This window comes from Pipistrellus hanaki (assembly GCF_964339955.1).
Source record: "Pipistrellus hanaki genome assembly, chromosome: 1".
Classification (NCBI taxonomy): Eukaryota; Metazoa; Chordata; class Mammalia; order Chiroptera; family Vespertilionidae; genus Pipistrellus; species Pipistrellus hanaki.
In genome coordinates this window covers 41,102,280-41,566,300 of record NC_140503.1, presented here as the reverse complement: position 1 = coordinate 41,566,300, position 464,021 = coordinate 41,102,280, and the positions used below count along the sequence as shown (strand labels likewise).

At 45.4% G+C, this 464,021-nt stretch overlaps 5 protein-coding genes and 1 long non-coding RNA gene across 8 annotated transcripts; 4 read left to right on the top strand and 2 right to left on the bottom strand.

The window, feature by feature from the left end:
• Positions 1–23,708: 23,708 nt before the first annotated feature.
• Positions 23,709–36,686, bottom strand: LOC311624836. Its single transcript, XR_014795389.1, has 3 exons — positions 36,255–36,686; positions 28,291–28,464; positions 23,709–26,438 (listed from the first exon to the last, which is right to left on the bottom strand). It is a non-coding gene; the product is annotated as an uncharacterized lncRNA (long non-coding RNA).
• Positions 36,687–70,943: 34,257 nt separating this feature from the next.
• SMAD3 (SMAD family member 3) lies at positions 70,944–191,721 on the top strand. Of its 2 annotated transcripts, none has more exons than XM_084887531.1 (9): positions 70,944–71,670; positions 164,876–165,069; positions 165,342–165,473; positions 166,699–166,773; positions 169,776–169,826; positions 178,869–179,081; positions 181,726–181,863; positions 184,623–184,767; positions 187,505–191,721. In XM_084887531.1, exons 1-9 carry the CDS (start codon positions 71,465–71,467, stop codon positions 187,626–187,628), a joined length of 1,278 nt encoding a protein of 425 aa, XP_084743657.1. In that variant the 5' UTR covers positions 70,944–71,464; the 3' UTR covers positions 187,629–191,721. The 2 variants fall into 2 exon arrangements, with proteins under 2 accessions (XP_084743657.1, XP_084743658.1); XM_084887532.1 differs by lacking the exon at positions 70,944–71,670 and adding an exon at positions 74,575–74,780.
• Positions 191,722–197,431: 5,710 nt separating this feature from the next.
• AAGAB (alpha and gamma adaptin binding protein) lies at positions 197,432–243,290 on the bottom strand. 2 transcript variants are annotated; one of them, XM_084888053.1, is made up of 10 exons: positions 243,152–243,290; positions 224,244–224,434; positions 224,012–224,108; positions 223,034–223,123; positions 219,916–219,999; positions 208,828–208,910; positions 207,690–207,783; positions 200,619–200,723; positions 200,107–200,156; positions 197,432–199,449 (listed from the first exon to the last, which is right to left on the bottom strand). In XM_084888053.1, the coding sequence occupies exons 1-10, from the start codon at positions 243,222–243,224 to the stop codon at positions 199,372–199,374; spliced, it is 945 nt and encodes a 314-aa protein (XP_084744179.1). In that variant the 5' UTR covers positions 243,225–243,290; the 3' UTR covers positions 197,432–199,371. The 2 variants fall into 2 exon arrangements, with proteins under 2 accessions (XP_084744179.1, XP_084744178.1); XM_084888052.1 differs by having other exon boundaries at positions 207,690–207,786; positions 243,152–243,285.
• On the top strand, positions 202,397–207,678 carry LOC311624516 (general transcription factor II-I repeat domain-containing protein 2A-like). Its single transcript, XM_084887863.1, has 2 exons — positions 202,397–203,606; positions 203,702–207,678. Exon 1 carries the CDS (start codon positions 202,445–202,447, stop codon positions 203,600–203,602), a length of 1,158 nt encoding a protein of 385 aa, XP_084743989.1. The 5' UTR covers positions 202,397–202,444; the 3' UTR covers positions 203,603–203,606; positions 203,702–207,678.
• Positions 243,291–243,462: 172 nt separating the features above from the next.
• Positions 243,463–435,577, top strand: IQCH (IQ motif containing H). The gene is made up of 21 exons (XM_084879603.1): positions 243,463–243,522; positions 253,102–253,221; positions 255,586–255,680; positions 267,083–267,200; positions 279,248–279,364; positions 303,310–303,430; positions 308,865–308,993; positions 332,766–332,875; positions 333,542–334,093; positions 334,798–334,864; positions 347,813–347,896; positions 352,014–352,189; positions 357,854–358,126; positions 362,494–362,685; positions 376,317–376,437; positions 381,829–382,115; positions 408,147–408,314; positions 417,573–417,695; positions 424,878–424,939; positions 428,520–428,628; positions 435,049–435,577. Exons 1-21 carry the CDS (start codon positions 243,472–243,474, stop codon positions 435,178–435,180), a joined length of 3,207 nt encoding a protein of 1,068 aa, XP_084735729.1. The 5' UTR covers positions 243,463–243,471; the 3' UTR covers positions 435,181–435,577.
• Positions 435,578–450,083: 14,506 nt separating this feature from the next.
• Positions 450,084–454,947, top strand: LOC311624710 (uncharacterized protein C15orf61 homolog). The gene is made up of 2 exons (XM_084888290.1): positions 450,084–450,482; positions 454,721–454,947. Exons 1-2 carry the CDS (start codon positions 450,137–450,139, stop codon positions 454,846–454,848), a joined length of 474 nt encoding a protein of 157 aa, XP_084744416.1. The 5' UTR covers positions 450,084–450,136; the 3' UTR covers positions 454,849–454,947.
• The last annotated feature ends 9,074 nt before the right edge of the window (positions 454,948–464,021 follow it).

The window sequence follows — 464,021 nt, the reverse complement described above, 5'->3', positions numbered from 1 at the left end:
GGGGTCCGGGTTCAGGCAGCATCGAAAGCCAGGCCCAGGCCCCGTGGTCTCCCATTTGCATGATGAGAGCAATCCCTGCGCAGCCACAGCAGTGGCCGTGGTGATAGGAAGACAGCGCTAACACCTTGTGCGCTTGCGTGGGTGACCACAGTGCTGTCAGTGCTTTGATGAAGGTGATCAATTTTTACTCAGCCCCCGCAGGAAGGACACATGCTCATTATCCCCGTTTTCTAGAGAAGGAAATGGAGGCTCGGAGAAGGGAAACCACAGCCACAAAGCTGTCCGGTGGAAGGCAGGGGTTCCGAGCCCACCTCTCAGCCCCATTAGCCCTATTAAGGATCTGACTGGCTCGGAGCTCCTGGTGGGGCCCCGTGAGCCGTGTGCACGGGCCCTGGCACTCTGAAAACAGGAGTTAGTGGTACAATAGCAGCCTCCCAGCCAAGATCCTCTTAGACCCAAAGACCCAACCCACCCTCTTTCTTCAAGTATATTTGCAGTAGGACATGGTCTCACTCACCTAGGGGAAATGGTGAACAACATAGACTGATGGACAAGAACAGACCCAGAGATCAGGAGCCATGGGTCAGACTGTTGGACCCCAAAGGGAGGGTGGGGATAAAAGGGAGAGATCAACCAAAGGACTTATGTGCACACATATGAGCCTAACCAGTGGTCAAGGACAATAGGGAGGTGGGGGGTTGGAATGGGGGGGGGGCTGAGGACAAATATGTGATGCCTTAATCAATTAAGAAATTAATAATAATAAAAAAAGAATAGTCAGCGGGGCTCCCCCGTCCAGAGGAGGCCCCGGGAGAGGTCAGGGTCAGGGTGACGGAGGTGCAGGAGCCACAGGCGGGGCTGGAACCAGCCTGGACGCACGGACACCCGTCAGCGTCACTTTGGCCTGGCAGCAGGGGCTCCGTCCACTTAAGATGCACGCTTTCAAAAGGTCTACCACACCGGTGCGGCCACCTCGGGTCATGTCGGAACCAGCTTTCTTCCCGGTCTGGACGGAAATGAGCTGGAACTGACTCGGACTGGTGGGAAGTGGTTTCAGCCTGTGGTGACTCGTTGGAAGCAGCCGGAACCTGCCTGGCATGGCCATAAGCCCTGGCCCTGGTTCTACAGGAGCAGCTTCGGAAGCATGCTAGAAGTTGGGGTGAGGTCTAGGGATGGGGAGCCGGCAGGTGGGACGCGGAGAGCCTGGCCGGGCCTGGCCCTGCCGGGGCAGGTGGGGAATGCCCAGCGGGAGAGCCTGTGACGTCATATCCACAATCACACCGCGCGGAGCCCTGGGAGGGCTGCTCAGACCACACGCCTGTAAATCAATTAGCCTCTTGCCCAGGGATGAATGGGAGGGGAGCTTTCATCGCTTGTTCTGGGTAAATCATTGCATATGGAAGCACAGCTTTGATGGTATGAGTTCTTGCTGGAGCGTGAAGTTTCCTGGAGGAGGGTCCCTGAGATGTGGAGCCCCTACAGGCCCTCCCCCGCTCCCCCCACCCCATACAATCCCGTTCCCTCTTCCTCCCCGCCTCCCCGCCTCCCCAAGCTCTGCCTGCCCAGGAGTCCCCACTGCACCCCGCAGGCTCAGGAGGAAGGGCTGGGTGTGTGTGGGGGGGGGTGGTGGTGGTGGTGGTGGTGGTGATTCACTGCCACCCTCCACGCTGGAAGAGCAGGGCCAGGGGTGCTTTATAGATGACAAGTGCGATGGCGAAGGGGAGATGGCGAGTGCAGGAAGTAGGTGGTCGCTGTCCTGGACCAGATGTGAACCACGGAGTCCAGGCCCACCTGCTGTGAGCAGGGAGCTGGGCGTGGAGGGGCCAGGTCACCTGGGGGGAGGTTCCCATCGAGGCAGATCTGCAAGCCACAGGGCTCCGGATGTAACTCCAAAGTGGAAACCCACACGGTTAGCAGTTCCAGGAAGAGCCTTGACAATGCGCAGAGCCAGACCCTCACTTTCCCTGCCGGTCCTGAGTGTGGGGGGGGGGGGGGTTGGCTCCAGGCCACACAAGCAGGACAAGAGGCTGCTCTACCCTCACGCCCAGCCCCCAATCCCGAGCACTCCCTGCCTCTGTAAGCGATGTCTGTCTTTAAGGCTCCTCCACTGCCCTCCCTGCACCTGGAGCACCGGCCTGACTCCTCCCCAAGCCCCTCACCTTGGACCTCTAGGGCTGAGCACCACGGAGGGTCCCTAATCGCCCACGCAGGCTGCCTCCTGTGCGGCTGGCTGAGAGGCCTGGCCGCAGGGGGGTTAGCAGCTGCTGACCTTGGCCCGGCTGGGCACTTTGGGCCCTGGGCATTTCTTGGTTTGCTGCCCACCCTCCTTTGGGTTGGACCCCTCTGTAGATTGGGCTGTGCGTGGGGGGCAGCCTCTTGTGCCCTTCTGACCCCGCGGTGCCCGTAGTATGGTTCTCAGGAGAATTCAGGAGGAGGTGCTGGTCAGGACAAGTGGCCTTAGGTGCCACCCTAGCCTCCTTCCCCGGGTTCTGCTGGAGGGACCATGGGGGCCAGGGTGAGTAAACAGTGGCTGCCCCCTGAATCTGCCGTGAGCCCCCCATCATCACTCCTGGACTAATTGCCGCCCCGTCCGCCGCCAGGTGCCGGCCCTTGAGTCCCTGGCTCAGGGGCTGCCGTTAGCGCCGTGTTGCCGCGGCTTTACGGAGCGTGGCCCGGGACAATTTCACACCTCGTTTGATTTACGTTCCAGGACCCGCTCCTCTTCCAGAGGCTCCCTCCCTGTGCACAGACAGCCTGTGCCACCGGCCCCGGCTTCCCTGCGCACCGCAGAGCCGGTCCGGGCCTGCCTCGGACACACCCGGGGTCCTGAGCAAATAGCGCTCACCACCCCGCCCTTCCTCCCGGGCCTTCTCTCTGGGAGATGTCCTGGAGCCGGGACATGTGTGAGTGAGGCCTCCGCAGACGTGGGAGAACCCCAGGGAAGGTCCCTGGGGATTGGTCACCCCGCCCCAACTGTAAGATGGGAAACTGAACTGAAGAGAGTCCTCAGGGCCCTCACTTCCCTTCTGAAGGTCCATCCTCAGTCTGTGGCAGAGAGGGCGGGGTCTGCACAGGGAGTCCCCAGGTCAGCTGTGAGCCACCGCAGGACCCGGTGAACTGGACTCTTTGTCCGGGCGGTGACCTTGACTTAGGATGAGCTACTAGGTGACTTAGTCCACCTCCCTCACTGTGGAGAGAAAGAAGAGAGGCTCAGAGGAGGGGGTGATTCCCCACAAGGGACAGCGCTGGTGGGATGCACAGTCAGGGACAGGATGCTACTAGCTTCACAACTCCAGGATTTGGTCCCCTCCCTAAGAGGCAAGGTCATTTCCATGACCGGATCTCTTCATCCACCCATCCATTCATTTTGGGTGCCTCCCAGGAGTCACGCTTGGTGCTAGGCTCGGAGTGTATGACATTGGACCCAACATGGGAGCACCTGGGCTCTCACAGGCTGAGGAGGGAAGGCGGTGGCCCGGCAGCAGATCCCTTCCCTGTGTTTGGGGAAGACCCCCCTAGAGTGAATCTTAGTTGAGGGCCAAGGTTACCTCCACTCCAGAATCAAGAAAGGCCAATCGCCCCCATCTCAGCCTCCCCATGTCCACTGTCCAGCACTGGCTGAGAGGTGGCCTCCTGACCAGGTCTGGAGCTTCACGTGGGTGACATTTCCTGCTGTGTACCTCGGTGAGGATGTCCCAGCCACCTGAAGGACCTGGGGGCCCTCAGTGTCCTTACCAAAGGAGCATATGCCACAGCAGAGAAAATAGCACCAAGAACCCCCAGGTAGCCATCACCAGGCTTCAGAACTCATCAACATTCTTCCTTTTTTGTTCCTCTTCCCTCTTATAGAACCCCATAAACATTTTTTCTCAAAAAGATTTTAAGACTTGGTGTCCGAACAGTTTTAGGTTTACAGAAAATTCAAGCAGGTAGTAACGAGAGTTCTCCTATACCCCTCCCTCACCCTGCTTCCCTGTTATTAACATCTTACATCAGTATGGTACATTTATTACTAGTAACAGACAAGTATACGTACCTTATTATTAACTAAAGACGGTGCTTTTTTATTCAGATCGCCTTTGTTTTTCTCTGATGCTCTGTTCCTGTCCCAGGGTTCCATCCAGGGGAGTACATTACGTCTAGTTGTCCTGTATGCTGAGCCTATGATAGGCTCCCAGGCTCCCCGTGTTTGTGGTGATAGTCAGGTATATTGAAGGATGATGTCCCACGATGGGCATTTGCCTACTGGTTTTCTCGTGATTAGATTGGGCTTATGGGTTTGGGAGAGGAAGATCACAGAAGTAACGTACTGTGATGGTGTGATCTATTGAGAAACACATATTTGATATTGTTCCTGGTATGAGCTCCTAAAACCCCAGTAGTTTCCTGAGTGGTGGGATGAGAGGAGCATCTTTATTATAAATTTAGTCTTAGTCCTGGTTCCTAACTCAAGAGCTTTAGACCCTTGGAATCTCTTGAGTGATAAGAGTGTCCTGAGCATGTTAATGAGATGATTGGTGGATCCCCTTCTCATCAAGATAGCTTCCAGGTGGGGGCTGGTTGCCAGAAAGACGAAGGCAGGATTGGATAGTAGGGACTTTCCGTCCTACCCCAGTCCCATCCCAGAGGGAGGGAAGAGGGGCTGTAAATGGACCAAATAATCTCCCATCCCACACGATGAAGCTGCATGAAGATCCATACCCTGGAGGTATAGATACCCTGAGAGCTTCCGGGCGGTAGGCACATCCATGTGCAAGGGATGGGGCGGGGCTACTTTGCCTGGGACCCTACTGGACCTTTTGCTATGCACCTCTCCAGTTGGCCGTTCCTCTGTACCCCTTACAACTTCCTTTATAATACCACCAGAACATGTATTTCCATGAGCTCTGTGAGCGGTTAGAGCAAATTATCAAACCTGAGGAGAGAATGGTGGGAAACTCCGATTTGTAGCCAAGTCCGATAGAAGTGTGGTAGCCTGGAGACCTACTACTTGCAATTGGCATCTGCAGTGGGGGCAGTTTTGTGGGACTGACCCCTTAACCTGGGGGTGCTGCATGAACTCTAGGTGGTTAGCAGCGGAGTGGAGATCAATTGTGGGACACCCAGTTGGTGTCCAGAGAATTTCTTGGCATGGAAAACCCACATATTTGGTTTTCAAAAGTGTTGTGAAGAGAGAAACAGTTTTTCTTTCACAGACTTTCCTTGAACTGGATGACCTTGACAATTCTGAGAAGTGCTGGTCAGGTGTATCGTAGGATGTCCCTCTGGGAACTTGGGTCCTGTTTTTCTCATGACTAGACCAGGCGTGTGGGTTGTAAGGAGGAAGACCACAGAGGTGACGTACGTTTCCATCACACTGAGTTAGGGGGTACACCATCCGCATGGTTTGTTGCTGCTGTGTTGCTGTGATACCTGGCTGAATAGTGTTTGTTAGGTACCCCACTGGGGAGTACCTTCCCCCTCCCCCTTTCCGTGCTGTTCTCTTCGGAAGGAAGTCACACGCACAGCCCACCCTTAGAGTGGGAGGCTGTGCTCTCCCTCCTTTAGGTGGAGGGTCTGCGTAGTTTATTCTAAATCAAGTTCCAGACACTCACTTATTTTACCCATCAGCACTTGGGTATGTATCTCTAACAGACACAGACTTAAAAACCACACCGAGAGCTACATTACCACGAAGCCACCAATACAACCAGCAACGATTCTCTCATGTCATTGAATATGCAGACCATGTTCAGTTTTCCCTAATTGTCTGATAAAAAGTATTTCTATGGCTGGTTTATTCAAACCTGGATCCCAGCAATACCCACCCATTGTATTTGGCTCTTAAATGTCTTTCCAACTATAAAAAGCTTCCCTCCTTTTTTGGTTTTGGGCCTCTTATTTCCTGAAGAAGCAGAGTTATTTCGCGTGGAGTCTTTTCTACCTTTTGATCTTGGCTGATGGTGTCTCATAGTTTTGTTGACCATGTCCTCTGGCCCCTTTCCCTGGAAAAGCACAGTCACATCGAGGCTTCGTTAGGTATTCCGGTTCATTATTTTGTCAAGAATAAGTCAGAGGTGGTGGCCACGTCAGGACATGCAAATGTCCAGACGTTCCTCTTTTCATGGAGCTGAGATTGGTCAGGGGTGACATGTGGTCAACATTTCTTCTGGTGGGCCTAATTGCTGCTGCTGATTGATGCCTTTCCTTTGTAGGGCAATCTGTCTCTGTTGCTTGCAATTAAGTGTTTACTCTGATAGGTAAATCATGGGTGCCTAGAATGGCGCTTTTTAAATTTAACCTGGCAAATGTCTGATTGACTACTCCTGAGATGGACAAAGCATGGAAGCTAAGAGAGGACTCTAGAGCCAGAGCTGTCTGAGTTGGGGGTTCCACCTCAATCACTGACTAGCTGTGTACTCTTAACAACACTCCTCAGTTTCCACATCTGTAAAATGGGATCCTGCTGCTGATAGCACTGCCTAGTTCATAAGATTATAATAAGAATTAAAGTAGTTAATAAATTAAACCCTTAGAACAGTGCCTTACTACCATGCAGTAAGCATTCAAAACTCGTTAAATCATATAATAATATTTAAAACTCCTAGTTCTCTTTCCCCCTCTCCCCCCGCCCCCCATCATCTCCTTAGGTAGTAACTTCACCCATTCCCATGGCTTTGGCTATCATTTTTCCTAATACCTCAAAGTCAAGAACAAATGACATAATAGCTTTGTTTTTGCTTGGTTTTATTTGGGAGAAGGAGGACCTACAGTAAATGCAAACATTGCATTGTAAGACATGGCTCAGTTGTTAAGGTGGGTGGGGGGTGGGGTTGTGCTTAGAAGTGAGACAACTTGAAATATCTGGACAATTTCCTAAGCCATACTAACCAAAACAGCCCTGTGCCCTGAGGGGAGGTTAGTGGAGTCTTGGGGTGGCTGGAGTTCCGAACAGACTCTGCCCCAGGGAAGGACAGGGAAGAGGAACCCAGGCTCTGTGCTGAGTGCTCTGGGTGTTGGATCTGGACACTAACTACCAGGACAGGGAGGTACTTTGTCTCTGCCACTCTTTCAGAGCATTCCATGATAGACAAAGGTAAAGGGGGTCAGTAAACATGGTCTCTGCCTTGGGACCACTAAGATGGAGCTGAGAAAGCAGCCCAGTGTCTGCGTCAGTGAGTGGATGTTCTCAGTGCAGATCTGAAGGATTCGGGCACGTGTACGGGAGTTCTGCCAGTGGGAGTTCATTAGGAATCCCACTGTGAGGGCCTGTGGAGAGAGACCCATGGGCAAGGTGTGTACTCGAGCACACCCAGGGACATCCTGCAGGACAGGGTGAAGGGAAAGCCTCCCAGCAGGCAGAACTCTGAAAGCCTGGGTGTTTGTTTTGCCTGGAAGGAAATATGGCTAGAGGTTTGGATCCATGTCCATGCATGGACACGGCTAGAGGTTTGGTCAGGGACTTGGAAGGAACCCAGCTGGAAATTTGATGACGAAGAGGTGTGAAAAAGAGGTGTGTCAACAAACCTCTCCACATGGGCTCAGTGGTGAGGATATTTGTGCCCCCAGTGAGCGCTCCCCAGAGAGCAGTCTTAGCACAGCATGAGCTTAATAATCGGGTTGACAAGATGATCTGTTTTGTGAGTGTCCATGTGCTCATAAACAAAGCAGCTTGATAGAGTGGGTAGAGGTTTTGCATGTGCCCAGCAACATGGACTTCCATTCACCAAGCTCAGTTTGGCCGTAGTCACTGCTGAATACTCAGCCTACCTACCCACACAGAGTTCCCAATATAACACCATCTCTGAGGAGACCAGCCAGACACCTGGTGGTAGGTGCATCTCATTGGACTACTTTCATTTCGGAAGCACATGCTTTCCCCCCTGGAGTAGGTGGGTATTCTGGATATGGGCATGTCTTCCCTGCCCACAATGCTTCTACCCACATCACCATCCATGGACTCACAGAATATCTTACTTACTGTCATGGTGTTTCACACAGCATTGCTTCTGACCAGGGTACTCATTTCACAGCTAATGAAGTGCATCCATGGGCTTAGGCTCATGGAAGTAGCCAGTCTTAGCAGGTTCCCCATCATTTGAAAGCATCAACCTACTAGGGCAGTGGTTCTCAACCTTTCTAATGCCACAACCCTTTAATACAGTTCTTCATACAGTACCATAAAATTATTTTCGTTGCTACTTCATAAATGTAATTTAAATGGGCAGTCAGACATCCCTCTCACAATCCAGAACTGTTAGCTCCCAACTGCTCGCCTGCCTGCCTTCCTGATTGCCCCTAATGGTTTCTCCCTGCCAGCCTGACCCCCTCCTAACCACTCCCCTGCCAGCCTGATTGCCCCTAACTTCTCTCCCCTACAGGCCTAGTCACACCTAACTGCCCTTCCCTGCAGGCTGGTCACCCCCAACTGCCCTCCCTTGCAGGCCTGGTCCCTCCCAACTGCCCTCCCCTACTGGCCATCTTGTGGTGACCATCTTGTGTCCACATGGGGACAGCCATCTTTGACCACATAGGGGCAGCCATCTTGTGTGTTGGAGTGATGGTCAATTTGCATATTACTCTTTTATTAGATAGGATAGAGGCCTGGTGCACGGTGGGGGCTGGTTGGTTTGCCCTGAAGGGTGTCTCGGATCAGGTGGGGGTTCCCTTGGGGCATGGGGTGGCCTGGGTGAGGGGCCTGTGGTGGTTTGCCAGCTGGCCATGCCCCCAGTGACCCAAGCAGAGGCCCTGGCATCTGGGGTTTATTTATCTGGTATAATTGAAACTTTGTAGCCTTGAGTGGAGGCCAGGGATGGCCAGAGCAGACAGGTAGCTTGGCTTCTTCCATTGCCGGGGAAACCCAAGCCTCCTGCTTGCTCCATGGCTGCAGCCATCTTGGTTGGGTTAATTTGCATACTCACGCCTGATTGGCTGGTGGGCGTGGCCGGTGGGCATAGCTGAGGTATGGTCAATTTGCATGCTTCTCTTTTATTAGATAGGATGGTGATACATCAGTTGAATAAAATACTATGTAGCTATTAAAGTTGTATTTAATGAAAGGGAGAGATATTCATGATACCTAAATAAAAAAAAGTGAGTTATAAAATAGTATATATACTATATGATATCATTTTTGTGCTTTTTAAAGGATGTATGTCATACATAAAGCTAATGTTCAACTGACATAAAATATAATGGACATAGTTATGATGCTCTCTGGAAGATAAGAAATTCATTGATTTTCATTTTGTCCTTTTGCTTGTCAACATTTCCCAAATTTGTTGTCATGACTATGTATGACATTTGTAATGTGAAAAGTGAAACCACTCCAAACCCAATGTTTTAATGTAGAGGCCGAGGAGAGACAAGGTGAGCTCTGTGTGATCTGGGCAGCGAGGCGGCTTCTCCTCCCCTGGGGAGGATCCTGGCCGGAAGGAGCGGCCAGCCACATCATCGCCGTGGCCTCCAGGTCACAGCCCTTCCGTGGCCGGCTCTGCCCCGGCCCTGGCAGCCCCCAGGGTGCCAGGCTTGTAACAGCAGGGGGCGTACTCCCTAACCCTACCCACCGATCGGACGGGAGAATTCACAGCAGCTGCCTTCGTGGCCAAGACCAGACCTGCCATTTTCAGGGCCCCGGCAGGAATGCGCTGCCGGGGAGAGGCAGGCCTGACCCGGCCCCTGGGCCTGCGTATGTTGGCGGAGGTTCACAAAGACGCTGGGCTGCAGTCTGGCAGATTGAAAATATTTTTCAGTGCGGCCCCAGGATCTGACTGGAGAAACAATAATATTCCTTCTCTGGATGTCAAACATCCGGACAAATAGAAGCCCTTTTTTCCACCTTCTCTCTTCCCTGAGGGCTACAAAGGATGCTCTGACATAGGCTTTTGGAAGGGACTCACCTCGCCAGGGCGAGCGCCAGCGGGAGCCGCAGGGAGTGCTTATTTTTAAAAGGAGGGGAAGGAGGTGGCCCCCGCAGGTTTGCTCAAGGGGCCTGGCTTCCTCAGGAGAGAGCCCGGGCCAGCGGGACCTGCCTTCTCGGCCGGCCGTGAGGGACCCCGAGTGGAGTGGTGGTGTCCCACCCAGAGCCGGGATTGTGGGTGCAGCATGGAGGTCAGGAGAAGAGAAGGAGGGTGAGGGCAGACAAAATGGAAAAACTCCCATTATTTTCCGAACGGGAGCCCAAGGACTACCACGCCACAGAGAGCCGGCCTCCCCCAGCCGCGGGGCAAGTCCAGTGTCTTTGGCCAACCCCAGAAACAAAATGAAAGTGCTCCTAACAGCCCCCCAAGTGTAACTGGCATGTTGAGGATTCCCTCGGGAGTTCCTGGGAAAGAAGTCAGAGGGGGAATACCCCTAAGCCTTTCTCAAGTTGCAAAATGAATCATGAAAGCCTTCCCAATTCCTTGGGTCTCTGAGCACCATCTTAACCCTGCTTAGCCAGTGCCACCCGGGCTGAGCGCCAGTCCCTCAACACCGATCCACCCACCGTAGGCGCAGAGTGCTTCCGGACATGGTCACTTTGCCCCTTCCCCTGGACCAGGAGAAAATGCCCCCTTCCGGTGCTTCATCCTGGACTGGCTCGTCCTGAGCCCCTGGCAGCGCTGCGGGCAGACTGTCCCTCTGACAGGACCGGGCGGCCTCGGCCCTCGCAGTGCCCTGTGTCCGCACGCTGTGACAGTCAGACCCTCGCAGGCAGGACCGCGCTCACTGAGGGCCCTCGGCACCTCTCGGTCAGCTGCCTCGACTTGATGGGATAACCCGGAGCCTCTGTTCCAGGCGTTCTTAGAAAACCCCGTTCAGTGCCTTCCTGTTCGTGTGGACCAGATCCAGCCCAACCCCGAGTGCGGGGAAGTCCTCAGGCCTCCGCCACATCCACCTGCGCCTTCCTGGTTCCATCGCCACCTGTCCCTTCCTCTCCTCCTTCACTGCCTCTCCCGGTTCAGGCCACTTGCTCTCTTTGTGTGGCTTTTTGCAGTAGCCTCCTTCCTCTTCCCACTCTGGTCTCTGTCCAATCCATTCGAGGCACAAATTCTGCTGTGGTCCACCATGGCAACCCAGAATAAAATCCAGGCTCCCCACCCAGCGGCCCTGCCACTGCCTGCTACTAACAGCCCATCTTCACCCACAGTCCTCTGTGCCAGGCCTGTCACACTGGCCTTCTCCCTGTGCCCACCACTACTTTCCTGACCCAGGGCCTACCCCAATACTGTTCCCACTGCCTGGAACACCCCCTCCCCATTAAGCTGGCTCTTGGTTATTTTATTTTTTTTATCCACCAAGTCCAAGCGTCAGAGAGGCTTTCTCTGACCAATTAAGCCAAGAAAGTCCGCCTGGCACGCTCCTTTTCCCTCTCATGGCACTCACCATGCTTTAAAGTGGGTATGCAACTGGGCATTTGCTTGTTTAACACCTGGCTTGACCCCTGGATCATGAGCTCCATTAGTACAGACCCTGTGTCTGCACTGTTCATCCCATATAATCGCTGCTCAACCAATTGTATGGTACCACCCATGTATAATAGTAGATGCTCAGAGTATTTCCTGAGTGAGTAATTAGGTAAGGGGAGAGAGAGAGAGAGAGAGAGAGAGAGAGAGAGAGAGAGAGAGAGAGAGAGAGACCGGGATGCAAAAGGCGAAGGGCACCAGGAGGCGGTGTGATTGAATAGCAAGAGGGTGCACCCTGGGGTTGGATGGAGGTCCTTGACTGACACCTCGGATCATGGCACTCTGTCTGTGTGACGTGAGGCAAATTACTTAACCTCACTGAGCCTCAGTTTTCTCATCTGTAAAGTAATAATGTGTCCAGAGAGTTTTCCCAATGCCTAGCACTAAACAGATCTCATTTATTTATCCAAGAAACACATATTGAGCAAGCCCTGGCTGGTGTGGCTCCGTGTTATCCCGTACACTGAAAGGTCACTGGTCAGGGCATCTACCCAGATGGCAGGTTCGGTCTCTGGTCAGGGTGCGTGTAGGAGGCAACCGATGGATGGTTCTCCCTCACATCGATGTTTCTCTCTCCCTTCCTCTCTCTCTTAAATAAAATCAATACATTAAAAAAAAAAAAGAAAGAAAGAAAGACATACGTATGGAAAGTCTACAGCGGGCCAGCCTGTGCTGGGGCCTACAGGACACAGCCCTGCACTCAGGGATGGCAACATTGAGAGGCCCTATAAATTGCAGCTATTCATAGTAATGGTAGTACCGCTGCTACTACTAATAATAAACAAAATGTTAGGAAATTCTCTAGCCAGAGAATGAGCCAAGCCCCATGGAAGCCCGCCTGGGAAAACCAGCAGAGGAGAGCAGGGAACAGGGTGTGAAGAAAAAATACAGGAGCCAGTGTGTCGTTCGCTATAAAGTGCCCTTTGATCTTCCTTTCATGGCCGGCTTAGATTTTCCATTTAACCAGATTCAAGAATTCTGACTGCAGCATTCATTCACCAAATAGATGGCTATCTGTGGGCTCCTTCAGGAGGGGGCGGTTCAGGGGTGACTTTGACATTGTTTCTGCCTTCGAGAGGCTCGTGGGGGACGAAGCTCCTACCACACGGCGGACGTAACGGAGACGCAGCGGAAGGACAATGGGGCTTCTGAGACAGGAGCACGAGGCTTCGTGAGGAGCTGTCATTAGGAAAGATGGAAGGACATAGAGAGAGGAGGAGGGAAAGAGCACGGTACAGGGAGAGAAGTACGGAATGTGGAGTCAGAGGACCTGTTTCCAAACCCTGGCTTACCCTTTGCACTTAGGAAAATCTGTTTAGTGCTAGCCTTAGTTTTCTCATCTGTAAAATGGGGTTAATACCACATCTGCATTGTTGTGATGATCATCTACACACACATGTATCCTGGGACATCTCAGAGCCATGGGACTGAGAAGCCCCTCCTGAGGTTCTGGTGAGCTTACCAGCAAGATCACCCTCACCACTGCCCTCCCTCCGCGGTGGAAAAGTAGATTCCTTAGGCCTGGAGGGCATGTGCTTGATGGTGGTGAGTGGTGAAGGTGGTGATGGCCAAGGTACCACATCCTGCCTGACTCAGTGCTCCGCGTTCTTCCACTTCAGCCATCTGAGATAGAAATGGCATTTCCCCAGATCCCAAGCCACTCCCTTTCCCAGTCAGAGGACTTTCAGGAACCCTAAACAGTGTCCGAGCCAGAGTGGGCCACGAGCCCAGGCTGCCGGACGCCACGGGCTGCGGTGGCCATGCTGAGAGGTGCGAGCTGTTCGGCAGCCCATTCCCGCTCTTCCTGGGCTCAGAGCTGGACTCCATGCCTGTGGCTGGGCAAGACCAGGCAATGTGGTTCTAATCAATACACAGAGACAGATGTGTGCTCCTTCCACGCCTGGCCAGTAAAACCCTTCACACGCTCTGGTCAGTGGTTTTGGAAGCCGCTTTAAAGATGGCATGACTGTAACCAGCCAAAGCCTCGGGCTGGCTACACGGAGAAGGATGCCCCTGCACTTAGCACACCTGGACCCCGATCTAGAACCTCCCGGAACTGGTGGACGAGGCATAATACAAACTCCCTTCATGATTATTGTATGTCTGGGTCTATTTTTCATGCCAAGATCTAACGAGTACACCAGAGTGGAGGTGTCCTACCTGAGGACTGAAGTGGAAGAGGCCAAAGAGAGGATCCAGACATTGTGACTGAGGTGCCTGCATCCCAGATGCGAGCTCTGTGGGGTGAGAGTGGAGTTGAGGGTGAAGAGGGAGGCAAAGTCGGGCGGGAAGTGAAGGGAGATGTCCTGGGGCCGGGGAGGGTTGCCCAGCCCGATCTCTGTGTGGAGCTGACGTGAGGGTAGGAGCCACTGGTCTCCCAGTTGGGCCTACTTCACTCCTGGTTCCCACCTCCTGCCCGCCAGCCTCTGCCTCAAGTCCAAGGCCCAGGAGCGGGGACCCCACGTCATTTTCCTGGGCCCTGACGGCTGTCTGCTCTGCAGCCTCCCGGCCCCACCTGTTTTGCAGATGAGGAAAAGCAGACCCAGAAAACTGAAGGGACTGATTCATAAGGCCCCAATTGATCTTTCCACCTGGTCTTGGCCAGGCAGCACAATTTCCAGCAAAGTGCCGCTTCTTTAATGCCCTGGCCAGAGCCTGCCCCCAAAACAGGCCGCTTCTCTCCTCCCTCCCTCTCTCCTGGCAAACTCCACTTCCAAGCCTGGCCATTGAGAATGAAAAGGAGCTGGTTTCTTCTGGTCCCAAAGAAAAACAAGCCGGTCAATTTTCTGCCGGTCCCGAGGCAGCTCCGCACGGCCCCGGAGCCAAGCAGACACTGGGCAGTCTGTGTGCAGGGCTGAGGCCGCGCTCCCACCGGCCGGTAATGACTTCTCGGAGGGAGCTGGCCCGGGCTCAGACCGCGCTGGGTGCGGGGAGAGGAAGCCGGAGACAAAACGGCACTTCTCCCTTCTCGTAAAGGTCTCATTCTAAAAATAAGGACAGAGTTAGCTAGGGAGTGCCTGCAGGGATGCTTGTCTGAGTAGAGAAGTCTATTAGTCTGGATTCTCCAGATAAACAGAAATAATAGGATCTATATATCTATATCTATATCTATATCTATATCTATATCTATATATCTATATCTATCTACATCTATATATATATTCATCTAGATACTGCTCATGAAGTTTTGGAAGCTGAAAAATCTCACATTGTGCAGTCAGCAAGGTGGAGACCCAGGATAGCCTATCAGGGGTGGGGAACCTTTTTCTGCTGAGGGCCATTTGGATATTTATAACATGTTTCGAGGTCCATACAAAATTATCAACTAAAAAATTAGCCTGCTGTATTTGGTCAAACATTTCATTAACGCACCCCTAATGCCTTGGCAGGACCGGGCCAAATGAATATGCAGGCCTTATAGGGCCCGCAGGCTGGACGTTCCCCACCCCATGCAAGTCCAAAAGCCTGAGAGCCAGGAAGCCCAATGGTGTAAGCTCCGTTCTGAGTCTAAGACAGAAGGCCTGAGATGACCGACATTCAGCTTAAAGACAGACAGCGGAACAAATCCGTCCCCACCTTGCCTTGCTGTTTTGTTCGGGCCTCCTGTGGATTGGATGAGAGCCACCCACTTTGGGAAGGGCAATCTGCTTTACTTATTCTACTGATTCAAACGCTAATCTCATCGGGAAACACCCGATCACCCAGAAGAATAATGTTGAACCATATTATCTGGGCACCACATGGCCCAGACAAGTATACACATACAACTAACCATTGCAAGAAAGGATGGAGCCATGCAGAAGTTCCAGAGTAGGGCAGCCAGACTAAGAGAAGAGTGCAGAGTGAACTTTCTCCTAACAAGATCTGTATCCCAATAAGATCAAAGCTTTCAGCTTTTGATACATCTGTCAGGGTAAGAAAGGTTCTGAGGAACTGAAAACTAGCCTCAAATGTTGTTAACAACAAAAATAATTCATTGGTCCTTGGCTGGGAAGCTCAGTTGATGCATCCTCCCCATACATCAAGGTTGTGGGTTCGATCCTTGGTCAGGGCACATGCAAGAATAAACCAATGAATGCATGAATGAGTAGAACAACAAACTGATATCTCTCTCTCTCTCTCTCTCTCTCTCTCTCTCTCTCTCTCTCTCTCTCTCTCTCTCTCTCTCTCTCATAGCTTCAATAGATGAGACAGGATGACAGTTTTTTCCCTGAACCTCAAGCAAACACTCTCCTGTATCTTCTTAGCTTAAAATGCCTATTTCCAAGACAGTTTCTGTGGCTGGGGGTAAGATGAACCAATGGGCTTGGTAAGGAGACCAGAGGCCTTTTGAAAAGGAAGAGGAAGATTGGATGTTTGGGGTGCATCCAATAGATGTCTCCTACAGTGGGCTTCCCGTTCTCAGCCACAGAATCCAAGCTCCTCAGGTTGGACGAGACCCTAAAGATTACCTAGTCCACTTGCAAAACAATCCTGAAACCTTTATTGTGTTCATATCCGCCCTGACAGGGAGCTCACTTTCTTGCACAGAGCTCATACCATTCCTGGCCAGCCTTGTTTGCTGCAAAGTCATATCTGAAGTCCTTTTTCTTCTTGTATCTTCCACTCATTGGTTCCATGGCTAACTAGAGGCATCTCCAGGCAGTTTTCTAAAGCAGCTCCAGATGGAGAAGCACCTACTACACACCAGGACCTGGGCTATGCAATGTGCACTGTTCACTTCATTTCATCCCCTCACTCCTGTGAAATAAGTTGGTCGCTTTTGATAGATACAGAAACTTGGGAGTCATGCCACTTCTAATTACACAGCTAGTTAGTGGCCGAGTTGGATTTGAGCACACGTGAGTCTTTGTCCCACCCACTGGCCCCTCCACCACCATGAAGAACCAACAGCTTTCAAATATCTGCCGACAATGTCCCAGATCCCTTGCTCCCTGGGGGCCTTGCTCTCGGAGACCTTCAGCCTTAAAGTTGGTGTCCCAGATGTGGACAAGGGTCACAGAATTGTGCAGGAGGAGAAGCAGGCGGTCCGGAGAGCTTCATATACAAATCACTCAAAGTTGATTTAATTTGCTTGTCAACTGAGGTCAAGCCCTATGCATGTGCGGACACTAGGTGAGGCAGCGAGGATGAAGAGTGAGTGAGAGCTCATGGCCCCGAAGGGGAAGCAGTTGTGAAACCAATAATTACAATAAAATGTGATATCTGTGAACATTTGAATATGCCAACGTGATTAGAATGCTGAGAGTCTGGTTATGGGGAAGTCAGGGGAGGAAGGATTCTGGGCAAAGCACCAAGTGGGAAGCTCCTGCATTGAGAGAGAGGGTTACCGAGGCACCCAGAAGTGAAGGTGCTGGTTGAAAGGCTGCCGGGCACGTGTACTGGTGGGACTCTCTCAAGACGAAGGACCTTTGCTTCCCAGGGTACCCCCGCCTGGGCCTCCTCTCCTCCAACAACCTCCTCAAATACCGTTCTGTAGAAAACACTCTCTCCGTGCGTCTCAACAGGTCCGTGATTCATTCCCACAGGGGAAATGGGTTTGGGCATTTGAAAACATCATAAATGGGCAAAGAACACAGCAGTCCACACAAAAGCAAGTATGGTGAGTACACGGATGTGAGGAAACACGGTCAACCTGGCCAGGACTCAAAGAAACGCCAAGTAAAACAACCGAGGTGCACATTTCCACCTGTTAAACCAGCAGCCATAACACGAAGGTGTAGGCGACCACAGCCAGTTTTGGAGAGGTCTGTGGGGAAGGAACCGCTCTGACATTGGTGAAGGCAGGACCGGCTCCAGGATCTGCAGGGCTCAGCGCAAACTGATAGTGTGGGGGTCTCTTGTTCAACAATTATTAAGCATTTCAAGCAACATATTAAGCGACAGCAGAGCATGAAACCCCGTTCTAAGCTCCCCTGAGTCCTCAGTGAATCCATAGAGCCCTGCTACAGGAAAGGAGGTACTCCTTCCACCAAAAGCCAGTCCTTTACTGGTGTTTCAGGCTCACCCCCGCCCACCTGCTCAGAGAGCTTGCTATCAGCTGTCACTTTCCTCTTGACTTTCACCCACATGCTCTTGACCCAAGCTTTCCCATTAGCATTTAACGTACAAGTCTTCCTTTCTGGAAAAAGAAAACGAAAACAAAAACTCCTCCCTTAAGCCCTCAGCCCATCTTCCCCAGCTGCCCTTCCACTTCCCATCTCAGCCGCGCTCTGGAAAGGGCTGTACAGACATGCCATCCTCGTGTCCTCATTTCCCATTCATTTCTTCACTCTGTTTCTCTCCCCATCATTACAGGTCTTGCCAAAGCCACCATTGCTGTAAATCCCTGTGCTGGGACCTCTTGCAGCCTTCTACACTGGTGACCACTCTCCCCTTCCTGGAACCCCGCCCTGGGCTTCTGTGACAGGGTTGTCCTTTGTATTTCTCTCAGCTCCTCGACCAGCTGTCTTTTCCACCTGCCAGTGGGAGTTCCTCACTCACCTGGTCTAGACTATGGCCACTCTTCCCCTTTCAAGCCCACCTATGCCTGTGGCTTTACTTGTCATGACTCATCAGTTCGTGGCTCATCAGTTCATGGCTCTGACCCAAACTCTGCTCTGAGTTTCAGACCCATAGTTTCACTGCCCCCATGACAGCTCCTCTTGCCTATCTCAGACACCTTGAACTTCTTACAAAAATACAGCCTCCCCCCCCCCCCCCCCCAGCCAATCCTGGTCTTCTTCCACTGTCCCCTGTATCTGTGAATGGCACCACCATTCCTCCAATTCCTTTATATGCTCTTCTCCTTTCTCTTCCCCAACACTTCTGAAATTAAATCCGTCTTGTCAATTTTACCTCCTTACTATATCCTATGTGTGTTCACATCTCTGTGTCTGCCCCTCCTCTTGTCATCCAAGCAGCTGTCCTCTTTCACTTGGAGCACTGCAGCCGCTGCCCACCATTCTTCCTCACGCCCTCAGACTCCCTGCTCCTAGTGACTGCAGTCAGAGCGAGTGTGCAAAGCACACATCCAGGTCAGGAGGGTCTCACTGCTCTCTCAGGAAAGACACGCCCTTTTCACGGCCCACGGGCCCTGCCTGGTTTTGCCCCAGGCTTCCCCAGCTCTTTGAGCTTCAGCACCGCAGTCTTCTCATCTCTGCCAAAGGCATTTGTACACGCTGCTCCCTCTGTCTAGAATGTTGTTCTTTCCTCCTCCTCAGTCTAATTAGCTCTTGGTTATCCTGTGGTCCCCAGCGCAATCACTTTTTCCTTAAGAAAGCCTTCCATTTAACCACCAGGCAAAGTTCCACCATGACACACTTTTATAGTTCCACGTCTCTCATTCCTTAGCAATGCTTAGGATGGTTGCAATTTTATCCATTTGTGTGATGACCTGATTGAGTCTGTCTCCCTGACTAGACGGTAGGGCCTATGAAAGTAGACCATTGTAACCCCAACACTTAATCAGGGTCTGGCAGGAGGAAAGGGCTCAATAAATATGTGGTGAATGAATAGATGGAAATCCATTTAACAATATATTTTGAGGGCTATCTGCATGCTCATATAATGTGACCTATAATTCCACTCCAAGGAAGTAATCCAAAAGGAAGAAAATGGTTTATACAGGAACATACTAACAAAAACATCTTTTTAACTAAAATATTTCTAAAACCTATAGATGTCTAGCAGTAGGGAAAATGTTAGAGTGGTAGATCCACAAAGTAAAGAACATGGAAATTAAAAACAATTGTGAGGTTCTGGCCAGTGTAGCACACAGTTGGTTGGAGCACTGTCCTGTCCGTTGAAAGGTTGTGGGTTGATTTCTGGTCAGGGCACATACCGGTTTTCAGGTTGGATCCTCAATCAGTGTTTCTGTCACATTGATGTTTTTCTCTCTCTCTTCCTTTCTCTCAAAAAAAAAAAAAAAAAAAAAAAAAAAGCCAAAAAAAAAAAACAACTTCTGAAAACAAAGTAGCAATATGGAAAACCGTTTACCACATTACAATTGTTTTTCAAAGCTGAATACAAAATTGGAATTTTACAACTATGCAAAAATGTTTTATGCATGCAGACAAGTACCAGATGGGAACAAGGAAAAATAAGTGAGCTGATTTGTCAAAAAAAAAAGTGGATCATGATTGAATTTTCCATTTCATTTTTATTTCTCTTAGAGCAGTTTTATTGATTTTACTAAAATAATACTTTAGTGTAATCTGTGAGTTTCATCTAACAATCTTAGATTGAATACCACAGTCATTTAAGCTAAAGCTAAGAGTCCATTAAAGCACAGCTAGTTACATTTGATTCACTGCACAGTGAGTTCACAAATACCTAATGTTATTTTAGAATGACCTTCTTAACCACTTATGAAATAATTTCTATGTCAATCATACCCTGTGTTTATAATATTTTATGGACATTCATGTACATGTCTTTGTGTGGACTTAAGCTTTTGTTTCTCTTAGGCAAATACCTGGCTAGACTATACGGTAGGTGTGTGTTCAACTTTTTTTCTACTTCACTGTGAGCAGTTTTTTTTTATTTTAAAAATACAATTGTGTATATTTTTGGTGTGCAACATAATGATTTGATGTACATAGTGAAGTGATTAATAGTCAAGCTAGCTAACACATCGTCTCACATAGTTCCCATTTTCTGGTGTGTGGTGAAAGACCAGAAATCTACTCTTGAAGTAAATTTCCAGAATTTACTACGGTATATTAGCTAGAGGCATCATGCTCTTCATTAGACCTCTAGACTGACTCATCCTACATAACTGCAACTGTGTGTCCTTAGACCAATATCTTGTCCCTGATAACCACCTTCTGCTCTCTGCTTCTATGAGTTAGGTTTTTTAGATTCCATATGTAAGTGAAATTATGCAGTACTTGTCTTTTCTGTGCCTAGCTCATTTCACTTAGCATAATGTCCTTCAGATTCATCCATGTCGTTGAAAATGACAAGATTTCCTTCTTTCCTTGAATAATTTTGCTTTGTGCTATATCATAACTCCTTTATTTAATCATCCATCAACAGACACTTGGGTTGTCTGTTGTGAATAATGCTACATTGAACATGGGAGTGCAGACATCTTTTCCACATACTGATTTTATTTTTTTAATATTTACCCAGAACTAAGACTGCTGGATCATATGGCAGCTCTATTTTTAATTTTTTGAGGAACAGCCAGACTGTTTTCCATAATGGCTGTACCAATTTACAGTTCCACTAACAGTGTACACAGATTCCCTTTTCTCTAGATCCTTGACAACATTTGTTATTATTTATTTATTTATTTATTTATTTATTTAGTTAGTTAGTTGATAATAGCCATCCTAATATGTGTGAGGTGATACCTCATTGTGGTTTTGGTTAGCATTTCCCTCATGATTAGTGATATTGAGTATCTTTTCTTCTAAGATAACAATTTTAGAGCCATTTATATGCCTTTTTCTGAGAAATATTTAGGTCCTTTGCCCATTTGTTAACCTGGTTCTTTATTTTCTTGCTATTGAGTTTTTAAGTTCCTTGTATATTTTGTATATTAACCCATTATCAGATATATGGTTTGTATCCTACATAACTGCAACTACTGTGTACACTTTGGTTAAAATTTTCTCCCATTCTATTAGTTCTCTCTCTCTCTCTCTCTCTCTCTCTCTCTCTCTTGTTTCCTTGGCTGTACCAAAATTTTTTAGTTTGATGCAATCCCATTTGTCTATTTTTGTTTTTGTTGCCTATGCTTTTGGGGTAATATTAAAAAAAAAAAAAGTCATTGCTCATACCAGTATCAAGAAGCTTTTTTCCTATGTTTTCTTCTAGTAGTTTTACAGTTCCAGGCCTTACATTTAAGTCTTTGATCAATTTTGAGTTGGTTTTTGTATATGGCACAAGATAAGGCTCCTATTTGATTCTTCTGCGCAGGGATAACTGGTTTCCCAATACTATTTATTGAAGAGTCTGTCTTTTCCCTTTTGTGTGTCTTGGCACATTTGTCAAAGACCAATTGGCCATAAAGCATGGATTTATTTCTGGATTTTCTATTCTGTTTCATCAGTCATCACATCTGTTTTTATGCCTGTACCATACTCTTTTGATTACTATAGCTTTGTATTATATTTTGAAATTAAATGGTGGTCTATTTTGAAATCAGCTTTAGTTTCTTTGCTCAACATTGCTTTGGCTATTCGTGGTCTTTTGTGGATCCATATGAATTTTAGAATTTTTAAAAAATTATTTCTGTGAAATATACCATTGGAATTTTTATAGGGATTACACTGAATCTATAGAGTGCTTAGGGTGGCATGGACATTTTAATAATATTAATTTTTCCAATCTATAAACATGGGATAGTTTCCATTTATTTTTATTTTCTTAAATTTCTTTCATCAATGTTCTATAGTCTTTAGTGTACAGATCTTTCACCTCCATGGTTAAATTTATTTCTACAGATTTTATTTTTTGATGTTATTATAAATGGGATTGTTGTCTTAATTATTTTTGAGTTGTATGTTGTTAGTGTATAGAAACACAACTGATTTTTATAAGCTGATTTTGTACCTGCAACTTTACTGAATTTGTTTTTAGTTAAAATAGTTTTTGGTGGAGTCTATAGAGTTTTCTATATATAAGATCATGTTATATGCATAGAAAAGTTTACCTCTTGCTTTCCAATTTGGATGTCTTTTATTTCTCTTTCTTGCTTAACTATTCTGGATAGGATGTTTGGTAATACTATGTTGAATAGAAGTGGTGAGAGTGGGCAACCTTATCTTGCTCCTGATCTTAGAGGAAAAGCTTCCAGAGTTTCACCACTGAGTATGCTGTTAGCTATGGGCTTGTCATATATGGCCTTTATTATTTGGAAGTACATTCCTTCTATCAGTTTTTATTATGAAAGAATGTTGAATTTCATCACATGCTTTTTCTGTAACCATAAAGGTAATAATGTAATTTTTAAAAATATATTTTTATTGATTTCAGAGAGGAAGGGAAGGGTGAGAGAGAAACATCAATGATGAGAGAGAATCATTGACTGGCTGCCTCTTGCAAGCCCCCTACTAGGGATCTAGCCCACAACCCAGGCATGTGCCCTTGACCGGAATCGAATCTGGGACCCTTCAGTCTACAGGCCAACCCTCTAGCCACTAAGCCAAACCAGCTAGGGCTAATTTTATCTTTTATTCTGTTAATGTAGTTTCACATTTATTAATTTGTATATGTTAAACCTTCCTTGCATCCCAGGGATAATCCTACTTGATTATGGTGTATGATCTTTTTATTGTGTTGTTAAATTCAGTTTGTTAATACTTTGTTAAGGATTTTTACACCTGTGTTAATCAGGATATTGGCCTGAAATTTTTTTCCTTGCAGTGCCTTTACCTGATTTTGGTATGAGGGTAATGCTGAGCTCACAAAATGAGTTTTGAAGTGTTCCCTCATTTTTTTTATTTTTTAGAAGAGTTTGAGAATTGGCATGAATTCTTTTTTAAATGTTTGGCACAATTCACCAGTAAAGCCATCCGGTCCTAGGCTTTTCTTTATTGTGTGGTACAGGTAAGAAATCCCAAGGACCACCAAGAGAGTAGAGTTTGTAGCCAAGAACATGGGCGCTGGTTTAAATCCCAGTGCGGTTGCATATTGGCTGTGGGGCCTTGGGCAGAATGCTTTTCCCTCAGTCTCTTCAATGGTAACATGAGGATCATAGGACATACTTTACAGAGTTGTGAGGGTTAAATGATTTAACATGTTAAGCACTTAGAGCAATGCCCTATAGACAGACTATGATAATAAATAGCAGTCGTTATCAATATTACTTGGGAAGGTAAAGTGAAAAATCCTATATTTCTTACGGTAAAGCTGGATGTGGTCTAAGCTATAATTTGGGCAACAAGAGGAACTATAGCTTTAGTTTGTTGTCACAAGCTATTGAAGTAAATCAGAAATAAAACGGAGAGATTGCTATGGTCTGAGAACACTTAGAACCAGGTCATCAAAGCTAGAAGAGGTTTTTACGAGTTTGTCCAAATCGTGAATTTTGTCAGAGTAAGAAGCTTGGAGGGGAAGTGTGATGCTGATAGTGGCAGATCTAGACCTAGCCTTAGGGACCCCGAAGTCTCCCGGTGCCGGTAGACAGGAGTGGACATCGGTACCCCATGCCCTTCCCACCAGTCCGGGCAGAGCCTGGTCAAAAACAGCTGTACTCACTGTCAGAAAAGGGCTGAAATAATAATAACAATAATAATAATAATAATAATAATAATAATAATAATAATAATAAAATGTTAATATAATTTCGTACATTTTTAGTTACCATCTATTAAGTACTTACTACTATGTGCTAGTCACAATTGTATTAGGACAGTGGTCAGCAAACCGCGGCTCATGAGCCACATGCGGCTCTTTGGCCCACTGAGTTGTGGCTCTTCCACAAAATACCACGTGTAGGCGAGCACGCACAGTGTGATTGAAACTTCGTGGCCCATGCGCAGAAGTTGGTTTTCGGCCCTCAAAAGAAATTTCAATGGCTGTACTGTTGATATTTAGCTCTGTTGACTAATGAGTTTGCTGGCCACTATATTAGGATAAACAATTTTTTTGCTAACAAAAGTGACAATTTTATATAGGTCAACCTAAGGCATTCCTCTAATCGTGAAAGAGACTCTATGAAGCATATACAATAATTATCCTTATTTTACAAACGAGGAGGCTCAGGTGACTCACTCAAGGACACACAGCTGGTAAGTGGTGGAGCCAGTTTACAAACCCAGGTGGTCTGAGTCCAGAGCCCACGCACATGAACTTCCGTACACATTGACATGGCTGTGCCCGCAGGCTCAGTGTTCTGGCCACCCATGCCGGGAACCAACTTCCCTCAGGAAATCAGATGGGCCCCACGCCTGCTGGGGCCTTCTGGGAAAGAGTGGGTGCTGGACCAGCCCTGTGACCTCATGCTGGCGGGGCCTCCAGACAATGGAACAACTGGTGGCAGAGACAATGCGCTTCTCCAAACACCAGCCGTCAGAATAACAAACATCGCTGACTCCCGCAGCTCCAAAGTCCAAATACTGGAGTGGAACATCCGTGCCTCGCTCCCTGGGGTGACACTTCCCTAGAAAAGAGCCGGGCCATTGCTATTGTCTCATGTTCCCAGAGGGAAGATCTGAGGCTGTGTCTCTTGTCCCGCAGGACTCCTGCCGCCTCTCTCAAGCCCCCAGTCTCCAAGAGGGTCTGTTTGATGTGAGCCAGGCTGGGGAACCCCCAAATCCCACTGTGATCTTTACTGGTCTAAAGCAAAACAAGAAAATAAGGGCCAAGTGGAGAGTTCTTCCTTAAAGATAAATGCCTTCCATTGAAAGAATCCTATTGATGATGCACAGCTTCCTTTCCGTGGCTCCTGGGCTCTGTTAGCTCCATCCTCCTCTCTGTACTTGCCAGCTTCCTCTTCTGCATGCTCTGCATTGCACAAGACCCCGGCAAGTGGCTTCTCCAGCCCCAACCCTGCGTCATGACTTTTCAAACTCAAGTTCCATCGCTAACTCCCTCATTCTCAGTATTTCTGTGCCCACATTCTCTCAGGAGAATCTGCTTGATCTAACATGCTCTTTTACACCAAACCCTGTCTCATGTTGCTGACCAATCAGCCATTTGTCTTTGGGCCAGCTTTCCTTAGTAGGGACTTAAAAGTCCAGTTTGGAGGCTTTGCACCGAAAATGGATTTGCATAGCTCTAGCTGGTTTGGCTCAATAGATAGAGCCTTGGCCCGAGAATTGAAGGGACTCAGTTCAATTCCAGTTAAGGGCACATGCCTTGGTTGTAGGCTTGATCCCGGCCCTGTCAGAGCATGTGCAGGAGGCAGCCAATTAATGTGTCATCGATGTTTCTCTTTCTCTGCCTCTTCCTCTCCCTTCCACGCTCTCTAAACATCCCTGGAAAAACATTCTTGGGTGAGGATTAACAACAACAACAACAACAAATGGATTTGCATTTTTCAGTCTAGGAAGGTGTCAAGAGTCATGGCTCAGGAAGGCCCACCTGAGATACACAATGGATGCCAGAGGAAAGCAGCCAAGGATCAGACTCAGGGAATGGGCAGGATTCAGCCCCAGGAAGTGGTTATTGAGGCAGAGAGGAAGACACAGATTCACTATGTTTCAAAAGAAAATCAGTAATCTTTGGTGAGAAATTGGAAGGAATGAACAAGAGGGAGGCTAGATGTGGGTATCATTCAGTGATAAAAAACACAGAACAAGTTTGGGAGATGAAGGAGAAATGGCCTGTTCCATTCTGACATGTTGAGACATGAGGCATCCTGTTCAATTTACCAACAGGAAGTGGGGAGTTTAGGAAAGAAACCCAACTTTCCTTAGAAAAGAATCCTGCCACCCGGTTGGCTTGGCTCAGTGGTTGACATTGACCTATGAACTAGGAGGTCACAGGTTCAATTCCCAGTCAGGGCATATTCCCAGATTGTGAGCTTGATCCCTATTGTGGGGCCTGCAGGAGGCAGATCAATGATTCTCTCTCAGCATTGATGTTTCTATCTCTCCCGCTCCCTTCCTCTCTGAAATCAATGTAAAAACAATTAAAAAAAAAAAAAAAAAGGAAAGGAAAAAAGAACCCTGCCATTTTGGCCAGAAGGATTGATGTGCGAATCTTTAACATGTTTGTGGTTGAAGCCTTGGAGTGAATGGTTTCACCCTGGGAGAAGCAGAATACATAACTGACATCTGACAAATGCTTGTTGGTCAAATAAGTGAATGAATGAGAAAATGGGTGGATGACCTGGCCAAGTCTCGGGGTTCATTCATGTCTTACTCCTTCCCAAGTGACAAAGTCACCCATTGAGATCCTGCCCTATGAAAAAACATAGTGGCGAATGGGAAGAATATGGGCTTTGAAGGCAACACAGAGTTCACTTGTAAGATCTAAAACTTGCTAGTTCTTTGGGTTTCATCTTTCATCTTTTGCAGTCGTAGTTTCCTCATCTCAAAATGGGTGCACTGATATTTATCTCCTCAGGCACTCATCCTCCTGTAGTGAAGATTAAACAGGTTAGCAAGGATAGAGCTCCAAGCACAGGGTTTGGCATGCACAGTAGGCGTTCAACAGAAGTGGCAGACTCCCGCCCGCTCCTAAAGCAGGCTTTCAGATACTGGAGAGGATTTGGGGTAGGAGCATACCAGGGATTCTAAGGATGTCATATCCTTAGCCAATGGCTTCGCCAAAGGACCCACTGACTGTGTAAATAATCTCATTTGGAGCTAATGTCAAGAGACTACATATAAGGCGTGAACCAAACAGCCCTCCTCCTCACCCACCCCCACTCTCCACGTGGACCTTCTGTGGCAGGCCATGCCCATTCTTGTGGTTTCACCCCCCACTGGGTGTTTATGTCTTGCAGGCCCCAAGGATTTACCCACCCCAAGCCTCATCCACCCCCCCCCCCCCAGGGGCCCTGCAGCTATCCAGGCACCTGACATCCTCCAAGGTGAGTGCCCAGTTTTCAAGTCACTGAGATCTCCCCATGAGCCAAGAGCTCCCATTCTAACACAGATACCCTTTCTGCATAGATAGAAAACACATAAGAAAGGTTGTTACGTTCATTTAACACCAACTATTCAAGACTTGGATATTATTTTACTTAAAGACATAAGATTTCTTCAAAGAAAGTTAGAGAACCCTTCTGGGAGAAATAAAGGAAGGTGAAAATAAATAGAGAGCCCACTCCCTTCAGGCTAGAAGATTAAAAATAGCAAAGGCAACAATTTTCTTTGAGTTTCTGTATAGATTGAATGGACTATCTATTAAGGTTCCCTAGGAATCCAATCTAATAAAGAGGAAATTGCTAATTGACCACCACACCCTCACAAAGATGGCGGCACCCACAGCCAATGAGGGGCTATGCTAATTAATAGCCACACCCTCAAAGATGGCAGCACGTACAACCACAAGATGGCGGCTCCCAGTCCCCTCAGGTCCCCAGCTGCCCAGGGCCACCAGAGGCTCAGGTAACCAGGGCCAACAGAAGCTGTGCTGCTGGCAGTGGCAACCCCAGAGATGTGATGAGGGAATTGCCTTCTCCTGATCACTGGGTCGCCTCCTACCCTGAGGGCTCCTGGACTGTAAGAGGGGGCAGGCTGGGCTGAGGGACCCCCCTCTCCGGTGCATGAATTTTTCATGCACCAGGCCTCTAGTACTTTATAAGAGCTTGAAAAATGAATTAAATGGTTAAAAAGACTAAGCTTCTTTTTAAAGGGTGTGATGGTAAATTTAACCGACCAGATTTCATAACATATTACGAAGTGACAATTATCCAAACCATATGGTAGCAATGGGGGGAAGGGGAAATCTGTAGAAGAGACTACATGATCTCAAATTAATTCAATATAAAGTAAAACTGGAAATAATCTCACAATGTGGAAAGTAATTACATCATAAATGTCTCGGAGTGAACAGTAAGTAATACAGAGAAGAGTTGCACTTATATTATTTTCTGCAATAAATTGCAGATGAGACTTTTATGCATGTCTGAAAAAAAAACAACCATAAAAAAAAGACAAAGTACAATTCCACATTTATCACATTGGGAAAGACTCCATCACCAGAGACAATAAAGATTAGATTTTCAAAGTAAAGAACCTTTTGTTGAATAAAATATAGGACAGTCACAAGAGGAAAATAACAGCCTGGAAAACATAAGCCACCGATATATCTAAAATATATTAATTTTTGCTTTTTCACAAAAAGCTAAAATCAGTGCCCAGATTCCACTCTGGAAACAGCAAGAGAGACGAACAGACAGTTTACACAGGAAGGACAGATGGTAAATCAAAACACAAAAAGGTACATAACTCCATCAGAGATGAGAGAAATGCAAACAAACCTGTTCTAGGGTATCAGCACGTACTTGTCCAAGGGTCACCATCAAGTGGCAGAACCTTGTGCCAGGACCAGAAGCTTCAAGACAGGGTCTTTCGAACAGCCTGCTGGATTGAACACTGGCCCCACTAGGGGCCATGCAGGAAGTGACAGTCTCTCTGTGCCATGGGTTCTGCATCTGCCAAAGGAAATTTAAACGAGTCAAGATATATAGAGTGTGTGGGACAGTGCTTAGCACACAGTCAGTCCTATGTAAGGGTTATTATTGGGTGAGGGATGACATTCACATCATTTTCTCTCAGTTGTAGTACAAAGGACATGGACTTTGGAGCCAGAAAGATCATTCGTTCAACTTATGTTGACCAAATGCCACATGAAGGTGCAAATCCCAGTTCCATTAATGATTAGTGATGTCTCCCTGTGAAAACTGCTTGGCGAGATGGAATCTCAGGTTCCTCCATTCTGTAAAATGGGTAAGAAAACCTGCTGCTTAGTCTAGTGTGAGGCATAAAGAGGCCCTGCCCCATCCAGTACCAAGGAGGGGCCCTGGCATTAGGAGTCCTAAGGCACCTTCGATTCCTCATTTCTCCTCCGAGAACTGCAACCCTGCCCATATCCATGGTCGTGGCATTTGCTCTTAGCTGCCTGCCAGAGCCACCAGATTAAGATCTTCCGGGGCACCAAGCCTGGAAGCTGAGGAGGCCACCTACATTTGAGGCAGTGGGGGCAAGAGCTCGGGGACTGGAAGCCTGGCCCAGAGGGGCCCTCGGTGAACATTGGCGAATGAACTGATGAATGGGCACATGAACCGGCACAGACCAGCCGCATTCCAGCTGCACCGGGAGGCTTTCTTCAATGAGGAGACAGAGTGACCAGATCAGATCACGTGAGATAGGTGTGGGACTGATATTCAAAGCATGTCACAGGCAGAGCAGCACCAGTGCTGACCATGGGCCTCCAGACTCCTGCTGGGCTCAGCACCACCTTTGTTTGTGGGTAATGGGAGGTCCAGGGTCTTCAAGAAAGGGGCTTAGAGAGAATGGGGGGTGGGGGGGTGGGGGTTGGGGCGCAACAGCTACTGCTCTCCAACAGGTTTAAAACTATAGCATCCAACGATCAGCGCTCTCTCTCTCTCTCTCTCTCTCTCTCTCTCTCTCTCTCTCTCTATCTCTCTCTTTCTCTCTCTCTCTCTCTCTCTCTCTCTCTCTCTCTCTCTCACACACACACACACACACACACACACACGATGACTAACTGGGTTAGGAGGTTGCATGGGCATCAAGATATTTCTGCCACTTCCCTCCAGGCCCCCGTTTCCCATCTATAAAAAAGAAAAAAGAAAAAAAAGAGGTCAGACTTCCTCATCCTTCACATCCACTCCAGCTCAGACTGCCTTAGATTTTAATATAACAACCACAGTGTGTAAAAGGTATAGTAGGAAAAGCACATGCTCTGGCCCTAGAAGACTCCGTTCAGATCTCAGCTGTTAGTTAGTGTGGGATGAATCCATATCAGTTAATGTCTGTGAACTTCTACTGATCATTAAAAAAAACCCACAGATATTTATAGAGGACTTTTTATAGGCCAAGTCCCAGGGACACTCTGGTGAACAAGATTTGGTCCTTGCTGTCATGAAACTGTCTACTTAAGACTCCCTGAATGAAAGTGACAGAAATGGACTCAAGCCAGCACAGGCAAAACCAGAGCACATTCTAAAGATGCAGGCAAGTCTGGGGAACCCAGCATGGAATGCAGCCAGACTGGAACACCCACAACCCCTCCACTGCCCTCAGCATACTTGTCGGATTAATCATCCTCTCTCTCCCCCTCCTCTCAGCCTTCTCTCCTGCTCTCTCTCTTTCTCCTTCTAGAACTGATTCCTGTAAGCCTCGGTTGATGTGACATCCCCATTCCAAATCCTCAAGGACCATCTGATTGACCCAGCTTGGGTCATGTGCCCACTCCTAATTCCATCACATATGCCCCAAGAGCAGGGCCACTCAGGACAAATAAGGCCTCAGACACTGGCTCACGTGCATGGGGAGGGTCCAGGTTCCAAAGAAAGGGGGGGCTGATCCTGGTGTCCGTTCCACAGCCTCTGAGGTGCTTGTGAAGATTACCCACAATTCCATGGGAAGTGGCTGGGCCTGGACCTGGGATGTAGCTGGAGCGTGTGCCGCCTGGCTGTTTTGTGGCTGGTGCTTGTCGGTGAGGGAACACTGTTGTTGAACTGGTTTCCTGTCCCAGCTGCTTGCTGTCCCTTTTCTTCCTTACTTCCCCCCGTTGCCTTGATCGTGGGGCCCACCTGGCTGAGGTGACTGAAGTAAGTTAACTGGGCACACGCGGCACCCAGGCTGGCCAGCACCCCCGCTCACACCCGACCCACAAACTTGATGGGTGTCTCATGCGCTGGCTGAGTGAGTGAGTGAATGAGTGAATGTCCTCCCCTCAGCCCTCAGAGCTCCACTGAGGGCAGGACGGCTGGCTGGCCAAAGGGAGGTGGTGTCTTTGCAATTTGGCTCCTTCCCACCAGGCCTTTGCTGGAGGACCTTTCTTCCCCCCTCTGCTTGGTATCCCAAGGACCGGGAGTTCAGTTTCTCTTAAGAATTTGAGGGAGCCGAAACCGGTTTGGCTCAGTGGATAGATCGTCGGCCTGTGGACTGAAAGGTCCCAGGTTTGATTCCAGTCAAGGGCATGTACCTTGGTTGCGGGCACATCCCCAGCAGGCGGTATGTAAGAGGCAGCTGATGGATGATTCTCTCTCGTTGATGTCTCTAACTTTCTATCCCTCTCTCTTCCTCCCTGTAAAAAAAATCAATAAAATATATTAAAAAAAAAAAAAAAAGAATTTGAGGGAGAGTTCAAGGACAGGGTTGGGATCCTCCCACCTCAAGTTTAATTTACCGAACGTCACTGAGCCCCTGACGCCCCCTCTCTGGACCTCAGCTGCACCCCTGGCTAATGGGTGTGGCCACAGTCACGATGAGCAGGCTGGCTGAGGTCAGAGGTGAGAAAGGGCTCAGACAAGGGGCAGCCTCAGCCCTTCTCCACCACGGGCTGGGCAATCTCCAAGCTGCTGGCAGGCCCCTGCCCGGAGGGAAGAGCTCACCCCCGAGGCCTTCCACCCCGCTGCTCCTGCCCGCAGAGCCCCTCCGCCACAAGCCGGGACTGATGACTTCACCGGCTGTGTGGTTGAAATCTGAGCCCGCTCGCCAGAGCCAGCGCCAGGCAGGACGGTTCTTCCTGCGGTGGGAGCTTTTGTTCTGCAGGCCTTGATCGCGAGGCGCAGGAATTTCCAGCAGGCTTACGTCAGCTGTCAGCCCGGACCGGGGCCAAGCCCGTGGGGCTTGCAGGGGGGTCTGAGGAAGGGCTGCCAGGAGGTCGGAAGGTGCAGGGTTCCGGGCACCAGAGGGCGGTCCCCTCCTTCCTCTCCTTCCCGCACTAGCCCCCGGGCCAGCTCCCAGCCCGTGCACTCAGGCGGGAAGGCCCGGGAAAACTCATTCACCCCGAAAGTGGACTGAAAGGTGGGTGGAACGTGCTCTCTAATTTTGGTCCAGCTATTTACTGTTAGCTGAGTGCCTGGGACTATGTACTTGGCCTTGCGAGGACTCAATTTCCTTTGCTATAAAATGGAATAATAGTGCCTCAGGGTTCCCGGTAGGGGTGAGTGAATGTAAAGTATTAAAAACTGCCCAGTACACGGGAAACGCCAGATGAGTGTGAGCAACGATGTGTGTTGTTATTATTTCTCCAGGGAGGAGGAATCACTGCCATGTACGAGGCAAAAGGCCCGGCACAGAAACAGACACGCCTTTGCTAAAGGATCACGCTTTTCTGCTGGAGGAATTCAATCGCTTTTCTTCCAGAACTACAAGTCTCTGCAGGGATGGCTGTATTAGTTTCCTAGCGGCTTCACCAGCAGGCACGCACTCTCTCTCTCTCTCTCTCTCTTTTTAAAATATATTTTTATTGATTTTTTTGCAGAGCGGAAGAGAGAGGGATAGAGAGTTAGAAACATCAATGAGAGAGAAACATCCATCAGCTGCCTCTTGCACACCCCCTTCTGGGGATGTGCCCGCAACCAAGGTACATGCCCTTGACTGGAATCAAACCTGGGATCTTTCAGTCCACAAGCCAATGCTCTATATACTGAACCAAACAGAAATATTGATTGGCTGCCTCCTGCACGCCCCCTACTGGGGATCGAGCCCACAATCGAGGCATGTGCCTTGACCAGAATCAAACCATGACCTGGTTCATAGGTTGACGCTCAACCATGCCAGCCGGGCTCTAAGTCTCTTAACACCAGAATAGAAGAGATAATTTGGAAGAGAAAGTCCTTCTTGAAGACTCTCAAAACTTTCCTGGAGTGTGGGTGGTTGTTAAAAGTGTCAGAATCTAGTTGTGGAGCCCAAATAACTAAGTTACTTATTTTCCACTATAAATCTGCTCCCCATTTCTAGTTTCACCTGACAAAATCGAAGGTGAAGCCCGAGACCCCCCCCCCCCCCGCCAGTGAGGCTATGCCATCCTGGATCCTCTTGGCAGTGGAGGTGGGGAGAAGGAGCACTGGATAGGGCGTCTGTGGACCTAGAATGTCAGTTCTTGCACTTGCTGTGTGATCTTGGGCGTGACCTCCTCTCTATGATGTTTTGGATTAGGTGTCGGCAAGAATATCTCAGTTCTAAGCCTCAATCTCATTTGTAAAATGTGTGTGTGTACATGTATGAACACACATGTGCATGCAGATGTGCGGTGGTGAAGTCAGATGTCAGGCTCCATCACTCACTCTACCTGGAGCACCAGGGGACAAGCCAGCACACCTTCCTTGAGTGTCAGTTTCACATGAAGGTAAGCAATTTAGAATTTAATCTCAAAATTCTAAAACGCACAAGGACATCACAGAGGAGCATGTAAATGTGCAGGAATTTTTAAGCTAAAACCCGAGGCTTTACAGAAACACTGGGCTTGTAATGGCAGCTCCATACTCCACATCGCCCTGACCCTGGGGCATAAGCTCTTTCCCATGTATCATAGGGGATTGCCATTGGAAAGATCTGAGGTCCCCTGGACTCAATGTTGGCAAATACATTTCAGTTCAGAGACCATCGCTCTTGGTTGTCCAACTCCCTGGAGGACACTGAGAACCCAGGGGTCTCTCCTTCATCGCCTGGCGTGGGCCACTTCGTCACAATGCGTGCCACGGCCTCGCAGGGTGGCAGGTCTGCGCCCCATCAGAACCCGCGTGGCTGCAGAGAGGCGCGCACACGGTGGGCGGGTAGCAGAGGAAGTGGCGTTAACCGCTGAGAGGCGGTCTCTGCAGCTCTGTGGGGAAATGGCTTGGGGCTTCCCCATCTCCCAGTTCCTCTGATGGTCAGATGGCAGGAATTGGAAAGTGAGAGTCTGCGTTTCTCTCCAGCTCCAGCCCCTCTCCTCTTCTCAGCCGTGCTTCTTGAAGGTGAGGTCTGTACTCACCTCCCTCCCCCGCCGTTCCTCTCCCCCTGCCCTGCCAGCTGTATTCTAGCTGCTGCCCCCAGCACCACCTCAGCTTGTTCTCTGTAAGGTCCTGGGCACCTCCTTGTTGCGAATGAGAGTTAGTCTTCTTCCGTCCTCACCTCCTCGGCCCTCCTGGCAGGACTCTCTGGCTTTGGGGTGGCTGCCCACCTTGGCCTTCCTCTTTGCTCTCCGGGAACCCCTTCAGTCACCCCGGCAGCTGTTCCTTCTCCGGCAGCTCCTTCTGCACACCCTCCTGTGTCACCGCACTGCTCCTGCGCTCAGCCCTCTCTGCACAACAGTGGCCTGGCTACCTGGCCTTACCCTGAACATCCCATAGGCCTTTCTTAAAAAAAAAAAAAAAAAAAAAAAAATATATATATATATATATATATATATATATATATATATATATATATATATATATATTATTGTTTCAGAGAGGAAGGGAGAGGAGAGAAAGAGAGTAACATCATTGATGAGAGAGAATCATTAATCAGCAGCTTCCTGCATGCCCCCCCACTAGGGATGGAGCCCGAAACTGGGCATGTGCCCCACCAGAGAATCAAACCATGACCTCTTGGTTCATAGGTTGATGCTCAACCACTGCACCACACCGGCCGGCCCCATAGGCCTTTCGAATCATCATGGTTCAAAGGGAGTCATCACTTCCTCCTGGATCCCATATTTCCGCCTGTGTCCCAACATGCCGAAACCAACCAGCGAGCTCCCTGTGGCACCTTCCAGCCCTTCCTCCTCTCATCTTACTTGCAGATTCATTGCTTAGCATCTGTCTCATCTCTCAGCTACACTGTCATTCCCACGAGGTTAGGGTTTGCGAATTGCCCCTCTTGGCACCCTCCCAGGCCCTGGCACAGTGGGGGCACAGTAGGACCTCGATTAATAACTGTGACTTGATCCTTAAGGGAGGTTAGGCTCGGGTCCGGCAGACCCCATTCTCCAACCTCCTGAGAAGCGTTGTCCTTGTTCTCGCGCTAATTATCTGTGTGACTGTGAGGAAGCCACAGGTGACCTGTTGGCCTGTTTGCAGACAGTAAGATGGAGGCCGGGGAGTGGGTTCCTTTGCAGGGAGGAGAGGCCTCAGGGAGCATAGGTTCCTCCCGGGGCAGCGTGTGGTGGGAAGAGCGGCCCGTCTCGGGCCCAGCTGACCCCCAGACTCACCTATTCCCCTCCCCTACCTGCCTCCCAAGGCAGGAAAAAGGCATGGCCTGCGATAGATTTCACAGAGAAAAACGAGTCAACAGCCGAAACCGGTTTGGCTCAGTGGTAGAATGTCGGTCTGCGGACTGAAAGGTCCCAGGTTCGATTCTGGTCAGGGGCATGTACGTTGGTTGCGGGCACATCCCCAGTAGGGAGTGTGCAAGAGGCAGCCGGTCGATGTTTCTCTCTCATCGACGTTTCTAGCTCTCTATCTCTCTCCCTTCCTCTCTGTAAAAAATCAATAAAATATATTTAAAAAAAACCAAAAAACTAGTCAACAGCCCAGGGCCCGGGACCAGAACCCAGCCAGGAAACCCAGCCCCTCACCCACATCCTCTCGCTGCTCTAGACTTGGGTCATCTGCCCAAGGGAACGTCCTGTGTGGCCAGCCAGCCGGACAATCCACCTCCGCCCCTGCCCTGTGATTCGTGAGCCGGAACTGGTTTGCAGGCTCTCCGGGAGGCGCTTGTGTTCCCGGGCCAGCTGATCCAGATGATCTGATAAATGGGGGTTGGAACCTGCGAGCCAAGGACTCTGGTGGGATCCCTCTGGGGGACCCGGCACGAGCAGCCGCCTCGAGTCTCCCTCCCGGATGTGTCCATGCCTGGTGCTGCCCAGGCCAGTGCTAGGCAGGGCTTCGCAGCGGCCGGTCCCGGCTGGAGCACAGTGCTTTTCAACAAGGGAGGGGATGGTTGGCAAAGTCTGAAGGCCCTTTTGGTGGTCGCATCTTGGGTGGGCTGAGGGTTTCATGGATAGGCAGTGGGTAGAGGCCAGGGGTACCGCACACCTTCCTACAGGGCACGGGGCAGCCCCACAACAAAGAGACACCTGACCCAGCATGCCCATTGTGCCAAGGTCGAGGAACCTCATGTAAAGTGAGATTTCACAGCCCAGCTCTGCCTGGAGCAGCTCAGCCATGCCACCTGCCTTCGTTTCTGCAGCTTGAAAACAAGCATTTGTATTTCTACGTAGCCATAGGGGTGTACAGAATAAATGACCTGCCAAAACAAAGCACTTGGGCCCTGGCCGGTGTGGCTCAGTTGTTGAGCAGTGTTCCCTGGCTTGATTTTCAGGGCACATCCCTGGGTTGTGGGCTCAATCCCCTTCCTCTCTATCAAATCAATAAAAACATATTTAAAAACACACATAATAATCATAATAAATAAAACACTTGGCACCATGCTTGTTCCCCGGTAAAGCACTCAAGAAAGTGTTATTATTGCTGTTGTAATTTGTGGGGTGAATGGGCCTTACCGGTGCCTCTTCACAGCAGCCCCGGTGCCACTCCATGCAGACCTGCAGTAGCATCTGCGTCTTGTCATCACGTGTGGTGGAACAAGGACATTCCCTGTCACTCTGGGGCTTGGCCTCTGACCGACGCCCGGCGCCCCCCTGTGTCCTGTTGCTGTGCCTCCGAGACCGCCAGGGGCGAGGTGCCCGGGCCTCCCACCTGGCCCTGCTTCCTTATCAGCCTCTCCAGGCGTGGCTCCCGACGCTGCCAGGGCTCCCCCGATTCTGGCGGAGTCCCAGGCCGCTCAGGCTCAGCTTTTGCCGGACACCCAGGTCTGGGCTCTCTGCCCACTCTCTGGCTGGCCTCAGCTCACCCCAGGACTGAAGCTGCCGCCCGAGGGGCCGCAGCTGGTTTCTAAGCAGCAAAGGCACCAGCGAACCCTGGGGAGAGGCACCGAGCTATGGTTTTAGTTTTCAGGTAGACCCGACCGACCTATATCCGGAATCTCCAAAACGCCCACCAGCAAAGGCAGCCGTGGCGGAAGGTTGTGAGGATGAAAAGAGAGATGAGAGGGGCATTTTAAAATGTATGAATTACAAACATGTCCAGCTTCCTGTCTATACACATACGTGTGTTTTTTATGTGTGGGTGTGTCTGTGTGTGTGTGGGTATGTATGTATGTAAAATCATTGTGGAAAAGTGTGTTGATAACCAACATATAATCATCTCCCCTCGCAGGGAGAGAAAAGAAAAATATGTAAAAATCTAGAAATCCGGTGGAAGGAAACCCTACGCTTGCGTGAGAGAATGAGCTGGCCTTTCCTTTTAAGGAAGCTCTGTCTTCAAAGGGAAGAGATTAGAATGCGCTATCGCTTAAGGGGACCGTCAGCTTTCAAAGGGACCCGGAGAAACTCCCTCCTGGGACCTGAGGTTGGAGGAGTCAGTGGGCGTTCTCCCAGTGGCAGCTCCGAGCTGTTGGCCGTCAAGTTTAAGAAGCAAGACTCAATCCTGCTCCAAGTCTGCTCCGCCCTTTGACAGGCCAGAGCTGGGCTGGACTCACCACCTCTGCTCCCCATGCAGGCCCAGGCCTGTTCCCTGCAGATGGATTGCTCCTCTCTTTAGGAAATTGGGCATTTGAAGAAGCGTCTCTCACCCCATTTGATTCTGATGACAGGCGAAGTGCCCATTTTCTCACGAGCAAGCCATTAGCATGATGTCCAAGATGCAGCCATCCGCTACAGGATGCACGGAGGAGGCTCCGTTTCATCAAAGGGGCTTCTGAGCGGCTGTGTGAGAGGAGAGGCTGCAGCCTTTCCCGTGAGATCACGGCTTCAAAGATCCTCAGACCTCGGCCCTGGGGGGGTCAGGATGCTAGAACTGGGGCTGGCTCACCTGACTCTAGGATAATGGTACTTAAGACCCCTTGGTTCATTTAATACTTTGTTCATTCAGAAAACACTTCTTAAGCATCTGCGTGCCCCCAGACATTATTCTGAGCATGGGTTGCAGCAGAGAACGATAGTCAAAAGGTCTTGTGTCCATGGAGTTAATAGTTTAGTGGATGTGGAGGCTGAGTACCTGCGGAAGCGGCGATGCCATTTTAGGGGGTTTTTGGGGAGGCCTCGCTGAGATGCTGACGTTGGAGCAAAGACCTGAGAGGTGAGGGGTTACTGCACAGACGCCTGGGGGAAGAGTGCTCCAGGCAAAGCCAAGCCAAGCCAGCGCAAAGGCCCTGAGGCGAGTGAGAAAACCAGGCCGGACCAGGCCGCGGAGGGAGGTCAGGGCAGAGGAGCAGCGGGGGACCGGGTGGTCATGCAGGGAGTCCTGGGCCTTTGGGTTTTCCTCCCAGTGAAAAGGGGAGCCACTGGAGCGTGTGGAGCAGGAGAACGGCACTGTCCTGTCTGCTCATGGCTCCACTGTATGATTGCCCCCATCTTAGAGGTGAGGAAACTGAGGTTCAGGAAGGTGAAGAGAGTTGCCCGCCTGTACACAGCCTGAGCTGCCAGCACCCTACACCCAACTTCTCTCCCTTCTAAGCCAGAGCCATTTCCAGGCTCGTGCGTGGTTTGCTGACCTCTGCACCTGCCTGCGAGAACGGGGAGCGGGGGAGGCAGGGCCGGCTCCTCTTGGATCCAGATGGCTGGGCACCCACTTGTAGCACCTTTTGAGGTCGTGCACGCACAGTGCTCTGGAAGTGTCAGGTGCTGCACACAGGGCGAGTGTGCTGAGGGCGGAAGACGCGCCCAACGGGTCCTTCTGAGCCCACACTTGAGTGTCAAGTAGAGTTTCAGCTCCTGCTCCCACCCATCACCTGAGGGGCTGCTGGCTTCACCTACAGGCCCTCCGTGCCCTGGTTCAGGGAGCCATCAGCCCGTGTAAGAAAGCACTTCCATCGCCGGACATCCATCGGGCCGTTCTTTCTATTGGGCTGTGCCTCATCGCACACAGGAGGTGCACGCCTGTGAGTTGCCTTGAGCCTGGGCTTTGCCCTCCTGCGTCGCCCACAGCTGCCGGCCCCTGCAGCCGGCTCAGCCTCGCTCAGCCTTGCTCAGCCTGGGAGGGCTGGGGACTGGCCCCACAGCCGCCCTGGCTCAAGGCCACCGGGCCCTGCTGTAAGTAAACAGCCGCGCAGCAAATCCCGGAAACAGGCCCATATAAGGAGCGAGAAGGGCACGGCCACAGTTTGGGGTGCTGATGCCCATGGTGCTTGTTTCCCAGCAGGCTTTCTGGGGAGGGAGTGGTGGCAGCAGCTGGCCCAGTGGAGAGAAACCCCCATCCTCCCCGAAGTCATCGTCCACCTCTCTTTGCGGGCCCGCTGCTCAGAAGAGCATCACCAGAAGGGTTTCTTCCTGCACGGATTTCAAGCAGGGTGGATGAGGGTGTGCGTGCGGGCACAGAATGACCGGAGCTTCGAGGTCCTTCAGGACCCATCGTCCATCCCCTCCGAGAGAGAGAAAAAGGCAGGGAGAAGCAAAATTAGAAGGAGAGAAAGAAAAACTGTAAACATTCAACAAAACCACCCACCACCAGCCTGGAAAAGAAGAGGACTGCACCGTATCACGGCAATTGCGGACAGTTTGGCCGCTGAGCCACCGATGACTCACTCTAGGCTCCGGTTGCATAATCCTCCCCAGCCCAGGCAGGGAATGAAACTAGGAAACAAATGCAGTGACATTTAGTAGCGAAAAGGAAGCCCACACAAAATTTGTGCAAGGCCATCCAAAAATAGCGGGCTTCTCCGGGCTCGGGTTGGAAACTATGCATTGCACTCGAGGCGCCGGAGCCGTGGCACATTGTTCTTGGACCACCCACACCACACGGTTCTCGGACCACTCTTCGGCAAACATGTACGGCAGGCCTACTGTGTGTCCGGCCCTTTTGCTTCCGGATGTGTGGCTCCGGCAAGGGACTTCACCACTCTGTGCCTTAGTTTCCTTTTCTCTAAAACGGGTGCAAATAGCAACTTCCTTACAGGGTTTGCTGTAAAAATTAACTGCACAGGAACCAGTTTGGCTCAGGAGATAGAGCGTCGGTCTGCAGACTCAAGGGTCCCAGGTTCGATTCCAGTCAAGGAACCCTTGGACCTTTGGTTGCGGGCACATCCCCAGTAGGGTAGGTGCAGGAGGCAGCTGATGGATGTTTCTCTCTCAACGATGTTTCTAACTCTCTATCTCTCTCCCTTCCTCTCTGTAAAAACTCAGTAAACTATATTTTTTAAAAAATTAACTGAAATAATGATTGCAAAGCACTTAGCACAGTGCCTCGAGGCCAATAACGGTCATCCACCACCGACTTCATCACCTCTCCTATCACCAGCATCACCCTCGCCCGTCACAGAGCAGAGGGAGATGCAGAGCCCTCCCGGAGCAGAGGGGAGCTTGAAGCGTCCGGGGATGCCAGAGAACGGAAGCGAGTTTTGGAAGGTGATGCCGGGAGGATTCTGGAAGGAAGACGTATTCCGGGCTGGGGGATGATATGAGAAAAAAGCGTGAGTGTGCAGAAGATAAATGTCCAGGAAGCAGGAAACGGCCTGGGCAGAGAGCCAGGCCGCGAGGATGACCTGCACAGGGGGAGAGAGGGAGGGCACGCAGGAAGGGAGTGACATCTTTCCTCTCTCAGCGTTTTCCAAGTGCTCTCCCCGAGCACGCAGGCGGGCCGGAAGCCGAGGCCGGGATGGGGGCGCTGGCCCTCTCTGAGAGCTCTCTGCTCGCTCTTGGCTTATTTCCAGGCGACAGACACAGGCTCACTGAGACTGCGGCGGCGGGGACGGTGGCGTTTCCATTGAGAACACCATCCCTGATGCTGCTCACAGCTCTTGGCGTAAGGAAACCTCAGGAGACATTGGCCTTGGAATTCAGCTGGGAGAAATTATCCATGAAAACGACTCCTAACTTTTATTGGGAGTTCGCAGTGCGTGAGGCTCTGTCCTAAGCGGTAGCTCATTGAATGCTCACACTATCCGCAGGAAGCAGGTGCCCCTGCCTGTGCTGCTTCCTAAGGAGAGAAACGGAGTCACAAACCGGTGAACTGGTTTGTCACAGCAGCGTCGCTAGCGAGTGAGTGGCAGCGCCAGGACTCAGATCCTGGGAGCGAGGCTCCAGAGCGTGTGCGCTTCATTCTCTATAACAGAGGAAGCGCTTTTTCTCTTTGTGGGTCTCTTTTTGCCTTGGCTTCCAGGAGCCTCAGCCGAGGGTTGTGATAAAGGGTGGTAGTGCCTTCCGTTAGCTCATATTTTTTGGACATAATTACAAACAACCAATCCAGGCTTTATTCCCACTGGACTCCTCTTTGTAATTTGTGCTCTGGTCATCCTAGACGCCTCACTTTTTCCAGGCTTCCTCTGGACCGTCATCTTTCCATGCCTGTGATCACGCCAGTCCTCCTACCTGAGATGACTTTCTTTTCTTTTCGTTTATGACATGGGAGTGTTATAATTTAGTGAGAGGACGAAGCCAGTACAAAACGACGTGTCTAGAAATACACTAGGTTGCCGTATTTAGTAAATAACAACCGAAACATATCTATGAAAACCTCCCCGGGGAGTGATGCATTAAAATAACATCATTTACATCTGCATCATGGGATAACAAATTGTTTTACTCACTTTTCTCTTGGTTCACACACACACACAAAATGTACACCACTATAGTAATTTGGCATCTTAAAGAAAACGGTAAGCTACATTTTCACTTTTAACTTACAAATTTTAAATTACTTGATTACCGTTTCAACCCTTTCTAAGGGCAGAGATCTGTGGCATTGAGTACATTCACATGGTGGTGCAGCCAGAGGGACGGCTTTCTCACGTCATCCTCAGCTTCGCCACGCACAGTCTCCCCAGGCCCGGAGTACCTTCACTTCCTTCCCGGCTCTCCCGTCACCCCTCAGTCCCCCGCGGAAGGACGGCTCCCGTCCCTCTGCCTCCTTGTTAAGGGGCTTTTGTGTCACTGTGTCCCTCTGCCATGGTGGCCAATGGGCAGTCGCCGAGCCTTCCTGTCCTGGGTGTGAAGCCTGCCGGCTGTGTGATCTGGGGAGAGTCATGTAACCTATCTGTGCCTTGGTTTCCTCATCTCTCAAAACAGACATTATTCATCCCATTTCACAGATCAAGAAAGCAAAACTTATGAAAGTCAGAGGAGTTTGGCCAAGATCCCAAAAATTAGAAAGGGGTGACTCATTAACATGTGCTTTAAATGAATCTCTGTCTCCGTAAGTAATAACAGGTCCATTTACTGATCACTTATCACGTGGCAGGCTATTCCTCGGCACTCGGTGTGCTAACCCACTTAGTCCTTGCAGCTAGCTCCATAAGAAAGGCTACCATTAGCCCATTTTATAGGTACAGAAACTGAGGCCCAGAAAGGGGAAGCCTAAGTCCCTCAGCAGAGCCAGGATTTAGCGGCTATAAAGAATGCCTTTTTTTTTTTTTTTTTTAACCACACTATGCAAAATGATAGATTTTAAAAGTATATAACTAAGGTCTAAAATGATGAGTGAGAGCAAATTGTATTTAGGACAGAAATGGCAAGGCTTTAAGAGTTCAAAGAAAGGCGTTTAGCCCTGGCAGGTGTAGCTCAGTTGGTTGGGCATCATCCCATAAGGCTGTTCGTTCAATTCTCTGTCAGGGCACATGCCCAGGTTTCAGGCTTGATTCCTGGTAGGGGGTGAGCAGGAGGCAGCCGATCCATGTTTCTTTCTTTTAGCCGATCCGTGTCTCTCTTTCCCTCTGCTTTCCTCTCTCTCTAAAAATCAATAAGAAATCTAAAGAGAGAGAGAGAGAGAGAGAGAGAGAGAGAGAGAGAGAGAGAGAGAGAGAGAGAGAGAGAAGGAAGGAAGGAAGGAAGGAAGGAAGGAAGGAAGGAAGGAAGGAAGGAAGGAACAAAGAAAGAGAGAAAGTGAATTGAGTGAGGACTCAAGAGTAGAAAGACTTCACAGAAGAGGTGAGGTTGTGCTGAACCCTGACACAGCGGTGGAGGGCCTGTACTATCTTGCGCCAGCGGTGAGGCTGGGGGTCCCTGTAAATAGCTCCTCCTCTTTAAGACTAAGAAGGCCTAAATGGGTCTGCTGCCCAGGAGAGGAGGCTGAAGGCCAAGGCTCAGCCAGACATGGCCAGTGTTAAAGATGAGCTCCATTCAGAAATGCCAAATTAGGAGGACCTGAGGGTCTGGAGCCAGGCTCTCTGCCAGCGTTCGGCCAGGCGGTCCCGTGTAAGATGGTAGAATCAGGGGAGTGGAGGGAGACCCCACAGGGGACCCTCACAGGGCCTTCCTCCCCCAGTCCCAAGGCAGCTCTCCTGAAAGCCACAGCTCCCACCGCGGTGGGTGCCCCTCTGCCCGCCTGTATGACTCCGGTCTCCACCAGGGTCAGATGCTCATTCCAGGGAGCCAAGGCTGGGGTGTGGGAAAGGTGTCCGGTGGAGAGACTGAGAGGTGGAAACAGAGGGGACAAACGAGGCCAATGGGAGCCTGGGTGGGAAGGCACAATGCAGGCCTCGCTGGGAGATCAGCGTCACCTCTTCCGAAGGCCGGTTTGCCAGGCCGCGCCTGTCAAAGGTTTGGTGGTTTCCTTGGGGTTCTGTGCTGGAAAGTAATGCCCTTCCAAGGAAATGCCTCGGACCCTTTTCAAACAAAGCCTGGCCTTCCCCTTGCTGGCCAGCATCCCCGGTTCGGCTCAGTGGTCAGAGCGTCGGCCTGCGGACTGAAGGGTCCCGGGTTCGATTCCGGTTAAGGGCATGTACCTTGGTTGGAGGCACACCCCCAGTAGGGGGTGTGCAAGAGGCAGCTGATTGATGATTCTCTCTCATCGATGTTTCTAACTCTCTATTCTTCTCTCTTCCTCTCTGTAAAAAATCAATAAAATATATATTTTTTAAAAATCTATTTTCGAATTGCCCCTTCCCAAGGTCTCTGCCACTGCCCCTCCCTCCCTGAGCCTCCCTGTACCATGCGTAATAGCCACATGGCAGGTGCCAGGCACCTAAAACCCATCACACTAAGCACCCAACATTCATCACCCCGTTTCTCCCACGAGGAAGGTTCTCTGGTTACCCCGCTTCGGAGCAGATGGGTTTGGTACAGCGCTCCCTGCCTCGGCCATCTCATTCAGCCCCAGGGCCTTGTGTATCATTCACTCTGAGAGCTCCCACCCTTCCCCCTCAAACCCGACCCGAAGTTCATACACCCAACGGCCCTCTGAGAATTCCCACTGGGATGTCCAATGGGGACCACACATAAAATTGATCCCAGATGGAACTCCTGACCTTCACTGCCGCAGCCTGTGCCCACCTCCTCCCCATCTCAGGTCACGGCAATGCCATCCTCCTGGCTGTTAGGTAAAAAAAAAAAAAAAGCAAGCACAGGCATCAGCCTTGATTCCTCCAAGCCCTCACAGCCCGTATGCACATCAGCCTCGCTCCGCTGGCTGCAGGGTGAGTGTCCTGAGGTCACAGAGGTGGAGGACAGCCCTCTGGGAGGACAGGCCAGGATGTTTCTCTTCCCTCAGGCCTCAGAAACCACTCACTCCCCCATGGAGAAGAAAGGCAAGGTGGGACAGGGTCTCCACACCTTCGCCCTGTCCCCTCCCCAGGGAGAGTCCACTCGGGGACCCAAGGCAGCAGAACCCTAATGGAGGGGCTCTGGAAAGAGGGAGAAGCAGAGAAATCAAAGGGGAGGACAAAATAGACGGCGAGAAGACAGCTGGAGCCCGGAGCCTTACCGCTGTGTTCCGTGGAGGAAGCACCCACTTAGGGGAGAGCCCCCGGGGGGTGGGCAGGCTGCAGGACCAGCTGCCTGACACGGGGTCCCCAGCGCCCACCTGAGCTGCCCCTCTGACAGGCCCTGTGCTCCCCGGGGTGTCGGACCCCGAGCTGGCTGGCCAAGGAGCTCTGCGGCAGATGCCATGATTCTGGGTCTCCCTGGCAGCATCCGGTGGCCTTGCTGCAGGTGACCCAAGGCCACCTACTGGATGAGACCCCTGCGTCCCAACCTCTTGGCAGGAGAGGCCTGCTTCCTTCCCTCTGCAGAGTGCGATGTGCAGGCAGAGGGGGAAAGGCTTTAGCCCGGAAGCTGGGCCTCAGATTCCAGTCCCACTGCCGTCTCCCATGGGCTGTGTGACCTCAGATAGTTAGTCACCATCGCAGAGTTCCCACCTTTAAGGCGAGCAGTGGAGATGAGGTAACCCCTGTGTTCCTCCAGGACGGGACTGCGACCTGTTTATTGTTTCCTGTGGTCCCGGAATGGAGAGGAGAGAGAGTGCACTGAGCGATTGTCTCCATTGTAACGTATTCCTGTCGTGTGTGTGTGTGTGTGTGTGTTTGTGTGTGTTTGTGTGTGTGTTATTTGAACCAGATGTTCTCATTCCATGCGCACAGTTACAAACGGCCCCCATTGTCCTGCGGCTGGGGACACGGAGCAGAGATTACACACAGATGCCAAATGTTCCGAAGGCTCCGTTAAACCTCGAGCTCGAGGGGCCGGAACACAACCCTCCAGGCCAAAGTGACGCTCGTTCCGAGTTCTGCTTCCTGAAAGCGTCCCTGCGCCTTCGAGGAGGGATGGTGTCCTGACTTGTGGGTCTGTCCCAACCCCCTCCTGAGAACAGAGAGCCTCAAGGCCAAAGCTGGGGGGCGTGAGGAGGAGCTGTGTGGGAGTCAGGCTGGCTCCGGAGAGGAGATGGCTGTATCTGCAGATAGCGCCCAGGTGGCGGGAGGTGGGAGGGGCCAGCTTTCCAGAGCTTCCCAGGAAGCTGCCTGGAACCCCTGCACTCCCCAGCCTCTGCTGCATCTGGCCTGGGCGAGTGCCTCCCCAGTACAGGGGGTACTACCGAGTTCACTGCTGCAGGTGAAGGGGTTCACTCCCCTGAAGCCTCCGGAGCAGCATGCAGAGGCCTCCGGATTGGCCTGCCAGTGAGGAACAGAGCAGTGACGTGCTTGCTCAAGGCCACACAGCCGGCGGGAGAGTGGGCCCAGCAGGAGTGAGAGCCAGGCTGTGCCCACAATACGATGGACCCGGGTCTAGTTAGGCTCTGACTTGCCAGAGAACTTGGGCCATCACCTAGTTCTCTCTGGAGGTGGCTCAGGTGCTCATTTGGGCAGGGGCAAGAGAAAGGTAGCTGCCTGCTTCCTGCCAGTCATGTCCCAAGGGCCCTGGCAGCGGAGGTGCTCACAGCACCACAGGACAGAGCAGGACCAAGGGGGTGGGGAGGGGGGCGTCCTGTTGGGTTCAGAGGCTGAGGGCGGAATGGGGAGTCTGCCTGAAGAGAGACTCTTAGAGGCCAGGCTGCTCACAGACTTCCTGTCCCCACCCGCCCAGGCCAGGGGTCTCCCTGGCCCTGTTCCCTCACCGACACCTGGTTTGCATCCAGAAGCCGGGCGAGGAGGGCAGCCCCTCCTGCAGACTCCCCTCTCCCAATTACCAGGCTTTACAGCCTCCCCAGTCTTCCAACCAGCTCTACTCCCATCTCCTCACCCCTCCTCCAGGGGAGCAGGGAAGGATTATTCTCCCAACTCTGCAGCCACAGGGAAGGGACCCTGCAGACCCCAGCCAGGCCCTCCCTTGGTGCAGGCAGACAATGAGGCCGGGACAGGAGAGAAGCCTCTTGCCCTGGGCCACGCAGGTAACGACTAGCAGAGCCAGGGCACCAAGCGAACAAGCTAACGTCCTATTTGACCCAGGGTGTCCAAACCCTTAGGACCCCCCACTCCCCCCTCCCCTCCCCACCCAGGAAGCTGCCATTTAAAACAAATCCCCTTGCTCTGACCAGTTTGGCTCCATGGCTAGAGCCTCAGCCTGTAGGCTGGAGGGAACCGGGTTCGATTCCAGTCAAGGGCATGTACCTTGGTTGCGGGCACATCCCCAGTGTGGGGGGTGCAGGAGGCAGCTGATCGATCTTTCCCTCTCATCCGATGTTTCTAACTCACTCTCCCTTCCTCTCTGTAAAAAAAAAAAAAAAAAAAAAAATCAATAAAATATATTTAAAACAAATCCCCTTAAGATTTTCATTTCCCTCAACATCTGTCTGTTCCTCCTGAAAATCAAGTGAAGATTAGTTAAAAGGGGAAAAGAAAAAAAAAAAGATTGTGCCTGGATTCTGACCTGCTTCCTCCTCCAGGGCATGTGGGGGAGGAGCCTGGGGAGGGAGGGAGGGATGTGGCCGCAGCTGGCCTTCAGTTCCTGCGGCGTCTTTCAGCCACATGGCCGGGGGTGATGACCCCTGTCCTTCTCCTTTTCCATCTCCCTCTCCAGCCCCGGCCTGTGGTTATTGATGACCGCACGCCTCCCCTGTGACCCACAAGAACCCTCTTCAGCAAGGATCCATTTAATCACAATTGGAGGGCAGAGAGAGCCGACTGACACTTTTTTAATAACTAGCAGCCACGAGGAAGACCGAAACAAATTGAGTTTTGCCAACAGATCTCTCCATTACCCAGAAAACTGTATTACCCCGCATCCCCTACTCCCTGAGCTTTCTGCTTAATAAAGTACCGACTGCAACATGCATTCCCAAAGCCTGGTCTCCGAGGAATGGAAGGGGGAAAACCCAAATAATTCAGACATGCAAGAGAGCTTGTGAAGTTTTATTTCCTCAGATAGGTTTTGGAGGACTGCTGGGGGAAAAAAACACACACAACCAAATTAAGCAAGTAACAGGCCGAGGTCCAGCCTAAAGCAACAGTTTTGCACCGGAGCCATATGAATGTTCGGTGTGGAAGGGTTTATCACGGAAAACCCAGCAGCGCCAGCAGTTCAGACAGGTGCCGCTGTCACCCCATGGGGTGCACCAGACCGGGGTAGCAGCTGGGTCTTGGTTCCCAGCAAGGAGAGAGTGTCCTTGTTGTCTGACCAACTGAGAAATTCTTCTTCCACTTTGTAACTTAAAATCTTTTTTAAAAAAAAATAATTTTATTGATTTTTTACAGAGAGGAAGGGAGAAGGATAGAGAGCTAGAAACATCGATGAGAGAGAATCATCGATCAGCTGCCTCCTGCACAACTCTCACTGGGGCTGTGCCCACAACCAAGGTACATGCCCTTGACTGGAATCAAACCTGGGATCCTTCAGTCCGCAGGCCGACGCTCTATCCCTTGAGCCAAACCGGTTTCAGCAGTAACTTAAAAATCTTTAATAGCTCACTCCTTTCCTTCTTCTCTCCCCATCCTTGCCCCCAAAATTAGCCATATGTGTGAATGGACTTCGTCACAGACTCCTCATATCAGCACCATCTCAGGGATATTAATGACTGCCTTTTGTAATAACCATCTTGAGTTCAGTCTTCCTCCCCTTAGGATCTTGAACATTCAATAGCTCCCCGCTGCCTGCAGGAGAAAGCTTAGACTTCTTTGTATAACACTTCAGTCCTCTGAATTGAGACCCAAATTATCTTTCCATCTTCCTCTCCAGCAACTCCACTTCATATACCATCTGCTCCAGCCTGGCTACCTTGGCTTTCACCGTGGCTACCTTCCCACCGATTTATTCAAACTCTCCCCAAAACCTATGTGAACCAGAGAAAAAGATTTAAGCTCAGTGAAATCTTCCCTTTCCTTCCCCCAGCCATAGTGATACTTCCTTGTCCTGCCTGCAATAAACACTCTAGGGCACTTCCTTTCTTCCTTTCCTTTTTGTTTGTTTGTTTGTTTGTTTTGTTTGTTAGTTTGTTTTTAGAGAGAGTGGAAGAGAGAAGGAAAGACAGAGAAGTACCGATATGAGAGAAACCATCAATTAGTTGCTTCCTGAACCAGGGCCCGGGCCAGGGAGGAGCCTGAACCGAGGAATGTGCCCTTGACTGGAATCGAACCCGGGACCTTTCGGTCCCCAGGCTGATGCTCTATTCACTGATCCAAACTGGCTAGGGCTGGGGCACTTTCTTGACCTTCTTTACAAGTATGACTAATTTAATCCATCCCCTGCATATATCTTCTTTTTTCAACCATATAGTAAAAATGAATTTAATGAATGAATGAATGAATTTGCAATTAGCCCTCCACAAATACTCACTGGCAAGGCAGGAACACAATGATTTGCTCAAGGGCTCTGCAGTTCCGTGTTCCATCTGCAGGAAGGCAAACTGTTATGACCGTCCATTAGAAGCCTAAAGGTTAGCTCTTCTCTCTCAGTGACCAGCTTCAGGAGGGGTTGTTAGCACATCAAAGCGGTGTTTACTGAACCTGGGAAAGTGTCAGATCGTGCCTGGGTTCCTCAGGCTCCTCCAGAGCAAGGTGATAACATCTGCTTTCTTTTCCAGAGAAAAATAGTTTCCTTTCCCTGAACACACAATATCTTTGTTCCTTCTGTTGACTAAGATGTCAAACTGCCTTGAGTTATTTAAAGAGACAGAACCCTTCTTTGTTCCTCCGGGATATTCCCCTTGGATTCCTTTCACTGACAATAAACAGATTCACCATTTTAAGATGTATTTGTTTGCTTTTCCGAGGGCACCACTCTATCCATCTGCACTCGGCTTTCCGGTGGCTATCTTTGCATGACACCACACTTCTTTAAGGCTGACCTGGGAAGACCCCACGCTTCATGTCCCTTTCCCGGAGGAAACCCCTTCCCCCCCTCCCCCCCCACACACACATCAAACACCACCTCCCTCCTCTCCCTCCTTTTTAAAGGGCTGATGACTCCATCTTGCAAATATGCCATCTAGGCCCCAAAAGTTGGAACCGAAGGATGTGGCCACTTTGCTGAAGTCAGTCAGATAAATGGGGTGGCTGCCCTGGTTACCGCGGAGACAAAAGCGTACTTCCCAGGATAATGGGGGCCACATCTGGGAGCCTCAGGCTCTCGCCTCTTCCCCCTTCCCGAGGCCTCTCGCTTTCTGTTCAAACAGGAGTGGAAGAAGAATCGTTTCCAGAGCTGACTCCTGACTTCGGGGGCCTCGCGGGGGAGCACAGGGGAGGGAACACTAATCGAAGCCACGGCTGGTCCAGTGGGTGGGACCCTGGGCTGGGGCTGCGGGCCCAGGCTCAGGCCCTGACTCAACCAGCTGTTCGGTGACCGTGAGCAAACCTCCTTCTCCTCTCTGGGCCTCAGTTTCTCTTGAGATAGAACGGGTTTCATTAATTGTCTTGGTTTGGGTTTCCCCAAAAGCTGACCTTGAGTCAAGGATTCGAATGTGAGTACAGTCATCCCTTGGTACCCTTAGGGGATTGGTGCCAGGGCCCAGGGCTACCTAATCTGGGGGTGCTCAAGTCCCTTATAGAAAAGGCATAACATTTGCATGTCAACAAAATCCCCTGGCTCCTTCCCCGTGGTGCTAGACCTCTAGACTGTCCCCAGAGGCTGATACCAGTGTCCATCTCTACTCACAAAGACAAGTTTACCCACCGGCCAGAGGAGAAGGTGGTGTTCTCACAGACTCCATCCCACCTTCCTCTCCCATTGCATCCAGGATGTTGACCCCACCCTCCCCATCCAGCTTCCAAAGCTTCTCACAGTCTGGTTCCAAGACACCTATCCTGTGCTTTCTACCACAGCCCTCACTGCTGTCAGGCTTTCTCCCTCCCTGCATAGGCCCCTCCCACAGACCCCTCTAGAGCAGGGGTGGGGAGCCTTTTCTGCCGAGGGCCATTTGGATGTACATAACATCATTTTCGGGCCATACAAAACTACCAACTTAAAAATTAGTCTGCTGTGTTTGGTCAAACAATTCATTAACTGACCCCTCATGCCTTGGCAGGGCCAGACCAAATGATTTCGAGGGCCTTATATGGCCTAAAGGGGCCGGATGTTCCCCATCCCTACCTCAGAGTATCTTTCATCTAATTGAATTCAAAGCCCAACCAAATCTGCCCTCCTCCGGGAAGTGCTTAGGGTTAGAAATAGCCTTCTTCTCTGATACCCTTGGCACTCATTTACCCTATCGCACAGGGCAGTGGCACTTCTAAGGCACAGCCTAGACTCTATCAAGGGAAGGCATCATTATTTGTTTAAATATGTTTTTATTGACTTTTGAGAGAGAGGAAGGGAGATGGAGAGAGAGAGAGAAACATCAACGTGAGAGAGGAACATTGAGCTCAAACCTGCAACCTGAGCATGTACCCTGACCGGGAATCGAACCTGTGGCGACCTTTCTGACGATGCCCAACCAACGGAGCCACACCTACCAGGACAAGGGCATCATTCTTTATACCACTCTGCTATTTATCTTCCAGTGCCTAGCAAGTGTCCTAGAGAAACGAAATGTCGACAGGAAGAGTGAATCAATTAATTTGGTTCAGCAAGTACCGATGGAGCAACTCAGCATACAGACACTATACAAGGCGCTGTGGGGTAACTCAGAGATAAATAAGACTCCCATGGTGGCGGTGTAGGGTTAAAGTTGTCCTAGGTATAAAAAGCTAAAATTTGTAAGAATGGCTCCTGGAGATCTCCACGTTCAAATCTCTTCCTTTGCAGAAATTGCCTTGCCTAAGGTCACGTAGCCAACAAGCAGTTTCACATGTATTTGTTCACAGCAGAGGGCTCTAGACTTTCTTATCATCTGTGCAAGTTCAGAGACAACCTTTTTCCTCGCTTTGTCTTTTGTTCCACTCTAGAGAAAAAGGAAATCTTAACAACTTCTCTCCCTGACAAGAGGGGCAAAGGATAAAAATACCGGTTACATAACAGTCATTTGCCTTAGTCATGCCGCCCTGCGGAGTGCCGTTGGTACAGAAGGATGATTGAGTTAAACACTGAATACTTGTTCCCCTGCGGTCACCCTCACTGCTTCTGCCGCTGTAATTGATTTGACAGGTTATTTTTACTCAGAATGAGCTGGGCTCCTCGGCTGGCTCGCAGATCCGCTATTGTTCCCGGAGTCCAGGCTGGCGACGGCCCAGATGCCCAGATGTGCGGGCGCCACGCTGAGCGGAAGGGCCCCGGCCCAACCTGGGAGAACCGAGCTCGCGCTGGGCAAGGGTGAGTGTGCTTAGGGGGTGGCCAGGGAGAAAGGGACAGAGATGTCCAGTAGAATGCTTCAAGAGATCCAATCGGGCAGGAGCTAGAAAGAATGTAACCCGGTGTGTAACTATGGTGAGGACTTTATCCGGAGGGCAGAAGGAGCCTGGCTTGGAGAGAGGAGTCGGGAGAACTTTTTGCCTCCAGGGCCTTCTGTACTGTTTTTGTCTCTTCCAAGCAGCCACGGAAGTCTTCCCACCTATGCAAACTGCTCCCCGGAGCAGACTGATAGATCCACGTTCCCTGGGAGCCTGCAGCACCGGCCACCCACACACCCTTCCCCGTCTTTGCACGTGGCTCAGTGCCTCCCCGAGCTCAGGCTGGGAGGGGAGAGTGTGTTGGCAAATGCCCGGAGACTCAAGGGAGGTCTCCAGAGGTGAGAGGTGACCCTTGAGGGGGCTGGCATCCTGCCAAGACTCAGGCTGTGGGCAGGGCCATTTCGGTGGTCATGTGAGATCTTGGATAGCATCTAACCTTTGAACCTCAGAGTCCTAATCATCTGTCAACATGAGGTCACCCTCATCTCTCCCATCCCTCACGAGGCTGCGATAAGAGTCATTCCAAGAAATGATTACTGAGGACATACAACACGCCAAGCTGGAGCTAAGTTAAGGTGACCAGATCGTCCAGGTGTTGGCGGGAAAGTCCTGATTCCTAACAATGTTTCCCGATTTTTAGAAAGAATCTTTCCAATGTTTCCAATCTTTCCAAAAATCGGGACTTTTTTAAAACGCCGCGGGGCTCGGGAAAAATTGTCAGAAATCAGGACTTTCCCGCCAACACCTGGACGATCTGGTCACCTTAGACTAAGGGCTTTCTGCCCACGATGGCCTGTCACCTTCACAATGCCACGGAGAGATGCCCTGGGTGGTATGAGTCCTTACAGACCGTGAACTGGGTCCAGAGGAGTTAGATCACTCCTCTGTGGGCACATAGCTCGTGAACGGTGGCGCTCAGGCAGGTCAGCCCTGCCCTCAGCTCTTCACACCGCCACGCTCCGTCCGGTACCACGTGCCAGGAGAAGGATTTGCAGCCCCTGCATGTACACGTGCTGAGGGGCATAGGACAGAGAAGGGCACCACGGCCAGAGGAGTGGGATGCTGAGGAAAGAACACGTGGAAAATGCAGCCCCACCACTTGCTAGTCTTATAACTTCCGGGGCATCCCTCCATCTCATCTGGAAAATGGGAATAACATTGTCTATCTCACACAGTCCCCGCCCTTTCCCTCCCCCCGCCACCCCGCCCCCTCCAGAATCTAAGACAGCCCAGGGAAAGCCCCTAGCATGGGGCCTGGTACACAGTAAGCACTCAGTAAGTGACAGCTCCTCTCCTCCTTACTTACCCAGAAAGCTGAGCTAATCGGACATCCGCTTCCCCCCAACGCCCGGCATGGGGCTGGCTGGGTGTTCCCTCTTATATTTTGAACAAGGGCCCAGGGGTGTGACTCCACAGTGGCCCAACCAAGTCCTGCTCAGCATCCCGCATCCAGGATGAGGAGGCCCACCTGGGAGCGGGCTGAGGAGGTGAGGTCGCAGCCTCTGACAGCAATTCGGAAGTTGGGGAGGCCTGCCAGCCTGCCAGCCCCTGCCAGCCCCTGCCAGCCTGCCAGCCCCTGCCAGTCAGGAGCAGTTGTTTCATGGTTAGGCTGGCGTCTCAGGCAGGAATGCTCAGCGGACGACAGCGAGGCGAGTGTACATTCCAGAGGCTGAGGCAACGCTGTGCAGGGCCATCACCCCCACCCCCCACCCCATGCCCACCCGGCAGCTCCGGCCTAAGCAAGGCCTTCCTGGGAGTGGGAGGCCCTGCTCGGGCTGGGAGCTGGGCCAGGATGACCCGGAAGCAGCGCCTCCCAGGGTCCCGGGGAAAGAGTGGGTGAGCTGGTATGTGCAGGCACTTTCACACAGATGTCACCATTTTATGGGTCCAGCTGGATCCGGCATGCAAACAGAAGTCAGCTTCACTTTTTCCCCCGTCTTCTCTGGACGGCGCTTTCTCCCCATCCCCAAATAAAACCGCAGGCCGGCCTGCAGCCCTCCTGGGTCTTTTCCATCTTCAAGACAATCTCACTTCACGAAACAGAAAGTCTAATCTAGTTTCATATCAAAACGCCAGGCTTTGATCGAATTAAGCCCTGTCCCATGGGCCTGCTCTAGGGTTCATGGCTGCTACTCGCCTTTTCTTCACTCCCCACCCTCCCCTCCCCTCCCCTCCCCTGGCTGTTTTGGCCCCTGCTGAGCAGGCGCAGGGTGGAGGAGAGGTGAGGGGCAAGATAGGTCACCCTTGCCTGTGTGTGGGGGGGGGGGTGAGAGGGGGGGTGCCCTGGAGCTCACTCTTTCGTGGACCGTGCCTCTCTCCCCTCTGCTCCTCACTCCCCCTCGGCCTGGGCTGTCCGCTGACCGCTGCTCTGTCAGAGTCCCGCCCTCTGCCAGGTGTCCTCTGTAGAGGGCGGTGGACATCCATTACATTGTCAGCTGAGCCCGAGGGCTGGGGGTATTCAGTCTGACTTACCTTTGTCCCTGTCAGCAGGGGCGGGTCTAGGTATGTAAATCCAGAAATGCTAGGGCCTAGTTAAGAATGCAAATAAGCTCCTTTGACCCTATAAAATAAACCTGCTGCGGGGCTCCGGGGCCTGCTGCCTCTCCATCAGAGATGGCGCCCACCTAGCGCCCAGTTTGATGAATCTATTTCTGCCCTCCTGGTCTCTCCCCCCCCCCCCCCAATATTTCTTAATCCCCAGCTCCTCCACTCAGGAACCTGTCGTTTTCCGTGATGGACACGGAACACAGCAACAGCCCCCACAGTCCTCTGCGTGGGAGCCTGTTGAGGAAACCTCAATCAGGCTGCTTTGGACGAAAAACTGTGGGGTGCTCCCCACTTCTGAACAGCACCCCTCTCCTTGCTCCAGCCTGTCCCCCTAGCCCCTCACCTTTCATGACCCAGGCACAGCCAGACGTCAGTCCCTGTCCTCCACGCCCGGGGGCTCCATACGGATCCAGCCCCCCAAGGGCCCTCTGGATGCGCCTCCTCCCTTCCCCAGCTTGTCAGGGAGCACGGGACACCCCGCAGCAGCTCTCCTCTGAGACCCTCTCACCACCGTCCTCTTTCAGTTCCACTCGGTCGTCCTGCAGGTGCCGGCAGAGTGTTCCGCCATCTCTCGGCTTGTCACACGCACACGGCCCAGGCCCTCTATGACGTGGAGATCCTGGGCACTCGCTGTATTGTTTCCAGTGTTTGGGGTGTCTGCTGAGATAAGTCAGCGAGCACCCTATTGTCGTGTCTTCTTAGGAGAGTGTCTAATGCAACTCCTGTTACGGGGTCCATGGCTTCAGCCACCCCACGAGGCAGCTTAGCTAAAGGTTTCATAGAAACTCTCATTGATAAATGGAGGAACTAAGACTCAGCAGGGTGAAGGGACCACCCCCAGGATTGCAGAGCTTGATGGTAGCGAAGTTAGGATTTGAACTCGCAGTCACCTGTGTCCACCACGCGGGGCTGTTTCTCTCCCCACTGTCCAACCTGAGCTGAAACCCCTGCTCTGGCCACAGCCTCTTTCTCTCTGTCCCCCGAGCAGCTTTGTGCTTCCTCCCTGGCTAGTCTGTGCTCCCGGAAGGACCCCCACCCCAGCTCTGTACGTTAAGGTCCCATGAAAAAGCTCACCTTCTCCACGAAGTGGTTCAAGGCGATCTCTCCCTCCCGGCATAAGGAGCACTTCTGCTGAATGGAGCACTTATCCCAAACTCGGTAATGTTCATTTCCATCCACATCTTTCTCTTTTGTAAGTTTTTGATCAAGCTGTCACTGGTATTCCATGCACAAATCTTAAGCCTATAGCTTAATGAATTCTACAGAAGAATATGCCTGTGCAACTACCACTTGGATCAAGATACGGGACATTCCTGGAACTCCAGAAGGTTCCTTCTCAACCCTCACAGTTAGTCACGCCCCACGGGACCATCAGTCTGGCCTCTATCACGTGGTTTTGGGTCTCCACATGAGTGATGTACAGTATATCCTCTTTTGTACCTGGTTTATTTCCTCTATACAATTAACTTATATGGTTGTTGTGTGTAGCACTTCATTTGAAGAAAAAAAAAGTGAGTGATATTACAATATGCCATGATTTATCTATTCTATTGATGATGGACATTTGGGGTTATTTCCAGTCTGTGGATATTATGAATACATAAGCATTCTTGTACATGTCTTTTGATGGACTTAATCAGGCATCTCTGTTGGGTATAGAACCAGGAATAGAATTTCTGGGGGATGTTTACATACATTCTGTAATTGATCTGTCAACCAGTTTTGTAAAAACGGTTACACCAATTTCCATTCCCATTAGCAATGTACGGGAACTCTGATTGAGCCCCGTCCTTGCTAATTCTTGGTGTTGTCAGACTTTAAAATTTTAGCCATCCTAAGGGATGTATCATGGTGTGGTGTTATATTTTAATTTGCATTTTCCTGATAATTAGTGATGTTAAACACCTTTTTTACATGCTTAGTAGACTTTGGATACCCTCTTTTATAAAGTGTCTATTTCAAGTTCAATTTTTAAAAATAAAAGCATCTTTTTCTTATTGATTTGCAGGAGCTTGTTATGTTTTGCATAAGGTCCTTAGGTATTTATATGGCAAATAACTTTTCTGACTCTCTGTTACTTTTAAAAATCTCTTCTTTGTCTTTCTCTCTTCACTAATCCTAATGAAGTCCAATTTATCAGTTTTTAAATGTTATCAAATGTTTATGGTTAGTTGGTTTGTTTTTTTTTTGTACCTTGCTTAAAAAAATCATTTCCTCCCCCAAGTCATGAAGCTATTCTGTGTTCTTCCCTAGAAGTTTTATCATTTCCCACACACATCTTTGTCCTCTAACATGCATGTGTATCATGAAGCATACACAATATTGTTTTGTATATCTTTAGATTTAATACAAAGAATAAATAAAATATTAATTACACAGAACTATAAAAACATTCTGCAACTTGCTTTTTGTGCTCAATAGTACATTTTTGAGGTTAATCTTTATCGATATGTGCAGCTCTGGTCCATTCACTTTCATGGGACTGACATTAATTGCACCACATCCATAGTTCACCACCTGCATGCCCTGTCTCCTTTCGATGGGCACTTAGGTTGTTCCCAGTGTTCATCACCACAAACTGCTTCTGTGAACACATGCATAGGGCCTCCCGGTGCAAGACTGTCTGTGCGCACCCACCTCCCTGCGGTTTTGGAGCTGGAGAGACTCAGCGCTCTGAGAAGGTGCCTCCAGACTGCTGAGGAGCAGGACTGGGGAGAGAGTTGGGTGGGTGAATGGGGTAGGGGTGCTGGGTAGTTCTGGCTCTGAGCCCTCAACCATTTTATTTCATTTTATTTTAAAACTAGAGGCACAGTCCTGCCTGTGCCTTCTTGCAGTCCAGGAGCCCTCAGGGGATGTCTGACTGCTGGCTTAGGCCTGCTCCCCATGGGCATAAGCTGGCAATTGGACATCCTTAGCACTACTGTGGAGGTGAGAGAGGCTCCTGCCACTACTGCTGTGCTCGCCAACCATGACCCCAACTTCTGGATGAGTGGTGCTCCCCCTGTGGGAGTGCATTGACCACCAGGGGGCAGCTCCTGTGTTGAGTATCTGTCCTCTGGTGGTCAGTATATGTCATAGTAACTGGTCATTCTGCCATTTGATCAATTTGCATACTAGGCTTTTATTATATAGGAAACTAGAAGCCTGGTTCACAATATTCATGTACAGGGTGTGTGTCCCTCACCCCAGCCTGCACCCTCTCCAATCTGAAACCCCTCAAAGGATGCCCGACTGCTCGTTGAGATTGGACTTAAACAGGCAGTCAGATATCCCTCTCACAATCCAGGACTGCTTGCACCCAACTGCTCGCCTGCCTGTCTTCCTGATTGCCCCTAACCACTTCTTCCTGCCAGCCTGATCACTCCCTAACCACTCCCATGCCAGCCTGATTGATGTCTAACTGCTCCCCTGCTAGCCTGTTTGCCCCCAACTTCCCTCCTCTGTCAGCCTAGTCACTCCTAACTGCCCCCCCCGCAGGCTTGATCACCCCCAACTGCCTTCCCTTGCAGGCCTGGTCCCTCCCAACTGTCCTCCCCTGCTGGCCTGATTGCCCACAACTGCCCTCCCTTACAGACCTGGTCCCTCCCAACTGCCCTCTTGTGGTGGCCATCTTGTGTCCACATGGGGGCAGCTATCTTGTGTGTTGGAGTGACAGTCAATTTGCATATTATTCTTTTATTAGATAGGATAGAGGCTGGTGCACGGGTGGGGACCAACTGGTTTACCCTGAAAGGCGTCCCAGATCAGGGTGGGGGTTCCCTTGGGGCATGGGGTGGCCTGGGCGAGGGGCCTGTGGTGGTTTGCAGGCTGGCCACACCCCCTGGTGACCCAAGTGGAGGCCCTGGTATCTGGGGTTTATTTATCTGGTATAATTGAAACTTTATAGGCTTGAGTGGAGGCCAGGGGTGGCCAGAGCAGATGGGTAGCTTGGCTTCCTCCATTGCCGGGGAAACCCAAGCCTCCTGCTCACTCTGTGGCTGTAGCCATCTTGGTTGGATTAATTTGCATACTTACTCCTGATTGGCTTATGGGTGTAGCAGAGGTATGGTCAATTGCATATTATTCTTTTATTAGATAGGAAGTTTTATTGTTTTTTAGAGAGAGAGGAAGGGATAGAGAGATAGAAACATTGATGAGGGAGAAACATCATTGATGAGCTACCTATTGCATCCTCCACAATGGGGATCCAGCCTACATCCCAGGCCTGTGCCCTGACAGGAATCCACCTGAGACCTCTTGGTTCCTGGGGCAATGCTCAACCACTGAGCCACACCGGCCATGCTGGGCCCTCACCCATTGTAGTCAGAGCAGATTTGCTTTCATGCTATTGACCTGGCATTCTGTTTAACTCTTTGTTTAAAAAATAGGCTCTGCTTTGAAAATAAAATGTTTGAAAACAAGGCATGGAGGTAAGGCATTGTTCACAAAGTGTTGCAGGTACAACAGGACTGTGTCTATGGGAGCACTGAGTGCCTCCCCTGCAGCCCCAGCCAGCTGCTGTGCGCTATTTGTTAACTTCCCGTGCAGCCCTCCTTTCACTCCAGCTCTGCTCTTGATTTCTGCTCCTCCGTCGGTTCGTGTCTGGCTCCCTAAGCATGTGTTGATGGGTTGGTTGATGAGAAACATTTTAAGTTACTTGGCACCATAGTCATCTCACATTTGTACGCATTGCAATTTGCAAACCACTCTCATAGCTTGCTTTCCTTCAAGCCAGGCAAGCCAGAGCCTTGAAGATCACACCGTGGAGGACTGACTGTTCCCACTCTGTGCGGGAGAATACCGAGGCGCAGGGAGGTGAAGAGACTCCAGGTCATGTGACTGGTAGGACCTGGACCCCGGGCTTCGAGTTCTGGCAGTGAGCCCATTCCGTGGTGGGCGGGGCCTGAGAACAGGGCCTTAATCCAGACGTTAATGAGTAACTGACCTGTGCACTGCCTTCTGCAGTTTGCACGGTGCTCTCCCCGACATGGTCTCCTTCAGTCTCCACAGCCCTTCCGTGCGGTGGATGCTATTATTTTCATGCCTAAACCCACCACTTTTCAGAGAGGAAACGGGTGCTCAGAGGGTGGAGGTGTCTCACTCAAGGCCACAGTGCCCGGGGGAAAGAGCCATACTCCGTATCCAACTCCCAGCTCCCCCCTCCCCCCCCCCCCCCACACACACACACACACTCCTCTGCCCCTTCCCTCACCTTTACTCCCAGCAGCAGACCCCAGAGAGGTCTGGGGCAGGTGGGCTTTTCAGCAGCCCCAGGGCCTGGCCCTCCCAGGCAGGCCCAGGAAATGGGGCTGGCCCTGCCCTGCTGAGCAGCCCCTCCCATGAGGCCTGGGGTTGTTTTCCTTATCTAAATAAACTCTGCACAAACATGGCCGCATTACTCATGAGTAAGTTATTTGCCATAGCATAGCCCAGAGATGGGAAATTGGTTCACACTGGAACTGTCTTAATCTGGTACAACGAATGGGAAAGTGGCGTGTTAGACCCACATCAGCAAAATCTGAAACCTGCTTTCCTAGGCCCCACCCTCCACCTCAAGCCTGGGAACACGGCTGCCCCTGGCCCCGGAGTCCTGCTGGGGGATGGGCAGAGCCCTGCCTGCTGGGGAGAGGCGGGGGCGCCCAGGGGGAGGGCTCTCGGGAGCTGTTATGTAAATGAGGATGCCCATCACTTAGCCCAGTGCCTGGCACGGGACACCGTCGCTGTTATTACTGTGAGGAGGCAGGGAGTGAGGCGGGTGGTGGGAAAGGCAGATGATGCTAAAAGCAGTTTATCTTGCCCACTGCCATGCTTTTCAAAAGCTTTCACATCTCTCTGGCTGTGTTTATTACACCATTGAACAGGTGAGGGCCCGGCTCTCAAGGAGGCTCTTCGTTGCCCTGGAGGTAGCCACAGGAGTGGATCGTAAACCACCATACGTGGGGGCTGCGTTGGCAAAGGATTCTCAGCCATCAGATCTCAGCGGGAGTCCTGGCCGAGCGGAGGGAAGGACCGTAACCCTGGACTCCCAGGTCAGCAGGTTCTGGTTACACGGAATGTCCTAGGAGGCCACCTGGAGTCCCCGGATGTGACTGTGCTTGTCCCAGGAACCCGGCACTACCTGTGGCTTCCGTCCAGGGCTCTGGCACTGTGGCGTGGGCCCGTGTGGCCACGGGGATCCCTTGCTCCTCGTTACCAGCCTCAGGCCGATGGGCTCGAGCTTGGAAAGCTGTGGTTATTTCTCTGTGTGGGCCCCGCCCTGGAGACCGTCTGATTCATCGCCTCACTCCCACGGGGACCGCTATGGGCCCCAGCTGAGCTGGCCGGAGACCCCGCCATGCCCTGAGGGGTCTGGCCCTCGGAGGAAATTCAAACACAAACAGTCCTGAACCTGAAAAAGCGCCACCCATTCATGCGTGCTAAACTCAAAATAGCTTCCTTCTAGAGATTCGAGTTGCAAAATCCTGGATGAATGGGAGGAAGCTGAACTTTTCTCTGTGGGCAGGGAGTGGGCGGGGGGCGGAGGGAGGAGGGGGCGTGGGGGGGAAGGAAAGGGGGGGGCATCTAAGTGCCTACTTGCTCTGCCTCCTGAGTCACCCAGTCTGCCAGGGGCCTTGCACACAGAGCGTGGGCTGCCCACATCTTCTGAGTTGAATGAGGTGTGCCCACTTCCCAGGGGAGGACTAAGTCCAAACTAGCTCTGTGCTGGGGTGTGGCCAGCCCAGCATGCACCCGTGCACATGCATGCACACACATCCCCACACGTGGGCGCGGGGGAAGAGTGTGTGTAAGCGCAGCAGCTTTCCTTAGCTCCAGTCTGAAGGAAAAGCTAAATGAAAACATGTTTTCCTCTCATAATTAATGTTCATGTTTGGAGTTTCCACATCTGGCCAGGTGCAGACTGACCCCTGATGCTGACTGACCCTTCTGCACAAGTTTCCCACAGAAGGATCAGCTCCTGGCCTGGGCCCAAATGAAATGCTGGGCCTGGGACCCCCAACTTCACAGGAGATACAACTCTACAAGGGGGTTTTCGTTTCCTAAGGCAGCCCCAAGCAGACGCACTGCATGGGCGCCACGTTCCTGCTAAAACCAGCCTGGGTGTGCTTAAAAAAATACCAATGATGGCAAAAATGCATTTAATGAAGGTGTCACACACCACAAAACCACTGAGAGTGGGGCTTGAATTTGAGGGGGAGTGTGTAATTGTGTGTGTTTCAAACATTAAGTTAAGGTAACATGGCCTACCTTGGAAAAATCTGAGGGGAGAAGGGAGAAAACTATGAAAGTCTGAGTCCATGCTACCCAGCTACACTTCAGCAAGAATAGATAGAGTGCTCCTTTGTTAGTGCAGATAAGTTAATTTTTCATTCGTTCATTCATTCAAATATGTATTGACTGCTCTGTGCCAGGTGCTGTCCTGGGCCCTGGTGACACAGCCGCTAAGCAGACAGGTAAGCTCCTGCTCTGCTTATTCAATCAGTGGGGACAGAACTCTCATTGCTGACTCCTGGACTGAGCTACGTGCTCCCCAAGGGCGGGAGGCCAGGCCCTTCTCTTGTGGCCTTTCCTCTACAAAGAGCCCCAGACCAGCGTGCCCACAATGGGTGCTGCGGCAGTGGGCCCTCCGGGCTCACAAAGGAAAGTGAAATCCTCTGTCCCGATGTCCCAGTGGGCGCTTGCACTTCCCTCCCTTCTACTCCCGCCTCTCCTCGCCGCTCTCCCGGCCTCCTGGGTGGCCTTGGCAGGATCAGGCCCTGAGTTGAGCTGTTGATTAAAGCTGACAAGAACTCGAGGTGTTACTCTCCCACAGTCATTGACATCCAGTTAGGGGATTCCCGAAGAAGACCGAGGACTGCGTATCTAGGATGGAATTAGGAGGTCAGAGCTAGAAGAGGCGCAAAGGCAAGCCGGCTTCAGCCTGAGGAGGGACAGCTCCATGGCAGCGTTTATAGAAGGATCCCAAGGCAGCAAGGAATCAGTCCCCCCCTGAGTGTCTGCCCCGGCTAATGCACGGGAGGATGAGTGAGTCATGTATTTACAGTCCCCAAACCAGTCTAAGCCCGTAGTTTTATAGACGAAGAAACCAGGACTGGAAGTGCAGGTTACACGCAAGTCGGGAGCAGGTCCATCGATGGAACCCAGACCCTCCTGACCCCTGGCACTCGGTTCTCCTCCACTTCACCAGGGGTCAAGTGCTTTGTGGGGAAGTCACAGTCATCCTCCTCATCTGTGAGGGAGGGCAGCCCGGATGGAGACCTGTGGATCATCCAGCGCCAGGCCCCTAAGGTTCTATTGGCTCCTGTCTTCTCCTAGTAAGTATTTGAGGACAGTCAAGATAGCGCAGCTGATGTGGAATCCATGTGACAAACAGCAGGATTGTGGTCCAGGTTGCATGGATTTTAGCAGCTGGCCCTCAGACCAATCCTCATGCAAGTCCTTCGGTGTGGAAGCTGCAGACCAGGCTTTCTCACAACTCCCTAGCCCAGCGGCTGAGCGAGCACTGGGCCGAGAGCCGTCATGTAGTCAGGACGCCATGTTTCAGTTATGAGACCTCGGGCACATCACTTGATCTATCTGGGCCTCAGTCTCCCAATGATCAATCCATGCGTTGGCACATTTAATAAGCACCTCCGATGCACTTGGGCACGTGCGTTGGGGATAGATTGGAGCTCTGGAGAGGAGGTAGGCTGGACACTTAGATGTGGGAGACACTTTAAAAATTAGTTGAGCTGAAACCGGTTTGGCTCAGTGGATAGAGCCTCGGCCTGCTGACTGAAAGGTGCCATGTTCGATTCCGGTCAAGGGCATCTACCTTGATTGTGAGCACATATCCAGTGGTGTGCAGGAGGCAGTTGATCAGTGTTTTTAACTCTCTATCCTTCTCCCTTCCTCTCGGTAAAAAATCAATAAAATATATTTTTAAAAAATTAGTTGAGTCTCAAGGGTGAATAAGATCACCCAGGGACAGGATGTGAACGAAAAGAGGCAAGTACCTGGCTCTGGGGAATCCTAACATCTTGGGGGTGGAGGCGGGCGGTGGGGGGTGGGGGGCGGTCTGAAATGCATGGAGTTACCTCTAATGCGGGTGACAGTAACGCCCTGTGATTCCTCACCTTAGGGCACTGCTCCAGGCCCAGCGCTCTGCTCCGGGCCCAGAGGCCTTTCAGCAGAAACCCTTTGCGAGAAGCACTCTGGGCCCCTTGCGTGGCGCTGTGGATGACTAAGTGAGACAACAGGAAAAGATTCTGTCCCAGGTGCCGGCTCACTTCATGCAGCTGGTGTGTTGAGGATAAGCTGCTACCATAGCTTTTCAGGGGACCATTTGGTGATGGCATCAAAAACAGCAATTCTTCTAGGGACTAATTTTAAGAAAAAAAAAACCCAAAAAAACAGAGATGCACACAAATGCTTATGTACAAAAATGTTTAAAAACAGCGTTTATGGCCTGGCTGACACGGTTCAGTGGTAGAGTGTTGATCTATGAAGCAGGAGGTCATGGTTCCATTCCTGGTCAAGGCACATGCCTGGGTTGTGGGCTCGATCCCTTGTGTGGGGTGTGCAGGAGGCGGCCAATCAATAATTCTCTCTCATCATTGGTGTGTCTCTCTCTTCCTCTATGAAATCAATAAAGATATATATACAGCACTTATGATACCAAATAAGAGTGGGGGCCACCGACATGCCCAATTATGGGCAACTGGCTGAGTAAATTCTAATAGATCCGGTGACAGAATGCTCGCAGTTGTTCAAAATAAGGCAGTAAATGTGTATTTATTGGCATAGAAAGATGTTCACAATATAGTTAATGAAAGGGCAGTTGGCTGCAGTATGATTATCTCTGGTTACTGGTTGTTGTTTGTCTTCATCATGGTTTAGAGCAAGGACTGTCCGGCAAGGGCACCTGGGCCAGGCCACCCACTAGTGTCACCTCCCCGTCTCAGGGTCCTCTTCCAGAGGAGGGAGGGTCATCACACCCACCAAAGGCAGGTGCCGAAACCGAGCTCATCTAATCCAGGTAAAGGGCTGAGAACAGGCCCTAGCACTCCCAAGACCTCAACATGTGTGAGTCATTATTTTAAAACAAAATCTTTATTGAGATGAAATCCACGTGCCATACAATGCAACCATTTAAGAATGAAAAATCCAGTGGTGTCCAGTGTAGTTGGAGTGGTGCAAACATGACCAGAGCCCATTCTAGAGCCTTTTCATCGCCCCAGATACAAACCCTCTCCACGCCTGCCTCTCCCCCAGCCCCTGCAACCAGAAATCTACTTCTGTCTCTACGATTAGCTTATTCTTGGCATTTCCTAGAAATGGGGTCATGCCACAGGTGGTCTTTCCTGACTTGCTCTTTTGCTTAGGGTTATGTTTTCAAAGGTCGTCCGGACCATTTTCATTGCAGATCGCCTTTTCTACCAAGGTTACTAGAGCACATGTGTCAAACACAAGGCCCGCGGGCCAAATCCAGCCCGCCAGGCCTTGCAATGTGGCCCGCACTGCGCTGTCATCACTGCACTCCGCTGTCAGTTTATGACATTGTCAGTTTATGACTGTTCAGTAAACCATTCAGCCCGCGATTTAGGCTGGATTTTAGATTTTGGCCCCTTCTCTGATTGAGTTCGACACCCCTATACTAGAGTCCCGATGCTTGAAATTCGTGCAAGGGGCGCGGCCCACACAGCTGTAGCAGCTTGCCTGGGCCACTGCTTCGGCCCTCGCAGCCTCAGCTTCGTCCAGAAGGTCGTCCTCAGGAAGGTCTTTTGGCTATCTGGTCTAATTAGCATATTACGCTTTTGTTATTATAGATTATCAAAAATGTGTAATGTTTCTACAATGAAAACATGTTACTTTTGTAACAAAAACTACCACCACCAAACCAATGTCTCTTTAAGCTGGTTGGGTGGAAATGCCTGGGAGAGGGACAGCTTTCCCTTGTTTCTCTAACATTGATTTCATCCCTTCGGACGCCAGAGTCCACAGCAGGCTGTTACCAGAGGCGGGGTTGTATGTAAAGTGCAGAGTGTTCTACACGTGTGCGTGTGGGTCTGAGAGGGGAGCATTCCCGCTTCTCCTTTCACACGTCCGGTGCCTGACTGCACAGCCGCCCTGGCACTGACAGGCCCCCGGGGCCTCAGCAGCTCTCTCAGAGCCCGCCGGCCAGTCCACACCCCACTGCCTGGGCCCCTCCACCCCAGAATCCACATTCCTCACCCTAGAGAGACCCCGCTTTGCTTCTACCTCACATGGTTTTCTTTCTCTCTTTAAAATACTTTTTAAAATTGAGATGTCACTTTGATATAGTATACTTTATTCATTTTAAATGTAAAAATAAGCCTGCCAACATATTAAAAATGATCTCAAGGCAGCTAGTCTCCCTGCCATAGAGCTAGGTTTTCGTTTGGCACACCACTCTTGTGTGGCTGTCCATACGCACGTGTGCTTTTAAACACAGGTGCAATTATAATGAACTAGCAGTTTCCCAACTCCAGTACAATCGTTTAGGTAGATCCTGGGCCTGAGCCAAGGCTGCATTTGTGACTCTTATTATCCCAGACAACCTCTGTTTGAGCTTTTGCTTTTGCTTCTCGTGGGGATATATCCAGAAGCAGAATTGCTGGTAATTTGATGTTTAATTTTCTGATGAGCCACCATACCATTTTCCACAGTGGCTGCATCATTTTACATTCTCACCAGCAAGCAATGCCAATGCACAAGGGTTCTAATTTCTCCACAATCTCACCAACACTTGTTATTTCTTTCTTTCTTTCTTTGTTAACCCTCACCCAAGAATACTTTTTTCCATTGTTTTTTTTTTTTTTTTTTTTTTTTTTAAGAGAGAAAGGGAGGGAGGAAGGGAGGGAGGGAGGGAGAGAAGAGATAGGTTGCCTCCTGCACACAACCCCATCCAGGGCCAGGATCAAACCTGCAACTCAGGCACACGTCCTTGACCGGGATGCAAACCTGAGACCCTTCGGTGTGCAGGCCGACACTCTAACCACTGAGCACACCAGGGCTGTTTTCTGTTATTTTGTTGTTTAATCCCCAGATTTCTCTTAGGCTCCTTACTTCCAGAGGGTAAATCGGATCTTCATACTGCAAGTCACCTGCCTTTACCAGATGTCACTTTATGTCTGTGTCATATGAAGACAGAACAATTTTAATGCCCTTTCTAGATTTACCTCCAGTTGATGAAACACCTTTAGCTAAAGGAACAATAACTGGAATTGAAATCAGGTGTTTCCTCTCTTCCAGTGTTCCACCAGGGAGTCACTCCAAACACAGGCGGACCCTTTGGCAAGTCCGCTGACATGGTTCCTTCCTGGTAGGACGAGCCCCAGGGAAACAGAGTCGCTGCCTCTGGTCCCAGCCCACCTCTCTTGAACTTTGCACTTACCGGGATGAAAAATTAACAGGGCTAATGTTTTCCTTCCAAGGATGACTTCTGCAAAAGCCGGGCCGCGGGAGACCAAGCACCGGCACAGAGGTCCTACCCCTCTGGAGCCGCCCACCCATTCACGGGCAAGTCAAGGGAGCACGCAGGCTCCTCCCGGCACCCGGAGGAATCCGCTCCTCAGCCCTCCTCACTGCTTTGTGAAACTGGGCTTATTCCCTCAAGGCTTCCAGCGGAGAAACTGAGGCCAGGGGAGAAAGAACTAGCCCAGAAATGCACTTGCTGGACTCACTCGTGGGTCCAGCACTTTTTTTCTGCACGCACAGCTGTCCGTTTCACATGGAGGCCAGCATTCGAAGGAAGTTCAGGAAAGCATGGCTAGTCACACTAACTGGCTGCTGATTAGCTACTTCCTCCTCTCAGGAAAATGAGAGGGCTACAGGAGAGGCCCTTCTGATGCCATGACTTCAGAGGGTTAGGTACATGCCAGCCCTTCCGCTACATTTAACCCCCAGGTCTCCCCTAGGCTCCTTCCCTCCACCACGCAAATCATATCCCTTGACCAGACATATTAGGTCTAGTAATAATTAATGTCGTTTTCTAATACTTTTTTAAAATCGAATTTATTTAAACAATACAACAAAATTTAATCAACAATATAATTGCCGTTGTTTTCTAATACTTGTGCCCAACGCTCAGGAAGCATTTTAATCCCTCTGTTGTAAAATTCTTGTGATTTTGATGCAAAAAATTCGGTCAATGCATTTTTGAGGCATTCTTCATTATTAAATTTTTTTCCAAGAAGAAAGTTTTGCAAAGAACGAAACAAATGGTAATCAGAAGGGGCAATATCAGGAGAATATGCAGGTTGAGGGAGAACTTCCCATTCCCACTGGCGCAGTTTTTCAGCAGTGATTCTTGCAGTATGCGGTCGTGCGTTATCGTGGTGAAGAATTATGCCCTTCCGATTAATCAGCGCGGGTTCTTTTTCTCTTAAAGCTTGGGCTAACCTTTCCAATTGGGCACTATACACTGCACTTGTAATAGTTTGGTTAGGTGGTAAAAGTTCATAATGAAGAATTCCTTTAAAATTCCACCAAACACACAACATCACTTTTTTCGCATGCAAGTCAGGTTTTGGCGTGGGCTGCGGAGCCTCATTTTTGTCCAACCATTGAGGCCGCCTTTTCAAATTAACATACAGCACCCATTTTTCATCTCCGGTAACAATTTGCTCTAAAAACGGCAAACGGTTTTGACGAGAGAGGAGCGAACTGCAAATTGTGACTCTTTGATTACGGTTGTTGTCGGTCAACTCATGAGGAACCCATTTTCCAAACTTTTGGACTTTGCCAAGTGCACGCAATTGATTGGAAATTGTTTTCTGTGAACAATTTAAAGTTGTCGCAAGCTCTTGTTGGGTAATTTGAGGATTTTGCATCAAAAGAGCTTGAAGAGCTTCTTGATCAAAATTGGACACACGGCCTCGACCACTCTTGTCATCTAACGAAAAATTTCCCTCGCGAAATTTCTCAAACCAACGCTGGCATTTTCTGGCGCTAACTGCATCTTGACCAAGAGCACTACAGATGTTTTTTGCAGCCTCACTTGCTTTTCTTCCTAATTGGAACTCGTAAAGCATGCAGTGCCGAATATGCTCTTCATCCGCCATCTTCTTAGCCCTAGTTTTGCAACAAAAACCAAACCAAACAAAAACTTTTTCAAGCAAAACTTGTTAATTGCACTTCACACGTTCTGTAGATACCACGTGTTTGAAGGTTATGTCAATACAAGTCAACGCCAAGCAAGATTTTAAACGAATGTTTTAAAACGACATTAATTATTACTAGACCCGATAGCTCCAGTCTGCAAAATGAGAGGCTTGCATTGGAGAACAATTTTTAAAAAAAATATTTTTTATTGATTTTTTTACAGAGAGGACTGGAGAAGGATAGAGAGTTAGAAACATTGATAGAGAGAAACATCAATCAGCTATCTTCTGCACACCTCCTATTGGAGATGTGTCCCAAACCAAGGTACATGCCCTTGACCTGAATTGAACCTGGGACCTTTCAGTCTGCAGGCCGACGCTCTATCCACTGAGCCAAACCGGCTAGGGCTGGAGAACAATTTTAATGCTCGTTCTAGATCCACCACGCTGCACAGTAAGAACCTTTTAGCCCTTTCTTACAGCTGAGGAACAGGTGCTTAGTAGGGTGAAGGGAGGGAGAGAGCCAGGATTGAAAGTCATGTCAGTCATTGATGGAGCCTGAGGTTCTTTCACTCTGACTACCTCTCAACAGCTGGACTTGCCGGATTCGATTCAGGTTAAAATGAATGTGTTCCTGGGAGATGGTGACTGCAAGGGCCCCTTTCTCCCAGGCACACCCCTCCCACCCCTTTGAACTTCTCTAGGCTGTGAGCTCCTGGAGGTTAGGAACCTTCATTTTTCATGTCGGTCGTCCCAGAAAGGAGTGCCTGTCTTCCTGAACTGCACTCCCTCATCCCAACCACTCTCCACTGCCTTCTGGGCTCCAAGGCATGCATGGCTCTTTTGCTTCACAACATTTCACTGTTTGCAAACCTTCTCACATTAGTTTCCCACAACCATTTCACAGGTGAGCAAACATCTCTTGGAGTGTCACAATAGCACGCCTGTGTAAAGAACTTTTGTTTTGCAAAGAGATCTATCCGTGATGTCATCTTTACCTTCCACAGCTAGGAGCTGGGTACAGTGGCAAGCATGGGAACGAGGCCCCTCACAAAGCGCTGGGTTCTGATCCCAGCTCTGCTGCTTGGAATCCTGAGGGACCTCTACCTCCAGGGTCACTGTGATGATTACATCAGAGGGCAGGCAGCACTTGGGCAGCCTGGAGTGAGGAAAACCATCCATCTGTTGATTGTTTTCCTTCCTTTGCTTTTGTGTTGAGGGCTGGGAAGAAGGGGGTGAAACCTAAGGCTGCAGATTAGCCGGAGGACCAGCCTGGAATGGGAACCAGGTCCTTTAGCCCCGGTTGGGGTTCAGGGCTTCTCCTTTAAGGTCCCTGCAGGCCCTGACTTAGAAGGAGGGAGGGGGTAAGAGCCAGAGCTCCGCCGCAGCAGCAGCTGCGGTCTGGCCTGCAGGAGGCCATTCACTCTGACAAGGCAGGGACCCCTGCCGTTTCTGGGCTGACTTTGTGGATTCAGCCAACCTCGCAGCGCTTTGTAACTCCCCGGCCTGAAGGCTTGCAGATAACTTCTTTCTCACCACGGGGGTTTCCCGCTGTTAAAAACAAACAAAGGCCCTAGACACCCGGCAACAGGCCTGGGAGGGGCGGGGCAGCAGGAGAAAGGCCCCGGGCGTGGGGCAGCTAACTCCTGAAGTCAGCTGAAGGCTTTGTGGGTAGATGACCCTGAATTCTGCTGGTGGAGAGAAAAGCCCCAGCGTTCCCCACACCCCGTGCTCCCTTGCTTCCCAAGGCTGACTTTCCAATACATAAACGACCGCAGCGCTTCCCTTTGCCCCACTGCTTGCGAGCTCACAGCTTTGGAAACAGAGCTCTCCTAGTTCGTGGGCGTCGGATTTCGGATCTTTCTGTATCAGAAGATTCCAAATACCCTACAATGTGATTTTTCCTCCCGAAGATGCATTCTAAAGCGCCCCCACTCCTTTCTTCAGGAACTCAACAGATGTCTGTGAAGCCGATTTTCCCCCTGGGCTCTCATTCCCAAGGCCCCAAGGACCCCGGGCTGCAGGTACTACCCGGGGCATCACTGAGGTCCCCAAATACCCACTTTTGAGAGTCCACTTCTCTCGGCTCCCAGCTCCCTCCTTCGCATACGGTCTCCGGGATCTCAGCGAGGAGGAGAGAGAATAAAACCGGCTCCCGGGCCGCCGGTGCCCGCCGAGGCCCCTGACCGGGATCAGCGCGCGCACGCGACCAAGTGCGGGTCCCGCCTTCCTGGGCCTCAGCCTCCCGTGCGCTCCCTCTCGGACCCGGGTCCTCGGGCCGGACAGTGAGCTGCACATCTAACCCTGCCCGGCCCCGCAACTCCAACGGAGCTTCCTCCCGCCTCTCCTTTCCCACGACTTGCCCACGGCGAGCGCTCGCGGGAGTCAGGCCGGGGCCGCCCGGGCTCCTGCGCGCCCCGCTGTCCCGGGCGCCCACGTGGGCGAGCTCCGCTCCGGGCGGGCGGGGGCGGCCCAGCGCCCTCCGGGAGGCCGGGGGCGGGCAGGGCGCCCGCGGGAGGAGGCGGCGGGGCGCGGGGGAGGAGGCGGGGAGCACCGGCGGCCAGGGGGCGGCGACAGCGCTTGGAAAGGGCGCTGCGCACGGATTTGCATGAAACACAGACTGGGAGCGGGCGGGAGCGGGAGCGGGAGCGCGGCCCAGACCGGCCCGGGGAGCGAGCTGAGCGAGCGGGGAAGGAGGAGGGCGGCGGGGAGGCGAGGCTGCCCTGCCGGGGCGGGGGAAGCTGCGCCTCAAAGCGGCCGAGGCGAGCAAAGTTTGGCTGGGGGTTGGACTTTCCTTCCTGGAGGCGGCACCCACCCGCCAGCCAGCCCGTGCGGAAACCCAAACTTTCTGCTGCCACTCCGAGGCCCGCGGCCGCCGCCTCCGCCCCGCGCTCGGGGCCTCCGGACCCGGCGCCGCCGCCGCCCGCCGCCCGCCTCCCCGCCGCCCGGGCCGCCCTCCGCTCCGCCGCGGGAGCCCCGCCGGCTGCAGCGCCGCGGCCCGGCCCGGAGCGCCGGCCAGTCCGCCCAGAGTTGAGGCGAAGTTGGGGCGGCCCCGGCCCGCTCCCCGCTGCGCCCCCGGCGCCCCGCCGCGCTCAGCCCCGCCGGGGGCGCCCTCCCCCCAGCCATGTCGTCCATCCTGCCCTTCACCCCGCCGATCGTGAAGCGCCTGTTGGGCTGGAAGAAGGGCGAGCAGAACGGGCAGGAGGAGAAGTGGTGCGAGAAGGCGGTCAAGAGTTTGGTCAAGAAGCTCAAGAAGACGGGGCAGCTGGACGAGCTGGAGAAGGCCATCACCACGCAGAACGTCAACACCAAGTGCATCACCATCCCCAGGTGCGGGCCCCGCGGCCCGGGGCGCGCCGGCCGGCCCGGCCCCCTGGCGCGGCGGGGCGGCGGGTGGGGTGGGATCGATCGGGAGCGATAGTGTGTGTGTGTGTGTGTGTGTGTGTGTCTGTGTGTGTGTGTGTGTGTGTGTGTGTGTGTGTGTGTGGAGGTGGGAGCGCGGGCAGAGAGGGGACCCCAAACAAAACCTCTCTGGGTTTGCAAAAGACTCAAGCCTGGGCCTTGCACGCGGCGGCGGCACTCTCACTTTCAGACCTCAGGCTCACTCTTCGCCTCCCGGAAAGGGGTGCTGCTGGGAGCGGGCTGCCCCGCGCCGGGAGCTGCGGGCCCCGAGTGGAGGCCGCTTTGTTCGGCTCCGCGGCCGGAGCCCCTCCCCCGCCGCCGCCCCCGCGGCCCGGCCCGTGGAGGTGGCGGTGGCGCGTCTCGCTTTCTTTTCTTCAGCGCTGCCCCCACCCCCGCCCCCCCAATCTTTCCTCCTCAACAGGAATGCAGTCCGTACAGCTGGGGCCCGGTGATTGACAGATTCCTTCTCCCTTCTCGTTTTTTTGTTTTTTTTTTTGCCTTCGGGATTAGCATTTTTATCGAGTATTTTTAGACTCGGTTATGCCAGCTCCCGCCCCCCTCCGCACACACTCACTTGGGGTGCAGGGCGGCGCTCCGACTTGCCAGTGAGAGAAGTGGCCCGGAGTAGAGTTCCCCCATGGCCACCTCCCTCTGTCCCCCCCCCCCCCCTTCCCTGTGTCTTACTCTCCTTTCAGCCTGAGATTTCAGGTTGATGCAGAACAGGGGGTGCTCAGAGCCACCAGATAACAACACACACACACACAAACACACACACACACACACACACGCACACACGCACACACGCAGCGGCCCTCGCATTCCTGCGGAGCCCTCCTTCCCCAAGCGCTCTGCCATCTGCCCGGCCCTCCCTCCTAACGCAGGCTGCGCTGCGAGGTCAGGGGAGCTCACAGATGGCTGATAGAAGGGGTCAGTGACATCTCTCCTCCACAGGACCTCGTCTTAGCTGAGCTGGGCCTCCCTGGAACTTGGGGTGGAGCGGGGAGCACCTTGTCTCTCCCTCTCAGCCTCTCTAAAGCCTGACTGTACCAAGGGAGTGTGCGAGCCTGTGCGTGTGTGTGTGTGTGCGCGCGCGCAGGTATTCTTGGGGTCCCTGGCTGCAGAGGGTCCCCAGGGCTTGAGCCCCACAGAGATGGTCATCCTTGCTCTTGGGCTAAGGAGTGGACTCCGTCCTCGGCCACCTGCTTGGAGCAGCTGTAGGAGAGCTGCCAGCCGGGTCAGGCAGGCACAAAGCAACATCTGTCCCGGCAACCCAGGGCAGGCCTCCTCTGGAAATAAATGCCACGTATGGTGGGAGCACGGACTTAAAAAATAATAATTTTTTTTTTAAAAAAACTGGGTGGATCCAGTCAATAAAGGGGGAGGGAAGGCGGTGTGCCGTCTGGGAAGTGTGCGCTGTGTGTGTGTGATCTGGAGCCAGAACTGACTTCAGAGGAGGTGGTGTGATGTGATGATGGTCAGCGAGCCCTGGGTTCTGGTCCCAGCTCTGGCTCCTCATTCTTCTTTATTCCTTTGGTGGGGGTGGGGCGGGTGGGAGGATGGATGCCGTCCCACTGCTCCCTCCAGGGGGTGGGGGGTTTCTGGAAACGCGCCCTCTTAGCTGCCCAGGTGCACTGAGGACAAGGACTTTAGGCCTTGAAACAGAAAACAAAAAATGCTATCAGTTATAAAACGAGCAGCTGTGCAAAGTGTTTTACAGTTCTCGGAGCACTTTCACATGGCTTTATGAAATGAAGAAAAGAAAGTAACTCGTGGAAACCAGATAAGGCAGTTAGTTGGGCTGAAGACTTATCTCATGTTTAACGTTGAGAAAATGTCCGGGGGGGGGGGGGGGGAGAGGTGGAAAGGCTGGTTAGAGTGGCCGTGGGACTCTGACCCACTGTGCTCTCTCTCTCTCTTTTTTTTCCCCCCTCCTGCTGCTGTTTACTTTGAAGATTCTGAATACATTTTTGTTGTTGTTGTTGAATGCTCAGATACTGCTCACGGGGGGGGGGGGGGCATGGAGGGCGGTGTGGATCTCTGTTGGGAAAGGCTAATGTTCTGTCTGTGGGCTGGTGACAGCTCGGAGGAGAGGCCTCGCTCTCCCCTGCCTTCCTAGACGTTTGTCCTCTGGGGGAACCTAGTGCTGGCCCCCTCTTTCCTCTTCCAGAGTTCTCTGCGGCCTGAGGTCTAGGAAGCTCTGAATGTTTCTGAGAGTTCAAGTTAAGTTGCTCCCGGGTCTGTCACCACTTTCCTAGGCCTGGGGCATCTTCTGCCTGGCAAGGACCTACTAATAAGGCAGACTTATTTTTATTTTTATTTTTATTGTTATTCATCTTTTCTCAGGGAAACTGAGTTGCTTGGGTGGATCCAGACAGGATGGATTTCCATCCCTGGGTCCTGTGCCCACGCCTCTGGGTCACCTTGTCTCCCTTGGCGATCGCCGCTGCTGTTTTGGCCGTGGGCGGACAGCTAAAGGCCGCGTCTTGGGGAGGTGTTAGCTGGCCTCCCACTGGTGATATCGAGGTGTCTGCTAGGCCCCGCAGATGGTTGTGCGGCTTGTCACACTGCCTGCTCTCTCCGCACTGCCTTTTCTAAGTCACCCTCCTGTGTGTGTGAGAGGTGGGGCACTGCACGCTCACAAGTGCGCTGTGAGAGCTGGACCTTAGGGTTGAAGAAGCCCTCAGCCCAAGGAGGTTTTTGAGGAGCGTGTTTTTGGCTAATATGTAACTATGAGCGGCAACAGAAACATTTGGCAATTGTAGCTGTGTGCGAGGGCCTTCCAGACCACAGGCTTGCTTCTTCCTTAACACCAGCTCTAACCTGCCTCCGTGATCAGAAGAGCTAGAGTGATACAGGCTCATTGATACCAAGAATGTAAGAGAGACCAGCGCCAAGGAAGTGGTGAGGGCTTGATTGAGGTACGCCGACGCGGGCTCTCAGGACGCGCTGAGGTCTGGCAGGACGGGCAGAACACAGACAATTGTGTAACAGCATCTCCCTCCCTCCGCACCTGCGGGAGAACCCGAGGAGAGCTTCAGGTACCCACCCACCTGGCCTGTCTGTGAGAACGGAGTCCTCTCACTGGGGTAGAGGAGGTGTGTGCACGTTCCGTCAGCAATCAGGAAGGAGCCAGGCACACTTAGAATGCCTGTTCTGATGCGTTCCAACGTGTGCCTCCCCCCATAGGCTCCATGCTTTGGTACTGGACCAAGCTTATGGTTTGGTTTGTTTGGAAGGGAATTTGGGCTTTCTTGTATCAAAGCATCAAGTCCAGAGGAACACGGGGGAGCTTTCTGATACACACCTGCTTCTTTGTGCTTCTCTCCTAGCACAGCCTCCTCCGGTCACCTACCAGGACCTGACCAGGCTCCTCTCACTCTAGGGAGAGATCCTCATCGTTAAAACTCCTCTCTCAGACTTCTGGGGACAGGCCTATGGCCATGGCTGCTCGTTCACCTCGATGAGGAGAGTTCCACACAAGGGCTGGGAAAGGAAGGGGCCCACAGGACAAGGAGTCGCTGACTCTGGGGCTGGCTCAGAGCCCTGGTGGGACCCAGGGTCAGCTGGGTGCTCCCTGGACATTTTGGGGCCCTGGACCTCGTGTTGCATCCAGGAGGTGAATGTTGGGGCCGATGCAGACAGCCCCTTGCTCACAGTTCCTAATTAAACGTGAGAGTTGGCGTTTGTTGATTCATTGTTATCTGTTGGCCCGCTCATGTCTGAGTCAGAGTTCCAGGCAGTGGGGGGGGATGCAGAGATACCTCTGAGATGGCCCTGCCTGTGAGGAGCGGGTACTTCAGTGAGGGAACAGCAAGAGGGCATTAGTGGAGCGCTAACTGCTATTTCTTTCTTAGTCCCAGCTATACAAAGAAATGGGTGTGGAGTGGGAATTCTTTTTTTTTTTTTGGGGGGGGGGAGGAATGGTGGGGAGACCTATGATGAGTCTTTTAAATCCTGTAGCAGTCACTCTGTTAGAAAACAAAATAAGGACAGCCATCTCTTTTCTCTGGAAAGAAGGCCCAGAATTCAGGCCCTGGGTCTTGCCATTTTAATACCTGGGTGAACCTAAGAGTCCACTGGATGTCTCAGAGCCTTCGTGTCCGCACCTGTAAAATCAGGATGAGATAACGCTCGCGAAGTGTTTTGTAAACCAGAGAGTTTGACAGACGTAAGTGCGATCTATGCTTAGCCTCTTGTGTGTGTGTCATTCATTCATGACTAAATTATTTAACCATTTATTAAATACCTACTATGATGAGCAAGGTCGGGCACCTGTTCTCAAGAAGCTCCTTGTCTAGAGCGGGAGGCAGACTTGTCCAAAGGTACAGGGCAAGCGCTGCAGCCAAGGGGTGCACCAGGTGCAGAAACATGGGGGGGCGGCCATTCTCTGTGAGGATGGCGGAGAGGAGGCAGGGGTCGGTGTGCGGTGAATGCCAAAGGAGTTCGGAAGTTACTCTCTGAAGGAAGTTTCTGGATTGCTACGATCATGAGCACGCTGCGTGACGATAGTTGCCCGCGAGAAGGAGGCAGCGAATGACATCTTTGCCTTCTGCCTGGTGCTAAGTGAGCTCTGCTATGAATATGTTCCCACGTGGCTTGCACCAAAGGGCTAGTGACCCCTGAGCAGTCTTTTACTCCATTGTTAAGCGTTCTCTCTTTGAAGTAAAAAGTAACTTAGTATTGCAAACCTGAAATTCAGGTTTCCGAGGTGGGAACAATGATTTTAGATATATTAGCTCAGAATATATCAGAGAGTGTCAATAAAAAGTGGACAACTTGGAGATGATTGTGGGTGCTTAGCATTTCAGGGTTTTGGTGAGACCTGGTCTTTTCATTTCTCTGCTTAACACGTGCTAAAAACAAGTTATGTAAGCCCGAGTTTCTGTACGGATGTAAGAACTTTTTTACTAACATATTTTGAAAAAGGATGTAAAGTTTTAAATGATGATTCTACTAATAGAAAAAAGTCAATGAATACAGTAGTCAGTTCTGACAAGGAATGCAAAAAGTAGGTGAAATTGAGAGAATTTGGCTCAAACTCATCACATTCAGGAATCCAATGAAAATGAGTGTTTTGAAAAATAAATATTGGTTTTAATAACATAAACTTGTAATTGCTGCATTATTATAATGGAAGGAAAATTAACATGATTTAATGGACTGAGTGACCATTAATTTTCACTTGTTAATTTTTAGGAGATCTTGATACACAATACAGCCATTACTCTGCATGGACTCCTTTATGAAATAGATAGAACCAAGCAGGGCTTGCTTTGAAAATTGCAATCAGCCCAGCCCATGTGGCTCAGTGGTTGAGCGTTGAACTATGAATCAGGAGGTCATGGTTCAATTCCCGGTCAGGGCACATGCCTGGGTTTCGGGTTTGATCCCCTGTAGGGGGCGTGCAGGAGGCAGCCGATCAATGATTCTCTCTCATCATTGATGTTTCTATCCCTCTCTGCCTCTTCCTTCCTCTCTGAAATTAATTTAAATCAGACATTATTCCAATTACCTACCTACCTATTCTCCCACCTTCTTTGTCTACCTCTTCCCCAGCTTCCTGGAGTTACGTTCCCTAAGGAGGAATGCAGCACTCTCAATGAACCAGGCTCATGAACAGTTCCGCCTAACATTTGTCCTTATCTCCTTTGAAGTGTTGACCTATTTTTAAAAATCAACCTCCTCCTTCAAATCCACACCTGGTCGTTTTGGTTGTGGCAGCCTGTGGGGCGTGCAGGGGGCTGGGAGGGCGACCAGCTGCTGCAGACACCATGGTTGGTGCACCCTTGGGTGGGACTAGCTCCGCCCCCACAAGGGCCGGGAATCATCTGTTGACCACGAGCAGATTCCCGTCCAGAAGCCTTCAATCTCCAGGCACAATGGTTCCTGTAAACCGCTGGAAGCTGCCATTTTTAACCCCACACTGCAGAAGTTTGGTTTCTAATTTTACTCTCTTCCAAGTCTCAGAACAAAGATTCCAGGAGAGCCCGGCCACTTCATTTTCAGGCTCTCCTCCAGGGCACCCAACCCAGGGCTCTGGGACGAGACACAACAGCAAGGAAGGCAGCCATGTCCCTGCCCTCCCGTAGCTTCTAGTCCACCGGCAGCCAACGCGGGTTCTGTGCAGCGGAAATAACGGGGTGTGTGTTCCCTGCAGTTAATGTGCAAGTAGTGTTTTCTGGAAGTCAGAGAGCCAGATCCCCCAAGTGCTGCAGCTTATTGACTCCTGAATGTGTGTGTGTATGTGTGCGCGCGCGTAACATTACCCTTTGTTTGGACTTAATGAACAGTTTTAGAAATAACAAATCCATAGTACAAGTCTCACTATCTGGTGTTGATTATCTGGGGCCTCTGAGTACATAGCAGCCTGCCCCAGTGCGCGCTGCAGCAGGACCTTCTGACAGAGACACTCGGTTTAGAAGGAAAACACAGGAGCGGCCTGTTCATGAAGAGAGTTGGCTAATCCTGGACCAGGGGAAAGCTTATTTAGCAGGCCTTTCCTCTCCATAGATGCTGTCAGAGAACTCCTAGTTATACACACGGCTTTTGAGGTCCTTTGGAAGGCGGGAGTCAGCACCCCTGAGCAGGTTCTAGACTTAGTTCTCTTTCTGATGAGCTGCGTGGCCCAGGCAAGTCACCTACTGTCTCTGGGCCCCAGATGTTCTCAGCTGGAAAACAGGCTGGATCCGTTCTGTCCGAGGGCCTTTCTAACCCTAACTCGGCTTCCAAGCAAGCATCTGAGAAGCTTGCGCTGGCACAAATCCATTTGATCGAATAATCACAAATCCTCCTTAACGGTTTATGTCCTAAGACCCCATCAGCCTGGTGCCAATCCATTTATATAAATGCAGAGTGATAAAGCTATAACGCAGGTGCCAATCCATTTGTATAAATAAATAAGTCAAACTGTAACTCAGCCTCTAATTTTGGTCATCCCCCCAACCCCCACCCCCACGCTCCTCCACGCCTCTCCCTTACCTCGTGAGTCAGAATCAATGAAATTTAACTACAAAGGAATATAAAAATAGCCCGACACTAGGATAAAGATGTGGAGGCTGTGTGTGTCTTTAGATGCAGTGAGCAATTTTTCTTCTTTGTTGCTATTCTTGGCTCTTCTCAGGGCAGGAAGTTTACTTAAACTAATGACCGCAAATGCCTAAAAATGGTGACATGGAAGAGGTAGGCATTATAGAGGATACCTGTGGAAAATGTGTGCTCATATGTCAGCGTGTACCCAGAAAGCTTCCTTTATTTATTTTCGGGCGTCTATATAAGGATCGGCCACACTCGGTTGCCTAAGCATGTGCCTTTTGTCAGGCCGCGTGGAGGTGACAAGTGTAAACCCCAGCTAGGAAACGAAAAGTGCGTTTCTCCGGAAATGGTCCCCTTTCTGGATCACGTGGCTACCCCCCCCCCCCCCAACCCCCAGGACAGCTGGCGAGCTTTTCTCTGGCTGCTTTGCTTTGCTTTGCTTTGCGGGGGGGTGGAGAACGGGGGTGCTGTTTAAGAAGGACGGTGACAGGGCTTGCCTTTGAGACCTACAGCGTCCCCGACCTGGTCACCTTTGCTGCTGCTGAGCGTTGCATCACAAACTGCCAGGCCCAAGCTGTGGCTCTGAGGTGTCACCAGTCTCCTCTCTTCAACGGGGCTTTTGAAAATAGTAATGCTTTTTGGGTGTGTGTTTTTTAAAGGTCTGTTTTTATGCTGTCACAGCTCAAAAATGCCAAAAGGCATTTTTTCCTTAAAAAATCACCTCTGGGCTAAGCCCAAGCGTGGGGTAACGGATCCAGAAAGGACTTTTTGAGTGGTTACAAGTGGCTGAACGCAGGCACTGAGGGTGGAAACTGGGCTTTTCTCTTTTGCTTCCTGTCTCCCCCATGGTAAACCTTCCCTTCCCCGCACTGACTCCTCTCTGTGCCGGGGAGGGCAGGGGAAGCCAGTGTGTTCTGCTACCCTTTACGTTGTGCGCGTTCCACTCCTCTGTACCCACACAGACTCTTACAGTAACACCTGGGGAGCAGAGGTGGGGGGCTGGGCGGACAGGAAGAGCTCAGTAATGAAGAAAGCGCAGAGGGCCCTGGGATCTGACAGACTTGGGGTTGAGTCTGCCCGTGGGCTGGCTCCCGGGGTTCACTTGCTTCCCTTTATTGAGCTTCTTCCTCTGTAAAATGGGGATGGGAGCTGAAACCGGTTTGGCTAAGTGGATAGAGCGTCGGCCTGCGGACTGAGGGGTCCCGGGTTCAATTCCGGTCAAGGGCATGTACCTTGGCTGCGGTCACATCCCCGGTGGGAGGCAGCTGGTCGATGTTTTTCTCTCATCGACGTTTCTAGCTCTCTATCCCTCTTCCTCCCTCTCTGTAAAAATCAATAAAATATATTAAAAAATTAAAAAAAATGGGGATGGGAACACCTCCTTCCTATAACTCAGGGGTCCTCAAACTTTTTAAAGTGGGGGCCAGATCACGGTCCCTCAGAGAGCTGGAGGGCCGGACTATATGAACTACTAATTCCTACTGTAACACCTCGGCTGCGCTCACTGCCCAAAAAACCTGGCGGGCCGGATCAGACTCCTCTGCGGGCCGCATGTGGCCCGCGGGCCGTAGTTTGAAGACCCCAACTCAACCCAAAGGAGAGAAGGTAGATCAAGCACTGTTAGTAGGTGCTCAGTAAACACTCACTTTCCCTCTGGGGGGGGGGGGAATTGGGCGGAGGGTGTCAATCAATTCCAATAGGGGGCCGGTCCTCCCCTCCTCCCCCAGCCCCTCGCTCTCAGAGCTCACCATCTGGAGAACCTTGGTTGTGTAGTAACAGACTCTGTCATCGACCCACGCACCCCAGGCGCGCACAGCCACGCCACTTGCTGGTGTGGGGCTCGGCAGACGACTCAGAGAGAAGCAATTCCTATTCCTTGGTGTCTCTGCCCTTCCCTGTCCCCTTCTCTGCCGCCAGTTTTAAAGTTTGTTTGGCTGCCTAAAAATAATAGCATTAAAAACAAACGTGGGTGAATCAGCGCTCCTGGGTGGGGGATGGGTAAGGTCCTGGAGAAGCAGCGCCGTGACTCGCGCCCCGGTCACCGATAGCCTGCCCGTAGGTGTGCGGAGCGTCGGGTGTTTATTGATGCTGGTGTTTTTTGTGGCCTTTCCCTGAAGTACCACCACCTTACCGGTTGGCATGGCTGGCAAGTGAGAATGGGCAGCACCAGAAACTCAGCTCTGATACCTCCTAGACGTGGACGATGGTCCCTTGTCTGCCCTTAGCGCCTGCCAGAGGGGCCTCGGGCGGAGAGGGCCGTCTGTGGTCCTCACTGGGATGCGCTGCTTTCCGTGGGCAGAGCTCTGAGGCCCAGGGGTGGCCCTTCCGGAGCCTGGCTTCCTCCTCTCAGACCACACGTTGGTCCTGGCCCTTGGTTCTCTGCCCCAGTGTCTCACATCTGCTTCCAGGTTCTGTGTGGCCCCTTCCCCAGGCCCATCTGCGGGGAGATGGCGCTGGCCGCGGACAGTGTGCGCTCTGTGGGCTGACTGGGGCTACGAGGCGCGGAGGAATCGGATGGAACGTGGGTTTGTGGTGTCTGCGTGGGTGTGCAGGAAGCCCTTCTAAGTGGGATGGCCCTGGGGATGGGCTGGCACTCGGGACAGTTGTCCCTGAGTGTCCACGTTCTGTTGTGCCACCAAGAGTCAGAGAATTCTAAATTCCAAACCTGGCCCCGCTATCTTTCAAGCTAGGAGGAGAATAGAACGCGTTCTGTTGAACAGTGTGGTTCCCTGCTTTCCATTATGTAAGTGTGATGTATGATGGGAGCCTTCACGTGTGCTCCGGTGGGAGGACTCACCTTGGTGGAGAAGGCAGGCCCCTTTCCACATGGCTCTCTCGGTGTGGCAGCAATGTACAGACAGGAGTGGGGGAGTTCCTTAGAGATCGCCTTCCCTCTCCTTGAACCCAGATCAGCGTGGATGCAGATGAGGGAGAGGGTGGTACAGGTTGCAGCGGCCCGTCTGAAGTGGAGCAGAGAGCTGGACCACATCATGTGTTTGCTTGTTGGATACAAGCATTGGGCACTGGCTCTGGGCTGGGCTTCAGGGGGTGTGGATGCAGAGACGAGGTCCCGAGTCTCCCCTGTGCAAAGGCAAAAGGGGACACAGTGACCACAGCGACATTGGGCTCGTGGAGAAAACTCTCCGAAGGGTTGAACGCAGTGTTGTTTGGAAACCCAGGGAAAGAGCGGCTCTCTTTCTGGGCGAGTTAGAAGGATTCCCTGGGGGGTGTGCTCAAGCAGGGCCTTGAAGGATGGCTAGGAGTGTGGGAGTGGGGTGAAGGCTGCGGGGAGCGCTGGCCAGACAGAGCACGCAGGGCCTGGTGTCTGGGGCAGGCAAGGCAGCTCAGCGCGGCCAGAACGTGGGAGAGGGAGTGGCCAGAGAGGAGCTGGAGAAGGATGTTGCCAAGGGCTTTGGTTGGCCAAGCTTGGCGTTGGGACCTGGGCTCTCTGTTAGCACCAGGAGATTTTAAAGCAGGGAGTGGCATGGCCGGAGCCGCTCTTGTGTTCGCGTTTCATTTTCTCCCCCTGCCATGGCCCGTTAACAGCGGGTTTTTCTGCCTGAGTTATCCAGGTCAGAGTCATAATCCCGTACACCACCATGTGGACAGCTCTAGGCTATGTCTGGACCAAGGGGAAAATAGTGTTTTGTTTGCTGTCAGGAGACAAGACGGGTTGTACAGCCAGGAGGACTCCGGGAGCCCCAGCGCTCAGGTAATTAGCTAGTGAGTCACGCCAGCCTCTTGACACGATTCCCCGGGAAATTAAGCCGGTGCTGCTGGGCCCCACTCGAGTGCCGGGGCCCCCCCGGGGAAAGGCTCCTCCGGCGGACCTCAGCCTCCCGGGCAGGTCTCGGCCTCTCCCCGGGTCTCCCCCGTGCCAGGCGCAGCGCCTCTCTGTGCAATGTCTCCGGCCACTGTTTTTAATTTCTTCTCCGACGAGCATCTAGGCCAGGCCTCCCACTTGCAGACCACACTGCCATCGGCAAAGAGATCTCCATTCTCTCCTGTGGGCTCGTCGAATGCTACAAGTATAACAAAAACACAGGATGCCCCTTCCTAAGAGAGAAAAAACAGTTTGCGTTGGTGGCGTTTGTTCATTTGATCACTGGGAGTACACAGAAAAGATGTTGATCATTTAGAGATTTGGGTACGATTCACCTTAGCTGGTTTGAGTCAGCGTTTTCTTGTTGTTGTTAGTTTAAGTTTATAGGTTTTCAGAAGATAAAGCTTTGTGTCCTAATTCTAGTTCACGGGCCATTTTTTAAAAATGTCGATAGAGACCTGCTGGGGAAGGGGACACCGCTCTGTGGCAGAGAACGTTGGGTTCACGTCGGGAGGCCCACGTTCAACCCCCCGCTCCCACACTGACTGCTTTGGCGGCTCTAGGCAAGTCACCCAGCAGCTCTGAGCCTCCCTTTCCTCACCCGTAAAGCGGGAAAAGGAACACCTCCCTCAGGGGGATTATTGAAGTTTTCACTCCGATAAGCTATGCATTAAAAGCACTTTGCAGACCGTGAAACATTCTGTAGTGTCACCTACTATTTCTTCACGAAGCACGACTCTCAGGTATTGCTAAGAACTGACAGAGATGGAGTTCAGGCTTCCCAGTGCGCACCCAGATTTTCACAGAGAAAAAAAATCATCCATGCTGCACACAATTCAACAGGAGGAGGAGCTCCGGGCGTGCACGCTCTGGGGCTGGTACCAGAGGCTTAGGCGAGCGGACGCTCTCTGCGTAGGCCAAGCCAGGGTTTGGGTCAGTGGTGGTGACCTGTAGCGGATCACCTGAGCCCCCTGCCCTGGTGATCCTGGTACGTGTGACATGGACCAGGTGCCGACTCTATGCCGGACACCTCGGTGGGCCAGTGACCCACCTCTTCAACCATCTCAGCGCTCTGGGAAGAGGAGCCGCCCTGCGGATGGAGGAGGAGTTCAAGGCTTTGAGGCATCAACCCTGGTTGTCTGCCCCCACGTTTCCCAAGAAAGGGCTCCCATTCTCACCCGCTCGAGGTCTCAGGATAAGCTACGGAGCTGGGTTTGCCTCTGAGGCTCTCTCTAGAATCTGGGGTGGCTGTGTAATTGATCGAACAAACCAGGACAGTTGGAGAGTGAAATGGGCACTGCTGTTATTAATTATGGCCAGAGAATTGGCATCCGCCCGGCTGCCCAGACACACGCGGGTAAACAGTCACCCGAAGTCACCTCACTCCTGTGCCAGGGATCCTGATACCTGACCAAGGTAACTGGCAGGGTTAGACCAGCCAGTTTATATGCCACTGATTAAGGATAAGGGCCTGTCAGGATTATGTACTGCTATTCTCAGTGAAATTAATTGCCTAAGGGTATTCGGCAAGTTGGCAGCGTAGTATTTTAAAGCTGGATGAGACCTTAGAGATAATCTAACATAGTCCAGTTAGCACTAGCGCTTACTTAACTGGAGTGCCCGTGAGGGAACATTGGGCTGTGCTGGTGGCTACCCGGGAGTGGACAGAGGTGGAGGGTGGAGGTGGTGTGTGTCTGGGGGTGTTGGGGCTGCCGGTGAGGGCGTGGTAGGCCCTCCGATTGCCTCTAGAATGTCTGCACCCTCATCAGGCATGTCCCTTCCAAACCCAGGAGGTGGCACTGGGCCCAGTGTAACTTAATGACATCTAATGGCCAGGAGCAGAGACTTCTGTGCGCTGACCTCTCCGGCTCCCCTGCCCCCGTTTAGCTGAGGCCTCTGAGATAGCACTGGCTGGGAGCTGGTGGGAGTTAGTGGATAATCCTCTGCGGAAGAATTTTGGAAGGCGTTGAGGAAGGAATTAAAAATAACAGCAAGCTGCCTTTTCTCTCTCTCTGTGGTAAACGCATGGACTGTGCCAGGGCCTCCGAGGAGCACGTGGCCCCAACTAACCCCCTGCCAGCAGAGCTCTGTGGGGGGTGTGGATGGACTCGCCGTGGCACTCCTGCTTGACATTCTCAGGCTCTGTCCTGCCATCCTCTCAGCCTCACCCTTCTTCTTCTCTTGCCCCAAATGATGTGTTGGAAGCTGGAGAGGGACTCGAGTCCTCTACGCTCTCCAACCAAACTCTTACGGCGGGTTAGGCCCCGTCTGATGAGCTGCAGGGAGAGCAGCTGGTGTGACAGAGTGGACCAGTTACAGGCTGAGAAAAGCAAAATGTAAATTTAAACCGAACTTGGCACTTGCTTGGAGAACTTCAGCTGATCCTGTGGCGCTCTGGTCGGCATCCTTTGGGGCTGTGCCGTGGTCTATAAATAGCACAAAATGCATTCTCCCACCACCCCATTCCACCCCCACCCCCACCCCCATCCCAAGGAGGCATGTGTGTGGGTGAGTATGGGCAGGGAGCATTACTTATGTTCCAGTTCATCAGATAGTCAGCATGGGAACTGGGCCCAGGGCTTCATGGAGATGACCAAGCCATCCTGTGGATGAGGCTGGAAGCTGCTTTTTACCCAGAGTTCCTGTTCTTCCCACCACTGTCAGGCTCTCCTCTGCACCGGAGGCCTGGGCTCATGCCTGGCTACCGCAGTAAGCCAGGGGCCCTTCCCCCTCTGATGCAGCTGATATTCTGTATCAGGGGCCAGACTCCGTCTTAGGATGCTTGGGGCTGCGAGGAACTTAAAATCCAACAAACAGCTTCAACAGTGTGGGGCTTATTATCTCCATAAGAAGTCTGGGGACAAGGGTCAGGCTTCAGTAAGGACGTGGGTGCCTCCTAACTTTCTGCTCCGCCATCTTCAGCCTTTTTTCCTTCAAACGTGACCCCTTATGGTCCAAGGATGGCAGCAGTTGCAACTGGCTGTACCCTTTTTACTGAGTTGCATGCAGGGGCAGAAAAGGCCCTGGGGATGGGGAGGGGAGAGTGGGCGGGGTAGGGTGCCTTTCACCCAGGAAGAAAACCGTTCCCAGAAACTCTTTGTGTCTCATTGGTCACTTTCATGTGATATGCAGCTGAAAGTGGAAATAATGGATTGGAATAAGCCTCTTAAAGCCAAGGATTCGGGTTATTTCTTTTACTCATTAAGTACTTAATACCGTGCTGGACACTTAGGGAATTTTAATTAATATGTATTGATTGCTTGTTGATTCCTTCTTCTACAAGTAGACTTCTAAACACTTACCTGATGGCCTGCTGATTTCTGGTGGTAAGCCAGCCAGAGACCAGTTCTTGCCCTCATGGAGCTTATCGGAAACAATTGGAGCATCTAACAGGGTGGATTGGAGCAGTCCGCCACCGCTGAGTCTGGGAGGGGGCAGTTGGGGCTCTAGGACACAATGGTTGTGCCTGAAGATGACCCGTCTGTGACCTACGCCAGGTCCTTTCAGGCAGTTCAGCCTTTACCCTCCGCCAGTCTTGTTTTCCTGTTGACAAAATGAAGCAAAGACTTGCCTCTGCTTATGGAGTGAGGGCACAGGACAGAGCCAACAGTCTCCTGCCCCCGGGGGAGGGCTTCTGAAGGTGCTTGTGGTATTCTAGCTAAAATGCCACGGGCCCTTCTTCGGCATGTCTCCTGTCTCTCTGCACCTCCCTGGCTTTGGATCTACTGGGAACTTTGAAAGCTTACGGATGAGGAAATAAAAATGCTATACGTGGTCGGTCATTAAAAATCAATGTGCTGGCTGATTTATACAGTTTGTTGTCATTTATCTGCTGGAACTTTCTGCAGACACAAAATACCTTGGGACGTTCCTGCCACAACCAGCTACTAGCTGACTTCAGGTCTGCAACTGCTTTTTCCTCCCAGCTCAGCAGGCAGAGCCTGTCCCAAGGCCTCGCGTTTGTTTTCCTATTGCTCTGGGAGCTGGGATAACACCCCGGGGAGCACCTCAAAGCTAATCACAGATGTTTGTTCGAGGTTTGCTTGTTTTCTTTGCTTGATTGAAAGAGCTGCACGTTTTGCTTTTATTGTTGAAAAAAGAGAACCTGTGGCCACCGCTGACTCCGGAGACGAGGCTGGGGGGAGGGGAGCGGGTTTGCACGGTTCAGGAAACCTGTGACCGAGGTGTCGTCCTGCCCTCTTGGTGTGGTGGCCCCAGAGAGGCGAGCACGGCCTGGGAACAAGGCAGCTCCTTTCCTTGAAAACTCTCGAGTGTCCAGGAGCGGTGGCCGGGGGAGCCTGGGCGTGAAACCGAACTAAGCTGTCCCAGTGTGAGGCCGGTTCTGTGTGACCGGCTTCAGTTCTGAAGTTAATGGCCCAAGTTCACCGCTCACGGAGGGCGAGTCAGCATGTGGGGACACGCCGGCCCCGCAGCCATTTCCACGGTGCCCCCCACCCTTTGTCTAACCACGGCTGTGGGCCAGTGGTCGCAGATGTTTATAAGAGGGAAGTGTGGTCATATTTCTATCTCTCTTGTGGGCTGCACGGTTGCTTCCTGGGGCTCATGTGGGAAGTGGTTACCGGCAGGAGGAGGTGAAATAACAGTACTCACCAAGGGACTTTGATCCAAGAGTCTTTCTGAATGTCCTCTCTGGCCACTGTGTTTTCCTATTTTTGCTTTTTGCCTATCGGCCTGAAGTTCAGGGATGAGAACACTGGACCACGTGCTGGAACTCGTTCTGCCTAGCTGGGCTGAATCAGAATTGCAGCTCAAACTACGCCCTCTCTCCCGGGGTGTCCTTGTGGGGATGCCTTCCAGGCCTATGGTCCTTCACAGCGGGAGACCCTCGGTTCCAGCTGCTCTCTGGGCATCGACACTGGCACATCCCACCAGCACCTGGAACTGAACTTGTTCCTTCCGGTCCTCCTCCTCCTCCTCCACTTTATCTTCATCTTCATCGTCCTCAGTCAAGTGTAGAATCAGCGAGTGGACAAACAGACATGCACACAGAGGAACCGAGACCCGGGCGTCCTGTGTCCCCGTGAGGCCAGGCCCTATGGCCACTCTGCCGGAGGTTGGCCTTCTGACTTCGGGGGAGTCAAGCTTGATATCTCTGGGGATCAGTCTTCGCATCTACACAAGGACAATCCCAAAGAGAGACTCAAAGGCCCCATGGGCTCAACCATTTCACGGCTCTCCCCGGCCCTCTCTTCCTGAGACTCTTGCCTTTTTTTGTCTTGATGCGCGTACTTTCCTGGAGGACTGATATAAGTCTTTATCTGATGCCCTACTTTCCGAGGTGGCCCATTTCCTAATGACCTTTTTCAGTGCTGTCATGGTTTAAACTAGGGGTGTCGAACTCAATCAGAGAAGGGGCCAAAATCTAAAATCCAGCCTAAATCGTGGGCCAAATGGTTTACTGAACAGTCATAAACTGACAATGTCATAAACTGACAGCGGAGTGCAGTGATGACAGCGCGGTGCGGGCCACATTGCAAGGCCTGGCGGGCTGGATTTGGCCCGCGGGCCTTGTGTTTGACACATGTGGTTTAAACCATCAGATACTTACTGAGCACCCCTCGCTGCTGCTGCTGGTGAGGGGCACCAGGCTCTGTGGGCCTCAGGAGCTGGACACGTGCTGATCTGGACAGTCAGACATACTCCCGCCCGCCCAGAGCTCATGTTGACACGAGGCTCACCTGATGGTCATCTGTCCCCTGTTCCCAGGCATGGGGAAACCGGGCTGCAGGCAAAGAGGAATTCTCACGTAGCCCGAGGCGCTGGCAGCCGTGCTCCCAGGCACCAGCTGCGTTCCAACCTGGTGCTGTAAAAATACAGGAAGGAAGGGAACCGTGTTCATAGGTTGGTTAGAGATTTTGAAACTGGCAATCAACTCTCTCGTATCCACAAGCAACCAAATCTACCGCTGGCTCCTGGTGGCTCAGGCCGGCGGCTCAGCAGGCAGCCCTTTCAAAAGTGGGGTGGACCCCCTCTGCCAAAGCTTCTCCCATGAGCCTCCGCCAGCCAGCAGGTATCTTCTTTGGGGATTACCGTTCGACCAGCTCAGGGGCTGTGAAAGGGAAGAACCAAGTCCGCCTTCAGCTGGTTTAAGGCCAGTGAGGAGACGGTGTCTCCAGAGATAGAGCAGCTGGAGGACGGCTGCTGCTTTTGTCGGGAGCCTCTCCCCCTGGGGGCTCCTCTCTGGTGTGCAGGGGGGAGAACGAAAGGTGGGAGCCTGGGTTCTGGGCCCGGCTCCCCACGAACCAGCTTCATGACCTTGGGTGAGTCCCTTTGTCACCCGAGGCCCCTGGCTTCCTTTTCTACAAACGAAAGGCATTGGCTTAGCAGGTTTTTAAAGTTTCTTCCCACCTCAAACACTCTGACTCTTGAGCTTGCATTCAAAGAAACGACTGACTCTGTTACTCATTCAGGTAGTTTCGGGATCACTGTGCTGCCACTCTGGGGCCGGCAATGGGGGCCCGCTGTTGAAGGCAGGATGGAAAGAGGTTTGAGGTTCAAGGTTAGCGGTGGCAGCTTGAATCCTGTTTCCTAATGATTCACATCGGATGGTTGGGCTCAGCATAGAAGGCGCTTCACCCCGGCTGCTTATAAAAATTCTGATGCCCAGACCACACCTCAGACCAGTTAATTCAGAATTTCTGTGCGTGGGGCCTGGGAAATCTGTATTTTTCAAGTTCCCCAGGTGATTCCGGTGTAGCCAGTTCTGAGAGTCCCCGCCCCAAATCCTATAGAAAGTGGTGGTTCAGTGGTCGGAGCAACCGTTCTCAGGGGAAAAGTGATAATGGTTACGTTTTTTTTTTTTTTTTTTTTTTTTTTTTTTTTTTTTTTAAAGGGAGACAAAAAGTGCATACATGCCAAAAAGGAGAAACATAAACCAATGTTCTGGTTCTAGGAGCGAGCTGACTTGGCCATTGTAGCTGCCGTTGGGGAATCGTTGCCCAAATCTGAGGTGTGGAGCCCCAGTTCTCTCTTATCTCGGGGCAGTGGTTTCGCCACATCTCTGAGGTAGCGGAACCGTCTGTAGCTGGTTATTTCTGCTCAGGAAGCTCAGCACTGAGTCGGGGGTGGAGCGAAGGCAGGGGTAGAGTAGGAATGGATTAAGCAGGCCATCACACCTGTTGTTTTGTTTTGTTTTGTTTTGTTTTGTTTTTCATGAAAATAAGTCAGAGGCCTTGGCCAACGCTGGCACCCCTCCATGCCAGATCCTTGGTAATGCCCAGTGGAATCTAGGGGCTGTGAGGGGACATACGCTGTAGCCTCTCAACACATTATTTGTGCCCCATGTTTGGTGGTTCCCTGCAAGGAGTCCATCCCACAGCCCAAGAAATCTGATGGGACACGGCTGTCCGGGTTAAACATTTGGGAGAAGGGCAGCAGAATTCGAAAATCTCTCTTGGGTGGAGGAGAAGGCGTGGTGTGATGGTGGTAGGACTGCCACGGTGGGTGTGACATGAGCTACAGGTGGGAAGAAAACTTGTCAATTCCCATCAACCCGGAAGTGTTTCCCAGGTTTGGGGTGGGGCTTGAGGAGCCTTTGAAACGAGATGCAGAGTTGAGATGGAGGGACAGACATGCCAGGTTGCTATTTTTTTTCCAGACGGGTGAGGAATCTGTCAGTTAACAAGTATGTGTGAAGCTGAGCTAGGCACTCAGAGAGACGGGAAATAGGACCCCTGCCCTCCAGGAGCTGCCCTCTCCCGGTCTCTCGGGGGTTGCACACACAAGTATGGGGCAGTCGTCATGAAGATCTCTGTGCTGTGGCCGGGGGTGAGTACCTCGGGGTTCAGAAGGAAGGGCGGTGGGGGTGGGATGGGACAAAGGCATCGAGGAATGTAGGCCTGAGCTAGTGAAAGGGGGACACACCAGTTCGCAGTGGAATGGGGTGTCTTTTCCCGCTTCTAACATGATGTGGATTGTTTTTGGGTCCCGCCTCCCTGAGCACCCCCTTGCTAGCAGGAATAACTCGATGTTCTTGCTCCCTTCTAAACTCTCTGCATCCAGGAGTGAATTTCCCTCTAACTTTTTCCTTTTTCCTGGGAGGGGGGAGTGGTCTTTGCCAGACCGCTGCTTTGATGGTTACCATCTGCCCACCTTCATTTCCTGCCCGCTTTCCATTGAAAAGCCTTTCTGTCTGGACGGGGAAATACATGTAATGGGATTGTTCTTGAGCCCAGGAGCCCCGGCACCCGCTGCGCGGTAGCTGCGTCTCAGGTGTGCGCGGGAAGGAGTGTCTGCTCTGAGCCAGTTGGGCGATCGTCGGTAAATGGTAAATGCAGACCGGCTCCCTTCGGCCCTGGCTGCGGCCAAGGCTGTTATTTCTCCGGGGGTAATTATTCCCGGCTTCATGGTCACGAGCCGAGCATAATCAGGGGCAGATAAGAAACCATTTATAGAGCAAAGTACATATTTCTGAAGGTGGGCGGCGGACGCACTGCGTGTGTGTGTGTGTGTGTGTGTGTGTGTGTGTGTGTGTGTTTAAAAAAAGACCTATATTTTCTGGGCAGCCGAACTTAAGTTTCCAGTAAACATCTCTTCCCTTTTAACTTTACCTTTTAATTTTGTGTTTATGGTCTCTGTGCTTTGAAATTGTTTTTGCTGTGATGTCAGCCCTGACCGAAACAGGCGGAGCAAGCCGGGCCCTTTGGAAGCCATGGTTTAGATTAGATCAAGAGTTCTTAGAGCTACTCCCGCCCGGCTGATTGACAGCTCAGATGGGATTGCTCAACCTCCTCCGGAAGAGTAAAAATAGAAGCCTGGGGATGAAGGGGGAGGGGACGAGCAAGCGGTGGTGTTAGTTTCTCCCCATTATCACCTTGACTGCAGGAGCATCATGTGTGCGTGATTCTGGGCTGGGGTTTGTTTTCTGTTCCCTGTTTGCCAAGGCTGAAGCCTCTGCTCTGGAAATCAAGTGCCCGAGGCCTGGCCTGGCACTCCTTCTCGGGGACCGTGGTGGGGAGGCTGGGCACACGCTGTGTTTAGCCGGTACCAAGTGGAAAGGGCCTCTCCGGAGAGACTGGATGGGTCGCACGGTTTTTCTTTCTCAGCTTTCCTCGTCAGCAGGGGCTGGGGAAGCCCCCGGAGCAACACGGTGGTGGAGAGAAACACCTGGAAGAGGCAGGCGAGCAGGAAAAGCTGGGGGAGGAGATCCCACAGAAGCAGCAAAACTGTCCGTCTGTGTGGTGGGCAGTCTTTGCCTTTTTTTCATGCCGCTCTCAGTTCAGGGGAGCTGCTGGGGAGGCTGTTCCAGACGCCCCTGAGCGGAAGGAGGGCGCAGCTGTGCTGGGCGGAGAGGGGACCAGCTGCCTGCAGCGCTTCACGCCTGGGGCCATCAGCGCGAGGAGTGCCTGGCATGGACAGGGCTGGTCAGGGCCACCTTTCTCAGACAGAGAGCCCACGGAACCCCGAGAAGGGAGGACCCTTCCCCTGGGGCCCTCAGCACCCTGACCCACAAGGTTCCTCGGAGACCCCCAAATGAAGCATTTGACATTGAACACACAGCCCTGAGTGTGAGCCCAGCAGCTTTCTCTGACAAAGTGGGGGGACGGAGTGGGGGCTGCTTTTTCAGTTCTGAAGAAGCCAGCGAGGAGACACCAGAGGAATGAGAGGCACCCCCAGGACCTGATCTCCCTCCCCAGCCCCTCGGCTCTCCCTGCCACACAACCATCACCGCCTTGCTGTTTCTTCCCCTCTTTCCTCCCTCGGAGCCCCGCGGTGACTTAGAATAGCAGGGACATGAGCCAAGTTTCCTTCTGCCTGTGGCATTCCATCTCCAGCCTCATGGTGGGCTGGTGTGTAGCACACTTGATGTTTGCAAAGCAACTTCCCATTGTTCTGCCTTCACAGCGACCCGGGCTGGAGGCAGGGCCCATGGTCTAACCCCTTTTCTGTATGTGACCGGGGACACGTTCCCGATGAGTGGAGGAGCAGGGACGGAGGCCATTCCTCCGGTTCTTCGGCAGAGGAGGCCTTTCACTAACTACAGTGCTGCCCAAAATAAACCCGCATGCCCTAACCGGTTTGGCTCAGTGGATAGAGCGTCAGCCTTTGGACTGGAGGGTCCCAGGTTCGATTCCGGTCAAGGGCATGTGCCTTGGTTTCAGGCACTTCCCCAGTAGGAGGTATGCAAGAGGCAGCTGGTCGATGTTTCTCTCTCATCGATGTTTCTGGCTCTCTGTCCCTCTCCCTTCCTCTCTGTAAAAAATCAATAAAATATATTTTGAAAAATGAATAAAATAAATCCACAGGGTGCGTGTGCCCATGAGCGTTGTCAGTATATTCCTCAGAAGATAGCGGGCTCTTTTCCAACTGCTGTCCCCTGGGAGGGAAACCCCCCCACGGTGACCTTTCCCATGTCCAGCACTTTACAGTTTCCAGAGCACTTTCTTACTTGCGATTTCATTTTATCTCCGTGACAATCCCTGGAGGAAGATGAGCAAGGGAAGCCCTGGAGGTGTGGAGTGCCTTGGCCCCTCACTGGGAGTGAGGGGGTGGGTAGGGGGGTGGTGGCACTGCAGGATGCGGGCATGTGGGAGCAGGCCCAGTGGAGCAGTCAGTGGTGTAACCAGCAGTCAGGGGCTTTGGGTTTTGCTGTTCTTGCTTCTGAAGCCACATGAGGTCCTGGTTCCTGAGCCTGACCCCCCTCCCAGAGGGCCTGCCTGTGCATGGCCTGCCTGTAAAGCCTGGGCCAGTGTGCAAGGAGGGGGCACACCCAGGTCAGGGGAAGGGCCACTCCGAGGGAGTGGTGACAGGCTGCATGGAAGTGGCCGGAGTCAGGGTTCACCCTGCTCAGGGTGGGGCCCTCCTGGTCCACGCCACTGAGAGTGGACTCTGAAGGGCGTGTCCAGGAATGTGGTGCTTCCAATCCGGAGCCTCTCCTGGTGCCGCCTGGGGTCTGACATTTGTCGGAAGTTCCGGCTCTGCTACCTACCCTGTTTCCCCGAAAATAAGACAGTGTCTTATATTAATTTTTGCTCCCAAAGATGCGCTAGGTCTTATTTTCAGGGGATGTCTTATTTTTCCATGAAGAAGAATACGGTACACATTTATTGTTAAATGAAAATAAAGGAAATTTATTACCTGTATACAGTACGGTAGTACGGTAGTTGTCAACACAAACCAGACAAACTGTGAATCCTACAGTATCAAGAATTTACTCATTTACTCAATGACAATCCTGTCACCATCTTCTGGAACACCATCATAACAATCCAATTCCTGAATTTCCTGGAGAATTTCTTGTGACTCCATTTCTTTCAGAATCAGTGGACCAAATCTCTCATGTTTAGCCTGGGGGGGGGGCCTTATTTGTGGGGGGATGCCTTATATTTCACTCAGAAGGAAACCTGTAAGTAGGTCTTATTTTTGGGGAAACACGGTAGTAGCTGTGGCATGTGCCCTTCCATACTTGGCCTTCAACTTGGGTGTAGTAAACATGTCCTTCAGAAGCTTGGGGTCCCTGTCACTGTGTGGGTCATACAAGAGTTCCTTTTCTGGTCAGAAGTGACTAGACAGATCATCTAGTCCAACTCCTTTAATAGCTGGGGAAACTGAGGCCCTGAGGGGTACGGTGACCTGCCTGAGATCATTGTGAATTAGTGGCAAAGCCAGAGTCAAGGCCAGGTCTGCCGAGCTCTGGCTGGGCTGGTTTGTTTGCTGTGTTTTCCATGCATCTGGGATAGTTTTTCTTGCTTGTTCACACTCTGGCCCCTCAGTGGAGTGGTCGGTTGTCTTAGGGGGGAAGTCAGCTAGCATCCGAGGATGAATGTGTGACGCCTCTGCTGTCAGCTTCTCGGGGAGGGGAGAAGGCTGGCAGACTGGGGCAGGGCGGTAAACTGGCTTTGTGGCTTGTGTGATGTGAACCATTGGAAGTTGAATCCCAGTTTTCCAAGTATGTGTGGTGGTAAACATGGTTCAGATGCTGAGATGTTCCAGTCAACGGTTTGGAAAGCAGACATGCATTTCTCTCCGAACCCTCAATGCTTCTCTTGACTGCCTTCTCCACCCCCGTTTCCCTGGGGCTTTAAATCATCTTTGGCTTGGGGCTGAAAGTCCTCCTCACAGCGGCGAGCCTCTTGGTCTGTTCCAGGCAGCGCTGTCAGGCTGAAACACCATAAACAGACCACCACCCTGCGCTTGGTCCCGGGCCAAGACCCTCCCTCCCCACTTGAGCATTTGATGATCTGCCAGTGTTCAGTTCAGCGCAAGAGACTGTGCGAGTTCCAGCCCAGGAATCCAGCGTCATTTCTTGTATTGTTACCATCTGGCTTCACAGAGTGTCTGCTTCTTTTTATTTTAGTTGTGCCTCTTGGGAGAGAAAAGTCCTAAAATAGGTGGAGAAATTAGCCAGCCCCTTCTCCACCAGGCACCCACATCGCTGCCATGATGCTTGGTGGGTGTGGCTGAGCAGAGTCCTCTCAGTTTTCTGACATTCTCACCTCTTATTCCTGCTCCCTTAGTGGTGTGGGGGCCACAGGCTCCTCTGAGGGGATTTCCCCGATGGGTTCCAGCCAGAGGCTGAGTTGACCCGGGGCAAGGGCTGCAGGGGTCTGGGGTGCTCCAGTGACACATTTTGTGACCTTTTTAGCGGTGAGTCACTCACCCCCAGGTAACCACCAGGACTTTCAGGGGGAACTGCTGGTATCATTGTGGCTGTGGCCGTGGTTTCTCCAACATAAGGCGTTATTAGAAATGAAAGGAGGGGTTGGTTTCCTTGGATGTGTTGTCATGGATTCACGGCTCCCCAACCTTTTCCTCAATAAAGACTCACCTTGTTTTCTTTTAAATCATACACTTGGTATCAGTCTTATATGTTAATTAATGATAAAGAACTGACATTCTTCTACCATTTTTAAAAACAACCTTCACCCCAGTTGGTGTGGCTCAGTGGTTGAGCATTGACCCATGCACCAAGAGGTCACTGGTTCGATTCCCGGGTGAGGGCAGGTGCCCAGGTTGCAGGCTTGATCCCGAGTAGGGGGCATTCAGGAGGCAGCTGGTTGATGTTGATGTTTCTCTCTCTCTACCCTTCTCCTTTCCTCTCTCTCTAAAATCGACAAACATATCTTATTTTATTTTTATTTTTATTTTTTAAATATATATTTTATTGATTTTTACAGAGAGAAGGAGAGAGGGATAGAGAGCTAGAAACGTTGATGAGAGAGAAACATCGACCAGCTGCCTCTTGCACACCCCCTACCAGGGATGTGCCCGCAACCAATGTACATGCCCCTGACCGGAATCGAACCTGGGACCCTTCAGTCCGCAGACCGACGCTCTACCACTGAGCCAAACCGGTTTCGGCGACAAACATATTTTAAAATGCCTTCATATTTTTACCTCTCTTAATTTTTCCGTACTGCCTTCTAGACCTGTCCATGTGCAGAAGCGTTTTTATGTTTTTATGTGGCTGTAATCAGAGTGCATCATCAGTCTAACCAGGAAAGCAGGAACTCCTGAGTATTCACCACGAAAGGAACTTAGTACAGGGCCTTGGTTACACAGGCATAAAGGAGCCGAGAAACCCAACATGGGGAGGGGAGGTGATCCAGACTTAGTGGCAGGAAGCCACTGCCACCTTTAGGCTGGAGGCCAGAGGGAAGAGGGGGTTCCCAGAGCCCAGGCTCAGTCACTGGTGGGCCTGTCTAGAGTAGGTGCAGCTGCTTCTAAGATGCCCACCCAAGTCAGAAAGTCGGGGGGGGGGGAGAGAAATGCCCTGGCTTCTGCCTCCTCCTGCCCCCCCCTCTCCCATGGGTTCCTGCTGTTGCCCAAACCCTGCCAGGTGTCCCCTGACATGGGGCCTGGAAAGTCAGGGGTAAGGCCTGGGAATACGGAGCAGGACCCAGAAATGGGCGGAGGACAAGCAGGACCTGGACTAATTTGATATGAGCCTGCTGTTCTAATTTGATATTACCGTAAACATGTCCCCATTTCCACAGGGTCTTCCTAACTGTACACGTTGTCGCCAGTGGGTGTGCCGCAGTTAACCTAACCATTTCCCGCCTGCTGAGCGGGTCCTTGAAGTGATGTGAACAGCAGGGTTCACAGTGTGGGTCCGGCCAGCAGCAGCAGCAGCATCGCGGGGGGCCTGTGAGGAATGCGGGGTCCAAGCCCCACTCGGACCTCCTGAATCAGAAACCCTGGGTGGAGCCTGGCAGTCTGCACTCTACAAGCCCTCTGGGGGCCGAAGCCGGTTTGGCTCAGTGGTAGAGCGTCGGTTTGCGGACTGAAAGATCCCAGGTTCGATTCCGGTCAAGGGCATGTACATTGGTTGCAGGCACATCCCCGGTGGGGGGTGTGCAAGAGGCAGCTGGTCGATGTTTCTCTCTCATCAACGTTTCTAGCTCTCTATCTCTCTCCCTTCCTCTCTGTAAAAAAAAATCAATAAAATATATTAAAACAATAATAATAAAAAAAATAAATAAAAGCCCTCTGGGGGGTGACGATGAGCATTAAGGGGTGAGGACCCCTGTTGCAGGTGGTGCTGCACCTTGTGGAAGGTGGGGACAGGATGCTGTGGGTGCTGGTGGGAGGGGTCTTTAGTCAGAGCCCTGTGGTGTAGCAGAAAAGGCCCAAGACTGCAGCGCTGAGCACCTCCTGGGTCAGGCCTCACCCTGCCTTCACCCTGGTTGGGCAGTTCTTTCCTTTGTGAAACGGCTAAAAATATTATCAAACCGCGGTAGTGGTGTGAGGATGAAAGGAAAGAAAAGGCATGGTGTTTTCTGTGTGTCGGCCTTCTCCTGGGGCGTTGGGGAAGGAAGCGTGGCAATAACAGTAGCTTCTGGGTCAGGCCGAACTGGCCTGGGTGCCGGTACCTGAGATACGTGGTCTGAACGTCCACGGAGAGTGCTGAGCGGGCTGATGACTGAGCCTTGAGGCCTGAGGAGTCTGGGACTGAGAGCTGATATCCGTAGGCGAGCTTCTTCCCCACTCTGTGTCCGTTAGTGTTCTAACCGGACCCTGTGATTGTGCCATCCTGTTACTCTTTCTTGTCCGGCCTCTTGGTAGCATGGAAAGAACCTTGGTGTCAGGACCCTGGCTTCCTGTGGGGGCTGTGTACCCCTGGGCTTACCACCGAACCTTTCTGAGCCGCTCTTTCCTTACCTGTAAACCTCTACCTTCTTCTTCTTGTTTTTAAAATATATATATATTTTATTGATTTTTTTACAGAGAGAAAGGGAGAAGGATAGAGAGTTAGAAACATCGACAAGAGAGAAACATCGATCAGCTGCCTCCTGCACACACCCTACTGGGGATGTACCCACAACCAAGGTACATGCCCTTGACCAGAATCGAACCTGGGACCCTTCAGTCCGCAGGCCAATGCTCTATCCACTGAGCCAAACGGGCTAGGGTGAACCTCTACCTTCTTGCCTCTCTTGCTGACCGTGGTGCAGATCAGGGGGATTGGTGAACGTGACATCTGTCTTGAATGTCTTAGTGAGTGAGCCCCATGAACATAGAGCCTTTAGGGTCCACACCTCCGCCAGCGATCACTGTCGGCCTAGCCACCTCTGTAAGCCTCATTCTACTCCCAACATGCATCGTCATTCCAACAGTGACCTGTAGGAGGGCGCCAGGCCAGGGGGCTTCCACGCATCTTTCTCTTTAATCCTCCCAGCAGCCCTCTCTAGCAGGGAGTCTCACAAGAAGTAACCAGGGCTCAGATAGCTTAAGAGGAAGGATGTGAGCAAACCGGTCCTGCAGCGGCAGACGGAGGCACCCTGTGCCTCAGAGCCCTCCGCAGGGGCGCTGCTGCTAAGAAGGGAAAGAGGAACCGGGTACAGGCTGCCGCTGCTGACTTTGGCAGCAGACTGGGTTCACCAGCCTCGTGGGTGGAATAGAGGAGCCATTCGGAGCTGGTGGGGAGGCTGGTTACCTGAACAACAAGGGCTCCAGTCATCCCCGTCGTCCTGCCTCTGGCAGCACCTGAGAGAAACCTCTGAGACCGACGGGAGGCCCAGCCGCCGGCCACGGCGGACTTCTCTGCCTTCCCCGTTTGATGGCTGAGGACACGGAGGCTCACAGAAGTCCGTGGTTTACCTGAGCTTACATAGGCACGGGATTGGAGCCCAGATCGTACTGTTTTTGGTCTAGGGCTGTGGTCGGCAAACGGCGGCTTGCGGGCCACATGCGGCTCTTTGGCCCCTTGAGTGTTCTAACGCCACTTCTTCAAAACAGACTCGCCCAGGCCGAAAACCGACTCCTGCGCATGGGCCACGAAGTTTCGATCGCACTGTACGTGGTATTTTGTGGAAGAGCCACACTCAAGGGGCCAAAGAGCCGCATGTGGCTCGAGAGCCACAGTTTTCCAACCGCTGGTCTAGGGCCCTTTGCATGTCACCAAGGTGCTTCCCAGACCCAGGCATGGCCAGCACTTTGCAGTTTTCCAAACCCTTTCCACCCATCCTGTAGGCCGCAGGGGTCTTCAAACTATCGCCCGCGGGCCACATGCAGCCCCCAGGGGAGTCTGATCCTGCCCGCCAGGTTTTTTGGGCAGTGAGCGCAGCCAAGGTGTTACAGTAGGAATTAGTAGTTCATATAGTCCGGCCCTCCAGCTCTCTGAGGGACCGTGATCTGGCCCCCACTTTAAAAAGTTTGAGGACCCCTGGGGGATGCTGCAGGGTGTGTGTGTGTGGAGGGGGTAGGGGTGGGAGGCAGGGGGCAATAGGTCTGCATGAGATGGTCTGCAGTGTGCCGAGTCCAGCAAAGTCAGAAGACAGCCTCCTGCAGCCAGCATCTGCTGTTTGGGTTGCAACTATAAGTGACATCAGGATAGGAGGGCACCAGTTACCCTCCCCCCGCTGCATTTGGGGGTCAGAGGGCGTCTTCATCCTACCTGGCGACTCCTACAGGGCTGGGCTGACGCCGTTTACCTGGCCACCGTCTAAGGTAGACTCAACACAAAACCTTATTGTTCAAGCTCTCCTCAAAATTGCTACCCTAAGGAGAAGGCTGCGGCAGGACAGGGCAGGGCGTGATAACACGGCACTCCGGGCCTGCCGGGGCAGCTCCCAGTGACTTTAATAACTGTGCTGGAGGCAGGGCCTGCGCCTTTTACTCAATAAACACACGTTACTTCTAATGATGCCGGGATGATGGGAGACTCTCATTACCTGAGATCTGCGTTAGAGGCGTTCGGGGATACCCAGGGCACTGCACCAGCCCAGGTGAGGTGTGGCCACGCCCACTTCACAGGTATGTTAAAGAGCCTTCGGGTTTGTTCTTTGTCTAATACACCCTGGCAGGTTGCAGCTGCATTGATGTACCCAAACCTTTTTCTCTCCTGTCCTGGACTTCAATGCACTTGAGTTTTAACCCAAATCCCCACTATCCACACCATAGCACTGCGTGAGGAGTGTGTAAAAAGACTCTATGTGTCTCTTCTATTCTTCATAGTCACAGAATACTTTACTTCTGACACTTCTGGTCACCAAGGGTGTGTGTTTGGCATTTCCCCACCCCGAGCAATTCTCAGATTCCCTGGGCACCAGCTGGTTGTCCTACAGCTCAACTCATCTGATACTATCCACTTGGATATAGTGTCAGATCTCACAGGGTAAGAGCGCAGTCCCACCACAGCGCCCTCACTCCACTTTAGATGCCATTCGCAAGTCCAGGATCTCACCTGTGCTTTAGGACCCTCCCACCACCTCTTCCTAGGATTCAATGAAGTCGCTATATCGGATCACAGAACTTGGGAAAACACTTGACTGGTTTATTATAAAAAGACTAGAGGCCCGATGCACGAAGATTCATGCAACAATGGGCCTTCCTTCCCCTGGCTGCCGGCAGCACCTTTGTTCTGGCCTGAGCCGCCTTTCTGCTTTTCCACGTTGCCCAGTGGCCCGGAGCGGCTGGGGTGGTATGGAATGCCTGCATTCTGCTCCCAGCCGCTTGGCACCTGTGTATGCAAATTAACCCACAATCTTTGTTGGTTTAATTTGCATACTCACTCCTGATTGGCTGGTGGGCGTCATGAAGTTACAGCCAATTAGCATGTTACTATTTTATTGGGTAGATGTATAGTAGGGAGTCTCCGGACAGCCAGATAGAAGAGGTGCATAGGGCAAGGTATGTGGGAAGGTGCTTAGAACATCTGTGCTCTCTGGACACAGCTCTCCCCACGGCTCCACATGTTCATTGACCGGAAGCTCTTTGAACCCTGTCCTTTTGTTTTTGTTTTTATTTTTTTATGGAGGCTTCATTACTCAGGAACAATGGGTTAAATCCTCTCCTGCTGTTGGTGATTAGTTCAATGTCCAGCTCCTCTCCCCTTTTTGAAGGCTGGAGGCTGGAAGTTCCAACCTTCTAATCAATTGGTGGTTTCCCTGGCAACCAGTGCCCCTCTCTTTAGGGATTTAACAAGACCCTCATTAACATACATGTAGGTGTTGTTGAAAGGGTCTTGTTATGAATAACAAAGATACCCGATTCACCTTTATTGCTTTGGAGATATCTCAGGAAGTGGGGACAAAACTAAATATGATAACAGAAATAAGTGTTCCTATGATTCTTATGTAGGACATTATAAGGATTTTAGGAGCTATGTACCAGGGACTGTTACATAGGTATGTTAAAGAGCCTTCGGGTTTGTTCTTTATGTATTTCTTATTATGAATCACAATATTACAAGGGACCTCGTTGGGTGGGAATGAGTTCAGAGACATCATTAAGTCACACCACGTCTCTGAGCCCCAGTTTCTCCAGCAGTAAAGCGGGGGTGGTGAGAGCTGTCTGTTAGGGTTGTTGTAAGATTGAGTTAATGCATGTGCAAAGCTTAGCTCAGTCTTTGTCACTTTGCTAAGAGCCTGTAAATACTTGATTCTTTCTTCCTTTCCCTCGGTGTTAACCAGATCAAAAGATGGCTGGTTGCTCACCTAACCTGTTTTACTGTGTTTGACAAAGGAGCTTCACACAGTATGGCAGCCTCAGAAAGGTTAAACGATGCCAGTGAGCCTTTTCATGCGGATCTTTTTCATGTTTCGGCATTGGAGCCTTTAGCCAACGTATCTCGGCAGACCCAGGGCCTCTGAGTGTGAGGACTTGAGCTAATTTTGCTTTAGAGCAGCCAGCCAGCAAAGGAGAGGACAGCAGTGGAGTGAGTCTGGAGCCTGTTCTTGACATGGGTGTGGTTGGCTCCGAGGCCAGCTTCCCGAGTTCCGTCACACAGCGCCCCATGCTCAGGAGAGCCCTGTGTTTGGTTTGATGTCTGTGGTCAGCCTCTTGAGATTTTTTTAGTTCTCTTTGAGCTAGAGTTTTGTAAGTGAAGCTTGATGGGACAATGGAGCATGCGCAGGTGTAGAAGAGATAGGTTGTTCCTTTCTGCTCTGACAGTCCTGCTGCCACTTTCCATTTGAACCAGCACTTGGTTTGGATGCGCAGAGAAGGCGGTGTCATTCTGAGAAGCTTTACTGACCAAGGAACCCTATCGTACGCTTTCTCACTAATGTGACTTCCCCATATCAGCAAACCACTGACACTGAAAATGAGGACATGCGTGGAAAGGAAAACTAACACCACCAGAGCCCTTTCCTTCCAGCCCTCTGTTTCTCGTCGGTGGGCGGAAGGTTGAGAGTGTTAATAGATTGTGCATGGATCAAGAGGTAAAGTGAAAACAGTTGAGTTAGATTTATATTGTGTTGCCATTCTGGTAAGTCACACACATGATGTATATGTGTGTCAAGCTATGAAATGCCAATGTGTGATTTGGGGGGAGATCGGGGAAGTGAGGGAGAAAGTGTGATTTCGGATTCTAGTTAAATGCTCTTACGTTTGCATTTAAAATGGCATTGCACAATATAAACATGAATGGTAAAATTTATTGCTGACCTAAATTTTTTATTTTTCTTAGAACTGAATTAAATAGTAAATAAAAACAGCATAAAAGTCAAGCAACTGTGGAAGAAAGGGGAAAAGTCTGATACTTTAGTACCGTTACTGGCACCCTTTCCCTCCCCTTTGCAAAAGGGCTCCACATTTTCGTTTTGCACCGGGCCCCCACAGTATGCAGCCAGCTCTGGCAGCCCCCTGGGGCGGGAGGTCTTAGGCTGGCCTTGCAGGATGCCTGTCCTTCTCACACTCTCTTCTGGGGTGCAGGACCAAGAAATAACAGACGGACAACTGAGCACTGATATTTGTTCTGAAGATTCCAGCAGTTCCAGGGGAGGGGAGGTCTGTTGATAGATCACAGTTGCAGAATTTCAGAGGCGACAAACATATCCTCATTGGAAGTGTTTTGGGCTGACAATGCATTCACTCTTGTAGATTAAGAAAAAAATTTTTTTTTTAAAAGTTTAAATCAGAGGTTCCCAAACTTGTTTGTGCCGTAGACCCCTTGCCATGTTTTTCGGTTTTGGGTAGACCCCCTACTTACCTAATATTGATTTTTTTGTAAATTTCTAACTGTAGTGAAGTTTAGTGTTAAAATTTAATAAAAAATAATGTACCTACTTTTCTCTGGCATTCTCAAACAAAATAACACTGATTCACTATAATTTGTATGATAAACTACCAGTTTATATTTTTTAAAATATTTTCTCAGCACTTTCCTATTCAAGATTCAGGAAACGAATGAACGTATTTTTCTCACATTCATATTTATAGAGTGACGAATTGAACAAGTTGGTGCAAGTTCGCGAAGCTTTGAGACAAAAATTGGCAAGAATGTTTACTGCGCATATGCTTGTAACAAGATGATACTGGTATATCATTATGTGCAGGTTTTTATCCTACAACTTACACAATTTTATAAACATATATAATAAATTTTTTACTTCATAGGTACTTTTATAAATAATTTATATGTTTTTATATTATAAGATAATATGATGTAAGTAAATAGGTACTATCAGTGTATGTTGAGATCCACTATCGTGGACCCCCATTTTCATTTCATGGACCCCCAAATTTTTTTTTCGCTGACATAGACCCCTTGCAGGTTGTCATAGACCCCTGGGGGTCGATATAGACCACTTTGGGAATCACTGGTTTAAATCTTCATCCCAGGAGTGAGGGTAATTTTTTTTTCATTGATTTTTAGAGAGAGTGGAAGGGAATGAGAGAGTGGAAGGGAGAGGATGGCTGGGGGAGAGTGGAGAGAGAGAGGGGTCAGTGTGAGAGAGAAATACATTGATTGGTTGCCTCCAGCTCCCACCCCAACCACCATTGGGGGATTGAACCTACAACTGATGTATGTGCCCTTAATTGGGAATCAATCCTGAGACCTTGTGGTCCTTGGGCCGATACTCTTAACCACTGAGTCAAACCAGCCAGGGCCACTCTTGTGGGCTTTTGAGCAGCCCAGTGTAGAGGTGTGAGCCAGCAGTGGACTGAGAGACTCAGATTTGAATCCCAGCTCTGACTTGGTCTCCTTGGTCAAGTCATTTCTTTCTTGGACGAGTTTCCTTAAATAGTGATTCCCAGTCTCTGGGTTGTAATATAGCTGTTAAGAGTGTGAGCTCATTGGATGCTGATCTTGAGTCAAATCTCTTCTCTCCCTCTGAATTAGTTCTTAGACTTTGGGCTTTGTTAGGGATGGGTCCTTGGTTTCGTTATCTGTAAAGTGGGGATAATGGTGACCACTGCAGAGGGGGTTACATGAGCACAGGGGAAGGCGTTAACTTTGTGTCCGGTACGTGGTATTGAATAAATGGTCGGAACAGTCATGATGGGGAAGGAGAAAGAAACCACTGTCAAGGTGCTAGGATTGTGGTAGCATTACTCTGGGATCCCGGCCTTCAAGGTTTGACTAGAGATTCTACGAATATGAATGCCAGGGGCCCTTAGCCTCAGACTTCTAAGTAGCTCTTGGGACTGTATTTTAGACGTTGCTGGGATGAGAGAAAACCTGTGGTGCTTGGCGTGTCACGATCGGGGTCCTTGTACCCTCAACCCTGTCTGTCACCCTCAGGCATGGGACCTGGGGCAGCTCCTTCCCCACCAGCCTCACTTGCTTTATCTGTAACATGGAGTGATGATGGGTCACCTGCCTGCCAGGATGAGGCCCTGCTGAGATGACATTTGTAGAAATCGTCCATGAACTTAAATTCAAGGGAGACGTCTCTGGTGAATCTTAGGATTTATTTCCAACCTTGCTTACTGTTGTCTTGAGAGACTAAGAAGCAGTAACTTTGCTTGGGCCTCAGCTCTTCATCTGTGAGGTTGGAGGATGGAACGTGAGTTTAGCACACACTGCCCCCTGAGCAGGTTAAAGAGGAAAGAGAGAAGGAGGGAGAGGGAAAGCGAGAAAGAAAACCAGCAGAGTTTGGAGTCGGCCCCCAAGGGGAACCACAATGGCAGGTTTCAGGGACTCAGGAAGGGGTGCAGCCCAGCCTTGTGGTTGCAAAATGTCAGATGTTGGGAAGAGAAAGGCCGAGCTTAGTGCGGCAGGGGTTTCTCACCAGCCCTGCCTCCTGAGCCCCAGTAGCTTGTCACTCCCTGGCTAATAGCTTGGCAGCGCAGAGGCAAACCACAGAGTACATTTGAGGCCCAGATCTGCTCATTTTGAGGGTGGGGCTGCGTTTTTCTCCTGCCACAGTGAGCTAATTAAAGAAAACAAGCTTGGGAGCTGGAGAGAACTGGCCACAGAGCACTTGGGGAGGATGGCTCTGGTTGTGGAGGCCTCCACAGCCCCTGGAAGGCAGGTGGAAGTGGGCGGCCGGGGTCCCACGCATCCCCAGGGTTGCTCTGAGTGGATAGAAGAGTCCCAGGTTCGATTCCGGTCAAGGGCATGTACCTTGGTTGTGGGCACATCCCTAGCTAGTGTGCATGCAGGAGGCAGCTGATCGATGTTTCTCTCTCATCGATGTTTCTAACTCTCTATCCCTCTGCCTTCCTCTCTGTAAAATTGATATTTTATATATATATATATATATATATATATTTGGACTTTTGCCCCAAATTGTGGACAGAGCCTATGTCCCAGCTCTGTGTGTCACGATATCTCTGCAGCAGTTTTGGTTCTCACACCAGCCTTAGGGAGAGTGGGTGCCACTCTGTATTCCCTAAGAGCAAACGACGCTCACAAGGGTGGTTGTTCGGGGCCAGAAAGTGGGCAGAGGACTTCTGTGTCCAGGTGGAGCCTGCTGATTACGGGAGAGGACAGCCCGCGTCCACTCTCACTGCCTTGTAACCATCGCTGGCCTCCAGGTTCAGACCAGCTCTGACAGCCTCACACTGTTTTATGGAGAAAGGTGGATTGCTGCGACACGGATTGTGCAAATTGAATTATGTTTTAAGTGTACCAGGAAAACCATTTAAAGGGATCCTGTTGTGAGTCATTTTGAAAAATGAAGAATTACGCTATGTCCCCAACAATTTCCTATTTTGGTGAATTCCAGGTGGCAAGATTGCTTAAGAGGGGGGGTGTTCCATGGTTTTGCTGGCTTAGGATTGTTCTTACATAAGGATGGTTCAGTTCTCGGGGCTCAGAGGGGCCTGGGCATACTGGGGAGCTAGCACACATGGACAGAGAAGGTGGGACCCCGGAGGCACCCAGGCCAGTGGTGATTGGCAAGGGAGGGGTGCTACGAGGAAATTTTGTTCCTGATGATGATGATGCTGATGCTGATTGACTCATGATGTGCTCAGGACCTTACATAGATTATCTCATATAATTACAACTCACAATTAATAGTGCTGAAGTTTGCGAATGACTTACTTACCAATTAATTCAAGGGCATATTCCTCTATATAATGCAAGATTTTTCAGCCGAGATAGGCAGTGCATGCTACCACATGGCTGAGCCTTAAAAACACTCTGAGCAAGAGGAGCCACACTCCAAGGGCCACATACTGTGGGATTCCGTGGACTGTCCGGGATAGGCAGATCCAGAAAGACGGAGAGCAGACGGGTGTTGCAAGGGGGTCGAGATGGGAGGAATGGGGAGTGTCTGCTTAATTAATGGGTACACGTTTTCCTTCAGGGGCGATAAGAAATGTTCTGGAACTAAACAAACATGAGGGTTGCACAATGTTGTGCGGGAACTAAATGCTATTTAATCGTACACATTAAAGTGGCTAAAATGACAAATTGTTATGTGTACTTTATCACTGTGTGTGTGTGTGTGTGTGTGTGTATACACACTCATATTTATTTATTTATTTATTTATTTATTTATTTATTTATTTACTTTATTTAATTTAAGTGTATTACTTTCCTGGTGTCCCTCTCTCCATGGCTTCTGCCATGCTGTGCTGAGTGGGAGAGGAAGGGAAGGGGCAGTTCTGTGTGCGCTGAAGCTGAAGTACGTCCGTGCTGTTCTCTGCAGGCTCCATCTTTCTGGGGAACCAGAGACCCAGAGAGGGCCAGTGGCTTGCCCAGGGGCCCAGAGCCTGGTACCAAAGTTTGGACTTGGATTCTAGCTTTCTCACTTTCCATTAGAAAACTCAGAGTGGGAAAGTGTTTTGTTTTTGTTTTTGTTTTGTTTGTTTTTAGTTCTTTTTGTGTCTCTGGGTCAGTTCTGGCTGCAGAGGCCCAGCTCTGTTGCACCTGGGGTTGTGTGCCCGCCGTGGGCATGTGGGGACTGTTCCATGCTGGTGGACCAGCCCTTAGATTAACTCAACTGTCAGAGGCCCCGGGGCTGCTCAGTAGAAATAGCCAAAACCCCGGGCCCTGACCCGTGCACAGTTCCAGCCGTGCAGCTCAGTGTTGGCATTTAGCAAAAGGGACCAATTCTGTGTAAACACATACATTTTGTTTGATGGGAGGCTCACCATGTGACTCTGCTTCTCCTTTTCTTTTCTCTTTGACTGTGAACATCTGACACTACAGGAAATAAGAGCCTTTCCAGTACCTAATTTGCACTCACTCTACTTTCAAACCGGCCTGCGCCCCCTCCCCCACTCCCACCCCTCACTGCACAGGGTAAGTGAAACTGTAGTGTTTAGTAATATTTATGTAGGTGAGGCAGTGCACTGTGTAAGTGCTTGGATGTCAGAAAAGGTTTCAGTTTTAGCAAGCCCCCTGGTTCTCTCCCTCGCCTCCCCCGTTCTGAGGTAATATGCCTGCCTCCTCTGAGGTAATATGTCAAGCTCTAGCCTATTGTCATGGTTGGTGATAACACAGTGATAGTGATGATGATGGCAATGGTGACATCCAGAGAGGTTGAGGTGTCATTGAATTGGAGCAGACAAATCAAGTTAGGAGCAGACAAGTCAAGTTCCAGAGTCTTGGAAGGCAATGGTAAGGCCCATGGACAAGGCATTGTTAGCCACGTGGCCCAAAATCTCTAGGCTGCACTTCCTCATCTTGGAATGTGAGTAGCATTCTGCCTCTCCTGTGCCGTGGTGTGGATGTGAGCCCCTGAGTGAGAGGGTGGGCATTCAAGTACTTTGTTAGCTGTCCGGGCTCTTCCTCGGGTGATTTATGAAACCAAAGGAGGCAGGGACTGAAAGGAATAACGAAGAACTAATGCAGACTGGTTTGTGCTTGGAGTTGTGGAGCTGATTTTGCCTTTATTTTATTTTTGTATTTGTTGTTAATCCTCACCGAGGATATTTTTCCATTGATCTTACAGAGAGAAACAAAGAAGTGAGAGAAACACATCGATTGGTTGCCTCTTGCACGTGCCCTGACTGGGCCTGGGCTGGGGAGGAGCCTGCAACCGAGGTACATGCCCTTGACTGGAATCGCACCCAGGACTGTTTGGTCCATAGGCTGATTCTCTGTGCACTGAGCCAAACCAGCTAGGGCTGACTTCCTCTTTATTTTCAGGGGTGTTGTAAATCATGGGGAACAGGATTCAGAATGCATGGATATTTATTCCTGCCATCAAGTCAGCGGGTTACGAGGCACCTGCTCTGTCTAAGGCACGGGGAGTGAAACCCAGTCCCTGCCCTCCAGGGGTTCACAGTGTAATTGTATGTTGTTGTTGTTTTTACCAGTGGCCTGGAAGTGGAGCACATTCAGAGTGAGTCAGCTGACCCCATGAGTCCTCTAGGCCTGCAGGCCCACTGTGCTCTTCAAATCAGAGTGCTGTGGGAGATGCTGCAAGAGAGAGAGAGAGAGAGAGAGAGAGAGAGAGAGAGAGAGAGAGAGAGAGAGAGAGAGAGAGAGGGAGAGAGGTGAGAGAGAGAGAGAGGTGAGAGAGAGAGAGAGGGAGGGAGGGAGGGAGGGAGGGAGGGAGGGAGAGAGAGAGAGAGAGAGAGAGAGAGAGAGAGAGAGAGAGAGAGAGAGAGAGAGAAATGAGAAAAAAGCTGGGAGAATGGGGTGAGTCTGATTTACCCACTGTTTTTTCCTTTTTTAAACTTGTTATGCTCATCCACACAGAGCAATTGTGCAGTTGCTCAGAAATGTGTGAAAACCACTGAAAATGTGTGAAATGTGGCCTTTTTGAAAATAGGCCTTACACCCACATTGTGTTGAATGGGAATTGATGTGTGAGTGTTCAGATCTTGCCTCACCTGCAGGAATGCTGTGTCTGCCCACGGGGCCAGCCCAGGGCCAGCCCGGCGGGCAGAAGTGTGCGGTGTGGCTGTGTGTGGGAGCAAGGCCCCAGGGGGTTCTGTGAACAGGTGGCATCAGGAACTTCTCCGTAGTCCTGGTGGCCTGGGGCAGACAGCGGCCTGGGCTGGGCGGGGAAGAACCTGACATTCCGCATTTCTCCGGGCAGGTACGCTGGCCCCTTTGCTTGGTATTTAAAGCCCCAAGAGCCAGCCCCTTTGTGGGCTTACCTTCGTGTGGGCTCCGCTCCCGCCAGATGAAGTTCGTCAGAGCTCCTCCCCACCTGTGTGCCCACACCCACTGCCTCCTCTGGGCTCACCCTCGCGTTTCCTGGGACACTTTTCTGCCTTTACACCCAGAGTGAGTCTCACCTCCTCGGTTGCGTTTTCCTGGCCTGTGCCCGCTCACTGCGGCCGCCTCCCCTCTCTCCAAACGGCCTCCCAAGTCACTTCCTGGGTCTGGCACAAGGTGTAATAAGCTGGCCCTTCGCCATGGTAGGTGACTTGTCTGTGTGTCGTTCATCCACCCACATGTGATCGCCAACTTCCCCTGCCAGAGTGTGTCTGCTCTGTGACTCCTCCCCACCTCTCAGCCCCTAACGGAAGCAGTAGCCAGGCTCTTCCAAGTCCGAGACACGTCTCCCTGTTCCTGGGTTTCAGACAGTCACCCAGCTCCCTCAGGACTCACGTTCTGTCACACCAGTTATGGACAGTGAGACCACTCTACCATGATAATCGGGAGAGTGAGGGACGGGAGGGAGTTTCGGAAAGCTGCTCAGCATGATGCAAGCATGAGTTGGTAACAGTCTCGTGGCGAGGCTACCCCGACTATGACCCGACATTCCTGCTGGGTCCGGCCTGGGGCCTCGGGGTGGTGGCGAGCTGGTGTATGCCGGTGTCATTCAGGACCCCTGAGTCCTCCCCGGCCTCCCTGGGCCTCAGTTTTCTCAGCTCGCTTTCCCTTTCTGGCTCTGATGGTGTGGTCATGAGGTGTGTGTGGGAGGGGGCGGTGGGCACGGTCCCCCCCGCTGCTGTGTGGCTGGAACTCAGCGGGCACAATTTGGAAGGCTTCCTCCTGCCGTCGGTGCTTCTGGGTGGGCCACAGCAGCTTCGATGCCGCCTGGAGTGGCCACCCAGGGGCTCTTTCTTTATGCCTCACTTATTGCTAGATGGTCATCAACACCCCCTTTGACCGTTGGCTCTATTGAAGGTGGCAGTTATTTTGCTCTTTCCGGAGGTGTTGACATTTAAGGTGGTTGGGGTGATGGTACAGAAGGGAAGTGGGGGAGACCTGGAGGTAAGAAAGGGGCCAGTGGCTGAGAAAGTGTACAGAACAGGCCCCTACTTTCAAAAGTGCCTGCTTCCACTGGCTTGTCGGTGGTGGTGGTGGTGGTGGTGGTGGCGTTCAAAGGCAGGAAGGCAGATAAGATCAGATTTCAGGATTTCCACCTTCCTCCCCCATGGAGGTGACGCAGATGATGGAAAGCTTTTCCAGGGCAGGGGCAGGGCCTGCGAGTGTTTTTCCCCAACATTTGAAACCCCCGTGTCCAGCACCATGTATGTCTAATGACCGAACGAATGACTTCCCAGTTCATGTCCCTGAAGCGTGCCGCTGTGCACATGCAGTCCTGTGGTAACGGATCTGGTGGGTTAAGAAATACTGACCATGTGTCTGCTTATAGAAGAAGATGGGACTTCGGGGGAGAGGATTGCCCTTGGACGAGGCCCCCTGTGTCCCCCCTTTCTGCATGTTGTGGTCACCCTTCAGTATCCCCGAATTCTGGAACATGTCTGCCTGGGACAGAGGGAAGACCCTCTTTCCCTCCATTCCCAGCAGCGACTGGATTGTGCTGGGCGCACTCCAAGTGGTGAAAATTCAGAGTCGTTGTGGGCAGTGCCCTTTGTCCAGTAGATTTCCCACTTGTCTCCTCTGTGCTGGTCGGTGATGTAGGCAGATAACCTTGCCAAATGGCAACGTTGATACCACCGATCGCTGTGTGCTGTGCTCTCCTGCTGTCTGGTTTCCCTGATGGTTATTGTCACACAAAGTACTTCCTCTGTGGGCATCGCTTCATGGGAACCCTTGGGCCTAGGTAAAGCCATAAACCACATTGCACGTATGACACGGGTTCTGCCGAGAGCTGGGTCTTCCTGGAAGCCTCCCCTGAGGAGCCCTCCATGTCCCTAGAACCATTCCTCAGCCTCCTGAGGCCCAGTTCTCCCCTCCGTCAGCACTGCTCCCTGCTTCGCACGTGAGAGCTGCTCCAGGAGGACAGACAGCGTGGGGCCCCACATACAAGCTTCTTTAAGAGTCTGATCTTGCGGGAGATCCCAGTGGCCGCTTTTCTGTTCTGCTTCCTGCTTCCTCCCAGGGGTCCGAGGGTGAAGCTACCCACAGTTCCTCCTCACTGACCTAGGCCCCACCCCCTTGGACCCCATGGCTGGGACCCCAAAGAGCAAGCTCTGATCTGGAGTTCTCATCTCAGCCATGCTGTTTGACCTTGGGCAAGCTACTTGATGTCACTAGTCTTCAGTGTGCTCCCCAAAAACAGGAAGGCTGGCTGAGGTGCTCTCTGAAGTCCCTGCCCCCTGTGTCCATCCTCTGCTGTCTACGGGGACGGAGGCCTGGCCTCGCTCCGGCCCTGGGAACCCCGGCTGGCGGGGCAGGATGGTGGAGGTCATGGTGCACCTCCATGGCCACGGCGGAGACTCGGACCCTGACCTGTAAGCAGCAGGTCCAGCCCCCCGGGAAGCTGCTGGGGCGCAGGGAAGCAGGCGCCTATGGAAAGACGCGGAGTTGTTCAGGCCTGTGGAATGCGGAGGCCGGCGGGGCCTGGGCAGGGCTGCCCGGGACGCTTGCGGCTGTAACTGTGGGCAGCGTTTCAGGCTTTGAAGAATGCTACTGTATATACCAGCGATAAATATTAGTCACCCTGGCAGCCGGAGGAGTTTCCGGTGCTGCGTTTTTGACACTTCCCGAAAAGGGAAAGCCTCCCTCCCGCCCTGACGGGGCGCAGGAGGGAGGCAGGAGGGGGCCTCTGGGGCCCAGGTGCCAGGAAACGCTCCTGCCCTGGTGCCCTGGCTGGAGGATTTTCAACCTCCAGGGGCCCACCTCTGCCTGTGAAGACCCCTGGTTGACCTCTCTGCCGGCCACCTCTCTGGGCCTCTGACAAGCAGGTCCCACATCTGAGCCTGGACCCGCCCTCCTCCCCCTCACCCTTTTCTCCACCGGCTCAGCCTCTTCCAAGGCTCACGTTCTCAGTGGAAGGACCACCCCGGGGGCCTGAGCCAGACCTCAGGGAGTCAGCCTTGTCATCTCCTCTCCCCCCTTCCCCATCACCCAGTCCCGTGGTCGGCCAACTGCGGCTCGCGAGCCACATGCGGCTCTTTGGCCCCTGGGGTGTGGCTCTTCCACAAAATACGAGTCTATTTAGAAGGAGTGGTGTTAGAAGAAGTTTAAGTTTTAAAAAATGTGGCTCCCGAAAGAAATTTCAGTCGTTATCCTGTTGCTATTTGGCTGTGTTGACTAATGAGTTTGCCGACCACTGACCCAGTTGACCACCTGCAGAGTATCTACATCCATCTGCTCCGCCATCCTCTCCACCCACCTCTCCACCGAGCCCATTCTCCACCGGCAGTGCGGGGCGATCTCTCAGAGAGCTCCTGCTATCCTCTGGCACATCTGCTGACAACCATGCGGGGGCTTCCTGCTGCCTTGAGGGTCAGGGTCCGCAGCCCTCCGAGACTGTGGGATCTGGCCCTCGCCCGCCTCTTCAACATCCTCTCCCGACAGGGCCCCCATCCCCACTCTGGCGTTCTTACATCGCCTTCCTCAGGGCCTTTGCACATGCTGCTCCTGCTGCCTGAGATGCTCTCGCCATCGTTGCTAGCTGGCTAATGCGACCTCAGCTTCACCACCATCTCCTGAGAGAGCCCTCCCTGCTTCCTCCCTCCATCCTAATTATACCCAGCACCCTCTCTCATAGCACCCCACTCTTTTCCTCCTCACCCCAGCTTGTAGTTATCAACCTGTGTGGCTGGTTGTTTGTTGTCCGTCTTCCCCTCACCATCTCCTGTTCTCCACTCTGCCCAGGGCCCAGGACTGAGGTGCTCGGGAAGCGTCTGCAGGTGTGGGTCATGTGTGTGGGACACGCGTGCTTGTGCAGCCATCGCCTGGCACCCTGGTCCCCGGGGTCTGCCCATGGCTTTCCAGGCCTCACCCAGTGGCCACTGAGCACCTGGCTTCACTCCTTTGGCTTCAGAACTTATCAGCCCCACATCGTAGCCTTTTGCAAGGTGACACTTCATCTGATTACCTAATTCACGCGAAGGTGTTAATGGTGTTAATGACAGAGTGTTTATTACCCCAGGGGATGCAAAATGATGGTATTAAAACATATCGGTCCTCCTGGGGTTTGAAACTTCAGGAACTTTCCAGCAAGTCCAAATAGAGTCCAGTCTCCTTAGCCAGGTTTACAAGGCCCCGTCTGCGCAGCCTGGCTTTCGTCTCCGTTTGCCACTTCATGCCCCCAGGCCTTCGCCATCTCCTCTCCCCCCTAGGATCCAGGCGGCCCTCAGTGAATGTTTTACTACGCGAACTGAGAAATAGATTTTAATGACTCACGCTTTAGCCAAAGCTTTTGGTGTAGCCAGTCTTTGGACCTTGGATGCCAGAGGAATGACAAAGGGGGGCCCAGTGACCATGGTGGTATCTGAAGCCAGGAGAGAGGCTGCTGTATCTGGGCAGATGGGGGGAGCCTTTCAGAGCCCCTAAATCCAGTTCTCCCCCACCTACCACACCAGGCAAATCACTTACGCACTGTCCTTCTGCCCAGGATGAGATTGACCAACTCCTTGCTTTCCAAGGCGCCCGAGGAGGGGAGAGTCTTAGCACCCCATCCCCTCTTCATCGGATGCATTTTGTGGTCCATGTGCAGGTTGAGGCCCATGAACAGCAAAAGGGCTAGAAATGTGCAGTGAGAAGAGAGACATCTCCCCGGTCCCCCTGGCCCCTGAGCCCTGGCCAAGGTCATGTCAGTTTGTGCAATCCAATCACTGCCTGTCCGGCTGTAGTTATTGTATGACAAGGCCTCCTTCCCCAACCCCTCCCCCCTTCCTTTCCCCCACCCATTACCGTCTCCCCTCCCCCCTCTTGTGGATGTGGCCAGGGAAAGCAGGAAGAAAGGAGCCATTCGGGTTTGTTCTAAGAAAACCCTCTCTTGATTTGTGTTGGTGTTGGGTGCAGAGTAGGTGGTTTGGGCTTAGTTCAGGCTTTGGGAGGGATGGTGATCCGGGGTGTGAGGCTGTGACACTGACATCTGGCTTGGAAGGTCACCCCCTCCCTCCCCTGGTTACTGAGCCTCCTGGGCACTTCCCTGTAGCCCCCCTCCTACCCCGAGTGTCCAGGGTAATCTTACTAAGGGACAGCACCTCCCGCAGCCTGGGTTAACGTGCTCTCCTCGGGTCTGTGCAGTGTCTCCCCTCTCCGCCAGCTCAGCCTCAGCCTCACCCCCGGGGCTCCCACAGGAGCTCTGCAGCCGGGGAGGTTGCGTATTCACTGCGGACAGGCAGGGGTTCCCTGGACATTGTCTGTGGAGGGAATGACTTCAAATTCAACTACCATCCTCGAGGGGCCTGTGAAGTCGGAAGACACTGTGTTCTGCATGTCTGGGTTATGCTGCCGGAGGCCATTTCTTGCCTCCTGCTTTGCCTCCTGCCCAGCCTAGAATGCCCCAGCCTAGTCAGCCAGCTTCCTCCAAAATATTATCTTGTTCTCCTCCGGGAAGCAGACGCTGGACACCGCCCCCCTCCAAGTCCTCCTCCTGTGCCCCCACAGCTGCTGAACTCGCAGGTCCTTTTCAGTCCCAGGCAGTGAGGGCAGGGGTCAGAGGTGAGCGGGCAGGGTGCTGGCCCAGGTCACTCGGCGCATGCCCCTCACCTGGACCAGAGGGCGGGCTTGCCTTGTGTGAGCTCTGTTCTCTGGTTCTCCACTGAGCTCTTGGCCTTCTGGTTTATGACTTAATACATTGAAACCGGCATTTGTGCTTCATTTTAATTTATAAAGAAGGAACATTTTGTAAAGAAGGCAATGTAGGCATTTCACTGAGCTGGAGGTTAAGATAAAATTGTGAAGATCAAGGAAGATATTACTTACTATGAATGTTACATAAATTAAGGCTTGTTTGGAATAGTTTTATTTTCCATAGGTTGGTCTTTCTCTCCCAGTTGAGTTCTCATTGAAGGTAGAAGGACCAGTTCTTAATCACGTGCATGACAAGGCCTTCTTCCTCTCATCCCCACCTCACAGCGGTCTGAGCCTAGCACAGTGCCTGCCAGAGAGAGGTTACTTCGCAGTAATAAATACTTGTTGAAGGAATGCATGGGAAGAATGTGCTTTTGGGGTTTTTCTAGTGCTGGGGTGATTAGAAAATTCCCATGGCTTGTTAATTTGTAGGACACCCTTTCCAGTGCAAAGTCTTTGCGTGTGGGGATGCTTTTTGGGCAGAATGGTTACCTAGACCGGAAAAGGCTTGGTGGTAGCCGATTTGAAAAATGGAGTCATTTTGCTGTGATTGAACCTGGGTGACTTTGTACACGTCGCTGTAACCCTCTGGGACTCGTGACCCTGGTCTGTAAAGTGGGCCGGGGGTGGGAGTGCACGACGTGGCTTCTGAGAGCCTTTTGCTCGCACGTACTGCGTGGAGGTCCCACATCCTCCTCTTTGGCGATTGGCCACGGGCCGTGTCCCGGAGGGTTCGCGCGCAGGGCTGGAGTCCTCCCTGGCCTCTCTGACTGCTTTCCAGTGGACGGAATGCCTCGTTTCTCAGTAGCAGAGAGAGATGTCCATGTGGGGTTAGGGAAGCAAGCCAAGAGCCATTGAATAATTAAAACACACACGCACACAAAGAAAGAAAAGACGAGGGGGAGAGACGCTCTTACTGGGCAGGGGATGAGTAAAACCCAATGGGCTGAGAAAGCCCCAGCCCTGAACTTCACATGACCCCGCGTGCCGCCGGCTCACACTGCCTCTCGTGATGTCAGCGGCCGCGGCCTCACAGGAAGCAGGGCTGCCATCAGCCCGGCGGAGCGTGCACAGCCTGCCCCCTCCGAGGCCCAGCTCCCACTACCCGTGTCTCTGGGTAGCAAGAAGCCATCCCTCCCAGGCTACTCAGAGTGGGAAACCCACACAAGGCTTCTCAAAAAACAAAACCCCAGTCCATGAGCGATGCCCATGAGAATTTCAGCTTCCCAGAGCTTCTCTGCCTGAAACCAGATTCCTTAAGGGGTGGTTTTACCCCGAGCTTTCTGAGCTCTTCTGAGTCATCAGTTAGTGAATGGTTGCATAGACTCACTCCTTGCTTGGGCATAGATCTCTAAGACCTGGGGTAGGAATGAATAACATGCTGTCTCTGCCCTTGGATTTCTATACTTGTCTGGGGAGATAACACTCATAAACATCTGCAGGGCTCCCATCAATGTGTATGCAAGGATCCATGGGACGTCACCAGAGTCACCACCTCTGCGGGGGCAGGGAAGGCCAGGAAGTGCCCAGCAAGGTTTCCCATGGCCCAGCCCACAGCAGGGGGCATCCGAAGGTTGGGATTTGGAGGGTGATGGGTTTGACAAAGCAGAAGTGTGTGTATAGGAACAGAAAGGGGAGTGCGATGACAGAATGCCGACAGCACCTTGGGCTGAGCTGTTCTCCCTGGGTGACAGTTTACTCAGCTGGGAGGCTTGAGGAGATAGCTAGAGGGAAAAGGACCATGGATGTCATTACTGACATCAAGTTCAGCCCTTCTGCCTAGTTCATTGAGCCTAGACTGGGTGGGCTGTCCCTGCCTTCGAACAGTTGTGGTTCAGAGGGGAGGCACACTATTACATAATAGTTCCTCTATATGGCCAACTTGTTCTTGAAATAAACCTTTTATCCTATATAATAAAAGCCTAATATGCTAAGTGTCCAATCATCTGGTCATCTGTTTAACCAATCAAAGTGTTACATGCTAATGATATGTTAAGGCTGTCCAACCACTCGCTATGATGTGCACTGGCCACCAGGGGCCAGACGCTCCAACTGGTAGGTTAGCTTGCTGCTGGGGTCTGGCCCATCGGGACTGAGAGAGACAGGCTGGACAAGCCCTGAACCCTCCTGTGGCCCCTTCCCCAACAGCCCTCCCCCTCTCCCCCCATGGGTCAGCAGGACCCCACTGTGCACAAATTCATACACCAGGCCTCTAGCTTTTTAATAATTATAGGTTTACAGAAAAATTAATGAAGATAACAGAGTTCCTGTGTACCCCTTACCGAGATTTTCCTGGTGTTACCATCTCACATTACACAGTATATTTGTCAAAATTAAGAAACCAACACCAGTCCCTGGCCAGTGTGGTTCAGTTGGTGGGAGTGTCGTCCTGTACACCAAAAGGTTGGGGGTTCAATTCCGGTCAGGGCACATATCTAGGTTGCAGGTTTGATTCCCTGGTTGGGCATGTACAGGAGGCAACCAATAGATGTTTCTCTCACATCAATTCTCACATCAATGCTTCTCTTCCCCTCTCTCTAAAATCAATAAACACATCCTTGGTGAGGATAAAAAAAAGAAAGAAAGAAAGAAAGAAAACCACAAAAAACAAAAAACTAACATCAGTACATTACTGTTAATACAACTCCAGACTTAAATTAATCAACCTTTTAAAACATTTTATTGCCTTATAATTCATATACCATAAAATTCACTCTTTTAAGGTATACAAGTCATTGGCTTTTAGAGAGTTCTCTAACCCTCACTGCTATCTAATTTTAGAACATATTCACCTCCCCAAAAAAGAAACCTCATACTCATTGGCAGCCACTCCCCATCCTCCAGCCCTGGAAACCTAATATATTTACTGTCTCTATGGATTTGCTTCTTTTGGACATTCCCATAGATGGAGTCATATAATATGTGGTCTTTTGTGATTTTTTTTTTTTTTTTAATACTCACCTGAGGCTGTTTTTTCCATTGACTTTTTTAGAGGGAGTGGAAGGGAGCAGATAGACACAGAAAGAAACATCAATGTAAGAGAGACACATTGATTGGTTACCTCCCGTATGCTCCCCAACCAGGGCTGGGGATCGAGCCTGCAACCAAGGTACATGTCCTCAACTTTCAAGGGCCAATGCTCTAACCAGCGAACCAAACTGTCTAGGATATTGTTACTGGTATTTTTCACTTAACATAATGCTTTCAAAGTTCATGGTGTAGCATGTATCAGTAGTCCATTTTTATGGCCCGATAATACTCCATTGCATGTTCATCAGTTTATGGACATTTGGGTTGTTTTTACTTTTTGGCTGTTATGAATAATGCCTCTAAGAACGTTTGTGTACATGTTTTCCTTTCTCTTGAGGAGATATCTAAGTATAGAATTACTGGGTCACTTGATAACTTATATTTAACTTTTGGAGAAACTGCCAAATCCTATTCCAAACCGAATGTTACCAATATTACAATCTCACCAGCAACACATGAGGATTCCAATTTCTCCAACACTTGTTATTATCTGTCTCTCACATTAGATATCTTACTGGGTGTGAAGAGGTATCCCATGGTGGTTTTCATTTGCATTTTCCTAATGGCTAATGATATTGAGCACCTGTTCAGATCCTTTGCTCATTTAAAATATTTTATTACATTATATTTTTACCTTAGAGAGAAATATTGATTTCTTCATACACTCATTGGTTGCCTCTTTTATGTGCCTGACCAGAGATTGAACCCACAATGTTGATGTATTGGGATGAGCTACCAGGCCAGCGTTCCTTTGCCCATTTTTTAAATGGGTTGTCTTTCTACTGTTAGTTGTAAAAATCCCTTAGGTATTCTGGGTATTTGGTCTCTTATCAGATAAGTGGTTGACAAATATTTTCTCTCATTTGGTGGATTTGTCTTCTTAGTTTTATGATGGTGTTCTTTGAAGCACAAAAGTTTTGAATTTTGAAGGTCAATTTGTTTTTTACTTCTTGACTCTGTTGTCATATCTAAGAAACCATTGTGTAACTCAGTGTTTCCCAAAGTGTGGTACTCGTACCCCCAGGGGTCCGGGAAGGGTTTGGTGGGGGTACGCGTTGCACCGGAGTTCGGTGGGGATATGCACTGCACCGTGCTTAGCTCCGCCTACTTCTACGTTCTCATGAGAACGAGGGGTACTCAGTGTTACGAAAATTATAGAGGGGGTACACGTCAAAATTTTGGGAAACACTGGTCTAACTCAGTGGTCAGCAATCCACGGCTTGTGAGCCATATGTGGCTCTTTGGCCCCTTGAGTGTTCTAACGCTACTTCTTCAAAATAGACTCGCCCAGGCCGAAAACCGACTTCTGCGCATGGGCCACAAAGTTTCAATCGCACTGTACGTGTGCGCCCACACATGGTATTTTGTGGAAGATCCACATTCAAGGGGCCAAAGAGCCACATGTGGCTCATGAGCCGCAGTTTGCCAACCACGGGTATAACTCAAGGTCACAAAGATTTACTCCCTTGATTTTCTCTAAGAGTTTTATAAGTTTAGCTCTCATATATAGGCCTTTGGTTCATTTTGATTTAATTTTTGTATACAATGTGAGGTAGGGGTCCAATGTAATACTTTTGCATATGGATATCCCGTTGCCCAAGCTCTATTTGAAAAGCCCCACTGAATGATCTTGGCACCCTTGCTGAAAAATCAGTGATCATAAAAGTAAGGTTTTATTATTGGACTTTCGGTTCTATTTCATTGATTGTGCCAATCTTGAGTATTAAAGTTTTTAGTATTAATCAATTTTTTAAATGTATTTTAAAAAATAATTTACCTTGTTTCAAAAAAGAACTTGAGGTAGCTCTTGAATGCAATGAATGAAAAAGGTTAGAGATAGACAGGGAAATTAGGGGAAGAGGAGACAATGATAGGAAAATAAGGTGGGATCAGAGGTCATGTTAGTGCAACATATTGCATCGCACAGGTCGGCAAACTCATTAGTCAACAGAGCCAAAAATATTAACAGGACAACGATTGAAATTTCTTTTGAGAGCCAAATTTTTTAAACGTAAACTTCTTCTAACACCACTTCTTCATAATAAACTCGCCCAGGCCGTGGTACTTTGTGGAAGAGCCCCACTCAAGGGGGCCAAAGAGCCGCATGTGGCTCTCGAGCCGCAGTTTGCTGACCACTGGCATAGCATAATGTTTTGTGATATTGCTAGATGTGGCCTGCAAATTTGGTTCTGAGCTGCCAAAGCTAAAATGAAAATGTGACCTCTAACAAGAGCTTAATATATGTCCATAACTAAAACAACAACAACAACAACAACAACAACAACAACAACAGCAAACTGCAGCATGAGAGGGCTCCTCCTGTGGATCCCAGAGCCAAAGTTTCCTGAGCGCATCATGTTACACTTGTGTTGGTTCTGTCCCTTCAGACTAGCGCTTCTCAACCTTCTTCATCTCAATGCACACAGAAATTAATTTACTAAAATTCTGTGCACACCAAAAAATATATTTTTTACCAATCTGACCAAAAAAAGGGTATAATTTTGATTCATCCACATCAGACAGCTATTGCTCTATTGACTGTTGCCATTTTTTTATTTGCTAATCCAAGGGAAAAGAGGTCAGTGCCCTTACTCAGCCCCCGTTGAAAGTCGCTGCTTTAGACGGATGGCCCTTTGAAGGCAGGAACGGTGTCCGTTTCCCTCACAATGTCCCCAACCCCCACTCCCCAGTGCCTACAACAGAACGTGGAGGTGCTTTAAAAAAATCTTGACTGAATTCTTTCTGAAATTCAGAATGTTTATTACCTCCTTCCAGCGACGTTTCTGTGATCAGGTTGGGATTGGGTGGGACTGATCTGGAGGTAGAGAAGTGGCATGGTGGCCCTTCTGGCTGCGTTTGAGAAGTGAGTTCTCTCGTTTGGTTCCTTGAGAGCAGGGGCAGCGTTGGGCGGAGCGTGTGTGTGTGTGTGTGTGTGTGTGTGTGTGTGTGCGCGCGCCTTTGCTCTGAGGGATGGCGGTGACTTAGAGAGAATGGAGGAGACATTGCTCCCAGGGGCCTCAAAGCCCACCCACCTGCCCCGTCCTGGGTGCGGAGGGCCTCTCTGTGCGCTCTCTGAGCGAAGCATTCCAGCTTCCCTGCCGAACGGAAAAACCCAGCATGTGTGAGGGAGGTCCTGGCCCACAGTGGACAGCCTCTCATGGAACTGGGGCCACTGCCACCTCGGGTTGTGCTTGGCACAGGGATGGCCACTCTGCAAGGAGGCCCACCCAGCCAGCTCCCTCACGGAAGGAACAAGCTGCCTTTAACTGACTGCACATGTCGTGTTGGGTGGCCCTCTCCATCTCCTCCCCAATAAAGGGCTTTTCTAGTTATCTGTGGCATCCTTAAAAAAAAAAAAAAAAAAAAAAAAAAAAAGATTTGAACACCAGCCTCTAGAGAGGTTATCATTGTTTCACAATTTACAAATGGGGAAATGGAGTCGCAGATGCATAAACTCTTAAGTCACATGGCTAGTGACAGGCACAGATGTGACTCAAATCCAGGGAATCTGATGTTGACTCCATCCTCTCCTTCCTTCCTTTTCTACGTGTGATGACCCCGCAGGCCACGCTCTGCTTTGCCCCCTCCCCCATCTTTAACTAAAGGGGGAGACCATCATTCGTTCTGCCTCAGCCACCTTTGGATAGGTGAGTACGGTTTCCTTTAAAGTCACATTTGCCTCCATGGGGAAGGCTGTCAACAAGCAGCCCTCAAAGATCGCCTTCGGCACCCTCAGCGCTGTGCCAGCAGCAGCAGCCTTGTAAGACTATATCACAGACGTCTGATCATTGCCTATCGCTTACAAAGAACATTTCACACCTGCCATCTCACTTGAGCCGGCCACGGCCCTGGGAAGAAGGTAGTGTGGGTGCTGTTAACCCCACTGTGCCCTGCGCGACGCTGCATCGCCAAGGGTCACCAGGGGGTCAGGGTCAGAGGTAGGCTTCGAAGCCAGGTCTCTGCCCCAGCCCTTGAGCAAATGTGTGTCACGTTGCCCCCCCTTAGGATTCCTGGAATCCTAGCTGCTGTGAGTGGCTCCGGGAACACCTTGCCCTCCATCCCCTGTGCGATGAGACAATAGGAAAGTCTTGTTTTCTCCCACGGAAGTGGTCTCACCCACACCCGTGGATCTCTTTGTATCTCTCCAGTTCTCAGAACAGAGTGGGTAGAATAAAATCAAATGCACACAGAATTTGGTCTCCCCCCCACCCCCACCCCACCCCGAGTCTATAATGGGAGTGTGAATCTCAGCAACCAGCACCAAACAAGTCCTTTTGGCGCCACCTCTCAGATCATTGCTGCTCTTTCCATCCACTTGGGTGTCCAAACCTGGGTGACCAGAACTGTGCTAACTGCCAGAGATCCCAACAAGAAAGACGTAATTCTCTTTGGGGCACTTTTGCCAGAGCCTTGACCATGCCTCTGATCTCAGGTAAGAGACATATGTGCTCTGAGCCACAGTTTTCTGATCAGCAAAGGGATGTGATGCTGTCTGGTTGGCTTCCCTGCTGGAGTGACGGTGCAGCTGAAGTAAGCCTTCATGGCGTGGACTCCATTCATCCAGCACATCTCATTGGCAGCTCCCACTCCGCCAGGCTCTGCATTCAATGATGACCAAAGACAGCGCCTACCTTGAAATAAGACCCTACAATCTGGGGGACCCAGCAATCACATATGTCACATGGCAGACCATGGAGGCCATGAATGGAAAGGACAGGGAGGGAGCCTGGGGGCTGTAGGCAGAGAGAGACCTGTTTTCCATGTGGGGAAGGAGTGGTGGTCAGGGAAGGCGCTCTGGAGGAAGTGACATTGGAGCAGAAGTTCACAGGGTGAGCAGGAGTCACCAGGAGAAGAGGTGGGCGACGCATAGCCTGGGCAGAAGAGGGAAAAGCAAGTGCAGAAGCCCTGAGGGGAGAGGAACATGGAACAACAGAGAGACGCCCACCTGGAAGACTGGACATTGCTCTCTAGCATGTCCCATTCGGAGTAATTCAGCAGGCTTCTTGGAGCAGGTCCAGAGTGCATCACCAGGTTCCACGGCCGCTCCCAGTCAGTCAGGGCCCGATGGCTGATGGGAGAGCCTGGAAGGCACGCCCCGCTGTGCGCACCTCCCCATCCTCAAGGCCTGGCCCACAGTGGGTGGGAACGACCACCAGACATGTGGCCCCAGGATGCAGATTTGAACTTAGGAATCTTCCCTGCAGACCACCCTGTGGCCTCAGGTGAGGGACCAGACCTTTGAATCTCAGATGGGTCCTGGCACAGTGGGGATAGCCATCGTACCATCTTCTGGGGGGTGGGCATTGCTGTCATCATGGCTGTGATGTGCCAAGCAAGTGCCTGGCTAGAGGAGCACATGGTGAAGGGGAACTGCCACAGTGATGATGCTTACTATTTTTGGCGGTCCTGCAATTCGTTTTGAAAGTAGATGCCACCGGCAATCAGAGAAGAGGTGGCTTGTGCTGGGAGCGCTCCTCGGAGCACGTGGCAGCCGGGTGGCAGCGAGGAGCAGGCTCTGGGTGGAGGCGCATGCAGAGGCAGGAGGCCTGAGCAGCAGGGATGAGGGAGACCCTGGGTGACGGGTGTCCACGGGGCGGGAGGCAGTGGCCGCGTGCTCAGTGACCTGGACTGATAGCTTCTCAGTCATGGGCAACCACCCGCCAGCTCTCTGCTTCACGGTCATAGGGAAAGGCTGTGATGGAGTCGATGGCATGTCCGATGTGGACGGCAAAGGTCAGGAGGCAAGATAGCGGATGCATGCAATGTTTATCTAGAAACAAGCCGTAAACTGCTCGGAAATCCCCACGCTCACTTCCTCCAGGAAGCTGTCCGTTCTGGGCTGCCCCACCCAGCTCTCAGGGTCCGCCATCTCCTCGGCACCCAGACACGCTGTGCGGACAAGGCTCCTTGAGTGTGTGCTGCGAGGGGGGTGGGGGTGGGGCATCCACTCTGAAGGCATCAACTTCCAGGAGGCCTCCCAAGCTGAGCTCCCTGATTAGGACACAAGCCAAGCCCTGGGCTTTCCCACTACGCTGGCTTCACTCAAGTGGTGACGCGGGCCCTGCCCACGAGGAACTGGGTGGCACGTGTTTTGTCCCGTCAGACCAGGGTGGTACGAAACTCCTGACGGAACCAGCGGGGGCCTCAGACCTCCTCAGTCCCAGCCCTTCATTTACGGGGAAGGAGCCCCGTGTCCCTGAGCAGACGTGGTGGGGCCAATCCTCAGGCTCAGGCCCCCGAGGCCCAGCCTAGGCTGCTTCTCTGCACAGAGCGGCTGTCCTGCTTGGATGGCCAGGAAGCCCCCAGGTGGTGTTGGAGCAGGTGGCGAGGGCATGAGACCGGTGGGTGCAAGGTTTCCCCACCTGCTGGGAGCCCCTCCAAGCTCAGGTGAGAGATGGGGTTTGCTGAGAACCAGTTTTCAAAACTTTTTTTGAGAGAGCTCCTGTTGGCTTGGCCATGCCTGGAAGCACCCTCACGGGGTGATGTTTTAGTGGTAGAACAGAGAGCAAACAGTGCTCAGCACAGCACACAAGCCATGTACTGTCAGGAGTCCTTAGGAAGAGCCTGAAATTCATGCTTCCAGCACGTGGGTGGGGTGCTGACCACGTGCCGGCACATAGTTGGGCAGCCTCTCACTCCCAGTGGGTGGATGAGGGTGTCACCCAGTGTGGGAACTGCAGTGGGGACCCAGGGAGGGGCTGCCATCCAGCGCAGAGGGTGGGAGAGAAGGCTAGGGTACATGAGGACATGGACCCAGCTTTCCTCTTCAAAGCATCCCTTCCCCCAGAGAACAGCAAATCTAATGTATTTTCTGCAAGTAAATGGCAGTTCTTGCTTTGCTTGGTTTCTGGTGGTCTCTGGCATTTGCCCCAAAGGTAATAAATACTCTGTCATTGAGGGAGGGTGGGACTAGGGCCAGTTTGTCACCCCTCCACCCCCACAAGAGCTCTGCTTAGAAAACGTCGTTCTCGAGAAAGTTTGCATCCAATGTGGGATGCGGAACACTAGCTTTACCAGTAAATGGCCACTCTCCCAGCGTGTGCTCTCCCAGGTGACGTGGTGCCGAGGACTCCCTTCCCCATGGGGTGGGAGTGCTGCTTTCCTGCGCCATGCTCACTTCTCAGCGGTGCCTTTCCGGGGAGCCCCAGCCAGTGAGGTCTGTCCTTTCTGCATGTCCCTAGCATTTCCTCCCGTGTCCCCCTGGAGCCCAGGGGCACTCATCCCCTGTGGTGCCCAGCACAGGCCCTGCCCAGAGCAGGCCCACGGTGTGACGTGTGAAGGTGTAACGTGTGACGTAAGCCAGGCGCTGGGTGGGTGGGTGTGGCGTTCAGAGAGAGGTCTGCGTTCAGAGGCGCATCTGTGAGTCACTGTCCTACAGATGAGGCCTGGTTGGGAGCTGGGGAAGGTGGGACCAGCAGGCCCAGGCCAGCACCTGAGGCACAGCTGTCTTTAGGGAATGGAGAGAGAGGACAAGCAGGACCTCACGGTGACACTGAGGCTGAGCGTGAGGAGACCCTGCAGCCGGGGGAAGTGCCCGGCGGTGCTGGATGTCACAGAGCATCCGGAATGAGAAGGGTTAAGAGCCCGTGTTTTCGATGTTGTAAGTTGTCCTCCTAAGGGCGGTCACAGGGGAGTGCTGGGGGCCGGAGCCCGGGTAGTGAGCCCGCAGAGGGAGGAGAGGAAGAGGAAACAGCACGGGCATTCCTGCTGGTGGCTCACCTGCGCGGGAGGGCAGCCTGGGGGCGGGGACGAGAGCGGGACCTGGGTAAGGGGGACCTTGGGCTGTGGCAGGGGGTGAAGGGTGGGGCCCTGAATATCTCTTCGGCCGGCCTCTTCTTAAGTAGATACTTGGAACACTGGCCACATTGTCTCTTGGACTTGCTAAAGACATCCGTCCAATTCAGACCAGTGCACCATCGGGGGGGACAGGGTGCATGGATTCTTTTGTAAGAAGTTTCTAGTCCAAAGACAGAATTGCCTAAGAGAGCTTCTGAAGGCGAAAAGGCAAGGCACGTTGGCGTTATTCAAGTGAGATAACGCAGGTCAGATTTTTCTAGTAACTTCAAAGGGTGAAGAGTTTGGTCTTAGTAAGCTTCTTGCGTCTCAGTGGGAATGTTTCTGTGTTGTTGTTTTAACTTTGCTGAGTACTAGCCAGGAGCCCCTGGAGGGCCTTGGGGGCTCTAGCTCACAGTGGGGGGGGGGGGTGAGTGCATCTTTGGGGGGTAAGGAAAAGACCAGAGGGCAGACAGTGAGGAGCCTCTGGCCGCCCAGCTGTGACCGACCCGGAGTGGGACAGGTGTCGGGGAAGTCTGTAGGCATTCTGTGCCATCTGTAGATTAATACCTGAGTGGTTTTGGAGACCCCTCTATGTGTCAAACTCACTTTGAAGGTGACATCGGTATCGGGGTGAAGGGGAGTGTAGCAAAATGTCCGTGTTTAGGATGATTCACATCACAGGGATGACGAGGACCTGCCACCGAGGGGCACAGGGAGGGCAGTAGGCAGGAGTGCTGGGAGGAGGCCTGAGGTGCTGTGGGCTGGGGTTCCCCGGGAAGGCCATCTGGTCAGGAGGGGAAGCTCCCCCTGGCCGGGCCCCTTTATCCCACAGACCAGGAGGGCCCGGGAAGGTTACTAGATTTCTCAGATCAGTCTGGGCCTCAGGACTGGCATTTGGGAACCCCCCGTAGAGAGAGTGCGTTCCGTTGTTGTAAAAGGACCTTGACCCCCCCCCCCTCCCCCCCCTCAGATGCTGGGGCGCTGTCTCACATGTTGACAGATTGTATCAGTAGCATCATTACTAATGCCCAAGGGCTTTTGTGTCTCCGGAGGCTGCCCCGCTTCCTGCAGCCTGCAGCCGGGCCCCTGGGTCCCGGCCGGGGCGGGAGGCCAGCCCCCCTGAGTCACCCTCTGGCGCGGGGCCCGCTGGGGATTTCCACGCGGCCCGTGCTGTCTTCGTGCTTCCTGCCGGGCTCTGACGCAGGCGGGCTGCCAGCGAGCGCCGGTGGGCACTCCCCACCCGGCCGCTGCCGGCCGCCCACCCCGGGAACCCCGGCCCCGTGGGTGGCTCTCGCCCGCGGCGGCGGGTGCTCCCCACGGGGCTGCCTGTCTCTGCGGTGCCGGTGCTGTGGGCAGCTCCCTGGAGGCCCCAGGCAGGCTGCCTCCGAGGGAAGGTTTTGTTGGGGGGGAAAAGGGGAGCAGAGCTGGCCCGTGGGCAGTGTGTACCAGGCATTTAGGGTTATGAAAACCCAGCCTGGCCAGAATCGCCTCTCTGTAGCTGCCGACAAGAGCATCTGTGAAGAAAGCAACACAGCAGACTTTCAGCCCCTCGGTGTGCGCGCCTGGAATGATTCCACAGTATTTGATCTCAGATAGCTGATCTCGTTAGGTCTCTCTGCGATGCCTGTGTATCTCCCTCTCCGGCAGTTTCTGGGGCCCCATTTCTCACAGCGAGGCTTTTCTCCACGGACGGGGCCTCCACGTCACCGTGTGTGCTCCCTCCAGAACAGGGGTCCTCAAACTTTTTAAAGTGGGGGCCAGATCACGGTCCCTCAGAGAGCTGGAGGGCCGGACTATATGAACTACTAATTCCTACTGTAACACCTCGGCTGCGCTCACTGCCCAAAAAACCTGGCGGGCCGGATCAGACTCCTCTGCGGGCCGCATGTGGCCCGCGGGCCGTAGTTTGAAGACCCCTGCTCCAGAACGTCCTGCGCCAGGCAGTCACAGGCGTCCTCTCTCTCCATTCCTTTCCCTGCACGGCAGGCCGTGCGATGGGATACTGGTCACCACTCGCCTGCCGCGAGGGTCGCTCTCGGCCCTGCCCGCCCCCATCCCGCTGTGGTGTCTGGTTGCTGGTGGTTGCCTCACCAGCTTTGGGAGTGAGCGAGCTAGGACCGCTTTCCTCACGGTAATCCTTTGGCCTGCTTGCTACTAGAGGATTATGGGTAGTGACCGCTGGCTCTCTTTGTTGTTGGGGGTGGTGGTTGGGGAGGGGAAGACTTCATTAGAGCCAAAGCAGGCCTCGGGGAAAAAAAACATATACTGGTTTCGTAGCCAAATACGCTGAAGCCCAGGGAGTGGGGTACTCGGAGGCCATGGGGCTAGCTCGGAGCTGAGCTGGCTCTGAAACGTTGGCTTTCAAGCCAGGGTGTATCTGATCACCTTAAGAAAGCAATCGCTTCATGGACAAGGGTAGATTCCCCCCCCCCCCCCCCCAGAGAGAAAAACACTGCAGCGACATTCCCTGTGGTCTGAGACACAGCACAGAGGGGCGGAGAAGAGCAGGGCTTTAGGGTTTGAATCCTGGCCCCACCCTGTGGAAGTGAGGGGACCTCAGCGAGGACTTAACCTTTCTGAGCCTCGGTGTCTTCATTTGTAAAATAGGGATGCGATGTCCCCCTGGATTGGTCTGAAAGGCTAAACTGTAACACGTGTGCGGGATTTGACAAGCCCTGGAGCAGACGGTGAATGCTCATTGGATGGTAGCTATTCATATGATGATGGCATCCTCCAGCACGTAAGGCACTCGGAGATTCAGGCTGCCCTGAAGCTGGGAGAGAGGACCCACTTGGTTTGAAACAGTCTTTTAGTCACATTACCAAATCCTGGGCTCGGTGTGTTTGTGCAGCCCGGAGGCTTCTTTGTGGGTGGAGATCCTCTCAGTGTAAAGTGATGGATCCAAAAAAAATAAAATAAAAATAAAAAATAAATAAAGTGATGGATCCAACTGCTAAAATAAAAAGGCACACTATACTAGTACCCGTCCCAGCGTGTCCCCAAAGTCTGACAACAGAGGGCCGATAGCAGGCCCTGTGTTCTAACATTTTGGATATCCTGTAGAATAAGACTGGGGGAAAACTCACCAGAAAATAAATTGTTGTCATTCTCCTTGAAGGCTTTTAGTTCCCTTGAAAGAGACATTGCTGGGGGCAGCCGTCCATCTTTGCATCTTTCCCTTGCGAGCCAGTTTGCCGCTCTGTTGACTAATGGGTTTGCCGACCACTGTCATATACTACCCTTTACCTCTTTGTACACAATATGCCACAATTGCCTACTCCTCACAGCTTCCAACTACATGGTAACATTTAGTCCAGTTGACGGCAAACTCATTAGTCAACAGAGCGGCAAACCACAGCTCGTGAGCTGCATGTGGCTCGCGAGCCTCGGTTTGCCCACCACTGTCCTAGCTTGTTGGTCAGCAGTGAGAATTCACTTCCTCACGAGGCCTGGAGGGCTAGAGAGAGACCCTCTGTCCTTAGGGGGGGAATCCATTGCCTTCAGAGAAAATGGCCGTGCTGAGGAAGGTGAGTGGACAGGTACTTTCTAGAATAGTTTCAGAGGGAATTGGCAAAAGGGTTCTGGTTATTTTTGGTTAATGAGAATATTTGTAAGTCAGAACGCCTCATTACCACATGTCACAGCTGATCAAGGCCTCGCCTGCGGCTGCGACTGCGTTTGAATAGAAATGAAACACAGTGGAGGTGAAATTGCAGCTTTTGAGTTTAGCTTTTCACAGTATTCCTCCAGGTGTGGCCTTGGGGCACCTGGCTCGCCCTCACAGCCCCTGCCCCAATGAGGGGCCGAAGGAAAGATGTGTGAGGGGGCAGCCAGGGGAAGGCTGGTGGCCGGGCAGTGGCCCTGACCTTGGTGGCTTTCCCTGGGTGCGGGGCCTGGCCTTCCCCATCCAGGAACCTCATTCTGTCAGTTCCGGAGTCGGAACTGCCGGCTCCAATGAGCTCGCAAGTAGCTAACGCACAAATCAAGCCTCTGGTTTATTTGTTGAAAAGTACAACTGCTGTGAGGTTATGGCCAGGGCGTCCTCTTCTTGTAGGAACCCCACCCAGGAAGCCAAATGGCCAGAGGGTGTGGGTGGGTCAGGAGAAGGGGTGAAGGGAGTCATGGGAAGCAAAGGCATTGAGTGGCCTGGGCCCTGATGGCCGGTCTGTCCCTGTGTGCTGGGCAGGCCCCTCCCTGCCAGACAGTGCTGGCCCGGGCGCTGTCAGCCTTGCAGCTTCTCAGCCTTGCAGCTTCTGTGCTGACGCACCTCCTTCCTTTAGGGACACAGACCTGCTCCAGGCCCTGTACAGAGAGCCTCTTTGGGGTGCGGACACCCATCTCAACCTAGACCCACCTGTCTTCTTGTGGGGTCACCCTGCCGGCATTCGCTTCACACCTTCTCTGGTCCCCAATGAGTGCATGAACCCCGCTACTGCTCACACCAGAAACCAGCCCCCGCCCTGGCCCCTTCTAGCTCACCGTCAATTAAGGCAGTCGGGACAGGATGATAGGAATTAACCACTATTTTTTTATTTTTTACTGCCTCAAACCTTTTCACTTTAATAGCTCAACAGAGACATCTGTGGTGGCTCCCATCCAGAGTGTATGGTATTTATTTTTTATTTGAAATATGAAAAGCATTTTTTTTTTAAGACAACCGACTCTCTGAGTCATGCCCAGGGGAGCGAACGGCCTGAAATGTGAGCCGGTGCCTGTGAGGAGGATAACAGGAGAGGCTGCTGCTGACTGGCCTGGCGCTGGGGTTAGGTCACTGCTGGGAGGGAGGGCGCTGACCATAAGAGCAACATGTGGGCTGGAGCTGCCGGCCGTGGGGTAATTTACTGCAGCCGCTCGCCTCACCCGGAACCCCACAGGCCGGGTTCCCACAGGATGGGAGACTGCGCGGCAACCCACACGCGGGCCCCTGTTGAGCAACCACGCTTGAGCAAGAGTTATCTTCTCTGGCAGGGCGGCTCTGTGTGGGGGGATTGCCACTGAGCAGCTGTTCGTTGGACAGGCAGCTCTAGGCTGTTGCTTGGTTTGCTTCCTTCCTTTTGCTCGGTCCACTCGTAGCAGCAGTGTGGTTGGAGAATACACACAACTCCCAATGGGTCAGCGCTTTACAGTTGACCTTCGTTAGCTTCCTTCACGCCTCACGGCCACCCTGGGAGGTAGGCCAGGCCAGGTGCCATCATGCCCGTTCTGTGGGTGAGGAGATTGAGGCGTGAGTTGAGATTCGTGTCCATTGACATCTGACAGGTGGTGGGGCAAGGCCGCCAGGGTCCAGGGCCTCCTGCCCCATCTCCGACCTAGACCAGCACCAGCTGTGGGCGTCCTGGCTTCTCCCTAGACCACAGCTGGGAGAGCCACATGAAGCTCTTTGACCCCTTGAGTGTGGCTCTTCCACAAAATACCACGGCCTAGGTGAGTCCATTTTGAAGAAGTGGCGTTAGAAGAAGCTTAAGTTTTTAAAAAAATGTGGCTCTCCAAAGAAATTTCAATCGTTGTACTGTTGACATTTGGTTCTGTTGACTAATGAGTTTGCCGACCACTGCCCTAGACTTCTAATGGAACCCTTCCGTGTGTTCTGGGAAGATGCGTTTTAAACACGCTTCCTGGTGGCCCCTGTGGACCTTTGATCACGTGGCCCTGTGTCTAACCCTGCTTAAACTGCCCACCCCAGGCATTCAACCTGTTCCGACCCCTGAGGTTATCTTCATTTTTATATTGTGTGTGTAAGGCCAGTCTCCTCCTTGAAATGCCAGCTCCTGGAGGACAGGGTCCATTCCTGTCCTGGGCCTCCAGTGCCTTGCACAGTTCCTGACCCCTAGTAGGCCCGCAGTAAATATTTGTTGTATGAGAGTATTCTTCTCAGCTCTGTGGTTAGTGTGGGAAGGGAGAGGATAGACTATGGCAGGTCAGGTTCAAGTTTCCCTTTGTGTAACCGTGTAAATCGCGTGGCCTCGCTGAGCCTCAGTTTCCTCATCCGTGGAATGGGGGCGCCAGAATACCTCCCTGGAGCCTCCTGGTGGGGATAAGGTCAGCGCTCCCACACAGGCACACACATTTCGGATGTTCCCGCAGGTGGACACCCAGGGGAGGGCAGCTCATCCTGCGGCTCCCGGTGTCCTGGCGAGAGCAGCAGGGTCATCCCGGTGGTCAGTTTTTCCACTGCCACCAAACGGGACCCATTCAGTCCCCAGACAGACAGGTGCAGGGCTGGACTCCGTGCCACGGGCTAAACACTGGCCGCCTCGGGCCTTAAATCAAAACCAGACGCCAGCGCAAACCCAGGTGGCCCGAACGGAGGGTGCTCACCAGAGCCAGGCCCTGAATGGATGAGTAAATATTTACCCTGTCTGAGGTCGAATGTGAACTGTCTACCAGGCGTTTTGTTTTTCTCGGTCTCCTCCCTCTCTGCCCGCTGTCCCTCCTCCTTTTTAAAAAAGGAAACCGAGAGGTTGAGAGGTTAAGTGACTGGCTTGACCCAACCAACCATCAGAATGTCGTCCGGTCCTGTCTGCATCCTGCTCCTCCCGTGAGCGTGCCCTCCTCCACGAAGCCCTCCCAGATTGCCTGGCCCGCCCTGCAGGCAGCCTTCTACTACCCGAGAACGCCAGAGGATTAGACAAAAGGGAGGCTCCTTCAGTCCTCCTCTGTCTCCCTCCTCCCCTTCACAGGCAGCACTTGTCTGCAAGTTTGCATGCAGCTCTCTCATTGTCCTTTCAATTTTCAGGTTCTTTGTATAATATACCATACCTGGTGAGCTCCTTAAGACGCAAGGTGATATCCTCTGTTCCTTTAAGGCAGGGGTCCTCAAAGTTTTTAAAGTGGGGGCCAGATCACGGTCCCTCAGAGAGCTGGAGGGCCGGACTATATGAACTACTAATTCCTACTGTAACACCTCGGCTGCGCTCACTGCCCAAAAAACCTGGCGGGCCGGATCAGACTCCTCTGCGGGCCGCATGTGGCCCGCGGGCCGTAGTTTAAAGACCCCTGCTTTAAGGGTTCATTCCTTTGTACAGCCACCTCCTCACCCACCCATCCAACCACACGCACTCCGACCAGTCCACGTTGTGTCTGGCGCAGGGCCCTCCCCACCGGGCCACGCTGCAGAGTCTGCGCCCGAGCTGGAGTGTGGGCTGGGGGGCAGTTTCTAATGGAGTCAGAAGCTGAGCTTCTACAACGTGGGAATACTCAGCCTAACCAATGAGTTCCTCTGAAACAAACATCTTATCAGGCCCTTTGCTATTCACTGGTTCTTTATTCCAGGTTCCTGCCTGCCCCTCGGGCAGGAAGTTCACAGGCAAGAAAATACATTCACCTTCCCTATCACTCACCCCTTTGAAGGTGTGAGTAACTCTGAGCTAACGGATTCCGGGCCGGCACGCAAAGGGCTGAGCACGGACTCCCTCTGAGGCGTGTCCTTTCTGACTTGCTGGGAAATCCTTGGGCGGCGTGGAGGTGGGGGAGGGGGTGGGAATGTGCGGGGATGGGGGGGTGGGGGGAAGGGGGGGGGAAGCAGAGCCTCGCTGGGGCTGAGCTCTCCTAGGATGTGTGATGCAGAGGCCTCGTGTGAACAAGGAGTGGGGGCTGCATGTCTCATGGACCACGGAGAAGAGTCACAACAGCCTGGGTTTGGATCCCAGCTGCGATCCCTGACCATCTAGTAGCCTTGGGCTAGTAGCTCAGCTTTCTGAGCCTCAGCTTCCTTACCTGTAAAATGCAGGGAGTGAACTTTACCCCCTGGGTTAAGGACTAAATGAGCTGGAATATGGTTTTACTCACTGACCTGGATCCCGGTGCAGAGAGACTACTTAATCACACCCAAAACCTTGATCACATCTAAAATCGTGAGATCCCTGAGGATACTCTGGCATGCACCTTTACCGCCGTGTGCTGAGTGCTACGGGGGTGGGGGCAGGGGGGTAGAGGGGAGAGGAGTGAGAGCTAACGGGCATCTTCTCTCCAGAAGGAGTTGCCTTCTCCATGGGGAGGGAACAGCACCCACAGCAATAACTCTTGATTATTTAGTGTCCTAGACAGTGCTGTCTGGGAGAGAGGAATGCAAGCTACCTGTATAATTTGAATTCCACTAGCCATGTTAAAATGCGAAATGAAAAAGGCGAAATTAACTTTTAGTAACACATTTAACACAACATATATCCAAAAACACCATTTTAGCGTGTATTCCATAGAGAAGTTGTTAATGAGATCGTTTACATTCTGGTTTTCAGTGTGAGTCTGAAATCAGCGTGTTCTCTTCCCTTGCACTTGGACTGGCCACGGCTCCGGTGCTCGGTAGCCCCCTGTGGCTGCCACATGGGACATCACAACTCTAGGACCATTCAGGTCAGCTGAGGTTGTCTGCATGTTGAAGGGGGACATTGCGCTCCGGGGGTGTGGCTTGTTCGGGTTCCACAGCTGCTGAGGAGCAGAGGGGGCTAGAGTTCCATCTTCTCGCCATGAGGAGCAGGGGCGTCTGGTCTTTGCTGAAGGTCTGCTGTGTCCAGGCGCTGTGCTAGACACTCCCCCTTCGTGGTGCCACTGAATTCCCACGGCAGCCTTGTGTGGTGGACGGGTATCCTGTGCATTTTACAGACGAGTTAGCAGAGGCTCAGAGGAGCCAAGCACCCAAACCCACACAGTCAAGAGACAGAGTTGGAATTCGGACTAGGGCCTGCTGACTCCAGAGCCTTCCACTCGCCTGTCCTGTTTTCCCTGTCCGGAGGCAGAGGATTTGAACACGGCATAGAGCTTAGGCCAAGCACTCAGGGAAAGCTCCAGGCACAGGAGGGGCACCATGGCAGGCCTACTAGGCAAGGGCTTAGGACAGCAGCTCAGAAGGCCTGGGCCTGCCTTGATTGAGGTGATGTGTGTGTAAAAGCAGGATTCCTTCTAATCCCAGCTCTTTTTCTTAAAAGTCCAGCTCTAAGCCATTGGGGGTGGGGCTGGAGATAACTACTGCTGGTATGTGGCAGGGGGGAGAGGGGGGAGCCAGGGATTGGCGGGTGGAAGTCTCCCCCCCCCCCCCCCCCCCCCCCCCCCCCCCCGAGCACCTAGAAAGGCCGCTCAGTTTGTGTAGCTCCAGGCAGTGGAGACTCTCTGCTTGGGGAAATCCCAAGAATGTGGGGAGGCCAGGATTGAGCAAGGTCTTAAATGCATGCGTGCATCCATGCCGTCACTCACTCACGAAATATTTATTGAGTACGTGCTTTGGGTAGACATGATGGGTGTTATCTTGTCCTGCATGCCATTGCCTTATACCTCTGAGGAGTCTGCTTGTCAGCACGGTTGGACCTCGCAGCAGCCCTCTGTACGCACGTTATCCCCATCTCCCCTCGTCACCCTGAGCCAGCCCATTGTACTTCCCTCTCCTTTCCAATTCCCTCCTCAGAGAGTGGAGATCTCTTGCAAGAGATTAGGTGGCTACAGAATGGAAGACCCAGGCCCTCGGAACTAATGGGTTCTGACTCATCTGTCTGTCTAGCCAGCAGCCAGTCATTGCGCTCCATCTGTTTGCCAGGCGTTGGGCTACATTCTCTGATCTTTTTGGTTTTGCTTGCGGTGTGATTGCTTTAGTTTATATTTAAGCGCAGTCACAATACTAGCGGATGTTGAATGGTGGCTGTTGTCTGTTGCATGCCAGGCACTATAGGGTACTGGTCACCGGCTACTCCGGGGATTCCTCCCGGTCCTGTTGTAAAAGGGGGAAACCGAGGCACAGAGGCATGTGACTTTCCAAGGTCACATGACTCAGGTGGAGCTGGGATTTCAACCCCAGCCTATCTCTCCGGAGTCCTGATTGAGCCGCTACCCCTCAGTGCCCTCCCTGACCAGGTCCAGTACTGGTCCTGAAATGAAGCCCAGCTTGCCCTGGTACCTGCTGGCGAGGCCGTGTTCGGTGTTCAGTTTTGCCGCCTGTGAAGTGGGGACAGGGGCTGCCCGTCCACCCTCGTTAGAAATCAGCCTGCCCGGAGCTGCGGCTCCTGTGGGAGCTGCCTGGCTGAGCACACCGCCGACCGTGAGCGGGGGATGGAGTGTGCGTGAGCCCCTCAGGCACCTCTTCCCTTCCTCCCGCCCCCCTCCCGTCCTCATGCAGGGCAAGCTCTGGGTGTGGGCCTTCCTAGTGGGGGCATCCTGGAGCTGTCATCCTGCATGGCACCGACAGCCTAGGCCCGTGGTCGGCAAACTGCGGCTCGAGAGCCACATGCGGCTCTTTGGCCCCTTGAGTGGGGTTCTTCCACAAAATACCGCGGCCTGGGTGAGTCTGTTTTGAAGAAGTGGTGTTTCAAGAAGTTTAAGTTTAAAAAATTTGGCTCTCAAAGGAAATTTCAATTGTTGTACTGTTTCTGTTTGGCTCTGTTGACTAATGAGTTTGCCGACCACTGGCCCAGGCCGACTTGCAGGGAACCCGCTGCAGCCTGATGGCCATGGAGAGGTCCTCCGCTTCAGACACACGGGGCTTCAGAACAGGAAGGAGTCTTGGAGAAGAACTAGCAAACCGTCCGCTTTAGAGAGGGGGAAGGAGCCAAGTCCCAGAGAGATCAGCCACATAGACACTGTGTCCTTCAGAGGCGTCTTCGCCCCCTGTCTGAGGAGCAAGTTCCCATGCCGGGAACCTCAGCCGGCCTCACAGGAAGTGATGCTGAGCATTAGACACCTGCTGGGTGAATGGCTGTCCTCGCCGGCCCTCACCGTGTGCCCTTTCCAGAGATGGGAAATCAAGGAACATTGGCACTGTGTGGAGGTTGGCATCCCTGGGAATCTGCGTGCCCTCCATAGGCACGATGGAGTTAGACCAGGATGGACACCCCATGCCTCTCACCAGGGATCGAGGAGGCAGACTCCCAGCCCTCTGATCCAAGAGACAGGGGCTCCAGGGCTGGGTAGGAGGAGGAAATGTGGAGGGAAGAACCCAGGGTAGGAGGCCCGGGCGCAGGTCCCTGCACCTGCCTTCATTAGCTGCCTGACTTGGGGCATAGCGCCCCCTCTCTCAGCCCCTGTGGTCGTATCAAGGACGATGAACTCACAAATAGCTTGGGTTGTTGTCCCTGCAAAACTTGCATGCGTGAAATGAGGTGTCATGCTTAACAGCACGGAATAACCAGGAAGCATGGTTTTTATCTAAGACGGGCTGTTTTTTAAAAAACCATCAATGAGCTGCAGACCCCTCCCACTTCCAACTTGCAATGGGCTGTCCCTCTCAGGCAGCCCATGGTGATTTTCTCTTCTTTCTAATTAGCTCCCCAGCCTCCCTGTAACTTCTGCTCCGCCCTGTGGAACAGCCCACCGTTCAGTCGGCTGTCCTTAGGGCCACACTGCCCTGTCCTCTCAGACGTCCCTCCTCCAGGCAAAGCACCCACAACTTCTGCACCTGTCCCTCCTCCCTTCCAGGTGTGGCACCTCCTCCCCCTCCTGGTCACTCCCCTTTACGTGCCTGTCCAAGTTGTCTATCTATGGCTGATCCCTGATCCGGTGCCACACCCAAGACAGGACGCAGGAGCCCAGCCAAAGTAGGGGAGCCGTGGCCTGATGGGGGGCGGGTCTGTGCCCCTTGCCTTCCGGGTCACCGGGAGGGTGGACTGGATGGCCTTGCTGAGCTGCTGGTGGAAGTGGGAAAAGCCCTCCCGGACCTCTTCTCTTGTCTTCTTGCCAGAGGAAAGCCATGTCCCACTCGGCCCATTTGAGCACTTCCAGGCTCATAGCTGTAATCTTCCTCACTGCAGCGCAAGCTTGCCCCAGATACCAATATTATATCGTGTATTTTTTTTCCTAAAAAACTTAATTGGAATTTTTAATGCATTTTTTGGGGCGGTGGGCTGTGTTTTCATGTGCCTTTAAAAACAATGAGAAGGAAAACAAAGTGTGATCTTATTGCCAGAAATGATGGAGCCAAATCTGAAATTAATTTACAAAGTCATTAGTATTTTCCATTCGCGAACCCCAAAATGAATGTAAGTGAAGTTCCTTGTAATTAACTACAAATTAGAAAAGGGTTGGGGACTTTTCAGGGAGGGGACTTTTCAGGGAGCAGCACACACAACTCGAGCAGAAGCAGATGGGTGGGGGGCTGGGCACCCAAGAGTCACTTTGTTTTTCACTCCAGTCTGTGGCTTTGGGAGAGTTAGACAGACTCCAATATCCCCCAGAAGAAAGCACTTCTCCAGCAATTTAAAAACTGTCAGGGACCTTCAGAATGATCTGTCCTAATGTTCTCATTTTTTTTGAATGAGGGAACTGAGAGATTCAGGGAGGACAAGCGACTTGCCCGAAGTCACACAGCCAGGAAGGCCAGAGCTGGGGCCGGAGCCCACACACCAGCATCCTGGCCGCCAGGGCCCTGCCTCCTGGGTGCCTGTCTGCACGTTTGCACCGGAGCTGTGCTGTGTGAGGAGCTGCTCCCGGTGAGAGCAGAGGAACGGGCACGTTGGGTCCGAGCCGGCCTCCTCCACGCTCTTGGGGTTCAGGTGTGCTGGTGCACCCCGCCTGTCATGCTGGCTACAGGGAGAAAGTCGTGGTTCCTCCCTCCCTCTAAGGAGCCTGGTTATTCCCAAAGCTCACCCCACGCCAAGCCCCCCGCACAGGTGGGACCTGCTGCTCTGAGGGAAAGGGGCCTGTGGCTCATCAGCAGGGAATGTGTGTCAGTGCAGAGATGTTTGCCGCAGGCGCTCTTCCTGTGGCTCCCGGAGCTCAGAGGAACGGGGGCTTTTCGATGCCGTGGAGCCATCGGAGGCCTTGGAAATGCTGTTCTCTCTGACCCGCTGGAGGTGCAGCCCCGGGATGTCGGCTCCCTCCCCCGGTGAGGGTTCCACAGAGACCCCGCGTGGGCAGAGCAGCACGAAGCAAAGCACTGCCGAGAGGCCAACCCGTGCCTGCGTGCTCTCTGCACTGACAGGATGTCTTCAAGGGCTCAGGGTGACCTTTCCTCCAACCCGAGCAGCTCTGTGCGGGGTGGACACGTAACCCACCCCAGCCCCTTTTCCTCCCCTCCCGCTCGGACACCAGGAGCTCTGGGGACTGTGACGCTGCCAAAGGCACGTCTCCTGCTCTCAAGGGATCTGAAGTCCAGGTATTGAGAAACGCTGTGTTTACTTACTTAGTTGTTAAGGACCGTTCTGCGCTGATAAATACTTTTGGCTGTGCCAGGCCCCGCTCTGAGAGCTGTAGGAGGTGTGTTATCGCACCAAACACTCCCAGTGACCGCGTGAGATGGAGCAGTGGTACCTTTATTTTGTGGATGAGGAAATGGAGGAGGGCAGGTGGTTAGAGGGGAAAAGTCAATGAGCCTGTGAGGCTTAGGAATGGGATTGGACCTCAAGCCACTTGCCCTCAGACCCTCCCAGTGCCCTGTTGGGGGAGACATGTCCCGGGGGGGGGGGGGGGGGAGGCACTGTCCTAGGAGAGGGCTGTGGAAGCTGGGGATGCTCGGGGGACAGACCTGGCCTGGTTTGGGAGCGCCCGGACACAAGCTGGCAGGGAAGGGCTGTGTTTTGGGAAGATTTTTTTGTCTGTTTCCGGGGTCAGCTTCCGGGGCTCTGGCCGTGTGAGGATGACCTGACCCAGGGTAAGAAAGACCCGCCTCTGTGAGTGCCTCTCACTCTGGGACCCTGCTCCAGGAGTCCGGGAGGCAGACCCCGGGGCCCGCCTACCTCGCTCCCGGCCCTCCTTGCTGGCTGATGACCTTGGCCGGCGGCTTGCCCCTGAGGAACTCCGTTTCCTCCTCTGCAGGAGGACAGGGTCACGGCACCCTTCTTCATGGGTAAGATCAGGCGGGCTGGTCCTCCAAACGCCTTGTAAAGCATCTGGGACCACGGAGGCCCCTCCTTTTCCCTTCCCCTCATTTTTTTTTTTTTTTTGACTTTTTCCTCCTATGATAACAAAAATGTTAGGAGACGGAGACAGATTAATATGTTGCTGTATATACTCCCAGGCCAAGAATTCCCTAAGTGTTTACATACCAAAGGGCTTTGAACTCGGGTTTTCTCAGCTGGCTCTGTGCTGGTGCAGGCGCCCTCCGAGACGCCAGAAGCAGTTCCCTTCCTCGGTCTGCTGCTGCTGCTGGTGCGTGTGTGTGTGTGTGTGTGTGTGTGTGTTTATTTATTATAACAATTTGAAACATACATGTTACAGGTAAATTATAACTTGCCCATGAATCTTCCACAAATTCAACAAATGATAATAATTTTTCCACATTCACTTTAGATATCTATAATATCTTATTTCTTTACTTAGGAAAAAAAAAACGCTGAAGGTCTCCTGTGAGCCCCGCCCCACCTCCTCTTCCCCCTTCTCACAGGTGTTGACTCTCTTGAAACTGGTGTGCGTGCCTCTCAGCCAGGACTGCGCAGCGTGTTATTTGCAAAGCCAAAAAGCCCCACTGGAATGCTCTCGAACCACCAGAGCACATCCTCAGCATCTGGGAGAGGAGGCCTGAGTCCCCAAGGCCCGGGGAGTGACTTCAGAAAGCGCACACCCACCGCGGGCAAATTGAAATCCCCAAATAATAAATCCATTGCCTTGGACATAACCCTGCCCCGCCCCTGCCCCAAGTGTGGTTGCAAATAAATTCGAGCTTGTGCCAGCCCGAGCTCCCAGGTCATCTGGACCTTCCACACGAGTAAATACATTCCAGAGTCAGCTGTTCTTACAGCAGGTGTTTTGGTTTTCTCTTTAATGCTCCCCCCCACCCCCTTGATCACAACTATGATATACACTTACTGTAGAGAATTGGAAATACGGAACAGTAAAGATTAAAGTCACTCACTGCACTTTACCCCCAGCCTCCGCCCCCATCAGGGTAGACAGTTGGAGGTCACTGGGTCCTCCATGTGGGGCCAGCACTGTGGTCTCACAGGGCTCCCTAGACTGCCTGGCCCACCTTCCACTTTATCATAGGGTGTGTGTCCCCAAAGCGAGAGGCCAGCCACCTGCCCAAGGTCAGGCCAGTGGTCAGGCTGCGATCAGGAGGCGTTCATGTGGGGGTCTCATCCTCTCAGGTGCCTGGCCAGATCTATGGTGACAAGTGCCCAGCAGAGCAGACCTGGCTGCTTCTGAGGGCTTCCTGGGCTGGACCTTTGACCACCTTTTCTGAAAAAGCCTAGGACATTTTTTGTTTCACCGTTTGAAACTGACTGCAAGTCCATGTAGACCTCGCCCGATTTCTGGGTACCACAGTTAAACTCTTCCTGAGCTCTTTTAAACGGAAATGATTTTCATCAGCATGAGTTCTTTTCCATGCACGTTCTGCAGCAAAACTTGCTTCTGTCTTTGTTTGATGCTGTTGGTACTGACTTTAACTGCTGTCACTTCGGCATTTTCTTTTGTGCATATATGAGTTACTGGATTTTTTTTCATCAATTTTTAAAAATTCTCACCCAAGGATATGTTTTTATTGATTGATTGAGAGGGAGAGAGGGAGAGGGAGAGGGAGAGGGAGAAAGAGAGAGAGAGAGGGAGAGAGAGAGAGAGAGAGAGAGAGAGAGAGAGAGAGAGAGAGAGAGAGAGAGACCAATGTGAGAGAGAAACATTGATTGGTTGCTTCCCATATGCATCCTGATGGAGGATTGAACCCACAACCTGGGTATGTGTCCTGATCAGGAATTGAACCCCCAGTTTTTTGGTGCTGGTGAAGGGGGGAAGGGAGGGCTGTGCAGAGCATAGATGATGCTCCAACCAGTTGAGCCACCCAGCCAGGGCTCATCAGTTTTTAGTTAGTAATTTTTATTGCCTGCAGTTTTATCTGCTTTCAATTTTATTTTGCATTGAACATTTTTCTCTGAGTTTTTGTTTTGTTTTTGTTTTTGTCTCCCCCCCCCCCCCCCCCGCCTCCCCCATCCAGGTCAATTTTTCAGTTTTTCCTTGTTGCTAAGAAGATAGGATTCTTCAATCTGCCTTTTTTCTTTAATAAACGTTTAAGGTGTGTGATTTTTTTTTTTTTTATCTATGATCAGTTTTGTTTGGGGTTGATAATTTCTCTCAAGTCTAGTTTTTCTTGGTAATCTGGCCAGAATGCCCATGGGGATCAAATGACAGATCAAAGTGTCTTCCTTCTTGAAGAGTTTGGGAAAAGCTTGTTTTTGGGTGTTGCCAGGACTTTCCTCTCAGTGACGGAGAACAGCGGGGCTGTTAGGGGTCAGACCTCTCCTGGGAAGGGCTATGCTGTCTCTGTCATCAGATTCCATGCTGTCTGCTCTGTGACCTCCCACATTCACGCTTAGTGCTTGCACCCTGGGCCAGCGTCAGCAGGGGCAGCTCCAGGCTGGTAGGCTAGGAGGCATACCATTGGGGGTCAGAAGCCCCACACTGGGCACAAGTCCCCCCTCCTTTATTGGCTGATGACCCATCTGTGCAGGGATGGCTGGCCAGAGAGCTGGTAAACGTTTTCCGGCACCATTCTTCTCTGGGTGAGATATGTGGATGCTTGGGTGTCAGGAAGCCATGTGGAGGAAACTCCCTGCATGGGTGAGGCAGAGGCAGGCACATTGCTCCTTGCTCAGTTGGGGTCCCCGGGACCCTGATCCCCCCCATGACATCAGAGCCGAGCCTGCTGCCGAGGGCTGCTGTTCCTTCTTACCAATCAGGGCTGAACGGAGTGGCTCCCTGGGACCAGGCTCATCAGTGTGAGTAAACATCCAGCTCCCCTTGGAGGAAAGAAGGCCTCCGCTCAGCAGCTGGAGTGCTCCTCTGTGGGTCTGGGCATTTTTTGTTCCCGTCTGTCCTTCCTTTGATTCCTTGCTGTCTCCTCCAATTAGGCCTGGGACTGTGTTCAGATGGCTATTTGTATATACGAGTCATGTCAGGCCGTCATCATGTGTGTTTGTCTCCATCAATAAAAGCAGCCCCGGCCAAAGGCTGGCTGGGAATTTGCAAACACCCTTCCGCTCCTCCCCTCCCTAGGATGTGTCCCATTAACCCTTCCAGGCAACGCTGCTGGTGGACTTGGTCCGGGAAGATGTAAGATGTGATAGATCTCTTTTGATGTGTTTTCTCTTTATCATTCTGTGGAGTATGATCAGGATGGAAGCCCCCGTAGTGATTCCCTGTCCGCTGCTTCAAAGCAAAACACCCTTCCCGGTGCCTGTTGACAAGATTACTTTTGAGAGGCTGAAGTGTTGGGAACCTATTTAAACACTGATTGTGCCTTCTATCCGGTCTCCGCTGCCCAAGAAAACGGGCTCTGGCCTGTGAGGCAGCTGCCGAAGGAAACGTAAGAACAGATGGGGCTGCAGCCACGCTGTGGGGAGCACTCACTTTGGAAGAGAGGAGGCATAGGGCTTTCCATGCACGGAGATCTTCGGGCTTTTAAAAAGCAGGTTTTCTTCTCTTCGCTCGCGTCAGGGGAAAAATACGAGCCTCCGATGCCCGGGGATGGCCAGTGACGTCAGGTCTTCTTATAAAATGTCAGGACAGCAACCCAGGGCTTCCCGCCGTCTTTCCCTTGCGCACGCTGTCTGCTCTGGCCAGGTTTTTATGAGGGGGCGGGGGCCGAGCTGCTGTCCTCCTCCCTCGGAGAAGCCATTCCCTCCAGGCCCTTCGCCCGTCAGAGATGGGGAGGGATGATCTGACTTGAGGGTTAAAGGTCAGTCTTCCGAGCTGGCCGGGGCTGGAATTCATTAGGGAGTCCTCAAGAACAGTTAGCATCCGGTGTAAAAAGCAGCTCGCATTACTCCTTCCCTTCCTGCTGCGGGGCCTTCGCCAAGCACCCCCTCTCAAGAGAGGTACTGACCAGGCTGTGCTAAATGGCCCCCAAATGGTGGGTAACTAGATTATTATTATTATTATTTTTTAACCCTGACCCAACTTCACTCAGGTAAAGATGTGGTAAGTCTGTCCACAGATTCTGGAAGAAGTAAGTACAGATGGATGACTTGTCTCACCATAAACACTGCCACCCTCTCTCCTCCCAGGTCCCCTCCGAGAGTCAGGGTGAAGAGCGGGGTAGCCTTAGTTCTGCTTTTGACTTCAGACAAGAGAAGTGGTACCCGGAGGTAGGGTTGGTAATTAGACTCCTTTCTCTCTGTGTTTTCCTTTCTTTTCTTATTTTCTCCCCTCCCCTTTCTCTTGACTGCCTTCTCCATAGGCACGGTGGGGTCCTGGCCCCCCCCCCCCCCAGGCCCTCTGGCGCCATTGCTGCAGGTCCCCTGGGGTTGGCCATTGCCACAGCCTTGGGAGGGCCCCCTCCAGGCTCTGCGGGATGTTTGAAATATTCAGGTTGAGGTTTTGGGTACAGATTCCTTGGGGTGAGCCGAGCAAGTCTAGAGCTGGCAGAGGCTCAGGGTGGCCATACGATCTGTTACCCAAACCAGGAATCTGAGCGTGAAAGGAGTGTCATTATAGTGACACCAGGACAATAGGTACGCAGTGAATGCTCCTAGACAGTCCGGTGTGTGGGCGCTCCACAAGGGCCAGCCCCCAGGCCTCCAGTTCCTCTTATTTCACAGGAGGGACACTCCCCACATTGGAAGCTCCAGTAGCGAGCTCAGGGGCTCCCGGGGGCAGTGGGGTGAGGGGAGCGGGCCCGGGTGTGAGAGAACCGTGCAGGACCCAGGCTTCATTCTCCGTCTAAAGGGGCAGCTCAGCATCAGCCAGTGGCCAAGTGTTGCTGGATCTTTCTGATTTTTTTTTTTTTTCACAGAACCCCCCCAAAAATCTAGATTTACATATGAAATCTCCCAGCTTTTAAAAGTTGGCACCTCATTTAAATATTTTAAAAACACGGTGCTGGCCAAGCACAACATCTGTGGGCTGCTGCCTGTTTTCGATCTCCGGCCCAGACCGAATTAATTGGTGGCTGTCTTCTGTGTCTCCGCATTCCGGCAGCGGGAGGCTTCTGCCGGAAGCTGCCCAGATTGACCACAGGGCTGTGGGGCGGGGGAGAGGGGCTCGGCGTGGCTTCAAGTGCACGTTCCGTTTGCACAATAAATATGTTTTGAACACCTGTTATTTTCCAAGCCCTTTCTCTATTACACAGTTTTCTGCTTAAATTGGTGGGATGAGCCCTGGCCACCGTTGCTAAGTGGTTAGTGTTGGCCTGTGCACCTGAGGACTGCAGGTTTAATTCCCAGTCAAGGGTCCGAACCTGGGTTTCGGGTTCCAGCCCCAGCCCCAGTTGGGTGCATGTGGGAGGCAATCAATATAGATGTATCTCTCTCACATTGACGTTTCTCCCTCTCTCTCTCCCATTCCCCCTCCCTCTCTCTTTCACTTCCTCCCTCCCTCCCACACACACTAAAAATCAATGAAAAAAATATCCTTGGGTGGGGATTAACAATAATAACAAAAAAAAAAAACTGTTGGGATGAGCTGTGTCTTCCGCCGAAGGACTCTTTAGGTTGGATGACATTGTGGATCCATGCCCTCTCCCCTGGGATTATAACCAGGATGAATGCCATGGGACGGATCGAGAAAGGGGTTTGGGGGACGGGGAGAGAACCTGGGGTCCAGTTCTCGGGCCCGAGAAAGCTCATTGGATGTGAGCTTAACTCAGCAGAAGGCCCCAGGAGTTGGTCCTCATCGGAGGAGAGACCTGGGGCACGGAAGCTGGAGGGAGGGAGCCCAGTCGGGACGCTTGTCTGCGAGGTCCCTGGTGGCTGGACTAGGACCAGCAGCCACGGAGGAACAGACTGCTTCCAGAACTTGCTGACAGCACTCTGCAACCCGTGTTAGGTTAAAGGACCTCTGCGCTGGTCTTCCATTATCGTGAATGTCTCATCTCGTGGGGCCCCCTCCTGCACACCCACTAGAATCCTCGTCCTCAAGCCCTTCCTGGTCCATGGCTCTTAATGCTGATGGGTTCTCAACGGGCACTGGCCTATTTGTAGCCTCTGGAAGCCGGACCTGCGGACCGGTGCCCCAGAAAGGCCAGCGCAGCTCTGACTAGAACAGACTGGGGGAGGGCCGAGGTGGTGGGGGGGATGGGAGCTCTCGGAGAGTCTGCCCTTGATGCCGTGAAACGCCACTCACATTTTCCGCTCTCCGCCATGAATTTTAAATTGAGGATCATACCTACCCACAGGATGGTTTGAGGCAACTCAGGCACAGGGAGCTTAAGTAACCTCCTCAAGGCCACAGCGCTGGGTAATGAGGAGCTGGGTCCTGGACCCCTCGTTGGCTTCTGTTGCTCTTTTCCACTACGTTAAACTGTTCGATTTGCAATTTCCTTTTGTCTCTTCATTCTTCGGTGCGCCTCCCCTGCCCTCCCCGCCACCATCAATTGGTTCAGGGCTATCAGCATTCAAATGTTGAATAGCTAGGTCTACCCCTCCACACACACACCCCCCCCCCCCCACCTCCCCATCCCAGCCCTCACCCCCGCCACTTCCCCTGCACTTGGCCACAAGTAGGAATTCATCACCATCTGTGAACTTTTACTGAACCTCCATGGTTTCTGTAGAATTGTGCTAAACCCTGGACCCTGGGGCTACGTTGGAAATAAACTAGGCCTTCTGCAGAACTTTGGAGGACGAGTCACCAATGGGCTAGAAAGAATTTCCCTGCAGGAAGGGCGACACTCTGCTTTTCTCCTTGCTCATGCTGGGCCCGCTCCCCCCCCCCCCCCCCCCCCCGGCTTTGCTTCCCACTGGTGTCAATCTTAAGTGCGTTAAGTGCTTTTCTTTTCGTGCGCAGCGTCCTAGATAAGAGGTTTCCAAATGATGTCCCCCACCCCATGCCCCCTCCCACCCCAGATCTCAGGCTTCGTGATGGACAGAGATTGACGCTTGTTTTGGAATCAGAGGCTGGAATAGGAGGGTCTGGAGGCTGAGGGACTATAGAGGCTGCTGGGTATCTGAAGACATTTGAAAATCGCTGTGCTAAATAACAAGGAAGCTGCGATGGCCTCAGAATTCAGCGGGGGTAAAGAAGAACTTGGGAAATGGTCTGTGATGCTCAGTGAAAGGGCCACGTGCTTCACCAGGTGGGCCCACCATGTTGACCTAGGGTAGGGCACTGGGACACGGGCCGTATGCAGGAGAGACCCCAGCATCTGACCCAGCCCCCCACACCCACCCCATAGCTCCTCCTGGGTGTGAACACCCTCCTCCGTGTAGCTGGCACATCGTTTGCTCAGCGGATCCTTCCTGGCCAGGCCAGGCCTCTGTGTCCCGGTCCTGGCGCCACTGCGGAAGGGGTGGGGGTCTCTGTATCCAGTCTGTTCTCTAATGCCAACACGGACTTTGGTGACTCACTTTGGGATGCTTTGCCTTTCGGGGCTTTTCGGTGACGAGCAGTTGTGATGAGGAGTGTCAGCCCAGAGCGGTACTGTCATCAAATAACGGATCTGCACACATTTCAGCGTGAATAGCTAAACAGAAGACGAGCCAGAACTACTCTCTCAATGACATCTCCGTGTGTGTTTGTAACGCTTCTTTTGGAACATAACGTGCCGATGCGTGTTTCAGTGCTGCCCGTCTTTAGCGTTTACTGTGCCCTGAGCAGAGGAGGACACCTTTGCACGGTCTGTGGGGGTCATACGTGTCTGGGCCTTCAGCTTGCTTTGCTGCACTTTAAATTCAGGGTTTCCCATCAGGGTTTAGAGAGGTATTTTTTTTAACATTTGTATCGAGGTATGATTGACATACCATAAATGGCAGATGTTGAAAGTTTATAATTTGATGACATATGTATATGCCATGAGTATGACATATGTATATACCATGAAACTAGCACCACAACCAAGATAATGCACATGTCCATCACCCTCAAAACTTTCCTCCTGGCCCTTTATCATTTCATCCTTTTGTTTGCCTGCTGTCCCCAGCCCCCAGGCAACCACTGACCTGCTTTCTGTCACTATACATTAGTTTGAACGTCCTCACATTTTCTATTAATTAAATTGTACAGAATATACTCTTTGGTGGGGGGTGGGGAAGAGGGAGGAGCATGTCTGGTTCTTCATATCACATAATTGGTTTCAGATTCTTCCATGTTTTTGCATATTGCAATCATGAATTCCTTTTTTATGGCGGGGTAATATTTCACTATATGGAAATAAACAGGAGTTTTGATCTTAATGGTGTAATAAGCAAAGAATTTTAGCGAAGAATACCAGAAGTAAGTGATGGAAAATAAGTCAACGGGGAACTTCTACACTTGTGTTTTCTTTTGTTTGTTTTAGAAGTTTCTTATAGAAGAGGTATTTTTTTTTTTTTATGTGCTTTGAAAGAGCAAGCACTCATTTAGAACTCGCTTGGCCCTGGCTTTTCATTTGCTTACACCAGTCAGGACTGAGTGCCCGCTCGGTGGTACTTGCGGAGCCCAGAAGGACTTCATGTCACAGCCAGTCGTTTTTTTGCTTCTCAGCAGTGGGTGGCACCACATCCTACATGCGATCAAGCTGTGCTGCTTTTAGACAGGGAACTCGGCCGTCTTTGCAAACACGCTGAAGTCTTGCCTGCCACGGTCTTCTCAGGGCCTGGCACTGTTTTCTGGCTCCGAAGATCTCACAGCAAACGTGCCTCCCCTGCCCTCGCTCCTCGGTGGCCGCGTGGGGACGGATCTCGGCTGCATTTCTGCAGTCCCGCCATTCCTACGCTTCCTGCTCAGAGCTTGGCGTGAGCGGGGGGAGTGCAGGCAGGAAGGAGCCTGTGGATTCCCTGGCCCTCACCGCGCCACGCACACAGGGCGGGAGTTTACCGTGGGAGCTGTGTTCCTGCCTTCGGCTGGTTGCCAACAGGAACCGGCACGGAATGGTGTTGCCGGGAAGCTGGAATTGTGCTCCCTTCCCCATTGTTCGGGGAGGCTCTCTGAAAGAAGTCTCTGTGAGAAAAGGCAGCGGCCTCTGGTTCCCGGCCACTTTATCACAGGAGGGGCCTCGGGGACATCTGGTCCAGCGGCCCCTGTGGGAAACCCATGCAAATGCTTTCGACCTTCGCTTTCAGGCTCTGTGAGGGTCGGTGTTTCAAGAAGACTTGGCAACATTTGGTAGGCTTCAGAAGGGAATTGTTACTCTCTCAGCCTAGGCTCAAAGCTGCTTATTCCTTAAAAAAAAAAAAAAAAAAAAAAAAGGCTACCTAAATTGTCCCCAGATGATGTTTCTAGAATGTCCTCGCATCTCACAGTCTCCTGACCTTATTGGCAGCATGTTTCAGGAATACATTAAAAATTCCAGGGTGGGTGATCAGCAGCCCTGTGGGGCAGTCCTTCCTGACCCGTGACTGATAGGTGATGTCTGACATTTGTGTAGCACCTCTCAGTGCATGCAGGCCTTCCCCGGGCAGCTCTCACGGGAACCTCTCGCCCGTGCCCCCAGGCTTTCCTAGGGAGGAAACTGGCCCCGAGAGGTGGGGCGCCGTGCCTAAGGGACCCAGGTGGCAGAGGGAGGAGGCCGAGCTGGAATCCAGCCCTCGGTTCCCAGGCTCCTCTTATTTCCGCCGTGTCCCCCTCCAAGGCAAGCGGGTGTGCAGAGCGTCGGCCGGCCTGGGCTTTTGTGTGGGGAGTTCCGCGTTTCACTCTGCTCTCCTGCTCACTGGGTGACTTTGTGAAAAATCTTAGCCTCTGAGTTCCGTGATCGACTCTCTGGAAAACGGGGCCCTGTCTTGTAGAATTAAAGTGTATAAAGAAAAAGTGCTTAACAAGGACATTGCGTATAGGAAGCCGCTGGTCAGCGTCGCCTCTTGACTGAAGGCGAGGCAGGCGCGGGACACACGGTGGCGTTAGGAGAGGGGCCTGTAAAGCGGAAGTGAGGACAGACCTGCACGGCCTGTGAGGTGCCCTGGTCCTGCTCTCGGCGCACGCGGGATCGGATGGTTCCTGGTTTGGCCAAGTGTGTATTAGGATCATTTTTAGGAACACGGAGGTACTCACCAAGTGCCTGGCATGTGGCAGGCCCTCCGTAAACACAGTCTGGCTGGTCGAACCCTCTCCTGACAGATGCTCAGGGCAGCAGAGCCTGTGCCTGCACACCCACACGCTGGCTGACTCACACAGGACAGAGTCCCGGCGGAGAGCGGACGGTGAAGGTGCTGCTGGGGACCGGGCATTGGCTGCTCCGCGGGGCTGAGGCCGGGAGGCCGTGCGGTGCCGGAGGGGGCTGTGTCAGGACACCCGCCGGCCAGGCTGAGCGGGAATGGGTGCAGAGCTGGAACGGCACAGGGAGGATGTAGCTGGTAGACTCTGCAGCTGCAGCTTCTAGTCGTGCACAGCCATGGTCCCTATGTGGTCCCGCCGAGCGTCACTGCAGTCACTGGTGCTGGATGGGCAGAAAGGAGAAGGAGCCCCTTCCCTGTGAGGGGGAGCCAGGGGCGCCTAGGCTCAGGGTCAGGCTTTTTGAGAGGGGAGGGACACAGCTGGGTCAGTGTTTGGGGAAGAGGTACTCCTTCTCCAGCCCTCCTCCTGCGGAATACAGGGACCAGAGGACACCCTGGAGGTCTGCAGAAATGGCCAGGTGACTCGGGAACTCGAACTCCATCTGCCTGAGGTGGAGAGGCTGCCTGGTCACAGCCAGGCAGTTGGCGGGCTCCTCGTTGCGGGGAAGAAGGAACACCCAGGAAGTTTTCCTCTCATCCCGCCAGGCTCCTGATGGCCCAGCCTCCAAGGCCCCTCCTCTGCTCTGCTCCGGCCAACGATCCTGTTTGAGAACTCAGAAACCCACTTCTCCTCTTCAGCCTTGTTTGATGTTCCTTCCATTGTCACATTCCAACACCCAGGCCCCAGTGCAGGCGTGTTCTGCGCTCTGGCCGTGGAGGAAGGAGGATGGAGGGAGGAGGGAGGGGGAGCGGCAGCGACAGCGACGCTGTTTGCAGAGGGGTCCCCTCGGCTTACTTGAAAGACGGGCCGAGATGGCCCAGAGGCCCCAGCTGGGTGTTAGAGGTTGGGGCATAGAGGAGCACTGTCCTCCTCCACAGAAATCTCTGGTCTTCCTGCCGGGGACGGAGCCCCTGCCCTTGGCTTTGTGAGCTGATAGCTGCATTCTCCATTTTGGGTCACAGAGATTTTGGGGATCACGGATTCCTGGGTCGGAAAAAGAACACCACGTTCCTCAGAAGGGTTCTTGGGTAGATGTGGTCCCCTCTGGGCCAGAGCTCCCCCCGTGTGGAGAGGAAAAGGAGGTGCAGTGAGATGGCTGAGATTGCCCCCACCCCCGGCTCTGAAGGCCTGTGGTCCCTGTACCACAGAGGTCATCTGTGCTTACTCCTGTCGGGTCGAATTCCACCAGAGCCCGCCAGCCTCCGAGGTGAGCACGCCTGCAGCCGTGGCCTCCGCTCCGTGGCTCCTCACCGGAGGTCAGCCGTCGGCAGCTCGCTCACCTTTCTGGCTTCCAGCAATCCTCTCTGTGAGGAAGCAGTTTGATACCAGGGAATTCCTTCAGATCACATCAGCGCCGGGACTGCCTCTGTTTTGCTGAGATGGCGGCTGGGTTCCAGAGGCTCTTTTTGTTTGTGCTGCTTCTCACCTGCAGAAAGAGGCCGAGTTCTGAAGTTTCCCTCTCACCGCGTAGAGCAGGGGAGAGAGGACTTGCTGTGGGGAGCCCTCCTTCTTGCTTATGCATTTGCTCTGCTGCTGCTGCTGTTGATTCAGGTTTGTTTTCTCCAAGGCCCTGCGTGCCTAGAGGCAGTAACGCAATGGAAAGTGCAGGCACAGCCATCTTTAGGCTGCTTTCCACTGCAGATTGGAGTGTTTCACAGGTCTGTGGGATCTCAATGCTGGAAGGCAAGGAGACACGAGAAATGGTTGAGCCCATCATTTTATCCTTGGGATGACCCCTACCTAGAGACCCCGCCCCCCCTACTCAGCTACCACTCATGTTCCAGTCCACTCCCCCAGGTATATGCACGCTTCCTCTCCTAGTAAATCCAACACTGGTCACCTCTCTATTCAACAAGTACTTGTTGAGTAAATTTATCACAATGCCTCCTAGCTCCTGTCTGCTCACAGCCCAAGTCTCAGATGACTTTGGCTCACTCTGGGATGGCAGGTGAAGTGGGCACACTTCCTCATTCCAAGAGCCTTTCCCCGCTGGCTGCTTCAGCGTAACAGCTGGCACGTGAGGTTGCCATCCCCCTGCTGTTTTTCATCGCACCTTCTCCAGACCAACGGATTGCTTAAGAGACATTTCTGGTCTTGGGTCTCTGGCGGTGAGGTGCGCCTGGGGTTCCCTTCGCCACCAGACTTGATGCCTCAATTGGGTTATAAGGCTGGGGTGCAGCCTGAGGTGTTCATTGGTTTGTTTACTACCTCGTCTCACTGTTGGTGCCCAGGACTAATTTCATACTCATGACCTACTTGTGAGCACATGTGATATGCAAGCCCTGCGCTCCGTCCTCAAGGAGCTCCCGTCAGCCGGAAGGAAAGCCAGAAACACGTGAGGCTACTTAATAGCAGCAGGTCCTCCGCGCTAAGTGACGACCCGTTTGGTGAGTGTAGGACGTTAGGGACTGTAAGCCTTTGAGGAGGGGAGGAGAGGAGGACAGAGAGAGAGATCATTCTGCAGAAGGAGACCCAAAATGGGATGAGTTTTGAGTGAGAGGCATAACTGGTCTGTCAGGGGGCTGAGGAGACCCACACATGGCCGCAGAGTGCTGCCGCTGGCTGGCTGGCTGTGCTGGGGAGGCCGGAGCCCGGGTTCGGTGCTGTGGCCACAACGGTTACTTCTGCTACTTGGGCGAGTTACGCACTTTGAATTTCCGAACTTGTAAGTCAGACCTTGAAACATGCTTGCTGTTTGGGAAATGGGGGGCGGGGGGTCTGATGAGGTGGTGGTGGGCAGGTACTGTGTGAATCTTGACTGGGACGAGGCGGGCTGGGTGCGGGGGGAGGAGGGTGGTTGTGAGTGTCCAGGACCAGGGGAAGCGTCTGCCTCACCTGGCAGCCTTCCTGTGTTTCTGAGGGCAGCCGCGTTGGGATGCAGCTTTTGGCCAAGAACCATTGAAGGGAAGAGGCCAGCTATGGCAGCTGGCTGTTGCCACCCTGACATTGTGGGTGCTCCCCTGGCCTGTCTGAATCCTCCCGGCATGTTTATTTGGAATTCCTATCTTCCTGCCCATAGGGGTTCTTGGCTGTCTTAGGTGAAATTGCCCCCAATGAACCAGAACCTTTTGTCCAGGCACAATAGGAAGCCTGTCCCTTTAGACCGAAAGGAATGCTAATTGGCTGCTTAACTGTCCACAGAATATGGGAGCCCGGCATATACAGACACCGTTCTTTGTTACTGGCTGGATGGGAAGGGCTTATGTAAGCTTATAAAGCTTTGGTCCAGAAAGGCAGAGTGTTTGTCGAATGTTAGAGATCGGTATCCGGCGAATGCCTGTTTTCTGGGTACAAAGGTAGCTATTTAAATTCATGGTCCTTACACTAATGTCTTCTAAAAATGGAGCACTCCCCACCCTTCCCTGCCTCCAGCTCCCCCACAGTGGCCGAGCTGAAAGGTTGCAGGAGCCTAAGGGCTCTGGGGCCCCTTTTAAGAAGAGGAACGAGTTGTAAATGTGGTGGAGACTGAAATTGGAGAATGCTCCTTTCCCAGCCCGTATTGTAAGGTATTTCGCTAGGAATTGTTGTAAAAGCTGGAGCTTGAGCAAGCACCACTTCTCCCGTTTGAATGCCACCCAGTTGTCCGGTTTCCCCTTTGCAGGCTCTGTAGTGCCTGTGACACTGTTTTATCTTTCTGGCCAGTGACTCATCCTGAAGGAAGTAAAAACTATGCAATTAACACAAAACCTCCTTATTTGCCCTCTTCACCTCCCCCCTCTCCCCCCAACTCCCGGGTCATGAATGCCTGCCTGCTATTTTTCTGTAAGTCTTCGGAAACTTTGATTTGTTTTGATAGGATAAGACGGCCAGTCATCATCCCCTGGTTCCATTCATTTCACCCCAAACGTCTGTGAGAACCTTCTCCAAAAAAGAAGGAAGAAAACCCCACGCTGAACGTGCAGCCTGCCCACAGGAAGTGATTCAGGGGCTGGATTCGTGCAAAGCCCGTGGGGCAGAGGTGGGAGGCTGGGAACCGGGGCTGGAGAGAGGCGGCCTGGAGAGGATTCTCAGGCCTTCATGGCTGCCGCTTCGTGGAAGAAAGTGAAAAACAGAGTGACTCAGAGTCTCGTAATAAGAATTGTTTGTGTAGTGATGTGAGCTAACCCAGAAGCTCCCTGGGAGATAAGACCAGAGGAACAGCGCTGTCAGGGGAGGTGACCTTTTGCTGCTCTGTTCTTTTTACTTTTCAGGAGTGCAAACATATATCTTAAGTTTCAATGAGAAAAAGAAAAAAGAAACGAAACTAAAACCCACATAAAATTCTTTTTATTGTAATATAATTTCAAACCTCAATTGTGGTGTTGGAGACGTTGCTTTTTACACTGAGAGGCCAGATTATTATGATCTCTAAATGCATAATAATCTGGCTATATATATATATATATATATATATAATATAATAAATATATATATTTATTAGAGGCCCAGTGCATCCTTAAGTTTCAAGGATCTGTATTTCCACCCCCCTCACCACCTCTAAGCCCATCTTTTCTTAGGCAGAGGAACGGGTCGAAACCAAGATACTTATCTAACCGTCTCTTAGCTTCTTAGCTTCCCCTCCCAAGTTAGATGGAGCTTCACTGTGTCCCAGAGAGAAGGACTCTTCAACCCTGGGGGTTCAGTCTGGCATTTTATTTCGTTTCCCCCCAAATTGGAAATACCAATGAATCCATTTCCCAAAAGCCATTTGGAAACAGAGCCTCTACGTGCTGGCTGGTGAGCAGCCTCGCTGCCTAGCGGGGCCACAGGAGGCCGGCGGCACCAGGGCAATGAGAGGAGGTGTCTCAACGCACCCGGATCCGTGAGTGCATCTCAGACGCACTGTGTTTTATGAGGTGAGCTTTGTGGTCGGGGGTTGTAAAAACTAGGGTAAAGTGTGCTTTCTGCCTTAATCTAAACAGAAGGTTGCCAAGAGATCTGAGGGTCCTGAATGGGCCAGGGGCGATCTCTTTAAAAAAAACAAACGAATAGATGATCTTCAGGCTTCATCCCACTCTCCGTGAATGTCAACTGGCAGAGGGAAACGGCCACTCAGAAAGTTCTGTGAAGCCTCACAATTGTTCTTTCTCCTTCTTCCATCAACCAGAGACCAGCCCAGATCTCTGTTGCATCTTCGATTTCCGACTTGAAACCTCTAGGATCCTGACACTTGAGAAAAAGTCATGCCCCTCTAATTGGTGCTGGAAGAAAAGAAAAAAGTTTGTGAAACCGAAGCTGTTAAATAGAAAGATTGCAAATGAAATCTGCCCCCGCCCTTCCCTTCCTCCTCCCCCTTCTCCTTTCCCTCCTTCTTCTTTAAGGCTTCACTACTTTTCTTTGCAGCAGGGAAAAGAGGGGACAAGGACAGCTGCCTCCCCAGAGCCCGAGGATGATTCTAACACACTGAACCCTGTGTTTTGCATTCATAGGGAACCAGGTTTGGGGTGGAACCCCCAGATTCAAGGCCAGGCACTTCTGCCTGCTGTTCTTAGCATCTTTGGGCAAGTCATCCAGTGTTACATACATATTTCACCTGTAAAATGGGGGTAGGGGTGCCCAGCCCATAGCATTCCTGTATCCCGTGAGAAGTACCGGTAAACACCTCCCTCAGAGTTATAAATGGCTTCCGTTTTCCCCGACCTACGCCCACCTCCCAGAACCTTCTCTTTACCCATGGTTCTCAAGGGACCCGGGGGAGTGAGTTTGCCCCTAGGGGACGTTTTGGCAGTGTCTGGAGACGTGCTTGGTGATGATAACTGGGGTGGGGCCAGTACTGGCATGTGGTAGACAGAGGCCAGCATGCTGCTAACCATCCCACAGCGCACAGGACAGCACGCCCTCCCAAAGAGTTATCTGGCCCCAAACGTTGGGAGCGCTCGGTTGAGAAACGGGGGGCTCACCTTTCTCACAGCCCGATGTTGGGACGCTCTCAGTGTCTGTGTGCTGTCCAGTGGTTAGAATGAAGCTGAGCTTTCTCCATAAATCAGTCTCCCTCTCTGTGCCCTTCCCCAGCCCATTGGGAGGAAGGAAGCCCAGAGGTTCAGATCTTCCTGTGTTTCCTGTGGGGTCCAGCCGCCCGCAGAGGGCAGGGCCGGTGGTCCTTGGCTTCTTCCCTTGAGGCTCCTGCAACCTGTGGGGCTCACACTCAGGCCCAGGAGCCCCGCTTGCTGTGGTCCTGAGCTGGCTGGCTGCCAGAGCCTCGGAGGGAGGAGTGGAGAATAGACTAGCCACCGCTCTAAAGCACAGCACAGGCTGAAACCGGTTTGGCTCGGTGGTAGAGCATCGGTCTGCGGACTGAAAGGTCCCAGGTTTGATTCCGGTCAAGGGCATGTACCTTTGTTGCAGGCATATCTCCGGTAGGGGGTGTGCAAGAGGCAGCTGGTTGATGTTTCTCTCTCATCGACGTTTCTAGCTCTCTATCTCTTTCTCCCTTCCTCTCTGTAAAAAATCAATAAATATATATATATATACATATATATATATATATATATATATATATATATATATGTGTGTGTGTGTATTTTATATATATATAAAGCACAGCATGGGGGCTTCAGCCTGGCATTTGCCTGGGTGTTCCCCCGATTTGGCAGCCTGAAACACCGGATATGATCCATCTGTGAGTTCAGATGGGAATTGGTTGTTCTTGGTGGAAATGGTTTAATGACTGGTATCAAGGTTGTGAAATGCCAGTGGCAGCTGCTCAGGGGCCAGTCTAAAGGGAATATTAAAAACGTGCTCAAAGTACTTCCAGAACTTGCTCAGGACATTATGACACTGGGCTGGAGCGTGTGGTCACTGTGGCAGAGCTTCCAGTGAAACCTCAATTTTCCAGAACCTACTCTACCACAAGCCTCACCTAGCCTGCTTCCTTCTCGGCGCTGCCAAGTGAACAGAAAAAGCTGACGCTGGAAACGTTGCTTTTTACACTGAGTGGCCAGATTATTATGATCTCTGAACACATAATAATCTGGCCAGTCAGTGTGTGTGTGTGTGTGTGTGTGTGTGTGTATGTGTGTGTATTAGAGGCCCGATGCATGAATTCATGCATAGGTGGGGTCTAGCCAGCCTGGCCAGGGGGAGGGGACATGGGCAGTTAGCTGGCCTACCTGCTGGTCGAACTCCTGGTTGAGGTATCAATTTTCATATTAGCCTTTATTATATAAGATATCCACTGAGTGGCCAGATTATTATGCGTTCAGAGATCATAATAATCTGGCCACTCTTTGTATTTAGACACCAACCACCAATGACAATGTTGAAAGTGTCTGAAAATAGTATATTCAGCGTATAGCTCAAAGCCCAGTTTCTTTTTACTTTAATGTAATTTCAAACCTCAGGACGTTGCAGTGATAGCACAGGAATTACAGTGTACATTGTCCACCCAGAGGCACTGATGGCTCAGCTCATGTTTGAAAACAGCTTTTGCCATCTTAAAGCGTGAGACCTTCAGGCAACTGTAAGATTCAGAACAACAAAGAAAAGAATTTGTTTTGTCGTCCTTGACTCACCAGGCGGGAAAGTGGACTTCCCAGGCTCATCAACAGGGAAGCCTGGCTGCAGGGAAATGGCAGTTGGGAGGCTGCCTTCGTGCCCTCAGTGCATTTGCTGGGTGACCTGGAGGCTCCTAATGCCTCAGTCTCGTCTCCTCAACCACGAAGGAAGGGATTCCGCAAGACGCTCTCAACTGCCCACAGGACCCGCTGTCTGTCGTCCTCCCAAGTGGGTTTTCAGGTGGACTTCCAGCCTGAGCTCACGCTGACCGGGACACGGTTCCCTGAGCGGCAGGCCTCTGCGGTGCGTCTCCTGCAGCTGGAGGCCTCGGCACACGGCCCCCAGCAGATCTGCTCAGAACATAGCAGCGCTGGTTTGGGGCTATGTTTTCCCAGAGGAAGTGATCCCAGCAGGAGAGTTTTCAGGGCTTTTCTATTTGCTGCTCTATCAGCTAGTTGTCCTGGGCTGTCCATGGCGTGGAGGAGAAGCACCTTCTGATCCTTGCGTCTTCAGGTGCAGAAGGGAGAGTGATATCTCAGGACAGACCACTGCTCAGAGGCCAAGTGGAACCAAGGCAAGGAGCCTGTTCAAATCCCCAGCAGGATTTTTTCTGCCTTTTTAGAAGGCTTGATGAGTGCACACCTAACTCACACTTGAAGTCATTCAGGCCTTGTTCTATTTTAGAATAAGAAAAAGAAAAAAGCCGAAACCGTTTTGGGTCGGTGGATAGAGCGTCGGCCTGCGGACTGAAAGGTCCCAGGTTTGATTCCGGTCAAGGGCATGTACCTTGGTTGCGGGCACATCCCCAGTAGGGGGTGTGCAAGAGGCAGCTGATGGATGATTCTCTCTCATCGATGTTTCTAACTCTCCATCCCTCTTTCTTCCTCTCTTAAAAAAAATCAATAAAAATATATTTTTTTTTAAAAAAAGGGAAAGAAAAAGAAAAAAGAAACGAAAACAAAACCCACACAAAATACAAAGCTCAGGAAGAGTGGCATGCAAAGATTTTCTTGTAGGTCTGTGAGCAGGGGCTAGCATGCTAGCTTGCTTGTTGTCCAAGGGGAAGAGGTGAGGACTCATGTCACTGGTGTGGGAGGGAAGTATAGGCGTTCAGAGCAGACGGGCCTGCCAGCTGCAGCCTGCATGCTCTGGGAAGTGGGGAAGTGTGGGCATGGGTGTGGCTTTGTAGTAGCAATTGGTAACCCGACCCAAGATGGGAACTAATCCCCTTTCCTTACACGAACATATAGCAGATACCAGGGGAAAAGTCAAGACAAAGAATAAATTGCATTGGAATGGATGCCAGAGGTTTGGTTTGATATTGATAACATACCGAGTTGTCAATATGCTACTTGGGCCACTTCAAAAAATTAACATTAGTTGAGCATTTGGGTATAAGTTCATATGTGATGCAAATTGATTCTGAAAGCCTATAGGGATGTTGTTCTCTAGAAATAAAAACGATGTCCTCCTGGAATGGTTAAGTCATGTCACCGTATTCTCGTCAAGGTCAGGAAATAGCATCAAAGCCATTATACTTAGGGAAGAGTGAGTCACAAAGCCTGAATTCATTTGAGATGAACTCTGGACCTTTGCAGAGTTGGGTGACCTTTCAGACACTCTATTTCTCCATCAGTAATGCTTGCAAGTTTATCGGAAAGACAGGTAATGTAGTGGTCAGCTAGTGTTGGGTAACACACCACCCCAAAACGATGATTGTTTATGCTTCTGTGGCTCACCTGGGCTGGGCTCTTTGCTGCAGGATTGGCTCAGTCTCTTCCACCTGTTGGTTCCTGGGCCCAGGCTGAAGGGCAGCAGCTGCCCCAGGAAAGCTCTTCCCATGGTGAGGGCAGAGGTGGTGCAAGAGGGCAAGCAGAAACACACGATGGTACTTTACCCGTCCTGCTGATGTTTCATGGACCAAAGCAATAGCCTCACCCTGTGATCGGCAAACTCATTAGTCAAATATCAACAGTGTAACGATTGAAATTTCTTTTGAGAGCCGAAAACGGACCACAAAGTTTCAATTGCAATGTACATGTGCGTGCGCCCACACGTGGTATTTTGTGGAAGAGCCACACTCAAGGGGCCAAAGAGCCGCATGTGGCTAGTGAGCCATGGTTTGCCGAGCATTGGCCTAACCCAAAGTCAAGGGACAAGGACGTACACTCCACCCATGGGAGGAGGAGCAGCAGAGCCATCCAGCAAAGGGCCAGGGTACAGAGAGGGCGACTGATTCCACCTACTGCAGACATCCAGTGGCCAGCACAGTGCCTGGCAAAGCGTGGCAGCAACTCCTGCCCACTGTTGTTACTACTGCTCCAAATAGGCAGGACAAGAGCGAGCCTGTTTCTGAAAGAAGCTAGGAAGTTTCGTATTGGATGTGCTAACTAAAATCAGCTTCAGTGTTTACAAATTTACTTTTTGTTCAATTCATTGGCTCAGGTAACCAGCACAGTGCCCGGGACATGATGGGTGTTCAGAGCTATTTGACGATTGCTAGGAGGTCCACTCCCTGACAGGGATGCAGCAGTGGGGTAGCAGCAAAAGTGCTGCTCCGCCCACTCCTCACCCTCCATTTCTCAGCACTGGTTTGGGTTTCAGTTCTGGTCCTGCCTTTCACAAGTTACTTGGCCGTGGGCAAGCCCCTTAAGTTCTCTGCGCTTGGTGAGGGCAGGATATACTGGGCTTTGCCAGTTTTGTATTTTCACACAGTAGCTGTGTGCCTGGCACACGGTTCATGCTAAATAATAGATCTTTGTATGTTTCTGGAGCTTATGTTCTCTGCTTCCACTCTTCTCCCTCACCCACGACCAGATCCACCAGCATTCACATTGGCCTCCAGATGGCTATGGGGAGAAGGTCACTGGTAAGAGAGGACCCGAGTGGCATGCGGCAGGCGGTGGGCCCAGCCCTGCCCTCTCCCCCCGCCCGGGAGCCTCTGGCAGGCTTCCCCTCACTGTTGGCTTTGGACTCCAGCATGTCCACATCCTTGGCTGTGGCTCCTACCACCATTTTGGGATACTTTATGGGTCCCACTTGGAGCCAATGGGAGGAAACCTAATTTCCTGCCACAGGAAATGGTTCAGCTGGTGAAGAGTATATTTAAGAATTAAAAACTCTGTCAAAGGAGCTGGAGGGAGTTACTGGAGAAAGACTTGGGGGGGGGGGGCAGCGGAGGGAGGGGCGGGGTCTCTCGTCAGGAAGCCAGGGGTGTGAGAAGAGATCTCTGTCACAGATGGGAAGGAGGCAAAGGCCAGATTCCTGGGACGGTCTGAGCCCAGCAGCTGGTCTTGGGCCGCAAGGAAGGCTGGGTCAGGAGAGTGGGTCACAAATGGGTCCTTTCCTGCAACTGAGCCTGTTATGGTAACATCAGCTCAGAAGGAAGACCTGTTTATTGGACTAACTTAAAATAGACCTGGTGCCCTGTGTGGCCCGAGAGGGGGTGTGACAGACACATCAGCTAAATGAAAGCCAGCAGCTGGAACTCCCCAACTGCTGGCACTGGCATTACTTCGGAAGCATCTGCCTGTGTTTTGAGCAGGACAGGGAGAAGGGGGACTGACTGACTACCCGGGTTGGCTCTGGGCAGCCCAGGCTAAACCAAGAGGAGTTGTCGCCGACGCATTGGGAATGAATGGGATGCCATCCGTGCCATGCGTTAGGATTGTATGGCCCAGAAGCAGGGGCATGGACCGGGGTGACTTCTGGAAGACGCTGCCCCGCAGCCCAGTGCTCACGTGCTCGTGAGCTGGAGAGCATGCCCGTTGCCCTGCTGTCCGTTGGCTCCAGCCCGGCAGCCAGGAGCCATGCCCCCTCCTCCGCGGGCCTGTGCGGACTGCCGTGTGATCCTGGTCAAATGGCCTTGTTGTTCTTGGCGTGTTTTTACAGTTGGGTCGGTTGTTTCCTTAATATTGAGCGTCTCAGAGTTCTTTATATATTTCAGACATAGGTCCTTGATCAGATAGGGACTTTGCCCATGTTTTCTCCCAATGTGTGTCTTGTCTTTTTAGTCTCTTCACAGTAACTTTCAAAGACCAGAAGCTTACATTTTGATAAGGTCGAATTTATCAACTTTTAAAAAAAATGGAATGTGTTTCTGGTGTGATATCTAAGCAAGGCTTGCCTATCACAAGGTCACAGGGCATTTCTCCTGTTTCCTTCTAGAAGTTGCATTGTGTTCAGCTTTATATTAGGATCCACTTCAGCTCATGTTTGAACTGGGGGCCAGTGTAGACTGAAGTTCATTTTTCTTGTATTTGGATACCCAACTCTTCTGGCGCCATTTATAGAAAAGCCTGGCCTTCCTCTTTGTCTTTGGACCTTTGTCCAAAATCTGTTGTTCAGATATATGTGACTATTTCTGGACTTTCTTAGGTTCCATCATCTCTTTCTCAGGGAGTTTGTTTGTTTGTTTGTTATGACCACACTGCCTTGATTACTATAGCTCCCTTGTTTTTTTTTTTTAAATTAATTATATTATCAAAAGAATTAATGTAAATAATAGTTTAAGAATTCAAGAAGTCCTTGACTTGATTCTTTCTTGCATTTTTAATTTATATTCTTCTTTGTTTCCAAGAGATTTTATTTTTAATAGTCTATAAAGCTTCCTATTCTAGGATTGCAATATCTTATTTCAATATATTAGTTGAATATATTGAATATTAGTATTTGTTCTGTTTTATTTACTTTGGAAGTTTCCTCTTTCTTGCCTCAGACTTGCCTTTTCCCTCCCTCCTTATTTCTTCCTCTGTGCCTCCTGTCAGTGGCTATCTTTAAAATGCTGGGTTTGGGCTGTGCATTTATATTTAAGAGTGAGGCAATAAAAACACATGAAATGCTCCAGCCTGTTGGCTGGTGGGCTATCCTGTATAGTCATTTTGTCAGATTGCAGGTCTCTTATGGGCTGAGCTGTTTAATTTCTTCACCGGAGGGGGTGGGGACATGGGCCATTCGTCACTGTTCTAGGTACCGGTGAGCACGGGAGCCTCCAGGAATCCTCATCTCAGCCCTCATCTGACCTTCATCCCAAGCTGTGCCCTAGTGGCCCCATCCAGAGCCCCCTCTCCAGTTTATTTTCTGCTGATGCCATCCATGCCATGAGTTAGGGATTGTATGAGATGCCATCCATGCCATGAGTTAGAGGTTGTATGGCCCAGAAGCAGGGAGATGGACCCAATGACTTCTGGAAAATACTGCCCATCCATGGCATGGATGGCCTCTCATAGGACTGGGGAGGCCCTGTTTGTGGGGCTTGGAAATGGGCGGTGGGATCTGACTGCCTCTTCTATAAACTTCCAACCCATCCTCCTGTTTTCAGCCTCATCCTGAGAAGTGTGGTGCCTTCAATCCCCAAGTCCCAGGTTCTGAGGCGCAAATGGAATCACTTTCGTTGGCTTCCTCTGATAGGTGCTTGGTTTCAGCTCTCTCCGCTCTGCTGTCTGTTCCCATTCGGCCATCTGCGTCCCACTTTCTTCTGCTATTTTCCTGCTCACTGTTTTGGGCAGAACAGAGATACATGCATCCATTCAGTTTGTTTTATTTGACCTGAAGGACATTTCTTGACCCGTCCCCCCCTTCTTCTGCCTCCGCTTTCTCCCCCATCCATCCTTCCTCTTTGTGTCCCTCCTCTCTTCCTCCTCTCCACCTTCTCCTGTCCTCTCCCCTTTCCCCTGTACTGCTCCCCTTTAATCTCCCTTCTCCTCTGTTCTCCTTCCCTCCTCTTTGCCTGGAGCTTTCCGTGCCTGTAGTTGTTCAGCCAAGCTCTTCAGGCCCTGAGAGGAAACGCCCACATAACATAGAAAGGATTGGATGAGGAAACAGGAAATGGAAGTTCTTTGCCTGCGGGTCTGATAAACCTTCTGTCCTCTTTCACCCACTTCTTGACCCTCTTTCCCATCAAATACAAACACCCATGATGACCACATCACAGTCCACCCCACACTCAGACCTTGGCCTCGGTCACCTTCATCATCCACTGGCTGCCCCATTCCTGCCTGCTCCTCAGGGAGCGCCCGTAAGTCCCATTTAGTCAGGCAAATGGGTGCCCTCCGTCACATGGGGACAGGGAGGGAGAGCTCGCAAATGCCTCTCGGCCAGCCCCGCCCAGCCCCGCCCAGCTGTAGAAAAGCTGTGCCCACTGCTCTGTCTCCAGTGCCACACAGAGTCGGTGTTTACAGAATCCATGTTAATATTGTGTGTGTGTGTGTGTGTGTGTGTGTGTGTGTGTGTGTGTGTAGACTCCCCTTGCCTGTCTGGGACTAGACATCATCTGGAGCAGGGGTCTTCAAATTACGGCCCGCAGGCCACATGCGGCCCGCAGAGGAGTCTGATCCGGCCCGCCAGGTTTTTTGAGCAGTGAGTGCAGCCGAGGTGTTACAGTAGGAATTAGTAGTTCATATAGTCCGGCCCTCCAGCTCTCTGAGGGACCGTGATCTGGCCCCCACTTTAAAAAGTTTGAGGACCCCTGATCTGGAGCCTCCTGCCCCTCTGGAAGCCGTCGGCCTGCCCACCTGCTCTTGGCTGACGGGGCTCCTGCCAGCCCTGAGCTGCCAGTCCCGTCTGCTGCCCAGCGTGCTTGTCATGCCGTTACCTGGGGTTTTATAAAGAAGGAGGTTCTGGTGTAGTCGGGTGGGTAGGCTCTACCTTTTACATGAGCTTCCGTGGACCCGACCTGCTCGTCCCGGGCCCACCCTGGGCCTGGCCTGAGAGGTAGGGGTCACAGCTGCTCAGAGGCCAAGTCCCCACGGAGGATGTGGTTTGACAGGGACAGGGCACTGCCATTTGCTGTGTGTCTGGCCAATTCGGATCGGGGACAGTCGCAGAACTGAGTGTGGTGTGGTGCCAGGGGCTCGGCTGCTGCTCGGCCCGGGCACAGCCCTGTGGTGACTCCTGGATTCCCCTGCAAACAACCCTCACCCTGAAAGGGACTCCCGGGAGGGCTGAGTGCAGGCTGTTGCCATTTCAACATCCCTTTAGTGTCCCTCTTCCTCTCCCAGCTCATCACAAATGTCACCTAAAAAAGACACGTTTGGAGTTGTTTTAGTGTTGCTTTTCTTGTTTTCTGGTGTGAGGGAGGCGCAGGTGAGTGTGGAGAGCGATTAGAGCCGTGCTGTGTGCTTTGTTACCCATGCACGTACCTAAAGAGCTCATTTCCTCGCTCATCCCTGGCCCCCACCCCCTCCCCTGGCTCCTGGACCTGTGCAGACCGGGGCTCAAGTGCCCTTCCTTTTTATGTGTGTGTGTGTGTGTGTGTGTGTGTGTGCGCGCGTGTGTGGAGGGGTGAGCCCTCCCCCAGGGCCTGGGGGAGCCAAGCCCACTCTGCAGCCCCTGGAGGCACAGCCTTCCTCGGTGGGCCTCTGTGTGCTCCCGGGATCCCGGCCAGCACCAGGTTAGCGTTCTCTGACCTCGGCCTCCGCGTTGAGAGAAGGGAGCGAGGGAGGGCTCCCACGTCCCTGCCAGCCGGCTCGCTCGGGCCTCGGCAGGCAGGACTTCGGAGGAGGCAGGCCACATCCACCTCACTGTCTCTCTCTGCTCCTCGGTCCCGGCAGGTCCCTGGATGGCCGGCTGCAGGTGTCCCATCGGAAAGGGCTCCCCCACGTCATCTACTGCCGCCTGTGGCGATGGCCCGACCTGCACAGCCACCACGAGCTGCGGGCCATGGAGCTGTGTGAGTTCGCCTTCAACATGAAGAAGGACGAGGTCTGCGTGAACCCCTACCACTACCAGAGGGTGGAGACCCCAGGTACGGCCCCGCTCCGGGGTCTGCAGATGCTTCCTGTCACCGCCTCCCCCGCCCCCTTTCCTCTCCTCCTTCCTCTCCCTGAGGGAGGGCCGGCGGTGTATTTGGGGGTGCAGGGCCTCGGTTCACCTCCTTCCTCTCCCTGAGGGAGGGTCGGTGGTGTATTTGGGGGTGCAGGGCCTCGGTTCACCTCCTTCCTCTCCCTGAGGGAGGGTCAGCGGTGTATTTGGGGGTGCAGGACCTCAGTTCACCTCTGCTCTGTCTCCCCCGGGCAGTTCTACCTCCGGTGCTGGTGCCACGCCACACAGAGATCCCGGCCGAGTTCCCCCCGCTGGACGACTACAGCCATTCCATCCCCGAGAACACTAACTTCCCCGCGGGCATCGAGCCGCAGAGCAATATTCCAGGTGGGTGCTGGCGGTGCGGCCCGGAGCAGCCTGGGGACACCAATCCCACTGCCCCACGTGGGCCCCCTCGGCCTCCCGCCCCCCTCGCGCACACAGTGCTGGCCCCTGACTCAGAACCACATCCCCGTTGGGAGAGGCCCCAGGCCTTGGCTCCCGATTCCTAACGATGCTTTTCTTGGCTGCGAGGAGCGGCGGTGTGACCCTTCCGCCCGGCCTCAGTGCAGTCATTTATTTTGGAGGCGGAAATAGCGATGCTGTGTTCCTCTCACCGAGAGCCGCGTGGGCGAGCGCAGAGCTGGCCTGTGAGTCAGCCCGCTGAGTGCCGGCCCGGCGGGGGGCAGAGGCCCAGGTCGTGTGTTCCCTCCGCAAGGAGACGTGGGCCCCGCTGTCAGTGAGCACAGGTGCCTCCAGGAGCCCCTCACTCACAGGCAGACAGCGTGTGAATCCCCAGGCCAGGGAGACAGCCTGCAGCCGGTCCCTGCAGGGCAGTGGCTGCTGGGCAGGGGCCATGCTGTGTTCCTTCAGAGCGTCCTTTCACCCCGAGTGAGTCTCCTGGGGACCAGCTTTCACCCCGAGTGAGGGCAGGCCTGTGTGTGAGGATCACCGCAGTTGGGAGAGACCCACATTATAGAACCAGCCTTGTCAGATCCTCCTGGGCCGCTGCTCCCCAGGGCAGGCCCCCTGCTGTGTTCATTCAGCGGCCTCAGTCAGGGTCCGGGGTCACTCAGACAAGCAGATCGTGGTCTCTGCTGCCGCTGAACTCGAAACCCACTTGGGAAGCTATGAGGTCCCCTAAAGAGACACCGAATAGCCAGGCCTCTGCCCGGGAGCAGGCAGCAGAGCCAGAGAGCGGTTTGGTTTGAGGGGTCGCCCTTTGCAGGACAGAGATGGGCGATGCTGAAGCAAGTCAGCCGCCTCCCTCGAGGGTGGTCGTCAGCCTGACCTTGAAGGAGGGGGTAACGTCAGCCTGGCAGAGGTTCTAGAAGCAGCCATCTCAGACTTTGGAGTAGGGTGGTGTGAACAGAGGTGGGCATGAAGTAGCGGTCAGGGGGGAAGCCTGAGGTGGGAGGCAGAGGACAGCGGGGCCAAGAGCTGTGTCCTTGCTTTGAGGCCCATGATCCCTCCAGCGCGGCCACCGGCACAGGGTGCGAATGTGAGAGCATTTGCAAAAAATCTCTCCGAGCTGTGGAGGCCAGTTAATCAAGCCCTTCCTTCTGCTTCTCAGAAACCCCGCCCCCTGGCTACCTGAGTGAAGATGGAGAAACCAGCGACCACCAGATGAACCACAGCATGGATGCAGGTCAGAGTCCTGCCCGCGTGTGCCCTGAATCCTGAGGGCCTGCCCCCCTCCTTCCCTCCTCCCTCCCTCCTGCCCTCTTTCTCTCTTCAGCCCTCCCCCAGGCCTCTACCCAGTTTCTGTAGAACAGCCACCCGGCCAGGGGCTGGGGATAGAGGAGGAGCCTGGGCTGCTCAGAGCTGGTGGGAGACGGACAAGACAGGGGCGGTTCCTGTGCAGCTCTGTGCTCCCTGATGGAGTCGCCACAAGGAATCGGGGCGCAGAGAGGGCCCCGAATCCAGCATAGATGGCAAGGGCTGGGGCAGAGCAGTACCTTGCAGTGCAGGCTTTTCTTGAGCTGAGTCTTGGAGCTAGCTAGGTCTCAGCCAAGTCTTCCTGTCAGGCAAAGGGTGTGCCAGACAGAGTCCTGGGGGCACAAGCAGGACAGCCGGGTGCATCTTGGGACAGTGAACACTCAGTGTGTCCAGAGCCTACTCCTCCAGATGGGGAGAGGCAGGAGGGCATGTCACTCGAGGCTGCAGGTATGGCCGGAGCAGGTGGGGAGCCACGGCAGGCTCTCAGCAGGGTCTGGGCTTCAGTGCGATGCCGCTGGCCGTGCGGGGAGGGTGGGCTCCATCACCGGGCATATAGTTCCGGAGCCTGAGCGGAGGGCCGGTCTTTGCCGCTGGCCGGTGGAGGCAGGCCTCCGGAGCATCTATTTCTGTGTGGTGACCAAATGTGATCTGTGTGTTCCTCCTGTGCGGGACCCAGCCCAGCTGTCTCCAGCCACATCTCCAGATGTTCCCATGTCATTTATTATGGGACCAAACGGGCTCCAAACCAGTGGTTTCTTGAGTTGAACCCCAGCTGCCACATGGAATGTGCGGTTGGGTGAGGAGGAGGGAGCCAAGCAGATGTTCCGTTCCGATGGTGGCGGGCATGCCTGGTGCCCACGGAGCCGCTAGACAAAACACAGCCACCTGCCTTGTGCACAGCCCGAAAGAGAGCAGGCAATTTTTGAAAAACGGACGAGAGCAACTCTCATGCTCATTGTAAATGTAGTGGCTTGATACCCAGCCTGGGCATCATGATACTTTGGGGTTTAGCAACCCCCCTGAACTCTCCCCCCGGGTGAGAGGCTGACAGTGTGAACCCCACGGGAATGCATGGAAGACCTTCCTGGACGCGGTGCCAAGTGGCCATGGCAAGCTTGCAGCCATTAAATGCTGGCGTGGGAAGCAGGCCAGCTAAACAGCATCTCTCCAGATGCCACATCTCTCCTCACTCCCCCTTCCCTCGTCCCTCCTCGCTGTTCTCATGTTTGTGGAATGATTCCTGTTCTAAAAGAAAACGGACCGAAGGAGAGGGGCTGTGTAGGAGCTGCGCAGCTGCCACTTCGCCCCCTCCTCACCTGCCTTTGACCCCCTCTTCCTTCTCCTCCCATAAACGTACTTGCAGGTCCCTGGTGTGAACATAGTGATTTATCGAAAGCGGACACAGGGCTTTGTGGGCCCCGGCCAGCCTGTGGGTGAGCGGGTGGGGTCTCCTATTCATTCTCCCTTCTTCACGCCAAGTTGTCCATTTGGAAGCCAGCCCAGTGCTGGTGGACACTGAGATGTGGTGGCTGGAGCCCAAGGACCCCCTTATCCAGTCCTGGGTCTTCCCTAACACACAAGTCTGCTCGGATCCGTGAGAAGGTTCCGCAGCCTCCCTGGGTCTTCATGAGCCCCCACAAAAGAGGAAGCTGGTCTTTATGGAGTGCCTGCTAGGTGCCAGTCCCGGGGAAGGCAGTTTGACACGCACGCTCTCCCTTCATTTCTACCAATCACACAATAGACGGGGTTATGTCCAACTGATGCCTGAGGGGGGAAGTCAGGGCTCAGAGAGGTTAAAGCTCTTTAGCAGAGTCCCACAGCTAATGCCTGGGGCATGGCCGGGCCCCTGATTTGGAAGCTCTGCTTCTCCCGGGACTCCCCACCTCCACGATGGATCGGGTGCTGGGGGAGAAAAAAGAAACCCATGTAAGAGCAAGAGCAAACCCCCAGGAGCAGCTCAAGGGGCGTATATATGAGGACTGGTGGATTTCAGGGAGGAGCCAGCCCCACAGGCTGTTAATAAATGAACAACTCTCCACTGCCCGGGGGTGCGGGGACAGAGGAGGGACGTGCCCCTGTGCCCTGTGGGAAGGTACGGCACTCACTGGGTTTTTGGAAGGTCCATGCTATACGGTTGTTTCTTTCCTGGGGCTGAGGGGTGGAGAGGTCACAGAGTAGGAAGAATTGTGTAGGTTTGGACTTTGGCCACGTACAGCATTGTGTCTTATATAAAACTAGAGGCCTGGTGCACAAATTTGTGCACTGGTGGGATCCAGTCGGCTGCTCTGGAGACAATAGCGGGCAGGGCCGGCCAGGGAGAAGGTCTGCGGTGGTTCCAGTCATTCTGGTCATTCTGCCATCCGGTCACTGGGCTTTTATTAGATAAGATGTCAGCCTGGCCGCTGAGCTGTGGGATTTCTGAGGCAGCATGGTGAGTTTTCTGAAACCAGGGGGAATGGTTGGAATGGTATCTCCAGGTGCCCGAGCCACTGAGAGCAGTGGCTGGTGATGTCTGGGTGGCCACAGGTCCCACCTGTGTGGGACAGCTGGCCTTTGCTGCCTGGAGCTTTGAGGATCTGGGGAGAGGGCATTTGCTGTCCCCTCTTATTTCCTGGGGGGCACAGTTCCCAGGACAGGAGGGTGTGGTGTAGGGTCCGTTCCCTAGTTGGGAACTCGGCACCCCTGTGCTGTGGGTCCTGCGGGAGAGCATCACCCTGTCAGTCATGGCAGAGACCTCAAGGTCATCCGCTCATCCACGTCCCACAGATGATGTCACCTGAGCCCGTGGATGGGCCAGGATGTGGCGATGGGCCTTCTCCTGGGCCTGGGAAGGTCAGCCCGGGTTGCTCTCTGCTGTGTTGAGCTGCCCCATCTGGATGTTAGGAATTGGGTTTCTTTTATGAAATCTCACGCCTGTGTCTCCCCTCGCAGGTTCTCCAAACCTATCCCCAAACCCGATGTCCCCAGCACACAGTAACTTGGGTAAGTGTCTGCTCGTTTGTGTGTCTGTCTCCCCTCTCACTGCAGCCCTGGCAGGTGGCCGATGTGAGGAGGGGGTCCTGAAGGTGAGGCTCCGCCCCAGCCCCCCATACGGGCCAGCTCAGCCCATCGGGTTTCTGGTTACAGGGATTCTGGGGTGACCCACAGAATGAGAACGGAAACCTGAGAACAGTGGTGTGAGGAAAGGCAGCTCTGTGCCGGGTTGTGTTTCCACCCCATGATGCTGAGACGTGAGTGAGTGAAAATTCCCCAAGCCTCCTGCTCAGGAGCCGAGGGTCTGTGCTCAGCCAAGCATGTGTGCGTGGTTGGATGGGAAGCCACGGGCAGCCGACTCCAGCCCCCAACATTCCTAGAGGTTTCAGATGCACTTACTTGGAGTCTATCTGAGTATTCCATGTTACAGTGATGTCATTTTTATTTAAAAAAGACACATATAAGGAACTTGGGGGGGGGGGTGGGAAGCAAAATTGCCCACCATCTCTCCACCCCAAATCATTTTTTATTTTTCTTTATCATAGTCCTTCTGATGTTTGTGGGTCAAGCACAGATATCTGTGCCTTGCCACTGTGATCATAGTGCAGTTGGTCTTAGGCTCTACAGCAGCGGTTCTCAACCTGTGGGTCGCGACCCACAGGTTGAGAACCACTAGCAGGGTCGCCTAAGACCATGGAAAACACAGATATTTACATTACGATTCATAACAGTAGCAAAATTACAGTTATGAGGTAGCAACGAAAAGAATATTGTGGTTGGGGGTCACCACAACACGAGGAACTATATTAAAGGGTCGCGGCATTAGGAAGGTTGAGAACCACTGTCATAGTGCATACCCGTTTTTTAATGTTTTTCCTCCTCTTTGTGCTTTTGGCAAACACATTCCCTTGATGATCATTTTGCATCAGCTCCTGGTGTTTGGAGCAGCGGGACCATCTTTTTCACCCTTTCCCTCAGCCAGGGGACTTCTGGGTCCATTTTTCTGAGATTTCCTTTTCTACCCCCGAGCAGACCTCTGCTCCAGTGTGGGGCCTGCTGAGGGGCTCAAAGCCAATGACACATCCGTTCCACTTTTATGGAAGGGGATGCTTTATGTGCTGGCCGGCAGCCTGAGGAAGAATGTGAGTTTGATTTTGTTTTTGGCCTCTGTTGCTGGGGCTTAATGTATGGCTCAGGAAAAGAAAGAGTTAACGCCCAAGCTTGGTGAATCGGAGGGGATTGGCCTGTCTCTTGTTTCCAGGCCTTGACTGATAGCATCAGGTGAAGAAAGCCATGGCTTGGACCAGGGAGAGAGGCTTGCAAACCCCCTGCACTGTGGGCTGACCAGTGGGCAGTGTGAAACGCGACTTTGAGAGATCTGTCTTAACATCTTGGTAAAATAGTATCACCGCGAGTGCTGGGCTTTGGACAGGGAAGGTCACGTTGAATGGGAGAGGACTGACTGGATTGTTAGGAACAGACTCTGGAGGCTAGAAGCCATGCTCACACTTGAGAAATAAAAGGTCATGTGGACTCTGGGCTTTGGCCTTTGAAGGTACTCCACCCCGGGACCCCAGTGGCACTTTCTCTCCTGAACTCTGCAGCAGGCTCACCCCTCGGAAACCCGCTGCCTGACTCAGGGGTCAGGTGGACGGTTGTCCCTTGCTGTGAGCTCCTGTCTGCCTTGTGTGGATGAGGATGTCAGGATGGTTCCCGAACGTGGACCCAAGGCCGAGTGCCCTGTGGTGGACGCGTCCCTCCCTCCCCACTCCTCGGGCCCCTGGTCTGAGGGTTGAGAATTCTTAGGTCATTTCTTCCAGAGGTAGGAACAGGCCTCGAGCTGGGAGAGCAAAGAGTGGGTGCCACTCTGCCAGGAAGGTCTGAGTGGGGGGACGAGTCAGTTGGCGAGTCAGAGTTAGGACTCATGGTGAGACACAGTGCTGACAGGCTTGGCTTTCTCTCAAGCCCTCGCACCCCGCACCTTCACCCACTTAAAACTATCAGCTTCATTCCACCCATAAGATCTCGTGGAGCCCTGACCTCCTAGCTGGAAGGGAGGAAATGAAGGAGGTGACAATGGCAAACATTTCTTGAGAACTTAACCATTTCCTGTGCCGCCCATTGTTTCAGGCCAACCTTCGTAACAACTGTCTGAGGGTGTGGTGTGGTGTGATAGCTTTTCATCTCCCAGGTTAGGAAAGCAGGAGGCAGGCTGCTTAACTAACCTGCCCCAGGTCGCACGGCTAGTAAGTGGGGAAGCTGGCTTTGAACTCGGGCCTCGGGATCCGGAGCATGTGCTCCTCTCTGCAGCAGGGCACGGCCTTTTGCTGGGGCACTGAGACCAGTTTCTCTCGTCCCACCACCTTACCCAGAAGAACAAGGCTCATGAAGGGCGTTTATTAACATATAGTCGGGGACAAATGTCACATTGAAGACTGTGTCCCATGTGGTCCCTGGATGGGAACCTGCCCACTTGTACCTGTCTCTTCCTGACCCATTCATTCCCCAGTGGCTGTGTGCCAGTCCAGGTTGGGGGCATTTGAGGAGGACTCACAGACCCTGCCATCGGTGTGCTCATGGCCTCGTTGGGATAAAGAAGGCAGGACTGTGCGTAAGTGTAAAACAGGAAATAGGTGCAGGTGAGGTACCCTGCGAGGTCGCAGGAGGCAGCGGTGGTATTCCAGCGGGGGCAGGCTTGCCAGTGTCTCCTGTGTATGAACTCATGTCATCAGCACTGGCGGGGTTCCCAGTGTGTACTGACCCTGGCGGTCCAGAGCTGCGGACGACACTTAGCATCCAAAGCCTGGCAAAGTGGCCGGAGGTGTCCGTGTCCACCTGGGATGCATTGTGCCAGATACCAAGGAAGCAAGCACAGAGTGGGGAGGAACAATATACGCCAAGGAAGAAGGTGCCGGATGGGATGGGAAGACTTTAGCGCTGTGGCGATACGTGTGAGCTGGACGCTGAAGGACACACAAGTAGGATACCACGAGGAAGGAAGGAGGGAAGGACATTGCAGATGGACGGAATGGCATGAAAGGGCCGGTTGAGCTCCGAGGACAAGCTGGTGGACAGCCTTTCCCAGAGTGGGGTCAGGAGACAGGACCTTGTCATCAGGTGAGTGTGGAAAGCCTGCACTCCCCCTCACGGGGCTCCCAAGGCCCTGGCGCAGGAAAGCCTCCGAGGAGACCTGCAGGAAACAGGCCTGCTTGGTCAGCACTGCTCCCTGGGACCTGACCACTGTTCCATCACTTCTGTCTCAGAATCCCATTTACATCCAGAGGTCGCACTGTGGAAACTCTGACGAAGATTCGGCTGAAGTTGTAGGAATGGCTGACTTCAGCGGAGAGGGAGACCCAGCTCAAGAAGGAAAGAGAAGAAAAGGAAAGAGAGGGGGTCGCCTTGTGGGAGGGACAGGGTTGAGAAAGAAGCTGAGGGACAGGCGCAGGATGGGGCCACAGCAACCAGAGGGATGGGAGATGCCAGGCAGGTCCCACAGAGATGCAAAATGAGATGTCAGAAGAGACCCCGAGTTTGACATCAGGAGTTCAAGGGCACCCTTTGGAGAACAGGTGTGGGGAGGGGTGGTGGCTACAATTGGTCAGAAATGGGCTGTACGGTAAATAAAGGGTGAGGGCGGGGAGGAAGCCCTCAGCAGCAGCCTCTGAGTTCCTTCTTGGCTCGTGTACCAGGCAGTATGATGACAGGCACAGACACAGCAAGTGCTTCCTAGGGAAAGACGGGGACATCTCAGGACATATGACGATTTCCTGCAAAGAAATCACTGCACAAACAGAAGTAAGACAGAGGCCATCTGGCTCCTCCTCCATTTCCTCCTCACTCCAGGCGAAAGGTTGGGCTTCCCACCACCGTTAAGTCACCTCAGGTGACTCATGGGAGCTCCGGTGAGTGACGGAGGGCCAGCTCAGCCTCCCGCCAGAGGCTGCGGGAGACCCCAGGGCTTCGTTTTTGGGGTGAGGGTGTGTGTGAGCAGGTGATGTTCCTGTTATTACACACCGTGCTGCCTGAGTCACCTGGAATTTCCTAAGCACCTAGGGCAGAAGGATGGGGCAGCTGGGGAGGAAGGAGGAGGGAGAAAGGAGGAGGGAAGTGGGGAGAAAGGAAAACGATAAGGATCTGGATCCTGCTGGTGAGTAAGTTGTTTTCTGCTTCTCAGTGAGACATCTCGGGCTGGGCCCTGACCTAGGGAAATGGGGTGCCAGGGAGTGCCCAGAGCAGCCGCTGAGCGGAGGTGAAGGAGGTGACGGCTCCTCCGAGGCCTCGGGCAGAGGTGCCTTCCTCTCCTGCCAGGAGAAGGGCTGGTGGCAGGCAGTGGGACGACCCCGGAGCCCTGACAGAGGGCATGGGTCCCGTTCCAGGCCCTTCCTGCTGCTGCACCCGGCCTTTCCAAAGACCTCCTTCCCTCAGGGGAGTCCGGGATCTCCGTGGCAGGAAGGCAGCTGCCGGCTGTGCCCTCAGGCGCCCGAGGGTCCCGCTCTGAGACTTTGCCCTGGTTCCTGGGCTCGGTGAATGGGCGCTAGGCTGAGTGCGTGGGGTTTCTTCTGTGTACACCCTAGTGTGTGGCCCTCACCTTCAGCGAGATGGGTTGGAATGGGTGTCCCACATGGCCCGGGCCTGCAGGAATAACGCTTAGGTGTGCAGGTGGCTCAGACAGGGGGGCCCATCCTGTAGGGAGGGATTAGGCAATGCCCCACAGCCAAGGGAGCAGGGCCCTAACAGTCAGGGATAGGTAAGGTGACCAGATGTCCCGCTTTGGGCGGGACAGTCCCAATTTTTAAAATTGAGACTATTTTAAAGCGCTGCGGGCCTCGGGACAAATTGTTAAAAATCGGGACTGTCCTGCCTAAAGGGGGTTGTCTGGTCACTTTAGGATAGGAAGCCCCGGTAGAGGGAACAGCAGGAGAGACGGACGCTTGAAGGCAGGTGGGGATGGCTTGTGGAGCCTCCCGGCCGGAGGCGAGCTGCTTCACCCGGAGGAGCGGCCAGAGGAGGCCAGCCCTGCAGGCTCGCCCCCTAGCCTGCAGCACCGAGCTCCCGGCCTTGCCTGCTCCCTGCTTTCGATTTATAGTAGAAAGTTAATTTCCCCTCGGCCCCCCCCCCGCCTTTACCGGATTTGGATTTCTTGCACATGTTTTTAATAGGGTTCCCTTCATCCAAGTGTTGCCTTCTGGGTTTTATTCTGTTTTCTTTTCCTTAAACAAAACAGAGAGTCTATGCTAGGGCTCAACACTGGAGCCAGCCCATGTGTAAGACTGGCAGGGGGCCAGTCGTGAATTAAGTGCCCCATGCCACTCGAGAAGCCTGGCCGGCATCGCGCTGGTAGGGGCAGGGGGCCGCGCACGGCCGGGGCTGGAGGTGCCCGGGTCTCTGACGCCTCCGCTTCAGGAACAGAGATGAGCACAGACTCAGCGGTTTAGCTGAGAGCAGGGGGGGCCTTGGGCACACCCATCATCTGCTATCCCAGGTGTGCCAAGCCCTTGGCCTAGAGATGCAGAGCCATGCTCCGCTGGGGCAAAGCATCTCACCAGAGCATAGAGTCATCCTCCCAGAGTAGCCTCTGGACGGCATGTCCTCGGGCTCCTTTGAAGAAGCAACCTTATGTAAAATCGTGTCTGCATTTGTCGGGAAACTCTCGAAAACCAGGGCTGGCTGGCTGGCTTGATGGAAGTAAGGGAGGGGTTACCCCCTTGATAGACTTCTTTTAAGATTTTGTGCTGAGACAAACATGTTTCCCCCGCAGAACCAGTAAGAAGTCAACCAGAGAATTGTAGCATATTCTCCCTTTTTGCCTTGTCTGCTAGGAAGCTCAGGGCCAAGGTGAGGGTTCTTTCAGTAGCTATAATTTTATGGTTATCCCATTTATAGCCTTCTCTTTTCCAGGGTCCTGACGTTGTGTTTCTTTTGTACTTGACCATGATGTGGCTAAGTCTTTAGGTGGGAAAAAAATGAGGGTGAATGCGAGGTTTAAAAAACGAGGTGCCATTCAAGGCAGAACTCGGCAGTGGTGGGGGTCTTACTTCGGGGTCTGCTGCTCCTCTTGCAGAAGAAGTGCCTTGAGGAAGCAGCGGAAGGGTGGTGGGAAGGAGAGAGGTGGACAGCAGGACTGGCTTGTAATTGTTAGCAGAGAATCATAAACGTGTGGCTGAGGGTGCTGCTCTGGTTCAGAACGCAGGTCGCTGCCCATCTCTGAGACGGCAGCTTCCAGACCGTCTTGGCCTAACCGCTCCGCTCCTTCAAACGCGCATCTCCTCAATGACGTGCCAGGCTCCCGCGTCCAGCCTCTTCCACAGCGCTGTCCAGTGTGTGTGTGACTGCAAGTTGCAGGCTGATTGGATAAGGGCTCCAACCTGCCTGGGAGGACCTCTCGGGCCAGGTCCCTAAGCCCCTCTCCGGTTCTGAGACTTCTTGAGTCCATGCTTCTCCAGAGCGAGGTTCTACTCCCTGTCCTCTGACAGGGGGCCCGGGGTCTTCGGAGAGGTGGGCTGTGTCTGTGTCCCTGGGTCCCTCACTGTCGGCCCCCTGCCTGTCTGAGCCCTGGGGTGCCAGGCAGGAATTTATAACTTGGGGAGAGGACTCTTTCTGTTCTGCACTTTGCCAGCCCGGATCAGTCACAGCTGCACCTTCAGGCCAACTCACGCCAGAAGCACAGCGGCCTAGAGAGTCTGCTCTGGCTGTCCTCTAGTACACTGCAGACACTCTTAGAACTGGGAAACTGAGGCCGGAGCAGGAAGCCACATTCCCCATCCTCTGGGCACACAGCCAGACGAGCAGAGCCTGCCTGTAGGCAGTGGCGGCCGGCGGCCCTTCCCCAATATCTCCGGTCCTGACATGCTGCCCGGCCACTTTGGATGCTTGAACTGCACTTGGGTTTGTTTATTTTTTAAGGTTTCCAAAGCAACACAGCTCCCATTTAGTGACCGCATTGTTTAGAATATAGCTTATCTCATTGGAATGTGGAAGCGTCCGGCAAAGCCCGAGCTGGATGTGGCTCGGCCCCACTCGGGGCGCACAAGCTGCAGGCCACGGCCACTCCTGCCTCCTCGCACCCTGTCCACGGAGGAGCTGAAATCTCCTGCCTCCTTCCCGCTCCTCCCTGCCCCCTGGGAAGAGAGGAAAGGGGCAGAGAGTCCTCTGGTGACGGAGGTCAGGAGGGGAACAGGATGTTCTCAAGTTCAAATAATCAGAGTCATTACAATCGTACTCACCATTTCCGGAGTGCTTGGTGCGTGCTCTGTGCTTCTTAGGAATCGTATCTGCCCCTCCGCACACAGCGCCTGGCCGGGGGAAGGGCTCTCCGCTCAGGTGGGGGGGGGCAGGGGATCTGGAAGCTGGAGCTCGGAGCCGGACTGGTTTGCTCAGCCACACGGCTAGTCCGTGCCGGAGTGGAGAGTGAGCTGGAGTCCACCTGGGCTGAAGGCTGGCGCTCCGTGACCTGGTGAACGGCAAGGGCAGTCGCTTTTGTAACCCATGGCTTCTGTCCCCTGGAAGACACCTCGCAGTGCCTGGGGCATTTCTCGTTCCCACAGCCTGCGAGGGGGAGATGGACGGGTGGATCGAGACCAGGGGTGCTGCTCACCATCCTGTAACACACAGAGCCGCCCTCTCCCCTAAACAAAGAACTCTCTGGCCCACATGCCAACAGGGCCGCGGCTGAGCACCGGATCGAGGCGTCCTGGCTCTCTGGCTGACACGTTCTGGGCGTGTGTTGTGTGCAAGCACAGACGTCCATTTCCGATCCGAACCTCCCATGCGCAGAGCGGACGCCCTGTCTGCCCCCAGGAGGGATCGTGGGCACAGACCCCAGGAGATGAGGGCCTTCTCAGAACAGCTTCTGGGTTTCCTCTCTTGGGCTTTACACGCTTTCAAAGGGCTGGTGAGCAGAGGGGCCTGTGGGTTCTCACCCCAGGAAGGTGGTGAGCAGGGTCTCAGGCCTGTGCTGAGCCTTGGCCTGGCAGGCCCTTCCTGGCCTCTCACCAGCTCCCACAGGACACACCCAGGTCGCCAGCCTCCAAATATGTGTCAGAGCCGGAGTGAGGATCAGGCTGGGGGTCTGAGATGGGGAGAACGAGCAGGGTCCCTGGTCCTCCAGCCATGCAGGCCAAGAGCAGGGTGTGGGAGCTCGGCCTCCCAGCCAGCGCAGCAGGCAGTGCAGAGGGGCAGCTGGAAGAGGCGGGACTGGGGACGTGGTGTGAGTGAGGGTGATGTGTGCCGGCCAGTGCGGGGAGGTGAGAGGTGATGCGGGGTGAGCAGGAGGAGGACGGAGCGGCTGGGGAACCCGGAATGGCTGGAGGTGACAGGAAGGCCAGGGGTCACAGGGGATCATATGAGAAGAACCTCTATGCCTGGGGTTCCCGAGTCTTCTGAGAATGAGAACCAACACCCCACAAGACGTTTTGCTCTGAGGAGCCCTTAATGGGGACTAGAGACAGACAACCAGGACAAACGCAGAGTTTCTTCCAGGCACGTTTGTGTCTGAGCCGCTCCAGCAGGTGGCACCTGGAGTGAGAGACGTGGCCGGGCCCCGTCTGCAGGCAGCACCAGGTGCCCTATCTCTCCGACACGGTGCACAGCACAGGCCCTGGGCTGCTCATTTTCGAGGCTGGGACGCCGCTGCTGGACAGGCTGGGGTTTGCCCCAGAGCTGGCAGACAAAGGTGGAAAGCCCTTTGGGGACAGAGGTCAGCACGGGTTACTTAAGGGCCCTGGAGGAAAGGCCGGAGGTGACTGTGTCAGTGCGGTGAGCGCCCTGGGCCCAGCACCTCCTTGAAGCCTGCTTCACCCCAAGGCCAGGCCAGGCAGGACAGGGCCCTGTGAACTAAAGCTAACTGGGCTGGTGGGACACCTCTCCCCACACCTGAGTACGGTGGCCCATGGGATCCTGCAGACTGTAGGCAATCAAAGGCATGAGGGCGGGGATGGTGATGCCCTCTGAGAGGCGGAGAAACAGTCTCCGGAGCATCGGGGTGGGGAGGCCCCCTGGGGAAGCAGGGGCCTGGGGGCCCCCTGACCCGCAGCCCGGCCTGTCTCCCAGACCTGCAGCCCGTCACCTACTGCGAGCCGGCCTTCTGGTGCTCCATCTCCTACTACGAGCTGAACCAGCGTGTCGGGGAGACATTCCACGCCTCGCAGCCCTCCATGACCGTGGACGGCTTCACCGACCCCTCCAACTCGGAGCGCTTCTGCCTCGGGCTGCTCTCCAACGTCAACAGGAACGCCGCCGTGGAGCTCACGCGGAGGCACATCGGTGAGAGTGAGGGCGGGGGGCTGTCCATTCCCCCTCTCCCCTCCCTGGCCCCGCGCCGGGCCTCCTGCTGGGGCATGGGGGGCGGACTCTGCCCGGCCCCTCCCTCCCATCCTGTGTTGTCTCCTTTGGGGGCCAGAGAGGTAGAGCTCAGGTTGCTCGGTCATCTCACTCCCAGGCACAGACGCAGCGTCTCTGGACATTTGAAAGCCACAGAGGAGAACACTTCACTTAAGGCTGTGGTCGGCAAACGGTGGCTCGAGAGCCACAATCGACTCTTTGGCCCCTTGAGTGTGGCTCTTCCACAAAATACCACAGCCTGGGCGAGTCTATTTTGAAGAAGAGGCGTTAGAAGAAGTTTAAGTTTTAAAAAAAAAATTGGCTCTCCAAAGAAATTTCAGCCGTTGTACTGTTGCTATTTGGCTCTGTCGACTAATGAGTTTGCCGACCACTGACTTAAGGGGACAAGACAGGGGAATCTGAACCAAAGGCACCATATGCGGTTCCTTTAATAACTACGCGCTTAAACGACTGATGGGTGGGTAAGTCGGTTGTCTGTCTTGGAGGCGTGATCTTTTATTTGCTAATTTCATACACAATTATGGTTATGATTATTTTGGCAACTTACAGTATGAACTGCCCTGCTGCTGGCATTCTGCCTCCCAACACCCAAGACATGGGAAAAGATTACTTAGGTTAGGGACGGTGAAGCCTTTGTATTTATCACTTGGTTTGCTCATAAAAATGTCACACTAAGGATAGTCATAATTCTGTGACCCAGAGTCGCTTAGAAGGGCCGTAGAAGCGAAGTCGGACATGCTTGGCACAGCAGTGGGTGCAGGGGTGTTCTCTGGCAGCATCGCAGCCCCCAGGGCTGGTAGAGGGGCTCCAGGGCAAAGCTGGAGACTGGGCAGGGCAGCGGGGCCAGGCCCACGTGGGCCAGAGCACCGCTGCTGGTGTGTTAGGCCTTAGGCATTACCGTGTGAAGAGAGGATTGTGTAGTTGAGAGAAGAAAAGTTTGGAAGCCATGGGTGCTCATTTTCAGGGAATAATCTGCTGCTCGGAAGGGGCAGAGCCGTGCAGGGGCCAGACAGCACGTGTGACACAGTCAGTGACAGGCAGCCCCCGCCCCTGAGCCTGCGTCCTTCCCACATGGCCTCCCGTAACTTTACTTAAAAAAGGATCCTGATCTTGGGAGTGGCTGATTTCTCTTTATGTTTTTCTATATTTAAAAAAACCTTTTAGAAATTACCCTAACAAAATATTTTTGTTCTCTCGGTCTGGGGCTGCTCACCTCCCCTTCTGCCTCCCACCTTTTTTTATTTTATTTTTATTTTTAATCCTCACACAAGGATACATGTATATATCCTTTCAGAGAGGAAAGGAGAGGGAAAGAGAGATCAAAACATCCATGATGAGAGAGAATCATTGATCAGCTGCCTCCTGTATGCCCCCCACTGGGGATTGAGCCTGCAGCCCAGGCATGCCCTGGCCAGGAATCAAACCGTGATTTTCTGGTTCGTAGGTCAACGTTCAACCACTGAGCTCACTGGCCTGGCCCAAGGATATTTTTTTTTTTATTTTTGAGAGAGAGAGAGAGAGAGAGAGAGAGAGAAAGAAGGAGGAGGAGGAGGAGGGGAGAGAAACATTGATGCGAGAGAGAAACATTGATCATTTGCGTCCTGTATGTGTCCCAACCAGGGATTGAACTGACAACTTTTGTGTACGAGACAGCTACTCGACCAGGACTGCCTCCCGCTCTTGATGGGCATGCACAGAGGTTCTTCCTTGAGAACCCCAAGTCTGTCCTATAACATTGAACCAAGAAGGGATGGTAGTGATGGGGGATGGGCCAGTAATGGGTGAGGAGACAGGAGGACCTCCAATGGCCCCTCAGTTCATTGTCTGGTTTCCATCCCACTTGACGTTGTGCCTGTAGTCTGGCTCCGTTTTCCAGCCCTAGGAGCTAAATGGAGCCCTTCCCTGCAGGAGAGGGGAGCACCACTACCCCCTCCCCCCCGCCCCCCCCCCCCCCCCCCCAGGCTGCATGGGGAACTCATTGTCAGTGTTTACGTAACTGCTTGGATTGCAGAGCCAATTTAAAAATAATTTCTGTCCATCTGGAGTGGATTTAGGAGATGAAGGAGCGGTAAATGATATAAACCTACGAATGCTCTTGAGAACTGCGCTGAGGGGAGAAAGGTATAGGGTGGCAGTGAGTCTCTCCTGCTGTGAAGGGCTCCTGGTGTCTGCTGCCTCGGGAGGGGGCTCTGTAGGTTTACTGAACAGAGTTCTGGATCTTGGAGGGGAGGGCACTAGTCGCAGAAATCAGATGTCGCTTACTTACAGTGGCTCACAGCACCCCTGTCCCCATCTGAGCTGAGGCTCAGAGCTGGGAGTAAGTCACTGAGGCTGTGGCTGGTCGGTGGCAGAGACCGAATGAGGCTTCCCCCAGGCCCCTCTCTCATCATCTGTCACCCCTCAGGCCCCCTCAGGTGGGTTAGGTTTGTGCCATGGGTCCCCTGTGCCCGGTGAAGCTGGGAGGAACCGGGAGCCTCGCTGGCTCTGCCCCTGTGCCAGCCCAGCCGGCCCTGGGCCACCGTGCGGGGCCGGGCACCCTGGTCTGGTCTGACCCGCGTCTCTGCAGGGCGAGGCGTGCGGCTGTACTACATCGGAGGGGAGGTCTTCGCCGAGTGCCTCAGCGACAGCGCCATCTTCGTGCAGTCCCCCAACTGTAACCAGCGCTATGGCTGGCACCCCGCCACCGTCTGCAAGATCCCACCAGGTGACCGCGCCCGCACACGCCCTCTCTCTGAGCTCCTCTCCCCCTGGCACGTGCCTGGGTTGCTGTTTTCCTGATGCTTTCTCCTCCTCGTGGTTGGCATGCCAACCTGCAGGTGCTCCATCTGGGTTTGCTCTGAGCCTCCCCTTCTGCTCTCCCTGGCCCTCCAGGGAGCAGACACAGCATCGGAGGGACCTGCTCAGGGCCCTGTGTGTGTGGATGCTCGGGCTTCCCCTTCCTTCCTCCCTTCCTTCCACAGCAGGCACAGCAGGTGGTGCTGCAGGGCACGGTGGGTGCAGGGCCCTGCTGCCGTCTCCACGGACCTTTCCCACCAGCCGAGTGTGCAAGAGCAGGACAAGCATTTAACTGTGGGTGTGGATCAGGGACGCCCTCGGGGAGGAGAGGCGTAGGCACGGGGCGATGGGGGTGGGGAGGATGGTGAGGGGTTCCAGGCTGAGGGGGGGAGGGTAGGCACACAGGGGCAGCGCCTGGCTGGAGGCGAGGCCGTGTAGAAGACAGGAGAGATGTTTAGAAAGCATGAGGGGACCCCGCCATGGAAGGACATAAAAGTTTTGCTTTTATTCTGGGGAACTGCTGAGGGAATTCTTTCTTTTTTACTGTATTTTTATTGATTTCAGAGAGGAAGATAGAAACATCGATGATGAGAGAGAATCATTGATAGGCTGCCTCCTGCATGCCCCCTACTGGGGATGGAGCCTGCAACCTGGTCTGATCTGACCCAAGGGCATGTGCCCTTGACTGGAATCAAACCCGGGACCCTTCAGTCCACAGGCCGATGCTCTAGCCATTGAGCCAAACCAGCTGGGGCCTGTTGAGGGTTTTCTGCGCAGGGCTGATGAATCCCACCTGTACCCCAAGAAGGGGTATCAAGCTGTGTCCCCCACAGGGTGGCTTGGTCAGGCCTGGGCCTGGGGAGCAAGACCAGGCAGGAGGCTGATCCCGGCCAAGGCCTCCTTAGAACAGGGAGGCAGACGGCCCCAGCCAAAGCCCACTTTTCACGGGGCACACAGCCCACAAAGCGTGAGCTGTGACCAGCCGGTCCTGGTCAGGCCGAAGACTGAGGCAGGCGTGGCTTGTCTTTTCCTGCCCACTGAGGAGCAGATGAGAGTGGAACCCTGGGTCCTGGGCAAAGCCAATGCTGGGACCCAGAGACTGTGAAATGATAAGTGCTCTGCGATCCCAGAGCGTGGTGTGGTTGTGTCGACAGAGTCCATTTCTATCTCTGCTGTCAGTCTTCCCCAGTTGTTCTGGTTCTTCTGGTGAGGAGGCATATGGAGGAGACCCGTTCAGAGAGGTTAAGCCACCTGCCTAAAATGCACAGCTAGTCAGTGGCTGAGCCAGGTGGACCCAGGACTGACTGCGTGACCTTCGAGCCTCATGCTCCTCTGTTTGGCTCAGCTCATCTGGAGCCTACTTTGGCCCTACCTCACCACACACACACACACACACACACACTCACACACACACACACACACACACCCCCCGTGGAGAGAGCTAGAGGAGGAAGCGGGGTTGCATTCTTGGCATTCCGCCAACTCTCCTCACCAGCCCCCCCTCCCCCTCCCCCGATCTGTGCAGCGAGGGCTGGGTTGGCCGTGGTGGTGTTTGCTCGCTCATAGAATGCCAGCGCTTGCTCAGGGTCCTCTGAGGCCAGCCCCTCGTTTTATAAAGGAGGCGCCCGCTTACAAAGAGAAGGTGATCAGCCCAGAGTCACATGGCAAGCTGAGGAGCCTCCTGTGGCCCCGTTCACCAGTGTCACCTCAGCCCACCTTTCTGGCACCTCCAACATGTGCTTTTGTCTTTGTGTGTTTTTTTCTGGTGAACACATTCCTGGCACTCAGGCAGCAGGACTTCAAACGAGATCTTTGCCATAAACTTTATTTGTGCCTGTCTCTAGTTTTACTGACTGCAGACTTAGACACACACCTTCACTTAGCTGTGAATGTCACCCTGACCCAGCCTGCTGCCCGAGGCCAAAATGGGGCCCAGAGCACTCCCTCCCTTCTGGCCCCACGTGAGGTGGACGCAGAGGAGCTGGCGGGAGGCGCCTTGGGACCCAGGATGAGTTCTGGGATGGGATGGCAGGCGTAGCTTTCAGCTGGCCTGTCTCCGCTGGATCCCTCTGTCGAATGACAAGGAGTCATTTTCCCCAGGTGGTCGGCCAGACCCCACAGAGCCGTGGGCATCCGGGCTCAGGTCCCTCGTCTCTGTTCCTTAGCCCAGGGCAGGGCCCCTCTCCAAGCCCTCCCCTCTGTTCCTGGTGGCCCTCTGTCCTGCCTTCCCCCATGGAAGGGGCTTGCAGGCCAGTGTTTCATGCTCCCCCTCACCTGTGCCGGAGTTTCCCCATGGAGGTGGCACGGCTTCAGGGCAGGGTGCCGAGCGTGGAGGAGGGTCGAGTTAGGACCTTCGGGTGACCCAGGGTGGTTTCAGCCAGGAGGGGAGCACTGGACATGCCCGCCCTTCATCCTCACCACCGTTTTTTTTTTTTTTTTTTTTTTTTTTAATATATTTTATTGATTTTTAACAGAGAGGAAGAGAGAGGGATAGAGAGTTAGAAACATCGATGAGAGAGAATCATCGATCAGCTGCCTCTTGCACGCCCCCTATTGGGGATGTGCCCGCAACCAAGGTACATGCCCTTGACTGGAATCGAACCTGGGACCTTTCAATCCGCAGGCTGGCGCTCTATCCACTGAGCCAAACCGGTCTCGGCCTCAGCACCGTTTTTGTTCTGTTGGCAGGGTGCAACCTGAAGATCTTCAACAACCAGGAGTTCGCTGCCCTCCTGGCTCAGTCTGTCAACCAGGGCTTCGAGGCCGTCTACCAGCTGACACGCATGTGCACCATTCGCATGAGCTTCGTCAAAGGCTGGGGAGCCGAGTACAGGTCAGCACTGGGGGGCGCGTGTCCCGGGGCCCAAGGACGACGGGGGCCTCCGCACAGGAGAGCAGGGCCCCCTCAGAGCAGAGCCAGGCCAGCCCTCGCCCCAAGGACAGAGGCGGCGATCAGAGAGGCCACGGCCTGCAGGCTGATAAGAGCGGAGCTGTGCTGGCCCAGGGCCTCAGACACACGTGCTCCTCGCCACCTCACACTCCCCCGGGCCTGGACCCTGCGTTGGCAGGCTATGTGGTGGAGGTAGCTGAGGCCTGGGGACGGAAAATGACTCGCCCAAAGCCACATGGTTCATGGAAGGGCTGACCCCAGGTGGCACCCTCCTGGCTTCCTGGTTCATTTCGGGCAGATGGTCTAGCAGGACCTCTCCAGGGAGTCACCTTTTCATCTCCTTGTTCCCTCCAGCCTCTGTGGCTCCATCTCTGACTTGGTGACCCTGAGCACCTGGGACATTAAATAACTGAGAAGCAGGACATCTGGGTAGTCATGGAGGAACAAAGCTGACTTGCTCAGAAGAGAAATGGTGTCTCTCAGAATTTCAGATACTGCTTTCACCTAACACAGGCCGGGGCTGCCCTGGTCTGCTCTGCGGAGGCTCTCAGATCCCTTGGGTTTGGGCTCAGAGAATCCAGGCCCTTCTCGTTCACACCTGGACAGGAGTCTCCTGAGAGGCAGGGCTGCGGACCGCTCCTCCTGCTCCCCCCCCCCCCGCCCCCCGTCACTCGCCCCCAGCTCCAGAGGCAGACGCAGAGGTACCCACACATCAGCAGGAGCCAGCGCCTTGCAAGTTACTCCCCGTCTCTTCATTTTTCCAGATGTTTGGAATCCATTTTGTTTTGCAGTCATTCTGCACCCAAGCCAAACCCATTTCAGTATTGGCTCCGGGCCACCGTTTATAATGAAATCCAGATGAGCATGACTTATGGAAAGTCAGATTCTCATTAGAGGATTTGGGTCCGTGAAATCTTCCTCTCCCATTTTCTAGCTGCTGTTCCCTGGGAGCCCCTCCGTGCCAGGGAACATGGCGCCTCGGTCTGCGGGGGTCTCCCTGAAACCCAGGAGCGGCCAATGGAGCAATTAAAGGGGTCAGGCCCCAGGAGCACTCTCCACACACTTGTAATGACCTGAGATTAGCCCAGGCCCAGAGGCCTCGCCCAAGGGACCTTTTAGCTCACCTTTTAGCCCTGGCTAACATCGCTTGGGGACCGAGAATTGGAAGGTTAGAAAAGTAATACATCTGTTTTACTGGGGAAGGGAAACGTGTAAAGATGGGCCCAATGGGAAAGAACCAGAGGGGGGTCCGTCTGCTCTTCCGACATCAGACGGCAGCCCCAAGGCCCACCCGCAGGCCCCCAGGTCAGGCAGGCACCCATGGTGAGTGGGCGAGCTCCTTTCTCGCCCTCCCCTGGGGTGAGGCAAGGAGGGCGGTGCCCGGAGGCCAGCGGCCCTTGACTTGGCGTGGCACCTCCGCCCTCGGCTTCAAGTGCTGGGAAGAGGCCCCTTGGTGGCGGAGCCATTCTCTGGGGGCACTGTGTCACCGCGCTGGACGCGGTGCCAGCACACCCAGTCCCGGGCGGCCCACCACGTCACTGCCACCTGGCAGCACCGCAGGGCGGCCTAACTGGTGGGTGCGGCCCCTTCCCAGAACAGCCTTGCCCTCCTGCTGCCTCCCGGGCCAAGGAGGGTAGGGTTTCATGCCTTCCCTCTGTGAGATGGCCCAGAGCAGGCCGGGCCCAGGCTCTCACCTCCAGCTGGCAGGGCGCCGGCAGCCGATAGCCTTTGCCTGGCGGAGGCTTTGGGAGCGCGCCTGCGGCGGCGTCACCGGCCAGCCTGGATGCAGACGAAGTGCTCTGGGGGGAAGAAACGTGTGGTGCGCCCTGGTTTTTTCCAGTAATTGTTTCATGGCTCGCGCTGCTGGTAAGATTTTCCAAAATAAGGCCCTAGATGGGAATTATATCAGCACACTGGGAGCCGGCGGCATGCGGACTCTGTCGGCGCTTTGTAAAAAACACCCCTCAATCAGACAGACACACATCATCGCGGCCAGCCGGGGCTGGGCCGGGGCCGGACGTGGGCAACCGAGGCGCCCATTCAGGACAGAGGGGACCCGGGGAGACCTTTGCTCAGGCTGAAGGCTGTTGGGGGGGCCCCTCACACGCTATGGGTGGGCCTCTGGGGTGCCCTGGAATTTGCCTTCCACACTTAACTCTTTTAAAAATAAATATATATATATATATATATATATATATATATATATATATATATATATATATTATTGATTTTTTTACAGAGAGGAAGATAGAGGGATAGAGAGTTAGAAACATCGATGAGAGAGAATCATCGATCAGCTACCTTTTGCACACCCCGTACTGGGGATGTGCCCGCAACCAAGGTACATGACCTTGACTGGAATGGAACCCGGGACCCTTCAGTCCGAAGGCCGATGCTCTATCCAATGAGCCAAACCGGGTTTGGCCACACTTAACTCTTTAAGGGCCATCTCCTTCCCCATCAGGAGAACCCGACTCACTCAGAGCTCTCCTTGGCCGGAAGAGTTTGGCGGGGCAGATTCCGCACCTCCTCTAGGGTGCTCTGGGTCTGGCGGGGCAGGATCTACATCTGACTCTGGGGAGAAGACTGCCACCAAAGTAGGAAAAGGTGTACTGATCTGTGTGTCCTTCTGGACGTTTTCATTATCTCCCTCCTCTCCCCCTTCCCCCATGTCTTGTAGGAGACAAACGGTGACCAGCACCCCCTGCTGGATCGAGCTGCACCTGAACGGACCTTTGCAGTGGCTTGACAAGGTCCTCACTCAGATGGGCTCCCCGAGCATCCGCTGTTCCAGTGTGTCTTAGAGACGGTGGGTGACGGGGAGGGCGGGCTTGGGGGAAATGGCCACGTAGGAGGTGGAGGAAATTGGAACTCGACTCAACTCACCGTTGTCAAGGAAGAAGACATTTTCCTCCCTCAACCAAAGTGGCGTGCCAACCTGTTCTCCAACACACAAAAGCAAACCCAGAGATGGATTTTATGAACAGCTGTTTGCTCAACATTTGCCCTCTGGCCCCATTTTGAAGGGCAAGAAATGCCTTCTGCTTTGGTGGCTGAGCCAACAGGTAGCGTCACCACCTGCCCCCGGCCCTCTTCCTTCTGAATGACAGCAGTCTGGGATGGCACTGTCACCAGGCAAAGGCCCTCTGTGCAGGACCGGAGTGTGGAGTTCACCCTGGGTGTTCTAGGTAGGGACAAGCCTGCAGGGGTGTGAGCAAACCCCATGCCCAACCCTCTGGCGCTTTTGACAAATGCCTCTTGAGCTGAGCACCAAGAGCCCCAGCTCTCCCTCCACAGACCCTGCACTGGGAACTGGGTGGACTTGGGGCTGGGCAGGGCTTGTGGTCTCCTCCCTCTCAGAGCAAACGGATTGGTGGAGCCAGCGTTCAGACCACGCAGGGGCAGTGGGAAGAGCTGGTGAGAGAGACCTCTTTCAAAACACTCTTACATGTGTCCTTTCTCACTTGGAGCGGTCAGAAGAATCTGCCGAGGCTCACTGCACATGCCATGTATAGTTTATCACATGAATCTGAGGTCTGAATTACGTGAAGTATTCACAGGAAGCAAGGCGTGGTGTGGAGTGATGGTGTTCCGGTGAAGGCGGCACTGCGCTGCGTGGGTCCCAGGCTAAGAGCTCAGTTCACATTATCGCGCGTCCAGCCATTGGTGTGTGTAGTCCATTGCATTAATTAAATGAACTTTGTCATGTGCCCTTTAAATGTTTGTTTTATACTTAAATCCTGGGCTGGTGCACTGACTGGAGCCCAGAGAGGGACCTGGCGACATCTCCCCCAAGGTGAAGCTTTGGCAGGTTTTGTTGACGAGACACCTGCCAGCAGTTTTGGAAGCTGAAACAAACAGAAGCGATTCACCAGGAGGGGAAATCTCAGGCCAACATAGGCAAATGAAAGGGCTATTGACATTTTTTTTACACCTTTGAAAATTGCAGGCTCGGTGCAAAGAGGTCTGTTCTCTTTCCCCTGGGGTAGAGGATTATCAGCGACAACTCTAGCAGTTAGATTGTGTAATAAGTACTACTCAAGTTAGTGAGAAAACTATTATGAATTATTTCAACTGTATTATGAACTATTTCAACTGGAAAGAAAAAAGAAAAGCCCTTTTGCAGAATACAGCAGACAGCATTGCTACTTGCAATTGGTACTTTATTCTTTGCTGCTGTTTTTATACGAAATGACTTATCCCGTATTTTTGCATGAATTTCTACCAGGAAAAATAAAGGGATTTCCTATGGAAGTCCCGTCTTAATTCCAGGTGAAGGGAAAGACGTACATACTTTGGCAGGTTATCGACCCCAAATGTGATGACATTTCCGATGCTGCGTGGCGACGTCGGAGGCTTGCCAGAGCCTCGTCTGCAGGATCCTCCGCCTCCGAAGCTCCAGCCTTGAGGTTTCCAAGTAGGAGCTGCTCACCACACCTCCCGCGGACACGGGAAGAGACAGACGGGGAGCAGCACCTTGCCAGCCCCTTGCTAGTCTTCTCACGGGGCTGTTGACAGAACCCAGAGACAATGCAAAGCTCCTCATTCCACCCGAGGGCCGCACACTCTGACGTCTGTGCCTGGTGTGGGAGGATCTGTGGACCGCTGCTTACCGGCGCAGGAGGCTGTCCGAACCCCCTGGATGTACAGCCATGCTCGAGGTCAGGTCTGACTTGTGTGCGTTATTCCACTGTGGCCTCTCCCAAAAGCCATGGGCCCGCACTCTCCACCTGCTGCCTGACCCTGTGAGGGCTTCCTCGGGCACCCGCTGTCCTGTAGGTACTCGGCAACTTAGCTTCAGGTACAGGCCAAGTTTTGGCGATTGAACAGTCACGTTTGGCTGTATTGGAATGGTGCCTTAGAACCCTGGATGCTGTGTGTTTTTCTGACAGCTACGTCCGTGGTCCTTTTTCTTTGTAGACTAGACTCCTGTGGGAGGCGGCATGAGGAAGATGCAGGTAAGCCACCTCTGGCACCACGGAAGGCGGTCGGGTTTTACCTAGAGCGTAGGGCCCGGCCGCTCAGGTCACAGAGGCCGCACAGGTGCTTTGGGGCATGTGTAATAACAGTGTCCTTTCTTTGTCACAGAACTAGTTATATTTTTAAAGTCCTGTTGTATGAAAGGCATTTATACATTTAAACACTTTTTTAAGGGACAGTTGAAAGGCGCAAGAGGAAACGGGCTGTTCTAGGGTGACAGTAGCTGTTAGGGAGTTCAGTGCAGTTGTCCATGCTCCCCACCAGGTTGCCTTCACCTTGCAGCCCCGAGGAGCTAGCCCTGGGGCGCGGGCCTCAGCACCTCCTCCGGGAGCCAACTTCTATTCCCTCTCCCCGCCTCCCCCTTCCAAACTTTATTTAGTAACTTCGGTCCTCCCTGCGCCCGGCGGTTCTGGTTACAGGCCTGTGCTGGAACATCATCTCAGCTGGCCAGCTTCCCGGCAGGCTGCAGACCTGACATTTTGAGACAAGCCTGGAGTCAGGAGCAGGGACTTTTGACTCTTAGAACACACATGAGGGCAAGGCTGCTGGCAGACTTTCCCATTGTCCTTATGTTGTCTGTGCTGTACTTTTTTATTGACCATGATTTTTAAAAAATCCTTGTTAATGTATTGGAATGAGCTGGAGCACGCATCTCGTGCTTAGTTTTTCTTGCTCCATCTCCCCTTGACTTCCTAGAGTGTGGATGGATTCCAAGGCTGAATGCTTTTCCTCAGACCGCAGAAACAGGTTTTTAAGCAGTGTGTGCATGTCAGCATGTATGAGCAGTCTGGGGAGAAGGCAGCCCTCTGACTTCATCCTTAGCTGCCCTTTAGGTCTCCGCAGGGGGAGAGCCCCATTAGGCCACGCTGTCTAGTCGGAAAAAGATGGAGGGAGAGGAACCCGCAAACAGCTCACGGATCTATTTACCAGGGGTTTCCAACAACAGAGGGCATGAGTTTCGTTCTGGACCCTGTGCCTTACTGTGTGACGTGAGGTGGCAGAGTGGAGGCGTTTTCCCAAAATCTGCAACGAGGACTCTAAGCTGTACCATTTTTCTGTGTGTGGCATAAACGTTCCCTTCCAGAATCCCTTCAAGTAACTGCCTTCAACATGTACATCACCCTTTTAAAGAGCATCAGCTGCTTCTCAAGTGGGTGGGAAAGTAGAAACATTTACAGAGGACACGGATCAAAAAGGAAGAGGAGGCATCTCTGGTGGAAGGGCGTCTGTCAGTGGAAAGGACCGGACGTCCAGCCAGCGCTGCAGAAACAAACTTGCCTATCGTGTAAACTGGATCGAGAAATTCTCAGTGATTCTGTAATTGATTTTATGCTCAAGTAATGTACACTCTCGCATCCTGGTGTTTTATATTTATATAGTAACTACTCAAGACGACTATTTAATTTTCTTGAAGAAAATTGGGAAGGTCTCCCTCCTCCCAGAGCCAGTGGCGGGGAAGAGCTGGAGGCACTGCCAGTTCCGATGTGGGGTGAGGGCGCAGCGGCTTTTGTTGGCTCAGCATCCAGACACACCAGCCCAGGCCCGCCAGGCGTGTGACAGCAGGCAGCTCCGAGCCTCTGCCTGCCCGGGGCGGGGAGAGAACTTCACATGGAAGGCTGGAGCCCCTTCTCCGAGACGCCTTCCTCCCCCTCCTGCAACGAGGCTGTTCAGGTCGGGACTCGGGACAGGAACAGAGCATGGACGAAGTCAATCACCTTCACTTCTCAGCCAGCCTGACCTTTTAATACCTTTGTAAAAAGCATGTACGTATTTATAGTGTTTTAGCTTTTTTCTAACTTTTGTATCGTAAGAGCAGAGCACCTGGTTAAGCATTGTATATTGTTAAAGATCTGTCCCCTCCGTCCTCCTCTTCCCCTCTAAGTGCCCTCCTAATAAACTTCTCCTGGAAAAGCTGCACCTGGAGCTGAGTCTGTCTTGCTGCCGTGTAGGGTGGGAGAGGATTTACAAGGGAATCCAGAGGGGCACCAGGGAGAAATGTCCCTGCGCCCGAGCGTCCTTTGACCCAGGATGTGCCACAGCCTTATGCCATACACATGGCCCTACCTCACCAAGGGCCACGGCCAGTCCTTCCGTGACAGCAGGAGCCCCTGGGCCAGAAGTCCCACCCCTGCTGCACCTGCCTGGGCCCGCACAGGTCTCCGGCTGCTGTCTCTCCACTGTCACCTTTCAGTCTTTTTCTCCTGGACGTAAGGGCCTCTGAAATGATCAGATGCCACCAGACTTCCCTCCCGCTGGGCATGGAGACAGTTCTACATTCGTGAGGTTTCCAGCTCAGAGGACTCTCTCAGCCCCCTGTGAAAATTCATGTTAAACTCCCAAGAAGACACACTTCAACATTTTCTCATTGGCTGAATCTTACACGGACCCCAGCTGATGGGGACTGAACGCCAGGATGATAAAAACAATTTGGAGGAAGACAGAATGGGGCTGGCACAGTCATTAGCCACCTATGTGCCCACTTACACAGCAGCCTTCCTTCTAAGGACCTTCCCCGAGTTCAGACCCCTCTGTACCGGAGAGAGACAGAGTTCACAGGAACTATATCACATTCCTCCCGCTGTGATGATGATTTGGCCAATTCTCCCCTCCTGCCCTCTAAAAGACTTCCCCAAAGTTTTATCTAATCTGTATTTCTCAGCAAATGGCTCAAATCCATACCGCTAATTCAACCTGTCCTTTGAGCTACAACTTTAAGTTCCAGCTGCCTGTCAAATGTGATTTAAAGCATAACACCCACAAACTGAGTCATCTATTTAACAAGAATACGTGGCGAGCTACCTCCTTTTCTGACTCCCCATTTTTATCAGCAGCTCCTCTCTAGCTCCCCCTTCCTCCTTCTCCAACCCGAGCAGCTTGATGCACATCCCTTCTTGCTCTCTGTCACCTCTGCTGCCTGTCAGTCAAACCTCCCTTTCGGAAAGGCCCTGTTCCCTGAATGGCCTGGCACCCCTTGGCACGACCTCCTCTCTCTCTTGTACCTGCACTTAGTCTTTCCATCCGGGTGGTGTTCCCAAGCCACTGCGTGTGTTCTTGATGTTCCTCCCCAAGTGAGCTCCATCTACTCATGTGATTTCAGGCCACGGAAGTGCTGACTTCCAAATCGGCATTTACAGCCTGGATGTCCATCCCAGGCTTCACATCTGTAGCCAACAGCCTGTGGGCTGATGGTACGTGGAGATGCCACAAGTAGCTCAAACTCATAATTTAAAAAGCAAATTCACCACTGCCCTTATCAAATCCTCCTCTGGCCTTAAGCCCCCCTTTCTGGCTCCACCATTTACCCATCCTATAGCCACAGAGGTCACAATCACCCTCCCTCACACCCCACATCCAGTCAGTTCTGTTTCCCACTCTCACTGCCCTACACACGTCCTCTAGCACCCAGACAACCACACCAGCTTCAGAACTACTCTCCTGGTCTCCAGCCTGCTTTCCTGTACATGCAGCAATCACACCACTCCAGTGACCTGCCTGACCTTAGATGCCCTCAGCCACAGCGCACACTCTAAGGGCTTTAACACGGACCGCTTGACCTTTATCACTGGGCCCCATGCAGCTCTCACAGCTGCTGCCTTACACTCTGCAGCATGCTGTTCCTTATGCTCTGCTTGGAACGTTAACCTCTCTTCCCCAGGCTGCACCCCTGCTCCGACCTTTCTGACACGCACCGCTAGCTCTGTTGCTGTCACTAATGCTTTGCCCTCAGATGTCTCCAGGAAGCCCTCCGTGCATCCATCACCACATTCTCAACTGTCTTCACCATGGCTTTCTCTCCTCCAGGCTGCGAGTTCCCTGAGAACAGAGTTTGTATCTTATTCTTATACCCCCAACTTCTTTTGGCCACTACATATTTTTGTTAAATGAATCAGAGCCCATATCTAGAAGATTCTACCTCAGCAATACTTTTGCATCCATTTCCAATGTGCTATTCTACAGTAAGTTGTTATATATAGCCGAAGGAACCCTACCAAACATTTCTGATTACCTTTTATCAAAGTTATTCCAACAGTCTCCTCATCTGTCTCCCTCTAGTCCAGGGATGGCAAATATGGGGCAAAATGACACCATTCTCTATCCATGGCGAAACCACCAGTCACAGTGCTGGGTCCATTCTCAGCCTCAGAATCCTTCTCAACGCTTCTCTCCAAATAGTGCTCATTAATTAGCGCTGGCTAATACCACTGCCCGATTTCCCTGGAGTGTCATTACAGTTAATGTGTCTTCTGCTCCAAACTTCCTGACTCCTCAATTACCTCCAGAGGAAACACAGGCCCCACGAAGGAGGATTTCATGGTTCTCTCCAACATCAATCCATCCTTACCCATCACCACTTCTCTATTTGGACTACTGGAGTTTTCCCAATAGGACCCCTTGCGTTATCTCCATGCCTTTGTTCATGCTGTAACTTCCACCTATCTGCCCAAATTCGTATCCTTTCGGCTCAATGCAAGCATCACTTCCTATTAAGTCAGAGGGTCTCAAAATATGGTCACTAACCAGTTATACCGTTTCCCCGAAAATAAGACAGTGTCTTATATTTTTTCTCCCAAAGTTGCGCTAGGTCTTATTTTCAGGGGATGTCTTATCTTTCCATGCGCTAGGTCTTATTTTCGAAGAATGTCTTATTTTCGGGGAAACACGGTATCAGTATCATGGTAGAAACACATTCCGAGACCCCACCATGGACCTACTGAATCAGAAACTGGGGTTGGGCCCGCCAAGTGATCCTGATGTGGGCTCAAGTTTGAGAGCACTGCTCCCAGCTGCATTTTATGCTCCTCCCAACACTGCTCTCCTCCCCACAAGCATTTAGGGCTGGTCAGGGTGCTCTGCACATTCTGCCCAGCATTCCGCCTTCTGTGCCCTCATCTTGCTTGTCCCTGCCTCCCACCCGAGTTGGACGATGAGCTGCTAGAGCAGAGAAAATACATCCTGAATCTGCAGCCTCTGCCGCACCTGGCCCAGTCTGGCACCAACAAAGTTCCCTGGGTCCTTGTTTCGTCAGGAATAGGTTAGTTGCTTTTTCTCATGTTTTAGGCCTTCTAACTTCACCATGTATGACTTCCTGAGAATTCCCTGGAGCAGCAAGATTGGTGCAGACCAAGTCCTGGGGCTCAGATGAAGAGAATCTTTTCTCTCTTAAATTATGCTATTTCCTTGCCGTCCCTACCCCAGGCCTCACTTAGCCCAGGTGGTTATAGCATTAAAGCCACCTGGTTGACAAGAGAAAGGGGAGAGGCCATGAGTGTTCACATCCTTCATAGGAGAGAACCAGGAAGGCTGGCCATGTACCTCTATATGGGACCTTTTTGTGCCGCCCAAATTTGTAGTTATGGGGAGAGAGTATTTGAGTCTAGCAACATATACACACAGATATTAAAGGGGTCTAGAGAGAAAAACTTCTTTTCTTGCCAAACCTGTATTCCAAAGATGCAGTAATAACTGTTAAGTCCTGGTTGTGAATCAGTACTTTTCCAATGGGAAACAAAGTAGAACTGTAAGTCGTCAAAAGCTGGAATGTGCTCGGTGGTGCTCCAGCAACAGGCCCATACATTGCTATTACCTCTATTAATTCTTCATTCTGCAAATCTGAAACACCTCGGAACAGCAAGATGCTTCCTCTACTAGAAGAACTGCAAAACACACACACACTTCACTCTGAATAAAGAAACCTACATTAAGAGTAAGACCTTAATGTGATGTTAATAACAGACATATAGGTCATGCCCAAAATATAAAACTTAAAGAACTTCTAAGACCCTTTCTATAGGAGTTTAAATGCCAAAGGTGCAAGCATGGATCACTAAACTAACCCCAAGTGGAATCTAAATCAAAATTAGAACTCTGCCCTGCATAGCCCGCATGCTACTTTATGAGACATACAAATGATGGGAAAGTTAATAGGGTGTTGTTTTCAAGCCAATCCTAGTAAGTAGGCACACTTGACCAGATATTATACATTTTCTCCACCTACAATCTTCTAATTAAATTTTATATTTAATGACAGAATGCTGTAGCTAAATTGTCTTCCCTATTTTTAAATTTGGGTGTGTATGTGTGTGTGTGGGGGGGGAGGGGTACGATGTGTGTGAGGGATAACTCTAACTCATTACAACATTCTTTGGAAGTCTGTCTCCATCAATCAGAGCATTTAATGAATCAGGAACTCTGACCACACTAGGCACATGTTTGCTAAATTTAGCTTTGCATCAGCAAACACAAGCTCAGAATAGTTCATGGAGCTCTCATCTTACCCTTAGACAGTGATTCTTCTAAGATTATCTGTCTATGGCAGGCCAAGGCAGGGTACGGGCCACTCCACGTGCTCTCCCTATGGCCATTGTTGAGAGACTGGCCCAAGGTTGAGGGGATCCAGCATCAGCCATGGCAAACACGTTTACCCCCACCGCTCCATGATGAGAACTTGAAGTTAGCCATTTATCACATCTCATGTGTTACAAGTGGTTTGCAGTAATAGCCTGACATGCTCTATGGTCCTTGAACCACATCCCATATTATTCAGCCATCTAACTTCTCTGAATCTCCAGCTCCTCTGAATTAGATGTGGCCACGTTCTATAAATAGAGAGCAAGCAAACTGCATCTGTCAATCTTCTCATATTCTGGCAGGATAACATATTTTAGAGTTATAAAAATATCTATGTCTTCATCACTCTAAAATTATTACATAACACACACTTTTCTCAGGGGAAAAAGGCTTATGTCTCTCCCTACCTTCCAACACTCATGGACCTTCAAACTTCATGATAATACTTATCAAACTATCAAATACAAATCAAAATTAAGGGCCCACTATGTGCCAGACAGCGTGTTATACAAACAGAAAAATTCCAAGAGGAGGGGGGTAGATAATTCATTTTAAATCCCGATGGACAATCCATAATAACTTGTGAATGCCAACTACGGAGGTCACTTTAGATAAAGTACAACTTTTATTACACTACTAGAGGCCCTTTGCACAGATTCGTGCAATGGTGGGGTCCTTCAGCCTGGCCTGCCCCCTCTCGCAATCCGGGGATCGGACCAAAACCGCCAGTCCGACATCCTCCGAGGAATGTAGTCGTGTGCAAAGCAGCAGGCAGCCGAGGAGGAGGAGCCCGAGCCCTGGCCAGGTGCCATGCCGCTCGGTAGTGCTACCATGGAGGCAGGAGAGGCTCATGCTGCCACAGCTGCCCCCACCAGCTGTGAGCCCAGCATCTGGTGCCAGTCGGTCAGTTAAGCGGTGCTCCCATTGTGGGAGCACACTACTACCAGTGGGCAGCTCCTGTGTTGAGTGTCTCCCCCTGGTGGTCAGTGTACATCATAGCGACCGGTCACTTAGGCTTTTATATATATATAGATTAGCTCATGATCACTCTTCTTAATGCCACTGTATTCTTTTATCCTACATTTTCTCTAGAAGGGGCTGATAGCTGAGGTCTTAAAAACGTGAGTTGTCAGTATAAATATGCATGTTGGATCCAGAATTGTGAGCTTGACAAACCCTTACATTATTCACTACTTATGCCTAATCCAATGAAGGAAGAAAGGCTTCTCCTACATACATTTTCTACTAAAAAACAAAATCATAACAATACACATTAGCAGACTTTATAAAGAAATCACATTTTAATAATCTGGCTTTGTTTAAGCCACAAAATCAAGTTCACAGCTTTTTCTTTTTTTAGTCTGTTTTCTCTAACCAATGATCCTAATTTATTTTCTAAAACCTCTCATATTTTAAGAAAAACATGTTCCACCTTTCATTTTGCAGCAAGGAGCTAACTTTCCTTATATTCTTTTTCTTTTTTCTTTTTTTTAATGTTTCTTTTTTTAATATATTTTATTGATTTTACACAGTGAGGAATTGAGAGGGATAGAGAGTTAGAAACATCGATGAGAGAGAAATATCAACTAGCTGCCTCTTGCACAGCCCCCACTGGAGATGTGCCCGCAACCAAGGTACGTGCCCTTGACCGGAATCGAACCCAGGACCTTTCGGTCCGCAGGCCGACGCTCTATCCACTGAGCCAAACCAGTTTCGGCTTTCCTTATATTCTTACGAATGGCTGATCCTGTCATCTCAAAGAAACACTGATGGAATAGTGAATAATCCTTCAGAATAGTAAATAAATAAATAAAAAGTCACCAAGCAAGACAGCCACCGAAGTTGGCTCTTCCTGAATGCTCCAATCACTGCCTCCTTCTCTCCTATGGTTGCCCTGGCCTGGCACTGTGAGCCCTCCATACTTCCTGCTTCTGCCTCAGTCCCAGCGCTCAGAAGATGGAGCACAGGGCTCTGAAAGCTGTTTCTGTTTGTGAGCATGCTCAGCCCCGGTGCCAGCACCACCCAGCTCTGGGGCCCTGTGCCATTAGCCATGCAGCGGCCACCACAGAGCTGGGTTATTTGCTATATTGCCAACTCTTCCTTTGGAAACTTTCCCTTCGATGATCAGTTCCCCTGGGGCTGACCCACTCAGCCCAGGAAGTAACACAAGGGACTCCGGGACTCACTGCCTAATGTTTTCACATCCTTTCCCACCTCACTGACTCCTTAGTAGTACTATTTGGCAGTGACCCGTCTCTCAGAGAGGAGACAACACAGCTCTGACATCTCAAGAAAACTCTAAGGAAGAAGAATTTATTCATGATAAAGGCAATGCCAAAACTTCCGTGTGTGATCACAGATTGTTTCAACGGCCCATTACAGAGAATTACTTAAGTTCCCCTCTGTCTCTTCAAACATGCAAACCGCACCCACCCTCCTACTCCTCAACTTTGTAAAGGGATCTGTTTTATTCCTACCAGAGTAGGAAACCTTTGCCTCATTTATTATAATATAAAATGTGACACGAGCTCCTCAATGCTTTCTAGCATGAGCTCAGACACTACACTTGAATTGAAATGCCCAGAGCAACTTTTTAGCTAGATATTAACCTGAGGGCCACTGCCACTGGCCTCACCTATACCGCAGCACAAATCTAATCTACAGCTGCTTCCTTTCTTCCCAGCAAAAGCATCAAAGCTCAGAGCAGCAAGCTCCTTGGAAGCAGAAAATCGAGAACACCCAGGAAAGGTGGCACAGGCTCCTGATCTGCAGAATCAAGCGTGACCATGGGGCATGCTACAGAAAAGCTAAGAGTGGCTTCTTCTTTAACACGTTAAGCGCCCAGCCTGCTTTGTCTTCCGGATGGAAAGTAAAGTGTCAGCCACCGGTGACTGACTGGGTGCTTAACGTGTTAACTTGGGCAAATCACACACAACCTCTGCGCCTCTCATTCACTCCCATTCCTAGAACAAAAAAAGCATATTTGAAAAATTATCAGTCCTTACTGTCATTATACTCCTCACTCCTTTACAATATCCCGAGGGATAAAAACTTTCTCCTTAACCTTCTACTAAAAACTAAAATTAAGAGGATCCTATGAACGAATCAGGCAGCCAACATGATGATGAAAAGTTCAGCAAAACGTAACGAGGTTGATAGAAAAGTATCTCAGGTCTTGAGAGTTAGTATCTTTGTTGGCCAAACCCTAGTAGGAAAAATTTAGTGTTCTTCATCAGATGAAAGGCCTTCAATTTCATCTCTGTCTCCCCCAATTGCCATCCAGAAGGCTTTGGCAACCTGTGTCAAAAGAAACATGCAATACATTTTAGCCAACAGTTAAATTTCAGCTCATTTCATGTCAGACTTTGAACTGATTAAGACCTAAAATTCTATACCTTGCCCTCCAACCCTCTGGCAACATATATCAAAAACCCTTGAATATCCTGACCCAGGACTTCCACTGCTAGAAATTTACACTCAGGATATAATCAGAGTTGTGCACAATGGTGATGTGTAAGGATATGCAGAGCTTCACTCTTTATAGAAGCAAAAATTGCACATGACCAGTCCAAAAGTGCACTGAATAAATTATGACACATTCATATAACGCAGTACCATAAACCATGTATGTTTCCTGTTAAGAACATGTGTCGCATTGGTAATAACAAACTAAAACAAAATAACGGAGTTTTCCAGCCTAATAGTTAGAAAGGCAAACATTCTGAGTCTCAATGAAAGTTCCATGTCACTCAACATACATTTGAAAAATCTTGGTTTGACTGCAGCAACTAAGTTACTACTGTGTAAACAGTCAATTAGTTATAAGTTAAAATCCAATGAAAAATTCACAGTAAGACTTTTTAGAGGTAGAAAAGTGTAATTAATCAATAAGTGTTATAATTCTAACAGCCTGGACCTTTTGTAGGTTAATAAATACCTGACTGATTGGCTCACCTTTTCTGCATGCAACTTTCTCTGCTCGTGAGGAAGCGTCGCAGCCTTGTCTAGGGGGAAAATATATCTTAAGAAACTCATCTAATAGCACAAGAGAATCTGGAGTGTACGGATGTTCTAACACTGGGAGATGGGAGATGGGTTTCAAAGACATGTTTATGGTGTAGTCATTATAGCTGCTAGGAAGTTTAAGTCTTCCAAATTCTCCAGATGGGAATGATGTGAGTAAATTGGTAGGGTGTCACTAATTCCACATTACTGAGACATACTGAAAGAAACAGAGGCAAGAGAAGAAGGGAAAATAAGAGGAAAGAGAATAAAGGAAGACGAAAATTTACCCCAGGGGATTTTTACCACCAGAGGATGGCACAGTCTCCCAGTAGCTATGTTTCTCAAGATAGCTGAGACCAGAGAATGGAATCAAATCAGCAGTTACCAAATAAATTCTACAATATAAAACCAGGGAGTATCAATATGGGAACATGTTAGGCACAACAGATTCATCTGCTTACCTTTCATTTCCTTTAACTTTGAAAACAGTCTTTCAAAATTTTCCAAATCTCCTCCGCCTGTAGTCAGACTGGCTAATTCTTGAATATCCAGATCTAACATAGGATCTGAAATAAGGATTCAACACATTGTCACACGTTATTTATATTCCAGAGGCCTGTGCACAAGGGGGGGGGGGGGGGGAGATTGGGGGGGGGGGGGGGGGAGTCCTTCAGCCTGGCCTGTACCTTCTCCAAATCCAGGAGCTTTCAGGGGATGTTCAACTCCTGGTTCAGGATCCGGCCTAAACTGGCAGTTGAACATCCCTCTCACAATCTGGGACTGCTGGCTCCTAACTGCTCACCTGCCTGCCTGATCACCGCTAATGCTTTTGCCTGCCTGCCTGATTGCTCCTAACCACCTCTGCCTGCCTGCCTCATTGCCCCTAACCACTAGGGGGGGGGGGGGGGCAGCCTGGATGAGGGGTCATGGTGTTCTACACTTTCCAACCAGGAATGTTTTTTTTAAAGATATGTTTTATTGATTTTTTACAGAGAGGAAGAGAGAGGAATAGAGAGTTAGAAACATCGATGAGAGAGAATCATCGATCAGCTGCCTCTTGCACACCCCCCACTGGGGATGTGCCCGCAACCAAGGTACATGCCCTTGACCGGAATCGAACCCGGGACCTTTCAGTCCACAGTCCGACGCTCTATCCACTGAGCCAAACCGGTTTCGGCCAACCAGGAATGTTTTAATAGGCAGTCTCCAATGACTTGAACTGGAACACCTAAAAGTAAAGTGCTCAGATTTCAGGCATCAGGTGCTATTCGCAAGATTTCTATCCCAATTAAATTCTAATTCTGAGCTCTCAACAGTCTGGACAAACTGCCCTTCACTATCTCCAAAGTTTCTTATTCGTCGCTATCCCATTTTCCTCTGCTTCAAACCAAGGTAACAAATGAAACCTTTAATTCTGATCTTCCTAGCTGCAAGGGAACAGCAAACCTCAATCGAAATAACTTCCTGCCAGAAGTCACATCCAAATACTGCCACACTGAGGACTACAGGCCCTATAATATAGGGCTGACGATGGACATGTGCAACAACAGGCGCACGTTCTAGCCCAGGGGTCGGCAACCTGCGGCTCCGGAACCGCATGCGGCTCTTTGAACCTTTGCTGCGGCTCCCAGCAGGGCCGACAGCAGGGGGCGGGCGGGGAGCTGTATCACTTACCTCTAATACTAATTTTTGCTGTTGGTTAAGCATGGGAGACAGGCCCTTTTGTAAGATGTACACTGTAGGAAATTTGTGGCTATTATATAAAATTTTTTTTAAATAAATAAATTAAATTATTATTTACATTTTTAAATTTAATTTACTTAATTTAATTTACGGAATATTGGGGGGCCTGATGAATTACTTTTATGGCATGCATGGCTCACTATTTACAAAATATTGGGGGCCTGATGAATTGTTTTTTTTTTTAAAAAGGTGACTTGTTGAGGCGGGCGCAGGGGCGGGGTGGGGAGGGAGCAGCCGCGCTCACCGGCGCTCTCTTTTGGTTTGCTCCGGCTCCAGACCCCCCACACGCTGAGGCGCTTCTCCTCCTCCCCCTCCTCCTCCTCCTCCTCCTCCTCCTCCTCCTCCAAGCGCCTCTGTCCCATCCCAGTCCCAGCCCCAGCCCCGCTCGGGGTTCAGGGATGCCCGCCAGCATGTTCAGCATAGACAACATCCTGGCTGCGGGGCCTTGCTGCAAGGATGCGGTGCTGCCGGTGGCTCCCGACCCCGTGCCGAAAAAATAAACACCAACCACCTGGTCTCAGTGGCTACTGATGGGGCACCGAGCATGAGAGGAGCACAGAAGGGCTTTGTGGCTCTACTACAGAGGGCTCTGGGTAGGACGCTGCTCTCATTTCATTGCATCCTGCACCAAGAGGCATTGTGTGCTCAAACATTTCCCCCGGAATGCACAAAAGTGATGGATGTGGTCATTCAGATTGTTAATAAGATAGTGGCAGAGGGTTTAAACCACTGCCAGTTCCATTTGCTATTGGATGAGGTGGAAAGCATATATTCTGACCTCCTGCTCCACAACAAGGTCCGGTGGCTGTCCAGAGGCGAGGTGCTAAAATGCTTTGTCGCATCTTTGGAAGAAGTAAAAACTTTCCTGGCCAGCAAAGAGCTCACCTTTGCTGAGCTGGAACAACCAGAGTGGCTGGAAAAATTACGTTTTATGGTAGACATGACAGCACATCTAAACACACTAAATACAACCCTTCAGGGGAAAGGAGGCACAGCCCTGCACATGCTGGAGGAGGTTTTGGCATTCGAGCACAAGTTGACAGTATTTGTCAAAGATTTACAGAGAGGTACACTGTCTCACTTTCCCTCTTTGAGAGAGTTCAAACAAAGTCATGATACGATAAATTTGGAATATTTGAAGTCTGCAATCACCACAATGCAAAGTTCGTTTGGGAAACGATTCTGTGAGTTCAGAGAGGAAAAAAACACATTATCCTTCCCTGTCACTCCCCTGGCGATCGATCCATCCCTAGTGAATATGACTGCATTTGCAGGTGTAAGTCTACCTGATCTTGAGATGGAACTGGCCGATATAGCCGACAAAGATATATGGGTGTCCAAGTTCAAATGCTTGGCCGCTACTCTTGAGGATGTTGCCCGTCAGAAGGCCATTCTGGCTCAGAATCATAAATGGAGTGATATTGAAAACCTTCCCAAACAGGACAAACTTGTGTTCGAAACATGGAATGCCATCCCCAACACTTATATAAATATGAAAAAGTATGCATTTGGAGTCCTGTCGATCTTCGGCTCCACATATGTATGTGAGCAGGTCTTTTCCAACATGAACTATATTAAAAACAAACATCGATTACGCCTCACAGATGACAACTTGCAAGCCTGTGTGAAAATGAAGGTAACGTCTTACAGCCCTGATGTGCAGACACTGTGCACTGAGGTTCAGGAGCAAAAATCCCATTAACCAGGTAAATTAAATATTTTAATTAGCTATTAATTTGCAAAAATATATTTTATTTTACAATGTAAAATATAGAAAAAAAGAAATCCTTTTTTTCTTCAGATTGACAGCTAACTGCACGATCCGGTATATAGCATTAAGGTAAGAAACAATATATGCAGTGTTATATTTGTTTTAAATGTCGCAATGGTTTTGCGGCTCCCAGGTTTTTTTTTCCTTCGAAAACAGGTCCAAGTGGCTCTTTATGTCTTAAAGGTTGCCGACCCCTGTTCTAGCCATAGGCACCCAGCCGTCCTCCACAATCCTCTAGTCGCATACTTCCAGTTTTTCTAGCTCATCCTTAAGTGGTGTTTACTTCAGTCATGTTGCAGTGTCCAGAGCCTCTAGTTGGAGAGAATTTTTCTGTTCTTTGACGTTGATGGCTGTTTACTATTTGGAGTCAGTGAAGTTTTGGGAGCACTGCCGCTGCCATGAACATGTCAGTCCCAAGCGCACACATGAAACAACCGCCCATTCAGTCCACGGCTGGGGCCGTCCCGGTTCGCAGAGAAAGGTACTGTGCTGAGCCGTTTTCCAATCGGATCTTCCCCTTCCTTCCCCAGCACACTCCAAACCAACTCGGTGCCTGACCACCCCAGCCCCACAGACCCTTGCAACCTTCCCCCTTATTTCTTCGACTTTCCCCCATCAAACTCGCACCCTATCCACTAAGGTACGCCAATTCAGCAATAAATACCTAAAATTTATACCGTCTTTTACTGTACAACATATATTTTCACATCTATTACTGACATCCATAAAGGTGGCTAGGACAGATTTCACTGTCCACAATTCACACATGAAAAAATCTGGGTTTAAAAATGAACTCATCTAAAACTACAATACTTCAGAGATAAAGCAGATTTAAATTCCTGTATTTCTGGTACCAATCCTCCACTATTTCAATCTCAGCATGTTGCCTCATTATCCAAGTTTAATGAGAATTTTAACTCTTCCTCCACTCCAGGCCGACCATACCAGCACACAGGTCTGTCTCCTTCCTTTGAATGCATCCCACCCTCAGTGTTTACGGAACTGTCTTGGCACTGGCAAATGCCACTTTGTATCCTGACACCTCGCTGCATTGCTATAATAGACTATCATAGTAAGAGAGTTTGCTTTGTATCTGTACAACCGGGTGCTTTAACTTACACCGTCCATTTCCCTTTGCCACAGCACTGTAAGGAAAGATTTGTTAACCCCTGTTTTACAGAAGGGGAAACTAATGCCCATGGAAGCTAACTACCTTACTCCAGGTCACTCCATTACTAGAGGTAGAGCCAAGATTTGAACCCAGGTGTTTAGGACTCAAGCCCACAGCCTTAACCATTACAAGGCTTGCCTATGCATTTTTAGACTGTAAGCTCCTTGAAGACAAGGATGATAACTTATAATCCTTTGCATGTACTACAATGTTATACAGATAATTTGGTGTTAAAAATGAATTTTGGTTAATAATTTTGCTTTAGTGTAGTGGGCATGTCATGCTGGCAATTGGCATACAGGGCTAAAGATAAAAATGTGTGACCTGTCTGTGCATACATGATAGTTGAACTGTGGACATGGATAGAATCACTTCATGTGAGGTACAGATTTGGAAGAGGGGTTAAAGTGGAGCATTGAGGAATGGCAATATTTAAAGGCTGGGTAAAAAAAAGAGGATAAATTTCTAAACAAAGAGAAGGAATAACCAGAAAGACAGAAAAATCACACAACTAAGATGTGTTGGGTGAGTCAAGAAAAGATACTGTTTCAAAAGGGATTGCTCCCACATATTACATGCTGCCAAGAGGCCAGGAGGAGAAGTGGAAGACAGCTATTACACTCAGCGGCATGGAGTTTGTTGGTGAGCTGATTTAGTGGGATATGGAGGCAGAAGTAGATGGGAGTGCACTGAGGAGTGAATGGGAGGTGAAGAATGGAAATAAGTTTAGTACAGAAAGAAGGAGGGAAACATGGAGTTGAAGTGTTTTACATCTGTTGGTTTAGCTTTGCCTCTAATACATACATACACACACACACACACACACACACACACACACACACACACATTATAATGAACAAAATAAACAGACTAACAAGAGAGATCCAAGACATGGAAATTAATCAAAGAACTTACATGGTTATATACATAAACCATGAACATAGACAACAGTGTGGTAGGCCTTGCAAAGGGCGAGTGTGGGGTGAAGGGGGTCAAAGGGAGGGGGAAAGAGTACATTTATAATACTTTCAACAATAAAGATAAATTTAAAAAACTTTTTTTGGAAATAATTTTAGCTTTACAAAAAAGTAACAAAACCCCAGCCAGGTTGTTCAGTTGCTTGGAGCATTGTCCCGTACACCAAAAAGGCTACGGACTTTATTCCTGATCAGGGCACATTTGTAGCTTCAATCCCTAGTCTGGACACACAGAGGAAACAATCGATCAATGCTTCTCTCTCACATCAGTATTTCTCTCTCTCTTTTTTCTCTCTCCCTTGTTCCTTCCCTTCAATTCCCCTCTCCCCCTTCCTCTCTCCAATAATTAGCAAACATATGTCCTTGGGAAAGGATTCTTTTTTCCTAATTTTTTTAAATCTTCACCTGAGGATATTTTCCCATTGAATTTTAGAGAGAGAAGAGAGAAATATCACTGTGAGAGAAACACATCAATTGGTTGCCTCCTGCACAACAGGAGCCTGCAACTGAGGTGGGTGCCCTTTATCAGAATCGAACCCAGGACCCTTCGATCCGCAGGCTGACACTCTACCCACTGAGCCAAACCGGCTAGGGCTTAGGTGAGGTTTTTTTAAGTTGTAAAAATAGTATATGCCCTTCACCCACCTACCCTCAATGTTAACGTCTTATATAACCACATTATAATTATAAATGTCAAGAAGTTAATAATGGTGTAGTGCTGTTAACTAAAACACAGACTTCATTCAAACTTCATCAGCTTTTCCACTAAAAGCCTTTTTTCTCTGTTCCAGGATCCTACACGGAATTGAGCTGTCAAATCTTCTTAGACTTCTCCAATTTCTGACAGTTCCTGCGTCTCTACTCATCCTTTATGACTTTTAAAGCGACCTGGTTGGATATTTTGCATAATGTTCCGCAATTTGGGTTTGTCTAATGTTTTCCTATTATTTGATCGAGTTTATGCAACCTTGGCATAAACAGCACAAAAGTGAGGGCCTGTTTGATACAGATCAGGAGAAGATGATGTCAGTATATCTTATTACTGGTGAGGTCATCTTCATCACTTGAAGTAGTATCTGTAAGTTTTTCTAATATAAAGTTACTATTTCCCCTCTGCAATACATAAATACCTTAGCAGAAATGCTTTTAGACTATGCAAATATCATGTTTCTTCTAAAATTTTTATCTATGAATTGTAACATCCATCAGTGGATCGGGCCTGCAAACAACTATTACTGTGGCATAAAGAGAAAGTAGAGATATAGTAGTTCCCTAACAAAAGAATATTTATAGTTATTTCAACTAAGCTCCTTGGCTTTCTGGCTTTTGGACAGCAGACTAGATTCTGGTTTCAGTTCCAAGACCTTCTTATTAGATACTGTTAGATGAATTACTGAACTGCTCTGGGCCTCAACATCATCTCCATAAAATAACTTCTCTGCCAAACTTAATTACCAGGTGGGAAAGTGGGTATAAAAAAAACTTTAAAAGGATGTGAACGGGCTTATAAAGTTATATTATTCTTGATACCGTCAACTCTAACTACTGTTAAATACTATGAAAAAAAAACTGGGTAATATGGAGATATAAAGCTGTTTCACCACCTGGTCCTGTCTGTTTTAGCTAGATGATATGAATCAAGATCCTGCTAAGAGAATCAGAGGGAAATGATATAGATTTGCAATGTGTATATTCTTCCTCCTTTTTCCGACAGCCATCTCAAGGCTCACATTCATTTGGGGTTACACTATCAACTCTCTTTCCTTATTATATAATTATAAAGTCAATATTCCCCATGATTTACTCCCTGATACATTGGCTATTCCAAATTCCACAGAGCTGTCTCTCAGGAGCCAAAGGAGGAACTTACCCACAATGCTATCGACCTGAGCATCTGCTGTATTAGCTGCACCACTCCGACGATCCAGGAGGGATCCAGTCCAATCTGCTGCTGGCAGACGGGGCTGCTGGTAAGGAAAACACACAACACACAAGCAATACTTTAACAGCAGGCTACTTGAGAACTAAATCCGAAAGGCTCACGCTTCCACCCACTGGCTGGCTTTAGAGAAGCCATATTAGGAGCGAGACACAAGGAGAGACGAAGAAGGTTCAACCTCATATAAAAAAATAAATGGCTAAAAATTCACTAGAGGAGTATTTTCCTTAAAAAAAAAAAAAAAGTAGAAAGTGTCATGACTCTGCTACTGACTATTAAAACATAGTTTGTTTTGTTTAAGACCATGCTTTATTCGGAATGTGAAAATGAACATGACACGTCATAAACAGCTCAGAGAATGATGAAAAAGAAGCCTGGAAGCGCATCGCGCCCTTGGTTCCAGCATGACTACCACGGTAAACCTGGACCGAAGTCCTTGAGGACAGACGGGTGAAATCAGCCTATTCAGCTCTCTGAGGACAAGGACTTTGCCTCAGATTTGTACAGGGCCTTATACATGGGAAGTACTGAAAAAGAAACACCAATTTTATTTTATGTTTAAAGATCTGGAGGCAACTTTATGCCTTAAGGAAATCCTAGCACTTTTTATTTTTTATTTTTAAATATATTTTATTGGTTTTTTTACAGAGAGGAAGGGAGAGAGATAGAGAGCTAGAAACGTCGATGAGAGAGAAACATCGACCAGCTGCCTCTTGCATACCCCCTACTGGGGATGTGCCCGCAACCAACGTACATGCCCCTGACCAGAATCGAACCTGGGACCTTTCAGTCCTCAGACCGACGCTCTACCACTGAGCCAAACCGGTTTCGGCCCTAGCACTTTTTAAAAAGTATGCTAATAAGAACACATGAAACCACCCAGATTGCAAACATCTTGAACCAGCCTCTCTCACAGGTACCAGGCACAAGAGGACTGCTTTAGAGTCTCCTTTTATCTATCTTTAGTATTCTCTGCCACTTCTTAAATGGAAAGGAAAAAATAATCAATTCATAATGACAAGGAGGAATTAAAGTAAAAGAGGAGAAAAGATAAAGGCAAAATCTTTACCTCTGAGTGACACGGGTCTGCTGACCCAATGCTATGGTTTGCTCCAGCCAATGAGCTGAGAAGGCCAAAGCCTTGGTTCCTTTCTGAAAAGAAGAAATACAACCTCTGAAAATTTTAACTTACATAAGTTGTTAAATGACTGTGATGACAAAACAATGGCTATTTCCTCATTATTAAAGTTCTAACTGTAAAACATAGTTATTACCAATTACCATACTCTCTAAATACTGATTTTAAAAACTCAGAGTATTGGTCCAGGCCAAATATAATGACAGAACCATCATAACAAATCTTCTGTTTGTCAAGATTAACACCACGGATGTTTTAATAGTCACTATGAATTAGTAATATGCCAGTATTTAAAGTGAAAAGGAACATGCATGCCTTTTTTGAAATACAGCTCTAATTTTGATATAAATGAGCTACTTGTAGTTAAGGCCCCCGCTACTCTCAATATTTGTATTTACAATGGAGAACAAATCTAGAGCAGAACATCTAGAACTGATAAAAGGAAAGGCCTGAGCCCTGATTTGATAGTGTTCCCCCAAACCCACCTGGCACTTATTAGAACTACCCCAGTATTCTCCCTACTTCCAATGGAGGCAGAATTTCTGAAACAGAAGACAAGGGATTTGAACTTTTACTAAGTACTCCAGGAGAGTGTGAGCATCAGGGACACTGAAAACAAAACAAAACACGGCCGCAGAGTAAAACCTGAAACCCACAGCTCAAGAGCCTAACAGCAATGAAGCCAAAGAACTCTCTCAAAAAGACAACTTCCTCCGACCTTGCCTTCCCTCTCCCTCGCTCTGCACCCACCCATTCTCCTTTCTCTTTCAACAACCTACAGACTTCCTGCGTCCTCCCCGCTGCCAGGTGAAACTGCTGTCAGGCTCGGTCACACATCAGTATGGAGGAGAGCCACGTGATCTATCTCAGCCCTCCTTCCTTCCCCTTGGGGGAGACTGGCCTTTTAAACAGGGACAAGGCCAATGTGTGGCCTCCTGGGTCTAGATTGCAGCTTGTTCCAACCTGACCTCTCACCACATGGGGGGTTGCCTCGCCTCCCTACTGCACGTGGCTATAACCCATGTAGGAGGGAGGCTAGATGATCTGAACAAGATCCTGCTGAGGGGCTTTGAAAGCTTCAATTCTGAAAGCCTGCTGCTGCCCTGCTGCTTCTCCTGCTCCACAACCTCTCCTGTGGCAGCAGGGCCTCAGGTGCAGGTGCAGCCCCTTCCACCTCCTCACCCAGCTTGCTCATTCTGTGAGGTACTCTCCAGGCCAAATGCCTGGGGGTGCCCCACCCCGGGCAGGCACTGAGGTTCCATCGAGGTAGGCTGAGGAGGCTGAGAGCGTTCCATGTGGTGTCCCACACTGACGGTTCCACTAACTAGAGAGGTTTATTCAAACAGCAACATCATTCTTTTATTTTGGCCAACGCGCTATAGACTTGACAGCAGTTGTATGCGATTATACAATACTCAGACTGGGATTTCACATGTCATGAGGATACACAGGGCTCTTATAAAGTACTTTAGGCTCTTTGTACCACAGGCATTATCTGAGTAATGGAGGACTGCTGTAAGAGAATGCTTCTGTTACTGAAAATAACTTGGATTTGGGTAATTTTCAAATCTAATTCACAGATCTCTCCATATTCCAATTCCACAGCTTATGTTTTTCCACTGTTGGGCAATATCTAACCTTGGCAGGTCAGACTGCAATCCAAGAAGAATAACATCAGCATGGGTGTTATTAGACCAAAGCAGTCTATTTTAAATGCCTCATTCTTTCAAATGGCTGCCTTGAAGGAGGGGGTCTGGGATAGGCACGAGTGAGAAGGAGCTAGACTCATCACTGGATACCGTAAACTTTTCATTTCATATTCATGTGTTTATTAGTCAAAGAGATTTGTGGTTAATTTAATGATTATGTGCTAAATGTATTTACACAATAAAAAAAATATGGACATCCCAATTTTTCAAAGTTATGAAAAAGTCAGAATAGTGGTAAGAGAAGTGGGATAGGTCAGAAAGCCTGGATTTCATTCCTGGCTCTGCCTACCAGTGCCATCTTGGACAAAGCAATCAATCGTTCTGCGTCTTAAGTGTCTGTCCTGTGAAATAAGACGGTTGCTATACATGATTGCTAAAGTCCATTCTGCTCTAGAAGTTTGTGATTTTATTAAGTAAAGAGGCATTCTTTATCTTCTCTTGACAGTAACTTTGATTTGGCTGGGCTTAGATTTTTTTTTTTTTAAATTACTTAAGAGAAAAACAAGAACCTTAAATTTCAGAATCCTTCTAAGGTTCACAGATGACTGAGTTTATAATCAGGTTCTGGGCTAATTAAAATAAGTTGGAAGGACGTTGCTCAGTACTTTCTTATAAACAATGGAGGATTTAGTTAACAAGAGAGTTCACTATGTTCTTACTGCTTATATTTTAAGAAAGTTTTAAGCATAAATCTTCACAATTAGTAAAACAATCCATGTTTGTTTATCCAAAGCCAATTGCTCAAAAATCTTGGCTTTTACTTTACCCATTTACAATTTTAAAGAAACTCTGTTTTGCTTAGTTCAACATTTAGCAAAATTCTGCCCATGTTCACCCTCTGTAAAGATTATCCTATATAATAAAGATGTAATATGCAAACAGTCGTTATGCCATGAAGCATAACAACCGACCGAGTAATGATCGATCGGATCACGGATCAGCAGGAGGGTGGGGCAGCAAGCTACAGGGGGCAGCGGAGAGCTACAAGAGGGGGCAGGGCAGCTAACTATGAGGGAAGGTGGTGGTGGTGGGGGGGGGGGGGGGCGGGGCAGCGAGCTACTGGCGCACGGATTTGTGTGCAGGGCTACTAGTTCTTACAGAAAAGGATTATACAAATATTCCCTTGTTTGCCAGATTTTCCCCCACTGGATTCAGAGCATGGAAATGCCATCCTATTAAGAAGGATTTATTATTTTAGGTATTTGTTGAAACTGGCTTTAGTATCTATAGTTTTATTGATACCACAAAATACTAGAGTAGGAAGGAATAAATTAATCCACCTACTCAACTAATTCTTCTGGAACCTCAGAGCGGCGGAAAGGGGAAGTTGTTAAGTCAATTATTCTGAAAGGCATAGTGAGTATATTAAACTCTGGTTATGAAACCATCCCATTCAGTTTCAGTAGATTAGTAAATTGGCACCATTGGAACGACAGATAAAAATGACAGTATCAAGAAGAAAAATATACAGTGCTGCTGGTCATGAGCATAGAGTTCTTCCAGGAAGTGTCAGAAACAAAACCACAGCCTCTAGAATAAAGATTTGAAATGGGAAATTCTTAAACCTTGGGAGGAGCTTTTATTTATTTTTAATGAAAGTTTCGAAAAAATCATAATATGTGAAATTACATGCACATCACTGTACAAATCTAAAGGCACATGGTTATTTTAGAAACAAAATTCATCTCACACAGAAATTTTGACCTGCATTCCATGAGACATCTAGAGAATTAAAAACCTGGGCAAAAAGGGAAATTTTAATACGGAGAATGGGCAGAGTCATTCTTTAAAAAAGTATTTTTTCCTTCTAATTTTTTTGCTCTTCTCCACCGATTTATCAAGGTAATATAAGCATATAAATTTGGAGATAAAGACATGGATTTGAATCCTAGTTCTATTTACTGCATGGTCTTGTACCTCAGTTTCTAGATTTATGCAGAGGGTATAACATTTCTTATCTTGCAGCACTATTATAAGGTTTAATAATCATAATAGCTAACATTTACTGAGTGTTAACTACAGAGTGGGCCAAAGGCAGGTTTACAATTGTTCATATGGAAAATAATAATTACTTAATAATTATACAAGAATAAACTGTGTTTCCTTACAACTATAAACCTACTTTTGCCCTACTCTGAATGTGTAAGCTAACATTCTCAGTACTAACGATGCTATACTCTTTTAATCCTCACAATTAACAAAATATACCCTCTCACACAAATAGAAATCAACTTTTATATCCTTTATTTTGTTATCTTCTTTACAGATTTATTTTATTCTTTTTTTACAGAGTAAACTGTAACTCAGAGAGATTAAGTAACTTGTCCAAAAACACACAGCTAGAACCTGAACACGAAATCCAGAACTCTCTAATTATAAATTCCTCTTTCCATTAAGCCCAGAGATAACATGTAAAGAATAAAAGTTGAGACAGTCAATGCTTAAGATACAAATATTGGATATGACACAAACCTGGGTCTTTTTATTCACATATCCTATAGTTCTTTTTGTCCATAATCCTTCATTATATCCCTGGTTTAGACCGATTTCAACTAAATTAAGCTCAGGATGGAACAATTAATCATATACCACTTTCATGCTTCTCATTAATTCCAGCCCAGTCCCATAACTCCTGGAGGCACTAGTCACATAAAACTAGTGGCAGACCCGTGATTAACCCTTTGTACACCATAAGCGTCTACAGACACAATTAAATTCAAAATATCGGGGAGTGTGGGGATGGTTTCCGTGTTGGACGCATGGCAGTTAGCTGGTTAAGACTCACTATCCTTTCATTGTCCCTCAAGTGTACGTAGAAAGGGTTTCTCAACCCAGCACTATTGACATTTGAGACTGTTGTGTGTGTGTTTGTGTGGGTGGTAGGGAGAGTCCTGTGAATCTCTGCCTATACCCACCAAATACCTACAGCACTGCCAAATGTCCTCAGAGCTGGGGGTGGGGAAAGCACAAAATTACCTCTAAGTAAGAACCACTGATACAGATCTAATGAAAACAGGAAATTTTTAGCTAAAAGTCTCAAGTTTTAAGTCATTCCTGGAAAATATTTTCAATGAAAAAAAGAGAGTAAAAACATTTAAGAGATTCCATCTTACCTCCTGTTAACATTATAACTATCTTCCCCCTACTCTGGAAAACTTCTCCAGATGATTTTGGCTCACTTATACCTCAGTGCCATTTGCCTTTCATATCCTTACTAGTCAATTAGGCCTTGAGAGAAATGCTAGCATAGGTACTTGTCTGAAGTCAATCTGCCATCCTTAACTATATTATAAATGCCTTGTACACACGGACAATATAGCTCCTAGCAGAGTGTTAAATATACAGCAGAGATGCTAAAATATCTGCTGACAGCCTCATATGACAGAGGTGCAAGCATTAGCTAAACATAAACCTTTTTACTTTAAACTTATATACACTGATCACAATATTAAGGATTTCCATAAACACAGCCCCAAAATGCCTTAGATGACCTGTTATGTATTTTTTGTATTCATAATTCAGCTTTCATTTCCTTAAAGCCACAATTATTTGGCATCATCTTAGGAAGTTCGTTTTCCCCATATTTTAAGGTTTTTCACATCCCCTTTCATTCCCCACAAAATATTTTCGTTTCCACCCATTTGATAAACATGGTCAAACTTACCATAAGCACAGCTAAGATATCTCAACTTACACAGAAAAGCTGTACCTATTTTTGAATGGTATTTTTAAACCACATCATACTATTTACATGAAACTTATTTTAAGCAGTGCTTCATCAGAAATGATTTCACTGGTATCAGGGAAATAAGCCTATACTTTTATATCACATTTCACTAGATTTATCTGCTTGGTAAATTTAAATGTTTTTAAAAATATATATATTTTATTGTTTCTTTTACAGAGAGGAAGAGAGAGGGATAGAGAGTTAGAAACATCGATGAGAGAGAATCATCGATCAGCTGCCTCCTGCACACCCCCCACTGGGGATGTGCCCGCAACCAAGGTACATGCCCTTGACCGGAATTGAACCTGGGTCCCTTCAGTCCGCAGGCCGATGCTCTATCCACTGAGCCAAACCGGTTTTGGCAAATTTAAATGTTTTTGAAATTAAAAAAAATAATTAGAACTGATTTATTCTTTTACTAAACTATTGCTTGAAAAGGATAAAACTTCAAAATATGTTATTAAAAACAGCACTTATTTAGAGAAATAGGCTGAAACACTGCATTTGGTTCTGGATTTTGGAGACGTGGATCTTGGCTCTTCCTATGACATTGGAGTCACCTACTCAACAAGTCAGCAACTGTTTCTGCCAATCCTAGAACACATAATGAACTGAACCAGAAAGTAATTACACAGTATTTTCTCTTTTTCCTGATTATAAATGATTTTGTTCATTGTAGAAAATTTGTAAAATAGAAAAAGTATAAAGAAGAAAATTTAAATCACCAAAGATGTTAATTAATATTTGGTGTGTGTGTCCTCCTAGTGTTGTTCTTTTATAATATTTTTATTTATTCCCGAGTGGAAGGAAGAGGGAAGAGATAGAAACATCAATAATGAGAGAGAATCATTGATTGGCTGCCTCCTGCACACCCCCTACTGGGAATCAAGCCCGCAACTCGAATCTAACTGGCACCCTTCAGTCTGCAGGCCGACACTCTATCCACTGAACCAAACCGGCTAAGTCCAGGCTACAGATTCTGGACTAAACATCAAAATGAGCACTGTCCTTTCAAAGGTCTCGTAAGGAAAGCTTTACACTAATTCTAATAATGCTCCCATTATGAAATCCAATCTCTGGAGTCTGAAGCAAACTCTTGAAAATTCTCAAAAGAATGTTTAGAATCAAGTCAAAATATCATTGAGAGCCAAGTGTGAGGAATTATGAGAGCAATAAAACAAGACTTTATGGTGAAGAAAAAGATGATTTATCTTATGTGTAGTTCATAGCCAGCTCTAAAAATAATTCCAAAGCAAGATTACCAAAAATGTTTTGCAAGGTGGCAGCAGAAGGAGGCCTGTAAGTGCTACCACAGTGACTAATCTGAAGAGATTTCCCATCATTCATTTGCTGTGGACAATTTGGGGCATATTTCCTAAAACAAAGTCTCACCATTTGACTCACACATTTATTCCCTTCCAGCTTCTCTAAGTTTTTACAATTCCTCTTCTTTTTCTCTTACAACCACCACCACCACCAAATTATGCCTTCTACACACGGAGAGAAATCAGTATCTGTCTTATTTATCTTAGTTTTGACGGTAATATTCAGTTAGACAGCTGTCAGAGATTACTCAAATAATTTTTTCAGTTCCCCAATATTAGGTGCTGGGATAAAAAGGAGCAATGCACTCTGACTCAAGAAACTCAGTTCCACAGCATATAGCATTGGTATAGCTCTACCCTACCCTATCCTAGGGAAACGGGGTCCAGAGACAGGATGCCATCTTCCCAAGATCACCTATCAGAGAGAGACCCCACTAGAACCCTCTTCATGAACCATCCTTCCTCTCACTAATTTGGTATTTTATTTTCTGTAACACTACATTTAAATTTTTATTCAATAATTTTCTTACTCTCTCTTTAAAAAAAAACAATTTATATTATAGGCATTAGCCATCTGCTCTCTCAGGAGAGTAGCCCAGGTATCAGGTAGCCAGACAGATCTTGTGGTTTTGGCACTCATTTCTTGCCACTGCTCTGTACACCAGCTGCAAATGATTCCTTAAACTGGAATCTGGGATTTCTGCCGGGGTATCTTGTTACCGAGTAAATTCAGGGGAGCATACATTAATAGATAAATATTTCTTTTCATTTATAATGGGAAAACAGAAAACTATCATAAGAAAGAATCGTTTCTACTATTAAAATCCCACTTACCTCTTACCCACCTGCATCATTGGAGATCAAACTATTATAAACATTCTCAGGGCTTTTGAAATACAATCTATACAATTATTGTTTACCACTGAGGGACCAAAGTCATGACTCTGTAGTATTTGTTTAGCCTAATCCCTCTTTCACCGATTAGAAACAATAAAAAGTCACAGAATTCCCCTCCTTGCCCTTCACTCTACGGTGGTGTTTGTAAAAAGATCCACTGAATACCCAAGGTCCGTAAGTACAGACTGAACCCCTCATGGCCCCCCAGGCACCTAGAATACAGAGCACAGGTGACAGCCCGGCACGGGAGGGGTTTTGGGGTGAATTAAACTGACACTGCTACCCTCCCATGTGAGACAGTGACAACTTCCTTTGAAAAACAAAACACCGTATCAGGCTTCTTTTCTTTTCCCTTAAAACCAAATCTTATTATCTACCTAGTGCTCCAAAGTCCAAGGTACAGTGCTGAGCATAATGCCTAGACCCATGGTCGGCAAACTGCAGCTCGTGAGCCACATGCGGCTCTTCAGCCCCTTGAGTGTGGCTCTTCCACAAAATACTACGGCCTGGGCAAGTCTATTTTGAAGCAGTAGCGTTAGAAGAAGTTTAAAAAATTTGGCTCTCAAAAGAAATTTCAATCGTTGTACTGTTGATATTTGGCTCTGTTGATTAATGAGTTTGCCGACCACTGGCCTAGACCATCTAATGAAAATAAAGCATTTTGCAACCAGGCTTTCTGGCATACCAGATAAATAAAAAGAGAAGTTAATCTCACTGGAGCCGAGACAGGTGGGGAGAATCAACTTTTAAAATGTCACATTTGGCATAAAGCACTGACCCACAGTTTCTCCTTTCATGGTGATAATAAGGGGACATTATCAAATTATATAGATAGACCCAAATAGTAGTTCTCCACAGCTATAAGCCTGGCTCTAACAGGGACTGAGGGTAACTCGAGTAGGCAGCTGAAGTTTTATCCACATCTCTTTTCTTGAGTCACAGCCAGACTTTCAGGTCTAGGAAATGTAAGACAAGGCAGCATAGGAGAGGTTATAAAGTGAGCCAACTGATGTGGATGGAGGCATCTAGAATGCATAGCCCAATTGTAAACACTCCTAACCACTTCATTTCCTGGACCATTTTGTTATGTCTTTAATGCATATAACGGAAACTCTGACTTCCCTAGAAGTTTGACCTTTACAATCAATACAATGATACCTGGGGATTTCCTCTAAGATAGAGCTAAGTATATACAACCAGATCCAGTGTTTCTCAACCATTTTCATCAGATCTCTAAAGAAAACATGTTTCCAGCTCTATTCATAACCAACACTTCTGACACTAGATGTGTGGGTTTTCCTCACCAAGCAATTCTCCAGTTCTCGGGGGACACCAACCGGGTGTCCTACCATTTAACTCAATCCTGTCACTAACTGCCCAGAGTTAGTGCAGGCCCCCCAGGTTAGGGCAAGGTCCCACAAAGCTGCCCTCTCTCTCACCCCACTTCAGACACCAACTGCAAGTCTCAGGTTCTCACCTGTACTTGTTACTTCTAGTCTGTCTCATTAAAATCTTACTCATGCCAGAACTCCTACGCTGATGGGGTTCTACAGGGATGAACTCACCTAGCTCTGCCAATCATTTCCCTTGCAGGCTGGGTAAATTATTTAACCACTGTGCTCATTCCTCTACCCAGCCAATAATGTAAATCAGCACACTGTAATGGAAAAACACACAGCACTCCTGGTCAGGAGACCTGCCCTTGGGTCCCACCTTAGCTACTGACTCACTGTGAGAATACAAGTCACCTCTCCTTCCTGAGGCCTCATTTCCCATCTGTAAAGGGAAGATGTTATACCAGATGTATGCATGGAGATTCTACACTCTAAAGGCCTGCACCTAGCTAGTTCACATACACTAGCATACAAACAAAACAATGCCCCTTATTAAATTCTATAAAATTCAACATGTAATTCAAAGAACAGCCGGTATAAGACTTAATAGAAAAAACATTGCATAGAAAAATATTGGGAAGGAAAACATGATTGCTCTCCAAGGTAAGTCTTTAAAGTTTGGGCCACATTATCTTCCTAACTTGAATTAAATATAAGTGTCATTCATGAGAACTACTGTAGCCCCTTTGTGAGTCATATCAATTTTCTAACTGGATCATCTTTTAGCGTAATGTACTCCATAAATTACCTCCTTCTATGTTCAATACTGCCCTCACTTTATTTTTTAAGCTTTAGGGATTGTCCCTAAGTAATAACAGTCTAGGATTTGGAAAATCAAGTCCATATTTACCCTTTTCATACCATAACGACAGATTCCAACTAAATCCCTTCTGAGCTTTGGTTTTTCTAAACTTAACCTACACAAACCATCTATTTTTCCCATCTCCTTGTCCACTTCTGCCATGTATTCCCACAGCCATTCCATAAGACCTTATTACTACCAATAGCTACAACCCCTTCATAAAAAAGAGCTGGGGAAGACACAGGCACATACACACACCCAGGTTGCTGCCTGGCTTCACCTCCAATTTATCATACCAAATTTCAGTGGGCCCTTTCATGCTGTCTCACAATCTTAACCCTTTGCACTTCGAACCATTCTGGACATTGGCTGCCAGCTACTCGACGCTACTTTGCGGCGGAAACGTGCGTTGAAATAACTCAATTCCCCGTAATCACTAATAAACTGCAATGTCCCCTGAGAGGGGATATCCGAGTGATATGCTAGAATTCCGATGTCCCCTGAGAGGGGACAGCGGAGTGCAAAAGGTTAATTTATATCCCCATGTCCAGGCCTCACCCCATACCAATTAATTCAGCATCTCTGGGAGAGAGGTTTAGGCATCAGTATTTTTTAAAAGTTCCGCAGGTGATTTCAGTGTGAAAACAAGTTGGAGAACTGATGAGTTCTATGACCTTAGGAAAATTACTTGACCTCTTTAAACCCAACTCATATGGATACTGTGATTAAGATAATGTATTTTTTTAATTGTTGAAAGTATTACAGATGTCCCCTATTTCCCCCTCCTTCGCCCCCCCTCCACCCAGTCCCTGCCCCACCTCAGGCCCTCACCACACTATTGTCTGTGTCCACACTAGAGACCCAGTGCATGAATTCGTGCACGGGTGGGGTTCCTCGACCTGGCCAGCGATTGGGGCCATCTTGCCCAGTCCTGATCAGGGCCAATGGGAGCCAGCTGGCTGGGGAGGGACCACAGGAGATTGGCCGGCTCGGGAGGGACTGTGGGAGGGCTATAGGTGCGTCCGGCACATCTCACCCAGTCCCGATTGACCAGATCCCAGTGGCAAGCTAACCTACCAGTCAGAGCTTCTGCCTCCTGGTGATCAGTGCACGTCATAGAAATAGGAGGAAAACTCCTCAGGACATTTAGTCCCAAGTTACTTACCATTCTTCATAACTACGTTGGACCAGACATTGGCATTCAAGGCTTGAACAATTCGCTTTACTCCTGTAGATTCTGGGAAGTCATCTAATCAGTGAGGAAAAGAGCATATATATTTATACATGTACTTATACATACATATATGTGTATTTAGATATACCATAAGCCACATTTTTAAACAACCGTGACTTAATTATTTTGCTTATTAGTTGTTACTTCTTCACAATGCAACCTATATGAGAAAAAGTTTAAGCAAATACCGAGCTCAGAGCTCCCGTTAAGAATATTCTAGAAACTATCGATAAAACAATGAGAAAATAGTATAGAAGCTTATGACATCATCCCCACTACCTCACCAATGGCACCTACTTATATTCTCCTGAAAATGTTAGTTTCCATTAATTACACAATCCTGGGAGAGTTCAAGAGTACTACCAATCTTGGTAATTTATAGAGAATAATTCTGCTGAAGGTAGGAATGGTCCTCTTATTATGCTAAAAAAAATCCCTTTCTTCTCCTAGGAATCAAAATAATTTCTGTTTAAAACAGATATCTAAAGAACAAATTCTTGATCAGAGAAAGATAGTTTAAGAGAAAGAAGTTACTATGACCAGAGTGTAAGAGACAGGAAAAGTGTCATTAAAAATACCCAACGACTTAATTTAGTATTGATATTAACCTGCTTCTGGAATTTAATTGATACTACTCTAAACAACAAGGCACTCAGCCCAGTTAGTGTACCAATGGTAAGTGGTATTCTCAGTTACATTGCAGATATGAATGTGTATAAAGGAAACGGAGACCCTTCAGATAGTGAGTATTATAAGACTCATATGGCTGAAAGAAGAAAGTCTCCTGTGGGTGTATCGAGCGCAGTCCGCGTAGAATCTGTCTCCAGTGGAAGATCACAGAATTAGAAGTCAGAAGAGCTGATTCTGAACCCAGGCTCTGCAACTTATTAGCTATTTGATCAAGGGCACATATCACTATTCTCAGCAAAGTGGGGATGACACACTCGGTGCACACCTTTCCTGGAGGAAAGATGCAGTGGAACTGGTGATTTGCTAGTGTAACCTCCTCCACCCTCTATACTCACTAAAGACAAGAATCATGTCTTATTGAATTCATTATTCCCACTGCCTAACACGGTGCCTGAATGACAGCAGGCACTTAGTAACTACTGGATTGATGAATCATTTAAAGAATACCACCCTAGCAATCTAACAGAAATAGGGTGAGGAGTAAACCAAAAATACTCTACAAAAATGACTTTATCACCATCGATGTTTAAATGAAGAAATAAAACACATGTTTATCTTAATTATGATGAATGATTCAATTCTTGAAAGAATAACTAATACTTCAGATGATATAACCAGGGATCAAAAATAAGGCCTGAAGTAAAGAGCCAATAAGATGAAATTTAATACAAACAAGGATAAAATCTCATATTGATATTCAAATTAATACATGCAAATAAAGGATGAGGGCATATGGCTTGAGAACTGTTTGCATTTAAAGCTTATAGGGAGGTTTTAGTTACATTATCTAAAGATGACATGTCAAAAATCTATTTTAACCCTTTGCACTCCGCTGTCCCCTCTCAGGGGACATCGGAATTCTAGCATATCACTCGGATGTCCCCTCTCAGGGGACATTGCAGTTTATTAGTGATTACGGGGAATTGAGTTAATTCAACGCACGTTTCGCAAAGTAGCGTCGAGTAGCTGGTAGCCAATGTCCAGAATGGTTCGGAGTGCAAAGGGTTAAGATTAAACAGAATTAATATAAGAACAATGTTCTGACAAGAAGCAAGAAGTGTAGTGGTATAAAGGAGCAGAGATTCCAAAATGAAAACAGATGTAAATAAATAACTCAAATATTGACTCTCAAGGACAATAAGAAGAAGAGAAAATTCTAGTACCAAAAATAAGTGACTATACACATGTTCACATACACAAAATAGGCACAAGTTTCAGGGGACCTAGAAAAACCTGGAAGGAGAAATTGCACTTGTTAATTTTCAATATTCGTAAAAATGTACAGGGAGAAAAATCCGCCTTTTTATTTCATTTTTGTGTTCTTCTTCCCTGGCAAGGTTTTATTCCTAAAGGTAACGTTTTGAAAAAAAATTCTAAATTTTTTAACTATAAACATTTAGTGAACATTTTTAACTCCTTTAAAAAATACATTTCATGTAAGGATTACTTATATCCTAACTACATAATTTAATTCGTACTGGATGCCCCTGCCTAGAATGTCTTTTGGAACAACTGGCATTTCTCAAAGCCACTTCCCCACCAGTCCTCTAAACACAATTCCAGTATATTTTCCATCTCTCCCCCATGGACCAGTTGACATGTGAGAGTTCATGGTGCCAATTCATTCTTTAAAATAATTTCTTCTGTCTCTGAAATACCACAGTACCAATATTTTAAAATCAAACTTACGATGTCCCACTTAGTAATTATTTACATATATGTCTTATTTCTTGTACTAGATTATGTGGTTTTGATGGCTCAAAAGCCATCTTATCTTGGTAGATCCCATAGTAGCTAGCACAGGTATACTTGGAAGGAGCAAAGATGAGAAGAGAAATGGGGGAGGGGAAATCACGTGGAGGAAGAAACAGAAGAAGGTCCAGACTTTAGCAGAAAGCAGTAAAACAGAAAGCTACCCTAGAGGGCATTCTGAGTCTATTTTTTATTTCAAATGTGCAAAAGACATACAAATAGGACTGGTATACCCCTTATGGTTCTTGGGGATTCAGCCTCAGATTAGTAGGAATTCAAAATAGGCAACTTTACCTATTTATGAATATAGATCAAACTCTCCTTTTTTGGATGTGGAGAAAGGATAAGAGATTAGGAAAATGACTAAGATTTAAGGAAGAAATCTTCTACCTTTATGCATAAGAAAAATAACATTTCAGAAGTTCTAAAATTGATAAATAAATGAATTATTTATTAATGATAAGACCACTTTGAAGGATTTTGCACAAATCTTTTCAAGCAGCTGGGGGGAAAAAGGTTTTTTGAATTTCACTGTGATTGTTTCAAGATTTAAATAATCTCATATCTCAACCCACGTACCATGTTTTCTCGCAACATAAACACTTACCATCCTCCTCAGGCAGCTCTTCTGGATTGAGTTCTACCAGTTCAAAGCCATGTTTTATACACCATTCTTGAGCTTTTTGTCGGTTTACACCTACAAGAATAATTTTTTAAATTATTAAAAAATATTTACAAATAAAAGTAAAATATGAGCCTGGTTGGTTGAGTGTCATCCTGATACACCAAGGTTGCAGTTTGATCCCGGATCAAGGCACATACAAGAATCAACCAATAAAATACATAAATAAATGGAACAACAAAATCAATTTTTCTCTCATTCTAAAATAAATAAATCTTAAAGATTTTAAATTAAAATAAAATATGAATATTGCTGCAATAGTATTCATAAATTTAAATGTGTTTCCATTAATGTCAATATTATTCTGTAGGAACGACAATATAAAGAAAATTACTTCTCAAATTATTTCTCAAAAGTGTCCATTATTTAGAAAAATAAGAAAAAAAGTAAATATTCCAAGATTCCAAAGAGATATAGCTAAAATATAGCTAAAAGTGAGCTAAAAAATGAGTATATTTTATTGGTCAACTACTACCAAGCTGAACTCTAAAAGGCTGAACCAAAATACATTCCCAACAATAGTGTCCTAGAGAACCCAGTTCTACACATTTCTCCTCAACACTGAATTCTTTCATTATTTCACCTCCTATCTACCTACTCCAGGGCTTCTGTGAGAATCAAATACACACACACACACACACACACACACACACGTATGTATGTATGTGTGTGTGTGTGTGTGTATATATGTATGTGTGTGTATGTGTATATATGTGTGTGTATGTATGTGTATGTGTATGTGTGTGTGTATATATATATATATATATATATATATATATATATATATATGTATAATAGTCACATGAGATACACTATTCTAAGTTAAGGAAACAAACAGACTCTGTTTACCAAGAAATGGCAAATGTATGTACAAACTACCATCCATCCCATCGAAGTGCTTACCATTCTCAGACACTCTATCACAGACCAAGATCATCACTTCAGGTAACCACGCTTCTGCCAGGGGAAGCCATGAGGAGACACTATCAAGACCAGATTTCTAGAGAGAGGAAAAAAAACAAAAGCAGAAATACAGACATGAAGAGAACTCACAAAAAAAGCAGGAGGGGATGGGAGGAAGGGGGAAGCACAAGATAAAGTCTTATTCAAAATTCCATGGAAAAGAAAATCTTACTTGTGTGCTGTCAAAGTAAACCACAAATGCTTGGACAGACTCTGCAATCTCTGCAGTGACAAGAAACTTGTTCGGCACTACACACAGATTGATGTCGGCTGAATAGTACTTATTATCAATGGTCCAAGGATAAAATCTCACGGCATCATTCGCAGTGGCTTCCACAAGATGATCTTCTGTTCCAAGGATGTCTAAATAAATGACACAACATCACCATGGAAAGTGTAAAACTAATGTACATAGGTAATGTACATTCCTCAATAGGATACCAGAATAACATGGCTGCTTCCCTTCACACAAAGATTTCAAAGGGCCTCACACTTATTAGGGTATTTTCTCCTCTGATCATCTGTACTAATAAAAGGATAATATGCTAATTAGACTGGATGTCTTCTGGACGACCTTCTGACATCCTCACTAACAAAGCCATGCCCTGGTGAAGCTGCCCCGCCCCTGGTCCCAGTCCCTGGTGCCTATGCCTCAGGCAAAGCCACTCACGGCCCCAGTTCCAGGTGCCTGCTGCTGAGGCTGCAGTCCAGGCAAAGCCGCCTGGGTCCCGGATTGCGAGAGGCATGTCCAACTGCCAGTTTAGGCCCAATCCCTGTGGGACCTAAACTGGCAGTCAGACATCCCCTGAATGTCCCGGATTGGCAAGGGTGCAGGCCAGGCTGAGGGGTCCCCTCCTTCCCCGTGCACAAATTTCATGCACCAGGCCTCTAGTCTATATAAAAGGCTAATATACTAAGTGTCCTTCCCATTGCCCAACCAGTCGTTATGATGCACACTGAACACCAGGGGGCAGACACTCAACACAGGAGCTGCCATGACACAAACTTGCCATTTACAGAGAAATAGCAGCATGGACCTGACACTTACAAAGCAACACTCGGCTTCTCCCAAGTGGGACACAGGCCTACCACCACCTCAGAGTGACAGCCCACCAAATCGCTGCCAACACACCATGGCCAGGTTGGAAGATCACTGTGGGTGTTGGGTAATGATGTCATGTAGCAACGCCCAGATTCTGTTCCTTAGCAACTAGCCTCCTTGCAGTTTCTTTAGCTCAGGAACATGACCTGCTTTATAGCCAGGTGGAAACATTTACACTTTAACCAAATGTCTGTGAAGCATTTTCCTGTGCCTCATCTCATTTGATTCTCACAGAAGCCCTGGAGTAGGTAGATAGGAGACTTGGTGGAATCCTATTTTCTTTTCATTAGCTGGAAACAGAGATTTAGAAAGCTTAGAAACTTGAACTGACTGAAAAGAAGTAATAAATGCTGGACCTTGAAAATGCCATCATTACTCGGTGCCCACAGCCACTGTTTTCGGGATGGGTTGGGCTGTGGGCCACATTTTGTGCCCTGGGGCCTTGGTAGCATCTGCTTGTGATTTGGTGGGCTGTTGCTCCAGGGTGGTGGCGGGGCCTGTGTCCCACTTGGGGGAAGCCAAATGTTTCTTTGTGGGTGTCAGGTCCAAGGTGCTGTTTCTCTGTAAATGGCCAGTGCATGTCACGGCAGCTCCTGCATTGAGCATCTGCGCCTGGTGGTCAGTGCACATCGGACAGACACTTAGCGTATTAGCCTTTTATATGTGTGTGTGTGTGTGTATATATATATATATATATATATATATATATATACATACACACACACACACACACACACACATACATACATATATATATATATACATATATTGATTCTTCCATATATATATGGAAGAATACTAAGTTTGTAATTAAAGGCAGTCCTCAGGTTACATCGGACTCGACTTATGGTCGTTTTGTGGTTATGTTGCCATCTCCCATTTACAGTATTTATTAAAAAAAAAAAAAAAAGTTGCATCATTTCGACATATGTACATATGTGCTTTATGTCTTTTATTATTTACTTACCACAAGTAAAGTTCAAGAATAGTTATCTTTCTTTTAAATTTATTTTACTGTTTCACTTCATTACTGCTGTGTATGTGCTCATGTGAGTGACATAGGTGCTTATGTAAGTGGGTCCCGACTTATGGTGAAAACCACCATAGGAACAGATCTCCGACCTAACCTAAGGACTGCCTGTACTTCATACTTACTGCAAGCTAAAAGGAAGAGAGCATTAAGAATAAAACATTAATAAAATGAAGAGTTACACATATTCCCTGGGCCAAACACTTACAAATTAATTCAACTAATAAAATAAAAGAATGGGTACTGATAAATTACTCCAATACATTTATATTCAGTCTTGTTCAGATTCTTTGAAAGTCAAATCAAATTCTTATTGACAAAGACACTTCTGACAAATTTTAAATGTTTAATAGGTAAGCAAATTAAATTATTTAGAATATAATTAAATATTTCAGAAACGCCTGTACAATATGGTATGTATAACTAATGAAATTCTTACAGTAAAAGCCAAATATAGATGTGGTCATAGAACCATCAACACATTTTGCTTCCATAATGTCATAAAATATTTAGAAATGGAAGAGATATTAAAAATTGTCCTAACCTACACTCCCATCTTTTATGCCCATACCTACAACCTCCATTTTATACAACTGTGGAAAATGACTTTAGAGAAGTAAAATTACATGCCACTAATTGACTTATTATAAGAATGTACAACAAAATGACCACAAACTTCTTTCTCAATGCATAATATTAATGAACATGTAAAGAATTTTTTAAACTCACTATTAGATGGACAATAAAACTAAAAATTAAATTTTAAATTCCAGAACTAAGGTTATGTAATAGAACATTACCTTAGTTTTTTCTCAACAAAAATATACAGGGAAATTATTTAGTCCAAAAGACTGTTTGGAATCATGTGTAATGATATATAAAAAATATGTGTATCTGTGTATGTGCATTTTTTTTTTCTATTGGTAACCTTTCATCATGTGGTTATTAGCAGGAACTGAAATTAAGACTTTCCCTTTGACATAAGGCACACTTTGAAACTAACTTTCTAAAATTTTTCACCAAAACCATAATTATTACTCTTAAATTAACAGGTCTGGGCCAATATTTGAAAATCTCATCTTACCCTGTCTCTTCAATTTCCATCTAAAGTCATAATCTTTATTATCAAGTAATTCCATAGCAACCAGCTACAATGTCCCTCATAAAAATAAACAGAAAGAATACATAAGTTATTAAAATCAAAGATTCTATTTTCATCTAAATGTCTCACAAGACAAAAACAACAAGAACAAACCAAGACCAAAGTCTATGTTGCATTCAAAGCTAATATACTCCAAACTCCAAGCAGATGGCACAGCAATATGCCAATAAAAGCACATGTGGAAGAAAGCAAACTAACCCAAGAAGAGTAGCAAAAAATGTATAAACTGATTGTTTTGAAAGGGTAGGAGGATCCACCAAATGGGTCAGTCTTCATTCATGGGTAATTTTTTAAAATAGCAAATAACTATTTTTAAGGAGGAAGCAGAAAGAGTAAAATAATGAATTCACTTGTGAATGTGGAAAGTACAAGGAGCACGGGACTAATATTTCTACCATTACCATAATCAGTGCTTGGTATCTCCCAAATTGGTTGTATCGTTAAAAACTGAAATAAAATTTGGGTTATGCTTTTTTTCAAGACAATGTCTTCAACATAAAAAAATTAAATCACTTAAAATGTCTCACTTATCAGCTGCAATTTAGAATATCTGGATCCATTAAGGACAGTTCATTTTATTAATGAATACAGGAGAACAAACAGAGAATGTTCTTAAAATATCAATTTTATACTAGCTTTCATTTTCAAATGATTAAGATATTTACTTAACACACAGAAAGAAACTACAATACTTCTTTCTCTTTTCACTAAACCTAAATGAGAACAGAAGCAATCAATTGGAAAAATAAATTTCATCTTTCACTGTTTTAGTAGCTGAACTTTTGAAAAATTCTTTGTGCTGCCTAACACAACTTGATAGCTCAATTTACTTATTTTTAACATTTTATGTCTAATCAGATACTTTCAAGCCAGGCTGCATATGGACTTTATTATCACATCTGTGCCACATTTGTACTAAAGAGAGAATAGTGAAGATTGTTTCACTCTGGTTCTCATCATCAATATCATAATGTAGAGTTTAATTTAAAAAATGCAAATGTCTATACTAAATATAGCTTTTCTCCCTCATCTTTTGTATTTGATTTTAAATACTTAACAAGTTTATTCTTTTCCAAATTAAAACAAAAATCACTAAAACACTTGTGCACTTGGCTAAGAGTTTTTGGAGATCAGCCATTACAATTCACTTATTCCACAGATGAGAAAACTGAGAGCAAAAAAAATCACCTGCCTAATGGGAGCAGAGCTTAAAATGGAATTCAGGTCACCAGCATCCTTTCCTACCACACTGACATGACAGTAGCATCTGAGCCACATCACACTCAAGGATCTAATGGTCAGAAGCCAAAATTAGCCTATCGCCCTTTTATGAAAACCAAAAATAATAGTCAGAACGAGGGCACCAGAATACATGAGCCTGCAGCCCAATCGCCCATGAGAATCTGTCTATGGGTTTTGGGTACTTCTTATTGTCAAAAGTGAATCAATGATCTTGTTATGAGTGTGTGTGTGGGAGGGGTGGGGGGGTGGGAAGGGGTGGGGGACAGACTTCCTAGAAAAACCTGCAATGGTCTCCCTTCTTTGGCCTTCTAAATTGAATTTGATGTAGACAAATGATGCACAAATAAAATTAGAGCAGCTTCTCCCTCCTCCTGATGGATGTCAGCCTGTCTCATCCTCACTGTTGGCAGCCACCTGGTGGAGCTGTAATACATCATTTTTTAAGAGACAAACACTAGGTGACTAACTGCTGGGTCTATTACTATTGTACAAATTTAGTGTCACAGGTTAAAACAGTTAATTTGCAGCGTTTTCAGATGAGAAGTTAAATGTCGAACCAGATCCAGTAGTAAGGATAAACATTTCCCCCAGTTTTAAGTATAAATTTCTTTCCCTGTTTAAGAAACAGTTCCACATAGCCACTCCTATTTGCTTTCTCACTTCCCTGGTGAACTTATTTCCCCTGGAGTTCCACATGAAAAGACAGATTCAGAGAGCTGAAGGAAGCTGTGTGCCAAGGAAGCATTTCAGCTCAGTAATCCAACAACTCCCTCTTTGTCCCGCCCTGCTTTGCACTCTATTCTAATGCTCCTTCCCTCAGAGAAAGTGTGCATTTGGTAAGAAAGGAAGCAGCTAGTTTTCTATGGTTCAGACTCAATAAAAGGGGATACTTCCTTTAATATTAATTAGGAAGCCAACTGAAGTTCCAAGGTAAATTCCCATATCACCATAAATATCCACTTCACACACACACACACACACACACACACACACACACACACACAAATACATAGGACAGAACAAAAGTAGGTTTACAGTTGTTCATATGGATGTTACAATAATTAATAAATAATAATACAAGAATAAACTGTGTTTTGCATACTCACAACTGTAAACCTACTTTTGTCCTACCCTGTATATACCGTGTTTCCCCGAAAATAAAACATCCTCCGAAAATAAGACCTACCCTGTTTCCCTGAAAATAAGACAGTAGTCTTATATAATTATATTAATTTTTGCTCCCAAAGATGCGCTAGGTCTTATTTTCAGGGGATGTCTTATTTTTCCATGAAGAAGAATACGGTACACATTTATTGTTAAATGAGAATAAAGGAAATTTATTACCTGTATACGGTACGGTAGTACGGTAGTTGTCAACACAAACCAGACAAACTGTGAATCCTACAGTATCAATTTACTCATTTATTCAATGAAAATCATGTCATCATCTTCTGGAACATCATCATAACAATCCAATTCCTGAATTTCCTGGTGAATTTCTTGTGACTCCATTTCTTTCAGAATCAGTGGACCAAATCTCTCATGTTTAGCCTGGGCTTATTTTCAGGGGGATGCCTTATATTTCACTCAGAAGGAAACCTGTAAGTAGGTCTTATTTTCAGAGGATGTTTTATTTTCGGGGAAACACGGTAGTAGAATTAAGGTCACTTTTAATACCAGTAGAATTAATGCACACTTAATTAGCCATGGCATTCTTTGTGAAGAGAAGTTGTCCAGTAGTTAAATCTTATTTTCTACGCCCTGAGGGAAGTGATAGCTGCCACCTCAAATCAAGATAACCCTTCCAGAAATCAGCGCTCTTCTGAGAATGCAGTTGATGTTATTCTTTCCCACAGAACTGAAACTGCTTTTACAGACAGGTCTCAAAGCATAACCTCAGCCCCAGAGACGAGTGTCTTTCACGGTACACACTCTTCGGGGACCCAACATAGCCTTCCCTTTGTCATGACAGTACTAACCAGGCCGGAAAAGGCCAGGCCATAAAACAGAGCACAGTCCTGGGGTGAAACAGAGCAGTATTTGAATACTGGCCCTCTGTGAGAAAGACAAATTAAACTTCATAGGTGTCTCATTTCCTCACCTGCAACTCGGAACAAAAACACAGGCACACAGTAGGCCCTCAGTAAATGTTCATTTCCTCCTCCCCAGCTCAGTTTTTTGCAAATGTGACAGCAGGACTGACAAGAGGGTATGTTACAGGAGCATTGTGGAGAGTTAGTGAGGAACATTACAATTAGGAAATAACTGCCTCCTTTAAGCTACTCTGGCTCCTCACTTTCCAAAATATGCCTTCTCATATTTTTCTTTTCCATTGTTGAGACATAAACTGAGACAGAAGAGAAAGCATTTAGGAAAATTATAGGAGGCAGCAGAATCTGACGTCAGTTGAAGGGGAAAGTAGTCATTTTGGAAGCAAAGAATTGAGTAAAATGTGATTGGGGGGTGGGAGGGTGGGTAGAAACAGCAGAGAAGCCAAAGGTTTCATTAACTGGCAAGGATTGGCAAAGAGACTTTTAAAAATCATAATGGTTCTAGCCCTGGCCGAATGGCTCAGTTGGTTGGAGCATTGTCCCATATACCAAAAGGGTTGCAGGTTCGATTCCCAGTCAGGGTACATACCTAGGTTGAAGTTTATCCCGAGTCAGGGAGCTAATGGGAGGCAACCAATTGATGTTTCTCACATCAATGTCTCTCTGTCTCTCTCTTTCTTTCTCTCTCCCCCTTCCTCTCTCTCCAAAATCTTCCTTAGATAAGGACTGAAAAAATAAAATGAAATAAAAATCAGAATGCTTTCATAGGTTGTAATCACTTACAATTACTATAATTCCATAGTCACAATTTCATGAGGATGTCATACAAGGTGGGTGTGTTCGGGCACATACTTAGTAGCAGTTATTAGCTAACAGATTAGTCCCCAAGTAGATGGAATAGATGATACTGCCATAGGAGTAGTTGATACTGCTATAATGGACCCTGTGTGGCATTTAAAGGATGAAAGTGAAACCTTAATGTTAGGACTTTACACAAACAAATGTTGGGAAATTCATATCTGTGATTCTCTGAGTAATCATCCTGCAGCCTCCTGGTGTAAATAGAGTAGGTAAGTTTTGAGGGAGTCAAAAGTTACAGGTGGATTTTCAACTGTTGTCCGGGGTGTTACCCCTAACTCCACATTGTTCAAGAGTCAACTGTGTCTGCAATTATTTGTTTCAGTCCACATGACAGACCAATCACTGGAGCAGAATTGAGTTGCTGAGGGAAGAAAACCTGGACTGAGTTAAAGCGCCATACCACCGCTTTACAAGAGTACAGCAATTCTGGTTTGCTTACAACACTTCATTACCTTCCCCTCACACACCACTTCTCCCTGGTCACACCTAAATTCTCATATCCGCACTGCTCTGGGGCTTGTTCTATCACAGTGGAAACATTTTAAAAGTTGAGCAGAGGAAATCCAACTTAGTCCTCCTACATTTGCTCAAGTTTACTCTCTCCCAAAGGCCATCTGGAAATGGACACCACAACTTCCAAGCAGAGGGGGAGAAGATACATGGTCTCTGCTGGCCCTTAGACCTCACAGTGCAGTCAGAGAAAAACAGGCACACACAAGCAACATGCTGACAAGGAGGAGAGAGAGAATATAGAGGAGAGTTTTATGAGGGTTAAGGAGGAACCATCAGCCTCTAAATGTCACGGGCTGCATGCGGACCCCAGTGGCATTAGTGATGGACAATTCCTATGTATATTTGAAGGGGAGAGGCTTCTTTGAATTCTATTACTACTATTTATTTATTCAAAATCTAGCTGTAGATATACTAGTACATCTAAAGCAGTGGTTCATTATGAGGAGGTAATTTTGCTTCCCATGGGACATATTTCAACATCTGGAGACATTTTGAGTTAACACAAGTGGCGAGATGCTACTGGTATCTAGTCAGCAGAGATCAAGAACATCCTAGAATGCACAGGATGAATTACCCAGTCCAAAATGTCAACAGAGCTAAGATTGAGAAACCCTGATCTAAAACAAAGGAACTAGCTTAGCTATATTCATGAAACAAAATAAAAGTTCTGGAATGCAAAGTTCATTTTATTCTTCCTCATAGAAATGAAACTAACCTTCACAGCCAGGCATCATAACCTCCCACCACATATATAAATGTCTTTCATTTGTATCTGATAAAATCTATTTCTGATAAAACCTATCTCAAATGTCTTCTTTAATTACATTAAAGACAAAAATTACCTGACAATTGAGGGCTTGTGCTAGGGTCATGGTTGGCATACTGCGACTCATGAGCCACATGCGGCTCTTTGGCCCCTTGAGTGTGGCTCTTTCACAAAATACCACAGCCTGGGCAAGTCTATTTTGAAGAAGTGGCGTTAGAAGTTTAAGTTTTAAAAATTTGGCTCTCAAAAGAAATTTCAACCATTGTACTGTTGATATTTGGCTCTGTTGGCTAATGAGTTTGCCGACCACTGTGCTGGGGGTGAGGGTGGTCAGGGAGAGGTCAAGGGGTAAAAAAGGAGACTCATATAATAAACAATTTAATTAAGCAATAAAAATTTTAAATAAAAAATTATCTGGCAATTAATCTTACATGCTTTGAAAAAATTTATGATGGTGGTTTTCTGGAAGAATACATAAGCCTAAACACAAAATCATGAGATAAAAATAATTTTTATATTCAAATGGTAACTTTTCATAAACAAATCAGCATTGAGAATAAAACCTCACAAGAAATGTCAATGCCTGCTCTGGAGGACATTGGTATCTGTAGCAGATGCTAACTTACTGTGAAGAAAAGTAAACATGTCTAAGATAAATTTCCCCAAAAGAATAAGTCTTATGAAGAACATTTACTCTTTAGTCTGTGTATTCTAATATTGAAAACTAGAGGCCTGGTGCATGACATTCGTGCACGTGGCGGGGAGGATTTCTCGGCCTGGCCAGTGCCCTCTCACAGTCCAGGACTCTTCAGGGGATGTCCACCTGCCAGCTTATAGGTTCCCACCACTGCACTCGCCAGCCATGATTCCGGATTCTGGCTGAGCGGCACTCCCCCTGTGGGACACACTGACCACCAGGGAGCAGCTCCTGCATTGGTCAGTGCACGTCATAGTGAACGGTAGTTCTGCCATTCGGTCGATTTGCATATTAGCCTTTTATTATATAGAATAAGCTTGGAAAACATTACAAGGCTAACATATCCAATATCCTAGTTTCCAAAAACATCCTTCAGGAAGGGTAAAATCATGATTGGGCAACACATAATCAAAGGAACTTGGGAAAAGAAAACACTGATAAATTAAACTTCATCAAAATTAAAAAGTTTTGCATTTCAAAAGACACCATCATGAAAACCAAAAGACAAGCCACAGAATGGGAGAAAATATTTGCAAATTATATATGAGACTTGTACCGACAATACTATATATGATATACTTACAATTCAATAAGACAAAAAAAATTAAAAATGGGCAGAAGATCTGAACAGACATTTCATCAAAGAAGACATATGAATAATTATTTGTACAAAAAAGATTCTCAACATCATTAGTTATTAGGGAAATACAAGAAACATTACATTAGTAAGAAACATATTCATGGTATACACTCTTCTGGGACCCATGAAGAACCACAATAAGATACTACCTCACACCCACTAGAATGGCTAAAGTAAAAAACAGAGGCAATAACAAGTGTCAAAAATGTGGAGAACTTGGAACCCTTATACATTGCTGATGGAATGTAAAATGTTGCAGCCACTCTGAAAAATAGTTTGGCAGTTTCTTTTTTTGTTTGTTTTAATCTATTATTTATTGATTTCAGAGAGGAAGGGAGAGGGACAGAGAGATATAAGTATCAGTGATGAGAGAGAATCACTGATTGGATGCCTCCTACATGCCCAAACTGGGGAAAGAGTCCGCAATCTGAGCATGTGCCCTGACAGGGAATCGAACTGTGACCTCCTGGTTCAAAGGTCAACACTCAACCACTTAGCAACATTGGCTGGACAGCAGTTTCTTAAAATAGTACAATAGGTTCTTAGAATCCCCCTAACGTTATTCATAATGACCCAAATGTCTATCAACTGATGAACTGATAAATAAAATGTGATATATCCATACACTGGAATATAAAGCACATGCTACAGCATGGATAAATCTCCAAAACATTAAGAATCCAGACATAAGAGGCCACATATTATAGAACTAGTGGCCCAGTGCATGAATTTGTGCACAATGAAAGGAAATTAATTAGAAGATATATTTTAATATCGTTATTCGCCCTTTCTCTATAATAAAAGTGTCAACCAAATTCTCGATTGACAATGACAGAAGGAAACACACACGTGCAATTGGCACCAATGAGAGCTTTCTATGTATCGCGCATGTGCGAGTCAACTTAGCTTTGTATATAATAGTATATAGAATAAACTTGCTTAATTAGACCTGCTTTCTGATTTAGCTAAACTTTTTCCAGCCCAGTGAAGCACCCCAACTTCTCTTTCAGGTGTCAGAAACATAGCAGCGAATATCAAAACAAAGCAGATTATTATTGTAGATCATTCAGGGAGAACAAAGGGTAAAATATTTAACTGCAGCAGTGTTTGACTATATTCTGTACAGTGAAAAAACCTGAAATCATTTTCAAGGTCCACCATTTCTTACTTCTTTTCAGTTAGGTCAAGTTCCTAAACTTTCTAAATCTCCATTTTCTGGCTAATGAAAAGAAAATAGGATTCTACCAAATCTCCTATCTACTTACTCCAGGACTCCTGTGAGGATCAAATGAGATGAGGCACAGGAAAATGCTTCACAGACATTTGGTTACAGTGTAAAATGTTTCCACCTGTATTTCTGGGTTGAAGAAACTGCAAGGGGGCTAGTCATTGCTAGGGAGAGGAAGCCAGCCTCTAGTCATTGCTACGTGATGTCATTACCCGGCCCCGACAGTGACCATTTCCAGGCCACATTTTGCACCCTGGGGTCTTGGCAACATCTGCTACAATTCGGTGGGCTGTTGCTCCAGGGTGGTGGTGGGGCTTGTGTCCCACTGGGGGGAAGCCAAATGTTGCTTTGTGGATACTAGGTCCGAGGTGCCATTTTTCTGTCTGCATCACAGCAGGTCTTGCATTGAGCGTCTGCCCACTGGTGGTAAGTGCGTGTCATGGCAGCTGGTCTGAAGGTGGGAAGGACACATTAGCTTTTTATATAGATTTCTTTTCTAGAAAATATTTAGAAAAGGCAAATCTGTAAAGAGGGAAAACACATTAGTGGTTTCCGGGGTGGGAATGGGAAATGACTGAAAATGGGCACAAGATTTCCTTCTAGGATGATAGAAATATTCTACATGTAAAATGGGTGGATTTTATGGTGTTTAAATTACGTCTCAATAAAGCTGCTAAACAAAATCATGGAAGCTGGAATATATTCCTCTCATTTAGCTGAGGAAGTAGGTGATTGAGGCACATGTTTGAGATATTTCAAACAATTGATGGCACAGGTAAAGACATGTAAATATTTGTAGAATGAAATGTTACCTTAAAGTTGGATAGCTAGGAAGACAGTAGTACTTAGTGCTCAATTCACACAATTTTCCCTCACGAAAAATCCTGACCAATCCCAGCAGAATTCAAACAGAATGGCAATTCTTTCATGTTAGCATAACAGTACTGTTTATTAGCAAATGATCACACACTTTCCTGCTCGAAGCATACTGATTTTGATCCAAGCACGATATTACTTTTCCCCACCTCTGAGTAGAACCAGCTTTCATGTCTGTCTGGAAAATTAAACTCTAACCAGGTTATTTGTTACTGAACCTAAAACATCATAAAGGCTCTTCAAGAGTTTCACAACTATCCTCTCTGTCTTCACCTACGTCAATCTTGCTTCCTGCATAAGTAATTATTGGAGATGTGTTTGTGGTATCTGTGCGCACTGGCTCCAACATGAATATTATATCGTGTCCAGATTATTATTCTTGACAGGCATATTTAAGACAATTGTCATACTTTAACCTTTTAAAAATTGTTTTTATATGAGATTTCATTATTTATTGAGTGTCATTATTTGTTGAGGAATTATACAAGTCAAAAGGCAGGAAGTTGTTTAAACCAAATGACCACTGCATACTTTATAGATGTTTTTACCTTTTTCTATGTAAAGGCAAACAGTTAGATGGCCCTGAAATAAAGGTCTGAGTCTAGATATTCCCATAAATGGTTTTGGTGCAACATGGGCTGATGCATAATACTTTTCCACTAGTGTTTCTCCTCCTACTCTTCATTCCCATTTACTGGAAAGAGGAAGATAAACACCTTAGAATCATTTCATTCATCAACAATCTAAAGTGTTAATCTAAAACTTCAAACAAAAGTCAAATTCCCTGCTCCACAAGTAAGGAAAACAAATTGAGTACCAATAGAGGCATTTTCATTAATTATTAAATTTATCATAGTTCATATACTAAGGCTCCAACTACCATACAAGGAAAGTAAAAACTCATTATGAGCAATAAAAATTCTCATTTTAGTATTAAAATTTTCTACAATAATTTCTCCTTTCCCTATATCACCTTGAATATATGCAGTTCTGGTTGCCAAGAAGGTCATCTTATTTTGCATATATAAAATAATTGGAATTGAATATTGGCTTCCCAACTTTTATGAACTGAAAACCTTAGACAATCACAATGTCTTTGAGCTTTAATTTCATACACACACAAACTCATGCTTGCACACACACACTAGAGGATAATACAAGAGTGTTTTCTAAGTCCTTTTGGGTGGAGATAAGGAACTTGTACTTAATCTTTCCCTCCTCCTAAGGTTGATGACCTAACATTCTTCCTTTAATAAAGATAAAAATCTGAAGCCTTCTTTCAATGTTAATTGAAAATTTTTAAATATGTCATGGTGCCGAAACCGGTTGGGCTCAGTGGATAGAGTGTCAGCCTGCAGACTGAAAGGTCCCAGGTTCAATTCCAGTCAAGGGCATGTACCTTGGTTGTGGGCACATCCCCAGTGGGGGGTGTGCAGGAGGCAGCAGATTGATGTTTCTCTCTCATTGATGTTTCTAGTTCTCTCTCTCTCCCTTTCTCTCTGTAAAAAAAAAAACAATAAAATGTATATTTTTTAAATATATGTCCTGGTTAAAAACAAATCAAAGTTCACCCACTCCCATTACCAGCTGAAATCACTGCTTTAATCTGATCACCTACATAATCATTGTGATGACATTCTAGGTCCTTGTGGTAGATCTTGCTGGCCCAATCTTTCTTCCTCTGAAGAAAATAAAGAGTTGGAAATACAATCCAATCAAAGGTAGTGTCCTCCTACAACAAAGTAAGCAACTTTGCCTAAGCAAAAATTAGTTATTCACAGAATAAATCAGAATACCTTAAGCAGCTACAGAAAAATACAAATTAGAAGACCTATCTTATTCCTATTCTCTAGCTAGAAAATGCTGGCTAAGCTACACAATAGTCCCTCATTTTTGAAATCAGAATGTCCTCCTGACTAAATTACTTTAAGATCCTTTTGTAAGATAGGAGTCTGACAGATCTAGAAACAAACTTCAGTCTTCAAGAAGAATGAAGGTTTCCCAAAGAAGCTATGTCATAAATGATGGCTGGTTTTGCCTGTGTAATTATTTTAATACCTTTTTTTTAGGGTTACTTTTCTCTGTCATTTCTTAAAACAATGCCACCACCTTTAATTTAAATAGTGCTGATTGCTAAAAAATTCCAACTCATTTCATTCACACATTCTTTGCACACAAACCATGAATGTGAACTTATGCTCCAGCACTACTTAGCACTTCTGGCAGGCCACCTAGTATTTCCAAGCCTTGGTTTCTTCATTTATAAAACGGAGAGAGCCTAATTGCATGACTTCACAGGGATACTAGAGACAAATTAAACTATGTGAAAACGTGTTTGGGAAGAGTACTGACATATGTTTACATGATCTCAAAATTCCCACATTTCACTGAAAAAATAACTTTGCTCGAAATGTTCAAATGTAGAATCTGAGGCTTATGGTTGTAATTGGCATTACATACTTTAAACCAAACAACTGTCCAAGGACCTTTCTATCTAAAGTTCCTTCTAGTAAAGTAGAGTAAGATATCAAAACGTAGGTATATATTTTAATATTTTCACAGGTGGAGCACACACTTTCACTACATCCCTCTTGAGGACAGGAGTAGTACCTTAGTCGTCATTTTAGCTAAGAAACTGGCACAGAGACTAGCTCTGTGATTAATGTTAGAATACATTTTCTAGGATACAAGTAAATGTTCATATGTGTGAGATGGAAAGATGTCTGGCCTTGGAATACAGAGCCTGCTCTCACACCTCATATAGCTTGCATAAATCCCTCAAGTGACCTGAGCCTTCATTTCCCTCGAAAAGTCTACACTGTAAGTCCGTAATGCCACCTTTTATCTGATGTCAGATATCCACCCAGAATACTGTAAAACAGGCCTTTGAGTGACAAAATAAAAAAAAAAAAGTTTCTCACAAATGTTCTTTCACCACATATGCACTTTATCCATATTCGAGGGCTATGGATTTTTATTTCATGTAATATTTATACCACACTTGCTTATTTGGTTATGGAATATTTCCCATTGTTGGTTAACAGCAATAAAATAGATCAGCTGTCAAAGGAAAGAGGTTCCTAAAGGTTCCTCTTCTTGATGCATGGAATAAAGCCAAACCTTCCCAAAAAGGTTGATCAGATTCAACCCAAAATCATACTATAGCGTAATGTCACTGGACACTTGACAAAAGTCATTCATTATGGTAGTCTCCATCTCTTATGCCAAAATTAGTCTCAACTTGTGACTAATCTGATTCAATCTTTAATTTTAGCAAAACAGAGTAAGTGCTCAAAAAATACCACTATCCACTCTTAGCCTATTCATGAACCTGGGAAGATATGATAAAGCCTTCTTTCACAGTTCACTTTCCCTTACTCAAGTAATCACTTCACTAACTGTTCTTTTTTACTACATAACATTAATGAAATCACAAAGGAAATGTCATCTAATTTTAACCAACACAAAAGTTAGCTTTTCAGTTATCAAAAAGGCATCTATACTAATAAAAGAGAAATATGTAAATTGACTGTCACTTTGCAATACCCACAGCCAATCAGAAGTGAGTATGCAAATTAACCCAACAAAGATGGTGGCAGCCCATCCTCCAGCTGCTCAGGGCCTCCCTGTCACCTGTCAATCATCCTTGCAGCCTCTCTGTGGCCCAGGACCTGGCCTAAGAGGCAACCCTCTAGTGTAGGGGTGTCGAACTCAATCAGAGAAGGGGCCAAAATCTAAAATCCAGCCTAAATCGCGGGCCGAATGGTTTACTGAACAGACATAAACTGACAATGTCATAAACTGACAGCGGAGTGCAGTGATGACAGCGCGGTGCGGGCCACATTGCAAGGCCTGGCGGGCTGGATTTGGCCCGCGGGCCTTGTGTTTGACATATGTGCTCTAGTGCAGTGTTTCCCAACCTTCTCTCATGATGAGAATCACCTGGTGGAGTTGTTAAAACACAGATTCCTGAATCCCAACTAAGAAGTGCTAAACTAGAATTTTTGGGAACATATAGGTAAAATTGTATACTAGTGCTCTAAGACAGATTTTATATACAGAGCACTAAGTTAGGGTGCACAGTTTGTATGCCCTGGGAACCCCGGGCCAGCCAAGGGGTGATAGTGGTGGCCCTGGCAGCAGCGGCAGGCGGCTCAGCTTTGTTTTGAATAGGTGAAAAAGGCCACCTACACAGTAACACAAATTATCAGATTTCCCTCCTCCCTATCTCACCAAATCAAGAGGGCATGGGCAATGGGCATGGAGGGAGGACTGGAGGGCAGGAGGTGGAGGGCGGAGGAGGAAGAGGATGAGGAAGGGGCCAGTTGCATCCCACTTTCACAATGGGAAAGTGAAAGCACTAGTGCACCCCTCTCCAGTCCTCCCCACATGCCTCGCTCCCTCCACCTCTTCCCCTCTTCATCATCCAGGGAGCAGGGAGCACCAGCGCTGCACAGAGGAAGTCTCTGGAGAAGGAGGGCAAGAAGGAAGCGCACCAGAGCTAGCAGGGCTTGCCACTGCTGCACAGGCTGCCGGAGCGAACCGGCCACATGGCCGCAGCCAGGGGAAGGAAGACCTATTCTCCTTGCACAGATCTTCATGCATTGGCTTCTAGTTATTTCCTATAATTTCCCCAGTGATGCCATTATACTTCCAGGCACAGTGACACTGTTCGCCAGCTACAGGTATCAGCTCTTTCAAAGACGTGAACACATCTCCCAATTCTGATCCTCAAAGCACATGAAGAGAATACTGCAGTCACCAGAATACTTAACAAATATTTCTGAGGCTGGTTTTAAAGGAATTTTATATATCGATAATGGAAACTCAAATGCTTATAGTTGAACCTTGAACAATATGGGGGGGGGGGGGCGGCTGAGGAGGGTTAGGGGACTGACCCCCACCCATTACACCGAAAAAAAATACACATATAACTTTTGACTCCCCCAAAACTTAACTACTAAAAGCTTACTGTTGACCAGAAGCCTTACCAATAACAGTCAATTAACACATATTTTGTATGTTATATGTATTATATATTGTATTCTTACAATAAAGAAAATAAAATGTTAAGAAATTCATAAGAGAAAATGAATTTACAGTATTTATTGAAAAAATCTGCATATAAGTAGATCCACACAATTCAAACCCATGTTGCTTAAGAGTCAACTATAATTCTTTTGGAATGTTAAATACACCAAGAATCTTAAGTAAATTTTGATATGTTCACTAGATGTAATGTATAATGAAAACTAATTTATGATGTAATGTTAAATGTAAAATATCTGAATAAAAATTACATATAAAATGTTATAAACTATACAAAATATGTTTTATGCAAATATATCTATTATATAAATCATATATATTAAGTATATATTATAAATCCATAACTTGACATATTTACATAAATGTTATTTTATATATTTAAACATATATAAACTTAAAGTTTTATATATAAAATATAAAAATACATTTTAAAATTATATTGAAAATAAAAAGTGAATAAAATAAATGTGCATTAAATAAAAAATAAATTAAAAAAAGAAAATATTAGGTTAAAAATTATAAATGAAATGTAATTGCAATTTTTAAAAAAATCTATGCAATGTGGAAAAGTCTGGAAGGAAATGCACTGAACAGTATTTGTGTTAGGTGATGAGACCATGGGTGATATTTTTCTCCATATGCTAAATCTTACTTCAGGAATATGCACTGCTTCTATAGAACTATTTTTTTTTTTTAAAGAAAGGAAATAAATAGGAAGGAGCACTGCTTAGAGGTAAAAAAAAAAAGGAATAATTAGAGCAGTTAGTTATCATTTAGTTACTAAATGTAACTAAATGATAACTTTACCTTCTCAAGGAACTCTTTAAGTGGTCATAAATGATGTTATAGAATATTTGTGCTTGAGGGACATGCTGCCTAATTCTGTCATTTGACAGGTTCAGAAAAAAAACAATAGATGTTTTCCAGTTTACAAAACGCTCAACATATCACATCGCCTGTCCTTCAATCCTGGGAGATAGGTTCAGGTGCCCTGTTTTAAAGATCAGGAAACTGAGGGCTGGAGAAAGAAAGAACCTGCTTTTGATAACATCTTGCCATTTATCCATGCTTACTATGTTGGGTTAAGCACAACAATCTGGCGAAAATTATCACCATGTTACAGAGAAGAAACTGAAGGGAAGAGGTCCATTGTGCTCACTCACTTGCCGCTGAGAACACTGCCCTGACTCGAGGCCGCCCATTGAAAACAGGAGTCTTGAGTTACAATCAACTTCCCAGAGGCCTTTGGGGGAAGAGTTGAGCCTATGCCCGTGCGATGCCCTCTCTCCAGCACTGGTCACCTCGCCTATGGTCCCTTTTAAGAGTCACGCAGCTTGCTAGCCACTGGGAAGGTCCAGAGGCAAAGGTATAAGGCCCAGCAATACCCCAAAACTAAGGTCGGCGAGCAGCCTGAGCCTCAGGAGGAAAGCAAGGCAGTCACTACAGAGTAGGGGTTGGAGGGGGGCGCAAGGCTAACAAATCTTATTGTCCTTAAGGAGTAGCCAAGGGGAAGCTCCCGTAGGAGCCGGGGGAGCAACAAAAATCCCAATTCCCGCCCTTCCCCTGGTGTAACTCGATAGGACACCCACACCCCCGTGGGCTGGGCAGGGATTTGTCCCACTTGGCCGGAAAAGCGGGAAGAAACGCAATAGCGGGCCGGGCAGGCCCAAGAGTGTGGGAGGCGTGAAGGGGCAGACACCTAGGGAGGCTGGGCACACGGAAAAGGTATAAGGGGCCTCGGGCCGGCGCGGAATGGAGGAACCCCAGACCGCGGCGGGGACCAAGGCCGAAGGGAGGCCGCGTGCTGGCTGCCCGCCGGGACTCGGAGAGCTTCGAGGTCGGCCCGGGAGCCTAGCTACTCACGTTGGACCAGCCGGTCTCCAGAGAAGGTGGAGGAGCAGCTCGTGACAAGCGCACAAGGAACACCCGCAGCCATAGCTGCACTCGGGAGCCCGGGGTGTCCCGGAGCCGCTTCCGCCTTGGGCTGTACCACCGCCGCCGGCGCGTGGGGGGGGACGCGGCTGGGGGGACGCGTTCTCGCATTGGCCCGGCTGCCCTGACTCCGCCCACTCCCCCTCTTCCGCTTTCGGAGTGGGACAGACCGGGCCGAGCGTGCTGTTGCCACGGGAACGAGATCCTTCCACCGATGTTTCCTGGCTCTCCAGCCCTCCCCGGCCCTAGCAATGGCTCGGGAGACTGAAAACCGAGACCCCATCGGAACCATCTTAATCCAGGTGGGATCTGGGCCCCTCCTGGCCCGGCCCGGCCCAGCTGACACCCTGCCCAGCGAGCCCGGCAGCGCAGATCCACTCGCACACACCCCCTGGGAGCGCTGCCCCCAGATGGCCTCCGGAGAGCTCCCAAATTCGCCAACCCAGACCACGCTTAAAGCCTAGTTCACCTCTGGGTGTCTCCGGTCAAAACTCCCAAGGCCGCGCACGGCTCCCCGAACCTTTACTTCGGTGAAATACACCTCACCCTGAGGCACCATTTAAAAACGTATTCTGAGAAATTTGAATCAATGATGTGTAGGGGATTTGGGACGATACAAATCAAACACATTTCAGGAGTAATAAGAAATTTGGGGGAGAAGTTGAACTATGTAAACTGCTTTTCTTAAGCACCCAGATTTGGGGGAACCTAAAAGTCCCTTGCAAATAAGTAAGTCCTGGGGATATAATATATATAACCTGGTAGCTATAGTAAATAATATTGTATTGTAATATTTAAAAGTGGCTAAGAGAGTAAATCTTAAAAGTTCTCATCACAAGAAAAAAAATTGTAACTGTCTGCTGATGAATGGGACCAATTGTGATCATTTTACAATAGATACAAATATCAGATCTTTATGGTGCAAACCTGAAATTAATATAATGTTATATGTCGATTATATCTTAATAAAATAAAAGTCCCCTTGCTTAGGGATGCACACATAGAAAAATGTATTTAAAATAACAGCAAATCGAGTAAAGTTTTTACTATAAAATGTGACAAGTTTAAAAACTCAGGGGAGTAATTATTCCTGAAGGAGTAAATATCAAGAAAGTCTTAGCTTCTCCCGTATAACTCAGTTTGTGATACCTCAGATTTTTCTGAACAGGTAAAAGAACATTTACACATTATAGTTTTAAAATGTTTTCCACATATATCATCACTTTTAATGCTTATATTTAGTTCCATTTGACTAACTTTAGTAACTTTCCTAAAGTCACTATTAGGACTCTCATTCAGATCTGCAATGGGTCTAATTTTTCTTCCTGCCAGGATTTTTATCTCTTAGCTCCTATCTAAAAAAAATAAACCTCTGTAATCTCACCTTTCCAAAATACAGACCCCCTAAACTGTTTCATAGACGTCTCCATTATGAATCATACCCAAATCTTCTTACCTCATCTTTTATTCTCCTCTTATACATCACCCTAGAATGAGTTTAGCCAACTGCAAAGTCTGTGGGAATGGTCTCAAGACTGCACTCACTTCCACATGAGCCTCAGCTCAGGAGTCCCCAGAACTATCCTCACTTCAGACCAGCTGTCTATAATTTGGGAGGCCTGACCACACTCATACTGGCTAATTTGCTAGAATAATTCACAGGTGCCAGGTTTGCAATTACAGTGCTATTATAGGGAAAAGATATAAAAATCAGCCAAGGGAAGAGGTGCCTAGGGCAGAGTCCAAGCGGGGTCCCCAGAGAGTGTCCAGTCATCCTCTCTCTATGGAATCACGGACAGCAGTACCTCCTCCGGGCCACAGTGTATGACAATGTGCAGAGGATTGTCACCTAGGGAAGCTTACCGGAGACTTTGGTACCTAGAGTTTTTATTGGGTATCAGTCTTACACTGTCCTACATGACGGACCTTTCATCTCCAGCCCTTCCCAGAGATCAGACTAATGCTTTTAGTCTTCAGTCCCGAATGTTTGGAACTGATACAGTATGGTCCAAAGCCCCATCATAGACCCATTGTTAGACTGTCAGGTGGCCAAACCCTCCTAAGCAAAGACACTCCTATCAAGCAGGATACAGACCACCTCCCATTGTCTAAGGGCAAAGGTCAGATTTTTCTTTAGGTGAAGTTACTTATTCACTACACACACACCCTTCCAAAGCCAGAGCCCATTTTTACAGACTCCAGACAATCAGAACACCAATGGAGACTCTTACTTAGAAAAAGCCAGTTCTTCCCCTCAGTACACTTCCTTTGACTACAGGAGCCAGTAAGTTTCTCTATAGTTCCCCCTCTTTCTCCAGACCTGAGACAACTCTTAAAAAAAGAGCCCAGGATCCAGGAAGAGTTCTCATGCCTGATTTCACACTTTTCCTTAAGATAATTCTACTTCCCAGGGGTGGCCCCCATTGTGGTTTGGAAAGAGTGTAGGAAAAGGTAATGACTGAAAAGCCAGAAGTCTTTTCATTTCTGAGTAAGATCCAGATGTGGCTGTTTGATCAGTCCAGGATACAACATTACAGTTTCTATGCCCATTGTCATCAGATTGTAAAATGGAACAAGAGTTAAGAACAGTCATATCCATACTGATCAGCACCTCCATCTGAATAAAGGGGTTATTCGGGACACTATGTAGAAATTGTGTAGAGAAACAGCCTACATTTTAACCTGTTTATTGAGGCTGGTCTCTAGACACATACAATTCTCCTGTATAGCATGCATACAATGAGGAAAATGTGGAAGACCTTTCCTATGTTCCCACTGAGTCCTGAGCATTTGTGAGCATACAGCACCAGTCTCAGACATGCAACATGGATTTCATTTCTGCCTGGGGCTGTGGTTTCCTTCCTCCAGACAGACTGCCAATAACAGTGCTGGAAAGAACACTTGGTTGGGAGGCAGAATCCTAAGGTCTGATATAGGCATGACATTCTTCCAGGTGGGCAACTTTGGGCTAGTCACTTCACTTCTCTCCTATAATACATAGCTTAGAGTAGATACACCTCTAAATAAATTGACTCAATTTCCCCAGCTACATAATTTCTTTTTATTGTAAAATCCACTTCCTTTACCATTAATCAATCAAATCATACACTCATACACACAGAGACACACACACACACACACACACACACACGTACAGGAGTGGGCAAAAGTAGGTTTATAGTTGTGAGTACACAAAACAGTTTACTCTTGTATTATTTATTAATTCTTTTATAATATTATTAACTTACTTTATGTAATATAGTTATGTATATGTTATGAATTATATGATATATACATATATACATATTATATATATGGTATATATACCAGAAACGCAGAGTTACTTCAGGTCTCCACTTGGGGTATATTTGATCTGTGTCTCAATCGGATACATTAAGCCAGTGTTTTTCAACCTTTTTTGGGCAAAGGCACACTTGTTTCATGAAAAAAATCACGAGGCACACCACCATTAGAAAATGTTAAAAAATTTAACTCTGTGCCTACATTGACTATATATAAAGCAATTCTCTTGAATAGGAATCAAATAAACACAAAGAAAGTATTTTATAATTACTTTATTATGAAATATTAAGTAAACAAAATAGTGAAAAATTATAAAATTCTTGTCTTGTCTGCACCTACGGCACACCAGGCAACATCTCGCGGCACACTAGTGTGCCGCAGAACAGCGGTTGAAAAACGCTGTATTAAGCAACTCTTTGGACCAGTGGTTCTTAAAGTGTGATCCCAGGACCAACATTATCATCACCAGCTGGGAACTTGTGAGAAATGCATATTTTTCAGAACCCTTTCCAGATCTACTAAATCAGAAGCACTGGGGTGGAGCCTAGTGATCTGTTTTGTTTGTTTGCTTTTTGTTACCCACCCAAGGGTATTTTTTTCCATTGATTTTTTTTTTTTTTAGAGAGAGAGTGGAATGGAAGGAAGGAGGGAGACAAAGTGTGAGAAAGAAACATTGATTTGAGAGAGACACATTGATTAGTTGCCTCCCACATGCACTCCAAACAGGGACTGGGGAGGAGCTGCAACTCAGGTACTGTCCTTGACTAGGGATCAAACCAGTGACCATTGGTGCTCAGGCCAGTGCTCTAACCACTGAACACACCAGCCAGAGTGTGATCTGTGTTTTACAAGCCTTTCAGACAACTCTGATACATGTTCAAGGTTGAGAACTGCTATTTAGATCATATTGCAAACATAAACTTTAATACTATTTTTAAGAAAAATCACAATAATCAAAGCTAACATAGTATTTGCCAGATATATCATGCATGATGCTAAGTGCTATATAAGTTTTAACTTATTTAACCTGTCCAACAAAACTACCAGATAATTATTGTGATTATTTCACAAGATAGAAAGGAAACTGATCAAAGATGAGTACAGTGGGTTGACCCATATACATAGAAAATGCAAGCAATCTTCTCAAGCCTTTTCAGTCCAACCCTAGCTTAAAAAGAGAGTCTTCCCTTGGCCCTTTTTGCTCTTCTAGATATTTAAACCCTGCCCTTTTTACTGATTTTTCACCAACCTCTAGTTTTATATATTTAAAACATATATTTGCATATTGGTAGATATTCTACATGCACTGGTTAATGGTTAGGTGTGAAGGCTCTGTGAATGGAGCTGGACTAACATTGACTACTAGAGGCCCAGTGCACGAATTCATGCACCAGTGGGGTCCCTTGGCCTGGCCTGCAGGATCAGGCTGAAACCGGCTCTCCAACATCTCCCCCGAGGGGTCCCAAGTTGTGAGAAAGTACAGGCCAGGCTGACGGATCCCACAGTGCACGATTGGGGCTGGGAAGGGATGCACAGTAGGGCCCCAGGGTGTGTTGGGTCCACTTCACTCAGTCCCAATCGGCTGGACCCCAGCAGCAAGCTAACCTACCAGTCAGAATGTCTGCCTCCTGGTGGCCAGTGCATGTCACAGTGAGCAGTTGAGCAGTCTTAGCATAAGACTTTATGCTAAGTGCTTTAATTGATTGAATGAATGATTGGACGACCAGACACTTAGAATATTAGGTTTTTCTTATACTAGTATACTAGAGACCCAATTCACAAAATTCATGCAAGAGTAGGCCTTCCTTCCCCCAGCTGCTGGCACCAGCTTCCCTCTGGTACCCGGGACCCAGGCTTCACTTCTGCCCCAGCTTTGTCCAGAAGGATGTCCAGAGTAATGTCAGTCTAATTAGCATATTACCCTTTTATTGTTATAGACTAGAGGCCTAGTGTACAACATTCATGCACTGGGGTAGGGGGTCTCTTAGCCTGGCCTGCGCTCTCTCACAGTCTGTGAGCCCTCAGGGATCGGGCCTAAGCCAGCAGTCAGACATCCCTCTCACATTCCAGGGCTCTCATAGTCTGGGATCCCTGCAGCAGAGATGGGAGAGGCTCCCACCATCACTGCTGTGCTCACCAGCTGTGAGCCTGGCTTCTGGCTGAGCAGTGCTCCCCCAGTGGGAACGCACTGACCAGCAGCGGGTAGCTCCTGTGTTGAGCCTCTGCCTGCAGGTGGTCACTGTGTGTCATAGCAACTGGTCATTCCGCCATTTGGCCAATTGCATATTGGCCTTTCATTGTATAGGAGGATTATTTAGACTGGGTTCAGACTGCCTGGATTTGAACAGTTCCACCAGTTAACCAGCTGTGTTACCTTGCACAGGTTACTTAACCACTTTAAACCTCACATTCCCTTAAATATACAATGAAAATAACAATATGAACTCCCTCTTAGGCGTCTTGAAGGATTAAAATATAGGGTAACATAAAGTACAACACTCAATAGATGACACTTATTTGATTAGGTCTCTTATCATTTAATATTAGTTTTGTGTACATTTCTGAGTCTTTTTAAGATTAACTTATGCTTTAAATTGCTGGGAAAAGAAGAAAAGTTAATTTTAGCCTGTCTTTTTAACTAGGACTAATTCATTCTTAACGAGAACTTTAAGGGCATTGCAATTTGGCAAACAAGGTATGCCTTATTTCCCTGTTACGACCCATTTTTGGGGTATCAAATTTTACCTAATACAGGATTAGTCCATCAATCATGGATGACTGGATAATAATCTATTCATTAATTCAGTCTCCAATAATTTATGTTCTGTTCAAAAGTGAATGGAACTGGACTAACCTTGATTATTATTTAGAAAACATAATAATGGGTATAAATTTATAGTAAAAGTAATATTTTGATAAAATATCTAACATACGTACTTAAGAGATCTTTAAATACAATTAATAATACCCTAATTATAAACTCCATGTGACTTATTATGTGAACATGTGCTTAGATGTTTAGATTTTCCAGCATAGTCCTGATCATGAATATTCCATCCCATTGTCAGATCATATATTAAAGTCCATGTTTTCTTTTTTGGTTCAGAATATTGATTATTATTTCCATGTAGAGCTCTACTATAATAGAAAGCATTTTGTTAACTAAATTCTTTCACTTCAAAATGCTTATTTTAACTAAATTTTTTCACTTTTAAGTCTTAATACAGACAGTTTACAAATTTAGCTGAATATTTCCTCAACTAATTAGAATAGTGAGATTTTTATCATAGCAATAACAATCATCATTACAATTAAAATAGCAGCCAACATTTATTTGGAACTAGACACTGTGCAAAGAGCTTTAGATTTTCTGAAGTCCCAACAATAACTCTGTTAGGAAGGTGTTATTTTTATCCCAAATTACAGTAGAAGAAACTAATGTACAATGAGATAAAGCAACTTGACCAAGCGATAAATCTTAAGCAGGTGTTGGCATGTTTGTGAAACCATGTTGAAAGAGTGTGGTGGTGACTCTGGGATGTTTCCTAGATGCTTTCTTTTATTAGTAACTCTTAGAAACTCTCTTTGTATGCTTTATCAACAATAATGTGGCACCTTTTAAGTACCTTAATAAATGCTTGCTCAGCCCAAATATTAAACATATGTTTGTGCAACAAGGATTACCTAGTCTTGCTATCTAAATTACCTTTTTAGTTAGTTTTGGAAGTTGTATTTTTTTTAACATTTTTATTGATTTCAGATAGATAGAGAAACATCAACGATGAGAGAGAATCATTGATGGGCTGCCTTATATTGGGGATTGAGCCCACAACCCAGGCATGTGCCCTAACTGGGAATTGAACCATGATTTGGTTAATAGGTTGACGTTCAACCACTGAGCCACACTGGCCAGGCTAGAAATTATATTTCCACAATGCAACAGTTGTGTGTTAACACCAACCTTAGAAACATTGGAGCTAATTAACCTTGATGTTATCTCTGTCTTTCTTACCGATCCTGCTGTCTGGTTTGTCAGAAGCGTACAACATAAATGTGATGAGAATGACTCCACCTAACTCTATCTTTAGCAGAGATAAGTAAAATGGTAATTATGAGATTGCTTTTGACAATGTGGAGTCTGGCTGGATGGTTTTTTAAATTCTAGAGCAAATATTTACTGCATTAAATATTTCAAGCCCTTCTTATTAAGCAGCCCTTTCCCCAAACTATGAAAATAATAATTTCCTCCAACTAGATTTCAAAATGTATGGAAAGATGGGAGCTATCTATAATACTACCAACAATAAAAAGTACATTAAAATAAATAAATAAATAAAAATGTATGGAAAACAATGGGTCCTGATGATGACAGAGATGATGGGTGACATGTAAAATTTCAATAGGGTAGATTGGATCTATTTGAAGAAAGAACAGAGTTTTGCTAGTAGAACTTAATCCCTTTTCCTACCCAAGTGTGGTGAAAGATTTTCTACAGTACTTGTCTCTAAAGCAATTATACAGATGTGCGGTTATTAAGAGGGGAGAAGAAACTATCTGGCAAGAAAGGTAAAATGAAAGCTCTTGAGAAAGATTAGGAGAGCAATGCAAATCAGTGAACATTTACTAGGTGCCAGTTGTGCGCAAGGAGTTTCATAGGTTTCACAAGAGAGGAGAAGGAGCTTTTGTTCAGTGCTCTACTCTGCGGCTGGCCCTATACAAAGCACTGACACACTTTAACTCAATTTATTCTTACACTATTCTGAGAGGTAGCTATTTACCTCCATTTTATACATGAGAACACTAAGGCTGGGTGAATTTGCCAAGCTCAGTTTAGTAAAGGCGGAAGTAGATTCCAATTTACGTCTCTCTGGTTCCAAAGCCCATATTCACTCATTGTTACACACATTGCTTCATTTTCACTCAACAATTCTGTGAAGTAGAAGCATTCTTTTTTTTTTTTTTCTTGGTGAAGAAACTAGAGAATATGTGGGTGATGTACATGGACATCGCGTGTGATCAGTGAGAGAACAAGGAATTACATTCATCTGCCTTTTACTGATTCTTACTGTGTACCAGACTGTCCATGTCTCACGAATCTATGAAGAGAGTAATTGTCCACACGCAGATGAAGAAATCAGACCTTTGGTTTCCTGTTAGCAATCCAGGGCAGCTTTCACTCTCTCCAGCACTCTCCAGCCATAATTACAGAATGAGCCATGAAGGCACACATAATAGAGCTACACGAAGGAAATTCAGGTACTCACAGGGGTCTGGAAATGGGGTTTGCCCTTGAACCACTGCTTGGTACTTTCCAAATGTCTTAGGCAATAGGTGGCAAATCAGCTTGCAGCAGTAATTTGGACAAAACAAGTGAAAGGAGTACATCTTCATCCTCAGAGCCTACAAGCAAGCAGTAGGTGTGTTTATGACCCAATCTGTGAGCCCTGAAGGCTTTACATGACAATTGTGCAGAGTACAAAATGTCCAGCTGTGATGCTCATCAGTGAAAAGACGCAAATTCTGAACTTTTGAATATTTGGCTCAATGGGAATAGAGTAATCAGTAACATAGGCTGGATCAACGAGTAAGTCCAGTTAGATTAACAGAGAAAGGTAACTGTTTCAAAATGCCTTTAGCAACCCAGTCTGCAGATTGTTATTGGTGTGACTATTGGTGAAACAGGTGTTGGGCTCATAAATTTGCATAGCAAAATGTTTTTCTTGTGGCAGCAGCCCATGTAATAATTGGTGCCATCTGTATTTATCTGTTGAAGTTTGATTTCTAATATGAATTCAGAGACTCATGTGTTAATTTCATAACACCCATTTTATTCCAAGGGTGCTTGACATTGGAGAGAGATTCATCATTTCAAAGGAAAATAAAAATTGAAGGAAAATGTTAAAGTAATAACAGATGTAGCTTTTGCCTCATGGATAATTTTCATTTCTGACTACATAAAATAAAGTCAAGGCCACACACCTGTCCTACAGAACTGGTTCTTCAGAATAGTTAGTGGGAAGACCCAGATAGACAGGAAAGCCAACAGGCCCTGTCAACATATTTGCAATTCATTCTCTTTTGAAAGACACAGCTCTCACTAGAACTGGGGATCAAACCCACGGCCCAGGTATGTTCGCTGACTGGGAATCAAACCAGCACCCTTTCAATGCACAAGATGATGCTCAACCAACTGAGCCACAAAATGTCCTGTTTTCTTACCTTTTAACCAATTAGTAGAAATCAGAGTTTGGCATAAACTTCTTATAGTCCCTGATTCAACTGCTTTACCATCTGAAAAACCACTTGTGTTGCAGATTTAGTTTGGATTTGTTTCTAACGGGGAAAGGAAAAACAGATAATTGTATAAAAACTTAGGTTTTCAAAATCTAAACAATAATGGAACGTTCTTAAAAAAAAAAAAAACTGTCTTAAAACCATAAGACAGTCCTTTTCAATGAACACTGTAAAATCATCCTTACTGTCTCTAACAACTCCAGCAAATTGCAAACCTTTAAAATAAATGTTTTAGATAGATTATGTATGTATTCTTTTACTATTTCATATTTTTACACCAACAGGTCCACGACGACCTTCAGCAATTAAAGGATAAATTAGAAAACTTCCCGCCTGAAGGAGAAGGGACTCTAGACATTCAGAATCTTAAAACAGCAATCAGACGGACGGAAATGGGGTTAAGAGTAAGTAGGACTTTAGATATTAAATAAAATACCAGAGACAAAGATGCCTCAAGAAAAGAATTGTGGCTCTTGTAACAGAGGGAGACTTATGGCCATCCTCAGCTTGTTCTAATCCTCTTTTTAAATGGTAATGCTGATTAACTGATTGATTCACATCCTGTCACATCCCACAAAGAATTTAAGAAATTGATCATGTCAGATTATGTTATGATAACTTCTAAAATGTGGTTTGATAAAAAGAATTTTTAAAATAATCACTATCAGTTCAACAATATGTATGACCAAAAGGGATTCATGCCAAGACATCAGAGAGTTTCTGTCAGATTCAGGATTCTAGAGAAATAAGAGTTGACTTTCCCCTATTAGCTTAAGTATTTTGAGAAAAATCATTTTTAAAAATATAGTAACCTAGTGGGTAAAAACCAAAGAAATATACCAGTTTTGAAACAGAAATAAAGTATATCAGGACTTCATTATTATAGACCAGTGATCTTCAATCTTTTTCATCTCAAGGCCCACACATAAACTAATTACTAAATTTCTATAGCACACCAAAAATATTTTTTTCCCCAATCTGACACAAAAAGATATCATTTTTATTCATTCACACAGAATGACTATTGTGTTGACTGTTGTTATTTTTAAATTTGACAAGCTCAGGGAAAAGAGGTCAGTGACCTTGACTAAATAGTCAGATAGTGCATGTTTTAAAAGTTATTGCTACACATAGGTTGACAATCACTTTACATCCCCACATTCACTGTGGTATTATTTACAATAGCCAAAACATGGTACCAACCTAAGTGTTTATTGATGGATGAATGGATAAAGAGAAATATATACACATACATACATACAGTGGAATAGTATTCAGCTATAAAAAAGAAATCTTTCCATTTGAGACAACTTGGATGGATGTCAAAGACATTATGCTAAGTGAAATAAGCCAGACCCTCCCCCTGCCCTCCCCAAAAAATAAAAACTACCATAATCTGTATAATCTTACTTATATTTGGACTCTAAGACTCCACATCCCCCCACCCCCAAAAAAAACCACTCCCGATTCAGAAAACAGATTGCTGGTTGCCAGAAGTGGGGGTGGGAGAAATGGGTAAAGGTGGTCAAAAGTACAAATTCCAGTTATTAAAAAAAATAAGTTCTGGGGATGTAATGTACAAGATGACTATAGTTAAAAATACTGTACTGTATATGTGAAACTTACTAAGAGATTACATCTTAAAAGATCTTAAAAGAAAAATATTTGCAACTAGACTTATTGTGGGGGACATTTCACAATATATACAAATATGGAATCATTATGTTACACACCGGAAACTAAATAAGGTTACATTTCAATTTCTTTAAAACTAAATAAAGCACAGCAAGGATGTAGTACCATCTCCCCATTCTAGATCTCTGTCGGTGTTGCAGAGATCCCGAACAATCATACAACGCAGGAGAGTTTGGAGAGATTCACTTTATTCCCCGTGCGGTGGGCTTAGAGAAAATGATTTCAAATTCTAAGCAAAGGTACAAGCAGAGCTTCCCTGTTTATTAAGGAGCCAGCTCTCTGTGCAATTAGTGATTATCTCGCTGCTGTCTTTGAAAACAAACGCAGCTAAATTTATAGGCATGCCTAGTCTTGACCTGCAAGGTCAGACAGCTTATTTTATGATCCTCATTTTACAAGCAGGCTAAAGCAGACTAGAAAGCAAACATTTTTTAGAATAAGAGGCCATCTAAGAAAAACAGCAGAAAATTCCAAACAGCAGTTTTGTTTTGTTTTTTACAAAATAGGGATTTTCCTTCTCATCAGTACTCTTGCTCTCGCCTCAGACTTTCATGCTACCATATTCTGAGCTTCCTCTCTCAGCACCTGAGGCTGTGCGCTTGGTGGTGTAGCCTCGGCAGACTAGCGCACCGTTGTCCTATTTCCCTGATGGCGAGAGGGCTGGACCCAGCTGGAGTCTTTGGGTTGGCCATTCTCAATAATGTTACCTGAAGGCCAAATTCTTTCCTCGGTGCTTGCCTGACATCCTGGAAGAAAAAGACATTACTCCATATCTGTATGGCCTAGAAAACGGACCTGGCTAAGCAATTTACTGACTATTGTGCACAGTGTCATTTGAGAAGAGTGCTGCAGGTCACTGAAGCTTTGAGTCTCAGTTGTTTATTATGCTTTTTGGGATAAAGTAATTTGGCCTTGAGGTGCCTAATTATACCTTAGGCATTAATAAATACACAGCATGTTGTGTCTTTTGGCTTAATTACACAATTCAGTGTGTTAACCTAATGAAATTAAGTAAATTAACTGAGTATCTTAAGTCCACTATAATGGCCTAAACTTTAACTTTTCTGTAACAGATTCACATTGAGAAGTATTTAAATGTTGTAAACAGTCAAGTGTTTTCGACTTCCATTAGTGAGAATAAGTTATTTTCTCCCCACAATACCGACTGGTAAGTAAAACAGACATTTATGGATCCAAATAAGTACCAAAAATAACTTTTCTCACTCAGGTGACACCACTGTAAAGACAAAATTTTATTGGCCTTTTTGGTATCCTAATTTCAGTATAAGTTTTGCACAAAAAGTTAAGGGAAAAGACCATGTTTTGCAAATATTGTATAAAGGATGTTTATTATATGAAAAAAGTTAATGGCACAATTTGGACTTTAATACAATTTATTCTGGGTTAGTTTTATTGAGTTCTTATGCCTGACACCATATCAGTGATTTTAGGGTCATATTTTGGTGTAATTAATTCTTTTTTATGTTTTTAGTAAAATGTGCTAAAAATTTAATTCCTGAAGGAAAATGTGTTTGTTTTTTGTTACTCCTCTCCCAAGGATATGGAGTGGAAAGGAGGGAAGGAGGGAGAGAGGGAGAGAGAGAAACATCAGTGTGAGAGAGACACATCGATTGGTTGCCAGGCTAGAGAATGAACCTGCAACTCGGTAGCACCCTTGACTGGGAATTGAACCTGAGACCCTTCAGTGTGCAGGCTGATGCTCTACCACTGAGCCACATGGGCTAGGGCCAAAGGAAATATTTTAATGCAAATCAGTTTTTATGCTATTTGGCCCTTTACAGTTTTTAGCTTATGTACTTTATTGTAAAGATGATTATGGTGTCTGGGGTAAAAAATAAAAATAAAGCTTGCTTGAAATATTCATTATGTAAATGCATCCTAAGAGATGATTTATTAAAATTAGAATTGAGTTAAAGAGAAATGACCTTGACTCACCTTGGACCTCTCAATTTCTTCATAAATTAAGGTTTTGTACTTAGCTTAAAAGCTCTGTGGCCCATATTTGCATGGTAAATATACTAAGTAAGTCATCAGTTAAGGTCTATAAGCTCTTAGAAACTGTGACTTTAAGTAAAACATGTACAATGAAACCAATATTACCATGATATAAAGAAGAGTTAAGTTCCTATAGCATATTTCTGGTCACAAAAAAAACATCACCAAACTTCTAAATAAAGACCCAAATACTTCTAATACTGAACAGAAATAAATGAGCTATACACATATTTAAGGATCATTAATAAAAACGAGTAAAGTGATTATTGTTGCATTTGTTCATTCCAGTTCAAGGGTGCAGGTGGCCAGAGTCTATTTGGGCCACTTGGGGATCCAGGCAGGACCCACTTTGGACAGGAGATCCTTCCATCACAGGGCCATTCACACTCACACTCACTCAGACTGGGGCATTTTAGAAATGCCAGTTCACCTAACGTGCACATGTTTAGAATGTTGGAGGAAACTGAGGCCCTGGAGGAAACCTATACAGACATGGAGAATGTGTAAATTCCACAGTGGCCCTGGCTGGGAATCAATTTTTTCTTCTTATCAACATTACTAGAGGCCCGGTGCACGAAATTTGTGCACTTGTATGGGGGGACGGGACATCCCTCAGCTTGGCCTGTGCCCTCTTGCAGTCCAGGAGCCCTGGGGGGATGTCCGGCTGATGGCTTAGTGATCAGGCAGACATTCTTAGCATTGCCACGGAGGTGGGAGAGGCTCCCACCACTGCCCCTGTGCTCACCTGCTGTGAGCTCAGTTTCTGGCTCCTTCATTGAGTGTCTGCCTCCTGGTGGTCAGTGCACATTATAGTGACTGGTCATTCCACCATTCAGTCATTTGCATATTAGCCTTTTATAATATAGAATACGTTGTAAATGAGGCCCCTTAGAACCATAAGAAATGCAAAAAATTCACTGTTAAACTCATTCTTTAATTGCTCCCACTTAAAATCAAATTGCCTCCCTGTGGGGCGTTTGCTGCACTTTGGGAACGACTGGGCTTGACACTTTTCCTCTCTGAGCTTCATTTCTGAATACATACGCCTATACCATGGGAATTGTAATCTCTTCTCCGCCTACCTCACTGATTTGTCATGAGAAGGTTCTAAGCTAATAAACCTAGAAATGTTTTGTCACGTAAGTGATGTCTAAATGGAATAGATTGTTATTTTTAAGCCCAGGGTACCCTGGCAGGTGGCAGGTGCTGATTAGGGGAGGAGGGCAGGATTGTCTCCTGGGACTGTAGCTATGGAAGCTTTGCAGAGGGTTCCGCCCTTTACTTCCTCCTCTGAGTCTCAGTGTGCTTTTCTCTTTCCTTCTAGTTATAGAATTTCCATTCAGCCAGCCTTCCTGTGGTTCTGGATGATGTCTGTTTTGTTTTTTAGTTGTAGTTTTGGAGTGTTTGTTCGAGGCAGCAATTTCATCTTGGTTTCTCAAAATACATAATCTTTTAATACAAGGAAACTGTACAGAAAATAATAAAAGGGATTCTTGGACAAGAAAATATTGGAGGTTACTTTACAAATTAATATGGATGTGAAGTTCAAAAAACCAAGAGTACCCAACAGGCAAAATGGAAGGCTGGTTTAGAAACAGCCAGGGGATCTGCAGAAGTGAAGGAGTATGTGGACAAAGGATGAAGCATGCAAACAGCAAGTAGAAACCTCCAAATGGAGGAGCTGGGGGTAGGGGGGAATAGGAGGAGAGTCTTCCCCAACCCTAATGAAAATTCTCCTTCCCGAACTTTCCCTTTGTGCTCTCATGTTGGCAAAGAACAGAGAGCCTAGGCTATAGATTTGCAGGTGTTGATGGCTCAAAAGAATGAACTAGGGAGCAACTGCAGCAAACAGATTCTGGTGAGACATTTTCTTGTACAGTTCTTTTCCCTAGTCAGTGAGTATCTTTGGCCTTTATTAGAAGGTCTCTGAATGAGTTAAGGAAGACATTAATTGGGGCAAGGAGCCGTCTCCCAGAAGTGGTCCATGGATCCTATTTTTCCTTTTTTAAAATATATTTTTATTGCTCTCAGAGAGGAAGGGAGAAGGGGAGATAGAAACATCAATGATGAGAGAGAATCACCAAGTCAGCTGCCCCCTGCATGCCCACACTAGGGATTGAGCCTATCAGCCAGGCATGTACCTTGCCTGGGAATTGAACCATGACCTCCTGGTTCATAGGTTGAGGCTCAACCACTGAGCCATGCCAGCAGGGCAGATCTTATCTTTCCTATTTAATACAATAATGTATCTGTGGCCCTCCTATCAAGAAGATGGGAAGCCTGGCAAGTTTGTGTGAGCCTCACAAGTCTGGAAGAGGTGGCAGGAGCATCTCAGTCATAGCTATGGGTGTGTGGCGCTGATGTGGTATGAATTTGAAAATATGATATAAAATGAGCCAAGGTCATAAACTAGAGTGAAGTTCAAAGTAGATCTTCAAAGTAAACAGGCTTGAAGCAGGTCCTGGGAGTCCAAGGTCCTGAGGCACAGGGAGTGGCTCAGGGAGAAAGAAAAGCAGCAGTAGTAGATGGAAATGGAAAACGGGAGACCTTGGAAGCTGACATGCTCCCAGGTAGACAGTTACACCTAGGCCTGTCTTTGCAGGGGTGCTCCAAGAGACTCTCATGAATAAATTTGTCTTAGAGTCTGCTGGGAGACTATACAAAGTAGGTTACGGGACTCAGAATTCCTTCAAGTTCCCAAACCTTGGAGGTATAAGACTGGCCAATTCACTGCATGTTTCTCCTGAGGTTCCATGACAAAGCCCTTAAGATACCCAAATGAAAAGGTATATCTTAATTACCAGTGGGATGACTTACTAAGGAACAGGTTGTTTAGTCTCAACATTGATCATGAGATCAGAGGAGAGACTTAGCTTCTTGCAAGTTTTAAACTGTGACAGATGCCAGATCTGGCCTTTTATCCCATGTGGCCATCAGTCAGAGAACTTGGGCATGCGCACGTAATATATGTATGTTGATTTATTTATAAATGGCATACTTATCATATAGAGTGAATACATTATAAAATATATCTACATAAAAATTTAACAATAAAGATAAAATAGTTGTTTTGCTTTATTATTAGAACAATATTTCTTTCTCTTGCTAAAAAAGGTTACTAATTATAAAGTCCTGATTGTTTAATCTTGGTAGTCATGATGACTTTATCCTAACTGTAGCTAATATCCCAAAATTTGCTCTACACTTTGGTGAGATTCAGCATTGATGCTGGTTAGATATAAGTCTATATTTCAGTTACTCTTTCAAAAAAATTTTTAAGGTTTGGGGGGACTGACTTTTCATAAGTTCAATTTGATTATCATTTTTAATGATAATGTAGTAGTGAAAAAACTCATGTTAGGAATTGCCAAAACCGGTTTGGCTCAGTGGTAGAGCGTCGGTCTGGGGACTGAAAGGTCCTGGGTTCGATTCTGGTCAAGGGCATGTACCATGGTTGCGGGCACATCCCCAGTAGGGGGTGTGCAAGAGGCAGCTGATCGATGATTCTCTCTCATCAATGTTTCTAACTCTCTATTCCTCTCTCTTCCTCTCAGTAAAAAATCAATAAAATATATATATTTTTTTAAAAGAAAAAACTCATGTTAGGAATAAAAGTGTCAGTTTTGCCATTTTCTTGTTTTTCACGGACGCTTGTTATCATTACCACTAAAAAATACAGTGTTGTTTTGTGTTTTTTTTGTAAGAAAATTTTAAAAACATTGGTCTTTTTTAAGGCTTAGTTTAGCTAAAATGAAATAATATGACCCATGAATGTACTGCATGAGTGAACCACACTCACGTGGTTCTTAAACTGCAGTTTGCAATCCTCTTTCACTGGCTCCCAGATGGAGTCTGCATTTCAACAAACACACTCCGTTTTCCTAATGTAGACAATGTGTGCATGGAATCCTGGGACAAGCATGACTCCCTAGAATCAATATTCTTTTAGCCACAGAGATGGCTTGCTCTGTCTGATGAAGAGCCTGGTCCTGGAAATCCTGCTGCCCTGATGCTAGGAAGGGTTGGGGTGAGCCTCTTGCAATGGGATTGAGCCAGGAGTGGGACTTGGCAGTCAGGCTGGTAGGACCATCAAATATCTCCTCAAACTGGGAGTATCAGAGGCCAAAGTTCAGGGCAGCAGCTCCTCCTGAGAGGAATGGCGTATAATAAAGATGGTAGACCTCTCTTGCTCCTTTGACAGCAGAGCACACAGTTCCTATGAGTAAATGAGAATCAACATTGTTCAGATACTTGGGGCTTCATTCTGTCTATGGAAGCCCAGGGAATCTGGAGAGTTCATTCCAAATGACTACTATCCCTGGGTATATTTTCAACAACGACTTACAACCAACATAAAATAATTATCATCCTCATCATCATGAATTTCATCACCATCAATATTTTTATGACATTGGATAGTTTTGCAAAGGACTTTAAAAAAAAAAAAAAAAAAGCCTATGATGTAGATATTTACCCTCGCCTTTCAAAGATGTGAGAACTGAGGCTCCCATGAGCCCCAGGTCACACAGGTGGTCAATGGTGAGTCTCAGATTCAAGTTCTGTCAAATGTCTACAATTACTATCTTCTCCTACACCAGAACTGCCTGAACACCAGGAAACCTCATTTTCACAAAAGACGGTTTTCCTTTTCAGAAAGTCTTGCTCCCGGGAAAATCTGGTGGTTTTGTCTAGTAAGTACACAAAGTGATAATAATGGATGCCAACAAATGCAAGATTTTTCCTAGCAGTCATTCAAAAAACAATGATAAGAACATTATCAAAAGTGGCATATTTTCTCCAAAGAGCTCAAAACGCTTTCACGTTGTTTTCCAAATAGGTTACATTGTTATCTGCACTCTGTCAATGATTCTTCTGTGTTAAAAGTGTGGTGCTTCCTCTTATCATTACCAGCTTTCACAGATTTTATGGCTTGTGATGTCTGCTCACACTGTTCTTAACGACCACGCTTTGCTTATTGACACCAGGAGGGTGACTGCCATCTGTACCAACACTATCAGAACTGCACAGACATCTTCATTTTACATTCTGTTGTGTTAGTGTTTGAGGGCAGGGGAGTGGGGGAGGGACAAGAACAAAGCAGATAAATAATAGTGAGAAACTATGAGAGGGAAAGAAGGTTTCTGTTAATTGGAAGTAGGTTAGAAGATACATTTTTTAAAAAATATATTTTTATTGATTTTTTACAGAGAAGAAGGTAGAGGGATCCCCAACTGGGGATGTGCCCGCAACCAAGGTACATGCCCTTGACTGGAATCTAACCTGGGACCTTTCAGTCCGCAGGCCGATGCTCTATACTCTGAGCCAAACCGGTTTCGACTAGAAGAAACATTTTTTCTCAGTTATTCACACACCTTGGAGCCCAGCTCTTCTGGGTTATTACAAAGCAGCCCACAAATCCTGCTCAGAATGAATATGACTGCATTCTAGTCAGAGAGAGAGATGAAGAATGGGTAACAAGCATTAGCACTTGGTAATCTAGGTGAAGACAATTTGGTGGCTCACTGTTCTCTCAGTTTTCCAGTGGGTTTGATTTTTTTTTTAAACAAAAAATAAAATTTTAAAAAGCATCATAAAATTAAAAATAACAACTGGAAAGACATTTGCAGCAGATAATACAAAAACTAATAATAGTCATAAATACAAAGAGCTCTTGACAACAAAAAATACTTGACATAGACAAAAGGACATCAACAGAGAAATGCAAACAGCCAGTATATATATGAAAAATATTAAGCCACGAAAATGTAGATTGATATATTACTACTACTTTTTCTTTACAACTTAGCAAAAACAGATCACTTAAACTACCCTAATACTTACTGCTCATGAGGGGCAGCAGGATGGCCATACTTTTCTATTATTGGTGGAGGCATAAAGTTCTTAAAGGCAATTTTTTCCCCCAAAATATGTGAGATTTTTAAAATTATTATTTTTAATTTAGTAGTTATACCTTTAGGAATTTATCCTAATAAATAAGGAGTGATACAGGAAACTCAGCATAAATTTATTACAGTGTTATATCTAATACCAGTACATTTGAAGATACCTTAAATGTTAACAGTAAAATAATTATTAAATCTAAAATATGTTTATATGTGTATTATATATCTACTAAAATGAATATTGTCCAGTAAGTTTTAATGACCTGGAAAAACTCTCCCAGTATATGTTGAGGGAAGGGGAAGCAGGATATAACATTATATCTCAATGCAAATACACTTATAAATACATAATCCATGGAAGGAAAAGGCTTCATAGGAAATATATTAAGAGTGGGAAGGGTCTGGGCAGAGGGGCGTAAAGGAGGGAAATGGGAGACATATATAATACTGTGTGTGTGTGTGTGTGTGTGTGTGTGTGTAATAGAGGCCCAGCATGCATGAAATCATGTATGAGTAGCTCACTTCCACTTGCCTCAGCTGGCTGTCCCAACCATCGCTGCTGCTCCTCTTGTGCCCCGCCCCACCCGCTGTGAGAGAAGCTGCTTGTTTGGTCATGATGACGTTATAGCATGATGGCCATAGGCCTTTTATATAAGATACTAGAGGCCCTTTGCACGATATTCCTGCAAGAATAGGCCTTCCTTCCCCTGGCTCCACTCCCAGCCGCCCAGGAGACAGCAAGTCCTCACTTTTGTCCAGAGCACCACTCCTATAGCTCCCCCTGCTGCCTCCCTCCCCCTCATAGCAGGTGTCCTGCCCCTCCCGGCTGCTCTGGGCCTACATATGCAAATTAACCCACCATCTTTATTGGATTAATTTGCATACTTACTCTGATTGGCTGTGAGTGTAACAGAGGTATGGTCAATTTACAGGTTTGTCTATTATTAAGATATATATATAAAGCAAGTTTCATTTCTAGGAAGATGGTGTATTGCTTCTTCTAAATACAGCTAAAAACCCTGGACATCTACACTAATAAAAGAGAAAGATGCAAATTGACCGTACCTTTGAGACACCCACCAGCCAATCAGGAGTATGCAAATTAACCCAACAAATACGGCGGGTTAATTTGCATATGCAGGTGCCAAGTGGCTGGGGGCAGGGCAGGATGCAGGTGCTCAGCACTGACCCTGCAGCCCCAGGCCTCTGGCTAGCATGGGAAAGTGGAAAGGCAGCTGAGGGCTGGAGCAAAGGCAGAAAGGTGGCTCTGGGCGACAGGGAAGGCAGTGCTGGCAGCAGGGGAAGGAAGCTCCATTCTTGCACAAATGTTTGTGCATTGAGCCTCGAGTTATATATAAAACAAAGTTAAGAAGACTTTGAAGGATGGAGCAGAGGTATACCAGTTAGAAACCTTGGGACACAAGGAAGAACAAGGTGCTGAGATCCCTGGGTTTTCTTTTTGCTTTATATATCCCATCATAAGTGACCTGTATCATTTTCCTTTTTCTCTGAAGAATTTCTTTTAACATTTCTTGCAAGACAGGTTTCAGTTTTTGTTCATCTGAGAACATCATTATTTCCCCTTCATTTTGAAGGATAATTTCACTAGAGACAGAATTCCAGGTTAGTGGGGGTTTTTCTTCCCAAACTTCCAGTCTCTTCTTGCTGGCATGGTTTATTAATAGAAGTTCAATATAATTCTCATCCTTGTTCTTCTATAAGTAAGTTAGATTTCATTTTCCCACATTTCCTGGATAGTCTGTTCTGTTTGTTCAGTCCTTTTTCTCCTTGCATGTCAGTTTTGGAATTTATATTGATATTTCTTCAAACTCACTGATTCATTCTTTGGTTGTATCCAGTTTATTGATAATCCTATCAAAGGCAATCTTTATTTCTTAAGAGTGCTTTTTATTTCTAACTTTTCCTTTTGGTTCTTTCTTAGATTTTTAAAAATATATATTTTATTGATTTTCTTACAGAGAGGAAGGGAGAGAGATAGAGAGCTAGAAACGACAATGAGAGAGAAACATCGACCAGCTGCCTCTTGCACACCCCCTATTGGGGATGTGCCCGCAACCAATTTACATGCCCTTGACCAGAATCAAACCTGGGACCTTTCAGCCCGCAGACCGACACTCTACTGCTGAGCCAAACCAGCTTTGGCAGATTTTTTTTTTTTTTTTATCTCTCTGCTTACATTACCCATCCGTTCTTGCAAGTTGTCCACTTTTCCTATTAGAGCTCTTAGCATATTAATTTTAGTTATTTTAAATTCCAAAATCTATGTTATATTTGAATCTGATGCTTTTTTAAAATATATATTTTTATTGATTTCAGAGAGGAAGTAAGAGGTAGAGAGAGAGAAACATCCATGATGAGAGAGAATCATGGATCAACTGTCTCCTACAAGTCCCCCACTGGGATCAAACCCACAACCCAGGCATGTGCCCTTGACTGGAATTTAACCTGGAACTTTTCAGTTCACAGGCCGATGCTCTATCCACTGAGCCAAATTGGCTAGGGCCTGATGCTTGTTTTATCTCTTCAGACTTTTTTTTTTTTAATATATTTTATTGATTTTTTACAGAGAGAAATGGAGAGAGATAGAGAGCTAGAAACATCGATGAGAGAGAAACATCGACCAGCTGCCTCCTGCATACCCCCTACCGGGGATGTGCCTGCAACCAATGTACATGCCCTTGACCGGAATTGAACCTGGGACCTTTCAGCCCGCAGAGGGACACTCCATCCACTTGGCAAAACCGGCTTCAGCCAGACTTTTTTTTTTTTTTTTTTAATTGATTTCAAAGAGAGGGAGGAAAGGGAGAAAAGGAGAGAGGGAGAGGAGAGAGAGGGGAAGAGAAAACGAGAGAGAGAGAGAGAGAGAGAGAGAGAGAGAGAGAGAGAGAGAGAGAGAGAGAGAGAGAGAGATCAATCACTTCTACATACACCCCAGTGGGGAAATTAACCCACAACCCAAACATGTTTTCTGACCAGGAATCAAACCCACTGCCTTCTATTGTCCAAGATGACACTCCAGCCAATCGAGTCACACCAGCATGAGCCAAACATTTTGTCTGTCCTTTCAGCATGCCTTGTCATTTTTTGTTGCTGTATGAGGTAATAGGAATAGAGGTACATAGGCCTTCATCTGGTAGGTTATGCTGTGTTTACTGTCTGCTGTAACTCCAGGAGGCTTCCATTCCTCCACTGTCCGTTTTGTCTTCCCTGTTGTCTTTGGGTTTCCCTAGTTAACTCCTTCCTAAATAGAACCTTGCATAGTCCTCTAAAGATACAGTGTGTGTTGGAGGGGAACATTTGATAATCCTGTGATTAGGTCTAAGTCTGTTAATAGGCCCATGTCCCTGGATTGTCACCTTCACAAGTTTTTCTCTGCATTTTCCCCCTTATTTGAGACAGGAAGACCAGAGGAGTTTGAAGTTGGCTAATTGCCCTTCTTCAGGTCAGATAAGGCTTTGGTAAAATAGTTTTCCTCAAGATCTTGCCTTTATAACAGAGAACAAAACAAAGAATAGAATTCTCTGGGAGTGGTTTTGAAATGGTTTATTTTCCCTTCTCTCTGCTGGCAGTAGGAAAGGATTTTTCTCTGTTGTTTCCCGTGAGACCATGGTGGGGCTCCTGGAGGTAAAACTCATGAAGGTAGGGCCCTCCCTAAGACTTGGCCCCTTGGAGTTTTTAACTTTCAAGCTAATCCACAGAGCCTCCCGTGACCTGTCAGTTAGAGTGTAAGTGCTCTTGCCAGCATGAACGTCAGCAGCAGCTTCCACTCTTGGTCTTTCTCTACCTCTCTCCAGTGTGCGGGGCGGCAGCAATTCTCCCTGTGATCCAAGTTCTCTGATGGATCTAAGAGGAGCTGTATTTCTATTTGTTCACCTTTTCTTCTTCTTGTAACGTTGGGAGTGACAACGTCCACGCTCTCTACATATTGGGGTGAAACCAGAAGCTCATAAATTACTTTCTAATGATAATTTGGCACAAGTGGCTATCACAGTAGAATCAAGAGGTTGAGATTTATTAATCTTAATTATGTTGACCACTTTAAAGAACTGCTTTTCAATTAAAAATGTTAAGACATGTCTATACTCATTCTTACAACTTTATTTTGCTTTACATTTGTCTTTCATGGAACTGCCCACTGCTTAATAAGGAGGATCTGTAACTATCTTTGATTCTTAAGTCTTTGTAATTACATAAAATGGTAGAGGTTTAAAGAATGTAAGTATGAACTGCTTTGGAGGACCAGCATTTTGGATATATTTAACATTGGCTACCCTGTGATTTTATTTTATTAAATAAAGTACAGCATATTGTGTTTTTCTTTACCAAGAAATGTTTTATAGTTCAGTAATTATGTCACTTGTGCACCATTAAACTCAGCCAGTCATAGAGATTTCTATTCATGCTATAATGGTCTTTATCAGACTTGGAAGTTCATATGCTTAATAAACAACTGCAGTTTTATACCTGCAAAAGTGCTAAAAATTTGTCTAATATATTATAATTACCAATAGAATATTTCCCATAAAATCTAATTGATATTCTATTCTCAAAACTATGATGCATTGTTTTTAAACTATAATTTGTGAAGCTTTTAAGATAGAAAATTTGATTTGAAATTATTTCTCCTTAGGTTGCTTCCAACTGTAATTGATCAGAAATTATTTATTTTCCCTTTGGAATCCCAGGATAAACTTTGGCCACCCCGAAGACAGGGCAGTGTATTTCCACATGCCTTTCCAAGAACAAAGGTAGGAATAGAGAAATCTATGAAACAGAGTAAATTAGTGGTTTGCTAGAGGCTGGGAGGAGGAGACTGGGGCAGTGACTCTAATGAGTACCAAGTTTCTTTGAGGATGATAAAAATGTTCTGGAATTAGATAGTGGTGACAGTTACACGACTCTGAATTACTAAACACCATCTAGGGGTACACTTTAAAAAGGAGAATTTAAAGTATACGATTTATCCTATATACTAAAAAGGTAATATGCAAATTAACCCTCATGCCCTCACAAGATGGCTGCCTAAGACCAGACCAGCAGGGGGGTTAATGAGGGATGACCAAACGACTGAACAAGCAGGGTGCAAGGGGCAACCAGGCCAGCAGGAGGGGCCTTGAGGGGTGACCAGGCAGGGATGGAGGGTATTTGGGGGCAACCAGGCCAGTAGGAGTGTGCAGTTGGGGACAACCAGGTCGAGAGGAGGGGGCAGTTAGGGGCAACCAGGCCAGCAGTGGGGGGCATTTAGGAGTGACCTGGCTGGCATGCAGAGGCAATGAGGGGCAATCAGGCTGGCATGGGGGAGGGCAGTTAGGGGTGACCAGGCAGGCAAGTGAGAGATTAGGAGCCGGTGGCCAGGATTGTAAGAGGGATGTCCAAGGGGTCCCGGATTGGAAAGGGTGCAGGCTGGGCTGAGGGGACTCCCCCCATGCATGAATTTTGTGCACTAGGCCTCTAGTATCTCAATAAAGTGGTTAGAAAAAAAGTTAAGAATAAAGTTAGGAAATTTGATTTGTGTCTAAATGAAAAATACATGTCATTGTTTTTTCAGATATATTTATGGCATGGTCAGTTTATCTGACAAGTGCTTTCTTCAGAAAGCAAAGTAAATCAGAACAGAATGCCTTCAAATTTTTAAACAGAGTCCTAGAAAGAAAGTTTCCAGGTGGCAAGAATAAAGCTCAAGAGGTGTCTGACTGTGCCTCCTTGGGTGGTCTTTTAAATTTTCTCTTGTTTCCTTCCCAACTCACCCAGGTAACAATAGCTCCCTTCTCTTCAGAACCAGGTACTGTTGTCAGTTCTTTGGGAATACTAACTTGTTTAACCTTCAGAATGGTCCTGGGAGGAGGTGTTATTGTTATTACCTTCATTTTATTGATGAAGAAATCAAGGTAAAGAATGTTAAATAATTTGCACCCTCTTGCAATCTGGGACCCCTTGATGTCAGAGAGCTGGTTTCAGCCTGATCCCCACAGGCCAGGCCAAGGAACCCCACCAGTGTACGAATCCATGCACCAGGCCTCTAGTATGCATATTAGATCTTTGGTTAATCTCTTCCTGCCCTCCCCTCTTCCCTCTGAGATTCATTAGTCTGTTCCATGTTTCCATGCCTGTGCATTGAGCATCTGCCCCCTGGTGGTCATTGTGTGTCAGACTTACTGGCCAGTCAACTGGTTGGCTGGTCGCTTAGGCTTTTATATATATATATATAGATAGATAATTTATATACCATAAAATTCACCCTTTTAAAAAGTGTTTGATTCAGTTGTTTTTAGAATATACACAGAGTTGTACAGTCATCACGTGGTATCCTTTTTAATAATTATTTATATTAACCTGTATTTTTTTTTTCATCATACTTACCACAATTTGTAATTAGATATTAAGTTGTATGGATTTTTAAAAGGTTTGTCTTTCCACTAGATTATAAGGAGGGCAGGATCCATGTCAGTTTGTTCATTGCTCTATAATTCTAGGGAACTCTCAATAAATGTTGAATAAATAAGTGAAACCACCTGGTAGGTTCTAAGGGTATACTCATCCCATATTAGTCCAAGCTACACTCCCAAAGCAGCCTGCTCCCACCTTTGTCATTGTACTGGGTTTGTCCAGCCACTCCCTTTGGTGTATGTACACTGTGCCAAGGACTGTTAGAGCCATACGGGGATGAACAGCTTGGACTAGATCCCTACTTTCATAGACCTTACTCTAGTTGGGGGAGGAGAGACAGCTCATCGATAAGAAAATACTAGGTAATAATAAAGGCTTTAATGAAAAGAAAAGAGAATGCTGTGATAAATGGAGCTTAAACTTCTTTACTATTAAGTATCTGCTTCAGTTAAATTTATTTATTTATTTATTTGTTTATTTTTTTGCCAAGAATCTCAGGTGGACCATAGTTGGTCCACAAGTGGAAGATTTGAGATCTCTGGTTTACAAAGACATTAAAATACAATATCTGAAATTATGACTGTTGTTGAATGTATAATCGCTGATTATTCCGGGAGGTGGGGGGGGGGGGGGGGGCGGAATACCATGGCCAGAAATTTACTTTCCTGAAAGAGTTCTGAATCCTGACAAACGATTGTAAAGATAAGGAACCTAATGGGCTGGGTATAACCCCGGGTTCTTTGAAATGCTGTGAGCATGGGTGAGCTTCATTTAGAAAGGGGCAGGGACTGGTTTCCCATCCCAATTTTACCTCCAGCGCCTGGATCCCTAGTGTTGTTTTATTTCTAATATCCGTGACATCTGCTTAAAAATGCATAACCACTGACACGAAGGATAGCCCTAATTTTGCATTGTAAAGTCAATGACAGACAGTGCTGTTTTGCCAGCTGCTCCAGCAGGCGGACTGCACTAACTCAAAAGCTTGAAGTATTAAGCAGTTGTGAAATCCAACTGGGATATTTACTACCTTTAATTGCCCACAACCAACCTTTCAAACTAGGTAAACCCCAGTTGCTTCTTTAAGCTCTGGTTCTCCAAGGTTGATAGCTGTTTTTGGAATTCCATTTTACACCAACAATTAGGAATTGCTCAATTGTAATAAAGCATCATAATTAAGAATACTTTATTAATTTTCTTTTATATTTGAAAAAGCCATATTCTGATGGCTTTTCGTTACAGTATAATTTAGCTCCCTATCAACACCAGCCTAAACCCTCAATGGGCACCTTGGGCACATGTACTCTAACGGTCAAGGAAAGGGTTTGAAATAAAAACAAAAGATAAGGAAGGAGGAGGAAAGGAAGGAGGAAAGGCTTATAGGCCAAGAAAGTATTTAATTTCTTTGTTGTGTCTGGCAAGTTGAGTCTGAAGGCAATTTGAAAATAGAAATTTCTAGACGGTTTAGATCAGAGGACCCGCTTAGACGCATGATATACTTGGTATGTTTGTGGAGCAGGGAAATAAAGCCATCTCACTGCTTGAGTTCTTCTTCATAGGAATTCCATAAAATGAATGAAATGAAACACACAAGAAATGTGTGATTGAATATGATGCAGCCATGTGCAACACTGTGTCTTAGAGGGGAAGAATCTTTAATTTTGTGAATTGGGATCTAATTGAGAAAGTGATTCTCAAAATTTGATCAAAACTAAAGTTTTGAGGATTTCTGACATGATCCACATGGTGAGAGATCAAAGAAGGCAAAAGCCAGGGCCAGTGAGGGTTGCTTCAGAGATTTTGCCTGTGAGTTCATGTCACTCAGCATCAGGGCAGATAATTTTGCTGATGAGTAGGGAGTTGGATTTTACAGAATGGAGTGGTGAGAAAGGAAGGCGTGTAATGAGCTGGCCACTGTGAGCTCTGTCTTCTCATTAGAATGTAAGCTCCATATCCATCCCCCATTTTTTATGGCTTAAAAAAATCTTTTTATTATGAAAATATTCCAACAAACCAAGAATGGTGTATTAATAACCATTTCTCCTTCACCTACGTTTAACAATTGTTAACCTATTTTTTATTGAAGTGTTGTAAAATATAGACCTAATGACATTTCACCCCTAATGCTGAAACATGCATTTTAAAAATGAGCATATTCTTGCTTACCCACAATACCATTATCACATCTAAAATATATAAGAAATACCTAAGTCATATTCAGATTTCCTCAATTATCTCCCAAATGGCTTCTATTGCTCTTTTATGCAAACCCAGATCTGCTAAGATTTTCCTTGCATTTGATTATTTTATTTCTTAAGTCTCTATCAATCTAAACCAGAGAGACTGTATTTTGTTCACTGCTATACCCAGTGCCTAAAGTGTTCAGCCTGGAATAGGATCGCAATAAATGACAATATAATGGTTAAAAGATGGATTCACATCCTATACCTTGGCAAGTCACCTAACCTCTCTGTGCCTCAGTGTCTTGCCCATAAAATAAGTGTAATAATAGTACATATCTACCCCCCAAAGGGCTTGTAAGGATAAATAAATTAACACATGTAAATGTTTATCACAGTGCCCCACACATGGTAAGTGCCATATAAGTGATAATTATTCTTATTATTTGTTGATGGATACTGGTTAACCTCTATGTGCCAGGCACTATTTTAAGCATCAGCCAGACCCCTCTGCTCTCATGCAGCTTACATTCTAGGTGGGGTGGGGTAGGCATTATGAAACAGCCAAAAAGGACTTGAAAAGTAAATATCTAATGCGTCAGTTGGTGAAAGAAAAGCTGGGGAGGGAAGGGGTGTTGGGATGGTCTCACTTGTAAGAAGATCTTTGAACAGAAATTTGATAGACACTAGGGGGCAAGCCATTGGCCATGTGGAGGAAGAGCATTTCAGGCAGAGGAAACAGAAGATGCAAAGACCTAGATTAGGAGTGTGAACAGCAGGGAAGCCGAAGAGGGATGGGCCAGGGGGAGAGAAGTAGGAACAGTGGCAGGGGGCTAGACCTTATGGACTACCGTGAGGACTATGGGTATTTCCTGGAGTGAGTTGGGAAGCTGTTGGAGGACAAGAGGGCTGACATAGTCTGATTTGCAATTTTAAAGTGTCATTCTGAGGTAAGAATATGATGATGCTACAAGGCAAGGACAGAAGCAGGAAGACCATATCAGACCCTCAACAACATTTTGAGGGAAGGAATTATTGGAATCCTCCCTTTAAAGGTGAGGAAACAGGTCAATGGATGATAGTAATTTAAAGCGAAGGAATAGGAGTACTGCTATTCAAATTCAGGTCTCTCTGGCCTCAAAGTCCTGGTTTTTCCTCACCACTGAAAAAAATTACAAAATCTTTTTCCTGTGTTTGCCACAAAGAAATTTACAATTGAAGGAAAGCAAAATCTCTATCAATCTAAACCAGAGAATAGCACCGGTATGCTATTTCATTTTCCCAAATATTTTAATTTTAATGCTACTATGTGCTGGAGATGCAAATCTCAGTGCCATAGGAGCTCACAGTCTACAAATAGCATTCTCCAGACTGTATGGTAAGTGCTATAATAACAGTTTTGAGGGGGGAAAGTGCTTTGGAAGGGTTAGGAGGGTGGTAGCAGGAATGCCTGATGCCTGAATTTTGTTTAAGAGATGATTAAGACCATCATCTCTTAAATTTGTTTTAACCACAGCAGTCTCTGGCCCCCATTCCCTAGTCTGCCGGCTCACATAGTATGTTCTTTCAACAATTCTTCAGTGCTGTAAGAACCTCCAATCCCTGGGCCTGTCATTCATTTACTACGTATCACTTTCATCTTATCATCCTTTTCCTCCTTAGCTGGATTAGATTACAAGATTGTGGCAGAAAATGTTAGCTCCCGGAAATGAGGCTGTGTCCGCTGGAACTCTAGCAGCCATCTGAGGCCAGGAGAAGGAGGCCCATACATTAGGGATAGCAGAGAACTAAGCTGGAAGGAGCCTGGTTCCTAGCAACTTCCAAACCGATGCTGAAAAGCTTATCTCTGGATTTCATACACATGAGAGGATAAACTTCATCTGATCTAAGCAATATTCTTCCAGTTTTCAGTCACATACAGAGAAACTTAGGTCCTAAACCTTCCCATTAACAAATTTATCCATTTTTCAATGACTAGACGTATGATGCCTTCTCCCTTGCCATAATGGAAATGGTATCCCTTCCCATGTTAAGGTCAGCCTCGTATTAAGGCCTTAGCTATGTAGTTATCCCCTCTCATTTATCACCTATTTCTCACTCTTCAGTCATTCTCACATCTTTGCATAACTAGCTCCGTTTTTTAACACAAGTCTCAGAATAATTATCATCTCTTCAAAAGGCTGCCCTTGGCCAGCATATCTAAGGTATTCTCTGTCTAAGCCATTGTTTTAGTGCATTTTATTTAGACCACTTAAGGCAATCTGGAATGTAGGAAAGGGCCAGATTATCCCACCATAAGGTAAACTACTAGAGAATTTTAAAGAGGTGAGAGACAATATATCAATTAGTGATCAGAGGTTTAGCCACTCTGGAGGTCATGCAGAGGTTGGATTGGGGGCAAAGAGACCCAATTTATGAGCCATTACAGAGGTCTACATAATAATGAGGGCATGGACCAAAGCAGTGCTTGTGGGGATTAGAGAGAGTAAGGGATCTGACAGGAAGTTGAATCAAGAGTGGATTCACTTACATTTCTTTATAATGTGGCAGAGTGTTGTGATAGAGGCTTTGGAGTCAGAGACATAAATCGAATCCTGATTCCCTGTTTCAGTTGTGCAACCTTGAGAAGTCCTTTAACCAGTTGCCCTCATTGGTAAAGTAGTGATAGTATCATACATTCCCTTTCGTCCTTATAAGGACTAAAATAAATCACGTGGATTATGACAATGCTCCCCTATTATGGTACCTGGCACAAAATGGACTCCTATAGTAATCAGAACATAGGATGGGCACATCTGAAAAGCAGTAGTTAAGTCTTAAGGTTTTGTCAATTTAGGCAGTTGGGCAACAGCTGGACTATTGAACAGCAGCTTAGAGTTAAGTGATGCCATGATTATTGATCCTTCTAGCCCAGCAGGGAGATGGAAGGGGATATCATAGAGCATAAAATGTTAGAGTACAAATGATAATAAAATAATGAATAATTACATTTGAATGATACTTTAATTTCAAATGTGCTGTTTAAGAAAATTTGCTTTTGAATAGACCAAAAAAAAGTAGAATGAAATACATGTAACCATCACCAGCTTTAATGCTTACCATAATTTTACCATTCTTTTTTTTTTTTTTTACCATTCTTATTTCATCTATTCCTTCTATTCTTTTCTATAAATCTTTATTGTTCAGATTATTGCAGTTGTTCCTCTCCCCCACCCCTCCAATTCCTCCCCCCTTACCCCCCACCCCCACCTTGTCCGTAGGTATACAATTTTTGTCCAATCTCTTCCCACACCCCCACACCCCCACACCCCCACACCTCTGAGAATTGTCAGTCCACTCCCTTTCTATTATATTATCCTGCTGCTGGCCAAACAGCTGAGGGCAATTTCCCTAACCTGAAAATCCTTTATTGTTACCAAACCTTATCTTTGATATGTATGTCTGCTTTGCTAAAGGGAAAAAATGTGTAAATAAAAAGTCATGGATCCGGACAATAAGGGAGCCCATTCCACTAGAGAAGGGTATCCATCTGGCTCCCAGAATGCCTTCCAAATTTATATTTCTTGTTCATTCTCTATCCATTTATGTGTCAGCCCCTTCTTCAGATTCCTGAACCCTTGCTGCAAAAAGTCTGCAGCACAGGAAAAGCAGGATAGATGTTTGATCCTTTATTTATCAAGGTTAAGATTAACTTTTAATTTTATTAAATTTCCAGGGGAGATAGGGAAATTTCATTAAGAACTTGTGGATTTTTATATGTTCGAAGTGTTTAGATCTATTGCAGCTATTATTTGATGAGTAGAAACCCCTTGCAGGTTGACTCCTGAGTAGTACTTTATAATTTGCAAGATGCCTAACATTCATTAGTCATTTAAACCTCACAGACAGCTCTGTGAAGGTAGGTGTTATTACCCAGTTTTACAAATAAATCTAGAACATATGGCTTGAACCAGACTTGGTGTCCTTTGTTCTTCCATTAAAAATAATGGTTGAAAGAAGCAGAATGTTAAAGGAAGCTGGATTCTTTTTCTCTTTTTTTCTGATTTTGAGATTAAACAGCAAATGTCTTTAACCAGCGGGACTGTGATATTAAGCGATATACACTTTAGAAGGCATTACTTGTAGCAAACACTGGTGAGAATAATGTTATGCTGATAATACTGTAACTTAGTAAATAGCCTGTCTCAACTTTGTTTGTGAAGCATTTCAATTTTGATTACTCTGTGTGGGATCTACTGCTCAGATGTATGTCATTTTATGGTCTGCCCATGTCTGGGGAGTTGGCATTACACGCTGCCTAGTGTTTTTAATTCAGAACTTCTCCTAAAAGAAACCTTAGCCTCGTATGCTCAAACCCTAGTTTTAATAGCATAAGCTATTTCTTTCTTAGATAGCTTTGTGGGCATAGTAATAAAATAAAAAACACAAAATCACTGATGAGATGAAAATTGAGCTCCCTGCTTCTGTGCAGCCATGTAGGTAAAACAGTAATTGGCTCTGATAATAACTTTTGTTCTTACAAACCAAAGTCTAAATGAGAGTCACATTTGATATATCTGCTTGTAATTACTATCAAAGGGGAGAATAAAGTATGGATCATTTAGTGACTCAAGATAGGTGAAGTAAATTGGTGTCCTTTCTTGACCAATTTAAGAAAAATTTCAGAAATTATTTCTGATACTTATTTTACTGTTGGTAAAAAACAATCACCTTCCAGAGCATGTTTTCCTGCTTAACGGATTGATTAATTTTGTGTTTAAATCTATAATTGTTTTTCTAGGAAAATCTGGGTCTGATAAGGCAGCTTATGCTGATAAGTATTTTGCTACACATCTCCATAGATGTAACTTGTAAAATTGTAAGACAAATTCAGATTATGAATGAATGTAATAGTAATCTTCAGTAAAACCATTTGATATGTTAATTTTATTTAAATGTAGGCTTACCTGTATGTTTTTGAAGGAAAATTAAATCACGTGTGCTGCATATTATTTTGGTATACACATGCTTTGGTGCCAAAATAGTAACTCTTAGAACATTAATATTTTAAAGAACATTTCCCATGGCTTTATAAGCCAACTAATAAAGAATTGATATTGCAACCTATCATTTCTGTTGGGTTTCTGCTTATATTTTGATTTCTTATCAGAACTATCCGTGCCAGGGCCACAGAAATGTAAAACTGGGCAGAAAACAACTGACTTGAATGCCAGTTTTAACAATAATTTGGTATTTGATCATTTCTTTCTTACACCAGTCCCATAGCCCCAGAAAGTTGGACCATAATAAAACTAAGAAAATTACAATGGCCCACTAGCCAGTGATCCCAGGGTTAAAAAGTTCTAGCAAAGCTTAGTCCTGACAGATGAAGCTGTTCCCTTCAGTTATGTCCAGAATACACATTTAAAACACCCTAATTGCAGAAACCACATCTAGACAATTTAACACATATTGGTAATATCCTAATCCTTTGTAGAATGAGAATTATTCTGAAAGTTTAATTAAGAAGAAACAAATTATGTTCAGGTATTCATTTAAATGAAAGAGACAGCCAGCTTCGATGCAAATACTCGGAATAGTGCTGTGAGTGTGGTTAGCCACGGAAGGAGACCCCCTTATAGCTGCTGGCTCAGGATTATTTTTGTGACCACATGTACTTCAAGGAGAAGGGAATAGATCAGTCTTGTTTGCAACCTGGGTCCCTGCATGGGTTAAATAAAGTGGGCAAATATTTAAATATTTGGTTTAAAAACTATTAGAAAAATAAAAGGAAGGTTTGGCTCCTGTATTAAGAAGTAATTAGACAGCATACATTCTGTAGATATTTTTGCAATCTTCCCCTTTCCTTCAACCTTAGACTTAGCCCATTGAACTAATCTGGTTCCTACAACCATTTTAGTAATTGCATCATATCCCTCAGAACAGACACTCCATTGAAAGGAAATCAGGTGTTTTAATCCCTTGCAATGCCTCCTTTTAAACGTCATAGACCACATATTTATAATTCATATGGAATGTCCAGAATGGGACACATGGAAGAGGCAGAAAATAGATTGGTAGTTACCAGGGGCTGGATAGGGAGGTAATGGGGAGTGATTGATAATGGGTTTGAGGTTTCTTTTTTCAGTGATGAAAATGTTACGGAATTAAAGAGGGGTTTTGGTTGCCATGACTGGCTGGCACAAGTTGTTTGGAGGGTCATCCTATACACCAAAAGGTGGCAAGTTTGATTCCCAGTCAGGGCACAGGCCCAATTTCTGGCTGCAGGCCCAATTCCTGGTTGAAGTGCATATAGGAGGCAACTGATTGACGTTTCTCTCTTACATTGTTGTTTCTCTCTTTCTTCCCCTTCCTCACTCTCTAAAATCAACAAGCATATTCTCAGGTGAGGATAAAAAAATAATCTCTCTATATAAAAAGCTAATATTCTAAGTGTCTGTCTAGCTATGATGCGCACTGACCACCAGGGGGCAGACGCTCAATGCAGGAGCTGCCCAGCTGCAGTGACTTGGCAGCAGCAGTTCTCAGGTGATAGCACCCTGAAACCAGAGGGCAGGGAGCCTGATTCCTCACGGCGGGGCGCGTGTGCGTGCGTGCGTGCGTGCGTGCGTGCGTGCAATTCCACATTAGGCTGTGGGTTACATTGTTGCTGGGGCACTATGGGCACCGAATCTGGTTTACTGCACACTTGTGTTTGTGTTCCACACCCTGTACGACAGCAACTTTGCAGAGTGCCCTCTCACACTCTGGGACCCCTCAGGGGATGTCGGAGAGCTGGGTTTGGCCAGATCCCCACAGGCCAGGCCAAGGGACACCACCTGCCGGAGGGACCCTGCTCACTCAGCAGATGCCCTTTGAACCACAGCACCACCCCAGGTGCGGCTGGCCAGTGAGCGACCGTGGGCGGTTGGCTCCAGGGCAAGTCCGGCCCATCTTGTCCAGTCCCACCCCGATGGCCATCTTCTAATTAATTTCCTTTCAATGTACACAAATGCGCGCACCAGGTCACTACGTGTTTCCCCGAAAATAAGACATCCTCTGAAAATAAGACCTAGCGCATGAAAAGATAAGACATCCCCTAAAAATAAGACCTAGCGCAACTTTGGGAGAAAAAATTAATATAAGACACTGTCTTATTTTCGGGGAAACATAATAATAAAGAGGGGTGATAGGTAATGGTTATACAACTTTGTGAATATGCTAAAAGCCACTGAATCACACACTTTCTAAAGAACTCTGATAGTATATGAATTGTACCACAATAAGAAAGTCACAAGACTTCAGAAACTGTTAGTAATAACATATTTCTTAAGTGTCAACTTACTTTTTAGCATCAAGTCATAGAATGCCAAAGCAAGAGAGGGCTGTGTATGGGAGGGGACGTGGGAGAAGAAAGGGGAAGATTGAGGAGGGTGAACAGTTCTTCAAGAGACCATAAGCCTGTCACATTTTTAAAATAAAGATAAAACGGCTTCCAAAGGGGGAAGTTACTTACCCACGGTCAGTCCAGGGGGGACCAAGACTGGAACCCGGGTCTCAGGACACCTCTCCATGCCCCTCTCCACCATCCCTGCACTGCCTACACTGCTAGTTACTATTTAAGCATCTCTGCTGGAACTCATCTGAATTATATAAAATGAGGAACATGTGCTTCAAATGATATGCTTTTTTTTTTTTTTTTTACCTTTCTAATGAAAGAATGCATTTTCCCTATAAATAGCAATAGCTCTGTGAAGGAGTAAATAAATTTGTTGTGGTAAATGTACCAAGTCCAAACTGAGATTTACCTGTAACTGTCCCTTGAGGAGAATGCCACATTAACAGACCGAGGGAGCCCTCTGCCTGTGTGTCTGTAGTACAGATTCCACTGGCAAAATCCTTGACCTGGAAAGGTAAAAACAAACCGAGACCAGGTATTCCAGTCCTTTGTCCCACCTTGGTTGGCATCTACCATTCTCTGTGAAAAAATGAATGCTGTCTGAAGATGTATTTGTATGAGCAATAGGATACATGGAGGGAGATCTGCAGAAGATTCCTTTTCTGGGAATAAATGAGAACAATTAACAGCAGAAATAAAAGACCCAAATGTGTATTTCCCCCCCCCCCCCCCCAGTGAAAACTACATTAAAATAATTCTTTTCAAAGAACTTTTATACTCCTTTGAGGATATAAGATATTAGTAAGCAGCTTTGTTTATCCAGCATGAAAGTTTCATTGTTTCTTTGTTTCAGCGGAAGATAGGGTTGGATGTGAAAATCATGCAGGATCCTGAAAACCTCCGCCACAGAGCTGCTGTCAATGAGAACTATGGAATCAGTTTGCCAAGTATTAAGCAGAGAAAAGCAGGTGTAAGTAATCAGTTGTTTTCATGAGCTCTTAATCTTCTTAAGAACAAAAAAGGCATACGTTAGTAGTGTAAGATATAATGTAGATCTTAAGTAAAGATTTTGATCCCTTTGTTCTTGGAATTTAATGGAGCGGCTTTCATGCTGTTTATAATTAGAAATGATTACAACATGTGAACCTGTTTTTAAAAGATTCATTGGCCGCTCATTCAGATTTTTTCTATTTTGTTTTATGGTCCTAACTAAGCTAGAACCGTGATTTTTAACAAGGGTGAGCGAATTTAACAACAAAGAGAATTAGTAGAGACATTTTAAGTATTTTATTTCTTTGAAAATAGGTTTAGTTCAGAAGGAAACAACAGCGTGGTATCAGCGTCAGTGGTGGATACTGACACAATCCACACCATTTTAAAGAAATCATCCTAAACCTGAAGCCGGCAGGGATATTTCTTCAGGTCGGCAAAATGACTAGAGGGGAGAGCAATCCCATGCATCAGGGCTCTCAGAGTCTGTGCCTATGTTTGCACTGGTTTTCTGGTGAGCGGGGAAGCACGGGTGGGCTTTTTCTGTGTTGTGAGGTTTTCGTAAAAGAATGAAGAGGAATGCCTCATTTAATTGGAAAATTGTTTTATTTGAGATTATTTCTGATACTAAAAACAATTACAGAGGTGACATTTATACATTGTGGAATACAGTTTTAACCTTTGGCTTCTCTCAAAAGCTCTTGACTGTATTTGGTCAAAATCAAAACTAAAAACTGATTCATTTTAGAATTGCCAAACCACTTCTAATCATCATACCAGCATCTTAATCTTCCAAACGGCCTGCATAGCCATTTTCAACAGCCTACTTCATTCGTGTAACTGTGTAATATTTTTAGTTTCTTTATATGCGCTTTTTGTTAGTCTATCTAAGGTTTGGTTTAAGAGTACTTTATCATATCATAGAAATACTTGGATAGCCTCAGAAATAACCAGAAAGTTAGGTATTTCTATTCCTGCTGAAACTTTGTTTAAAATGTCACCGTGAATAATGTGAAAGAGTTTTGATCTGCTCCCAGGAGCCCAAAGCCCTTGAAATAAAAACATCGTTCCTGTGGCTGTGGAGACAAGCAGATTTCCCTTTTGTTGTTGGTTTTCCCCTTCAGTCTAAAATTAATATTGGCTTAGCTGGCGGAGCGCTGAGGCTCTGTAGCCCAAGGCAACTTCGGCGTCTCCTGCGAACTTTTCCTGATGAGCACTGAGGTTTAAAAAGGCATAATTCCAGATTTTGAGAGGATTATGCTTTGCTTTAATGCATCTTACTGAAGACATAAATAGGAATTCAAAATTATATCAAAATTTGCGGTAGAATCTTAGTCATTTATTATGTATTTTTTTCTAATTCCAAACTAGGCTAAGAGCCTTGGCTACTGTGCCCGTGTATGCTGAACGCAGAGGATATGGGGAAGCCCTTTGCCTTGTCTGACATATAGATAATCATGCTCATTTGATGTATTAAAAATGCCCCTTTTTCATGAAACCGGAGTTTATAAAACTGACACCAGAGAGCTTTAACATGTATATACTTTAGGTACATTTTACTCAAATTGACTATTAGTATTTCAGTCAAAGTAGTTGAACCTATCTTTTTATGTTGGCATATGTATATATGATGGTGCTAACTAAAAATAGCATTTTCATTTTGGATTTATAAAACGGAAGCATAGTGCAAAAGGCCCTGTGAGAGAAATATTCAGGTGTTTGGTTTTAAACAACAGTGCAGAGCACTTGGGAATAAATCCAGTTGTGATTTACCCCTCATAAGACTGTTTTTGAAAGCACTTACCCAAACTGAAGCAATGCGTCTCGTGTTGTGATGTATAGTTAATTAGAAAAGCGGCATCAAGGCTAATGGCTTTTAGAACTGCTCCAAACACTCAAAGGGGATTATTATTTGGCTGCCGAGGGCCATGTGTTTCCTTACTTTTGAAACTTAAACAGCTTGTCGAAAGCCTGTAAATAATCTCAGGCTTTTTTTTTTTTGACGGAGCAAACTTGAATACTTTGCTAATTTACATGATCAGTTCTTAGAAACTGTATTTTGTGAAGAGGTACATCCTTCCTGATAATAAGAGGCTGGTGTAAAGATTTTAATGCATTGAAAACACATACCCCAGACACACGCGTACAACCCCCTACCCTCCCCAAACCTGCCTTCACATGTTATATCCTATGAACTCTATTAGTACAATCAATTTACAACAAAATATTAAAAGTGAAACTTACTGATGATTCTTCCAATACTTTAAATGTGCGTAATAATGATGATGATGATGATGGTAATCCCCCTGGCAGGTTTGTGAGAAGGGCCTTGTAGACATGGGGAGACCAGAAGGAACCTCAGAAACTGTACTGACTGACGTTTAGTTCCAGCTAGACATTCCAGTGCAGCACATCAAAAGATCTGCAAGAAAATTTGACTTTGATTTACTCCTTAAAATAAAAAGGGTTTCTTAAAAGATGTGAAACACGGATCTGTGAACATGAATTTTAAAAGAACGACTATGAATGCATAACAAAATAGCCAAACAAAACATTGCTATCAGTGGCTGCGGCAAATAACTCTGATTATAACTGTTATGACCTAGAAAAGAATCGTAAAAACATTTTTCTTTTTGGCAAGATGCGAGTTGCTGTAGAATTATACTATAGTTCTCTGGTCCCACTTTCCAAATAAATAAATATATAATGCAATGTAAACTTAGAATCTTTTATTTATTCATGAGGTTGGATTTAATACTATTATGATTTCTACGTTTTATGAGTCATCCGTTATGCAGTGTTTCTCACTAACTTAGTTGGGTAGCAACCGCACTTCACAAATCATAGTTCCATTCTTTACTGTTTCACGTGGGGTGTGCATGGTAATCTCTCTCACGGAAAGCACATTCATTTCTGAGATGATAAAGTAATGGAAAGCGAGGCAATTGTGTTAATGTCAGATGATTAGAAGAAGCATCAGAAGTAAGGGGCGGGGGCAAGGAGGAGGGAGGGGGAGAGAAGGGCTATTTCAAAACATGATTGTGTTAAGCCCATGCATATGGCCACAATTACAGTCACAACATAATTTGGCAACGATAGCAGAATTAGATTTAAACAAATTGATGTTACACTGCAGTAATTCAGAACGAGCTTGTTGCATTTATAAACCATAACAAGAAGCAGAGTGAATTAATAAAGCCTTCTTGTCACTGAAAATAAAACAGGGAATAATTGCTGAGATGGAGTTAACTTAACAGATGACTACAGTCAGCATCCTTTCAGCCTAGAGACGGGGAAGTGAAGGTCACCCCCATCTCAGATGACACGGAGGAGGGAACGTTTTGTTGGTAAACAAATTAATCTTTTGAAAGGTCGCCATTTGTTTTAAGTTTTTATCCAGTTCTTGTCATCTGGAATCAGAGATTGACTGTCATCCCACCAGGCAGGGGTGCGGGGGAAGCAGACAAAGCTGCTCTGTACATATCAGCACTCCTTGACAAAACTCGCCGCCTGATTGGGATGCTATGGGCTGCTGGTTTACAGCTGTCTCCGGACAGGAACCGAGGCCCACCCCTGAATTCCAATAAGACGGGCCTGCATATTCCGCCTGCTGTAAGCTGGCCCTCTGCCCGCAAGTAAAATGTATTGCAGTTCAAGCCAGCAATTATCTCTTTTACTTCCTTCTGTGCTGCTTCTGTTCCCCTTTTCCGAAAACAGATGTGGGTATTCGCTCAAGTTCGGCTTCTATTCTTTCCCACACCTGCCGGGGCAGAATTTTGACAGAGGCAGGGTTTAAGGGAGCCAGCAGACAGCGATCAGATGTAATCTCGTTCGGAGCAGTTTAAAAAGAAAATGTTGATTTTTCAGGAAATGTGGTGGAGTCAGCATGTTGGTTCCCCAACCCCCTCTTTCTCCCAGGAGCATTTGGTAAATTAAATTAGTTGAACAAAAGGACATTCCAAAATGCCATATCCTATTTATGACACAGTCACTGCTCAGACTGCGGCGGCCAGTGAAAGAGAGCTTTCCTTCTGGTTGCTTAGAGAGATTCTGGAAGAAACGACGACTTCCGCTCGCGGCCTGCAGCCTCTGAAATGTATTCCACACCTGCGGTAGCAGTGGTGCTGGCTGCAGTGGTGTATTGTCTTGGCAAGTTGTGTCATTTTCGAATTTTAATTCTGCGTTGGTTTGGAGTTCCGGGAAAGCTGAAGACAGCGATAGGACAGTTGCCATTGGCCGGTGTGAGGCTTTCTCGCCCAAGCCCCTGCTCTGGGAGTGAAGAGAGGCAATTAGAGGCTATCCCCTCATTGGATAATGTTCATAGGAAATCTGGTTGTAGTGACTTCTCGAGAATGCTGTGTATCTTGAATTTCTGTGCTGAGATCCTACATCCACACCCAAGCCAACCCCATGCTGAACTCCAAATATTCTTAGCTCTGGGAATGGTGATTCTGGGTCAGAATGTCTGGTGTGAATTCTTACTAGACTGGGGTCTCCCAGAAACAGCCTCCATTTCCTCATGTGTGAAATGTTCATAATTAGGCTTTCTCACAGGATTGTATTGAGATTCAATATGAGATGAATCCAAGGTTCTGGCATTAAGATGTGCTATAAATATTAGTTATGATTCTTGGCAATTTTCACACGTTATATGGTGCCATGTCTTAGACTGTCCTCTGAAGCTTACATTGTTGTAGAGGCTGGGAGAGAGGAGGAGTATATGCTGAGCTGCCTTCCAGCCTAGAAGGGAAGTAACCATTTTCTGGCCCCAGTAGCTGTGGTTGCACAGAGCATCTTCCCACCGGGCCATCTGACGGAGCTTACCTAATGAGACCCGGTGCTCCCGACTTCAGCCTTGCCACTAGCCAGCTGTTTCTAGAAGCAAGTTACCTACCTGATTCATTCTTCTCGTCCTCATTTATAAAATGGGTAGGCTAGATAGGAGGCACTTTGGTGTGGGGGGAAGGATTTGGAGTCGAACAGATGAGAGTGTGGGACCTACCTGCCATTTCCCAGGTGTGTGCCCCCCACGTAAGCAAATTAATATCTCGGGTCCTCAGTTCCTCTTCTATAAAGTCAGGATGATGGTGGCTACTAGGCAATGGTGTGATGGGGGTTACAGGTAACATATTAACACTGCAGTCACATAATAGTTGCCTAATAAGGTTTCTGCATTTATGAAAAATGAATTAAAATTAAAAAGCTCATACTTCCTTCTCCCTTGTTCTAAAACCAGTGTGTTGAGAAAAGGACCTGATTTGGCTCTATCACACTCCAGTGTAAATGAGTGATGGGCTCAATGCTCTGGTTTTCAAATTGTTACAGAGAACTCCAATGCACTTCAGGAAGGCTATAGGCATTTAATTCATATTTCATTTTTTGATAAATATTTTAAAGTTTGCCTGACTGGCGTGGCTCAGTGGATGAGTATCCACCCGTGCACCAAGAGGTCGCTGGTTCGATTCCGGTCAGGGTAACACGTCCAGGTTTCAGGTGCGATCCTCAGAAGGGTATGTTCAGGAAGCAGATTATCAATGTTTCTCATCAATGTTTCTTTCTCTCTCCTTCTCTCTTCCTCTCTCTCTAAAGTCAATAAAAACATTTTAAATAAAGTATAATAAAGAATAATACATACTTAAGTTAGATACCATCTTAATTGGAGCTATCAAGTTCACTCCGTGAGCACATGGACACATGCATGTGCATGGGTGCATGTGTGTTCATGCACATGTTCATTTAAACTTTTATAAAGGTATTTTTATGAGATAGAGTGCATCTCTTTACTAGTCATGATTAAAATCAATTATCTCATATAAACTACAATAATCATTCAAATGATGAGCTAATGATACATGTCAAGGCCTTTAAGCAGTGCCTCACCCCTAGTAAGCATTCAATGAATGTTAACTGGTGTCAATGTTACAACACATGTGCTGGTATTCATTAAAAGATGGGCAAGTTCTCTGGTGCACACATTTGGAACAGCATACCAGTCAGTTGTACAATTATAATACTGCATATTGCATCATGATAACACAGCATTATTGATCCTTTCATTGCTCACTTTAGGTTTGGGTTGGCTCTTACCTGGTTAGAAATGTGCCGTACAATCTTCACTTGGCATCACAAGGTTGCCATGTTACTTTATGATTGCAGATAAAATACCAGGAATACAGCATCATCTTAAAATGTGGACTCACCATACAAAATAAAGTAGGTTGTTTTGAAACTGAATATCTGAAAGGGAAAAGTGCTGAGGTAGCCCAAAAGAATTTAAATGGGACGGGATGGAGCGTATTAAAATGTCACAAGACACATTTGCAAAGTACTTTTGAGCATTCAAATCTTCAATAAGACTTATTTTCTTTTTGAAAATATGTTTTATAGATTTTTAGAGAGAAAGGAAGACAGAGGGAGAGAGAAAGACAAACATTGATGTGAGAGAAATAATGATTGGTTCCCTCCTGTATGCTCCCCAACCAGGGATCAAATCCACAATCTGGACATGTTCTCTGACCAGAAACAGAACTGGCACCTTTTGGTGCATGGGATAATGCCCAACCATTTGAGCCACATTGGCCAGGGCAATGATAGCATTTATTAAGTGGGCCAGACACTGTGCTAGGTGCTTTATGTACCCCTTGACACTTGAGGAAAGTAAGACTAAGATTTAGCTATCTGCCTAAGGTTATGAAGTAAGTAAGGGAGTCAGGATTCAAATTATCTACGAAGTCTATTTGTCAAATCTCCCGAAATTGAATACTTAACAACTAATCCTTAATTATTAAGGAACAGGAGTACTTGTTAGATATTGTTAGTGATTCTATTTTAAAACAAAAATTCCTGCTCTTCCTTAAGACTTCTGACTTATTTTAATTGAAGAAAATCATGCGATTATAAGTGCCATAACAAATTGTTAGCTATTTGAAATTACTTATCTGTTTACCTGAGGATTTTCTGCACCTTGTGCAGGCAAAATAAAACACAGACACAACTGTCTGCTGTGATGGATGTAAGATTACAGTTATTACCTATAACTCTTGATTTCATAATTTGCTTTCATCAAAACAGCCTCATTGTTGCCAGTGCTGATTCATATATACATATAAATATATATAACTAACATAAAGGGTGGGGCCATAAAAGGCTTACACTTGTGAGTACGTGAGTTCACTCTTGCATTATTATTTATTAATTACTGTATTATTCTCCATGTAAACAACTGCAAATCTACTTGTGCCCTACTTGTTTATATACATATTTATAAAATTATACTCAATTCCCATAAAACTTGCATTTATTTACATATCAGCATTCTACTTAAGGTTGCATTTGAAAAATAGATTCTATTGCTGAAAATAAATTTAAAAATCTTTGGCACTAGAGTATTACCTCTCCCATGGGCTTTTGCTTTTTAACAAGAGTAAATCCTCTATTTAATTAAACCCGAGGAGTTAGACTCTATTAAGGGATTTCAAGCCTGAGTGGGTAGGGAGAGGAGGGACTTGGGAGATGAAAGAGTGAGCCTGTGCACTACCCTGGAATCCTCCCAGGTCAGGAGCCACCTGCTAACTAGGATCCCTGGTGGGATCCGGCACCTTTGCACTCTGTGACTTGAAAAAAAAAAAGTGGGTGTATCTAGACTGCCACTCCAGATTTTCATAAGAATTGCATCTTTGTGAGTGAAAATATAAAACTTCATGCTTTCCTATTGCAAGCAGGAAAATGGAAAAGCTACAAATGTGATAATACCTGCAATATTATAGAAAGTGTTCTGTTTAAAATGAGGCAAAGGAGAAGTACTACAGCAAGTAAAACAATAGCATTAGCCATAGGAGAAATGGGCCTCATAGAGCTGTTTTTATCATGACCCAGGTTAATTGTCTCCGGAGAGGTACTTGAGATGAATAAACACTATTGCTGTGTTCTCCAATAATTTAACCCATTGTACCTTAAACTGTACTTGGAATCAAGTGTACATTCCTAGCCTTTTAAAACCTCTTCGGTGGCATAGAAGTAAGTATCCACAGAGGGGAGTGATTCACCCTATACTTTCTTTAAAAGCATAGCTTCGGCGTCAGAACGTGTAATGTGAGCCCGGGAAATGCCTATTCGGAGGAGATCCTTCTCGCTGGGCCTACTGCAAAGACCACTCACCTGCAGCCCACACCTTGTTTCTTTGCTGATAATACTACTTAGACTACATTCCTATTGGGGGCCTTGGTCTTTTAAATCAATTTCAACATGTTGTTGACCACATGATCATGTAACTTATTTATTTTGTTTAACACTCAGAGTTGGGAACTGGGGCGGGGTGGGGGTGGGGGGTGGGGGTTGAGGGTGAAGAGAGCAAGAGGGGAGGGAACAGCTTCCTGTCACCACTCCATACTTCCTACCTAAATAATTGTACTACCCAGAGAAGGAGAGAAACCCTGGCTGGAAGAAACAGGATACATCAGGAGGAAAAAGAGAAAGATAGGAAAAGATGTGGGAAGGAACCAGTTCGTAATGAAAAGTATTCTTGGGGGATTTCTTGGCGAGATACCCTGCTTCCCTCATCTCCCCATGCTTCCCAAGCCACCGAGAGCAAAAGAATTAATTCCCGGTGCCTGGCTGGTGAGAGGCCCAGATATGGCTGAGGGTTAGGTTTAACTTTACAGCAAGTCCTCACTTAACATCATTGATAGCTTCTGTGACTTTAAGGGAAACAACACACAACAAAACTAATTTTACTGTAGTCTCCTGGATATAAACCAAAGTTCTTATGGCATCTCATCCATGCTTTAACAAAACCATGTAGAACGAAATGCCCATCAAGAATCTGCTATACACATCTCACAGAAGCCTGCCTGAGGACCTAACTACTCCTTTAAGAGGCTCCTAAGAAAAGTCTTTTATGAGTTTCAAAATACCCTTTTCTATTTCCAACTTAAAAGGGGACAATCTTTGTAGAAAGTTATCAGGAGAAGTTGTAAAGTGAAAGCAGGCACTCATCCAAGAGAGGTAGCTGACCACCAAGAAAGTTATCTCGACTTCCTTCCTTCCACATGTTTCAAGGTGTAACTGATATCTAATACTGGATTGTTTTATGTAAAGGTAATTTAGGGGGAAAGAGGATTGACTCTTTCAGCAGAGGATTTTCAAAAACTGTAGCCCCCTCATTATGGAATTATTGTTTAATCTAAAGCATTAAAATCCCAGGGGAAGTACCTGCCTCCATCTTCCCACAGCCTTGCATTTATTCCCTTTAGCTGTAGTTTCACGTGAAATACCTATATTTTACTTATTTTTTAAAAAATATATTTTATTGTTTTTTTTTTTTACAGAGAGGAAGAGAGAGGGGTAGAGAGTTAGAAATATTGATGAGAGAGAATCATTGATCAGCTGCCTCTTGCACTTCCCCTAATGGGGATGTGCCCGCAACCAAGGTACATGCCCTTGATCAGAATCGAATTTGGGACCTTTCAGTCCGCAGGCTGATGCTCTATCCACTGAGCCAAACCGGCTTCGGCAAAAGACCTATATTTTAATGGAAGGGAAAGCAATTCCCCCACAATCTCCAGTTTCTAATCTCGGACACCTGCAGGACCCGTAGCTGTGCCTCCAGGGCTCCAGGCTGCGTTGTAAACGGCCATGTACCACCTGCTCTGGAAACTGCATGTGGAGTAAAAGCCGGCCCTTCCAACTACTTCTCTGTGTTGGGTGTAGTGTTAAGCACAACATACACAGGTTATCTCATGTAATCCTCTTCGTAACCCTGCAGGTTAAGTACTGTTACTACTTTCATTTTATACTCAGGGAAACTGAGGTGAAAGTGGTTAAATAACTTGCCCTAAGTCACAGAGCTATAGGTCAAAACGTCGTCATTCAAATTCAGCCAGTCTGACGTCCAAGTTGGCATTCTTAGCCCTTATTCTGTACCGCCTGTGTGGATCTTTGGGGAAGGTGATTTGACCCGCCTCCCAGGGATAGATCTGAGACCACATCAAGAACTGTTTCCTCAATGACCAAGGAATTTGTGGGCAAATGTCTCTGCCTTGGTCTGGGAAGAGAAGTAAAAGATCAAACTACTTAGTAAGAGGCAACATTAACTCAAGGATTAGAGCAAGAAGAGGAGCTGGTAGTCCGTGCTCCTCCAGCTTTATTGAGGTACACATGACATGGAATGCTGTGTAAAGTTTAGGTGTACGATGTGATGATTTTATATATATATATATATATCGTGAATTTATTAGCACAATAAGGTTAGTTAACACTTCAGTCATCTCACATAATTACCGTGTGTGTGTGTGTGTGTGTGTGTGTGCGCGCGCGCGCGCGCGCGCGCGCAAGTATGGTAAAATATTTAAGATATACTCTCTAGAGCTGGTATTTTTAAGATGGAAACGTCCCCCAAATAGATTGTAAACTCCTTGAGGGCAGGGGCCAGATCTCCAACATAAGGCATAGTGTCCAATCTGGTCAAAATCCAATCTGTGTGTATGTGGTTAATGACTTTGAATGACTTGTTAAGGGCCTGTGTAATTGAGTTAGGCTGTGTCAGGTTAATTTAAGTAATGAAATTTCATGTACCTCATCTGACTACATTTGTAGAGAACTCCTCTTTTGGGCCATAAAAATGTCTTCCCAGATCTCTTTAGGTAGAATTAATTTTCCCTTCCCTAGATCATCATTGTATGCATTTAAAGCTTTTCCATGCCAAGTCTTGAATTTATTGAGCAATGTTAAAGAACAGTTGAATAGCCTTGGCCGGAAGGCTCACTTGGTTACAGCATCATCCGGATACATACAGCATAGGTTGCAGGTTCAATCCCAGGTCAGGGCACATACAAAAAGCAACTAATGAATGCATAAGTGGAACAACAAATTATTATTTCTCTCAAAACCAACTTTAAAAAATAATGGTTGAATAAATAAAAATGTGCAGCATATTCCGGAAAAGGAAAAAGAATTCTAATTAGAAGGTCAGTTCTTTACAAATCAATCTTTATATCTAATGTAATTCCAATTAAAATTCTTATGGGTTTTATTTGATTTGTGTGGGAATATTAATTTTTTCCCCGTTTGCCAGTGTTCATCATCATGAAAAATAAAGGGACAAAGGCTTCATTTTCCCCTCCAAAAAAATTAATAAAGGTGAATTTTTCCTCTTACTAAAACATGTGATATAATTACAGTAATTATAATATCATCCAATGGGTAGAAAAATGAACAGGTCAATGAAATAAAAAAAAGTGAAATATTGACCTTTGAATAAAAGACAACTTTGAAGAATGTCATAAAGATGACACTGTAAGTCAGTAGGAAAGGGAGGACTTGTTAGATAAATGGTGCTGAGTCATTTGGCTGATGATTTGGAAAAAAGGATTAAGTTAAATCGTACATCCTATACCAAAGAAAATTCCAGATGGATTAAAGTGTTTTTTAGAAGAAAAGAAATAAGCAAACCACAAAAACAGAACTATTTTTCAAGTTAGTCAAAGGAAGGTTTTTTTCCAAACGCTTTAACCTCCTACGGTATTAACAGTCTTCATTACAAGAAAAGTCTGTGTTTATATTGAACTCCAAGCCTGGACCTGTCACCAACTTCTCTATGGTTTTTGGGAAGATCACTTACACTCCCTGGACCTTATTTTGTTCATTTGTGAATTTAGGGCATTTAACCCAATCATCTCGAAGGTCTCTTCCAGTTCTGAAAACCCACAATTCTGACTCCAGTGAAAATGTATTCCTTTTGTTCCCTTCCTTTCCCGTCCTCTATGATCACCAACATATGAACTTAAAACAGAAAAGCAGACCAGGTGCAACTGTCTTCTCTGATTGTGGGAATAACATTCACAGAAGGTACTCATGGTTTTCACTTTCCACGTATGATTTTAACAAAGCATTTGTTGAGCAGCTATCTACTATGTGCCTGACCCTGTCCTAGGGATGTTAATGCATTATCAGTTTTAATACTTAGGACATGTCAGACTATTACCCCCTTTTTACATATAAAGGATTGCAGAAGTTAACATTTATAATTAAGTCATATCATTAATACATGGCTCACAAAGAATTTGCACTTACATTTTTTTTCTGAGTCTGATTCAGCTCTTAGGAAAATTATTCCAAGAGACGTTATGCAAAAAGAACACACTTTTACACACATATACACACACAAGATTAAGATGATCTATTCCTCACAAATCAGTTTCCTTACTAAATTAATAATGTATTTTTAAAAACGGATTTCATTTGTATGGGGGGCGGGGAGGTGAATTCCTTCATTGACTTAGGCAAAAACACCTGAACTAGACCGGCTCCCAGCCTCCTTTCAGGCTTGCATAGGCATCTCTTGTGCAGACTTTACTGATACAGCACAGAAATGATGGCAAAGCCCAGTGGAGTCATTGAAGTAAAAGTCTCAATACTGCTCAGGAAGGGATGCCAAATTAAATAAAAAGAGCCCCAGCAGTTCTGCAGCTGCGTGCCAACCCAACTGCTGGTATGAAGTAAATGAGGACCAAACTTCATTTCACTTGTGACCCTAGCCGGTATTTAAACAAAAATGCCTGGAGACCGGCACACTATTCTTTAATAGGAAAACAAGTAGCAATAGCAAAAAAATAATTATAATAAGTGATAAACCCATTCATCAAGCCTTTCTTAGACCTTAACTGAAAAGATTACCTTTTAAACTCATTTCCTCTCATGTGGTCCCTAGTGAAGGTTGAGACAGTAGATTCCTTCCGAGCATCAATTTTTAATGTATAGCCCTAAGTTTCCATAAGGAAAGTTATATGAAAGGCACAGGTAATCCAGTTGCTTTCCTTTCCATTTCTTGTGACAATATTTGTAGTGAGTGTGTGGCATAATATCCACCAACAGGGCAAAGATTACAAAGCACTCTCTTTTTTCTTTTATGACATGTCATAGATATTCAGGTGAAATGCCAGTACTTTATTGTTCCCTAGTGATTATTTTTTTTAGAATTTTAAAATTTAAATAATTGGCCGAAACTGGTTTGGCTCAGTGGATAGAGCGTCAGCTTGTGGACTGAGGGGTCCCAGGTTCGATTCCGGTCAAGGGCATGTACCTTGGTTGTGGGCACATCCCCAGTAAGGGGTGTGCAGGAAAGCAGCTGATCGATGTTTCTTTCTCATCAATGTTTCTAACTCTCTATCCCTCTCTCTTCCTCTCTGTAAAAAATCAATAAAATATATATTTTTAAAATTTAAGTAATTGGAATGTACAAATAAATGCTATCAAACATATAGAGAAAAATAGCAACAAGAAATCATTAGATTTTTACTTGTCAGACTGAATCCATAAAAAAAGTGAGTCCATTGTATTTCAAACTCTGAAGAAAAGTTTTGTCTAAAACCAAGTGAACAACTATCTTTTAGCTTGGCAGAATGGTATAATATTAACACACGATAGCAATTATAATTGTTAGCTATTGTATATATTAAACCTTTGATCAGTTTTTCCCCCCAAAATGTATTCCAAAGAGTGCTGGTTCTTTGGAATGTTAATAGGTATTGCATGAAAGGAAAGTTTGGGGTCCCATAAAATTGGGAAACATGAAGTTAAAGAGTCAGACTAATGTTTATACTATTGGGCCACCTGGGTACATTTTGAATCTTTAGGATGTTGCTGAAGTGCTGGATTTTATTGAACTATTTTTAATGGGACATTTTTATTTATTTTTATTTTTTAATATATTTTATAAATTTTTTTTACAGAGAGGAAGGGAGAAGAATAGAGAGCTAGAAACATTGATGAGAGAGAAACATTGATCAGCTGCCTCCTGCACACTCCCTACTGGGGATGTGCCCGCAACCAAGGTACATGCCCTTGACCGGAATTGAACCTGGGACCTTTCAGTCCTCAGGCCGACGCTCTATCCACTGAGCCAAACCAGTTTCGGCTGAAGCTAATCAATTTTATTGATCTTTTCTAAGAATCACTTTTGACTTTGTTAACATTCTTTATTTTTGTTTTCTATTACATTGATTTATCGTCTTTACTCTTATATTCTCTTCCTTCTACTTATTTTGAGTTTATTTTCTTCTTCTTTTCTTAAGGCTTTAGAATCTTAGATCATTGGCTTTAGATCTTGCTTCTTTTCTAATATAAACATTTAGACTGGTAAATGTCTTTCTAATCAGTGTTTCAGCTGCAACATACAAATTTTGATACATTGCATTTTCATTATCATTCAATTCAAAACTCCCCTAGTGGTTTATTTCTTTTACTAGTGATTTATTTAGAAGTGTGTTGTTTAATTTCCAAATATTTGGGGATAGCTTTACATTCCTCAATCTTATTGAATTCTAATTTAATTTCATATGGTTAGAGAACATACTTTATAAGATTGAAATCATTTGAAGTTGATTGAGACTTGTTTTATGGTCCAGAATATAATTTATTTTGGTGAATGTTTCATGTACACTTGAAAATAATGTATGCCCTACAGTTGTTGGTTGTAGTGTTCTATAAATATCAATTAGGTCAAGGTGGCTGATGGTGATGTGCAGATCTTCTATATCCTTACTGATTTTAAAAACTCATCTATTATGCAAATTACTGAGGGGGAAATGTTAAAATCTTCAACTCTGATTAAAGTTTGTCTATTTCTCCCTTTAGTTTTGTTAAATTTTGTTTCATGCATTTTGTGTTAATATTAAAGGCATACATGTTTATGATTTTTATGTTTACTTGGCTAATTGACCTTTTTATTTCTCTCTTTAAAATACTTAATGTCTTAAAGCCTACTTTGTTTGATATTAATATAGCCATTCCTTTTTTGGTTGACATGGCCTATCCATCTTTTTTTGTTGTTACTCCCATCTGTACTTTTAAAATTAAAACTCATCTCTTATAGAAAACATGTGATTTTTATCTTGCTTTTAAAATAAAGTCTGGTAATCCATTCTTTTTAGAGTGTTCAATCCATTTCCATTTAATGTAATTATTGAACAGTTGTTTTTTTGTTTTGTTTTGTTTTTTTTGTTTTTTGTTTTTTTTTGAGAATAACTATTTCCCCCACTTATTTTCTATTTTCCATTATTCCTTTATTTTCTGCCTGACTTCAGGTTATGTGATTTAAAAGGATTTTTTTAAACACTCTATTATATTAGCTTTAAAGTATTATTTTTTGCATTATTTTTAGTGGTTGCTCTAGGGATTACAATATGCATCCCTAACTTAGAGTTTCCTTGGTGTTAATATTGCACCCATTAATATACAATGTAAGGAACTTGCATTGAATTCTATTTACCTCCCAATCCTTTGGCTATTGTTGTCATGTAATTTACATATATTGTAAACTAAACAATGCGTTATAATTTTTTTTGCTATAAACCATCAATTGTTTTTGAGAGAAATTAAATATAGTCTTTATATTTACCAGAAGGGTATGAGCCTTTCATATTTACAAGAAAGGGACAACTTGTGTCATTTTCCACCAGCCTAAAGAACTCCTTTGAAGCATTTCTTGTAATACATGCTTGCTGGTGACATTATCTTTTTTTGTAAAAAAAAAAAAAAAAGTCCAGAGTTTATAATTATCTTCAGGAGAATGAGTCTGTTATAAGCTACTCCACCATCCCCACAAGGGTAACTGAGCAGTTATTTAGCCTTTCCACTGTATACTTTTATCAAAAAGGAAAATATCTGCTGATATGTGTATGTTAATTGCTCCTTTCCAATAAACCTTGTAGTTATATTTCTTAAAAACACCTTTTTACTCTATTCCTTCTTCAAATGAGATAATAATATAGAATTAGATGGGCTCTGATTTTTGTAATGCCTTACTATACAAATACAACCTATGTCATAAATGTAATAAGAGAAATATACAAAAGAAAGCTATAGGAGAGCAGAGGAATTATAGATCAGAGGTGATTTTCTAGAGAAGGTTATCCTTACGCTAGGTGTAAAAAGGGGGACAGGAATTTAGTAGCCAAAGCTGAAAGTGACGGAGAACTTTCTGGAAAGAACATTATAAGCAATACAAAAAAGTGAAAGTTTGGAGGCTTAAGTCTTACTGGTTACAGCTATAAATATAATTTCTAACTCAAAATTAGTACTTAAAAAAGTTCATGATGTGAACATACATGAAAATATGGGTAATCTCACACCAATTTTAAAAGTCAAATACAAAAAAAATACATACTGTAATAATCCATTTATATAAAATTTAAAAACAGGAAAATAATAGCTGGTAGCAGAATTGAGAGCAGTAGTTACTTTTGGTTATAGTGGTGATGGGAAGGAGCATGAGAGGGGCCCCTGGGGGTTTCCCACGCTCTGCTTGTTCTGGATGTCAGTTACCCACAGCGTCCACTTTTTGGAAGTGGATCAACTGAGAACCTTATGATTTGTGCCTTTTCAAAAGTGAAAGTTAAACTTCAACAAAATCTACACTAATAAAAATATGCAAATTGACCATACCTCCATAACGCCCATCAGCCCATTGGGAATGGATATGCAAATTAGCATGACAAATATGGCTGATTAATTTGCATGCACAGGCACAGAGTGGCTTGGCTGGGACACCTGCTATGAGGAGGAATGGGGGGAAGGGAGCTACAGGAGTGGTGCTTCAGCCAGAGCAGAGAAGACTGAAGGCTCCAGCCCAAGAAAATACTGAAGGTTCTGGCCGGAGTGAAGACTGAAGGCAGCAGCCAGAGCGAAGGCCTGGGGCCTGGGTGCCAGAGGAAATCCGGTGCCGGCAGCGAGGGGAAGGAAGGCCTATTGCACGAGTTTTCATGCAAAGGGCCTCTAGTATTTATATTAAAAATAAAACCCAATATGATGTGAAAAAAAGTTTATGTTGCATGTCTCTATATATTAATTTATTAATTCCTCACAACCGCCACATGGAAGACCAGAGATTCTGATTCATATGTGGAATTGGATTATATAAATCTGAAATACCATGATGCAAAATAAGAATAAAGTATTGCTTTCTACACAAAGTTTGACATCATGCAAATCCCCCAACTTTAAAAAATGAAACAAAATTTCATTTTTATTCATAGCTGATAGTCTAAGTGAACGTAAGCTATATTTATGCTGAATTTTTCAAGGAGGGGCACCAATTGAATAAATAAAGCTACCCTGTATTATTTAGGATATGAGTTCAGCAACTATAACAAATGACAGTAGGTTGAACATGACAGTAATGTTCTCTCATGTCTCAATTTGAGCACAAATCACTTGTGGCTGACATGGCAGCTCTGTAGCATCAGGTACTCATGCACTTTCCATTGGATTGCTCTGTCCTAAACAGGAAGTTTTCCATCTAAGAGACTGTGATGATCCCACCATCATGTCTGTATTCCAACGGGCAGAATCACTGCAATTCCCATACTGCTGGCCAGAGTCTCATCATGAAGTTGCAAGGGAGGCTGGGAAATGTAGTTTCTGGCTGGACAGCATATTAAAGGTCAGCCAGCAGTCTTTGCCATACCTGCCATTTTTGTCTGGCTGTATTGAGTTATATGAGTTGAGTATTATGAAATGCCTCCAGGAACATATCCTTTACATAAAAGTCATCTGCCCTATAGATAATAATATCCCTATTTTATTGAAGATAAACTCTAGAAAAGTTAAAATACTTCCCCCCTGCACCTGAGTAATTAAGTGACAGAGCTAGGACTCAAATCTGGTGCAGTGAGCACAGTATTCTTGCTTTGATATTACAAATGCCTTTCCAGGGAGTTTTCTTGTAGCCCAAGAATGCTAGTAAACCTTAGTCTAAGAGAGCGTGAGACTCCTGCTATATTAAGTTACATGGCACTGGGAAAGGGGTGTCGTGGGGCTTTGCCCTGGGAACGGAGGGCAGAGCTGGTGACCTGAGCCATGAAGCAGGGGCATGCATTTTAGTTCTGCCTCTGAGTAAAAGGCATATTGAATGGGCGCCCCAGGTATTTTTCCTTCCCAACCTTTAGTTTCCCCATCCATAATAAGAAGAGGAGGGTTGGGGCAGGGTTGTCAAATAGGGTCATGCAGGTTGTGCACTGTTTTTAAAATTCACCAAGTAGAGGATTACGAAGCAGAGGGGTACAGCATAGCTTTAACCGTAACCCCTTCCTACCTCTCATAAATACGACGAATAAGTTATCAAAATATTGGGATTTTCAGGAACACTACAAAATCTGGAGGGAAGACATTTAAGCAGGCATCCTTATCTTTATTCTCTTCTGACAAGGGAACTTTGAATAAACAGGTGAAACTGGAAAGTAAATAATGTGTTTTCTTCTTCTGGAGAGCAGTGAAGTCCTCAGAATTCCACCAAAATGCCCCAAAGCCCTGGGGGTGGGGTAGGGAGGGATGGCCTCCTTCTCATCTAGGTAGAGCAAACCCTGGTAGAGGAAGTTCATCAACTTCTCAGGAAAGGGAGGAGAGTGCACAGACTTTAACGAAGACTGTGGACATCCCGAATCAGAGGCTTTGCCCACCCAAGTCCTCAGGTAACAAAACGGCGGAGAAAACCCAGGTGACCAGTTCCCATGTGTTGGGAGGGAAGACACAGGGGCACAGGACAGTGCGGGAGGAGATACCACATCGGAGCAAGCAGAACGTCTGCGCAGTTGCCTGAGTATGAGCAAGGGGAACAGGAATGACATGGCCACTACACTGATCTATTAAGTGAATTCAGTATTTTACCCACAGCTAGAAGAAGAGAGAGAAGGGAGGAGGGTGGGAGGACCATGGGCTGCAAAAGGCAAAGACTAACCTAGAAAAAGACATAACCCAAGAACAGGAGGCATTTTCTCACAATTTCTTCACATTACAGCACAGCTTGATTGGACCATAAATTAAGTAAAACTGCAACTCAACCATGAGGTGATAAATAGCAGAATGAGACAAAAAGGGAGTTTGAAGATATAAGGAAACAAACTGAATACCAAAGTGCTTTATGGAACTAATAAACTCTAAATAGAAAAACTAACACTGCTGAATATTGAAACATTGACATGAAGAAAAGACTGTAGAGCACAATAAATGCAGAGGGAGAATAAAAGAAATTATTTAAAAGCTAATACACATGTATATTAGTTTGTTAACAGGCTAAGCTGCTGTAACAAAGAAATGGAAACATATAACACCTTGTGTGAGTTAGTTCAGTTCTCATTCACAAAATAGTGCACAGGTGAGAAATTCAAGGCTAGCAGAATAGCTCTGCTCCGTGAAGTTATCCAAGATATGGTTCCTGCTAACTTGATACTCCATCATCTCCTCCTTTCTGTGTTTACAGACACTTTCATTTCAATGGCTTCTCTCTATGCCCAAAGAAAGGATAAAGATGAGGCAAGAACTTCTAGATGTCCCAAAGGTTATACTTACCTCTTCTACTCACATCTTATTGGTCTGAATGGGGTCACATGTCCACATTTAGCTACAGGGGACAGCTGGAAATGTAGTCTGGAACTGAATTGCCATGTGCTCAGCTAAGACATAGGGTATTCTATTCTAAAAGAAACCAGAAGAGAATGATTACTTAGGTATCACAATATGAGAGATAAAGATGAGTCAACATTTAGAGGCACTTGGTGTCCCTAAAACAGAGAACTCGGCAGATGAAGGAGATGTACCAAAGATAAAATGTAAGAAAATTTTTTTCAGAAGTGAAGAACTAAGTCTGTAGGTGGAAAAAACAGCTCTGAATCCCCAAAAAAATTTATTTAGAATATTTAACATGAAGGTGTTTCCTAAGTTAAATACCTGAACTTCAAATAATTAAAAAATGCTTCAAACATTCAAGCAGAAAGAAAAATCGCCTACAAAGGGGTAAAAAATAAAGCTGGCATCAGATTTCATAACAGTGGTACAGTATCTACCACGTTTTGAGAAAAGAAAGGATGTCCCCAGGTGTAACTGAAGTATAAGGGATCAGAGAAGTACAATCCCCTTGAACACTTGGGAAAAACTGCTTGATAACCAAAGCCAGGCAATTAAGAAAACAATCAAAATAAAGAAGTCAATTGAAGAGAAACCAGGACAAAAAAACCTGTTGGTGAGCATTGGATCCATTTGCAGGTAGAATTAATACTAAACAATCATAACAATTATGGTTTCAAATAATGTGAATCCTATAAACTGGACAGTGTAAAATTACTAATATAATACCAAATGGGAAGTCAGGGAGGGGAGATGGGAGCAGCAAGAGAGTTTGAATCCTCTCATTTTTTGAAGCTGGGGTCATCTAAAATAAAACCATGTGGTTTCAAAAATCGAAATGTTTTTCATAATCACCTGTGTGTAATGAAGGGGCAGGGATCCACAAAGTGCCACCTGAGGTCTGACCAACTGTTTCTGTAAATAAAGTTTTATTGAAACATAGATTCACCCTTTTGCTTACACAATGGACCTGGACAGCCTAAAATACTTACTATTTGGCCCTTAAATAAAAAACTGGCCAGCCCTTGCAGAGAAGTCTTTTTTTTAACTCACAGGAATCTGTGTTAAGAAATATTGGAGATTTAATAATTTGTTGGGTTTAATTCAGTCATTTCCCCTCCTATTAAATTCATGTCAAATTAAGTTTAAAATGTAATATAAATATAATTTTTTAATAAAACAATATATCAGTTATTCCAGAGCTGTCAGGAATAATGGGTCACTTAATGCGGTTCTTAAACTTGTATCTTAGTGTGTTTCTGTATTATTTGGAACCTTTATAATGAACATATATCATTTTTACTAGGATAATAAAATAAAATGGTTTTTCTATTTGAGAACACTGGAAGCAAATACACCAAGATATTAACAATGATTAATTCTGGCTGACAGGAAAGTAATTGCTGTTTTCTTCTTTAAGCTTTTGTGTGTTTTTTAAATATTGAAAAAAATGTGAAGCTATTGTAGACGGTTTAAGCATAAAGTGATAGAGTTATGAATTATAGTTTTGGAAACAGTAATAAACTACCAGAGAGAAGGGACAGTGTTCTATTTAACATATGATTCATTGATAATGTGGTCTTCCATATTATACAAACTCCAAAGCATGATTCCGGCATAAAATGGAAAGCATGACATAAAGGAGCAGCCCGAAGGAGATGATATTCGACTTCTGTTAGGCAATCCTCACCATCAGAAAGCTGGTATTTTTAACTTACGTGAATCTCTACCTAGCTCACCAGTCTCATCGCCAGACCTGCCCTCCTGATACACACACCATACTCCAGCCCCTCGAGCTCCTCACCTTCAACAAGAACGTCATGCATTTGCCTGCTATTTCACTCCGTCTCCACCGTTCTTCCTACCTATGTAACGGCACCCTCCTCTCCACGTGACACAAGTCAATGCTTCTGCTCAGGTGCAATTTAAGTATCACTTACTGCAGTACATCTCAGTCTTGGCTGCACATCAGGATCACCTGGGAGCTTTATAAAACTCTCACAGTCTAGGCTCCAGCCCAGCTTTTCAGATTTAAAGGCCAGGGTTGGGGCTCAGGCAGCAGTATTTTTAAAAAGCTCCCTGAGTGATTCTAACATACAGTCAGGGGTGAGAGTCACTGCAAAGCCTTCTGCCATACCAGCAGGCAGAGCTAATGACTCCCTCTTCTGCACTCCCGCAGCCCTACGCTTTTCCAGTGCTCATGAAATTTAATGCTCATAGTATTACAATCAGTGTGACATAGTAAGTGCTCAATAAATGTGGTTGTTACAGTCCTTCTCCCTCCAGCCAAGCACATGCAGACGTGGTTACCTCTTCCATGGGTACCGGATGGGAGAGGGGGCTCAGGTTTCACATCCAGTGACACTGTCTGCGTAATTAATTTCTATAAACCCTCCAGGATATCAACTCCCTTCCCTGTCCCTAAACACACACCACACATACATACACACACACACACACACACCACATACACACACCACACATACACACACACACACACACACACACACACACACACACACACACACACACACACACACACACACACACACACACACACACCCCACACTGCCTTTTCTGCATAGCCTTTGGGTCCGGCTCTTACATGGTTGAGATTGATGTAGCTGGGAGAATGAAAGAAGCAGCGTAATGAATGTGCCGACTGCCTGACAGAATCAGAATGTCACCTGCCTCCTGCCCTGTCCTCTGGGTCATACTCCACGTGGTGTTTTATGTCGGATCCTGCCACTTTAGCTTTCCAGAGCAGGCTGTCAGGCGTACTTTGTCAGAGGCTTTCGGGAAATCCAGATAAATTGTGCTGTGTGCCCTGGAACTGTCAAACCCATATTTTACATCTTCACAGTGCTTGGCAATTTTATTTAAGCTGAATCTTTCTTCCTTCCTCCTCCGATTTACCTTTGCCTCCCTGACCCTCCTATCAATCTGAGGAGGGGAGACCCTGCCATTTTGGGTGTTGAACGTCCTCAGCTCTGAATGTGCCCTGTCTGGAGTACAGCACGCTGGGTGGTTCTCTCAGCCTCGCTGGTGAGGAGATCTTGGGAGCTGTTTATATCTGGAGGAGGGCTGAGACCAGGAGAGCTGGAGACGAGGAAGAGCCCGAGGCAGACCAATGGGACCCCAGGTCCATGACAACACCATGTGCTTAGGGCTCCTCACTCCCCTGAAGGCGAGGCCGGTAGCACTTCCCTTTCCTCCTCCCGCTCACCTGGAAGGAAACAGGTTGCACTTACAGCCCTCTCTCTCCTGTAAAAACTCCTGTTTGTAGTCATTTTAAACTGTCCTCACCAAACAGCATCAGAAGGTTCGGTGTGCATGGGATGGTAGCTTCTTACAGTTTCCCTTAAGTACCGCACCCGGCAGTGGGGCCTTACCAGCTTTGTTCACACAGACATTTCTCAGCCAACAGGTATTTGTTTTGTAACATCATTTTCTCCCAAGAGTCTTGGTGAAATTTTCCCTTTCTTTTTCCTTAAGGTCACCATGACCTTGATGAGCAATAAGGTGCAGTACGTCCGAGTCCAATGGCAGATTTCACTAATGTAAAATCAGATTCATCTTAAAATTGTATAATTATAAGAGTGTATATCCAGTGTGTACACAGTATATTTTAAGTGTGTATATCTGTGTATATCTAACTATACAATGTGACTGGGAACAAATCTACTAACCATTCTGTCCTGGTTCTTTCCTGGTTAAATAGCAAATCGTTACCTGGTTCCCTTAGAAGCTATGCAAATTAATTTATGTTTGGAAAATGACTTGAAAATTTAAATCAGTCTAGAAATATCAAACAGTTGCACCTTCCTAGCTGAGAGGGCCCAGGTAATTCATCACCTCCCATAATAAAGGTAAAAATATCGTTAGTGAGCTATACAATTAAATGTGATTTACTAGCATATGCAAAACATATAATCTTTTAAGTCTAGACATCATTTAATAGGAACAATTCGTGTTTCATAATTATTATAAAACATTTTATGACTTTAGGAAAAGCAATCATCTTCTGTAACTGATCTATGGCCTCACCACTTCTGAGAGCTGCAAGAGTCTACTCAGCGTTCATCTGAGTGTTGACTGATGTATTTATCTTTAAATTCTCCCAGGTTATTATTTTTTTTTAATCCTCAAAACTCCAATATGAATTTCCTGGGAAATTTGCTATTACAAAAGTTTGTTGTATTCAAAACCTCTTCTGCCAAGATTTAGCACTTTTATATCGTAGTCATTAAAATTGAACAAAATCTTAATGTTCCTTTATTAACTACTGCACTGACTTTGCATAGTGGAAATCACAACATGTTAATTGGATTTAATTAACTATTTTAAATTACACAAACTCCTCACAGTAGACAATAGCACAGGGTACTCATGAGCAATAAAATTGGAGCTGATATTGCTACCTTATTAAAACGTAATGAAACTATTCATAATCTTATTTATTGTTTACAAGAAGAAAACTTCATTTTGAAAGCAAACATGTCTGCTGAACACAGATTTCTGACCATCTAGGCGAGCGTCCAGAAGTTAATGAAAGGGTCCACGGTCACCAGCCTCACGGTCCTGCCAGCTTCTCATCGCACGGACCCCTACTTCACCCCGCTGCCAGTCTTACAAAAAGATGCCAATAAAGGTTAGTGACTCAATAACCATATTATGTGTCTAGGAATCTAAAGGAAAGAGGACTGAGGTGGGGTTGGGGACCTGAGTTTCAATTCTGGCTCAGCAACTAACGCTCCTATCAGTGGTCGGCAAACTCATTAGTCAACAGAGCCAAATATCAACGGTACAACGATTGAAAGTTCTTTGGAGAGCTAAATTTTTTAAACTTAAACTTCTTCTAACACCACTTCCAACCACTATTGGTTGGATGAATGACATCATGAATGAACTTTCAATTCCTAATCTATTCAACAGGAAAGTAGGAGTGTTATGAAAATTTAATGAGACAATGGAATTGAAAGATAATTTTTAAAAAAAAACATGTAAAATCATGACTCATACATGTCAAAGGTTTTATTTACCTCATCAATTAAAAGCGGGCATGTGTAAGATGTCACAACTGGTTTAAAGAAGAATCCAGAGAACACATATGTGTAGGTCCAGAATATTGAAATAAATTCACAAATGGATGCAAAACTGGCTTTTCCACGGGAAGGAGGGATGTTCGTACACCAGACAGAATTTCCATTTATGCCTATGGATAGAATTATTTGCATTGTTATCAGATTTTTTTGCAAGTCAACCTTAACCTCTACAGTTGTAAAATAGTATCCTCTGAGACGAGGTTCAGCTAATCGCTGGCAGCTGCAGCATTCCATTGAAAAGACATTCAGCCATCTCTTTTGCGTATTCCAAAACTTAAAAAAAAACACTTTACTTACAGTCTTCCCCCATTATGATCCAAGTGATCTCCAAATATAAATATACACGTTCACAGACTAAGGTCAGTCTCATTGGGTTTGGCCTGGTTGTTTACAGAGGGGTAGCGAGAATGTTAATTCACCATGTAGGGCATTTCAAATTTGCTCTGCTGGAAGTCTTCCGAAGGAATTCAGACAGAACTTTAAAAGCCTCTATTATTTCCTTTTCGGAGGCTAGAAGTCAAGCCCAAGGAACTCTGTCCACTCTATTTCAACTACAGGACCCATGGGTAAATTCCTCTCTCTCAGAGGTACTTTAAATATTCTAAGGGTCTCAGGCCTGCCAATGGGTGTTCCTTACCTGTAAACTTTGTTCCTGGCCAGTTTGGGAGGCTTTGTAAGCATTGGCATCATGAAGTCAACCTTAGTTCTTTTAAGTGATGTATTATACCTGATTAATAAGCATCATTCTTAAATATTAAATTCCAATTTTTCTAATTATATCTTAGTAAAAGAAAAACAGATTCGTATTGACACTATGCAAACAACTATATTACCATTAAAAGTAAGGAGGCCTGCGTGGCTGGAGTGGCTCAGTTGGCTGAGCATCATCCTGTGCACTGAAAGGTTGCCGGTTCAATTCCCAATCAGGGTATTATCTGGATTTTGGGTTCAATCTCTGGTTGGGGGCATTTATGGATTTATGTTTTTCTCTCGTTCTCTCCCTTCTTCTCTCTCACTAAGCATGTTCTCAGGTGAGGACTTTTTAAAAATGTAAGGAGACTCAATGAGAGTGTCTGAATTTGTGAAGTGAGGGGTGGGGGTGGGGGGGGTGGGGGGGTGGAGGCGTCACATCTAAAGTATTAGAAGTTTTTTTTGGGAGAATTCTAGGAACATTTATTACATAAGCATTATTTCCCTCTGTAAGTCAATCAGAACAGACCTCCTTTAATTTAAGAGACTTTACAATCTAATTGATTATCATCATTTGGAGACAGGAAAGCATTGCATTTGCAGTGAGAGACAAAGCCTTTCTGAATTTTAGATACATAGACCTACTGTATAGACACAGAGAAAGTCTATCTCTTCCATTCTACAATTTCATACACAGATAAAAATAAACACAGAAACACAAAAACTTAATGGTCCAGATATCAGTCATTCTCTTTTCTTGTGGGCATGAAAATCCTAAATTTTTTTGTGCTCAAAATACACAAATAGACTAACAAAAAACTACCAAACTATATTCTCCATTGTTTCTCACTCAACTGGGAACAGAAGACATTAATCCATATACAGAGATCACCAAATTTCCAGTCATTTTAGCTAATTACAGGAATAACTTATCAGCTGTAAATGAACCAAAACCAAAAACAAAACCCAGGATTAATAGGGAGTAGCATTAAATTGAGAAAAACAGAGTCAACGAAATTCTGTTTCCACTTTGAATTCACCTGTGGAAGCCAAGAAAAATGTGTGCCTGGGTTTCGTTCTTTATGAGCTTCATCATTTCTGGCAACTTCAGGTGAATCTTTTGCTTATCTCAGTGAGGTCTCCAAAATTGTTAAAGAATATTTTATTTATATATTTGTAAGTAAAATCATGACTCATACAAATAGAAAATGAGGTTAAGAGTGTTATTTAACTCATTAATTAAATGAGGAAATTAATAAAACGTTCCAATTGATTCAAAGGATAATCCAAACAACAGACACATTTATAAAAGTATGGAAATAAATTTGCAAATAAGTGCACAACTGTCTTTTTGGGGTTGGGGAGAGAATTGCCCCTCCATGTGACAGGATTTATTGGCATGTGTATAAACAAGAATTATTTGCATTGCTTTTAGTTTTCTATAAATTAGCCTTAATGTCTACAGAATTATAAAGCAGACTAACTATTTTTAAAACCAAAGGTGATTATACGGTCAGATCCTCTCTAGAGGTGCCCAGCATTTTAAAGAAAAGCTACTTACTAGGCTGTCTTTCTTTATTATTCCATAGTCTTAACTTTTTATTTTCAATGGTAAATGCAACACACGTGTGTGTGTCTAAAATTAAGTGAATTTCTTCAACCTGTACTAAAGCAAGGGTTAAAATCATGCTTCTGTTCTTTGGGATTTTCAGAGAATGACCCTCACTCCCATAATAAAAATATACCGAGAAAGAGCTCTGCTTTTCACATCTGCAAAACAGGCGTAGTTCTTGGAAATGATATTTGATATTTATAGGTGGAAAATATTTGTGAGGACAAAGAATTAGTCTAAATATTTAAAGCATTAGTATTCATTTCAAAAAGGGCTTGAGGAATTGTACTCTGGATCAGTAAGTAGTTCTTAAGTTTTCAGAGTATAAAAGAAGGACCCGAGTGCTTATTTAAAGTGTAGGTTACTGGGCCTCAATTCTAGTGGCTCTCAAACTTCAGGGTACATATTCAATAATGCATATTCCAAGGCACTGACTGCAGAAAATTGGGCAGGCCTTGGAGGGCCCAGGAAGATGCATTTGTGATAAGAAATTCTCCCTAGATGATTCTGAAGTAAGTAAACTGAATATTTCTTCATAACCAAGTGAAGTCTCTGTTAGCCCACCAATCCCTCAGTAGTAATTTTTCTGAGTTCCTAAAACACTAGACTTTAACACCTTAAAATTTTTTTAAAATATGTTTTTATTGATTTGAGAGAGAGAGGAAGAGAAAGGGAGAGAGAGAAACATCAATCAGCTGCCTCCTGCACCCTCCTTTACTGGGGATCAAGCTCACAATCCTGGCATGTGCCTTGACCGAGAATCGAACTGGTCACCTCTCAGTGCCTGGGATGATGCTCAACCAACTGAGGCATCCTGGCCAGGGACAACACCCTTAATAGTAACATAATATAGTCATTAGAGGTCATAAGGCAAATGGAAGCAATAGTTGTCCCTCTTAGGATGTGTGTCAACTTCTTCAACTTAGTCCACCTTGGTACCGAGTTTGTAGATGAGGATTTTACTGAGGCCCAATGTTCTTTACTTTTCTTATTATATGAGAGCAACAAGAAGCTAAAGCCCTATCACAAGTTTCTGTCAAGTACTCCCAGAGTTTCTGGGTTTCTGGCTTCAATACAATAGATCCACCTTAATGAAAGCTTTGCCCCTGTCAGCAAGCTTTGTTCAATTATTCATTTATTTGTCGATTTATTCATTTGTTTGTTTATTTAAAAATACCTTGTCCTTAAAAAGCCTTGGCATCAGCCATGCCGACACAGTATGAGTTCCAGGAATTGTAAATTAGTTGCATTAATACTAATGTGTTGCCCAGTTACACTAAAATAACCTCTTTAGGCATTCACATATTCTGGTGACATGAAAAATGTCCAAAAATAACTCTTCTAAAATATGACTCATTATAACAACAAGGGCATGGTTTCAAGCACACAGTGTTTCCTTCTTTCAGAACAAAAGATCTCTAGTTATTAAAATGTGTTCGATTTCTCTGAAATTTATTTTATTTTTTAATATGTATTTTATTGACTTCAGAGAGGGAGGGAGAGGGAAAGAGATATAGAAAAATCAATGATGAAAGAGAATCATTGATTGGCTGCCTCCTGCACATCCCCTACTCTGGGGATTGAACCCAAAACCCTGGGCATGTATCCTGACCAGGAATTGAACTGTGCCCTCTTGGTTCATACTGGTAGGCCAACGCTCATCCTCTGAGCCAGGCTGACCAGGCTGATTTCTCTGAATTTTTTTTTTAAATATATTTTATTGATTTTTTGCAGAGAGGAAGGGAGAGGGATAGAGAGTTAGAAACATCGATGGGAGAGAATCATCAATCAGCTGCCTCTTGCACACCCCCTACTGGGGATGTGCCCGCAACCAAGGTACATGCCTTTGACCAGAATCGAACCTGGGACCTTTCAGTCTGCAGGCCGACACTCTATCCACTGAGCCAAACCGGTTTCGGCTGATTTCTCTAAATTTTAAAGGAAATAACAATCCTATATAATAAAGAGGTAATATGCAAACTGACCATCACTCCAGCACACAAGATGGCCACCCTCATGTGGACACAAGATGGCCACCACAAGATGGCCAGCAGAGGAGGGCAGTTGTAAGTGATCAGGCCTGCAAGGGAGGACAGTTGGGGGTGACCAGGCTGGCAAGGGTGGGCAGTTAGGGGCAATCGGACCAGCAGGGGAGTAGTTAGGCATCAATCAGGCTGTGTTAGGGGGTGAACAGGCTGGCAGACAGGTGAGCAGTTGGGAGCCAGCAGTCCTGGATTGTGAGAGGGATGTCTGACTGCCTGGGTAGGCCCAATCCCACTGGGCAGTCAGACATCCCTCTAGGGGTCCCAGATTGGAGAGATTGCAGGCTGTGCTGAGGGACACTCCCACACACAAATTTTGTACACCGGGCCTCTAATATTATCAATACTTGAAAATGTCATAAGTATGAAAAGTTGAAGTTTGCTTTGAAATTATATTTCTACCTTAAAATGAAATGATCTTAGTACAAGTTTATTTCATTTTGCCATTATTGGAAATGTCATTTTTTTTTTCTTGGATTAGAACTTTAGGCTTAAATAAACAGATAATGTAGCTATTTTTTCATGCAAAGGATTAAGATGATGAAATCAGTAAGTTACACTTGTGAAATGTATAGAGCTCAGTCTTTGGGAAAATGCTTAAAGTTAAACTCACATTCTTCTAACCTTCCTTTTTAGGGATTTTAAGTATGATAGAACGAGGACTGATTCCACCAACAGCAAAGATCACCTTACAGAATCCACCCGTTGCACCCAGAGCGGCTCCTCTGCATAAATTTGGTGAATCACATAAGACTGCAACTGCTGGTAAGACAGCCTGGCTGGTGTGCTTAGCCAGGGACACTAGAAACTACCTCCCACCCAAATCTAGTCGTCAGTATCCAACTCTTACCTTCAATAGTAAGACAAGAGGAAAGTTGTAATCATTCTGATTTTCACTTTACTGAGTAAAGTAACTTTAGTCTCCTTGTAGAATACCCACTCAGGGCCTGCGTTCTCTGTGTGTTAGAAGGTTGGGATATTCAAGGGGCTTGCAGTATGGTTGGGAAAACAAGGCAGACAAGGATAAATACCAATACAAATAGTAGAGGATAAAAACCAAAGGGATGTTAAAGTCTAACGCTGTATGAGTCAGAGCAATGGCTACTGAGGGCTTGAGATGCTAAAAGAAGACTTCAAAGAGGAGGCTACATGGAATTGGGTGCTCAGGAAAGGCATTGGCCAGAATCTACTACTTAGTTACAGAACTTCAGGCAAGTCATTTGCTATCTTTTTATTTTTTTAATCACATTTATTGGGCTGTCGATAGTTAATAAAATTATATAAATTCCTTTGATACATCATCTACATATTGCATTCTGTGATTTACTTTCTCTGGACCTCAGCTTTCCCAGTTTTGAAATGAGGGGTTTTGGCTAAATCAGTTCATTTGTTCAACAAATACTAATAGTTGTTGAATACTTGCCTTATCTGAGGTAGCATTTAGGTCCTGAGAACCCAACAGAGAAAAAGTCAGACATTTCTGCTCTTGTGGTACTTAGCATTCTTCTAGTGGGAGGTACAGATAATAACCAGGTAAGTAAATGAGAATTTAAACAAGCAATAAAGTAATAATAAGTAAGTGATAAGCATTAGAAATAAAATAACATGGGTTAGAGAGTTATAAGAGATGGTTAATTTGCTTGTGAGGGAAGGGTCAGTGAATGCCTCTCAGAAGATTTTCTGAGGTTTGAGTTTAGATCCAAATAAGAAGGACCCAATCATGTAAAGACTTAGGAAAGAGAATTCCAGATATACAATAGCACAGGCACAAAAGACTTGAGGACTAAGGAGAGAATGAGCAAGAAGTCTAGTATGGTTGAAGGGCCAACAGCAAGGGAAAGAGAGAGGGAGGAGATGAGGCTAGAGAGGTAGAGAGGGATGACATGATATAGGTTAGAGCAGAGACTATGAATAGTTCTCCATATTCATTCTTCTCTACTTTCACAGTAATAGAATTGTGGGTGGGCACAGGTCGGCTTGGCTAGACTACATTTCCCAGGCTTCCTTTCAGCGAGGTGTACCAGGTGGCCCGGTTCTGGACAGTGAGAATGTAAGCACACATGGAAAGGGAAATTTCTGGGCTGTGCCCTTATGAAAGAGGGAGCACTATCTCCCCTTTTCCTTTCCTCTTTCTGGCTAGCTGGGATGTAGAAGTGATGGGCAAGCACGTTGGAGCCATAGAGGGAACTCCATGCTGAGTTTGGCAGAGTTGACCTGACAACCTCAGACCATCTTCCCTTTGACTCATGTATGAGAGAAAAATAAACTCATAACTTGTTTAAACCACTCAGTATATTTTCTGATCTTTCTTTTTAAACATCTTAGACTATACCAGAAACAGCATGGCAGCCTTTCAACTATGATGAGTTGGATTTAATCCTAATTACAATGAGAACCCACTGAAAGCACTAGATGATATATATCTTTGTGATCACTTGATATTTTAGGTTTGTTTGTTTTTTAATGTTAGTTGTAAGATGAATAATGTCTGAGGATTTCATGTTAACCATGATTAAACACTAAGAAAGATCAGAGTGAAAATAAATGAAATAGAGACTAAGAGGACAAGAGAAACAATCAATGAAACTAAACGCTGTTTTTAAACAGGATGGTGTGATCTGATTTATGTTTTGATAAGATTATTCTGGCTGTTTGACAGATAATGAACCATAGGGGAGAATTAGTGGAAGCAAGAAGACTAGTAAAAAGGCAATTATGGTAATTCCCATGAGGAGTTATAGTGGGTTTGAGGAGGAGGAAATCAGTAGATATGAAGGGAAGTGAACAAATTCAGGTTACATTTTGGAGGCAGAGCCCTGAGGACTGACTGATGGACAGGACTGAGGGAAAGAGAGGCATTAAGGATAAATATGTTTGGCTGTATGAATGAATGAGTATGTATGAATATGCCCCAATTTTGTATACATTCTATTAATGATGGGAATGTCAGTGGTTTATACCATAGAACTATTAGGACTAATACTACTATGAACATTCTTGTACATGCCTTTGAATGCAATATGTATGTACTGTTGTGGATTCATATAAAAAGTAGAATTGCTGAGTCGTAGGGTAACATAAGCACAGATTTAAGTAGATATTGCCAAACTGTTGTCCAAAATGGTAATATTGATTTATTTTCCTGCTAGCAGTATTTGAGAATTCAAGATAATATATATCTTTGTCATCTCTTGATATTTGGGGTTCATTTATTTTTAAAATTTAGCCATCCTGACAAGTCTGTTGTGGTATCTCTTTGTGGGTTTAATTTTTCTTTCCCTAATGACCAATAATGTTGAGCAGTTTTCTGACGTGAACTGGTCATTTGAGTATATTCTTTTCAAAGGTGAATTAAGACTTTAACCTCTCTCTCTTTTTTTTTTTTTTTTTTTTTTTAATGCATTGTAGCCCTGGCCAGTGTGACTAAGTGGTTAGGGTTTTGGCCTGTGCACATGAGCTGAAGGTCCCATCCTCAGACAGGGTGCATACAGGAGAGGCAACCAAGTGATGTTTCTCCCTCCCCTCCCCTCCCCTCCCCTCCCCTCCCCTCCCCTCCCCTCCCCTCCCCTCCCCTCCCCTCCCTCCCCTCCCCTCCCCTCCCCTCCCCTCCCCTCCCCTCCCCTCCCCTCCCTCCTCTCTCTCTCTCTCTCTCTCTCTCTCTCTCTCTCTCTCTCTCTCTCCCCTTTTATTCCCTCCCTTCCTTGTACTCTCTCTAAAAAGTAATGAAAAAAATATTCTCGGGTGAGGATTAAGCAAGAAAAAGAAAGTTGTATTTATTTTTCTTAGTTATTTATAGGAATTAACTATAAATTCTGGATACTAATCTTTTATCAGTTATATGAATTGCAAATAATTATCTCTACTCTATGACTTGGCATTTCATATTCCTACTGGTGTCTTTTTTAATTAAACTTAAATATAGATTGATTTTTTATTTTTTATTTTTTTTTTTACAGAGAGGAAGAGAGAGGGATAGAGAGTTAGAAACATCGATGGGAGAGAAACATAGAACAGCTGCCTCCCAAACACCTCCTACTGGGGATGTGCCCACAACCAAGGTACATGCCCTTGATCAGAACCGAACCTGGGACCCTTCAGTCTGCAGGCTGACACTCTAACCACTGAGATAAACCAGCTAGGGCTAATTAAACTTTTGAATTTGAGATAATTGTAGATTCACAAGGAGAGAGAAAGAAATGAAGCTTGATCCTTATCTTATACCATATACATAAATCAACGCAAAATTTATTAAAGACTTAAACATAAGACCTGAAGCTATAAAATTGCTAGAAAAAAGTATTTGGAGGTAAGGTCTTGGTAATGATTTTTGGATATGACACCAAAAGCAACGGCAACAACAACAAAAATAAGCAAGTAGGCCTATATCAAACTAGAACTCTTCAGGCACAGCAAAGGAAAACACCAATAAAATGAAAAGGCAGGTTAAGGAATGGGATACAATATGTACAAACCACATATCTGATAAAGGGATAATATACAAAATATATTAAAAAATTCATACAACCCAATAGCAAAAAAATAAATATCCCAATTAAAAAATGGGCAAAGGACCTGAATAGACATTTTTTCAAAGACTACAAACTTATGGCCAACAGGGACATGGAAAGGTGCTCAACATCACTGATCATCAGAGAAATGCAAATCAAAACCACCATGAGCCATCACCTCACACCTGTTAGGATGGCTATCGTCAAAAGGACAAGAAATAACAAATGCCAGCAAGGATGTGGTGAAAAGAGAACCAATGTCCACTGTTGGTGGGAATGTAAACTGGTACAGCCACTATGGAAAACAATAAATATGTTCCTCAAGAAATTAAAAATAGAACGACCATATGATCCACCAATCCCATTTCTAAGTACTTATCCAAAGAAAATGGAGTGATTATCTTGAGTGATGTCTGTACCCAATGTTCATTGCAGCATTATGCACATAGCCAAGGTGTGGATATAACATGAGTATCTGTTGATAGATAGATAAATAGATAGATAGATAGATAGATAGATAGATAGATAGATATTGATAGATGTATATCAAAGATATATGCATATACGTATATGTATATCAACTAAAAAAATAAAGATCCTGCCTTTTGTGACAACATGGCTGAATCAAGAGGGCATTGTACTAAGTAAAATAAGACAGAGAAACAAATACTGAATGGTATCACTTATATGTGGAATCTTAAAAAAGAAACCAAACTCATAGAAACAGAATAGAAAAGTAATTGCTCACAATATAAAGGGGTAGGGAAAATAGGTAAAAAGTTGATAAAAGAATGCAAACGTTCAGTTATAAGATGAATAATGTCTGAGGATCACATGTGAAACATGGTAACTATAGTTTATAGTAGATATACTGTATTGAATAATTGAAATCTGCTAAGAGAGTAGAACTTAAATGTTCTCACTAATAAGGAAAAGTTAAACATGTGAGGTGATGGACATGTTAACTAGATGGAGGACATCCTTTCACACTGGGCACACATATCAAATCACCACAATGTACACTTAAAATATCTTACAATTTTGCCAATTAAGCTCTCAAAAAAGTTGACTTTTTAAATAAAGTCACAAGTAAATAATATTTAAATAAAAAAAGATACTACAGATACATAGAATATTTTTTAAGTCATAGTATGGTAACTTTATATCAATATTTTTTAAATGAAATGAAAATTTTCCTAGAAAGATATAAGTTGCAAAAATTAATATAAGTTGCAGCCGATCAATGATTCTCTCTCATCATTGATGTTTTTATCTCTCCCTTGCTTTCCAAAATTAATTTAAAAAATATATTTTAAAATAAAGAGAGATCAATCTCAGGAACATAGAGGCAAACATTTTAAATAAAAGTTAGCATGATCAAGGAAGAATTTTAGAAAAATATAGTAATATAATTCATCATAGTAACAGATTTAAAAAAATAAACCCAATGATTATTTCAATGTATGCCAAATTGAAAAAGAAGTCATTCAATATAATTCAACATTAATGATAAGAATAGAGGGAGGGGGAATCTCTGGGCAGAGTAGAAGTAGATGGAAATATTCTGAACCTGATTATTGTTTTCAACCAAAACCCCAGAACAAACAATATTCTCAGTAGAGAAACTTTAGAAGCATTCTATTTCTCCATTAAAAGTAGTTCAAGGATGACCAGGGTTCTTGTCCCAGCCTACAAAGGGTTCAGCATTCTGGAGAAAGGGGCTGATGCATAGATTCAAGAAGGAGTCCAAAGACGAAAGATAATTTTGAAAGGCATTGAGGTCAGAGGATCTTCAGGTAAAGGAACTGAAGACTAAGGACCCATGCTATTTATTTAATACAATTTGTCCTAAGGCAAGGTGGATATATATACTTCAAAGGGTAAGGTTTCAAAAGGTACAGAAGCATTGTCAGTTTGGGAAATAGCCTACAGCTGTTCAGGTGTTTGGCCAACAGGAGGCAATAAAATGCCCTGAGCTGTCTGGCAATTAACAATCCTATTCAGGTTTGGGGGAAGTGCCTTAGCACAACAGGTTATTGGAAAGCCGCCCAAGCTTCACCAACCTTTTGGTGAAGCTCTTGTAATTATGACATGCTGGAATTGGTTCCCAGCAGACCATTACTGCCACCACTATTGAACACTGTCCTTGAGGCCCCAGCACATGCAATAAGATAAAGAGGGAGGGATGCCAGTCAGTAATGCATGTGTCTGCATATATCAGCAACCATACTACTGGTGGCTTAAAATAATGAGGTTCATTTGTCTCCCATGTAACAAGTCAGGAAGGAGGCAGTCTAGGGCTGGTGGTGCTTGATCAACACAGTTGTTAAGGGCTGTCTTTCTGCTTCGAAGTCTTGAGCCTGTTAGAGTTCATCCTCATGTTTGCTACCTCTTGGCTTCAGGGGCTCTTGCAGATCTGGGCCTTAATGTACACATTGCAGGCAGAAAGAGGGGGAAACAGTGGATACCCCTGGATGGACCTCCCCTTACAACTCACTGGTCACATGGCCACTGTTAGCTACAGGAAAGGCTAGAAAAATGAATGTCCAGGGACAGGGTTAGGATTAGGATTTGGGACCCACTTCCACTATATACTAAGTATAAGTTATACTTGGTCTAAGCCATTCATGAAAATTCTGTTCTTTGTTAAAAAAAATGACCATATTTCATATCAGGTCATACTTATAGTAAAATGCTATTAAGTATTTAACTATGTGTCCTTGAAAAAAATGATTTGTTTGTTTATTTGTTTGTTTTGCTCAACAGCTAATCCTAGGTGCTGGGCATATTCTTACCCTGAAAAAAGTGGGGTTCTAAAACCTGCAAAGAAAGGGGTGGCTACTTGGCAGACACCTTTCTCTAACAGCCACAGAGACATATACCAGTTTGACCAGAAAGACTAGTGTTTTTCCTCCTGACAGTAACACTGGCAAAATTTATCATAGACTTTTCCAGAGGGAGATTGAATAGCAGAAGTTGAAATACCTTAGGGTACTGTTTTGCTGAAAATAGAGACACATTTTTCAATTGCACGTGTCCCATACAATCCAAGGCTACCTGAAGTTATAATTTAGTGACAGGATTTCTGCAGGTGACTAAGAAAAACTTTAAGGGTTTTGTAGAGATATTATTACCCATGCGTAATTAGAAATATTTTTAGATTTTTATCCTACCAAATTTTGTTAACATCTTACTTTTTAACTTACGTCCACTTGAAAATTTGTTAGCTGCTACTTAGTCTCAATAGGGGAACTTAAATTTCACATGGCCGCAAGAACATGACAATTAAAAAGTGAACTGAGCCCTAGCAGGTTTTGCTCAGCGAAAATAGCATCTGTCCATGGGTTGAAGTGTCTCGGGTTCAATTCCTGGCCCTGATCATGGCAGCATGGGAGACAACTAATCGATGTGTCTCTCCCACATCGTAATTTCTCTTTCTCTGTCTCTTTCCCTCCCTTTCACTCTCTTTTAAAAATCAAAGTAAAAATTCTTGAGTGAAGATAAACAACAAAAAAACGTGAACTGAGACTGCAAATATAGGAATAACAAGCCTTATAAAAGGGTATCTCTCTGGATTCAGAGCAGTCTGGGTGTAGACCGGCTTTCAGAGGAGGGAAGGCCTAGTCCAAGTGGACCAGAGGGCAGAAGAGCACAGAGGTCCAGGCTCAAACTTGTAGGCTTAAGATGGAGTCTTCACACACTACAGCCAAGTGCCCAGACTCCTCACAGTCAGGGAGGCTCACCAGAAGCCAGGGAAACCAGAAAAGGGGTAAACTTGGGTTAGTCCAATGCAACAAACAAATCACCATTGCAGAGTTGATTTTTACTGATGAGAGTCTGGATTGCTGCTAATTTTTAAGAGATGGCTGAAGATATTCTTTGCACCCCACTTGAGGCAATGTAAGAGAACTGAGTTCTCAAGGTATGGGGTTCTGAATTGTACACTCTTATGCTGATTTTGATCAACAACTGTCAAGTCTTCCTAAGATTGTTGCTAAAAATTGACAGAAAAGGGGTGGACTAAGGAAGTGCGTTGAAGGAAGCCTCATTTATTTGACTCAACCAACTACTTAAATAAATTATTTGTTCTTTTTTCTTGGAAAGAGTAGTGTAATGATTTTTCTCTCCTGAGACTGCAGGCTGTTTATAAAGGACAGATGATGGGTTTGCTGCAGACAACAGGAGGGATATGATTTCTCTCCCAAGAATTGACTAGTATGTGGGCCTACATGCTACACATGAGCTAGAAGCTATGTACTAGATGTGTTCTCCAAAAGTTGTTGCTTCTAGACTTAATAAATTTCAAAACATAATATTTATTGTATTTTTCACTTGCATTATTTCCCCAAGCCATTTAAATTCTCTAGAATCATTTTTTTTAACAACTACATAATAGAATAGTCCATCATATGTAATTATAATAATTGACCTTTTAAATGAACTTGGCTACTTAAAGAAATCTTTCAGGGAAACATTTTATAAAACAACGAGTACTCTCTAATTTGCCTGCTTTTAAAATGTGCCTTCTCACCTAGGCAGTTTGCAGAAGGCGAGCTGACCTTGTACTCTGATGGAATTGCTATTATCCCACACTTCTTCCTTTCCTTCTGAAGTCAATGATCACAAATGTTTCATTGAATTGATATTGGAAAGGCTGACAGTGAACAGTCAATGGGTGATAGAACCATTTTACTTTCAAGGTGCAAACCCAATAGCGTTAACCCAATGACTCGGCCTCTCTTTCTGAAACAGTTAACTTGGTGCTGGCTCCATCCATAGCCCCCTTGTCTGCAACTCAAAAACCAAAGCCGACTCCAAGAGCAGCGAGGAAGACCTCCCCCAAGAAACCAAAAGCAAAGGTATTCATATTCCGAATATAGCGAATGGAAGAAAATTGTTCTTCTTTATAGTATTCTCAGTGAGATTTATAGTGATCATATATCTTATAGAATTATACCTTTCACATAGAAATAAGTACTGTTTCAGTTGATTCTGGGATGCATTTGATGTTTAAAAGCAGAGATTGTTATACAAGAACCTCTGCTGTGACATGATCAGTTGTGTCAAATTATTGAGAGATTAAGCGATTGGGTCAACCTATACTGCTAGCTGATGAGAGTCCTGGAGGCAGAACACAACAGCTATTGCTTTATACCCAGATTTGTGCTGCGGAGTGTCTGTCATTGGGAGGTCTTGCTGTCTTTCACTGGCCTTGAAGCCAAGGATAAAAAAGCAAGTTCTCCAATTTTGCACGGGTGCCTTTCTGAGGAAGGAATTTTATATTCTCTGACACTGGGACCTCACAGTACAACACATTCATCCTCACGGAGAGTCTCTTGGCCTAGAGGTGCTGGGCTTTTGTAGCTTGCCTTCTTATGTTGATGACCTCAGACAGACCTGTGATAATTGAGACTTTTCACCATAGAAAGGAGACAGCTGGCAGTGTCTTTTTCTGGCCTTACCCGATGTGGTCATGTTTACAGCTGCTCCCATTTAAAAAAAAAAAATGAAAAGAGAAATCAAAATGTCATAGAAAAAATTAATCCTACTGTGTCTACATTGTAGACTGTTACCTGCTCTTCCCAGACCTTAAAGCCCGAATCCTTCTCAAGATGTTTTCACTGTATTTGCAGTTCTGCTCGGCTGTTTCCTCTTAGGTTTCCAAGCTGTTTATGTAGCAGCATGTCATGTGACACTCCAGTTGCCATGGCAAATATTTGTGTTTCATGAAAACTGTCAGTTAAAAAAAAAAAAAAAATCAATGTAAATGGCCAAATCCCAAGACAGACAGGCCCCCAGGCTAGCGTTTGGCCTGTACCGTTATTGTTTCAGAGTCAGCTGTTTAACAGGCTGTGCGCAGGCCACGGGCTAATGTGTGTAATGGGAACAAGCGGGGCACCTGTTCCGGTTCTCACCGGGTGCTAGCTCCCAGGTCCCACCGTTTGCAGATAACAGATCTACGGGCAATACGACGATGACTAGGTTTGCAGCGGAAAGCTGAAAGAATTAAACGCTTAAACATTTTTTTTTTTTTTAAAGAATGACATTTTCTAAGTACTAATTAAGCCTGCCTCTAATTTCCTATCGACCTCACGAAGCATTTTCCCTCCTGCTAGAAGCAGTCATAGTTAAAGATTCCTTCCTGTGTCCCAGATTGGTACTCTTTTAACTGACGCTTCGGCAGTAAATGTAATTATTCATACACTCTGTGGAAGTTAGAAGGCCAAGAGAGAGACTGTGATATGGCTGGCCTCGAGACAGAGCCGGGACAGACCTGGGATCCGTGCCCACCACTGGGCAGTGCGGTGCCACACCGAGAAGCCCTTTCTTGTAAATATTGCTCCACGGGTCCCCCAGAAGGGGGGCGTGGCATCTGGATATAGTTGTTTTTGTAAACATTTACTTTGTCAGGCTCTTTCTTCTAAGTAAACAGAGCTACTGGCAGGCTGAGCATCATTGTCTGGGGTGGGAAAGGTCCTTCTGGTGGTTAGCTCCTTTGCCTGCACGGAAAAGGGAACAGGCTGGCCCAGCAGGGCAAGCTGGGGTGTGGGGGGAGGGGAAGGGAGGCTGTGCCTTCTATTTGTTTTGTAAAATTGCTGATGACAGTCATTTTGATTGAAACTGAGTCTCATTGTTCATTGCAGGGGAAAGGCAAAAGACCATCTATGGAGAGGAAGGTGGGTAATTTGTGTGACTAGTGGAAATTTGGGGTCTGTCACCTGATGTCCCTTCCTTCTGCTGCAGGGCAGAAATATGGGAGGCAAGTTGGACAGCTGGAGATGGTAACAAAAGTTCTTTGCTCTTCTTTTGTGAAAAAAAAAAAAATTACATCATGTTTTCAAGGGGGGAATGGTTCATTTAAAGGGGAAAAGAATTGTCCCCTCTGTTGGGACTGAATTACTTCTCAGGCTTCAGTCCAAAAATGCCCTTAGCATACTCAAAATTTGGTTGAATCACACAAGTCTTCAACTTCAATCTAAGATTTTCATCTTTTAAAGAAATAAAATGTAAAACTGAAGTAAAATGTAAAAAAACACACCCAGTTGTCCCCTATTGTGTGTATGGATGTGTGTATGTGTATGCATTCACACAAACACACACACACACATACACACACACACACTGCACATATGACGTAACAGGTAATGGTAGTGGATGTAGAGCTAAACTAAAACAAATAAGGTAACAATTTGGAAAAATGAAATAGTCCCCACAATGCAGCAAGTGCATGCCAGCCAGGAACATTCCACGGGCCATGCGTGGGTAATAAAAATTCTGAACTTGAAGCAGCAAAGAGCTGGCTTCTCCTCTTTCTAATAGAGGAACTTTCAGCAAGTCACTGAGATTCTCTGTGCCTCCCTTCCCTCCTCTGACAAGTGGGAATACCACCACCGTCCCCACAGGGCTGCTGTGAGGGTGTGAGGAGTTGATGCCACGTGTGGAAGCGCTTTGGGACGACAAAGCACTTGTTACCGTAATTCATTGGTCTATTTTTAAGAGCATCTTCCAGGTTTCCCTTTTATCTTGGCAGTTAGAATTTCAAAGGGAGCTTAGCCACCCTTTCCAAAGAAAAATATCCCACTTTTTGGGTCTCCTTATAATTATGCAGAGCTGTGACTAAACACCGCAGCATGTACAGTCCTAAACCCAGACAAATGGCTTCTAGATAAACTAATCAATGCAATTAAATCCTCCCTCGTGCTCCCCTTGACTTCTTGCTGTGAGGAAATTGTGAGCTTGCTTCTGCATTTAAAAACAGGGTGTGCTTTAGGAATACTAAGGTATTATTTATTTGAAGTACTTACAACAGGTAATGTTGATTGGGCATGTTCTTAGGGCATGGCACCAAGCACCTGCCATACTCATAGCCCACATAGCTGGGAAGGAGCTACAGAGGATCCAGATGACAGGGGAAGTTCCAAAGTTTGTGGCCTCTCCACATCCCAGGTTGTCAACTCTTCCCACACACTTTGGGCACCGTTCCTAATGCTTTCCATGGGACATATCATTTTCACAACACCTCTATGCAGAAGGTACATGAAAATTCATAAACTGGAGTGAGGGGGGCTCCCTCAGCCCGGCCTGCCCCCTCTCACAGTAGAGGAGCCCTCAGGCACGGGAGGCAACCCGGCGATCAGGGGAGGCGACAGACACCCCATCACACCTCTGCTGCTGCCACTGCCGGCAGAACAAGCCTCAGCTGGCCCTGGTTACCTGAGCCTATGGCTGGCCAGGCTGAGAACCCCACCCATTCACGAATCCGTGCACCAAGCCTCTAGTAAGATAATAAACTGCAGCAGAGTTTGTAGTAATTTCTAGTAATTTTCTAGTAAAATAATAAACTACAGCAGAGTTTGTAGCCTCAAGACATCTGAGGCCTCTATTCTCAGGAATCTAGTTTAAAGGTTTGAAGTTGATAAAATTGCCTCTCAGCAAACAAATCTTTTTATCATCTCAGGGCAGTCATGTTTACAAATGTGATAAGATCCAATTAATTTTAATTGATATTTTTGATAACAAAATTATATTTTATGGATAAAATAAGCAAGCAAATAAATATATTTAGTGAACATAAGGGTCTAGGTTAAATTCATGAGCATGTTTGCTTCTGGGAATGGACAAAAAAGGAATATAGAGAAGACATCTATTGTACCTAATGTGATGTTTATTTTATTTAAATGCATATATAAATATATAAATAATTTAAAATACATTTAAATTTAAGTTATAAATAATTATAAACATATTAAATGTACTACATTTTTTAAAAATGTATTTTATTGATTTTTTACAGAGAGGAAGGGAGAGAGGGATAGAGAGCTAGAAACATTGATGAGAGAGAAACATCGACCAGCTGCCTTCTGCACACCCCCTACTGGGGATGTGCCCGCATCCAAGGTACATGCCCTTGACTGGATTCGAACCACAGGCTGACGCTCTATCCACTGAGTGAAAACTGGTTTTGGCTGTACTACATTTTTTAAATATTAAAAATGTATATGTTTTTGTCTTCTTTGCTTAAGATACATATATATGTTATATGTGATATACATTCTGTATTATCTAACATTAGAGCCTCACAGTACACCCCCATTCATCCTTGTGGAGATTCTTGTGATTAACATGGCTCCTTATATTTGTGAGCCTTGGAAATATATATATATGGAACAAAGATGTCAAAAGATTAACATGTGTCCATGGTAGTTTTTAATATCTATCTCTATACTTTTCTGTATTTTCAAAATGTTTCAAATAAAAGAAGAAGAAACAAACAAAAGAAAATTATATCTCCTAAACCATACAGCCGCTATAAAATTAATTTCCTTTAGTGTAGAAGGAATAGATTTGAATGATTACATTTTAATGTCAAATTTAGGGTCTTACTTCTCTTAGTCATCTTGTCTTATTGTTGGTTCCTTTATTATTTTCCAAACATATCCCCTTAAACTCTTTCTAGAAAACTGTGATTATTTTATAGGCAAGTCAGCTGAATATTTTAATCAAGCAACAGATGGGACATTGATCATATCACTTACCCCCTACCCCCAATAGTCTCATTTCACCCTATTTCTGTAAGAAGATTTGACCACATCAGTGGGAGTTTTTTATTGTTAAATATCCTAGCTCTGTGATCTTGGGCAAGTCACCTAATCTCTCTGAGCCTCAGTTTCCTTATCTATAACCATGCAGACTGATATGAGATACTGTGAAAGGTTCTTCACACTTATTATGATCATCACAGCAGCTCTATAGGAACCTCTTATTTTTACAAACGGGAAGGATTAGGCTCAAAGAGGATGTTGTCTTAGTCAGCTCAGGCTGCCATAACAAAATACCATAGAGAGCAGCCTGAACAACAACCGCTTACTGCTCACAGTTCTGGAGGCAGCTTCTGGTGAGAGCTCTCTTCCTGGTTTGGCAATGGCTGCTTTCTTTCTAGAGAGAGATCATCTCTCTTTTGTCTCTTCTTATAAGGACACTAATCTTACATACTTAATATATAGTGAGAGAGCTGGCCTTGATTCCAGGTTAGTAAGACTTCAAATTAGTAAGGCTATTTCCCTGGGAGTCACAGGCGAGGCCGATGACCTTCAAGATCCCTCACGCTTTCAAATTCAGGACTGTGATTATGCCGAGTCCTTATCCTGTTTAGTCAGCTAATCTATCTAATATTATACGTATCTTTCTAACATTTTAATAAGCTGAGGTCTTGACACCTGTTCTGTACAAAACAACACATTGTGGACCCTCAACAAATATTAAAGAGCAGGCCCGATAGATGGTGTCTCTGGTCTTCAGAGAAGAATGAAGACTCATCTCTGAGGGTCACTCCACTCTTCCTCTGAGCTGGGCTCTCACTTGGAGCTGCGATGCTGGGAGGAACTCTTCTCTTCCACACAATGGAACTGCCTAGGCCAGGGGTTGGCAAACTCATTAGTCAACAGAGCCAAATATCAACAGTACAACAACGGTTGAAATTTCTTTTGAGAGCCAAATTTTTTAAACTTAAACTTCTTCTAACACCACTTCTTCAAAATAGACTCGCCCAGGCCGTGGTATTTTGTGGAAGAGCCACACTCAAGGGGCCAAAGAGCTGCATGTGGCTCGCAAGCCGAATTTTGCCCACCACGAGCTAGGCCGATTAGTAATGGGTATGTTTGGTGTTTGAATAAGTGCACATGGGCTTATAGATCCAAAAGTAAGTTAGTCTACCCTGCTAGGCAAATCATTCTCTAAAGATATTATCCATTTTGGATTGTCCCAAGTACTTGACCATCTTCCACCAAGAGATCTTGGTTATATCTAATTTAGAGATCCCTGACTCCAGTTTAATATTACATCCACATGCTGTCCCCATGTATAAAAAGAACATTTTTCATAAAAACCTTCAGCTTAGAAATACATGCCCTTTTCTTCTGGAATTTTCCTTCGTGGCACTTATTTCTAAATTTTAGATCACATTGGGCCTGCCTTTTTGGCTTCACATCTGGCATATGTAGTCATCATCCTGCTTCCTGCTATTTGTTTTAGAATTAGAATTTCCCCTAAACAACTGCTCCAGAAATTCTCAAAGTTCCCTCACTAGTGATTACACTTTGCAAATGAAGAAGAGCATTTCCCAGCTAGTTGACTCAGTGAGAGCAGGATACTAATAATTGGGCCATGGCTACAGTTTGGGCTCTGTATGGAGCAGAGAGCTATCCCCACTAGAAGGAAGCAATGTGGCTATTGAGTCAGTGACATTACATTGGGAGAACTGCACAACTTAAACCAAAAAGAAGGGAGGGGAGGAGGGTGCAAGGAAGAAGAGGAAAAGAGAGAAGGAAAGAGAGGAAGGAAGGAAGGAAGGAAGGAAGGAAGGAAGGAAGGAAGGAAGGAAGGAAGGAAGGAAGGAAGGAAAGGAAGGAAGGTTAGAAAAGTTCATGAGATGAATGGTAAAGGAAGAATAGCAGAAGGAACCAAAACTTGAAGCATGGCCTGACCTTTAATCAGGGCTCTTATTCCTAGCAGGCTGTGAAACAGCTTTGTCTCTACCTGCTCAATGGGTCTCACAATGCTGATGCACTGTTTTAATTTGGGAAGTCTTTCTCTTGAGAGACATGTCTTTTCTTGCTCTAAGTCTAAAGTGTTCCCAAGTGTGGCATTCTCTGTGACAGATGTACTACAGTTATGCTTTAGCTGACTCCAAACCCATAGCTTCCCCGTGCCTGAGTGGTCTATTTGATGTCCAAGAGTGTGTTTCCTTTAAGAGCAGGTCTTTACTAGACTATCATCCAAGAAGATAGGGAGGAGTAATCCCTTTGTTCTCAGAGAGCCATTGTTAAATTCTATAACCTCATTCTCACCCCACAGCGATCCTATATAATAAAAGACTAATATGTAAATAGACTGAATGGCAGTACAACCAAACAATCGGTTGCTATGATGTGTGCTGACCATCAGCAGGCATCGGCATGGCAGGATGGTGGAGTAGGTGAGCTGGAGTGCCAGACCAAGGCAGGGCACTGATCGCTGTCATTGGGGTGAGCAACTCGTGGTTACTGAAAATTCTTTGCTCCTACTTGGCACGGTCCTACCTGGTGCTTGCACCTGTTGCTGGTGCTGGCACTGGCCCCGCTCATGCCTGCTGCAGACGCTGGAACTGAAGCTTGCACCCACTGCTTGCACCCGTTGCTAGCACCCAGCACCAATCCCGATTACTCAGCGCCGTCAGTGGGTGCGAGCAGTGGCTGCCAGCCCTGATTGCCCCTCAGGGCTTCTCCACCTTTCCCTACTCCTGAGGGGCAATTGGGGCAGCAGCTGTTGCTCATACCCACTGACAGCGCCGAGCACTTGGGACCGGCACTGGGTGCTAGTAGTGGGTGTAAGAGGCAGCTCCAGCACTGGCTGCAGGTGTGAGCAGGGTGGGAGCTAGCAGTGGGTGCGAGTGGAGCTGGTGCCATCAATGCATGGGGGCGGCAGCAGCAGGAGTGGGCTGCTGGCAGAGAGGGGGCAGGAGACCACAACAGGAGGGGCCAGTGGGGGTGTAGAGGATGCGCCAAGACCCACCCCTGTGCCCACCATAGCCTCATGGCCCACACTTCCTTTCAAGGTACATAAATTCATGCACTAGGCCCCTAGTTCTTTTTTTATTATCATTAACTATATTTTATTGATTTTTTACAGAGATGAAGGGAGAGGGATAAAGAGTTAGAAACATCAATCAGAGAGAAATAACGATTAGCTGCCTCCTGCACACCTCCTACTGGGGATGTGCCTGCAACTAAGGTACATGCCCTTGACTGGAATCAAACCTGGGACCTTTCAGTCCCCAGGCTGATGCTCTATCCACTGAACTAATCAGGGTAGGACCCTGGTTCTTTATAAAGGTCAGAAAAGCATTTGCTGATGTAGGTAGATGCCTTAGAACTACCCCAGGGAAAGGTACTGTCCCAGAGAGACTCAAGAGTCCTCTCCTTTCATAAACGGCTCCCAGGTTGCTCCATTTTTCAAGGATGGTCCCAATTCTACACAACTCTGTAAAAATAAGGAATTTCAAAATATTTTTAACATTTCCAAGGAGACCAGATTCTCTGGCAGATCTCCTGTCCATAGCTGCACTTCTGTGGGAGTCTCAGGGTCTCATTGACAGAATCAAACATCGGAATGGCAGGACCAGCCAGCTCCATACATGTCCATCTGTGATTATTTTGCATGTCTGTTTCTCACTGACAACGCACTGTCATTCTTCTCTGAATTTAAACGTTTCCATTATCAGAACCCATTTGTAAAGGAAGGCAGAAATGTAGCCATGGCCATTTCTGTGGGAGCATGTGCCACTTGCAAGTGTGCAGTAAACCATGCCGAAACCGGTTTGGCTAAGTGGTAGAGCATCGGTCTGCGGACTGAAAGGTCCCAGGTTTGATTCCGGTCAAGGGCATGTACATTGGTTGCGGGCACATTCCTGGTAGGGGGTGTGCAAGAAGCAGCTGGTCGATGTTTCTCTCTCATCGACGTTTCTAGCTCTCTATCTCTCTCCCTTCCTCTCTGTAAAAATATCAATAAAATATATATATTAAAAAAAAAAGTGTGCAGTAAACCAGATTCAGGGCCAAAAGTGCCCCAGCAACAACATAACCCATGGCCAAAGGTGGAATCCCAATCACAAGGCCCCCTCCTCTCTAGTTTCAGGGTGTGTCATCTAAGTACTGCTGCTGCCAAGTAACTGCAGCTCAGCAGCTCCTGCATTAACCATCTGCCCCCTTGTGGTTAGTGCGCATCATAGTAACCAGTTGGATTGTCGGAGACAGCATATTTGTCTTATATATATACTAGAGGCCTGTTGCAGGAAGATTCCTGTAATAGGGCTTCCTGCTGCGGTCTCCACCACCCTGCCTGCTTCCCTCCCTTCTCCCCACCCCTCCTGCTTCCCTTCCTTCTCCCCCCACCCCACTTGCTTGCTTCTCTGCAGTTTGCTCCCTTCTGCAGCGCTTGGCTTATTTTCTTTATATGCAAATCAACCGCCATCTCGGTTGGGTTAATTTGCATACTCACTCTTACTGGCTGGTGGGCATGGCTTTGGTGTAGCGAAGGTACGGTCAATTTGCATATTTCTCTTTTATTATATAGGATATAGATAACTCTTAAATTAATAGCATAAAAAAAGCTCATTGCTATTTAAAGTCAACTTCTAAAGTTCAAGGAAATTTCCTCCTTTGAGCTTAACACTTGCTTTTTAATATTTTTATACTTGAGATGATAATAATTAATTCCATTGCCTAGAACCTAAGAAAAGAAAAAGAATGTGAAGTTGTTTTTTTAATTTCCTATGTTTGCTTATTATGCTTTAAAAAAAAAAAAAAAAAAAAAAAAAAAAAAAGAATGTTTATACCTAGCCAGTTGGCTCAGGGGATAGAGCGTTGGCCTGCGGACTGAAGGGTCCTGGGCTCAATTCTGGTCAAGGGCACATGTCCGGGTTGCAGGCTCGATCCCCAGTAGGGGACTGCAGGAGGTAGGCAATCAATAATTCTCATCATTGATGTTTCTCTCTCTCTCTCTCTCTCTCTCTCTCTCTCTCTCTCCCTCTCTCTCTCAATCTTCTTCTCTGAAATCAATAAAAATATATAAAATAAATAAATAAAAAGAATCTTTATTATTGAAAGTATTTCTTTCCCCAATTGACTGCTTCTAGCCCACCCACTTCCCCCACCCTAGGTCTTCACCACCCTATTGTCTGTGTCCATGGTGATACATATATGCATACAAGTTCTTTGGTTAATCTTTTCCCATTCACTCACCCACCCCACCTGAGATTCCACAGTCGGTCCCATGCTTCCATGTCTCTGGATCTATTTTGCTCATCAGTTTATTTTGTTCATTAGATTCCACATATGAGTAAGACAATATAATACTTGTTTTTCTCTGACTGGCTTATTTCACTTAGCATTTTTTATAAAAAATGGGTGTTGACTTTTGTCCAATGCTTTTTCTGCATTTATTGATATAATCATGTGATTTTTGTCTTTCAATTTGTTTGTTATGTATCACATTTATTTTATTTTCAAATATGATACTAGCCTAGCATCCCTGGAATAAATCCCACTTGGTCATGGTGTATGATCTTTTTAATATATTGCTGGATCCAATTTGATAATATTTTGTTGAGGATTTTAATGTCTATATTCATCAGGAATATTAACCTGAAATTCTTTTCCTTTGTAGTGTTTTTCTCTGGTTTTGGAACTAGGATAATGCTGGCCTCATAAAAAGAGCTTGGATGTGTCCCTTTCTCTTGGATTATTTGGAATAGTTTAAAGAGAATAGATGTTACTTCTTTTTTGAATGTTTGGTAAAACTCCCCTCGAAGCTGTCTAGACCAGGTCTTTTGTTAGCTGAGATTTTTTTTTTTAATTATTACTGCTTCAATTTCATTATTTATTGGCCTCTTCGGGTTTTCTGATTCTTCCTGATTAAGTTTTGGAAGATTGTATTTTTCTAGGAATTTGTCCCATTTCATCTACATTGTCTAGCTTGTTGGCATATGGTTGTTCATAGTATTTTCTTACAATCCTTTGTATTTCTGTGATGTCAGTTTTACTTCACCACTTTCATTTCTGATTTTTATTAGGGTGCTTATATGTTCACCAGGGTTAGATCCCTTGTTCAATTAATACCTTTAGTATTATGTAGTGACATTTATTGTCTCCTGTGATAGCCTTAATTTTGAAGTCTATTTTGTCAGATATGAGTATTGCTGCCCCAACTTTTTTTGTTTCAATTTGCATGAAAAATTTTTTTCATCCCTTCACTCTTATCCCGTACGAGTCTTTTGTTCTGAGGTAGGTCTCTTGTAGACAGCATATATTTGGATCGTGTATTCATATCCATTCAGCTACCCTATGTCTTACACTTAAGGTTATTATTGATAGGTACTTACTATTGCCATTTTAATTCTTTATGCCTATGTTTCTCTCTATATATTTCTTATTATTTCTTATTTTCTTGTAGTGCTGATTTGGTGGTGAAAAACTTCTTTAGCTTTTTTTTTTACTCTGGGAAGCACCATCTATTTTTGAATGATAGCCTTGCTGGATATAGTAATCTTGGTTTCAGAAACTTGTTTTTTATTACCTTGAATAATTCGGGCCGTTCCTTCTGGCCTGTAGAGTTTCTGATGAGGAATCAGCTGACAACCTTATGGGAGCTTCTTTTTAGGTAGTAAATTGCTTTTGCTTCCTTTAGGATTCTTTGTCTTTAATTTTTGACATTTTAATTATGATGTGTCTGGGGGTGGGCCTGTTTAGGTTCTTCTTGCATGGGACTCTCTGTGCTTCCTGAATTTGTATGACTTTTTCCTTCACCAGGTTAGGAAAGCTTTCTGCCATTATTTCTTCAAACAGGTTCTCTATCTCTTGCTCACTTTCTTCACCTTCTGGTACTCTTATGATGAAAATATTGTTACACTTCATGTTGTTCCACAGCTCTCTTAAGCTGTCCTCCCAATTTTTTTTTTTTCTTTTTGGTTCTCTGATTAAGTTTTGTTGTTTTTTCTACCCTGTCACTGATCCAATCCTCAGCTTCCCCTAATCTGCTGTGTATTCCTTCCAATGTGTTCTTTATTAGTACTATGTCATTCTTTATTTCATAGTTACTATGTCTTTTCTCATGTGTCTCTATATCTAATAAATTTAATATCTCCATTTCATATATCTCTTCTGGAGAATTCTCTTGTTCTTCCACTTAGAGCTTTTTTATTATTTATTTATTTATTTATTTATTTATTTATTTATTTATTTTTATCTCTTTGGGTTTGTGTCTATCTACTAGGTAGATCTGCTATGAATCTCAATCCCTAATGCAGGACAATGTCAGATGCTGTTTGAGACTCTGTTTAGAGCTATTAGTGATCCAACATTTTGAAACTTTCCTTATTGTATTTTATTGTGACTTGGCTTACTATTCTCTTTGATAGCTTTCTGCCTTGAATTTATTAGTATCAGTTGACATTTTAGAAATAAAATAGAGCATGAATAGTCTCTAACATAGTAATACTCAACACAGAGCTGTGGCATAATAGTTACTGATACATTAACTGGGTCCTTTTTTTTTTTTTTGAGTTATTCAAAATGCAGAGAGCAGCATCATTTTACAATTTGGTAAAGATGAGTTTATACATCTGAAACATTGACATATTGAAGACAATCTGTTCCTTAAATCCATAAGCAAGAAGTAGTCAGCACAGTAAGTTTATACCTGGCTTACGGCAAAGAAGGCAGGGCCTGAAACATCTATATGCCCTTACCCCCCAGGCCATTAGGAACACTTGGACAGTAGGCAAAGTGTCTATTTTTTCAGTGCAACAGGTTTTAGTAAGGAAATGCAATGATTTCACAGTGAATATGGACACAACAAAATTTTCTTTAGTTTTCTCTTTTTTCTTTATTGATTAGTGTATTAAATATGTGTCCTTAACTCCTCATTACGCCCCTCCCCCCCAACCTCTCTCCTCATGCCCTCACCCCACTGTTGTCTGTGTCCATTGGTTATGCTTATATGCATGCATAAAGTCCTTTGGTTGATCTCTTCCCCTTCCCCCCATCCTCCTCTGCCTTCCCTCTGAGGTTTGACAGTTCTGACTGATGCTTCTCTGTCTCTGGATCTGTTTTCATTCATCAGTTTATGTTGTTCATTATATTCCACAAATGAGTGAGATCATGTGATATTTATCTTTCTCTGATTGACTTATTTCGCTTAGCATAATGCTCTCCAGGTCTATCCATGCTGTTGCAAATAGTAGGAGTTCCTTCCTTTTTACAGCAGCATAGTATTCCATTGTGTAGAGGTACCACACAATGTTTTTTGTTGATGGGCATTTAGGCTGTTTCCAAATCTTAGTCATTGTAAGTTATGCTGCTATTAAAATAGGGTGCATATATCCTTTCTGATTGGTATTTCTAATTTCTTGGGATATATTCCTAGAAGTGGGATCCCTGGGTCAAATGGAAGTTCCATTTTTAGTTTTTTGAGGAAACTCCATACTGTTCTCCACAGTGACTGCACCAGTCTGCATTCTCACCAACAGTGCACGAGCGTTCATTTTTCTCTGCATCCTCATCAACACTTGTTGTTTGTTGATTTGTTGTTCTGAAGATGGTACCTCATTGTCCTTTTGATTTGCACCTCTCAGATGATTAGTGACTTTGAGCATGTTTTCATATGTCTCATGGTTGTCTGTATGTCTTCTTTCAAAAAGTATCTACGTATTTAGGGCCATTGCCCATTTTTTGATTGGATTGTTTATCTTCCTTTTGTTAAGTTGTATGAGGTCCCTGTAAATGTTGGAGATTAAACCCTTATCAGAGTTAACATTGGCAAATAGGTTATCCCATGCAGAGGGCTTTCTTATTGTTTTGTTGATGGTTTCTTTTGCCGTGCAGAAACTTTTTATTTTGATGTAGTCCCATTTGTTTATTTTCTCTTTAGTTTCCATTGCCCTAGGAGCTGTATAGGTGAAAATATTGCTTTGGCATATGTCTGAAATTTTGCTGCCTGTGGATTCCTCTAGTATTTTTATGGTTTCCCATCATATGTTTAAGTCCTTGATCCATTTTGAGTTAATTTTGTGTATGGTGTAAGTTGGTGGCCTTGTTTTATTTTTTTTGCATCCATCTGTCCAATTTTTCCAACATAATTTATTGAAGAGAATATCTAGACTAATCGTATTCTCTTGCCTCCTTTATGGTTTGGGTCAATTTCTGGGTTTTCTATCCTATTCCATTAGTCTATATGTCTGTTCTTGTGCCAGTACCAGGCAGTTTTGAGAATAGTGGCTTTTTAATAGAACTTGATATCTGGGATTGAAATCCCTCCTACTTTGTTCTTCTTTCTCAGGATTGTTGCAGCTATTTGAGGTCTTTTTTTTTATTCCAGGTGAATTTTTGGAGAGTTCATTCAAGATCTGTGAAATATGCTATTGGTATTTTAATGGGGAGTGCATTAACTCTATAGATTGCTTTGGGTAGTACAGACATTTACTGATGTAGATTCGACCAATCCATGAACACGGTATGTTCTTCCATTTGTTTATATCTTCCTCTATCTCTTTTTTCAGTGTCCTGTAGTTTTCTGAATACAGGTCTTTTACCTCCTTAATTACGTTTATTTGTAGGTATCTTAATTTTTTTGGTGCAATGGTAAATGGGATTTTCTCCTTCTGTAGTTCACTATTGGTGTATAAAAATGCCATTGATTTCTGGGTGTTAACTTTGTATCCTGCTACATTGCTAAATTCCTTTATCAATGTGTGTAACATATATTGCTGTTGTAATCCAAACCACTTCTGATTTTATTTTTAAACTAGAGGCCCAGTGCACGAAATCGTGCATGGGTGGGGAATGGCTAGAGATCAGGGCTAATCAGGGCCATCTCGCCCAGTCCCAATCAAGGCCAGGCTGATTGGAGCTTGCTGGCCAGTGGATGGACAAGGAGAGGGGCCACGGGACATTGGCCGGCTAGGGAGAGGGACTGTGAGAGGTTGTTTGGCTGTAGGGAGCACACTGACCACGAGTGAGTAGCTCCTGCATTGAGTATCTGCCCCCTGGTGATAAGTGTGTGTCATAGCCACCGGTCAACTGGTCATTCCAGTCATTTCGGGTGTAATGGTCACGTAGGCTGATAGATAGATAGATAGATAGATAGATAGATAGATAGATAGATAGATAGATAGTATTTACTCAGCCTTTCTTCATACATAAAAGTATAAAGAAGAAAAACATTGACCCATCATCCCATTCTTAGAGAACCCATCTCAACATGTAAAAATAAAAGTAGTATTTTTCATGACTTACAATTAAATCAGTATAGATAGGAACAAAATGAAGCAAATGCTTCCTTGGTTTTATTTGTTAGGTCATTTCAGATTCTACCTGAGATAGCTCCAGATATGTCCATAAGAAGACACCAGATTTAAGAATAAAAGAACATATGTCAAGAGGAACCTTGACAATGGTAATAACAGACAACATAATGCTTTTTGTAAAATCACTCCTAGATATTAAGAGAAGGGAGCAGAATTTCAAATCACCAGAAAGTGAAGACCTGTTAGATGTCAGAATAGACAGGAAAGCTTTGATGAGCATATTTGAAATTATCATAAAGATAGTAAAAAGCCCTAGCTGATGTGGCTAAGTGGTTAGAGCATCAGCCAGCACCCCAGGCAGTTTTGGGTTTGATTCTCAGTCAAGAGAATGTACCTGGGGCATGTGCAGGCAGCAACCAATCAATGTGTCTCTCTCACATCAACGTTTCACTCTCTCCCCCTCCATCACTTCCTTCTACTCTCTCTAAAGAAAACCAATGGGGGGAAAAAAATTCTCAGATGAGGTTAACAAAAAACAAACAAACAAAGCAAGCCTGCAAAGAAAGGCTTCACTCTGCTTTTCAGGATTGGTGGATAACTTATGAACAAGAACGCAGTGATTTGCTTCCATCCATGCATACGTAAAAAGTAAATCACAGAGATGATAGGGTCAGTTGGCCACATCAAAGTGATGCACAACTTGTATATGATCAGTTTTGAGCAATTAAATAACACTTTTATTAAAAATGATAATAGCTTTGAGCAACCTCTAAATATTCTTTTGATAATGAGTTTTATGATATATACTTGCCAAACTTTCCTATTATGGCATATAGGTATTAAATCAAAAGTAGGATCTATATTTTCCCTCCATTGAGTAGTAAATGATAATGTGATTGTGTGTTTCTTGACCACTCCTTTAAGGTAGATCATAATTCTATTTCATCTCGGACATTTTCTTCCCACAGAGCTTGAAATTCACACCACCTTCTAAAGCTCTGAAATCACCGTGGGATCACGACTTTTTTATTTATGATGGCGTCATAGACAGCACTGCCCCGGACTTCATAGCATTCAAGTCACATTTTATCTTATCTTGGGGAAGCATTTTCTCTCTCTTGGAACACATCGAGAAGTTACTCAGGGAGTATGCAATACCAGAAGTCAAAATCAAAGGGAACAACTTGGTAGCCCTCCTTCCAGAGTTTGAGCTGAAGAATAAACTTACCAAAAATGACCTTCTCTCAGTGGTGGAGAACCCTGGTCCCGTCCAAAAGATGTTCACTGTTCCCGGGCAGAGATACAAAGGGCAAGGTGGAACGCTAAATGCTGCCAGCAAGATCCAAGCCACGTGGAAATGCTTCAAAGCAAGAAGATACTTCCACGTCTTTCGCCAGCAGAAGTGGGCGTCGGGTGTGATCGCCATTGCGTGGCTCTTACATTGCCACAAGACACGGCTGTCGAACGTCCTGAAGGAGACACGTGAAAGACACCTGCAGAACTTCCGCATTCGAGCCAAGGCACGCAAGGCTGCCAGCTGTTAAGGCAGACTCTTTCCCTAAACATTTCTTGCTTGAATGATTGCAATAAGTTGTCTCTCTATCTTTCCTTTCTCTTTCCAACTACCCTTCCCCTCAGCCCCCCTCACCTTCCACTCTCCTCCACGTGTGTGATGCACAAACCCTACTACGTTTGTTTGCACCATACATCATATTTTAGTCCTAACCAGGAATCTGCAAAATCTGTTGCAATTTTTCTATAGGAGAAATGTGCCTTCACTTTGACTATGGTCATCCTGTCAGAAAATCAATGGTGTAACTGCATTACCTTTTCTCCCTGTATATACCTTCTGGCACTTTAATTTGCTAGGGGGGGGGGGGGGGGGAAATCCTGTCTTGTCTACATTGCTGTCACCACTTTGTCAGAAAGTATTTAAGTTTGCAGACAGCCTTTTAATTAGTGCTCACAATTTCATTTATGTTTGCTTTCTCTTTTTTTCATTCATATTCTGTTAATTAAGTGAGCTGCCTCTAATCTTCCCCTGCCAGTAGCATCATGTAGCCACCTAATTAAATTAATTGGGGAAGATGTTTTAAGTATGTAATTAAATCAATTAATATAATTTATGCCTGGCTTAACTGTACAGTGGAAACACAGCTGAAGTTTGACTAGATGAATCCACTGCAGCTTCCTGTCACTGATCAATGCTCTTCTTGATTTTTAGCATCTGGCAGCCAACTGGAATCGCATCAGGACCTCCAGGAGGACTATTATCCATATCCCATCATTAGGTATAACACTTTTGCCTGCAAATCTATCAGCAACCTCTATTACCCACCACATTATGGCTCCTTGATTGAGTTCAAGGAAGGCCCCTTGTTTTATTCAAATTGGTCTCGGCAGGAAAATGTTCTCGACATGATGAGAGTAATAACACAGGGCCCTCGCTCGAAACGGCGTTTAATTTGGGGATTAAGCAAATAAAGTCATTATGTGGGGGCTGCTATTCAGTGGAGAGGTGATTTGCTGTAATTCGCTTTCATCTGTATGAAATGAACTAAAAAGTTGTATTTTTTCCCCCTGAAATAACAGATAATGTTTCCTATCTTCTTTAATGATAGGAGAACACAGGCTTGTGTGTGCTGTTGCTGTTATGCCAATAAGCCAGGATATTGCTTGTACACTGTTTTTAATCAAATGTGCAGTCAAAATGATAAGCTACGTTCTCTGAAATTATTTAGTTCTAATTACGAGCAGATGGGATGCTTTATTTGCACCTAGGGCGCCTGAGCAAAAGGAAATGCTGTGTGAACAAGAATAATTAAGAAGTTGAATAGTGTTTTTTGCGCTTAAATAATCTGCAGTTTCATGTTAATTAGCACTAATGTAATTATTTAATTACATTTATGAATTGGGGAACTTAAAAGCTGTTGTCTACAACACGGTGGTAAAATAGGTATGCCAAAATGACATGGGAAATTTCAGAAATTTGCACTGGAAGTTCTTTTAAAACATGAACTGCTTGTCAAAATGTTTGGGATTTGTTTGCTGGCTTGTTTGTTTTGTTTTGTTTTGTTTTTCACCTACCTGGTGTGTTAAATTTTCTTGGTGAGGCCACGCTGACTTGGTAGAGTTTTGACAAAGAGTAAAATTCATGGAATCTTCACATTACATATTAGCTCTTTGTTAGGCCTTTCACGTAGAGCAATGCACTAAGTGATCTATTGTAATAGAACTCAGAATTGCAATTTATTTATGCTCCTGGGTGAGTATATTTGTTTGTATACTTATGTGTAGTATAGAACCAAACACAATGTATATGTTATATATAAAACATTAGAAGCAAAATAATAAAATTATAATATAAATATAATTAAGATTTTATTTTAAATTAGAAAAATATTCATAATAATAAAATAATGCAAACTTTCCTAGATTCTCAAGTACTTACATTCCTAAGTATTTGTAGAAAAAAATTTTAAATTCTTGAGTTATACTCGGTCTTTTAATTTTGGTCTTTATGGCTCATAGAAAAAAATAGGCTTTTCTAAGGATGTGAAACAAGACAGATCTGAATTTTATTTTAATCTAGGCTTTTGTTTTGGTGGGACAACTCTTGCACACAAAATTAGTTCACACACAGAAATTACACTTGTAATTGATTACAACCAGAGGGGCTAATTGCAGACCCAATTAATTGACTCCAATCCTTAGAATAAGGTGTGAGAGCCTTCTCTTCTTCAACAAATTGTGGACCTGACCTGATACTATGTGGGAAATTTTGTTCTGCATTCTCCTTTTTTTTTTTCAAAACTAGAAATAGAAAGACCCCCACTTTGCAGTGTTGACGAGCACCAAGAAAGGTATTATAGATACAATTTCCACAAACTTCTTCTCTTCCATATGCCCACCTCTGACTCTTCAAAGCCCCAAATGCAAATCAGCCTTGCAGAGAAGCCTGATAATTTTACTGAAGAGGTAAAATTATGAAAAGAATAGTCAGTAATCTAAACTGGATAATAAAAAGATTTAATGAAAATATCTTAAGGTATGCCAAAATGACATGGGAAATTTCAGAAAATTTCAAAATGGCTTCTGACTACAAATGAAGTAGAAAAATAACCTAATCAGAAATTATTAGAAAGCATTATTCTAAATCTGATACTAAACCTAGTTTTCTTTTATATTGTAAATACTCAGCTTAAATAAATGCATAATAAATCTGAAAATCTTCCCTATTGCTGTAACTTTTGTTTGTTAACAACATAACAACCCATTTTATTTTTTTTTATTTTTTATAACAACCCATTTTAAAGAAAAATGGCTAGTGGTGTCTTTTCCTAGAGATAAGAACAAGCTCAGATATTTTTCTCAACTAAGCATTTAAAAGGCCTCATTACACATCTTCACATGAGAATTATACTAGGGCTTTGATAAAACAGTATTTGTTTCTACAGTCTGTACTTTAGGTTTTATCAATGGCTTGTGGAAATTAAATTAATTTTGAGTAACATTAAACTCTCATCTCATACCTATCCCACAGATATAATTCTCAAACTATACCTTTAAAAAAAAAAGATTATGGTATGCCTTTTTCTTGTGTACCACTTCCCCTGCGAACACTTGATGAAGATTTCAGCAAGTCACAACAAGGCAACCTTGTCCTGTGTGTGTGTGTGTGTGTGTGTGTGTGTGTGTGTGTGTGTTTAATATATTTTATTGACTTTTCACAGAGAGGAAGAGAGACAGAGAGTTAGAAACATTGATGAGAGAGAATCATCAATCAGCTGCCTCCTGCACACTCCCCACTGGGGGTGTGCCCGCAACCAAGGTACATGCCCTTGACCAGGATCAAACCTGGGACCTTTCAGTCCACAGGCCGATGCTCTATCCACTGAGCCAAAAAGGTTTTGGCAGGACTTGCCTATTAAATTCTCAAAAATAGAAGTGGCTGAAAGTGAAGCATTTTTTCCCTCTAAATACTCATCCTACAACTGATCCCCCCCCACCTCACCCCCATCGTCCCCATTTATTCAATATGGTAATTCCGTTTCCAGTCATGTGACTTGCAGATTCAATGATCAAAATCTGATGGCAGGAGTGTAAGGTTCAGGTAGGCATTTAATACAAGTCTCAGCCTTGTCCTCTTTCTCTCTTTCCATAGAAAATATGTAATCATTCTGGTATAGAATTAGCCCTAGAAATTATTACACCATGCCACTAGCCAACTAGGGCTGCACTGATTTGTTTTGAACCCTAAAATGAACTTTTAGTAGCTGGTGACTGCCAATTTATTGCAGTTGTAGGCATTTGGCTGCTTGTTTATGCAGTTTTGCACACGCAGGAATAATTGCATTCCCCAAACCAATAGGATGGCCCTTCAGGAACAATTTTTAAATTATGGATTTCAGAGAGAAAGGGAGAGGGAGAGAGAGATAGAAACAGCAATGATGGGAGAGAATCATCGATTGGCTGCCTCCTGTGTGCCCCTTACTGGGATTGACCCGAACCCCAGGCCTGTGCCCTGACTGGGAATGGAACTGTGACCTCCTGGTTCATGGGTTGATGCTCAACCACTGAGCACACCCAGCCGGGCTTAGGAACATTTTTTGACCACCAACTAAGTCTCATGTGTTTTAAAATCTATGGCTTGGAAATACGATCATAAAGACAATTACACATTGCGAAGTAACCTCTTTGAAAGGAGGAGTGATGGAACACAACTGACACATATTTGGGGTAATATTCCTAGATGTAACAGAGAACTTTAGCTATTTTTCAACCAACAGGAGAGGTGGGATGCTGTTGATTAATTGTACAAAGAAACCAATCACTTTGTAATTTTATAAAGATTATAAAAAGTCATTCTTTCTAGATGATATAGGCTGATCTCTTAAATAGATATTTCATATTTTTATCATTTTTATTAATGAAGTACAATTATAGCAAAATAATCTACTATGGTTCATAGCAGGAATAGAACACTAGGGTCTATTTTAAGCAAAATCTATCAGTCAAATAAGAAAGAACTGCAACAAAGAATTCTCATTTCCCTCGAAAAGCAGAGGTCCAAACAAAACCTGCAAACTAATCTGCTTCCCGTTTCTTTGGCCAAGTTAGTTCCTCCACTTTTAATTCAACCCCTGTGCGTCTTTATTACAGTGCATCATTTGGTGCTACACTTAAACTCAGTGGCATTTTAAAATATGCCAGCATTAAACGAGATGCGCCAAGTATGGGGCTCAGATGCCTGAGCAGGTATATGAGGCCGCTGGCAGCCAATTATACCCCCAGTGTTGGTTTCCTCCCCCACTTCTCTTCCTCCTTTAACATCAAAACAAGGCATACCGAGATGGGATTTTCTCTTTTCTGCATTTAATCTTTTTTTTTTTTTCATTGCCAAATGATTTCATGGCTAAAAGAAAGGTATATAGTTCATCTCATTTTCCCTCTCTGCTTTATTTCAGCAAATTATCCTAAGCTAACACAACTAGTGGTCTCTATAAAATTAGGGATCCTGCTATTGTGAGGTTCCTGAAAAACAACATTTTCTGCTGTTCTCTACTGTCACAATGCCTAAAAGGCAGAAAACTTACTTGTGTGCACAACTGTGCCAACATTGAACCGAGAGAGCCACAAATGCTCCTGACAGAGTTGCTTCCTAACTCTCCTCTCTTCCTCCATAAGATAAGAACTTGGGCTCGCCTTCCTTTGTGAGCAGGGGCAGGGTAGGGGAATACAGCCAAGGGTGCTATATCTGCAATCACCTCTTTACTGTGCCTCCAGGCACATTGGCACCTTCCTACCTTCTCATTTTTGAGTTGACAACGCAAAGACAAGATAGACTCTGTTCCTTCCACCGCAGGGCTGAGCAAGCAGGACTTTCAACCAAATCTTTGCAGTCTTCAGCATGTGTTTTGGCAAGTAGTATGGAATCCATAGTTTAGCTGTGGTGTTGCCATATTAATTCCCGAGCAGATGTACTGCCAAGATCTCCTAGACAGCATTTCCCAGAAATATCTGGGCCTTTTGGGATCGGGAACAAAGTACACTTAACTTTCACATTTATTTATAGCCCAAATTAAAATGAAAACATATTTGTATTCATCTATGTTGTATTCATCCAAGTAATCCAGATCAACAGCCATCCACTGATTAGATCAGAGTTGGCCCCTTGTAATATTAAATTACCCAGTTGGTCTTGAGCTGTCTCATGTTGTACCATGAAATACAGAAATAGCATTAAAGTGGTTGTCAATTGACACTAGCCCCTGGACTTTCTATGAGATGATTTAATATTAAAATATGCTCGCCTGGCCCTAGCTAGTTTGGCTTAGCAGATAGAGCATCGGCCCATGGACTGAAGGGTCCCGGGTTCGATTCTGGTTAAAGGCACTACCTAAGTGGCTCGATCCCTGGCTCTGGTTGGGGAGCATGTGGAAGGCAACCAATCAATGTCTGTTTCTCTCTGTGTGTCTCTCTCCCTCCCTTCTACTCTTTCTAAAAATCAGTGGGAAAATATCCTCAGGTGAGGATTAACAACAACCAAAAGATATGCTCTGCCAGCCCCAGAGGCTCAGTGGTTGGCATCAACCTATAAACCAAGAGGTCACAGTTCAATTCCCCTTTGGCTCAGTCCCCAGTAGGGAACATGCAGAAGGCAGCCAACTGATAATTCTCTCTTATCATTGATGTTTCTGTCTGTCTCTCCCTCTCTTTTCCTCTCTTAAATCAATAAAAACATAGTTTTCTAAAAAGGTATGCTCTAAAAAGAGTCTTACAAATACTAAGATAAAGCTATAATTTTTGTCATCATCATTCTCATAAAAATATTAAAATAATTGTTCAGCGGTTCTCCAACTTATACTTGTAATGATTACTGAGGACACTACAGACTGTTGGTTTACGTAGGTTATATCTCCAGATATCCACCAAATTAGAAACTAAAACTAGTTAACTTAAATAATAAAGAATGAATCCATCACCCATTTTAATCTAAATAACATATTTTTATTTTAAAAGTTTATTTTCCTTTCCAAAACAAAACAAAAAAAAATTAGCAAGAAGAATGGCATATGTCGGTAAGTTAGCAAATTTCTTAATAGAGCATATTTGAGTTCTTAGATATATTTCTGTATTCAGTATATTGCAATATGTTGTTTTGGTTGAAGCATATGAAGAAAACCTAGCCCTACACAGATAAGTGTTTGGAAAAGGGAATAATAAGTTGTTTTTTACAGCCTTTTCAGATAATTGTGTACATTCTTCTTTGATTTTATACCAAAATTCAACAATAGTAATTCTTAAGTATTAGTTGCAATGTGGAATCTAAACTCACATCAATAAACTTTTGTATCTTATGAGACCATAAAATTGAAAAAGGCAAATATCATCTTACTATTATTTTGGAAATAGTTTGACCTTGCAAACCTCCCAGAAGGGTCCCCAGACCACACTTGGAGAATCACTGGCTTCTGTTGCATGCAATGCTGTGTCAGCCACTGACAAAAAGTTTAAACAAGGGAAAGTCCTCACCCTTTTGAAAGGAAGGTCTTCAGAACCACACAGAATCCATTTGGCAGGTTTGATTTGAGGATGTTTTTAAAACTCAACAAATAATTTGAGTACCTCCTGTGCTTTCTATATCCTCATTGCAAAATTCCCTAATCCCCCTCACCACCTCCCAAAACACAACTTTCAGCTTTATTTTCAACAAACTGCCAGTGGATATCTATACATATAAAAGGTTAATATGCTAAGTGTCCCTCTAACCATCCAACAGGTCGCTATGACACACACTGACCACCAGGGGGAAGACATCTCAATGTAGGAGCTGCTGTGACATGCACTGGCTGTTTACAAAGAAACAGCACCACAGATCTGATGCCAACAAAGCAACACTCAGCTTCCCCAAAGTAAGACACAGGCCCCACCACCACCCTGGAGTGACAGCCCACCAAATAATCGCCAATGCTGCCGAGACCACATGGCGCAAAATGCAGCCCACAGCCCAGCCCAGCCCAGAAATGGTGGCTGTGGGACCTGGGTAATGACATCACATAGCAACACCCGGTTTCCTCTCCCTAGTGACTAGCCTCCTTACAGTTTCTTTAGCCCAGGAGCACGACTTGCATTATAGCCAGGTGGAATCATTTTACACTTTAACCAAATGTCTGTGATGTGTTTTCACATGCTTCATCTAATTTGATCCTCACAGAAGTCCTGGAGTAGGTAGATAGGAGACTCGGTAGAATCCTATTTTCATCAGTCAGAAAATGGAGATTTAGAAAGTTTAGAAACTTGACCCAATTAAGAAGTAAGAAATGGTAGACCTTGAAAATGACTTCAGGTTTTCTGACTATGCAGAATATAGTCAAACTCTGCTGCAGTTAAATATTTCACCCTTTGTTCTCCTTGTGTGACCTACAATAATAATCTGCATTGTGTTGGTATTTACTGCTGTGTTGCTGACAATTACCTGAAAGAGAAGTTGGGATGCTTCACTGGACTGGAAAAAGTTTAGCTAAATCAGAAAGCAGGTCTAATTAAGCAAGTGTGTTCTATATCTATAAAAGGCTAAGCTGACTCGCATATGCATGATACATATAAAGCTCTTGCTGGCACCAATTGCGTGCGTGTGTTTCCTTCTGTCATTGTCAATCGTGAATTTGGTTGACACTTCTATTATAGAGAAAGGGCAGATAGCAATATTAAAATACTAGTATTCTAATTAATTTCCTTTCAATGTGCATGAGTCTGTGCACCAAGCCACAAGTACTATATAAATAACCCAAATGGGCCTCTCTCTTGCTATGTCTCTTATCTCAGTATCTTATGCTTTCACACTTGCACAACTAATTCAAAGCTGGGTAAACCATAATCAGATCACATTTCTCTAGATTACTGTAATATGTTGACATGTAATCAATTGTGAAGTATGGCACATGTTCCCATAAATTTTTGCTATTAGAATACCTAAACTGACTAATGATAATTTCTTCAATGGATTAAAGCAATTCAAGTTCATCCCCATGGTAATTGTGCTCTTGCTGAGCTGGCAGTATGCTTTCTTGAGTGGATGAGAAAGGGATGGAGCTACTGTTGCTTCTGTACTGTGTATGTCTAGCAGTGTGTGACACATTTGAACATCACCCATCATGTGTTTCAAAATGGGGAAAAGGTTGAGACTACTGCTTCAGTCCATCATACTGAGGCATGGTTGACTGCCATCTCAGGCCAGGGTGATCAGATGAATGAGAATTACCTAATATCTAGAAATCAATTTTAAGCCCCTTCTCTGCCTGAGGTACCATGACAAGGAGATAAAAGAAACTAGGAGTAAACCACAGGATAATGAGCAGGTGTTCAAAAATATTTGACTCTACTACAGGGGCATGGGCCTGTCACAGAGGCTTGCACAGTCCTAAGAGGGCTAGTCACTGAGTGCTGCCATGATTTCTGTGAAGGAAAAGCCAATCCTGACACAGCTAGTTTACTGCTTGCAAAGAGTCAATTAGCATCATCTGATAGGAGTTTGTATGGGAGTGAGGGTGGGATTGGGAAAGTAGATGAAAGGAGAAATGAAGATGGAGAAATGACAGCCAGTATGAGCATAATTAAACTACTTATGAGTATTTGTGGTTCAATAGAGGACCAGAAGTACTGGATAACTTTATTTTATTTATTTATTTATTTATTTTTATTTTTAAAATATATTTTATTGATATTTCACAGAGAGGAAGAGAGAGGGATAGAGAGTTAGAAACTTTGATGAGAGAGAATCATCGATTAGCTGCCTCTTGCACACCCCCTACTGGGGACGTGCCCGCAACCAAGGTACATGCCCTTGACTGGAATCGAACCCGGGACCTTTCAGTCCGCAGGCCGACGCTCTATCCACTGAGCCAAACCAGTTTCGGCTGTACTTGGATAACTTTAGAGAGGCCGCTTGTGGGTACCATTCTTTGGTGTAAAGCAGAGGCATAACTTTAAAAAAAAAAAAAAAAAAAAAAAAAAAAGATGGAATACTCTATCAAACTAGGAATATTTTGCAGGTGATGAGGATGGCCATAAGAAAAGAGGCTGGGTTCCCCTCTGTAGTGATAAGGAGAAGAGAGTGCCCCTACAGGCCAGTGTTTTTAAATATTTTTAATTGATTTTTAGAGCGAGAAAAGGAGAGGAAGAGATAGAAACATCAATGAGAGAGAAATATCAACTGGTTGCCTCCTGCATGCCTTCTACTGGGGATGGAAACTGCAATCTGGGCATGTGCCCGGACCAGGAACCAAACTGGTGACCTCTTGGTTTTCTCAACCACTGAACCACACCGGCCAGGCCACTGCTGTTTTATTCTATGTGGATGAGGACCTAGAAAAGCTACAGACCCCACTGACCAGTCTTTGAATTTCCCAGAAATTCTTTAGATCAGGAAACCCAATTTTAAAAGAGTTGAAAAGGAGGAGAGGAAATGAGAGCATATGGCAGAAAGGGCTAGGAATTTAAGACAGATTCTTGAGTAGGATCTTAAGATACATTTCATTCATTCATTTCACTGGGGATATCTCGCTGTCCTTAATGGAACTTGCAGTCTGTTTACAGGAGCCGAAGTAGTGCAGGGGAGAGGAGAGACTACAACCAATAAACCAGCTAGCAAAGAAACATAGAATGACAACACGAGAAAAGCATGGAAGAGAAAAGGTGCAAGAGAATGACCGTGAGGGAAGACTGAGAATCTTCTTGGAAAAGGGTGTTCCGATATACTTGACAGTGATGAGGGCCTATCCACTGCATAGGCGAGAAAAACTGTACTTTGAGAGCCTAAATATAATTTTATGTTTGTAATAGTAAGGTTTGTAAAAATGAGGTTCCTTTTGAAAAATTTCAGTCTGGCTCAGCTGAAGTTAATAAAGGAAAAAGATAATAATAGCAACAATGTTTATCTGATGTGTATTATGAGTTCTTATTAGGGATTTTGGCCCTTCCTCATCTTTCAGTTAAAGAGAAGCAGGATATCGGAGAGAGGTGGAGTGTACAGGGGGGTAAGGGAAGGTTGAAAGTCATATTGGTTTACTATCACCTTGTAACAAGTTACTACAAGCTTAGTGGCTTAAAACAACTCAAGTTGATTACCTTACAGTTCTGTAGTTCAGAAGCTCGACAGGAGCTAAGATCAAGGTGCCAGCAGGCTGTGTTACTTTCTGAGGGGTTCTAGGAGATCTATGAGATAATCCGTTTCCTTATCCTTTCCAGCTTTTAGAAGCACCCACCAAGGAATTAACAAGAAAAGGCCTTGGCCCCTTCCTCCGTTTTCAAAGCCAGCAACATTGCATCTCTCTGTGCCTTTCTTCTGTAGTCACATCTCTAACTCTACTCTTCTTCCTCTCTCCATCTTCCTTTTTTTTTAAAAATATTTTATTGATTTTTTACAGAGAAGAAGGGAGAGGGATAGAGAGCTAGAAACATCAATGAGAGAGAAATATCGATCAGCTGCCTCCTGCACACCTCCCACTGGGGATGTGCCCACAACCAAGGTACATGCCCTTGACCAGAGTCGAACCTGGGACCTCTCAGTCCACAGACTGATGCTCTATCCACTGAGCCAAACCAGTCATGGCTATCTTCCACTTTTAAGAACCCTTGATTACATTGGGCCCAGCCAAGTAATTCAGAGCAATCTCCTTATTTTAATGTCAGCTGATTAGCAACCTTAATTTCATTTGCAGCTCTATTTCCCCTTTACCATGAAACCTAACATATTCACAGATTCCAGGGATGGGGACAAGGACATCTTTGAAGCGTCATTCTTCTGCCCATTACAGAATTTAAAATAAAAGTCATCAAAGAGGCAAAAACGCTCTGTCCCTCCTGCAGTTCTCTGCTCACACTTGGAGAGTCTTGTTCTCTCTATTTTATGTAACCACATTTATCACTAAGAGCTAAATCTGTAGTATCTGAACGGTAGAATAATTTGTAGGCTTATGCAACCTTGGACAAGAGACAAGGCACTTCCCTGAGTTTCCCCATCTGTAACATTCAGGGTAGGAGGAGATGGGCTCTTAAAACTCCCCCAGCGTTTCTAGTCTGACCTGTGAAGTATCCCATCTTTGTAGATTATATTCCAAACTGTGATGTTTCATTGCCACTGGGCACGTCTGCGGAAGTTCCCAAAGCCAGAGCATCCTTGCTGATAGTTTCCTGGTTAAGTCTCTGTTGTATTTAATATATGCTATCAGCATTGATGAGGTCTTTTCACCTAGGAGTCCTCTACTTTGTGGATATACAAAACATAAGAATAAAACTGTGGTGTTTTGGGTTTTTTTTAAATTGACTCCCAACATCTGCTCTGCCTATGGCACTGAGCATTGCATCTTGTCCAAGTAGAGTGGTCTGTTGCAACATACACAGAATTTCCTGTTGCTTTGGAAGTGCACATACCTCACAACATTAAGATACCTATGTTCGCCCAGCACTTGACACTTTGCAAAATGTTTTCATATCTGTTACTTCATACGATCTTCCATAACCATGTTCTCAGATTGTTAATGTGCAGTTCTTTAAAATGGGTGTATTTGTAGGTTTAACAGAGTAACCAATTCTATCGTACCCCGTAATTTATATGCATCCTTGATCAGTGGTAACAGAGGTACTAAATACTTTGTTGGAATACTAACTTCAAGCACTTGATTGAAACACAGGTATATTCATTCCTGTGCTGCAGAAAGTGCTCAGACATCCTTTATATTCGAAATTGGACAGCATCTTAATGAGATATCACACTGCCTTTTATCTTTACTTTTGAAAAGAAATGTGTTCCCATGGAAAGCTCTCAGGCACTTTTCTTAATAACACCTTATTTCTTTAGGCATTTCTTCTGTCTTCTTATAGTTTTGATATATGTTATTCAAAATACCACGTTCTAAACATTTATTCAAATTATACATATGCAAAATCCCAAGTTACCATATTGTAACCGCACATCAAGACAGCATTGTTTGTAGCTGTCGATATTAATTTTTATATTCCGTGGAATGGTTCCCCAAATTATTTTGGAATTTAACAAATTTTCAGAAATAATTCCAACAACCCATTTGGCCTTCTGCCTCTTCAGTTCGTTTATCTGCAGAAAGCCAAAGGGAGACTTTCAGAGGAATTGTAAACTCATTTAATTTCCAGACGTCGTCTAGTGTTTAAACACTGACATCAAAGCAAGGAGCCAATTATCAGAGTTCATTTGATCTGAAGCCCTGTTGCCTGAATTGCTATAGTTTTCCTTCTGCTGAAAAGGAAGCCTGTGCCATCTCGAAGATGCAGTATTTAAAATCACTTTATCTAGAGCAGTTTAACTTGAAACATGTGTTTGGGCTCACTAACCACAAGGAGGCATTGAAGCATTTCTTCAAAATGTGAAAAGCAATTTTATTGAAGAAAATAAAAATGAGTTGCACCTACAGTTGTTGAATTTCACATAAGCAACTATACCTAATTGTGAGTATGTGTGCCTTTAAAGTTCATGTTTTCACTCACATTTTTTTTTAACCCTGACCTATGAGCAGGAGGTGTTGCTGCTGTCTCTTGTTGTGAAAGATTTTTGGACAATTGTAATTCATGTGGGTTTTTTCTTCTGCCCTGTTTCCACTGGACACGAAGGCAACTGGCAGGACGGATAAAATACTGCACTAACCGCAATAACCTTTACTGCCCTTTAAAGGTTAAAAGTCCTTTGGACTGTGTGAGCACATTTCTTCAGTATTTAGAATCACTTCAATCCATATTCCTGACAGCAAGGGCTTTCTCTGACATCTGTGTGTCAGTTCAGAATGACCCCGGGACACATGTTCAAAATGCCCCATAGGAAGCATACCTTAAAAAGCCAAAATTGTGGTGTTTTTTTTTTAAACCTGAGCATGTTTTTTTTTTTACATGTTGTTTTGAACATTCATGTTAAATGTCAGAAAATTTCTCCATGTTTTCATAACCCTGATTCCCAGCAGCGTGGCTGGTATTGGGAAATACAAACCTCTGTCTGTGGCAGAAAGGGCTGCTTAGCGCCTCTCCGGGAATGATGCTCACTCCCCCGAGAAGCGAGGCCCTCACTCTTCTTCGCAGTGAGGCTGTTTCTGCAAGATGCTCCAGAGAAAATCCTTCCCGGAAACGTGAACGGTGCCATTTGAGACCCTAGGTGTGCCATGTTCCATACTGAGCTGCTCTTTCTGGGTTTTGACGCCTTGTTTGCCTTTTAGGTTACACCCAGACGGTGCGACAAAATATTGCCGACTTCAACACAGTGCAGAACATGCAGTTGGGGCGGCTGTGTGACATCTTAGGTACAGTAAATACTTGACTCAAATGACTCTGGGATGTTTGTCAGTGGGTGGTGATAAAATGTTTTTGAGGGGGTTCCTTTTGTTTGTTTTTGCTTATTTTTTTTTTTCCTCTCTATAAGTAAAAGGCTTAGAGTTCTCATTTACTTGCAGGGCAACTGGATGTTTTGTTTTAAAGAACAGATTTATAGAGAAGTCAACTTGAATTTTAAAAATGACATCTTTAACCAGTTTACTTGGGTCGTTTTTCTAAATTCTCATTGCTGCAGGTTTGGATAAGGATTTCCCTCTATAGCCCCAAATCTTCTTCATTTACCAAATCTTGCAGGGACACGTTAACATTTTTGTGTCAATATTGTCTTAATTATCCGGGGAATGAGTGGAAGGTGGTATCAGAACGTAAAAGCATTGTGTCTTCGTTGTAAGAATAAGAGGGAAAGGAGGATAGATTTTGAAAAGATTTTATTTAAATATATAGCATCTAGGTATTAGAAAACAGGGGATGCCTAATAGAGGAAATTCTTAAATACATACTTTGCGTGATACATCTTTGTAAAAGTCAAGTTCCAGTACTGATTTGGTTAATTCTAAATCAGATACCACCTGGAGCCACCCTAGCTTCAAATGGTACCAGTCAAATTCTTGCACCGATGGGTACCATTCGAAGCTAGGGTGCTGGTCAGGCTTAAAGATTAAAGGCTGCAAAGGCTAAGCAATAAGAGTGAATCAGTTTGGGATGTACTAGCCAAAATTCAAGGTTAAACAAAAACTAGATTTTTATTAGTTACCAAATAAAAACTTCTTCGTTTTGTTAAAAATATAATTGCTTTGGCCCTTATTTAAGCAAAACAAAGAAGCATTTTAAATTATCAATGACCAACTCAGCTGGCTCCCTGGAATGACATACTTTACATGCTTCACATATATTTCAGCATCATTATTATTTTATAAATGCCATTTAGTAACAAAAATACATCAGTACTGGAAATTTACAGTGTCCTAAAATAATAATAGTGTAATTGCTTTAATCTATTATCTAGGCACTAATATTGTTTTTCAGCCTTACAAAAATAAATTTAATGACTTGGGATTGATTTGTTAGTGCTGAGCTATTTCAACTAAAAACCTGACAGGGTAGAAACCAAGGAAGTGCAGCAGAGGGCAGACTTTGTCCTAATTTATTTGAATTTATTTTTTTCTTAGCTTTTTATATAGTAGAAACCATCACCAAAGAATTTGTTTACAAATGATTCTCATTATTAGAAAATACTTGAAAGTATGAAGCTTCTATTTTAAATAATTCAATAATTCCATGTAGGTCTACCTCAATGGGAAATATTGCTAATGACCATTTCTGAGAGATTATGAACCAAATGTCTTTTCTTGCTACACTCTCTTCATGACAGAGCACGGCAACCCTAAAACCTCTCAAGAGGAGTAGTTAGGCAAGGTACTTGATTGTGAAATAAGGAACTAAGAAAACTAGCAATAATCTTGTGCAAGAATAAATAATCACCTTTAAAATTTTATTTTTATATTGTATTAGTTTCAGGTATACAACTCAGTGATTAGACATTTATATACCTTATGAAGTGACCAACCTGCTAATTCTAGTACTCATCTGACACCATACTTATTACTGACTATATTCCTTACGCTGTAATTTACATGAGTATATTTTTTCTTAGTTCCATTAATTCCTAGTAAAGGGTATTGATTTTTTTCTGTTTATTCAGGGGAAATAAAATAAATAATCTGATGGATCATGTTGGAAAGACTTGTCATTCATGTATTGGCCGTGAAGTCAGATGTCAGGAGACTTAATGGCTAGTGTTTTCAATTCCTAGAGAAGTTAAGCAAGAGAGTGATTGATATTGACTATTGCTTAGCAATCAAAGCAATCTTCATTTTCATATTAATTCCTTTCCAAAATTACGTATCAATTTTGAATGTTTATAGATTCATAGACAAGCCACACTAATACTGGATATTAGTGTTAATGATATGTATTCCTTTGCCAGAAATGGTCAGGAAAGATGAAATTAGCAACATGATTTGTTATCATTTATAACCTAGGAATTTCTTCCCAAGAAAAGTTTAGTTTCCTGTTATGAAGTCTTTAAGTTATTTTTATTTGTGTTGGTTTTTTTGAGTGTGTGTGTATTTTTTCAATACTTTAAAAAAATACTAGTTATTTTTAAAACCACTAGTTTGGTAAGGCACTAGTCTCTTCTTAAAAACACAAGAGTTGGAACAACCAGTTTGATCATTCAGCAATTTAACCACTGTCTCCTAAATTCGTTTATTCTGAGGTTTATGGCATTTTGGTTCCCAAATTAAATAGGAGCCCCTCACATAGTTACCTTCATGGAGCACCTATGGTGGGCCCAGCACCAGGTCAGTTGGGAAGACTCTACTTCTAGCCCCAGCTGTGGCCTCAGGCGCGGGAGATGTCTCCAGATGCCTGGGAGCTCACTGGTTGTGGGGGGTGCTCCAGGTCCTGCATCTCTCCATCCTTCAGCCCACCCACAGGTACTTCATAAATGCCTCCTGCATACCCTATACCATATCAGGACTTGGGAGAATATAAGCAAGAGTATGCACCTTACCTTTTAGGAATTTGGAAAGGCGAGATCAACAAGGCAGAACAGCAGAGGACGTGATTCCATCGTGTTTAATCTTGAGCATTGAGTAAAAGGAGCACAGGTGGGAAGGGTAGGGCGGGGAATAACTGTTGGCTGGCTGAGGAAAGGCAAGCTGTGGAGGATATTTATACATGTGGGTGCCATATATATTGAAAAGATGGCAAAAGTAGGTCTATAGTTGTGAGTATGCAAAACATGGATTTAATAAAGCTATACCTGCATGCCTTTTCCCATGCAAACAACTGTAAGCCTACTTTTGCCCACCCTGTATATAACTATGTATATCATGTATTCTTTCATTTAATACTCTCTACACCTGTGTCTCAAGTGGTTTTATTCCCTATTTACAGAGGAAGAAACCAGTGCTTACAAAGGTTAAATAACGTTCCCTGGGTCCCTGGGCAGCTGAGCCAGAATTGAATCAGTCTATGCTCTGTACACTCTGCCAAGTGGAATGGAGGAGTCTTCAAATCCCCTCCCAGGCCTCCCTCATCGAGGAAGCATTTTCAGAGCTCCCTCCTCCAAACATCCCTGAGCACCGGGTGGGCGTGCTTCCTCGTGCCCACTGCTCTCCCCCATGCTCATGGCTGTTACTTCTCATGGGCAGCATCTCAGTTGCTTTGCTTCCTGTATTTCCCCTCCATGTCTTGTCAAGTGCTTTGCTCCTACTGGTCAGTTATTTTTTATTAATCAATCAATCAATTAATTAATTAATGACTTTATTAGCTACTGATTTACTGTCCATACTCCTTAAAATATTTTGCAGCCTGGAGTGGGTAATCACATCTGACTCATCCATTCGGGTGGAATATTTCATTAGGATTCCTTTCTAAGTACAGAAGCACATCTTAAGAATGAGGACAGTTGAGTGAAGACAGTGTTTCCTTTAAGACAACAGTCATTGGATGTCCTAAATAATTAACATACGCTTCTTTGGGAATGGAGCTGGGGAAAGGTTGGCTTCTTGAAATAGTCATTGCTGCGGTCATAATCTTACAATTTATTTGGAGAGGAAAGTTCCTGAATTGGCCTTGCCACGTCCGGGCAGAATAAGAAATTGCCATTTCATCAGCATTTTAAAGTTAATAGCTCTGTTTCATAATTTACTGAAGCTAATGGGATACATTTTTAAAGCAGTATGCAATTCCCATTGATGTTAATGGGAGTTCTGGGGCCGAGTCTCTCTGCATTATTTGAATGTAGACTTCCATGGTCCCTCACAGCCCTCCTTCCGAAAGAATCGTTGTGTCCGTTTTTTGGGGGGGACAGTGTTATATATCTTTTCTTTAGAGAAACGTGAAAGTGCCCAAAATCTAGTTACACTGCTAAGATCTGTACAAAACCGATCTAAATTAACTCCCGCGTGGCTTTGGCAGTGCTCTTTCTTTTAACCTGTGCCACATCAACCTGAAGCCAGAGTTCACAATGTCGTTTACCTTGGTACCAGTAATTAACACTGTGCCTGTTGTTCTTAGATGCCAATGTAAGCATCATCTACATCTGCTCCCATCAAATGAGTGAAGAGTTATTTCTGTATTACAATAAAATCCTGAGTCTACAGGCAGCTGTCAAATCGGGGAACCCTGAGGACAGAAGTGACCTGCAGGAAAGGATCAAAATTATCACCCCGGAAGCTATAAAGATCTTCACTGTGAGTTTGTCTTCTAATTACCACGGCTTCAGGGATGCAGTAAAATTAAATTGGAAATTTTATAACTTGCAACGCTCTGGTACCCACCAGTGAAATATTATTGCAAGTTTAACAGCTTTACTGATTAGACGACTAGTTGGACTGGAGGAGATAAATATCCCAGTTTAACTTTCAGACTTAGTTGAGCAGCACTTCCAACACTCTGTAGCTGAAGTCTAATTGGCTTATTGGGCGGTACCACCAAGCACTAGTAGGTGAATTTATAACATCTACGGTTTCTTTTTCATTTTGTGTGGAGGACACCAAGGCAGAGAAAGGCTGGGCCTGTCAGGGTCACAAAGCTAGTTCAGGGCAGAATCTAGAACAGGGCCCTGTGTTCTGACTTCCACACCACTATTCCTTCAGTCTCATGGTTCTGGTCCCACCTCCCACTCAGGGGAATTTGGACTTATTTACTATATCCCCCGGTTCATAATGAGCAAGGTCCAGGGTGTGTGTGTGTGTGTGTGTGTATGTGTGTGTGTGTGTGTGAATCAAGAGTCTGAATTTGCTAATACAGATAGTTTTCTCCATTCAGAAGTGGGATACACCGAAGCCAACTATCTATTGCCAGAGAAACTGCTTGCAAGCTTTACATAGGAAGCATAGATGTGTTGAGTTACTTCCTACCCCTTAATCCTTTATGCACCATGATTTTTACCACTCCCCCCAAAAAAGGCCTGCCAGGGTAGTGGAGGGTTGCTATTAATATTTCTGCTTTGCTAAAACACTCAGTGAATTGTCATCAGATTTTGCTCTCTTCTACCAAGATGAAGATTTTTAATCTTCTTTTTTTTTTAATATATTTTATTGATTTTTACAGAGAGGAAGGGAGAGAGATAGAGAGCCAGAAACGTCGATGAGAGAGAAACATCGACCAGCTGCCTCTTGCACACCCCCCACCGGGGATGTGCCCGCAACCAATGTACATGCCCCTGACCAGAATTGAACCCGGGACCTTTCAGTCCGCAGACCGACGCTCTACCACTGAGCCAAACTGGTTTCGGCGAAGATTTTTAATTTTCATAACTGGATACCTTAATGTTTCCCCTAAGTCCTTGCTTTATTGGCATCAGTGAGCGGTGAAAAGAAAGGTATAACCCCGGGCAGGACAAGCAAAAGAAAAGCCGGGGACAAATCATCACCACTCCTATTCTTAGGGACCTTCCGATATCCACAACAGTGCAGGCACTGCCTTGGGGCTTCCCAGCCATCCCCAGGCCGCAATGGCAGAGATGCTGTGGACTTCAGGAAGCAAGGAAGAAAAAAACTGTCATCCGTGTGTATTTAATTTCCTGATTTTCTCCTGATAGCTGCTAATAAGGAGTTTCTGTGCATCTTAAATGCCCATATGCACTGAGGAGGCATCAAATGGGGAAGGGACACTAGTTTGGGAGAAGAAAAGTGAGTGAGCTATAACATATATCAAATGCGTAGATACATTTTCTCATTCGATCCTCAGAACAATGCAGCAAGATAGAAATGATTGATCTCCTTCTGTGGGTGAGGAAGCCAAGACTCATTTTCCTCATCCAAAGTTACCAGTGGGGCCAGAGTACAAGCCTGAAGCTGTCTGACCCCAGAACACTGTCATGAAGTGGAATGACTGCTTTACTCCTGGAGGACCTTGTGGCCTTGGGCAAGCCTTGTGCCTGTCTGTTCTTTTGTTGTTGTTGTTGTTGTTCTTTTTTTAATATATATATTATATATATAATATATATATATGTTATATATATTATATATATAATATATATATATCTTATTGATTTTTTACAGAGAAGAGGAGAGAGGGATAGAGAGTTAGAAACATCGATGAGAAAGAAACATCAATTAGCTGCCTCCTGCACACTCACTACTGGGGATGTGCCTGCAATCAAGGAACATGCCCTTGACTGGAATCGATCCCGGGACCCTTCAGTCCGCAGGCTGATGCTCTATCCACTGAGCAAAACCGGCTTCAGCAGTGCCTCTCTGTTCTTTATCTGTAAAATGAGGTGGCCAATTGGATCATTTCAAAGCCCTGCTCAACTCTATAATCCTATTACCTGAGGAACGCACCCTGGTCAGCCTGTCCACCCTCAAGCAGGAAAGAGGCACTGGTGCACTGAGTTTCATTCAAAATTTAGGTTTGCATTGTTGTGAGTAGAAACAAGTAGGGAATTTTTAAGTACATTTTAATACTTCTCATAGTTTAAGTTTAAATGATTTGAGTAATCACTCATAGGCAATCAACATTTTAGAATACAAAAAAATAAGCTCTCACTTTCAAATCAGTTCCTGCTCATGTTTAGTTATTGCTTTATTTCTTTTTAATGGGCTGGAGAGATTGTATCAGTGCTGATTTTCATTCAAATGGATGGCTTTGAGGAGATTTTTTTAAAGTGTGCCAAAAATCTGTTTGTATATCTCTCCAAGTTACAATGCAGTGTTTGAATTTGCAATGGGTACAGAGTGCTATTATAAAGTCATTGTGTCTATTTTTGAACACTTAATGTTTATGAAGATATCCTCAACAAATACCTTTTGTGTCAGGTTTAAAAATGCCAGTGGTGATAAATTAAATGCAATTATAGTGCTATGGAATTCAGAATATTTTATATTTTTCAAGCTGCATTAATTCACAGCCTGGATCTAATGGTCATACAAGACCTGCAGTCAATAATGTGTACTCTGCCACTCATTCATACTCAAATCTTTATTAAACACATATTGAACACAATATTAGGGCACCATCTTGCCTGAAGAATAAGGCATGCCACAGAGGACTGTAATACAGGTGGGGGAGAGTACTTGCCAATGGGAATAAGCAAACCAAGAGGAGACAGAAATGCACCCTGGCTGCAGAAGTGCTCAGAGCCTTACTCTTACTTTCTATTGCTGCATCTGACTTCCCTCCTCACACCTCATAAACTCACCTCATGAGACTTCACTTCTCAATCTGTGAAATGGGACAGATTTGGCTGCGGTGGCACAATAACTGTGCTAATACTTGGGTTTAAATCCTCCCTCTGCTGTTTCCTAGCTGTGTAATTTTGATCAAATCATTTGAGCCTCAGTTTCCTCATCTCCAAAAGAGGGGATGCTAAGAGGCACAGTGCGGTACAGATCAGATGAGAAAATACATGTCAAAATGCTTTGACCTTACAAACTTAACATGAGAGGACTGCCACTCTGAAGCACTCTTCTTAAAGACCCTAAAAAACCCACCATGTACACTGGGACTCGGTCACCAGCTCTCCAACACATTTACTATTTTCACATTTCCCAATTGAAATCATCAGTGGGGAAAGGAAAGGAATGAAATAAACAAGGGGAAAGACAGGGATCAGCCAGAATGGAAACACAAACTCATGAGGTGCTGTCACCAGCCATTGTCTAATGGAGCATTGGGTTTCCTAGAACTGCACTCTCAGAAGTAGGCTGTGCAAATGGATTTCAGTTATGGTAGACAAAGCATAGTGCACAGATCTGAGGAACATAGAATATGACACCTACTCCGGAGGAAGGCCCAGAAGGATAAATCAATAAATCCTCTTCTCAGAAGAGCTCTGGGTTGTTGTTTGTTTGTTCTTTCTTTCTTTTTTTCTTTCTTTCTTTTTTTTTTGGGGGGGGGGGAGGAGGGACGGAGTAAAATACACATAACATAAAATTTACCATTTTAACCATTTTAAGTGTCCATTTCAATGGTATTAAGCACATTCACATTGTTGGGCAATGATTGCATTATCTATTATCAAGACTTCTTCAACATCCTAAGCAGAAATTCTGTACCCATTAAGCAATTAGTCCAGAAGAGTTCTGGTTTTAAAGAAAAAGTTATTTCAGAGCTGGAAGGACCCTAGAGATGTCTAGACCAGCCTTTCATTTGAATCTTGGGGAGTTTTCTAATTCACCTTGCAAGTTAGGAATTCAGACAAGACTGAAGTTCAGGGCCCTCCTTGGTCTCTTTCTCCCATACTCAGCAGTTTTACACACAACAGTTTGATATTCCCAGAAAAAGTTGCTCAACGTTTCTCCATATCTTCATGCCATATTGAGTAGCTAATTTTGACTAGAGTTGGGGAAGTAGGTGCTAGTCTACAAAATCCCTTGAACTCCCTAGCACTCTGGCACCTTAATAACATTTTAATGACTTTAAAAAGAGAGTTTTCTCTGTGATGATAAGTACTATCATTTATAGAATAGCAACTCAATGTCATGCATTATAATAGATGTTTACTTTCATGATCTTGTTCTATCCTTAGAGCAACCCAGCAAATGGGTATTTTTATTCCCATTTAACAGATGGCAAAACTTAGGCTCAGGTTCAGGTAGCTTATAAACTTGCTCAGGGTCAGGTAGCTTATAAACGATAGAGACAGATTCAAAGCCAGCACTGTTTGACTCCTAACCCCAGTCCTTCTCTAGAGGAAGTGAGCACAATCTTGACTTTTCATAGTTCATCCATGGTTAATGTCTTTCCCTCATCTATCCTCAACTGGTAAAATCCTACCCATCCTTCGAAATTCACCTCAACCCCAACCTTTTTCATAATAATAGTAGTAGCTAACATTCATTAGGTGCTAATTATGTCCAAACCACTGTGCTAAGTGCTTTACATGCATTACCTCATTCAAGCCTTACAGCATCCCTGTGAGATGAGTACTAGTCTTATGCTCATTTTACAGGTGAAGAAACTGAGGCCCCAGGAGAATGAGTCATTTGCCTTTTCAGCTCTCCCCATCAGCATGTGTCCTCTGCCTCCCTCCTCCATGCCTCCGGGGCCTTCTGTAGCTCTTTATGCCCTTTCTCTGCTTTGATTAGTTATGCATTAACGGGACTCATTTGTGCCCCCACTCCTTGAATGCAGAAACATGGTTGTATTCGTTTGGTGTGTGATGACCATCTGGCTCTGTCCTCAGCCCCTATTAGACATGCCAGAATTATTTATTTAATTGAAGGAGACAGTCACATGGATTGCTGATCTGGGTCTAAATAATCAAAACTAAAATAAGAGAGTTTTCCATTGGAAAATGAAAGCTTCAGTCTTGCTGAAATTTTCAAATACTTTTTCATTCATGAATCCCTCTCCAAAGTGATTGGCCAAGAACCAGGATAATCATGATAAAAGGGACATAGTGTCTGAAACAGACTTTGTGGCAGAGCTTTGGAAAGGAAGTATCAGGCCAAATGCCATTTTCCTGCTGAATCATTTAGAGTTGCCAGATTAGGAGTCCTGTACCGAGAAGAATCCTATTGGGCTTTTTTCTTCATTTTTGGTATTGATTTTCCAGGCGCTTTAGTGTTAAACCAGGCCAGAAGTGCTGCAGAGATGAATCACTATTATCCAAAGGCCGCCAGCTTCCTTTCCTTCTGACAGAAGGATAATTCCACGTGGATCAAATAAATACAGATGTGTAGTAATTAGTTCTATTCCCAGTGAGCCTATTTCCAACACACTAAAGATGTGAGCGATTATAGAGCCTCACCCCAACAGCTTTTATCAATTTAAACTGCTAAACAACAGGATAGGTCATAACCCAGCCTGCTATTAATAATGCATTTACGGTGTGCAGCATTATAAATTGGGTGCATGGGCTAGAAAAGAGAACGCCTTTTAACAAGAATGATATGTTCTTCCCCCAGAAGCAACATATGTGCCTGGCGTCTCACCTGAAGTACAGTCCCAAGGCAATCAAAAGAATAAAAAACCTCATCAGTGGAAAAGAGGCCTACATTGTCAGCGGGTTCCTCCACAAAGATGATCTGGCCGTGGCAGATATGTTAGACTTACCCATCCTGGGCTCAGAGCCTGAAATAGCTCATCTTTACAGCACCAAGTCTGGAAGCAAACAGATGTTTGCCAGCGCCAATGTGCCATTCCCTCCTGGAATAACTGACATCTTTAGTCACCAGCAGGTAGGTGGGGTGGGACAAAAAAGAGGCTCTGTTCAAATATGTCACATCCTCTTGAAGCTTCGGGGACCTCAGGCCTTCTGGAGCCAGCCCTACCCAGCGAAGGTTACATGGAATACTTGAGTTGATTTGTTAGATCTACTTTAGGACTTCATGTTTAGAGGTATTGTCCTTGAAAAATATTTACTCATTTGGATTAAGACATTGAAGACCCTGTTCATGCACCAATATGCTATCCATATTTATTGCCTCGACAGGAATTAGTTAGTTCGTCATCATATTAGCTAGCCAACCATTGAGCAGGACCCTGGAAAATGGGAAAGACAGTTTTAGCTGAAAAGAGCCAGTTTGGAGAGCTCTGGGTGGGCGGGGGAAAGGAAGGGAGGGCCGGAGGAGTGGCAGAGGGAGTGTCTTTCTGTCAAGGCAGGTGGCAGAGGGCTGCAGACATCCTTCGCTGGTACAAAAATCATTTGGTCCCTCAGGAAGGAGCCATAAAGGGAGGAGTGTAGACTACATTCAATAATTTCCCAAACCCTAAAATGTATGTGCTATCGTTTTTGAGTGCTATTGAGTCTTGCTTTTATCTTCACTGATGAGAACTCAGGCAATCTTTGCCATGAAATACTAAGAACTTTCTACGTTTATTGTGGTTAAAGATGCAGGCACATTCAATGTAGGAAAACCTTCTTCTAGTGCCGGTGTTCAGAAGTAGGATTTAAAAGTTCCTTGTAGACACATCAGATTTGAGGGATGTCATTTCACCTATGGCACATGCAAACTGCATCACCTTACATAGACTTATAACTGGGTTCTGCTCTACTTGTTTGGAAAACATACGTCTGAGGTCATCATCAAGAATGGAAGTACTCCACTGAGATTTTTTCCAGATACTGATACTGACTATCCTACCTAAGCTATCTGATTGTGTCAGCGTTTTGAATTCACAGATGGTGATTAATCAATAGCACTGACTTTTACCACTGTGCATCATAAACTTAAAGCTGGTGAAGGAAAGCTGTGATCATCTTAATTTAGGTTAATAAATATTCCTGACTACCAGTTGGATTTTAGCAGTAGTCATTTTTCTACTTCTGCTCTATGCCAGTGTAAAATGAATGGCAATTTAAAACTATATTACATCTTTTGAACAGATAAATTCAAACAAACAAAAATCACAAATGTTTGGAAATAGTGTAAAGTCATTTGGTTTATGATTAAGTAACTTATTTATTTTTTAAGTCTAGTGTGAGCACCGTGAGCATTTCCTGTTTTAATCCATAAAGTAACCATGCAAGTTCTTTTTCTGGCATATGCTCCATATGAAATATTGACAGCTTTGGTTAAATAAGCAAAAATAGTGATGCTATTTTAAAGCACTGTTCAATTTTCACTTAAAGATAGCACATAATTCTTTCCCATGGTGCAGTTTTTACAATATTATTGATCCTTTTCATACTGTAGGGGATCCATCAACAGACGCCCATTTATTGGATTCTCAGAAGCAACAAATAACAGGATTTGGAAGAAACATATGATAATTTTGTTAGTAGTTGAGTATCTGAATATACAATAAATCCAAACATACAATAAAAATGCTATGCCAGAACACCTTTTCTTACACCAGCAAAATAATTTTATAAAATACTAGGGACCCAATGCACAAAATTCATGCAAGGGGCTCAGCCCCTGCCCAGGCGGCGCCTGCCTCTGCCTGAGCCCCCACCACCACGGCTTCATCCAGGTCATCCAGGAGGATGTCCAGTCTAATTAGCATATAATGCTTTTATTATTATAGATTACCCACCAAAGACTATTTCTACTTCTGCAAAGTATGGTCATAATATAGCTAAATATGATGAAATATAGAATCTTATCTTCTCAACACAATACTAGAGAAAGAAGGGATGTAACTTTGGAAGGCACATTTAAAAACCTTTAAAGGCAAAGCTCATAGCTACATGGTGTGTAGACCAGAGTACTTGTAATTTAAATACCCAAATTATCCACAGACCCTACTTGATAATTAGGGAACTAAGACAATCCCATTTCCACCCTATTTGAATACCCCATTATTGCACAGGGCTTCCAGGGATCCCAATAATGCCCTTTTTGATGTTACTTCCACACTGCTGTGTAGTGTAGCATCCCCAGGGAGAGCAGCTGAAAAAACACAACTCAAGAAAACAGATCGTACCTTTAATCAAAATAATTGTAATCTTCCAACTCCACACTTCAGCAGAACCATACTCTTTAGTCCTTTCACACTCTTTAGTTGAAAAACTTTCCATCTGGTGACCAAAAAGTCATCTAAAGAGAAGAGAATAAGAATCTTGCAGCCCTTGCTGGGTAGCTCAGATGGGTTAGAGTGTCATCCCAACACACCAAGGCTGTCAGTTCGATTCCCGTTCGGGGCACATGCAAGAAATAACCGATCTATAATAATAAAAGGGTAATATGCTAATCAGACCGGATGTCCTTCCTGATGAAGTGGGGGCTGGAGGGAAGCCTGGGTCCCAGGTGCCAGAGGAAAGCCAGTGCCGACAGCCAGAGGAAGGAAGACCTACTCTTGCACGAATTTTGTGTAACGGGCCTCTAGTGAATACATAAATAAGTACAACAAATTGATGTCTCTCTCTCTTTCTCTCTCTCTCTCTTTTTCACTCTCTCATTAATGAATAAAAACAGAATGTTGCAGAGACCTCCTTAAGAATAAGAGACCATAGCCAAGAACAGCAGTGGGTAGGCTCATCAGAGCAAATGCTTAATAATGCTTTGCTTCTTTTGGGGAAGTATACACTGGAAAGTCTGATGAGAAGACCAAAAATAACAACATTTTGTGATTTAGTGAGTTATTTTTCTCCAAGGCTCTATTAGAACAGTATGACTTATCTATAGTAATAAAAGCCTAGGTGGCCCTCGCATGCAACGTCATCACAAGATGGCCACCACAAAATGGCCATGCCCACAGTGGAGGTGGGGCTCAGGGTCCACTCTGTGCAGTGAGGCCTGGAGGTCCCACAGCTCCACGCCGCATGGAGGAGGCCGGTCCCAGTGGAGGAGGTGGGTTGCAGCAGGGGAGGGCAGTTGTAGACAATCAGACCGGCAGGGGCACAGTTAGAGGGTGATCAGGCTGGCAGGCTGGGGAGCGATTAGGAGCCAGCAATGCCAGATTGTGAGAGGGATGTCTGACTGCCTAAACCGGTTTAGGTAGTTGAACATCTCCCAAGGGGTCCCAGATTGGAGAAGGTGCAGGCTGGGCTGAGGGACACCCTGCCCCCCCCCCCCACACACACACACACACATATTTCATGCACTAGTAATTAAATAATATTGCTTTAGAATTTTGTCTGACTCAAACTTATCCCAAATGGCTTTATTGGTGGGAAGGAAAGTTGCTTCTCTTTTAACTTCTCTTTCCACCCACCGCTCTGCAGGTTGAGCTAGGCAGCCCAGTGGAGAGAGGATGAGCTTAGGGGTTGGAGTCAGGGCAACCTGGGTGGGGCCTCTGCTCTGCCACTCAGTGCTGTGCGATCGTGGGCCTGTTATTCAAATTTGCTGACTCTCGGTTATTTATATATGAAATGAAACTAACATGGTGCTTGCCTCATGGGTTTTGTGAGTATTCAATTTAAAAATAAACTTACGTAAAGAGCTTAGTCAAAGGAGAGTTCAGCAATGTTGGATAGTATCATTATTATCACCATGATATTAAAGATTGAACTTTTATCCCTTAGACTTCCATGTGACGGAGGGAATATTGTTTTAAATAGGATAGGTGTGTATTCCAGAAACATTGCTTCCATGAATGTTTTATCTCCTTTATCACTCATGTTCATATAATACATATAATATAATGCGCTTGGTCGACTGACCAGCCGAACAAATGCATTTCATGTATGTTAATGAGAAAAATGTTAAATGTTTTATAGGTTATAACATTTAAAAGCTCAACAAAGCACCAAATAGTTAATAGTTTTCAAGAATATGAATCTGTATAGTCTTTAAACTATAAAAGAAAAACATCATTTGAAGAATCAATTAGTAAACACATAATTCCCTGAAAAAGAAAGAAAACAATACCAAAATTCAGTTCTTTATTTTGCCTTGAAGAGCAGGCAAATGATAATTTCAGTTTCTCATAAATAGGACGATACTTTTAAACATGCCTTTCGCCCCATTGGTTAGTGGTTTCTTCACATCATCCATACATTCCTTACCACTTCTTCCAGTCTGTCTTCATAGCTAGAGGATACCCTAATGAACAGACCATTTGGAACAAAGACATGTGAAAAGTACAACTGAGCTAACACAGTAAAAAGGAATCCAGGAAACCAGCTACGTTGAATGTTCCTGTGTCTTCACCCCCACAGATGATAGAACAGCTGAGTCAGCTGGTCATCGATCACCTGGAAATCCCACGCTGGCTCTTTAAAATGAACTATGAGTTTGGAGGAAACGGGACCGCCTTTTGTGACATTCTTCCCAACCTCCAGTGCCACGACTGGCTCCTAGACGAGTTTCACAAATTCAGCCGTGAAGACTGGAGCAAGAAGTGGGCACAGGTGAGTGTGCAATGGTGACGTGAATCCACGGTGTCTGTGTATGGTTAGGAGATGGAGCAGAGGGCTCAGCGAGGAGGTGAAGGCACTTTTTCAAGGCTCAGCAGTGTCACCTGCCAGCAGTGAGACTTTGGGAAAATCCTTTTACCTTTCTGGGGCAATGGGGTTGATTAGGTTATTTTAAATGTCCTTTGATGGGGCCCTAAAAGTATTCAGTCATGTCTTCAAATTGATTATAATAATTGGGAAGTCATTTTTAAAAAAATCGTATTCAGGTAACATTACATAAGTCTCATCGTTCACTCTAAGTGGGTCTTATCATGTTCTTCTAACAACTGACATTAATAAGCTACCTGCATTTTATTCTGAGAGAGCAATTCTATTAGTAAATGTTTGTCACCTGGAAGCTAATGCATAATAGCATTCTATCAGCAGTCATGTGTTTCTGAAGTCAATTTAAGGAAATTTGTGTAACTGCTGGTCCATGTGAGATGTTGAGAAAAATAGCACATCCTACCCAGAAAATCTCCAGGCCAAAGCTGAACAATAGGTAAGAAACCTTAGCATATAAGTGGTTGTGTAGAGAATTTTCCATGTATGTTGGTGGAAGGATGAATTGTACAACTTCTTAGTCTGTTCCAAACTTGCTTAATAATTAAAGTTATTTTTATAAGGCTTACTGTGTAAATTAAACCCACCATTCTAAACGCTGCCTCACTCTGCATCTTGAAGTTGAGACTAGCCTGGCTTCTCTTAATCCCAAATCTCTGTCTTGCCTGACCTACTCATGACAGCATAACTGATGAGGAAAATTCAGACGTAAATTCCCTTCACCGATTCCTACTGACGTGCTTAACAGTGGGCTGTGCAATGATTTGCATCTCCTCTGAGCATCCCACTGCAGAAGTATATGAATCAAGACCCAAATGATAGGAAGGGAGGGGCACACCAGAGAGAACCGCATTACTCTTGTGAAAGTGAGACGATGAATAAATCTAGAGAACAGTCAGAAGAGAGAGTTCCCTTTGACAAATGTGACTGTTCTCCACATGATCTATCCTGGGCTTTTCTTCCCCCTCCATCAGAGAATGGACTAAATGCAGTACCTGTCATGGCCAGCTTTTTACATATTATTTAAAGGATACCAAAGTGAATTATTCTTCTAGGAAAAAAAATAAAACAAGGAAAATGTATTTAATTTTGAGGCCCATGGAGGGTTCTCTTTGAACTGGATTTTACTTCATATTGCACAGCGTTTTCTTTTTAAAGCAAAACTGGGGAGAGTCAATGATGAAAACATGACCTTTTCATTTAAAAAATTGAAATTGTTAGTGGTCTGGCCTTAATATTTCAAACCAATATATTTTTTAAAAATTCTCCTGACATTAGACAATGATAAATTTAAAATATCTGACTTTAGTTTTAAAAGATATTTAAAATATTAACTACTAGCTGAATTGCACTTGAAAGCCTAACTATACATTATTTACTTTCAATTATTTTAAACTATATCATTTTAAATTGTCACCAAACCCTTTTGGCATTATCATGAATGTTATTGAATGTGAAGTTCTTGAATAATTAATAATCTACTGAAATCTTTTTTTAACTTAATAAGGAAAAAATAATTATTCAGAAATCTTTTTAATCTTTGAAACCTGTGCTTAGCCATGGTCATTTTGGTTAGAAGCCAAATATAAATAAAATAAAATAAAAATAAAGCAGTCTGAAGAGCTTTTGGGGGGATGAGGGGCAAGGGGAAGGAGAGAGGAGGAAACTATTGACATTCTTTCGCCTTCAAAGTGAAATTGCACCCAGAGTGGAAGTGAACTGCAATCTCCATTGAGTGTAGCTATTGAGGATTTAGGATCAGAATTATCCTTTGTTCCAGGAGACCATCATAATGGTGCACATTTAGACATCAAAGCATTACTTTATGAGCACAGGCATGTTTTAATGTCCTATTACAGTTTGTAGACCTGTTTCTTTTCATAATGAAGATGTTGTGTCATCAAGCCTAGCCCGGCACATACAAAACATATGCTGGCAGGTTATTAAAAATTTCAGCTTCTTGATGAAAGACTATCCTGCAGGCTAAGAGTCCAGAGAAAGACTCCATTCTGAGAGAATTATTAGAAATGAGATTATGACTGTAAGCACTAAATTATGTTAATACTTACAAATAGCATCATTTGCATAGCAGTTTATGACACGATACCATGACTTTTCTCATTGGTATATTGTAGGCAACAGATTAAAAACAGGGCAGTTTATGGGAGTTGGAACTGTTTTGAGATTCTCTTGCGTCTGATGAGGATATTAGTTTTAGACAGAGGCATCGTTCAGTGTAGACTCAAGGATCCAATATAAAGGTCATTTTTCCCCCTACCTATCTAATTTAGAACCAGTTATTTAACTGGTTGGGGTTGAGAGTTGAAACAAGGTCGTGGAGTCAACAAATGCTGGAAAGCTGTAGTCCCATTTTAAAAATCAGTATAGACACTCAGGTGATTTTAGGAAAAGTGAAATGTCACATGACGGCCACAGTAAAAATGGGGCACACATCTCATTTCATTCATGGTGGCTTAGTACAATCCTCATTCTCTTCATCGCACCAGGTAACAAATCCCAATTCTCCAAAAGTTTTCCTTAAACTCACTCAAGTACTCAGTGCTTGTTAATGTTTAATGGATCCACACACCAGCTTATACTCTAACCCCCCCCCCACCCACCCACCCACCAGTCGCAGGCACTTCTTCAGCAGGAATAAAGGCTTTAGTGAAGGAAGGCACACCTGTAGGGGAAAGTCTTCCTAGACACACTCACCTAAGACAGCGTAGGGAGACGAGGTGGACATCAGCTGTGGTACCAGTCCTTGCGGTGTTTTCTTTCTATTTCCGTTTTTAAAAGGCAAATCTTCCCTCCCTCCTTCCTCGGAGGTTGGCTTGGTGGCAGTGATGTTACTGGTGACAGTGCTCTTAGAACGGTCTTTCTCGAACGGCTTCTCCGTCTAGAGAGCTAAGCCAGTTTGCTTTTGGGTGTCCCTGGCAGACCTTCTTTGGGCCTCTGTATAAGATGTAGACGTCTTGGCATCACCCATTTACCACAGAAGAAAAAGGAGGAAAGGGAAACTGAACTGGCCCTAAGCTACGATATGATCTTTGCATTGTAGTCCTGGGCAAGAGAAGTTTCACCTGTGTTTGTACTTTTTGTTAAACATTATTGAGCACTTATTCACCAGTACAGTCCAAGCCTTTTGAGGTACACTGCTATATTTCATACCAGAGATCCGGTGCACGACATTCTTGCACTTGAGTGGGCTGGGGGGGGGGGGGGGTGGCGGGGGGAGTCCCTACAGCCCAGCCTGCACCCTTTAGCAGACTGTGAACAGGGTTGGTCCAGCTGGTGGCTTAGGCCCGCTCTCTGTGGGGAGCAGGCCTAAACCGGCAGTTGGACATCCTTAGCACTGCCACAGAGGTGGAAGAGGCTCCGCCACCACAGCTGCGCTCACCAGCCATGAGCCCGGCTTCTGGCCGAGCGGCAGTCCCCTGGTGGGAGTGCACTGACCACCAGGGGGCAGCTCCTGCCTTGGTCAGTGCGGGTCATAGCGACCAGTTATTCCTTCCGCTGTTCAGTCGAGATTTGCATATTACCCTTTTATTTAGGAAATATATACTAGCATATACACTAATTCAAGGCACCCAAGCCTAGAAAAAGTAGAATAAATCACAGTGGTTTTGCTTCCTTATAGAACAAAGTTAGCAAACCAAATTCAAAGGAGAACCATCAGTCAATCAGTGCCTTAGGACTCTCTGCTCCATTGTGAAGACCTCCATCCATTCAGATGGGCAAGTAACTGGGCCATAGGGGCCTCTATTGGGTGGCTGAGCGTGGTGCCTTGAATGGTGTTTATTAGGTGATCCTGAAGAACCATGACCCTGTAACCACATAAAGTTTTGGAAAAGTTAAAAGGTAATATAACCAGATCAAAGGTATATTTAACTAAATAAGTTTGTAACCACTTTTCTCAAGCATAGTTGTTTTCATTTTTGTGTATTAATTTCCAAATGTGCTGTATTTATTTCTCATAGCTATTTATATGCTATTTAAACATCAGGTCTTCAACATTTTCAATGTTTACATGTGGCCATCACAATTACTGGTTGTATAATATTCTCTCATACTGATTTACTCTGGCATGTTAAACCATTCAACTAAATTGGAAATTTTAGGTTATTTCCAGTTTTCTTTTTCTTTTTTTCTTAACATGTCAAAATGTATCTTATAATTGCTAGGAAGAGATACCTTTTCATGTCCTTATTTATTATTTTTTTTATATATACAAAAAACACAACATCTTGGTATTAAAAAAAAAATCTAAGTTTTTCTAGGTTAAGAAAAAAAAAATCTAGGATATCATTTTCCCTGAATCAGTAAGGTATATAGCAATAATTATTCATTTGTTATATATATCTATTTTTAAATCTTAAAAACTTGACCTCTTTTGTAGGTTTATGAATAAACTATTAAGGCCTTGAATTTCTTTGCATTTAATAACAACAACAACAACAATAATGGCATTATAGAATACCAGCTGAGTGTCAGGCATTTCAGTACTTTACATGAATTGTCTCACTCAATCTCAGGAAAATTCTAAGGTTTTTGTTCATTTACTTTCATACCACTTTGATAAGGAAGGTATCGCTATTTTGCTTACAGATGGAGAAACTGATGTTTGGGAAGTTAGGCGACTTGCCCAAGTTCATATAGCTAACAATGGTTGTGCCACCGTTAAGACGCACATCCATACCTGCTGGCCCAGTGTTTTCGCCACATGTAGAAAAGACTCCTTGTTTGAAAATCCCAGAGAAATGTTCCCCATCAGGTCCTCCCATTGTGACCTGCGACCTTTGTGGCAAGTTTTCTGCTTTCTACAGAGACTTGCAAAAAAACACAATGGTTCCTTCAATGCAACAACCTTTGCTCTCAAAGTCCACCCCGAGATTACTTAGGGGGGACCATGGGCTCTCTGAGTCTCTATCTCTTCAACTGTAAAGAGAGAGAATACCTGTCCCGAGGGGAGATGATGAGAATTCAACGAGATAACCTTTGGGAATCGACTAGCCACGTACTCAACACACAATACGCCTTCAAGAGATGTTTCCTGTTATTATTAAAATTACCATAAAGTTGCGTTACAATTAAATTACAGGTAACATCGAACACATCCATACAACATAATCTTTCTTTGATTATTTAGAAGGTCTTTTAGGGTCTTGTAGGATTCCAGAATATTTTCAATGTTTCCATTATCATTATATACATTTGTGGAAGATACAGAATGGTGACCCCATCGTGCCTACCCCCCTTATTTCCCCAGATAATGCCTTTAAAAGAGTAAACTTTGAATAGTAGCGCCCTGGCTTCTTATCATTTGAAAAAGAGAAAAGGATCCCAGTGGCTTGAACTTTCTACACGTTGAGTAAAGAGGCATTGACCCGATTGAGAGGATCCTGACCATGAGACTGAGACCCGGTCGCTTCATTTTCCCCGTTCCAGCTGGCGTCTTTTCTAATTAGTGTAGCAGCACGTCACCACCATCGCTGGAAAAGTCTTAATCATTTACATATTTTTCCTTATCTCTGAAAATGACTTAGAATGTTTTCTTCCGGTTCAGTGGTTATTTTCTCATGGAGCTGCCAGGGCTGGGTCTGAGGTGCTTTCTGCGCCTGAGGAAGATGACAGGAGAGTGAAAATTGCCTCCCCGAGTGACATGAAAGCCAGGTCTCCCTTCCGAGGACCTATAACCATCAGCTCTACAAGCTGTTGGTTTGTGTGTCCTATTGATTTAATATGCTTCTAATCAGTACATAAAGCTATGGGCCTGCCGTGTTAATTTTTCATATGCTTGCAAAGTACCCTTTGATTTTCTGTCACACGTTAATTACAGCGTTTTGCCATTAAATAGGGAGCTTTGTGTAAACTAATTACTAGGTAATCATTGTCTACGGCAAGCGTGCTGTTTGTACCTTTTTATTCTATTCTGAAAATGCGCGGATCTCGCAGTCTGGAAACACTCTACCTTCCAGCCATTAGCTCTCACTAATTCATAGCATTATTGTGGTGAGAGTGGAGGAGTTGTAATTGTTGTGGTATCAGAGCTGTTAATTACCGGAGTAAACAGTTGAAATGGTGCCAAGGTCTATTGTACGAGGCAGAGAAAAGGAGGTTTAAATGTTACTCCCGCCATCTGGGGACCAGGGGAGAGGCAAATGCTGGAGAACAGCAGTGAGGCGCTCTCGCCGCCTCAGCTCCGGGGTTGGTGGCCATATGGATCCAGAATATTCTGAATCAATTGAATTTAACTGCCGGTTTTTTGCAATAACAGCGTGGAAGGAAGGAATAAAGCAAAAGATGAGAGGAACGAGAATCGGTTAGTGTTTGCACATCCAGGGAGGCCCCCATTGGAGTTCTTTTGGAAATACCCACTTTGCTGAAAACCACAGGAGCAGGCCCGGGGACTCGGAATGGATGCCAAATGAGTTTCACTCGCCTTGTCCGCGACTGCGCCATTTGCTTCTGGTCATCTGTCCCCCGTGCCCCGCGGGCAGAGAGGGATGCCCTTGAGAAGACCGGGACTTTCGTGTAACTGTGCCAGATCGAACACAAATCCTTAGTTTTGGGTAGTTGAACAAAGCATGGTCTGTAGAAAGAAAGCAATAATAAATATCTAATGCTATCACACCCACCTTACGCATTTGCATCTGTACACAGGGGGAATATCAGAAAAGATACAGCTCTTCACACCGATTTTTAAAAGTAGATGCTTGTCCGTTCCTTCTGTTGAAAATTAAAATATAATTTCCCCCCAGCGTCTCTCATTTCATTCCACAAATTCACCTTCTCCCACACCAATTGAAAGAAAAATTAAACCCCCAAAGGCACGTTTTCTTTTGTTTTTAATTTTCAACTATAAAGAGCTTAATCAGCAGATGCAATGATTTTTTTTTCCCCCCCAACCAGTAATATTTCTCTACCTGGAAAGAAAGAAACCAATCTCCAATCATCATACTAATGATAGCTACTTCCACTTCCGGTTGAGCTTTAAACCGCCTGGATCCTGCTTTCCAATATTGTTTTTAAAGATCTCTTTTTAAAAAAACTCGTATGTATTTGCTTAATGTCACTCGTATTTAATAGAATGTCCTTCAAACCCATCTTCCCACATTAAAAACATTTTTTTTTAAATCTGCCACTTGCTGCTGTAACTTTTTTCCGTAGCATTCCCCAAACAGGAACATATTCTTTTTTTAAACCACCCAGGATTATTTATCTTTAACTGTTCCTTTAGCAGCTGCTGACGTGACTTAGGGTGCAGCGTACACAACTCCTATGAAGAGAGCGACCCCAGGCCGCCAATCCCAGGCCGCCACGCCCGGGCACCCAGGGCAGCATCCCTCAGGCTTGCAGTCCAGGCGCGGGGAGCATTTTTTTTTTTTTTTTTTCCTGCTTTTGTGCGTGTGCGAAGTCCCATTAGGAATTTCCAGAAACGCTTCATCTTGATCCACGCAAAGCCCAGCTGCAGCGGGACTGGGTGAGCCCGGGAAGAAAGCCACGGCCCCCTGCGGAGAGGGGGAGACAGAGTCACAGCAGTGCAGATGCTGTGTTGCAGGGGAATGAGCCTTTCTAGAGCTGCTGATCTGGGCGATGCATTGGTGCCGAGCACCCGGTGGAGGCGCGACCTGTGTGCCTCAGTTGGACAAAACGCTCCTCCAGTGGGATCCACTGCTAAGCCCGCACATGGGGGCAAATGGAGGCGGGGCAGCGAGGGCAGGCTCGGGGGACAGGAGGGGCGGGTGGATAAGGCCCTAAGTGTGGGATTACGGGCCCGCGCTCTCCCCATTCTGTTTAATGAGAGCCGCCGCCGCAGCGAATCGCCTGCCACACAGCCGAGATGGGCCATTAGCTATCGGGGGGAAATTGTCTCCGCCGCTCTCGGCAGATGGAGCAAATATTTTACAAAGCAATTTTACATACCGAAAACATTTGTGTGCCTCCGTAATGCTGGCTGCTTTGCATTACGCCACCTTCCACGGCAGCATAATTTTCCATCTCGTCGGAGGCAAAGTTGGCATTTTTGATTTCTAAATTCTCAATTAACAATTAAACATGGAGCACTAAAGCAGTCTTAAGCTTTAAGTAGGTGTGGGGAGTAGTTTATGACTTGCCGGAGACGGTTTCATTTTTTTTTTTTTTCTTCATCCTCTCAGCATATTTTTGCACCCTAAGGAGGGCCTGTTTCTCACCCTCTTCCTGGGAAGGAATGGGCGCAGACGCCGCTACTGACCGCAGGGCGCGGGGAGCCCGTGCCCAGGGCTGACCGGAGCGTTTGCTCGCCCCTGCAGCCAACAGGGATGCCAGGAGCCATGGTGCGGCCACCCACTGGTATCAGCTTAAAATGTTTCAACTTCAAGTAATCGCAAACCCAACTCAAAGGAGCTTTTAAGATAAAGAGAATTTATTATCTGGCTCACTGAAAATGCAAAGATTGGTCTGGCTTCCAACAAAACTTAATCCAGTGGCTCAGTATCACCAAGGAACCAGTTGCTTTCCATCTCACCTCTCCATTTCACACCGGTCGGCTCCATCCAAAGGCTGCTGTTCTCAGGGTTAACGATGGCTGCAATAGCTCCTGGAGCTTGTTCTTCGTCAAGGCCAGTGGTCGGCAAACTCATCAGCCAACAGAGCCAGATATCAACAGCGCAACGATTGAAATTTCTTTGGAGAGCCAAATTTTTTAAACTTAAACTTCTTCTAACGCCACTTCTTCAAAATAGACTCGCCCAGGCCGTGGTATTTTGTGGAAGAGCCACACTCAAGGGGCCAAAGTTCCACATGCAGCTTGAGAGCCGCAGTTTGCCGACCATAGCATTCTCAGAAGAGCATAAAGCCTCTTTCTCAGTGTGGAGAGCAGCTACAGTGTTTGGACAGGTTATGGTCCGAACCTGTGGTCCCACGTGACTAAGTGATATAAGCTGCGGGAGGTGCAGCAAGTAAACAAAGCTTGGTCAGGTGCGTGTAATTGAGTAGATTCAGAACCCAGGAGAACATTGTAACCACACCCTTACTTTGCATCGTGTAATCTAACTATAAAATAAAGACTCGGCTTGCAGGCCGTGGCATTGTCTCTCTCCATCAGAGATAGCAGTGTTCCACCCAGACCCACCTTTATTCTCTTGTCTGTCTTTTCTTAACCCTTCACCGCCCTCTCTCAGGCTCACCAAGCCTGGCTGTGCAGGCGCAGCACACTCAGGAGGCCCCAGGAAGGGCTTCCTAACATCTGATTGGACTAGGTGGGTCACGTGCCCATCCTGCACCAATGACTGTGGCCAGGGTATGGTTTTGCTAACCAGGGCCCCACCCTGGGAGCTGAGGGGAGAGTCACTCTCAGTCAACTTGCATAGCTAAGAATGGGAAAGTGGCAGTTCCTGAAAAGGTGTTTGGGACACCATTACCCTGAAAGAGGGACAAAGATGCTGGACAGCCAACAACAGTTGTCCTCTCTACCATTTTTTTCATCAAGTGGACAGCACAGACTTAGCCTCACATGCGGATGACCTCATCTGACCCAGCGTGTTCATAGAGTAACCACTTCAGAAAATGGCTTTGAGATAATAAATATACACCCCTTGCTACAGGCCTGCCACTTGGTAAGCTTTCCACAAGTGAGAGCTGTTATCGTACCTCGAAAGTGTCCACAATGGTAAAAAGTAGCTCACGCACAGCAAACACACCCTTGAATTTGGAATCCCTCCCTTCTCTCCATCTTTCTGCCTTGAGCCATCCCTCCTTTTAGGGGCGTCAGAAAGCTCTGTGAAGCAGGACTATCTAGGTGTCTCTGGGTTTCTCTTCTGAACACTGTCACACAATGTCTGATGTGGGGGTTGGAGGTGATGAGCCAAAAAGCTATTTGCTTAACTCACCACTGCAGAGCCAGCCAAAAAGCTTCTAAGGTAAAATGAGTTTTGGTGGGACTGATACTTAGAGCATTCTCATTTGTATTCCTTCTTCCTCCTCTCCCATCCTCCCCAACACACATACACACACACACACACACACACAGAGAGAGAGAGAGAGAGAGAGAGAGAGAGAGAGAGAGAGAGAGAGAATTTACTTGAGAAAGTTAACTCTCAGGAGTTTAAAGTAGCTGCAGTATTAAATTGGATATGCTAGCAGCTTCCCCTGAGATGTCCTGAATTTCCTTCAGTCAAATATCTCTTCCTTCAAATTTACACTTTCTTGATAGAAAAAGAGAAAGAGCTGAGGGGCAAGGTCCATGCTTCCTGGAACGCTCCAAGGTCATGACTACTGTCACACTCTGAGGGATCAGTGTGGGTGCTGGGCAAAGGGTGACAGGCTGAGGGTGAATGTGGGTGCTGGACAAAGGGTGACAGGCTGAGGGTAAATGTGGGTGCTGGACAAAGGGTGACAGGCTGAGGGTAAATGTGGGTGCTGGACAAAGAGTGACAGGCTGAGGGTAAATGTGGGTGCTGGACAAAGAGTGACAGGCTGAGGGGTAAATGTGGGTGCTGGACAAAGGGTGACAGGCTGAGGGGTAAATGTGGGTGCTGGACAAGGCTGAGGGGTAAATGTGGGTGCTGGGCAAAGGGTGACAGGCTGAGGGGGTAAGTGTGGGTGCTGGGCAAAGGGTGACAGGCTGAGGGTAAATGTGGGTGCTGGACAAAGAGTGACAGGCTGAGGGGCAAATGTGGGTGCTGGACAAAGAGTGACAGGCTGAGGGGCAAATGTGGGTGCTGGACAAATAGTGACAGGCTGAGGGGTAAATGTGGGTGCTGGACAAAGGGTGACAGGCTGAGGGGTAAATGTGGGTGCTGGGCAAAGGGTGACAGGCTGAGGGGCAAATGTGGGTGCTGGGCAAAGGGTGACAGGGTGAGGGGGTAAGTGTGGGAGCAGGGCGAAGGGTGACAGGCTGTGCAGGGGTGGGAACAGCTCTGGAGTTATCAGCTCCACACAGGCCAGCAGCTGCTGTGATGGGCAGAGCCAGTGCAATCCTGATGCAATGAAAATCTGGAATTCTGATTTTTTTTTTTCCAAAAAGTAAAAGATACTTTTCTAACATTTGTTTATTGTCAACAAGGTCCATACTTTCCACAGCCCCAGAGTCACTCGGTCTCTTCGGTCGGCTCCAGGTGGGTGATAGGCGTGCTGACACCCTGACTCAGGGGTCCGTGACCTTGATGCGACTCAATGAAAAGACACTGACTCCCAGGTTTCTAAGATGGGGAACATGTGCCAGGTTCCTAGCCTATAACAGACTACACACACACACACACACACACACACACACACTCACACTCACACTCACACTTACACACACTGGGAGGGTGAGAAAGCAGAAAAGAAAGCAGACTAGCAATGGTTCCCCAGTGCCATCGCTTTCTGTTCACAGTCACGTGTCAAAAATCATCCAATAACAGAATGTGCCAGCTCAGAGCTGGCCCCGGCCTCCGCTTCCAGTTTGTGAAGCAGGGGAGGGCGCTGTGCCTCAGTGTTACAGACGGACCGAATGAGATCATGAACGTGAGCCTGCCCTGACAAGAGAGGGTGTTTTACAACCACTGTTTGATGGTTCCCAGGAATTTGGGGGTTTCTTCGGCATGGCTGTGTCCTTGTGCGTGTGAGTGTGTGTATGTGTGTATTTACATTTATTCTGAACAGAATGAACCCAAATAGCTATAGATCATCCCTTCCCGGCATCCACCCTTAAAGGTGCAATAATTATGTGTGTACTACGCAGAATGAGAATCACTAGCGAACAGAAACTGCCCCCAACCTGAGAACTCACGGCCGACATCAGGAGGCCCTGTGTGACCACTGCGCCCGCAGGCTCCCAGGGAAGCGGCGTCTCAGCGTGGCCCCCGCTGCTGTGAGGGAGTCCTTGGCCCCTGGGTCTGAGCTCTGGCCTCACCCCCCAGTTCACAAGCAGCTGAGTCCCCAGCAGGCACTGTGCTGTGGAGGGTTGCTTTGGGGCTAGGGGTGTGGGGGGGGGGGGGGGCGAGGTAAATTAAATCTCTTACACTGAATATCATTTTGCTTTTTCTTGGATATGAGTTGCAGGTCCTGCTGTATTCTCTCTCTCTCTCTCTCTCTCTCTCTCTCTCTCTCTCTCTCTCTCTCCTCTCTCTCTCTCTCTCTATTTTTAAAAAAATATATTTTATTGATTTTTTTACAGAGAGGAAGGGAGAGAGATAGAGAGCTAGAAACGTCAATGAGAGAGAAACATCGACCAGCTGCCTCTTGCACACTCCCCACAGGGGATGTGCCGGCAACCAAGGTACATGCCCCTGACCGGAATCGAACCCGGGACCCTTCAGTCGGCAGACCGACGCTCTATCCACTGAGCCAAACCGCTTAGTGAATTATTATATTTCCTATCAGGTGCTTTAAAAATAAAGAAGCAAGTTAACAGATATTAACTTATTTGTCTCCCCGTTATTTGTCTCCATGTTGTTTCCTCAGAGAGATAATCATGGCCTGAGCTGCCTCCGTGGGTCCCAGCATCCCCCACTGAGTGTCACCCCACCCGCGCCCCCAGCAGTGGACCTCTCATGACAGGACTCGGTCTCTCCCCCGCCCCCCCCCCCCCAATTCCCACAGCAGACTTTCCTCTGGGAAATGTCCCCGTGCTGGGGCTTTGCACACAGTACAAATGCACTTCTTCAAAATACTCACCCAGGCCGTGCTATTTTGTGGAAGAGCCACACTCAAGGGGCCAGAGAGCCACATATGGCTCATGAGTTAGCTGACCACGGGTCTAAGATTATTTTTTAAAAAATTTAAAAAAAATAAAAAATTGTCCTGACAAACCAAGGCTTTTATATGAAAAAGCGAGCTTCTTATTCTAAAAGGGTTTCCCACTGTTTTCACTTTGGCAGGAGGCTGTAGTTTGAGGTTGTTTTATGATGCTAAGGGGCCAGTCTCATGTCATGTTAAGTGAAGCTGTGACCCATGGGGAATGTGGGAAACTGGGGCCAGGCCCCCTCCTCACCACACTCCTCCAACCTGCCCCCACCCAAAGCCCCACATCTACAGCCTCAGCCCAAAGTGTAAGGTTTTGTTCACATGGTTACATGGAAGCCCCTCACCAAAGGGGAGGGGGCGCAGCTTAAAGATACAGAGGTGCCCAAGACAGACCCTCCCCACGCTAATTTCTCCCCGGCCAGCCCTGGTGGAGTCATAGAGTGAAAACATTCAGGTCTAAAGGATCTGATCTCACATCATGAGACACTGAGGCCCCGAGTGGGGAGGCACATTGCCCTAGGACACAGCTGGCCAGGCAGCTGTGGGCTGAAACCCGGATTGCCTGCTGCCTTACAGGGACAACAGGCACATGAGCAGCAACATTGAGGGGCCACATCACTTTGAACTATGAAAACAGAAATGGCTAGAAAAATAGAGAAACTTTTCAAAATGGCTTTCTGACTCTGGGTAAACAGTAACCACATTTTTTTTTTCTTTTTTGCCTGTTGGAGGCCTGGTTTTTAATCACTCCACAAGCAGTTTTCATTTCTGTAGTAAAATTGCTTGTGGTTCTATTTAATTTGTTTCTGCAGGAGCCAGCTTTGATGAAGATCTCCGAGGAGCTGGTGGACCTTTTAGCACAGCACGCTCAGCCAGTCAATGAGAAACGCTTCCCCACGTGGGGGAAATTCCTTTCCACACTTCTCAGTCAAGGTAAATAAGACTGTAAAGTTTCCATTGAGCTCCTGTTTCCACAAACTAGAATTCTAGTCTGGGGTCAACCTGGGGCCAATTTAAATGCCTTGCATCTCTTGTGTTGGTTCGGAAAAGGGCTCCAACAGCAGACTCTTTCCCTCTTTTAAACTTTGCCTAAATATTTATCTTGCACTTGGCCCCTCAAGTAAATAGGAACTGAGCACACCAAGCGTGGCAGGCGCAGCTCAGGAACACAGCCCTTTATGCGCACCACGGACTGCTCCTGAGAGGTGGGCTTTACGACCCGGTGGGTGACCTGGATCTGGATCTCACCATGACCACGAGCAAAGTTCTTAAGCCCTTGGAGGCCCACTTTCTGCACTCGCCTACTTCAGAGTTGGTGGGTGCGGGGGCGGGGAGGGGAGGCACTGTTTCTCTGTTTTCCTGTTTTCCGTGTCCATCTCCATCACGGAAAAGGAAACAGTAGGTTCCTGAGTGGAGGAGCTGGGGATTAAGAAATGAAAGAAAGAAAGAGACCAAGAGGAAGAAATAGATTCATCAAGCTGGGAGCCAGGTTGGCGCCATTCTCTGATGGAGAGGCAGTGAGCAGCCTAGCCCCGCAGCAGGTTTATTTTTTAGAGTCAAAGGAGCTTATTTGCATTCTTAACTAGGCCCTAGCATTACTGGATTTACATATCTAGACCCGCCCCTGCTGACACCTGGACAAAGGTAAGTCAGAAACTGAATAACACCCCCAGCCCTCTTGGGGGGGTGTAACGGGACATGGGGCTCAGCTGACAATTTAAAGGATGTCCATGTGCCTTCCCAGGAGGCCCTCTACAGGTGGGAGGAGTCAGCGAAACAGATGTGAAGGATTCTACCTGCAATGGGAAATAAATGTCAGTTTCCTCCTGTTTCCTGGGAGGGTGGAAATGGTCTCACTTCCCTTTGTGAAGGTAGAACGTTCTATAATAATGAAAGTGTAATATGTAAATTAGACCAGACAGCTGAATGATCTTCTGGATGTCATTCTGGACATCCTTCCAGATGAAGCCTTGGTGGCGGGGCCCAAGGTAGTTAGGGGCAATCAGGCAGGCAGGTGAGTGGTTAGGGGAGATCAGACAGCTGGGCAGAGTGGTTAGGGGTGATCAGGAAGGCAGGCAGGCAGGCAGGTGAGCAGTTAGGAGCCAACAGTCCTGGATTGTGAGAGGGTGCAGGCCAGACTGAAAGACTTCCTCCCCATCTCCTTCCCATGCAAGAATTTCATGCACCTGGCCTCTAGTTGCTAAATAAGGATCCTCTACAGTTCCGTTCCTTTCATCCTCCTCCTCCTGACTCCTCCTCATTTTCTAAAGACATTAGGAGGCCCGTGAGTGAGGGGATGAATGGAGCAAATGATGTTTATCCCCAGTGGCAGAAATCCCTGTGGGAGTGTTACACCCAGAGACACCCATGCAGTGCCGCTTACTCTCTAGGAGGTTACAGCATCAGGCAGATATTCTTATATGCTTACCCACATGAAAGAAAAGAGAAGGCCAGTGTAACAGACTATAGAAGATATCTTTTCATCTATTCACCACCATCAGGTGATAATATTATATTAACATCAATATGTAATAATATCATAATACTGTAATATTATATGGTAACAGCAGCAACAGGACAATCATGCTAATAGCAGTGACGATCAGATAATAAGCACCATGGGTGCATATTGTATGCCAGGCACTATTCTAAGTACATGTATATTAATTCATTTGGTCCTCCTCATAATCTTATGAGGTGGGTACCATTATCACCTTTATCCTATAGAGGAAGAAACTGCAGTACAAGAGATAAGCTACCTTGCCCCAAATCCCTCTGTTGTTATGTAATAGACTCAACAAAAGGCTACACCTATGTTGCTCCAGGAGTGTTGGCCAGAGCCCAGAGCAGGTGGAATATTTATCAAGGAACACATCTTGGCTCAGTGTGCAAGAGAGCGTGGAGACCTGTTGGTTGTTGGAACACACTGGTGGGCAGGGTGGGATTGGAGGGCTTAGCCAACACTGCTAATGAACCATTTAAGCAAGGGGTTGGATGGCCAGCCATCTAACAAGAATGTTGAAGAGGGTTTTCACAGGTGGGGGAGATATTGCTGCATGATCTGCAGTGTTCTCTCAAATCTAAATGTCTGTAACTCCACGAATTTCCACTGACAGAAAAACCAAACTAAAAGAGTCAACCCCAAGGATAAATAGAAGAAAATAAGGTACCGATCACAACAACAAAAGAAAATGGTCAAGAATAAGGGATTCTTGCCCCGTGCGGTTTGGCTCAGTGGATTGAGCCTCGGCCTGAGAACTGAAGGGTCTCAGGTTCTATTTCAGTCAAGGGTTCCTTACCTCAGTTGCAGACTTCATCCCCTTTCCAGTCAAGGGAAGCAACCACTTGATGTGTCTCTCTCACAACGGTGTTTCTCTGTCTCACCCACTTCCTTCCACTCACTCTAAAAAAAAAATCAATGGAAAAATATTCTCGGGTAAAGATTAAAAACAACAACAAAAAGAATAAGATATTCTTCCCTTGGCCAGGTGGCTCAGTCGGTTAGAGCATTGTCTCGTTTACCAAAAGATTACAAATTCAATCCCAGGTCAGATTGAGTACGGAAACAATTGATGTTTCTCTCTCTCTTTCTCTCTCTCTCTCTCTCTCTCTCTCTCTCTCTCGCTCTCGCTCTCACTCTCCCTCTCCCTCTCCCTCTCTCGCTCTCTCGCTCTCTCGCTCTCTCTCTGCAATGAAGCATATCTTTGGGTGAGGATTTAAAAAAAAAGAATAAGGGATTCTTTTTAAGTAAGAAGAGAAAGATGTGAAGACCTCCAGGTCCATCCAGGACAGGATATTAGAAAGTTCTCAGATTGTCCAAGGTCAGCCTGCAAACCTTCCTTTAATCTATGTATTTTCATGTGATCTTTGCAGAGTAGAAAGAGTGTTCCCAGCTCCTGTCTTGTCTCCTCAGAGCTGTATAACCACAAGTTTAGGCTTCACCTGACTCTCTGTTCATCTGCTCATCTCTATCCTTTCTTTCACCCTTTTTCTCTCTTTGTCTCTTTCTTTTTTCCTTCCCTCCCCCCCTCCCACACTCCTTCCTTCCTTCCTTTCTTCCTTCCTTCCTTCCTTCCTTCCTTCCTTCCTTCCTTCCTTCCTTCCTTCCTTCCTTCCTTGTCTTTCTTTCAGCCACATTATAAACAGTGCCTATTTATGAGAGGTAGAACTAGCTTTATTAAAGAACCAGCTTTACAAATGAAGAAACAAGCTCAAAGCTAAGAAGTGACTTGGAAAAAATCACTACCACGTGGTAAATGGGAACACAGTGAGATCCTACCATTTTAGCACATTTCAAAAACAAAAAACAAAAACAAAAAAACGGTTCTAGTAAGTCATGTGTTTTCAAACCTCTGCCCAGCTCTAAGCCTAGTGCATACATCAGGCCTAGAAATGTTCACTGATTAAACAACACTGTCCCCAAGGCTTTCTGACCCTCAGGTTACCACCCACCATCTCCCACCATTGCCTGGCTCATTTCATTTCTGCTCTCTCGAGTGTGCTTATGGCAGCAGAATGTCCTGAAAATTTGATTTCTGCATTGCCATAGAATTATGTCAAAGGCAATACCTTTTTCTTTTTAAAGAAAGGAATTAATTGCTTTGAAAGGAACAAAATTAACAGTGAAAAAACATTGTGGTCATGATGCTGAGAGGACCATACAAATAAGCTACTTTGAAGTAAAAATTTAAAGTAATCATGTAGGTAGAAAGGACAATGTGTTTCTGCTGAAGCGCTATCTTTTGAAATGTATGTGACGGCTAAAATCATAAAGTTACCTAAATCAGAGAGACTCGATGGGTGTGTTTTTTGTGTGGATTTTGTTGTTGTTTTATTGAGTTAACCTTGCTAATTCCTCAACAGTTGGCATTTAGGTACAGCACACCCGAATAGGCCTCATTTGAAGAAAAGCGTATCTCAAACAAACCCCAAAAAATAAGTCCATTTTCCTTCTAAAACTCAGCCTTCCAACAACATTTCTGGAAATGTAAGGAAAGTGCCTTTGCATAAAATAACAGATGGCTGCATTTAAGAACCGCCAAAGTCTCAGGATTTCACTGTGGATGCTGCGCAAAGCCTGTGGGCAGAGGTCACCTCCCAGCATGTTTGTGAAATAACAGACCAACTTTATCTTCACACTGTCAGGCTCCTGAGCCCACCATGTCTAGGGGACACTTAGCTGTTCTAATTTGTAAATCACATCACCTAATTCTTCAAAAGTAATGTTTAAAGTTGTTTTCTACAAATGGGATATCTATAGTAAAACTTATTTAGGCCTAAAAAAACAGAAAGCCAGGGCCATGTGATATTTGTGAACACCACTGGGCTAGCCGACAAAATTAGCTGGGGCTAATATTGTTGCTGTGATTAAGCATCAAATTTGTGATTTTTGTATGCAGAGTAAAAGGTAAATACGATAAATTATAAAGCTATTATCAGCAAGGAGGAGGCACACCTGTCCCTCAAGAATGGCAGCATTTTCAAAAATGATTTACAACTGGCTTTCGATAGGAGTCCTTTGGCTGACATGATGGTCAGTGTTCTCTTACACCTGATAAAAGCCCTAACCTGTCAAAACTTCACAAAGCAGTGCAGTTGAACAGCAAGAGCACTAGGCATCAAGGTATGAACTGTGGGCCATGGGCAGCTAATTGCCCCTAAGGGATCTGCCTATTGGTCTTAGGTTCATCGTTTATATAATGAACTAGAGGTTCACTGCACAAAGATTCATGCAATAGGCCTTCCTTCCCTTGGCTGCCAGCACTGGTTTTCCTCCAGCACCCAGGACCCAGGCCTTCACTCTGACCACAGTGGAGAAGCCAAGCCTCTTCAGTCTTTAGTCTTTGGTCTTTGCACCAAGCCTGTGTATGCAAATTAGCCCACCATTTTTTGTTGGGTTAATTTGTATACACACTCCTGATTGGCTGGTGGGTGTCGTGGAGGTACAGTCAATTTGCATATTTCTCTTTTATTAGTATAGATGGGCATACACTTAGGGATATTTATGGTGCCTCCCTTAGTATGATCAGAAAACTTCCATCCATTGAGCCCTTCTGTATACCAACCATTGGGCTACACACTATAAACACTGCACCTCTAAGACTCACAACAACCTGGTCAGTTGGTTTCATTACACCCATTGTACAGATGAGGGAAAGAAAGTTCAGAGAATGGAAGCTACTTGCCCAAAGTCTCCCAATACACAGCAGATGCACAACCTGAGACCCAGTCCATCTGCCAAGGCTTGGCCTCTTTCCTTCTGTTCTAAGTGGGCTCAGTCCAGGTGAGCAAATCCTTTCACCTACTCCATGTTTGTCCCACCAGGAGGCGTGGTCGAGGCATACCCACCTGTGGAAAGTGTCACCAACCTGACAGTGGACATGGTCATAGAGCCCAACGGAGACATCAAAGTGCTGTCCACGGGGGACCAGTTGCATGCAGAGGGCCCCTTCATCTCCTCTGGTACCACCATGCCTCAGGCCTCAGTGAATTCCCAAGTTCTAATTTCTTTGTGCTTCAAAATTGGAAAAGCTTGTAAACTGAGAAATGTGGTCGGTTACTTTTCTATAGACCTGGTGACCTTTATTGACCCAAGAACCATGGAACAGCAGGTAAGTCGACTTGATGCCACGTGAACTACTAAAATATGTAGACTCCACACTGTTTACACCCATGCAATCGGGCGTGGAAGGGAGCTTCTAAGATTCACCGCTCACCAGGTGAGCTGACAGTAATTCAGCACCCACATGGTTCTGTGCCAATCCATGTGAGCCCGGGCTTTATGTCTGGAAATATAGGGTCTTCTCATTTGGGTACAGTTGGAGTTTAAGTGACCATAGCTCATGCCACATAGCTCTGTTGATTGGGCTTTAATTTTCCACCTGTGTCTTATCATGAGTTTATTTTATGCCTTCTAGGGATTGAACCTATCTAGAACCTGCTTTTAAATAGAATGTCAATCATCAGAAAGGAGTTGAGACCTTGTGTCTGTTCCTTTTCTTAGTAATTCACCAGAAACAGGTTGTCAATTTTTTCTTCTAAAAAATGTGTTGGAAAACATTTTATAAATATAAAAAGGTTTAAATAGTAATATAATTAACATTATATGTCCCGACCCAACTTAAGAAATAAAATGGTGCCAGTGCCGCTCCAATCCTATGTACTCCTTGCCAGTCCTCCTCCTGTGGCCCTTCCTCATCCCAGAGGTGACCACTGTCTCACATTTGGGACTTTGATTCCTTTCAACATCTTTATGCACATTGATTACCAATATATAATATACAGTTGCATCAACTTTTTGTATATCAGAACATCCTATATGTTATTATTCTACAACATGCTTTTCTATGTTCAGCATTTCATCTGGAAGATCCTCGAGTGGACATGTGTGGCTCTGATGTATAACATTCTTGATTATAATGTCTAAATTCACCACTACTTCACAGGATTTGTTTTTAAGGGTTCAGTTCCTCCTTGGTTAGTGATGGGTGACCAGACAGACCTCTGTCTAAAGGATGAAAAGGCCTCCTGCTCTCCCTCTCCCGATATCCTCTGGCCAGCCAACATTGTAAATGCTCTCTAGTTGTTTCATATTCATTATCCTCAGGTTCATGATTATCTATTTCAGTCCAATGACGGTTTCAAAGTGAGATTATATGTTTGGGAAGTTTTTAGCTTGTTCCATCATCATTTTCCATTTGCCTTCCTGAGCCCTTCATTGGTTTTACCTTTCTTTCTCAGGTCCACACGTTGAGAGCGAACAGGACAACTAAAGGGCATTCAGAAATAATCTACCCTGGGAGGAGGGAGCAAAGAAACAGTGCCTCTAGTGGAAGAGCTGAGTGGCAGGGAAATGGGGGGGAGGATGGAGGAAGGGGCCAGAGGAGGCAGCCCTCCCCAAATGTTTGTATTGAGAAAGAAGGATTAAACCTGCCATCTATGGGGCAGGATGGAGGCTGGAACTATGGGGCTGGTTAACTAGTGGTTTTTATTTATTTGCATTTGGTACAAGAATTGCACATGGCAGTCAGTGGGTCCTGTCCCTGGGTGACCCACCCTTCTGTGGTTCTGGAATAACGATTCCACCCTTCACTTGCCTGGTCCCATGTGCCCATCTGTTCTCACAATAACTCCCTCTCTGTTTCTCTCTCTCTTTTTTTTTTCAACCTCATCCGCCTCTCTCTGCTCCCCTTAGTCATCATATCACCTCCTGCCTCAGGGCCTTTCCACATGCTGCCCCTCCGCCTGAAATGCTCTTGTCTCTTCTTCTTTACCTGGCTCACCCCCCTCCCATTCATTATATTTCAGCACAAGCCATGCTTTCTTAGGAGAGTCTTCCCTGACTAAGCCAAACTCACCTGTTATAGGTTCTCACATCACCATGTACCTTTTCTTCACGCCACTTATCAGAGCTACAATTTTAAACGTGTTTACATGATTGTCTGATTAAAGCTGTCTCCTCCTGTAGATGTACTGTGTCTCTTTTTACTCCCTACTCATTTCTCAGCACAATCTCTGCCCGGGAACAAAGTGGGTGTCCAGTAAATATTTGTTGAAAGAATGAAGTAATGAACAATTTAGAGGGTACTCTAGCAGATGCTGGATGGTGGTGCCAAGGCTTTTAGAGAAAGAGCTCAGACATCATGATGGATGGGATAGATAAATATTAACCCAGGGTTCTCTGGTTTTATCACGCTATGACTTCTCATCTCTTCCTGTTAATATTTGAGTATACGGCCATTTGTGTTATAGTTTTCAATAGCACCGTGGAGAAAGTTCTCAGGAAGTACATCAGAGGTGTTTCTACATTGGCAAGGGAAGTAGGTTAGCTCTCTGACAGTATATGTACATGTTTGCAAAATTACTTGAGTACTTTCTAGCCATTTTGCAAACAGCATCACTTCAGAAAGCACCTCAGAAAGCACCTCAGTTTCTTTTCTGATTGGCTGGTATTGTGGTACCAATGAAGAGACTGGCATACTATCTACCGCCTTTTTTGGCCAGTCTAACCAGGAGGGAATGTCATCTTGTTTTCCTTTGTATTTCTTTTATTATTATTGATAATGAACATCTTTTCATATGTTTGCTGGCCATTTATATAGATGGTCTTTAATTGCCTTATCATATATTTTGCCCCTTTTGACTTGAACTATAATATAAATGCTGGTTTGTACAAGCTCTTTATATATAAGGAACTATTACCCTTTGATGGTTGTACATATTGGAAATATCTTCTTCCAGATTATCATCTGTGGCTTTTCCGTGTGTTTGTGTGTGTGTGTGTATGTGTGTGTGTGTGTGTGTGTCTGTGTGTGTGTTTAGCCATTTTTCTCCACCATAAAAAATCATAACTTTTCGTTTGTACTTTATTGATTTTGCAACTTTTGCTTTTGTAATTGATTACTTTACAACGTAATATTTGTGGAAAGGTATTCCAAGAGTATACCAATATCTTATTCCTCATCAAATTGCCACCTGCAAAACTTAGCACCCATTGCCAACTCTCTCCTGAGTCAGTCACCACTATGATGGTGGTAATTTACTTTTTTTAAAAAAAATTGTATTGAATTTATTGGGGGTGACATTGCTAAATAAAAGGATAAAGGTTTCAAGTGTATAATATGTCATCTGTCTATTGTATTGTGTGTTTACCACCTCCAGTCAAGCCTCCTTCCATCACCACTTACCCCCCTTTCCCCTCCTTTTTCTCTGGTAATCACCATACTGTTGTCTGTGTCGATGAGGGATTTTTGTTGTTGTTTTTTGTTGTTGTTTTTTGCTCAGTCCCTTCACCATTTTAACTCATCTCCCCAACCCCTCTCTCCTCTGACAGCTGTCAGCCTGTTCTCTGTATCTATGAGTCTTTTTATATTGTTTGTTAGTTTATATTGTTCATTAGATTTCACATTTAAGTGAAACCATATGGTATTTACCTTTCTCTGACTGGTTTATTTTACTTAGTGTGTAATATTCTCCAGGTCCATCCATGCTGTTGCAAAAGGCAAGAGTTCATCTTCTTTTTTTATGGCCGAATTATATTCCATTATGCACCTCAGCTTTTTTTATCCACTCAACTACTGATGGGCAGGTGGGCTGCTTCCAAATCTTGGCTATTGTAAATAGTGCTGCAATGAATGTAGGGGTGCATATATTCTTTCAAAATAGAGTTATGGGTTTCTTTGGATAAATCCCCAGAAGTGGAATAGCTGGGTCATAAGGCAATTCCATTTTTAACTTTTTGAGGTGACTCCACACTACTTTCCACAGGGGGTGCACCAGTCTGCATTCCCACCAGCAGTGCACAAAGGTGCCCTTTTTCCACATCCTTGCCAACACTTGTTTGTTGATTTGTGAATGATAGTTTGTTGATTTATTTATTATACATAAAATCATGTGTATAATGCCTATCTCAAAAAAATGTATACACACAGTATATATATATGTATATTATACACAGCTGATAGATCAATTTTCAAAATGAAATGCATTTTAATAAGCCTTGCCTTTATAATTACTCAAAGTATGTGTATATATTTTTGAGACTAAATATATACATATATATATAAATTTATAAGAATAAAAAACAAATATATGCAGAGCAAAAAGAAACTAAAGAAATAAGAGATGTTACAAATTATTATTTCTGCATTGGAGGACTGAGGGTGTGGTAGGCAGAGTAACACTCCACCCACTCAAAAGATGTCCATATTCTAACCCCTGCAACCTGTGAATGTTACCATAAATGCCAGCATGTACGTGTGGCTGATTGAAGGCTGTTGAGACTGAAGATGACCCTGGAATATCCTGCTGGCCAATGCATTCACAGGGTCCTGCTGGCTTTGGAAGTGGAGGCAGTGACAATGAGCCAATGGAAGCAGAGAGCTTAGAAGATGGACATGGCAAGGAAGTAGATTCTACTCTAGAGCTGTTAGGAGAAATGATGACTTCCTAATACCTTGATTTTTAGCCCAGGGAGACTTCTGACATCTGACCATTTAAGTCACTACAGTTTATGGCAATTTGTTTCAGCAGCAATAGGAAACGAATACAGAGAGTTTTGGGTTTTCTGTATTTGCATTTTTGAAATAAGCATGCATTATATTAGTAATCAGAAAAAAAAACACTGAATAATGAAAATCCTAAATTTGTATAGGATGTTATAATTTACAAAGCACTTTCATATACATGACCTTACATACAAACACATCTTGCAGTAGATTTGAGCGGCAGAAAACTGAGGTGAACGCATCCATCTCAAATTCTTGCTCTCTGTCCCTGCAACTTACCAAGCTGGCAAGGTAAGAGCAGAGGGGAGCAGGGTCCAAAGAAATGTAGAGAAAATAACAGCCATGCACCAAGGATGGGCCCACAATTATGAACCAGCTCCAGACAAGATTGTGGAAAATCCTGTCCAGACTTGAGGAGATGGGAGTGTGGTTCTAGGGTGGCACATGGAGGAATGGTTTGGGAAATGTAAGGTTTCAATACTGGAATCATCGGGCAGGACCCAGGGTCTCTTGGGAATCAGAGGAAAGGGGCCAGTCCTGAGAAATGGAGCTGGTCAGAGCATCGTACGAAATCACTCCTGCTGGAGACCTTCCATGCAGATACATGGGACTACAAGGCAGCCAGGTTGTGGATCTAACTTCCCATTGAGATGAAAGGAGGGGCCCTGCCTCCTGTCACTGCGGCCCTTCCACAGGGAGCATCTAGTGGGTTTCAGGAGGGCCATGCAGCACCGACCAAAGGCCTCGAGGGGAGATTGACATGACTTTTGAGCAAATATGTTCCAAGAGCCTACTCCACTCCATGCTGGAGGCTGAGGGGTTAGCGATTCAATAAGACATGTTCTCCGTCATGTGGAAGCTCATTTTACATCCGTCATCCAATTTCATTCAATACACATGCACCCAATTGTTGTCTTCTTACTGGTTCTTCAGCATAAATGTTGCCTCCACGAGATTTCTAAATCCTTTAGAAAGCCCTGGACCTTAAAACATTTTTTAGCCTCTTCATGAAGTCTAACACAACGATAGTCAGTCATATGATGGCCAGTTTATTGATAGGCTTTTGAAAATTCTAGAAGATCCAGATCTGTTGAGCTTACTTATTCACTTCTGGGAAATTCTCAAAGAAAGAACAAGTGTTTATTGAGCATTTATTATGCATAAGCCATTTCGGTAGGTGCTAGAGGGCTCAATGATGCACAAGGTGTCCTGGTGCCTGCCCTTAGGGAGCTCACAATCTATTTGGAGAGACAGACTTAAAAAGTGAATTACAAGAAAAAGCGTAAGTGACAGCTACACAGGACAATAAAAAGAGACATTAAAAAGGGAATGTTGGCTTAATTACCTTCTGTCTGGAACAATAAAGAAAGATATTTACAGAGGAGGTGGGGTTTGAGCTGAAAGATAGGATTGGGAGGAGGGTAAATAAGAAGGAAAGATGCTGTGAAGGGTGGTGGTAGAAAAGATCAAATCACACATGGGTAAAATTACTGTCTAAGTCTTTTAAACATCATATCTGATTTATATCCTGTAATTATGCATTTATATATCATTCCCAGTTCTTTTTCTTTGGGTAAAATTCACTTAACAAATAGATTGGCAAAGATGCTTTCTGTTGAAATTCCCACATTAAAAATGTATTTGTTTTTAGATAGTGTGAACTTTTGAAATAACTATCTCTGTTATGAGCATTAATGTGTTGTCTTAAAAGAACAACAAAAAAGAGAGTTTACATGAAAAAAAAAAAAAAAAAAAAGAAAGAAAGAAAGAAAGAAAAGGCAGCAGCCGATTAGCAATGATGGCTCTTCCTGGAGACAAAAGGAAATGAGACCGAATACAAAGTACAAACTGTGAGGAAAGACAAAAATGTAGACCTCCATGTATAGCACAGAATATCAATATATTATGAAAACTGATTCTCAGAGTGCCTAAACAAAAATAAATGAATGGAACTATATCAAACTAGAAAACTGCTCCACAGCCAAAGAAGGGAGATGAAATTTGCCAGCCAGAAGGGAGGCAGCCAACCAGAAGGGAGATGAAATTTGCAAACAGTAGCTCCGACAAAGGTTTAATTTCCAAAAGATATATATATATATATATATATATATATATATATATATATATATTTTTTTTTTTTTTAAATACTCATAAAACTCAACACCTAACAAACAACCCAATCAAAAAGTGGGCAAAGGATCTGAAAATACACCTCTCCCAAGAAGGCTTACAAACAGCCAATAGATATATGAAAAGATGCTCAACCTCACTGGCAATTGGGGAAATGCAAACCAAAACTACAGTTTGATACCACCTTACACCTGTTAGAGTGGCCACTATCAATAAGACAAGCAACAAGTGTTGAAGAGGTTGTAGAAAAAAGGGAACCCTCATTCACTGCTGGTAGGAATGCAGACTGGCACATCCACTATGGAAAGCAGTCTGGCAATTCCTCAAAAAATTAAGAATAGAGCTACACATGACCCAGCAATTCCTCTCCTGGGTATATACCTGAAAAACTCAAAATCATGTATTTGTAAAGATATAAGCACCCCTGTGTTCATTGCAACGTTATTCATGGTGGCCAAGACATGGAAACAACCAAAGTGCCCCACACTAGAGGATTGGATAAAGAAGATGTGGTACACCCTAGCTGGTTTGGCTCAGTGAATAGAGCGTCAGTCCGCGGAATGAATGGTTCTGGGCAAGGGCACATGCCAGGGTTGCAGGCTGGATCCCCAGTAGGGAGTGTGTAGGAGACAGCCGACCCATGATTCTCTCTCAGCACAAATGTTTCTATCTCTCTCTCCCTCTCCCTTTCTCTCTAAAATCAATTTTAAAAATATTTTTTTAAAAGGAAGATGTGGTACATATACACAACGGAAAACTACTCAGACATAAGAAAGGATGCAATAGCACCATTTGCAACAACATGAATGGATGGACCTTGAGAACATTATGCTAAGTGAAATAAGTCAGTCAGGAAAAGCCAAAAACATATGATTTCACTCATATGTGGAATATAAAACTGAAACTCATGAACACAAACAGCAGTGTGGTGGTTGCCTGAGGAAAGGGGGTGCGGGGAGAAGGGGTTCCTAATATAAGGTGACAGGAGAAGATTTCACTTTGGGTGGCGGGCACACCGTGCAATACAGATCTTTTAACGTAGAAACCCACCCCTGAAACCTGTATGTTCATGTTGACCAATGTCACCCCAATCAATTTAACATGTAATATAAAAAATAAGAATGCCTAAATACAAATTTATCAGCCTAGACTTTTAAAAAATGAGATAGTTGGACATATTTTCATCATGATTGGTAATGGATTTGGGCCCCAGTCTTTCCACTTACCCGTTGTGACACTTCTGACAACCCACTGGACCTCTCTGAGCCTGGTTTTTTCATTGACAAATGGCGGATTCCTGCCCTCCTTCCCACAGGATGTTCTGAGAGGCTGAGCAGATATAAGGTGCTGCTCTTATTAAATCAAATGGCATAATCACATGGAAAGCTGTCACCCGAGCCCTCAGCAGGTTCTCAAACTGTGAGTGGAATCTGAATTGAATTAGCATTATTTTTAAAACTCAGTGAGCATTTTCATAATCATAAAGTGATATATAAGCATCGAAAATGAATACATTTATTTCAGAGAGTGGAAAACCATTTCTACAGAAATATCACAATTCCTTCTTATTCTTTGCTGTATACTCAGCACCTATCACCATGTCTAGTATAAAATAGATCCACAATAAATATGTATTAAATGAATAAATGAATACTTCTCTCTGAGTCCCCTTCTGGTACTCTCATTTGCAAGATCTCCCTATCTCTGTTTTCAAGATATTCAGGGTATTCACTGAGGGAGCTCAATGAGATTTACTTTTTCTCTTTAGGGAAGGTGTTTTATTTATATATAAGAAAGTTAACAGTGTATGTCTAAATTAAAATTTAATAAGCCTTTGGTATAAACAGAAGTGGCTATTATTCAGTGTTTCTAATGCTATAAGAGGCACACTGTTAATCACAAGTTAATACTTAGGGAAAGGAAAATAGATCCCAAGGGTTTTGAAGCATTGAAGGAAAAGACCTGTCCCTTTAAAAAGTCTGCATCTTTGTGCCAATAAAACAGACCTGTAATATACAAGAAATAATAATGATGGTGGCGATAATGACTTTTACAATAAACGCAAAGGCGGAGATGACAATGAATTTCTTAGTGACAAGTACAATTTTGTTTCTTAACACGGATAGTGCAGGTAATCTAGTGGCCAACTTTGCCTGTATACAATATTACCTGTGTGACTGTCCTTAAATGTTTGGTTAACCCCTTACATTATAAATTTTGACCTTCAGATAATTGAACACAAGCCTAAGCATCAACTTTTGGATAGAACTTAGATTGAGCCGGGACCGGTTTGGCTCATTGGATAGAGCATCGGCTTGGGGACTGAAGGGTCCCAGGTTCGATTCCGGTCAAGGGCATGTACCTTGATTGTGGGCATATCCCCAGTAGGGGGTGTGCAGAAGGCAGCTGATCGATGATTCTCTCTTATCGATGTTTCTAACTCTCTATCTCTCTCCCTTCCTCTCTGTACAAAAATCAATAAAATATATTTGAAAAAAAAAAACTTAGATTGACATACATACATAATAGGCCCAGTTCCTCTGTCTACATCTCACCTCACCCAAGACTTCAGATGCCCACTCTCATCATGGACATCCTTGCTTTCTATGAATGAAACTCTGGACTTTGAGTCTCAGGAGGTGCCCATCTGGCAGTCACCCTGCATCCTGGGCTTTTCAGGAGGTGCCACAGTTCTAAGGGGGCTCCTGAATCAATCCTGAATCAACCCCACAGTTCCACAGTTCTATAGGGGAAAGGAAAAGGCTCCCTGCTAATGCTAAGAAAGACCAGAAGATTCTCCACATTTGTGTGTTTACAGCGTGTCCCCTCGTATCACAGAAACAAAGCTGAATGGCCCTTTCCTACTTCCTGCTATCACCTATTTTTGTGTGATAAATTTTGTCTTGTAGCAACACAAGTACCTATCAGTAGACAAATGAATATATACACTGAGTGGCCAGATTATTATGCGTTCAGAGATCATAATAATCTGGCCACTTAGTGGATATTGCTTAGCCATGAAAAAGAATGAATTATAGCCTAGATGGTATTGTACTAAGTAAAATAAGTCAGGAAAAAACAAATATCACATGGTTTCACTTAATATGTAGAATCTAAGGAACAAACAAAACAGAAACAAACTCATAGATAACAGAGAACAAACAGATTCACTAGATGGGAGGCAGGTTAAGTGCTGGGTGAAAGGGTGAAGAGATTAATAAGTACAAATTGGTAGTTACCAATCACAGCATAGGGAATATAGTAAAAAATAGTGTAATAATTATTGACACAGACAATAGGGCGGTGAAGGACTGGGATGGGGGAGGAGGGGAGAACCAGGTGGAAAGGAACAATTTTATAAAAATCTTAAAAGTTAAGAACAGCCCTGAACTACCCCCCTCCCACCATGTGGCACAATTGCTTTTCTCATTGATCATATCCAGAGTGCTCTCCAGGACAAGCAAGCTGACATGCTTGGTTCCTCCCAGGTTCATTAAATACATTCTCTTCCTGCCTCCCACATGCCACCTTCATTCATAAAACTTGCTTTTCTGTCACTATACAACGTCCCTTCTCTCAAAACATGTTTCACAATCCAACTCCTCCTAGAAACCCACCTGAATCAATCCCACTTCAACTGTCACCTCATTCTGCAGTTTCTCGGAGCTGAGGGACAGTATCAATGGCCAGAGTAATTATTAATGATAACATTAACAATGTATTGAATTTTTGTCCAGTGCCAGGCACTCTGTTACATATTTTACATGTAATATTTCTAATCCTCGCACCCTGAGGAATGGGCATTACTATCCCTAATTTACAAATGAGAGCTGAGGCTAGCGTGACATGTTCAAGGTCACACAGTTACTAAGTGACAAATCTAGGGTTCAACCCATACTAAGGTTCAAACCAAGCAGGCTGCCGAGCCTGCTTCTTCTCTCGGCAGATGCTCCCTGTGGTACTGCATTGAATTGATGGCGAAAATTCTTTGCAAGTCACTCCCTCCTCCTCAACTACCATCACCAAAGGAAATGTATGTTTCCCTTGTATATCCTCAATATGCTTGTTGAATTGAGCTGAACAGCTTAAAGCCAGAAAACACGTCTCCCATTTTTTTTTTAATATATTCCATCCTTGTGCTCAGCACATAAGGTAATCATTAAATGTTAATGACTAAGCGCAATGGAATAAAATCAGTGTTGTGGTAGCCATTTTTAAGCCTTAAGAGTTTAAATGAGCCAGCCCACGCACAGCACCACAGCTGGGAGCGCCATATTGCCATTAAGCCAGAAGGTGGATTCACGGGATGGGAACATTGAAAACAGACACCACAAGAATGGTTAAGTCAGTTTCCCAAACCACTTTCTACAAGTAGCTATTGCTTTTTTCCCCATAATAATTTCACAATAATTAGCCTGCTAGGTAAAAAATCCCAGGCCAAAAAAAAAGAACAACCACGACTGCGAGTCAGAGGAATTCAGGATAACCAGTAAGTACTGAGCCAAGGTTGGAGGTGATATGGACAATAGGTAGAGCCATTCCCTATTGTCTAGTTAGCAATATAAGAGAACTGCCATCTGGGTTTCTAGTATGAGCTCTGCCTTTCAGAATAAATGCTTCTGTTCTTATCATTAGATTAATGAAGTCCAATCTCACATTCCAACACACATGGATATCAAAATGTATATTTGGTGAGGAATAGTCTCTGATGCTATCTGCCTCTGCTTTCTTTTGCTTTCTTTCTTTGTTCCTAGCATGAAATTTTCTACTTTTTGCCAAAACCTTACTATGTAGCTTTTTAACTTAATTAAATATATAGGCAATTACTGACACCATCTGTCTTCATAGAAAAAAGCACAAGAAGTGACACAAAGGATTGGAATTCTGAAGGGAATACTTAGCAAACAAAATCTTCCAGCTCCACGATAGTGATGTTTATTTTTAGGGGCCCTTATGTTCTTTTAAGTCTTTTATGTTTTTCAGAAATAATGAATTTGGGCTATACTTAAGAAGTAGTGGCTTTGGTATGATTTTTAAAAAAAGAAAATATCAAGTAATCCACTGCTTTTTCAGTAAAACAAAAACTTAAACATGCCGTTGAACATCTGTTACTAGTACAGTCTAACACAGCACTTAAAATCCTTTAAAATCCCTGAAAACCTTTATAAAGTTACATGAATCTTTTGCATAAATGGAACTGTTTTAACAGTGTGTATATTCCTCTAAACATAGGTTTTGCTTCCTTAAACATGAGAGCCATTGTGCTGCCTATTATTCCAAACCCTTAAAAATAAGGGAATGAAATGGCTTCCCTTCTTGAGCGAGTTGGTCTTCCCCTAGCACTGTGGTACCTCCCTACTTATGTCTGTTTTTAAACTGTTTTTTCCATTTTCCTTTTGAGGCATTTCCACAACTATCTCAAAATATAAACGATGTCAAACCTACCCATGGAAACATGATCAAGCAAAGGCAGGAACCAATACAAGTCCAACTAAAACAACAAAATTCACCTCCCTTGGGGAGATCATAGGCAGGAAATACACAGGAATTAGCAGGAAAAGAGCCACACGTGGCCCCAGAAGAACATGGAGTCCCCTGATGTTACCACTAGGGAGGGCAACTGGGCTGTGCTGAAGCTCTTCCCTGAACTGGAAAATCGGGTTTTGAGTTTTTTGAACCCCATGTGGCAACAACGAAGGGTCCTCCTCCCTGTAGATAGAAGTGTGCAGGGCCAGAGGACGGCCCTCCAGAGGCACAATACAAAGGAGACACTTTTCAAAGGAATAGCTATGAAATTTCTATTCATATTAAAGACTTATGGTATGCCAAAGAACATGCTCTCTCAGGTTTGAGGAGGGAGGGGAATCAATGTATGTTCTTTGAAATGTTTTATTCACTCATTGATGATGGAAATAATGAAATAATTTCATGATTACTTTCTACAAATTGCCTTGAAGACACTGTGTAAAATGCTTATCAAATAGAAGTGGAGCTAGAATTAAGAATTTACACCTATCTGCCATGACTGACGGGCCTTCTCGGGTCCTCTCTGGAGGATGAGGGGGAGAGGAGAGGAGAAAGGAAAGAAGGAAGGAAATACCTCCTTTGATCTGTTTCTTTCATTTGCTAGGAATTGAACCTGGGGACCAAGGGTATCAGAGGGTGTCAGTCACTTAAAAGCAGCGTCTGGGGTGAAGCTCAGAGGAGCAGAGGCCACGTGAGGGGCAGAGCCCAAAGGGTAAGCCCGGGCTGAGGACACTTTCTCAGGGGACACTACAGGCTGATTTCCAGTCAGCAGCCTCCGCCCGTATATTCCTGGAAAGTACCACAGGACTTTTATTGATCACAGGTAGGAGCCTTGGCTTTTTGCCTGCCTGCACTGAAGGACAACATTTCCTTGTCCTTACACAACTCTTTGATTTTTGGCTCTCAAGTAATGGGCCAGGTGAGGCAGAAAGGCATTAAGTGACTTGCCCAAAGTCCCCAGTAGATCACAGGCCTTCCTCCGGCTTCAGTAATCGGTGGAGCGTCTGCTCGCTCACATCTCACCAGGTATCCCTTTCCCTCCCCAGGGGGAGGATAATCTCTGAGGTGAAGCCTGGGAGAGGAAACCTGGACTTCAGAGTCAGGCACATTGATCTGGATCCCAGATCTGCCACCCAGCTGTGGAACTTGGGCACATTTCTGGGTTCTTTGGGCCTCTGCTTCCACTTCTATAAAATGAGGATGTTAGGCCCGACAGGCACGGCTCAGTGGTTGAGCACTGACCTTTGGACCAGGAGATAATGGTTCAATTCCCAATCAGACCCTATCTATGCCCAGGTTGCAGGCTCCATCCCCAGTGTGGGATGTGCTGGAGGCAGCTGATAAATGATTCTCTCACATAATTAATGTTTCTATCTCTTTTCCTCTCCCTTCCTTTCTGAAATCAGGAAGAAATATATATATATATATATATATATATATATATATATATATATATATATATATATATATTAATGAGGATGTTAATATTCACTTCACAAGGTTGTGAGATGACAGGAGAAAATACTCACCAGAGTGCCTTGTACCTAACAGACCCTTAATGTACATTAATTTCTGTTCGATTTTCCTTCCATAGTTCTCCCTCCTAGAGTCTGTCCTCCATATAGTCAAATCAGCAGCTTCCTAAATATTGCTGCCATCAATAAAGAAAGCATATTGGCTCCATTGGGTGCCGAATCTTTCAAACACCAGAGTCCATGGGCAACAAAGGCAAAATCCTAGGATCCAGATTCATCTCTTAGATAACCAACTCCAAAAGGTTCCATAAACAGCCCTCCACAGTCAGCAAAGGATCAGAATTTATTGGATTAACATGATGGGGATAAGGAAGTGTCCCATGGGGCTTGTGGGACGGGGCTCCTCAACCCACAGAAGCCAGGCCAAAGTGCTGGGAGAACCCTGGAATGAGCAATAGGAAAGAAGAAGAAAAGTGGATGTGTGACTGACCCAGCTGGTCTAGATTTGACCAGGCCCAGCCCCACTCAGTCCAGGAGTTGATACAAAATGAAAGCCTGTGATGGGAAGCAGGAGGAAGTCTACTGTCTTTTAGAAAAGTGACAATGTGTCCACACTGTCCTCAGAGCTCATGGAGTCTTTTTTCAGATGCTAATATATTATCCCTTTCAGCTCATGGCTGCTCATTGGGCCTCAGGTATTAACCTGGCTGGGCACTGGTTTGCTTCAGTGTAGGTAGCAGATATTTTTTATCTGCATGGAAATGCTTTTTAGGGCATAGGCTGGAATAAATTCAGAGGGCAGTTTGGAAGGTGGTTGATCACGGGCCCTTCATTCAGTCATTATTTACACTAGTAGTGTAAACAAGTGGCCATGCATATTGTGCAGGTGTTCTTCCAAAAATGGGTCTTCTGGAAACTGGAGAGAGAGGGGGGAGGAGGGAAAAAGGAAGGGAGGGGAAGAGAGAGAGAGAGAGAGAGAGATTGTAACATCTCTATTGAGATATCACATGCCATAAAATTCACTCTTTTAAATATACTAATGTAGTTTTTAGTATATTCACAGAATTATACAGCCATCATCAGTATCTAATTTTAGACCATTTCTCTTACACACACACACACAAAAAAAAAATCCCTGAACCTATTAGAAATCATTCCCATACTCTCTTCTCTGTGTCTATGGATTTCCCTTAACTTGGAGATTTCATATATTGATAAATGGGATTATCCACTTTGTCTTTTGTGACATAATGCTTTCAAGGTTCATCATGTTATAGCATGGATCAATGCTTCATTCTTTTAAATGACCAAATAATAGTCCACCATGTGGATGTACCACATTTGTTTATCTGTCAATCAGTTGATAGACATTTGGTATGCCTCTACTTTTTGACTATTATAATGTTACTAGGGGCCCAGTGCACAAATTTGTGCACCTTGAAAGGAATGTGGGCCATGATGCTGCAATGGATACAGAGGCAGGTCTCCGCCCATCCTCTGAACCCCTGCCCAGCCCCTCTTCCACCTCCAGTCCGCTGTCTACCAGCAGCCCTGCTCCCACAGCTGCTCCCACGCTCTGACAGTGCCAGCCTCACTCACACCTCCTGATGGTGCAGAGCCATTGGAGCCGGCACCAGTAGTGGGTATGAGTGGTGGCTCTGGTGTAACTGCAGGTGTGAGCAGTGCTGGCACCAACAGTGGGTGCAAGAGGTGGCCATTGGCCCCGATTGCCCCTCAGGAGTAGGGAGAAGTGGAGAAGCCCTCAGGGGTGATCAAAGGCAGAAGCCACTGCTCACACACACTGATGGCACTGAGCGATTGGGGCTGGCGCCAGGGTGTGAGCATCAGACAGAACCGTGTCATACAGGAGCAAAGAATTTTCAGTAACCACCAGAGGCTCGCCCTGATGACAGCAACTGATGCCCTGCCTTGGTCTGGTGCCCCCACTCATCTGCTTCACCATCCCACCACAGCAAATGCCTGCCATGTTTCATATGCACCCCCTGGTGGTCAGTGCATGTCATAGCAACAGGTTATTCAGTTGTTCTGCCATTCGGTCTATTTGCATATTAGGGTTTTTTAGATAGATAGATAGATAGATAGATAGATAGATAGATAGATAGATAGATAGAGATAGAGATAGATATATAGATATATAGATATATATGAACATTCATGTACAAGTTTTGGGTGTACCTGGTTTCATTTTTCCTGATTATACATAGGAGTAAGATTGATGGGTCATATGGTAGCTAAAAGTTTAACTTTTTGAGAAACTACCAAACTGTTTTTTCAAGTGGTTGCACCATTTCACAATCTCATTAGTAATGTATGAGGTTCTAATTTCTTCATATCTTTGTTAATACTTATTACTATCTTTTTTATTTCAGCCATGCTGGTGGGTTTGAATGGTATTTCTTCTATCCGTGTTTTAAAGGGAAGGTTTTTTGTCTTTGTGTTATTTAATTGAAATCATCCAACAAAGATTTATTGTGCATATATATCAGGCAGAGGTGCTGAATGCAGAGATTAATAAAAAGTCCCTGTTTTCTATCTAATTCTCCTCTCAAGGAATTTCCGAATGTAAACAAACTTGCCTTGGACTTGAAGTCATGAGCTCTGAGTTCTGGTCTGAACTCAACTCCTGACCAGGTCTCTTTCCCTCTTGAGGCTCGGCTTTGAATTTGAGGTGGGCTAGACAGGCCAGTTCCAAGGCCATCGCTCTGACATTCATGTTTCTTGTGTACAGACTCTGCGACCAAGGTAGTTCTTTGTAAAAAAAAAAAAAAAAATTCACTGACTGGCCAGATTATTATGACCACCTGACATTTGTAGGCAAATTAGGCGAACATTGAATTGTGTGGGATATGAAAGCCGTAGGCCTGTTCAAACACCTTTGCTGTCTGCAGTTACCACGATAAAATGTCTTCAATTCACATAGGAACACAAGGATTGGACAGTCCAGCACTGGGGGGGGGAAAAAAGTCATGTGGTCCTATGAATCATGTTTCCAGTTGTATCATGCAGATGGCAGAGTGAAAATTTCACAGAAACAGCATGAAAGCATGCACCCCACATGCATGAGTACAACCCTTGAAGCTGGTGGAGGCAGTGTTATGGTTTGGGGCATATTTTCCTGGCGTGATTTGGGCCCTTTAATTCATGTGGAACAATGTCTGACTAGCCCCACATATCTAAGTATCGTTGCTGATCAAGTTCATCCTATCATGTTGATGGCATATCCCAGTGGAGATGGCTTCTTCCAACAAGACCATGCCAAGGTGCTTGTATTGTGCAGGAGTGGTTTCAAGAGCATGAGGGAAACTTTACCTTGCTTAGGTGGCCCCCACAATCACCAGATCTCAATCCAATTGAGCATTTGTGGGATGAAGTTAAAAGAGCCGGCAGGCAGCTTATTCCACAACCATCAAATCTCACAGAACTGGACAGTGGTGTTCAGATTCCTCACATCACCTTTCAACAGGCATGGTGTCAGATTCCTCACATCACCTTTCAACACCTTGTGGAGTCAATGCCAAGAAGAATCGCCGCAGTATTAAAGGCAAAAGGTGGCCCAACGAAGTACTGTTGGGGTGGTCATAATAATCTGGCCGCTCAATGTATTCAGGTATGTGATTTTCCGGAGCTGTGAGGGAACTGGGGAGGAAAGGCGAACTCTGTGCCAGCTCGTTGCGCTGCTGGGACCAGTGGGCCCGTCCTCATCACACTTTGGCCGGCAGGCCTCCACCCTGCAGAGTCCTCCTGAGGGGAGCTACAGGACAGGAGCTTTCTGCTTTGAAAATCACACAAAATCTTTTCAGAGATTATTTATAGTGACTTTGAAGGAATACTTCTCAACTGAGCAAATCACTCACTAGCCCTGACATTTACGTTATTAAAAGGAGGAGAATAACTATCTACTATCTACAGTATGGGTTATTATATTGAGTTGCTGTAGAAGAAGCATTTACAATTACTGGTCCTAGAAACCTGATAGGTTATAACAATTGGATTTTCATGTTTAGTGCTTAATGTCAAAATATGAGAGTGGTCTTCCCAAAATTCATCATAAAAAAAATAAGGAAATACTTTAAAAGAAATGAGTATATCTGTATGTTAAAAATACAAATAATATAAAACAATAATACAAACAATATCAGTGAGGACATCAGTCTAAAAAGTAATAGAGGGGGATGGTAAATGTATAGAGGAAGAAGAAGGCACTTGGAAAAGGAAGCAGAGAAAGCAAGAGTATATGAAGAGATTTGTGATATTTTTATAAAATTGGAAAACATAAATGCTATTGTTAATGATGCAAGTTTAATTTCAATATTTTCCATTTTGGATACCCTCATTGAATATTGTTCCTGCATATCCTGAAAATTTTCCCAAAGTCACAGAGAAGCTCCTCGCACTACGAAGAAATCAGGCTGTTAATGCTACTAATTCAGAGTCATGGACAGAGCTGGCCAGGAGCCAGAAAACTTGGGCTTTGATCCCAGCTCTTCCTCTAACTGAGGGACCTGAGCGAGTGAGTCCCCTCCCAGAGTCCTCCCTCATCCATAAATGAGGGTATGGGAATGTCAGGGTCATTTTAGGTCTGTAGACAGAGATGTTTAAGACCTCTCTGAGCTCTGCGTGTTTTTCCTTTTAGAAATTCCATCACCCTACGTCAGTGTTTCCCAAACTTCTCTCATGATGAGAATCACCTGGTGGAGTTGTTAAACCACAGATTCCTGAATCCCACCTAAGAAGTGCTAAACTAGAATTTTTGGGAACATACAGGTAAAACTGTATACTTAACTAGTGCTCTAAGACAATTTTACCTATAAGTTCCCCAAAATTCTAGTTTAGCACTTCTTAGGTGGGATTCAGGAATCTGTAGTTTAACAACTCCACCAGGTGATTCTCATCATGAAAGAAGTTTGGGAAACACTGCCCTACGTGCTATCAAATGCATTAAAAGCACTCTCATGGAATAAAGATACTGTAACAATTGTGTTGCATTTAACTGACATGTCAATGTGGTTGATCTCTTTTAAATATTTATTGTTATTTTTGCAGTTTTCTTATTTGGAAGCCAGTAACTTTTTTCCCCCCAGAATCCAAACATTTTGAAGGCCTTTTAAAATCATGGAGGCCCGAGGCATGGTGGACTCTGAGCCCTGAACGTTCAATGACAGGGCCCCGATGTTTTGCTGCCTCTGGCCCCGGAGTCCAAAGGCCCAGTATAAGGCAGTGTCCAGGGTGGATGGTGCAGAGAATGGTTGCTCTCTAGTTCCTCAGAGACAGCTTCATGGAGCAGTTATTTAAATCGTGCCTAGAAGGATAAGTAGTATTAATAGAGACAGAGGGGAAGGCCTCCAATATGAATACTAAGAGTCTTAACAGTTGATCAGGGCCCAGGATGACAGTTCTTTGCCTCTGCAAGAGACTGGGCCATCCCAGCAGCTGCCACTAGGTGGCAACATGCCAAGAGGCTGCAATCCCCTCTTCCTATGGATCTTTTTACGGATTTTAAACAATTCTTAATAGATATCATAATAACATTAACGTGTATTAACTGGAAATTATTACAGTGCACTGTACCACCTTCTTCAAAATGAAGTATCAGGTGTGTTATTTACCACAATGGAGAGCTTGATGCTGCCTGAGGATTGAAAGATCAAATGCGAAGAGACTTCACTAAAAAAGTATGCTCTCAACCTGAAAGCCAGGGTTCTGAGGCTTGTTTGTCAACAGCATCTGGGAAGAGGTGAATGTACTCACAGCTTTTGTAAAGTGGCAAGAACACTAAAGTCAAGAGCCAGGCAAGGGAGTTTCTACGCCTGCCCGGAGCTCTGTCACACAAGTTTGTGCCTGCCAGACCCAGATATGTTGTAGTCACCAACCCTCACAAGCCCTCAAAGATAAAGACCATCACTGATAGGTCTGCGTTCATAGACGAGGAAACCGAGGCCCAGAGAGGAGGAGGAAGTTGAGATCACACAGACAGGGAAGGGCAAGGTCACCTCTCCCACTGAAGTCAACTCTGGCCCAGCGTTCTTCCCATCCCGACGAAGCCACTTGCCTCCACCATTTCTTTTACCCTCTACTATCACCATGTTGGTGCAGCCATCATCGGCTCCCATCCAGGTTACTGCAATAGCCTCCTAACTGGCTGGCCCCCCTGTTCCCATCCTTGACCCCTCATGGTCCCTTCTCCTCACCACAACCCCCTTTAAAAATGTCAGATCAAAACAAACAAAAGAAGAAGAAGAAGAAGAAAGAGGAGGAGGAGGAGGAGGAGGAGGAGGAGGAGGAGGAGGAGGAGGAGGAGTCAGATCATGTCAGTTCTCTGCTCAACACTTCCCAATGGATTCCCAACAGCCTCCACCGTTGTAAACAAGAAATAAGCTAAGCCCTTGGCTCTATTGCAGCCAAACCAGTAAGGACAGGGGAGCCTTGGCCTACACACAGATGTCCTGCCAGCAAGCAGAAGAGCGGGCAGGTGGCCTGGCCTCTACAGCTTCAGCATAGCTACAGGGACCGTGGGTCTGACTGAGGGCTTGGTCTCGCTCTAGGAAAAAACAAGTGGCCCAGCAGGGTTTTCTGTCAAGTTGGGACTGCTGAGGAGGGTGGGCTGTGTGGCACCCTCTGCACTCATTTGCTGTCCCTGTGGACAGTGGAGTCTCAGCCTGCATCTCTCAGTTGCCTTTATTTGAGGACCAGTGTCTTCAAAAATTCTCCACGAGTGAGAAATGTTCACAATCCCCAGTTAGCCTCATTGATGCGCCTGGAGGCAACCGAGGGAAGGCCCACCAGGGCTGGTATCCTGTGATCAGTTGAGGAAAGTGCAGTCCAAAGAGGTGACCTGCCGAGGATCACAGCTATTTGTCTCAGACCCTGGTACCAAGGGCTGGGGCCTTCAGCAAGTCACCCTCCTGAGCATCTGGGAGGAGGAGGATGGGGGGGGGGGGGGGCGGGGAGGAAAGAAAACCTAGAGATGGGTCTGCAAAGCATCTATAGATTCTTAAAGCTCTGAAATTCTATTTGATTTATAAATTAAGTCTCTAGGTCCCATCCCTGCCCTGATGCCCATAAGAGGAGGTTGGCAAGACCGAACCCTTTGCCTCAGAACTTTATTTGCACTTGGAGACAGCGATAGAATATAGGGCCTGGGCACATCTGCCTGCATCTGCACGCTCTGCCACCCATCCATCCTGCCTGTCACAGGCGAGAGGCAGAAGCAGCAGGGGTGAGCAGGCGGCCTCCATCTGCCTGGAACACCTAAGGCACAAAGGGCCTCTCAGCCTCTCCTCCCCACACAGAAGCACCCCAAAGCTTGTGGTCCAAGCAGGGCGCAGAGCTGGGAACAGAACAATTCTGGGCAAGTTGGCCTCTGCCTGACCCTGTCTTCCGGTTCTCACACGCTTTTGTAAGAATAATGAGGTTGCTGTAGTTTCTTGGTTTTCCCTTCTGTCCTGTGTTCTGGCCCCTCCGCCCCAGGCCTCTTGAGGCAGCTGCGGTGAGCCCGGCACCCAGGCGAGGGCAATGGAGAGCCGGCCTCCACAGCACTCCTCCCTACCAACTCTCCTGGCCCTGCCCCTGCTGAAGTGCCAGGGACTTCTCCCGACCAACCCAATCGAAATAGGATGTAAGCCACATGTGTCGTTTTTATTTTCTGTAGCCTCATTTAAAAATAAATGAACATATTTCATTTAACATAACCCAAATGTGATCATCAAACATGTAACCAGCATAACATATTATTTATGAGATATTTCACATTCTCTGTATCTCCTTCGTCTTCGAAAGCTGGTGTGGGTTTTACGTGTATGGTACACCTCAGTTTGAACCAGCCACATTTCAAGGCCTCATATTAGATATGGCTAGTGGCTTCCATATTAGATAGTGCTGATCTAGGAATTCATGAAAGTCCATGTAATTTGCACTTGCCATAATTCTGCAAGTATTAACAATAGCCTATTCACATTTTGTTATATGCTCATCTAGTCTTTTCTATGCATAATATTATTTTTGCAAAGTGGAAGTCACATTGGCCCTACGACTTTAAATCTTTCCCTTGCTATTTTGTGGTATCTTGTTATGTCATCAAACATTATTCACAGTCATTATCTTCAGTGATAAGACCATAGACCAGCCTATCACTTGAATGTGTCATAAGCTTCTTAACCAAGGCCCAGATGTTGGACAGCTGCAATTTTTCAATATGACAAGTAATGCTGAGATGAGTATTTTTATGTTGCTTGTGCTTCCCAAGGCCTCGATGTAAATCTCTCTGGTATTCCAGCCATTTTTAACAAGATGATTTTTGAATATCATCAATCAGTCAAACAATATCAACAAGTGATTTATGACTGGGAGTTGAAATACCTTGGTTTCTCATCCCACACCTTCGGTACCTGGCTCTGTAACCTAGGGCAAAGCACTTCTCAGACCAGAGTCGCTCCATTTATAAAGTAAACTGATTGTATTAGATGGTTTTTTAAGAGTCTTTCTAGCTCTAACCTTCATCCTCTCCCTCTCCCTCACATCTAATCAATTAATCTGTCAAGCTAGTCATTACAAGTCCTACAAGTCATATTAAAGCCACTTCCTAAACATTTAAAAACCCACCCACTTCTCCCCACCCCCGCTCGCAGCGCCTTTGTACAGGCTGCCATCCTCACCCATCTGACCTGTGATGGCGCATCCAGAGTGAACACTGAAGTCCAAAATCAAGAACAGGATTCGTGAGATGTGTGTGAAAGCGGGGGGCTGGCACCGAGGAGATGCCCAGTGAATATTTGCTGCATTTGAATCTGAATCCAGCATCAGGAGACCCACCCTGTTCCTGAAAGGCTGCCAAGGAGTTCACGGTGAAGGGGGAGCCTAGCCCTGCCCTGGATCCTAGGTGCTGTGGGTGCTGTGGGTGCTGTGGGTGCTGTGGGTGCTCTAGGTGCTCTGGGTGCTGTGGGTGCTGTGGATGCTGTGGGTGCTCTAGGTGCTCTGGGTGCTGTGGGTGCTGTGGGTGCTGTGGGTGCTGTGGGTGCTGTGGGAAGACAAAGACTCTGCAGCTTCCCCAGAGGGGCTGGCAGTCTAGAGGGGGAGATAGGAGCCCCTGTACACAAAACAAGCCTGCCTCAGGCGATGTCTGCAATGGGAAATCCAGATGGAGAGCAGAACAATTATCTGAGCAATTCAGGCAAGCCTGCTGTTGATGAAAGGCTTAAAGAAGTGCGGTCTGTTTCTTTTGTGAACCCAGGGGTGAGGGCAGCCTGGGGAAGCCAGAGGACTTAGTTCTGGAAGACCAGCACTCTGGCCTGTGTCTGTAATCTTAGGCAAACTCCGAAGTTCCCTATTGTTTTTAATCCTCACCGAGGATATGTTTGTTTTTGGTTTGTTTTATAAAATGGATTTTGAGAGAGAGAGGATGGAGGCATGTGGAGAAAGAAACATTGTGGCTGACCGGTGTGGCTCAATGGTTGAGCGTTCACCTATGAACCAGGAGGTCACGGTTCAATTCCCAGTCAGGGCACATGCCCGGGTTGCAGGCTTGATCCCCAGTGCGGGGCATGCAGGAGACCGCCGATCAATGATCCTCTCTCATCATTGATGTTTCTGTCTCTCTCTCCCTATCCCTTCCTCTCTGAAATCAATAAAAAAAAATAAAAATAAAAATAATATTAAAAAAAATAACATTGATGTGGGAGAGAAACATCAGTCAGTTGCCACCTGGATGTGCCCTAAACCTAGGTATGTACCCTGACAGGAAAGAAAACCCATGACCTTTTGGTGTACAGGACGACGCTCCAACCAACGGAGACTTCCAGCCAGGGCCTGAAGCCATTGTTTGATCTCCGTATCTTAGTGGTCAAATGGAGCTAGCAGTGATTCTCAACCTTCCTAATGCCGCGACCCTTTAATACAGTTCCTCATGTTGTGGTGACCCCCAACCATAACATTATTTTCGTTGCTACTTCATTACTGTAATTTTGCTACTGTTAATGAATTATAATGTAAATATCTGTGTTTTCCGATGGTCTTAGGCGACCCTGCTAGCGGTTCTCAACCTGCTACACTGAATTGTGAGATTGCACCCCATGATTATGAATGGGGAAAACAGGTATTAAATGGAGCAATCTAATAGCTACACAGGCCACTAAAAACGTGTCTCCTAAGATCCTACTCTCCTACAGGAAACGTTCAATAATTGTAAATGACACTTGTATCAAACTTTATCATGCGATAGGCAATTTTATGTGCATTTATTCTATTTTGTTTCCAAAGTCCCATAAATGTTGTCCTTTGCTCCTTTTATACTTAAGGATAGTGAGATGGAGGGAATGAAATAAGTCATTCAAGTTTACACTGTCTCTGAGGGCTGGATGCAGGCCCTCTGACTCCCTGGTTCTCACTCTTTCCCTTACATGGGTGACCTCATTAAAATCCTTATCACCAAAGCATTAATGTCATTCACATAAATACTCATCACATTTGCTGTATTTACTTCCCTTTGATCAGGACACTAAAACACCAAGCTGAGGGATCTGAAAATATTGCCTGACATGTGAGAACAGCACGTTCACTCTCTGGCACTAAGGAGAAGTGGCTGTCCCCATCTGATCTGCATTGCATGCCATCCAGCAGGAAATATCCAAGTTGACAAATAGGATATTTACAGCTGCAACAGATACTTGGCAGTTAGTTTTCAACAATTGTTGCAAATGTGATTTATTTGCTATTATAAAAGGGCATTGCTGTGCGAACATGACTCCTGAAATTAGCTTCAGTTTAGCAAGGGGCCCTGACAGCTTGACCTCCTAATATCCTTATAATGACGCCATTTACATTCAATGCTTACTCAAGTCACTCACTGCTAGATTTGTTTGAGAGGAGTCCACTCTAGGGCAGACGCATTATGTATCTTACCATACCGAGTTGGTGTGGGGGGTACAGCGAGGCCTTCTAAGAGGGAAGAAAAATGTTTAATCAAGTCCCTCTGAAAATGTGTTGGTTTCCAACTTCCTACAGTGAAAATGCATTACTGCTAATTACAGCATACTCCAGAAATACCATACTTCATGTTTTCTCCACAAGACACTGCCGTGGCATGGATTATATTAAACAAGAACGTGTTTTGATCCTCGTCGACTTTCCCTTTTAACTTGACTGGGAAACTGGTACAGGCAAAGGATCGGGTGGGCCGAGAGCAACGCCGGCCCCTCCAGCAGGGAACAGGAAGAGGGTGGGCCGGAAGCCAGCCAGAACTGTGTTCAAGTCCCAGCGCTACCCCTTCCTAGCTGTGTGGAACTGAGTGCCTCTCTGAACCTCTGTTTCTTCCTCTGGGACATGGGGGTGCTATGGCTGAGGGCGTCAAAATGATCTGAGGTGGGTGTGAAGCACCTGACACGTTGTAGGCACTTGGTGCGCGGGAGGCAGTCATGTTTGTGCTGCTTTTCAAAGCTCAAATGTCCCTTCTCCATGATGCAGCCCTGACTTCACTAGACAAACGCAGTCTGTCCCTTCTTTCCGCCTCAGCAGCGCTTGGCTCTGCCCCTTTATTATATCGAGTGCTGCATTGTGCTGTAATTCATTGACTACGTATGTTTCTGGGCTCCAGTCTTGATCGCAGGACTTGTCCTATTTACCTTTGGCACCCCCGTGCCTAGCAGAATAATATGCCCTGAGCATCGAACTGAGGAGGACTCGCTGGCTTCCGTGTGGGCTTGGGGATAACAAGGGCAAGCAAGGGGATGGGAGAGGTGGCACATGACCCACTTTTGCCACCTCTAGTGTGGCACACAGCAGATGCTCAGTAAATATCTGTCCAAGGAATGAATGCCCGTCACTAAGCACTAGCTTACAGTAACATACAGTTTACATATGTCTACTTTCGGAGCATTTTCATTTTTATTGGGTCATGGTGTCCTAACAATCCTGCAATGCAGCGTGGGTGGGGTTATCATTGTTTCCTGGTTGAGGATACTCTGGCATCGTGGGGTGGCAAAGTAACTTTCCTGCATCTGATGGTAAAGCAGTGGTGGAACTAAGACTTCCATGCCAGCCTCGTTTCCCCTAAGTGTCACATTGACATTCCCCCGGAATCAGGGCAAACTGCCCTTTCCTCATATTTGCTCACTCTTCCCCTCCCGCTTGCTGCCTTTTCGTTGCCCATCCCCTCACTGTCCGGCCTCACTTCTCATAGAAAACATTGCACTGACCATCTCAGAAATGGCAGACAACACGCAGGCAATCCAAGTGCACAGGGGCCCCGTGGCCCGGGGCATCGCGAGCAGACTGTCTTAGCCAGGTGTCTCCCCTTGGGGAACTCCCCGCAAGAACCTTGAATCTTTTTATCCCAACCAGACTGGAGGGGCCATCCCTCCGCTGCAGGAAGTAGAAACAGAAGCAAGAACATCCACTCTCTGGTTCAGTTGGGTCTCGGTGGTTTGGGCGGGGCTGGTGGGTGTGGCTTTCTCCCCCTCGTGGTTGATCTCACCCACGCTCCTGTTTCAATCAGGTGTGGGCCACAGGCCTCAACCTCGCATACAGCGACCAGCTGGCCCTGACTCAGCTCGTCTTGTACATGACCAACGGCCACCTGGATTGCAGTATGAGCACCCTTACCGTGCTCCCCCGACCCCCCAAGAAAGAGAAGAAGAGCCACCTTACTACCCTGTGCATGCCGGTAAGCCACAGCAGCCGCCTGGCGCTCCTGTGTTCGGCAGCCCTGGGCCGCCGCTCCCTGAGCTGGCGGTGTGCCAGGCTCTTCCATTTTAGAGGGAGGAAAGAATCTCAGGCAAGTCACTTAATGTGTGTCTGGACCATAAATGCACAGGTCAAAGGAGAGGGGAGAGGGCATTCCAGAGAGAGTAAGGTCTGGGTGGGAGGGGGAGAGCGTGAGGTGTTCCAGGGTTACATCTGTGTGGGGTTTCCCTCCGTTTTCTTCTCAGCTCGCTGCTCTGGGCAAGAACATCTGCTTCCATTACCAGCAACTTCGGACAAAACCCAGATTTTTCTAACCCCAATTTTTTTTTTTCTTCAGATTTCTAGACCCAATATATTCTACAGATGGTCAAGTCCTCATGGTCAAACTATCCAAAACCACTCCTGTCATCTCCCTTCCCTATCCTGCCTCTTGGTGGGTCAGGCCACAGGCCTAAGGGCACCCCTATCCGCATGTCAATCAGCAGGTCCTGGGGCTGGCGGAGTCTGCCAACCTCAGGTTCCTGGGTGACAAAGGGTCTCCATGGGGACAGTGGGCTAGGTCAGTCATGGAGAAGGAGATCAAACATCAAGAGGCCAGATGGGTCTTAGTGTGGGTGGGATATGAGAGGGGATGGGGCTCGGTCACCACTGCTCTGACAGCTGCCAGAGGTTTCTTCTGCCTCAAAACAGTGGGCTTCGTACCGTTTTTGCCTAGGAAGCTCTACTTGAGGTCCAAATATTGATATATCTAACAGATGAAAGAGGAATTCCAGTGGTTAACAGGACCCCACACGGATACCCTAGAGGTCACTTTTCTGAGAAATATCTCCTGGCTCTGCTGAGCCTCTCGGGGTCCCGGAGATGCCTCTGGACTTAAAAGCCCTTGTTTGACAGTCCCCCAGGGTCCCCAGCGTCGTCCTTCTTGACAGGAACGCAGTGTACATTTGGAAGGCTAGCCTGGAGAAGGTGCCAGATGTCTTGGGGGACTAAGGTAGTAGCCTTTTTCTCCTCCACAACCTACCTGCCCTGTGGAGTAGGTACCCTTGTTCCCAGGAACCCCCTTGATCTATTTACTTATTAAGAAAAGAAGTGGAGCCCTAATTGGTTTGGCTCAGTGGATAGAGTGTCGGTCTGCGGACTCAAGGGTCCCAGGTTCGATTCCAGTCAAGGGCATGTGCCTTGGTTGCGAGCACATCCTCAGTAGAGGGCGAGCAGTAGGCAGCTGATCAATGTTTCTCTCTCATTGATGTTTCTAATTCTCTATCCCTTTCCCTTCCTCTCTGTAAAAAATCAATTATATATATATATATATATATATATATATAATATTTTTTTAAGAGAGAGGAGTAGAGCTGGACTCGGGAGGAGAAGCAAACACGTTTTAATCAAGTTCCAGGACCTGCTGAGAAGCTCTGAGGTCCAACACCCCCTATGGCCTTCATCCAACCCAAGGGACCTACAGAACCCCAAGTTCAATGCTGGAGGGAAGGACAGCAGTAAACCTTGAGTCCTTCTGAGTTAGCAAGCCTAACTCCATGACATTTCAAATAAAGCTGGAAGCTGTGTTAGTATTCAACAGGAGACTTGCAAAGACAATTTGCTACATTTAAGTATGTTGCTTCAGAAGGCCATACGCAGAAGTTGTACTTAGAATTAGAAGCTCTCTTTTATTTTCCCCATCTTGCCTATAGGTTTCAATCCCAGCTACAGGCAGCATATGGGAATTCTCCTGTGATCAAGAGTCTTAAAACACTTTTAGGAACTGCCTGCGCTCAAGAGGGAGGCATTATGATCTTCAATAACTCAAATGTCTCTACAATCACTGAAGAAAGCTATGCAGGTTTCCTGACGTAGGGTAAATTGAAAGTGCTTTTGGTTTTAGGAAGATAAACGAATGTTCTCACTCTAATGCCACTGTGCATGTGTGTTCACACACATGCTCCCATGCACATGTACGTACATGATAGACAATTTTCTTTTTTAATTGATTTTAGAGAGAGACCAAGAGGGAGAGAGAAACATTGATTTGTTGTTCTACTTATTTATGCATTCATTGGTTGGTTCTTCCATGTGTCCTGACTGGGGATCAAACCCACAACTTTGGCGTATCCAGATAACATTCTAACCACCTGAGCTACCTACCCTGCCAGGGCTGTGATAGGTGATTTTTAAAAGACACATCACACTGGCACACACAGTACAGTTGACAATCAAACTGAAGCTTCCTGAACATGTGTGAACAGACTGTGATGCTGCCAGGTTTATGATCAGTCCGTTGACAGCCCCCTTTGAAGACAGAAGAGAAAGGAACCACACAGATGAAAACCATAATGAGGGCCCGTCCAGAACTAACGCCTGGAAAATGCTTCCTTTGGGCCGGTTCCTGTAAGTAACATGCTATGCATGGGGGAAGCAAAACTCTGGACTCAAAGAGCTGTCATCCCATGTCTGAAACAGGTGGCAAAGAACTGCCATTTAGCCTCTTTTAGGCAGGCACATGGGTTTCTGACCCAGGGCCCTGCACAGACGACCAATTGAATTCAGAAACAAGGCTTGATGAGTCCCAGAGGTGCACGTGTTAGAAATGAAGTCACCTAACAACTTTTAAACTTTTAATTCAATGTTTTGTTAGGATAGGCGTAAATGGTTTCTCTTTCCTACCTGTTTTTACATCTCCTCTCTCTTTGTGTCTTCTCCGCACCACAGCTGGTGAGTGGCCAAAAGAGACCATCTTTGCAAACATCTTCAAACAACCCAGGTCATTTATAAGCATTTTTAACAGCACACGATCCGTAATGAATGATTAAGTAAAGCCTTTTGTGTTAAATTATGATGTTAATAATGATTCTGTCTCCTGTAATTTATTATGAATTCTCCGATGCTTCGGGTTTGATTTTGATAGAATGCTGCAACCACGAAGCTTATGTGATGACTTTATTTTTAGAATTCCTCCTTTGAAGGCACACATTTCCCCCACTACCGCTGCTTCTGTAATTATATACAAAACCAATCACTCATTAGAGTTAGGATACATTATCTTCTAGACAGATGAGGCTAAATAAGCAGCACATTAATAATTCAGAGAGCAGTTCATTATGCATGTGGGTGCCTGCTTCGTAACTGAAATAGGAACCCCTCAGCCTCTGCCAACCCTTAAACAATAGTTCTGTGTTATTGCAGCCGCATTCAAGTTTACGCTTGTTAAACTGCTACTTGGATTATTTTATCAAACATTCATTTGTTTGTGGTCCCTTACTGCTGAGAACAGATTTTGGAAGCTCCTTTTTTAAGTTAATGATTTGAGCAATGGGTGTTATTAATTCTCAGAATATTATAAACATGATTAATTTTCAGGCAGAGATTTATTACATAAGGATTTCAACTATGTCAACTGAAATGCATCACTGTCAAAACAAGTATCATGGCAAAAATGGAATATGCTCCACACTTGAAGTGCTGGTGCTCAGAACTAAATCGATTTACATTGTGGCGGAAGCAAAATTATATTCTCCAGCGGAAAGGAGTATTTCCAGCTTCCCATGTTTGGCTTGAAGCGTTCTTGTTAGATTGTGATTTAGAAAGGTAGTTTTATAAAACTAGACTTCTACCGATAATGTTTGTCTTCTATTTCCTCCCTCCCCCTTGTTTTACTAGAAAAGGCTAACCTCTAGAATTCCCACACATTCCCAATGTGGCCAGTGGGAATGTGGAGTAAAGAGCACTGGTCAGAAGTCAGGGGTCATGAATTCTGATCCTCTGTCTGCCTCAGTTTCCTCATTTGTAAAATAAGGGAGGGCTAAACGACCCTCGAGTTCTCTTGAGGGATTTGATTTTATGGGGTCTGGAAAATGGGGCTCTCTACCAAGCCAGGCCTAGGCAGCCTTGTGGACAGTGGAGTGCTGGGGGTGGGGAGACATGTCCTGTCTCCATACCCCAGCCTTCCATTCAAAGGTCTTTTTCATGCAGAATCTTTTAGGAAAGAGTAATAATGTCGTGACAGGCCACATCCTAAGTGTGCCGAGCCACCTCAGCCAGGTTCAGTGAGCCTGAGAGGGGTGGTGAAGGATTGAGAAAAGACAGACAAGATAATGAAAGGTGATCTGGGTAGGGTGCTGCTTCTCTGATGGAGAGACAGCGAACAGACTATAAGCCGTGTCTTTATTTTATAACCAGATGGCACGAGGCAAAGTAAGGGCGTGGTCAAGATGTTTACAACATTCTTGTGGGTTTCAATCCTACTCAGTTACATGCACCTGAACTCTATCAAGCCCACATCACTCAGGCACGTGGGACCATGTGTTCGGACCATAGGTTCAAGCTTACAACTATAGATAGCTGTTGGCTATAATTGTGCTGGGAGGACTCTGCCCTCCAAGATGGAACTTACACATGGCAATGGGAGGACCGTGCCCTCTCATTAGTCCAAGGACTGTGCCCTCATTGTCCAAACTCTGTAGCCGCTCTCTACACCTAAGTCCTCATCAGCCATTACCTTAGCTATCAGTTATATTATACTTTCAGCAAAAATCAACTAGAAGTAAATTCAGCAGGTATTTAGTCAATAACTACTTGGTGTCAGACTCTCTATTAAGCCCAGAGACTGTAAGGATGAGTAGCAAAGAGCTCCAACTTTATTAGGGAACACAGGTAGATCAGCAGATAACTATAATGCATATAATAATACAATTAGAGCCGAAACCGGTTTGGCTCAGTGGTAGAGCGTCGGTCTGCGGACTGAAAGGTCCCGGGTTCGATTCCGGTCAGGGGCATGTACATTGGTTGTGGGCACATCCCCAGTAGGGGGTGTGCAAGAAGCAGCTGGTCAATGTTTCTCTCTCATCAACGTTTCTAGCTCTCTATCCCTCTCTCCTCCTCTCTGTAAAAAATCAATAAAATATATATTTTTAAAAAATAATAATAATACAATTAGAACGTCCAGAATGTATCAAGCCTGACCCCATTCTGGGTACTTTAAGTGCTTTACATGAATCCTTATACAACCCACATATTAGGCGGTGCTATTATTATGCTTGTTTTTAGATCAGAAGACCAAGGTTAAGAGATGCTAAGCAAGTGTGGAAGCCAAGGTTTAAGCCCAGGCCTGTCAGACGTTAGGGCCTGTGTTAGGGGATTGCGAGAGGATGCAGGCCAGGCTAAAGGACCCCACCAGTGCACGATCAGGCCAGGGAGAGACGCAAGAGGGCTCCAGGCCATGTCCGGCCCATCTCGCTCAGTCCTGACCGGCCAGACCCCAGCAGCAAGCGAACCTACCAGTCGAAGTATTTGCCCCCTGGTGATCAGTGCATGTCATAGCAAGCAGTTGAGCGGCCTGAGCATATCATTAGCATATTACACTTTGGTTGAATGGCTGACTAGACACTTAGCATATTAGGCTTTTATTACATAGGATAATTTCCCTTATTTGTGAAATTGTTTTAATTAAGAAATAATAATGAGCTAACATTTTTATAAGCATATTATTTTATAAAATATTTTTATTGATTTTTTTTTTAGAGAGAGCAGTGGAGAGGGAAAGAGAAAAGCATTGATATGAGAAACATTGATCAGCAGCCTCCCTTATGTGCCCCATGGAGATTGAACCCGAAACCTGGTATGTGCCCTGACCAGGAATCAAACTGGTGACCTTTTGGTACATGGGATGATACTTAACCAACTGAGCCACACCGGCCACAGCAAAAAGCTAACATGTTTTGAGTGCTTACTCTGTGCCAGACACTGTTCCAGGGTCCTTATGTACTCATCCAAACCTCACGACTACACTGTCCCCTGTGCTATCAGGCTGGATAAAAGACAGCCCCAGATCACACACCTTTTTCCTATAGAAACCACAGAGCTGGTTAAGTCTTAAAAAATATAGGGGTGTCATGTGTGTTCATCTTTGTTAGCGTTATAATTACACAATTATTAAGCACTTAATATATGCCAGGAATTTCACCGAGCACTAGGGATACAAAGACATTTTACAAACTCCTGTCCTTGAGGAGTTGGAATGAAATAGCACATACACAAGGAGAAACCTAAGCCCTCACTTAAATGCCATTTGAGCGGCTAAAGTTCTTGGGATAAACTGTGGACTGGGGAGGATGGGGTGAGGGAGTGGGCAGGGAACACCTTATTAACAACATAGAACTCAGTCCATCCCTAAATACTAAGACAGCCACTGAGTGGTGAGGAGAGGGAGACCTCCCCCAGGAGAAAGAGCAGAAACAAAGAGAGCCCGGGGTCTGTTAGGAGATGGCAGTGGACCTGCTGGGCTGAGGCAGAGAATCTGGGAAGTGGGGAGTGAGAGAAGTGGTGAGAGATCCACTGAACAAGTTGGGGAGAGTCTGTCCACCCAGCTAAGTACGTGGACTGCCTCTTAAAGGCAAGGAGGAGACACTGGAGTGGTCTGAGCATTGACCATGCTGGGTTCAGGAAACATTCAGTCCGGTGGTAGTGCTCAGAATCCCAGGGACCAGTGAGGAAAGGACCCGCCTGGAAAATGACGTTCAGAGTAGGTCCAAAATGCTCCAGGCCCTGTAGATGCTTTCAAAGAAACAGCAACACAAATAATAGCTACCATCTATCAGTGGCCGGGAGCTGTGCTAGATGCTTACTTAATCATCCAAATTCAAGATCACACATATAGCAAGTGGCTTAATCCGGTTGTAGACCTCAGTCAGTCTGACTCCATGTAACATTCCACTACAGCTCTCCAACCAAAGTCTGGACTAGGATGGTGATGGTAATGAAAAACAAGAGGCAGCTCGGAGACATATACAAAATATCCTGGCTTTGCTTTCAGATTCTTTATGACTCACAAGTCAAGGTCTAGGAGGAGAGGGATTGCAGTCTATGTCTGCAGAGAGGAAGAAACCTCGGGACGGCCTGTCCTTACTTGCTGTCCAGAAACCCACACTGGACACTGAGCTCTTTTGTGCATAGTGTAGAGCCAAGGTAAATAGCACTGAGCTGGATCCCGCTACCAGATGCCTGCCCACCTCTCTCCCTCGCTGACTGGGGCCTGATCTCGTATTTGCTGGTTTATATACTATGGCGGCATAAGACAAGTTTAGAAGACAAAAATAACCTTGGAATTATCTTGTGAATTCATGGTAATTACCATGCAATTACATGCTCAGTAACCACAATGGAGTTCCAGAGTATTTACAGTTCATGTCCATATACAAAAGCTCAGGCTTCTGGGCCTTGGTGGTGCAGGCAAGAGCATGGCATGGTGGGGCATGGCAGGGCGAACAGGCCTGGGGACCAGGCTCTTCCCCCTTGACCAAACAGCTGAGTCAGAACTTCTTATAGCTGGAAATCCCACCAATAATTCCTGACAAGTCCACCAGAAATACACGCTCTTCCCAAAGATGTCCCCTGAGGCCAAGGACTAGAGTGGCTGCCCTGAGCTGTCACTCTCTAGGGATAGTGTGACTAACCTCTGTGCTTTCTGAATTGCCTGCTTCTGCCACCAAGCACTCATTAACCACAAGTTTCCTTTGAGGTCCTAAGTCAGAGGGAAGTGCTATCCAGCTATTTTATTTTATTTATCTATTTTTTCTTTCATACAAAAAACATGGATTTCCTGTTTTGTGCTCACAACATGCCCAGCCTTGGGATTCAGAAACCAAACAGTGCCTGCCCTCAGGAAGCCTCTGGTCATGTGAGGGGGACACCCAGGGGGACAACTCCTGATAGGCCAGATGTGAGACACACGAGGCGCAAAGAGATGTTTCTCTTACAAAAAGGAAATTCCCAATGATTGTAAACGGGACAATACTAGTGGAGGCACACAAACCAAGGCGCATGATGAGCCTGGGAGCCTAACATTTTTATAAATGTGGACTCAGCTTACACGTGGGAAGAGAAAGCTTAATTAATAGTACCGATGTGACCATCAGATATAATACTTTACATCAATGTTGAAGGGACGTAATATGTGGGGGAAATATGTCTCAAAAGGTGAACATGAAATCTGTATGTGTGTGTGTGTGTGTGTGTGTGTGTGTGTGTGTCTGTGTGTGTGTGTGATAGTCAGTCTCAGCTGGGCACTCAGTCAGCCTCAGTTTCACATGTGATCCCAGAGACACAGAGAGTATGAAGCAGCACAATAGATAGTATCAGATCTCATGAACTTTGCAGCCCACTGGGGATCAATAGCATCTCTTTTTCCTTCTATTCCAAGTACTGCACTAGGGCAGGCACCTGGATGCCCAGCACTGGAGGGACCCCAAAGTTCAAAATCTGGGCTGAGAACCCTCATTTTCTATGCCTGAAGGTTGGCTGTGGCCCTGTTTGCCATTCTCCAAGTTTCCAGTTATCCAGGGACAAATATAATTGATTGTCAAAGGCATATATCACATCACGAAGGACATGCTACAGAACTCCCAGGTCCCAATACTTTCTTTTGTATATATTAAATTTAAAAAAAAAAATAGGAACTATTACAAACTGAAATACTTTAGGCCTACTAGAACCAGTCTCTTTGGGGTAGCTCCCACTGAAAGGCAGACAAAATAAAGAATATCCGTTTCCCAAAGAAAGCAGTTGAAATAACAATTGTAGCATCGGTGCTGTCAAGGAGCCAACTGTGCTGGGTGACTTGTACTGAAGAGAACAGTACAAAAAGGGGGGAAGGCTACTTACGTGGGAAACCTGGCCAAAAGCACCTGAGCCAGAGATCAAGATGCCTCCTCAGTCCCCTGGATTGAAGGTGATGAGCAGGGCAGCTTCCCCATGTGGTCTTCCTCTCAAAAGCACATTACCCCATTCTAATCATGAGAAACATTGGACAAACCCAAAGTGAGGGGTGTTCTATGTGACCTAAACAGTGCTCCTCAAAACTGTCCAGATCATCAAAAACAAGGAAAGCCTGAAAAACGGTTCCGGTCCAGAAGAACTTAAGTAGTACGACTACCCAATACAATGCAGTCGCCTGGATGGGATCCTGGAACATAAAAAAGAGGAGGGGAGTGAGTTAGGGGGAAACTAATAAAATCAAAATATAGTGTGGACTTAATAGTAATGTAGCAATTTGGTTTCTTCGTTATGACAAACTTACCACATCAATGTAAGATGTTAACAAAGGGGGATGGGGGCGCTGAACATGGGGTAAATAGGAACTCTCCATATTCTCTTCGTAACTTGTCTGTTGATCTACAACTATTCTATGATCAAACGCTTATTTAAATATTTTGTGAAGAGTCTTACATTCAGTTGCGGTCTTTTCCAGTCGAAGGCAACCAGTCGCTACGCAGTGATGACCACCCAGCTGAGGCACAGCAATATGTCGCTGATTTTCCACTATGTGTTTCTCCAGATGTGTAAGGCCCACGGCATCGGCTATAACATTGAGGTATGAAGGGTGACAGCTGGCCCAGGCTAGACCAAATAAATACAGGCCTGTAGACCATCCAGGCAGCTAATAATCTGGGGCCCCTTCAAATAGGTCTTCTGTAAACACTACCGTGTTTCCCCGAAAATAAGACATCCTCCGAAAATATGACCTACTTACAGGTTTCCTTCTGAGTGAAATATAAGGCATCCCCCTGAAAATAAGGCCCCCCAGGCTAACCATGAGAGATTTGGTCCACTGATTCTGAAAGAAATGGAGTCACAAGAAATTCACCAGGAAATGCAGGAATTGGATTGTTATGATGATGTTCCAGAAGATGATGACATGTCATTGAATAAATGAGTAAATTCTTGATACTGTAGGATTCACAGTTTGTCTGGTTTGTGTTGACAACTACCGTACTACCATACCGTATACAGGTAATAAATTTCCTTTATTTTCATTTAACAATAAATGTGTACCGTATTCTTTGTAGAAAAATAAGACATCCCCTGAAAATAAGACCTAGTGCATCTTTGGGAGCAAAAATTAGTATAAGACACTGTCTTATTTTGGGGGAAACAGGGTAGTTTGACATGCATTTAGAGGGAGGCTGAGTGATGCTTAGGGAAGGGTGGAGAGGCAGCTCCACGCTTGGTCCTGGGAGCTGAGCTCTATCAGCAAACCTGCACACCCACCTTGGAACAGCAAAAGCTCGTGGCTCACCAGACTTAGGAGGAATTTTTTTTTTTTTTTTTTTTTTGGGGGGGGGGCGTCTCTTGATTCTGAAGCATACCCTTAAGCTCTCTGACCCCACCCAAAGCTGTTTGTCAACATGTATCTTCTGTCTTAGTCTGCTCCAGCCAGCATAGCAAACACCACAATAGAAATTGATTTCTCACAATTCTGGAGGCAGGGAAGCCCAAGGAAAAGATGCCTGATGCTGTTCCTGGTGAGGGCTCTCTTCCTAGCTTGCAGATGGCCACCTTCTGTGTCCTAACGTGGCACAGAGAGAGAGCTCTGGTGTCTCTGTAACCTCTGTTATAAGTACACCAGGTCTATTGGGACAGGACTCCACCTTACAACTTCGTTTAACCTTAATCACCTCGTTAAAGGCTCATTTCCAATACAGTCACATAGAGGCTTCAACACATGAGTTGTTGATATGCAATTCAGTTCATAGCATCCTTCTACCTGAAAACAGTAGTTTCTTTCTAGAAGGTGTTCTCATAAAAACAATTTTTCCAAGTTGAGGTCTTTTTCCAGTGATATTGATGCCCCCTACCCAGCTGCTTCATTCGTAATGTAGATGGGGGGAGGGGAGGGCAAGTGAGATACAATATCTCTTACCTAGACCAGAACCTCCATTTGTGTGCCTAGAGACTCATGTTACTCTGAGAAATAGTTTCATGGTTTTGCCCTTTGGTTCAGATTTTTAAATCTCTGACACGGATGGCTGTTCAAGACCTAAGTGACCTATGCACTGCTACTGTGGGAGACCCACCGCACCACCCCACACCACATCAAACCTATTAAAATCCAGTCTTCTCACATTAAATGTGGTTTATAGATAACGACATAAGAATTGGGCAATAACCAATTGACTAAATCAGTTTTGATTTGCAGATATTCAGTTCTACATTTATTAATTTTTATTTTTCATACTTGAGAACAAATTCAACTGTTTAGGGATCCAGTCTTTTTATAGGTCCCTGAAAAGCATATAGACCTTAGGTACAAAGCCAATTAGGGCCATTCACTAATAGAATGGCCCTACTAACACTTGGCTATCTTCATCACACAGTAGGGCACTGCCAGGTGCATAAGGCCCTTTGGTTAGATTGATTGGTGTTGTTTGCAAACATGTAATGGAACTCATATTCTCTGGCAAATTACGTTAAAATTGGTAAAATATAGAAAGAATGAGAAAAGCCAGGTTGAACTGATTTACTTGAAATTAAATGTTACATCTGCTCAACACAACCACTTTGGAGTTAGTTTTCAGCTTCAGCCTGATTAGACTGAAACACATCTACCCTGTTTCCCCGAAAATAAGACAGTGTCTTATATTAATTTTTTCTCCCCAAGTTGCACTAGGTCTTATTTTCAGGGAATGTCTTATCTTTCCATGCACTAGGTCTTATTTTCGGAGGATGTCTTATTTTCGGGGAAACATGGTATGTACTAGAAGGTGGCTAAATCTAACTCTAGCTTTATCTGAATCTATCTGATTTGTTTTCTTCTAAAATATCAAAACAGAACAAGCTCTGTGAATAAGCATATGTGGCAAGAAAAGTGTCCTGCCTCAAAGAAAACATACTCCATAAGTTCCTATTGCCTGAAATTATTATTAAAGATTTATTTCTTTGGCTAGAGGCTTTGTACTTGATTGAAGTTCTGCTACTCCTGGGGAAAAGCAAAGCACCAGATTTTATGTTATTTATACCTTTGTGGCTCTGAGTTGATCAGATTCATTTCTAAGAACAAATTTTAGGATAGGAAGCAGACTGCCATGGCCCCAGGGAGACAGGGGATGATGCAGAGGGAGAAGTTCCACTAAGGGTGAGGACATTTACAGAAAGGTGCAGAAAGGCAATGAAGACACAGCTCTGCCCCCAGGTCACCTGTGCTGAACAACGTATAAAATATGAGAGATGAAATGGGAGAGAAAGAGAAATAGGATTGAGGGCAAAGGAGTGATAGATCCATATGAAGATGAAAAAGATAACAGAAGAAAAGAGAGGATGATGCCAAAATCGGTTTGGCTCAGTGGTAGAGCGTCGGTCTGCGGACTGAAAGGTCCCAGGTTCGATTCCGGTCAAGGGCATGTACATTGGTTGCGGGCACATCCCCGGTGGGAGGTGTGCAGGAGGCAGCTAGTCGATGTTTCTCTCTCATCGATGTTTCTAGTTCTCTATCCCTATCTCCCTTCCTCTCTGTAAAAAAAAAAAAAAAAAAAAAAAAAAATCAATAAAATATATTTTTTTAAAAAAGAAAGAAAGAAAGAAAAGAAAAGAGAGGATGAAATCCAGAGACTGGAAGGATCCATTTTTTAAAATGAGAAGAGGATAAACAGGGGGCAGGGGGTGGGGAAGAGCAAAAATAAACAGAAGCACAACAAGAAAGAAAGGGTGTGGGAAATGAAGTCCTAAAAATCTGAGGTGGGGGGCAGGGGGGGAAGAATCATGTGACTATTTGGAAATTCTTCAACAATATCCTGCTCTAGTTTTCCCGAGATGGGTTCTCATAGTGTTAGACCCGTGAGTCCATCCCTGGTCAGTCAGTCTACTTTTTCTCTTAATTGCCTATCTTAACAGGCAGGTGATGAACTGGCTTTTACAGAGCACCTACTATCCGCTGGCACTGAGCTAAGCCCTAGTACTTCATTATCTCTTTAATCTTCATAGCCATTTACATGCAATAAAAAAAAGAAGAAGAAGCTATTATTTCTACCAGATCACACTGAGGAATTTAGGTTCAAAGAGTTTAAGTGCTTTCACAAGATCACACAGCCAGTCATTCTGTAGAACTGACATTTGAGTCAATAATTGTCCATAGAGTCAAACACCACGCAGTCCCCTATATGCCTTTCCCCCGACCCAAGGACTGCCTTACCAACCCACCCAAGAATTCTGAGAACCATTCCAAATTATTCCATCTAGGTACCCCTTATGTATTCCTCAGCTAAAGAAGCACAAACTTCTTCATAGCCACTATGACTATTTCTAACTTACAAAAGAAATGTTTAACAATTAACTTCTCTAACGTTTTATTGCCTCCTTGAATTATGCTGATTCTCACCTCTGCTACCTCCTACTTGTGGTCAAATTAATGCGGGTGCTCTTTCCAGAAAAAGAACAAGATTAACAATCTATCATCGTCAATGCTACCAAAAGGAAAATTCTTTGAAGTCCTTACTCTCAACATTATGTTTCTCTTCCTATTATCACAGAATTTCAAGTGACATTGTATGTTTCCTCCCATTATAATCACAGAATTTCAAATGATGTTTCTTGTCCAAAATCTCAGGAAAAACAAAAAGGGAAATGAGATCACCCTGTGAGTTTATTTTTCCTTGCTGAATAGTGGAAGGAAGCATTGCTGAGTTTGTAACCAACTGGGTGGGTCTCGTGCTTGGTATTTCTGCAATGCTACACAATACCCCCACTGATTTCCTAATGAAATGAAGTTTCAATGAAAGCCACATGGAAGAGAGTGCCATGTTCACTGTCTGCAACTGTGTGGGGAGGGCTGGTCTCCAACACACATAGGCAGTGTGCCATGGTGCTAAATACAATAGCTCCACCACACCCAGCAGTCATTTCCCAAGGCCAGGATGCTGCCATGGTGGCAGTCATTAGGGCTGTTCAAAACATTCTTATTCTCCTCCTTCCGGGCACACAACAGACGTATGCTTCCTCAGCCCTCTCCCTGAAGCCAGGCATGGCGCTGTAGCTTGAGTTGGCCAGTGAAATATGAGCAGAAGGAATGTATGTCCTTTCTATGCAGAAGCCTTTAGGAGCCACTGCATGAGTTATGAGTTTCCATATCCTTTTCCTGCCTTAGAAAACATGGAATTACATTGAGAAGGAGCTACATACAGTGTGGGTCCCCAAGTGTACCAATAGCTACTAGAAACCCATGCCAACCCATGTGGGAAATGGAGCATGAGCACAAACCACATTATCATTGTTATAAACAATTAAGAATTGTTTGTGGGGTGTTTTTTTAATTACTGCAGCATAACCTGGCCTATCTGATTGATTCAGAAATTAGTATCAAGAAAAGGACACTCCCCCAAACAGAAAACAAATATTGTCACTTCAAAATGGAATTAATATAAAAAGTAATGAAATAATTTACTCTTTTGTACTAAGTTTTTTAAAGCTACTGCACATCTAAGTTTCAATGACCAATATTTCAGGTTCTCAGTAGTCCCATGTGGCTAGTGGCTACCATATTGGACAGCACAGGAAAGGATGTGAGACGCCATGCAAATCAATTTGTCAGTGGTTCTCAACCCTGGCTGCCCATCAGAATGATATGAGTGATTCTGATGCCCAGGCAGATAACCAGGCAGGCTGGGACCAGAATGAGGCAAGTTAAGCACTTACCCAGGGCACAAAATTTAAAGGAGCTCACACACACACACACACACACACACACACTCAGTAATAAAGAAAAATGATGTTATAATGCAATGTTAAAAATCAAATTTAATGCCAAAAATTTATAATGAACAAAATATCAACATTTATATAAGAACATACTGATTTTCCTTAGGCTCAGGCTCCAGTATGGCTCAGTGTGACACTATAGCCAGGACCCAACTAAATCAATATTTCCACAGATAGGTCCCAGGAACTATATGGTTTAAAACACTCAGATGATTTTAATGTGCAGCCAGCCTTGAGAGCCATTGTTCTAGTCCAACATCTGTCCTCCTGCCCACATTTCCTGATAAAATGGAGAGTCAGCAGGCATTCATAATTCTGGAGTGTGATATCTGTTACCAAATCCCAAAAATGTTGTTTTCTTTTTTGTACTTCCAGAGATCAGAAGTTCACAACTTCAATGGGGAACCATTACACTATTGAACCACTCCAGTGTTAACTTTTATTAATTTTGAGAACACTGGTAAAGTAATAATTTTCAAATAAGAGAGTGCCTCTCAGACAGATACAAAATTAAACACGAGATAAATATTTTATTTAACAGAAGATTTTAGGCAGATGTTATAACCAGTACAAAATGAATCCAAAAATAGACATCTTTATAGATCAGGAATATTGAAGTGAGTGTGCAAATGGCACAAAACTGGTTTTTCCACAAGGGGAGCAAGAGAGAAAGATCAGTGAAATTGTGGACAGAATCTGCTTGTCTCTAAATCACCTACAATCTACTGAGTTGCAAAGGATCTCCCATAGATTGAAGGACATAGGGTGTGCCATAGACAGCACACAGTTTTCCATTGAAATACAAATGATTTTCCACACAACAAACTGCTTCTCTATATTTTTTACCTGTTGCTCTTAGAATAGTGGTTTCAAATTTTGGCGTACATGAGAATCATTTGGGAAGTAAGCTAACATGCAGACTTTCTCCCAATGATTCAGAGTTTGGATGATGCCAAAAAAAAATGTGTTTTAACAAGCATTTAACTAGATGATTCTGATATGAGTATTCTGAGGATCTGACTTTGAAAACGCCTTGTCCTAGACAAGCAATAACAGTGCTGGTGTAGAGGTGGAGTAAAGGGAGCCCGGTAGGAATGGAAGTTGATTCAGCCACCATAGAGGTCCCTCAAAAATTAAAAATAAAACTACCATATAACCCAGCAATCCCACTTCTGGGTATCTCTCCAAAGGAAACAAAATCACCGTCTTGAAGAGATACCTATACCTCCATGTTCATTGCAGCATTATTCAAAATAGCCAAGATATGGAAACAACATAGGAGTCCATTGATGAATGAATGGATAAAAGAAGATTATATATATATATATATTATTCAGCCATATTATTCAGCCATGAGAAGGAAGAAATTCTGCCATTTGTGACAGCATGGATGGACCTTGAGCACATTATGCTAAATGAGATAAACTAGACAAAGACAAATATTGTATGATATCACTTATATGTGGAATCTAAAAAATCCAAAGCTATAGAAACAGAGAATAGAATGGGGTTGCCAGGGGAAGCGAGGAGGTGAGAATTGTAGATATATTGTTAAAGGGTACAAACTTGCAAAAAGAAGATGAAGTCTAATACTGCACAGCATAGTGATTATAGTCAACAATATTTTATTTTAGTCAACAATTCTGCATTTTCAGAATTGCTAAGATTAGATCTTAAATGTTATCATTGCAAAAAAGAAATAATGTGATGTGATAGAGGTCTTAGCTAAAGCCACAGTGGTAATCATATTGCAACATACTAATATATCAAATGAACATGCTGTACACCTTAAATTTACACAGTGTTATAGGTAAATTATATCTCAATTGAAAAACAACAACACTGTCCTAGGATATATCTACTCCATATTCTGGAGACAGTCTTTCTCACTGTGCTTCTCAGAGTATTTACAGTAAGCTTTAGACTTCAATTCAAATCCATCTTAGTGGCTTTAGTGCAGTGCATTTTCTTTACTTTGTTTTCAGCATAACATGCTATTTCTTTTCTCCCCATTCAAATTTTATAGGACAAACAAGGAACTGTTTTCATATTATATGAGCACTTGAAGAGAGACAAGTTTGGAATTTTGTGAGTATGTCTATGAGGGTCGTGGCATTAGAAAACTAAGGAAATAGACGATAACAGCCAACAAGTATGATGCTTCTCATGCATTTTTTGAGAAATTTTTAAATTGTATTTATTGGGATTACATTGGTTAATAAAATTATTAATTCTATAATACATCATGGGTATATTGTAGTGTGTGTTCACTACTCCAAGTCAAGTCTCCTTTCATCACCATTTATCCTCCCTTTACCCTCCCCTACCACCCTCACCCTCATTTTCCTCTGGTAATCACCATACTGTTGGCTGTCTATGAGGTTCTTTTTTAAATCAGCATGCTGATTTATCGGAAGTCTAACTTATTTAGATCTTCAAGTGTTTCACACAATGGCTTTAGATGTGTCCGTGGGAGTTCATGAATATAATTGATTAATTATTCAGATTGATGAGTAAAAGGCTAGTTTCAAAAACATTACACACACACACACACACAAAAAAAATCTGACTCATGATGAACAAGCTCAGATGTTGTAATTGTGAAAGGGCTTACTGGCATACTTAGAAAGGTGTTCTGGTGCCTTTAGCAAGATGCCTCCCCTCTACACCCCCCCCCCCCAAAAAAAAGCAGGATCTTTGGCCCCTACAATACCCAGTTTTGGCCGCAGCCCAGTCTTCTCAAGATGCACGTGTGCTGAGAAGAGCCCTGCTGGGGCTCACAGGAGGCTTCTCTGTGCTTCCCTGTTTCCTAAAAATGTCTCTCCAAGGACTATTGGAGAGCAAGCAACGTTGTCTCCTCCTCCAGGACTCAGAAGTTTAGAACCACCATCTTAAATCGTGTCTTATTTCATATCTTGGAATATGGTTAGTTGATCCTTTAAGTCATCCTAATTTATTGGAAACCATTTCTGCCCTTTATGTCTCTCCTTATAACATCTAGAGCAGTGTGACTTCACATTGAAACACACAAACTAAGATCTGTTCTTATTAAAACTGAGCAAGTAAGAGCCAATTCCTCTGTTAAGTATCAATGTTCCTGAACAGCCTCAGTTTCTCCCCAGATGTTCAGTCTCCTCCTAGAAGCTGGTCCCACATGAAAACAGGCAAAGATGCGCACAGGACAGGTCTCTGCTCCCTATCCAAAGTACAGTCCTTTGTTTTACCAAAGTATTGTCAGTTGCAACAGGCATTATAAATGGTTTCGCACCTCAGCTCCCAATAAGTCAGGAAAAGGCACCAGTAGCCAGAACACCAGAGATGAAATACTTCCATTCCCTCCAAACTTGTCACTGATGCCAGGGCTGTGGCAGGACCTAGGCCACCAGGCAATTACTGGGACCGGGAGAACCAAGCATTCAACTGGATTTGAAGTAAGCAAGCTGGGGAATATGAACTTTGTATAGTTATGATTCTGATTGAGCTGGTAAGGTTCAAGGTTCAAGTACATTTCTAAGCTCAGGAATCCAGACAGTGGGCTGGTTAAGTAGAAGAACTAGAAGTCAGAACGCAGAGACATAAACTCCACTTCACTGGGCACGGGCTGGCACAAAAGGTCGACTAAAAAGGACAAGCAGGGCTGGGACTGGAACTAGGCAAACCCTCATGCATGGGGGATAATGACTGCCCTTCAGAAAAAAATAGCCAGACAAGAAAAAAACAAAACAAAACAGAGTTCAGGTACCTGGAGGTCATCCCAACCAGCAGCATCAGCCAGGAATGTTCCCACTACAAAGAGTAAAAAGGACAACCCGAGGTCTGGATGGAGGGAGCAAGACCGTAGGAGCTCATAGAGGATGCTGCTTTTAGAGACCCAGGTCAGCAAGGGGTGTATGAAGGGAGCCCATTAGCAAAAGCTGACACTCAGGAACAGGACTTGGCTCCTAGAATTGACAGTAGGAGACAAGGATAGTGTGAACAGGGCAGGGGCAGAGTTCCTAAAGTATGGACCCTGGAAAGCTTTATCCTAGTGGGTACCAGGGCATAGAGGAACAGGCGAGAAGAAAACTACCACAGAATTTAGGAGTTGGAAGAAGAGGCTGTTTTGTGAAAAAGGAACACCCCCAATCATCAAACTGACCAAGCAGCAAGGTTGGCTTGATGCTGAAACCTACAGAATGAATAGTGAGACCAAGGTCAACTGTGGCTACATATGCCCCTGAGATTTCGGGAAAGGATGCCTTGATCTGAAGACTAGCTTTGGTAGTAGAAACAGTCTTATTTAATGCCATGACCCTTTAATACAGTTCCTCATGTTGTGGTGACCCCCAACCATCAAATTATTTTTGTTGCTACTTCATAACTGTAATTTTGCTACTGTTATGAATCGTAATGTAAATATCTGTTTTCCGATGGTCTTAGGGCTCTACAGCAGCGGCTCTCAACCCACAGGTCACCTAAGACCATCGGAAAACACAAATATTTGCTTTACGATTCTGAAGTTGCCTTGGGTGATGTTTATACTCCTAAAAGAAGAGACACTAATGTTCAGTAGCTCTTAGAGTCTAAGGGGTGGGGTCGGGAGTCTTTAGATTTGGGAAATAAACCTCAAAACGTTTGGGAGCACTGATCTAGTCAAATTCCTTCATTTCGGAGATACAGAAATGAATACCCAGAGAGATCAAGTAACTTTCCCCAAAGCCACACAGTCAGTGGCAGGAGAGAGAGCCTGGTCTCCTGTCTTGGGCCCTGGGTAGCTTTCTAGTCCCACCCTGACCCCAGGGAAAGTGGAATCAGGTTGGAAGGCATCCTTTCCAAAAGTCTAGGTCTTAGATTCTAAGGTGATTTATTTTCCAGGTAACAACTAGGGGATAAGTAATTGGAAAAGGTTTTTTTTGCAACTGCCTTAGTTCTTTAGGTTCAGCCCCTCAGGACAGAACAATTTTTTTAAATGAACCCATTCATTTAATCTATTCTTTTCTATTGACAAACTAAGTTCAAAAAAATAGCTAGAAATAAATACTTTGGAGTTTGTTTTCAAGTTAAAATTGACAATGATCTAGTTGTTTGGAAACACAGTAGAATTCTACAGGACGGTTTGCAAGTCATCACTGATGTTTTCTTAGTGTGTGTGTTTAGCTTTGTAAAGATAGCTGCCCATGAAAGAGGCATTTCCTTTGAAATATAGTAGTCTGATTTTCACTTGCTGTCATTTCTGAATGCAGGTAGGGCACCACTTATAAGTAGAAGGAGTCACTTGTATACATGACGTAGAAAATAATACTGAGGTGCAAGTGTCTCTGTAGCAAGGAAATTGTTAGGCATGAATTACACTTGGCAATGGATTTTATTAAACTAACTTAAACAATTTTTAAAATGAGCTTCTCAGTACTCCTGTCCTCACTCAGTGGTAGCCTTTGGCTACAAATGACTGAATCTATTCCTATATTCTGCTAAGTTGATTAATAAAAAATATTTATTACACAAATCCTTTTTGTTGACAAGTTAAAATGGAGCCTCATCTTTCATATCTCCCTGAAGATTGCCACCTTGTGAGATTGAAAATACTCATTAAATTCCATCACCAGACAGGCACAAATGAGAGGGTGATTGTTTTTAAGCATGTGAGGGGAATCATTGGTAAACTCATTTGTTTGGATATCATTAACAGAACAATCGGTGAGAATCTCCAGGGGGTCCTCATGACCTTTGCTCGCAATCTCTTCGTCATCCATCAAGAAATATCAGCACCTAATATGCAAGGCGAGACCAATTTTAAGGTGAGGTGTTAATTAACTAACGATCCTGGTTGATTTCTATACAAGGGCTGAAAATACCTCATGCTGTATTGTAAACAAGTGCTAAACCATTTTTTTTTTAATTGTAAGCAGTACACTTTTACAACGTGCAGGGTCAATACTGTAAGGTTCTCACTGAACCTGTTAGTTAAATGTAATAGTTTGAAACTTTTTCTTTGAAATATGGTAGTCTTGTTTTAACTTGCTACCATTTCCAAACCCAAGTTTATACTACAACAGGGCTTTCTGATGTTGGAACTGAAATTAAACCATCGCAATGAAGCCAAAACAGACTGTTGCATTAAAAAATAATAATAATAAAATAATAATAATAAAATAAAAATCCTGGCTATAATCTACCTACATTTCCATTTCAGTGTCTGGTTAGGAATTCCTGGCAAGCCCAAGTTTCTAGGACAGAGAAGTTCTGAGGCCAGGAAGGACAATGTGTTTAGGCAAAAACTCAGCATGTATGTGAGTCATCTCCTCCATCCTGTTCCTCCAAAGTGGGGTAGATGTTCCATCACTAATGCTGAAGCTTCCAGATAATCCAGTCATGTGTAATTGACTAGATGTCTCAAAACTCAAGAAAACAGGAGCAAGATCTGTACAAGAGGTTTTAAAATACCAGCCGAGCAGAAATGAACATTTAGTATCGATTATCAAAATTTAGTATCGGATTTCCAGCCTGAGCCTTCATCATGCTTGAATGGGTCAAGTAACTCAAAGGACTCAATTGGAAGCTACATGTCATTTTTTCTCTTAGATGGAAAGCCAACAAAAGCTTGATAAGAATATGATTTTTTAATACGTTTTTTCCTTGAGCTAGGCCCTGGTCCTTCTAGTAATGGTAAGGATGATAAAAATGCTGTACTCTTCAATGTGATTTTATGGGTTGCAAGATTGACCACTGCTTTTCCCATAACATGACTGAGAAGATTTAATTTTTAAATGGCCCAGTGTTGCAATAACTTTCATAGGTCCTAAAGGATCTATGCTCATCGTTTATATTCTAAGTTACTGTAAGCTAGCATCATCTTGTCATTACTGCTGTGCACAAAATTTTAAGACTATCTGCACATGATCAGATTAGTCTGTCAAAATAATAATCAGAATCAGAAGGTGCTATGAACTTAATTTTGTCCTTCCAAAGTTCACTGTTGAAACCTTAACCCCAAAGTGACAGCATATACTAGTAGAGATGTAAGGGAATTATGTTAAAACTAGAGGCCTGATGCATGAAATTCGTGCACAGAGGACACGGGGGTCCACTCAATCCAGCTGGCACCCTTTCCAATCTGGGACTCCTCACGGGATGTCCTGGAGATCGGGCCTAAACTGGCCGTTGGACATCCCTCTCACAATCTGGGACCACTGGCTCCTAACTGCTCACCTGCCTGCCTGCCTGCCTGATCACCCGTAACTGACCCCCTGCCAGCCTAGCCACCCCCAACTGCCCCTCCCACTGGCCTGGTAGCCCCTTACTCCCCCCCGCCCTCCCGCCTGCCTAGTCGCCCCTTACTGTCTCCCTGCCAGCCTGATCGCCCCTAACTACCCCCTTCCCCCCGCTGGCCTGGTCGCCTCTTACAGCTCTCCACCACCACCCCCACCCCCCACACACCACTCCCGCTGCCGTGGGCCTGGTCGCCCCACACAGCCTGCTGCTCAGTCATTTGGTTGTCCCTCACTAACCCTCCTGCCAATCTGGTCGTCCCACACAGCCTATTCAGTTTGTTCAGTTGTGATGGTCGCTTACGCTTTTATTATTATAGATGAGGTCATGATGATGATGATATGGGAATGATGGGATTAGTGCCCTTATAAAAGACCAGAGCATTTGCTCACTCTCTCTCCTTACCATGTGAGGCTACAGCAAAAACCTGGCTGTCTGCAAGCCAGGAACTGAATTGGCTAGCACATTGACCTTGGACTTCCCAGCCTCCGGAACTGTGAGAAAGAAATTTTCGTTGTTTAAGCCACCCAGTCTGTGGTAGTTTGTTATAGCAGCCTGGGCGAACTATGACAGATGTTATGTCCCCAAAACTACACAGATTTAGTAGGCTCTGAGTTTGGGCTTGAGATTGGCAAAGCCAACTACTTATGGCAAAATGAAGACTACTTCTCTGCCCTTTGTCTGACTTCCAAAATTACCAAGTTAGATGTTCTAAAGTAGATTTTAAATATGTCATGGTTTCTAACCTTCTCATGTGAATCATTATTATCTTGATATGCTTATTCTTGATAGAAGGTCTAAAGGTAAAAAGGTTAAATTTCAACAAAATAGGAATAATAAAAACTTGAAAAGTGAAATAGATTCATTTTGGGTAGCATATTCTGTTTATTATCCTCATGACATTCTAATAAATATTTTTAGTTTAGCAAAGATGATTTATCAGCAAAGTAAAGGCTGAATGAAAATGGAAGGTAATTCAGAAGAAAACATTTAATAAAATCCAATATCTTTTTTTTTTTTTTTCCAGAGAGAGAGGGAGAGAGAAACATCAATGAGAGAGGAACATTGATTGGTTGCCTCCCCTACATACCCTGACCTGGAATTGAACCCCCAACCTAGGTGTATGCCCTGACCAGGAATCAAACCCACAACCAACTGAGCCACACTGGCCAGGACCAACTTCCTTTCTTGATAAAATAATAATAATAATAATAATAATAATAATAATAATAATAATAAAATAAGACAAACTAGCAATAATAGGTAACTTCCTCAACCTGATAAGGGCATCTAAGAAGAAAAAAAATAAAAAAAACAAAAAAACCTACAGATAACATTGCATTTAATGATGAAAGACTGAAAGCTTTCCCCCTAAGATCAGAAGTAAGACAAGGATGTCTAGCCCTAGCCAGTTTGGCTCAGTGGATAGAGTGTTGGCCTGTGGACTCAAGGGTCCCAGGTTCAATTCCAGTCAAGGGCATGTACCTTGGTTGTGAGCACATACCCAGTAAGGGGTGTGCAGGAAGCAGCAGATCAATGTTTCTCTCTCATCGATGTTTCTAACTCTCTATCCCTCTCTCTTCCTCCCTATAAAAAATCAATAAAATATATTTTTTTAAAAAGACAAGGATGTCTAATTTCACTAGTTCGATTCAGGTTCTAGCCAGGTTAGTTAGAGAAGAAAAATAAATAAAAAGCATCCAATCCAGATTAGAAAGAAATAAATAAAACTATCTCTACTCACAGATGGCATAATCTTATATATGTAAAAATTCTAAAGAACCCAGAAACAATCTATTACAACTAATAAACAAGATCACCAAGGTTGCAGAATCCAAGAGCAATATACAAAAATTAGTTTTATTTCTATACACTAGCAATGAACACTGCAAAAATAAAAAATATTTAAATCCATTCACAACAGCATCAAGAGGAATAAAATACTTAGTAGTAAATTTAACAAAGTATAAAATCTGTCCACTAAAAACTACAAAACATTTACTATTTACTATTGTTAAGATGGCAATATTCTATAAGTTGACCTTCAGATTCAATACAATTCCTATCAAAATTCTAGCTATCTTTATTGCAAAAATGTACAAGATGATCCTAATATTCATGGGGAAATGAACGGACATGAAATAGTCAAAATAATCTTGAAAAAACTCCACACTTGTCAATTTTAAAACACTACAAAACTACAATGATCAATCAACACATGAAGTATTAGCGTAAGAATATACCTATATATCAAGAGAATAGAATTGAGAGCCCAACATAAACCCAAATATTTATAGATTTTCAACAAGGGTGCCAAAAACAGTTCAATAGGAAAAGAATAATCTTTTTAACAAATGGTGCTGGGACAAATAAAAATACACCTGCATGAAGTTGCACCTCTATTACACAGCATATTCAAAAATTAAGTGAAAATGCACCAAGCACCTAAATGTAAGTGAAGAGCAAACATAGGTATATATCGTCATGACCTTGTTGTTAGCAATAGTTTATTAGACATGCTACCTTACGTATAAGCATCCAAAGTAAGGATAATAAGTTGGATTTCATCAAAATTAGGAACTTTTGTGCATCAAATGATACTATCAAGAAAATGAAAAAATAACTTACAGAATTGGAAAAAATACTTGCAAATAATATATCTAATAAGGTACTAATGTCCACAATATATAAATCACTAGTACAACTCAACAACAGAAAGGCAGCTGGTGTTGCTTAGTGGTTGAGCCTCAACCCATGAACCAGAAAGTCAAGGTTCCATTCCGTTAGGGCACATGCCCAGATTGTGGGTTTGATCTCCAGTGGAGGCTATGCAGGAGGAAGCCAATTGATTCTCTCTCACCATTGATGTTTCTATCTCTCTCTTCCTCTCTGAAATCAATTTTTAAAATATTTTTTAAAAAATACAAATAACCCAACTTAAAAGTAAGAATTTGAATAGATATTTCTTTAAAGAAGATATACAAATGGCCAATAAGCACATGAAGAAATGTTCAACATCATTAGCCATTAGGAAAATGCAAATAAAAATCACAATAAGAGCTGAAACCGGTTTGGCTCAGTGAATAGAGTGTGTCAGTCTGCGGACTGAAAGGTCCCAGGTTCGATTCCGGTCAAGGGCATGTACCTTGGTTGCGGGCACATCCCCAGTAGGGGGTGTGAAAGAGGCAGCTGATCGATGATTTTCTCTCATCGATGTTTCTCTCTATCCTTCTCTCTTCTTCTCTGAAAAAAATCAATAAAATATATATTTTTTAAAAATCACAATAAGATACCATTTCACACCTAAAATGGCTACAATAAAAAAGGCAGACAATGACAAATGTTGACAAGGATATGGATCTCTACTATATTGCTATAGAACGTAATGTAATGTCACTGCTATATATTTCATAGTTCCTCAAAAAGTGAAAAAATGATCATATGATCCATCAGTTCCACACCTATGTATGTATCCAACACTATTAAAAATATATGTTCATACAAAAATGTGTACATTAAAGTTCATAGAAGCATTATTCATAATAACGAAAAAATACAAACAAACCAAATCTCCATCAACTTATAAATGGGTGAATTGAATTGTATTATGTGGATAGTAGTCCATACAATGAATACATAGGTATAAAGCTTTATAACCTTATGGTTAGCAATTGTTTCTTAGATATGATACCTAAAATGCAAACAACCAAAGCAAAAATAGATAACAGATACAATGGAATATGCTAAGAGAAAGAAGCCATACACAAAGGCCACATATTGTATGATTCTTTTTATATGAAATGCCCAGAGATGGCAACTCCATAGGGTCAGAAAGTAGATGAGTGCTTGCCAGGAGCTAGGGGAGGAGGAAATGCAGAAGGGTTGCTAATGCATAGAGAATTTTTACTAGGGGTGATGAAAATGTTCTGGAATCACATAGTAGGGATGATTGCTCATAAATATACTGCAAACCACTGAATTGTATAATTTATAAGGATGAATTTACGATATGTAAATTCTACCTCAATAAAAAAAAAAAACTACACTAATAAAAGAGAAAGATGCAAATTGACCATACCCCCGCAATGCCCACCAGCCAGTCAGGGGTGGGTATGCAAATTAACCCAACAAAGATGGTGGGTTAATTTGCATACACAGGCAAGGAGTGGCCAGGAGAGGAACAGGATGCCTGTGTAGGTATTCTGTACCACCCCAGCCTCTCCGGGCCTCTGGGCAGTGTAGGAAAGCAGAAAGGCAGCTCCGGGCTGGAGAGAAGGCAGTGCCGGCAGCCAAGGGGAGGAAGGCCCACTCTTGTACAAATCTTCATGCATCGAGCCTCTAGTAACCAAGTAAAATAAAATGGAGAAGTGCCATTTTTCTCCCAGAAACCAATAAAAATAATCTCATCTTACTGGCCATCATTTTAGGGTGATTAGACCAGTTACTCTCAAATTATCTGTAGTGAAGGACCTGTTTGTTTGTTTGTTTGTTTGTTTGTTTGTTTCTGACATACCATGGATCAACACTTTTGTAAAATGCCACAAAAATGAATTATTAGAAAAATGAAATGAAAAAATTAAAGATGTATACAATAGAAGCCCATTTTTTTTATTACTACATTTAATAGAAATTAAAATTTCTATAAATTCTATAAATTTATAAAATTCTATAAATTCTATAAAATAATTCTATAAATTAAAATTTCTTTAAATGTTTCCAAGTTCTTACAATTTTTACACTTATTTCACCAGGACTGATAGCCAACAACTTGGTGCTGGTTGGCGGAGCAAAAGCCATGCTCCATAGTTTTGTTTGGTCAAAGTAGTCTAAATCCTACTTAACCAACAAGGAACAAATGCTTAGTGGTGGGGAGATTTGGGGGTGGAGGGGTGGGGAGAGATGTAAGAGATGTTTAAGTAATGAATGTCATTTTTTGTGTTCATTTACAGGCCTTCATTGATGAGGTTCAAGTCATTCTGGGAGTAACAGAGGAAAACAAAAAGCGATTTGAAGAAGAGCTAAAATCTAAAGATGATAAGAGAAATAGCTCTCTGAACCTGATATATATTAATGATCCTTGAATACATTACTGAGTTTAGATTCCAATTGGAGCTAAGGAAAGGCAATGTTTCTTTTACTGTTAGGAATAAAAGAGGGGGAGGAAGTTAGTTCGCTTTGTTTGCCAGGAAGTGTATCAGCACAGACTATAACGTAATGCTCTTTTAAAACAATTGTTTAGCGATCTTATTTTACTTATTAAACCAAAACTTATTTGTGTTTTCCTTTTTCCAAACTAATGGGGGAAATATCTAACAAGAAATGTACACGTCTTACTGATATCACCTCTGCATCTACTTCTTTCTAAACTTCAGGATAATGGGAATTTTGTTTGGATGTTTTATAAAGTGCCCTCCTCCTATTTCTAATAGTTCATTTGTCTTCTGCATTTTAAAAAGTTAAATAAAGGCTTCATCGTTGATATTTGGCAGAACAAAAATGTCTTCTTTCAAAGAAAATTACATTTGTATGGATTTTTAAAGTGACCCTTTATCATTCATTGTTTTTTATTGCGCCAAGCCACTATTGTTTGTTGCTGCTATTTTTCAAAAAGTAAGGTAAGCCTACATTTAGTTCACTACAGCATCAGAATTTATCTAGGTGGCAGTATCTGCTCTTTGTTTAAGATGTAGTGTAACTCGAGCCGTCTTTCTTGAACAAACATTTGTATTCTCTATAGAATACAGCAGTAGGATTTTCACAAGCTTAATTCAACAGTCTCCGTTAAAGGGCAAATTGTTAAAATTCTGCAGTGCTGACGCTAACTCTCTGCATTTGCTTTGTCACTGGTCAAAATATTTGTTCATCATCCAACTTTCACAAAGGGTGGAAGAAGCAAGTCACGTAGTTGTTTTAAAAAGCATGATCTCTTTATAAACACTGGAGCGTGTTGGGGGAAGGAGAGCCATTTTTTACCCTAAGGGACTTCCATAATTTTTAAACTGTGCCTCAGCCACAGGCTGAGTTTCTGCAATAAAATCAACATTTGTGTGTGCGTCAGCTTTTGTCTTGCTATCGTTGGAAATGCATTAATTAGCCAGGTTTCCTGCCTGTGCTAGGTACAGCGATGACCTCTTTTTCTTGCCAGATCGCCCTAATCCATACGAGGGGCCCATTGTCCAGACACTTGACGGATAGGAAGTACTACATGCCCATTAGAGTCTCCCCTCGATTGAAGCCAGAGCAACATAAGGTCCAAGAGACTCATTAGTTCACTGGCACAATCGTGTCCTGAGAGTAAATGAAACCCTCTGTCTCCTTATGGCTCTCATCTGCTCTGGACTTTAAAGGAAAACTGTCTCTGTTTTGTTCAGCACAGCGGTGGAGCTTTCACACAGCGAGATCCCCTCTACACACTACAAAACGGTGAAATCTATTGGGGAAGTTGTGTGTGTGAATTTTGATTAGCACTCTGGAGCCTCAAGCTGCTGGCAAGAGTCAATGAGTTCCCTCTCTGGTACTTTTTTATTTTATTTTTTTATTTTACCCACATGATTGGTTTCTCAAACAATGCCGTATCCTCGTCTGCATACACTACAGAATGTCCGTTCCCAAATTCATGCCTTACATTTCAGATTCAGGCCTCATTAGAAAGTGATTGGCAGTAAGGTTCTCTACCTAAAAACCTACAGCTTCAAAATGAAAGGAGGAAAAAATGGCATAATAAGACAATCGCTTCAAGTAATTAAGTGGAAGAAGCCAGAGGACCAGATTAAATTAGTGAAATATTTTAATTACAGAACATTTGAAAAGAAGCATAGTCTATTATCTTTTAGCACATGAATGCATCAAGGATACTGTGCTATTGCTAATCTAAGGGAGTTTGGAAAAAATTACATCTATGTTATAATGTACCCAAAACATAAATCAATTGCGATGAATTACTTACCAGTAGTTTTTACTACTCTACATAGGATACTGAAATCTTTGTCAATATGAAGTGTGTGTTTTTTAACAATGTCCCTTTTTCCCCCCAGAAACTTTTGGGGAGAGGCAAACATTTAACAGTAGAGCCATCTTTATTTAAAACTGAATGTTTGCAATGGTTTGAGAAGCAAAGTGTGCTAACCACTTAGGAGCGCATTATTGGATGATGGTAAGTATCTTCCTTTACATATAGCTCATTTTCTATTGATCTTAAATAATCTAAATAGATGATATTTAACGACAAACTGTGCTATCTACTTACCTACCTCTCACTATCTACTTACATTACCTGTTATTGAACACATTATGGGCTAGATGTATACTGTGCTAGAAGCTTTGTTTGCATTATTTCATTGTATCTTTCCAATAACCTCTGTGGGTAGGTACTACTATTGTCTTTATTTTACATTGAGGAGAATGAGATTTAGTGAGGGTATCTCATTCCGTGTTTCAGACTAAATGAAAAGGAATTTATGTGGAATTTGCACTCTTTCACCACAAATTCTAGCATGTTGTGTAGAAAGTTGAATGTCACTTGTCCTTGATCATTCAAAGGACTTGCACTCTTTTATAACAAACTAGAGGCCCAGCACATGGATTCATGCACCGGTGGAGTCCCTCAGCCTGGCCTGTGAGGATGGGGCCAAAACTGGCTCTCTGACATACCCCAAGGGGTCCCAGGTTTCAAGAGATCAGGGCTGGGGAGGGACCACATGAGGGCACCCGGGCATATCCACCCATCTTGCTCAGTCCTGATCAGCTAGATCCCAGCAGCAAGCTAACCTACCAGTCAGATTATCTGCCCCCTGGTGGTCAGTGCGCATCATAGCAACTGGTCAAATGGTCAAATGGTCAGACACTTAGCATATTAGGCTTTTATGATATAGGATGCTTGTATTGCTTAAAGTACAGAAGGACAGTTTAACGCACACACACTTCCTTCTAATAGAATCAACTTGCATAATGCTTAGCATTGGGAGGTGTCACGATTATGTGATCAAAGAAATCAGGGGTGTCAGTGGAATTCTTCTCTGACCATGGGTCTGTAAGACTTTGTTGGAGGACTAATGATGGGATGTTGCAGGAAAGTTTGAAAGCTGTGAAGTCATGCTCCATAGTTTTGTTTGAAAGATAGGTATGAGATCACTAAAATGGAGAAGGCTTAAAAAAGACTCTCAATACAATGTGGAGTGACCTGGGAGGAGTTTAGGGAGCATGGTCTCAGCAATCCCATCGAAGAATTTCAAGTATCCTATATGTCAAGTATAAAAAGATGTATTTTACCATAAGTAATATATTAGTAACCATCTGAAAGTTTTGACAATAATCATTTGCATTCATCTGGTACTTTTCTTCTAAAGAGCTCAAAGCACTTCGCATTTATTATCTCATTAATTCCCCACCCTGTCCCTGTGGGGAAGGAAATACGTATTTTAACATTTAAATGTTTATCTTTCATCATTTCTCAAGCATCCATTAATTCCATTTCCAAAAATGTAAACATTTTTTAGGTTTTACTTTACTGTTCCTCTGGCTTTAATGTATGTAACAGATCTGTTCAACTCTTTGGATGTATAGGTCACAGTAAATCTTATTTGAAAAACTATAAATTAAGTTGCCAAGATATTGTGAAAGTGGGGGTTTCAGGGAGGGAGGGAGCATTTGACTTTGCTTTCCTCGCTGGACCGAGGTTAGACCCACCCATTGCAAACACAGATGAGATGTGCCGTGGCTCTTCTGCATCTTTTCTGTATCCCGTTTTTCCCAAAAGGTGACTTCAGAAGGTAAAACTGCATCTGAAAGCCCGAGGCAGATTGACCTACTCTTTCCATCTTTGTTTTGCTAATGATTTCATCACTGTGGAACAGAAATCTGATCCTTCTGTTACGAGTTACATCTCAAGGAGTCACCACATAATGAGGGCTAGAAACTTGTCTGCCCGTCCTTCCTCTCTCTGGGTTGGTCATACCTTCCTCAAGTTTATATCTAGAAAAATGGCAGATAGTAATACCTGCTCCTTAGGGGAGCAGCAGAGATTAATTGGCCAATATTAAGAGAATGTTTCAAAGATAAAGCGTTCTACATAAACGTTTAAGTGTTATGATTGCATTGCTTCTTCAAATGAAAGTTCTAACTTTGAAATGTGATTATACACTTTCCCCCAAAACCCCTTGATAACCACATATATAGGTTTATTTTTCACTCTAACAGTCTAACTCGTGGTTGTGAAACTTTATTGCACTTGATGGAGGGCCCTGGCTTTTATTAGTTTTAAACTGCTGGTTTCTGGGGTATTTATGTAAATGAGGGAAAGATACCAAAACAGTAAATAATAAGCATGTCCCTGCTGTTTAAAAATCTGTTGGTTAAAAAAAAAAAAAAAAAAAAAAAAAAATGTGTTCTGTTATAAGATCCTAAACATAGCACAGAAAAATATAGCTTTGGCATCTATGCATAAAATAATGTTTTGGGTTTGGGGGTCTTTTTGATGGTAGTTTCCCCTAAGCATTTTTTAACCATTCTGTATACATTTTATTGCACTTCCACAGTTGTCATCATATACATCACATGTATGTGTGTATGCATATATATGGAGAGAGAGAAAAATAACTAAAATGTTATATTTTAAGATTTTTTTCCCCCTAACAACATGTTGTAAAGTACACCAGATGGCTAATTATAGCTCCAGGAAATAAAAGGCCAAGCCCAAGTTTATTGCAGTTGCCTCATAAGGAATGTTATGATCAAATCATGGTCCCATAAACAAAATAGCTGACCTTTTCCATTAGTTGCAAGGTAAACTTCATATTCAAATTCAATTTTGTTTTATTTAAAGATTTATGCTTTTTTTGCTTTCCAGCAGATAACACAAAATACATACTCTGCAATCATTGAAAAACTCAGAGTTATCTAACAACACATTCTTTATTTCCAAGTCCCCTTAACAATACCTTTCTACTCATCTCAAGTTCAACATGTATAGACACATTCCTAAGCCAAATTTGCAACAATAATGAAAAACCAGAAAGATATAAATGTTCAACAATAGGGCATTGCTTAAAAATTCTGGAGTATCTATCAAAGGGGACTCTATACAGCCATTTAAAAATCATGTCACTACACTTGCTCTATGAATTTTCACAGCAGCTTTATTTGTAATAGCCCCAAACTAGAAAAACCCAAATGTCTGTTGTCAACAGGTGGATGAATGAAGAAGCTGTGGGATATCCTTACAATGGAATACTACTCAGCAATGAAAAGGAATGATCTGTTGATAAACTCAGAGATGTGGATGAATCTCAATATAATATGCTAAATGAAAAAAATCCAGACAAAAAAAGAGTACTTATCTACTTATATAACATTTTTCTTAAGACTACTTTGTCTTTAAATATACCTGCAGTTTTTTAATTTTTCTAATTATAGGAACATTTCCTCTTGATTAAAATAAAGAAATTAATTAATTAATTAATTAATTAATTAAATAGGAAAATGTTTGAAAAACAGGAATGCACCCTTAATCTCTATTCTTTTGTTTTATTATTTTTTTCCAAAGCACTTAACAATATGTGGTATTACATAACAGATTTATTTTTTATTATTTGTTTCACCCAATGGACTGTAAATATAAAGATATAGCCCCAATTCCTTATCAGTAGCAAGAGTTGCTCAATTAACATATATTTATTGCATTTATTATTTTATGAAATACATACTAAGTTCCTATTATATAGCCCTTTATCTCTGTGTATATAATATTTTAATAGGATCATATCAAACATGCTGTTTTGCAGATTGTGTTTTTCACTTATTAAATTATGAAGACACATGAGAAATTCTTACTCAAAGTGATTTTAATAATGGTGTAAAGAATGTTGATAATCCCCTATTGTTAGACCAGTACATGGGCTTTTTGATGCATCCTTCATCCTTTTTAAAGAATATCAACCGGCCGGGACCGGTTTGACTCAGTGGATAGAGCGTCGGCCTGCGGACTGAAAGGTCCTGGGTTTGATTCCGGTCAAGGGCATGTACCTTGGTTGCGGGCACATCCCCAGTGGGGGGTGTGCAAGAGGCAGCTGATCGATGATTCTCTCTCATCCATGTTTCTAACTCTCTATCTCTCTCTCTTCCTCCCTGTGAAAAATCAATAAAAAAAATATTTTTTTTAAAAAAGAATATCAACCGATTAAGACAGTAATAATATTGATAATGCTTTATAGTTATAGGATACTTTACAGTTTACAAACCATTTTCATATCCCATTTGATTTTTATGATAAACTAAAGTGAGCAGAGCAGAAACTCAAGAGATTAAATAATTTCCATTAAACAATAAAATAGGAAGTCCAGACTCCAGCCTAGGTCTCTGCAGCCCGGGCTCCTCACTGTACCTCGCATCTCCCTGGTTGAAGCCTTCATTTCACAGGTGAATGATCCATGCTTAGAAATGGGGGTAGTGATGGGCCCAGAGTCACATGGGCGTCTTAAGAAATAATACAGATGGAGGAGAACCAGGACTCCTGACTCTCTGTCCAAGGCTCTCTCAACTACACTGTTTCTCAACTACATGCTGGCTCAATAAATTAAGGAGGAAAAAATCCCAAATTGCTGCACAGTTTAAAACGGCAGCCAATGCATGCTGTTCTACTTCTCTGAAGATTACACATTATATTTGCTAGTGCTGCGAAGTGCCAACCTGATGACACTTGCAATCCTGAGCCTATTTGATGTGGCTGGGAAGCAAATGAGATCCCAGGGCCCCTGTTGCGCATAGGTGCTCAATGAGCACTTCCTGCATGGCGGGGAAGTGCCCTATATTTACAGGATTTGATCCAGTTTAACAGCATGATCTCATGTTAACATTCGCCTTGGAAAAGTTCTCACCCTAGCTCCCACACAAAAAACAAGATTCTGAGATTATGACTAGCAATTTTTCATGAGTTGATTTATCTGAATAAAACCTATAAGGTTTTGAACCATTAAACATTCGATTTAGGGGGGGGGGGGAAACTGAGCACACAGAAGAATAAACTGAAAAATGGAACAGATTTGTTTCTTGTAATAATTATGAGCAATATCTCAAACTCAGCATCCTTAGACCATTGAGCTGTGTAGGATGAATGTGCTAATTAATCAATTACTACCCAACAATGTACCCTGTTTATTTACTGAAATGCACCAGAAATGTGTGCAGAACTGGTAATTATTAATCATCTTCAGTAACAAATATGACTCAAGTTCACCTTCATATAATTAATAGAGCATGTACTTAGCTTTAACATCTTGCTTTATGAGAAACAGCAGTAAAGAATGAAAAGAAAGAGCCGCACCACGAGTGTGGTTTACTGAAATGCTGGCTTGGACTAAATGTGCCTATTATCCATAGCAGCAGTGTTACTCATACCATCCAAATTATGGCCAGATGCTCTCTCCATTAAAACCCACGTTTTTTAAACTAAACTTTTACATTTGAATAACATTTTAAACTTACACGGAAAGTTGTCATCGCAGTCCAAAGAATTCCCATGTACTTTTTATTCGGGTCCCCCAATAAAACCCAAGTTTTAGGGCTTGATAACTTGCTTAGACTTGAGATCTTTGTTGGTAGTGCCCAAATTCCTCCATGCATGCCTAGCCCTTAATTTCAATAGACATATAAATTGTTGTTTTACAGCAAACTTTGCAAGTGATCCAGTTTTGAAAAACCACTTTGAGAGTCATCATGTAGGTCACCCCAAAATTTCCTTTGAGCCAGGCAGACTTCTGGGCTAGATAGGCCATATTTTGGAACTTAAATGTTAGCTCCTGGGCCTGTACTGATTGTGCAGCATCTAAGGAATGTTCAGTTGTGTCAGCTACATTTCCATCTAAGATTTTAGTCCCTCCAGTGTAGGTTCAAATCCCAGCTCCACCACCTGGCTGCAGGGAGCTATTGTAACCTCTCCGACATTCTGTTTCCTCAGCATGAAAATGAGGAAAATGAAACCCTGCTTAGGGACATTGTTGAAATGAGATAATAGGTAGAAACTATCTAGCAGAAGCAAACTCTCAGGAACTGGTAGATAGTATGATGTTGATTTTATTATCCTCTATGGCCACTCTTAGCTTAAGAAACTGAAATGTGTCTTCTATTCACACACAAAGATATTTCATAGCATGGAAACTGCAAATGTGGATGAACATTTTTGAAAGTTTTCTCCTAAAGGGAAAAATCAGATAAAATTTAATGTTATTGTACAGTAAATTAAAAACCTGTCCCCTCTGAAAATACCAGTCACTTCAAGACCTAAACTGACAAATCATACACCAGGGTGGACTTCAGTATTTCTATTATTTAATGATTCAAGGCCCTTTAACTGGAGAGCTCCCTTAGGGCATCTCCATATTTGTTTATAGATCATTAGCTACTTGACAGTGAGACTGGGGAGGGGCAGTTAGACTTACAGCTAACACTTTCAGAGCCACTGTTGGTTGAAGATCAGCAATAAAGCCAAAATTTCTTAGGAATTTGATATCAATATATGATTTGTGCTACAAGATGTCCCATGCTATTCATGAATTGCTTTACGAAGCTGGGACCATTACTATGGCCCATGTGACTAGGTGAATTGACTTGACCATGTTTTCAAATGCTTCCCCAATCATTGATTACATATTATAAAGATCTGTAATATTGGAAACATGACCATAAAATGGATTGTGTTGCCCACCAGCATAAATCATTATCTGGTTTCAAAATGTCACAAATGTCTCCATACCACCAGATTTTAGCATCCACCGCAGAAGAAAGGAAGAGAAATGTTTCTTAATGAAAAGCTCACTGAAAACTAGGAGGCCAGAATTTTAATTCTTGTATATGTTTCTTACCTATTCTGTAGTTTAACTTCTCCAACTACCAAAATTAGAATTTTAGTTAAAACCACTGACCCTGTATGGTAAGTTTTTTCCCCAACATCCCACAAACACACTATATTATTATTAGAGGCCTGGTGCATGGATTCGTGCACTAGTGTGGTTCCCTGGCCTGGCCTGCCCTCTCTCCCAATCCAGGACCCCTGGGGGGAATGTTGGGTAGCCAGTTTCGGCCAGATCCCCACAGGTCCAATCCAGACAGGAGGGAGCCCGATCCTGTGAGTTGAGCATCTGTGCCCTGGTGTTCAGTGTGCATCACAGCTACCAGTTATTTGGTCGTTGAGTCACTTAGGCTTTTATATATATAAATTAGAAGCCTGGTGCATGAAATTCGTGCATGGGGGATCCCTCAGCCCTATCTGCACCCTTTCGCAATCAGGGACCCCTCGGGGGATGTACAACTGCTGGATCAGGCCTAAACCAGCAGTCAAACATCCCTCTCGCAACCCAGGTCTGCTGGCCCCTAACTGCTCGCTTGCCAGCCTGCCTGATCACCCGTAACCACTCTGTCTGCCGGCCTGATCTCCCCTAACTGCTCGCCTGCTTGACTGATCGTCCTTAACCGCCTCTGCCTCGGCCCCTGCTGCCATGGTTTCGTCTGGAAGGACATCGGAATGATGTCCAGAAGGTTGTTCAGCTGTCCGGTCTAATTAGCATATTACACTTTTATTATAATAGATATTATTAACTTTACCCACTTTTTAAAAATTATTATTCAATGATAACAATTGAATATGCCAAATACTATCATAGATGCTGGATCACAAAGGTTAACAGAACAGACATAAATCTCTGACCCTATAAAGTTTACATTCCAGTCAGGGCAAACTTGAGAGTAGTTTAGATATTTTGGATGAGATTCTGTACCCACTATGTTCACAGGAAAAAGTTTCACCAGAGCAATTCTTCTTGCCACTCTTTGTAACAGCAGTCCCAGCTGCCAGCCAACTCCTTGGGGGGCTGTCAGGACATCAATCAGTTCCACAGAAAGCTTCAAGAAGATTTAGATAAGAATACAGCAGTTCCTTCCTTTCCTAACGACTTCTGCCATCACTCAGAACTTCCGTGAAGATAACTTTGCATAAAGCCAATGTATACTGTCCTTGCCAGGGCAGACACAAGGCTACAGGAATGGAGCCACAATTGGTGTTTGCCGCTGATGGGAGCGGGGAGAATTAATGAGCGTTCATCCAGCTGTAGAGGTAACTCACCACCACCTCCTCTGGTGCTGAGCTCGGCTTAGAAGGCACTGAGCCATGAAGCAGATTTGGGTGGCTCTTTTGGCAGATCTGTTTTTAAGTTCCAAAGCATGCTGGAATGTGAATCATCTCCATGGTCCTTCTTTCCTTCACCCAAAAGTCCTTAAGCCTCAAACTGGAAATTCTAAGTGTAAACATTTCTATCCTTTTTTTCCCCATAAGTCTTTTCTCTTTTACTAACATGTTGACATATTCACCCAGTTCTTGCCTATAATTCTCCCTCTGAGAATAGCAGTGAATTAAAATCTACCCTACTTCCTTTTAAATCACATTATTAGAAAAATGTGAATAAATCAGGATCTCAGTAAGATTGTAAAAACAACATGATAATATTCTATATATGTGCAAGGTCATGTTTGGGTCATGTCCACTATATACTTTCTCTCTATATCAAGCATATCAAACACAAAGGCTAACACAGGCCCACGGGCTGCAAGTTTGACATGCGAGCTGTACATACTTATTCATAAACACAAATAAGATGTGTTAATATATATAGCGACCAGTAGAATTCATTGTTGTTGTTTTTAATTTAAAAAAATCTTTATTGTTGAAAGTATTACTTATGTCTCCTTTTCTCCCCCTTGGACCCCTTCTAGCCCACCCCTGTCACTGCCCCAGGTCTTCTTTTTCAAACATTTTATTGAAGTATAATATACATACAGAAAAGTGCACATATGTGTTCAAAGAATCCACTAACTTCCCTAGTTGGTTTGGCTCCGTGGATAGAGTGTCAGCTTGTAGACTGAAGGGTTCTGATCAAGGGCCCATGCCCAAGTTGTGGGCTCGGTCCCCAGTAGGGGGTGTGCAGAAGGCAGCCGATCAGTGATTCTCTCTCATCATTGATGTTTCTCTCTCTCCCTCTCTGAAATCAGTATATTATATATATTTTAAAAAGAATCCACTAACTGAATATACCGATTTACCTAGAATCCATATCAAGAAAGAGAATAGCCAAAACCAGTTTGGCTCAGTGGTAGAGCGTTGGTCTGCGGAATGAAAGGTCCCGGATTCGATTCCTGTCAAGGGCATATACCTTGGTTGCGGGCACATCCCCGGTAGGGGGTGTGCAGGAGGCAGCTGGTGTTGCTATGAATATTCCAATATGTCTTTTAGAGAACATACACACACAATTTCTATTCATTACTGTTATGACTGAATATTTACCATATGTCTCTTCTAAATTCATATGTTGAAACCTTAATACCTAATTTGATTGTATTTGGAGATAGGGTCCATGAGGAAGTCGTAAAGGTTAAATGAAGTCATAAGGGCCGGCGCCCTTAACAGAAGAGATAGAGACAGACACCAGAACTAGCTCTCTGTGTCATGGGAGGATACAGTAAGATGGAGCTGCGAGCCAAAAAGAGAACGCTAGCCAAGAACCCAATTGGCTGGCGTTTCGATCTTAAATTTTCCAGTTTCCAGAACAGTGAGCAATAAATTTCTGTTGTTTAGCCACCCAGTCTGTGGTATTTTATGATGGCAGCCTGAGCACACTGATACAAATATTTACCAAGAAATGGTGTGCTGGGTCATAAGGAATGCACACAGGCATACCCGAGACATTGCAGGTTCGGTAATCCTTTAGCTGATGGATGGTGTTGCCTTCTATTTGTAAAAACACAACATCTGTAAAGTGTAATAAAGCAAAAGCAAAAAATAAGGTATGCCTATATATTCAGCTGTAATGAATATATGAATATATATTGAATAATATGAATATATTACAGCTGAATATATAGTAATATATAAGTATATCCCCCCAATTTTTCCAAAGTGTATAATAGCTGCATTTCTTCACCCCACTTAGTACTGTCTATCTTTTCTATTTCAGCCACTCTGGTAAGTGTGTTAATGGTATTGCATTGTGGTTGTAATTTCCATTTCTTGGATGATTATTAAAAGTCATTTTCACCTTTATTGATGATTTCAGATGTTCTCTTTTGTGAAGAGTCCAAATATTTTGTCCTTTTTATTGGATTGTCTTTTTCAATGATTTGTTCTAGATTCCAAATGCTTTGTCAGATCTACGTATTGCAAATACTTCTCCTACTCTGTGGATTATCTTTCACTCTCTAAATAGTGCCTCTTAGTGAACAAAAAGTCTTAATTTTAATATATTCTATGTTATCAATTTTGTAAAACTAACTTTTAGTATGTTCTGAACATCCACAATGTCCTAGGTGTCTTTAAAACAAATACAAAAAGGCTAAATCCTTTCTTGGAGCAGCATGATATAGCCATGTACATGCTAAGTGCTGTGCACAGAGACACTCTTCATGTTTTTCAGGTGCTTTCTAAGGGATATGCCATTTCTCCATGCTCTGTAGAAAACTAAGTATTCACATATTTTTTTTTAATTGTTGGCCACAATGTTTTTAAAGCATTTACTTAGGCTTTTGAATACCAACTTCTAAGCCCCTTTGTTTATGGCCATCAAGAATTGGAACTGAAAAAAAAAAAATCAAGCATCTGATCTGAGGTGTGAGTTTTTTGAGAAAGTATGTTTTCTTAATTATGAAAGTCAAAAGAAATATCTAGAAGTCATGTTCTCCAGCTCAGAATCATCAGTATTTTATTCAAACACTCTTGACTTTGGTCTCCCAGCTATCAGCTCTGCTTGGAGGAATTTCCTATCTTAGAAAAGAGAGATAGTCAAAGAGTCTTGAACTAAGGAATAATGATGAGGTTTTTCCAAGAGAAGATCTGACAACAGAAACCCTTCAGTTCCCTAGCTCTTTTCCTAAGCCTTCATGAGAACATGCAGTGAAACATATCTGTCTCTGCTTCTCCTTATCAGTGGTTTTCACAGTAGATGCCACAGAACCTAGGGTTTCTGAGACAAACTTCAGAGGCTCCACAAATATTTGATTCGTTTCATTTTTTAGAATAGATTTTTGTATTGCCAAAATTTAACATATTGCAAAGCTGCCCACACAAGAATTCGAGGTTAAGTCATTTCAGTGTAGACCCAGAATTCCTCTCCACCTGCCATCTTTGTAATTGAAGCCCATGCCCAAGATTTCAAGGTGAATCATTTAAAAACCACTCATATTTGTATCTTCTCCTCTGGATCAGGATTTTCTTAATAGTATACAACCAAAACAGAGGCATAAGAAATAAACTGTCCCTAGGCAGCTCTAACTGCAATTGTCCACAACCTCCAACTTAAAAAAAAAAAAAAAAAAAAAAAAAAAAAAAAAAAAGGTTTTGAGCACAGAACAGCAGGGTCAAAGGTCCAGTGGCAGTGGGGCCAATAAACACATTTTCTGAGCATGGTCTAAAGACTTCGTATTTATTATTTCAGCTACCCAATTTCCTTACAATTAATTCCCTTTTTGCTAAAAACAAAACTAAAAGAAACCTCGCAAGACAACAAACCAACCTTATTGGTGTGTGTGTTTGTTTTTAATTTACCTATAAAGTTAATGTCAAAATCTTGCACTTTCAAATGCTTAGTAATAAAACACAAGTTTTCATCTACTTTATATGATAAGGTTCTATGACAGGCTTTGTCTTAAAATTTAATTTGAAAACCACAAAAAATAACTTCCCTGACACCTGTCTTAGCCTCCCTCCAGCCATTTTTGTGCCAGTCTAACCACATCATGCCTCCAACCAAAAAAATTTTAAAACTGTTATCTAAAAGGGAATCCTAAACAGTGAAGTTCAAATTATTTGCATAGGCCCTTCAAGTTTTGGCACACGGTAGTGAGTTCTCAGTCACTATTTGTTGAACAAATCAATAAAAACTGGAGACCGTAAAGAACTAGCCACACTATCCTACATTACTTGAGGTTCAACAACTACAGTAATTATTACATGCTGCTTACACATAATTATTGCACTTATACACAATGCTTTCCACACACATCATCTTATTTAAATCTAGTGTCTACAGACAAGATGAGTTTAGGAAAATGCTTCCTCAGAAGGCAGGTATATACATTATCTCACAATGCTGCAAAAGTTAAGATTTTCCTAACCTACTCTCTTGATAATGAATGGTCAGTGAGGATTATAAAGGTCTATTAAATAAAACATTCCTGGTCTGGCGTTCACCAGGCTCTTAGGAGAGGTCAACAGTGGTACAAATCTGGGCACCACACGGAGAAACCTGGGACGTTTTGTAGGAATAAACTTTTTATTTTGAAATATCTGGGACTTAAACAGTGAACATGACCACAAAGACCTAAACATAGTAATACATAGTAATTCTCCTTGACTTTACAGCCAATGCAAATCTAGGGGCTTTGCTTTTTTAAAAAATATATTTTTATTGATTTTAGAGAGAAAGGGAGAAAAAGAGGAGCAACATCAATGAGGAGAAAGAACCATGGATTGGCTGCTTCCTGCGAGGGGGGGGATAGAGGGGGGGGGGGATCTAGCCCAAATGTGGCTTATGCCCAGACGGGACTTGAACCATGACCTCCTGGTTCATAGGCTGACGCTTAATCACAGGCTTTCACCCACTTCCCCAGGACACCTTCTCCAGGGTCACCTCGACAGCAGCGCCAACTTAGGGATCTCCCTGGAGCTGGGCCTGGGCGATGGGTGCGAGTTCTGCCACTCACTAAGGAGCCTCCTACCCCAACTGCTGAGATCTCCCCGCCTTTGTGCCAGCGTTCTTAGCGACCAATGAGGTCACAGTGCCCATTTCACCTCCCTGTTCACGCCGCTGACCCTCGCCACCCTGCGCCCACCGCCGGGCCCACCCCGTCCCCTCCGCGCGCTCCGCAGCGGCCGCGGGACACTCGCGCGCCGCCCGCCGGCGTCCTCGCCGCCCGCCCCGGGCCCCGCGTGCGCGCTCCCGCCGCCCCGCCCCCGGCGGCGCGCGCCCCCCGCGGCGGCGTGTGCGGGGCGGGCCGCGGCCGGCCATGGAGGCCCTGCGGAGAGCGCACGAGGCCGCGCTGCGGCTGCTGCTGAGCCGGCCCTGGGCCGCGGGCGCCGCCGCCCGCCCGAAGCCCCGCGCCTCGGAGGTGCTGACGCAGCACCTGCTGCAGCGGCGCCTGCCGCCCTGGACCTCCTTCTGCGTGCGCTACAGCGCCGTCCGCAACGACCAGTTCGGCCGCTCGCACTTCAACTGGCCGGTGCCGGGCGCCAACTACCACGTCCTGCGCACCGGCTGCTTCCCCTTCATCAAGTACCACTGCTCCAAGGCGCCCTGGCAGGACCTGGCGCAGCAGGACCGCTTCTTCACGGCGCTCAAGGTCGTCAACCTCGGTGAGTGGCCCGGGCGGGGGGAGCTCGTCCCCCCGATGAGGGCCCCGCTGTTTGCAAAGCACGAGACCCCGGCCCAGGTCAGACCGCGCTGGCCCGGGAGGAGCTGCTGGTTCGGCCGCGGGCCGGCCATCCCGGGTGCACGGGCTCGCCACGCTCGCCCCTGGCTGTTGGGTTCCCCAGACACCGCCTCCGCGTCCTCCACACCCACTGCTCCAGCCCAGGCCTGGGCTCCGGGCTTTGTACCCTACACACCCCACTTTCACCCCCACCCTCCCCAGGAAGTGCTCCTGGGGGCTAAGCTGTTGCTACTGACTCGTCCCCTGGAAAGTGGGCGATATCACAGGCCTGGGGCTCACCCTGGGGAAGAGGCATTCATTCCATCCTCACTTCCTACCGCCCTGGGAGCCACTGGAAGGAAAGGAGCTCTGAAGTTTAAAAAATAAAAATAAAAATGTCTTATTGCATGGCAGGCTACGTCCCCACGGACATATAGATGCGTGCGTTCATACTCTAAAATCGAGCTACTACTTTTTAAAAAGTTTCTTTGTTTTGTTCATATGAAACCCCAGCAAGTTCCTTCTGCTAAAAGCACTACAGGTTTTCAGCAGTCATACGAGTGGGCTCAGAGGCCAGGCCTAAAAGATATGTAAAAGGCTGCCCCCTTTCATCTCTGTAGGTTTTCATGGGAATATTCTAATTCCGAGAGTGTCTGCTCTTGCTGTATGGTTGTTTTCTTTTGGTTAATGACAGAAGAGGCATACACATTGGCATGAGGTGTCCTTTATAGATTGATGAAAAAATAGGCCTCAAGATGTTTCGAACCTATTAATAGCTGGTACTAAATTAGTCCACATTTTAGTAATTCAAAAGCTTGACGTGGGAGCTAAACCATGTTACCCAACCAGTTTTGTTTTGTTTTTTAAACTAGAATGAAAGCTACAGCAGCTGCACTCGTGTTATGTAGTCTGATCGCTCATTAAATTTAAATATGGTGTGTATGTTTTTGTATATAATAACTCACAAATGTCAGCCATGGGGTTTCTGAGCCATTGCTCCCCTGGGATGATCCTGGGTTCAGTCCAGTAAGGAGCAGATTATTTAGCAAAGTGTAATCCTTTAAAAAAAAAAAAATGTCTTATTGTTTGGCTGATGAACTGTAGAGTAGGCCCACTAATTCTGAGGTTGATAGGAAATTGAAAGGGATAGGTGACTTAGATAGTTTCATAATTATTTGGCATGGTGACTAGAGAAAAGTGTAACAGGAGCTGAGTGCTCTTTTTTAAAGTTTTCACGCCTTCAAACCTAACACTTTAGAAACATCTCAATGGTTAGGGTTGGTTTTTGTTTGTTTGTTTTCGTTGTTTGTTTTTTAAGTAGAAAGAAATTCAAAGAAAAGTAGGATACCTAGAACATCCTCATTTGGAAAAGTAAAACCTTTTGAAGAAAGAAAGAAAAGTTTAGTTTTGTGTGTGGTTTTTGTTTGTTGTTTTTGTTTTTTGTTTTTTGTGGAAGAGAAGGTTGAAAAGTGATTGAATGGTCTTTTAGAAATCAAAAAAATCCTGCTCAGATGGGAATGAGTTTTAAGTTAAACAGAAAGGAAACTTTCTGCTCATGCATACTTGAATACAAATTGGATTGTACTGATAAAGGGAATTATTTTTTGGACTTTGTAAAGAGTAGTGTATCCGCCAATTTGGTAACATTTATTTTGTAATTTTGTCTGAAGGTTAGAGAATGTAAATTAGATAATAGGATTCTTTCCTACTCTGAGATCCACAATTGCCCCTCTGGATCATTAAGTACATCACTGATTGATAAAAATACTCAGGATTTTATTTGTCTTCTTCCCTTCCAAATTAGAAATTATCAGAGTAATTCGTTTTCCTATTTTTTAAGTAATAGAGATTTCTCTCTTAGCCATTTGTTCTCTTTCTCCTCTGCCTTTTCCTCAGTGGAAGCTGACATTTTACTGATGGTTTATCAGTCTGAGTATCCTGCTGGGAAGTAGATTGAGATTTAAGAAAAGCAACTTACCATTGGAATGAATGGGTAATCGGAGACTTGCTACGAAGTTCTAATTTTTTTTAAGTGCTTAATTTGACAGTGGTTTGTTTACCGACTGTTCAGCTGACTCAAAATGAATTATTATGCAAAGAACTGACTTTCCAGTTCATGTTAATGTTTTGATATGTTTCAAACAGGCTGGAAAATTTTTGCCCATGGAATCTTACAGGCTTTAGAGCATATGTGCTATAGATAAAGAAAATTATGTTTTTGATGTGTAACTTATACAGCATAAGTGGCAACTCTTCCCAAATAGTGTATTAGCCTGACTGTATTAAATAGACAGCAGGAAAAAAGTATAGAGAAATTCTGATTCCTATTATCACAACTCCATCCCCGACCAAACAGCATTATGCTAATAGCTCTTAGTTGTTTCCTAATAAGAGACATTGTTGTTATTAAACTACTAATCTTTGATCAGCCCTCCATTTCAGCTGAAGAAATATTAACCATTTATTTGTATGATTTTTTTTAAGTGTCAATATTGAACTGAAAACTGTGGTAAATACTGTAAAACAAACAAAATATTCAGTGTCACCAGCTATTCCTTATGTCCTTAGAATTGGTTTAAAAGGGATATGTTAAATATTTTACTCTCAGTATGTTTAGAAAATTAATAATTGCCTCTAGAGCCTGTTTTTCTTCCTCTCGCTGTTGATTTTTGGATTTTGAATTGTGATATCGTGTTTTAAATTTGTATTTTATTTCACCTGCTCCCTCTACTCTTTGCTTTTTCCCACCTCCCTTGTTCTTTTTCTTCTCTTGTCCCACTAGCCTCCCCCGCCCCTTTTTGGTTAAATAATTTGTAAATAGCTTCATGTTGCTAGTTTTTATGGCTATTTTGTGACACTCCTTTTAGAGAATTTTTGTGTGTATTACCAAGGCAGAGAAGGTAATATATTGTAAAGTATTTCATAGGAGTTCCAGGGAACCCTGTGATAGGGAGTGACAAGCTGTGACCCAGTATATTCCTAAAAGCAGAGGTGCCCGCTTGATTGGGCATTTTTGCTGCCTCTCACTGCCAGCTAGTGATGCTTCTCCTGATTAATCTTTGGCATTACAGTGACTGGAATGCAGCTTCAGGGAATAAGCACAAAGTAGTTCAATGCACTTATACCCTCAAAAAGAGCATAGCACAGCAAATACACTCTTGCAGAAAAATAAGAAAAAAAATAAGCAATATTAGTCCTGAGCATCTCTATTAACGAGAAAGAAAATGATTTTCCAAATGTGCAGCTCTAACCCTTTAAATTGTCATTTTTGGTCCGATTCCTATGCAGCAACAATAAAATTAATACTTTATTCTGTGTGGAGCATACAATATTTTTTTATTGATTCATGTGCCTATGGTTTTCTGCATATCTTTTTAATATGTTAATGGCCATTACTTTTAAATAAATGCTTTAAAAAAGATAGGAATTGTGAAAGTTTGTGTGTCCAACATAGTCTCATATACATATCCAAATCTCAGTGTAGTATATGTTTAGTTTTATGTATCACAAATGGCAGTTAATGTCAAGTATATCAGCAAGATCTTATCAAATGGAAATATTCCAAGGAAGAAACACATTGGAGTCTACTACCTTTATGTGTCTATTTTAAATAGGTGGGGAAAAAGCTTGTTTTCAATCAAATATAAAAATACTATTTCTCATGCCTGTTATTATATTAAAATCTTCCTTAGAGTCAAGTTTTGCCATAGTTTTGAAGACCACTATTTGACCCAATTTTTTTTTTAAGTTGTACAAAAAAAATTACTTTAGCCAACAGTGTTACTGTCTAATGTAAAGTATAGAAAGTTGACCCAGTGATTTAAGCTCATCCAGGAGTATCTACAATTAAATTAATGAATATTCTACGTTTGCCTATTTGTGAAAAGAATATAGAATTACTTCATAATTACTTGGAGAAATGAATTTGTGCTTGTAAAGTGCTTTGAACTAAAATTCATACCAGCTATATCTTTAGGTTTAAAAATCTCTAGGCTCACACAATTGTTATGTTTCCCCGAACAGATGAAGCCCTTAGGTAGAGTCAATACTTACTCATATCTTTATAACTTGATAATTTTTTGACATTGCTAACGAGTGCCATGCTACTTATGTCATGACAAATATATGGGTGCATGATTAATAACTTGACATCGGGAAATAATGTATTCGTTTGTTTTCTAGGTATTCCAACTTTATTATATGGACTTGGCTCCTGGTTATTTGCTAGAGTCACAGAGACTGTGCATACCAGTTATGGACCAATAACAGTCTATTTCCTAAATAAAGAAGATGAAGGTGCCCTGTATTGAAAGTGTCCATTGGAGAACGTAAATATCAGTGGATTATCTCTTGTGTGTATGTGCAATATTTATTTCTGATCCTTTAAAATAAAACTTTTGCAAACACCTTGTTCTTTCTGTGGTGTCTGGTGCTTTAAGATGAATCATGGCCCTCCAGAGGCAAAGCTTTCCATACATTGTTATATATCACATACTCTGTTAGCCCATGGGAACTAGAAACACATGATGCTTATACCAATTTTTTCCCCCTAGAAGTAGATTAAACTACAGCTAAAAATAATTATAACATATAGATTCTATAGTTAGGTATTAACCAATTTCCTTGGAAGAGAAAACAAATAGACACCCACACGAAGAAGAAAGGGAAAAATCTTTTATATAACATTGGAAAAGTAGGATATATTGTGGCGATAATATAATATTATTGATAAATCCAAAATTGATGAGAATTCTATTTGCAATCTGAAATCTAAACCATTTAGCTGCCATGATTTTAAATGGAAATTTATTAAAGCCCTTGTACCAACCTGGATAAAAGGTAAACTTTAAAAAAAAAATTTATTGACTGTATTGGAGTGACACTGGTTAATAAAATTATATAGGTTTCAGGTATATATTATATTGTATGTTCACCACCCCAAGTCAAGTCTCCTTCCATCACCATTTATTCCTGCTTTACCCTCTTCTACCTCCTCCCAACTCCCTTTGCCCCGGTAATCACCATACTGTCCTCTCTGAGTTTGTTTTTCTTTGCTTCATCCCTTCACCTTTTTCACCCAGCCCCCAAACTCCCTCCCCGCAGACAGCTGTCAGTCTGTTCTCTCTATCTATGAGTCTTGCTTCTATTTTGTTTGTTTATTTTCTTACTAGAGGCCCCGATGCACGAAATTTCGTGCAAGAGTGGGCGCTCCTTCCCCCAGCTGCCGTCACGGGCTTCCCTCGCAGCCCCAGATTCGCTGGAAGGTAGTGCGGAAGGACATCCAGTCTAATTGGCATATTATGCTTTTATCATTATAGATTGCCTAAAGAATCCAATACCAACTATAATAACACTGGTTATTGTAAATGCAGTAAGATGAATAAAATGAAGACTTATTAAAAGTTAAAATGGCATGCTGATAAAGCTGTAAGAACAATTAAGATCCAGAAAGACCCAGAAAAAAAATAAATTTGATAACTGTTTATAAAAGCAATTAGCTGAAATGGTGCATTATCTATAGACTTATTGGTGATGGGAAGTGGGCTGAAATTTTAAAGACCTGATGGCAGTTTTGCACTATAATTTTATTAAGTTAATTGCATTTTTGAAAGCAAAGTCATTTTAAAAATTTATCCTTGGGGGTAGTTACAGAATACCCAGATGAATGGTAAATTTCAGAAATTTGGAGTAATTTAGGGAGAACTAAGTAGAACTATTTAATTTCTAAACCAATGGATGTTTAAGATTTATGACCTCTCCCATAATTACAAACATACATTATATATCATTTTATGTTAATGTGTTGTTGATACTCTACAACATTTACACATTTTGTGCAAAAATATTTTATAAAGTTCAATCTAAACAACATTTGGGTGCTTGCTTCTGGCAAATCGGTAGCGGAAGTGAGTGGAAGTGATGGAGGTGAAAGCATAGAATAATGAGGTAATTCAAACTGGCTTCGCTAAAGGTAGTCACTTTAAGTAAGCTACAGAGAGCAAAGTGTTCTTCAAATATATGTACTGCTCACTTGTCTAAAAGCAATTCTAAGTAACACTTTAATCAAAGAAGTATTTATGCCCGTATAGTTGGTCCAGAAGAATATACTTGACACTAGTTAAATGAATGGCTTACACAAAGGAGATAGTGCTGCATTAAGCTTCATTAATAATAAAACTGACTATTAGCATTTTGCATGGAAGGCTAGAACTGATTTTCCCTGTAATGGACCACATTAAATAACTATAGCTCATAAGTTTTAAGTCAAATACTGCTCATTCATTGCTGCTGGGCTTGTCAATACTTGTTGTAAAAGGTTTGGTCCCAATACAAGGCTGATAAAATGGCTTTTAATTACCAAACTATAAATACAGCTTTTCAGGAGAGTTGCACTTCTTTTCACACTGGCCTCTTTGATTTCTGATAATTTGTACTGCTGACTCTGCTTACCTGTTTTCCAATAGCTATAGGCAGTGTGACTTCTTGTCCATACGGTGATAGGTAAGTCTCCTTGGAGAACATCTTTGACAAACTACCCTATTGATCTCTGTAATTCTCTGCTGCTTGCAGCATTAAATAGAGCCATGATTTCTTGCCTGATGTGCTCACTGTGTAACAATTAAGCAAATATAATATTTTCTTGTATTACATGAAAATCAATAGACCTCTTGCTCTCGGGGAGTTGATCATGGTGAAGGATGAACTCGGCGATGGCTAAGGGCATGGTTCAAATATTAAAATAGCATTCATGGGATTTGTGGTGAACCTTATAGTCTGAAAAAATGCTCCCCATTGAACAGTAAAGGTTTAAGTTTTTTCTTTAAATTTGGATATAACATTGAAACATTGTGGCCTAAAAGGGATAAAGTATTAATGCTGGAAGTGAGGAGATGGATTCTGTGTTTAGTATCAATGCTATCTTTTAACCTCAGTTTAATAACTACTCTTCCTTCGCGTTTTCCTTTCTGCTCCTGTAATCTGAGAAGGACAAAACAAGAAACCTTTCCACCTTAAAATGTATTAATATCATGAATATGCTTGTAAGCAAATGTTGTTTTACTTTTATTTCAGTAAAAGCTGTTGTCCTCATTTTCTATTCCATATACATTTATGTTTAGAAGACTTCGTTAATAAACATATTTTTAAGACAATGCCAGAGAAAGACACATCAGCGATGTCTTGTGTGTGTGACACATCAGCGATGTCTTGTGTGTGTGAACATACTGGCTATGCCTAAGGTGGCAAGCAGGGCCAGTGGACCCCGGTTTTTTGATGTCAGGAGTTTTCTTACCTCTTTAATGAGATTTTTGCTTTGAAAATAATATAGGCAAAACTATTTTTTAATAAAGGTGCATTTTTAATATAGTACCTGTATCCTTTCTATTGTTATTTCCATACAAATGAATTATTCAGTATTGGAAGGAATTTCTAGTCAAAATTCTTAGTTCCTGTGTAAGTGATGAACCACCATAAAGATGAAGTAACAGAGTTGGGAGCATGACAGAAGTTGCTAATATAAAAATCCCTGGTTTCTCAATGCTGATATCTTTACATACCAAATTATACAAGTAGTTATAATTTCATTCCATATTTAGTCACTATTATTACTTTTGTTGTTGTCCATAGTCTCCTGAGATTATTTTCCCATTGATTTTTATAGAGAGTGGGAAGGAGGGGAAGAGAGAGAGAAACATCAATATGAGAGAGACACATCTATTGGTTGCCTCCTGCATACGCCCTGACTGGGCCTATGATGGAACCTGCAACCCAGGTATGTGCCCTTGATTGGGAATGGAACCTGTGACCCTTTGTTGCATGGGCTGGTGCTCTAACTACTGAGCACACCTGTCAAAGCTATTTTATTGACTTCAATAAAAATAGAAACAATTTTAATTCTTTTAAAAAAAATATCTTTTTATTGATTTCAGAGAGGAATGGAGAGAGAGAGAGAAATATCAATGATGAGAGAGAATCATTGATCAGCTGCCTCCTGCACACCCTGAACTGGAGATGAGCCTGCAACCCTTGCATGTACCCTTGACAGGAATTGAACTCAGGACCCTTCAGGCCACAGGCCAATGCTCTGTCCACTGAGCCAAACTAGCTAGGGCTAATTTTAATTCTTAAAAGCCATATGTATCTCTTTTTTAAATATACATTTTATTTTGTGTCATATTTACTATATTCACTTAAAACTATAATCACAGAACACCTAGAATTCTTCATGAAATAACTATTAAAGAATGAGTAATGTTTGAATGAGTGGGGTGACATACAGAAAAGGTCTTGATTTCATTTCATTTAAAAGCCAATGCATAAGAGAAACCTTATCCTACAGTTACCGTATCAGGTATCTATTTTTTTTTTTTTTCAGCCTTACTATTCAGACTGTAATAACGTTTGAGGGCATCTTAACCTAAACAAGTACTTAGCCTTACATCTCACCTGGGTCAACAGTCTAGGGTATCAAAGTTAAACTGTGTTACTGTAAATTAATGGAAAATGTAACTGCATTTTGCTGGAAGATCAATGTCCAATAAAGCCTGCACAATCAAATCTTGTTGCAATGATTGAGGTCTTTAATTGCCTTTCAAAGATAAGGTGGTAATCAACACAGCTTTAACTGATCTTTTTTACTAGTTCAATTACATGCTAATGACTAGTGCCAAGACAGAATCTTTAACTACTTATACTTATTAAATCTTATGTTAGTAATGAAAAATTACTTTAGCTACACAATCGATACAACACAAATCTTAATTACTATATTTCACTTTTTACCATTTCATGTGCTCGACAAATGTTTCACAAGAGCTTTCCCAATAATAAGCGTTATCGGTAGTGACCACAGTCCAAAGAATATTTTTCTAATATAAAGTGGAAATCAGATGTTGAGAAATTGTTTGTCTTTAAATGAAAGCATGGCTAAAATAGTTTCCACTGACACAAGTTTGGCCTTCCAGCTACTTCTCAGAGCTCTGTTCTGCGAATGGAGAGTGCATTTAATACAACTGGGGTAAAATAAACCCAAATTGGTCCTAGTAAGAGTATCTCTAAAAGTTCAGTGTTCTTCCTAGTAAAGAAATTGATTTCATACAGAACCTACTATAAAATTCTCTTATTTTGGGAACGTGTAGAAGTTCATAAAGGCAAATAACAAAGGAATTTTAAAAAGGTACTTCATCAACCTTAAAAACTATTGCACTTCAAAGAACACTATCAAGAAAATGAAAAGGCTTTGACAGAACGGGAGAAAATAATTTGCAAATCATGTATCTAATAAAATGGATTTGAACAGACATCTCTCCATAGAATTTATACAAATGGCTACCAAGCACATAAAAATATTAACTATATGGAAATGCAAATCAAAACTACAATGAGATACCATTTATGTCTACTATGATGGCTATAATAAAATAGATAATAACAAGTGCTGACAAGGATGTGGAGAAATTGGAACCTTATGCATTGTCAGTGGAAATGCAAAATAGTGTAACCACTTCAGAAAAACTTGGCAGTTAAATATTAAACATGGAGTTACCATATGACCTAACAAGTATACTTCTAGTTATAGACCCTAGAGTAGTGGTCAGCAAACTCATTAGTCAACAAAGCCAAATATCAACAGTACAATGATTGAAATTTCTTTTGAGAGCCAAATTTTTTAAACTTAAACTTCTTCCAACACCGCTTCTTCAAAATTAGACTCGCTCCGGCCGTGTTATTTTGTGGAAGAGCTACACTCAAGGGGCCAAAGAGCCACATGTGGCTCGCGAGCCGCAGTTTGCCGACCATGGCCCTAGAGAACTGAAAACATGTTCACACAAAAGTTGTGTCCCTAGTCGGTTTTGCCCAGTGGGTAGAGCGTCAGCCTGCAGACCAAAGTGTCCTGGGTTCGATTCTGGTCAAAGGGCATGTACTTTGGTTGCAGGCTCTTCCCCGGCCCAGGCCCTGGTCGGGGCATGTGCAGGAGGCAGCCAATCAATGTGTTTCTCTCACATCGATGTTTCTCTCCGTCTTTCCCTCTCTCATCCACTCTCTCTAAAAGATCAATAGAAAAACATCCTCGGGTGAAGATTAACTAAAATATAGAATTTGTACACAAATGTTCAGAGTAGCATTATTTATTCTAGCAATAAAGTAGAAACACTTCAAATATCCATGAATGGATGAATGAATAAATAAAATATGACATAGTCACACAATGGAATATTATTTTGCCAGGGGAAAAAAAGGAATGAAGTACTGATGCATGCTGCAGCATTGATGAAGCTTGAAAACATTAGTCTAAGTGAAAGAAGCCAGGTATAAAAGACCACATGTTGTATGGTTCCATTTATATGGAATGTCCAGAATAGGTAAATCTATAGAGACAGAAAGTGGTTAGCAATTGCCTAAGGCTGGAGAAGTTGGGAGGAAATGAGGAGTGACTGTTAATGAGCATGGGGTTTCTTTTTGGGGTGATGAAACTTCTAAAATTGATGGTGGTGCTGAAACTGGTTTGGCTCAATGGATAGAGAGTCGGCTTGGGGACTAAAGGGACCCGGGTTCGATTCCGGTCAAGGGCATGTACCTTGGTTGCGGGCATATCCCCAGTAGGGGGTGTGCAAGAGGCAGCTGATCGATGACTCTCTCATCGATGTTTCTAGCTCTCTCCCTTCCTCTCTGTACAAAAATCAATAAAATATATATTTTTAAAAAATAAAAAATAAATAAATAAATAAAATTGATGGTGGTGATGGTTGCACAACTCTGACTATACTCAAGACATTCAGTTGTACACTTTACATGGAAATTAGTACAGGAGCCCTGACTGGCTAGCTCAGTTGGTTAGATCATTATCCCAATTTGCCAAGGCTGCAGGTCCGATCCCCACTCAGGGCACATAAAGAAACAACCAATGAATTCATAAATAAGTGGACAACAAATTGATCTCTCTCTCCCTGCTCTATCCCCCCTCCCCTCAAATCAATAAATAATCTCTCTCTAAAATAAATTTTAAAAATTAGTAAAGGACTGAATATTACTATGTTAAAATATAATTGCATGGCTTCTATAGAAAGTGACTGAGTTTGGGAAAATGTTAGGTAAAATAAGTGAATTTAACATCATTTTATATATTGCAGTCTTGGAATTTTAAAAACTTTAGTTATGAAACCTAGTTTTAATTAAATAAATCCCATTTGGGATAATTTTTAGTAGCATTAAGAAAAGGATATACTTGATTTAAGATTAGTTAAGATAAGACCAAAGAAAAGCACGTAAAATGTTGGTAAATGAAAATGTCCTTTTTAAAATCCTAGTTGCTGGATAAAGAATATCAGCTACTACTAGAATGAGGTTTTATATAGTGTTGCTTATAGCTATTTTAGCTGCATTTATATCATTTTAAATACAGTTTATGAACATAGTACTACTCTATTATATTATTAATTTATCTTCAGAGATATTTATAGTATCAATTTAAAGGCTGTAAAACTTCATGGAAAGTAGCTTAAACACAAGGATTTCTATAAACAAAAGCTTTCAGTTTTTAAAAGGAAAACATGGAAGCTGTACTTCTTAAAGAAGATATGGAGTGCTTTGTTGTTGATAATGATAGAATTATGAACCTTATAAACTCAGTATTTTTTAGTTAACCTAAATACATAAATCTATTTGAATTCATTTTATGAAAAGAGATATGTCATTAGATATATGATCATTATATACTTTAGTGATTCATGGACCTTGTTACATACATGCTTTGTAATGTATGAATTATTTAGTAAGAAAAATCACAATAATTTTGTTGTTACTCAAAAATTTATGGGTTGGCAGAAACAATTATGCAGCCCCTGAAGCTGGTATGTTAAGGTAACATCATTAATGCTACATAGTATGATTTTTTAGTAGTTATTTGACATAACCTTTACTGCTAGAACGTATCAGTAATTTTATAACAATCTGTCTATAAATGGAATATTGAATTTATTAAACACAAAATGAATCATTTTACTGTGTGCTAAGTGCATTATTTAAAATGATACCTAAATAGTTGTTTACCCAAACCCCAAAGGAAGGTTAAAATATAAAAATATAGAAATCAATACTCTAATAAATAGATATAAATTTAAAATTTCATTTAATGAAAGTAGGTATTTTTATACTATATTTTTATTGATTTCAGAGAGAAAGAGACAGAGAGAGAGAGAGAGAGAGAGAGAAACATCAATGATGAGAGAGAAACATTGATTGGCTGCCTCCTGCATGCCCCCCACTCGGAATCAAGCACACAACCTGGGCATGTGCCCTTGACCGGAATCAAACCTGGACCTTCAGTCTGCAGGCTGATGCTCTATCCACTGAGCCAAACTGACTAGGGCAAAAGTAGATTGTTTTACTTAAAATAATAAATTTAAGAATTGGATGAAAATAATTCATGAAAGTAGATTTATCTTGTAAGCTTTCTTTATATATGGTATGAAGGACTTTGCTGTGAGATGAAGCCAACATTTTAGTTTCTTAGCTTGTCAAATCTCCATATTTTATGAAATAAAGAAACCAAGAATTTGAAAGTTTGAATTAAAATCTAAATAGTGTTACTTAATTTTAGATTAAGTCATTCAGTCATCCTACACATACTTTTGCGTTGACCATGTTGAGGGCAAATTTCAGTAATTTTACCTGTCAACAAACTCTAGCAGTTACAAATCTACTAGTACATATAAGGGTCCATGCTAAAAAAGACAGTTTCTGTACACAGCTCGATACATGAGGTACTAATATTTTTTGTGTTTCCAGCATTGGTCATATAATGAAGGCTCTATGTCAAGAGAATGTGTAATGATTCAAAATTAAAAAGAAAACTTGCCTTCTTTTTAAAGAGATTTAAGAAAGGAAAAAGTTTAATTGGAGTTTATATAGAGTCTTTAGAAGAAAAGCAACAAGATGTAATGACTCGACTCACACTGTTCTATATTTTCTGAAAAATAGAAGATTGGAATCTCATTGCATAACCCTTTGATGCATTTCAAAAGGTGCCATCTCTTCTCTCATACAGGAATTTTGCTATTTTAAAGTCAAACAGAATGATGTGTAGAAGTAAATGAAGTGCAACATTAAACAGAAAGTATTAGGATCATTTAGGCTTACTACTCTTTTTAAGCAGAACTAGAAACAATATAAATAGGAGACAATAACTTCTTTGTTTGTTTGTTTTTTAAATGTTTTTCATTGATTTTAAAGAGAGTGGGAGGGAGAGGGAGAGAGAGAAACATCGATGTGAGAGAGCAACATTGACTGGCTGTCTCCTGAAGGCCCTCCAGTGGGGATGGAGCCCAGAAACCCAAAACACACATATGTGCCCTGAGAGAAAATGGAATTAGCAACCCTAGTGCGTGGGCCGACACTCAGCAACTGAACCACACTGGCTAGGAGACAAGAATGTTTTAACAGTTGGCAAAAAATAGAATGGGTTACTTTAGAGGCATTGAGTATG

Excerpts from the sequence above, each read along its gene's own strand:
- SMAD3 (XM_084887531.1), top strand. The coding sequence starts at position 71,465 with ATGTCGTCCATCCTGCCCTTCACCCCGCCGATCGTGAAGCGCCTGTTG. Across the intron at positions 166,774-169,775 it reads GAACCACAGCATGGATGCAG|GTTCTCCAAACCTATCCCCA; the intron begins GTCAGAGTCCTG and ends CTCCCCTCGCAG. Across the intron at positions 179,082-181,725 it reads GCTCACGCGGAGGCACATCG|GGCGAGGCGTGCGGCTGTAC; the intron begins GTGAGAGTGAGG and ends GCGTCTCTGCAG.
- LOC311624516 (XM_084887863.1), top strand. The coding sequence starts at position 202,445 with ATGAGAGGAGCACAGAAGGGCTTTGTGGCTCTACTACAGAGGGCTCTG.
- AAGAB (XM_084888052.1), bottom strand. The coding sequence starts at position 243,224 with ATGGCTGCGGGTGTTCCTTGTGCGCTTGTCACGAGCTGCTCCTCCACC. Across the intron at positions 223,124-224,011 it reads TGATAGAGTGTCTGAGAATG|GTGTAAACCGACAAAAAGCT; the intron begins GTAAGCACTTCG and ends TTATTCTTGTAG. Across the intron at positions 207,787-208,827 it reads CAGACCCGTGTCACTCAGAG|CAGCCCCGTCTGCCAGCAGC; the intron begins GTAAAGATTTTG and ends TTTCCTTACCAG.
- IQCH (XM_084879603.1), top strand. The coding sequence starts at position 243,472 with ATGGCTCGGGAGACTGAAAACCGAGACCCCATCGGAACCATCTTAATC. Across the intron at positions 308,994-332,765 it reads ACATAAGACTGCAACTGCTG|ATATTAAGAGAAGGGAGCAG; the intron begins GTAAGACAGCCT and ends AATCACTCCTAG. Across the intron at positions 358,127-362,493 it reads ACATCTTTAGTCACCAGCAG|ATGATAGAACAGCTGAGTCA; the intron begins GTAGGTGGGGTG and ends TCACCCCCACAG.
- LOC311624710 (XM_084888290.1), top strand. The coding sequence starts at position 450,137 with ATGGAGGCCCTGCGGAGAGCGCACGAGGCCGCGCTGCGGCTGCTGCTG. Across the intron at positions 450,483-454,720 it reads GCTCAAGGTCGTCAACCTCG|GTATTCCAACTTTATTATAT; the intron begins GTGAGTGGCCCG and ends TTTGTTTTCTAG.